At 36.9% G+C, this 418,978-nt stretch overlaps 16 protein-coding genes and 2 long non-coding RNA genes across 34 annotated transcripts; 10 read left to right on the top strand and 8 right to left on the bottom strand.

Annotated features, from left to right (window-relative positions):
• Positions 1-5,079: 5,079 nt before the first annotated feature.
• On the top strand, positions 5,080-13,204 carry Cipc (Clock interacting protein circadian). The gene is made up of 2 exons (XM_034979976.2): positions 5,080-5,234; positions 11,363-13,204. The coding sequence occupies exons 1-2, from the start codon at positions 5,201-5,203 to the stop codon at positions 11,749-11,751; spliced, it is 423 nt and encodes a 140-aa protein (XP_034835867.1). The 5' UTR covers positions 5,080-5,200; the 3' UTR covers positions 11,752-13,204.
• Positions 13,205-20,682: 7,478 nt separating this feature from the next.
• Positions 20,683-32,803, top strand: Dtd (D-aminoacyl-tRNA deacylase). Of its 4 annotated transcripts, XM_069505982.1 has the most exons (6): positions 28,642-28,802; positions 28,972-29,138; positions 29,499-29,589; positions 30,396-30,522; positions 31,417-31,525; positions 32,105-32,803. In XM_069505982.1, exons 2-6 carry the CDS (start codon positions 29,078-29,080, stop codon positions 32,263-32,265), a joined length of 549 nt encoding a protein of 182 aa, XP_069362083.1. In that variant the 5' UTR covers positions 28,642-28,802; positions 28,972-29,077; the 3' UTR covers positions 32,266-32,803. The 4 variants fall into 4 exon arrangements, with proteins under 4 accessions (XP_034835808.1, XP_034835806.1, XP_069362083.1 ...); XM_034979915.2 differs by lacking the exon at positions 28,972-29,138 and having other exon boundaries at positions 28,598-28,802; XM_034979916.2 differs by lacking the exon at positions 28,972-29,138 and having other exon boundaries at positions 28,735-28,795.
• Positions 32,804-33,800: 997 nt separating this feature from the next.
• Jupiter (microtubule-associated protein Jupiter) lies at positions 33,801-209,764 on the bottom strand. 7 transcript variants are annotated; one of them, XM_034980106.2, is made up of 6 exons: positions 209,527-209,764; positions 197,912-198,004; positions 40,044-40,206; positions 39,408-39,546; positions 37,114-37,206; positions 33,801-35,356 (listed from the first exon to the last, which is right to left on the bottom strand). In XM_034980106.2, the coding sequence occupies exons 1-6, from the start codon at positions 209,583-209,585 to the stop codon at positions 35,220-35,222; spliced, it is 684 nt and encodes a 227-aa protein (XP_034835997.1). In that variant the 5' UTR covers positions 209,586-209,764; the 3' UTR covers positions 33,801-35,219. The 7 variants fall into 7 exon arrangements, with proteins under 7 accessions (XP_034835997.1, XP_034835996.1, XP_034835999.1 ...); XM_034980105.2 differs by having other exon boundaries at positions 39,384-39,546; XM_034980108.2 differs by lacking the exon at positions 197,912-198,004 and having other exon boundaries at positions 39,384-39,546.
• A 2,673-nt stretch (positions 209,765-212,437) lies between these two features.
• Positions 212,438-218,096, top strand: LOC117992416 (inhibitor of growth protein 1). Its single transcript, XM_034980104.2, has 5 exons — positions 212,438-212,687; positions 213,093-213,299; positions 213,782-213,973; positions 214,708-214,827; positions 216,122-218,096. Exons 1-5 carry the CDS (start codon positions 212,552-212,554, stop codon positions 216,442-216,444), a joined length of 978 nt encoding a protein of 325 aa, XP_034835995.1. The 5' UTR covers positions 212,438-212,551; the 3' UTR covers positions 216,445-218,096.
• A 699-nt stretch (positions 218,097-218,795) lies between these two features.
• RASSF8 (ras association domain-containing protein 8) lies at positions 218,796-231,481 on the bottom strand. Of its 4 annotated transcripts, none has more exons than XM_034980101.2 (10): positions 231,231-231,481; positions 230,830-230,940; positions 230,121-230,245; positions 228,959-229,147; positions 227,422-227,575; positions 226,808-226,924; positions 225,205-225,407; positions 223,822-223,936; positions 222,893-223,019; positions 218,796-221,969 (listed from the first exon to the last, which is right to left on the bottom strand). In XM_034980101.2, the coding sequence occupies exons 1-10, from the start codon at positions 231,300-231,302 to the stop codon at positions 221,869-221,871; spliced, it is 1,314 nt and encodes a 437-aa protein (XP_034835992.1). In that variant the 5' UTR covers positions 231,303-231,481; the 3' UTR covers positions 218,796-221,868. The 4 variants fall into 4 exon arrangements, with proteins under 4 accessions (XP_034835992.1, XP_034835991.1, XP_034835990.1 ...); XM_034980100.2 differs by having other exon boundaries at positions 227,422-227,629; XM_034980099.2 differs by having other exon boundaries at positions 227,422-227,650.
• Positions 231,482-232,345: 864 nt separating this feature from the next.
• On the top strand, positions 232,346-234,257 carry LOC117992419 (dynein light chain Tctex-type 1-like). Its single transcript, XM_034980113.2, has 3 exons — positions 232,346-232,393; positions 232,940-233,108; positions 234,036-234,257. The coding sequence occupies exons 1-3, from the start codon at positions 232,370-232,372 to the stop codon at positions 234,188-234,190; spliced, it is 348 nt and encodes a 115-aa protein (XP_034836004.1). The 5' UTR covers positions 232,346-232,369; the 3' UTR covers positions 234,191-234,257.
• Positions 234,249-262,070, bottom strand: trx (histone lysine N-methyltransferase trithorax). The gene is made up of 13 exons (XM_034980098.2): positions 261,277-262,070; positions 256,831-258,064; positions 255,416-255,607; positions 254,798-255,132; positions 253,576-254,124; positions 252,955-253,128; positions 252,007-252,216; positions 251,128-251,289; positions 241,210-250,764; positions 240,911-241,134; positions 240,702-240,829; positions 240,134-240,324; positions 234,249-239,511 (listed from the first exon to the last, which is right to left on the bottom strand). Exons 1-13 carry the CDS (start codon positions 261,427-261,429, stop codon positions 239,338-239,340), a joined length of 13,281 nt encoding a protein of 4,426 aa, XP_034835989.1. The 5' UTR covers positions 261,430-262,070; the 3' UTR covers positions 234,249-239,337.
• On the top strand, positions 259,842-266,671 carry LOC138403873 (uncharacterized). Its single transcript, XR_011238017.1, has 2 exons — positions 259,842-260,074; positions 264,440-266,671. It is a non-coding gene; the product is annotated as an uncharacterized lncRNA (long non-coding RNA).
• A 3,973-nt stretch (positions 266,672-270,644) lies between these two features.
• On the top strand, positions 270,645-273,349 carry dUTPase (Deoxyuridine triphosphatase). Its single transcript, XM_034980216.2, has 3 exons — positions 270,645-271,007; positions 272,356-272,492; positions 273,080-273,349. The coding sequence occupies exons 1-3, from the start codon at positions 270,904-270,906 to the stop codon at positions 273,280-273,282; spliced, it is 444 nt and encodes a 147-aa protein (XP_034836107.1). The 5' UTR covers positions 270,645-270,903; the 3' UTR covers positions 273,283-273,349.
• Positions 273,350-275,156: 1,807 nt separating this feature from the next.
• On the top strand, positions 275,157-279,987 carry LOC117992503 (RNA exonuclease 1 homolog). Its single transcript, XM_034980208.2, has one exon. It carries the CDS (start codon positions 275,273-275,275, stop codon positions 278,627-278,629), a length of 3,357 nt encoding a protein of 1,118 aa, XP_034836099.1. The 5' UTR covers positions 275,157-275,272; the 3' UTR covers positions 278,630-279,987.
• Ubc6 (ubiquitin conjugating enzyme 6) lies at positions 279,144-283,024 on the bottom strand. The gene is made up of 3 exons (XM_034980215.2): positions 282,752-283,024; positions 282,115-282,400; positions 279,144-280,541 (listed from the first exon to the last, which is right to left on the bottom strand). Exons 1-3 carry the CDS (start codon positions 282,793-282,795, stop codon positions 280,416-280,418), a joined length of 456 nt encoding a protein of 151 aa, XP_034836106.1. The 5' UTR covers positions 282,796-283,024; the 3' UTR covers positions 279,144-280,415.
• Positions 283,025-285,827: 2,803 nt separating this feature from the next.
• Positions 285,828-292,193, top strand: LOC117992509 (zinc finger protein ZFP2-like). Its single transcript, XM_069505721.1, has 7 exons — positions 285,828-285,967; positions 286,237-286,411; positions 286,634-286,726; positions 286,869-287,003; positions 287,437-287,627; positions 288,796-288,845; positions 290,316-292,193. Exons 1-7 carry the CDS (start codon positions 285,894-285,896, stop codon positions 291,611-291,613), a joined length of 2,016 nt encoding a protein of 671 aa, XP_069361822.1. The 5' UTR covers positions 285,828-285,893; the 3' UTR covers positions 291,614-292,193.
• A 4,421-nt stretch (positions 292,194-296,614) lies between these two features.
• LOC117992504 (coiled-coil domain-containing protein 174) lies at positions 296,615-308,834 on the top strand. The gene is made up of 7 exons (XM_034980210.2): positions 296,615-296,868; positions 296,959-297,164; positions 304,413-304,595; positions 305,224-305,356; positions 306,469-306,619; positions 306,978-307,199; positions 308,008-308,834. The coding sequence occupies exons 1-7, from the start codon at positions 296,824-296,826 to the stop codon at positions 308,766-308,768; spliced, it is 1,701 nt and encodes a 566-aa protein (XP_034836101.1). The 5' UTR covers positions 296,615-296,823; the 3' UTR covers positions 308,769-308,834.
• On the bottom strand, positions 308,826-320,471 carry LOC117992505 (uncharacterized). Its single transcript, XM_034980212.2, has 4 exons — positions 320,316-320,471; positions 319,896-319,971; positions 311,219-311,380; positions 308,826-309,838 (listed from the first exon to the last, which is right to left on the bottom strand). The coding sequence occupies exons 2-4, from the start codon at positions 319,969-319,971 to the stop codon at positions 309,027-309,029; spliced, it is 1,050 nt and encodes a 349-aa protein (XP_034836103.1). The 5' UTR covers positions 320,316-320,471; the 3' UTR covers positions 308,826-309,026.
• Positions 320,472-377,765: 57,294 nt separating this feature from the next.
• Positions 377,766-385,725, bottom strand: LOC117992346 (uncharacterized). Of its 5 annotated transcripts, none has more exons than XM_069505763.1 (4): positions 385,618-385,725; positions 384,961-385,123; positions 381,302-381,424; positions 377,766-379,636 (listed from the first exon to the last, which is right to left on the bottom strand). In XM_069505763.1, exons 2-4 carry the CDS (start codon positions 385,046-385,048, stop codon positions 379,068-379,070), a joined length of 780 nt encoding a protein of 259 aa, XP_069361864.1. In that variant the 5' UTR covers positions 385,049-385,123; positions 385,618-385,725; the 3' UTR covers positions 377,766-379,067. The 5 variants fall into 5 exon arrangements, with proteins under 5 accessions (XP_069361864.1, XP_069361861.1, XP_069361863.1 ...); XM_069505760.1 differs by having other exon boundaries at positions 384,961-385,435; XM_069505762.1 differs by having other exon boundaries at positions 385,603-385,725.
• Positions 385,726-405,078: 19,353 nt separating this feature from the next.
• On the bottom strand, positions 405,079-407,366 carry LOC138403829 (uncharacterized). Its single transcript, XR_011237985.1, has 3 exons — positions 407,146-407,366; positions 406,503-406,694; positions 405,079-405,955 (listed from the first exon to the last, which is right to left on the bottom strand). It is a non-coding gene; the product is annotated as an uncharacterized lncRNA (long non-coding RNA).
• A 1,917-nt stretch (positions 407,367-409,283) lies between these two features.
• LOC117992500 (proteasome assembly chaperone 2) lies at positions 409,284-410,215 on the bottom strand. The gene has a single exon (XM_034980206.2). The coding sequence runs from the start codon at positions 410,121-410,123 to the stop codon at positions 409,380-409,382; it is 744 nt and encodes a 247-aa protein (XP_034836097.1). The 5' UTR covers positions 410,124-410,215; the 3' UTR covers positions 409,284-409,379.
• Positions 410,216-411,568: 1,353 nt separating this feature from the next.
• Positions 411,569-413,102, top strand: Pex3 (peroxin 3). The gene has a single exon (XM_034980205.2). It carries the CDS (start codon positions 411,722-411,724, stop codon positions 412,841-412,843), a length of 1,122 nt encoding a protein of 373 aa, XP_034836096.1. The 5' UTR covers positions 411,569-411,721; the 3' UTR covers positions 412,844-413,102.
• Positions 413,103-418,978: the final 5,876 nt, after the last annotated feature.

The following is a 418,978-nucleotide window of genomic DNA, read 5'->3' on the forward strand; positions in this document are numbered from 1 at the left end:
TTCTTAAACCCTTGATTTCGCTGAATATCATCGTGCCTCTCACCTTTCTCATACAATGTCAAGTGAAAAGCAAATAGGTTTGGTCGAGCGTCCTGCGTCACCTTAAGTATATAAATGTGAAAGTGTGTTGCTTTCTTGGTTTATTCTTCAATTGCGCCGCAAAAGCGCAACGCCTCGTAGTTAAAGACCACTCAGTGTGTAACACTGAATGATAGCCACCAAGCTCATTGACATTGGTTTATTCTACATTGACTACTTCATAAAGTGTTTTTTTTTTTGTAGAAAACCTTCAATGGATTAAAAATAAATGTCAAATGAGCTTGGTGGCTATCACTCAGAGTTAGACACTGAGTCTTCTCGGAAAATCAAAGAAAAAATTCCCGTAAGAGCTTACGGGAATTTTTTGAACCTAAATCCATGCAAACGAAATCGGGATAATTAGCTAACGTGACATGAGCGTTGAGGAAAGCTATTTATCGTTTAGTATGGACACTGGACAGGCCTCGTGATATGACATCTCTATACCAAGGTACCGTACCGTAACTCAAGTGTCACGTTTTTTAACATGAAAACTTAAGCCCGCTGTACACACGCACGCGAATGGAAGCCGTGAATTTTGCCCGCGACTGGCCGCGTGATGTTTATGCGATAAAATATTATGTCGTAGAAAATAGGTCCCTATCTCATCATCATCATCATCATCAACCGATAGACGTCCACTGATTTACATAGGTCTCTTGTAAAGTTGTAGGGACTTCCACACGCGGTCTTTCGCCGCCTGACTCGTCTGATGTCGTCCGTCCACCTAGTGGGGGGTCCTCCAAAACTGCGTGTTCCGATGCGAGGTCGCCATTCCAGCATCTTGGGACCCCAACGTCTATCGGTTTTACGAACTATGTGCCCTACCACATTGCCACTTCAGCTTTGCAACCCGTTGAGCTATGTCGGTTACTCTAGTTCTCCTACGGATCTCCTCATTTCTGACTTGATCACGTAGATAAACTCCAAGCATAGCTCTCTCCAATTTCATTGATTTTATTGGTTTATGCAATTCTTGTATTAATGTACAATATAAAATAATTACTTAGTTACTTCAAAGTTACGCAAACTGCAATTTCTAATCGTTGAGCAACAGCAAGCATGTCTTATTAGCTTATGGTTCTACGTCCTTTAAACGCCGATTACTCATGGCTATAATACTTACTCACTACGCGACAGGTCGAGGTGGCAATCGGGGTGGCCACGCCCCGCACGCCCTTCTCCACTCCTATCGCCATCTCGACCTGTCGTCTAAGTAATAGTTTTGCACAGATAAGAGCGTATCACATGAAAATTCTATCAAGAATATAATCTACCTAACTACTACATAGTACGCAACTAATTAGCATTTATCACCCCCGTTTATACAATCATAGTTCGTAGTGGCATGCATCAACACGAGGTTGAGGTAAGTCGGCAGGTCGGCACGTTCGCAATGCACGTTGTCGGAGTGAACTAGAGTGAGGGAACTCTCGGTTTGATCTTGAATCGACGATATCTTCTTCTTCTAAATATTAAAAGTAAAAGTTAACTGACTGATCTATCAACGCACAGCTCAAACCACTAGATGGATCGGGTTGAAATGAGGCATGCAGCTATAGCATTATGACGTCGACATCCGCTAAGGAAGGATTTTTGAAAATTCAACCTCTAAGGGGGAAAAATAGGGATTTGAGATTTGCATAGTCCACGAGTACGAAGTCGCGAGCACAAGCTAGTATCAAATATTAGGCTATAGTGACGTGAAATCATAGAAAACAGGGCTACCTGCGTCAAATGTACTAACGACGCCTACCAGTGACGTCGAAGCCTCAACGTTTTGTTTTTGATGATTGTCAACGAGTTTTTTTTTTTTTAAGAATATTAGACGTGTTAAATGACTAATATTCCCCTTTCCTCTCCAACTAAGCATCAAGCTTGTGCTAGGAGTAGGTACGACAATAGTGCAACGGGCGGGGCCTGAACCGTCGACCTTTCGGTTTTCAGTACACTCCTTTACCGGTTGAGCTATTGAGGCTTAACGAGTTCTTTCTGTCGTTGTTGCGTGTGTGATGGTGTGCATGGTAAACGTCAGCCAATGTGGCTTATTCTGTTGTAGACAATCTCTAAAATATACCAGCTATTTTCAAAATACTATGATATGGGTGACAGATCTCAATTTTCCGTTTCACCCAATCTACAAAAACTTGTGCTTACTTGTACATCTGAATTTTAAAAAAATATTCTAGAAATGAAAATAAAAATCGGTGTAAAAACATCACATCAATCCGTTGCACCGTTGCGGCTTGATTGAATAAACCAATAAAAAACCAAGCAGGCAATGAATAAATGAATAATATCATAAAATTACTTCCTTTTCATAGTTGGCAGCCCTATAGCCAAAGTAAACAGGCGCGGCCTCCGAGAATGTACAGGGAATAGCGACTGAGTCACAAAGTCGCGTTTCGTAGGCCGGCGTCATCCAACGTGCACGCTGTCGCCACGAGCTACGAAACATTGTAGGAGGTACAGTCCGCGGCAGGTCGAAATGGCAATCGGGGTATGAGGCGGTGGGACGGCACTCCCGCACCTTACCTGCGACTCGTTTGATGTCGTCCGTCCACCTAGTGAGGGGTCTTCCAACGCTACGTCTTCCGGTGCGAGGTTTTCAGTACCTTGGGACCCCAACGTCCCAAAAAAAATATTGGTTTTCCAAACTATATGCCCGGCCCTTTGCCCCTTCGCTTTAGCTTCGCAACCCGTTGAGCTATGTCGGTAACTCTAGTTCTCCTAATTGTAATTTATTATTATTATAAACATGTCCACTCTAATCGTTTCGTAGCTCCTGACGCGTCAGATAGCGGTCTGGTAATTGTCTCAAGCACGTGTTGAACCATGCGAGGTGACTTTTAGCAAAGCACTTCGCCTTTTAGGGCTACCACTTCTCGGTGAGTGGATCATTCGGTACACAATTTTAGAAGGAAAATTATACAAAAAAACCGGCCAAGTGCGAGTCAGGCTCGCGCAATGAGGGTTCCGCACTACAGTCGTAATTTTTCGACATTTTGCACGATAATTCAAAAACTATGATGCATAAAAATAAATAAAAATCTGTTTTAGAATATACAGGTGAAGACCTTTCATATGATACCCCACTTGATATAGTCACTCACTTCGAAAGTTGAAAATACTAATTATTACTTCATGACCACAATTTAATTTTTTTTGTGTGATCTAACCCTAAATTCACGGTTTTCAGATTTTTCCCCAAATGTCAGCTATAAGATCTACTACTTGCCAAATTTCATGATTCTAGGTCAACGGGAAGTACCTACCCTGTAGGTATCTTGACAGACAGACAACAAAGTGATCCTATAAGGGTTCCGTTTTTCCTTTTGAGGTACGGAACCCTAAAAACCGACCAAGTGCGAGTCAGACTCGCGCACCGAGGGTTCCGTGCTACTAGTCGTATATTTTCGACATGTTGCACGATAAATCGAAAACGAATAAGGATAAAAATAAATAAAAATCCGTTTTAGTATGCCCTTTCATATGATAAGACCTACCTTACCTACCTACCTACCTACCAAATTTCATGATTCTAGGTCAACGGAAAATACCCTATAGGTTTTCTTGACAGACACGACGGACAACCATAAAAAAAGTTTGCAAACATAGGTAATTTTCATTATAAACAATATTAATTTTTACCTAATAAATATTAGTTTTCTGAGAGTTCTACTTCTACATAATGTCTCAAAGGTGTGTGAAGTCTGCCAATTCGCACTTGGCCAGCGTGGTGAACTATGACCTAAATCCTTGTCACTCTGAGTAGAAGCCCGTCCTAGGTAATAGGCTGGCGATGGGTTAAAATGATGATGGATAGTGTCTCAAACCATTAGTATTACTCATGGAAAATATAATTACCTACCTAGTTCAATGTAAAAGGAAGTACGGTGAAAAACGGAAAACAGAATAAAACATCATACATAAATTGACATACTTAATATACTTACCTACAGGCATAGTATACATAATATACCGTGTATTCTCACGCACGTGTTGACCCATGCGAGGGGCGTTAGGCCCACCTCATTGTATGTTGCTTGTTGAAAAAATTACCCTGGTTTTAGAGAAACTTTTTGATTTATTGGAGAATAGGAAAATTTTACCTTAATTACGTGGGTGCCTGGTATATTGTGCCAGATTTTATTTCCACACGCTAAATGTATTTTTAATGTCTGGTGATAAGTTTGGACCGGAACTAGTTACCAACATAGCAGCAAAGACTAGATTTAGCGTTGTATTAAAATTGTCATAACCTTTCCAGCCGAGTCCGCTTCCATCTTAGGCTTCATCGTCACTTACCACCAGGTGAGATTGCAATCATGGGCTAACTTGTCATCAAATGGATCCATACTAGTACTAGTTATAGTAAATGTATGCAATATTATAAATACTTAAGTGTCTGTCTGTTACTTTTTCACGCTTCATTCGTATTACCGATTTTGACGTTTGGTATAGAGGCAGCTTGCATTGCATCCCTGGGACAACATAAGCTACCTTTACTACACTACTGACTACACAAATTTCAAACTCCTACTTACGGTTAAAGAAATTTCACCCCCTTAGGGGTTGAATTTTCAAAAACCCTTTCTTAGCGGATGCCTGCGTCATAATAGCTATGTGTATGCTAAATTTCAGCCCGATCCGTCCAGTAGTTTGGGCTGTGCGTTAATAGATCAGTCAGTCAGTCACCTTTTTCTTTTATATATTTAGATTTCCATGGTGATGGAGGTTTTTAACCTCCAAAAAAGTCCAGGGACATGATGCCGCGGGCATCATCTAGGTTTTACAAGAAATAATGTGATATTTTGAGTGTAATATTTTTACGGTGCAAGTAGATTAGGTGTCGGTGTAAGTATGCTCACGCAGTTTTCCAGCGCCTGAAAAATGGAAATTGAGTTTTCCGGATGACAACACAACGTTCCATCTCGCTCTGTGGCGCTATCTCCACGGCCCGGTGCGGCGACGCGAGCCATCCGGGCCTTCGATTTTCAAACCCGGCCCGGCGCTTATAACTTCGCGTTCGAATCTCAAACGGTTCGCACGCGTCTCTCTCGCGTTCAGAAATCACTCGAGTTATTTTTGTGTTTGTGTTTCCAAGCTGTGTTATACAAATATGTGTGAAAAAAGGATAAGGAAAATAAAAAAAGGTCAGTTTATATTTTATTGAAATAAAATTACCTTGGTATTAAAAGAAAATCGCGAAGCTTTAACAATATGAGGCACTGACCTACCGTACCGTTGGAAAACAGCTAATGAGTGTTATTATTTTGCTGTCGCGAAATATTTATTGCTTTTTTCAAATACTTTAGTAGGTAGGTACTTTAGCTTTGTAATTTATTCCCGAACTAGGTAAATCGATGCCCGCACGACTTCATCTGCGTGAATTCATATTTTTGAATATTGAATCTTATTTTTCACAGCACAGGGACAGCACAGGCTGATTTAGATTTAGATAGATTTAGAATATTGAATGAAAACTTTGAAATTTTCCGTGATAGAAGACTAGGTTTGTTTCCGGTGTGCAAGTTATCTCTGTAAATACATACTAAATTTCGCCAAAATCGGTTAAGCGGATGGGTCGTGAAATGGTAACGAACAGACAGACATACATACTACCTATCTTCTTATTCCAAATATTTGTAGATGGATATTAGAAACTGTGATATTAGTATCGAAACGTGCTAGTCGCTATAGGTACCTAAGTATCGTCGGCGACAGGTCGAGATGGCAATCCGGGTATGAGACGGGGGACGCTCCACACACGGTCGCCTGCATCGGGTTAGCGCGAGGGGTGTGTGGGTGTGCGGTGCGGGGCGTTCCCTCCCCGATTGCCATTTCGACCTGTTGCGTCCTATATAGGTACATACCTACCTGATTATTAATTTTCCGTTTGCAAGGAGCGCGTAGGAGGTCAGGTAGTAGGCGTTAGTCTAGACCATTGGTCGTCAAACTGCGGCCCCCGGGCCGCATGCGGCCCGCCGCTGGTATTTGTGCGGCCCGCGAACAAAACCAAATAATTTTATAAAAATATACTAATTATATTATAATTTATACTTAACTATTCAGAGCAATAGCACAGAATAAAATATACTAAACGGCATGGGCAGCAACTGGCGCGGGTGTAGCGGGAAGTGAGTCGAGACTCGAGAGTCGAGACGGCGCGGGCGGCGGCACTGCCCCCTCCACCCTCTGCCCGCTACCGCCGCCCGCTCGGCGGCACACAGAACTGGACGCTTGTTTCTTTTCATAGATTGCGAGTTACGTACGTATTACTAATGGCTGGAGTGTCATCAAAAAGTGCTTCCAAAAGGAAAATAGCTGATGAAAATAGGAGTTTTCAAGAAAAATGGGAGGATGAATTTTGTTTCATTAGTGGACACAAGGAAGGTACTGCTATTTGCTTAATATGCCGCGAAACTGTTGTCGGGATTAAGCGGTACAATTTATTTCGACATTACACAAGTAAACATAGCTCGTTTACAGAGGCTTTTCCTTTGGAATCTAATGAAAGGAAGAATAAAGTAGCTCATTTGAAGCTGTCAATTCGTCGTCAACAGAATATTATGACCACAGCGGTCGGACAAAATGATGCAGTTACAAAAGCTTCGTACCAAGTTTGTAACATTCTTGCAAAAAGGATGAAACCCTTCACTGATGCTGAATTAATTAAGGAATGCATGCTAACTATTTCGCAGACTTTGTTCCAAAATTTCTCAAATGGTAAACAAATAATGGCAGAAGTAAAAAAACTTACGCTTTCTGAATCGACCTGTCGCCGCCGCGTTGAAGATATTTCAAAATCAATGTTTGATGCAATAATTCAAAAACTGAAAGATTGCAAATTCTTCAGTCTTGCGTGTGATTCCAGCACAGATATAACATCAATGGCCCAATGCTCATTATTTGTGCGTTACTGCACAATGGACGGGATCATAGAAGAAGATTTCCTGGCTCTCATAACCATGAAAGGTCAGACAAGAGGTATTGATTTTATGGACGTAATAAAAGAATTAGTGGAAAAATACGATATACCTATAAGTAAATTGATATCAGTATGCACTGATGGTTGTCCGTCCATGGTGGGTGCAAATAATGGTTTGATTGCTTTAATGAAGAGAGAATGGAATTTGCCTAATTTGCTGCCCATTCACTGCTTACTGCATCAAGAAACTTTGGCATGTCAAATCTCAAATAACAAATTGAAGGATGTGATGAAAACGGTCATAAATATTATAAATTTCATTCGTGCGCGTGAACTTAACCATCGAAAATTTAAAGAACTTCTTGAAGAATTACAAGCTAATTATGGCGACGTTGTCCTGCATACTGCCGTCAGATGGTTAAGCAAAGGAAAAGTGCTAGAACGATTTTTTAATTTGAAATTTGAAATAATTCAATTTTTACAACAAAGTGGTAAAGAATATCCCCAACTTGAAAATGATGAATGGTGGGCACTTATGGCTTTTTTGACCGATATTACACTGAAGTTTAACAATCTTAATTTAGAATTGCAGGGACCTAACAAGATAATCGGAGAAATGACGAATAAAATTTTCGCATTTGAAGCTAAACTGCAATTATACATAAGTGAGCTTGAAGCTAGAGATTTTTCTAATTTTCCTACTGTTGCTGCTCTGCGATCCGACGTATCTATTGGTGATAGTGTCTATCAAGATATGGTCCTCTTTTTGAAGGAATATTTGGCAGAAATTCAAAAAAGATTTAATGACGTGAGAAATATTAGGAACTGTTTTATTCTTGTAGAAAACCCTTGGCATTTTGAAAATGGTGACATTAAATTATTCAGCCAGTTTGGATTTCCGAAACCACAATTGTTGAACGAAATTATAGAACTTAAATTCGACACACAACTTAAAGCCCACTTCATCGAACATCGCGAAAAGCAGGAGTACATTGAATTTTGGAGAAATGTGCCTAGCAACTATAAATGTTTACGAGACTGCGCACAATTTATTTTAACTATATTCCCTTCGACCTACCTCTGTGAGGCTTCATTTTCGAAAATGACATTTTTAAAAAATAAATATCGTAATCGCCTTTCCAGTCATTTACAAGACACCATGAGGATTTCATGTAGTCCCAAAGACGCGAACATAGAAGAAATTGTAAAAAAAATGCAACATCACAATTCGTGAAGTGTTAACTTTTTTTTTTTTACTTAAGTACCTGTTTTTCTTTGTAATAAAAATCTTGAATAAACATTTCTGTTTTTATTTAGTTACATTTACTTGCACCCGCGTTGCTAGTTTCACATACAATTCACAAGTGTGCGGCCCCCAGTACTGTCTCACATTGTCCTATGTGGCCCTTGACCAAAAAAGTGTGACGACCGCTGGTCTAGACAGAAGTTGAACACGTACCCATTTTTTTGTTTGATGATAATAAGCCCTTTACTGCGATCTCACTTGATAGTAAGTGACGATGCAGCTAGATGTGGGCTAACCTGGAAGAGCCTATGTTCTACACCTAACACTGCTTTTGTGCAATAAAATTTTCCGGGATGAATTAATTTGACATAATTTGTACCTACTTATGAATTCACGATAATTCAGATCGTATTTTGATATGGAAAATACTGTTTCCATGAATACTAATGTACTTACTTACCTAGTAGGTATGATGTGCATGCTAGCGTTCGCGTCATAGTTACGAATTTTCTAAACTATTTTTCGTCTAAAGTACGTCGCAATTTGTAATTATACAGTTTAAATCAATTTATTTATAACGGCTGTCATAATAAATGCTTCATCTTTCTTCCTTTCTTGTTTGGTGGCTTTTTGTAGGTACAGACCAGCACACTTTGTCAGTCTCATATGATCAACGCGAAGACCATTAATTGACACTGTCTCAATTTTAATACCCGATACGCTCGGCGAGGCGCTTCGAATCGGCGCAAAAATAACTGTCATTTTACATGGCACACCTCTTCCAGCATACTTATATAGGGACCTACCTATTTCAGCGCAGCTCACATAAATCTGTTTTGTTTTACTTAAAGTCTGAACAAAGTCAACGCACCCCAGCATGCTGATTCGCTAACTCAGTGTCCAACGTTGAATGATAGCCACCGAGCTCATTTGACATTGGTTGATTCTACATTGCTGTTTCACTGAGTGATATTTTAAAATAATTATTCGTAAAAAACCTTCAATGCATTAAAAATAAATGTCAAATATAAGCTCGGTGGCTATCATTAATCGTTGGACACTGAGTTAGCGAATCGCCCTAATTCTCCACGGCGGCGGCGGACGGAGCAAAATTCAATATATTATCGTCAATCGTGACTGCGACTATAATTTGGTACACACATAGTATTTAGGTAGGTACCTACATCGTAGTGACACAGGTGATCACGTGGAATTCCTGTCCTGCACGTGGCAATAGCACGTTGTATTTGTTGGTGGCCGGTTTTTGAACGTATGGCATCATAACGTGACTCGGTACATCGCACGACGTAAGCTTGCGTGCTATGTGCTCTACACCTCGATTTTCTTTCTGTATTTTTATATATTCTGATTGTAGGTATCTACTATCTACTGGTACACGATCTCTAAGCTACAAATCTCTAGGCTAGCTTTAACTTTTATTGTAATATGCAATTTAAAAAAAATTGCTAGGTTCTAAGGTCTACATTTTAAGCAAACATTTTAAATTAGGTATAGGTACCTACCAATAGGTTTAGACCTGTTATCTTTTTATTTTGTGTAGGTATAATCTGCGACAGATCGAGATTGCAATCGGGGTATAAGGGGGGGGGGGGGCTCCGCACACCCGCACGTCACCCGTGCTCGCCCGCACCGTGTTAGCGCGGGGGCTGTACGGGTGTTCGGGGTGTTCCTTCTCCGATAGCCATTTCAACCTGTCGCAAAAATCATAATAAATAACATCATCGAGTTACATCATCATGAAACGAAAGTTTTCATTTACCTAACTTTGTGAACAATATTTTCATCTCATTTTCTGAGTTCCAAAAAAAGTTTCGTTTGCGGCAAAATTTGTTTCTAATAATAAAGTTCTTGCTTCTGACAAGAAAATTTCTGATTCGCATAACAGAACTTTTCACAAACTCATTTCCAAGCTTTCTTATCATTTAAAATAATATAATCCTTTACATTGTAATAGGATTTGTCATAAGTTTACGTTTTATGAAAACTTTGAACTTGTTGGGAGACATATCTCCAATATATTGTCTTCAGGCCTTCAGGGTAGCTTATTATAAAAACGTACACATTTACCAATGAATTCATTGCTATGTAAACGAATGAATTCTTAAAAACTAATATTTTAAACATTTTTATTTAAATTAGGTAAATGTATGTTAGTGATTAACTCTAGCCGTTCTAGGTCATAGACTTGGAAACTTTCAAAATCTGTAAAGACGTGTCGAATGGTCGAGTGAACTGTGAACAGATCATGCAGTAGTTCAATGCCGTTTGCCGAGAGAGTGGATCTAGCTAACTAGACGTACTAATTATACATTGTTTTTGTTGGTCAACCTTGAGTAAAAAATTGTCAAGAATATCAAGACAGTTTAACAGTTTAATTTTATCCATAACATCAATTTATATTAATAATTGATATATCCTTCGTCCTAATGGTTTAAAAAGAGCCATTATACATTTTCTATGGGTAGGCAGGAAGCGTCAGGAAGGTCGACGGTTCAAATCCCGCCCGTTGCACTATTGTAGTACCTACTCCTAGCACAAGCTTGACGCTTAATTGGAGAGGAAAGGGGAATATTAGACATTTAATATGGCTAATATTCTTTTTTTTTTTTAAATTTAGATGAGTATAGTAAATACAGTAGCAGTAATAGGATTGATCATTTATTGGAACCCGGAGTTCTCAGTTTGATTAGTTTCGGTTTCGGTTTATTACAGGCAAAAGAGTTCCAGGTCGCCTATAACGTTGGTGGTTTGACGATAATTTAAGGGCTTAGTAACCCGAAAATAAAAGAAGCGGCTTTAAATAGAGAAGTTTTTGGCGTGATGACCGCCAAGTTTTGTTTCGAAGAAGGCACATGACGGTGATCATGAGTTGATGATGATGGTAGAGTTCTTAGAGTGAGCTTAATTCGACCTGAACACCGCACCTCAGATGATTATGAAATAAAATTAAAATCGACTATTTTGTGCTGTTTCAGCTTTCTTGATTACTACATCTACATTCTACACCCAATAATTTATATTTAACTAAATTTTTGTCTATTTACTTGAATAAACCAAATATTAATAAAGCTTTTCCGTTGTTACAGGATCTCACTTAGCCCGTCTACGTGAGGCCAGGCGCCTTCAAAGGTTGCAATGGTTGGCCTCGCCGACACCGGCCGAGGAAGCTCCGGCACCATCCGCGCCCGTACCCGTCCCGGTACCTCAAGCGGCCGTCGACAAGGCCACCCAAAACCGGGTCATCCTTGAACTAGCGTGGAAAACCATTGCCTTAATGCAAAAAAATAGGCTCATCCAACAGAAAATTGTCGCCCTACAGAAGGAGACTTCTGAATTTGTAGCTTCGGTCATGAGCAATCCTGAGAATCGGCGGCGATACTTGGAACATGTCCGACTATACGGCGCTGGCCTCATTACCTTGCAGCCAACAGAGGGAGCACGGAATTTCCCCTTAAAAATAGAGCCTAAAGATTAAAAAGTGAATGATGTTGATTACGAGTACTGTCTTGTAAATTGAGACTAGGACGTAGCTTTTCAGTTGACAATTTTCTGAACACAAAAAGGCGCAGAGTTACAAAATCATCTTCCACTCTTTGCGTTCAGGCAAGTCCTGAATGTGCTCAAGACTTGCATCGCCCCGTCGTCGTAATGCAAATACTGCAAATGATGACCTTGACAGCTGCTAATTTCACTTACGGTTGTGATGAAAACAATGTTTGTAACTTTACGTACCTACCTAACTTTGAAGTTAGCAGGACTTGTCTAGACAGGCAAAACTGTTCGTCGAGTCTAAACTAACATGACGGGATTTGTAATAAGACCGAGTGAATGTGTGAATGTATGGGAATGAGTTTAGTTTTTAAATTAATTTGTGGTACCTATTTATAACGTTTGGTTGAATTTTTGTCATGATTAATATTGTGATATTTTTTTGCGAAGACGATAATTAGTGATTTACCTCTTAAGAGTTATTTTATTTAAGTACTTATTGGCGAAGGTAAAATGTATCGAAAATACGTTATTTCTAGCATCGGATTTCTGATTAATACCTACTTATTATCCAATTGTGATCAATAATAATTAAACCCACTATTATTAAAAACGCAGAAACAAAACGACGCGACGCGGTTTTTCTAAAATGTTACAAAGTATAGTCGACAGGTCGAGATGGCTATCGGGGTATGAGGCGGGGGACGCCCAGCACTCCCGTACGTTATCCGCGCTATCTCGCACCGGGTTTATAGCGCAGGGGCTGTGTGGGTGTGCGGGCGTCCCTACCCCGATTGTCATGTCGACCTGTCGCGTCCAGGTATATTAAAATTTATCTCCACGGCTAGATACCTACTTAGATATTCTATGGAACAAAGGACTAGAGAATAATTTTAGTAAATATTATGTCGGTTGTGTAGATTAAATTAAATATCCTTCATAACATTTTAGAAAATATAGCAAGAAGCCTTGAGGCTTGCACAAAAATGTCAGCAAGTGACAACGGATTGCGATTCATTACACTGTTGGTACAGTTCTTGCAATTCACGAAGGCGAGTGAACTTTACTTGTGGTTACATCGTTTACAAGGGCATTGTGTAAGTGTGCGTGCATGTCGGACAAACCAGTCGCGAGCAAGCGCTCGCAAACGCACACATTTACTGTATCTTACTTATACCGATACAACTTAAACACAAGCATAAGCCACTCGCCCTCGTGAAATGCTATGCTATATCAAAGTACGACGTTTGTGGTGTCGATATTTTGGTAGACGTTTTTCTTTTTTACCTTCCAGCAATAATATTTAAATGCAGTGTCTTATTTAAAAACGTTGTGGCTAATATAGGAAACCTTGTTGTAAACTATTGAGGTTGTTATTTACGAGGCTGTTAATGTATCTAGATTTATCTTCGTATCCCCTATTATATTGTATTATAAATTACCTATAATATAAAGAAAATTGTACCTATATTCTTATAAAAGACAGACGTAGGACGAAGAAAAACCTAGTCAGAGACTAAAATTCCAAGGAAACAAGGTACATACCTAAAATTTAGGTCCTAAATGGTTTAACGTTTAGTCTTTACCGTCTCAATTATTTTCGTAGATAAAATATTACTTTAATTACTTAAATAATTAATAATTGGGTATATTTAAATCTTTGTCGAATGTGTAACGTTATGAAATGGGAATAAGGTAGGTAGTTAATTTGTGAAAATCAATAGGTACGCTTTTGAATTATCCAGACTCAAAATGGCAAGAACCCAAAGCCGGGACAGTTGTAAAAAAATTTGAAATACACTACCTACCTTTGAAAATGGAATATTTCGATCTACCCACATCTTATTATTAGCTTTGAAGTTTGAACAATATTAACAATCAGCTTTATAAAAGACCCTATACACTTTGCGACTTCTAAAGATTCGCCTTATTGTAATTTAAAATTATATTTATTGTGAATTTGTCGTGTTTAATCTGGGTTTATTAAATTAGGATAATACAGTGAGCTGATAATGAAAAATACTCATAGTTAAAGAATAACAATAAAATAAATCACTTAATTTATCAGTTAGTTACTTTTTATTGTAAGAAGGATTCTTTTCTTTAGATTTTATGATTAATTAGTAATCATGTAGATGTTTTTAAGATTCAATTTTATTAAAACCTAGAAAGCATTTAATAGTTTTTAGATGACTGGCACTAGATCTACCAAAACCTGTGTTCATTTTGCCTACATAGTTTCTAGATAGATGATTGTTGATGACACATTCACAAAATTTAATTATTATTATACTTAAGAATTTTTGTATAACTGCACCTTAATTTTGTGACTTAGAAGTGGAACTAAATAATCACCTACTTATGCCTGTATAAAACAGAGAGAATGTAATAATAAAATACATTTTACAAATTAAAGTAATAGATTTATCTTGAATTTAAATACAAAAACGTGTATTTTCTCAGTCTGCAATAAATACTTTACCTATTACTTACATTAAAGGATATCATAATTATATTTAGTACTTACATTTATTTTTTTTCGCTGACCATTGAAGAAATATTTGATATAATTACCTACCTACTATGTATAAATTATATTAATATTTTCTATTCCAAATGCTATGCCAAAGTTCTAAGTCAATTCTCTTTAAAATTGCCCGAAATTGTATGAGCCGTGAATGATATCCTTTGCGAACTACGTGTACATTAGTACTTTTTCCTTGAAGTTACGCCTAATTTGATTAGTAACATCCAAGATCCATTAGTTACTACGTAAATAAAAATATTTTTGAATTAAAGTTTCTGAATTTTTTCAGGTAAATCTGTACAAGTGTAAACGTAGCTTTATAGAATAGGGTCTTGGACTGTAGTAATAAAAAAATGTAAATTTTTTGTATAGTGGTAGTTTATGGGGCTAGAATTCATTAATCTACATTCCAAGACCCTATTTATGTTAAAATTCCTGAAAGTATTATTGCACGTAATAAAGTCAATAACCAACTTCGACAAGTATTAATATTGTAATTTTAAATGCACAACACATCCTAATGTCTAATTTTAAGATATCCTAAAGTTTTTACGCTTAAAATTTGTTTTCTATTTATTATGGGTAAAAATTTTTAGTTGTTATTTTGAAAATAAACTAGTCTAAATGATTAATAATACATAAAAAAATTTTTTTCTCTTCCCTAGTATAAAATCTTTTTGCGAACAGCGATGGGTGAATCACCAAGGCCATACAAGGCAAAAATATATAAAAGGTAATATTTAAGCTCTTAGCTATTGAAGCGGTGATAATATTCTTGTGAAAACCTTGGTCCTAGCGTGCTAGGTTCGATCCCGCGCACGCACCTCTAACTTTTCGGACCTATCACTTGCTTTAACGGTGAAGGAAAACATCGTGAGGAAACTTCTCAACGGGCGGTGTGTGAAATCTCCAATCCGCACTTGGCCAGCATGGTGGACTATGGCGAAACCGTTGTCATTCTGAGAGGAGACCCGTTCTCATTAGTGAGCCGGTGATGGAATAATGATGATCAAAATAAAGAATTGCAGCTGCTGAAAAAGTATAGCTTTGATAAGAATCAAAACTCCCTCGGCTAAAGCGTAGCACAAAAACAAGCTAAATATACCAGCTATTCACAGTTCAGCATGCAAGACGCCCGTACCGGCCATTTAGTCGAAGCAGTCGCTCCATAGTCTGCAGAGCAGCCGACCATACATCCAACCATTATCATCGATTTACAACAACTCTGCCTAGGTAATATAAGTTTTACACGTCAAGCCGCTCACTCACCGCTCTACCTACCTACTAACAATACTAGATAGACTACGCGGGATAATTTGGCGAGTTTATGTGCATCGTGAACACGCAAAGGTACCTTATAAAGTATTAAGTATACTACCTTTAGTAATTTCTACAGTAAATTTCGTCTTGCTGACGTTTTCTATGAAATATTTCAATAAAAAATGGGACGCTTACACGTCTTGGTCAATATAGCGTATGAGGGTAGGTAACAAGATACTAAGTACCTACCTTTGTTCAAGAAAAATATCTCGACTCTAGTATCATAAGGTCGGATGTGGATTTTTGCTACTTTTCAGGAGAGCCAAAACAAAAATGCTAGGGAAATCGGCTCATAATTTCTTAACTACTAGAGATACAATTTCAGTTGTTTTTGTAATATTTAACACTTAACTGTACCTATCATTAACCATTACTAGAAATACTTTATCATTAATAAATAAAATATAAACTCACAATTTCTTCAAAATGGACGATATGCGACTTTATGCTGGTAATATTCGTAACTGTGCTAAAAAATTGTGTGCATAAGTTGTAAACCGACTTTATGGCTGCAATTTTTACTATTACAAATTTGAAATAAAAGTCGGATCTATTACTTAATATTTCATAATAGGTACGTCTTAACTGATTATACATAAGTAATATTCGGACAAAAGATCACAGTAGTTATCTCACAAAAATCATGTAGGAGTTTTGTGAGATAGCAACAATGTACCTATCTGATTTTTCTGAAACTGATTAGTTAGATCTGAAACATAATAATTGCATTCACCTGATAGTCTGACCATTGCATCCGTGTAAACCTTGTGACTTCTGAATGAATGAAAATAACATTTACAAATTCACAAATAAAGCCCATTAATTAAAAACAACGGCCAAAAATTGGAAAAAAAATTACAAAGTAATTAGAAACCTACAGTGGGCCAAACATTTTTTGTGGAATTGCATACATGACGGTTACATCAATATAGAAATCTAAAACATGCCAACATAGCCTGATTTTCCTTATAATGATTAGGTACATAAAGTAAGAATGGAGGTCAGCAGGTGCCTACTGCAAAAGTTGGTTATATTTTACAGTGGATAATGGTTTCTAATTATGTCGTATATTGGGCGAAAGCGGGGAAGAATTTTAAGTTTATATGTACCTATAACATACTAATGAAATACAAAAAAGTCTTCTTTAAAGTAGTTTTTATAAAAAAATAACACCCAGCATTATTGCGTTAGTTGTAGCCAGGTAATATATTCCGAAATCTGAAAATCCCCGCCGTTCTTATTTTTTTTTTTTGATATAACAAACGGTCCTGATATATCACCTTTGTAAAGGGATGTGGTCTTTAAAAATATGTTGTAGTGCCAAATCAAACTTATCAAAAAGTTTTGTTTCCTTCGCATGTTCTTGTAAACTGTGACCAATCTCTTAGTTTAGTAATCTGCATTGTTTTCAGCTGTTCCCTTTTTTTCTATTTGTGCATGGATTACATCTTACTCCACGTAGGTACATTTTGTATTTTAGCATAAAGCTTGTGATTTATCATCTTTAAGTGTGGTAATCCTTATAATAATCATAAGTAAGCCATAACGATTATCATGCTCCGATTATGACCGACACAATTATCAGACCACAAAGTCAATTCTTCAACAATTTCGAGAATACTTTGTTTCTTCTCTAGTAGATTAATGAAATAAGACAAGATACTGTTTTATTCCTTCCGCTGCAGCTGATGTTTTCAGACCACATTAAAGTAGCAACACTGCTGGTAGCATCATGAATCGTTTTTAAGGTGCAGAAACTACGCAGGTATAAGGATTTACTGTTAGTCAAACCCGGCATTGCCACTTTTGTAATAAAAAAAATACTTTCTGCTTTCTTGAAAATTCCATTGCTTCTGTTTCGACTGTTCTTTTTAACAGATACTTATTTAAACTGTTTCTTTCGTGTTTTAGTTAAGTTTTTTTATTTTTTTACTTTCACTTTTATTAGTTGTTTAATTAATAAATTAATTTATACTACATTTATATTTAAATTAACATAATCTAAAGCTTCCTATAATTAGGTATGTTTCGTTAGAATCACTATCATCACATATTGTAGGTGCCTTATAATTTCTGCTCTCGATTAATATCAAATTCGGTCGATTATAAGACGGGTAAAGAAGAAAAAAATTGATTAGGTACTCTAATTTTTTAAGGCTACCTTAAAAACTAGGACAATAAATTTTTGAACTGTGATTCATAAAAAACACCATAAATGCACGGTTTTTTGCTTAGTGGGGTTTTATTATAATATATGTTTAGATTTCCATGGTGTGATTTTCGTGGTCCTAAAAGATTTTCTAGTCTACATTTTCAAAATGTCTTCAGCTTTATTCTGGCTCTTTACTTTTTTCCCGCAGTTTAGTCCAAAATTTTGGTGAAATAGGATGGATCTCTTACCTATTAATCACATCAACTTTAATGTAGTCACAAACAAAAAGCTTTATTTCAACTTACTTCCATGAATTTTATTGCAAAATTATTTATATTACAAGGCAAAAAGTCTTAAATGATTCACAGTCCAAATATTAATACAAAAAATTCGAAGCATAACATCTGTTGTGATTTTACCTAACAAAATTATTACATATTTTAGAAGCAGAAGTGCGTAACTGCAGTACCAGCTAGTATTACAAATAAACTTATTTCGTAGCATAATGGTCGAACTCAAAATACATCTATCATTTTTCTCCATTGCTTTGGTGCATACATACGCAAGTCAAAAAATATAATTATGGTTCTCCAAATTTTTAGAATGTGTTCAGATACGACATTATGCATGTATTTATCTTTGCAACGAAAAGAGATAGAAATACTGGTGTCAGCTTGGCAGAAAGAGCCCGAAATGCTCATTACCTTTATGTAAAAAAGTGAGTTTGGTCGGGAGTACACATCCGACCTTATGATACTAGAGTCGAGATATAGGTAAGTACTTACGCTCGTACGCTTGCTGACCACTAACAATCAAATCAAAGTTAACAACCTACATTTGCCCTGAATGTTAGAAATCAGCTAGCCTCGCCTTACAAGTGTGGGCAACACAGAAAACCTGGCATCTGTCACCCGTCAGTGGAGGTGTGACAGCGCGCGGGAGTAAAAAGAGGGACGATATAAAAGTAATTAAGGGAGATATAAGTACTAGGTGATTAATTAAGCTAGATATAAACTAAGTGGATGTGACAAGTGTACCTGAATATAAGACTGTGGACATTGGAACTGCGTTTGATTCATATTAGGGTCATCCCAAGACTAATAAACCCGGATTGGAGGTTAAGTTGTTTATATCAGAAGATTGGATGTGATTCATGCCCAAAAATGCGGGTCTATCCTGGAAGATGTTAAAAGTGCCTGTACAAGACGCATAGCAACATATTTATTAGGTACTTATATCGGAAATTATATGAAGAAACCTACCTGAACGAATAACAAAGTGAATATGAAATACATACAAACTGCAATGGTGCTACACTATTACTTTGGGAGTACTTGAGTAGACCTGTGTCGAGTTGGAGGACTTGTCTCCAACGCAACTACTCAAGAGATTGGTTTGAGGAAAGCACCTTATACTGTCTGGAACAAGCAGAAGTACGTAGGTCGATGGGTCCAATGCATCCATAGGTTGTATTGAAAGCGGTGAATCTGTGTACTTACCTTCTTACAGTGGATGTTCATTAAAGCATGGGTGAATATTAAGAGTGCCTAATGTAAGATTACTGCATCAAAATACCTAAGTAGGTATTTGATAAGTCACAATATTACCAATTGATACTTTTAGAACAGAGTAAGTGAAGGCTATAATTATTAATAGTAAGTAGATATCAGCATTATGACTTATTTGAGAGTTCAAAGTAAGGGATTATAGTTTTATTCTGACCGCTTTAATGGATTATTATGTAGGAACATACCTAGCCCAAGATTTGATCTATGAAGTTATAAGTAGTATTAGTATTAATTTCAAGACTGGATGCAACGCACCGTAGTACTAACACCTTGTATTTTAAAATCGAAATAAGGTAATAAGTGATATCAAATACTTTAAACCAAATAGGCACCTACCTATATTAAAGTAGAATCAAGAAAACAATTAGATTATTATGTAGGTAAGTACTTGATACATGAGCTAATGTAGAAATAAAAAAAGTAGAGTTTATTTGCTAGAATGTGGTACAATTTGGTCGTAAATCTGTTTTGATCTAACACATTCAACCAATAACTGAGTGTGCAAATTATTACCTATAGTACATTATCATAGCATAATAAAATGTGAAAATTTAGAATGAATAATATCTACTTAACTCATTTATATATAACTTTATCTATCTAGGAAGTAATGTTGACAATATAATTTTATTCAAGTCTTAATTTAAATCATTCAACAATCATTTTAAAAAAGAAATATGTACATGTGCTTTAGTTAAAAATAAAAAATAATAATCTTACAATAACAACGGTCATATCTACATCAATGGGTCAATCAATGGTTTTAGTGCAAAATTTGGGTTATATACAGGGGTCTGATATAATCAAGTAGGTATGTACTTGATACTGGTGTCACTTAAATGCAATATTTTCGAGATTATTCAACTGTTACCATTTTTTTCATGTTCGACAACTTTTCTGATGATGTCCACGACCCTGTGACCCCGACTTGACGATGAGGTCGACGAATGTGAGATGAACAAGTGGTTTTGGCCGGCATCTGTGGTGGAGAAGTGCACATAACCTTCAAGTTGTGATTAGAAGCAGTCATGTACCTGCATGGATCGGATAAGAACACAGTAACTCTTTGTGTGAGGCCTGTTATAATGATACAAAAGAAAAAAAAGCCATCCCTGCCTGCCTCATTATGATGGAGGGTGTAACCTCAAGGTATTGTTATGTAATACAGTAATAAGAAGGTAAGAAACATCTGAATACTACTATGGTTAATTGAAGCAAATCTAGTTTACCTAGTAACTAAAATAAAGTCTTAAAACTTTGAATTGAATAGTCTCAATATGAGTAGTTACTCTTGTTTAATTAAATAATTACATACTTAACTATACACATAGTAATATTTAGTACAATTTAAGGATAGAATGCCTGAAATATGTGTCAGGTGCATGTGTTTTCATAACCTACCATTTAATGTAAGATTTTTGGATTTGGGTCTATGGTAGGCATGGTATGGTTGTGAGAATGATAGACAGTGATAGGGAGACTAATAGAGTCGATTGCTAGATGCACCCATTTAATACCTATCTACCGACTGAATAGTCTGTATTATGTACTGACAGACATAGATCAACCCACAGGCCCTGCATAATCAAATATGATTTGAGTTCTCTACTAAGCTACTACTAGACACAAAGAAAAGATTTTGGAAAATTCTACCTGGGGTGGATCAGCTAATAAATAATTAATTGGTCCACTAGATAAAGTAGGTAACATTGAACCTATTTTGAATCTGTAGGTTTACTTATTCGACCAAATTAGAGTTATTAGATTACTTTGAATACCTAGTAGGTATAGGGTATGAAATATCAGGTTTGAATTAATCTAACTATGTACATACCAGAAACAGAAAGACATACAACACTCATGCTCACGAAAGTAGCCATGTGGATGTTGGAATTTTATTTGATTCTTATACCAATAAAATTTATATTAAGTGCTAGTATGTACTTTTGTTCCGCTTGCTCACCCTTGTGAAAATTATAAATTACATTGGCTGCAACTACCATTTAAGGAGAGGTGAGGTTATGAAAGGAAAATGAATTGAATCATTATTATATTAACCTAAAGTGAATTTAACTGATCAGATCAGATGAAAATAAATAAATGGAATTGAATTAAAATATTTATTTATCAGCATAACAGTGGTTCTTTCAAATGTTCTTAGAGTTTTATAATTAAAAAGGTAAAATTATATGGGCTATCACATTCATATAAAGTCACTAGTGGCTGACATCCTCTTATACTAATAGATGACATGCATTCGTGATTTTTAGAATTCGGAAAATAACAATAATAATAAAATAAAAATACGTTTCCACTTCTCATGCTCGTAAGGTTCTATTTTACGCTGGCTATAAGAGGACTAAAGTGCGTTTCATGCTGTTATGCACAAGGTATTTATAGGTAAACAACAGTCTCTCTGAATGACATATGGATGAGAAAGAATGTATGTAATTTCTATGGTGCCAGTGAACTTTTGCACTTGTATTGAGGTTGCGACCTATACCTACAAACTCATTACAGCACCCTCATTTAATCCCTACTCTTTTCGATCAATCTATAGATATGTACTTATAGTAATATTATTGTTACATTTCCTCGCAATCGAAGTGAAAAGCAGTGTTTATAACTCTGCTCAAGTGGCTTGTTTGGTGCCCTTGTTGTACAATCTGCTATCATAAATCAAAGCCTTTAGGTACTTACTACCTCGGAAAAACACGCACTGAACAACAGGTTAACTACCAAGTACATCATATTTACTGTTGTTATTATTAGATTGGCTTACCAACTTAATAGATGATACTATCTGCTGTAATAATAGAAATTCGAAAGAAATACTAAGTTACGAAGTTCAATTTTTATGTACGAGTAAAGGAAACTTTGAAACATGTGTCTCTAATAACAAAAGAGAGTTACGAAGGTGTTATTAAATGAAGTGGCAATGACTGTGGCAATCAGTGGCGTGCAATTCATAGAGGCATAAAAGTACTGCTTACCCTAGTTGAAATGACCAGTGCCCATTTTTCTTTATGACCTGCCATTCAGTAGGTCTATATAAGGTGTATCTAAGGCCTATCTTACTAATGCTTACCCTGGCTTCGAACTCTGTGCACGCCACTGGTGGCAATGTTATGTATTACAGGGTCTGGACTGTTGTATTTCTTTATATAGCCTACTAACACATAATTTTATCATATCGTTGTTTATCGGGTATAAATAATACACGAATAATTCGATCTCTGACTTAGGTTTAGATCTGAAATAAGAAATGAAATTGTCAGTATACAGAGAAGTGTAAATCTTAACCTTGCAAGCCCCATCGGATAAATAGTGGAGAAACGGATTCCCTACTTTTACTGCCCAAATTTTGACTAGCTATTTGACTTTGGAAAAAGGAGCTTATGAGATGCATATTTTTACTAAATAAATAAATTATTAATATAATTATTATAAACAAAAGACGGATTGCTCTCTTGTGTGTGTGCCCTTAAATTATATTAAAATTTCAAACGAGTTGCACAATTATTATCACTTGCAGACATTACACGTAGGGCGATTGTCTAAAACCTGCATCAATCATTATTGTTCTGATTGGCTGAATTTGTGCGATTCTTGTTGCAACAATGCATTGTGGCCAATAGTGAGCGAGCATTAACCAATCAGAGATGATTGCGATCGTGACATTGTAGCTGTCAAACAACCGCGGTAGAGCCCACGGTGAACTAAAGATGTTTAGTACTGTAGATACTCCACAAATCGTTGAGAATATCGATTTGAGTATTGAGTTCAGTAGTCTCGATAACTAGTCTTTCAAATCATTAATCAAATTACTAAAAGCCATAAAGCAAATTAAGAAGAAGATTAATCAAATGAGGTATTAAGGGAGCAAACACTTAGCGGGTTTGCCATAACCGTTGACACTATAATATTCATTCTATTGACTGTACACAAATAATCGCTTCTGGTGGCTGAAAAAAAAAAATGGTGTTTAATATTGTTATGATATAACGTGTCATTGTTATAAATGTGATTATTATTTTTAGACTCTAAACAAACTGACAACCAGTGAATGAGAGAAAAGGATACCGACTTATGTATGGACTGAGTCCTGGTGTGATAAGCGGTGATCCCTGAGAATATTAGAAACGAATACCGACTTATGTATGGACTTACTCCTGGTGCGATAAGCGGTGATTCCTGAGAATATCTGAAAAGAATACCGACTTATGTATGGACTTATTCCTAGTGTGATAAGCGGTGATTCTTGAGAGTATTTTATGATAACCTAAGGAGCAAATAAGAGAGAAGAATACCGACTTATGTATGGACTTATTCCTGGTGTGATAAGCGGTGATTCTTGAGAGTATTTTATGATAACCTAACAAGCAAATAAGGGAAACGAATACCGACTTATGTATGGACTTATTCCTGGTGCGATAAGCGGTGATTCCTGAGAATAGTTGAAAAGAATACCGACTTATGTATGGATTTATTCCTGGTGTGATAAGCGGTGATTCTTGAGAGTATTTTATGATAACCTAACGAGCAAATAAGAGAGAAGAATACCGACTTATGTATGGATTTATTCCTGGTGTGATAAGCGGTGATTCTTGAGAGTATTTTATGATAACCTAACAAGCAAATCAGGGAAACGAATACCGACTTATGTATGGATTTATTCCTGGTGCGATAAGCGGTGATTCCTGAGAATAGTTGAAAAGAATACCGACTTATGTATGGATTTATTCCTGGTGTGATAAGCGGTTATTCCTGAGAATATTTTATGATGAACCAACCGGCAAATGAGAGAAAAGAATACCGACTTATGTATGGACTTATTCCTGGTGTGATAAGCGGTAATTGCTGAGAATAGTTTATGTAATATACCTTGTCCCAATTGTGTCAAAGGTTGTCTATTTTATATGTTCCAAATGAGACATATTGTTATTGGAAAATTTAATTCATGTCCCAATTGTGACATACAGCAAGTGGAAATTTTAGATTTTGTAGCAATCGTGCCAAAGGAGGGCAGCATTGACTATAATATAAACCTAAGAATAAGGAATCAAGAATGACAAATGGAAGGTGGCAATACTAACGTAAACAATGGATCGTATTCCGGTGACAAAAGCTGGTCCTAGTAAGAACCAACAAACGAATTGGAAAACGGCTGACGAAGCGTCTGAAAAATGACGAACAATAATAGTCTGGTAAAACCTGATTCGATAATCCCGATGCGAGTGGACGGTGATCTTCAGTATGAACTTCAGCAACTGATCGGGTCGCGATGGTGACAAGAGGGAGTCCAGTTAAGTTGATGGAAAACAAGCAGACAAACTCGGTCGGCAAGTGGAAAGGGTGTATCCTTTTTATTAATAATAATAGATTTATCTACAGAATAGGGGTACAGAAGTAGATATCATGGTTGGAAATCACTTTACCTGTTCTAGCAGATACTAATGTTCAAGGGTTACTTAAATTCAAATTAAAGTTCTTATAATGGACGTATTCAGTAATAATATATTAATTATGTCTTGCTGAATTCGGTACGTAGTAGAAGTTGTATAGACCCTTTAAAGTAGATCTAAAATGACATGCTGATTGTAAATGCTAAATATCGGTTCATGTTAATGTACATCTTCGCAGTCACTCATTGTATTACGTTGATGTTTGGTGGAAACAGCACAGTACAGAGCAAATTCTTAAATACTATTTCAAGTAACATATATTCCAATAGACTATATAAGCAGTTCGCGCACGAAGGCTTGCTTACTTCACTCGCTAGGTATTAATGTATGGATCGTTGATATGTTACCAAAGCGTATAAGTACACCAATGTATCACGAAATAATTTCCTACATCTTTGTCATTCATTTGTCACACACTGACACGAGACAAGCAACGGTGACCGATGCAGCAATTCACGGCTCAGCATGACGCTGGGTTGGTGCAGCGTTGGGTGCTGTCTGTCCTCAATCACCGTGTTCAAGTTAACCATATTATCATAAGAGGACGAGGGTCTCTGGCATCGTTCGTCCTTACGCGCTCAAGAATGTACAAGAATGGAAGTTTCCAGAAATCAGATTTTATTGTATGTTACATCAATTAAGTCTATAGTGCCATCAAGGACTCGTTGCTTGCGAGACAATAAAATGGGGCAACAAAACGCCGTCTGTTGCGCTCTCTATCGCACTTACGGGGCTTATGGTAGACACAGTTATGCATGCATCTACCCCTAGTGCAAGGATGATATGGGGCATCACGGGTAACGAGTTTATAATAATACAATAATACCTTGGCTAACATAATTGTGACTTATTTTGTTATATTAATAATAGTATTTGTTGTACTACAATCGAGATAGAGTCAGAGGCAGTCGTCTCAGTTATTTGAAAATATAGGATTACATTGTGCACATTGTAGATCTCATAGTGATCTGTACTGTGTATCATTATCAATTAGTGGATTCATGTTTCTTTAAATTTCTGAAATAATATTACAATCGCGGTTCTTAGCCATAGCTTACGGACGCGTCCCATGGTTTGTTTCACGCTTTAACCTTGTGTTTTGTTGATTTATTTATTTTATATAGTTGTAATACCTAGCTGTAAATTATTAACTATTCAAATTATGTTTGGGAAGGCACTGGCCCCTAAGACACGGGATTTCCTAGTTTAGGGGTCAGGATTCCAGAGAGTTGATTACTGTACTGAGTTGTTTAAATAAATAAATATATTATATTATTATTAAATAAATAAATATATTATATTATATTATTATAATATGATTATTGGGGTCTCCTTAGAATACATTGTGGTTTGTTTCGATCTTAGTACTTATTAATAATAACAACTACATTTAACCATATTATTTATCTTGATTTCGTAGACATAGGTTCAATATTCAATAATTCAATTTGATAGGTAATTATCGTTTATTGTTATTCAAGTAGAGTACAAAATATGGTCACATAATATCTGTGCCGACATCTCTGCCTTTCTGGTCTGCAAAATTATTTTACAATCATTATTCATATACTTACCGATATTGCTTAGTATAATACTACATATATGCAATTAAAGATTGGCATATGGTTTTCTTATTATTTGTTTTACGTTACATACTTATATTGTAATATTATTATTTTTTTCAACGGTGTCAATCAGTAGGTACCACTTGAGAATAATTAAATGTCAATTCACGATAGTCAAATTGGTAATTCATGAAACACTACAAAGACATTATAATCAAGGTCAACTCATATCAAATATTTATCAATTGTATGAGAACATTAGATTATAAGATATTCTTTTAATTTATTTTTAAGTTTAAAGAAATTATGAAGTCTACAGAAGTAGTTAGGTTCATTGGTATATTGTAGAACTTTGTGATTAATTTTGTATAAAGTGTTAGTAATGGTCAATGGGATCCAACAACACTTACCATATCTCTTAAAATGTTTATACTAGTGAAAATATTGTATTTGTGTTGCATTAGAGCATTATGTAGGATTAGAATTCATGTCATTACAGTGGTAAGAAGGAAAGGGCAAACAAACTTACTTTAATTGAAAACTGATAGTGACATGGTTTAAAATCATAGAGTACTTAGCACTCAGAATTCAAGTTGGTGATAATTCACCATCCTTCTTTTCTTTCCTCGTTGTTGTTTTGTTTAAGTTTGATTATATTTTATTCGCTTTAAATGCAATTTACCAAAGATGTTTTATAATTCTCATAATTAGTATTGCCACATTTGCCATGCAAATATTTATTCACGTATTACTAAATACAAATACAAACTTGAAGAATATGTAGTTCATAATAATATTTAAAAATTAAATTATTGATTTCACTATAATTTCCTTGTATTAAGTATTAACATAAATTGTGTTGATTTCAATATTTGATTATACTATTGTGAATTGGTTGTATACGTATATCACTAACAATAACTAGATTATAGAATTTTCTTAATATCAAGCTTAAATCAGAATGACTTATAGTATTTACTATTTACTTATCTCAGTGTGATTTGTTGTGTATTTATAAGAATTAGACTTACAGATGTTGTTTGCAATGTACATAATGATTATTGATACCAGTATTTTGTAGGTCTCATTGGCACTTGTTTTGTGCACTTGTTAAATCTAACAATGTTAGCTTTGATCTGTTAGAGGAATTATTATACTAATCATATTAATTATAATATTAAGGTATTCTATGTTGCTCCTATTGAGTTATGGGTATGAGGGCATTACCCTCGGTTGAAAGGCCGAGTGGTCAGATATGGGGACATATCTGGAGCAGGATGGACGACTGTGGGCAACACAGAAAACCTGGCATCTGTCACCCGTCAGTGGAGGTGTGACAGCGCGCGGGAGTAAAAAGAGGGACGATATAAAAGTAATTAAGGGAGATATAAGTACTAGGTGATTAATTAAGCTAGATATAAACTAAGTGGATGTGACAAGTGTACCTGAATATAAGACTGTGGACATTGGAACTGCGTTTGATTCATATTAGGGTCATCCCAAGACTAATAAACCCGGATTGGAGGTTAAGTTGTTTATACAAGATTTGTGCAGAGCCGTAAACAATATTTTTAAAAAACGAGCTTGTCACTGTCAGTTATGAAGCTGTCACTGTCAGCTTCCACAGTTGACATACGTGACATACCAATGCATACCACACATAGAGATAGTAGGTAGGTATACATCATCTAAGATACCACACATGTCTAATGCAGGGTGACCAGATTTAGCAGGATCCTGCGATTTTAGCAGGATGCAACTCTTTATTTTGTGTAGATTTTGTCACATTTTGACAAAAATTGGCAGTTTTTAACAGCAGTTATCTAATAAACAGTAGGTACCTAATTTTTTCATTTTTTTAAAGAACATTAGCCAAGTTTATCATGCTGACTAATATTCCCTTTCCCCTCCATTTAAGCGTAAAGTTTGTGCTAGGAGTAGGTACGACAATAGTGCAACGGGTGGGGTTTGATCCGGCAACCTTTCGGTTTCGGGTGATTTTCATTCCAAACTTCAGCCAAATCCGTACAGTAGTTTTTGCGTAAAGGAGTAACAGACACGCACGCACACACACACACACACACACAGAGTCACACACACATACGCATTTTTATATAATTAATTAGTAAATGAGTCAGTTAGCATTTTTTCAAAATTTTAGCAGGTTTTAGCAGTTTTTAAAACAACAGCTATAGCAGGATTATTAATTTAAATCTGGTCACCCTACAACTGTCAAAACAATAAATTGTGAGTGAAAACGTAGGTAGTGATTATATTCTCTTTGTGCGAGTGATTGTGAGAGTCGAGCAATTCGAGCATTGATGTTGGTAAAAATAAGTGTAAACAAATACGCTTTGCTTATGCATTAAATTAAATATAGCAAAATTATTTTTTATAATGAAAGCAATAATACAACGAGTTATGAATGCTAAAGTCAGCGGTGAGATTCAGTTTCATTAAATATTATTAAGTTCATCATAATTATTTAGGTTAGGACAAGTTAATTTATTTCTAGCACTGTTGTTTTATACATTTTCTCCACCCCAGTCAGTCGCCGGTATTTTGTCTGAAATCTGCTTATTATTCAAAACTGATCTGACCGGTTACAGGTGCTGATAAAGATTGGGGGAGTGAAGTGAACTACGTGCTCGTACAGTTCCAAATTACATTGTGTGCTGATTATAAAATAATACCTGAGATTGTACTGGGCTACTTATGAGACCAATACATGTTTGGAATCTTTCTAACTTTAGTTATATTATGTTCACTCAAATAGGTACCAACTCACTATCAATCTTACATAGTTAGCCTTAATGATGCCTATGTAGAATAGTGTTAAAATACTAGCTGCATATCTGCGCTATGACCCCCCACTAGGTGGACGGACGACAGTCGCAGGGAGCCGCTGAATTCAGGCGGCGCAGGACAGTGGCGTGTGGAAGTCCCTACAAGAGAACCTATGTCCAACAGTGTCTAGTCTATCGGTTGATGATGATGATGATGATGATATCTGGGCTAAACAGCTAGGCCAATGCTCTATGGAAAAAATGTGCCAGCCATTCTGCCACCAGGTTTGAGTTTGAGTTTATTAAAATTTCACTCTTGTTTTTAAAGTTGTCTCAATAATTATTTACAGTCAATGGAGAGATTGTAAGCAGTATTGGCCAGGGAGCATTAGTATTTATTGGTATATGTAGTATGGACAATGCTAAAGATATGGAATACATGTAAGTATAAAGGGTCATTATTTAATCTCTCTACTCTTTATTATCTCTATATTGTTTAAGGAAGTGTCTACCCGACCGATTGACGGAAGACGAATTTATTTTTATTGAGCTGACCGTCTATTGCTTACTGATCATTTAAAGTGTACCTACCTTACGTATACCGATACGACTTAAACACAATCATGAGTCAGTGGCCTTTGTGAAATGCAAGAACTATACCTCAAATTTCTTAAATAATTAACCCTTAAAATCTACCAACAACCCAGTCTATTAAAAAGATCAAAGTGGTATACGACTGCAAGACTCATACTGTCGGATGAATACATACCTGATTTCCCTGACTGTTGGATAGCTAGCAGCGTTCATTATTCAATCTATATAAAAGCTTGTATGTTTGTCAGTCTGTTACCTTATCACTGCCCATACTAATTAACTGATTTTGATGAAATTTGGTTTGCTTCTTTTTATTTGCCTGATAACTTAAAACAACATTATGTCCACTGTAATAAAAAAGTTAAGAAAACCTTGGCAAGGTATTTCTTACATTAATTTAACTCAAGCTGATATTGATCAGCATTGTGAAGATGTCATTAACTTAGGTATATCATATCACTGGAAGTTGTAAAAAAAATGATGTTAGATTTTTTCCTACCACACCTTATAAGTTTTAACATCCTGCTTTATGAATTTGGTTATTAAAAAAAACAGGCTTTTGGAAGTTAGTTAAAAATAATAATAAGTATCTTTTAAGTTTAAATGTTTAATTTAATCAAATTACTACTTCATGCACTGTAATTTTCTTACAGGGTTAGAAAAATTTTAAGCATAAGAATATTTGATGATGAAAATGAAAAGAAATGGAAGAAAAGCCTCGTTGATAATGACTTTGAAGTCTTGTGTGTTAGTCAGTTCACACTATACAATACATGGAAGGTATGTACAGTCTCAGTTAGTCATGCCAGGTCATTTCTGCCATCCTATGTAGAACCAGCTTCCACCTGCTGTGTTTCCTGATACCTCAAAACTTAATAATAATTAATTTTAAGGCTGTTTAAAGGGTAGATAAACAAATTCTTTTAATTTCTTCTGGTGTGGCAGTAATCACTTTGCTTGTTTATTCTTTTTATGTTACAATCAAAACTTTTGCCCAGTCTTATCACTGAAATTCCAGTAGACTTGGTCAAAAGTACTTCTGACTGGAATAAATCCTTATAAGTCTATATACCTATATGAAAAGAAAAGCCAACTGACTGATCTATCAACGCACACTTAAACTACTGGAGGTATCGGGCTAAAATTTGGCATGCAGATAGCTATTATGACGTAGACATCCGTTAAGAGAGGATTTTTGAAAATTCAAGCTAGGGGTAAAATAGGGGTTAGAAATTTGTGTAGTGCACGCAGACGAGGTCGCGGGGATAAGCTGGTTACAAATAAAGATTATTCTGGTTATACTCATGTATTTAGTCGACGTAAGACAGACTAGTTTCATAAAATTTTATTGGGTACTTGAACTCACTTGAAGGCTCAAGGTTGAATGAGCTGAAACGAAATCGGAGTACCCCTACTGCATGCAATCTCGTTTGGGTACTTTAGAGTGTGTTTGTAAGGCGCGAAACCATAAGCTCGCGAAGGTATTTAGCGAGCCAGCGATCTCCGTAGCAAAACGAAGGTCGAGTAGGTGAAGCTGAATCAAGGGACGAGGAAGCCAATCTTCTAGCGTAGCCCATTTAAAAAACAATACTTATTCTTAAACTTTTAACATGTGTGTTTTTGTGTCCTATCGAAATCTAAAATGAATTGAAAAAAATATATTTTTGGTTTCAGGGTCTCAAACCGGATTTCCATCTTGCAATGCCATCAGAACATTCAAAGGAATTTTATGAAAACTTTATTGAAATGTTAAAAAGTAAATACAAACCAGATAAAGTCAAAGGTAAGTACAAAAAAATCTTGTTTTAAAAATATAAAAGCATTTTGTGTAGTCAAATTTAATCACTACCCAAAAATCAGGAATGCGAAAGTGTGTTTGTTTGTTAATTATTCAGATATACAGGACAAGTTAGCCCTTGACTGCAATCTCAACTGGTGGTAAGCTATGGTGTAGTCTAAGATGGAAGCTGGTTAACCTGGAAGGGGTATGGCAGTTTTTATTAAACCCATACATACCCCCTTTGATTTCTACATGGCGTCGTACCGGAACGCTAAAGTAGGAAATTTATACATGGATAGACTTAAAAATGCACCACCTAAGCATCAGCTAATTATTCATAAAGTGAACTTTCCTAAGTACATAATACATTTTTGTATATAATTGGTGTTCTTCAACTTTAATAAGTTAAATAAAATACATTTAGCAATTTCCTTAAGTTAAGCTCAGTGTAGGACGACCTTCAGCCCGCTGGACCGATAACCTGAAGAAGGTGGCGCGAAGCGGGTGTATGAAGAAGGTCCATCCAGCAGTGGACGCACATAATCTGTTGAGTTGGATTCGAAGTTATTTTTTTATTTACAGATGGCATTTTCGGCGCATACATGCAAGTATCCTTACAAAACGATGGACCAGTCACGTTGGAACTCGAATCGCCTGCACAAACGGAAAAAACTTCAAAGAAAAACATGTCCGCTCATGTAAATAAAACCACTGAAGAAGCAGGAGATATTGCAGAGAGATAATATTAAACTCCTTATCACCATCGAACCCCTCGCCGGCTTCCTACTGAGCACAGATCTCTCAGAATGAGAATTGTTTGACATACTTCACACACCTTTGAGAACATTATGGAGAACTCTCAGGCATGCACTAGGTCGACTCCGAAAAACCTGCAATCATTATTACAATCGCAATTGTTGTGATTGGCTGAATTTATGGTATTTTTGCTGCAACAATGCATTGTAGCCAATTGTGAGTGAGCATCAACCAATCAGAGGTGATTTCGATCGTGACATTGTAGCTGTCATTCTACCGCAATCGAGCAGCAGATTTCCTCACGATGCTTTCCTCTACTGTTGAAGCTAGTGATATTTAATGGCTTAAAACGCACGTAACTCTGACAGGTTAGAGATGCATGCCCAGGCTCGAATCCCAGGCCTGCTGAATAGGATGCGTTTTTAACCTCTAATCTATACAGATAAGCTAGCTTAACTTACCTTAGTTATGTTATATGTTCTCATGTACATTGCTTTTATATGAGAATTAAACTCCTTAATTCTATCTGGCGTGTATCTGATTCTAACCCAATGATTATTATTACAGCATAGTTATGTTAAGTTCATCTATGTCCCATATTATAAATGCGAAAGTGTGTTTGTTTGTTGGTTTATTGGTTTGTCCTTCAATCACGTCGCAACGGATTTGGCATAGGCTACTTTTTATCCCGGAAAATCAAAGAGTTCCCACGGGATTTTTAAAGACCTGAATCTACGCGGACGAAGTCGCGGGTTATATTATATATATGTTATATAAAGAGAAAAAATTGTATGTATGGAAGTCTGAAACTAATGAACCGATTTTAATAATTCTTTTACCATTAGAAAGCTACTAGGTACTGTTGCTGACTGTTGTAGCCATTGCGCACGCACAATCGCACCTGGTAGCATTTGAATAGCAATGCTGATTGCATCTGCATTTACTCTGTTAATTGCTATTATCAGCCCAAAACAGTTTTTTTTTTAATTTTTGTGCACGCTTCAAGCCAAAACTATAGAATGGAATTTGAACGCAACTTGGCATACGTCTTATATAGCTAATATTCCGCGTATTAAAGGATAGTTTTTATCCCTAAAAATTATAAGAGTTTGTTCAGGATAGGGACTACAAAATACCATTGTAAAAACAGAATAATTGTTAAAATCGGTTAAGATTTGGAATCGGAGTTATGGAGTACCATCGATAAAAATCATTCTTCTTTAAAGATGCAGCTTTAGTATTGTCTCTGATATAAGTTTTATTAAAAAATTAAACAGAATAATTAAGGCTTAGGTGGAATCAGTCCTCCTTGCCCCACTCCGCACTTCTAAGTCTCAGTAGTTCAGCAATAGCCATGCAGTAGTTATATTACTGAATCTGCATGTTCGTTTGTACTTCTCAGTGTTAAAACCGTGTACCTACCACCTAAGGTGTTGAAAAAACTTCGTACTCAACTGATTGATGTACCTAATCGAAAGCCTTAGTAAGGTCTAAGATATTGGTATAAATAAATACAGATACAAATAATTAAAAAAACTTTATTTTGAAATAGTGGTTATTATCTATTAACATTAATTGTTAAAGTTAGGCCAATGGCAGCGACATTGTGTTAGATAGGTATTAAACGTTTTTACAAAGATGATATGCTAATTCTAAACGACAGTTAAATAGTCAATACAAATAACACCGCCTATACGAATACACAACAAAGTGGTCCTTTAATTTGTTAACAGATAATCTACCAAGATTCAAACATTTACAGTAACTCTAAACGAGTAGAAAATAAACTAAAAAATGTATAAACAGACAAAATAAATGCATTCTATAAACCTTCTATTTTTAAATTACGATAATGAAATTCAACAAACGCGATTAGATTATAATATAAATAGTGTCGAATATTATTAAGTCACGTAATTTATTATTATCATTTTAGCCCGAGTGCCGCATGATTACTATTTCTATACTGTGAAATATAGATAATATAATCACTGTCTTTTTCCGAATGCACATTACGCCTCTACACACATTCGTACTCTGGATTCTTATAGAATTTTCAATTTCATCTCATCACCAATCAAGGCACTATTCATTTTGGTATATTGCTGATACGTATCCTCACTCCTAGTTCTCAATATCAGTAGCGTTACATGCGCTTACAAGTGTGATAGATTACAAATTGCATGTCCTTAAACGATAAATTGATGCGAGGGCTTGAATTTCTAATCAACTGGAAACTACTTTCACGCGTACATTCTTTATACATCTGAATTCCAACTACCTATTTTTCTTATTACGAAGTATTTGAGCGTAAAATTATTATTGCCAGCTTTGTTGATAAAAAATTCAAATCTCCCCACCAAATGATTTTAAATCTATCGAAATGTTACTGTTACAAAAATATCTATAATCTATTCTAAAATTATTCCAATAAAATGTTACTGGGACAGGCTAAGGACTTTATGAACAACAAATACCCTTTCAATTTTAGTGGACATTCTATTTTTTTAATTCTGTGCAAGTTATTACTTATTATTATTTTAACGATTCAAATTCTACTGTTATATTTATTTTATTTTAAGAGATGCAATAAAATGTCATGTCGTCAATATGAAATAAATGCGTTCTTATGCACCGCAAATCAATCTATTTATAGTTCCGATAAAAATGCGATTCTAATTAGAATAAGAGCTAAGTGAATAATACAGTGAAAAATTCCTTATTGTTAAATTTATAGTCCAATTCCAAGAGCAAGTCAATGGCATATCCGTTTATACTGTATTAGTAAAAGATTATTTGTTAATGCTTGATATTAAAATTACCAAAAATGGACCTTAAGTATATTCTAATTAGAATCGTTCGTTTGAAAGTATCAACGGCCAGTTGTCGTGCGGCGGTTGATATTATTTGGCCGCTGTGATTGGATCAGGTGCAGGGCAATCTACCAAAGTCCTGAAGAGTACCCGCCAGGGGGTACGCGGTTATGCAGAATGCTGCAGCTGTTGCCATTTAACGATGTGACTGTGTTGATCTGGCCGTTCAAAGATTTGTAGCCGTCGCCTGTGATCGGGTTGCCCTCTGTAAATTTGCAAAATAAGTTAATAAAGATACCATAAAAAAAGTATTTATGATTAACTTTTGGGATTCGCTTTTACTGGGCTTGAACAAACTATATTGTATGAATATGACTGACTAAAACTAAGCCCGATCAGATTCTGCGAACTAAGACAATACTTTAGATATTAGAAATCATGAATAAATCAATATGATAGTACCAAAATAGACTACTGAAAATCTCTGTGCAAATATCAAATTTCAAAAATAATAAATATTATATACGTTACAGTAAATTAATCTGATTAGGTAAAATGTACACAGATTTTTTTTATAAAAGTAACTTCATGCAAATCTACCGAAAATGTTCTTATACATCCAATTTAATATCTTAGTTGATAACTATTGCTACACCTAAGATCTACGTTTAAATCTTCCACATTGAAAAAAAACATTACGATTCATTCACTCGTTTTAGAAAAGTATTTTTGTGACGTTTTTTCGTCAAAAACAGCGCCGCGGTCAAAAATATTATTTCTTAAATGTGGATCATGTAACTGCATAAATGCTCTAGCTTTTGTTGAAGCGATCTATCAGTATCAAAATACCTTTAATTAAAACTAGAATTACACAGTTATAATCACATAGACATAGTAATACACACTAACTACGAAACAGCTGTATAATTTTAGCGTTTAAACTACTAGCTGTATAATATTTAAACTACCGAAAATCATAGAAGATGCGTGCGATAGTAAGAAAGTTAAGATTAAAACAAACAATACAGTTTTAATTTAGAAAGCTAATTCCTATGACAATGACAACACGACAAAAGTAATAGAAGACAATAAAATTGAACTAAAGAGTACCTAATACTACCTAAATTACGTTATAACTATAAAAATATAAGTCGCATAACGAACTATATTAATATTAAAGTTCAAAAAGCAAATAATAACGAAGTTGAGTGCTTAATTGAGGACTTGATGGAAAGTCTTGTAATTCTTTTGTTAGGGTTGAAGCATTTTGTACATACAGTGACGGTGCAAAACGGTTTGACAAAATATTTGTCTGCTTAAATACTTTGTCAGACAAATCAGTGTCTTCAGTCTAAATTAAGCACCCACCCAATTCTCTTCGGCGAACATAGTCTACATAATACGTCTTTTGATTGAAGTCTTCTGCATGCCGGTTGAGATTAAAAAGGTATCCAGGAACGTATTTATGGAATATCGGAGGAAAACCGGTGAGCGTACTGGGTCCAGGACCCGAAGATGTCGGAAGCAATGTAACGTCCGGGATTGGGCCATCACGTTCGTATTTAAAAAGAGTAGGGGGAGGATCGTACTTGGCAAAAGTAAAAGGATCTATAGGTCCATCTAAAGTAGGAATGGGATTGTATTTATAGTCCGGTTGGGGACTATCGCCCAAAGCGGAGGTCATGCCAACAAAAGCGTGTGGTGGCAAAGGGTGATGAGGAATGTAATGTTCCTGCGGCTCTAGGTAGTGTTGAGCTGGGAAAGGTGGCCAATGTTTGTCGAGAACTAGCTGAGGCGAAAGAGAATTCGGATCGATTACAGGATGGACCTTTTCGGGATCGTCAGTTTTGAGACCTAGTAAGGTGTACGGACTGTGTGGAATGTTTATACGTGGCTTCGTGGTGGATTCCACGTAATACTGAGCTGGTTTTGGTGGCCATTCTCGAGTGAAGTATCGGTGGGTGGGTTGTGGTTCGAGGATGTCGTCGAATGGGTAGGTGTTCGGATAGATTGGTGAGGCACCTCGCAGGCTGGCGGCCGGATGTCGGCGGCGCGGAGTCGGCAAGGGCACTCCGTCCCCGGTCACCGGGTTCCTCTTCGGTGGCGTGTACGATACTGACCATTTAGAACAATTCTGTTTTCATTTGTACCATGGACAGAGACCAACATAAGAGTATTAGCAATAAAAACAAGAAACCCTTATGCAATTGAGCATAGTTTTGGTGAGCCTAAAATTTTAATAGAGATACGGTCATAGGATTTTTAATGCTAATACTTTTAAGTTGACCATTAATTCATAAAATCTATCATCTATGGATATATCGCTTTAACTTGAACAGAATGCGACGCCACCACATCTTCCATTCTTTTCTGAAAATTCGTAACTTCGTAAAAAGTAAAATATTCTTTATTTTACACCAAAAATTCGTACTGTTCGTAGTTGAATGTCATATTGTTAAGTATTAAAATAAGAATTGGTTGCGTCACTAAACCAATTTATTATATTCGCTATTTATTAAGTTGTTATCTCTGACAAGTAAATTTGCGTAAATTATATTAGTTACATAAGTAATTATTATTTGATTAATCAGCTCTTCCATGGTTATTATTTTAATATCATTTGGGTCTCATAAATAAAACTTGTTTCACTGAAAATTAACTATTATATTGGGGCTGATTCTCTTGCACACAATCTCTAAAACTAAACTAAATTAACAGGTCTAAATCTAGTGCTGTCCTTTTCCGCAAGCAACATTATGACAGGGATAGCAATAGATTTAGGAGTATCATTTTAGTTTAGTTTAAAGATTGTGTACAAGAGAATCAGCCCCAGCATCTATTTGGTTTTTCTCATTAATCTCTGTCTAAGTTTCTACTGAAGATACTTTTCTTCTTTACTTATAAGACCGACGATGATTAGATATGCTAAAACTGTGAACAATTTAGTTATGATTTATTATGATAATATTAATATATATGAACAGTTATATCGAGCTTAATAATGATTTGCGAAATAATTTTATAATTCAATGCTAGCGTGCATAAGTGCCTAATTAATTGCATAAGATGATATAACGTCCCTTTGACGATGTCACAAGACTAAAATCGTCAAAGTATACGTTCGCGCATGCTCGGTGTTCAGTTCAACTTGTTCGAAAGTGGAATAGAATTCAGGGATTTCCTTAGGCTCTTTGAAATTCCTCGTGGAATTATATGAATTTTTAATTTACAACATTTCTTGTCAGAACTCAGAACTTTCTATTATAATACATTCTAGTGGTTCTTGCAAAACAACAACTACCGTGCTTTTTCCAGTGCTTTACAAGGTATGTGTGAATGTTTGCAATTCTAACATTTAGCACAGCAGTAAAGTTGTGTAAATGAAGTGCATCGAAAATTAAATAGAAGCTTTATAAGCAGAATAATCTACGAATAATGCACTAAAGTGAATTTATGTTGCAAAACTTTATAGCTAGAACATCAGACTTTCGACAATCTTGGTTGTATGACGTATTGAAACGGTATAATAACAAACGAAAACATAAAATTGGCTTGCAATAAATGATTTCCCATATTGAGTGACTTAGAACATAGGACCTGCCTGTTTAAGAAAGTGCACTAAATTGAAGAACAACACTGACAGACTGTGGCGTAACATAAAAGTGTAGGACACCTTGTTTAAACAGAGATAACTCTTTGGCTTCTGCAATAATTGCCTATTGCTAAAGAGTGGTACCTAAAAATTCTGACGCACGGGACTACATTTTTGCACAGTCTATATTAAATTAGTGTTAACAGCGTTCTATTATATTAAATGTTTGCTTGTCAAGCAGCCATAACGTCTAAAAAAGATGCTAAGCTTCTCCACGGCAGCAATGAAATGCTACTTCCACTCGGACGCCCACGAGCATCTCAAAGAAAGCTTATGCTGCTAAAAATCAGACGCTCTGTGTTGACAAGAAGCGATCGCTCAAGCGACAATAGATAATTATGAACATCCATGAGTTACAATAATTATTGAATTGAAGTCGCGTGCGGTAGTATATTATTATGCACCGCCTACTACGGTAGAGTTCTCGTTACGCCATAATGCAGCGTACGGAATGCTTGTATATTTTCTCCTTCGTTGTCTTTGAATGATTAAAAAAAACATACATTGAACAAAGGATTGTGTTGTCCTGTCACCCTACAGTTACGCCACTGAAATTCGATTCCACATTCGTCCCGGCTTAGCTAGGCTGTTGCGTTACGTGCTGGCAATGCTTCACGTGCCTACATTGAGTACGACTCACACTGGTCGGCGGGCTCCGTCTCACCTCGGCTGGGCGTGGAGGAAGCGCTGCCGTTCATCTTGGGGGAGTGAGCCGGGCTGCCGTTCATCTCGCCGTCGCCGAACTGGATGTGGCTGCGGATGGTGTCCGTGATCATTGGCGACACTGACGAGTTGCCGGCGGTCTGAAATCAGAGGTGCAAAAAGTGTTTAAGGCCTGTTGGTCGATTGCGGACAAACAGAATCTTTATTATAATCTCAATTGTTGTGACTGAATTTATTGCATCAGTGCATTGCAGCCAATAGAGAGCGAGCATAAACCATCAGTCAGGAGGGGATTGCGATCGTGACGTAGATGTCATTCTACCGCAATCGATCCCCAACGCAAAATAAAATGTAACTGACGAATAAATTCGACATTTTGACAGATTTCCAAAACATTGTCTATACGTAGTCAATACCCTATGTAGTAAGTATGTTCGTTATTTATTTCATCGTCATCATCATCTAGGTGAAGCCTATTGCAGTCCACTGCAGGACTAAATAGATTCTTGATTCTTAAACTTACGATCTAGAGCTGCTGTCTTACCATTGAGCCGTACCTAGGGACAGTTTGGAGCCCTTTACAACTGTCGTGCCTTTACCCTGGGTAAAAAATTTGGGATGAAGAAATTTGACATACCTTCATCTGACCAAAGAGCCTAGTGTGCGTGTCCCGCGGACGCGTCGGAGTATCCCTGACGACGCGGGGGCGCGTGGAGCCGTTCTTCATGGGGCTGCCGCCGTCCATCGTGTCGCCGCCGTTGAAGATCTCCGCGATGCAGCTCTTGGGCGCATTGGGAACTCTGTAATGAGACGATAGACATATTAAATAACTTGAATTCAAAAGGAGTTAGGTAAGTAGGTACGGCTCTGAAACATGGTCGTATGCTTGATAAGAAATATCATCGCTAGGAGATGATTGGTGTTTCTTGATATAGGGCGAATTTTTTTTGACCCAAGGATCACTACATAGTAAATATTATACAACTTCAGATAGACAATGCTCATACAATTATAAGTATAGATAAGAGAATTCAAACGCTAAAAAGGCTAATTTCTATTAAAAATATAGCTGTACACGTAGCGATACCGAGACGTATACTGGGTGCAGGGTTTACCTAAACGCACCTTTCAAAAAATAGTGGCCTGTTACCAGTGGGTTGGACTATTGAAATCAGACATTAGGAACGTAAGTCCTAGAGTATAAATAGATTTGGAAATAAGAAACGAGTTTTTTTGTGGCCAAAACGAATTATGATATTATATTTTCCATAAGATAGTGTAAGTATGGCATGTCATAGTAATTAAGTTACGTGACCGGATATAAAACGAGAAAATCCCGAAAGAAATTCTTTCGATAAAGGCTTATCAATCGAGTTTCCTTAAAAAATTTACCGAGTTGTGTAACATTAGGATAGGTACCTAACCCACATGTTTTTAATTACTTCCTAGTATCAATAAAATAGCGAAAGTGCTTTTATCTTTATGTTTATAACGTCAACTAAATCACTTCTAAGTGTACATTTGGAGCATCTACAGACACACCGCCGTCCAACAGCCAACTTAAGTCGGCTACCGATTTGTCGGCCCATCTAACAAAGCGTAATCGGATCGGAAATTCACTCAGGTAGCCGTGTCAATGAACTGTATCACCCTACTATGCCCTACAATAACTTGGTTTTTCAAAATCGAATTGAGCGATTTGTTTGCGGTATTTGTCGACTACAAGTTCCCCTACGGAAGTAGAGGCGAGCCCCCGGCCCTTACACAGGTAATGGCTATGCGTGTCCAGTCAACTGTGGGGTGACCACTGGTCTATTAATAATAACACATACTAGGATCGAATTTCGGTAATCGGATAGGGATTTGGTTATAAGTAACTAACTATTTGCATTTAATATTACTATCTACGTAAGTGGAATCGATCGGGCAATAATGGGCAGGCCATGCTTGCCGTAGGAGCGAGTTCTAGAGTGGAGACCCCGAACAAGTAAGCGTTAAGTAGTATAGGGTGCTGTCCAGCAAGATGAACCGACGATATAAAGAGGATGGCCTGAAGTGGCTGGATGAGAAAGGCTCAAGGCGTGGTAGCGCTCTTTGGAAAAGGCCTATGTTCAGCAGTAGACCGTAGACGTCCATAGGCTAATGATGATGAAGTGCGATCGATACATAATCGATTGATCTTTTATAGTTTTGTATTTTGTCTTTTTTCTTGTACCTTTATTTGTATTTAAATTTATTATTAATCATCTAGTTAGTGTAAGTGGTCCTGCCGTTCTAATAAGATATATAAAAAAAAAAAAAACAATATAATGGACGAGAGGAAAAAGTTATTGAAACAGGATCTAAAGTGATTTCTAAATAAAAATTAACATATGCGTTAAGTTGCACTTTATTTTTTAGAAGTCGGTTTATCGATTGAAAATTTATCCTACGCACCCGGAAACTTTTGTAAGTTTTCAGGCAACGGTAGACTTTTTTTGGATTGTTTTCACGCATTGTCACGTCACCGCTACGCCAGAAAAGTCAATGAAAATGTTTGTGTTGAGCTCTAGGTGAAAATAAATAATACTTTGTATCTATTTCAGACAAATGTGTCCGGGCTTAGCCTGGCAATCTATTCAATCTGTCTATGCATTTCGGAGTCAGTGGACTGCTGTTGCCATAACTTTCTCAGCCCTATTTTAATACTGAACGACTTGAGTTTGCGGAAGCTTACAAATAGTTTCAGTACTAGAGTCACAGAAGGCAGTGGATCATAGCGTCGGCAGGCCGGAAACCGCACTGCACTGCTGGCGTATCGATTCTGTGAGCCTAGCCAAGATATAAACTTTATTCCATGTAGAAAAATTCAAGTAAGGATTTAGTCCTTTTCCTAATGTTATTTCTACCTATTACCTACCTACAGCTGGGATAAAACTCTGACATAGAAAAGAGGAGTATATCTACTGTATACCTACTTAGTCGAGAGCAGGTTGGAATTTTAGTTATATTTCTTACCATAATTGAACTGATAAGTAGGAAGGTGAGTAGATAGTACCAGACTCTGTTCTGTCTGTTCATCTACAGTAAGCCTAAATTGGTAGAGAACATCTTATTTCTCATGCGTGTACCTACGCTGAAACGTTGCGTGCTATTATAAATTTACACATACAAAAATAAAGGACGAATGAGAAAATCAGAGATGAGAAACCGCCTAATTCTATTCTATCTATTCTAATGCATGACATGCCATCTTTCAGATGGAATGCAAAGGCATTGTATATTTTAGGTATAAGTATGCCTAAAAAATAGAGGGGAGGAGGTTTTTAGACCATAGGCCGTGGGGCTGCAAGCCCAATGGAGTCAGGCATGCCCGAAACACTGAGGTACGTGCCTGAGAGTTCTCCATAATTATTCTCAAAGGTATGTGAAGTCTTTCAATCTGCACTTGGTCATTGTGGCGGACTATGCCTTCTCGTTCCAAAAGGAGACCCGTGCCTAGTAGTGAGCCGGTCATGGATTGATAATAATAGTAGGCAAAGTTTGTTATCGGCCTTAGTCTTAACCTCAAACCGTTTCCACTTACAACGTTTGCGGTCTCATATCTGGCGATCAGGTGGTTCGCATTAAGCAGGCGTCTAGATTTACGAGTATAATCGAGTGTTTTCTGCTTCGCCGAGAGCTTATTAGTCTCTCTCCCACACCGCATCGATGTTGCTTGTAATGATGTTTTCTAGAAAATTGCCTTCGCAACGCCTGCCTTTCAAATTAGTTTACGCTCCGTCTGTAATGTGTTTGCTTATTGAAGAGCGGAAATTTCTTTGTAATTTGAATAGATGGGTTTTATAGATACCTACATTTATAATTACATCTAAAGGAAGGAGGATTATCTATGGCAATTTGTATTAGGTATCAACCTAAGTATTGCGAAGAAACTGATTACAGAACGCGGCCAAAAGTGATGAACATCGATCTTAAGAAGGAGACAGCAAATTTGAAGAGCACTGTCTCGGTCGTTGAAACCGTCAAAGCGTCATATGGTTATGAGTGACAGAGACGACGCTCTACAAAGATGAAATGTCATTCTAAAAGCCGATGTTCATCACTTTCGGCCGCATACTGTATTTTCTTTGAGCATAGACGTCACCTAATCATCTAACTCTTTTTGTCAAAAATAACCTACATCATATCTATGTTTCTCTCATCTGTGATATCTATAATACATATTATTTGAGTTAGTAGTTGGTACAGACTAGTCCAAAGAATATTTACTATGTAGGTATAGATTCGCTTTATGGTCGTATTTTATTTACGTATATTTGTCTTCTATGAAAACTCAGGTCTTCATGGTAAATTGGGTCAAACATACGAAGAAAAACAGCCTAAAGGCTGAGGGTAAGGCTCTGGAAGTTCATTAATTATAGACAAAGGGTTTGCCCTGACATTTAACTTGACTTGCTTTAAGCAATACTATGTAGGTTAGTTAGATAGGTACAAAAAATCTATACGTAAGCTACCTAAAAGGTTTTCTTACTTGACATAATATTTACTTCAGAACAACAGAATGGACAAGCTCGGAACATGATAATTGATAAGCAATATAACTAATATGATAAGATAACGTAGGCAATAAATGGCTAACAAAACTTTCAAGAATCAAATAGGTAGCTGGTAGGTAATTGGATTCGGAAAATATGAGACAAAGTATAAACTCCACGCTGAAATAATTACTTAGGTACGTTTAGGTAAAGCGTAAAATTCAATTAGGTAGGTAAGTATTAGTATAAATAGGTGCCATTATTGAACGTAGGTTACTAAGAGGTTGGTACTGCCGCGTACTGTAAGTACAGTACGCGGCAGAAAGTAATGTACATCGACCTTTAGAAGGAGATAGCTGATTTGTAGAGCATTGTCTCTGGCGTTGAGACCGACAAAACGTCACATAGGTATGAGTGACAGAGACAACGCTCTACAAAGCCGTAATGTCATTCTAAATTCTATACGCCGATGTACATTACTTTCTGCTGCGTAACTGTATAAATACAATTTTAGAGAGCTTAAGCGCTACAGAGCCTCTTTGCCAGACTTGGTGGAGTATGAAAAGCAAACGTATAATTACATTATACAGCACAAACCTTAATAACAAACAACACACATTAACATACACACTGGGCCGGTATAATTGCGTATAAGAAAGTGCGTGAGAGTAAAATATATCTAACGTAGTTTTGTTATTTTGTAATACAAATAACAGGCATGCGCGGGCGCCACACGCGGCGGCGGCAAGGGTTGCCTGCATACCTACTTCCTTAATCTTAAATTATTTTAATGAAGAAACATTTATAAACGTATTATCTATTAACGTATTTTTATACGGCGACGTACCGGAACGCTAAACCGCTTGGCGGCACGGCTTTGCCGGTAGAGTGGTAACTAGCCACGGCCACTAGCATCCCAACAGACCAGATCAGAAATTTAGAAATTATATTATTCCAACCCCCTGCCTGGAATCGAACCTGGAACCTCCCACTAACAAGACCACTGCGCTAGGCAGGGCGTCAATGGTTAGGTAGGTACCTGGTATTTAAAGGATGTAAGTAAACCATGTGTATTGAATATTCAGTAACCGGACACCTAGCAGCCCTGGACGGCTAGGGGGCGTCGTTACAGAAATAGGCAGCTGTCAAACGGATGCCATGGAATGGAACAGACGCCGGAAGACAACAAAAGCCATTTTGTTTCGAAATATTATTTTACTGTTAATGTAAGACAGTTATCATTAGGACAATTCGCCTTCTCCCGTTGCTCTATCTGCTTAACATTTTTTGGTAACTAATAAGTCATCGTGAAGATACCGACATGCCTGAGAGTTCTCCATAATGTTCTCAAAGGTGTGTTAAGTCTGCCAATCTGCACTAAGCCAACGTGGTCGACCGTAGCCAAAACCTTTCATATTCTGAAAGGAGATCCGTGATTGGTAGTGAGCCGGCGCGGGAGATGCGTTGATCATGATGATGATGATGATGATGACCTTGTAAATGGTTGTAGTAAAAGATCATCGTGAGGAAACCTGCAGGCCTGAGAGATCTCCATAGTGTTCTCAAAGATGTTTGAAGTCTGACACTTGGCCAGCATGGTAGACTATCTGTTAGTTACTTTCTTTATAAATGACACTATTTATTTTAGTTTTATACACTTAGTATGGGCCAACCTTGATACGTCTACCTGGGTTAATTTACATTAGGCAGCTATCCTATACATTTAAAAGAAAACACACTTTGTCCCTTTCAGTTAGTGACTAATCGTCTTTTTATTCACCAGGTCAAGGCCTACGATGGAGTGCCTTAACAAGACTAATGTAGGTGGGTCCATACAACCATAAAATAAGTTAACAAAAATTCTTTTTTTTTAAAAAAGAATATTAGCCATGTTAAGTAACTAATATTCCCCTTTCCTCTCTAACTAAGCGTCAGGCTTGTGTTAGGAGTAGGTACGACAATAGTGCAACGGGCGGGGTTTGAACCGTCGACCTTTCGGTTTTCAGTCCACTCCTTTACCGGTTGAGCTATTGAGGCTCTAAAGTTCGTATCAGAATTCAGAACACGCATATCTAAAGGTACAATTCTGTACCTGTCCTAACCACTAGGCTATCACAGCTTTTAGCACAGCGCTTGCTCTTAGTCCCAGAAACAAGAAATGTCAACTGAGTAAATACTAAATCCTTTCTATAAATACTGTACTGTAACGTCTCCGTTTACCGATCGCGAAGAAGATAATGTCACATGGAGGATATGTGGCAGTGGTAGGCATTTAACATAACACCGTTGAATGATTCATTTGATATGCCTTAGGATTTATTGGACGCCCGTGCGCAGTTACAATGTCGTAATTAATCACTTGATAATAATTCATCATGATCATCATGATCAACCCATCACCGGCTCACTACAGAGCGCGGGTCTCCTCTCAGAGTGAGAAGGGTTTTGGCCATAGTCTACCACGCTGGCCATGTGCGGATTGGTAGACAGAGACTTCACACACCTTTGAGAACATTATGGAGAACTCTCAGGCATGCAGGTTTCCTCACGATGTTTTCCTTCACCGTTAAAGCAAGTGATATTTAATTAATTAAAACGCACATAATTCCGAAAAGTTAGAGGTGCGTGCCCGGGATCGAACCCCCGACCTCCGATTAGAAGGCGGACGTCCTAACCACTAGGCTTTCATTCCTTCATAATATATTAATAATATTTATATTAATAATTACCTAGGCACTATCAGTTTTTAAAGAATCACTAATTGATTACCTATTTACTTTGTTAGTGGTTAGTATCCATACTACCACTGAACCGACTTAGATACTATAGCTTTAACTTTTTACAGCTTTTACTTTTATCCGGAAAAATCGGATTCCCATGGGATTTTTAAAAATCTAAGTCCGCGCGGATGAAATGGCCAGAAACGTAACTAACTTCTGGAAACAGCATTTTTTTTCGCTTTCCTCTAATGTTGCTACGATGTTATCTAAATATTCCTATTTAAACAGGATATAGGCACTAAACATAGACGTTTCTAAATGTATCTCTGTTCATGTTTATGTACCTACCTATAATGTTGCTAATGCATTAAACGCATTATAACCATTACAAGAAAAAGATAAGGTACAGTATCCGGGATATTAATGGTCTAAAGCAGCGGTCGTCACACTTTTTTGGTCAAGGGCCACATAGGACAATGTGAGACAGTACTGGGGGCCGCACACTTGTGAATTGTATGTGAAACTAGCAACGCGGGTGCAAGTAAATGTAACTAAATAAAAACAGAAATGTTTATTCAAGATTTTTATTACAAAGAAAAACAGGTACTTAAGTAAAAAAAAAAAAGTTAACACTTCACGAATTGTGATGTTGCATTTTTTTTACAATTTCTTCTATGTTCGCGTCTTTGGGACTACATGAAATCCTCATGGTGTCTTGTAAATGACTGGAAAGGCGATTACGATATTTATTTTTTAAAAATGTCATTTTCGAAAATGAAGCCTCACAGAGGTAGGTCGAAGGGAATATAGTTAAAATAAATTGTGCGCAGTCTCGTAAACATTTATAGTTGCTAGGCACATTTCTCCAAAATTCAATGTACTCCTGCTTTTCGCGATGTTCGATGAAGTGGGCTTTAAGTTGTGTGTCGAATTTAAGTTCTATAATTTCGTTCAACAATTGTGGTTTCGGAAATCCAAACTGGCTGAATAATTTAATGTCACCATTTTCAAAATGCCAAGGGTTTTCTACAAGAATAAAACAGTTCCTAATATTTCTCACGTCATTAAATCTTTTTTGAATTTCTGCCAAATATTCCTTCAAAAAGAGGACCATATCTTGATAGACACTATCACCAATAGATACGTCGGATCGCAGAGCAGCAACAGTAGGAAAATTAGAAAAATCTCTAGCTTCAAGCTCACTTATGTATAATTGCAGTTTAGCTTCAAATGCGAAAATTTTATTCGTCATTTCTCCGATTATCTTGTTAGGTCCCTGCAATTCTAAATTAAGATTGTTAAACTTCAGTGTAATATCGGTCAAAAAAGCCATAAGTGCCCACCATTCATCATTTTCAAGTTGGGGATATTCTTTACCACTTTGTTGTAAAAATTGAATTATTTCAAATTTCAAATTAAAAAATCGTTCTAGCACTTTTCCTTTGCTTAACCATCTGACGGCAGTATGCAGGACAACGTCGCCATAATTAGCTTGTAATTCTTCAAGAAGTTCTTTAAATTTTCGATGGTTAAGTTCACGCGCACGAATGAAATTTATAATATTTATGACCGTTTTCATCACATCCTTCAATTTGTTATTTGAGATTTGACATGCCAAAGTTTCTTGATGCAGTAAGCAGTGAATGGGCAGCAAATTAGGCAAATTCCATTCTCTCTTCATTAAAGCAATCAAACCATTATTTGCACCCACCATGGACGGACAACCATCAGTGCATACTGATATCAATTTACTTATAGGTATATCGTATTTTTCCACTAATTCTTTTATTACGTCCATAAAATCAATACCTCTTGTCTGACCTTTCATGGTTATGAGAGCCAGGAAATCTTCTTCTATGATCCCGTCCATTGTGCAGTAACGCACAAATAATGAGCATTGGGCCATTGATGTTATATCTGTGCTGGAATCACACGCAAGACTGAAGAATTTGCAATCTTTCAGTTTTTGAATTATTGCATCAAACATTGATTTTGAAATATCTTCAACGCGGCGGCGACAGGTCGATTCAGAAAGCGTAAGTTTTTTTACTTCTGCCATTATTTGTTTACCATTTGAGAAATTTTGGAACAAAGTCTGCGAAATAGTTAGCATGCATTCCTTAATTAATTCAGCATCAGTGAAGGGTTTCATCCTTTTTGCAAGAATGTTACAAACTTGGTACGAAGCTTTTGTAACTGCATCATTTTGTCCGACCGCTGTGGTCATAATATTCTGTTGACGACGAATTGACAGCTTCAAATGAGCTACTTTATTCTTCCTTTCATTAGATTCCAAAGGAAAAGCCTCTGTAAACGAGCTATGTTTACTTGTGTAATGTCGAAATAAATTGTACCGCTTAATCCCGACAACAGTTTCGCGGCATATTAAGCAAATAGCAGTACCTTCCTTGTGTCCACTAATGAAACAAAATTCATCCTCCCATTTTTCTTGAAAACTCCTATTTTCATCAGCTATTTTCCTTTTGGAAGCACTTTTTGATGACACTCCAGCCATTAGTAATACGTACGTAACTCGCAATCTATGAAAAGAAACAAGCGTCCAGTTCTGTGTGCCGCCGAGCGGGCGGCGGTAGCGGGCAGAGGGTGGAGGGGGCAGTGCCGCCGCCCGCGCCGTCTCGACTCTCGAGTCTCGACTCACTTCCCGCTACACCCGCGCCAGTTGCTGCCCATGCCGTTTAGTATATTTTATTCTGTGCTATTGCTCTGAATAGTTAAGTATAAATTATAATATAATTAGTATATTTTTATAAAATTATTTGGTTTTGTTCGCGGGCCGCACAAATACCAGCGGCGGGCCGCATGCGGCCCGGGGGCCGCAGTTTGACGACCAATGGTCTAAAGATACGGTTCTAACATTTACTTAATTTTCATAAAATTTCATGTTATTATAAACAGCCATAACATTCATGGTAATGAGAGAGATAGGGTAGCTTTATAATATTAAGTACGATCAGGTATAAAATGCATTTACCTAGCTTTCGATAGAGCTGCTCGAATTTACCGTTTACGAAAAAAATTAACTCAAAAGATGCTATTTTCGCGAGTCGCATATTCTCGTAACTTCTAAATTACACTACCTATTGAAAAACCCCAAAAAAAAATTTGAAAATAACTTAGATCGAAAACTATTGAGACCATGTTCTTCCTCACGGGCTATAAAATCGACTAAAATAATCCAAAGTCAACTAGTGATACAAACTAAAAACTGTAAACTGTCAGTTCTGTACAGGTTGTGCACAGTGGGTCAAACCCAAAAATTTATATTCGTTTTTACTTTTTTAGTTAAATATAACATTAGTAGTATTAGGTAGAAGCAATTTCGACGAGAAAGCCAACAGAAGAATTCGACTAGATTGGGCAGCTCTTGGGAAATTGAGTCAAGTCAGTGAGTCTTCTCATCGTCATTCCTCAGTGCCTGAAGACGAAAGTCTTTTACCAGTGTGTCCTTCCCGTCCTCACCAATGGTGCTGAAACGTGGACAAACGGCCTTGTTCACAAATTCAAAGTTGCTCAGCGAGCTATGGAGAGAGCTATGTCAGGAGTATCCTTGAGGTATAAGATCCGAAATGAGGGGATCCAGGAGAACCAAGGTCACTGATATAGCCCAAAGTATTAGCAAGCTAAAGTGGGAGTAAGTAGGTCATGCCTGTCGTAAAGGCGATGGCCGTTGGAGCCGGAAAGTCCTCGAGTGGAGACAAGCGTAGTGCGGAACGCCCTGCAGCACGATGGACCGACGATATAAAAAGGCTGGTGGGAAGTGGCTAGATGAGGATGGCTGAGGACCGGGAGTGGTGGCGCTCTTTAGGGCCTTTAAGGCCTATGTCCAACAGCGTGTTGTGTTTGTTTGGCTTTTATGAAATTCAAATGTATGATGATAGCAACCGTGTTGCGCAATTAGCCACCTGTTCATAGAAACACGGCAATGCCATGTTATCCATGGTAATGAGAGCCAGTAACTTTATCATATGTGGAGCGACAGGAGAAAATGCTTTTAGTTTCCGAACGAAAGGCGATACGTTACGTTTAATACTATACTAGCTTATGCTCGCGGCTTCGTCCGCGTGGACTACACAAATTTCAAACCACTATTTCACCCCGTTAGGGGTTGAATTTTCAAAAATCCTTACTTAGCGGATGCCTACGTCATAATAGCTCTCATAATCTGCATACCAAATTTCAGCCCGATCTGTTCAGTAGTTTGAGCTGTGCGTTGATAGATCAGTCAGTCAGTCACCTTTTCCTTTCATATATTTAGACTAGCGACCCGTCCCGGCTTCGCGCGGGTCCAATGTAGATACTAATGTGGTGTCAAATTCCATCATAAGTAGGTAGGTATCAAGCGCGGATCCACTGTTGTGGGCACGATGGGCATGCCCACAACCCTAATAGACTTGTGACGTCACACTTTCACGGTCCATTGAAGTCGAAGCTTGAATTTGTAATTTAATTAAGTAAGCACCTAAATAAAATTATAGTAAGTATATGTATTGTAGTAGCGTTTAAATAATTTGATATTTTCACTTGGCCGATTTTCGGGTGACTGTGCCCACAACCTTTTTTGAGGGCTGGATCGGCGCCTGGTAGGTATAGGTATTATGTTATTATACCTAATTATTTGAAAAGAATAAGAAAGCATTTTCGATAAAACCTCTCAGTCGGCATGATTTCTTCCGACATCTTGAACAATTGTCACAACTCACAACATTTCAACAAATTAACACAAAACAATATTAAAAACTATACGCATAAACCTTCCTCTTGAAGCACTCTATCTATTGATGAAAACCGCATTAAACTTCCGTAGTTTAAAATATCTCAGCGTACATAATATGGACAGACAGACGGCGGGAAGCGACTTTGTTTTATACTACGTCGAGTATGTAGAGAAGTAGAGAGCACTTTCGCTGCAATTCGTTTTTAATAGCATTCATACAACATTCATAGCAAACGAGTGGAATGGAATGTTTTATTAAACCATTTCGCGTTTCCATTCTTGAATCTATCCGATTCGATAAGGGGAAATGGAAGGTATGATATAAGAGTTTTTCTGATTATTAAGTCAGCAATGGTAAGTAAAGGATCGAGAAAGAAGTGTATGAAAAGTGTGAAAGAAAGAAGTTTCGGCTTCGTAGAGCGTTGCCTCTGTCACTCATACCTAAGTGACGTTTTGTCGGTCTCAACGACAGTGACAACGCTCTACGAAACCGCCTATCCCTTTCTAAAGGTTGATGTACAATATTTTTGCCGCTTACTGCTTACTGTAATTATGTTTTAATCAAAAGCCGAAACATCGGCTTACCAGGGATTGCTAAAGCAATCCCTAGCTGTAACAGACTGAATAGTCAATAGACGTTCCTCACAGTCGTACACCACCCAGCATATGCCTTTTCATTATCATCATCATCATCATGATCAACCCATCACCGGCTCACTACGGAGCACGGCTCCTCCTCTCAGAGTGAGAAGGGTTTTGGCCATAATCGACCACGCTGGCCATGTGCGGATTGGTAGACTTCACACACCTTTGAGAACATTATGGAGAACTCTCAGGCATGCAGGTTTCCTCACGATGTTTTCCTTCACCGTTAAAGCAAGTGATATTTGATTAATTAAAACGCACATAACTCCAATAAGTTAGAGGTGCGTGCCCGGGATCGAATCCCCGACCTCCGATTAGAAGGCGGACGTCCTAACCACTAGGCTATCACAGCTCTCGGCTCTATATGCCTTTTACCCCTAGAGAAATAGTAAGGGTTAAGTCTTCTAGTAAATTAATACGCATCTAGTAGATTTGCTAGAGACTAGTCAAAGTTTTTTGGGTGGCCTAGTAAGGGCCAGTACAAGCAGAGGGAGTAGAGCCAAGTCTTTTTTATAACAACATAAACTCAGCTTTTAGCTTCAAAACAGCAACTTTGAAAATAGGATAAGTACTGAAAACAAACACGGACAACGCGCGGCCATCTTGACTATGCCGGTGTGCTTTGCGCCTTACACTTTCTTAGGATATGCAATCCTAAAATTAGAAGCACCCATGTTGCGTATTTTAACTGAAATGAACTGTTGGTAGGTAACTAGACTTAACACTAAAGAAACTGTTCATTTATTATTTTCAATTTCAGTTTCTTAACAAAAGAAAATTACACCACCAGTATTGTTCATTAAAATACCTACTTATTGCAATAGATGATTGATATGTTGCACAATATTTCAATAATAAATTCTGTCATAGTAGCCAACCAATTACCTAAGGTCAGCAAAAAAGATGACAGCATAGCTTACTGATATCGTTTCTGTAAATTGAAATATGTTTTTGTTCTGTGGCGAATTATATTGAGCACCAGTTGTTGCTTTAAGTACCTACTGACTGAAATATCCATACTCTATATTAATATTATCAATGCGAAAGTGTGTCTGTCTGTCTGCTAGCTTTTCACGGTCCAACAGTTTAACCGATTTTAATGAAATTTGGTACAGAGTTAGCTTACATCATAGGCTACCTTTTATCCTGGAAAATTAAAGAGTTTCCACAGGATTTTTAATAAGCTACATTCACGCGGACAAAGTCGCGGGCATCATCTAGTAGATTTATATGTGAATTTAATTTTTTACAAGGATGAGGAAAGTTGAATTGGTGTGTACATGCTAGTTACAATATGAAATTTTCTCAACAAAATTTAATTTAACAATAGGCGCCGCTTTTGTTGTCTTACTCTAAACTAAATTTAGAGTAACTGCATCTTTTTTATTATTAAAAAAAGGCCGAACATGAATTTTAAATTTAAAGACTAAATTTTAGTGGACGCTTCAAATTTAATCAATAGGCTCGCAACTGGCAGCTAAAATCACGAAGTTTGACAGTTTTAGTTAAATTTAAACATGTCAAACTGTGTCCTTCTGTGTATTACATTAGTAAGAAAAGGATGCGAATAAATTTAGTTGTGGTCAGAAAGGCGATAATCACCATCATTGGACACCAAAATTTTATCAAAATTTGTTCAGTTCTACATTCGAAATGTTTACTTAACAACTTTAGTGTTTGTTACGTCACACAAACATTTTCATATAGCACCGGATTTTTTATTTAGATACCACTTGTAGGTACTTATTAGTAGACAATGAGTTTGACCTAAAATTTCATGTACCTAACCTACAATTTTTTTCCTGTCTGTACATAAAGGTTGTGGGAACGTACTAGTAAATAATAAAACAAGTCAATTTACGTCGGTGATTGGACGAAAACTCGGTCATGTCATGCCTAGGCAAATTAGGTTTCAAAATTGGTTCTATCGACGACGTACCAGTGTCTTTGTGATATATATTGACTTTTGATAAACTTTGGAATGATGGATGTTGCGTGTTATTTACCTAGTCTAGTCGTCATTTTAAACAATGGACGTAGATCAGACATATACCTATACGCGACAGGTCGAGATGGCAATCAGAGTGGGGACGCCCCGCACACCTCCAGCGCTAACCCGGTGCGGGATAGCGTGGGAGTGAAGGCGTCCCGCAGACTCATACCCCGATTGCCATCTCCACCTGTCGCGTATTGTATGACCTCAGCTGGACATAGATCTCTCATAGGCATTTCGACACCACCAGAGATGCCCCTATAATATAATTTTCATTCCACGGCATTGCGCCCGGGTTTGGACATCGCGTGATTCGATTTATCGATAAATCGAATCAAATAAATTATTTTGGAAAAAAAGGAAAAAAAAGTGCATACCCAAGATAGAACCTCCGACCCCCCGGTATACCGACCGACAACATACTACAACCACTGGGCCGATGGAAGTAATACTACCACTTATTTTGTAATTGAATCGATTTCTCAAACCTCGCCTCCAGTGTGAAGAAAGCTTCGAATAACACGCGTCTCTACAAATTAGGTAAATAAAAAACAAATTGGATGAAATTACACGAGTCGTAGGTACGAGGCTACTTGTCTTCTTTCACCGACGATTTCGTTTCTAACTATCAAACTTCAATTTTTATCGTAAGGTTTCTTACAAACGGAGATTTGAGATAATATCACGATTCTCCTTTCCCAACTTTTTTCAAGCTTGTGTTCAATTATTTATTGTTGTTTCTTTCTAGTTTTAATCTACCTTTGACAGCTGTTTGACGTTGTATAGAAGCAGGCATTACTTTGCGGAAATCCATGATATACAATATATCAAAAGCTTAATTTGCTATAATCAGCTGAAACCGATGAAATCTGTATGCACCATACAGATTTAACTTTCAGGACAGTTAGGGAACTTGTAACAATACGTCGAGGCTTCGACGTCACTAGCAGGCGTCAAATCTTCCTACATTTGATGTGAAGGCAGCCTATGAATCGCCAATTTTTCTTTGATTTCACGTCACCCAAAGCCTAATATTTAACCAATTACCTAAACGTAATATGGACCGTGAAAACGTAGCAGAGCTTACGCATTTAAAATATTAGTATGGAAGTATTGATTGTACTAGCAGTTGGTACCCCTTGGAGAGCTACATTTTAGTTAACAGCTAAAGCTTTTACATTATCCATATTATATTTGGATTAACGTATTATAAAGTGTTGTGTGTAGTAAACCTAAGCTGATTACATTTGTACTTAGACAGCACAATAGAAAATATCGGTTCAGAATGAACCAAATATTTCTGTGCTGGAGCATTATACTGTATCATTAAGTTGTCGTTCCGTGATTACAGTACCCTACATTAACTTTTTATTGTTACCGACACGTCTTCGAATCCAAATTGTAAATACCACATATTTTTTGACACACTTTGTCTAAATGCCAATCTTAGTTCTAACTGATTCTATTATTTAACTAATAATTATAATGTTTATAAAAGCCTCAAAAGCTTAACGGTGGAGGTGGGGACTGAATTCCGAATGCCTTTGGATGAACTCTTAGAGATGCCTTGCCGGCTTGAAACAGAATTTTTGTATTAGGAACGATAAAGGGATATTTAAAAACATAGCTTATATATTATATTGTATTCAGGTATATAATAAACTTCAGGTAAGCCAAGGTACCAAGGTCATTAAGGGCGTGTGGAATATAATTTGTTTTCGACGTGACTTTCGATTTTACACCATCTAAAGAAAACTCAATTAGTCTTCTGTGGACTGGAGAGTCATTAGCAGAGGTGAAGGTCAAGAAAAAATTATATGAAGCTTTCTCCTTTCGTCTTTTGTTCCTTCATACACATTTACATTCTATTCATAGGTGCTGCAATTTTATCTATTCAGTTAGCTAGTGAAGTAAGGTGTACAGTTGCGAGTAAGTGTTACGCTACACTTTAAAAAAGTAGAAAAAAAACACTGCAATAGCCTCCTTAGGTACATACTGATTGCCACTTTGGGACAATCGCAATTGTTGTAATTGACCGAAACGCTACACAAATGCGATAGTGCGTTGGTTTGTTGGTTTATTGGCTTATCCTTCAATCACGTCGCAACAGAGCAACGGATCGACGTGATTGTTAGCATGGGTATAGTTAAAGACCTGGAGAGTGACATAGGCTACTTTTTATCCCAGACAATCAACGAGATTTTTAAAAACCTCAATCTACGTAGACGAAGTCTCGGGTGTTAGCTAGTTCAATACAGTTCTAAGATATTCTTGCTATAATAAAATTGTGCATTCCAGCCTACAAAGAGTGAATGCGAACCAATCTATGATCGTCATTCATAACACTATTGCTATCAATCAAACTTCGCGTCGGTGCAAACCTGCGGTAATAGACCCTACCTACTTAGCACTAAGTACCTTACCTGGACAAACGGTCTATGGAAAAATCGTCATCCAAAATATTTTTGTTCCTAAGTCCACGATGTTACAAAAAGCTGTCAATTGCCGGCGTTACTTGAAGTTATTCAAAGAGGCATTCTTTGAACCTGTTCAGTGCTCACATTCCACGCATTTATGAGGCTTTCGTTTCTAATTAGCTCCACTTAGCGACTTGTACACTAATAAGAACTAACATGCTTGCGTGCATTTTATGCTTAGATTAGGAAAATACCAGCTTATTCCGTAATAAGTAGAGTAACCATGCGCCTTAGTACGACTAGGACTGTCCAAGATTTGAGTCTGGTTCAGTGAAAGTCCTAAATATTATGGACGTGTAGCGATAGATATTTCTTAGATACGATTACAGCCAGCTAGTCTTTGTGCTCAGTGATATTTTTGTCCAATGCCACGAATTTTTCATGTTATTTAGACGACCTCCCTGCAGCCCAGTGGTAAGCACTGTCGTCTTATTATCACTGTTGTCTTATTATCACTGTCGTCTTATTATCCCGGGTTCGATTCCTGGCAGGGGTTAGGAATTTTATAATTTCTAAATTTCTGGTCTGGTCTGGTGGGAGGCTTCGGCCGTGGCTAGTTACCACCCTACTGGCAATGCCGTGCTGCCAAGCAATTTAGCGTTCTGGTTTGATGCCGTGTAGAAACTATCTATTAGATAAACTATCTGCGATCGTTTTCACAGCAAATTTTTGTTATTGTATGCCGTGTTTCAAACAACAATGTAGCCATGTGTTGTGTCTCAAATTATAAAACTTCTATGGTAGAGTTGGCCTACATAAAATTTTATAGATATTTATTTAAAGACATAAAGAAAAGTATACATAAGTTAACCCATATTTTTGTAGACCAAAAACTCGAATGCAGCCATACACCTTGTAACAATATTTTCAAACGTTAAATTGTATGGTAATTACTAATTACCTACCGCTTCACATATATTTTATACGTAGTAAGCATAGATTTCAAACACAATTAGTCCTCTACTACCTAATAGTATAAGTGGATACTAGATAATATTATTTTCTTTAAGTGAAAATACGTAAAATTATAGCGATCGTATAGTTTGATGGCTTAGTAGTTCGGACGTCCGCCTTCTAATCGGGGGTCGGGGGGTTCGATAAATAAAATAAATAAATGTGCGTTTTAAGTATTTAAATATCACGTTCTTTAACATGAAGAAAAACATCGTGAGGAAACCTACACGCGAGTTTTCATTGTATGAAAAACATCCCAGTCTAGTAAAAACGATGGGACACCTATTAGTAAGTAGACTATTTCACATAAGGCTCTATAAAGCAACACTTCCACAGAACTTAATACGGACGTATTTACACTCAAAGAAAAAGCCTCAAAAGAAGGGCTTTTAAAGGCTTTGTCTTCTAAATGCGGTAAAGGATGAATTGCTTACAGGCGAAGCAGGTCGCGTAAGGGCCGACTTTGAAAAACGTTGTAAAACGAATTCACTAAAGCAATAAGGGTTTTTCAGAAAGTTTTGGGCTGCTTTTACTAATTTTGCCCGATTTTATTTTATCCTATTTGTTTTTAGGGTTCCGTACCTCAAAAGGTAAAACGGAACCCTTATAGGATCACGTTGTTGTCTGTCTGTCTTTATGTCCATCTGTCTGTCTGTCTGTCCGTCTGTCAAGAAACCTATAGGGTACTTCCCGATGACCTAGAATCATGAAATTTGGCAGGTAGGTAGATCTTATAGCTGACATTTGGGGAAAAATCTGAAAACCGCTATCTCTTTCTAAAGGTCGATGGACATAACCTTCTGTCGCGTACTGTTAGTTAGGTATATAGCTATAAGTACCTACCTCTCACGTACCTATATTTATACTCAATAAAAAAAATTAAATCCAATGATTGAAAACCGTGCAAAATACCTACTAGGATTATTTGTATCAATCATGCTTAGCCGTGAAATATTGCAGCGCAAAACGATCTAGGTTACAAGCACATCGATTCCGATTACCAACTCGAGTGGCAGCGATTCCCCTTGTCAGCGCGCTAGGCCAGTTATTTGCAGTTCCAGCCAGACATGAAACACGGTCATTACCCCCGGCGCCCGTCTGCCAAGCGTCTACGACCTTCCTTTACAACTACACTCATAACAACACAAAAAATTAACTTGCTTTATATCCACTGAACTTTTAGTATACACAGCCATTAGGGACGACAATCAATAAACGCGTAATGTATGTTAGCCATAGCGATAAAATCTTCAATTGGCTAAGCAAACGTAGGTTGGTGTATTCATTATTCGCTGCATTATTCGATGTTTGAAATTAATCGATAAAATCTCGGCAGTGTAGCGATCAAGCGTTTCGTCCTTTGACGTCCGATCGCGGGGAGAAATCGATATCTCTCCGCGAATTATCGTCGGAATCGGGAAGATAAGATCGTGATTTGGCGCACGGTATCGGTGATAAAATTTACAAGAGCATAGGCGTAGGTACACGAACTAGTCTTAGGCTAATCGATGCATTTCCGTTGCGGACATAGGTATTACGGTCTATTATAGACCGATTATTGGTGCTGTAAAGTTTAACGACGCTACAGTTGTTTGATTGTATGATCAGCAATAATATTTTATAAAGCTAAAATGGTTAATACACTTAAAACCAACAAAGAACGTGGATTTTACGTATTTTGGAAGACCATCTATTTAATAATCACTGAGAAATAATTTATTTTTGATGTAAGTACTTAGTCAAATACCCAATTGCGGCGAGTGTTGTCACAGAAAGCGCGGCGCGGTGCGCCGCCGGCTATAATGAATGTTATGAGTGAGTGTCGCGTGGCTCCTTGTGCGGCGCCACATGGCCAACGCCACCCCACTCCGTCTGTGGGTGATGCCTCTTAATCGCCAGGGATATCTTCTTTCCTTCCAATTTTTAGCAGCTTCGGGCGACTCAGCCGTCCAAACAGAAGCATTCGAGCAATTCTTAGAGAAGTTTGAGCTTGTCTATTGCGGCTAGCCAACAGCACTATTATAGAATTCTATTTAACTTTATTAGGGCCTAGGTAACTGACTTTTATACGGCATAGTTTCGAAACGCTAAGTGGCGTGCCAGTAGCTAGCGCTTTTCCGGTGTTAACTTGCCTCCACCACAAAGAACACCTTGACCTAAGCCATTTCACAAAACACCAATTGGTTAACAGACAAGTGAGGTCGTCGGGCGCTGAAACCACTTTATTTCTAAAACAAATGAATAAACGATTATGCTTTCAGCTGAAGTTTTATTAAGAACTAGCTGCCCTGGCGAACTTCGTTCCGCCTAACAGTCGATTCAAATTTTTTAAATTTTTTTCTCCGTAAGGACCATCCTCGTACTTCAAGGAATATTATAAAAAAAGAATTAGCGAAAATTTTTATTTATTTGTAGATATAGATTAAAGAATGTAGATATTTAATAGGAAAGTCTAAACAAAATCTAGCTATATGTATGTCTAGTGGAGCAGAGGTGGAGTACGCCGACCTCGTATTCCACCTACGCGCAAAAGTCGGCCTACATCAATCAATAATAACTTTACCCGTACGTAAGCACTGGCGGTCGGCCAGCTGAACAAGGGAACTTTGCTGGCTGTAAGCACTTTTCATAAAGCCTACATATTGTATCGAAGTTCTTAACTGTGACATTCATGAAGATTTATAGCTGTTAAGTTTTGGGCTTGTTTTGCTTCACGTTTTGCCTATTGGCTTCTTCGTTCATCATATTTGTTATCCTAGCATCTTATTCTTTGGCAGCAAGGTTTTATTAAGATATACTAGCTGATGCCCGCGACTTCGTCCGCGTGGGGTTTTGATTTTCAAAATCCCGCGGAAACTCTTTGATTTTCCGGGATAAAAAGTAGCCTATGTGTTAATTCAGGGTATAATCTCCATTCCAAATTTCATCCAAATCCGTTCAGCGTTTTTTGCGTGATTGAGTAGCAAACATCCAAACATCCACACTTTCACATTTATAATACTATATTAGGACTAGCTGTTACGTACGATTTTTACCACGAGGAATGCTAGTATCTATCTTACACAGACACACTTTTAAAATTAAGAAGTATGCAGGTACAGTACGGATTGGTAGAGTTTTCAGATGATAATTAAGCATCCTAAATTTACCATTCGTTATATGCAAATACTTGCAGTATCGCAGACCTTATACCTACTCAGACTGATATATGAGTATCTAGGAGCTGGATAGTTTAGAAATGGAGTTTATTTGTTATGGATATAAGTCCCGGAAATTGCTGTTGCGCTGGAACCATGTCTCATTATTCGATGTTAATGACGTCATTTTGACGTCAGCCGAAATAAAAAGATACCATCAGCTCGAAACGGCGGCCACGCGCTTTACCAATTTGCGGGACTTATAACACAAAGTTGATAATTGAATTTGCACGTAATTTTTTTTTTTAAGGAATAGTAGCCACGGTGATCATGACTATTATTCCTATTCCCTCAACTAAACAAAGCTTGTGCTAGGAGTGTGTACAATATTACGGGTGGGGTTTGCCGATCTTTCGGATTTCAATCCGCTCCTTAAACGTTGACATACATGTTATTGAGGCATTTTAATAAAACAAGACATAAATAAATTACCCGTACGATCAATAAAAGTAAATCTAATGTAAATTACAACTTGCGAGCATTACAACAGTCAAGAGCACCGCTAAACGCTCGCGTAGGAGGAAAAGTGAAGAGTTATTGATGTTTACTAACTATGGAATATTGCGTGTAGACAACATTCAATATACCTATATAGTTCATAATTTCACCACTCACTCTATAGGTCCATCTTGCTGGAGGGCGTCTCATACTACATCTAATTAATAGTTCCAAGAAACAGGAATCAATGTGTTATAGAACTTTTTGAATCGATAACGAAGAAATTTCGCCTCTTCTTAGGCACTATACAGTCTTGGCCAAGTGCGGTTGTTGTCATCATTTGAACAACTGTGACTCGCTTGACAATCCATCTCCATTCTCCACTCCTCTCTGACGGTTGCCTATTTCTCGAAGAAATTTTTATTGATAGAAATCCAATTCGAGATGTTTCTATGGTGGATAAAAAGATGATAAGAATGAAATTGAGATTTCTTTAGTTCCGGAAATATTCGCAACTAGCTTATTCCCGCGACTTCGTCCGCATGGACTACACAAATTTCAAACCCCTATTTTACCCCTTTAGAGGTTGAATTTTCAAAAATTATTTCTTAGCGGATGTCTACGTCATAATAGTAATCTGCATGACATACCTATTTGACCCCAATCCGTCCAGTAGTTTGAGCTGTGCGTTGATAGATCAGTCAGTCAGTCATTCAGTCAGTCGGCCAGTCAGTCAGTCAGTCAGTCAGTGAGTCACCTTTTCATTTTATATATAGGTATAGATACTTGTCCAGTAGAGTTTCCGGACTGATATGGATGTCTCTAAAAACATATAAACAGCTTCACATATACGGCTCAGAGTGGTCTTGTACAAACACAGTAATTCAATCAATTACATTTCAATTCCATTTGGCATTTCGATTACATTAATTGATAGAGTTGTTTCTCCAAGAGGCAATTAATTAAATTGCGACCTAAGCGAACCAAAACGCACAAAAAACCCAGAGCGCACTCGATGACTGACAAAATAATATTCAGCTGGTGGAAAAATTTGGCAAGGTAATAAAAGCTGGAGGTGCTGGAATGGCGAACTCGCACCGAAAAGCGTAGCGTTGGCAGACACCCCAATTAGGTGGACGGACGACATTGATTAAATTGTCGCAGGGAGCCGCTGGATTCAGGCGGCGCAAGACCGTTGCGTGTGGAAGTCCCTACAAGAGACCTATGTCCAGCAGTGGACGTGATGAACAAAAGGTAGACATTTGAACTTTGTACCTCAACTTTACTTAGGAAAAGAAACCGAAGCATGCCAGCGCAGGGGACGCGCGTCATGATTATTTAATTTTAGGTTAATGTGCCAATTTTTTAGACCGCCATATTGTATTGTGCTGTAAGGAAACCAGCTTTGAAAACGGCTCTTCTGTCTATTGCAGGCCCTTCTTGGTCTATGATTGTATATATTATAGTACGCGACAGGTCGAGATGGCAATCGGAGTGGGAACCCCCGCACACCCGCACAGCCACGCACTACCCAGTGCGGGCGAGCGCGGGCGCTGTGCGGGGCGTCCCCCGCCTCATACACCGATTGCTGTAGGTAAGTTTGGGTAGAGACCATCTTTTCAAGTTATCAACATGGTAACATAACATGTGTGTCAACTGTCATTCAAATCTGTCAATGAAACGCACTAATTTTAGAGCACAAAACGAAATCACAACTGTTAATGTTGTTACGTTTTTTAACTTGAAAACTTACAATAAAAGTCCAGACTGTTAACATCTTTCTGCTTCTATTAAATACGGGCTCACCCACCAACTCTTAGATCACAAAGCGAACTCGACGATTGTCAATATGATATTTCAATAGAAAGGCAATGAATCATTCTAGTCTCTCATTCATGTCCGTATTAATAATGTTAAATCAATGCTGAGATCTTTGATTTAATAAACTGATACTTTTTTGTATTACTCTTCTACCTATTAGTCTAATTGTATCTATTAGTTTAGAAGTAAATTTCATAAGTGCAAAACTAGAAATCACAAGTTTCTATTTTGAGTCTGAAACCAGTAGGATGAAATCCAATTTTTTGGAGTTTATTATAGGAAAATTAGGGAACTGTGACCATATTATCTTGATGGATGGAAATGATCTACCATATTATTAAAAAACCGGCCAAGTGCGAGTCAGACTCGCACACCGTGGGTTCTGTACTACAATCGTATTATTTTGACATTTTGCACGATAAATCAAAAACTATTTATGCATAAAAATATTTAAAAAGCTGTTTTACAATGTGGGTAAAGCCCTTTCATATGATATCCCACTTGGTATATTATCTTACTTTGAAAGTTGAAAATACTAATTATTTGTTCATGAACACCTTTTAATTTTTTTTGTGATGTAACACAAATTCACGGTTTTCGGATTGTATCCCTTAAATGTGCTATAAGACCTACATACCTGCCAAATTTCATGATTCTAGGTCAACGGAAAGTAACCTATAGGTTTCTTGACAGACACAACAGACAACGAAGTGTTTAGATTAAACAAATATGACTATCAAAATAATAGCCTCCAAGATAATGAAGACAATGATTGAGAGTTGCTAAGATATCGATTAGCTTCTAGTCATCAATTATAAACTCTTGTTTATTATTATTGGCAGTGATGAATAAAATACATTCAATTAATTACAAACATGCTGTATTAGCTGAGGAGAAAAGATATTATTTATTTTATTAATTTAAACGTTACATGTCTAATTACACTATAATCATGTTTGTAAACGTAAAAGAGAAATGGTTACAACTAAACTGAGTTGATTAATACAGTTAAGGTAAGATTTTCATAGGTACTTATTATAAGTAGTAAGGTAGCAAAATATAGAGAGCGCAGAGCAACCGCCGAGTTTACTAGTTCTTCTTGTTAGGAAAGGCATTCTGAACCAGTGGTAGATGCATTTGACGATACAAAAGTACTTGTAAAAGTTTAATAGAATAAAAAATATTTCTATTCTATTCTATACCGTAAAAAAATGTAAAAGAAGAAAGGATGATGGATATAATAAGCCATCGTCCTTTTCTTCTTAGAAAACTGAAAACTGCAGAAACTATAAAAAGTAGAAGAGTCGAGTATCACTACACTAACCCATATTATAAATGCGAAAGTGTGTTTGTTTGTTGGTTTATTGGTTTGTCCTTCAATCATATCGCAACGAGACAGCGGATTGATGTGATTTTTTTGTATGGAGAGTGACATAGGCTACATGTTATCCTGGAAATTAAAAAGTTTCCATGGGTTTTTAAAAACCTAAATCCACGCGAATGAAGTCTCAGCCCGCAGGCATCAGCTAGTAGACTAGTAGAGGTTTATTAAAGCAGTTATAACGGTTTCATATATAAAACTTTATTTTTCAAACGGATCATTTAATTTTACACGGTGCTTTTGAATAATTGGTAGCAAAGGTTGGTAATTAATCCATCGCTGGTTAAAAACGAGGAAATTTCAATGGCAATAAATCCGCCCACGGCTTGTGAAATTTAATAATAAACACATCTCTTCTTTCCACGGGTTATGATCACGTTTCTACTCAGATATCTCTCATAGATAAAACCATAATGCCAGGCAGTAATACAAGACGATCTTCACGAAGTATTGCCGATAAGTGAGAGCTTCCACAATCAAGTAAAGTAAGGTAATTCAATACTATTGCCTATAATTTATTGCCTAACAACGACAGGGTTGTAAATGTTGAAACTACCAATATAAGATGGAACTTTGTAACAGTGAGCTCACGAATTATCGTTCTACGTTAGAAGCTGTAAACATAGAACATGGAACTTTGTTACATTGCAGTTTGATTGTGGTAGTACAACTACAAGACACGTCTGTATGATCACCTCTGGCCTGTTTGGTGATTAGAACGTCGCGGTTACTACGTGGGTATGCGCAGCCCGACAAGGTGGCGAAATTACCCGCAAATTGCGGGATTAGATACACCCGAGCACGGAAGTCGTTGAGAGAAAATCAATTCTAGAGTACCTATAGTAAAACAAGTTGTGTGCTTGGAAAACCTTGTTATTTACCTAATTAAATTTATTTGTGCTTGATTATTTCACACAGTATTCAGATTACTAAGTATATAAATGCACTACAAATCCCTTATATTGTACTAGCTTATGCTCGCGACTTCGTCCACGTGGACTACATAATTTCAAACCTCCTTCAAAATCCTTTATTAGTGGATACCTACCTTTTACAAAGAACACACCCTCCAAATTTCATGTCTCTATGTCCAGCGGTTTAAGCTGTTCGTTGATTTATAAGTCAGTCAGTCAGTCAGTCAGGACTTTGAATTTTATATATATAGATGGAGTATATTGGGATGAGAAATAGCAAAAATCAGCGTACCTACTAATTTTAAAATTGCATTAATCATTATTTCACGATGACGTTAAGTTAAAAGAATCCTCATTTTAACGATAAAAAACTTACTTAACTGTTATGTTCTGAGGATCTGTCTGTTTGTTACCTTTGCTAAACTGAACCCATCTATATACAATGGCTGAACCTAATGAATTTCGTTATTTAGCACATTGTGTTTAGCATTTATTTTAGTGACGCACATAGGTTACTTTTTACAACCCCTTTCTCGACCTAATTTACAGCTTAGCCCCTCGGAAAAACGGGAATTCCAGGAGGACGAAACGTAGTAAGTATTTTGGTATACATGTCACTGATTAGGAACGTATAGTACCAACGCGACAGGTCGAGATGGCATTCGGGAAGGGAACGCTCCGCACAGCCCTCGCGCTAACCCGGTGCAGGCGAGCGCGGTTGACGTGCGGGTGCGCGGGGCGTCCCCCGCCTCATACCCCGATTGCCATCTCGACCTGTCGCGTACTATCAGTACCCTTATTATAAATGCGAAATTGTGTTTGTTTGTTGGTTTGTTGGTTTGTCCTTCAATCACGTCGCAACGGTGCAACGGATTGACGTGATTTTTGCATGGGTATAGATAAAGACCTGGAGAGTGACATAGGCTACTTTTATCCTGGAAAATCAAAGAGTTTCCACGGGATTTTTAAAAAACCTAATTCCACGCGGTCGAAGTCGCGGGCATATTATTTAAAGAAAAATAAACACAAATCAGCGAATGACCGAAGCCATCGCGCTATCATTTGACGGACTTTAATTGGATTAAGGTGACATCGCCACATGTCTGTAACTCTGTAATTCTGCCTTGTTGGTAATGAGGGTATCGGTCAACGGACTACCTACCTACCTAGTGACCCTCTGGCGTAGCGCTTTAGATATAATCACTTTAAAACTAGTGATTCTGGAGGTAAATTACGTTTTATTTATTTACTAGCTTTATAATATTATTTATGTCCGCGACTTCGTCCGCGTGGAAAACCCCAGTTTTACCCCCTTAGGGGTTGAAATTTCAAAAATCCTTTCTTAGCGGATGACAACGTCATAACAGCTATGAGCTATCTGTATGCTAAATTCCAGCCCGATCCATCCACTGGTTTGAGCTGTGCGTTAATAGATCAGTCAGTCAGTCGCAGTACCTTAAGAATAGGTATATTCTACCTATTGATAGGTACATCTCTATATATAAAAATGAATCGTTAAATGTGTTGCTGATCGCAAATCTCGAGAACAGCTGAACCGATTTCGCTAATTCTTGAAGTACGAGGATGGTTCTTACGGAGAGAAAATTTTAAAAATTTCCCGAAAAAGAGTCGACTGTTAGGCGGTACGAAGTTCGCCGGGGCAGCTAGTGAGCTTATATGTATTTGTGTAGACATCTGTTGTAAATATGGCGTATTTACCTTATCTTAATCTAAAACCCACGTTTATTTGTAACAAATTGATCGAAGAACTACAATGGTACGATTTGCTTTTAAATTGCATTTAAATACACCCATTTAAACGTTTCTAGACGGAACCAGTATTTTGTTCTAGTGACAAAGTTCCACCTACGGCTGTGTTATTGCAAATTAAACGCTCTGGACTGAAAAACGACGCAAACGCTGCGGGGAGTCAGTGTAAGGCCGAGTACTCACCATCGTTCTAATCCACTAAGCTAAACCCATCAAAAACATATATATATATATATATATATATATATATATATATATATATATATATATATATATATATATATATATATATGTTTTTGATGGGTTACTATATATATATATATGTTTTTGATGGGATACTTATATATATATATATATATATATATATATACTTACCTATGTGAATAAGGAACCAAGTTCTATATTAAGAAAGTGAGGGGTTGTAAGCTTCGTCAACAAAAGCATTGGTATCCAAATAGGGCACAAGTTCTATAGAAGGTCTTGGAACCAGTATTTTGTTCTAGTGACAAAGCTCCACCTACGGCTGTGTTATTGCAAATTAAACGCTCTGGACTGAAAAACGACGCAAACGCTACGGGGAGTCAGTGTAAGGCCGAGTACTCACAATCACGCTAATACATTAAAAATTGAAGGCGAATCATTTTCCTTTCTAAGCATAGATAAAGACTATAATAATCGGCTATATTATTATGTGATTAGGATTATATAAGTACCTACCAATATGTCGTAAAAAATTAAAACAGTAACACTATGCAAATCCGGAAGTAGGTAGGTAGTGGTGTACTCATTAAGATGTAATAAGTAATAACTCAAAATATTATGAATATTTATTTATTTCGTATGCATTAGTGCGACTTTCGAGAACGAGTTAAGTTACAAATCCCAGTATCATTGCCTTTAAGATAACTACGACTTACGAGTAACTCCAAGCAAAAGATTACAAGTAGGGTATAAACTGAAATTGAACTAATCCATCTAGTTTATGATAATTAATTAAAACTATCAAATTACGTACGACCGGTGGTATTGCCGCAGGTGACTTGACCACCTGAAGCCGGTTGTTCTTGTTGCTTTGCACGTGTAATTATGTGTTTTGTCGTAAGTATGTGTTTTTTCTCGTGTTTACACTTCTACTTTCATACCAGTCTCATTACATTTAAACGTTAGTTATTAAAATGATATTATATGAAACAAGAAAAACTGGCTTAAAACAACAGCATCAAGGTATTATTAAAGTTTTAATGGCATTTAACAAAACATTAAAATGGTTTAAATTATCTTAGGAAACTTTCGGTGTACCTATTAGGTAGGTACACTAATGAAATTACAAAGGGCTACAAGTCTACGCGGCGTGGCATCCGACATTTTGACATTTTCCCGTTTTTGCATCTCTTATTATCCAAACATCGATAGAAGACATTTACCTACAAATTGCATCTTTTAAATTATAAAGATTATTTCAAAGTTTTATTATACCTATCATAGAAATCTCGAATTTTAAGATTTCGACTTTGAGTCCTAAAACAACCTTGGATGACCATGTTCATCGATTCTTATTGAAACAGAGGCCTGTTGGAGTAGAAAGGGACAAACTTACACAAATAGTTAGTAATTTTAGAATAAGCTCATTGCTCAAAACACAAATAAATACCCCACTCATGTGCCCTAGCCTCAACTCCACTAGTTTTAAATGAAAGCAGCTTTAAATGAAAATCTTCCGCCGACGTCGACATAAGCTCATACATACCGAAAGAGGCTCTGTTTCAATTATACCAACACTGTTGCCACGTACCTGCGAAAAGGAAAACATCTTATCAGTTACACATACACTTGCACCTTGTTTTACTTTTTTGTCGAGTTTAATACGAATCATCATCACCATCAATTCATCGCCGGCTCATTAATAAGTCCGGGTCTCTTCTCGCACCACGTCCACACCATCCACCACGAAGGCCAAGTGCGGATTGACAGACTTCATACACCTTAGAGAACATTATGGAGAACTCTCAGGCATGCAGGTTTCTTCACAATGTTTTCCTTCGCCGTTAAAGCAGTTCGAATGCTTGAGACGCACACAGCTCCGAAAGGTTAGAGGTGCGTGCCCGGTATCGATCCCCCGACCTCCCGAATAGGAGGCTGACGTCATAAGTCGTAATCACTAGGCTACTGGCTATCACAGCTTGATACTATAGTCATAGAAAACGAGAAACGACGCTATGAATAGCATATTTTCATATTAAAATTATATTCATCAATGATAAAAAACCACGAGATAAGTTAATTTCATAGGATCGGCCACCGCTGAGGTTAGAAGAGAGGCCAGCAAAAAATTAATGAGACCAATTTGTTAGTAACGGCGAAACGTACACCACCTACCCAGACATGCCCTTTCCAAAACGTAATTAGGTACAAAAAATATTCCCAAGCTTTCACTATGATGTGCCGTGCGACAGTTCTGTTTTCTGTAGGCATAGGTATCACGACTCAATTTTTGATTTCATATTTTGATAATTTTCTTAATCGATCGTACCTACGGTCCACTCACTACCGACCGAAATTAATAATCAATTTATCTGTAATCTTTCGATAAGTTATTTAGCAACGTTGTTATTTTAATAGATGACTAGAAGATGTCTTCGTCCCGTGGGAACTTTTTGAATTTTCGGGATAAAAAGTAGCCTAATGTCCTCCTCCGGGATGCACGCTATCTCTGCACCAAATTTCATCAAAATCGGTTGAACAAATGGGCCGTGAAACGCTAGCAGACAGACAAACACACATTCGCATTTATAATATTATAGTGTGGAAGTAGGGATGGATATTATGGATGAAGTAAGTAGTATTATATATAGTATAATAATATATATAGTAGGTATGTAGTAAAAGGTCTGTTTGTCAAAAACAAAGTTATCGGAAAAAACTGATAGGTATCTTGATTGATTCTATTATTAATCTTATTACTTAGTTATTACATTAGACATTCTAGAGAATCAATAAACCTGTACAACTCAGGTAATAATTGTACAATTAAATAGGTTGTTCAGGTTTTAGCCGCGAAAGATACACAGAGGAAAGCTTTTTCGCGAACTAAGTAGAGTACGAAAAAATCATATTCCCACACTTTCACTGGTAATCGTGGGACAGTTCTGTAAATCACAATTCCATACTTAATTTCACAGCTTGTAATTCGATAATTTATACATGTTGATTAAACAGTAATCGAAAAGTAATGCTATTACTGATGAATCGGATCACTATCCAATGCAAAAGTGTCTTTGTTTGTTTGTTTATTGGTTCGTTAGTTTGTTGGTTTATCCTTCAATCACGTCGCAACGGAGCAAATGTTCGTGATGTTTTGCATCCGTGCCTCGTCCGCGCCTCATACGTGGCACGGCCCGCGCCCGCCACGTGTTGGCATAAATCATCCCCTACCCCTATTGGCGCGGTATTTTCGCACTTTTGGGTAAAAGGAGATGTGCCAAATTGGGTGCCTGAAATCGTTCGTAACAGTTATACAAAAATATGTAGGTAATAAAATGATAAATTCTATGCATAATTGAATGGTTTTTGTTTCTGTAATATATGGGACAATCATAAAAAACATTTTTTTAAATGAAAAACGAAGACCAATGCTTTTTTTATACGAGAAACGGAACGTTTTAAAATGTTTCAAAACTCATTGTCTGTGGTAACTTTTAGCTTTAACTTGTCACAGACCTTAAAGAACTGATATCCAGGGCCGTAAAATAATAAAAAAGAAAAAAAAATCAACTTGTCACTTCTCATTCCCGTGCATTTGGCATTGTGGCTGTGTTTTGACATGAAATGAAAACAAAACCCCAGGTCCTACAAAAATATGATTTTTGGATATAAGTAGTAAATGTTTAAACCTACAAAATAAGGCATATTTGAACTTTGTTCAGCACTGGGCCCAAGCTTGTATGGGACCAGGTTCATCTCCATTAGTTAGTTTTTTTTAATGATTTAGCAATGAGGTGCACAAAGTTTTCCTAGAGAAATTCTCTCTCCGATCGATAAATCCGATTATGATATTACTATCATAATCAACAAAAAGAACTCGTAAAGTCGTTCCGGTCGCTTGACCGTCGGAGCGGTAAGGAACGGTACCGAACCGGTCGCGCTCTGAATGACGCCGCGCCGGTAAAAAGTGTTCAAAACACGGATCGTTGAGAACAACGCGAATAAATTCAGTTAAAATAAAAAAAGTCTCGGCGAAAAATCGTAATGAGTTTGATTTTAATTTGATAAATTTAAAATTAAATCAATACACATCACAGTTTACTTGTTATTTTAAATTTTTTCAAGTTGATTGAGTCACATATCTAGGTACCATTGTGATGCTTTTGCAAAATGGTCAACAGTAAAATTTCAATTAATATTATTTGGCCTCCTTAACCTTGCTTTACTATTTTTGACTACAACTTCAAGTTTGCAAAAGCAAAATTTGAATAAGGCTCAGACTTTTATAGATGTACTTAGATGGTGCCCGAGACTTCGTTCGCGTATAGGTTTTTAAAAATCCCGTGGGAACTCTTTGATTTTCCGGGATGAAAAGTAGCCTATGATCCAAGATCTCTGTACCAAATTTCGTCAAAATCGGTTGAATGGATAGACCGTGAAAGGCTAGCAGACTGACAGACGGACAGAAAGACAGACACACTTTCGCATTTATAATATTAGTATATACCTGCATTTTATGGAACAAATAAATGATTCATTTATTCATAAGGGTGGTAAAGCAATTTTACGGTTGATGTTAGTATGATTCGTTATCCGCATAAAGTTCTTGGTCATCCTAATAAGACGTGATTTAACATTCGAAGACGGAACAAATCGACACGATCCGATCAAACGGAAGCTTCACAGTCGACCAATTCTCCCATTCTGTAATGGAAAAGTGTGAAATAATTGGCAGATTATGCACGCTGCTGGCATGACTTTTACATAACACATTTATTATAGAACTATTACCTCTATTATATTTTATGTTATAACTTGAACCAGGATGTTAAAGCATTCGGATTTATGTAATGAAAAAAAGTATGGGTGAAAACTTTAACCCAAAAAAAATTCTATTAGAAAATATTTTGTAATCGTTATTATGTGTATAATATAAATTATGATAACTATGCTAAAAATTTTAAGTACCTATCTACCAAAAAAATAGAAATTTTTTAGCTAGAAAAAAATAGTAATTTTTTCGCTATTGTAGTACCTGTAGCTAGATTTATCCGTGTCCTTAGTATTGTAATATCGTAAATGTGAAAATGTACCTGTCTGTCTTTTATACAACATTTAACGGTTCAACCGCTAATTCCATATTTGGCAAAACATAGCTTATATCGTGACAAATGGACATAATTTTTATTCCTGGAAAACAAAACCATAAATACCAGTTATCTACGGGATCATTGAAAACAAGGATAAATCTCTGAAGATGAAGTTACTGACAAAAGCTAGACAATTTATAATTCAGCAAATTATTCGTTGTTCTAATACTTAATAGTTTATCCTACATTTATATTAGAAATTCAATTTCTTAGCAATTTTCTCCTCTTCGTTCCCTTTGGCTTTGCAGTTATTTTTAGACGAGAACTGGAAATAATCCCTTTTGATGTAAGGGTTTGTGTATTTGAAATGTCAAAGTTCAGTTCACAGAACATCAAAGGAATCAACAGGGACTTATATCTTCTTAGAACACTCCGGATTCCTTCATATTTAACCGTACATAAACATAAAAATCTTATATTTTGACTTAACTTTGAATTTGTTATTTATAGGAAAAAACCTTTATAAGAAAACCTATATGATACCTATATGATAAAACTTTTATAATAATTGAAGATATTTCATGTTAGTGTATTAAAATAAATAATTTAAAAGAGTAAATAAAAAGTAATTTTATCATGATCAACCCAGCATCGCTGGCTCACTACATAGCACGGCGGGTCTCCGCTCAGAGACCTTCAACCTTATAGAAACAAAATAAAGCCTACGGGTATGGCACCTCGCGGTTATTTCGGGTTTCACGGGTTTCACTTTACCACGTTGCCTCTGGATTATCTTAGTCGGTTCAGTATTTGTCGTATAATCTTTACAATTTACATAATACATAATTATACGGATTCACAATAACAATCTTCCACTAGGTACCAATTACCATATTTGGGCTAAAATAGCTCTATTTTCCTTGCCTTTTTTGACGTACAAATGACATTTGCGTAGGTTAAATAGAAAAATGACTCACCACCATAGAGTTATCATATTACTAGAGCAGCAATGTTTTCGTATGGATTCAACCACACTGGCGTATAAGTTTAATAACATTGCATTTTGTCATTCTGCACGTTTTACCCATGTTTTACCATACATATTTGTCTGTTTTGGCGGATTATAGCAAACCCAGTTTATTGCTTCTTCTGTAGGTAAATGTTATTAATTCAAAGAAATCGTAATAAAAGTTAGCAGGAGCTGTCTATAATTGTACATATAATTATAATTAGCATTTGAAGATGGGAACAATATTTTAGTCTTTCTGACTGTATGTCTGTCAGTCTGTATATGCTTATAATAATTAGGTGAGAGCGCTTTTGTGAAGCCTAATGCATGATGGTTCGCTGTTCCATGATCAACTCCATGGCCACTACGGTAAATAGCAGACGCTAAATAGGTATATAGAGCACACGTCTCTCACCGCACCTGACGCCTTTGAATATTCATGTACCTTCCGTCCATTTGCGTGATCGAGATGAATAATTTGAAATCCTTGAAACAAATAGATATCTACCTAATAATAAATCGGCATACTTCCTTGAAAAAGGTGCGCAATAAATTGCATTGTGATAAATTAGATGTTCTACTTCTATTGTTTTTGTTTCTCTGATTTCTGGCCTATTGAACTATTGTCTGTCTTACAAGTTGACAGCTATTTTTAACCGACTTCAAAAAAAGGAGGAGGTTCTCAATTCGTCGGAATCTTTTTTTTTTTTTTTTTTATGTATGTTCCCCGATTACTCGAAAACGCCTGGACCGATTTTGAAAATTCTTTTTTTGTTTGAAAGGGTATACTTCAAAGTTGGTCCCATTTCAATTTGGTGAAGATCTGATGAACATCTTCGAAGATAGATACTGGAACTCCTCAACGGATAAGAGTAAATTGCTCGCGATCAGTGTAATAGCTTAGTAAACAGTAGATTTTTAACCAGTCATAGCATAATTCCATGGGGCCACTAAAAATTGTGAAATAAAAATTTTTTACAAAAAAAATAAAAACCGACTTCGTTACACAAACACTAAAAATTGAAAAATAATTTAATTTATTACCGATTATATTATGTATACAAGAGTTAATATAGTTCCATAACAATATTTTTTGGGGTCGGTGCCAATGAGGTGCCATTGTGGAGTCCCATAAAAATATGAAGTCTAGACGATTCGCGCAGCTAAAGCTAATTGGCACCGGCACCAAAAAGTATTATTATGGAACTATATTAACTCTTGTATACATAATATAATCGGTAATAAATTAAATTATTTTTCAATTTTTAGTGTTTGTGTAACGAAGTCGGTTTTTATTTTTTTTGTAAAAATTTTTTATATATTAAAAGATAACAAACAAAACAGACAAACTTTTGCATTTCCTTGCTAGTTCTAACACCGCGTGAGATAAAAATAGCAACTTGGGAGAGCTAAAAATCTTCCTGTTTCCAGAGGTTTGGATTGTTTGGTTGATATAATGGAGTTACTTTTTATTTCATTAGGAGTTTTTGAATGACGTTTTCTTGTTTTGATTGGCGCGAAACGATACGTCTATCGATTCTCTAGCAAATTACATCAAATGTCAAAACCGCTAAAAATGCATATTCTGTTCCTTAATTAAAAGCTAAAAATTACCAATGTAAAATGATTTTACAAATTTTGGCAGAAAGTAGAAAATCTGTCATTACGCTCAATTTTTTCCCCTGATAAAACGTTACTCGACGTTGGTGGAATCGGCACTTAGTAGTATTACAATTTAAGCGACGATTTATAATCGTCGAAAAACGATGCTCTAGTTTATTCAATTTTATTTTTTTAATTCTTCCAACATTTTCCCCTCCAACATCGACTGAATGACATAGTTATAGACTCGGCCTGTCATTGCCACAAAGACACGGCGGCGCTATCAAAGGCTGCTCTCGGTGACATAAACGCGCGCGCCCGCCCTGTTATGTCCAATTAAGTCCTCTACCTGTGCCTCTACACCTTACCAGTTAACTGTATTTTTATAGTGTTAAATGTTCAAGTATTATCTATGCATAAGTAGAATCTATCTTTTGTAAAGAAAGTGTTTTGTCTATTGCAGGAAAAATGATTAAATAATATAACACCGACGTTATTAAAATGCTTAGCATTTCATAATTTCGTTTTTGTGGTATTACCATAATTATTATACTACTAGCTTATGCCCGCGACTTCGTCCGCATGGATTACACAAAATTGAAACCCTCGTTTTATTGAATGTTCAAAAAACCTTTCTTAGCGGATGTCTTCGTCATAATAGTTATCTGCATTTTGCATGTCAAATTTCAGCCCGATCCGCCCAATAGTTTGAGCTGTGCGTTGATAGATCAGTCAGTAGTCACCTTTTTATATGTATTTAATAGATAAATGAGAGTTGTAAATCGATATTTTTAAGATAATTATAATAATAGGAATTCGTAAAGAAGCCTTAAGGATTTAAGCAAGAAGTGGCAATGGGCAGCTGGTAGTGTCTGTCGCAGACTAGCAGAACGGAAACGCGGGAAAACGCATCTGGAATAAGGATGACCTGCAACCGTGATGGACCTTTAGGAGCTGAAGGATGAGGAAGGCAGAAAACCCTGTATGGTGGCACGCGCACTTTTGAAAAGGCCTCTTTAAGCAGTAGACGCTATTGGTTAATGGTTGATGATAAATAATTTGAAACCTTTTAAAAACAATTTATTTGTTCTTCAAAGACCTAAGTGTACCTAGAGACTCAAAACATTTGCACCGAAAATAGCCCATCGATAAATTTGCATAACATTTAACTGCATTCAGACGTTACCTCGTACACAGGAGCCGACTCAATTATTGTAAGTAGGTCTTTAAAGTGTACCCAGTACTTATGGATATTATTTGCCTATTTAGACTGAACGCCTATTGACTATACTATCTCCTGAACGATCGCTTTTTTCTGATTAATAGCAGCTTTCCATTAAGATGCTCTGGCGTCCTAACTACAAAATCGTCAATTCAAATACAATTTTTTTTTATTGCGAATATGGGTAAATAGTAGAGAAGTTACAAAAACAAAAAGGTACAGCCAAATTCTGCCTATTAGCATGCAATATGTTATGATATACCTAACAACGTAGTGTCTTAGTTAAGCTTTCATTTGAAAGAAAGGAAGAAATAGAAGCTTGACGGCGGCAACTAAAATGTTTCGTGTTTGGGGTTTCGAGGTACCAGGAGTGGCAGAGAACCGCTAGATTCAGGCAGCGCAAAATCGTGGCGTGTGGAAGTCTCTAGAAGAGACGTATATCCAGCAGTGGACGTCTATATCGATTGACGATGCTTCTCCTTTAGACGCTATGGCTGCTAGAAAAGACGCCCAGGCGACAGAAGCCAATGTGCGCTCAGCCTTAACATCAGAATATATTGCCAATCATTATTGCCTTAGTGACAGTTGCATGTGTCTGGTTTGTGTCGGGAATAACACTTGCACTAAAGACGTGTGCGACCTATACAACTGTCACTAGGAGTGACCTTGTCACGTCTGTTTAATGTCCTTAATTATGGTATTTATGTGATGCGCATGCCTGATAATTTTGGTCGAAACCGTCTCCGGCATTATATCCCCGAAGCTTAAAAGAGTTACACAACCGAATACTGATACATTTTAGTCTATCTACGTCAGAGCTTCTTTATTCTTCTTTGCGCACATGACTGTGCCCTGCGTGCCCGCCAACCTGCACGAACGAGGAGCTACCGACCGAGCTATCGCGGTTGCGGCTTTTTGTGCTGCCCGTATTTGAGGTGACCGTCAACTTAAGAAGAAGAAGAGGCTTCTTTAGAACTAAGTTATTAATTATTGGCATTTTTATCGTACAGAATATGTCAAAAATAAATTGAGCAGTCCGTCGTTGGCTATACTTATGTTATTATACGAGTATATCCTTTTTTAAACAATTTACCTAGAAAACATTTTACCCTTTGCACACGCGCAACCAGCTAGGTCTGTAAACATGCCATAGGTATTAGGTACCAGCTGTTCTAATTTAGCGTGTTCCATATTAGTCAAATCTGACGTCAATCATAAAAAAGGCCTACAAAATGGAATCAAATACGAGCCACAAAAGGCAAAACGCACATTAACATTTGGCGAGCCGAGCCATAAAATACTGGCATATGGCACGATATCGTGCAAAGGGTAGGTTTTTACAGCGTTTTTTCAGCCGCGATCACGCTGCCAGGCACGAACCCTAACAACAAACAGTTTTATCAATAATTTTTGAAGTGTACTCTATAGCCCGTACCCCAAGCTCTCAACCACGTAGGTATCTGTCTGCCTACAGACCTATTTACGAAATGTCACTTTAATATCAGTATTTTCGAGAACTAATAAAACTTGCTTGGAATTCCAATCCATACTAACATTATAAATGCAAAAGGATGTCTGTCCGACTATCTATCTGTCTGCTAGCTGTTCACGCCCATCCGTTTAATTGATTTTAACTAAATAGCTTGCATTCCTAGAACAATGACATAGGCTATTTTTTGTTCCGGAAATCATAAGAGTTCTAAAAGGATTTTTAAAAACCTAAATCCACGCAGATGATGTCGCAGTTGTTGCTATATTTTATGATAAGAAAAACCGTTATACGTAAAATATCTTTTAAAAAAATAATCTTGAATAAATAATCCTTTTGGTCCCTTTAAGGAAATCTTTCATTAAACTCGATTTAAGTGATTATGTGTTTTTTTTTGCAAATTTTTGTTATTTATGAAAGATCAGAATTTTACTATAAACATAGCCTTCGAAAATTACAATCAAAGTTTTGATTTTCTCATAGTACCTTAGCTTCAAAATCGCGGAAAAAGTTTTTACCTTATCATAAATTCAACGAAGTCACGCCTTGTTACGTTCTATAGTGTTATTCAATAAAACATGTTTTAATTTAAAAGTTTATCAACCGTATGATTACTAATTAGTACGTAATTAATAACAGAAGCTGATACCACAATTCAAATGCACGTGTAAACTGATAAAGAAAAAATAATGTTTTAAATTAAAAATCATGTTTTAACCGACTCCCAAAAATCTTTATTCTTCTTTGCTTACATGACTGTGCCCTTTAATGTTCTCAAAGGTGTGTGATTTGTGAAGTCTGCCAATCCGCACTTGGCCAGCGTGGTAGACTATGGCAAAAACCCTTCTCACTCTGAGAGGAGACCTGTGCTCTGTAGTGAGCCGGTGATGGGTTGATCATGATGAACCGACTCCCAAAAAGAGAAAAAACAATTTTAATCAATACGAGACATTTCTTGTAAGAAATGTCTGTATCCAAAAAAAACTTACAATCCAGAGTTGCATGATAGCTTCCTGCCTCTATTTTGTATTGGATTAAAAAGCAAATAGAATATCGCGATACTTATCTAAACTCTACAATTAAAAAAAACTTATCATAAAAATAATGTACCATTACTTCCTAATAATTTACATTGGTTTATGTAAGTATTATTATAATAACTAGCTTATGCTCGCGACTTCGTCCGCGTGGACTACAAAAATTTCAAACCAGTATTTCACCCCATTTCCACTAGAATTTAGGTGTGCTCAGAATCAGTACCAATACACTCCTTAAAAAAGTAATAAACTTCAATTTCAGCAGTAGCACCTATTGACATACATATGAAAGAAATTAGAACAATTTTTGCCATTTATTGAGCTTTCACATGAAACAATTAGGCATCTTACATGTCAAGGTTGATAAAAAGGTATTTTGAAATTGAATTACTCACTTAGTAACTATTTATTGTGGACAAGGAACACGCGGCGATCACATGCTAGCTTTATACCATGCCTGAAATGTGTTACATAAAATCTAGTTATACAGAGTGTAACCAGAACGCTGGGGCAAAAACGAAGACGGGTGATAGTACTGATATGATTACTGATTTATGATACCACAAATAAAAAACGCGGACAAAATATTTTAAAAATCCTATAATTTTTAAAAGTGATATATTGCAAATAAAACATCTGATTGACGTTAGAGGTCAACGAACGTTGTGTAAGTAGGCCACTGAGAGTCAATGCCGCGTCGTAGGCGGGGCATTGACCCGAGTTTTGCACGCTATACATTGCGGGTTTGAGAAATACTAAATCACTAAAACTACAAAATGAGGCTAATAATGATTATTGGTATTGGGTTGTGTTTTAGGTAGTATTACAATAATGCTAAGTTTTTGCTAGCGTTCTGGTTACACCCTGTATGTTTAGAAAATTTCTCTTATCGCAAAAAGGAAGAGTGATTTACCATACCACATCAGCGTACCTTCCAGCTTCCTACCGCAATAGCTTTTTCGCGAGTTGTTACATACGAAAGTTGACCACAATTCGCTGTGGCTGTTACAAAGCGAAATTCGCATTGTGGCTTTATACCGTGATTATACCTATAGTTAGAAAGATAATAAAAAAACTTTTAATATTCCATCGTTAAACATCGGTACATAATCCATATCCATAGGTACTAGTATTGTAAATGTGAAAGTGTGTCCGTCTGCTAGCTTTTCCATCTGGTTTACCTAACCGAATTTGATGATCACAAATAGCTTGCATCCAGGTGAATCTATCTTTGTCCCAAATATTGGGAAGGAAAAAAGCTACTTTTTGTCCCGGTAAATAAAAGAGTTACAATGGGATTTTAAAAACCTAAATCCACGCGGACGAAGTTGCGGACATCATCTAGTGATTGATAGCAATTTAGAATTCAATAGACCCATGTATTTTTGCATTGTTTTTTCTTTGAACTAGCTACAAATAGACATAATAAAACTATAAGAGATTTTTTTTGAAATTGAATTCAATCTAAAAGTGTTCTCGTTTTCTACTCTCTCTGAAAACTCTAGAACACATTGACCCTTGGCGAATGCGTTCGGTAAACGTGTACCTCCAGAGCCCCTGGGCGCATATTTTTTGCCTAATGTAACTTGCCGACTTAAGGCGAGTCACCGAGGCTAAGCGGAAAAAAATGGTTTGCTAGATCAAATGTTTTAGGTATTTACTATTAAATAATGGCCTTGCTAAAAATGTACAATATACCTAAAGACATTGTCTAAAGAATGTGCTACTTTGATACACAATAAGAAGTACTTCACTCGATCAAATAAAATCTTGAAATAAGCCGAAATAAAAGTCTAAAACGAATTATTTAATTTAATTTTGGCAACGACTTTAACGTTTGAAACACAGAATTTGAACGTTGCCAAGCGGTTTACTTCAAAGCCGCGCTGCCCGCCTCGGTGACTCGCCTTAAATGGTTTTTCATACAAATACTAAAAGCCTGGGCGCAATTTGCAAGCGGCACATCGGCTGACATTATGCCGAACGTATTGAGCCAATGTGAACTGGAGTCATTTTAATTTTCAGCCTAGAAATTTTAATTTTCAATGCTTACCTACCTACGAGTACTTATTACTGTTATTATAATAAGTACTCGTATATACCTATATACGAGTACTTATTATAATAACAGTAATAAGTATTTTTAGCATGTAACCTGTCGTGCGTGATATTCATCAGAATCAACTATCAACGCCTGAAACTCACGCGAATCATAGGAATATGGCCGGCTAGCTATTTTTGTTACCTACCTAAAACTAACACATGCCTGTAGGGCGTAGGCAATCATGTAACACGGAACCATATGCGGCCGGCTAGTTAAACTATAATTGGAACTTTGTAGCTAATAACGGCTCGTCTGTAGAGATCTATTTGTAGAGTGGAAGTGTTGTCGACCGAGGAATAGTGTAGTGCATTATTTCTAAACGTTTACTTTCTGCCCTCTAAAGCCTAACCATTAACTGATAGACACGTTTGTTTAATGTAGCCGAAAACATTACAATAAATTGGTTCTACGAAAACAATTTCTTCCTTTGAGCATGAAATAGGTAGGTACAGTGCGACAAGGCTATCTTGGCGCGTGGCGAAAATCGGAACTTTTTGTTTTTTTTTCATTCATTATAGGTATACGCTTGACCACAATCACACCTGATGGGAAGTGATGATGTGGCCTAAGATGGGACGTGTTTACCTAGAAGATGCCTATTCACTCTTGTTTGCCGTCAAGTGTCCCCTTTATTCTTGTTTGAATATTCTAAAAGCCTTTGTTCTCCAACAGCACCCCCCTGTCAATGTCATTCAAGTGCCAAGAGAGCCATGTCGCAGTGTACATCTTGAGCTTAGCCACTAGTTACTACTACTAGTTACCACTAGTTACTACTAATTAAATAATCCATACCTACTAATATCATAAATACGGAAATGTGTCTGTCTGTCTGCTAGCTTTTCATCCGTTAGTTAGACCTAGGTATGTGTAACTCGTAAAATTTAACTCCTCACATCTTTTTGTGTCAAATTTCATGTCAAAAGTTATATTTTAAAGTAAAATAATTTTACTTTTCCTTATTTGAAAGGTGAACCGTACTTTTGACATGATAGTTGACCCATAGAGTTAAATTGGCGAGTGAGAAGTCATTTTGTACGGACTATAATATGTATTTATATAGTTTACTTAAACTATCAATCATTTTAAGGGCCTGTTTCACCATCGCCAGATAAACTTTATCTAACGCATAATTTTGACATTTTGACAGATTCTCCATACAAAAACTGTTATAACGACAAATTTATTCGTTAGATAAAGTTTATCTGGAGGTTGTGAAACAGGCCCTAAAACCATTAATTCCTTTCATCTGAATTTCCAATAAATAGTTTAATTTTAAAACCCCTTCGCTATCAACATTTAAACAGAACCTTTAACTTTGTATCAAAGGCTGCGAAACGCCGATTCATTGAAGCATTTAAAAACTTCGTCTAAAATTCGAAGAGCGATGAAAAAGCTCAAAGCGTTTGACATGTAATGTAACCCGACGACCTCGACTTTCACAGAGAATTGTACCAAATAAGCTTTTTAAATCGACAGAAATCATTCAAGAGCTCTTGAATGAACTGTCAGCTGATGATGATCTGACATGATGTATCAGGTATCTACTAGCTGTAATGTCAGGTATGAGCTTGGTTGCTAATTTCGGTCATGGTGAAATCTAGGTATATCCACACTAATCTTATAGAGAGGTAAAGTTTGTAAGTTTCTAAAAGTTCGATTCTAAAAATTCTTTCAATGATAGATATAGCAGTTTTTATGTTCCCGAGTGTTTTAGACTATAAATTATATCACGTGGATGAAGTGACAGGAAAAAGTTAGTAGGTAAATAATATCGCAGACTTTTCTGATCAGAGTCTCCAAATGCTGCTAGTATTAGTTATTTTTTACCTGTTCAATTTACTTTTAAAGATATGGAAAATGGACAAAACTTATAACCATGCCATTCATACTCCATGTTATAAAAACTGTACCTACCTAATGTATTTGATAAACATTAAAATAATGAAAGCCATAATAATCATAAAATTTTATAGACTTTCGCCGCCAAAAGTCGCCGAAATGTAATTTAAGTACCATTAGTGCAAAATAAAGTATAACTAATTGAAATAATATTATCATATTGATAGCAGGAAACTGCAAAAACTTAGCACGGAAACAATATCTATTAGTTATTATGGTGAATTGTAGCGACTTACACTCGCTCAAAGTTATAACATCCTCTAGCAAAAAAGACGATATAATTACTTCTCTTGATTTTATTTTTTCCAATTTTTTATGAGTCACTTCTTTTTTGCATACAACATACTATGTACATAATTGATCTACGTAATCATAGCTCTACCTTCATTTTAAGACTTAACCCTAACGCGTTCCCCAATAACGCTTTCCATATAAACGTAGTTTGGTTCTCATTTTAATACTAACCAATCAAACTCAAAGCAATTTTTTGTCATGTCCTATACTATAGATATACCTACTACAGATCTGGCACAAGGGATCTTGGTCTACAATTTTTGCGGCTACGTTTTTCTTGCTTTTGACCCACCAGTAACTTTGATTTTGACATGGATGTTCTATAGAAACAAAAATCTGTGTACGTAGTTTCAGATTTTTGTAAAAATGTGTAGTTTTAAAGTTACACGGGTTCAAAAATTTACATACAATTAATTACTAAAACGTAGATTTAGTACCAATTAGTTTTTAATTTTTACTTTTATTTTACTTAAAGAAGCTATAGATTCCGCAATGCCATGTTTGCAGTTGGCAAATTTTAAACAGACAGCATATTAAATGAAGTCTATTCGTACTCATATTATAAATATGAAAGTGTGGATGTTTGGATGTTTGTTACTCAATCACACAAAAACGGCTGAACGGATTTGGATGAAATTTGGAATGGAGATAGATTATACCCTGGATTAACACATAAGCTACTTTTTATCCCGGAAAATCAAAGAGTTCCTGCGGGATTTTGTATAAAAAACTTAAATCCACGCGGACGAAGTCGCGGGCATCAGCTAATAATAAATAATGCAGTGAGAAATATAAAAGTCATCCATGTAGTAGAGGTGAGATTTAAGAGGTTGTTAAAGATGTACGTCCGCGGTTAAAGTTCATAAGCGATTAGGTCGCGGGGCCGACACGACTCCATTAATAAAATGCACTTGTGTCTTCATCTTTACACGCCTAATGAGCCACATAAATCTACCACACGAGAACGATTTGTTGTATGTTATAGCTGGAGATAAAAAAGCCGTGATAGCCTAGTGGTTAAGACGCCGGGGGTCCGGGGTTTAATACTGGGCATGCATCTCTAACTTTTCTGAGCTTATGTGCTCTACTATTATCTTCTTCTTCCGTACCTTATCCCACGCTACGTGGGGTCGGCAAAACATGTCTTTTTCTTCCACTCACTGCTGTCATTCGTCAACGCATTATCCACCCCTTTTACACGCATATCCTTTCACACAATCTATCCAACTTTTTTTTGTCGTCCTCTCCTCTTTTTACCTTCTACATGCATATTTAAATGTATATATTAAGACGTAAGGCTTCTGTTCAGGAGTTTGACGATCTCCTTTGCGCAGTGGTAAGAATTGTGCTCTTATTAGTGGGAGGTCCCGAGTTCGATTCCTGGCAGGGGTTTGAATTTTATAATTTTCAAATTTCTGGTCTGGTCTGTTTCAAAGACAACCTACCTATAGTACGCGACAGGTAAAGATGGCAATCGGGGAGGGAACGCCTCGCACAGCTCCTGCGCTAACCCTGCGCTGATCTCAACCTGTCGCGGACTATATGGAACTGAATTGCTATTTAAAAGTCCTTCCTCATTTTTTCAAAAGTTTATTTTTTTGATAAAAAGTGTGAATTCACCTTCATAAGTGCTTGATATGAGATACTCTTAATATAATTTCATCCAGACATAGTAAAAGATGGACTGACAAAGTTCACCAGCTATCAGCTCGCGAGTTCGACCGGAGACCATTAATAATTCTCTTGTATCGTTCTAATGGTATGGTCGGACTAATGACCGACTAAAATACATGCATGTTGACGATTTTTAATCAGGTGAAACCAACTCAGCTTTCAGGAAGTAAAATTTAGGTCAATAGTTATTTTAAAATCTGACGGTTTCTTTCTGCGCCTCAGACCATTAATGTTGCTTTTTTCGTTGAGGAGGCCATTGATTACGATCCAAACTGGTGGTAAGCTAAGTCACTTACAGTCTAAGATCGAAGCGGTTTAACCTGGAAGGCGTATTACAGTTTTATTAAACCTAAACTTACCTTTTTGTGTTGTTTCGGATTGACTATGCTGCGTAGGCCCTACTGGCCGCTACAGCGTCACCGGGGGGGTTGGCGAGCGCGAAGCTCCGCCTGGGGGTGAGCCCTAGGGCTCGAAGAAATAATTCGAGAGGTCGGGGGGCAACGTCCTCCTAAGGTTTCGGTACAGCTTTGCCAGTAGGTCTTACCAATCTGATGCCAGAAATTTTCTTGAACATAACCACAATTACATATACATACAGTGGCGTACAGGTCACAGAGGCGCAAATGCACTGCTTACCCCAGTTGTAATAGCTCAGTGCATATTTTTCATTATAACCTTCCAGTAAAACAGGTTCCTACATAACTAATGCATACCCTGGATTCAAACCCTGTGCACGCCACTGTATACATACACTAATGGATTTTTCTTTAAACTTTGTCTTTTAAATTAGCTTATAGAACATCTTTTTGGGCTTTATTCAATCCTAATTCACGATCATAATTTTATCAGCAAAACACTACTAAGGGTCATAGCAGACACGATGTTTTTAGCATCAGCGATCGGCGATTTGTTGCTTTTCGATCAAATAGTTTAATTTTTATTATTTCAATACAGCGATCGAATACAGAAATTTGTAAAAAGGCGATACTAAATCGAAACAATCGCTAAAACGCGGCAGTAAGTCGAAAACGCGATGCAGCGTCGCTCGATGCAGTCGCCGCTAATGCTTACTTAAACCATCGCGTATGCTATGGCCCTAAGATAGATTTAGTATTCCCACACTATGTCATGCTTAGCTTGTACTATCTATCTTGTTTTTTTGGTTCCTTCTACCTGTTCATATTTTACAGTTGTGATTACATCTTCTTACGTGTCTATTGACTTCATAACTGCTATTTTTTGTTAAGTAAAAGCTTACGTTACATTATTATTAATGGATAGATATCAGAATTATGACCTAATCGCGCAATACACGATCAATCATCTTCTCTTAAATTGACTTGTCAACTTTATAGCTAGCCGTCTGCCCGTTCGCTTCCCTTCAATTTCTTACAGTGCAGTTTCTATAAAAAAACATTACAAAAGTGAGAATAAAGACTACTACGAAACTAAAGGCGATATTTATTACAAGTCTTCTATTTCAATTACAATCTGAAATTATTTAGCGAAAACTAAATTATAGCCAACGCATTGTGCCCTGATTTGGAATAATGAACCAGATCTCATTTAAAACTCTATATTGGGATGATGTTAACGAAGACTTCACAACATTTAGGAAATCTTACTTCATGGTGAATTTATTTTGCAATAAGCCGTTGCCCGGACGGTGTACAATTCTAAGAATTGTAAGCATTTTATGAGGTACTCAATAATTTCTGCTAGATTGTGCCGCATCCGTGCTCTATTCGGGCACGAAACGAGATGAAAATATTGCCCAGCCGTGGCACGCCGTAACATGCTTTAATGTTAGAAACTGTAAAGATCTTAATCGTAAAAAAGAGTACCACATAAAATGTTCTAATTAAGTTTCTCCTGTCATCACATTAAGAGTGCAAATTTTATTCAAATTTACTGGAGCGTGACAATTACCATCCAACTAGAAGCTTTGCTTTTATCGATCACGGGAAAGATAGGGCTGTGTGATCCTGCTGAATAAATAAGTTGCCGAGAGTGTAAACTAGACTACTGTATGTCACTGCCGCAGTAACACTAGTGAGTAAAGGAGTAGCCGTGACTAATGCGACAATACCTACTAGACAATAAAATGTACGGCGTTGGCCGCACGCGTCTTACACGGGGGTCTTGGAAGCGATGCCATATTGGCTGAAATAAAAAGATTACGCAACAGCACTGCAGTTTCATACAATTCCATATCATAAATTCGTATGAGTGCGTTTAGAGTCACGATCTGCCGCGTAGTTACAACAAAACTAAAACTTAGCCTGTAAAAAATTGGTTAAACCCTAAGACCTAATACATCCATCCATAAATCCATCCTAAGGATGGATGCTCTCTGAGAGCAGTGGACAGTCACAGACATAGAGGGTGTGGGTGAGGGAGTGGACAGACAGTGGACAGAGATAAAAAATGCTGGAAACATGCTAGACCAAATAGAAATACTACCAAACCTAACTTCACATGTGCCAGTCTTTGATTGAAGACGACGAAGGGTTTCTCTAAAAAAACTGGAGTTGACGAAAAAATTAAGAATTCGCGTATGTTGACAGCCCTAGTCCTACGAAACCAATGTCTAATTTCACTCGATTCTCAGATACGGAAATGCATTAGCGCGATAACTGTCATTCTTCCGTTAGAGTTGGACGCTGGGGCTATCCTCACAATGAACGATGGCCGGCACGCCGCACGACGTACGTCGCCGCAAAATGGACATAATGCTCCCAAGAATTTTTTCCGTGGCCAGATTCTATCACGCATTTTCCCGTGGTTTTGTTTTAAACCTTATGATTAATTTTTGCCCGATTTTTACTCATTTTTAGGGTTCCGCACCTCAAAAGGAAAAACGGAGCCCTTATAGGATCACTTTGTTGTCTGTCTGTCTGTCGGTCTGTCAAGAAATCTACAGGGTACTTCCCGTTGACCTAGAATCATGAAATTTGGCAGGTAGGTAGGTCTTATAGCAGACGTTCGGGGAAAAAATGAAAATCGTGAATTTGTGGTTACACCACACAAAATCCTCACACTTTCTTTCTCTTTCACACTCCGGTTGCCAATAAGACCTGTCGCGTATATGAGTTGCCAAGATAACATTGCGATTAATTGGATTTCGCAAAAATTTTGCCATTGTCTTAACCATGGCGGTAGATATGGATTCTATTCCGGGTGCAGATGAAGTAACAGGTGAAAGTAGAGCAACAGGGATTTGCATAACCGGGGAATTGAATGCACTATTAATTGTTTTCTGCCATCGGTCAGATGTAATTTCCAACAGGCCATAGTTCAAAGTGGTTTTACAATTGGAATATTTATTGCTGTTTATAGTATACGGTGTTTTTATTAGTTTTCTTGACACTAAACGGCATTGCACCAGCTACAAACGTGAAATATCTAACGTAGACAGAAATTTTATAAGTAACTAGCTGATGCCCGTGATTTCGTCCGCGTGAAATTCGGTTTTTAAAACAATCTCGTGGGAACTGTTTGATTTTCCGGGATAAAATGTAGCCTGTGTCACTCTCCAGGTCTTTATCTACACCCATGCAAAAAATCATGTCAATCCGTTGCACCGTTGCGACGTGATTGAAGAACAAACCAACAAACAAACACACTTTGGCATTTATAATAAGGGTACTGATTTTACCCATAACTATTGTGCACACAGAGGCGATAGCCTAGCAGTTAAGACTGCCGCCTCCGAGCTTTCGGCTCCGGGGCAGCCGAGGTTTGATCCCGGGTAATATGCACCTCTAATTTTCATAGCTATGAGCAATCTAACCATAGTGAGTAAACCTACATGCCTGTAAGTCTTCATAATGTTTTCAAACTAAGCACTTGACCAGTGAGGTGGATTATGACCTGAAGAAGACCCTTTTCTGAGAGAAGACGCATTCTCTAGTGGACTGGCGATGGGTTGCGATGAAGAAGAAGAAGATGATGATGAGGATGATCGTAGATAGAAATAGAACTTTTGTAGATGTAATTTTGCTTGCTAACGAGTTTTTTTAAAAACAAATACCAAGGAGTTCGTCAAGCAAAATTAAAAAACAAAAATACTTTTGCCTTTAATAATATGTTTAAAGCTTTCACTTATAAATTTTCCAATTTTCTAATGGGGTATCTACGTAGCGTCGTGCACGCTCATTCGAGGGCGTGCCCAAATCAAAGATAAGGGTTTAATTAAGTTTTTGTTGGTTGCTTATATCTTTATTAGAAGGCTCGCTAACGAAGCGTGATTGCGAACGAGAAGGTGATCACGATAGTCAAGATGTCGTAGCACTTTCAAGTTTCAACGATCTAAGCTCTGACTCGGAAACATGATACGGGCGATTCGTCATTCCGCTGTCTTGACGCCAATAAATTATCCTTTCCCATAGCTTTTCCAGTAGGTACTCTTAGACAACCTCCCTGGCGCAGTAGTAAGTGCTATGGTCTTATAAGAGGAACGTCTCGGGATTGTGGCACTGGCAGGGACCATTTGGGAATTCATAATTTTCAAATTATCTCTGGTCTGATTTGGTGGGAGGCTACGGCCGTAGCTAGTTACCATCCTACCGGCAAAGCAGTGCCGCCAAGCTATTTAGCATTCCGGTACGATGCCGTATAGAAACCGATAAGGGGTATTGGTTTCATAAAACGACCACACCCCTTCCAAGTTAGCCCGCTTCCATATTAGACTGCATCATCACTTACCGCCAGGTGAGATTGCAGTCAAGGTGCACTTGTAATGGAATAAAAAATTAAAAAAGTACTAACTTTTTTCAAGAACGTTAAACGAAAAATATTTCAGCCAGTGAATCTGGATATTAGGTAGGTACATCACTGAAATTACGCTACACTGTTTAAAAACTCATAACCGAGGATCTATTTATCTAGATAGATATCTGATATCATTACCAAACACTAACTATAAGTTGATAGCCGGTAAGGCTATGCCAAAAATGTGAAACTCTTAATCATAGAAACCAAACTAACCCAACTAACCCTTGACAGCTCGCAGTCCCGTCGTGACCACGACCCGTGCAATTGGGTTGAAATGTCGACAAATAAAAACAAAAATTAATCGTGGTATGTACCCGTTATATACATTAAAATATGTCGTTAAACCACGAAATTATAGGTACAGCATTCTTGCGAAGTGGATATGGTTGCGCCCGCGCCGTTACGCCAAAGAGACCATCAAAAATATTAAATGTACAGATTAATATCAATACAATAATGAATAACGAAAACAATAGCACATTTAAAATGAAATCTTTTGTGAATCTCTGAAAGCTTAGGAGTTGAATGCATTTGCGTCCCTATTCTGTACATCTCTGATCTCATTAATATTATGTATCACTTGACATTCTCCTCGTGATGTTGTCGCGTCAGTGTCGCCCCCAGCGGTCAAGTCGTGCGAATAGCCGGAAGGTGGGTGAGATTGTGTCTCCCGAGATCATCCTAATTGGAGTATGGGGGTTCCATTGTTTCATTTATTTTAACGAGAGGATCCTGGGAAGTGCCTCTTTCGAGAAGACGTCGCGATGCTTATTTTACTTCAAGTGTCTGTACTTCTACGAAGTCGCGGGCATCAGCTAGTACTTTATACTTTCATAAAATATTGCGACCTATTTTAATGTAGATAACGAGTACATAGTACATACCACGATTAATTTGATGTTTTTATTTGTCGATATTTCAACCTAATTGCACGGGTCGTGGTCACGACGGAACTGCGGTGCTACTAGAGACGAAGTTCGGGCTATCAAGAGCAGTAGTGAACTACCCTCAAATAAAAACATCAAATTAATCGTGGTATGTATCCGTTATCTACATCGTTAAACCACTAAATAAGGTTATAATCACTATAATATTATTAAGACCTGCTATTATAAATAGTTCATCAATAAATTCATTTATCTACGCTGTTACGTGAGCATTACGAAATGGGCCATGATCATTCTATGTACAACAACAAAATATTTATAGGTATGTAACTATTTATTAAGCATTAATATTCGTAGAGCTTCCGCAATGCAACGCATCTTAATTACATGTAGGTCAATCAACTTCTTAAGCTGGACATTGACTTATAACATTTTCTAAAGTTAAAGTTAAAATCAAATGTTTTATTCAAAATGGGTAATAAATTACACTTTTTGATGGTCGGTTGTTGCATTTGTAAGATGATAGTGGTGTTAATTTTTACGCGAACTTAAAACTAAAGCTACGAGGGTGCCAAACGCGCCCAGGTCTTTTGGTGTAATGTACCGAGAGATCGCCTCGAATCATCATCATTATCATCATCAAGTGTCGAGCAGTGAACGTTTATCGGAAACGTTCACTGCTCGACATGCATAGGTCTCTTGTAGGGACTTCCACACGCCACGGTATTGCGCCGCCTGAATCCAGCGGCTCCCTGCGACTCGTCTGATGACGTCCGTCCACCTAGTGGGGGGTCTTCCAACACTGCGTCTTCCGGTGCAAGGTCGCCATTCCAGCACCTTGGGACCCCAACGTCTATCGGTTGTATACAAACTATGTGCCCTCCTATTGCCACTTCAGCTTCGCGACCTGTTGAGCTATGTCGGTTACTCTAGTTCTCCTACGGCTCTCCTCATTTCTGATTTGATCACGTAGAGAAACTGCAAGCATAGCTGTCTCCATCGCCCGCTGAGTGACTCTGAGTTTTCTTATGAGGCCCATAGTATCTCGAATAGTAACATTACAAACAAACGGTACAAGTCAATCTCCAGCTTTACAAATACCGCGAAGGTTCATCTCTAACTAGTTCACGTTTCTCGTTAAGGCAGATTGCGTTTCTGTACTGTATCCAATTCGATAAAGTATCCTATCAAAATGATTACACAACATAACTATTACTAGTAAGTAAATTGAACAGCTCTTTTCACAGCTATTTATTCATACGTATCGATGTTGTAGTCAGATTGTGAAATCGGTGATATTGTAACCAACCCAGAGAGGTGTCTTTTTATTGAAAATTTGATGAATGTTAACTTTCACTAAGAGTCCAGTATCTTTCAATCTTCTAAATCTAAGATTTCTAAATGTTTTTTTAGCATTATGAAAATCCAAATATGTACTTAGTTTAAATCAAAGCTTAAATTTTACAAAATAATATTCGACAAGAAAGGCACAAATTTTTAACATCCCAAACCATGCCATGGCACGTCACCATCACCAGACAGAAAGAAGACCCGCCTGGTCGATTATTATTACAATCGCAATTGTTATGATTAGCTGAACTTATGGTATTCTTGTTGTAACAATGCATTGTAGCCAAGCCAATAGTGAGGCTGTCTACCAATCAGAGGTGATTGCGATCGCAATATTGTGGCTGTCAATTTACCGCAATCGAGCCAATACAGAGAAAACCAGCGCATGCCAGAGTTTCTTCTTTGGCCACAAGTTCTAGACATTAGACAATGACACTATCAGGGCCAATTTCACCAACGTAAAATAAGTCTTATCCGGGAGTAAATTGATTTTGGCAGGTTTCAATACAAAAACTGACATTACGAACAATTGGTGAAATCGGCACTCAGGCGAAGACTATACGTTCAATATTATTAGGAATCTAGAAATCCTGTGACTGATATTGTGATCCGTCAGTACTCTAGTTTACACGCTCAGTAAATATCACGGAATAAATAGCTGTGGATCACAATATTTAATGAACGTCTAGTCTTCGCCTAGGTATATTATGCGCAACATGCTAAGTCCTAATAAGCACTGCAGCTGTAAATGTTTAAAAGTCAAGTAAGGAGCAATAACCTAGCAATTAATTGCTATAAACAATTTTACGAGCTGCAAACTGGCGACCTTGATCGTGACTCAGTCGTGATTATTAGCGGTACACCATTAATTATAATGCACATTTTAATGACTCGTTATTCGCGAAACACATAATGTTATGGTTTGAATTGCAAATCATGTTAGTTGAAAACGTTACGGTACCTTTTTAACACGTTTTTTTCTTTTTCCTTGGGGTAACTCCGTTGAATATGTATGATTTTAGATCTAGTTTAATAATAACTAGTTATGCGTGATGCTAGCGTGGACTACACAAATTTCAAACCCCTATTACCCCCTTAGGGGTTGATTTTCAAAAGTCCTTTCTTAGCGGTTGTCTACGTCATAATAGCTATCTGCATGTCAAGTTTCAGCCGATTAGTTAGTAGGTATAGGTACTTACCTATTATATCTGTTAGCAAACATACTAATATTATAAATGCGAAAGTGTGTCTGTCTGTCTGTCTGCTAGCTGTTCCCGCCCCCCGGGACGGGAAGGACATAGGCTACTTTTATCCCGGGAAATCAAAGAGTTCCCACAGGATTTCAAAAAGACCTAAATCCACCTACAGTTCGACCGACCTAAAGTCGCGGGCATCATCTAGTATTCTATATTTAACTTAATTACTGATTATATTAAAACAGGTTTTGAGAACAACGGAAACAATGTGCATTAAAATTCCTTTCCTTGTTCCAGTTTTGCGCACTAGAGCGGAAGGCTTAAAAAATACAGTCATAATCTCTAAGTTAGAAAGTTTTATTACGTGAAAAAGTATAAATATAAAAGTGTAATGATAGAACAAAAACTATGCAATCACATCTGTACGAAGCACAGATTGGATGATTTCTTGGTTATAGTATCACGAATGATCCATTTTGCCCAATATTGATTTTGCTTGTAGCCAATTCCATTTTTTGCTTCTTATGAATTTTTTGAATCGATTTTTCTAATGTTGGTATTGCATCTGCCAAGATCACAGTTGCCGCAGTTCAAACAGTTTCTCAGGATATAAAAAGCGTAAAGATAAGAGATATAACAGACATTAGCATTATTTATGTTATTAGCAATAAGCGTAAGAAAGTAAATAACGAGCGCCGATAAATAAAGTTCATTTCTGCAATTTATTTGTAAGCAATTCCAGCCCGGGCAAATTGCTACCTACAATAAACTTAAATGCAAATAACTACGACAAGGAATAGAACGAGCTGTATAACGTCCATTCTGATTTCTGTTACAAGACGACACCTAAGCGATCGTAATCCGCTCACGGCCAAGAATAATATCATCGGCAACAACCTACGCATTTTATAACCCTTATTCATATTCTATTCAACATCGTAGCCTCATAGGTACTATTCGCATCGTTCCAGATGCACTTTCCAAACAGTTGAATAACTTGAGCGTGAAACACATACAATTGCGTTGGACACGTTATGGTCGCGCGACCATAACGTGTCCAACGCGGCTCTAGATACTAATATAAATGCGAAAGTGTCTCTGTCGGTATGTCTGTCTTTCAGTCATTCTAATCTGTCTGTTACTATTTTATCATTGAGCTACAGTGACGTTTTTGTGGCTATTATGACGGTTCTGATATAATTTCAAACATTACATTTTTAATAACTTTTAAACCGCGGTTCGCCTCTTACTAAAATAAACATATTACATATACTATTAGCTATATTATATATCTACGATTTGATATGCTTGATATAGTTGTGTTAAAAATTGTACCCAGGTACGCGCGCCTTCAGTGTAACATCCTACTATCGCATCGTGTGTTTTTCACTCTTAAATAACTAAATGCCCATACTCTATGGGGAATATAAACTCAATGCATATCCATACGTATTCAATATTAATAGGCATTGATCTATTCGGCAATTCGGTCACGTATAATGGCATCCTTTACATGGAATAACGGGATGTTTATGGGTCGTTATTATTTGTAATATTAGTTTAGTGGGTGGATAATTTGGGCCGAATTCGATATCCTTTCACTCGCTACTTGGAAGTCGAATTAGTTTTTCGTTGCCGTACTTTTAGTCCGCGACAAGTCGAGATGGCAATCGGGCTATGAGGTGGGGGACGCACATTCCGCACGCTTTGGGACTAGGTAAGACATTTTCAAAAACTGCCTCCAAGCGAAGCCGGAACGGGTCAACTGTCTAAAATTTGTTTTATTCATTTAGGCTTTACAAGTTCTATGGAATTATCGAAGTTTTAAGAACTTGAAAACAATCATCGAATTCTCCTTTTATTCGGTAATCTGAGTGAGGGTTTTTTTCGATAATAATAACTTCGGGTTTGTTAGTAGCTCTAGGTGATAAATTGGTTTTTGTTTCAAAAATATTTCCGTATTAGATTTCTTGACATGGTTACACGCATCCATCTGTGATGAGATTTACGTCTTTTTTCGATCGTTAATGTCGGGCATTTTTATGGTTTCTACGCTTTGTTCGAATTTATATTGCGTGAAGTGCACAGTACACAGTTCTGTGTCATTTTATGAAGCACAAATTCACGTTCCAGTTTAGACCGTAGTCCGTAATCCATTGGCAGTTTCCACAAATTCCACAAGCAATTTTCGACTTGCCTTTACACAAGTTTAAAAAATGTGTTAAAAGTATGCTCCTAAAAAAAGCATATTATACAGTCGCAGACTATGTAAACGATAAAAAAGCTTGGGTTTGACTCGCTCCAGCAATGTACGGGGCTGCAATGGCTTGTATAGTACGGTATACCTAATAACATTGTAAATTGAAAAATTAAAAAGAGCAACCGCCGAGTTTCTTGCTGGTTCTTCTCGGTAGGAACGGCATTCCGAACCAGTGGTAAATTAAAACTACCTGTATTCATAAGTACGTGTAAAAAGTTTACATGAATAAAAAAACATTCTATTCTATTCTATTCTAGTTGTATACACATTTTTAGGAAAATTATAAAGAGCTTTCAGGCAATCAGATCAACTCGCGACACCGTTAAAGCAAGTGATATATTTTTTATTGCATGAAACGCACATCAGTACCCCTATTATAAATGCGAAAGTGTGTTTGTTTGTTGGTCAATAACGTCGCAACGGTGCAATGGATTGACGTGATTTTTTTGCATGGGTATAGACAAAGATCTGGAGAGTGACATAGGCTACTTTTCATCCCGGAAAATCAAAGAGTTCCCACGGGATTTTAAAAAAACCTAAATTCCACGCGGACGAAGTCGCAGGCATCAGCTAGTAACTAGTAAATGCTAGAGGATGCTTCGGTTCCCAAATAAGAGGAAGTTTTATCACAGCTTTAAGAATAAAAAATTTAAAAAAAATCAATTTCTAGAAATCAAACCTAGAACCCCTCTAGCTTACGTGTTCGCACCGCTACGCCAGTCCTGCTGGTTTAAGTACACGACGTGGATCAATAATATTTGCATATCAGGCTATTTGCATACATTAAGCCCACTGCTGCAATTGGATAGTAAAAAAGTATCGTATATTTACAGTTTACATTGTAACCGTTATCTGATTGTCCGTCAATCTATATTGTTATTACGTTTATCTTTGCATATTAGAATCCTTTATAGTGATAGCGGTATTGCTACTGCTGATATTATATTTTTATCTGCGCTAAGGGTGCGTTTCTACTGAGGCGAAGGGGAGCTGACGCTTTAATGTACAAAAACATGATAAAATAATCAAATCGTCTAATAAACAAATCATAATTAAAAACTTAAAAAACACGACTCCCTTGCCAAAAAACGAAAAAAGTTTAAAAAGACCACATTTGAAAATGGCGCCATATTGAATATTTCAAAAATGTATAGCCAGTATCACTCGGGATGATATTGTAAATATTAGGCAAAAAGAAAAATGGCGGACATGTAGGCAGGCCAAATTTCTTACTAAAATATTCTAACCCCTTTAAGACATCCTTTAGATCTCTGTGACGGATATTTTTGACGGTTCCTATTTGTTAGGAAGACAGACATAACAGTTGAAAGTCGAACGGGTGATTATTAAAAATTCGTTTTTTCAGTTATAGATATCCATTAGATCGCTGGGTACACCAATGATCTATGCTTACAGAAACGATCGTTAGTATACAATTCTACATAAATGTCCTGACTATACTCGCAACATAAATGGTAGGTAAAGTCAAACAAATCAGTAAAGCGATTTCATATAGATAGTACAATAGTAACAATCTGTATAGATTTAATAATAACCGACAAGCCTCGGCCAACAGATGGCACTGCTGCCATTAATTTTCATTACCGCCTGTAACAGCTGCGATTTCCTCCACCGGCTACAAGCTACCCGTTAAATATTTTATTGCTCCGTCTACGACTCTTCTCCCATCTCTGGATCTTGATAGTACGGAGGATTTATAGAAGACGTGGCACATTGTATTAAAAAAATATGCATACAATTATAAAAGGAAATTAATTAAACGATATTTGCTTTTCACATTGGTAATTAGAAATTTAGTCTTAAATGCAATTACTCACTTTTAAATGTAAGAATCACGTACGACGCTGATGCTCAATCAAGCCCGTTCACGTAGTGATATGATAAAAATTATTTCTTACCTGAAAAGAAAAATAACAACATAAGTAATTGAAAAAGCAACAGAGCAATTATACATTTATTTTCAAAAATTCCACTCGAGCGAAGCCTTGGGGGTTCAGCTAGTTTCATAAAAAAAACAATACACCGTTTTGAACCCAGCATAAATAACTATTCGTTAGCTAATCGCGGAGTTGCTTATTTTCATGTGCACATAATCATATAAACCAAATCAAATCCCTTACATTTAGTATACAGACAATGGCGCTTGCATTCTAAACAATAACCGGAAGAGGCATGTTGGTCTGATTTAATACCAGAACTGGCGATACATCGATATTTGCCGAAGGTAATAACCCTCTTCCGCCACGATATGGATCGGAGATCATTTGACAGAGTCCGTCTGATGTAAAAACAATGACTGCTATATAATAGTTAGGGAGGCGAGGTAGCTAAATGGCGTAATTCAACGGCGCCGTCGAGACCTATCAAAATCGAAAGATAAAATAATTTCGAAAAGAAAAGCTCGTATGGTAAAAACCATTTTAGCGGTGGGTTTGGCGTGTACGGTTTTTCAAAAATGTTTAAAAAAAACAGGTACTTGGTTAATCTGCCGGTTTGTGTGGTGGGGGTAGGCATATAAAGTAGTCAAAAATGCAAAAAAAAAAAAATTACTCGAGCGCGTCAGATTTTCGGAAGGGGTGTTGAGTAGGCCCCAAGGAAGCTCCCTTTAAAAAAACTGACGATTTCGGCGCGACGATAATTTACGATGAATTTTTGAAAATGCAAAAAAAAAAAGTTTTTTCGAAATACTCGAGCGCGTCAGATTTTCATAGGGGAGGTTTATCTCGGTATCCTGAAAGCATATTTTCTTAATCTGACAAAAATGTTGGTGGGTTCTCTTAATCTGACCGAAAAAGGTTTTTTGGTTTCTTTTTTTTCCTTTCTTTCTCCTTGATAATTGAAATTAAGGAAAAATACTGGTAGGACGGCATATTTCCGCGAAGCGCTCAGTCTGAATTACATGTTTATGGCAAATTCCTCTTTTTTGCTTCAATTCTTCACTTCGTTTTGCTTACGGTACGTCCAAAAAACAATTTGAGGATCAACAGGCTATTGAATAATATACATACATGAAACTACATGTTAATGATACTTTTGTATACAGATACGCGTAACTTTTTCCGAGTCCACGAAAATTGTCGAGAAGCTTTAGAAAAAAAAAATTGAGATATAATAAAAGTCACATAATTTAATTATCGTTATTTCATATCAATTTTTTTAACACCCTCAGTTTTCGAGATATACTCAAAAAACCGGGAGTTTGAGTTTTTATGATGCTTCAAGTCAAAAAGTTTTAACTTTGGACAAAAATGTAAAGAGACCTTTTTTGTGTAAAATAAAATTACCTTTTTTGTTTATTTAAACTTTTTTTGGTAAAATGTATCGTTCGCGACTTATATGCCGCAACGCGTTTTTCGGAAGACGAAATGAATCCTCCACACTTCCGGTCATGCGGAAACCGGCAGATTTTGTATTTTTAGTAAATTTTAGATTATATTCTTCAAAGTAAAAAAATAAAAAATCGCGCTCGAGAATTCCGGATTAACGTTTTTTTTTTTACAAGTTCGCGACCCTATAACTCGGCGGCGTCAAGGACTTATCGTCAGATTAGTTAAATTTAGTCTTAAAACACTAAAATCAACCCCCAATATCTTAATCTGACGCGCTCGAGTATTTCAGACTATCGATTTTTTTTTACTAATCTGATCGTCTATCCTAGGCGCGCGTCACTACATATAGAGCTAAATACTTTACAAGGTTGTTCTATTAGGTCTAAGGTATCTCTCATATCTTAAACTGCCACGCTCGAGTATTGCCGAAAATTCCCCTATTCGCCTCCCTAACTATAACCGAATTAAAAGAAATAGATAGACATAAAACGAAACATGGTCGGAGAAACCGATTTAATGAAAACCGATTTTCTGACAGTCAAAATGAGACACAAGTGTGCGCTGTGTGATACCAAATAACTGAATTTGTATGTATAAGGAACGTTCATAAGATTTATCGTATTTCCAATTTCAAGAACAGAAGAAAGCATTACTTTTAGAAGGTATACACCGTACTCATTACATTTTTTATATCACGTGGGTCCAATTTAGAATTTTTTAACTTCAATAATATTCAAACGACATGTGCGATAACGACAATGCGCAATATACCGGCAGGAAAATTAACAAAAATCAACCATTCGAGCGTAATACAATCGAGCATTGTTGATAAAGGCCGCGCCTATTGAAAACAATGGACACCTTTCCGTGGGATTTTAATTCATAATTGAGATTTTTTGGTAAAACAATGAAAAGCGTGGGGTACTTTGTGCCACGCGCCAACTGCTTGCCAAATGTCATTTATAAATCTGCACGGTTCCTATAATTGGAGTGACTGATCCAGATTTTAATTAACAAATGCATTTTTAGGTTCATTTTTAGAGTTTAGGCATTTAAGAGCAAAAAACGAAACTAATATATTTACATAAGTAAATAAATAGTTCTAAAATTAATGCTAATCGCAGGGAATGTTCTGAAAATATATTACTAAAAGACCTTTAGGTAGGTATTTGTGTATCTACTTGTGAATCAGTAACATTGCATGTTAGATTCCCAAGTGGGTAGGTTAATTTATAGGTTTTAGGCGTATAGTCTATTGGTTATCTACGCCCATACTAGTAGGTATTTCTAGACTTAAAAGTTAGCCAATACCATATTTAGCATTTATCTCGGATCTATGACTTAGGCTATACGAGATTGTATTCAAGACTACAAACCAGTCAAAAATTATTAAATAACACCTTCATAGGTTTGCATTCGACACCAAATTTAATTTTCTCTTCGCTACGATAACTAGCAAATGTTATTTAAGATGTAGGATCGTAATAGGACCGGTCAAACGGAAATCGCCTTCAATTGCGCTCCATGTCCAGATCATCTTCATTTGAACGCGAAATTACGGTCAATAAACCTGTCCCAAGTATCACCGCCGCATTTAGCATTACTGCGATATTACTACTGTTCAAAATAATCCATTCAATTACCACATTTAAAGCTTTACAATAAAGACTATAATTCCATGAACTATTTATTGTATACTTTGCGAAGAACCTACTTAGATAAGTAGGTTCTTCGCAAAGTATACAATAAATAGTTCATGGTATTATATAGTAATATTATAAGTTATTAAATTAGTAGATATAATATTTAAGTACAGTATTATGCAGTGGAGAAAGCTAAGCTTGAAGTTTATCTACGTAATCAAATCAGAAATGAAGAGATCCGTAGGAGAACCAGAGGAACCGATATAGTTAAATGGGTTGCGAAGCTGAAGTTGCAATGGCACATATTCTGTAGTTCGAAAAACCGATAGACGTTGGGGTGCTAGAATGGCAACCTCGCACTGGAATGCCCAGCGTTGGAAGACTCCACTAGGTAGACGGACGACATCAAATAAGTCGCAGGAGCTGTTGGATTTAGGTGGCCAACCGTGGCTTGTGTAAGTCCCTACACTACAAGAGACCTATATCTGGCGGTGGGTGTACATCGGTTGATTATGACGATGATGACAGTATAATAATTCAAAACAATTTTAAGGGGAAAGGAAGTGTCAAATCGCGAAAATGCTGTAAATTTGAAGAAAAAGATTTTCTTTCCTAAAGCATTAATAGCTATTAAATACATGTAATAAAAAACTTCAATTTGTGAAGATCATAATGACCTATATCACATTTGTTCAAATTATCCCGTTTTTTGAAGAATTGATGTTGAAAACATTGCTATGATCTACTTGTTTTGTTGTTTTTTTCTTTAACGGCTAAACGTGTTAAATTCAAACCATCACAAAACAATATGTTTAGGTTATCTTATCATTTTAAATTATTGGTTTTAAACTAAATGTATTTCATTTCTTAAATAATCTAAAACGAACGGAAATTATTCATTTTCTTGCAGGCGCTAAATCCTGTCAGTAGCCTTTTGGCTTTCATGGCGGGCGGAGCTGTGCGCATCCATTTCTTCGTAAAATTACGCTATAAACTTATTATTTTTGAATGAAAGTTGTGTTTATATGTACTGGTAATGGTTGAATAATAAAATAGGGATTTATTTATCTCAAAATGAAGCCTGCTCACTACTCAAATTTATTTTAAAATTATCGTAGTATTACGTACTAGTTGTGAGGTTGTCATAGATTATGTTGACAGACAGTAATATTTTCTAAGTAAGTATTATACCTATGTGTCAGATCCATATTTGAATTTCATTTCATTTAATTTCATTTCATTTCAAGTGGCAATGAGCGCTCGTAATTCGAAAAGCCAAATATATATTTACAAATACGATCCCAATTCCCAAGGTACTGGAATGGCGACCTCGCACCTGAAAGCGCAGCGTTAGAAGACCCCCTCTAGGTGGACAGACGAATCAAACGAGTCACAGGGAGCCGCTCGATTCAGGCGGTGAAAGACTGTGCCATGAGGAAGACCTTATTAGAGACCTATGTCCAACAGTGGACGTCTGTCGGTTGATGATGATGATGATGATGATTATGCCTTTCTTCTTCTTCTTCAATTTTGAAAAAAAAAATTGAAAGCATCTGGCATAACCTGTTAACTTGAAGCCTTAATAATAATTCTCGACTCTAGTATCATAAGGTCGGATGTGGATTTTTGCTACTTTTCAGGAGAGCCAAAACAAAAATGCTAGGGAAATCGGGTCATAATTTCTAAACTACTAGAGATACAATTTCAGTTGTTTTTGTAATATTTAACACTTAACTGTATCTATCATTAACCATTACTAGAAATACTTTATCATTAATAAATAAAATATAAACTCACAATTTCTTCAAAATGGACGATATGCGACTTTATGCTGGTAATATTCGTAACTGTGCTAAAAAATTGTGTGCATAAGTTGTAAACCGACTTTATGGCTGCAATTTTTACTATTACAAATTTGAAATAAAAGTCGGATCTATTACTTAATATTTCATAATACGTCTTACCTGATTATACATAAGTAATATTCGGACAAAAGATCACAGTAGTTATCTCACAAAAATCATTTAGGAGTTTTGTGAGATAGCAATAATGTACCTATCTGATTTTTCTGAAACTGATTAGTTAGCTCTGAAACATAATAATTGCATTCGCCCGATAGTCTGACCATTGCATCCGTGTAAACCTTGTGACTTCTGAATGAATGAAAATAACATTTACAAATTCACAAATAAAGCCCATTAATTAAAAACAACGGCCAAAAATTGGAAAAAAAAAAATACAAAGTAATTAGAAACCTACAGTGGGCCAAAAATTTTTGTGGAATTGCATACATTGCGGTTACATCAATATAGAAATCTAAAACATGCCAACAGCCTGATTTTCCTTATAATGATTAGGTACGTAAAGTAAGAATGGAGGTCAGCAGGTACCTACTGCAAAAATTGGTTATATTTTATAGTGGATAATGGTTTCTCATTATGTCGTATATTGGGCGAAAGCGGGGAAGAATTTTAAGTTTATATGTACCTATAACTTACTAATGAAATACAAAAAAGTCTTCTTTAAAGTAGTTTATATAAAATAATAACACCCAGCATTATTGCGTTAGTTGTAGCCAGGTAATATATTCCGAAATCTGAAAATCCCCGCCGTTCTTATTTTTTTTTTGATATAACAAACGGTCCTGATATCACCTTTGTGAAGGGATGTGGTCTTTAAAAATATGTTGTAGTGCCAAATCAAACTTATCAAAAGTTTTGTTTCCTTCGCATGTTCTTGTAAACTGTGGTCTGTGACCAATCTCTTAGTTTAGTAATCTGCATTGTTTTCAGCTGTTCCCTTTTTTTCTATTTGTGCATGGATTACATCTTACTCCACGTAGGTACATGTTGCATTTTAGCATAAAGCTTGTGATTTATTACCTTTTAGTGTGGTAATCCTTATAATAATCATAAGTAAGCCATAACGATTATCATGCTCCAATTATGACCGACACAAATATCAGACCACAAAGTCAATTCTTTAACAATTTCGAGAATACTTTGTTTCTTCTCTAGTAGATTAATGAAATAAGACAAGATACTGTTTTATTCCTTCCGCTGCAGCTGATGTTTTCAGACTACATTAAAGTAGCAACACTGCTGGTAGCATCATGAATCGTTTTTAAGGTGCAGAAACTACGCAGGTATAAGGATTTACTGTTAGTCAAATCTGGCATTGCCACTTTTGTAATAAAAAAAATACTTTCTGCTTTTTTGAAAATTCCATTGCTTCTGTTTCGACTGTTTTTTTAACAGATACTTTTTTAAACTGTTTCTTTCGTGTTTTAGTTAAGTTTTTTTATTTTTTTACTTTCACTTTTATTAGTTGTTTAATTAATAAATTAATTTATACTACATATATATTTAAATTAACATAATCTAAAGCTTCCTATAGTTAGGAATGTTTCGTTAGAATCACTATCATCACATATTGTAGGTGCCTTATAATTTCTGCTCTCGATTGATATCAAATTCGGTCGATTATAAGACGGGCAAAGAAGAAAAAAATTGATTAGGTACTCTCATTTTTTAAGGCTACCTTAAAAACTAGTGCAATAAATTTTTGAACTGATGATTTGAACTATGATTCATAAAAAACACCATAAATGCACGGTTTTTGCTTAGTGGGGTATTATTATAATATATGTTTAGATTTCCATGGTGTAATTTTCGTGGTCCTAAAAGATTTTCTAGTCTACATTTTCAAAATGTCTTCAGCTTTATTCTGGCTCTTTACTTTTTTCCCGCAGTTTAGTCCAAAATTTTGGTGAAATAGGATGGATCTCTTACCTATTAATCACATCAACTTTAATGTAGTCACAAACAAAAAGCTTTATTTCAACTTACTTCCATGAATTTTATTGCAAAATTATTTATATTACAAGGCAAAAAGTCTTAAATGATTCACAGTCCAAATATTAATACAAAAAATTCGAAGCATAACATCTGTTGTGATTTTACCTAACAAAATTATTACATATTTTAGAAGCAGAAGTGCGTAACTGCAGTACCAGCTAGTATGACAAATAAACTTATTTCGTAGCATAATGGTTGAACTCAAAATACACCTATAATTTTTCTCCATTGCTTTGGTGCATACATACGCAAGTCAAAAAATATAATTATGGTTCTCCAAATTTTTAGAATGTGTTCAGATACGACATTATGCATGTATTTATCTTTGCAACGAAAAGAGATAGAAATACTGGTGTCAGCTTGGCAGAAAGAGCCCGAAATGCTCATTACCTTTATGTAAAAAAGTGAGTTTGGTCGGAAGTACACATCCGACCTTATGATACTAGAGTCGAGAATTATTAAGGCTATTTCAAATTAAATTGATATTTAAAACTAGATGATGCCCGCGACTTCGTCCGCGTGGATTTGGGTTTTTTAAAATCCCCTGGGAACTCTTGCGAGATAAAAAGTAGCCTAAGTAGCCTTCTCTGGGATATAAGCTGACTCTGTACTAAATTTCATCAAAATCGGTTAAACTGTTGGGCCGTGAAAAGCTAGCAGACAGACAGACAGACACACTTTCGCATTTATACTATTAGTATGGATTATAAGAAAAAGATTTATTGCCTCTCAGCCCTCTGAGAGACGTTAGGTTAAGTGAACACGAATTATGACAGTTCTGTGTTCTAGCGTAAGCTTTAGGTCTTCTGATAGCGTCAACAGTGACATTTCGGCTGCCTAAAATCCAAACCCTGTAAACGACATCAGACGAGATCGCAGGGAGATAATTTAATTTATTTTATTTTAAGACTAAGTATTTTCAGTAGATTTTCTAGTAGTTAGACTTTGTTAAATAATGCAGAAAAAACATTATTGTATGCAAAGTATTTTCCTTGCAAACATTTAACATGTACCTATAGTACGTGACAGGTCGAGATGGCAATCGGGGTGGGGACGTCACCCGCGATATCACGCACCGGGTTAGCGTGGGGGCTGTGCGGGTGTGCGGGCCTTATACCCCGATTTCCATCTGTCATTTTCTCATCATTCATCTCGCGTACTATAGAGCTTATTGCCTTTCCTATTCTTACTTTTAATGCATTATTAAACGTCTTTACTGTTTTGATTTGGATTTTAGATCATGGGTTATGTTTTTAAAATGGTCACAGCGACTTACTAGGCTTTGAATTGGTTTGCTTTGAAAAGGTGCACTTACTATATATAGCCTGCGACAGGTTGAGAGGGTAATCGGGATATGGCAAGGGGACGCGCCGTACACCCGCACGTCATAAGGCGCACGACTGCACCTGGTTAGCGCAGGAGCTGTGCGGGTATACGAGGCGTTCCCTCCCCGATTACCATTTTTTCAACCTGTCGCGTACTGTAGGTTTAGACTTTAGAGGTATCAAAATTTCTGTTATATGGAAAACCAGAGGATGCCCGCGACTCGTCTGCGTGGATTTAGGTTTTTAAAATCCTGTGGGAACTCTTTGATTTTCCGAAATAAAAAGTAGCCTATGTCCTTCCCCGGGATGCAAGCTATCGCTGTACCAAATTTCGTCAAAATTGGTTGAACGGATGGGCCTTGAAAGGCTAGCAGACAGACAGACAGACCGACGGACGGACAGACAGACAGATCGACGGACGGACAGACAGACACACTTTCGCATTTATAATATTAAGTAGGTATGGAGTATAGATATGGATGTGGAAGTATAGATTTTAATGCTGTTTTCCTTACAATAATGGGAGATACTATTGAAGTAAAAATTATGACATAAGATAACGATTTTTCAAAAAATGTCATTTACTGGGTTTCGATATGGGGCGGTCGGTTTAATCAGGTTCTAGGGTAAAAGACTCAAGTGAATGAACAAATCACAGGTTTTTACCATAAATAAAAACTACCAGGAATTAAACCAGCTGATACAAATTTTTATGAATAAGAGTTTTTAAGGGTTTCCGTACCATAATCGTAAAAACCAGCCAAGTGCGAATCAGACTCGCGCACTAAGGGTTCCGTACTTCAATCGTATTTTATCGACATTTTGCACGATAAATCAAAAACTACTTACTAGATCTCGTTCAAACCAATTTTCGGTGAAAGCAAACTTTCATGGTAATATCATCATATTTTTTTTTTGTTTCATCATTCTAGTATTTTAGAAGTAACAGGGGGACACACACACACACACACATTTTACCACTTTGGAAGTGTCACGCAAACTATTCAGTTTGGAAAAAATTATATTAGAAACTTCAATTTCATTTTTAAAGACCTATCCATAGATAACCCACACGTATGGTAAAAAAAATTATTCAGTTTCAGTTCTAAGCATGGCGAACCCCCAAAATTTACTGTTTTTTTCTATTTTTGTGTGAAAATCTTAGTGCGGTTCACAGCATACGTCTACTTACCAAGTTTCAACAGTATAGCTCCTATAGTTTCGTAAAAAAGTGGCTGTGACATACGGACGGATAGACAGACAGACATGACGAATCTATAAGGGTTCCGTTTTTTGCCATTTGGCTACGGAACCCTAAAAATGGAACCCTTATGGTTCGATTTGCTCCGTCCTTCCGTCTGTTTGTCTATCACAGTCGATTATTTCCGTAAGAGTCGGTTCCCACTTGTCGGTTGTCGGGCCCGGATTTTAATCGGATGTTCCAGTGGCAGAACATTTTATATGATGCACGCTTGACTAAAACCGATTTTGTGTTGGCGCCGACAAGAAATGTCGGGTGTTTTGCCAGCCCTCTACGTTCGGAATAAAATCGTGTCGGATTTTGCTCGCCTATGAGTAAGTATGACGCTGTTTACAAAGGTCCTAAGTGACTTATAAACTACTAGGTGATGCCTGCGACTTCGTCCGCGTAGAATTAGGTTTTTTATAAATCAATCGTCAACTGTAGGTGTTACAATTGACGGTATACGACAAACATTTACTACTTTTGCCTCTATTCTCTCTCTCCCTCAGTCGAGTTTTTTTTTTGTTTTTTGATCTTTAATATATAGAAGGAAAACGTGACTGACTGACTGACTGACTGACTGACTGACTGGTCTATCAATGCACAGCTCAAACTAATGGACGGATCGGGCTGAAATTTGGCATGCTGATAGCTATTACGACTACGACGACGATAGGTATATACCTATCGTCGTCGTAGTCGAGTAATATATATATATATATATATATATATATTACTAATATGGGTTGTATATATATTGATATTTATAATAGATATGTATATGTATGATAGTTATGTATGTATTACTGAAATAGTTAGGTACTTATTAATTAATTATATTATATTGTTTTATACTACTTCATTTTTCTGTATTGCGTGTAAGTACTATCCAACACACCTAGTTTCTCCTTTCACCAAAGGTTGCCTGGTAGATTGCTGTGAGCAATAAGGCCGCCTTTGCATACAATCTTTTTTTCGTTTTAGTTTCTTTGTCATGTTATGTAATATTTTTTATGTGCAATAAAGTATTTCTATCTATCTACGACGTAGGCATCCGCTAAGAAAGGATTTTTTGAAAATTCAACTCCTAAGGGGGTGAAATAGGTGTTTGAAATTGATGTAGTCTACGCGGACGTAGTCGCGAGCATAAGCTAGTCTTATATAAATTCTATTTGTGAAACTTGTTATCAGCTTCAATTTTCTTCTGTTCTTATCAATTTACTTTTCCAATTAGCTGTAAGTTTTCCTGTTAAATAAAAAAATATAAGTATAACAATAATTAATACCGCGCATTATTTTTGCTCTTTTTGATTATTAAATAATTTATGACTATAATATAGATACACAAAACAATAAAAAAATACTAAATGATGCCCGCGATTTCGTGGGCGTGGATTTAGGCTTTTTGAAAATCCTGTGGGAACTCTCTAATTTTACGGGTTAAAAATTAGCCTTAGCAGACAGACAGATACACTTTCGCATTTAGTAACCAACTTCCAAAAAGGAGATGGTTCTCAATTCGGCCCGTTTTTTTAAATGTATGTACACCGATTTTTTCGAGGTTTCGTATTCGTTCATTTACTGGAGTCCTTTACCCTAGTACGTTAAAGTACTAAAAGTGCGTGTTAGTAATTAGTATCAGCTGATCAAATGTTAATAAATTGCGCCAAAACCAAACGCCAAAACAAAAATTGCTAGTTTCAAGGTGAAACGGCAACTGTCATTAGCGAATGCAATGGCCTTAAGAACACAACCAGATATGAGTACAAACTACAAATACGTCAAGTGTTGAGTGTAAAACAATTTCGCAAGATTCCCAGACGAAAAAAACTTCAATAAGCAGATATACTTATAAATAATATCATGTAATGTAAACCAGATCATACTAAAATCACACAAGAGAAGAATCAGCTCTCAATTAAACAACAATCTAAATTCGATTACATAATAAACAATAATATATCACGCAATATATCTCAGTATGCCATCTACCATAACGCTAAAAGGTCTAAAGACCAATTACGATTTCAACAAAAAAAGCTCCAAAGATTTTAATTTTCAATGTCCGAAACATCAAGCTGCGCTTTGAGAAAGTGAAATCAAAAATCTACATCTCAATTGACAATCAATGACATAGCAAAAATGAATCGATTATACACAAAGCCACTTACATAAACAGTTTTGCCACGAAAATTACAACGTACGGCTACCTTCTTTCTTATATTTCAAGTACTGTTATTATTTGCGATAGAAAGTTTTAATTTAAACATTTCTTTAGACGGGTATTGTGGCTAATTCCTTTGTACACAATCTCTAAACTAAACTAAAATGACACGTCTAAATCGATTGCTATCCCTTTCATAATATTGCTTGCGGCAAAGGATAGCAGTAGATTTAGACCTGTTAATTTAGTTTAGTTTAGAGATTGTGTACAAGAGAATCGGCCCCATTGTCTACCATCGTCAGGTGGTGATTATTATTAATGAATATGATTTATGCTTCGTGCATTTCTATCCACAAAACTACTTTATTCATATACCTACCTACCTACCATCATCATTTCAATTAAAAATAAATAAATTAAATGACTAAATGTTTCAATGATTTGACTCTGTCGATGCAGACTAACAATATTAATTAAAGTTTGATAAATAAAAGGATTTGGTAGGTAATTCATGAAATTGGTCCTATCGTTTTTGAAAGGTACATGGGACGGATCTTGGTTACATAGGTCTTTGGACTTTTAACATGTAAGGCCTATTCTTAATTGCCAAGGTCTGAAAAAATCTTAATCTCTAGCTACAACTTAACTACACAATCATTCGTCACGCAAAGTCTACCTAATTACGGCTTATATTTAAGAATAATTTTAACAGTCATATTAATAGGCAAGTAATTAAAAAAAACTACAGTGATAGGTACTTCAAGCAAAGGTAGTACGTATAAAAGCAATCAATCTATTGTGTTACATAAATAGATTTTATAGCTCTCCTCAAGTCCTACAGTCAAGACTCAAGTGACAATACTGTTTATACAATAGCTGTATGATCATACAAGAGCCCGCTCTATTAGCATAAGATTCACGCATAATTTGTTGAGTGTGCTTTGAACGATTTGAAGAGCTTTCGACGTAATATTTTTATAGAGTTTGGTGAAAATAAATATTTTAATAGGTAGTGAAAATCTGATTGATGAAAGTTAAAGAGTATACCTACCAACGATTAAAGGAAGACTAACACGTAAAGAAATCGACCTTCAGAACTAAGATATTTAATAGTGACAATCCTTATGACCATGAAAGGATACAATTTGAAAAACGAAATATCTCTCGTGCTTGAAATTCTATTCTTTCTTATTGTAAAGAATTGGACTTTAGAATTAGTTAACGTTTTTATTCTCAGATACCTATATACAATTGTTGTAAGTACATGATAGTATTATTTTGCCGTAACTAGATAAGTATATTAAGTGAGCGTAAGATTAAGACGTAAGCTTAGGACTAATATTGCCTACTAGACTAGAAGAGACGAAGAAAGTCGAAAAAATACGCCCGAAAAAGAGAGAGAAATTCCGACGATGGATAGGCGTGATAGGTGTAAAAAATGCACAAGTTTCACAAATGCAGATATCCGGTATTCGTTTCACTGTACCTGTTTTTATCTATTTCAAGTTAGGGTGTTCATCCATCATTAAATAACCATCAGGTGAGATGGTAGTCAAGCGCAAACCTGTCAAAGATAATAAAATATAATAAACTGACACTATTAACTACAGATAGCAAAACAACGCGCATAATTTATTCATCCTAGTTGACAACCCAAGCAAAACAAGTCACATTCATTTTTTTAACAGTGTCCACATTATAACGGCAAACGCATTTCGTACGCATTTCAAATGAGTATATGAGACAAATACAGTACGGCCATTAAAAGATAAGGAGCTGATGGTAGAAACAAATCAATCATGCCAGAAGTTGAAATAAGTGGAAGTTCTTATTATAAAAACTAGTAAAATTAACTTCTAACCTGCAACTTTTTACAGACTAGCGCTTGACTGCAATCAAATCTGCTGGCAAGTGCTGATGCAGCCAGAAAAGATTGCCACTATCGCTAAGCTGATCATAAATATATCATTAATTGCTCATGCGTCTGGCACGCATTTTTCTAGAACTTCTACATAAACATACACGCAAAAAAAATTTATCCCCGCATTGAGCATTTAACTGTACTTTTAAAAATTTTAGTATACCTAAGTAAGAATCAGAATGTCAAGGATTTGACGTCTAGCAAATGGTATTGTGAATATGTCTACTCAAATTAACGTGATAGATAGATATCATACGCCTTGAGCAAATTATTTAGATCACCTTTTTAACTTTTAAATTTTGAAACTTATTTAAAAATAAGTGACACCTGGCATTATCGCCTTGTTTATACTGATTAATTCACAAGCTTTAAACCTCTATCCCATTCCCCCATCAAGCACAACGATATTACCACCAACTCCCTAAGTATAATCACATACATACACGTTGGTCATTATGCACGTTCATTTTCTGTTACTGATCATGAAAAAAAAATCCCATTTCAACAGTCATGCGTTAGAAATCTCAGGAAAGTGGCGCATTGCAATGATAGCTAACTGTTATTTTAATGTACACATTTACACAAGAACGCGAAACGCCTCTCACTTGCATTCTGTGTAATGTTTAATTTGGTAAATTAATATTAATTGCATTTACATATTTTAATAATAATAAATTATATAGCTTAGTGAGATTCGACAAAAAAAATGCTCTTTATGTCACGATTCACCATTGTCCAGCCTTTTAGGGATTTTTCTGAAGCGCAATGTTTTATTTCACCACGCTATATAGAGAGTGATAAAGATAATTGTTTGCTGAGAAAAACATAAAAAAACTTCATCATTAGCACCTATGTAAAATGTTTTCAACGGCCTGTAGAAGTTTAGATGCCCGCTTATACAAGTTTAATGAGTGCTAGAATTAGCAGTAAGTTTTTAACAATAAAGACCATTTTAATAGTTTTTATCAAAAAAGTTTGACTGCTTTACCTACATACCTACGTGATAAAATGTTAAGAAGTTATGATACAGCCCAACTTAAAGTGGAGCCTACTAATTAGACGCTATAAATTATGAACATTTTAAAACTATAAACTTCTTGAAAATGTACAAAAATATTGAATACTAATTCTTTATTGAAACTTTACAGACTTTTTCCTTTCTTTGTGGCCACGATCTCTGAAAAAAGGTCAACACAACAAAGGAAGTTAAGCAACGACAATTGGAAACAATTATACAGTTTTAAAACTACCACATTATTTTCGAGACCTGTGCTCAATCGAATCCAAGTCGATTTGGACTGATGCAATTACGGAACGTTTTTGAAAGAAATTATTCGACATCACGTAATAAAGTCTAATTGGTCTGGCCCTCTTTTTATCGTCACGGTTATTTTTTGTCAAATGGCACGTTTCAGGAAATGCACAATAACATTTTCAAAGCTTACGTAAGTGGCAAAAAGTTACGAATTGATTAAAAAACAAAAGAGAGCGCTATATTTTTCGGTCAGATTTTACTGAACTTACTTATTAGGTATTTTTCTATGACCTACATAATATTATGTCTCCGATATCTTAATTTTAACCCATATGCTCATAGACATGTCATTTAGAAAGAATGTAGAGATGCTTTTACGTCTATTTATAGTAGATGATTTCTCGGATATGTACTCGTAGATAACTATATTATTGTCCTTAAAAAGGATCTATACTACAGATGAAAAATAAAACGTTGTATAATTCTCATTTAAAATTCATTTCGGAATTAATTTCTTTAAAAAATATGTATATGTAAGTAGTAACATAATATGGAGAGTAGGTAATACATCTAATAAAACTTATCACCGCAGATTCCAATGCGTTCCCTTATACGGATAGGAACGTTATTTTCAACGTTCCATATCTTGAGGTGCTACTGTGTACAACACTAGTAGTCGATTAATACCGATAGTTTAGTCCTTTTTAACCGACTTCAAAAAAAGGAGGAGGTTCTCAATTCGTCGGAATTTTTTTTCTAACTACGTACCTACCTTCGCATTCCTACTGATGGTGTGTGTGACATCGATAAAACGCATCGAACTGAGAACCTCCTCCTCTGTGGAAAGTCGGTTAAAAATAAGAGCTCTTATAGACCAGCGACACTTTGTCGACGACAGGGGTCGTCCCCTGCTGCCGTCGTCGCGTTCCGGCACATCCGGAAGAACACTAATGGTCAAGAAAGAGTGGCCATTGACCTACCTACCTACCTACAATCAGATTTGTATAAATTGCGCTTAAGAGTAAATGTATCATTCCATCGTTGCGTCAGCGTTGAAATGAGACTGTGCATTCTAAGAATGAGCTTACACTGGCTCGATATCGACGCGACGTTAATTTCACACCGCATTACAGACAAAAAATAATAATCGTGTCATTTATTCGTCCGTATTTATGTTTTGAGTGCATCAATCTAACTGTAACGGCGATAGTGATGGATATCTGAATAAAGCCTCTCATCAAGCAACCGCGCTACGCCAAAAGATACTTCATCGTCATCATGATTATCACCGGATTACTACAGAGCATAGGTCTCCTCTCAGAATGAAAAGAGTTTTGGCCATAGTCAACCACGCTGGTCAACTGCGGATTGGCAGATTTCATCTTTGAGAACATTATGGAGAACTCTCAGACAAGCCGATGTTTTTTTTCACCGTTAAAGTAAGTGATATTTAATTGCTTAAAACGCACATGGCTACGAAAAGTTAGAGGTGCGTGCCTGGGATTGAAACCCCCGAGCTTCTGAATAGGAGATTGACGTCTTAACCACTAGGCTATCACCACTCAAAAAAGATACTTATCAAAATTAAATAAGATATTTTTACTCCCGCCGGCACTAAGAAGAAATGATGATGCAGATGAAGAGTATAAAGTATGGTGAGAGTTATTTACATGCATCTAATCGAAAGCATCCAAATATTTTTATCTAACTATGGTCTCGATCACTTGTATAAGGTGGCCGGTGGACCTACTGATTCTATAATAATTATGCTTGTACAAGTAGTTGGTACTATAAATAAAGACGTAGCTTGCGCCCGCGCCGGTCACGACCACACTCCAGTCCGTTATTTACTCGGACAAGCCACTTTCGCTGTTGTTCGAAGGATTTTTAATTTTATGCATCCATTTTTTAGGGTTCCGTACCTCAAAAGGTAAAACGGAACCCTTATAGGATCACTTTGTTGTCTGTCTGTCTGTCTGTCTGTCAAGAAACCTACAGGGTACTTCCCGTTGTCCTAGAATCATGAAATTTGGCAGGAAGGTGGGTCTTATAGCTGGCATTAGGGGAAAAATCTGAAAACCGTGAATTTGTGATTACATCACACAAAAAATATTAATTTGCGGTCATAAATTAATAATTAGTGTAACACAAGCGATAACCAGATGGCGCTAGCCAAGGTGTGGATCGCGCTCACTCCCTAGAACTTGCCATGTTGCTACTAGATGACGTTGGCTGTAGGTTGGCCAAAAACGCATTGCGCTAGTGAGATTGACCGGCCTTAGTATAGGATCCCGCCACAGCCAACGGTCGTCAATCCGACTCAATCCTAGAGTTCGCCAGTCTTCGGATTCACCAACGTACAACGTACGAGTACGCTGTGTCTGTGTCGTGCTTCCGACTGCGCTTCCACTGCGTGGGACGTTTGTTCGGGACATGGCTATCGGCTACTCGTACAGCACAGTCGCGCTTCCGGCATTCGCTTCCACCGCGTGGGACGTGTGCACGGGACATGGCTGTCGCGTCGTACACTACTAGTCGCGCTTCCGACCTCTCGCTTCCACTGCGTGGGACGACGCTGTGACACGACTCTTAACTCTTAACGCGAAAATAAACGTGGTGCTGTTACGACGTTGTTTCTCTTGTGCCATCCGGACTCCGTTAACAAACGTGGAGCAGTCCAGCTATCCAACGTGAGGCAAGATCCAGCATCCCAGCTGGAATCTCTTACATTAGTATTTTAAATTTTCGAAGTAAGATAACTATATCAAGTGGGGTATCATATGAAAGTGCTTTACATGTGCATTCTAAAACTGATTTTTATTTATTTTTACGCATCATAGTTTTTTAATTATCGTGCAAAATGTCGAAAAAATACAATTGAATTACGGAACCCTTGTTGCGCGAGCCTGACTCGCACTTGGCCGGTTTTTAATAATATAAATTAGATGATGCCCGTGACTTCATCTGCGTGGATTTAGGTCTGATTTTTTTTATCTATCACTCTCTAAGTCGTGCTATATCCAACCAAAAAATTACATCGACCCGTTGCTTTGTTGCGGCCATTGACTTATTTATTACTTCGTATGGACAGGGTTATTGAACAAACAAAATGGCGACTCATTGGTGCTATAGCACCAATGCAACCTCAGTGACGTCTGGATTTCAAACGGGTCGTTCATTAGTATCTAAGAGGTGGCGCTGATTTATTTGGTTTCTAAACCGTGAAAAATTTTGTTCGCTTGACCATATCTAATCATTTATATCGATGGTTGCGGCGTGATTGAAGGACCAACATGTGTATCGCTATCCTTGTCAAGAGTAAATGATTAAACTGTCCACTTGTGTGAAGTGTCGGGGGTAGTTTTAAATGTGTAAAAATTTAGAAATTACGCCAGGATCCTTCGAGGTTTTGACATTTGCATGAGAAACCCACAAATATACACTATGTGACCCAGTCCAAGTTGGCTGAGTACCGTCCCCAAACATGTTTGGCTAATGTATACAAGGGACATTATAAAAATGAGAAATTCCGACTTTCTATCATACACAAATATTGTTCCTACTAAAATAAGTAGCTAAAGAATTCGGTGACTCGGTGAGGTTTAGGAAATTCGATAGCCACGGCATTTTGTTTGTTTAATGCTTGTTGGTTTTAAATTTCATTGAAAAAACACGCTACTAAGTAGGTACGCCATATGTAACATAACTAATACGAACCTGCTCTATTAACTTTAGTGAAATGAATAATGTCTCAAGAATCGAAATCGAGAAGGACGAGTTTTTGACCTGTAGGGCGATTGTCTAAAACCTGCATCAATCATTATCACAATCTCAATTGTTCTGATTAGCCGAATTTGTGCGATTCTTGTTGCAACAATGCATTGTAGCCAATAGTGAGCGAGCGTTAACCAATCAGAGATGATTGCGATCGTGACATTGTAGCTGTCATTCTCCCGCAATCGCGCAGCAGGTTTCACTGTCAATAAAATTGTTAACATCGAAAATCATTTTGCGTATGAATCAGGTAATCAAATCAAGTACCTAAGGTATTTCTTGCATAACTGTTACTAAACTAGAACATACCTATTACCTAATAATAATATTAAGATGAATCAGGTAATTCTAAAATTTATTTTTTGCATAACTAACCTAGAACATAATTATTATGATGACTCTATCAAATAGTAAATAGCAATATCCATTTGAACAATTTGTTTACGAGCCAATAAGCTATCAAATTACGATTAATTACACACAAATTGAGTCGTTACGATTTCATTAATGAACGCGGATTATCATAACCGGGCGCAGAGAGAACACTCCACTTAACACCTGTTTGATTAATGTATGTGCAATAAATAACACGCATGAGACTTGGATATCATTGGATGGTGGTGCGCTTGAACTGACACAAAATATATTAGGTATACCAACTCATTTATTCCAAAGTTAATCATGGCTTTATGTAGATATTGCTTATAACACTACCTCTACACATCAATCAATCAATCCATACATAAGAAAAATTTGAAAACACGCTTGCTCTACCAAAAACTGAACTAAAAATAATACTTAAATTCACATTATGAAAAAGGCGCTATAAAGCCATATTATGAATTTGTTTTTTTTTTCAAAAAATTATAGCTAACTAGCTGACCCGGCGAACTTCGTACCGCCTATTCTTTGATTTTTTTATTTTTTTCAATACTTACAATTTTTTTAATTTTTCTCTCCTTACCATCCTCATACTTTAAGGAGTATTATAAAAATAGAATTAGCGAAATCGGTTCAGCTGTTCCCGAGATTTGCGATCAGCAACACATTTAGCGATTCATTTTTATATACAGAAAAAAAAGATCTGCTATGGTAGCCTAGTGGTTAGGACGTCCGCCTTCCAATTGGAAGTCGGGGGTTCGATCCCGGGCACGCACCTCTAACTTTTCGGAGTTATGTGCGTTTTTAAGTAATTAAAATATCACTTGCTTTAACGGTGAAGAAAAACATCGTGAGGAAACCTGCATGCCTTGAGACTTGAGAGTTCTCCATAATGTTCTCAAAGGTGTGTGAAGTCTGCCAATCCGCACTTGGCCAGCGTGGTAGACTATGGCCAAAACCCTTCTCACACTGAGAGGAGACCCGTGCTCTGTAGTGAGCCGGCGATGGGTTGATCATGAATTCAAAAGTTTAATTTTGATTTTCCTACAGATATTTCAGTAACACAAAGCAGTCGGTTTTATACACATAAAATAGGAGTTTCAATCACAACATTTATTATTAAAACATCAAAATGCAATAAAAAGTGAAAATAGATGATATTATAAATGTCACATAAAAATGCCGACTTAGATATAATATTAATTTAATATATTTATGGGGCAATCAAATAACGGTATTTTGATTACGTACTTTCAATTTTTATTTCCCTTGACTGACAAAATATTTGGACAGAATTGATTTTAGTTTCAATCCATCAAACGCCAATCCGCCATCGACATATAAATTAGTACAGTCGGCTCTTTCACTGCCTTGAATGGAAAACACTTTTGAACAGTATGAATTTAAATGTAAATGCATTATTATTTATGCAAGCGATATAACAATTCTATCGACTATATAGACGTTCAGAGACATGAAAGTTTATGTAAGTTGAAAGTGATGGCTTTTTTAGTAAATTGAATTAGAGGTATTTACGTAAGTGGAAATCATGTACTTACATTTACTGATTTAAATAGATTGCAACCACATTCTAAACAAGTAGAGAGTTGTAATGTAAATCAAGCTGTTATACATTCTATGGTATATTATACCAGGGTGAATTAGAGTGAGGGAACGCTCGGTTTGATCCTGAATCGACGATACGTCAAATATTAGGCTATGGTGACGTAAAATCAAAGAAAAATAGGGCCACTTTAGGGTTACCTGCGTCACATGTACCTACTTACTAACATTTGACGCCTGCCAGTGACGTCGAAGCAGCGAAGTTTTGTTAGAAGTTCCCTAACTGTCGTGAACTATGACTATAGGTACCTGTATAAAATAGGTTGGGTATTTTGTTTTCTCAAATTTCGAACCCCTATTTTACCCCCTTAGGGCTTGAATTTTTAAAAATCCTTTCTTAACGGATGTCTACGTCATAACTGCTATCTGCATGCCAAATTTCAGCCCGATCCGATCCGTCCAGTAGTTTGGGTGCGTTGATAGATCAGTCAGGTAGTCAGTCACCTTTTCGTTTTATATATTTAGACTTTACGATAAAATTTTAGCTAGCCTAGTTATACCATGTGATTCTGTAAACACCCAAATAGGTATACAATAAAATAATTTTCAGACTATTATAATAATCCATACTTAATATTATAAATGCGAAAGTGTATCTCTCTCTGTTAGCTTTTCACGGCCCAACAGTTGAAATTTGGTACAGAATTAGCTTACATCCCGGGGAAAGACATAGGCTAGCTTAGACATTTTACCCCGGAAAATTAAAGAGTTCCCACGGGATTTAAATAAATCTAAATCCACGCAGACGAAGTCGCGAAGTCTAGTAATGAATAATACAGACTAGATCCATCGAAATAATGACTAGAACGTAACAGCAAACACCATTTAACGACTACTTAAAACGCTATAATAGAAAAGGCTTTATTAAATGAAACAGTACATGAATGCAATTTCCACCTCTCACGCATAAATGGCGAATGCGATGCATCACCACAGATGCTGTGTTATCAATCAAATATAACCGATTACTGGCATCCGTTCCATGCGACTTGCGAGTGCGACGAGAGTAACTTAGTAGGTACCTAAGTGCATTTCTTGCGTTCATTTGAGTGTATCACGATTAACACATTTCATTGAAATAGTTCCGGGACAATTTTTTTAGGAAAGCAAAATAAATTTTTGAAATCTAATGTTAGTATTTATTTATTTTATTTTTTATTTGTACCAAACACATTTACATAAAGAGAAAAAGAGAGTAAAAGTGGACAGGGAAGCACTTATCTCTATGAGAGACCTCTACCAGTGACCCTTGTTTTTATTTAATTTTCAACCCAACCCACTCCTTATCAGATCATTCAAAATTATGAAGTTCAACATTGACTATTCCTGCTCCTTATTTCCAAAACTACCGAGTCCAAAATTTTGAAAGAAGTAAATAAAGAAAATAGTTCTTTACTTACAAATTACAGGAAAGTCTATAAGAAGTCTAGTAATATAACATAGTACCTTAACCTTAAACATTGTGCGTAGGGCGTAGGTACATACATACCTTAATACCTACCAATCCAAGGAGCGGATTCCGTACCACGAATACTTAGGTAGGTATGTCATCATCATGGTCAACCCAACCCAACCCGGCTCACTGCAGAGTACGGGTCTCCTCTCAAAGCGAAAAAGGTATTGGCCATAGTCTACCACGCTGGCCAAGTGCGGAAGTGTGGCCATACTTCACACACCTTTGAGACCATATAGAGAAATCTCAGGCATGCAGATTTCCTTACGATGTTTTCCTTCACCGTTAAATCAAGTGATATATTTTTTTATAATAATATTTTATTTTAAATTTAGAATATAATTTTAATTACTTAAAACGCATATTATAAAAAAAAAAGATTCCGACGAATTGAGAACCTCCTCCTTTTTTTGAAGTCGGTTAATAACTCCGAAAAGTAAGAGGTGGGTACCCGGGATCGAAACCCCGATCTCCGGTTTGGAGGTGGACGTCCAAACCACTAGGCTATCACAGCTTACATTCACTTCACATACATAGTTGTAAGCAATATGATTGACGAGATAAAGAATTCGGCTTGCCAAAGCGTAAAAGGCGCGTAACCCGAACGTATAATTACAACGACAATTAGACATTGTAATGACAGTTGTATTTCAGTCCCTGCTCGGCGCGTGCGCTCTAACGGCGCGCGATAATCGCACAGATAAAAACAGAATACGTACTTACATCATTGAGTAAAATTAACCGTGGAGGAGCATACCTCGTGCAACATATCTTTCACTGTTGTTACATTGCTGTAAGAACTATGTCATATCATAGAGATAGCTATATTAACTAAATATTTAAAAGAAAAGGTGACTGATGTGTGAACGCACAGCTCAAACTACTGGATGGATCAGGGTGAAATCTGGCATACAGATAGCTATTATGACGTAGATATTCGTTAAGAATGTATTTTTAAAAATTTAATTTAATTTAATTTTGTGTAGTCCACGCGGACGAAGTCGCGGGCATAAGCTGGTTGATGAATAGAGTACAGGTAGAGAAACAGGTCGAGATGGCAATCGGGATGGGAACGCACCGCACACCCGCACAGATCCGAGCGCGAGTGCGAGCGCCATGCGGGGCGACCCTCGCATCATACCCCGATTGCAATCTCGACCTGTCGCGAACTTTCACCGTCAATTTACTGAATCTCAAAAGGCACGACTAGACTGGTGACCATTGATTGATACACGAGTCAACGTTGAGGAAATTGTAAGTAAAATCAAAGTAGCTCTATAGATCTCAACCTAATTGCAATAATACAAGCAAAAATTAAGAATTCTAAGAAGCCATGCGTATATTATTAGTAAATAGCTTAAAACTTGAAAGTCCTTCGAATGCAATGTGGCTCTAGTTAAAGACACAACTCTCTGACTTAGGTACACAGATAAAAAGCCAGTGCATAGATAATAAAAACGCGCATAACGGATCTCGATGCGCTTCGCTCGTCATCGTGAACGCGGTTGCTGTTTTCTTTTACTGCAACCGACAACTTGGAAGATTTATAAGCACACCTGCAGGAATTTTCACTAAATTTATTCCCACAAATTATTGATAGGTATATCGGTAAAACATACCATGTAACATAACATGTTCAACGCATAGACGACACAAGAGCCCTGAAAAGTTGTTGGACAGCAAACTAGTGGGCCATAGAGGCCGAGGGAGACCTAGAGGTTGGCAGATAGATGGAGTGGAGAAGGACATGAGGGTTTTAGGGGTTCGGAGCTGGAAGAAAGCTGCTTCTGACCAGCCCCAATGCTATGTCGGTTACATCTGGTTCTCCTACGGATCTCCTCATTTGATCACGTAGAGAAACTCCGAGCATAGCTCTCTCCATCGTCCGCTGAGTGAGTTAAAATATTTGCACACTAATTTAGTCGAATATCGGCTGTTAAAATTTTTTGAACGTGAACTTATTTGAAATATTATTTTAATAGCCAATAGTCATAAAATATTCTATAGTTTTACATAATATGCAACATGATGTTTATGGGTACAGATCTGTTTTTAGACAGTAAAAGTAACATCGATATTCTTCAGTCGTCACAATAAACGCGTTTGCTTACCTACACTATACCTGACTTCCCCGAAGATTGATATCATTCGTTTGTTGCCTTTACAGCGTTCTTATCTCTAAAAGTATATTTGAAGTCATAATAAAAGTACCCATACTTCCTTCACACCATCTTAACTTTTTCTTCACTTTGATGTTTCCAAGTTCAAGCGAATTTCTATTTTTTTTTTTACTTACTCAAATATTCTTTACATAACACATTTTTTTTATTCCTATTTAAAGGTGTTTCACTTTGAATTTCATGATAACACTCTTCTATCTTGAAATATTGTATAGAATAGATATAGTTTCTATCCATAGTCTGAATCTAATAATCTAATCTAGTAATCTTTAGTTACTTGAACTATAGGTACTATAAAGACTTTTCTATTATTTTCGTTGGTCGTCTTATTAGATTCTACAATAATATAGTCAGCGTCTAAGTTTTTACGAGGAACAGTCGGCGTTAAGGGTCGTTTAAACAAAGCACGTTTATGTGATTGATGTAATGAAAGCTTGTTTGTAGCCGGATTTAGTGTGGGAATCATTCGTGTTGTCGGATCGACTACGAAATCTATTGTATGGTATACTTTAATGTTTTATGTCTCATTAACTATTTAGAAGAAGAAAATGCCTTATTCCATATGCTAGAAATATAATGTAAAGAAATGTTGGTTTGATAGTTTATAACAAATAAAGTTTAAGTACAAGAAATAGTTAAAGATCTAAAGAGATACAGAGGCATATTTTTATCCTATGAAATCAAAGAATCTCCACAGGATTTTTTAAAACATAATCTACTATGGGCATCATCTAGTAAGAAATATAAATATCGCCACGCAAAGGCGGCCTTACTGCTGGCTACTACATCTAGTAGGATTCTCTAGGCAAGCGCGCTCCAACTTAGACCTCATCATTGCTCTGTTTCTCAGGCATGCCGCATGATTGTCATCAAGAGCAAGCCTATCTCACAAATCACAATAAAAAAGGTAATCCCTAAAAGGCAATATTTTCTGAAAAGACTTGTTATAGAGCGGGATTCTATTAATTTTATTCATCCTTAGATATGAATGGTACTCGTATTATCGAGATCTAATAAATCTCTTGTGCATGAATAAAAATTTCCTTAAGGCACAATTTTGTTATACCGAATGTTTTCATAATTACGGCATTAACCAAACGGCAGAAACAAGCCCTCAAGGTCATCTATCATTCTATTTTAATAATTACTCTGTCAGTCACAAAGCCCTTAATTCATTTTTCTTTATAACTAATAAGTCACGTTTAAAAATTTTGTTATTTTTCCTGAGGCTAAGCTCATTAGTCTATGCTTATTTCTTATATGTTCTCTTTCGTGTTCTGGTACCTCTATGGGTACGATGAACATCACAATGTCTTCACCTAAGTGTCCTAAGTGATCTTTATTATTATTTTCTAGTAAGTAGAGTGCTGAAACTGGTTACCTTCGTCATCATGGTTCTTAACTTGTGACAATGGACTTTACTCTACTTATCCACTTATAATCGCGTGGCGGAGTTATATTATCTGAGTCTCTAAAGAACATTTGTTAAATCTTAGGATTATTAAATTTGACAAATTTCTTAGTGACAAAATGTGCGCGGAAAAGGCTTTTCAGTTAGCAGCCCCCTAGCCCAAGGTAGAGCTATAGTTAATTACTTATTGGATTGAATATCTACATGTGGATATTGCTTTTTAGACAGAGCTAAACAGGTTCTTGCCGGGTCTTCTCAGAATCTGTTTTCCAATTCGGTTGCAGAGTCCTGACATAAATCAAGTGACACAAGTTGTTGTAGTAGGTATATGAAATAAATACATTATGTCAATACCTTTCATATATAATTCAATTTTTATTCCCATCTCAAGCTTTTACGTACCAAGTAAAGTGGAACACTATAGGCAGAGAGTCTACCACTTTTTGTAACAACCTTTCGAATGAAAATAAAATTGGTTTGTACATAGCCAAGTGATTTCGGTGGAACCGACAAATTGTTCTGAAACGGTCAAAATAAATCGTTGAAAAATACCAGTTTATTCCTTTGCATGATTTTATATCAGCCATAAATTCCAAAACCGAATCCGCTTATGTAATTTTGCAGATGTGCCTTTCTGTCTACTGACTGCGAATTGTCATGGAATTATGTACTGCGGCATGGCATCTTCGTGTATTTGTTTCGCACGCGAACAGCGACCTTGCTATTTAGGGAGGTTTCTGTATAATAAATTCTCCGTTGAGCTTAAAATGAAACGACGTTTTTGTGGATAATTTTGGCGTAGATATCATAGCTATTTAGTGACGATAAAATCTTTAAATATTCGCGAATTTCATTTTGATCTTGAAAAACTAAAGAGTTCCCCGGGATTTTTAAATACCTAAATCCACGCAGACGAAGTCGCGGGCATCGTCTAGTTGTGGCCTAAAAGAGTAACAAAAAACATCCATTCTTACTTTCTTATAAAATGTAATAAATAGGGAGGTAAACTAGGTACATAAAGAATGCATGCTCGAGGTGTTTACGTGAAACTGCTAATTCCACTGTGGTACCACTTAAAGAACACAGATCGGAAGTGTTCGCGTCTGAAAGCGGCATGGCGTGAAAGTTGTTGAACATTTCAAACATTTAACGACACTCTTTGAAATGTCTCACTTATTTAGCTAGTTATTTGCACGCGACAACACTTGCAGACAAAACATTATTTATGTTAATATGTACATAGGTATTATTAGGATTTCTGTGGATACAACACTTTAGCTTTAAGCTTTTGTAACTCGATACTTTTATGTTGATTTATAGTTTCGCTTTTACCACACAACACTAACCCCCCGTTCCCGTTGTCGTTTGTCGGGCCCGGATTAAAATCGGACGTTCCAGTGGCAGAGCATTTTACATGAAGCTATTCACAATTTCGGAAACCGATTTTGTGTAAAAACAAACGGCACCGACAAATGGGAACGGGGGTTAATGATACTATGATGTTTGTTAGCTATCTCTACTATTAGGTGTCGTCCAAATACAACGTAAATGCGCGATCATCGCAATTCGCAAGTTCGCGCGAATTTTACTTGTACGAACGCGCGATCAAACATATTGATCTCGAATAGGTGTCCTAATAATTGACATTCGCGCGATGATCGGGTATACACGTTATATTAGGACGACGACGCCCTACTACTACTATATTCTTCATCCATATAATATCAACCGTACGTTCCAGATCAAAGTTGTAAAAAGATAAAAAATCGATTGATCACAAGCTTGGCTATATTTATAGGCAATTTACGCGGATATCGGCGATTAAAGGTGACCATAATAATAGCGGGTGATAAAGATTGACATCTATATTCTAAACAACTTATAGCCCAGGAGCCTACAGAACAAATTGCTCAACTGTCAGAACAGAAGAAACTAGTTTACAATATAAGCACTAGCTGACTCGTTCCCATATTTCAAGACTAAGTGGTTCTCTTAGGGCTTACCCCCAGCCTTGGGTACTTAGATATAGGAACATCCTCCTATATACACTCTTAATAATGGTGGAAACTAAAATAAAATACATTTAGCGCTTTTTAAACGAGATTTCTAATAAACAAATGCAAAAATTATAATATTATACACGTGATTTTTTTAATGTTTGGATTTATCTCAAAGGAATAGGTATGCTTTATTTTCGATATCAAGAAACAAATCAATCAATACTTATCAATCAATACTTATAATAAAACTGTAACAGGTCAAATTCTGTACATTGAAGATATTTTGAAAATTTTTTTTCGAGGGCACTCTATAATCGATACTGAACCCAAAACTGTAATTTTTTTCATTTTTGTCTGTCTGTCTGTCTATCCTGTCTGTCTGTCTGTCTGTCTGTCTGTCTGTCTGTCTGTCTGTCTGTCTGTATCACGGCCGCGCATCACGCTGAAACTACTGAATGGATTCCAATGAAACTTGGTACGATTTGAGGTCATACTATGAGGAAGAATATAGGATACTTTTTATCCCGAAATTCAGCATGGTTCCCGTAGGAGAGGGGATGAAAGTTAAAATGTATACTGAGTTGTAATTCATTAACGCGTAGTCCGATTTCATTCATTCTTTTTTTGTTAGAAAGGGGATATTTTAAAGATTGTTCCGTAAATATTTCAAGGTCATCGGTTTTTAACCGTTTGTCAAAAAGGAGGTGGTTCTTTTTTCTACATCGATTTTTTCGAGGTTTCTGGACCGATTTGCAAATAATTTTTTTTAAATCAACAAAAAAGTTTTCGTGGTGGTCACATAAAAATTCTGGATTCAACTCCTTAATCCTGATGCTGCAGGGTTACTGCCCGCCTGAGTTATCAAGATTCAGGAAGTGTTCATAGTGAATTCATATTGTAGGTACCAAGCAACGACTTTATTCTCAGACTTCAAGTCCCAACTCCTCAACCCTGAGGATGTAGGGTACAGCACTCCTAAACTATAATGTTTCAGGAACTGCGGATGATGCAAAATTAATTTAGTTACCAAGCATAGGCTACATCTTTGAACTTCGGATCCTAACTCCTCAATCCTGATGCTGCAAAGTACTAAAGTCCTAAATCGTGGGGATTTTAGAATTTCTGATAGTGAATTGATATTTTAGGTATCAAGCAACGGCTTCACGATGACACTCCCAGTCCGAAATACTCCACCCGAGCGAAGCCGGGGCGGGTCAGCTAGTTATAACATATATTTACTTTTAGAAATTAAAATCAGAAACGATTCGACTGTGTTGATTACTTAATAAACAACATTAAGAATTATAAAAATCAGGGTCAAAAAAGTTCTAAGCAATTTAATGGGTTAATTCTGATGGAAACTACGATTATAAAATAAGTTCAAGGTTTTTTTAAGAACCATTTCTAGTAGATATATTATTATGCAACAATTATACCCCATGTTTTTTTTCAGTTTGAATTTGTCTCAAAATAATAATTAGCAGCCTTTTGTTTTAATTTTATAGACTATCGCTTGGCTGCAATCAGACTGGTGGCAAGTGATGATTATGACGGAACGCGCTTGCCTAGAAGATGCCTATTCACAGCAACCAGCTATAATGTTGATATCAAGAAAGAAATTACATACACTAGAGAAATAATTTTGAATTACTATTGAGGACTTACTCAAGGTGGGCTCTATCTATATATTTATCTACAAACTCATTTAATTAACCGTCAAATCTCTCACCATCCTATCACCATTAACGGGAACAACATAGTAACTTCGTCACTATAAACTGCCCGTATTATACGACGCGACGTCTTCTAGTTACAAGATAAAGGAGGTTTTATGGTGTTTTGTACACATAAAGCTGTGTCCACATTTGAGTCATTTTTGTATAGCTATCGTAAATCCGTTGTGAATGCCCGATGTATATTTATTATTACGGAAACTAGAAATGCCTACTAACATTTACATTCATATTTTCACTAGTCAATCTAATCTAGGTAATCGGTAGACTAAAATGTAGAGGAAAGTACTGAAAGTAGTAATTTAAGGCAGTCAAGATTCATGGCTGTGTTCAGACGTCCTTAGCGTGAGACCTTTGGTGTTCCAACGGCCTATATATATCAGCATATCTAACGTTTTGATCGTGGTTACATAAATGACCCTGTTGTTACATATTAAGCAGCAGTTGTATACAGGGGTGCTATTTTGAGAGCATTCAATGGAGCGAAAATTATACTCAAAGGTCCGTTATCCATCAAAGAGCGCGAAATTGTGTTAAGCAGACCAATCAGATCATTGATAGATGACGTGAAACAATTATCACGTCATCTTTAGCGTTTAAACGATTACCATGAGGAAAACCGGAGGCTTGTTAACGGTAAAGTGACAGCTACAGTGTGACGATCGCAATCATATCTGATACATTGAAGTTTTCTCACTATTGGCTACAATGCATTGTTGGAACAAAAATATCATAAATTCAAGCAATCACAACAATTACAATTAAATTCATTTTTTTTTCTATCAACCGACGCTAAGTACATACAGCTCGTTGCCGTTGGTTTAAAATTTAAATGCTCACCTTACAGACTGCTGTTACATTAACACCCTATATAAATGACCCCGTTGTTTCATATCAAGCAGCAAATTTCAGTCGCGTATCTACTATTTACTCGCATCGAGCCGAGGACAAGTTTGAAGCCTAATGGACCGTGAAATCTAGTATTTTACAGTCCATTAAACTCTAATGAGGGCTCTTCACTGACATCAAATCAAATGACGGAAAACTTCTAGCAAAACCTACTAAGAGTTAAGCGAAATGGGATCACAAAGGCGAAATGTATGGAAAAGTGTGGGCCGCCTGAGCGCAAATTTATTGCACGCTTTTTATAAATATTTATATTCAAAATTCTATGTGCTCTGTCACCATAATATAATACCGTAATCCCTTAGTGTATTAAATGTTGACCGTAAATACTAAATTTTATTGAAATTAGTTTTATATCAATCGAATAAAACTGGTTTTTCTCCTAATGGTCGTGTTAAAAATGCGTAATTTGGGGAAACTTCGCGATTTTTTTGTATCGAGCCAAATTGTGCCAATTGTGTTTTGGCTCTCGTAATTCACTAAAGAATATCTTTAATTTTTATATTATTACAAAACAAATAAACAAATTTGTAGTTTTTGAGGCCAAAACTTGATTCTTTGAACATCCAAAATGTATCTTTTGGGACGCATATCGCCTAAATTATATTAGGTGGGAATTAATTGAGCAGAAAGTGCTGCCTTTTACTTTCAAGCCTTTTTTCACATGCCTGTCCGCTGCTCTACTTTAAAGCTCTATATTCATGTGAAATAGGTTTTAGAATTTAAGTCCGTTTTTGTAAATAATATACATTACTAAGGTTTCTTTTCTTTGATTTTTTTTTTGTACTTACAACTGAATAAAATAAAGATGTTATTGGCATATGAAAAAGTAAAGTAGAATTTAAAAAAAAAAACATAATATGACGTAGGTAGTTGTAGGATTTCGCAGCCTTAAATAAGAGTTTTTTTTAATAAAGCTTTAATACCTACTACTTTTTCATGATTTTCATTTTTCAGCTAACGATTATGAATGCGAATAAGTTTATTTTAATTTAATTATTTATTTATAACGTGAATATATAACTAAATATTTTGTGACTATTTCAAGCGTCTACCTGTTGCCATATCAATATAGAGCAAAAACGAGCAAAAAAATCACGTTTATTGTGTGGGAGCCAGCCAACTTAAATACTTATTTTATTCTGTTTTTTAGTGTTTGTTGTTACAGCGGCAACAAAAATACATCATCTGTGAAAATTTCAACTATCCTACTATCACGGTTCACGACATACAGCCTGGTGACAGACGAACAGACGTACGGACAGCGGAGTCTTAGTAATAGGGTCCCGTTTTACCCTTTTGGTACGGAACCCTAAAAGTATAAGCAGTACCAAATAGAAAAAATGTATTTGTGTGAATCCCGTCGGGCGTAGTGCGTCTGTCTGCTCGCCCTAAGTAATCACGGCACTTGATATGCTAATATACCTCGGCGGCACGCGACTCTAAAGGCCGTTTCAGATATACCGCGTTTTACCAATTCACAAAATATTATATATTTAAAAAAAATGTATTTGGAATAAACTAATACTTGAAAATGCAGTAGAAGAAACTTGGTGGTAGATCAAAAGGCTACCTACCTATTACCTTTCTATAGGCTAATACCTATTGCCAATTATTAATCAAATTGATTGCAAAGTTTTTACAGACTAGATAAAAAGCTAACAGACTGACAAGATTTGATACGGGATCATTCAATTCAAGGTGCGAATAGACAAAATCTAAGTAGTAAATAACATCAAAACTTTTAGGCTAAATAGTTTGAGTAGGTAGTTCAAAAATGTTGTATTGTCACGGAGCGAATTCTGTGTGCAATGTTTCATAACAATTGGTTCAGTTGAAGTAACTAACTCAAAAATCCAGTGCAAGATTTGAAACGAACAAGGTATACGAAAGAAACTAGGTGATTAAGACAGATTAAAACACCTATTTAACACCAACTACCTATTAATCCTACCTTATTAAAACTGTGATAGTTTAATTTAAAAAAAAATACTTCTCAGTAAAATAAAAATCAGGACAACGAAAGTGAAGAAAAAATTTGTATAGGTATTTCGATCTTGTAAATTTTCATATTATTGTAACTTGTTCTGCGAACAATTCTTGCGAAATATATGGAATATATGAAATATATAATGGTAATATATGGAAAATTCGAATCTATAACTACTCACTCCTTACAGATGTAGACTACTAAGTACCTACTTTAAACTTCAGGGTAAAAACGCTACAAGTCTGAAATCCTTTATTTTCCAGCCCCTAGATAACATAAAGCAAGAACATAAATGAAGTCTTATGATTCCTTAGATATTTTCGGATTGTTAAAGTATACAAAAAGGAATGTTTTCTTTATTTATTGCTACAGACGTCTTTAATGTACCTAGTTACTTAATAGAACACTGAAGTGAAAAACTGTTTAAAACTTTTACAAGTATAGAAAATCTTAACTCAGGAAAATCCAAATAAGAGTCCATTTGAAAAAGATTCATATAAAAGCATTTGTGCGTGAGCTATAAATACTCATATCTACTAACATTTTACTGTTGTAAAAATGTTGGTATGAGTATTTACACCATTACACCATTTCGCATGACGGTTTATGGGTTTTGCATCATTCACATTCCTACCAAATTGATAAAGTTTTGGTCATGCCCAATAAACAATTCAATAACCTACTGAGCCCTTGGGAAACTTTTATTGTTAATATTTTATTACTTCTTTGCCAATTATTAGGTATCAATGCATGGTAGCCTAGTAGTCAGATCGTGTAGATCTATACGAAGCGCTCGCGGGTTCAAATTCTTCTAAGTCAATCTTTCGAAAAACTCTTCTACCCACTATACCTACCTACTTAAGTACCTACTCAATTATTTACTTGTTGTGAAGGGCTGCTCCTATTAATAGAATTGTAATACCCTATAACAATATGTTCCGAAAAGCTATTCTAGACATATTTCAACACTAGCTTATGCTCGCGACTTCGTCCGCGTGGACTACACAAATTTCAAACCCCTATTTCACCACCTTAGGGTTGAATTTTCAAAAATTCTTAGCGGATGCCTACGTTATAATAGCTATCTGCGTGCCGAATTTCAGCCCGATCCGTCCAGTAGTTTGAGCTGTGCGTTGATAGATCAGTCAGTCAGTCAGTCAGTCAGGTTTGGTATAACAATAAATAAATAAATAATAAAGATTTATAAAAAAAGAAAACATTGTATGAATAATCACTTTCTTTATAAAAGTAAGAGCAATAAACTAAATAATCAGATAAATATCATGTTAAGTCATAAATCATAATCGTGCTGTAAGTTGTAACGCTTTCAGGTATTTTCTAGAGCTTTCATGTTCGCCGTCTGAACCTGAAATCACGAAACAGCGCTAACGGGCTAACCGGTGACCTCCGCATTACATTGACCTACAGTTCAATACACTTTACACCTATACGTTTTTTTATTCACAAAAGACAATGAAAATTAATATATTTTAATGAATTATTCAAAAAGTAACGTAAATATCGTTAATTATAATAATTACACTTGATTCGACGAAACGACGTAAAGTTTGTATTAAAAAATTGTAATTTTGTAAAAAGGTATATTTTTCTTGGTAATTATTAAATTAGCATTTTCTTCACACACTGACATAGAAATTGAATATTACCTAGTGATTCAAATACCTACCTATATTCTTTTGTTATAAAAAATGTGAAATATAAAAGTCACGCAAAAAAACTTCTTCTTTTTGGTAAAACCTTTTAGAGAGAGCCAGCGCGTGCCAGAACTTACTTGTTTTATAAAAGCTGAAAGTTTATCTGCGTATTGTCCCCTACACTGGGAGGAACGTTTGTTTGGATCATGGTGGCTTTGGGAGCCGCTGGCTCTTAAGCCATTTTTTCACTACCTATCCTATTCGTTCATTTTTTTTTCTAAATTACTTTATTAAATCTACCACTGTCATGAAAAAGCATAAATGAATTTAATTACATTTATCAAAAAATAGAGTAAATTAATTTATGGGTAGAGTTCAAAGACCTAAAAACTATAGTTAGAGTTCGACTGAATTTGACCGCATTTCTATAATCTAATCTAATTTAAGTTCAAACATTAAAATATGCTGAAATTATTTTTATATTATATTCAAAGTTACGACAATTATTTACAATTGTTCAGCAATAAAACAGAAACGATCACTCAAACCTCGTCCACAACAAAGATCCCGCACTGAAAATCACAGCATCCGCGCATCTGAAAAATCGACCGTCACTTGAAAACTCACCTGTTCTTTCCATGACCGATCTTGTAGAGCTCGACGTGCTTGAACTGAGCGTAGGTTGCCATTGTGATGTTTAATTTAAAAAACAACGATTTTTTTTCAAACACTGAAATGCGGACACTGCGCGATTTCGCCGGAAAAAGTACGTGCTAACACAACGACGGTTGTCAGCTGACTGAGCGCGCGCCGATTGAACCCTCGCTTTAAGTTTGAGTCGATGCTTTCCACCCTCCGCCCGCGCGTGAAAAGTGAACCTCGCGCATGCGCTTCCGCACCTCTTGTTTTCCTTTTTTTTCAACAACCGGCACCTGGCCCTTCCTGTTCGTGACATCTGTCCTACAGATGACTTGTGTCAACAGATAGGGATACAGCTTCGTAAGTGTCCGATGACGGATATTAAGCGGATACCTATGATCGCTATTGACAAATAACACAAAAAAAAGTTCCCTTGTCAATTAGCTTAAAATATACTTACATAGACTAGATGATGCCAGCGGCTTCGCACGTGTCTAATTGATACGTAAGCTAACTCTGTAGGTACCTACCTATCAAAATCGGTTAAACTGTTGAGCCGTGAAAAACTATCAGACAGACAGACACAATAACGCATTTTTAATATTAGTATGGAAGTATGGATTACGATGGATTATTGAAGGCCTGTGAAATATCTGACTTCTTTATTTTAAAGGCTTTTTACGAACAATTAGAATTCCTTTTGCATTTAAAGAGAATTAGTTACTTCATTATTATTAAAAATTGCACCTAATAGTTATTATTATTAATATATAATTTGTTAAAATTTTAGCTTATAATAGTTCTTGTACACTAGTCCGGTCCAAATCCGAGGAAATAATCTTTTAGCTATTTCACCATTTCGTACCGTAATTTCTTAAACTCTGTTAAGACAAGTGCGCAACGACCCTTATCCCTAAAAAATTATAGTAATGTAGAACTAGAAAAGCGCTGCATATCAATCTATAAGTCAGTTCAATCCATCACGTCACTCTTCGAGAAATCTCTTGATTAGAGCGTGTTACGACGAAAGCTTACCTCGCGACGCTTTTATCCATAACGATTGAATACCAAAGACTAAAGGAAAATGATAGAGTATAATAATAAAAAATAAAAAACTACATCGTGGCACGTTAACAACATAGTTCAGAGCTCTGCGTTCTGCGTTTACTACTAAGCAATCTAGGAAACATGTATATCTTTATTTATTCATGTATCAATAACTTGAAACTAAAACAAATACAATGAAAAAGACGTAGGACAACTTACTCTATCTATTGGAGAAGATTTCTTCCAGCAGCCGTTAAGTGAGAAAACATATTAATTACTTACGAGTAAGTAGTTAGTTACTTATTTTGTAACGTGTAGGTATATATATCACAGAGATAAATGTGAAATGAACTCGGAGCTATGGAAGGGTTTACAGTTCTAAAGTCTGCTACTAAACAAGGGGGCTAGTAAAAAATGCTAGGAAGATAAAGAGACCAAAGTCAGTGCCTGAGAAATATCAGGAAAAGAGACAAAAGAGTAGGCGTTAGGATATGAAATAGGTACGGAAAAGTCAACAAAAGAAAACGGATGACTTTGCACATGTTGAGAAACGACTTCACTTCGATGAACACGTTTGTTCAGCAGGAGTCTTCCTGTTTTTCTCGTAGTCTGTATTGAAAACATAGCTTTAATCGATACATTGAAAGGCCAGTAATTAAGCATGCTAATCCGACTTGCTCAGAGCGTATAATCAACTACTGTTTAACGAACACTCGTTGCGATTCGATACGGTGCTGCCATCGCGAGTCGTGTCCACCGGCTGTCCATTAATCTTGAGTATCGTTTAAAAAAGGTAATAGCCTAGTGATTAAGATGTTGGTCTCCTATTCGAGAGGTCTAGGGCTCAATCCCGGGCACGCACCTCTTACTTTTTAAAGCTATGTGAATTTTAGCTTTTTTAAGCAATTAAATATCACTTACTTTAACGGTGAAGGAAAACATTGTGAGGACACTGCATGTCTGAGACGTGTCCACAATATTTTCAAAGGTGTGCGAAGTTGGCCGTAATCCGCACTTGGCCAACGTGGTGGACTATTCACCCGGAGAAGAGACCCACCCGGAGTGTTCAGTAGTGAGCTGACGATGAGTTAATGATGATGATGAAAATGGATTCTACGAGTAGATACGCCTATGAGACGGGAGTAATTGAAAGTCACAAAGCTTTTCTTTTTCGCAAAGGAGCTTTCTGAAATAACTTCCTCTTACACTGAATTAATCGATTTTACTCTCTACACTAAATCTATGTATCCACGACTTTACCCACGTGGAATTAGATATGTTATTAATTTTCGTGGGAACTGTGATTTTCCAGGACAAAAATTAGCCTATTTTTCCATCCCCGAGATGCAAGCTATCTCTGTACCAAATGACAAAGGATGGGCCGTGGAAAGCTAGCAGACAGAAGACACACTTTCGTATTTATAATATTAGTATGAGTATACTTTTTTAGTAGGTACGGATAAAAGTAAGTACGGAAGTATCGTAAATAACAATGGAAAGTATTAATGGATTAGGATAAATCCTAAGCACTGTTTATTAATAGAGCTATTTGAGCGTGCCTTCAGCGGGAATGCTAATCTGGCTCTCGCTCGAGGCGTATAATCGACTACTGTTCGATGAATGGCCGATGCCTGCAATCCGATACGTTACTACCGCGGCGTCGCGCGTCGATCCGACGTTGATTAATGCGTTCTCGAGTGTTATCTAATTCCTATGATCTCAGGTATTAAGATACAATTCAATTGATTACTCGGATTCACGTGAGAAAGAAGAGAGTCATAATTTATTAATACTTAGACCGGATATGGAGCTGTGGTGACCCATATAAGGAGCGGTTAAACTAAGATCATACTGTCAGAGTGAACTAGAGTGGGAAAACTCTAGGTTTGATCCTGAATCGACGATATTATGTCAAATATGCGTGACGTGAAATCAAACAAAAAATAGGCTATTCATAGCATGCCCGACTCATCAACGACCAGCCGTGTCAGCCAGCAAACTCTTAGACCTAGGAAGCTGAAAAATAAGTAACTGCAGACTGCAGACACATTGCTCTCGCAGCTTACATAGAGTAAACTAGAGTGTCCTAGGAAACTCTCGGTTTGATCTTGAATCAACGATGTCTCAAATATGAGGCTATGGTGACAAATCAAAGAAAAATAGTGCTACCGTAGGGCTATCTAGCGTCAAATATACTAACATTTGACGCCTGCCAGTGACGTCGTATCCTCGACGTTTTGTTAGAAGTTCCCATAATTCATGAAGTCTACGCTACGTCAATTCGACACAACGTCATACGTCATACGGTTTTAGTGGATATTCTGGCGATTCCAGTTAGTCCCACATACACAATCGAAAACAACGCCTACTCTGCTTCCTTGCGGGATGTATAACTGAATTTACCATCGAGAAAAAAACTTAGAAAGCGTCTCCATTTGAGCCGTGCATCGAAGTTACTCCTCAACACGGCTGCCCCTAGTCAACACGAAGGCAAGAATAAGAACATACCTACCAACTATCGTAATGTAAACAGTAAAAATAAACCAGTGCAGCGATAAAGGACTCACGCACGAATGTAAAACCTGCATTGAAAGAGACGAGCGATTCTCGAAAGTTAATGTCTTCAGCCGGCCCCAACAGCACAATTGAAAACATTAATTCTTCACAAACGTTAGTTCGAAGAAATGCACTAGGTCAATTCGTTATTAGGATTCCGTACCTAAGTTCTTAATGGATAAGCATAATTTTGAAGGTATATTTGTGTACGACTGTGCCCTGGGTCGAGCATACGCATATTTCCAAAAGAAGCACTATCCTCTGCTATCGAGGAGTTGTAGCATGGATTTGTACGAATTATCTTACACCCTTCTGCGTGGAAAGTAAAGAGTCGCGCGCTTGAGTCTCGTCTGGGGACACAACTATAGTCAGTTCCTCGGCCGGGGCCCGGGCGTTGCCTGGCCCCTGCATATGATCACACTCTTGTCTGTTCATATTATGACAAGGCTTATTTTATTCAGAAATCTTTTTAAAGTGGAAAATATCGAATACAAGGTAATATAAGACACAAAATAAAGTGATGATCATTGGAAATAGACCGTTCACTGAAAATAGAAAATACGCTCAATCTAAACATCCCACTCATGGATAAATCAAAACCTAGTGAAAGGGAACTGGAAAACTAATGCGCCTATAATAATTAATCACTATCCATAATTATGAATGAAAAAGTGGGTTTGTTTGTTGGTTTGTCCTTTAATCACGTCACAAAGGAGCAACCAATCGATGTGATTTTTCGTATGGGTATAATAAATAATTAAAGACCTGGAGAGAGAGACTGACATTGGCTACTTTTTTTCTGGAAAATCCAAGAATTCCTTCGGGGAGCTTAAAAACCTAAATCCACGTGAACGAAGTAGCAAGCATCAGCTAGTTCAGTAATAGAAGTAGCTCAGCGAGTTTAACTCTTTGTATTACAGCTCTTTTAGGAGCCGCTTTGGAGTCGCTGCCATCACTCGTACCTACTTTGCTCAGTGATGATACGGAACCGTCTATCACGCGAGTCCGCCTCGCACTTAAGCGTCTTTTCTTTTTCTCAGACCATTCTTAAAAGAGTTACGCTCTTTACTGTGGTATTCGGGCTTAAATCACCGCGAGTCCATTAACTGGTGAACCGTAAACATTGGACTAATGTTTCTGCAGAAACACACGACTCAATTTCACGCCGCAAATCGCGACGTCCCGTTGATTCGCACGACCCGTGCTATCAGTTTCGTAGGAAATTGATTTACTCCGATATTTTTTATATTAAAACGGTAAAGAAAACTTTTACTTAATCTTTTCTTTTCTATAATTTTATATTTCTTTCTTTGGAATTTTATCATTCCTAAATTTCTGGTCTGGTCTGGTGGGAGGCTTCGGCCGTGGCTAGTTACCACTCTACCGGCAAAGCCGTGCCGCCTAGCGATTTAGTGTTCCGGTACAATGGCGTATAGAGACCAAGGGGTGTAGGTTTAAAGAAACTGCCATTATGCTTCCAGGTTAGCCCCCTTCCATCTTAGACTGCATCATCACTTACTACCAGGTGAGATTGCAGTGAAGGGCTAACTTGTGCCTGAATAAAAATAAAAATAAATTATAACGCTTTTATTCGCTTGTAATATTTTTATCACAAGTGTATTTTACTACAAAAAAAATTAACAACAAACTATTTATTACTTAAAAGCATTTATTCGGTTCAAAATTTAACATTGCCAAATAAATAATTAAATGTACTAATTAATAACCATTAGTTATCTAAATACAAAAACAAAATCGCAGCTCCGTTTGTATGTTTCGATTATAACTTCTAACATCTTGGTGTATTTCTATGGAGTTTTCACCATGATTAGAGCATTTCACGAAGAAGGTTTACATGTATTTCAAATATTTGAAAAGAGCAACCGCCGAGTTTCTTGCTGGTTCTTCTCGGCAGGAAAGGCATTCCGAACCAGTAGATGCATCCGACTATTCGTAAGCACTTGTAAAAGTTTATACGAATAAAAAAAGATTTTCATTTTCATTTTCATTTTTCACATATTTTAGTATACTGAATAGATAAGAGCCCGCTGCCCACCCATGTGAAATCGGGGCGAGTATAGTCATTCATAAACTGTTTTTTAAATTAACTCATGATAGCTGCCATATTCGAAACGAAATGTGTCAGGTGTCTACATTCACTCCGAACATCATCTATATAAAAGACATGACCACCAACACAAAGCCATTGTCCGCCACTATTAATTACTCTCTCCCCGTACGCCAGAAGATGATGTACCTACATCAATTTCGCACCCATTGTAAATCAATCAATATCCCATATGTTTCCCATCTCGCCTCCGTGTAACCGCCATCCATCTTCCGAAGCGGCGCGCGTCAAACAATCGAGGGCTTCCCTGTTTCAACACTTGCCCATTACACAATGCACTATGCACGATTTGTACAACTAAATATTATAGAGCTCGCACACTAGATGTAAACAGTATGAACCGCATATAACGAACGGAATGTTTCTCAACAACATTCATAGATTTCGTTTCGAGTATCGGAACACTACAGTCAAGGTAAAACGATGCCGAGATCGTACTAAGGGTAAGTGTCAAAATATTTCGATCGGGGTGCACATAATATGGCCTGCGTAACTAGTATGTGAGCGCCAAGGACTATTTATTTGTTTTTGTGTTTGTGATGTACCTAGTTGAAAAAAGGAAAACTACAATCATTTTCAAAAGTATGGGTAGGTATATCCTGGTTAGAAATGCCAGGAGGTGACAAGCGAACTCCGGTTTCGATGGTACCCAGAAGAGATTTAGAAATTATAAAGTTCCACATCTCAAATTGCCCTTGCCGAAACCGAACCCAGATTTAGCCGACTTCATCGACTTATTAGTCTGCAGCGCTCGCCACTGTGCCTAGGAGGTCGTAAAACATACTGAAAATTAAAAAATAGCTTTTCAATCGGCGCGTGCGTCACAGCTATAATCTGCGATCAGCTTTTAACTCAACACACGTTGAATTTTGACTTAAATTTAACCAATTTTGAGCTTTATACCTTTGATAATAAACATTGTAATTGGTATTTTGTTTATATGTAATCACCGGCGCACGCACCGCAGTTGACTGGGTTCACAAAATATATCTGAAACGTATCAACAACCTCGGTCGCTTTCACGGAAATAATTGTTTACATCTTGCATCCTGCGCATAGATAGAGCTCATTGCACTCTGTAGCGTGCTGTTGATGGAACAATTACTACACATATCTGTTTGAATAGTAATAACTAGGTAGAGGAAAACACTTCGAGACTTCAAGATCTAACATTATCTCCGCTTCTCAGTGACTTCTATATAGGCATACATAGAAGTCGTTGGCGCTTCTATTATTAATATCTAAGAATGATGGAAACAAGAAGTATTTTACTTAGTATAGTGAAGTAGTCTGTTTTTCTCCGAGATGCAAGCTCTGATGATACCCACAATTTTATTTACTTGAATTTAGGTTCTTTAAAAGTGTCCTGGGAATTCTTTGATTTTCCGGAACAATAGTAGCCCCTATCCGTCCCCGGAAAGTAATATCTATCTCAGTAGCAAATTTTATCATTAATCAAAATCAGTTTAACTGTTTGGCTGTGAAAGGGTGTTTATAGACAGACACACTTTCGTTTATCCATACTAATATTATAGATGCGAAAGTGTGTCCGTCTGTCTATCTGCAAGCTTTTTACGGCCCAACAGTTCAACCGATTGGTACAGAGTCAGCTACATCCCGGGGAAGAATATAGGCTTTTTATCCCGGAAAATTAGAGAGTTCCCACGGGATTTTTAAAACCTGTACCCACGCGGACGAAGTAGCGGGCATCATCTAGTAAATAAATTATATTAAAGTATGGTGTTTGTTCGCTAAAATTAATTTAGGTATGCGTGTTTAATTGTTACGGTCTATATTACCATGTTACATAGATGACTGCACATTTTGTTTATTGGTACATTGTAATGCAGATACATGCATGTAGGTATTCGCCATCTTAAAATTGTATTTATTTCTACGTATTTATTGCATTCAAATTTATTCTGGTTTTAAGTCGCCTATTGATTATGTAGGTCCGTAGAGAACAATTCGAAAGTAGAAATGCAAATAATAGTTTTCTCTTTAACATTTTTAATGTACTTTATTCATTTGCTTTCAACGTGGTAAATTGAGTTAGTGCCCAATTTTTGTATTAGCTACCGTAACGTAATACTTATTATAACATTCTTGGATAGGTAGTCAATATAACCTAAAAATATGACTACATGCTTTGTGAGGTAAAGCATGTCCCAGTGGTAGTTCTGCTGCGGCAGGCATGCGCTGGTGGAGTAACAAGGCGTTACGTTGTTGGTCCCTTCACCCTAGTGCTCCGTCGTCAGCGGTGGTATGGAATTTCATGAGGTTTTTAGTCGGTAAGAGTCCGACATAATCACTGTGGGGAGCACAGTAATTATGTATGTCGGCCGGTGGTATCCATGAAAGATATTCCTCACGAAAAAATAAAATAAAAAAGGTCACCCCCAAATTAGCGACTTGGGTAAATGATGCATAATAAACGCAATCGAACCTCAGATATGGTAGTACAATACATAACTGAGAACCTGTTTCTTTTCAAATTGTTTACTAAATCTTTATAATTAAAAATAATTAAATTATATTAATATAAGATTTACTTGCGACAGGTTCAGATGCCAATCGAAGAGAGAACGTCCCGCACACCTGCACTGCCCCCACGCTAACCCGGTGCGGACGAGCGCGGGTGAAGTGTGGGTGTGCGGGGCGTCCCCCCGCCCCATACCCCGATTGGCATCTCGACCTGTCGCGGATCATACCTCTCTACCTACATCACACCGAATATTATTATCATGCTATAGGAACTCGAAGTCGTTGGCATACGAGATTTTACGATTACCCGGTGATATACCCCACTCGTAAAATCTCCACCGGTCTTACTTGGTGATATAAAATCTGATTTTATATTGCCCTAACAGCTTTAACGCGCAGGCATTCCCACGCTTAGGTCAAGCTCGGAATCATTACTGGAGGTCGCAGTCACTAACTCTTAACTGTGACGTAACATCAGCTTCACATGAAAGCTTTCTCACACTGTCAGAGCTTTACATCAATCTCAATGTTCAAAGAGAATATGGTGTGTAGAGAATTTCAGTAGCTCAATGGAAATGTGTAGATATCTAATTTAGTCTTTCATTGAAAGCTACCGTAATCCAAGTTTATCTTTGAAAATATTCAAAGGGTCGTTTTATATTATTACACCTACCTATATATTTTCTAACTATGGGCACCATAGGAAAGCTCAGAGTCACTCAGCGGGCGATGGAGAGAGCTATGCTTGGAGTTTATCTTCGTGATCAAATCAGAAATGAGGAGATCCGTAGGAGAACTAAAGTAACCGACATAGCTCAACGGGTTGCGAAGCTGAAGAGGCAGAGGCAGGGCACATAGTTCTTACAACTGATAGACGTTGGGGTCCCAAGGTGCTGGAATGGCGACCTCGCAACGGAAGGCGCAGCGTTGGAAGACAGACTGCTTACAATTACAAAGTAGGTACTGCTACTCGACAACACCCTAAACCACTTCCCTTGACCTTCCCATGACATTATCGCAGTGTGAACAAAATGTCGAAGATGCGTCCTCTGTACAACGCGCTGTTAAATGGTTAAAATGCGCTCCAGTAATTTCCAAAACTAAAATAAAGGTCAAAAATATCGTACCCCTTAGCACTTTCTTATCATGTAGTCCCATTGTCCCCGTTAGCCATATCCCCGTTAACGGAGACATCGGGATTTGCATGCATGTTCTGTTCTTATAATTTATAGGTATTCTATTCATACGCGTTCCTTACGCACTAAGCTTCAATTTAACGTATGCACCTATATCACGGTATACTGCGTTATCCGTAATGCGTGCGCACGGTGCGCGATTGCGATCTGAGAGTGCCGACGACAAGTATCTATTACACGATTAAACAAACCATTACCCGCTTGGTGCCCGAATACGCTTATCAGTTGTGAAGGTACAACTATTAGTAAGTATACTGAAGGGAACGCCCTTCTATTAAAGGCCTGGTCAGACACAAAACGCAACTGCAGCAGCACGGCAGAACGTTGCACTAAACGCGTGTACAATTTGTATCTAATACAAGAAACTATATCAGAAGGATGCTGCAGAGCACAACGACACCAGCTCGCATATTACATAGTAAATATCAACGGGCTATCCGTCCCGAACTCCCGAAGTAATTTCATAAATATCAGACATTTATTTCATATTTACAAATAGGTATGTGGCTCCGTCCAACGACACTCTTAGTACCGATTTTACGCAGCCTTGGTTTTCCTTACGCTAAAGTTTTTTTATGAAGCGTGAAGCCAGAAGTTCGCGAAGATTATAATCCTCGGGTAGGTAAATGTTAACACTAACTGGGTAAAATTTTAAAATGTGCTATTTTAATTTAACCAAAATTCTACAAGTTAACTTCCGAGAGTTAAATACGTGACGTGTCGTCATGAGACATTGATTATTTACCGAGCTCATAAGCGCTTCGGAAACATCTTGAATGGATGGCGCGTCAAGTATTTACGAATACTTTCAATCAGTTCTCATTTCTTACTGTAATACATAGAGCTTTAGTCGTTTTTATAGTGTCTTTGCAATTCTTTAAAGTAATGCTCATTCGTAGATCTACGGTAAAGGGATAACTGAATTCACGACGGCCGCAATCGATATGTTTCTAAAGTAAACGTATAGTTATGATGATACTTCCAGTACAATCAGGTTACCACCTTAAAGATGAGTTGGTTTGTATATAAACAAAGTGGGTATATAAACAAAGTAGGTAAATAAACAAAGTAGGTATATAAACAACAAACCCATTTGTTAATGATTTCGATTAGACAGCAGGATGGTTAAAACTGTTCAAACCAACATTGGTAATCAGGCACCAAATAAATTTAATCTTTGATAGCCTAGAAGCCTTAATCTAGGCCCTAGATTAAGGAATAGGTGCATCGTAATTAATAGGCATAGCACACAGATGACACCGGTACTTATGATTTTTTGTCACAAATCAATTAAATAATGGGGCCAGAGGTTTATAGATAGCTGGAAATCTTAAATCAAATAAATCGGTCCTAGTCAAGGATTTCCTTAACATGTTAGCACTTAGCTCGTTTTGATATACATGTTTCAATGCATTTAAATTAATTCAATATCAAAGTACAAGAATAAAGTGTGTCTTTAAGGCTGATACCATCTACATTAAGTCCCTCAGCTTCATACATAATATTTTATTTTATTACCATAATATATATGCATGATATTAATGGACTTCATGATTCTATGGGACGTCTCATAGCCATCTTACGACGCTTGCTGTCCGTTCCTACATTTTCATATTATATTTTATATTATATTAAATTAGGGTTGCCTTTAAATATTTTCTTTCAGGATACTATTATTACATATCACCGCTTAAAATCGTGTTCGATTTCCGGCATTTTGTATTTTGTACAAATTATTGTTGGAAGTACTTAGAATACTCCGCTGTTAACAGTAAGTAATAAAATAATATATGAGCTGTGATAGCCTAGTGGTTAGGACGTCCGCCTTCTAATCGGAGGTCGGGGGTTCGATCCCGGGCACGCACCTCTAACTTTTCGGAGTTATGTGCGTTTTAATTAATTAAATATCATTTGCTTTAACGGTGAAGGAAAACATCGTGAGGAAACCTGCATGCCTGAGAGTTCTCCATAATGGTCTCAAAGGTGTGTGAAGTCTACCAATCCGCACATGGCCAGCGTGGTAGACTATGGCCAAAAACCCTTCTCACTCTGAGTGGAGACCCGCGCTCTGTAGTGAGCCGGTGATGGGTTGATCATGATGATGATAAAGAATAAAATAAAATTAAGAAAATCACCACGAGTCAAAGTAATAAAACTTCGATTACAAATTGTGCTGGAGTTCAAGCAGGGTTCAAGACAAAAACCATTTTTATACAAACAGTAGGTACCTACATGTAGGTTAAGATCACATTGTATAATATAAAATGTTAGTAGTCAAGCAAATCTCTCTTAAACGAATGTCATTTCAATTAATTTTCTTCTTGATGCTATAATACTTAGCGTGTACGCAACAAAGATTCGTATCATATTATCATCTCAGATCAATGATCATACATGTTTAATATGCTCTTGCATTACTTTAACCTCTAATTCCCTTTCCAACTCACTTTTACAATATGGATTCTAAATCAAAAATTTCTCAAGAAAACGGGACTCGACAAGGTAACCTTGTGAGTTGTGACTTGTGAGCAAGGTATAGAAACTTTTTTGATTAAGTTCCTACTCGTGCGTCGACGTTCAACAAGCGTGTAACCGCAAAATGTGGCAACCCTCATTCAACGTCTCAACGTTCTATTTTTAAACACCAAAGAAACAATGGCCATATTTGAATAGAGCCAGCTCAGTATATTCAATCAACAATGCTTTGTGCTACAAAGGGGATTATAACCTAATCAGATTAATTTAAACCCTATTATTTTGCTGATTAGACTGAAATTCAATTGCTGGAAAATTAAGCAACGTATAACAGAGTATCTGTTCTCTGTTAGTAGAACTATAATGAAGAGACAGTTTAATAGTTGGAGGTAAATTAAAAAAACAAGTCAGGGAAAGCCATTCAGATGTCCTCGCTTCTTTTTGACGCCTAATGTTCTTATGACTGTTAAAAAACAATAGAATCGAGAAAAGGATGGTACGGTTGGGCCTTTGCTTGCTCGACTTGGCGGTGGCACTACCGTGCCACCAGATGAGGCAGCCTTTTAAAAACTCCATCTAAGTATACTAATATTATAAAGAGGTAAAGTTTGTAAGTTTGTTTGTAGGGGGTAATCTCTGGAACTACTGAACCAATTTTAAAAATTCTTTCACCAGTAGAGTAGAATGCTACATTATTCCTGAGTAACATTTAGCGACAGCAACAGCGACTTTATAATTGACTAGCAACCCACCCCGGCTTCGCACGGTTAGCTTATTACAATTTTCGTAGGCATCTCTAATTTATGTTTTGAAATAAATTATAGCCTATGTCACTCAGGAATAATGTAGCTTTCTCCTGGTAAAAGAGTTTTCTAAATCGGTTCAGTATTTTCAGAGATTACTTCTTACAAAAGTAGTGTACCTAATCGTTGTCTCCGTTGACTCCGGTGTCCTAAAGTTACCTTTTTTCTTTTTACATTTTTCAAACTTATTGACGTTGGTGTCGATTTTCCGTATCACTAACAAAACAGTTACTAATACAAGTGGAACGACAATTATCACGGCCGTGAGCCCAAATGTATGTAGTTCCTTAATTGGAACGCGACAATTTGTTACAGGCAATCGGATGCAGAAGTAGGACGTTTGCGTTGAGCCTAATAATCCTTTTTATTGTTTCGCACCCATAAAGTTACAGTTAGTTAGTGGTTTGTGGTTACAACACACAACACGCATACAGTGCGACAAGGCTCTCTTGGCACTTTAATGACATTGACAGACGGGGGGGCGCCGTTGTTGCTCATTCTAACATAAACAAAGGAGACACTTGACGGCAACGTTAGTGCCGATTATCGCCACGCGCCAAGATAGCTTTGTCGCACTGTACCTACACTTTTCTTTATTAATTCGGTATTCGACAACTAGTCAAAAAAGTACCGTTTTATTAAACGTCAAAACGCACACTTAGTACCTTTGCGATATTTTTTGAAATACTGGAATGTGACTTCACATCATAATGACGTACTTTTATAGTTTAATCGATAATTTAAAAAGGTTATTACACTTAAAACTAACAAAGGAAGTGGATTTTACGTATTTTGGAAGACTCTCTATTTAATAAATTATTTTTGATTTAAGAAGTCAAATACCCAAAATTGTGTCACCGAGTTGGTAACCTTGTTTTCCGAGGTGGAGCCGATTCTCTTGTACACAATCTCTAAACTAAACTAAATTAGCCGGTCTAAATCTAGTGCCATCCTTTTCCGCAAGCAACGTTATGAAAGGGATAGAAATAGATTTAGACGTGTCATTGTAGTTTAGTTTAGAGTTTGTGTACAACGGAATAAGTCACCAGTTTGAACAAAGTTTGGAGATGCATTAAGATTTTTACTGTAGTCAACTACTTATAATATTATCGGAAAAAGTTACACACGGGTAGCTTATTACAATTTTCGTAGGTTCTAATTTTTGAAATAAAGTAGGCTACCATGTCACTTAGGAATAATGAAGCTTTTTCTTGGTGAATGAATTTTTAAAATTAGTTCAACGGATTTTTAAAATCGGTTCAATAGTGCAACGGGTGAGATTTGAACCGTCGCTCGACCTGTCCGCTCCTACAACCGTTGAGCTATTGAGGCTTAATTTAAAAAAATAAGATCTGAATTTCACTGGAGCGATGCTGACGGCAAAAACTAGTTCCATAGCATAGATCTATAAATACTCTTCCATAGATAGATTTTCACACATGCAAGCTAAAATTTTAAAACCCCATAGCACCTACTTATTACTATAAAATGTATCCCACAGTGCATCTGTGATTACGGCGCAGTAGTAATTGCGTGCGCGCAATCATATCAGCCCTGAAATTACAGTATTACAAACTGTTATTTGTCGATTAATTTCTGTCCCGATTAGATTCTTCTACACCTGCCGATAATTGGACTCGTAAAATTGAATTTGTAACAAGCCTTGTATGACTTAGTACTTACTATTAAAAGCTATAGGAATTACGTGTAGGTACTTACCTACTGATGCGTGAGATGCGTCTGCGAAAATGTGTCTGTATATTTGTTACCTTTTCATGGCCTATTCATTTAACAGAAACGCAATTTGGTACAGACATAGCTTGTATTCCGGAGACAGATATAGGCTACTTTTTATTCAGTAAAATCAAAGACTTTTCATGGGAAAAGTCTTTGATTTTCCACTCCTTCACTTTCATTTAACTTTTTGTCAAACAACAAAATCTAAATCTAATTTGTTCCTAGGGTTAAGGGTACACAAGTCGTTAGTAAGTATAGACAGGCAGACTACGACAGGTTGAGATGTCAATCGGGGTATGAGGCGGGGGTACGCCCCGCACACCCGCACGTCACCCGCGCTCGCCCGCACCGGGTTAGCGCGGGGGATGTGCGGGTGTGTGGGGCGTTCCCTCCCCGATTGCCATTTCAACCTGTCGCTTAGAAAACCTGCTTACGTAATTTCTTTTAAAGTACTATCTCTTAAGTCCCTTACGAAACTTAGGGCGTGTTAATGGAGCTTAGTTTGAACCGAATCGATTACCTAATTTGTGCAATAAAAAATTAGACCCATAGAAAACGTATTGCATTGAGATGTTAGATAATAGCAGTTTAGTACAGATTGGGTTAGCAAGCCAACGCTTAAATAAGAATTACACGGCCCAGTGCTATTATGAGTTACAGCTGAATGTTACGCAAACGAACACCACTGACCTCTACTAAAACACTGGACATGCAATTGCTGATCTGTTTTTGAAGCAACTTGATTATCACTATTTTGGCGCTGATAGCAGCAATGAGTGTCATGTGAGTGTACTTGGAGCTAAATGTTAGTGATGAGACATCTGCCAACACCTTGTCAACAGGAGCATTTGACACAAAATGCAAATTTTTATTCACGGTACGCTCGGTGAAGCGCTTTTGAATTGGAACAGAAATAGCTGTCATTTTGAATGGCACAACTTTTCCAGCGTATCGAATGTCCATTTCAGTACCGTGCGCTTATAGTTGTGCGTGGCACAAATAAAAGAAAGTCTTCTACTTGGCTCTTTTCGACTTGGACTCTGAATTGCTATAAATTTTTCGTACCACCGTTTTTTTGGGATTTTTCGTACAAAACCCAAAAAAATATTTAAAAAAAGTTTTATGTTAACTTACTTGTATTATTTTAATAAGATCAACTGAAGCAGACCATAATAGAGCTTGCCTATAGTATTTAAACATTCACTGTAAATGCATTCACGGACAATGTACGGGCTATCGCGAGATCTTTACAACGCGCTTTAGAGCAGACAATTTGCTGTTGAAATGTTCCGATAGCAGCCAATACATTAACGCAGCCCGCTCGAACAAAGACTTATTCATTTTCTATCGACCGGCTAAATGTTATTTGAAACATTACCAATATGTTATTATCATAAATGCAATATCTATTGATGTTTCCGTTCTTCTTCGCTTTCTTTTGGGATGCACCTATGCATATCTTATCTAGTTTAAATCCTTGTGTTAGATTGACTGTCACCGATCTATGTGATCGCTACCATCTTCAGTTTCTGCACTGATATTTGTTGCCACAAGATATAGCAGGGACTTGCATGCCTGGAATGTCACTGTATTGTACGTTAGTACTATTATATTATATTCTGTGGTATTGGCTAGATGTTATTCGAAATATTATTGTATTATTGTCATAAGTATTATTTCTTTATCTTTCTTCTTCTTCATAATATCTAGGTTCTTAAATTAAGTCCTTGTGTCATTTCGACTCTTGTGATTGCCAACTGCCAACAACTTCGATTTCCTTGCTACCGTGACCCAGGTACAAGTAGAACTATCATTTAATCACTATTCTGGTATCTGTTTATGGCTCTAGGTAGGAGGACCTACTATCAACTAGCAAGTAACAGCTCGGTTATATATTGGAAAATGATGGTCGATAACGGGCGCAACAAATTTACAACAATAATCGCGCTAAATAAGCAACTGCATTAATTATTACCAGGAAAGTGGCCACGGCGAACACTCGTTAAATAAAAGTTTATAACGTGCTAATAAACAAAATAAAGGTACAATGGTGGTGAGTTGACCAGACTGACGCGTTTTTACCTACATAACTAGTAAACTTTACAAACCTTTACATAATATTATTTAGTTTTTCCGGCAAATTCATACCTTCAGCAGAATAGGTGGGTATAGTACGCGACAGGTCAAGATGGCAAAAGGGGGTATGAGGCGGGGGGTGCACCGCACACCCGAAAGTCAACCACACTCGCCCGCACCGGGTTAGCGCGAGGGTTATGCGGGGCGTTCCCTCCACAATTGCCATCTCAACCGAATTTATATAAAGTCACGACTTTACCACAAGGACATACTTTTTTGGGGGATAGAGTATCATTTACACACTCAAAAATTTTCACATTATTATATGATAATAAAAAAGAGTAAAAGGGATATGAAAACATATTTTTTAGAACTGCTCATAGGTTAGTGACGCTAACACAAAGTTTCAATGTTCAAGTAATAAACCAATAAATACTATTCCCGCAATCTCAACTCCTAAATATAAAGTCCCACACCAAGTACCTACGAGAGATATACTATTTCCAGAAGACAACATCAGCAGCTGGCTTGGATAACGGATGCGAACACAACAATTAATGTTCCCCGCACACGCGACAAGGAACTCATATTATCTAGATTTAAGCGCGTATTGAGTTTGTACTGGTGATATTTTACTTCCTCATAGCTATAATACGTTTGAATACAACTGTATAAGATGACGTAGCATCTAAGGGTAATATAAAAATTTTAATACGTACGATTATGATATTATGATATGATTTCATGCATTTATTCATATTTTTTGTCCGTTTTCCTCAGTAAAGTTTGTCTGCCAAACTTGCTGGCAAACTCAGCTCTGCTGTTTGGGTACGCTGTTAGAAAGATTCGACAGGTAACTGACGTGGAAACTGCAAGAATTGTATATTTTGCCTATTTCCACAGTATTATGTCTTACGGAATCTTGCTGTGGTGTAAAGCGGCAGATATTGGAAAAAAAATCGAATTATAAAAAAGGGCAATACGTGCCATTTATAATTTAAAACCGCGCGATTCCCTACGAGAGAAATTTAAGGAAATAGGTATTCTTACAGTAGCTTCTCAATATATTTACAATAATATAATTTTTGTTCGACATAACATTCTCAGCTACTGCTTGCTGGTTCTTCTCGGTAGGAACGGCATTCCGAGCCAGTGGTAAATTAAACTAGTTGACGATTCAAAAGCACTTGTAAAAGTGAATGAATATATTATTATTATTATTATATTGAATAAATATTTTTCTATTCTATTCTATTCTATTTTATTATATTCTATTGATTGGTGAGAAAAAGATGCGAATACTCTAAAATTTAGATGGCATCAGAATCAGTACCAATGTGGCTAATTCTGTTGTTCTCAAACTCCAAACGAAAATAATAGCTCTAAATATTTTGTTAATGAAATAATATTAATAATTCCGTATTCATAGCTATTTTACTAGCTATAGAGTCTTAGAGAGTGCTATATACGTAACCTTGACCCATATCTAGCCTTAGATTAACTAAATAGCTAACGAAGTATTTTTATCATAGCGTTAGTAGCCTTAGTAAGAGAAAAATTTATTCATCAAAGAATGTTAAGAGAGGTACTTAAGAGAAAAGCCGTTTTAAAGAGGCATAAAGTTTGGCTCTAAACTATCATGCCAAAAGAGTAAAAAATAGATCGGCTAAATGACAAGGTACACATGAGGAGTAACCTGTTGAACAACCACATTCACTTTTTAACTCTCACACATGAGACAACGTTTTAGATTTGCATAACACGATAATAAAATATTTATGCAAACACTTAATACATTAAATATACACAACAATAATGTGATAAATCTGTACAATGCAACCCAAGACTGTTAATGCTGTAGATAATAATGAAGAAAAGCTTGATAAGTCGGTAAGTAGGTACCTTTTGTTACCTTAGGTAGTTTAGTAAAGCCTTTTACGACTACGAGACATATTTTCACCGTGATCAATAACCTCATCTGGTGACAGAAGGGCTGGCTCATTTTTGAGCAACGGATCAGCCTGGCTGTCCAGCGTGGAAATGCAGCAAGTATTCTTGGCACCATTCCACGCGGGCATGATTTTGTACTATAGGTAATAATTAGATAAGGCTAGCTTTAAGTTTTATTGTAATATTTTTTTATAGTAGCCTTAATTTTTTGTTACTGGAGGAAAATCTCTTAACATTGTATCACCTTTTAGTGAAGTGATAGAGTAATGAGGATTTTAGCACATTAACTAGGAATACCCTTGATTCAGTACGAGAGGATCCACTGAATGTAAATGGATTAAATGTCTTATTCGGCCGATTGTATCAGATTTGTTTGTGTTAGTGTTAAGGAAATTTTTGTACAGAAGACCATGTTATAATGAACTGCATCATCAGCATTTATCAGGTGTATAATATACATAGTCTGTTTTATACTTATTTTGATTATAAAACTTTATGGAACTTGAAAGTGTGCTTATTTAATAATAATTTTAAAAATATATATAATTAAGAACTTAAAAAACGCATTACGATAATAATAATTGATATTGCAGATTTAATCAACGATATTTTAGTGTATAATATTTTAGTGTATTAAAAATTCAAAAATAAAGTGAAAGTGTAAACAGTTCATCTTCACACAACTGTGTTTTGGTTTAAATTATAATTATTGCCAATTTCCACTGCGTACTGTTACTTTCGTTAATAACATAATGTTAATTACCACAAAATTGGAGTGTAGGTGCATAATATACCTACGTCTCATTATACAATAACATAAAAGTTAAATGCAATTGTCAGGATGTCAAGATAAACGGTATCCGATTGTCGGGCGATTTGGAAAGTAGGTATTTCCTTACTTATTTTTTTACAAAATAATGACATGATAGACTAGCGCTTGGCTGCTACCTGTGGCTACTTACTAGACAATCACATCTGATGGAATCTGATAGTTTATGATGGAATGGAATGCACTAACATAAGGCTGGAAACATACCTACTATGCCATTAATATGCACAGGTATGATATGCCACCGACTTGACGCCACGCGAAACTTGTTGAGAGTTGAGACCAATCATAAATTGCAGGAGCCCTCGCCGATTTTCAAAATCTCCTCCTTTGGGCTCCTGCAATTCGTATACATATAAATTTTCATGTAAGTAAGTTGAAAAATGACGAACTTTCGTAGCAGCATTGCGGGAAAACATTCATTATTACAATCGCAATCGTTGTGATTGGCTATTGACTTATATATATTACTTCGTATGATTGGCTGAATTTATGGGATTCTTGTTGCAACAATACATTGTAGCCAACATACAGTAACCGAGCATCAACCAATCAGAGATGATTACGATCGTGACATTGCAGCTGTCATTCTACTGCAATCAAGCCGCTGCTCTCCAGTCGCTGTCAAACTTTGATGCAGCTAGGAATTCGTCAACTATGAAAAGATTATTCACTTTCTGTAGTCCTAGAACTCATCTATAGCACGCGACAGGTCGACAATCGTCGCAATCGGGGTAGGGACGCCCCGCACACCCGCATAGCCCCCGCGCTAACCTGGTGCGGGATAGCGCGGGTGACATGCAGGTGTGCGGGGCGTCCCCCCGCCTCATACCCCGATTGCCATCTCGACCTGTCGCGAACTATACATAGATATAACCAGTGTTTACAGCCTGGTTCACAGTCTATTTAACCCATTGGACGGTGCTCATCTAAAAAGAAAGTTACACGCCGTTTTAAACAGTGGAATTCACCCAAATTGCAGTTTAATAGCGTTTTACTCTAATTGCACAGATTCATCACAAAACGACAACGAGGGCGCGCCGCAGTACTTATTATTATCTGTGACAATGACAGCGATTTGGGCGGGAAAGTTGAAACTTTTAGATTTATCTCTATAGACCCGTGGCCTCGACGACAGCGTTGGGCGGAGCGAGTTGCGGCGGGAGCGGGGCGGGGATACAGTAGCACAGAATATAGACATATCAATATACTTATAATAAAACTGTAACAGGTCAAATTCTGTACATTGAAGATATTTTGAAATTTTTTTTCGAGGGCACTTTATACTGAACCCAAAACTGTAATTTTTTTCATTTTTGTCTGTCTGTCTGTCTGTCTGTCTATCTGTCTGTCTGTCTGTCTGTCTGTCTGTCTGTCTGTCTGTCTGTCTGTCTGTATGTCTGTATCACGGCCGCGCATCACGCTGAAACTACTGAATGGATTCCAATGAAACTTGGTACAATTTGAGGTCATACTATGAGGAAGAATATAGGATACTTTTTATCCCAAAATTCAGCATGGTTCCCGTAGGAGAGGGGATGAAAGTTAAAATGTATACTGAGTTGTAATTCATTAACGCGTAGTCCGATTTCATTCATTCTTTTTTTGTTAGAAAGGGGATATTTTAAAGATTGTTCCGTAAATATTTCAAGGTCATCGGTTTTTAACCGACTGTCAAAAAGGAGGTGGTTCTTTTTTCTACATCGATTTTTTCGAGGTTTCTGGACCGATTTGCAAAATTTTTTTTTAAATCAACAAAAAAGTTTTCGTGGTGGTCACATAAAAAATTCTGGATTCAACTCCTTAGTCCTGATGCTGCAGGGTTACTGCCCGCCTGAGTTATCAAGATTCAGGAAGTGTTCATAGTGAATTCATATTGTAGGTACCAAGCAACGACTTTATTCTCAGACTTCAAGTCCCAACTCCTCAACCCTGATAATGTAGGGTACAGCACTCCTAAACTATAATGTTTCAGTAACTGCGGATGATGCAAAATTAATTTAGGTACCAAGCATAGGCTACATCATTGAACTTCGGATCCTAACTCCTCAATCCTGATGCTGCAAAGTACTAAAGTCCTAAATCGTGGGGATTTTAGAATTTCTGATAGTGAATTGATATTTTAAGTATCAAGGAACGGCTTCACGATGACACTCCCAGTCCGAAATACTCCACCCGAGCGAAGCCGGGGCGGGTCAGCTAGTCTAAATATATAAAAGGAAAAGGTGACTGACTGACTGACTTACTGACTGACTGATCTATCAACGCACAGCTCAAACTACTGGACGGATCGGGCTGAAATTTGGCATGCAGATAGCTATTATGACGTAGGCATGCGCTAAGAAAGGATTTTTGAAAATTCAACCCCTAAGGGGGTAACCAATTTGCTTCAAAAACATGTCAGCAATGATAAGTCCAGCGTAGGTAGGTACTTGTATTAATAGAGGTTAATGTGCAATACGTATGCATTTGTAGGTACATTATGGTGCCTTTAAAAGATTGTTATAAATAATGCTTGTAAAATGCTTCTTATTTAATGACTATAAATAGCTACAGGACAAAAACATTTAAATACGTAAACACGTAACACCCAAATTGAAACACACTAAAAGGGAAATAAGTCACAGACACAAAGAAAAACTGACACGGGAAAGTAAGTAATAAAATAACCATTTCGTCATTCTAAAAGTGCATTTAAAACTGTCAAATATAATATGGTTGGCTGCCTAACGGCTCGTAAAATGTAGCGAAATTACAGTTAATGACGATGAAAGTGAGATTCGAAAATACCCAAATTGGTCGCAACGTCCATAATGGCAACACAGACTAAATTGAAAAGATAGATGGAGCCTTGCAAACATGTTTACAGTCATTGGCTTCATACTTCATAGCTTGTTGTGTGTTTAACACGCCCATAGCGTTGTATTGTATCATGTAGACGACGTTCTAGTGGTAAAAAGGCAGCCTTACAATAAGAATAAAATAAAATCTGTTATTAGAGGTGTACTTTTTTTCAATGTCACATATTTTTATGTGTCAATAATTTTATTACAAACTACTAAATAATAATAAATATTACATGAGCATTAAAACTTTAAACTGAAACGGCTAAAATCTAATTTCAGATGTCACAGGTTGGTACCTACCTATCTTATCTACCTAATGTTTTTTGTTTCTCTGAACATATTAATATAGGTATCAATAAATATAATAAAAGATAGGACTAAGCATCCCCTCACAGATTAATGGATGTTCAAGCAATTCCATCAGGGAGTTGCTCCTCTTCAGTGAAAACCGCAATCTAATGCGTAGTAATTAAATAAGCTTTTTAAAAACTATCCTGTTGATACCATACCAAATGCCTTGCTATAAAACCTCGTATTATGACGATAGTTAAGCGTGACACCTCTTTATGAAAAACAAGCCTAATGCCGTTAATTAATATTTTTCGGCTTCACCTGACCCATTTCAATTACTGGCAGCCATCTATGACATTATAACTTTAGTCTGAGGTGGCAATTGACGTGCTCTATTGTGATGCATTTTAACATGCCATAAACTCGTTTTTTACAAAAGACTACATAAACGGTAAAATAATAAGCGGTGTGGTGACCCACTATCCAAAAAATTACTGCCACTTCAAAAAGAGTTTTTGTGTCAGATCTAATTATCTGCCTACTTATCATTTTATGGCCATACCTCCGTGACTTGCAAGTGAAAATAAAAGCCGTGCAAAAGAAATCTTTCTAATGCAAGTGATTCATAAAAATAGGTACCTACCTGGTTAAGTAAAATGATAAAAAGTTTCAGTAGCCGGCAAGAAATATTGTACCTTTAAAAAGAGATAGCGGTTTTGTCTCACGTGACTTAAGATTTTTTACACCTTTATTAGCTGTTATCTCACAAAGCCACCACGATTCAAACTTCATAGTCGCTGATCTAACTTTTATAAAATAACGAAGGTCTGGCACGCTCTGGCTCTCTCTATTAATATTAAGTATTTTGACATTGATTTCATGGTATCGTACCGGAAGGCTAAGTTGTGATTGGAGTCGTTTACCAAAATAACAAAGGTCTGGCGCGCGCTGGCTCTTAATCCATAAATATTAAGATAGTTAAACATGAATTAATTTTTAGAAATTAATCATCAAACGTTAACAGGTTTTAGTTCTTATTTCGAGGTTTACATTTCCTATGGAAAGTCGTGTTTTTATTATTCCGTAAGATAACGAGTAACGACAGCGTTTCCGTCGCCCACATTTCTTGGACATTATCTAATTTAAATCTGTGATCGTAAAAAATATTATTTAGAGTAAGTAAAGCATTTAATAGAGCGATGGATATACGTGGATGTACGTGATGGATGTACTTCACGCGAATTCTAAGCACTTCGGAGAAGTCGCAAATGCTTTGCTCTTGAGGGCTTTGAACATTTCCAAAATGAACTAGAGTGAGAGAATTCTCGGTTTTATCCTGAATCGACGGTATCAGATATGTCATATGTATGAGGTTATGGTAACGCAAAATCACAGAAAATTGACGCATCCAATGGCGTTGAAGCCTTGAAGTTTTGTTAGAAGTTCCCTAACTGTCGTTTCTAATCTGGCATTGATTTTGTAAAGCAGGTAGCTGCAATATGATGTGCACTTGCCCTAATATTTGTAAATAAATAATTATTGTAAAATATGAAAGTAAAGGTAACACCGAGAGCCAAACAAAGCCGGCGAACGATAGCAGCCGCGACCGCACTTTCTCTCCCCTCTTCATTAATCAAAGTAAATCCATCTAAATGAGAATAAACTTTATTTGTAATAAACGGATTACTCCGCTGATCTGATGAGGTTGATCAAAACAGTCATGGTGGGACGTTGAATAAATGACTAGTAACGTCCGCATAGAGTATAAAAGAATAGAGGAATTATTTTTATTGAGAACAGATTTTACGCTTGATGCCATCGATAATAATTATTGCTTCTACGTGACATTGGCGAAGTGCATTGTGCTCGGTGTGGCACTACTGAAAGCCACAAAGCAAAATAAGATATATATTATATATGCGATAATAATTATTGCATCAATTTGCGTTTCAAATATCAAGAACATCGCCAGTCTTATTTGCAACGTACCTAATGACAAACTTTTAGTTAATTTTAATTTTTTTTATTGTTCTGCATAATTTTTACGTAATTATTATATTCTAAATTTTTTGAAAGCCATTAAATATTAACTGAATTTCATGTTTTTCCTGTGTAGCCTTCAAGTGAAAAGTTAAATAAAACCGATAGGAAGTGTAGACATGCATGTGGAGCGAGCTCACAAGTGGTACTTGACCACAAAGACGCGGCTAAACAAAGGCTGTGTGACCCATTTAATTCAAATGAGGCTCTGCAGTCTCCATACAAGATGAACGAACACTAGAATAACCGAGTACGGCGTAATAATGACGTATAATTTTTAATTACGAGTGTATTATGACTTGTGCTCTATTTGGAATAACATTAATAGCGATGGTTTGACCGAAGTTTGCAACTAAATAGTATAATATATACAATACCTTAATATATATTTGCAACTGTGATTTTTGCATGCTAGGTTGAACTTTTTAACGTTTGTCTTGTGATGCCCGGTAAATGCATATAGTGAATAGTCCGCGACAGGTTAAGATAGCAATCGGAGTATGAGACGGGGGGACGTCCTGCAAATCTGCACATATATAATCCATAGAGATTCATTAAACCAATACCTATAAATATTATTTATTGTATAAAAGGAAAAACGGACTGAATGGCATGTCAACACACAACTCAAGCCAGCCAAGCCATCTAGGTCTTACCTACAGAATTTTTAAAAATACAACCATTGGATTGAATTAGGGTGTGTCAGACAGGAGGTAGGTATCCGGTTTCATAATTTAAAACAAAACAAAAATTAGGTACATCTCCAGTAGGTCGACTTAAATACACAATATAAAGTTTCAAAGGTCCCTATCTACTCTAGGCGTTCGGAATATCATTATGAAGAAGATATACCCGTGCGAACATGTTCGTCTGTCAATCACAGCTTACCAAACTATAGCAGATGGATGGATCGATGGCCAGTCATTTGTCATTCGTAAGAGGAACAAAATATTATGGTTGGCTAATCGAAATCGAATTGATTTTTTATTAAAAGTGAAATAATTTCATTTATAATGCAAATAAAACATACTTATATGTTACTTACTAAATATTTAATTGATATTTGACCAGAAAATAAAATAAGCGTAGGTAGATACATAGAAAAGCAATGTAGTAATGATATTCTATGTATCTACCTGTGCTTATTTTATTTTCTGGTCTATTTCCTCGAATCTATATATCTACATAGGTCTATAAAAGGAAAAGCTGACTGACTGACTGACTGATCTATCAACGCAGAGCCAAACTACTGAACGGATCAGGCTGAAATTTGGCATGCTATTATGACTTAGACATCCGTTAAGAAGGGATTTTTGAAAATCAGCCCCTAAGGCTCCCATACACGTGTAGAAATAAAAGTTATTTTTTACTTTGTAGTGGTTTTGGAATTTGGTGTTTTAAATAAAAAAAAATGAGTTATAATAGGTACTTATAACGGCGAAGAAAAAATCGTAACGAAATCTGCATGCCTGAGCCTTCTCCATATTCTCAAATGTCTGTGAAGTCTGCTATTCCGTATTTAGCCAGCGTGATAGACTATAGCCTTAAGCCTTTCTCATTTTGAGAGGATATAATTGGTTGTGAATATTGATGGTGATGCAATCTTGGTTTAAAGCAATAACGGCTCTAACAAAATTTTTATCTACTGTCAGATTTTTTTAATAAAATATACGTCTTCCATAGCGTTTGAGACGCTCTAATATCTTTAGTATTAAGATACAACTTTATTCGATCGTATAAGGTACCAAAATTGTAGTTACAAAGTAATAATAAATTAAGTTATATTGGAAATGCTTATCTCTAAACAGAGATTTCTTCCACTCAGCTGTTGTAAAGAAGCAAGTAGGTGAGTAGGTACTAGGACCTAGGTACAAGCCAATGGGTTCCGATAACCGATTGATTAACATTTAACATGATTCACAATAGCACCGAACATTCTCACTTTGTAATGAATTGTGTACGGTAATTTAATATATTACGCTTCTTGTTGATAAATTAGCATAAATAATGATTGGAGAGTTGCGTTCCCGTGTAAATTTGACCTAGTTGAATGTGAATTGTTATTTGTACCTCTAATTTTAATTTTTACATCAGCAAGAATTATTTAATGATATTTTTTGTAATAATATCACGGAGGATGATTTATGCCAACACGTGGCGGGCGCGGGCCGTGGTGCCAAGCACGAGGCGCGGACGAAGTTCAAAACATCACGAACGAAGCAGTTCATGCTTCAACGTGTGGCGTCCGTGTACGAATACGGCACGTTGCAGCATAAACCAGTGTTTCCCAAACATGGTTCTGCCATGGCCCGGTAATTTTCACACTGCTTCTTCGTGACCCACTTAAACACACTTTTAAACAATTAGGTAAAATACCCCTTACGAATATTTACGACGTGTCGATAGAAATGTAGGTAATATTTTTAAAACAAGGCAGGTATGTGGCGACCCGGTATTTTGATTTGATGGCCCAGTACTGGGTCGCGACCCAGCAAGTGGGGAACGCTGACGTAATGTTCGTGATGTTTTAAATCCGTGCCTCGTACGTGACACGGCCCGTAGACGCCACGTGTTGGCATAAGTCATCTCTTAAGTTGGCTTTTGCGTCAGTGACATGTTTTAAATATTTAATTTTATTTTATTTAGGTAAGCAAGCGTTTGTTGTTTTCTCGGAACCTTTTTAACAAATTAATCATTAGGTAACAGTAGTACGTGACACACAGCTCCCGCGCTAACCCGGTGCGGGCGAGCCTGCGGTGACCTACGGGTGTGCGGGGCGGTATCCAGTCTCATACCCCGATTGCCATCTCGACCTGTCGTGTACTATAGTTACATTCAGTTAACTCGTCCACATGGACTTGGGTTTTTACAAATGACGAGGGAAGTCTTTGTTTTTGTCTAACATATAGACCACCGTTTGGCTGCAATCAGACCTGTTGGCAAGTGATGATGGAGCGCGCTTGCCTAGAAGATGCCCTATTCACTCTTGACTTGAAGGTACTTATATTAAAACTGGAAGGGGAAAACTGATGCTGGAAGGGCGTTTTATATCCTAGCGGATAACAGATACAAAGTAGCCTACTGCTATGTCCGTCTTCGAGATTACAAGCTATCTTGTACGCCCGTATGTAATCATACGGGTATACAACCCTAACAAAACAGCATAGGCATATGAGACGGAGAGTTAATAATTATCAAGCTGGAAGTAGGTATTATTTAACGCATTGGATTTAATTATTTAATGCTCGTAATAAAACAGATGGGATGTGGTTAGCATTATCCGGCTCGCTTTCCATTAGGGCTGTAATTAATGGTGGCTCGGAAACTGCACAACGACGCAGTTTTTAAATTTTCAACTAGGTACACAACTACACACAAGGATTTACGTCATTTTTTAGGGTTCCGTACCACAAAAGGAAAAACGGAACCCTTATAGGATCACTTTGTTGTCTGTCTGTCTATCTGCCTATCTATCTGTCTGTCTGTCTGTCTGTCTATCTGCCTATCTGTCTGTCTGTCGGTCTGTCAAGAAACCTACAGGGTACTTCCCGTTGACCTAGAATCATGAAATTTGGTAGGTAGGTGGGTCATATACCTAGCTGGTATTAGAGGAAAAATCTGAAAACCGCGAATTTGTGGTTATTTCACAAAAAAATAAATAAATTGTGGTTATAAACTAATAATTATTATTTTCGATTTGCGAAGTAAAATAACTATATCAAGTGGGGTATCATATGAAAGGTTTTCACTTGTGCATTCTAAAACAGATTTTTATTTATTTTTATGCATCATAGTTTTTGAATTATCGTGCAAAATGTCGAAAAAATATGACTGTACTACGGAACCCTCGTTGCGCGAGCCTGACTCCCACTTAGCTGGTTTTTTTATTTTTTATTAATTTATTCAGACACAAGTTAGCTCTTGAGTGCAATCTCACCTGGTGGTAAGATTTTAACAGTTTGCACTCGCTTCAGTGGAAACGCATCGTTCATCATCTCATCATCGTCAACCCATCTCTGGCTCACTACCGAGTACGGGTCTCCTCTGAGAATGAGAAGGGTTTTGCCACAGTCTATCATGCTGCCGCAAGTGCGGATTGGTAGACTTCACATACCATTGAGAACATTGTGGAGGCATGAAGGTTTCCTCGCGATGTTTTCTTTCACCGTTATAGCAAGTGATATTTAATTGCTTAAATTACACTATAAATATCAATTTTAAATTAGAGAGTACTTATTAGCCCTGCAAAAAAAATAGATAGCTACTTTGATTTATTATCTTTGTTATTAGTTACCTTTTAAGTAATTTCATATTCAATTTGAAATAGTAATTTACTTTCTCTTTTTGGTTTATAGACATCTGATAGGTAAAGAAGTAAAAGTAAAAAAGTAAAATGCCAAATAATTATACTTACCCACATTACAGTCTACCAAATCAAAACCAAATCCATGCTTTAATATTACGGTCTAAGAGCCAGAGCGTGCCAAACCTTCGGTATTTTATAAAAGCTGAAAGTTTCTCTGCGTATTGTCCCCAACACTGGGAGGGACATTTGTTTGTTTGGATCATGGTGACTTTGCGAGATAACAGGTAATAAAGGTGTAAAAAATCTTACGTCAAAGTGTAAAATCTAATTTTATATATTTTCTGCAGAATAGTACCTATTAGAAATCACGTCATTGCCAGACACTGAGCATCATGGCAACGCCCTGCCAGACACCCTTAAAGTTTAAAAGTTTATGGGTGTCAGGGTGTTGCCACGACACTAAGTTTTCTAATTTATACTTTGACGTAAGATTTTTTACAGCTGTATTACCTGTTATCTCCTAAAGCCAGCATGATCCAAACAAACGTTCTTCCCAGTGTTGGAGATAATACGCAGATAAACTTTCAGCTTTTATAAAATAACGAAGGTCTGGCACGCGCTGGCTCTCTCTCTATTATACCTAAATGCGAAAGTAGCTATCTCTTTATTACCTTTTCCCACCTATAACAGCCAAAACCGATTTCGATATTTGCTAAGGGATAGCATGTATTCTAGGAGATATGATAGGTACTCTTTATTCTAAATACTATTTATCCCGAAAAATCAAAGATTTTCCACGAAAATCAAATCAAATTAGGAATTTTAGCATTTAAACTACCGTGAGTGATTTAATAAATAATAAATAGATACCATTCTAAATAATATCTGTCCCGGCTTTACTCACGTGTGTAGTCGACGTTAACCCGGCTAGTTTCGAACCCATACGGGGTCCTTTTTCAAGGGAGTCCGTTGAGTCAAAACCGCGGCGCGGGCGCGAACGGACTCCCTTGAAAAAGGACCCCGTATGGGTTCGAAACTAGTCGGGCTAACGTCGACTACACACGTGAGTAAAGCCGGGACAGATATTATTTAGAATGCAAATTAGGAATGTCTGTTTCTTCGTGACGTAAAAAGTACTCTGTGGTTAGAAGTAGCCTATATCACAGTCAAACTTCTGTCTCCAGAGTTCGGGCTATCTCAGCATCATAAAAATTCAAGACAAACAGACATTCTTAATTATAAGGTGTGGATTAGAATTTCCAGTGCCTATTAAGCACGATAATTGATTTTCAGGATGTGAGACCTATTTCTGTCGTCGCGATTACGGTCAAATTAAGTGGGTAATCTTCATAACGGATGTTCAAGGGTTGAGCAGGTTAACTAGGTTTCATATTGATATAATGGCTATCATTAAATCCTGTCCTGTTAATGTGATATGCCTATCCTGTCAATTTAATTAATTGATTCAAAGACAAAAAAATTAGAATTAAAAAATATGTAGGTATCAGTACTTAGCTTACCTTGCGACTTCGTCCTCGTGGACTACATAAATTTCAAACCCCCATGTTTCCCACTGAAGGCATTTGTGCAGTCATCCGTATTCGGTTCGTATCCGTGATTTTTCAAGTGGCCGTCATACAAATATGTACTCATTGGATTCGTATTTTTACGGAATCCGTGATTTCACGGATGAGTGCACAAACGCCCCCAGGGATGGAATTCTGAAAAATCATTTCTTAATGGATATCTACCTACTCTTTACAAAGAACAGACCCTCCAAATTTCATGTCTCTAGGACCAGCAGTTTAGGCTGTGCGTTAATTATATTATAAGTCAGTCAGTCAATCAAGACTTTGAATTTGATTATTTACACATAAGGTCAGCCTACATAATTTCGTTCTGTCATTAGTACACCTGTAGTAGTAGTAGAACAGTAGTTTTCTATGCCCTCCTGGCTTTGGCTACTGCTTTGTTAAGATCATCACGAAATACCAGCTCTTTGTATTGGCTTCTCGACTTTCTATAGGTCCATTAGCCACTCAGATTTATATCTCAAAACGCAAGTCGGTATTAATTCCATAATTTCGAAGTCTTAAAAACATTTACTGTATTTTACGTTCTAATTACTACCCAGGTTATCTGTAGTCGATAGTATCTGATCGCGTAAACATTTGGACTGTGCGCAGGCGGCGCTCACGATCTTCATTGTGATAAATTTCACGCCTGTAGCGTAGCGCCCCTTCGAAAGTTAAGGAATGCGATAAAAACATTTTCTGAATCTATTTATTACGAACGCGAATGTTTATATTTAGTCATTGTTGGTGTAATTAAAACTTATTGACGGCTTTTTAAATTCGAGGAGTTTACTTAAGAAAACGCTTTTTTGGTGTTAAAAGAAGTGTAATTGAACGCGAAAGGAATTTTGATTCTTGTTTGAATATTGAGCAATCAAACGCTATGAAATTTTATAGACACGCTCTACAATATTTAATATCCGCGTATGGTTTCTCAGACTTCCGTAAAATATATCATGTCAATGTTATACGGATTCAAGATAATATGTACCTATGTATTAAATATTTGAGCCTGTGTACATTTTTTTTTAAAATACCAACATAAAGAATGTTTAACAAATCCAATTTAGACACAGCAAAAACCACGAAGGTTTAAAAAGTGTGTCACTCCGTCTACTTCTTAATACATAATAATAATAATAGTGTTTCTATAAACAATATAAATTGTTTATAGAAACCCTTATTACATTACATTTCATACAAAAATGGGGATCATTACAATAACATAACTTTGCTGAGTATTTAAATATAAATCAAACTACGTTTGTATGGGGCCTGCTCGAAGAACAATCTTTAAACTTGTTAGAAAACCGGATGACCGTAACCGTAATCTACCGTAACGTAACCAAAAACCAAAATTATCGAAAATCGCAACAAGTTTTTTGATTTTTTGTTAAAAACATTATTTCATAAATGTGCATCTATTGTTTTTGGATATTCAGAAGTGAAATTTAGAAGGAAGATAAAGAATTTAAAATTTTAGATCAGTTACTGGCTCAAAACGCAGAATTTCGCTAGATATATCCAGACTTTATATTTATGTTCACCTATCTTACGTCTGCGCATACGCTTGTACCTCACGAGTAGATATCCCTACTTGTACCTTATCAACATTCGCGAACAACGGCGTAAACAGATAAGGGGCGGGCGACACCACCACAGCGTGTCGCAAGCTAACCTTTAGTTGGCGTACTGTCTGATAAACTGCTTACAACCGCGCAACATTCGTATCTGTCGTGTATCACATTGTACTGAATGTCTGTACTGTTTATTCAGCTCTAATCTTTATCTAACAAGTATAACACAATGTATATGTTGTATATATTGTGTAATGTAAATATGTATTGTGCAAGCTGTGGTAGCTTAGTGGTTAGAACGTCCGCCTTCTAATCGGAGGTCGGGGGTTCGATCCCGGGCACGCAACTCTAACTTTTCGGAGTATGTGCGTTTTAACTAATTAAATATAAGGAAAACATCGTGAGGAAACTTGCATGCCTGAGAGTTCTCCATAATGTTCTCAAAGGTGTGTGAAGTCCACCAATCCGCACATGGTCAGCGTGTTAGACTAGGGTTGATCATGATGATGATGATGATGATTGCTTTATTTCCTAGCACACATTTTACTATCAATATCCGGCCTTGTTCAACTTTTGTTTTGTAGAAAAATCTTTTAGTATGTGAATGTGATGTGATCAACCGGCTCACTACTGAGCACGGGTCTCCTCTCAGAATGAGAAGATTAAGGCTGCCACACTGGCCCAGTGCAAATTGGCAGACTTTACACACCTTCGAAAGCATTATCAAGAACAGTCATGTATGCAGTTGCTATGGCCAAAACCCTTCTCACTCTGAGAGGAGACTCGTGCTCTGTAGTGAGCCGGCGATGAGTTGATCGTGTGATATATCATACGTAAGTACCTACTTAGTTTATAAGTGTTTTAATACAAATACTGAACTGGTACCTAATGTATGTTTTGTATTTGAGCATATTGATACAACTGTATAATGTTTGAAAGATACCGACTGCAGATACCGATTACTCATTAAAACCTATAAAGCCACCGGTGATGCTGTTTTCCAATCAACTTCGTACCGGTTTTGAGCCTTTTCGTCATTGTGTTACTCGTAATTCGTGGAGTAGCAAATTTTATGCATTTGTTTTATAGTGGATTCAAAATAAACTGGCGTGTTTCCACTTGAGACCGTCGTTAGCAATAACAATAGGATTACATTCAACATGCCACGTAAACAATAGGGGTAATAAATCATTCATTTTTAAAGGAGCCGGTTCAACCTCATAGTGTTGATACTTTTGAATTCACCCGCCACGACTTAATCCTATTGTTATTGTTAATGACGGGCTCGCGTGGAAACACGCCCGTTTATTTTGAATGCACTATACTATAAAGATCGCAACGTAATTTAGCACTGACGCCCGTAAGACCTAAGAGCGTGATCTACGTCGAGACAGCCCCTGCAAGTAATTTATTTATTATTTTATTATTGTACCAAATAAGTATTGCAGTTTATATTGTACTACTTAGTAATAAAGGTGGATCTAGGAACAGCTTATCTCTATTATATATTTAATAGAGATTTTTACCAACTCCCCAAGACTGTCAGTGTGTGTGTAAGCGTGAAGAAGGTGTACAAGAGATATAGGTCTTACGATACTTAGAAATTATAAGATCTCTGTTGCCAAGATACTGAGGTCGGCTGATAAGGTCTATCGGTTTGGTTACCTAATGCACTCACTGTCTGGCTCTGCCGGTAATGACTGTATGAAGGGGAGGCCCAGCAGAGGCCACCAGGAAGTCGGATGGCGTCCGCTATACTTAGTAATTCCTCCCTATGGAGCAAGGTCAGTCTAATAGGAGCAAAAGTCAGGTTACGCAGGTATCCTCCTGTATCAGGGGATGTTCTATAAATTTCAAGGATATAAGCTTGGATCTAAAAAGATTTTTAAGTACATCAGTCAGCCTAAGTGGTCTCAACCTAAACACCGTCCCTCGAAATGGATTTTTAGAGTTGTTGCTCTAGTAATGTAGCAGCTCTCAGCTTTCCGCGGTAGGTACTTGCCTACCGCAAAGCGGACGTTATCTAGGACTTGTTTAATTATCCAGCACCAATTATATCTAAGCTCGACTAGTGAACTGCTACACTAGTCAGCTTGGGTTGACTAAACCCAATATTTAACCCAATATACCTAATATTATGTCCCTCGAAATGTAATTTGAGAGAAATTGCTGCTCTAGCAATGTAACAGCTCTCTGCTTTCCGCGGTACTTACCTACCGCAAAGCGGACATTATCTAGGACTTATTTAATGGAGTCAAACTTGATTAATTCCAATTCAGTTCAACTTGTACACTTGTACAGATATCAACGATATCTGATGTTAAACGTTCGATACAGTTTAATAGACCGGTCCGACTTCCATAGCAAGGAAAAGCGTTGGATTTGAAAATTGAATCATTTATATCTCAGTTATATCTACAGCGGGCGATGGAGAGAGCTATGCTTGGAGTTTCTCTACGTGATCAAATCAGAAATGAAGAGATTCCTAGGAGCACCAGAACTCGGGAACTCTGGAATAAAGATTTGCCATGTTAATTCAGGCTATAAGCTATCTCTATTCCATATTTCAGCCAAATCAGTTCAGTTATTGTGGAGCGAAAGAATAGTAGTAAATATCCAAACATCCAAACTTTTATATTATTAAAATTATTATAAAATTCTTAGGATTCTAAGATCCGTTATTAGAAAAATCTACTTTCCTCTGTTATTTAATCGTGATAGAGAAAATATGTTAGATAATGTATAGATTGATTGCTTATCATCATCCGCACGTGATTTAGCTAGGCGACCTATGCGCGAGGTACCTATGCATCTACACATTGGGGCCGATTTTCTAGTACACAATCTCTAAACTAAACTAAATTAACAGGTCTAAATCTAGTGCTTTCCTTTTCCGCAAGCAACATTATGAAAGGGATAGCAATAGATTTAGACGTGATATTTTAGTTTAGTTTAGAGATTGTGTACAAAGGAATTAGCCACATTATCTACCATATTATATTCTCTATCACAATTAAATAACAGATGACTGTAGATATTCCTAATACCGGATCTCTACTATATAGATAGGTAGGTACTATATAGACAACAGATCTAAATGAAATTACAACTTAGTTGATCAAGAGGAAGCAAAGACTATATTTTAGCTTGCAAAATTTGAACTTAACAAACATACAAACAAACCTGGGAAATTAAAAGTTTGAAAAAGTAGACCGTTCAGTTTTTTGTTTAATAGTTTTTTTACCGGGTGATGTAAAAGACACCTAAGTCACAATATGACCACTTTTTATTAAAAATTCTATAAATCAAAAAATTATAACAGTCCATTATAGAAGACCATTTCAGACATTGTAAATCGTAGGGTACGCTAATGATATGGTATTGCTAACAGGTTATATTTAAATCTTAATAGTTACACCGTATATATTAAAGTCTTTGAGAGATCAAAGACTGTTATAAACTGACTAGGGCGTTGGAAATATTATGGAGATGCAATAACCTATATTTTATATTTAGTTTTATTAGGATATTCGCTGTTGTTTTATAGGATGTTACTTGTATTTTATATCGTCAACGAATACTTACCAGCTAATAGAGCTATTCCAAGTAAAAATTATTGGTCACTTGACTCACTTCACTTAAAATTAAGAAACTTTTCTGTTTCGTAGGATTTTGCTAATTCAACCGCTAACTCGCTTTCAATAGTAGCCTATGTACATCTACTGAATGCATTAATAAACAGTTAATCATTTATAGTAAGTATTTATATTTACTATGATAATAGGCTACTTGACTCATATCTAATTTCGTCCAATAAATGATTATTTATTATAGTATTTTGCTTAAGACAACGAAATATATCAATAACAATTATTAAAAACGTAGGATGGATATATAAATCCAGTTTAAAAAAATACAGTTTTTATTTTTATTTGAAACTCAGAAAACGCTGTCAGCCATGATGTGACGTCATTAAATATGTAAACAAACAAATGTCATCCCTATTGACTAACGTAGTATCCATATATATAAAATTTCAAGTCCTCCTGACTAACTTATATATCAATGCACAGCCTAAACATCTAAACAGCTGGTTCTAGATACATGAAATTTGGTGGGTGTGTTCTTTGTAGGTAAAGAGAAGGTATCCGCTAGGAAAGGATTTTTTGAAATTCCACCCCTGAGTGGTTTGAAATTTATGAAGTTCACGCGGGCGAAGTCACGAGCATAAGCTAGTTTTTATATATTTCTAAAAACTCATAGTAAACGTAAAAAAATATCGTTTTCTCTATATAAATTGAATAAGTTATTAAGTAAGACTTACAACAAAGTGATCTTTGCAAAAATAAATTTGGGTTGCAGTCGTTAGTGATATAGGATCCCTTTAAGCAAGTCTTCGCGTGTTACGTATATTTATTTCACTGGGCACTCTAATCCACAACTTTCCTGTGGTCTTTATCGATGCGTTTTTACATTCTCGGATGATACAATAACGATAATTACTATATTTTTCATGTAAACTAGTATAGAAGTCATGTTTATTAAACTTTGGTAGGTTATGCTGTTGTTTACAAATGCAGACGTCAGAGCACAGATAATCTATCGGCCAAAAATGGCCGACAGTGTTTTCACCTGTCTAAGAAAAATATATTTTTAAATTAAAGATTTACGGATTTTAGGGCGCAAAAAAATATAGTGTTAATTTTTTTGATCTAATAGGACAAATATTAACCATTTAAGACCACCATCCATTTAACCATTTACTTAAAAAAAGTGTCAACTAGCCTATTGTGGTGAAATGTGGTTTTTATTTGCAGGCTTGTTAATGTATGAATTATTTATTAATAGGTACGCAATCATACGCAATTGGTAATTTTTTTAGCAATTTTCGTGAAAATAATTGCGCGAAACTTTTCAATAATTCTTTCACTCCATTATTGTAGTCAACAATAAAAGTAATGGCGTTGTCCGGCTACAGTTTATTGCCTGCTTTTAGCCTTTTTGTCTCTCGCAGCACGAGCGGTCGTGCTGCGGACGCGTGAGCTGCCTGACCACCAGAAGATTTAGGTGCAATGGTTTTAGAACGGCGATGTAACAAGGAACGAAATTATCACGACGGAACACACTATCTATTGTTCTCCACATCTAACGGGTATCTAATATTTTGATGAGTTATACCTTTTAACTTGCACGGATATTAAAACCCTTATTCACTCCTTGACAACTGCCAGTTACTATCACAAAGTTTGAAACTGCTGAAAGGTATTTTACTTGAGAGCAAACTTTATTTATAAGGTGGGTACCTATTTCTTTTAGATATGCATTTTCCATCGTAAGTATGCGAAAAAGGTAAATCTTTATTGACATTCTATTAGAATATTCCTGTTACCGAATAAAACCATATCTAAGTACCTATCTTCCTGAGTTATCACAACTCGAGATTTATACCTAGCGCTATGGGTTTCAGAAATTGATAATGTAAAGGCCTGGAGCCTGCTTGATGAATAATCTTTGTTCTTCCAATGACTTATTTCGAACACCAACTTACGTCGTCACCCGGTAGACGTCCACAGCTGGATGTAGGTCTCTTGTACGGACTCATTTAAAAGCAAGCATGTTTGCAAGTTTTTAGATGTCGTTAGTCCACATAGTAGGGGGTCTGCTAACGCTTTGCTTTCCGGCATTATGTCCAACTTACGTACCAGCAGTATCTAACGTATATCGTATCGTATCTATTCAATGTAGCCGCGCCTTTATGACAAATCGGGCGGGGTAACAGATAAGCGATCTGCATCGGTCCCGTAACGACTACAATTAGTAAATATTTAGAAGAAAGTGTACAATACCGTGGAATTTCGACAATGATTTATTGTATCTTTAGTTCGAAACTCAGCTGAGATACGGATCGATAAGGATTCGCTAGATGCATTCACTCTCTGAACAATTATTATTATTGAGATTTGCTTGTAATTTTAGAATAGTTATTAGGAAAAAACGGTCAAGTGCGAGTCAGACTGGCGCACCGAGGGTCAAGTACTACAGTCGTGTTTATTCAACATTTTGCCCGATAAATCAAAAACTATTTATGCATAAAAATGAATAAAAATCTGTTTACAATGTACAGGTAAAGCCCTTTCTCCTTTCAGAATGAGAACGGTCTGGCCATAGTCTACCACGCTGGCCAAGTGGGAATTGGAAGACTTCAAACACCTTTGAGAACATTATGGAGGCACTCACTCAGGCATCCAGGTTTCCTCACGATGTTTTCCTTCACCGTTAAAGCAAGTGATATATAAATTGCTTAAAACGCACTTAACTATACGAAAAGATAGAGGTGCGTGCCCGAGGTCAAACCCTCGACCTCCCAAATAGGAGGCCGACATCTTAACCACTAGCTAGGCTATCAAAGCTTTATACGCGCCCGAGCTATTCTGTGCCCGAGCGCACTTGGTCGCACCACATGAGTAGATCTGCGCGCCGCACGCCAAACGCCGCGTTTACATTCTTTATTTAAATTGTAGGTACCTATTAAAAAAGATGCTGCTCTTCAGCTTCACTGAACTCTGCAAGTAGTGTGTGTTCCACCATTTCAAGTAGAATCACATTTACGAATATGTAAGGCCCGTGAAGTGCAAGAAACAAACAATGAAACAACGTATTAGCAAATTACCGAGAAACCGCTAACATTTAGTTGACATCAGCAATTTCTACTGACACCTATTGGCAGATAAATTCCGAAGGCTCTATTTCATGTAAGTAGGTACCTAGTGTACATACTTATAAACCCGCAAACAAATTATAATCGGAGAGATACGCGTTATTCATGTCTTATTGACTTCAAAGTCGATTTACATTTTCCGCTAAGTTGAGTTTAATGCGCGAAGTCTTTATAGGAGGAGAGCTAGTGACTGCTAACAGAAATCTAACTAGTAACTTTATACAGTATAAGTAGAATACCGACCTAAAGCGTCATTTTGTAAAAAAAATATCCATTCTAATTTCTAACACTCTCAAATGCCATCTTCGACAAGTCAAAGATAGGAAATTTACCAAAATTTATATTTTAGGTAGAATATACCTTTTCGGCACGAAAGTTTGGATTATCACATTCTGTACGCGCGGCGAGAGTTTGGCTTTGACCGTTATTGCGCAGAAATCAGAAATTGGGTATCAACGGGCAATTAGTGGGGTGCGGGGCGGGTGTGTAGGCGCACGCGGTGCTCTGATTGGCGCTCCACTGCTCCAGTCGTTCCCTGCCTCTGTTTGTACAATCACGTTCACAAGTGAATTGCTATTTTCGTTAATTGTTTATTATATAAGAATCTGAATAGCACTGCTGCTAAGACTTTTTTTTAATGTTAACTTTTGTATTTAATAATTATTTTAAGTTTTCTTTTGTTTGTATGTACCAATTTTACATGTATCTTGGAATAAATAATTTATTAAAAAACAATTATTTAGAATTTTCATCGCTGTCTCTGTAAACTTTAAAAGGAAATAAACATTTTATATAAGTAAAATAACTATCAATAGTTTTAATAAATGAAGAAGTTTATCTATTTCGTATTATTTTCTAGCATTATTACCACTGTACATGAATTTTGACCCACTCAAATATCCAACCTGGTACATAAAAAAGGAAAAGTATTGTGTGCGTGACAGTACCCATGCGCAGTAATCCCCTCCACCCGAAGGTCAAAGCCAAACTCTCGCCGCGCGATCTGTAATTGGCTGAACTCATTATAGTTCCTAATAGATTTCGTAGATTTTATACTACTTAAAGTAAGTAGATAAAAAACATCAGTGCTCACATAAGTTAAAACTTAAAACTATGAAATAATATTATTATCGAACGCGCATATCATACAGCACATCATACTTAGAGCTACAGATCTCACAGATATCCTATATTGACATTAACATGTCGGTGACGCGACCTTGAAGCGTTTACCCATCCCAAAATCGCTCAACGCGCTTATTTATGCGTGTTTAGATTTCATTGGAGAAATTTTCACTTCAAAAACTTTTTTTTTTAAATCTGATATTTTGTAAGGGGCTTTTACAAATAATCTATATGCCAGCCGCATCCTTAGAAATCAAAAACTTGTGAAGAAATAAAAGCTTGCAATTTTCCTGCACGGTGCGAGTCCGGTAGTAGCTTCTCTACGACTATAAAGGAAATAATTTCTCAATCCGCCACGTGCTATGATTGCTATTTTCGCTTAACTTTACATGTAACAGTTGCAAGCCATTCGTAAGAGCTTTCCTCGGTAATACGACGCGGGAATCTATAAATTTTAATTGCATGAGTTTTTATGATATTATGAATAAAATCTCAATAAACCACTCAACGTAACTTACTTAAATTAACTTCTTTATACGTACATATTTGTACAGGGAAATAGAAAACTTAGACATACTTTATTATAACTATGTGTCAAATTGAATGTATTGAATGAATTCACAATTTACGAATGGTCGGAAATACCTACTTACTTTTTATTAATCGTTACCTTATTATTATCACTACCTTTATTATAAATGGGAAAGTGTGTTTGTTTGTACTTCGTGATTTTTGCACGGTTATAGTTAAAGACCTGGAGCTGGGCTACTTTTTATCCCAGAAAATCAAAGATGGTTTTAAAAAAACAAAATCCACGCGAAGCAAAATCCATCCAGCTAATTATTTTTAATTTCCCGATTTCCCTACAGAATGCCTCCCATCTCTGCATTGCCTTTCGTCAAGATCGGTTTAGCGATTAGGCCGTGAAAAGGTAACCCACAAGGCACAAACAGCAACAAACAGACACACTTTCGCGCTTTATAATATACGTGTTATATTATTATTTTAACCTAATTGGTTTCAATCAGTCGCTTTAATATTACTTATTAACTAAAAAATTCAACATCAGATTATTGCCCACTTTTGGTAAAAAACGGATAAGTAATATTAGTTGCAAAAGCAGGCATATTTTATTTTCATCCTGTATATTTATCTACTGAGTACACACCTAACTATTCCCTATACCTATCACGTTTCAAGGAATCCACTCGTACTTAATAGAACCACTTAGCAATACTGCCTACATTCTACAAGCATATTATACACAAGTTACATAAAACCGACGCTAACTTTCATTAAATAATAATCTAACCCGATATCCGAACCACACTTCTTTGTTAATCATTAAAAGTTACAAGTTTTTCCTCTTGAGACGTAATAATGATAAATTAAAGCGAAACGCATAGAGTCACTTATTCATTGGCATCGTCCTGATTGTAAGACATGTATCTACAAATTTTTTGAATTTCCCACTATCCTAATAATAATCCTAATCCTATCCTAATAATTCTAATCCTAATAATATTACCTATATCTACTCGATGAGTGATTGAGTCTGCTTGATTCAATCTTACGTGCTTGATGCAATTTTATATTTTTGCTTGACGTGACGTTCGGAGTATACCTATGGGTATAATAGGTATATGAATATTTCTTGCGTAGAATTTATGTCCAGCTTTTTAAACTTAGGATATGACAACCCCATTGACATATATATTACTTCGTAAGGACAGGGCCATTGAACAAGCAAAATGGCACCGACTCATTGGTCCTAAAATGTTTATTTAGCTCCAATGCAACCTCTGTGACGTCTGAATTTCAAACAGGTCGTTCATTAGTATCTAGAGGTGACGCTGATTTATTTGGTTCCAAAACCGTGAAAATTTTTGTTTGCTTGGGCATATCTTGTCATTTAATATCGATGGACAACCCTAAAGCAAAGCGATCATTTGTCTGAACTTTCGATCATAAAATCAAATTACCGATCTATATTGATTCGATTCTTTATTTTTGCTCGATTATGAAACCAAGCATGAATAGCACAATAAGGGCACCCACTCACTGTTTTCTTTCCGATATTTTACTATAAACGTTTTGTTAAAAATCGGTAATTAACTGTTAGTAGGTACCTACTTGTATTTTTTTTTGTATCCGTAACATATAGGGAAAATATGACAAGGAAATAAATTTTTAATTATGTAATTAAATAATTATCACCATCACCTCTTATTATATCTATTCAACAACTGACAATAAAAAGGCAACAATGGTTCCTATTCTGAATATAACATGTTTGTAGTTACCTACTGTAACAGAATAAGCAGCATATACAAATAAAATAGAATATGACATAATAGGAATTTAACATTATTTTGGAAGCTATGCTACTATACCTACTACTTTCTTAAACAAATCCATTTAACCTTTTAAACAGCTAAAAATATCTCCAATCGTTTTAAGAATCGCTTTCAAATCTGTGGATTCGAAGCATTAAACCTACTTATTTTGTTATAGAACTGGATGGAGTAGTCACTTCATAGAACCCATAGATTATAATACCGTCAAGTACAATTAAATTCGACCGGATTATATTGATAAATCACTGCTTATGCCGAAGATTTCTGAGCCGATTCCATTACATAAGCGATGAAAAGCATAATGCCAGATATGACTTGGGATTAGAAAGGTAATCATCGGACAACCGCAACGGGCGATTCGTTAATAAACGATAGTATAGAATAGAAAGAGTCGTTACTTGCAGAAGTTTTATGATTATTATCACCCGCTGAAATTATGTAAATAGTTAATAGTTAGTTAGTAGTTATAATACTAGCCGCCCCGGCGAACTTCGTACCGCCTAACAGATTTTTTTCAGGATTTTTTTTAAATTTTGCTCTCCGTGAGAACCATCCCCGTACTTCAAGGAATATTATGAAAAAAGAATTAACGAAATCGGTTCAGCTGTTCTCGAGATTTGCGATCAGCAACACATTTTGCGATTTATTTTTATATATAGAACTAGCTGACCTGCCCCGGCTTCGCTCGGGTTCTTTCGGGTGGAGTTTAGAAAATTGAGGGGGAGGTTGAATTAATTTTTCTCTCCGTGAGAACCATCCTCGTACTTCAAGGAATATTATAAAAAAAGAATTAGCGAAATCGGCTGTTTGTTGTTTAGTTAGCTGTTTTTGAGATTTGCGATGAGCAACACATTTAGTGATTCATTTTTATTATATTATAGAAATAGTGAAAAAATATCTGAAACGGTTTATTGATCTTTGAAACAATCACGAACATAAATATAGCTAACCCTGTGTGGGATAGTGCGGGTGACGTGCGGTTGTGCAGGGCGTCCCCCCGCCTCATACCCCGATTGCCATCTCGGCCTTTCACGTACGGATCGACTTACATAATCTCCGTTTTTAAATTGGTCACAAGAATTGTTAAAAACGACGGAGTTAAGGGAAACGCTGGTATAGTCGTCAGTGTACCGATACCCGTCAGATTGTAAAAAATGGTCAGTTATTAATTTCTAGCAAAAACTAAACGAAAACTTTTTATGGCCACATATTTGTGATAGTATTTCCATAAATTAGTATAAAAACATTTAATCCAAACTATAATAGCGTTGGAGAAAAACGCATTCAAAGTTAGCATTTTCAAAATTTGTGTTTTTAGCCAGGTTTAGTCACTCAATCGTAGTCCTACATGCTAGTATTCGAAGAAAGTTTTGAAACATCTATTGGTCACTCTGGTAAATCTGATTATTTTATACAACAGTCAAGTTAATTTTCTAACGAAATAATCTATAAAACCTTGTTTATTTTATTATTATTTATGATTTAACGCATGTGACATCTATTGGTACTTTGAAATCCCTACTTGACCCAATACTCGTCAAAATTCATACTATTTTGACGGTTACTGGGACACACTAGAAAAATGAACGTAATACCGACACTGTTCAATTTTAAACCTTATTGCAACGTGATAAGAGTTTCAGTTGCGGTACACAGACAGTGACTGTTTTGGACAGTTAATCTGTACTTAAATTGACCTTTAAATTGAAGATGCAATGTTTTTATTTTTTAACCTGACTACGACGAAGTTAAAGTTTTATAATTTTAGCATGCTGTGTAATGTTTATCTGTTCCCGTATATATTTGACCGAGCGAAGTGAGGTCTCTGAGTCTACTTGAGTGTAATGGCACTTGTCCGTCTGTCCGTCAGAGCCTTATAACTTCTGAATTACTGACCGCAATTACTTCAAATTTAAACATAATATGAAAACTGACGGCCTTCAGCCGAATATTACAAAAATACATACAAAAATATAAAAGCTTTATTTCAGTGGGGCTCTCATATGAAATAGGGAGTTTTAAAGTGGCGATTGAATTCGACGCTATATGTGAAAAACGGTGACATATTGGAGATTGAAACGTGTGTATAATTTCAGTTATATCATGCATCGAGACCAATAATTAATCTATGATATCGTGCACTTGAACAACAAAAATTAAAATCAGATATATGTTATAAAGAAACGAAATTATTTAATTTTTAATGGGCATCAGTATTTTTAACATAATTTTACAATAATCTTAATATTAGGTTGGGGACAAAGTTTATTCGCATTTTTAAGAAAAAAAAAAAATTAGTATAGTTTATTTACATTTAACTAAAGAATGGTTGTACCATTTTATTCGATAACTTTTTGCCATCTTGTAGGTAGGGACATGATCCTATTGCTATAGAAATTTTGGGACTTCTGATCAAAATACCGCGACAAGTAGTTTTGGCAGTCCTCTAGTGATGTTGTAACCTGACACTGCCTGAAGAATTCTGAAGAGACCGAAACAGCTGGAAATCTGAAGGTGCAAGGTCAGGACTATACGGCGGATGCATTAACACCTCCCAGCCAAACTTTCTTAACTTTTGCCGAGTGGCTAAAGATGTGTGAGGTATCATGATGAAAAACCACACCCCTTCTGTTGATTAATTCCAGCCGCTTTCTCTCAACTTCTTGCTTTAATCTTATCAGTTGTTTCGCAGTAGAGTTCAGGATCGATGGTCCTGCCTGCTGATAACAGCTCATAATGAATAATGCCCTTCTAATCCCACCACACACACAGCATCACCTTGTTGCGAGTTAACCCGGGCTTCGCCACAGTCTGTGAAGCCTGACCGGCCTTTGACCACGACTTTCATCGTTAAAGCAAGTGATTTAATGATTTCAAGCTTATTTCGTGGTCTTACGACATATTATTATGTAGATAACGGCTACATTCCAGGATTAGTTTATTAATTTTATTTGTCGATATCTCGACCCAATTGCACGATCGTTGCAATTGGGTCTGGGCGATGGAGAGACTCTGAGCTTTTTTATGAAGTTCATAGTTAGCAATCATGTCTGTCAGAACCATATGTCAACAGGTATACATACCTACTCGTCTACAATGTCGAGTGCAGAGCTCTTAATGATTACTGGGTGGGGCAGGACATGAGCCTTAGTCATGATTTTTGTCTTGCTCATGTCCATTTCTAGGCCCACCTGTTCTGAAGCTCGGCTGTCATTGAGCATTGCATTAAGGTCTTCCAGAGTCTCTGCAATAACGACTATACATTGTCAGCGGCAAATCAAAGGTGAGTGATGTACTCGCCATTAGTGTTAATGCCAAGACCGTTCCAATCCTGAAACTTAAAACAGCCTTCTAAAGCAGCGGTAAAGGGCTTGGGGGGGGGGGGGGGGGGGGGGTTACGACTCCTTGCCTGGTCCTCAATGCGGACTGACATCGTGGTGGTTTTCGTACAAGCACTTCAGCACTTGAATATGCCAGTAGTCGATTTGGCACCTCTATGGCGATCTCAATACAGCCTATGTTTCCAAGGAATCTAAGGCTTTTTCATAAAAACATTAAACAAAGTGGCCGATTATATTCTTCAGTCTTCTGTATAACCTGCCGCAGCGTGTGGATGTGATCCAGGTCCTGAAGCCCTTTCGGTATTTTTTGCTATCGAATTGAGTGGAGTTTCAAATGAGAGAGCGAGAAAATTTGGGGTTCATAAATATAAATATTAAAATATAACAAGCAACAGGAAAAAAAATTTAAAAAGATGCCTATTTGACTAGAAGTCATCATCCCTATTTGAAAAATATCTAAAAACAACTTGAACAATATACTTAGTAGGTAATGCTACCTAATACTCGTAGGTGGACCCCCCACCACGTGGACGGACGATATCAAACGAGTCGCGAAGAGCCGCTGGATTCAAGTGGCGCAAGATCGTGGCGTGTGAAAGTCCCTACAAAAGACTTATGTCCAGCAGTGGACGTCTATCGGTTGATGATGATGATATATCATAGACAACGTAAACGGCCAAGGACGAGGCGCGGATTTCCCGCCATGGCTTGAAAGCCCAGAATCCAATAGTTTTTCATTTAAAACGACTAGTTAAATTTATATTTTACACATTTTCTCAGCTCGAGTGGCGATGTAAAAAAAAATCACAACTCGAAAATGAAATTAAAATAAACCTTATGTCTCCGGCAATAGAGTTTAAATTATTGTTAAAAATTGACGAGTTCTGGGACGCATTGACGATAATTAGGACAAATCTGACGGATACTGGTACAAATCACTCATTTTTGTATTTTTTAACTATTTAATAACATTAATGAAACTTATTAATTCCAAAATTATATTTAATAAATACATTATAATATCTGCTTTCTTGTCATGTAATTTGTTTTGTTCTAAATTCACTAACAGCAACGTGGCAAAGCTGCAAAGTCAGCTAAATTGAGAAACCGACGAGTATTGGGACATTTCCCTTATGGAGTAACATATTAATAGTTGAGTAACATCAACAAAAAAATATCTTTCTCTATCCTGCGAATGATCCCAATTGTTTTTGGTATAAAAACTATCATCTACTATAATATTAACCCCGAGTAATTAGATATTATGGCTATAAGAATGTCAAGTTACTTGCTCTACAAATCTGCTATCTCCTTCTAAAGGTCGATGTACATTACTTTCTGCTGCGTACTGTACAACATTATTACTGCATTGCCATCTAAGTAACATATTATTATGTGTTCCCAGCTCAATCGGTTGGCGGCAACTGGTCTAAAATTCAGTTGCAAGATTTGATCACAATACTAACTAACACGGCAAGTTAAATAAAAGCTTGTGTAACAAGAGCGTGTAAAAATATTAAATTATTTCTCCTCTTTTAAATGTCGAACTATTCCGCCATTTTGATTTCTTTTCATTAATCAAAAACACGGTAAGGTGCACCTCCCACTGTGAAACATTGTTACATTTTAGTGAACGGGATTTGTGACCTTATGTGGAGGCAGTGAGATGATCTATGGAAGAGCAAACCTTGATAAATAACTCATCAGGTGCGAAAAAACCGGCCAAGTGCGAGTCAGGCTCGCGCACCGAGGTTTCCGTACTACAGTCGTATTTTTTCGACATTTTGCACGATAATTCAAAAACTATGATGCATAAAAATAAATAAAAATCTGTTTTATGATGCACAGGTGAAGCCCTTTCATAATATGATACCCCACTTGATATAGTTAGCTTACTTCGAAAATTGAAAATACTAATTATTAGTTCATGACAACAATTAAATTTTTTTTTGTGTGGCATAACCACAAATTCACAGTTTTCAGATTTTTTCCCTAATGTCTGCAATAAAACATACCTACCTGCCAAATTTCATGATTCTACTTCAACGGGAAGTACCTTGTAGGTTTCTTGACAGACCGACATCGACAGACAGACAGACAGACAACAAAGAAAAGCCGTCAAGAAACATTTTACGGGATATTTCACGCTCTAGTAATATACCAGCTCTCTGATGTGGAGGAACCATTAAAACACCATGTACCGGCGCAGACGCAGGTAGCTTTCTAACGCCTCTCGAATTAGTGTGGGAACGGGGCAAAGGCCAGTGATTCGCTCCTGTGAGACTAATAAATTACTACTACTAGTACTACTCTACTCAATACCTTCCCATGATTTCTACACTGAACTACAGTGCGACAAGGCTATCTTGGCGCGTGGCGAAAATCGGAACTAAGGTTGCCGTGAAGTTGTTCTTGTTTAAATATTTTAAGCCTTTGATCTCCAACAGCGCCCTCCTGTCAATGTCATTCAAGTGCCAAGAGAGCGTCTTGTAGGGACTTCCACACGGTCTAACGCCGCCTGAATCCAGCGGCACCCTGCGACTCGTTTGATATCGTCTCTCTGCCTAGTGGGGGGTCTGCGCTTTCCGATGCAAGGTCGCCATTCCAGCACCTTGACACCCCTACATCGCCCGCTGAGTGACTTTGAGCTTGCTTATAACACAGACAACGTAGGTAACATTTGCGCGGGGTCTATGCAGTTTGTTAATTTGGATGTAGGAGGTAATCTCCGAAACTAATGATCCGCTTCTGAAAATTCTTTCACTGATAGATTCCCGAGTGATAGGCTATAACTACTAACTTCATGCAGATGAAGTCACGGGCAAAAACTAGGTCTAGGTATATATAAAATCAAATTGTGTAATCTAGAGCTGCTTCCTTTTCATGTTTGTACAAAATTAATGGTACTCATGACTTTAAGAATAAAAAACATAAGTATGTTACAAAATTTAAAAACAAGATTTCTAAACAAACTCATCATATTGCAAGTCTTTCACGGAAGCGTACAGGCGACTCACCTAAACAGTTCAGCGGGTTCCGTAACTAAAATTAGTAGATCGCTCTACTAGGAAGCCGGCCTATTTCAGCTTAATAAACTAAGAGCCAATTGCTAGTTTCAAAGTTTCAACCCGAACCCCGTTAAACTTCGATGAAGAATTCATTACAACAAATGATATTTAATTGCTTAAACGCACAGTTAGAGATGCGTGCCCGGGATCGAACCGCCGACCTCCCGAATAGAAAGCCGATGTCTTAACCTAGTGGTTATTGATCATTGCTACAAAATGATATATATGCTTGGGTCGTCAGCTCTTAGCCTACAACCCTTTGTTGCTCGCATCTATTTCTTTAACTAACTTCTGTAACGCCCCTTTCACACGACAGTCTAGTTTTTGGCGGGATGCTCGTGTGAACGCTAGCATACAAACACATTCGCCATCAAACGGGATCCTGCAGAAAACGGGATCCTGCAAAAAACTGGATGCCGCCGTGTGAAAAGGTTGTAACTGTGTGCGTTTCGTCCGCCCGCCGCTGGCTGTTATTGCAACCGTAAAATTATTAAAAACCAGCTAAGCAACGTTATGTTACTAAAACCAAACTAAGCGGATGGCCATCTCTGGTTAAATACAGTACAGTAAGAAAATTTAATAATAGTTTAACTAGTATAAATGCTATAAATATTTGTGTGATCAGCTCTTAGCCTACAGCCCTTTGTTGCTCGCATCTATTTCTGTTTACGCGTTTCGTAAGTTTACGAGTTGGATGCGTCCGCGCGCCGCTCGCTGTTGCAACCGTAAAGTTATTAACGGCCACCCCGGGGCTCGACGCACAACTCTGGTTAATGTTGGCTAATGCGGCTGTTTGGACGTTCTCTGTTGAGTTAGGATGCGCTTTCTAATGAATTATTACTTTAGAGTAATTATTTTATTAATATAGTAAGTAGTTGCGGCATCCTTAACTGAACCGAGTTTGCCGACTAGCTCATGAGTAAGAGAAGGAAACCCTTCCTTTGAAATTTGTGTAGCCCACGTAGACGAAGTCGCGGGCATAAGCTAGTTATGTTATAAATTGGAGACTACATACAAAGCAAAATACATAGGTACTTACTGCTACATTTGTGGAACTCGCTAGGCTTTTAATTACCTTCCTGAAATCTACTAAAACCTGAAAATTATTAAATTAAAATAATCAAAACCATTTATAAACATGTCATTTTACTAAAATCTATTACAGTACTTATGTACCTAAATACTAACCAAAATACTTTCCAACCTCAACGAGGCACTTACCTGTAAAATAAAAAATCAAATATTAATTAAATGAGCTTCCTCAGTAGCAAAAACGAGCTAAAGCAATCAATCAAAGAGCAACTTGAGCTTGAGTGATTTAAATTTTTATTAGTTTTTGATTCCACATTCAAACATCCGCCCACACACCGATGATCGTAAAATTCAAATTTCATTATTAAGTATTGATTTAGAGAAGAAAATAAATATTTACAAACACACAAAATGTAATTTTATTGTTAATTAGCTTATACCCGTGGACTTCACAAATTTCAAACCCCTATTTTACCCCCTTAAAATTGGATTTTCAAAAATCCTTTACATAGATGGATACAGAATTAGAATATGGGTATTGTTTGATCAACAAGATATCATCAAGGCGAATCAGTAATGGAAATAATGTTATTACGTCAATGACATTTATTACGTAGCTAATTAAATTACTGTAGGCGACAGGTGATGGCTTTGTATTAATCTCGCTTGCCATAAGAATAGATTTGAACAAAACCGTTGAATTCCAAACAGAAAGCTTCGTAATTTATCTAGATGTCTTATCTACGAGTTAATCATTCTGTACAAGAAGTTGACATTGTGTTCAGCAAAATCGGCTCGCTTACGATCCCGCTTATCACATCTCTCCTACAAAGACCTTTTTTTCGTGGGGAAATCCGCATGGATGCTACCGCGCCCAGGGAGACACGGAAGTTATGTCGGACTCTTACCCACTAAAACCCCACGGTGTTCCACGCATCGCCTGGTGGCTGGGCTACGTTCGTGCAACCCAGCCAGTGGCGCCTGCTGAGAACCCTTCTCAATATATTCCCCGCACACCGTCTGAGGCGCACCATGAACACGAACAGTCCATCACTGGATGTTAATAACAATAAAAATATATCATTGAAGTATTATTGGACTCTATAATGGATCAAAAACTAGGACACATTCGAGAATGATAGACGTGTTGCAGAGCTACAGTACCGCAATATAAGTTTATTAATCTTATTTATAAATGAAGAATGGCAGGGTTCGGATACACAAGTGGATGTTACAAAAGCTAACGGGCTACCGGCCACAAATCATGACAATCTATGCATCTTCAGGGCGCGCGAATAGGGCTCCGGCCGCCGCGCCGGCTCTTTCGTAACGAACCTACTTGATTTATTGGGCACATCGTTTTGGATCTGTTGCGGAATTGCACTCGTACTCGTATGTAGCAAATATAACGACTAATTCATTCAATTCATTTCTTGACTTCATTGCTCTTTCATGTCCATGATGTTGCACATTTGAATCAATCAATCGTGAATTTGTTTTGCCAATATGTAATGGCATAAGTAAACTGTTATTTCTAAAACTTTTTTAACTGCTCTTCCGTTCAAGGTAGGTATCCTTGAATATTCATAGATGGTAATTCGTAGGTATTTGCAACCATCGATATAAATGACAAGATATGGTCAAGCGTACTAAATTTTTCGCGGTTTTGGAACAAAATAAATCAGCGCCACTTCTTAGATACTAATGAACGATCCGTTTGAAATCCAGACGTCATTGAGGTTGCATTGGTGCTAAAGTACCACTGAGTCGGTCCCATTTTGTTTGTTCAATAGCCCTGTCCAGATGAAGTAATATATAAGTCAATGTTTTCAACAGATGTTACTTTGAGGTATTCCAAAATATAAAACAAACTAGAAGTATACAAATTCTTTTGGATATTTTTTTAAGTTGAAGATCGATTAGTTAAGTAATAAAATCAAATAATAAATCAAAATAGATTAAAATATGAATATTTTTTTAAATTCAAACGTGTTAAACTACTAAGATATTCCAAAGAAGACAAGGTACTGCTCTTTATATAGGTACCTAAGTATTTCATGAAGATTCTCTTATTTATTTTAAAATGTCTTTACCATATCAAACTCTACGATTACCTGTGTACATGATTTATTTTCTTTGTCCAACTTATCAACTGATTGTTACTTTATTTTATCGACATCATCTTTTGTCTTCATCTCCATAGACGGTGATGCCACCTTTTTGGGATTAGCTAGATAGGTTAATTCATAAATCACATCAAGTTTGTGTATAGCGGTAAACATAATTGGCATTGTTGTTGTTTACTAAGTTATTCAACTTAGGTATAGACTTAAATATTCAATTCTTCATTCCACTAAAACCTAGAACACACTAGCCAAATACACACAACACACTCTCGGCGAATGTCATGTGTCATGGCCATTCGCATTATATTTTGCTGACTTTTGTGTTAGGTGGGTTTTATATAAGTACATACTTGCCACAATTTGCAGCAGCTTTTATAAATGAAGAGGGGCAAAAAAAGAATGTCGCAAAAACAGAATTTTGTCATTAATAATTTTATATTGCAGTGTCAGAACTATTTAAAATAGGTAAAACTTATACTTAGAACGAACTTATTTTCCCTTTTTACCCAGTTTTACACCAGAACAAGGTTTTGGAAATTCATGGAATGAGGAACTGAGACTCTTTTTACGCTTTTAATGCCACAAAACATCTACGCTGTGCCGTATTTATCTAATTTTTACATGATTGCCCAAAAAAGAAGTGTAAGTAATATTTTCGGGGTTCATGTAGAAGTATGTGAGTTTTTTATTCCACCGTAACTTCTAAATGCCTGAACAGATTTGGATGATGGTGAGTATATGAGAGTATATTGAGTATATCATCCTGAGTGGCACTGGAACAATATTTTTGGATTAAAAATCCAGTAGGCGGTGCCCGGTGGTATGGCGCCACTTTCAAATGTGAAAATTTTCACTTTTTAATTGGTTTTTTGGCAAGGCACATTTACAAGGCAATACTAGGGACCCGGATCCGCTTGTGGGCTCGACGAAAACATTGAGGCAATGTGTACTAGAGCCATATCTCCATAAGTGCCTTTCAGCTCGTTGCATAGAGCTATGAGAAACACGCCGGCCACGAGTAAGTATCGCAGCCACAATCGAATACCAATAAATTATTCTAATCGCCGTAATAGACACGCATAGCGCATGCGTAATAAATTATAATTTCTCGTTTCTAACGATGCGCCGTTGAATGGTACGTTTCAATAGAGCAATCTGCAATAATTGTATGATGCAAAACTGAATTATTGTGTGATGTTATGTATTATTTATGTTATTTAACTTCGCATAATATTAAATCAAATAATGTAATGAAGATTGAAAATAATATGCAATTAATAATAGGAAATTTTGAGTAGGTACTTAGGTAGTTTCGATAAAATGATGGAAGGGCCAAGCAGGATATTCTAATCGTGTGTATGGTTGCCCTCTTTCATACCGATCAATTTAGCCCGGATAATATCAGCACTTAATGCCGTCTCAATTTCTAATATTTCCTGTTTACTTAACTCAAAGGATACTTAATTAACTGCGGGAGCATTTAACGAGCAATATCAGAAAATATGACTGCAATCAAACATGATCGTACTATTATGTAATTATGTAGGTACAGAGTACATATTTCCTAGTAAATGTAATTACTGCTGTCTTATCGACAATCATAATAATTGATCATAATAATCTATATTAATATTATAAATGCAAAAGTGTGTCTGTCTGTCTGCTAGCTTTTCACCGCTCGCCAGTTTAACCGATTTTGATGAAATTTGGTACAGAGTTAGCTTACATTCCAGGAAAGGACATAAGCTACTTTTTATCCCGGAAAATCAAGGAGTTCCCACGGGATTCTTAAAGGCTCATCTGTTTAACCGATTTATATGAAATTTGGTACAGAGGTAGCTTGCATCCCGGAAATTGACATAGGCAACTTCTTATCCCGGAAAACCAAAGAGTTCTCACGGGATTTTTCAAAACCTAAATCCACGCGGACGAAGTATCGTGTATCATCTAGTCAAAAATAAAGACTAGAGAAACAGCTTTTATTCTGTTATTGAAATAAATAGAAAGGTTTTTTTATTTCAATGAACTTTTACAAACACTGTTGCATTGTCAAACCCATCTACCACGTGCACTGAATTCGAATGCCTTTCCTACGAGAAGAACTAGCAAGAAACGAAGAACCAGCAAGAAACTCGGCTTGTTAGAATAGGTAGATACTAGTCTATCGTAACAACTCCACAAACTGTCTGTCATAGAGATTCGAAATCTGTAGGTATCCAGAAACTAGTTATAGTAGAGACTGGTAGAGATAAAAATCCAACTGAAACTGAAAAAGTATCCAATGAAAATTTAAATAAGTAGATAGGTGTTATTTTTCGATAAATTATTTGCAAAACTATGAATCAGGAGCAAATCAAACAGAATATATACAAAATCATGATCTTATTTTATTTCGATATCAATTTCACAACTAGTTACCGCAAATCTAGAGTGATGGCTTAGAATCTAGACGAAATACCGATTAGGCTGCAATCATGAAAACCGCGAAGTGCATCTGCGTGGTATAATGATGCCCACTTAACACAGGTAGCCACCGTAACTTACAAATATTACAGGAAAAAAGAAAAGGAATTCGCACTGTAAAAAGAGTAATAACAACCTAAAACAAGGAAGTAAATTCAAAAATGATCTGTAAAAGAATCTATGTAGCTGACTATAGGTAAACAATTTTTTCGAAAGCTGCATTTACAGATAGAGCAGATGAAAATAACTTTATAATAAAAGTTGCAGACAGACTAGAACTCTAAAAGCTTTCTATATAATACTAGCTGCCCCGGCGAACTTCGTACCGCCTAACATTCGATTCTTTTACAGGCAATTTTTTAAATTTTTCTCTCCGTAAGAACCTTCCTCGTACATCAAGGAATATTATAAAAAAAGAATTAGCGAAATCCGTTCAGCTGTTCTACACTACAGATTTGCGATCAGCAACACATGCAGCGATTCATTTTTATATATAGATATTTTTTAAGACCTACAATCAAAAATTACATATCGCAAAACCACGCAAATACGGTCTAGCTTCTAGAGAAAAAGTTTCTAGAGTCTAGAAGCTTTTTCTGTTGCTGAAATGTTTAAACTGTACCTACTGTTCTTACTTTTCTCTACACCCCTTATGGTACTCGTAACTAAACAGTTAAAACTGCAGATGACTCTAAGTAGGGGAACTTTACCAAAATGACCAAGGCACAAATTATACAGATTCTGATGGAATCGAGGATATATTTCGTCAGAGATTGATTGATTGATAAGGCTGACGTTTCACTAAGATACGCTGAAGCTCATAGTCGACGGGCTAATATAATGACAGACACAGATTCTTACATAAGTAATCGTGCTCTCATGGGAACGTTGACCGATACAGTAATGAGCCATTACAGAGCGCAATCTATCAATTTATCAACTAATCAACTATGCAATCGGATTGAAGAATAATACCAAGCTTTATTGCCCTAAGTGGTCCTAGCTCCTACAATCAGCGGTCGGAGGACTTCACTATCGACCCTATAAAGTAGATTTAGCGATCCGCCATTAATTCCAAAACAGATTTCTATAAAACCTATTCCGCGGGCCATTTAAATAATCTATAACTGACTGTAACTGTCGTTTAAATCCATCTCAACGAAATACTCGGCCATTTCAATCGAGATGATGGAATTAGGAGTGTATCATAACTATTTATCAATAAATGAACGGCTGAGTGAAATGGAATTACTACCTATAACGACGTTGCTGTTATCCGTACTATAATATTATAAATACGAAAGTGTACTGTGTATCTGTCTGTCTGCTAGGTTTTGACTACAGACGCAACTTGCATCCAAGAGGCGGACATATCTAGGCCTAATACACACCTAAATTAAATCCCTGGAAGAGATCACTGGTGAGTGATAAGGTCGCCCTTTGTTTTTAAGCATATCCAGATTTTTTTTATTCTTTGTCATAGTAAGCAATATAGATGTTTTAAATTAAATTACATACACGTGGACGAAGTCGTCATATACTTAATTTATCAATAAACTAGCGTATGCCTTTGCGACTTTATCCGCGTGAACTACGCAAATTTCAAATCCCTGTTTTGCCCCCTTAGGGGTTGAATTTTCAAAAATCCTTTCTTAGCAGATGTCTAGTCATAATAGCTATTCTGCATGCCAAACAGCCCGATGCGTCTAGTAATTTAATCTGTGCGTTCCTTTTACATCAGTTAGTCAGTCAGTCAGTCAGCTTTTGCTTTTAGATTTATTTTAAGATGAACGGTCCAGTGAAATGTAATAACGACGTTGCTGTTATTAGTCATAATATTTTCTGCTGTCGGCCTACATTTTTAAACATACGTATCGAAGTCGTAATGATTTTTGTATTAGTTAATCGCTTTACGAATAGTGTACAATTATAGTCTATTTAATTTCAATTCAATTCTTGATTAAATCTAATGGCTTTCTTCTTTGGGAGGCGAAATAATAGGTACCAAACCAAAATATTTAACTAATTTTTTTTAATCCATACTAATATTATAAATGCGAAAGTGTGTCTGTCTGTCTGCTAGCTTTTCACGGCTCAACCGTTCAACCGATTTTGACGAAATTTGGTACAGAGGTAGCCTGCAACCCGGGGAAGGACATAGGCTACTTTTTATCCCGGAAAATTTAAGAGTTCCCACAGGATTTTTAAAAACCTAAATCCACGCGTACGAAGTCGCGGGCATCAGCTAGTCTTAAATATTTTGATGGGTATATTCGTTTACAATTAATTCTTAACCTTGCCTTAAAACTGCCCTTAGAAAGAAGCCCTATAGTACCCAATTGTTATCCCTTAACCCTACATTTTAACTTAAAGCTAAAACCGTAGGTACTTTAAATACCTTTTTTTTGAAGAATATTAGCCAAGTTCATTGCTGACTAATATTCCCCTTTCCCCTCCAATTAAGCGTAAAGCTTGTGCTAGGAGTAGGTATGACAATAGTGGGATAGCAAACGGGTGGGATTTAAATCTTTCGGTTTTCAGTCCGCTCCTTTAACCGTTGAGCTATCGAGACTTTAAATACCTTATTTTATATAATTTTTTAGTGTTTTACCTACACTTCAAGGAAATTACTAAATAATTTTAAATACATATCAAAAATTGCGTAACCGGCAGGAATCGAACCTGCATCTTCTGGGTTTGCACCCGATGCCTTGACCAACTCGGCCACGCTTTCGCTTACCGCCAGTGACGAAATTTGTGATACGTATGTTCTCTCAGTACCGAAGCGACTGTTTAATGCCATCTAGTAGCGACACTTTGCAGTTTAAATACCTTTACCTACTGATCGTGTCTCTCAGGACTTAGCAGGCGGTAATAACTGGCGTAACTTAAACCTCGGTTACGGTTACCTGTAAACTTTGAATATCAACCAGGGTTTGTTAATTTTAAACCACACCTTTAACCATGGTTGTTTTAAATACTGACTTGGTGGTCTATCTAGAATACTGCAAGTTAATAACGGACTACGCCATCTTTAACTGGTTTTGCAAAATATTTTTTTCGTAAACACATTAAATTTTTTATGATTTAACTACAAATTCACGGTTTTCAGATTTTTTCCCTTATTGTGCTATAAGACCTACCTACCTGCCAAATTTCATGATTCTAGGTCAACGGAAAGTACCCTATAAGTTTTCTTGACAGACACGGCATACAGACGGACAGACAGGCAACAAAATGATCCTATAAGGGTTCCTTTTTCCTTTTGAGGTACAGAACCCTAAAAAGATCTAAACTACATGTCGTAACTCGTAATACACGCTATATATTAATTAACGCACAACTTGACACTGACTTTCCTCTACTACGCATCGATGCGATGGTGTAATCCGAAACTGATACGATATCGCGTCACAATCGAAAGCTCGGCGCATTCGACCGTACACGCCCTTCGCTGTTAAACATTCGTCGACAATAGGGTGCTGTCAAAGGTTTCTGTTTTGATCGTCCTAATTAACGTTGATCAATGCTCGTTTACCGGACAGCATTTCCACCAGGAATGTATCTTTTACATTGTGCGAGAGTGCGAAGCGACAGATGTGTTTTATTTATTTTATTTTGATTTATTTTAATTTTATTTCGACTTAATGAAAAGTGAACATTTTACGCTTTTAGACCAAAGCACTAGATGAAAACTGATGGTTTTTGTTCTTAGGTTTTAGATCCTCAGTAAATAAATTATAAATAAATAATAAATAATCCTCAGATCACTAAATAAAAGTATCTACTCGTCACTGTCACCTGTATTGGATGTTTTGTTTCTATATTATTAATGTTTTATTATGAGCATGATATAAAAGATTGTATCATATTATTTTACCTTTCGCTCACATACATTATATTTTCAAACCTAAAGAATAATTTTTAATTTTTGATTTTTTAAATCTAATTACAAAAGTTGACCACAAGAAATGCAAAAGTTTTATCTCAAATAGTTGTATATATTGCGTAAAATGTAAAAAGATTTTAAACATTTTCTGTGCACTACATTCCAATAGATAGACAAATTATTACGCCTTCAAGAAAAATACTTAGGTACTTATATAATATCTAACAGTCCTGCAATTATTATTGAACAGATTGCAATTATTAATGTACTACAACGCTACAAGTAAACGGTTTTAATTATATTATTACTTTAAACATATGTATAATTGACTCGATTGTCTGGTTACAGAAATATAACAAAATTGCCCTTCCGACAACGGGTACATCTGCGATGTAATTGCTGATAGAGAGCCGTGATAGCCTAGTTGTTAGGACGCGCGCCTCCTATTCGGGAGGTTCTATCCTAATCGAGGTTCGGACCTCTAACTTTTCGGAATTATGTGCGTTTTGAGCAATTAAATATCACTTGCTTTAACGGCGAAGGAAACCATCGTGAGTAAACCTGCATGCCTGAGAGTTCTCAAAGGTATGTGAAGTCTGCCAATCCGCTAATGGGCACCGTGATAGAATGGCTATAATATGGCTAAACCCTTCTCATTCTAAGAGGAGACCCGTGTTCAGTAGTGAGCCAGCGATGGGTTGATGATGTTGATCGATTGAATCTATCATTATTGACTGGTTTACATTGCTGAGTGATTGTGCACAAAAGTTGCAAACTCATCGACATTGTGGAGGATAAGGAACAGGATACACTTCAGACTATTTGAATATGAAATGGCTATCGGAAATTGCCAAACATTAACATACACATCGTCTACAACACGGTAATATTATCTATATACATTATACATTACATTACATTATACACATTATATATTACACATATTATACATTATATTACCGTGTCCACAATCTACGGGTTTGTAGGGTATGTATACAGGATGTAACCAGAACGCTAGCAAAAGCGAAGACAGATGATAGTACTGATGATTACTGGTATCACTACCCCTTATTATAAATGCGAATAAGTGTGTTTGTTTGTTCGTTTGTTGGTTTACGTATATTGTTATGACAGATATTTGTCGCCCGTCTGCGATAGCTCGCTTTATCAAGAGGTGTTCAAGTGTCGACAGGCTCGGAATTGTCTTTGGATCCAGTGCAATCTCCGCCGATGATCTACGGATATTAATAAATTCCATTTGAGAGAAAACGAAATGGTACCTAGTACCTACCCACTCGAATTTAAAACTTCTATAGATGCATCAATAAGCTGGCTATAAACTGTGTTCCAACTTCTGTTATCTATGGTTCCAACCTAGTTCTTAATCCGAATTCCGACACCATAAGTTACGTGTGTGTCCATTGTCTGAGTATCTGTGTGTCTGTCTGTAGCATTTTAGAACTCAAACGGATGGATCGATTTGAATGCGGTTTCTTTTATTCGAAAGCCTGTTACTTAACTTAATTTAAGAACTTAACTAAGTTTGATTAAAATCTGTTCAACCTTTTGAGGCTTCTAGATATTATATTATTTGCACTTGCCTTATGGAATCGATTCTGATTACAATCCAATGGTATGGCAACCTTGATTTGTCGAGGATGATTAAAATTTTTACTTTACATAAGTATTATATTATTAGCTGATGCCCGCGACTTCATCTCCGTGTAAACTCCGATTTTTAGGGATAAAAGTAGCCCATATCACTCTCCAGGTCCTTAACTAGGTATATCTATGTAAAAAATCCAATAAATCCGTTGCTCCGCTGCTGCGTAATTTGAAGAACAAACCAATAAACCAACAAACAACACACTTAAGTATGTATAATTCGTAATATGAATGGGCAGTGATAGTGATAGTGATTATTATAACAATAAAACCGGGCTGCATAATTAAGCAAACCTCAAAAACCTTCAGTTAACACAAAAGTCGGCTGCTGGAAAGGAAGGCTGCCGTCCTAAATTGGGTATTGGACTCCAATTTTTTTATTATAAACTAGAATAAAAATAATGACGTAAACTGAAAAAAGTAATTAAATCGATCAAATAACAAAAAAGTTATAGGCATTTAAATATTTCTGATTTGACAGAGATAGCGATACAGCAGTTTAACGTCACACCTACTAATGCCATTGTAGCTTCGTGCGGTTTCATACAAATTTTCGTTTTGCGAGAAAGGGATAGAAGACCCTCCCACTCCAATATTAAAATGCCTGTACCTTTGTAATTCTTTGTTAGATTTCAATATTTTTATCCTAATTTATAATAAAGTAATAATATTTATCAAATTGAAAAGTAGGCAAATACCCAATTGGATTTGAAAGTTGGCTAGTCTAACTTTGTGATTATTGAAAGAGATGTCTTGATAAATGATACCGTAACAAAATGTAACATCAACTTCGGTTCCACTATCTCTCATTTCTATAGATAGTCTTCATATTCGGGCCACGAAATACTTTCTGAATAGTAGCAGACAACCAGCAATTTTCATATTGATTAATTTCATGGTTTCGTTCTGATGCTTCTTAAAAGTTTATCTACCTATCTTTTTTGTCAGTATGTCTAGAGGGAATTATTAACTTTTTAATACCAAAAAGTAGGGCTGAAAGCTGCTGGATGATGAAGGCTGAGGACAGAGAAAGGCATATAATATGTCTATCAGTGGATTGACGATGATGATGATGATGATGATAAATGCCTTAAAAATTAGCTTACTGTTGTAAACATAACTACTAGTTCCTCCTTTCACCAAAGGTTGCCTGGTAGAGATTGCTGTGAGCAATAAGGCCGCCTTTGCATACATTTATTTTTTTAGTTTCTTTGTCATGTTATGTAATATATTTTTTTTGTGTGCAATAAACTATTTCTATCTATCTATCTATCCTTTCTAGCTAAACTGAGATTCCTTAGTCAAAAACCGGCCAAGTGCGAGGCAGACTCGAGCACTGAGGGTTGCATACTACAATCGTATTTTATCGACATTTTGCACGATAAATCAAAAACTATTATGCCTAAAAATAAATGAAAATCTGTTTTAGAATGTAAAAATAAAGCCCTTTCATATGATAACCCACTTGGTATAATAGTAATCTTACTTTGAAATTTGAAAACAGCAATATTTGTACATGAACACATTTTAAATTTTTTCTTGTGATGTAACCACAAATTCACGGTTTTTAGATTTTTCCCCTCATGTCTGCTATAAGACCTACTTTCTGCTAAATTTCATGATTCTAGGTCAACGGGAAGTAAACCCTATAGGTTTCTTGACAGACAGACAGACAACAAAGTGATCCTATAAGGGTCCCATTTTTCCTTTTTAGGTACGGAACCCTAAAAAAGTACATAATTGATAATTCTGCTCAAGAGCATAAACTTAGTAAAGTTATTATGACTGTCTATGTCGAAACTCAAACAAAGGTGCAGCAGATTCTCCCTCAGAAATACTCTGTCCTAAAAACTAACAAGTAAAATAGATTGAATTGGAATCTTAACGGACACCTCCGTTTTATTTGTGACCACTAAGTGGCCACAATTGGCATAAACTCTCCATTGTTTCACCAAATACTTGAAACGGTTATGCGGTTTAAGATTTCCAAACCGAACCATTATACTTTATCAATACATGAACAATAAATTATGCTTCCAAAGTGAGAGTACCTGTTACGTCTTTTTAGATACTTTCTTTACTGAATTATGATTTATCGCAAGTTTTTACCGTTCCGTACCACAAAAGCAAAAAAACAACCATTATAGGATCACTTCGTTGTCTGTCTGTCTGTTCGTCTGTCGTGTCTGTCAAGAAAACCTATAGGTAGACAGGTCTTACAGCACAAGTAAAGGAAAAATCAGAAAACCGTGAATTTGTGGTTACATCACAAAGAACCGGCCAAGTGCGAGTCAGGCTCGCGCAACGAGGGTTCCCTACCACAGTCGTATTTTTTCGACATTTTGCACGATAATTCAAAACTATATTGCATAAAAATAAATAAAAATCTGTTTTGTAATGCACAGGTAAAGAAAGCCCTTTCATATGATACCTCATATGATTATTGATCCCGTATCCTGACAAATCCCTAATAATTGTTTTCTGAATGAAAACTACCTACCCTATATGTTAACCCGGAGTATCAGCTACCAAGTGGTACTAAATTTCATTCAAATCCGTTCAGTAGTTTTCGCGTGATGCGCGCACATACAGACAGAGAGACAGACAGACAGACCGACAAAAATTCCAAAAAAAATTGTTTTGGGGTCTATATCGATAAATGTTTCCTCCAATTAAAATTTTCAAAATATATTTAATGGACAGAATAGTTCCTCCAGTTACAGTTTTATTATCACTAGTATAGATGACAAACCTATTTGAGTCTACAAACGTCTTTAAAAAATGTAAATAAGTAGGTACATAAAACCGACGTCAACAATATACTCAGAGTAGTCTATTGCAAATAATTCAAAGCTACAACAAACTATTTATCTATACACATCGTCCTAGAATGTAAATTATGTTGTTTATTGTGAGCATTCCGATAATACTGATAAATGTATTGAAACATGAATGGGCCTGCATTTAAGCATGGGCTCCAATGGTTTGCTGCGTCATTCGGAGATAGACTCATCGTCCCAGGTTGCCTTCATAAAGTTCATTGGCATTTCACAAACGTCTATTAAGATGTCTTTTACGAAAATGATGACCATGCTGCTGTATCGTAAAGTGGTATAGGTTACTGGTAAATACAAATCACAAGCAAGTCTTCGAATTTGTGTCTCGATTGTGTTCTCGTCTCAGACCTGGGCGCGTTTGGAACCCTCGTAGCTTTAGTTTTAAATTTGCGTAAAAATTGTCACCACTAGGTATCTTACAAATCCAAAAACTGACAATCAAAAAATGTAATTCATTATCTACTAGGTGAAGCCCGCGACTTTTTAAATTCCCGTGGGAACTCTTTGATTTTCCGGGATAAAAAGTAGCCTATGTCCTTCCCCGGGATGCAAGCTATCTCTATACCAAATATCATCAATATCGGTTAAACGGATGGGCCGTCAAAAGCTAGGAGACAGACAGACAGACAGACAGACATACAGACACACCTTCGCATTTTTAATATTAGTATGGATTTTGAATAAATTATTTGATTTTGATTTTTTTGATTTTTAATGACGACTCTCTTTCTAGTAAATAGAGTAGGTAGGTACTTCCTTTTTACTACCTATCTTCTGAAATCTTGTGTAACCATTTACATCTTTTTCACTTGACTTTCACTGAATATTATGCAATGCACTAAATATGCAAGTGAGGAAATGATGTCGAAGTTTTGAGAGCTTCTCTAATCTCTAAAAAGATTTTTGTTTTCTAATTCATTAGGAGGAATCTGGTGCATAAATGATATACAATAATGACTAATGACTAAGTAAGAAGTATACGCTAGGAGAACTAGAGTAACCGACATAGCTCAACGGGTTGTGAAGCTGAAGTGGCAATGGGCAGGGCACATAGTTCGTACAACCGATAGACGTTGGGGTCCCAAGGTGCTGGAATGGCGACCTCGCACCGGAAGACGGAGTGTTGAAATACCCCCTACTAGGTGGCCGGACGATATCAGACGAGTCGCAGAGAGCCGCTGGATTCAGGCGGCGCAAGACGTGGTGTGTGGACTGTGGAAGTCCCTACAAGAGACCTATGTCCGGCAGTGAACGTCTATCGCTTGATGATGATGATGATGATGATGATGATGATGATGATGATGATGATGATGATGAAGTATACGCTTTTCCATATAAGCCGAGCTTTTAATCAGCTTTTGAATACCGAAACACAAATAACTGCTAGTTTTCATTACCCCGTATTATGGTTATGGATCCTTCGCTCGGTTATTATGCGTCGAAATATGCAAGTAAGGAAGTGACGGCACAGTTTCTAGAGAGAATGCAATAAACATGATGATGCAACATTAAGCACCATTCACTAACGCGTTTTGATCAAACATACAATTCAACCACCCATGATATGGTACCTATCATACATATTTCATTGATCATCATCATCAACCGATAGACGTCCACTGTTGGACATAGGTCTCTTGTAGGGACTTCCACACGCTACGGCCTTGCGCCGTCTGAATCTAGCGGCACCCTACGACTCGTAGCCAGGATTAGCGGGGCCGCTGGGGACTAGGGGCCTTTGCTTTGTGTTACCTCCCATACAAGGTTTTGCCCCTAATGACCGCGCTGGGCAGGCGTGTTGGTCATCGCAGGGTTAGACTGGTCGCACCGGTGTCGCTGCTGTCCGACACCGGCCTGTGGGCTGTGCCGGTTTCGGCATCATTCAATGGCTATCACCTAGGCTGGCAAGTATAGTTTGCCACAACCATAAATTAAAAAACCCAGCTTCCAATGTCGAAATTTTTGCAAACTAAAAAACTTCTCTACTACCTGTACAAATAACGCGTAAAGTTTAACTCCTCACACGCCATTTTAATTTTTTATGTCAAAAGTACGATTTTAAAGGTGAACGAGGTGAACTGTACTTTTTGACATGACAGTTGACCCGTGGAGTTAAAATGGCGCATGAGGAATCATTTTTACGACCTCTGTATGCTATTAAGGATTGAGGGCTGAGAAGTAGGTGGATTAGCTTTACAAAACTTCGCAACTTCTTACATGTCCTTAATAAATAATAACTTCTCACGCACGTCCCAAATAAATAATTTCGTTTCCAAACCAGGTCGGGATCACAATCACTCTCGGAACGACTCCGCCAGCCGAAACTCATCAATCACGGTATTATTTGTCGTATCGATCGGTTGGTATCGGCCCGCAAAGAATTGGGACGTGCCAGCCGGAGACGGGACGATTCGCATGATTCGTGCTCACGTTTGCTCCTTACAATGTCATACCTTAATGTCTTAGTAAGTAATCTATTAGTTTATGATTAGTCTTGCGGGATAGCTTTTCTGATAGGCAATTAAGCTGATTTAGTTCGACAAAACTTTACCGAGATTTCAGTGCTATTTCTTTGCATGATTTTCTGTTCAATCAATATTAGAAAAATGAGTGAATATTTTTGAGTCAACGTATCATAATTTCAGAAAAATGGTGATACCTAGGCCTAATGTTTAAGACTTCGGTCTCCTATATTCAAGAGGTTCGAACCCGGACACAGTACGCCGGACGCATTTCTAACTTGTAAGCAAATAAAATAAGAACATTGCGAGGAAATATACATGCCTAAGAGTTCTCCATTATGTTTACAAATTAGTGTGAAATCGGCCAATCTACACTTATGTGCCTAGGTACACGTCGTGGATTCTTCTCATTCTGCGCGGAGCCCCGTGCTCAATAGTGGGCCGGTGACGCGAAAGGTCGAGATGATGAAGATGAATTTTTTATGGAATTTCTATCCTACAATTTAAATTATTGCTGAAATTTTTACTACCATCAAATCTACTGCATGTCAGTTTTATACTCATTTTTTTACAGATGACATGAAGTATCGTCTATTCCTTACATACCACTCTATTCACACATTACATACCTACATAGTTTGTTTACGCGACATTACTTCCTAATAGTTAGTGCTAGTCTTTTCCGTCAAACGAATAAACAGTCTTTGCAGTTTGGATGTGAGCCAAAATTAAAACTTCTCGACTGCTTTCCCATTTGCAACACAAAGAGACACACATCGACCCGCAATATCCTGCATGTAAGTACATACGTCTAATGTGAACTAACTATTTACAATTTACATAGCTTTCTGCAGGGGTTTAGAAGACTTGAAGCTTTCAATTTTATCGTATTTTTACTGGATGCTTAGATAAAGTATGCCACCTTAATTTCAACCTAATCCGGATGTTAAACATTTCATATTTCTAATGTATATAACGGGTACATACCACGATTAATCCCGTCGTGACCACGACCCGTGCTATTGGGTTGAAATATCGACAAATAAAAACAAAATTAATCATGGTAGGTAGGTACATCGCTTACGGGTGTCTGGTTGCGATTAGTATAGGTAGGTACTTACGTTATAAGCTAAGCAAAATAAATTTCATGTAGTGGCCTCGCACCGGAAAGAGCAGTGTTGGCAGACCCGTCACAAGGTAGATAGATTACAACAAAATAATATATTGGGTCGCAGGCAACCGTTGCGGTGGTTTCAGGTGGCGCAGGACCGTGGCGTGTTGTAGTCCCTAGAAGAGTAGGTCTAGCAGTAGGCATATCGGTTGGCGATTATGATGATGTCAATTTTACTCACCCTATGGAGGCGCTATCGGCGGCAGTACTTTGGTTTTCGACTTGTGAAACCAATGTCTCGCACACGCTCCCTGAAGGTACCGGCGACGCAAGCCTAAGTGAAAGAAGAAGGGATATGTTAGGAAAGAGAAGGCAAGGAGTAATCAGTGGGATAGGATTTTAGTAAGGATAGACAAGGAAGCCGTGATGGTAGGAGTTTGAATACGTACCTATTTCTTTCTTCCTTCCTGGGCCTGTATATGCAATTATGCACTTAGACATTGTACCTACGTGAAACTGTTGGTGCGGCTCTGCTTTATTATTTTATTCAACTACTTCTATGGACTGATAATGGGCCGCCATGTTTTGAAGGCATGCTCGTATATATAGTTTACACAAAAATGCGTAAATACCGCGTCAATATTCTATGTATGTCCACAAGTGGGATATTAATAGCCTACTTATATATTTTGACTATACCTTCGACAAACAATATTATTTGCCCTACGATAAAATATAATGTCTCGATAATAATTGAAATGTCAAAGAACGTAACAGAAAACTAGAAAATGAAAAAGCGCTCGGCCCGACCGGATAAACTAGAGGGCACAAATCAATTACTGGCAATCATTTACTAATGGCCACCACTTCGCCACGTCAGCGGCTAGCAGCTAGTGGTCACGGTGGCATGAAACCGCTACTGTATAAAAGACCTTTTCCACAAGAGCATTAAACGCCACGCATTTGGTCATGGTAGGTACCTACTGGAATGACATACCAGAAAACACAGCGTTGGGAGACCAGATAGACAGCGGTATCAAAAGAATCGTAGGGAGTCAGGTGGCACAAGACCATGGCATGTGGAAGTCCCTACAAGATTATGTCCAGTTGTGGACGTGCATCTATTGGTTGATGATGACAACGATATCTGGTTACAACCAACATACTGCACGCAAAGTGTTTATTCAATTAAACATCGGATTATTGGTTCTGGAGATGGGGGTATTCTCTGGAATCAATAATCCAATTCTGATTCCTACATTCAAATTTACAACCTTCTTTATAATATTAGTGTAGGTAGATTAAATGTATTATGTATATAATATAGTACGTAATTACTAGCTACTCGTTGCATTAAACGTATTCACTCTCTGATAGAATAATAAACTTTTTAACCTACTCTGAGATAACTTAAAAAGCGATGGAAAGTAATACAGTCCCTATTCAAAAACGCAGCGTCATGTTGTGCTATGTGCAAGGTCCTTTACGTATTATAGATCATTAGCGCTAGTGAAACTTAGCCGTTTACTGCCCGTAGCTAGCAGCTACCGGCATCCAAGCGAGACCCATGAAAACAATTCCACTCTATTCTTTTCAAGCTCTATATTTTACTTGTAAGTATATAGCTAAGTACAAACAATGTGACTAGGTCTTAAAAGACTGTAAATAAAATAAAACAAAAAATCAATGTGGCTATAATTCTACTTGTACACTAGTTGTAATGGACACAGTCCTAAAGTAAATTTAAACCTGTAATAAGTAAAAAAGATTTAAATTCTGAAGAAAATATTTAAAAAATTAGACTTTATACTTTGACGTAAGATTTAATACACCTTTATTACCTGTTATCTCCCAAAGCCACCACGATCCAAACAAACGTTCCTCATAGTGTTGGGGACAATACACAGAGACACTTTCAGCTTTTATACAATGACGGAGGTCTGGCACGCGCTGGCTCTTAGTCCATATTAGCAATAGGTACATTTAGATCTATTTTAGTTTAGAGATTGTATACAGTCATAGTCACAATATTCCTCATCATGAGGGAATGCTGTTAAAATCCTTGTTATGGCTTGTTAATTGACCTACTAATTCTAAAATAGATAAAGATCAATGTTTTTAAATCAATAGAGCACTATTTGTTTAACCAACCACTAAAATATTAGATAATGCATTTTTAATATAGACAGCTTTTGTGCGAGATATTAATAGCAGATACAATTCATTATTCCGCAGATAACTGGGACGAATTGAGAAACGCAATCTATTTTATGATTCTATTACAGAGATGATCGGCACGATTTTCTTACAATCATGAATAACAGAGAACAGGCGTTATTACTTAGGCCAATTCGAAAGTGAATTTCGCCCTAACATTAGGCCTGCTCTACATTACCGAGCGCATCGCAAAATTAAGTCTACTTAGAATTGGTAAAAGTTATACCGTCAAGATAATAATGCCGTGGGCTTTCAGAGAAAACATAGGAGATACAGTACCCGTAGTATAAGATTTTACGTCTCACCAAACGTCGCTAGAATTCGAGAGTCGAAACACAATAACATCAAAGTAAAATGGACCTAAACTGCCTTGAATTTAAGTCAAAAATTCAATGCCACTGATTTTAATTTCGCAACGTTTTCGCTTGGAGCGCTGGCTGTAGATGTGTAGACAAACTTGAGCTTTAAAACAAGGCATTTAAGGTCCAGTTTACTATAACGCGGAAGTGTTTCAATTCTCGAATTCTAGTAACGTTTGGTGAGACGTAAAATCTTATACTACGGGTACTGGATCTTTTTTTGTGAAAACAATTTTGGCATAGTCAATTTTTAGGGTTCCGTACCTCAAAAGGAAAAACGGAACCCTTATAGGATCACTTTGTTGTCTGTCTGTTTGTCTGTCGGTCTGTCAAGAAACCTACCCTCTTCCCGTTGACTTAGAATCATCAAATTTGGCAGGTAGGTAGATCTTATAGCTGACATTCGGGGAAAAATCTGAAAACCGTGAATTTGTGGTTACATCACACACAAAAAAATTAAATTGTGGTCATGAACTTATAACTAAGTAGTATTTTCAAGTCAACTATATTGTGGGGTATCATTTGATTTTTATTTATTTTTATGTATCATAGTTTTGAATTATCCTGCAAAATATCAAAAAAATACCGACTGTAGTACGGAAACCTAATTGCGCAAGCGAGATAGACAAACATCTTCAGTGAGAGAAACTCACGACGAAAAACCTCAAAGATTTTCATTGAAAGCTCGCATCCTCGTTTGCGTAATTTCGCGAGCTTTAGCGTTGTATTGTGAAGCCGGCTTTACATAGATGGTAAGTCATTACATGGGCTGCTTTTAATGTATGTTCGTACGTCTAACGCCTACGGGCTGCGGGATTGCGTTTTCATTAATGGTAAAAGCTATTCTCTGTACTTTTACGGGTCAACAGCGGATTTTACCTGAGCGCAGAATCTGGCGCAAACGGTCAGAGGAAGTAGATATTCTTATAATCTACTTAGTACGCGGCAGAAAATAATGTGCATAGACTTTGTAGAGCGTTGTCTCCGTCACTTATACCTATGTGACGTTTTGTCGGTCTCAACGACAAAGTCAATGCTCGACAAAACCGCTATCTCTTTCTAAAGGTCGTCTGCCGCGAACTGTACTGTTTTATGCCAGTATACTCTTATATTTAGGCTGAGATCTATAGAGCGCACTTTGACTTTGCTCAGACTTAAGATTGAGTTAAAACGAGACAGATTTATGTGAGAGATATAGCTCTGTCTCGTTTTAACTGTGTCTTAAGTCTAAGCTAAGACAGTGCGCTCTGTAGAACTCACTCTAAGAGTTCTTATTTAGTTCGTGCCATGAATTAAATGGTGGTCTGCGGTCTGTCCACCTATTCGTAACGAAGGGTCTGCCAATTAAATTTTTCAAATATTTGACTTTAGATAGTTAATAGAAAAATATTAAGAGCCTCAACTACACCCTACCGTAATTAGCTACCTACTTCATCATGATCAACCTATAGCCAGCCCACACTCTTCTCAGAATGAGAAGGGTAAGCCCAAAAAATAAGCCACTGATGTGCAAAGGTATTTAGGAGTCATTTGATAGATAGCATTTAACTTTCTCTACATTCCCTCAATGGGATGGTGACGTTTTACCAGTCACCCTGTAGGTAGGTATATGAACTACCATTGAATAGAACTGTAAAGAGTGCCTTATCTGGAATACAATTAGGAAGTAACTAATAAAACATTACTTACTTAATTTATAACTCATCGAACCAATTTGTAGCCCGAAATAAACACAAACCCTCTATCAACTGCACTCTCTAATTGACACTATCAATTTCTCTACGTAGGTACTCTATCGAGACCATTAATTAACAGATATCGTAACCAAGATGGGGCGAACGAACAATCACGATCCTTCAAGACACGACAGCCTTTACAACTGTTAACTATAGCAAGTGAAGCAACAATGCAATCGGCTTAGCCATCTGAAATCGATGAATTTACTGTTAAAACAACTAGGTACGTAGAAACAACACTTTCTATTTTGACAAGCTAATTAACGCGTTTGTCTAAACATAACCAGATTAAAAGATTTGAAACCATCCGCTTGACAGATCCGAGCACATAGATAATGGCCGGTCTACATTAGTACAGTTGCATTAAGTCCAGCGATTTAATCAAACTCTGTGTTGATAGAGCAAAATAGAAGAAGCATTGGGTTACGCTTTAATTCCAATATGGAGTACTGAATACTGAATGCATTATAGAGCCCATGTTTGCGTTTGGACACAAGTGCCACAAGATCACAAAATAAGAAAGATCCTGTACGATTAATAAATGTTCAGCCACAGAACTCGACAGATAAATAGAGTATAATAGAAATGAAGCCATAATTATGTAGCTGTTCCAGTCTAGTACTAGGATGAACATACTGGATCCAGCGACTAGAAATAATGTGAACCAGTCATTAACTATCTAATTAACAGGTACTGAAAAGATGGGTATTTATTTGACATCAAGAAAACTGATGTTACGCACAGATAAACGAACTATAAACTCCCATTTTCCGAACAGAAAGTTTACAAGACATTACAGTAAGTACATTGAATCCTCTATTTCAGAAAAACTTACTTCCTTTAGCGGATTTCCTATAAAAAATTGCACAAAAAAATAAATCCAGACTGTAAAGACGTGGATAGACAGAACAAGCGATGGCAACGAGTCCAACGCGGATCCTAGAAATTTTAAATTAGTACAGCTTTCAAGTACTAATAGTCTGCGAGCTAAGTCGTGGACGAACGGACGGACGGACCGACAGACGGACATGGTAAAACTATAAGGGTTCCTTGTTTACTACGGAAATGCAGTTAACTGGGATATCGGTGTATATCGCCAAAAAACGTAAGAATTTTCAGAAACAGATTTTCTAAAAAAGAATTCTTAGGACCAAGCTTAAAACTATCTAAAAAACTTGGCCCTACGTAGCATTATTTTTTAGAAATATATTTTCTGCCGCGTATGCGGTAAAAAAGATTCGCCAGTTGACAGACATAGAAACTGCGAGACTAGTATATTTTAGTTACTTTCACAGCATTATGTCATATGGTATATTATTATGGGGTAATGCTGCTGATATTAATTCTATTTTTGTGCTGCAGAAAAGGGCTGTTCGAGCCATATACAGTATGGGGCCACGAGAGTCGCTGAGAACTAAATTTAGGGAAGTTAAAATTATGACAGTGCATAATCAATATATTTTTGAAAATTTACTGTACGTACATAAAAACATAAATAAATTTAAAAAAAAAAGTGACTGTCATAATATAAATACTAGAAATAAAAATAAACTTGTAATTCCCGCCTCTAGGCTCAGTAAAGTTAGCAATTCATTTGCTCGTAATTCCATACGTTTCTATAATAAGCTTCCAGAAGACATATTGGAGATGTCTCTCAACAAGTTCAAAGTTTTCATAAAACGTAAACTAATTGAAAAATCCTATTACAATGTAAAGGATTATTTAAATGATAAGGAAGCTTGGGAATGAGTTGCTTAACGACTTTGTGATAGTTCTAATAAGTTTCAATAATTTTGTAAAGTGGTGATAATAAAAAGAATACCCGGCTGAGTTTGTTGTGGGCTCTTCTCAGACCTGGGCGCGTTTGGAACCCTCGTAGCTTTAGTTTTAAGTTTGCGTTATAATTATCACCACTATATTATCTTACAAATCTAACACTATACCAGACAATCAATAAGAGTAATTTATTACCTATTTTGAATAAATCATTTGACTTTGACTTTGACTTAGAAACGTTTTTGAAAATTCCCACGTTTTTGGCTTTTAAAACTCAAATTACTCTTTGCAGTCTTACTTTTTTACATATAGCCGTAGGAGGCCAGCGATACCACCTTACAAATCGCTTACGCGGTCTGTGTGACCGACCACCTGTACCGTTTTGTCTGCCCAGGCCTAAATGGATTGACCGAGATATGTCGCCAGTTGAAAAGTGGTCAGGCCACAGTACGTATAAGTCACAGGGATGTCAGTGGGGCATCACACCTGTGTCAAAACCTGGTTTCTAATTTATACGAGTAAAATACAGAAATCACACGCAAGTAAGCTATCTCGGAAAAGTCGTAAAGCTTAAAATAAACATCTTTGTAATATTTCTAGTGTTTTTTATTATATTATATATTATACTTCTTATTTTCTTTATTGGGTTTACCAACAGCTTAGTCATTCACAAAAACAGTCACAAAAACAATTTTAACTATTTAAAATAAGTACATTCACAAAATGACAAGCTTATTATAGGCAACCACAGAATTATCATACATTTCCTAAAGCTAATTTACTAATACTTTACTTTATGTTACTAAGAATGTTTTAAAGATCCGCAATTATTAATAAATGTTGTCGAAAATAGCTCATAATTATACCAAATACCTCGCCCAAAATACCAGGGCGGCAGACGAGCACAGGAGTAGCGGAGCATGTAATAGCGCAGCTTCCGCGAGGGAGCGCCGCAGCGGCCATTGTTTGCGGCGAACGTGCGTGACTCTTATAAGCTTTTAATCATTCTAAACGATATGTTACGTGTGTATTGATGTGCTAATGATCGTTTTATTGTCGTCGAAACATTAGTTTGAGAACGATATCGCTTATATATTTGTACTGTATACCTACTTACTATAGACCGTGCTATAGATCAATAAAATAGTAGCCCGGTCGAAATAGACATTTCAACTAACAAAAAATCCCACAGAGCTAAATATTGATGGAGACCTTGGGTACACTTTTACAAATAAAACATCAAAAGACCCCATCGATTCCATGTCTGCTAAAAAGTTATTCAATGTCAAAGGTTAAAATTTTTGGTTTCTTGTAGCTTTCTCGTAAACGGTAAGTTTTATCAAAAAATAGATGAGACAAAAATTGTAGAACATAAAATTATCTACAAAAATTGTCTTATGCTTTTTATTCTAAGAATCACCATTCTTCAGATATAGTGATTCTAAAAGTTGAAGGAATTACATTGGCGTGCCCAAGGTCTCCATCAATATTAAGTCAGCTCTGTGGGAATTATTGCATACCCACCATATTTACGTCTCTAAAGTATCTTCAATGGTCGTAACGAAGCATTATTTCAATATAATGGACTAGTTTATTTTAATTAAAAGTATTGTAGCACTCCCCGCCGCGTCCGCGTCTCTTCGCTGCAATCTGCATTGTTTGCGAATTTATTCGCACTTCATTGCAGCTCGCACCCACCACAGGCACCCACAGACGCCGGCTTTGAACTTTAAAGCTTCCTGATAATAACCTTCTCTCTCGTCAACGTAAAGCTTTCACTACACTTCAGTTTTTCTTACGGCGCGTTCCCAATATTTCTATATAATAGATGGATAAAATATAGTCAACTGCGCAAGTAGGTACAAGGTCAGCGATCTTTTTCATGAAGCGAACTGACGGTCGTAACTTGCGATTTCGGCGAAATCCCGCACGGCGAAATTTCACGGCATGGCACAGATTCACGGTTTTCAGATTTATTCCCTCATATCTGCAATAAGACCTACCTTCCTGCCAAATTTCATGATTCTAGGTCAACGGGACCCTATAGGTTTCTTGACAGACAGACAACAGACAACAAAGTGATCCTATAAGGGTTCCGTGTTTCTTTTTGAGGTACGGAACCCTAAAAATGGTGTAAGTATATGTAGGTAGTACGTACTAGGTAGTAGTAGGTAGATACCTACTAGCAATGTCAAGTTACCGGTGGGAAACGACGCTTTAAAACTTCCCTTTAAAAAATTCTCTGCTTCTGCTGACTGCGTAATTAAAAAGAGCTGTAAGCCGGCGCCGCGCCCCTGCAATCAGTATTGTTTTCAAGGCGGATTTATGCGTTTGCCCCCAGCCCTCAGTCGCCGGTTAAAGGTTCGTACGCACCTGAGCGGCGCGGCGCGGCGCTTCAGCGAGCTGCACGTCGCGGCACAGAGCGTCAAAATATCATTTCTATCATTTTGTATGGCGCATATCGCACTAGAGCGGCGCTGCACAGCGCTTCACCGCGCGTTGCCGCGCGGCATGGCTGGAGAGAATATTTTGAAGCGCAGCGAAGCGACGCGCAGTGCAGTGACGCTAGTGCGACATACCCAGCGGCGCGGCACGGCGCTTCGCGCTCGTACGCGAACGGGTATAAAAGTGACGCGCAAGTGACGCGAGGTGCCGCGTACTGAAGTTATAGTGCGGTAGGCACCGTCGAGCGGCCTGAGGTGACGCGTTCTGCAGTCGGACTGAAGCGCCGCGCCGCGCCGCTCAGGTGCGTACGAACCTTAAGACTGCAAGGCTTCCCGGAAATCTATCCAGTTACACTCCTGTCACGTCTGAGCTCCCAGTAATCCTATTACGTGGCCTAGTTTACTTATAACGGATCACGGAATTATCTAATAACACTGATTTAACTTTAAATAAGGCTAGGATTAAAGTCAGTAACCTCTAGTCTTTAGAAAAAATAATAATAATAATAAATACACTTTATTTGCACAACCACAAGAAGGATTACATTAAAGAATAAAAAACACAGACAGAAGGAAGATACAAAAGGCGGCCTTATTACTAATTAGCGATCTCTACCAGGCCTAACCTAACCTTAAAGATTGGAAAGTATAAGGAAAATTAGACTGCAGGTGGTGTGTAATATACTAATAAACATACATTCAAATAACTGATACAGAAATCCCTACTAGAGAGACCTAGAGTATGTCCAGCAGTGGATGTCGGTATAATAAACTACAGTCTGTTTATTGCGTAGGTACTAGTGGCCCGCCATCTTATGTCCATCTGAAATACAGACTAGTCTGTAACTATATACCTTTCAAATGGTGAAAGGAATTTTCAAATCGGATAAACATCTCACTTATACCACTTATACTCACGAAAGTCGAACTCTTTCGTTTTTTTAATACAATTTTTTTATATATTATGTAGATTTCTGTAGTTTTTACATGGAGTATGCCTCCGCAAACAGTGAGGCACAAATAGCAAATATCTTATACCAAGGTAATACTTAAATGAAAAGCGAAGCCTAGCTATTTGAACAGTCTATTTTTAGTTAAATCTCTATTACGTAATCTTAACTAGAACAAATAGACAACTACGGGTCCAGCAATTACTATATTAGTACAAACGAGACAATGCCCAATTTAAACAAAAACATAACAACATCGTATTCCTTATCCGGGCGAGTCAAGGTAGCGGGCCCGCCTACCACCCACCAGCACCAGTTGCAAGTACAAATAAATCTGGTGCAGCCCACACGTTCAATTAGACTTAAGACCACATCCTAGATGATGAAGGTAGCCTGGCGCCAGACTTAAATGCTCTTGTAATTTAAATTATTAGTTTTAGTTTAATTAAATATATCTTTGGGTACCCTTGGGTTTCTATATTATTCTCTAGGCGTCGTTACTCGTAAATTAGGTTGAAATAATACCTTCACCTTGTAATTTATTACTAAGTAGCTGTTGTCTTCTAGCTGTGTTCCCGTGGATTTTCCAAAAAAAATCTTTCATTGTATCTAAGTCTTGACAATTTACAAACACAAAAAAAAACAATTTGGTGCAGTTGTTTGGAACTCATGCGCGTACATACATTTCGGCGATTCATTTTTTTTTTTGTATAGATAGGATATGAAGCGCAAAGTTGTTATATGGCGCGAGATATTCTAAGATTCTATTTTTTAAGCACTCGCTTCGCTCGTCCCAAGCGTAGTGAGGGATTCAAAGGCACGCAAATAATTTTGCAGCCGTGCGTGCGAGAAAAACTACCTAAGTATTGTAGAATATGCCTGCGGATTTCCGCCTGCTGGTTTGAGCAGTGTGGTTTCTACTATAGGACTCATAAGAAAGCTCAAATCGGACGATGGAGAGATGTTTGGAGTTCTACGTAATCAAATGAGGAACGAGATCCGTAGGTGAACCAGAATAACCGACAGTTCAGTGCGTTGCGAAGTTGAAGTTGCAGCAGTTGTATGGGCAGGGCACATAGTTCGAAACCGATAGACGTTGAGGTCTCATAGGTGCTAGTATGGCGACCTCACATCGGAAAGCGCGGTGTTGGATAGCCCACCCACTAAGTATCTGGACAGACTTCATCAAACGAGTCGCAGGGAGGCGCTGGTTTCAGGCGGTGCAATACCGTGACGTGTGCAAGTCCTCACTAGAGAGCTATATCCAGAAGTAGACGTCTATCGGTTGATAATAATGATGATGACTGATGATTATGATAAAGTCGGTCGGCCAACACTTTTGTCTCCTATAGAGCCTTTGCTTTCACAGCACATTTACGCGCGCAGTCTCGCATGCGGTATGAGTCATGTCTCACAAACGCTGCATATAATGATTTCGTAAGCGTAGGTGGGAATGCAGAATTAAGCGCGTTTCAGCACGTGCAAAGGTCGCCGTGTGCAAAAACTCTCGCTTCAATGTCATTTCCATATTGGCGTTTCTTGCGTAAACTTATTACTTAAAAGTTTTATACCTTTTAGTTTTAAGTAGAAATTTTAAATAAAATTTTGCTTGGAAAGTGAAGATGAGGCCCCAGAACAAAGCTCCTACTTAGGTAGGTAAATGTAGCACATGTCTACAGCTAAGCTGTAAGAAAGTAATGTACATGGACCTTTAGAAGGAGATAGCAGGTTTGTAGAGCGTTGTCTCTTTCGTTGAGACTGACAAAACGTCATATAGGTATGAGTGACAGAGACAACACTCTACAAAGCCGAAATGTCATTCTAAGGGCCGATGCACATTACTTTCTGCAGCGTACTGTACCTGCTAAGTAGTCTGATAAAAATTAAAGCTTATTTCTTCACTGTAGATTTTAGGTACCTACCTACCTACTATTACTCGTCACCCGCCCCGACTTCGCCCCGGTTGAACAACATTATGTATCTAAGCCTATGTCCATCTGGAATAATTTGCCTTTTTAAAGATGAAAGAATTCTCAGGCATGTCAAAGGTTTTCTCACGATGTTTTCCTGCACCTTAAATCAAGTAGGGCCTTCTCGCCTATAGCCATGGACTTATCCTACTTCATCATGATCAACCTATTACCATCCCACTACTGAGCCGGGTCTCCTCTCAGAGAAACGCGTACCTACCTAGTGCGCAATCTTGCCAATCCGCATAAGGTCAGCGTGGCAGACTATGGCCTAAACCCTTCTCACTCAGAGAGGAGACCCGGCTCAGTAGTTATCCTACTTATAACAAATAAATTATAATACAACTATTCATTAATTATTCTGAAAAGAGGAAAGTAAGAGGTTCCAACTTTTACAAACTTACTTTGTTATAGAGCTCTTGGAATCCTCCGGCAGACCAACAAATATGAGTGTGGACGACATTGCACTACAAAACACAAATGTCACTAAAATTTCGCACAAAAACCGAATAAATTCACGTTACTAAAGCTGAAACGAATAATAACAAACTCACACTAAAATTTAATAATAACGTCTGTCAAAATACATTCAAAATACTTCTTTTTAAATATTATACGTGCCAGTTTGTGCGAGATTATAAAGCGAACTGTGGCACTTTAATGTTTATGGCAAAATTGTGATGTGGGCGAATTGCAAGTAGGTGGTCGACTTGGCCTCAGATGGCAGTTATTATTGTGAAATATGATTTCCCTGTGTGGACCCATGAGAGCCAGACCTTTGTTATTTTATAAAAGCTGAAAGTTTCTCCGCGCGTTGTCCCCAAAACCTTAAACTTTAATATGTCTTGGGCAGGGACTTGCCACGATACTAAAGTGTCTGGCAACGCATGATTGGATTTCTAATACTATTCCGAAGAAAATATTTAAAAAATTGACTCAGCTATACTTTGATGAAAGATTTTATACGTCTTTATTACCTACCTGTTATCTGCCAAAGTCACCATGATCCAAAATTCACAGAGAAACTTTTAACTTTCAGAGAGAGAGCTTTTATAAATAACGTCACGGGCTCCCTCTCTATTGTTCTTAAATTCGTCAATAAATTAATATTTGAAAATCTTTTCCGTGCAAATGTATTATGTAGCTCTAACTTCTAGAACAGTGATGTCATCTTATAAATGAGCTCTAATCGTAATGTTTCATGTAACTATAATAATATAGCCTCAATAGCTCAACGGTTAAGGGGCGGACTGAAATTCAAAAGGTCAGCGGTTCAAACCCCACCCGTTGCCCTATTGTCGTACCCACTTCTAGCACAAGCTTTACGCTTAGTTAGAGAGAAAGGGAATATATTTGGATGTTCTTGAAATCCTGCGATACCAAAATCGCGAAACGATTTTATTGTGTAACATACGCCATGAAGACGTTCACACTGAAATCCGTAGGTATGCAGGAGGCGCGCTCTCAGTTTAAAGGGCTTCATGCAATTCTTTGTAGAACAAATCTACACGAGTACGCGCGCATTCAGTGTGATGACCTGCCATGCAATTACCACTACGATTCATAAGTGCGCTATCAAAGATGTTTTAAAATGAAGAATCCACACGATGCGTTGCGTCGGCGATGCGCGTCATCCTACATAGAAATTACTATAATATGCTCACCCTGCTACATGATGTAGGATATAGTTACCCGTTACGACGTCTTTCGGCGCCGCACCGCAACGCACGCGCAACGGATGGGACCAGAGGAGATGAGGTGAGGAGGGGTGATGCGATGCAACTGCAATTGCTCTCGTTTCCATTCATTTTAATCATCATGACAGTTTCACTTTCAACACATCAACACAGTTTCTGTAGGTATAACTTTGATAGCTCTTATAAGTTGTACCTACTATTTGAAAATATCGAATCAGAGTTACAAAATAATACAAGGTAGCGGTTGGCCCGGTTTATTTGTTGCCCAGTGTACCAGTGATAAGCATATTATATCAAACTGCCTCGTTGGTGGACCAAGTTATGTGGTTAGCATGTTCGACTGCAGATGACGAGAACCTAAGTTCGATTCCCGGGTCGGGCCAAAAATAGTTAGGTATTGGATTTTTCTGTTAAGAAATTTTCAATTCAAACTAGGCCGGATTTATGTAGTTCTTCAGTGCTTCACCCCGTGCCTCGGAGAGCACGTTAAACCGTCGTTACGTCGCCTGATCTTTCACCGGTCATGTCGGATTCCCATCACAACGGGCTATGAGAGTGAGGGAATAGAGAGTTTTTGCGCACACTCTTGTGCACTATTATACAGTGCGACAAGGCTCTCTTGGCACTTGAATGACATTGACAGGGGGGCGCTGTTGGAGAACAAAGCTTGAACAAAGGCTTAGAATGTTCAAACAAAAACAAAGGCGACTTTGTAGTTCATTTTCGCCACACGCCAAGATAGCCTTGTCGCACTGTTACTCCTGCGCAGTTGGTTGATCTGTATGGAGATTGGCCGCCGTGGCCGAAATTCGGTCGGGGACTCGGGAGGATATTATTATTATTAATCTTCGTTGGTTCTTCTTATGTCTGCACTCGGCTGAAAATTGAAAGCCAGTTTTGACTCTTGGCAGTTGGCACCAGGCATTTTAACTTTTTTAAAGTATCATCCGCCATATCAATGTGATTTTAAATTTTCTACGCCTTACCGGGCTTGAATAGCCCAATGGAGCAAGGAATGCTTAGCTTAAAATATTATGTTATGATCTGTGAATAGATCCATAATAATATTAATATGGGTCATTGGGTCTATATTACAGACCCATATTATGTCGCATATATAACAATGTTACCCATCTCGACTGTGATACTTAATGTGGATTTGGAATTTGTTGGAATGAGTTCCATAGTTTATGCTCTAAGATTTTCAACATAGTTTGTACCTAGTTTGTGGTAATTTGTAAACCTTTTTATAATGTTGCCAACTTAGTGCTTTAGACCTACCAGATCCAGTGCATTGTTTTGATATTTTAGTACTTTGAATTTAACTTTAGTGCCTAGTGTGAAGCAAAAAATTTTAAGTTGATACGTTTTAAATTTCTAGTTAATATATTTCTACATGACCTTAAATATGTTATTATCTTATAAACATGACTTACATTTTTTTTAAATTTGCCAACATTTTCCATGATAATTATGATTTGGTACCCGCACAAAACCAGTAGTTTTATTATGGTTTCCACCATTTAGCTCTTTTTTAACAAAATATAACATCTTTGCATTTTTGAGATTGTTCTAGTGCATTTTTTGTAACGCAGTTGGCAACACTGTATAGTTTTGACTTTTGTTGACGGCTTGAAAATTGAAATTGTAATAACTTGTTATTCGCTTTGAAAGTAAATTAAATATCATTTCTCAATTAAACTATAATGAAACCTGTGTAAAATCTATAACCATGTTGAACCAAACTTCGACGGAAGCTTTGCTTTCGGCCACTTACGTTGAAAATTACTTGGATTGCGTGGAAAATCTGCCCAATGACCTGCAAAGACATTTATCGCGTATGCGAGAATTAGACGTGACTTATAGAGGTAATATGAACAACATCTAACATTTGTAACTTATATTTTACAACTACACACCTTTCCAAGTAAATTCTATCTCGCACAAACTATGAAATCATGTTAATTTGTTGTGTTGACATTCGCTCATTTGGCCATTTTATACGCATTTTTTGTCCCAAGCGTGACTTTAGAACGGCTTTATGGACAAATTCGAAGTAATCCTACATCGATTTTATCATGGCTTCATATTGTGCATGATTTCATTCAGTGTTATGAAAATGTATAACAACTTTTTTCACTGTTTATGTACAAAAAATGTAATGTTTTTTTTAGTTTATCTTCATATTATTCTCACATAAATTGATAATTAACAAAATTTTAATATTAAAAAGTATCTTAATTAAAGTTTTTTTTTTTCTCTTTTTGATACAGAATGCCTCCGAGATGCTGAAACACACTTGGCAGTATGCATAGGGAGTAACACGGAAGAGCGTCGTCGCGGAAGGGCGGCAATACGCTTGCAAACTGCTCTAGTAGCTGCACAAGAGATAGGCGATGAAAAACTGCAAGTGGTACAGCTCCTGCAAGATCTTATCGACAATAAGCAACGTTCACTAGATGGCGATCATAAGAAACTCGGTAAGTGTTATGACAGCTTCCATAAGACTCAGATATATTTATTCCATGCAAAATAATAAGCTCCATTGGAATACTGAGTGATGTAGCTATTTTGTTTTGAGTGTTTAGGAGATACATAGGAGAACCAAGGTCACTAACATAGCCCAAACTATTAGCAAGCTGAAGTGGTAGTGGGCAGGTCATGCCTGTCGCAGAGGCGATGGCCATTGGAGCTGAAAAATCCCTGATAGGAGACAGTGTATAAACAAGCATAGTGTGGGACACCCTCCAGCATGATGGAATGACAAAAAAATTATTTTGTTTGCTGGCGGGAAGTTGAGGACTGGGTGTAACGGCGCTCTTTAGGGAAGGCCCTATGTCAAACAGTAGTCTGATGAACAGGCTGATGATGATGATAAGTGTTTATTTGCTCTTTACAGCTCTTTGCTCTGTAGTCCACTTCTTTTATTGTTTTGAATAAATAAACATTTTGTTTCTTTTAGTTTCCTGTCTGGAAGTAAACACTAATGGTGCAACAAAAGAAGCGTCTCCACCCCAAGTGCCCGAGGCTCGTGCAGTGGAGAAGGAACCTGTCACACAGCCAGTGCAACCACAGCATGTGCCTCCTCCTCCTCCACCACCAGAGAGACCCATCGAGAAGGAAAAGGAAAAGACAGAAAAGGATAAATCTGGAGGTAAAGATATCAGGTTTACTTTTTTTCTCTGCATCGTATTCCTCATTGTTGAGGATTCTTACCCCTTCCCATTAGTCACATTGCAGGAGTTGTTCTTGGGATGATAATATTATGGTAGGTTCCCAAATAGTTCTGCATACAACTTAACAAATAGGTTTTTTGACTCTTAGGTTTTACAATTATTATTTATCAGATCTTAGTAATAACAACTAGAGGTGCTCATCCGCATCAATTAATGCGAAGCTATCATGGATGGTGATTCATATTTAAAACGAGTAACAACCTGCGAAGAAAGTGGGTGGGGGCCAGAGTGACGTGTGCCTCGCGCGTTATTGCTAGTTGATTAGAATCTAATCATAAAATTATAATGCATATTTATTTCTACAGGAGGTATATCAGGCTCACTTTATAGAAATAGAAAGAATTTTTATTCAAAAACATTTACAAGTCGCAATTGTCAATTAGTCAATTATTTATTAGTCAATTATTACTTTATTTGCCATGTAAATCATTACTGCTCCAATGTTCTTTGATATAGTTCTTTGCTCAGGTAGCAAGCATCATTTCCATCCATTTTACTGAAATTTTCTAATTGAGATTTTCTAATTTTCCTCTTCAACAATTTTGTTGGTTGTTATTAAATTGTAAGCAGATTTTGCGCTTTTCTCCATCCACCACCCCACGATAGATAGGGGTATATAGACTATAGTTTCAGACACGTGTTTATTGCCTAGGTGAGCGGTGGTCGAAGCGCGCGCGGCGCTCGCGCACAACAGCAGGCGCGGCGACCGACGGCGCGGACTCCAGCGAGCGCGACAGCGAGCGACATACGCACAACACGCAACACAAGAAAGGTATACTACATTATTTACTTAATGTAATGTAATCCTTCTTGTGATTGTGCAAATAAAGTGTATTTATTATTATTATTATCTCGATATATCTACTCTCACGCCCGTGTACAAAATAGATACATATAAAAGCCAAAAGAGTTATAATATACTTACATACACAAAAATAAATAAACCTACATAAACATTATATACATACATATTTGTACCGGGCGGAGGATTACACCCCGGCAGGGGAGACCAAACGGCCGAGGGTCAGGGCGACAGGTGAAGAAATCGGCGGACTATCCTAGTCGTGTCGGTCCAGCAAGACCGCTTTTTGCATCTTGGCTGCGAGCGAACTGCCACGGAACCCCAGTCGCCTCAGATGGTGAGCGAGGCTGACTGGGATCAACCCATTCGCAGATATGACGATTGGGATGATTTCAGTGGACTCCACATGCCACATGTCGGAAACCTCGTGAGCCAGATCGAGATACTTGCGCTTTTTCTCCGTCTCAGCTCTCACGAGGTTCTTGTCATACGGAATGGTGATGTCCACCAAAAACACCCTCGACTGTGCCCGGCTTGTGTGTTATTATTATTATTATTTTTTTTTAGGGTTCCGTACCTCAAAAGAAACCCCTTTAGGATCACTTCTTTGTCTGTCTGTCTGTCTGTCTGTCTGTTCGTCTGTCTGTCGTGTCTGTCAAGAAAACCTATAGGGTACTTCCCTTTGACCTAAAATCATGAAATTTGGTAGGTAGGTCTTATAGCCATAGCACAAGTAAAGGAATAAAACTGAAAACCGTGGATTTGCAGTTACATCACACAAAAAATGTGTTAATGAACAAATAATTAGTATTTTTAATTTTCAAAGTAACTGTACCAAGTGGGGTATCATATGAAGGGGCTTTACCTGTATATTCTAAAACAGATTTGTATTTATTTTTATGCATTATAGTTTTTGGTTTATCATGCACAATGTCGAAAAAAATACCCGAGTATGGAACCCTCAGTGTGTGAGTGGAGTGGAAAATTGTAAAGTAAATATAAGTAAATATTATGTGAATAGTTACTTATATTTACTATACAATTTTTCAAAATGTCATATGTTTACTTTTTGTTTAATATCATTTATTATGTAATTTATTTTTAAAATGCTATAATTTGACTTTTTGATCATGTGATGGCCAATATTCCTTTATTGCCATCCCTTTCTTGGTACACTACAGTGAATAAATCTATCCTTCTTACATTTTGGCTTGGTTCTGTTCTCTCAAAATCAACACTTTATGACACATAATTTTATTTACAGGCATGGGTAAAAAGAAAAAACGCAAAGCGCGCCAAACAGCGCAGCGCTCGGAAACCCCGCCCGAGGAAGCGGACGCGATCGACCCCGACGAGCCGCGCTACTGCCTGTGCGACCAGATCTCATTCGGCGAGATGATCCTCTGCGACAACGACCTCTGTCCTATAGAATGGTTCCACTTCTCCTGCGTCTCGCTAACCACCAAGCCCAAGGGCAGGTGGTTCTGTCCCAAGTGCCGCGGCGACCGACCCAACGTCATGAAACCTAAAGGACAGTTCCTCAAAGAACTAGAACGGTATAATAGGGAAAAGGAGGAGAAGGCATAGTGATTGCTCGAGAGGAAGTGAGATGACTGACTTAAATAGCCCCTAAATAGTTTCAATTTTTTTGACCAAACATTTTGTTACATGGGCAAATCTGAGGCATGCTTATTTTACTCTGCACACTGCACAGGCAAGGCTGTGCCATGGCGTCACATTTATGTGTGCACAGGGTGCAGGTGACAATTACTACATCATATTTGGGGTGCAGCTCTAAAACTATTCATAGATTATTCAATAATAATTGATCCTCTGCGACAATGACCTTCTAGTTCGGACGCATTATACTTAGAAAAGCGATATACCTATAGTTCGCGATAGGTCAACATGGCAATCGTAGATGGCGGGACGCCCCGCACACCCATACAGCCCCTGCGTTCTCCCGCAACGGGATAGCCCGGGCGCTGTGCGGGAGTGCGCGGCGTCCCCGCCCCAATTGTCATGTCGACCTGTCGCGAACTATAATGTCTTTATTAGGTATTTCAAAGAAATAGGAAGTCTTATAGTTTTTTTGTTACAAACAACAAAATCTTCCGAGCTGCTTTTGATGACAAATTTCATTGAATTCAGCACTAAAATAGTTTGCGGGTTAAAAGTTTAATGACACAAAATTAACTAATTTAATTACTTAAACAGGTAATTTTTTGTAGAATACCTACTGTGATGAGAAATGAGACCACACCGTTGTAGCCAGGAAGGGATTGACGGATTTGATCCTTTGAAAGTTTCTAATAATAATATATTTTATGTATTGTGTTATGTGTATATCGGTTAGTTAATTAATTATTTATTAGAGAATAAATAATTTAGAAGATTTACTTTTTTATTTATTAGAAACAATTTTACTTAATGACAATTAATCATCTGTTTACTGCAAGAAATGGCGAATTGCAAATATCTTGAAGTACAGTTTACAAGGAACATATTATTTATTCTAGAGAGGTTTACAACATGGTTGTTATAAATCACTGAGATAATCTGTGTTATAAAGTGTACCTACTGTGTGAGAGTTAACAGTTGAACTCATCAAGATGGGTTCTATATATAGGACTTGTCTTGGCTATCAAGATCAAGAAATATCAATTGATTTTAATAATACTTTATATTTTAATTATATTATTTTGCATATTATTACTCAGTTAAAAGTTTTTGGAGGTATAGATGAGTAGCTCCTATTTATATCAATCGCAAAAGAATTGTTAAAGATAATATTATTATTATTATTATTATAGTAGGCGATTACTTAATCATTAATCATGTGCTACAAATTACAATCGAACTTTTAGGTTAACAATTCAAGCAAGAGTTATTATGACGTCATCTCACTAAGCCCCAACACACATGAGTATTTATAATGTGATGATTAAAATATTCAGATTTTATAATGTGAACAGAGAATTTAATATTGTATTGACAGAATAAAAAGTGAATATTTAATATTTTCATTTTGTTTAATATTCTACAGCCGTACTCAGAGTCGCTTAATCGTTACTTAAGTTTAATTAAAACGAGACAGAGCTATATCTCTCACATAAATCTGTCTCGTTTTAACTCAATCTTAAGTAACGATTAGCGACTCTGAGTACGGCTGTTTAGATCATTCATTTATTACATCACGTATTATTATAACAAGGAGTAGGTACAACCATACCTGAATTCCCGAAGGGAATCCCTTTATACTGCGTCACCCCCTTCGAGAATAAGTAACACTGGCCCCGTAAAATATAAGTAATTAAGTGACGTAAGATGTAATATATGAATGTTCGGCTGGCAAACCTGTAAATTGTGTTTCCTATTAATTTAGGAAGTTTATGACATAATAATATTGTAATGACTTAAGTACAGCGGATATGTATAATAATTCTGTATCGCAGTTTCCTAATGCTGTTGAAGCTAACAGGTTTGATTTCGTCAGTTTAAATATAAGATTCTAAATTATTTATTGTTTTTCATTTATTTATTTTTATATAAGGCTGCTTGTCCACTGATGCGGAGCGGTGTTCTGCGGACACATCAGATTATATTTATAGTCAATGTTGGCAAAAAGTTAATCTGATTAACGATTAAAAAGTTGATCGCTATTTACTTTTTAATCGTTAATCATAATAATCGAATATGCCAAGACTGTTAATAGCTCCTATCGCAGGCACCATCGATTTGGCACAGAGATAGCTTTCATACGTAGACGGATATCATCATCAACCGATAGACGTCCACTGCTAGACATAGGTCTCTTGTAGACGGATATAGGCTAATTTTATACCGGAAAAACAGAGTTCTCACGGGATTTTTAAAAACGCAAATACACGCGGACTAAGTCGCGGGCATCAACTATGAAGCAAATAAAATGACCAAACTTGTTCTAAATTCAGTATATTTTGTATAATACACAAATTGTCTATTAGTAACCATGCAGAGTACACAGAGTGAGATAAGTACAATCTATAAATATTTAGGACTTACAAACTTGTATTATGCTTGAATACATTTCAAGTGAACCGTTAGGCCGTATGTACGAGTTACGACGTCTATATGAAAATTGTCTATAAAATATTGCAATGGCTTATATTTCCGACTAGATTATTCTATTAACAATATCAACACACTATTTCTATATTGCAAATTTCAATTAAGTATAAAGTCCGATACAATTTAAAATTATGTATTTGAAAATAGGTGAGTACTTTTTAAATTTATTTTTTAAGATAATAATGGTATAAAAATTTGTTTGTACTCATGGCACAATATTATTTTTGATCAACTACTTACCCAATATATTTTTATCAACCACTACTCTTTGTAAGCCGATTAAAACCAATGTCCATGTCCAATGCCAATATTTGAACCAAAAAATATAGATACTTAGGATATAATTATTTCATTTTAGGAAATTGGTTTCAGACAGCAGACTACTAAATGGATTCAATAGTCAGCTGTGTATGAGCTTTTGTCTGACCAAACATTGGAGGCTTATCTATTTATCAAACTGTAAATACATATTTAAATGCTTCAATATTTATATACACATAAAATAGTGAAAACACACTTTATATACACGTCTAAATTGACAGAATTGTCGAAGTCATCATATATAAACAGTGTGTAAATTATATATAGGGCCAAGATAATATTGTCACGATCGTAGAAAAGTAACGGATCCGCATTTAGTGAAACTTTCCAAAATATAGCCATTTTGAATGATTTCCGAAGCCATTTTTGTCAAGCAATAAAAATTCACATATGTATAGTTCGCGACAGGTCGAGATGGCAATCGGGGTATGAGGTGGGGGGCCGCATGTTCCCCGCGCTGTCCCGCATCGGGTTAGTGCGGGATGTCCACACCTCGATGTCCATCTCGACCTGTCGCGTACTATATATCCGAAAAAGTGTCTGTTTTAAGAATATGGTAGATTGATATTTTTATATTGTAGTATCCAAATATAGCAGAAGTCATTTTAGAATTTTGCAAAACCACCGTTCTACGATAAAGACTATATTACTTATGTACATGGTTTTCAAAACCTGTTTGTTTTGTTCCCTTTTTTAATTAAAATTATATTTCATTTCAATATTACGTCAATACCTAATGAGACGGCAAGATGCGCTAATACATTCCAAATTAATCACAAAACAGCATATTTTGTGACAAAGATTAAATATGACACTAATTTGAACACAAATCTAATAAATTATCTACTAAATAATAACTTACACATAATTATATTTTGCGTTATTAATAAACATAGAACAGACCACCTTATGAATGACCCATTCATTGATTACTTTTAAAATCACAAATAACGCTTTTATTTATGTTCAGTTAATTGTCAGTCACCATATTGCTCGGTTTTATGATTGTAAATCATAAACCATTAATCATTATAATTATAAATCAATAGGTCATGATTTACAATCACCATATTGGTCAATTCTATGATTTACAATCACCATACTAGTCAACTAATGAGTTACAATCACCACATTGGTCAACTTTGTGATTTACAGTCACCATATTAATTATCTTTATTATTTAGTCACCATATTGATCAGCATTATGAATTACGGTCATTATAAAAAGTGTCTACGTTTATTAATAAAACAAATAATGAAAATTAAATAACATTAACTAAAATAGCATTCACACAAAATCTATGGCAGTACAATACATTGTAATAATAATTATATTTAGGCTTTAACATTCAATAGCGAAAAATGTTCGCATAAAATATTTTTGTACTGTGCAAGGATTGCACATTAAAACATCATATTAAAAGCAAGTGATTTTCCAAAGAACTTTATTATCACATAAAATGTTTCTTCAAATGATAAAAGCTTTCTTCTAATTCTTTTTACGCTGAACTAATATCTACTTATTGAAGCATAGGGAATTATGGAACTGAGGCAAAAGAAACCTAAATTAAAACTCATTTCTTTTCATCTTACTCGCTCGGAAAGGATTTCTTTGCCCTTTGAAATCTGCGTGGTATAAGTCCCGCAAATTGCTATTACGCTGCAACCATGTCTCATTAACATCGAAATGACGTCAATTTGCAGGACTTATAAAGTGCTAATTTTGCTCGAATTTCATCTCGTACTTTGCACTCTAGCAAAGTAAGAGTTGAAATTCGAGCAAAAATACAATATGCCTCGAGTCTTAACCGTAAATCACTTTCATAAAATACCTAAAAAATGTCACAGAACAGTAAATAAAATTGATTAATACTTTAAAAAATTTGCACTCAAACACATTAAATACATTTAAACAATAAAAAAATTATATAAACTCTTGTTTGCACACCCATCTGCAATAGAATCAAAACTTTTCTTACAGAAGCATCGTTTCACGTTAACGGTCTAGAGTTTCCCATTCACTGTAAAGCCGCGATTACAGTTACTAATAATTTTTACTCACGTAAGTTTCTTACGTAATTAATCAACAGCAAATTTACTAAGGTAAATGTACTATGACTAATGTATAAGAGTCATGTTTACATTAGTAAATTTATCGTAAGTTAAACATGTAAGCTACTTACGTAAGTAAAACTTACAAGTGTATCAGAGACATAATCTGTGATTTGTTGTAGTAATGACTTCAGCAAACCACAGACAAATGTGTCTAAAAACATTTTATCTGGTTAACTGCAAACTGTAGTTTGTAAGTTATTGCCAAAAACAATGGGAGTTTACAATGTTTCCAAAAAAGTTTGCTACATAAGACCACACAAACACCAGTTTTTGACAATTCCCATGTTTTTCTGGCGATAACTGACAAACTACTGCATTGATCTCTCTATACACACAATATGCAGACTGTGATGGTCAAATAAGAATGTCTATGACTTTTCATTATTGAACTTTGACCGAAAACCTCTAGACCGATGGCTGTGATCGACACCGTAAAGTTCATCAATAAATGGCGGATTGATATATTCACACCCACACTCCGTGAGGATTTTTATTGGTCGGTGCTGCATTTTCTAGTTGCCTCGGTGAACCTATTATTCTACGTGCGCTTCCTGCCTTGCATAAACCTGAAACAATGATTGGATAATATGATGACGCTCGAGGCATGTTGTGGCAGAGAGAAAACTATATAAACTTGGAAAGTTTTCAGGGAGTTTTGAAAATTGGTAATCAGCACCCTTATTAATGCCAAAGTGTGTTTGTTTGTTGGTTTATTGGTTAGTTGGTTTGTCGTTCAATCATGTCGCAACGGTGCAACGGATTGACGTGATTTTTTGCATGGGTATAGATAAAGACCTGGAGAGTGACATAGGCTACTTCTTATCCCGGAAAATCAAAGTTCCCACGGGATTTTTAAAAACATAATTCCACGTGGACGAAGTCGCGGGCAACAGCTAGTCTTATATATTTCGACGAGCTCTTTTCGAATTTTCACTTGGTCACTTCGTTTCGTAGCCGCTCGCGCCCAGAAACAGTTTTTTGACTGAATATCTCCTTGCAGTCGCATTTTAAGTTGAAAATTTAGTTATGCAAGTAATAATATTAAACTAAAAGAAAAAAACCATAGTAACCTTTTTTTGTAAAATGAATTTCACCGCGATTAATAACCCTCATCTGGTGACAGAAGGACTGGCTCATTTTTTGCGCGACGGATCAGCCCGGCTGTCCAGCGCGGAAATGTAGCCAGTATTCTTGGCAACATTCCACACGAACAGGATTTGTATAGTAATTAGGTAAGGATAGCTTCAAGTTTTATTGAAATAACTAGCTTATGCTCGCAACTTCGTCCGCGTGGACTATACAAATTTCAAACCCCAATTAAGTCACCCCCTTAGGGGTTGAATTTTCAAAAATCCTTAGCGGATGCCTACGTCATAATATATATCTGCATGTCACATTTCAGCCCGATCCGTCCAATAGTTTGAGCTGTGCGTTGATAGATCAGTCAGTCAGTCAGTCACCTTTTCCTTTTATATATTTAGATAATTACCATCTAGTGGATGTCGTAACTCATCCACGCTGCCCGTGAGACTCTGTAGATTGGCTTCCTTCATCTCCTGAACCAACCGCTCCACTTGCCGCTTCTTCTCCATTATGGCATTCTCTAGGACACCAACCTAAAATACATAATTATGGTTTTTCTATATATTTCTAACTAGAAGTTTGGTAGGCGTGAGGCGAGGCGTCCATTGGACGGTAACCTGTCACTCACAGACAACTCGGCAAGCTTCCAAAACAGGTCGGCAATCGCAGGTCCAGCGTACTTGTAATAGCAGAGGTCAGTGCTCACAGCCAGCAGACTGTCGCAAAACTTTTTTAAAGAATATTAGCCACGTTTATCATGATTAATATTCCCTTTTCCCCTCCAACTAAGCGTAAAGCTTAGTAGTGTTAGATTAGGAGATAGAGAATAGATATAATATAAAGGATAGAACTTACGAGTAATAGAGCAACGGGTGGGGGTTAAATCGCGGAGCTTTCGGATTGCAATTCGCTCCTTAACCGTTGAGCTATTGAGACTTATTAAACTTATTAAAACTGACAGCAAAAGCTTACCATCTAATGGACGCCATAGATTAAATTCAAATCTAGCGATAGGTTTTTGAATATGGTAATTTGGATTACAAACGATTACAAGCTCAAAAGAAAAAGAGCAGAGCCTTTTTAATGTTATTAGGTACTAGCTAATGGCCGCGACTTCGTCCGCGTGGATTTAGGTTTTTGAAAATCCCGTGGGAACCCTATGATTTTCCGGGATAAAAAGTAGCCTATGTCCTTCCCCGAGGATGCAAGCTATCACTGTACCAAATTTCGTAAAAATCGGTTGAATGGATGGGCCGTGAAAGGCTCTAGCAGACAGACAGACAGGCACACTTTCGCATTTATAATATTAAGTATGGGTTGGTAGTAAGTACGCACCTCTCTTTTAAGATTCTCTGCAGTGAGATGGTTGATTTCGGTGGCGTGTTTCGCCTGCTGTATCTGCGTTTGAAGATTCTCCACTTCCGCCAGCATCGAACGCTCCAGTGCTTGCCTGAAATTGCATCAAGGCCAAGGCTAAACTTAAGGTCTCATTAGACGAATGAAATAAGTAGAAATCGTATTCAAAAGATCTGCCATATCATTAAAAATAAAACCGGCCAAGTGCGAGTCAGGCTCGCGCAATGAGGGTTCCGGACTACAGTCGTATTTTTTCAACATTTTGCAGGATAATTCAAAAACTATGATGCATAAAAATAAATAAAAATCTGCTTTAGAATGCACAGGTAAAGCCCTTTCATAATATGATACCCCACTTGATATAGTTATCTTACTTATTACTATATACTTATACTAATTATTAGTTCATGACCACAATTTAATTTTTTTTGTGTGATCTAACCCTAAATTCACGCTTTTCAGATTTTTCCCCTTAAGCCAGCTATAAGACCCACCTACCTGCCAAATTTCATAATTCTAGGTCAACGGGAAGTACCCTGTAGGTTTCTTGACAGACAGACAGACAGACAAACAGACAGACAACAAAGTGATCCTATAAGGGTTCCGTTTTTCCTTTTGAGGTACGGAACCCTAAAAAATTAGAATAGTTTTTAAAATTCACGCTATATACTCTATCCTCGGAGAGAAGTTAGTATAGGGCTCTCTCTGTTACGTAATCCCATACAAATGATAGAGACGAAAAACTTAGTGGGCGTTAGCCATTTTGAGTTGGCAGCCAATCACAAACGAGACTATGTTTTCGAATTGAATTCCGAACGTTTTTCGAATGTTTTTTGAATTGGTTGGCCACTCGAAATGATTAACGCCCACTGAGTTTTTGGTCTGTCATTCGTATGAGACTACGTAACAGAGAGAGCCCTTGCTAACATCTCTCCGTGGATAGAGTACAGTAATTTTTAGGGTTCCGTACCTCAAAAGGAAAAACGCAACCCGTATAGGATCACTTTGTTGTCTGTCTGTCCGTCTGTCTGTCAAGAAACCTACAGGGTACTTCCCGTTGACCTAGAATCATGAAATTTGGCAGGTAAGAAGATTTTATAGCTGACATTTGGGGAAAAATCTGAAATCCGTGAATTTAGGGTTAGATCACACAAAAAAAAAATTAAATTGTGGTCATGAACTAATAATTAGTACTTTCAACTTTCGAAGTGAGTGACTATATCAAGTGGGGTATCATATGAAAGGTCTTCACCTGTACATTCTAAAATAGATTGTTATTTATTTTTATGAATCATAGTTTTTGAATTGTCGTGCAAAATGTCGAAAAAATACGACTGTAGGTTTTTTTCTTTATTTTCTTACCTATTCTCCTGCTGACGACTGCTAACAACGCGCTGTTCATTATGTATATCCTCCATAAGCTTCCGGATTTTATTCTTACACTGTAGCAACTCGGTTTCGCAGTTCGCGAGTTTGGATCGCACTAAAACTATCTCAGACTTTAGCGTCTTTTCATTTTGTTTGGCTATTTCACTTTCTTCTTCCACATAGTTGAGTGCTTGTACCTGTGGACATATCAACTAGTATATCCCTCGTTACACACGTAATACATCTAAATATATAAAAGGATTGACTGACTCACTGATCTATCAACACACAGCTCAAACTACTGGACGGATTAGGCTGAAATTTGGCATGCAGATAGCTTTTATGATGTAGGCATCTAAGAAAGGATTTTTGAAAATTCAACCCCTAAATTCAAACCCAAAAGGGGGTGAAATAGGGGTTTGAAATTTGTGTAGTCCACGCGGATGAAGTCGCGAGCATAAGCTAGTCTTCTAATTCTACTTCCCGCCAAGAGATGTCACCCGCGAATTATTCCGCGTGAGTTTTTAAGTTTTCACAAATCCCGTGGGAACTCTTTGATTGCTATCTCGACGTGTCGCGTATTATACAAATATGACTGAATGTAACATTTTTGTCAAGTATATTATGTAGGCCGTAGACCATAGCTAGCTAATAAAAACAAAAGTGGTGGCAAAAACAATAAAGATGATGGGAACTGTTTTATGAGAACAGAAAGCTTTGTAATGTGTTAGGTCTGACTTTATTCTTAATGTCAAAGGTTAATTCAAAGGTGCACACTGATTCATAGCATTATTCAAACAAGTTTATATACAAATTATAAAAGACATAGCAAGGGCAAAAACTTCATTACAAAGTTTTTGTATCAATTTATGATATAATGGCTTGTTTGTATCTAAATAGGTATAATTTTAATGCCATGCCGTGTTATAATTTATGGTAATATAATAACTTGTCTATAACTGAACTAGGACAATAATAATGTTCCTGTTTAGAATGAAAATTACTCCTATAGGTAGGTACTTTTATCCATCTTTGAAAAGAGTTTTTTGCTGGTTCTCAATAGGTAATGCATTCTTAACCAGTGGTTGCTGCATTTGACGATTCAAAAGTACTTTTTATTTGACAAAAAATCTTTCAATTTCTATTTCACATCCGAATAAATATTTTGAGAGATTATCTTTGTACACCCGCAGCTTCATCTGCATGGATTTAGGTTTTTAAAAATCCTATGGCAACCCTTTAATTTGTAACCTATGCTCTTCAGGTTGCAAATTTCTCTGTACCAAATTTCGTCAAATTCGGTTAAGCGGATGAGCCCAAATAGGTAACAGACAAACATGAAAACACAATTTATTAATCTAAATATAATATAAAAGGAAAAGGTGACCGACTGACTGACTGACTGATCTATCAACGCACAGCTCAAACTACTGGACGGATCGGGCTAAAATTCGGCATGGAGATAGCTGTTATGACGTAGGCATCCGCTAAGAAAGGGTTTTTGAAAATTCAACCCCTAAGGGGTTTGAAATTTGTGTAGTGCACGCGGACAAAGTCGCGGGCATAAGCTAGTATGGATATATTAGTATAGATTTACCTGTTCAGTACTGATTCGAAGTTGATTATCAGTGGAACTGATCTGCTGCTGTAATAACTCCACTTGTCTTTCTTGTTCCCGTCCTTTGTTCTCCCAAAACCCAATTTCAGCGTCATACTGTGAAAAGAAATATTAAAAATACTATAGTATGCGACAGGTCGAGAAGGCAATTGGGGAGGGGACTCCTCGCACACTCGCACTGCACCCGCGCTAACCCGGTGCGGACGAGCGCGGATGACGTGCGGTGGCGTACCGGTGACGTACCCCCACCTCATACCCCGACTGCCATATCAACTATAGATAGCCTGCGACTTCGTCCGCGTTCGTAAGTTTCGGTATTTCACAATTCCTTGAGTGGGAAATCTTTGATTTTCCGGGACAAAAAGTAATCTATATCCGTCTCTGGGATACAAGCTAGTTGTGCCAAATAAATAATGTCCATGATTTGGATTCAGGTTATTCAAAAATCTCATGGCAAACTCTTTGATTTTCTGTGATAAAAAGTAAGCCTAGCCTATAAGCATATAAGGCTTCTTTACTCCAGGTTGACAGGAGACATGTGCGGAGGCCTGCAAGTAGTGCTGTTAGGGCCTAGGTGACTTTCTATTATTTACCTTGATTAGATCAACTTGTTGGCTGGACAGTTTCTCCCTCTGATAGTTCACTAGTGACACCAGTTCCCTGTATTGACTGTTGTAGCACACAGCCTCGGGACTGCGCTCTTCCTCTGGTCTCTCCGTCAGGTTGACAGGAGACATGTGCGGAGGCCTGCGAGTAGTGCGGTTAGGGGACTTTCTTAAAGCTGAGGGCGGTGGGGGTGACCTGTATGGCGGTGGTGGGTCTCTGTTAAATGTTAAAAATTATTGACACTTAAGCGGATATATTGATTAAAGTTAGAAGGATAGTGCAATAATAACAGGGAATATATTAATACAAATAAATGATATTTGATAAAATTGTCAAGTGTTAATGAATAATAAAACTTTTTTAATAAAATGAGGAACTGGTGAACTGAGCTGGACTAGACCTATTTTTTACTCAATTTTTTAATTGCAGTGTCTTGATCTATTATTTTCAATTAAAATAGCCTCAAAGTGAGTTTCCTTCAAAAAGTGCATTTACTTTCAAAATCAGATTAGTGCAATACTAAAGAACTTTAAAATTCAATTGAATTCTAATTTTTTTGCCATCCTGTAATGTTTAATTTTGTGAACTAGTGTCGTTCTGTATCCTGTCAGCTCCTCAAATCAAAGGTCTCTTAACTATTTACAGCATTGATATTATGTATCATCAGTGACGTTAATCTGTGTAACTGTTATGAAATATAACTTAATAACATGATAATAGCTAATACATAGACACTGCTAACTAAGTATGAGATCCTTAAAGTGTACTTTGACTTTTATTTAGAGTTAAATCAAGACAGATTAATTATGGCGCTGACAAAAATCTTTCTTGTTTTAACTTTGTCTTAAGTCTAAAGAAAGTCAATATGCACTCCTAAAATCGTAAATCAATATGGGTTGATGTTTTTTGTCAGCCCTAGCACAGACTAATCTGTTTGGGCTGCAAATTACAAACAACCTCAATTTTTTCTCTAATGCTTTAGTTTACAAAGTAAGGAGTAACTTACGTTTACTTTGCTCAAACGCATCAACTAAATACGCACGTTGTTGTACACTTCCATTACTTTTATTTATAAAATATATTACATTATTATTATTATTTTTAGTATGTAATGATCTCTTATATATTATAATCCTTATTATGATATGTATTCATAAGTTTTATAACATATATATACCATTAATATACCTCAGTCACTAATTTTCCGTGCTTAACCGCATAAATGAAATAAAACAGGAAACCATGGTAAACATTAACTCGGACCCTACGATACAGGTCACCTCCTAGTGTAGGGTCCACTGGTAAAAGTTTATGAAATGTGCAAGCAAGCATAATATACCTACACTTAGTTACATATTATTATCACCACTTGTAATCTGTAATTGTAATTAATACTTATATGTACTTGTACCAATACTTTTGAGAAATAAACGATTTATTTATTTATTTATTTACTTTTCTTTAGTCTATAAATAAATACATATAGATAAAATAGATTTCTGATACTGATCGCTTGATCCTTACCTGTAAGGTGGGACATCTTTAAGCACGGGGCTGTTAGACTCTGGGGATTTGGTTTGCTGCACCCCCTTCACCACACCCACAGGGTTCCCAGGGGAGGTGTTATTTACATTGTTATGTGTGGGGGTTGAGTTAGTCCTGTTCGGTGAGCTTTGTTTGTCTGATATGTTTGGACTGGATGTGTTATGACTCCTGGTGACAATAATTACATGCTATACTTGAGGAAACTAGATATTTATGGCCAAGTCAATTTATTTTTTTTAAAGATCGTTTAACAAATCCAATTTAGACACAGCAAAAAACCACGAAGGTTTAAAAAGTGTCATTCCATCTACTTATTGATACATAATAATAGTGTTATAGTATAGGTCAATAAGTGTTTCTATAAACAATTTACATTGTTTATAGAAACACTTATTGATTTCAGATGTTGAGTCTTACCAAATAATAACATTTTTTTATACGCACACTGCGTGGGGTGCAGACTCGAGACGACAGTGTCTTGAATGTAGTATATGTGTTAGTATGAATGTAAGTTTGTATGTATTATTTGCCTGTATGCTACAATAGCGTTTCAACATAATGTTTAATATGTCAATAGATTTTGTGAATAAAAGTTATAAAAGACAAACAAGTTGCAGATACCCAGTTTTTGAAACCCCTCTGATTTTCCAGGATAAAAGTAGCCTATGCAAAGAGTCAAGCCAGTCCATTACTCCATTGCAAAGTGATTGAAAGACAAACCAACAAACAATCACACTTTCATATTTATAATATAGGTAGGTAGTGATAATTGATACTCAAAATTGCCAAAAACTGATATAGTGATATACAATGTTCTTCTTTGCAGATATTGATATTTATGTACATATATCACATACAGGCTTTAATTTTTTTTTATATTTGTCATCCATACTAATATTATAAATGCAAAAGTGTGTCTGCCTGTCCGTCTGACTGTCTGCTAGCCTTTCACAGCCCATCCGTTCAACCGATTTTGACGAAATTTGGTACAGCGATAGATTGCATCCCGGGGAAGGACATAGGCTACTTTTTATCCCGAAAAATCAAAGAGTTCCCACGGGATTTTTAAAAACCTAAATCCACGCGGACGAAGTCGCGGGCATCATCTAGTTTTTGATAATAGTCATGTAGATAAACATACCCATTTCCAATAGGTGATCTAGAGTTATTGGTAGGTTGTACTAGTTTTTGGTTGTTGCTGCTATTGTCAGATCTTCTTAATATAAATTGAATATCATTGGAGTATTCACCCCATTTCATCAGGATCTAAAATTATAACATAATAAGCTATAAAATCGACATGTATATAAATGGAGAAACAGACAGACTGACATAAATCAACTATGCAGTTCACTGGTTGCAGAAAACTTTGGATTTTACATTTAGTTCATTAAAAGTAAAGTAAAAGTAAGTAAAATATGCTTTATTGTACACCAAAACCAAAACAATAGACATATAACAAAGATAGCATGTACATTACCTATGTATTTTTCAAAATGTACCTGAGAAATGCAACATAGAAAAAATCTATGATAACTTATAATATACAATGCAAAAGATATCACCAGAAATGGCAGTGGAAAGCTTAAAAAATTTCAGTCCAGTATAATATTTATATAATCATTAATTTTGTAATATTAATTATGTCAAAAAGTGGAAAGTAACAATATAAGCCATTATTTTGCCTTTTGAGAAATGGATAGGTGGCGATAGTTTTAAGACTATCTATAGCTTTTTTCTTTACACAATAGATTTAAGACCAAATTGTACCACATTCTAGCAAATAAACACTATTTCTATTTCTATTTCTATTTCTATTACAATATTAAAATTAATAAGTAATTATTTACCTTTAGTGGAAATTCCTGTGGAGCTAAAAGTCGTTCATTATTCCTCCATCTCTCTATCAAAGTGAATCTGCCCACTTTGCCAGTGGCATGAGCCAAAGCAAACACTACATCCTATATGTAAATAAAAATATTCTTAAACAAAGGTTTATCAACAAGTTCACATTTATGTCATTTTGGATGTAGATGTGTTTTAATTTTAGAAGAATTCATATGGGTCTAAAATAATTTCCTATTTTGGGATCAAAACAAAACGACTACATTAGTTAAAAACAAAACGTCAGTCGAACATTTTTTGTTTGTTTTGCATTTAATATCCTCATATATAATTATGCTTATGGAAAGTGAGATTAGAAAGCTATGCTTTCATAATAATTATTAGCGATGGGAAATAATCTACTGACCTGACAAGTCGTGGTCTCCGTCACCCCACAAACAATCCTTTGTATTCCCTCGACCCAGACCTTTAACTCCATGAATTGCAAACTAATGTATCAATTCACAGAACTCTTGTGTTTACGACTCCATTCTATAATGCAATCAGTCTGTATGCAACTGTTTTTCTATACAAAATATGTGGAAATATAACAAAAACATTACGAATTTGTTACAAAATACGCTGAGCCCGCTGAGCTCAGCTGAGCTGAGCTGACCAAACCCACAGAGATATAAACCCACCACAAACCACGGACCAATAACATACAAACCCACGGAGTACATTTTTTTACATACCAAACCCAAACCCAAAGAGTATAATAATATCACGATATCAAAACCATATCAAAACCTCAAACTTAGCATCTCTATGACCTCAAACTTCAAAACAAAGAGTAAACATCCTATGTGATCCTTAAAGAGTATAATATAATCCTAAGAATATAATACCATAACCATAGATATAGTATAATTCAAAGAAAAGAAGAGTAATAGTCCGTACAAAATGACTCCTCATGCGCCATTTTAACTCTATGGGTCAACTGCACGAATTAAATACATTCGTGGGTGAACCATAGGCTTAATAAACAAGGAGCGAACGGGTGAACGTGAACCGTACTTTTGACATGACACAGTTGACCCATGCCACAGACATATGTCAGATTTGCAACTAGCGTGGCCCCCTCAGTCCCTCTCGCTCAAGCAGATTTTCTTACTTATGAAATGTCATTCCTTCTACACTTCACGTTGTTTGTCAAATACTCACGTACAAATACATTTTGACAAACAAAAAAAAGTGGCCACGGTGATAAGGACAAAACATAACCATTTTGTCACGTTCTAATAAGAGCTTAAATGCATTTAGCTATCTCGCTCTAACAGTAAGTGTCACAATAGGGCTACTTCTAATAGTCCTTATTCTGAGACCCATACAGTTAAAATGGCGCGTGAGAAGTCATTTTGTACGGACTATAAATTTATTAGAATAATTCTATACCACTGACTGATTATATTATGTTCTATACTTATTACTCATTATTTGACCATAATAAATATAAGAATATAATTATTAGGTAGGTACATTAATTTATATCACCATAGTTTAATAATGGCGCAGGAAGACGACGAAGAGGTACACCTATTTTATTTTTGCGTAAGAGACTGACTAACAGCAAAATACATGCATACTAGCTAAGCATCTAGTATAGTAGGCGACAGGGCGAGATGGTAATCGGGGTGGGACTCCTTGCAGTTGCACGCCCGCACAGGCCCTTCGCTAACACGGTGCGGGATGGCGCGGGTGACGGGTATGAGGCGAGGGGACACTCTGCAGACTCTCGTGCGGGGCGTCCCCCGCCTCATATCCCGATCGCCATCTCAACCTCGTGCGGGGCGTCCCCCCGCCTCTTATCCCGATTGCCATCTCAACCTGTCGGGTACTATAAGTAAGTATAGGTATAGTTAGTAATTTTAATTAATTTTTGTTACTATGTAGGTGTAGCTACCAGACTAGGCAAGTTTTGTCTATGACGATTGACGTCACTACAAATCCAACATGGCGGATAATATTCTTGAATGAGTAATGACCGTTACCACTTACCATCAAGGGTTGCATCCTAGGTTCCTGCCTTTTTCCTACTTTATATCGATGTTAAAACTGTACCTATTTTCCTTCCAGGATATAACTTTCAACGTAGAAGAAGTGCAGAACATTGTAAGGGACAATATCGAGTTCTGTCTTGGAGGGAACGTTTACAGTCATTCACGAACACCCCAATGGATCACTGTTATCACAGAGAAGACGCTGTCAAGACTCAATAAACTAAACAAGCCGTTTAAATACATCAGTAACATAATTATTACCTATACCTACATCATAAATTATTATTCTTTCCTACATATTACCTAATTTTAGAATAAAAATCGGTTAAGTACGAGCCGGAGTCACACACGAAGGGTTACGTACCATTGTTCGTCAACCGAAATATAAGCAGGTCAGGAGTAAGCGCGCCGTGTTCCGGGTGCGCTTCCGAGAGGTTGGTAGCAAGGCTAGCGGTGGGACCCGCCTGCCAGTTCGTGGCGGGTCTAACCTGGCGGGAGCGCGGTAGCAATACTATTAAGTGATACCCGTGCAACCACTAGTCTGTCGAGGGAGGAGCACAGGTTTTAGTGGGTGCAAGCCCCACATAACCCCTCCGTTTATCCTGACGGAGGGGTATGCGTCAGGCATTTCCTGTGTATAAAAAAGGGTTCCGTACCATCGTATAAGAATTAACACTTTTTTAATTTTTTATGGCGACTATTGTTATAACGGCAATAGAAATACACATTCTGTAAAAAAAATTACCTCTACCTATTACGGTTCACAAGACACAGGCCGCTGACAGAGAGACGGACAGCGGAGTCTTAGTGATAGGGCATCGATGGCACCGTTCGGGTATGGAATCCTAAAAATGATCCCCAGATTCCAAGTGAGTCAATAACCGGTAAATTATACTAAACTACCCTCCTTATTACAAGTCTTGGTTTGAACTTACTTTCTGAATTGTCATGGATAGAACCTAGAGGCGACATAAGCCATAATTTAGCCTCAATAGCTCAACCGGTAAAGGAGTGGACTAAAAACCGAGAGGTCGACGGTTCAAACCCCGCCCGTTGCACTATTGTCGTACCTACTCCTAGCACAAGCCTGACGCTTAGTTGGAGAGGAAAGGGGAATATTAGTCATTTAACATGGCTAATATTCTTTATAAAAAAAATCTCTTTGCTTTTAGTGAGGATGACGGTGACCCAAAAAAATGGCACGGGTTTGCACACGGCCGCCGCATACTTCTGGGATACTGCCACGGATGGGACGTGCACCGTGCGTTGGGAAAACAAGTACATGTACTGCATAGTTAATATTTGGGCACTAGCGCTACAGCTCTAATTTTAATGTCTTTATAGCTTAGGGCTTGCTTAAACATGCTATAAATAAAACAAAAACATAAAGCACATTTTAGTATTTTTATTTTTGGTAAAATTTACCACAATACAAAATAATGATAGAAATAAATAAAGTAATAAAATGTATAGACAGGGCATAGAACTATGCATTGTAAAATTGGTGCTTTTAAAGCAATATAATATAATTTATAATAACATTAGGCAAAATGGCATGTGTACATTAAAAATAAAAGCATTATTTTAACACAAAATAATATCAAGAGCAGACATTTTTTTACTTAATACAATTAACGAAATTATTCATCACTAAGTGATTTGGTCTTTTAAAAATTATATTTGTAGGACTAATAAAATGCACATGCGCTTAATTTAAGCATGATCTCATTTTTACACAACTCAAATATTAAATATAAATCAATCGATGATTAACAACACTGTCAGGGTCAAGAGATAAAAACTAGAGGCGTTTTTGTGCCGTGGCTTAGTGACAAAGTGTGATGTGAATAGACGCTGACGTTCCAGTAAAGGACCTATAGCTGATACTAGCTCTCGAACCATTAGTACCTACAGGGCAATAGGAACTATAACGCGTAAAATTTGTTAACTCCTCACGCGACATTTTAACTTTTTGTGTCTAATTTCATGTCACAAGTACGATTTTAGTACTTATTTTAAAGGAGAACCGTACTTTTGACATGACAGTTGACCCATAGTTAAAATGGTGCGTGAGGAATCCATTTCGTACGGGCTATACATACTGATCATCATCATCATCATCATCAACCAATAGACGTCCACTACTGGACATAGGTCTCTTGTAGGGACTTCCACACGCCACGGTCTTGCGCCGCCTGGATCCAGCATCCAGATCCTATCCTATCAGTATCTACATACTGATAGGCTCTTATTTTTCAACTAGGTACATCACCCGTAATTTTGACCCAGTGGTCTTTTGCGGGGACGGTTTCCGTTTAAAAAAAAAACCAGCCAAGTGTGAGTCAGGCTCGCGCAACGAGGGTTCCGTACTGCAGTCGTATTTTTTTGACATTTTGTAAGATAATAGAAAAACTATGATGCGTACAAATAAATAAAAATCTGTTTTAGAATGCACAGGTGAAGCCCTTTCTAATAATATCTCTAGACAAGGTTAGTGGCTATATGGGTATCGTTATTTTTTAACGTCAACATAAAAGTACTTTGGTAAAGCTACGAAAAAATATCTATAATTCGTTCCCTGGTTTTGTTTCATTTTGATATTAATGAAACTAATCGTACATCGAAGGCCCAAATTAAAATATGGGATGTTTATTCGTGTACAGTCGTTGGTACGTAAACTACTGTGTCAATGATTTTGAAGTTATATTTGAGACACATGTTTGTGATGGGCTTACAACATAAAAAGAACTATAGTATTCCATAGAACCTATTAGCCAATTTCTAGTACTTAATACAAAATATTAAACTAATATTCCGAGAGTAAGAAAATACATCTACCTACTTATATTTAAACTGACACTTTCAAGCACTATCTTGGCGACACGGCACAGAAACACAACTTCATAAATACGGAACGTACAAAGAAAAGAGGTAAAACAGAAAATAATAATAATTCAGATTAACATTATTTGAATAAAAAACTTATATTAAAAATAGATGTTAATTATAGGTCATATTGATTAAAATTACCTGTACTTTGTTATTTATTATCGTTACTCGATGTACAACTTCTACTATGTTTACTGATCAATTTATTTATAACATGTATTACAATTAACTAATGAAAATATACTTGATTGTATGATTTTAAATTCCTAGAGACTAGTCCACAAGTCAACTGTTTCAAAAATTAGTGCATAAAAAATAACAAGGTGAAATAATGTAAAAATTCTAACATCGGGTGAACCTAAAACATGGCTAACTCTATAGTACCACTACTTTTTTTCTTTATTGTGGTAAAGCTAGATTAGACGGAAATTCGACAGAATGGATAAAGCCATAAAAATTGTTAAGTTTTTTTCAAATTAAAAACAGTGTAAACTGTATAACAAGTATGTTCAGAAATCCTGAGAAAATAAGTAAATAAATTGTATATTTTTGAAATTGAATTGTCACAAAATAATGTCGAAAAGTAACATTGCTTACAATTACTAGAGATGCCATTCCTCCAACTAATTTATTTAACGTTTTAAGAATTTAATAACACTATAAAATGGACATAACTACTGTTGTAAAATTGTACTCCTTTCGAGGTCAATTCATAAACCACCGAGTCCTTATTTGGCTTACTTAGAGATGGCAACCCTAATAACAGCAAATGAAGTAATCAGTGCAGTTCCAGCTGTACAGAATGTATTTTTATTACTAAAACTATCATTTAAACGGTTTTACTGGTTCACCTAAGAATATGTTAATACTGCTTAATAGATGCAGTTACTGTTCGGTCCTAAACTAGTTTCGCATTCGGTTCTGCATCTAATATTATTATTACTAGAATTATTGTGAAAATTTGAAAAGTCACTGGTACTTATAGTTCATATAACTGTGATGACACTGTGATGCATTAATTTCTATTTCTCTAGACATAAAAATAAAATCACACGAAAACCGTATTATTAGGAAATACAAATAAAAAATTGGTACTTTCAATATAACTTAATGTTTTAGTTTTAAACTCAAGCCGTGTTGAAACAAATATTAAAGCTAAAAATGTGCATTTTCGTGTTAAATCGTTCCTGGCCGGGAGTCTGTCAGCATCTCATTTAAAACATCCGTCAAAACAACCTGTTCCGAGCCAACCCGCACACCCAATAACTTATTTTATGTACATGATGTATGTAATGTTCCTTTAAAGTACACCCTACCGCTATGACTACGATAAAACGATTTGTCGCTTAAACTCATTATTATGACAGATAATTTCTCTTATTTACAAATTAGCTATACAATACTTATTAAAATTACAAAAAAAGTAACATTGTACTGTAACTTTGCTAACCTTCATTCGAATGTATTTATGTTAATTAACAACTAATTTCCATCTATGTACACGTACGCCGCTATGTTAGTCGAGACTTAACTGATCACAAGAGGAGACATTGAACAAATGAGGAACAAATATACTACGCACTAACCGTTCACTTATCCCGCCTTGGGTTTACGCATATCACATCAATGTTAAGCCGCGCCCACACAAAGAAAACTACTTTTGTATGTACGAAAAATTGTTGTGTTAAGCATAAATTTTCATTAACGTGGAATTCTCTTTTGCCTAAAATTGGTATCCACACAATCTTTTTTGCCATACACGAAACCAAACGCAATTTTTTTTAGAGTGGACGCGGCTTTAGGTGCTGACGATAGCCGTAACAGTCTAAAGCCGCTCAAGAACCTCTAACCGACCTAGCTAAAACGATACAACTTAAAAAATATGTACACAATGTATAAAAACTTATCACAAAATAAGAAATATCTATAAAAACCAATATAATAAGTGTGTTCACTTAAAAATTCCTAACCACCAAAATATAATCCGCATTCTACCATCCTATATCTAAAAAGCGGTTAACTGCAAAAAAAAGTAGTTTTTGTGTTATCGCCAAGGAACGAGGGAGGAAATTTTCAAAAACTAATATTTTAAAAAAAGCATGCTACATAGGACCAACGTTTTACTACTTTTAAGACAAAAGTTTTTAGTGAGTTTTTAATTTGGTCCTATGTAGCAAACTTTTTTTTAGAAACATCGGTTTAACTAAATTCTCGTGTTATTTGGTGATAACTCTTTAAACTATTTTTGGGAGTCAACCGCTTCTTAGACCAAGGTTTTTAGTTTGGCCTTACGTAGCAAACTTTTTAGAAAAATCACTTTTTCATAATGTAACTATGTTAATTAACCAATTTTTAGATGCTTGCTTATAGGATAGCCTCAATTACGATCGAGGTTTTCAAGTTGCTTGGCGATGCCGCCACGTTCGTTTATACACATAGTTGGATTTTTTAAGTGAACACGCCTTACAATCCAACAATTCTAAACACTGGGCAGATTCATATAAGAGATCATAACAAGATTCATGAAAACTTCCGTGACCATTGGCTCTAGTGGCACTAAAATGTCAAGTAAAGAGGTGGGAATAACACGATATGTGAATTGGACTTATTGTCTTAATTATGTACATATAGAAAATTGTGCTCGACCCAGTATTTTCTTCCGCACCTTAACGTCCCGCAAACTCTTATAATTTCATTCATATTCTTCATCAAACGCTTAGTTCTTCTAAAAATACGTCTAAATCAGTAATGTACTTATTTGATTATTATGCTATTTAGTAACTAATCCGATATAATATATTGTAATGTTTTTTGCACGGGAAACCTCGTAGACTAAGGCCGCGTCCAGTCTGACAGTTGCATACTTTTGTTCTTGTAGATGACCAATTTACTAGTAGTCTAACTACACTGGTGCGCTTTCAACTAGCGTTTTAAATTGCGTTAATCGCACGCGCTAACTACCCAGAGGTATGCCTGTGCGCATGCCTCATGTTCGCTGGCAATAGTGCATGCATCAAACTGTGGTGCAATCAATATTGCATGCATTGCTTGAGTAGTTATCATGATGCATATATCTACGCAAGTTGAAAGCGCACCAGTGAAGTTAGACCAGTACTAAGCCGCGTACAATGAAGACATCAAGTATTTTGGCATAGTTCCAGGCAGTTAAATAGTCGCATCTGACATGCAAGTGCGAGATCGCACAGGTATTGTTCCACGCGCTCGTGTACTGTGTACGAATGTTGCACTCACACTAATGCAGATGGCGAACGCAGCGCGCGAGCTGGTGTGTTCCCCTCCCTAGCGTCGCGCGCCCCACTGAATGACGCCTGAAAAATGCTATTGCGATGCGTCTTGCAGTTAACTTCAAGAACGACTGTTTAATTGGCGCGGACTATACTTCAGCATCCGTCAGTCTAGACGCGGCCCAAAAACACTGCAAAGACGGTAATTTTACACGAACAGACGACATAAATATAAGTGACGTAATCAGTTCAGTAATATCTTCATTCAGTACACCGCACTTCTTTCTGAAAGCCAGAATAATTGACACAATCGAATCACTCACTCTCATACTATAGTTGCTCAGTTGAGGTACTTGCGACACTTCTTCGCGCCACACGTGCACGGTATTTTGACTTCTTCGAAAGGGAACTTGTAGTCGTAAGTGAGCTCTTCGCCGATTGAGATCCGTCGGAGAGCGAAAATCAGGATGTGCTTGTGGCCGTGGATGTCAACAACGCGCGAGTAGCAGTTAGGCTGAAAATGAGTAAAATCATTAATACAAATAGGAAATTCCAAACCCGGAGGTGGGTTTTTTAATTTGTTATAGGCACACGCTTCGGTTTAAAGACATTTATTTCTCAATAAAGAACACAACAGTTCACTTATATATCGAGAATTAACAACTGTTTACATTAATTAATTACTTAAATTAACACATGTGCTGGTACATGGTGCTTGACCACAATTACACTGAGTGATGATATGGCCTCACATGTAGCTTTAGTTTTATGTTTGCATAATTAATTATCACCACTACATCATATTACCCAATTTGACTAAAATATGACTTTGATGTGCGTTTGCCTATATTCCCTCTTATTTTAAAGATACCCGGATTGTAATTGGTAGGAAACAGATTGCGAAAATGTATTTCAAAATAGAGCATTATGTACTACTACACTGAAAAAAGAATGTGCCTAACCTAATGCATTGTTTTAGTGGTCTAAAACATCTTCGCATTACTGCCTTTCCAATGAAGGCGGGGACTGTGTGGGTGTGCGGGGAGGCGTCCCCACCTCGATTGCCATCTCGACCTATCGCGTACTATAGGTAGAAACATTTTTTGTGTTTTATGTTGTAAATAGGATATACTCACATCACACGAATGGTTTATGAATCTCGCAGCGTTGCCCTTGAGAGTCGCGTCGACGACTAGATGGTCGTCGATGCGGAACATATAGCAGCCGCCCACGCCACGGCGGCCGCTCATCGCCTCGTACTTCTTCTCGCGCTGATCCGCTAGCACTGCGCGTATCACTTCGCCGGCGTACTCGATTACCATGTCGCCTGAAAATAATGAATACACATAATAGAAATATTTTTTACTCCCACTTGTAATAAATTGCTTTGCTACAGAAAGAGGAGTCAGGAGGACTGTAAAAGAGGACTATAATCAGCTCTTCATTGTCCGCACGCCAATAATTTGCCACATGAATATAGTCCACGACAGTCGGGATGGCAATCGAGGTATCAGGCGGGGGGACGCCCCACACACCCACGCTTGCCCGCACCGGGTTAGCGCGGGGGCTGTGCCCCCCGATTGCCATCTCGATCTGTCGCGTACTTTACTATCATATCAACGGCTAAAACTCACTAGAGTTCATCATAAATATCATTCACGACGGTACCTACTAACGCTAAACTTTGTTAGTAACTACAAGTACCTTCTTCAATATCTCGTTTGCAAAACAGTCCACGTCCGTGAATATGTGATCTGTAGACGCCCACAGATGCCTTTGAAGTCTCTTTGAGTTGTCTAAACCTCATCGCGGGGGGCAAAGTTGCCAACCGTCTGTAACAAAATCAAGGATTTGTTTACCTACTGAAAATTATGAGCGGCATGAAAGAACAATAATTTCCGTTAAATATAAACCTTGAAATGGAACTTTCTCCCTCTTGTCCACCGAATGGCGGAGGTTCCTCTCTGAAAGGAGATGCCATCCAACTAAACATGTCATGATTTTGTTTCCTCGACACTGGTCCTGTGCGTGCGCTTCCCCACGGGCTCTCCTTGAAACCTTCGCTCAGATCTAAATCATTGTCCCAGCTGTTCAACGGACGATCTTGACGTATCTTGTACTTCGTGCATCGATTTGCCTGCAAACAAAGCACCATTGTAGAAAAAGATAACGTCCTTACTCATCAATCATATTTTATAAACTCCAAACTTACCCCGGGTAATTGTTCAATTAAATATCTCAAGGCGTTATTATTTAACCCTAGTAAATGAGCTCCAGATAAAGTAGATGGTAAGTTGTATTGAATGAGAGGCAGCCCGGCCTGTTTTCTGGCGTTTTGCACAGCCTCTATAACTTTCGTCCATAGATCTGTCAAAGACGACGAGGAATAGATGAATCCATCCTCTGAAGACACCTCATATATAAGTTTTGGACCATCATCTTTTGGTGGATCGGGCGCCTGTTTAGGTTGCGCTAGCTTGTTTTCTTGACCCTTCGCAGCTTTAGTTAGTTTCTTCGTAACAACTGTCTCTGTGTCAGGTTTTTTATCAGTTAAGGGCCGTTTTAAAACTTTAGTCGATGGATTCGGCATTTTGGTCGGTACTGATTTGTTGGTGTCCTTTTCTATTAGTACTTTAGGCGGTTCTGGTTCTATTACATCTAAACTCGGCAATGACATCATTTTGGGAATATTTTCGATGGTTTCACTGCGAGCAACAGAAATTGCAGACGAACCTGAACTTGTGTTTGCTTGTTGCATTTCATTGGATAATTGTATCGCTCGAGCTGCATCCCTTTCTTCCTTTTCTCTTTTAGCTTTTTCTATTACTTGCATTCTCTTAGATTCTTCGATAGCCTTCTCGAGGTCACTGTCAATACTCTCATCTTTTATATTTAAATCCGGCATATCGTGACTCACAGGCCTTTGCTTAGGTACTGTGGGCGCTTTAGTACCGGAAGTCTTTGTAGATTTACTTTGACCATCTCTATGTAATGGCAGAACTCTATTCATTGGTCTCATTGTCATAGGGTTTACAACGTTTGTCGGTATACCAGATTGCTGAGTAGGAGGGGCCTTTGGTAGAGTTATACTAGAACTGTTCTGGGTTGGTAAATTAATTGTGCTGTTGTTGTTGACAGGTATACAAATCATGTTATTACTACTACTTTGGTTTTGTAGTAAATTACTGTTAGCTTGAATTGGAAAGTTCAAGTCCGCTGCAGCCTTAGTGGCGATTTTGGGATCGACCAAATTATTTTGAACAGTTATGTTCACAGTATTATTACTTGAATTTACGTTAATATTCATAGGCGCGCTATTGGGTATTGCTTGGAAAGGTACATTGATCATAGTATTACTTTCGCTTTTCTGCTGAAATGCTAAAGGATCACTAGAGATTCCAGCTACATTGTTGTTACTATTATTTGTAACCACACGTATGTTGTGCTGCTGAGGCACGTGTTGGGTCATATTATTCTCGACATTTGTATTGTTCAGTCTATTTCTCTCTGGAAGATTGATTATTCTGTTGTTACTTTGTGAATTCATCTGCATAAAACCCATTTGACTATTGCCTGGCACTGCGTGATTTTGTTTATCGGCAGTCCCGACTACATTAACTTTAGCACAGTCGCTAACAGGCATTGTTGTGTTAGGCGGTGGTCCCATAATATTTTTTCCTCTTGCGGGCTCTTGTACAAACTTAGGTTGTTCGTTTACTGCCATGTTCGTCCTATTTATTTGGCTTTCCATATTAGTAATAGGTGTTTGGGTTAAGTTGTTTCCATTCATACTACAGCTACTCAAATTTATTTGCGAATTATTTGAAACTTGACCCGTCAACATTTGATTTTGGTTATTAGTAGTATGAGTTTGTGAATTGTTCATCATCATGTGATTGGAATTCGACATAAGATTAGTTATTTCTGTAGAGTTATTGCAACTCATCAACAAATCGTGACCATTGAGAGCGTTTTGGTTGTTTGCGCCGTAAATAGAGCTGTTATTAATGTTGTTCATCATCATATTGTTAGACATATTGGTATTATTTACGTTCATACCATGCATAATGTTTGCATTGTTGCTTATATTCATATTATTACTCGTGTTCATATTTGCGCACATTTCAAACGAAGACTGATTGTTAGTAAACTGTGAGCTGGTAGAACTTGAACAACTGCCACTGCATGAATTTTGGAGTTCATTCTTAATATCTGGTATATTGGGCATATGCATCAATGAATTATTCAGCGATTGATGATTAGCATTAGACATTTGCATAGTATTGTTAAGATTATTATGCATATTCATGTTATTCATTGAATTAATATTGTTAATCTGATGTTGCATCAAATTGTTATGTTCCATCGAATTTCTATTATTTTGCATTTGGTTCATGGTGTTCAGATTTTGCATTGCCATAGAACTATTATCGTGCCTGTTACTATGCATATTGGGTATAACAGTTGAACTGTCCAATTGATGACCGAGGCCCATATTGACGTTATTCCCAGACATATTATTATGATGCATGTGCATATTGTTGTCCGTTTGTTGTCTATTATGCATTTGGTTTGAAACATGTTGATGCAAACCCATTAAAGTATTATCTATATGAGGACGAGTATTTTGTAACTGCATCATGTTTGACATTTGATGCTGGTGATGATGTATAGAATTATCCATTTGTCTATTTTGTTGTTGAATGGTCATTTGTTGATTCATATGCAGGTTGTTATCGATTTGCGAACGGCTATTATTACCACTCATGTGGTGATTAATTTGTTGCATAGAATGCATTTGCTGATTATGTAAAGATTCCATAGATCTGTTATTTGAGTGAATTTGGTGATTAGCATTGTTTATATTATGAGACTGCATGTTTTCCATCATCATTCTATTATTTTGCATATTATTCATATTAGATAACGACTGATTCATATGCATGTGATTCAATTCACCCAGGTCAGCACGATTCATATTATGATTATTTCCAATATTGTGCATACTAACATTCTGACCCAAGCCGTTACTGTTGTCTGGTGTGCTTCGATTAGAAATCATATTGTTCTGGTTATGACTTTGCTGACCACTAATAAGATTATCATGATAAGATCTGGTAGTGAGCCCTGGGTTCAACTGTTGCATTGATCCGCTATTTTCTACGTGACGATTGTGTTGAATCTGTCCATTCATAATATGAATTTGATTAGAAGATGTATGCTGTCCATTATCGTGTGATATCATTTGCATACTCCCATGTGGCAAATTAGGTGTATTTAGAGAAGTATTAGCCAAATCATGCTGCTGGTTATTTTCGCTAGGCGTATTCATATTAACTCGATTATTAGCCATCTCCTGACATGACATATTTATATTTTGCGAGGTATTCGCAGAATTCATTAACTGTACTTGTCCATGTGACGAACTGTTTGAAACTGAGCACATTTGATTTTGGTTATTAGAAACAGTCATTGAGTTTTGATTATTTTGCATCTGCGGTCTAATCATGCTAGATGGGATGATACTTATTGATGGCGAATTGTTCATATTTCCTTGAACTTGGCAACTACTCAACTTGTGTATATTTATTTGGTTTTGAAAGTTATCATTATGTTTATTTTCATTAGAACCGATATTTTGATAATTAGTTTTGTCATTTTGTGCGTTGTGTTGAGAATGAGATGCCATTATTTCTTGTGAGAAATTTAAGTGACCTCCTTCAGTCTTGGAAAGTGCATTTATCTTACTCAATTTTAATGCTGTATCAGCGTCGAAATTACTATTCATAGATGCGGGAGGATAAATATTTCCCGCTGTAATTTGTATCACATTATTAGAAGTATGTGCAGATGAGTGATGGCTAGCATTAATACTGGACTCGAATTGATGGATATTATTTAAAGAATTTCCAGTGTTGTTCATTGATAATAAACAGTTCTGATTGTCTTTTCCAAGTTCAGTATGTGCCATTTGTCTTCCAATAAGCAGGTTATTATGAATATTCATTGAAGAGTTTAATGCAGAATTAGCCTTTGCACCAATATTGTGCAGATCAATTTTATTTTCTGCTTGTGTGTTTCGCCATGGAGTCGGCGACTTAATACTCTGCGTCACACTTATCGTTGGCATACTAGAACAATTGGACGTATCATGTAAGTTACCGCTTATTTCGATCATGTGCGAGTTTTCAATCTTCATTGTGTTATTTTTACTAGTAGATGGTGCAATTGAACTTGATACAATTGGCTGTGACAAAGGTATTGACTGCATAGAAAACGACATCGTATTAGGAATAGTTTGTGAAATTGCCATTACAGGTTGACCTATTGATGATACGAGAGTCACATTTGGCGACATAGAGACAATATTAGGTTTTGAAATATTAACCCTCTGTAAACTTTGTGTCGTATTTGACAAAGTCATACTGTGTATCTGGGATGTAATTGGATTAAAATTTTGTTTTCCATTTAATATAGTTCCTTGTTGGGATCCAATTGTTAGAGGAGCTGGGCTCATTTGAATAACTTTTGGAGTTTGTCGGTTATTATTAGATTGTTTATCTGGTAAAGGTTGCAATGTCAAATTAGGGACAGAAGTTTTGACATTTTTCAAAGCTTGTGGTGATGACTGAACTGATTGTGCCGATACAACATTTGGAGTTGATGAAGTGACTACAGTATCACCGACATTGTTTACGACTACATATCCAGTGGGAACTTCTACAATCGGCTCTATCTTACTAGCTTGGAACACTTGTGTGGTAGTTGCAGAGAAGCTACTGTTCTGTGCGAGTACGCCTTGCATTGCAGTAGATACGAATTGTTGTGATGACATTACAGTATTCTGTACAATAGTTTCTAAACCATAATATACAGGCTGCGTTGTTGTTAGATACATGCATCCGGAAGGATCTGTAACCATTTCCAGAGTTGGGGCTGACCCTAAGAGGACCTGATCATTGCAAAACTGTGGTAATATTGTCCCTTGAGGGAGAATTGTCGTGCCAGGTGCAGAAGTTATTATAGTGTTTCCTTGGGACGATAGTGCGTTCGGAATTATAGTGGTTTGTCCATTTCCGATACCACTTTGAGGTACTACAGTCCCCGTTTGTAAGGTTTGAGATGTTATATTGCCAGGGGTCAGACCTTGAATAGTTCCTTGAGGTATTATCGTAGCTCCATTTTGAGTATGTATGGCTTGCGGTAATATTGTCGGCCCATTGGGACCCTGAGATATTATGCCTTGTGTTTGAATAGCTCCTTGAGGTAGTAGCGTAGCTCCTTGTTGAATGGTTTGCGGCAATATGCCTACGTTTCCCTGAGGTAACAGCACAGGTATACCTCCACTAGGCACGGCAACTAATCCGCCCGATTCAGTTTGTTGAATTTGAAATGTTTGAGGCATAAGTCCACTCTGTGAAATAAATTGTGTTGGTCCCGTTTTGAAATCTCCTTGAGGTGCAATAGTTGCGATATATTGCATATTTTGATTCTGCTGTTGAGATAATGCTTCGACATACGCCGACATAATATTTTGATTTGCGACCGGTTGCACGATAATTGAAGGCTGGCCTGTCTGATTGTTTGTTTGAAGCTGGATGACAGTGTTACCTGGTCCCAATGGAGACTGATTAATCGTCGTAAATGTCTTCTCCAATTTTGTTTGTCTTATTTTTGTAGTTGGTTTAGGAATTGGTCTTCCTCTGCCTCGATTTGCGGCTTGAAAAATTGGTTTTGGTTGCATGTGCATTGGTTGTTTTTTCGGCGACTTCTGCGGTGCACTTGGCAAGATTAACTGGTGTTTGGTTTGGGAATTCGGCGACGTTAGCCTTTGCGCTGTCATAGCGGGTACAACAATAGTAGGATTTCCTTGTATTTGTGGTCTTATCATAGGCTGAATATTTTGTATGATCGAAGCGTTAGGCATTCCCTGAATAGAATTAACCGGTAGAGCGATAGATGATGCACTCGCCATATTAGGAAAATTCGCAACTTGATTTTTGCTTTGGATCATAGGTGTAATATTTCCAGCTTGGTTAGAAGGTATCGTCAATACTTGATTATTGGACGACAACACCTGAATTCCGCCTGATCCAGTATGAAACAAGTGTGCCATATCGCTGCCTTGGATTTGCTGTACGTTTGCATTGCCAGTACCTGGTTTTACGCAAATATTGTATGGAATTATACCCTGTTGCGTAATTAATTGTGGAGTCATTATCTTTTGCCCACTAGCCGAACTTGTTTTAGGTGGGAGTAACATCTGCGGTGTTACAACTATCTGCGGTGAAGACAATACTTGTTGGTTGGCAGATACTTGAACATTGGTAGTTTTGCTTTGATCGAATATTACAGTGCCTGACTTCATTTGCTCCGTAATCGTCATAGTCATCTCATTTGCTGGACCTGGTGAAGGTGTTTCTACAATTGTACCATTAATTGTTATTTGTCTCGTATTAATAGACGTTCTTCTTGCAGAGATACCTTCTGCTTTTACTGTATTATCAGATCCGCTTACTACTCCTGCGTGGATTATCATGGGTTGAGCGAACGCGCCTTGAAAAGCGTTTTGGAGTGTGGTCAATGTCCTGTTCTCGGGAGATTTCGGATTTTCACTTTCACTTTCACTTGTAGACATCATATCACATGATGGAATATGTCTGTCGTAAGATTCTTTATTTCGGTAGGTGCATTGACATCTATCACATCTCACTAATTGTTCCATCTGTCCGGATGTGCTGGAATTGTCATCTAGAGGTCGCATGACTAATTCCGGTTGCCCACTTATGGAGTTTCCGGCAATAGTCACGGTATATGTACTCTCGGATCCACTAGCTCTGTACAGAAACTGGTTTGTTTGGCATTTTGATGTGTTATCATTACCAAGATGACTATCTTCAGCGCCATCGAGTTGCTGAATCGGTGTAAAATCTTCCTGAGGACTAGCCGGTCGGGAACTGCATGTGCTTTCAGAGCCTGACCAGTCTGCAGCACCATCCAATTGGGAAATAGGGCTACATTGAATCTTTGTGTAAAAATCAATTACGTCAGTGTAGTATCCATCTGATTTATTTTTATCATCTGAAGAAGGTTCCTCTTTCTGTTTAGGAGATGTGGTCCGATAATTAAGACCAGATGAATGTGGCGCTTCATTGCACTCATTGCTCGTTATCGTTTCTGGTTTTGCTTTTTTATCGGTGCTACTTTTGTCTAGTTCTTTTATTGACTCCAATGTAGTATCAGTAGCTCTTTGAATAGGGCTAAGTTTGCCAGTAGCTGTTGAAGATTTTCCCATTTTGCACCTTTTTATAGTAGATGTCAATAAGCTTGTGTCAAACTTATTATTCCAAGTCAAACTTGTGGACCTTTGCTGTCCTCGCCCAGTTGTTAAGGTTTTAAGATTATGGTTTTGTAAAAGCATCTCTGATTTACTTCTTTTCAACTCTTTATTACCTGATTCTAATCGTGCATTTAATAATTCGTCAATAAAATCATTCGAGCGAGAGTCCGACCTATCGTCGGATTGAGTTATGGCTCCATAGAATTCACTTTTTAAATCCATTGCAATGAGATCTTCGTACGACATTAGCTTGGGAAAAATGTCTTGCATTGATATGCCATCTAAAAGATCATGATTGAGGTCTTCGAATATGGCGTCTTTCACTTCAGGTGGGAGAAGGTCGGCAGTATTTTGAGGCTCTTCTTCATCTTGTTGCTCTTGCTTGCAAACATTATCTAATAAGTACTCAACGACTTGTTTTACTGCCAGATCTTCTAAAGTTACTGTATTTCCAAACTTGATAGGAGACTTATCGCTCTTAATCATACACGCTGTTTTACCAGAGCCAGCCTCTAAACTCTCATGCCACGCTCCTATTTCCGCGATAACACGCTCGACTACTTGGATGTCCATGGTGTGATCGACAGTTATATTTACACCAAAATCAAAGCCAGGCATCGGTTCTGCAAGTATAAGTTTTGTTTTTATCGTGTACCTCACAATTTTAGTGGGTTTCTTACATGACCAAAACAGCCGACTGCACGAAAAATCTACTGGCATCAAAAATTCTTCATAATCAGAGACAGATGGCACTATTTTGCCAAGACTATGGACTGTCAAGGAACCCATCAGAAATTGTACTTTATTTATTTCACTGTATCGTTTCTTTTTCTTATCCAGCTCTACATAAACTGGTCTTGTTAGCTCAAAATCTGCATCTTTTTGTAAGCTCTTTTTTGGAATGTCTTTTCCATGAGTAGGACAGAATACTCGTTTGTCATCCATAAACGCGCAGCTTGCTTTCCTCGCACATGCATAATGATACGTCTCGCTGCAGTTCTTCGCACAACAACCCACACTCGCTCCTTTAACCTCACATTCGGCACATTTGATCATTTTTCCTCTCGAAATGGCAGAATGAACATTTTGAAGGGAGCCATCAATTTCCTCAAATACTTCTGCAGACCATAATGCACAGTTAGCATGAATCCAGTCATTTTGTCCACAATAGAGCAGCCTTCCTTCCATATCTGGTGGTCCATCGCCAGTAGTTTTGCAAAGCACGCATATTCGTGAGTCAACAACAGGATAGAATTCTAGTAGTTCCTCTTCTTCTCGCTCCCCTGCAGATTCCAGTTTAGGCACTAGTTGGTCGAGCGGCCTTTCCACTTGGGCGGTTATTTTTGTACCTTTGGTGTCTGCCATTTCTACATCTTTCAAGGAATCAGAATCTTCCAGCTCACCTTCAACTTCTAAGTTAGGCTGAAGACAATTGTTTTCACAGTCAAACCAAGGAAAGGTCTCAGAAAACAAGTCCTTATAAATCGACTGGAGATCTACACTCGCTGTCCTTTCAATGACATCTTTCATATCATGATTGAAGTCTTTCAGAGAAATGTATTCATCACTGTTTACTCTTTTCTTTATATCGAGCAATGATGGCGACAGAATTCTATTGATATCTTCAAGAGTGGTATCTTCAATAGATATGCTCGATTGTCTTATAATTGCTGGGCTCAGCTCTTGTTCACTGCGAGCCTGTGGGAAGCTCGTTGTGGGCTCTTCGTCGTCAGATATCGGCTCATACTTGTCGTCGTGCAGAGTAGTTGGTAACATGGTAGTTGCCTTCTCTGGTTTGTTTTGGGGAGGATTATTTTCATGAACTTCTACACAAGGCATGTTGAACTCGGTTTTGTTGCTGAAAAGGCCAGTTGAGAAACATATTTCTTTGTTTTGCATTAAGGGCTCTTGGAGATTGACAACTTTGTGCAAAGTGTGTGGAATTTCTTCCTTTTCCATGTCCACGTCAGTCATTAGGGACGAACAGTGCCATATTTGGAACGCGTTGGGGTCGTCAAATTTATTCTGCGGAAGATTGTTGTTTCGGCGTCCTCTTGCAGTGTTTCGGTAAACTTTAGTTTCTGTAGTGTTCTTCAATGATTCGTCACTACTGTCGAAATGTAGTTTTCTTATTGCCTGAGGAGACATGAGTCTGTAGGGTTTATTGGGCACCGGCGTATTCTTGTGGGGTGTTAATTTCAAAAGTGCACAAGCCTTTTTATTTTTGGCGAGTAGTTTGAGTAGGTGTAAAAGTCTTCCCTTCAGATGATCGGTGAGCATTTTCCGCCACGGCGGATCATTTGGCATGCACTTGCAGCAAATGTATTCGATCGACGGCGGCAAAGCGGACAGAAGCTGGTAGCCCTCCCCGGACAAGCCTTCGCAGCTCGCGTGTACCCAACGAGCGCACCAACCACATTCCATCATCTGTGAACAAACAAAATGTATATTATTTAAAAGTTTGGAATTTACAATTTCTAAATTGTCTCTGGTCTGGTGAAAGGCTGTGGCCGTGAATAGAAACCACCCTACCGGCAAAGCTGTGCCACCAAGCGATTTAGCGTTCCGGTACGATGCTGCGTAGAAACCGAGAAGGGGTATGGGTGAAATAAAAACTGCCACACCCCTGCCAAGTTAGTCCGCTACCATGTGAGACTGCATCATCACTTACCACCAGGTGAGATCACAGTCCAGGGCTAACTTGTAATAGAATAAAAAAAGTTAAACTTAACTTAACCTACAACTTTAGAAATCATGTGAAGAAAAAATTTTACTTGTTAACATACATACCTTGCTATCAAAGTCATTGTCCCTGTAACAAGCTTGGCAAAGCGGACAGTAGTTCCCCTTTTGACGGAGCTTGAAGCAGGGTCTGCAGAAAGGCAGGCTTCCCACGAACTTGTTCACTCGGTTGCTGTCGCAACTCTTGCACTTCAAGCATGAACTGCAGATCTAAAAAGATAAATTGAGTCTTAGGAATGCCTTCACTATAGCATAAACTCTTTTTTTTTCCACACAAAAAGAAAAAACTTACAATATTGGTTTCTTCGTGCTCGTAAGCGCTTGGCGGCTTGTCTGAGCACTGCACATTCCTCTGTAGTTAATACTTAGTCTAATATTCTAGGTAGGTAACTATTATGAACATAATGTAGTATTTAGTACTTTGATGTAGTACTCTCAAATCATTGGTGTTTAATTTTTCTTTTAATTGGATGCTTGTATCCAGTGTACCACAAGAGGTCTGGCCAATGCAAGCTGTCATCTTCATAGTTTCTTACCTAGAATAAAGTGCCCCGTTAACAGTCAAACATGTTTGCAAAACACGTAGTTTGTTCGACAAACGCAGCCGTACTTTTTTAACATGTTTGTCAAACACGCCGTCAATCAAATTTGCCAAACACGTAGTTGGTTTGACAAACGCATCAAACACAACCGCAGACTTCCAAATAATTTGACAAACACGTAATATTTAACAAACATGTTTGACCGTTTACAGGGCACTTAAGGAGGTTTCCGTTTACATGACAATTTTTTTTAAATTACTTATGGGGCTTGACAGCTCAGCATAGCCGATTCCACAGTTGATATGACCGGTTCGCTTACGCGCCACCTGTCGGGATAAGTTGGCAGTGTGGATCCCCACTGGATGTTGTATAGGAACATACACACCTGTGGCCAGTCGCTGCGGTGGTCGGGCGGCGCGGCGGGCAAGCACGCGGCGTGGTAGGGGAGCGCGCACGAGCGGCAGCGCAGCCGCGCGGCGGGGCGCGCGCACGCCGCGCACCACACGCAGCGCGCGCACGTCCACGCGCCGCCGCCGCCGGCCTCCTCCGCGCACCACACGTGGTACCACTCGCAGCAGCTGCCGCACACTAGCATCTGGAAACGACAAATAAACGAGATCATTTTAATATTTACTATCAAGCAATCCTAACAAAATAAAGTTCAAAGCCTAAAAACTGAATACTCTTCATAAAATGGACGAATAGACGAAAAGTTCAGAATGAAACTATGTAGTTTCGGGACCTACACAAAGAGACTTCATTTGATAGTCACAACCAACTCATAACAAGTTTTTTGAAGCGAAACCTCCATTCGGACGTTATTATTCCGGGAAATAAAATGAGACAAATCTATGTGGAAAGAAATCGTATAACCAAAAAACAGGCCAAGTGCGAGTCAGACTCGCGCACCGAGGGTTCTGTACTACAGTCGTATTATTCACGGTTTTCGGATTTTTCCCCTTAGAGCGATCACGCACGCATTCATCCGACCCAATACCGTGAAAATACTCGACTGATTCGGATCGGATGAGTGCGTAACCACCCTTAAGTATGCTATAAGACCTACCTACATACCAAATTTCACGATTCTAGGTCAACGGGAAGTACATAAATAAATCTTTAAAATGAATTATATTCATTATATTAATTTTATAAACTGAAAATAACATTTATCGATTAATTACTTCCGATACTATCATGTTTATACATTTTAGATTTTTTCTTGCTTGGTATAAAATACCGTATTAAATATGAAACAATTGGAAAATAAAACATTTCAAAGTTATAAAAAGTTTCAAAGTCATATAATATATATTATAAAAAGGAAGTTTACCTTCTCTCTGCCAGCACTTCCACACAAGAAACATAGTTTGGCGATAGTGAAAGGTATAGTGCCAATGAGACCAAAGCCAGAGTTGCACACTTCATCTGGATCGTAGCTTTCCCAAAAATCGACACAAATCAATTCTGGCCGATTTTGGCCACATTTTTGAGCGCGTCCTCGGACCTGAAACATAATTAGAGGAATGTTAAAAAAAAGGAACTATTCTCTATCCCCGCAAAGAAGTTAGTATATCGCTCTCTCTGTTACATAATTCCATACAAATGACAGAGACGAAAACCTCAGAGGGCGTTAACCGTTTTGTGTCACCAACCAATCACAAACATGTTTTCGAAAACACTTGAAATTCAATTCAAAAATGAATTGAATTTCAAGTGTTTTTGAAAACATGTTTGTGATTGGTTGGTGCCTCAAAACAGTTAACTCCCACTGAGATTTTCGTCTCTGTCAATTGTATGGCGTTACGTAACAGAGAGAGCGATATACTAACTTTTTCCGTGGATACAGTATAGTAAAAACTTGAAAGTACGAAATTATGACATCTTATTTAGTTTACAATAACTCATAACTAATCAAATATCCAAATCTATGTAATATAATGAAACAACGTACGTTTGTTATATTTGTGAATGGTTTCAAAGTTGATTTCCTCGGTACAATATCTATAATTGTTTCATCCTCGCTTGAATCTTTGCTCTGTTTTGTCACAACTTCCGTCTTTCTCTTCTTAGGCTCAGTCTGGACTTCTGGATCACTCTCCTTAGTAGAAACTTCTGGAACAACTTGCAGTTTGTTCTCAGGGTCAACTTCAGAGTCACAGCCGAATAAGTCTGGAGTGACTCTACCTTTTTCTTCTACAGGCATAATATTACCGACTTCATCGGTTGAGATAGGTTTATTATCACTCTTCTCTTTCTCTTCTGGAGTAGGGAATGTTGCAATTGGTTGGCCCAGTACAATGGAAGCACTTCTACAGACGTGCTTAACCCTGGGACCTTTGAGTTCCATTTTCTGGCGTTTGGGATCTTCCGCCTGTTTGGATTCGCCTTTATCTTTCTTGCGGACTTTAATCCTGGTTAGACGACGCTTTCTATTGGTACTGAAATCTTCATTGTTCTCCTCATTCGCATCTTGATCTTTCTGCTGTTTAGCGTCCTTCTCCTATGAACAAAGTAAATGTTCAAGAACATTAATAAATATAGATTACTAGCTGATGCCTGCGACTTAGTACGCGTGGATTTAGGTTTTTAAAAATCCCGTGGGAACTCTTTGATTTTCCGGGATAAAAAGTAGCTCATGTTACTCTCCAAGTCTTTATCTATACCCATGCAAAAAATCACGTCAGTCCGTTGCACCGTTGTTTGTTGCTGTGTTGGTTTGTCCTTCAATCACGTCGCAACGGTGCAACGGATTGACGTGATTCTTGTATTCTTTGATTTTAAAAACCTTGTTCGAGTTTTAATTTTATCCACATTTTTATCCACTATACTTGATTATTACAAACGCGAAATTGTGTCTGTCCGTATATCTGTTATGTACATACTCACAACTAAGCTGCTGAAATATTTTATCAAACCACAAAAATAGCTTTCATACTTGGATAAGGACAAAAAAAATAAGTAATAGGAACATTTCATGTCACCAAAAAATATAAAAATATTATTGATGTAGTAAACAAAGTCGTAATAAATTTATTTATTAATAACCCAATTCAATTTAAAAAAAATAGACTATGTTACTCAGGAATAATGTAGTTTTCTACTGGTGAAACAACTTACCCTAACAAACAAACTTACAAACTTTACCTATTTATACTTATTTCAACTACTCTTACCTCAGGTTTGTCTATGTCCTCAGAAGATTTCTTTGCAGTTTTTACAGCAAATATGTTTTCATTTTCAGTTCCCAATGTATTGAATGTTGATTGAGTGGTAGATGTATTGCTGGACCCTATTCTGAGGGGTTGGGCTTGAGCTAACGGCCCTGGAGGCTTGGATGTAGTCCTCATGTAAGGAGGCAGCATAGCAGTTAAGGTGACTCTTATGTGCGGAGGTACTTGGAACGCCTTGAGACATAATTTGAGCCAACAAGCTGGGCAACGAGATTTGTTAGTGCATTTCAGTAGCTTCCACTGTTGCGATCGTACCACTGGGGGAACATGGCAGTTGCCTGAAAAATAAAAATAAATAAATGTATAATTTAAATTTTTGTGTCTCAGAGAGCACGTTAAGCCGTCAGTCCCAGTTATTATCACTAACATAAGTAATAATAACTACAAAAACTAAGAAACGAAATCTCGCTCCCAGTTGTATGCAGAAGGATCTGGGAATCCTCTACTATCCCCAGAGAACTCCTGCCATTATGTGATTAATGGAAAGGAATCACGCCCCTCAGCAGAGGAATACGACTATAAAGAAGAGAGGAGGGTATTCATAAAAATAATGTAACATACCTTCACCCCTTACACAGTGTGTAACCACAGGCGACGTCCGCAGCACCATTTTGTCCTTCTTCAGCAACTTGGAGATGAACTTACGACACGACTCGCACGAGTAAATGCCGAACTTGCGAGCTTGTCGCACAAATCTGTAGAAGCGTACCGCCCCACAGACTCCACATGTTACAGTTGCTGGAGGGTTATTTGCTAAAAAAAAATATATTAATGTAGTAATAAAAAATATATTATAAATTATAATGTAAAAATATTGTAGTATGTACTTATATTATTTTTCGTACCACTTGTTCAAAAAAGTGACATTCTATGCCACAAAAAGCGGACATAACAATAGTCATTTTTAATCTGTTAAAAACGTTAAGTTTATTTTAATTTATTTTTATAAATAAGTTAATGTTCTAAAAATACGTTTTATCATCATCATGATCAACCCATCACCGGCTCACTACAGAGCGCGGGTCTCCTCTTAGAGTGAGAAGGGTTTTTGGCCATAGTCTACCACGCTGGCACCGCACATGTGCGGATTGGTAGACTTCACACACCTTTGAGAACATTATAGAGAACTCTCAGGCTTGCAGGTTTCCTCACGATGTTTTCCTTCAGCGTTAAAGCAAATGATATTTAATTAATTAAAACGCAGATAACTCCGAAAAGTTAGAGGTGCGTGCCCGGGATCGAACCCTCGACCTCCGATTAGAAGGCGGATGTCCTAACCACTAGGCTATCACAGCAAAATACGTTTAATAAATGCTTATCTCATATTATTATTGTGTAAATTTTTTCGCAAGTGGTACGAAAAGTAGAGTATTTTCCTCGGTGATAAAGCTGTCTTAGTCTTGGGTGAACTTAAATCCCTCGCTACACTCAGGACTCGTCTTAAATCCCTCGCTTCGCTCGTGAATTAAGTTTTTAACACTCTCGCTACGCTCGGGATTTAGTCCTTGAGTCCTTCGTTACGCTCGCGATTGTAATAATTAATAATCTACTAATTATGGATAGACATTTGAATATCAGTCATCAGTGATATATTTTTCCTAAAACTAGGTTTGCTGAGATTCTTTATCTAAACTCTAATATTTGTACACAGCATAGCTAAACTGCTAAACCAATCTTGATGTTTGATGGTTGCTAACTAGCTTATACCTAAGACTTCGTCCGCATTGACTATATAAATTTGAAATGCTTATTTTGCCCCCTTGGGGATGGAATTTTCAAAAATCCACTACATCGTACTAGCTATCAGCCCAATCTGTCGAGTAGTTTGAGCTGTGTATTGATAGATTAGGCAGTCAGCTTTTCCTTTTATATTTTTAGATTAAGCCATGTTTGAATAAAAGTAATCCTATCTCTAAAATTTCTTATTGAATAACTGTGTATTAAAAATGATGGTATGCAACTAAATAAGTTCTTACATGAAACTGTTGTCAGTGCAGAGAAAGGCCCATCGAGCCCAGCTGTAGATGGAGCGGGAGATGTTAGTTGCAGCCTTGCCTCTCTTATGATGACTTTTCCACTTAGCAACTGGGACGCTGAAGACTTGTCCTTTTCAGGACTGGTCGGTGGCTGCTTCTCTTCTTCCTCGCCACTTCCTTCAACACTCTCGCTCTCCCAACTCTCTTCAGACTCGGACCCACTACTGCTAGTCGAACTGCTCGCATCTGAAATGTCCATGAGCTTTCTCATAGCATGTCCTGATCTTTCTTCTTTATTTGCTTCCGAAGATTTCAGCTTTTCAAGACTGTCAACATTCGAATTTTCATCTGGAGAGTATGATTTTTCCCTCTCTTCGTACGAAAATAAATCTCGCACTACTTTCCTTGGGCCTGTGGTGCTGACATTGGAAAATGTATTGGTTGTTTTATCTTTGAAAATATTTGAAGCAAGCGAGTGCTTGTCTCTTGCTTTTTCGTTATCTGTGATTTTGTCCAATTCCTCTTCTTCTGGTGTGTCCTCGTCGTTGTGAAGATTATTGAAGACTAGTCGCTTCAGTTTTGGTTTCTTGAGGACTTTGCCAGAGGATACGCTACTGGGAACTATTGTTTGTTCATCACCATCAATGAACCTCTTGTTAGGCTTAATTACTCTCGAGGAGTGACTGCTCCTCACAGGAAGTACGAATTTAGCAGCATTTCCACTTTCTTTTTCTGTTGGAGAAAGATTTCTGGGCGGAGGAGATGTGCTACGGGTCTCGGTAAACTGTGAGAACTTATTAGTAGGTTTTGAGAGAGGATTTAAATTCTTCCTCAAGTACCCCTCTTGATATTCCGATGAAGATTTAGAGCTTAAATCTGTCAGTTTTGCTGGCTTCAGTATACTGTTAAATGTAGAATATTCGGTTTGTTTCAGTGATGATTTCTTTTTTATAATAGACACTAGAGGTGCATGATGTTTTATTGGAACCTTTTTCAGTGGTAAGAAAATATCTTCACAGCTCTCTACGGTCCCGAAAGTCACAGTTTTCTTCACTGGTTTTGGTTTATCATTTTTTGGTGGCTCCATTTTATTCTGAGACCTAGTACGGACAGGGGATTTAGCTGGGTCTTTGTCTTGATTATCCGGGTTGTTCTTGTCTATACCGTTGGTAGTTTTATCTTCACTGGTTGCATTTGCATCATTCTCACCGTTGTTTTCCTTCTTTTCTTCTTCCTGCAATATTAATATTGGACTGTAGTGGTTTACTACAAAAAATGTACCATGAATTACTTATTTTAGGTAACCTAAAATGCAAAGGCACTACTTAGTATTTATTTCATTTATATTAGTCACTAATAGAATCAGGGTTTGAATGAAAGTCAAATTACTAATACCTGAATAATACCTGCATCCTAGTAAGTAGGTCAATAAGAAGAATTCCTGCCATTATGTGATTATTGGAAAGGAGTAATGACCCTCAGCCGCCTAATAGTCGATTCTTTTTCAGGATTTTAAAAAGAAAAATCTCTCAGTAAGAACCATCCCCGTACTTCAAGGAATATTATGAAAAAAGAATTAGCGAAATTGGTTCAGCTGTTCTCGAGATTTGTGATCAGCAACACATTTTGCGATTCATTCATTTGGAGACCCTAGGGCCATGGAGTCTTAGTGCTAAAAATTTTTTACGAGACATTTCACCGCGATTAATAGCCTCATCTGGTGACAGAAGGGCTGGCTCATTTTTTGCGCAACGGATCAGCCTGGCTGTCCAGCAAGGAAATGCAGCCAGTATTCTTGGCACCATTCCACGCGGTCATGATTTATATAGTAATTAGATAAGGCTAGCTTTAAGTTTTATTGTAATATTAAAAAAAAAAATCATTTCTATATATAGACATGTGTACCTACGTAGGATCAATCAAAGATGATTAAAAGGCATGGACTGGCTAAGCTTGCTACAGCAATGCGCGGGACTGCAAATACTTATACCTGAGTGTTATTTTTTTTTTTATTTTTTTTTTATTTTTCATGTACCAAAATTGTAGTTACAAAGTAATAATAAATTGAGATACATTGGAAATGTTTATCTCTAAACAGAGATTTCTTCCAGCTTCTCATTCATTCAACAATTGAAAATTGAATAGGTAGGTATCTGAAAAGAGCAATCGCCGAATTTCTTGCAGGTTCTTCTCTATAGGAAGGGCATTCCGATTAGGAACCTTTTTTATTAAATACTAGCTGATGCCCGCGCCTTCGCCCGCGTGGATTTAGGTTTTTAAAAATCTGGTGGGAAATTTGGATTTTCCAGAACAAAAAGTAGCCTATGTTACTCCTTGACCTTGGTTAATCCTATACAGTGTATGTGAAAGTCCCGTCAAAATAGGTTCAGCCGTTTCGAAGATTAGCCCGTTCAAACAAACAAAAATTTTAAAAACATGTGATTCATTTATGGTACAGTTCAAATAATCATATGAGCTTAACATGAGGTAGTTATTTCAAAATTACAGACAGACTTCAATTTCATTAATAGTAGTAGGTATAGAATTATATCAAATCGCTTGCCACTTGTGAAGGAAGTTTATTTAGTTTTTTAGTGCCTAGTTATTCAAGACTCAAGAGTTTGTTCAAATCATTTTCATCAATCAAAACCGTATCAAAACGTAGATAAAGGGCAAAAATCATTATTTATATTATATAATCAAAAAGAATTATTATTACACATACATCCATGCTAAAATCATTCAACGTAAACAATGAAAGGAAGGAAACAACCCATTTGGTTGACAATTGACATTGACAAAAACCAAAATTAATTTATGCATATATTTTAGGGATATACCTATATTTTGTCTGAGCTACGAAAAATAAAAAAAATAACCACAGACAACAATCAAAATTTTAACCTTAGAACAAATTGTAATTTTATTTTTTTGGTGCAAATATTTATTCAGGTGTACCAACTGTTAGCACATTTGAATTTCTTAAAAATGACTTCAATATCTTTGGTATTTAAAAACTACAAAAAAAAAACAAAAAAAAAACGAATTATTTGCTGTAAATTTATTTTGTAACTTTTACTATTTATAAGTAGGAATATTATGTCATGTGTTTAATATGGAGTTATGAATTCATGTTATTGTTATGGCAAATATAGTTGCATATTTTACATTATGCTAAGAACATAATGCAAAAATATTTTTTTCCATAAAATGAAGCATTTCTTTATGTTAATTTAACTATTTGGTAAGTACTCTTGCTTGAATTATTATTATCAATTGAATTTAATGTGAAACAAGTCCAACTAGCTAACATAATAATTTATACTTCTGTGAAAAAACGAATGTATACAACTATTCAACTTAATTATTTTTGTAGGTACCTTTAGCAAGTAAATAGCATAAAATAAGCACAATAATATTGTTTATTATTGGTTAGAATCATTTAAAAATTGTAGGTATTACTTAACAAGCACTTTTTTTAAATACGATATGTTACATTATATCTAACAGAAAATAAATTTTAGATTTTATGATGTAGGTACTAACTAATTATTTCAAATAAATCATAGGGTCCATTAAAAAATATACCCATAAGTAGGTTTTCTGTAAGTAGGTATACTTAAATTAAATTTTAAATCATTATTTATCATTTGTATCATGATGTAACATGACCTAATAATTTAATTTGTGTCATTTTACATTTAAAGCTTCAATATTTTTTAAGGTTAATTGTAATATTTTTCACTTAGTTCAGATTTAATAATATACCTAATTAGATTTGTAGATATTGAGATAAGGATGACATACTCATTAGTTAGTATATGTATCTGTAAGGTTTTGTAATTTAATTCGTTTATTATTAATTTAAAGAAGACAATTCTTATTGAAATAACAATTAGCTCTACAGTAGGTCTACATGAATTAACTAGGTACATAGGTATTTCTTTGTTTACATGTCATTTAATCAAAACATACAAGTAAACCGTTTAATACAGTGTGCGTATTTTTTTTTACAAAATTTATTAATAGTTATGAGTATAGTATAAAATATCAATATAGGTATACTTACAAAAACACTATTTTGTGAAATAATGAATGATGACAGAACTCTATGCTAGGCTTTGTGTGTATAAAGTTAGGTTATATTAGATGAAATTAGATGTTTCACAATATTAGTAAAGCATGAATTCAATATCGTTATTCGTTTTAATAGGTAGTATATTCAGCCATTCCTTTATGTGCTTAGTTTAGATGTCTTTGTTGACAACACGTATTGTACAGAAGGTTGAATGTCAAAATACGCTCCCGTATTGGCGCTCTACAGTACTCTTGGCGTTTGAGTAGTGCTTTATAGTTATTACGTAAACACAACAGAACATATCGTCGAAAACATCACTTTTTTATATAACATTCTTGATCTAACAACCTTCTGAAAATGCGCTTTACCTCTTTCTCTCCAGCAAAATCATTGGAGGCCGAGCTACGGCTGGCGGAATGATTCTCAGGAGTAGTTTCATGGTAGACGGCGCCCGATAGGACACTGATACGTTTTCTGTTCTGGAATTTGAGGGGTTTACCGGGGAACCTAGACCTTCCCATTTTGATATGCACGTAAACGAAGGACACTCAGTGTGTTCCCAGCGGTCGCAGGGAAACTGGCGCGCATGCTCGGGCCCGCGCGCTCCGCAACGCCATTCCACTCATTTATGCAATGTGTACAACAAATTACGACGCAGTTCTCTTGATATACACAGTCAAACATAAATACAAATAGCACCCCTCACATTGTTTATTGAAACGAACACTTTACACAGTTTTTGCAAAAGACTACATCATCCATCATTTTAATGGTAGACTGATCGTTAACGCCGTCGTAATGCTTCCATTCAGCGTAGCGTCAACGATAAAACAAAAGAGAATGTAGTAATGCACTCGATTCTATCGCACGACGCATCGGTAATAGTATCTGCGTTTTGTTCCATTTGATAGCACAACCGAATTATTGAAATGAATTGCTTGTAATTTGACAAAGATGGCTGTACGACGCGCTATAACAATAGCGAACACGAGTGATTAACGAGACGAGGCGCGCGAGGCCGCGGTGTGAACGACACCTGGCTCCCAGAGGCCAGTTATGGATTTTGAACCAATCGCGACGTTAATTCGGACCGGTATGAAAACAAACATGTCCGATGTCGTTCGCTACGTCTTGCTCTATATGGTAACTATCTGCATAGACGCGCCACTTCACTCACTCTTCGCCGTTTTTTATCAATAAATATGTAATGTTTTCATCAATCTGCGCGACTGCTCCACGGTCATTATTTTATGATTGATATGATTACACCGAATCGCTATCCGTAGCATTTAAATTGATATGTTTTTACAGTAGGCAGTTTGTATGAACTCTCGTAGGGTTTTAGGTATTTTAATTAACTCTATCGTTTATGTTCAGTAAATCTGGTTTTGATTTTCTTGATAAATGATGTTAGTAGGTAGCGTAGATATACAATTGCTGAGTCTTGACTCTTGACTACCTAACTGAAAGTATTAGTATTAACAGTAAAGCAGTACTTAACTGTAATAATTTTAACTTTTCAAGGATTTTGATGAATAAAAATAATATGAGTTATTGAACTACCGCATGAAATTCTTTTTTATGATACTATGTAGAGTTCATGAATACCTACTATGTGCTTAGATAAATTAAATTCGTGTACTTGTGTGTTTTTGTTCATTTTATTAGGGACCTTTATTCAAATTTGAAAAATTTGAGAAATTTGAAAAATATAAAATGATGTCAATTTTAAAATAAACAATTACCTATAATGATTATTTTGTAATTGTAGGACTTGCAGGTGAATTTGAATACAATGATTATTTCTAATGTAATTTTTTTTAATGCTTTTTATTTTGATTATTATTATGCTTTATTTAGTTTCTTATCAATTTATGTAGTAGGTAAGTTAATTATCTAGTGACTTAAATAGTAAATATAAGTACATTACCATACCATTATATGTATTAGTTACTCTACATACCTACTTACCTAATTAGTTTTGATGTAAAAATGAAACTGAAAATACAATAGTAGGTATCTACCTATTACTTTAATGTGCCTGCAAGTTGCTATCACCTACATTATTAAATCAGTTCACCCCAAGTGTCCAATATACTCGCGTTCCTAAATGTGTAGGTATAATGTATGTATAGAGCTACCCGCACCCTACTTATAAATGTACCCCTAAACTCTACCGGTCGATCATGCGTAAAGGGCGGAGAAGGGATGCAAAGGGAAGAGCATCGGTACTTTAACCCTAACCAATTCCATATAGCTATATACAAGCTAATCAAAATTGAAAGTTTCTGAAAAAGCGGCAATTAACGCTTAAAAGCTGTGTTTTAATTCAATACTGACCTCTAGCGTGAGTTACGAGAACATAAAGTTGCTTGCTGAAACGCTTCCTGAAATACACAGAACTAGCCCGTCCTCGGTCAGATTTGATTCCGATCGAAGCTAAACTGTTCTTGGCGAATATTTCAACTAATTTTCACTTAAAATGCACTACTTTTTCACTCTATACACTAACACTCCGTAAACTAAATTCGTCTATATTTAGTAAACAACGATTTGTGGGTAAATATTGTAGTAAGAGTAATATTTACATCACTTTCGGTGCACTGGTGTTGGTGCGTGAAACTGTAGTAGCGAGACTGGCGAGGCGGCGCGCATGCCGCAAGGGACATGGTGTAAATATAAAAATGGACAAACTCCCCTTCTGGGGGCTCACCCGGATGAATCACAGTAATTTACAAAAGTTATTCGTACCGTGTTTTGATTTACAATCCGATTAGACGTAATAAATCGATAGAGTAAGTCTGTACTTTCATTGCGTTTGGGGCCGTTTTTTAAATTTAAGCGGTCTTGAATTTTGATGCTAACTTCCGTGTACCTCTTAACAAAATATTGATCGACGCGACTCCCTCCGTCTGTGGACATTTTTCACTGAGACCGATTTTAGGAAGGTGGATAATCGCTGTAGATCAGCCGCTTGCTATCCGTATTGTGTCCAAATTTAAGCCAGACCCTCAGAGAGCAGGTAGAAATTTTTTGTGTTATTTGGGTCGCTTGCTAGAGTAGGTAAAAAATTAATGATTCATACCTAAATCTTGAGTCATAACTTTGAAAAACATGGGTCTTTAAACAGCCAAGTGCAATATTAAATGAAACAAAAAAGTATCACATAGGTCGTCAGTTCGTTCAACTTGTAAAGAAAAAATAAAGTTTATCCAGAAATTCCATCGATTTTATTAATAGTTTATAACATGTTGCAGTTTTGACAAAAATATGTTAATGCTTAAAGCTAAAAATAAAGTCTTATTGTTGTAAAATATGCTAATTAAACATCCAATAATAAATAAATATTGCTCTTTCAATCTGGCTACCATTGAGGCTACCTACGCTACGATATTAGTTGAACCTGCGACTTTTCAGATTTAAGTCCTCTAAGCCTACCTATTGTAGTCGTTGAGCTATCGAGAGTGTTTGAATGACGTCAAGTATTAGTATCTAGTAGTAGTAGTATTTAGAAGTAAACTTTGTTTTCAGACGTCAACAACAAGTTCGATTTTCCGTGATCACAATTACCACCCGGCCGGCTCCCGACTTTGGTTATCGACAATGTATGTGACCAGGCTCTCGTCAGTAAATAAAATGAATCATTTAGATATACCCACCTATGTAATACGTTTAGTTTGTGATAATAAAAATAGGTAACACCCGGCTAAGCTTGTTGAGGGCTCTTCTCAGACCAGGGTGCATTTGGTCATACCTAATTTTAAGTTTGTTATCTTACAAATTCATATCTTACAAATTGACACTCAAAAAGTGTTCAATGGTACCTATTTTAAATAAATGATTTGAGAATAAATGAATTGAGATTGATTCGCACTGTAGTTGTACCTATATATTTAGAAAAGTGTATGTAGGTATGTGTAGTTTTTACTTAAAACGAGTTTATAAAGAAAAAATAAACGATCAGACGAAGCAGTATATAATTGTACCTACATGATTTCTACGGTGAACCTATCAACAATTTTATAATCAGATTTTTTAAAAATTCAACTGCTAAATTAGTAAAATTGGTAAGCATGGCATAATAGATAATTATTAATTTAGCATTTGGTTGGATCTACAGGCTATTTTTTCCGTAATACGTATTGTGTAGACAAAGGTTAATTTAATATTCCCCTCCCCTTCGCATATTTTGTATTGACACTTATTTTATACATTTCTGCATTTCTAGCGAGCTCTTATTTTCATACGAAAAGTAGGTAGGTAAGGTTTTTCGTGCTATTAGGTATCGCGATCGTTCTCATTTTTAGCGCCGGAGGTAAAGTCATACGCAGGCAAAGCCTGTATGCGTTTGGGGCCGTTATTGAAATTCAAGCAGTCTTAATTTCGATGGTAACTTCCGTGTACCTCGCAAGCAGACGCTTGCGTTCCTCTCGGATGGAATTATTTCTAAAAAAAAATAGTCGAGGTCTACCATAATATAAAGAGAAAACATGCATATTATGCACATTTTCAAGTTCACCAATTTACTCTCCAATTACCTATCACGCTACATTTTTCATTTGGCAGCAGATTTTATTGCAACCAAGCACTGACATAGGAATAGTCTTGTTATCCCATAGCAACCAAACGCTAATCTATGTTTTTAAAAAATCGGGTGTTCAGGTTGAACTGTGGATATGTATTTCTTCTTAATCTACTTTTCTCAATTTTCTTCTACTACCTACTCAGGCACCTACTCTACAGGCAATGCTCAATCATTCGGAAGTGACGATCACAGTTATTTCGAAATTACAGACAGACACTTCAATTTTAATTATTAGTATAGACTCCAACATTATTTATCTACCTACGGCCTACCACATAAATACAGCCATACATTACGATCATGGATTAGCCGGTAGTGTATGTTTGTCACTCTCACGCAAAAACTAGATAGGTACTGGACCGATTTGGCTGAAATTTGAAATGTGATAGATTATACCTACCTTGATTTAACATAGACCACTTTTTATGTCGTAAAAATCCATGGTTTCTGCGCATCGATATAAATGACAAGATATGCCCAAGCGAATAAAATTTTTCATGGTTTTGGAACCAAATAAATCAGCGCCACCTCTTTTGTTCTGTATTCTGAGTTAGATACAAATGAACGACCCGTTTGAAATCCAGACGTCACTGAAGTTGCATTGGTGCTAAAGCACCACTGAATCGGTGCCATTTTGTTTGTTCAATAGCCCTGTCCATACGAAGTAATAATATATTATATAAGTCAAATGTTTTTTTACGCATTTCCGCGCCTCATCCATGCGTGACGCGAAGTCGCGGGTATCTTCTAGTACTTGCATAAATAAAAAGTTATTTTTATACAACTTTGAAACTGTATATCGATTTTATAGTCACGATTTTAATGGGAATTTTAATTTAGCATTGATATTTGAAATCGTATAAAAAAAAGTAGATTTGGCATTAAAATAATAATACCTTGTTAGAGCAAGCTAGGTGTATAGAAAAGATCTGAAGAGTGATAGAGATATAAGCACAGTTTTTTGTCTTTGTCATAGTTTAGCTTTTTTTGTTGGGCACGTCTTAGTTTGTGCCCAACAAACATCTGTGATAGTAATTTATTGCGAATATTACGAGTTTTTCTTTAATTTACTGTTTTAAATTTAGTGTTGAAGGTGTGTAGAAGCCATTTATGGTGAATTGCTGTGTAAAAGTTGTAGCGAACGCAAATTATGAAACATAACCTTTCATACCTACGTATTATTTTGTTTTATTTTGTTGTTTTGTCCCTTTCGGGTACGCCCGGTATAATTAATAGGGATAAATTATGTGGGTATACGCGTCTGACAAGTCTCTTGATTCTTAGTCTGAGTATAAAAATGTTATTATCTGAGGATTGGCGACATTGAAACAAGGGATTTTGTGGGTTTTTATTATTCATCTGTGGTTGTGCTAATTATAAAAAAATATGTTGTGGTCTATGGTGTTAAGCACGCTATAGACATACCAACTTCTAGATCGGCGAATCTACCAAAAAATATACCATGAGGAAGTTTCCAGGCAATGTTCGAGAAAATTTTCATAGATGGCGCTGAATTTTACTACCACTAAAGATGAAAATAATACCTATACCTATCTATATCTATGCTTTAATGTTTAGGTCGTGTCAATCAATGACATAGATGAAGAGTAAGAGCTAGCGTGCACTGCAATTTTCCTTACGTTTCTTTGCCACAAAATCTGTGAACTATAATAGAAGTAATTAGATTTCGCATCCGATTTAAATTTCAAAATTTAAAGCGTAGATGATATAGGTCACAGATATAGGTATTATTTTTCATCTTTAGTGGTGGAAGTTTTCTGCGCCATCTATGAAAATTTTCTCGACCGTTACCTGGAAACCTCCTCATTCGATCGATAAGTGGACCTACTTATGCAACATGGAACCAATCCACACACATGCCAAAATTGAGATAAGTATACAGAAAGCTTTTAAAATGCACCTTCTATCAACCCTGTAAAAATCAAAATGATCTGACAATTCTAACATAGTAAAACATTTCTATGACAAAGTTATCAGTCCACATTTTAACAGTTGTTCAATAAACTAACAAGATCCATGTCCCATGGTAACCTGACAATCTAAGAAATCATTGAATTTTTATTTTTTTCATAAAGACCCATACCACACGGTCCCTTTTTATAAATCAATTATGCAGAACCATGCGGGTTGGTTCTTGTTTGCAATAAAAATATGTCATAGTTCTATATTTTTACAAAGACTCACATTACTTGGTCCCTTGTTGATATAAATCAATATTTACAACATCTAAGAAAACATGTCCTTTGAATCTGTGTTGTTTAATAAATTTCTTGAAAAAAATTATTTTTTAAAGTCAGTGATACCTAGTTACATTATTGTGATTCGCTAGTTTTTCTAAATTCAATTCAATTTTTCCCAAAATAACTACTTTTTGAGTGGTAATTTTGTTTTGGTATGAATATGGCAACTTAATCTAATTTAATGGTAGATAAGTAGGTAATATTACAAAGGCAACACTGTGCTTTAAAGCAGATTAGATCAGCTCGTTGTGTGATTTGTAAATTAATTTACTATTTCCAACAATGAAGAGAGAATAAATATCAGGAGACAAACTATGATTTCTAGCTGCCGCCACTTAATTTTTTTTATTAAGCTTTGACCCTTACCACCTTAGAGTAAAACTTAGCACAGATATTCCTTGAGTTATTCTAACATTAAGAAATATACGTCTATTAGGTCTTTTCGTCACCTATACCCCAAAAGTCAGTCAGTGCATCATATCGGTTATGACTTACGGTGCCGAAACATGGACACTGACAGCCAGGCTAGTCCACAAATTCCAAATCGCTCGAAGCATTTGAAGAGAAAAGTTCGAAAAGAAGTAATTCGCCATAGAACTAAAGCACATATAATAGATAATATGGCTCTTGAGGCTAGCACAATGAAGTAGCAGTGGGCTTGTCAGAAAACTGCTCAACCAAAGACTGTTGATAGCTGCTGAAATCGTAAGCTCCCCAGTGGCGACTTGGAAACTTGGAAAACGTATATCGGGACGCCCTATACGAGTATGGAGCACCCCCTGTGTGTGGAGCGATGACATTCAGAGAGTGGCTACCATCAAATGAATGCAAAAAGTTTAAGATAGAAGAGGCCTGTGTCCAACAGCAGATGCAACTATAAAAAGACGATGACTTTAAGCGTTTAACGTAGTTGTAGCGAATTTATAAACGAAATTTGCGATACGCACTTACCAAGTATAAGATATCGCACTACACCGATGATACTACCTTGTTTGCACCAGTGCTCGTCATATGGAAGAGCTACTTCTCAAAATGAAGTGTGTTAGTCTTAAGAGTTCAGATTAAAAATAAACCGCAGTAAATCTATGACGATGGTTGTAGACCGCACCAACAATAACTCGCCCGAAGTTACTCAAACTCTGAACTGGGAGGTTGTCCTATCCTGCATTTCTTGGTGCTTTAATCTCGAACAATGATGGTTGTGTAAAAGAAGTGAAGCGACTATGGCGATAGCAAGAACTGCAATGGAAAGGCTGAGGAAAATATGGAAAAACAGAAAGAAACATCACAAAAGCTACGAAGATCCGGCTTGTTTGGACATTTGTTTTTCTAATTTTTATACGCTGCGAAGATGTGAACTCTGCGACTGATTGAGAAGAAGATTGACGCTCTGGAGATGTCGTGCTGGAGGCGAAGAGTCTCATTGAACGAATTTCGCACCAATGACGTCTCGATACTCCAAGAACTGGGCATTAAACAACGTCTTTTGGCGCTAGTGCAAAGTCGCATGTTCTTCGGACATGTCTCCCGGCATTAGAGTGACTCCATTGAGCGTCTTGTAGTGCATGGCAAGGTGGAAGGTATCAGAGGGCGAGGAAGGTCACTTAAGCGATGGCCCGACCAGATTAAGTCCGCTGTGGGTGGTCTCGTGCACGAATGTACCAGACTATCAGCCAGAAGGCGACAAGTGGCGAGTGCTCTTGAGGCGTAAAACATCACTTCGTGAAAACGTCACTTCGTGATGACCACAGCCACTCTGCCAAGAATATTACGACGGAGCAGAAGAATATACGTGCAATCTAACCATTTTAGCCATCCTACCTGTATTAGCCTAACTTTGTGAGAAGTCTCTATTATTATTAAAAGAAAAGCTGACTGACTGACTGATCTATCACCACACAACTCAAACCACTGGACGGATCAGCTGAAATTTGGCATGTAGACAGCTATTATGACATCCGCTAAGAAAGGTTTTTGAAATTTAAAATAGGGGTTTGAGATTAGTGCAGTCCACGCGGACGTAGTCACGGGCACAAATGATAACTCATTCATGATTTTTATTTCATTTCAACAATAATTAATAGATAATATGCGTTTTTTTAATTTTTACTATAAAATTATGGCAATGTAACAAGGAACCAACCCACACACAGGTAATTTTCTACAAGGAACCATGACTTCTTTTTTATATTATTATTAAAACTGTTAATATTTTTCATCAATATTATATTTGTATAGATAGTATAAACTATTTCCTACAATATTGTGAATAAACTTTATTCAAAATAACAAACATATCAAACGTACACAAAATTTTCACTTAAACGGCTTTTTCTCAAAACTATCATCGTGTGGGTTGATTCCATGTCGCATAAGTAGGTCCAAGTGCAATAAAAATGCCTTTAAACTTTTCATGTCCACCACGAAAACGCGACCCGAAATCTATTTAGGTTCATGACTTGGTTCATGAGCTATCATGAGTCATGACGTCACACGTATTTTTAACATAATTAATAGTAACTAGCTTATACTCGCGACTTCGTCCGCGTGGACAACACAAATTTCAAACCTCTATTTCACCCCCTTAGAGGTTGAATTTTCAAAAATCCTTTCTTATAATAGCTATCTGCATGCCGAATTCCAGCCCGATCCGTCCAAGCGGTTTGACCTGTGCATTGATAGATCAGTCAGTCAGTCAGCCACCTTTTCCTTTTATATATTTAGATTATTAACACGCCCTGTGACGTCATTAATCACATGTCGTTTCATTTCGTACAGCGTGACGTTAGTAATTAATTATTTAAAAAATGCTTTATAGATCTTGCATCCAGGCCCGAAAATAAATTAAAAAAAAAAGAAGACGCCACCACATTTGATTCGCGCCAAATTTTGACGTGTGTTGCTACTTGCCAAGTAGGTAGGTACCTACCTACTTGCTGTTTTTGGTTTTGTCAGTTTTGGTCAGTTTTGTGATCCTTGTTAGTTAGTGGTTTATTTTGCTAATTGTTTTCGTTTGAGTAAAATTAACAAAATTTATTTTTCTCTGTTTAACATAAGAAGTGCCAAACTTATCTTTGTTATATATTTACATTATTTCTACCATCCTGGTTTTCAAATTTCTAAAATATCTGAACTGGACGGTTAAGACCATGCCTTCTGAAATACAAACTGTGTTAAAATTCACACGCCTCAGTGAAAATGCTTTCCCACCTGTAAAAGGCTCCGAAAAAGCAGCTGGATTCGATTTAAAAAGGTATCTATGTTGGCTCACTATCAAAAAATAAAGTAGGTATATTCGTTTTTCATTCCATGACAAGTAAGCACTGAATTGCCCAGAAGGAAATAGAAAGCCCTCACTGCGGTCTTACCTGATGGTAAATGATGCGGTCTCAGTCTAAGATGGTAGAAATTGGAGTTGCCTATAGTAAATTCACAACTATCGGTTTCTAAACAGCATCATACTGGAGAGTTAAATCGCTGGCTGGTACGTCTTTGCTAGTAGTCACGACCAAAGCCTCCCACGGGACCATACCCGAGCCAATAACAAATTACTAAATCACTCAAGCTGGGAATCAGACCCAGTCTCCCATTGATAAGACCACAAAAAAAGCCCCTATGACAAAGAGAGTGTTTTCTTTATTAAGTGTTCCTCATTGTGTGAGGTGTGATGTGACACCTTTCCATTAGTCACATAATGGTTAGGTGTCATCTATCTGTAGGGTGACTGTCTAAAAACTGCATCAATCATTATTACAATCTCAATTGTTCTGATTGGCTGAATTTGTGCGATTCTTGTTGCAACAATGCATTGTGGCCAATAGTGAGCGAGCATTAACCAATCAGAGATGATTGCGATCGTGACATTGTAGCTGTCAAACAACCGCGGTAGGGTCACTGGATAATAATGTGGGTTCCCAGAAAAAGACATTGAAATTTCAACTTTATGATCAGACTAGCTGATGCCAGCGACTTCATGGATTTAGGTTTTTAAAAAATCCTGTGGGAACTCTTTGAACTTTCCGGATAAAAAGCCTATGTCCTTCCCCAGGATGTAATCTGTCGCTGTACCAAATTTCGCCGAAATCGGTTCAACGGATGGGCCGTGAAAGGCTAGCAGACAGACAGACAAACTTTCGCATTTATAATATTAGTATGGAAGTATGGATGTTAGCGATAATAACCAAAACTGACAGCTCTCAGAGGCACGGAGGGAATTTGTTGTGGGTTCTTCTCAGACCTGGGTGCGTTTGGAACCCTAGCTTTAGTTTAAGTTCACATAATACATTATCACCACGACGTCATTGTATTGAAAATACAGCAATTGACAATCAGAATAATATTATTATGTATACAATAATACCCAATCCGAATAAAGTATTTGAGTTTGAATGAAAAGGCCTAAGTTGATCATCCATCCAGTATCTGACTTGGGTCAATATTGCTTTAAATTGCAATTTTATCACAACTAATCCACATTCCACATGGGCCTCTGAGAGGAGATTGTCAGAGTCATCCAAAGCAAGGGCTTCATAACAAAATTATTATGAGTAAAACTTTTGAGTAACATGTAAAATTTGTTCATATGAATGAATTGTTTCTAGTGCCTATGACTATACTGTTACTGCACGCGGCAAGGAACTGGTGAAGACAGACTTACAAATAGAGTTGCCTTCAGGTTGTTATGGCAGAGTCGCTCCTAGATCTGGATTGGCCGTCAAAAACTTCATTGATGTTGGAGGTAAATAGATGCATATCTACTAAAACTGCTTAAGCAATCGGGGAATGTGTAGTTTTAAATCCAAGCGGTTTCAGATTTACTTTTTTTTTTTTTGAGTTAAAAGATTGACTGGTTTTTGCACAGCTTAATTTTTGTTCTTGATTTTTAAAACCATTTAACATAATCAAAACTAAACATAGATATAATAATAATTATTATTTTTGTATCAAACTAACAAAGAAGTGGATATGATTTTGTTAATAAGGTTTCCTAGAGAGTAAATAAAAAATTATTATGATAAGCATGAAGTAACATAATTTGAGATAGTAACATAATTCAAGCTGTGGTAACCTAGTGGTTAGGATGTCCACCTCCTAATCGGCGGTCGGTGGTTCGATCCTGGGCATGCACCTCTAACTTTTTAGAGATATGTGAATTTTATGTACTTAATTAATTAATATCACTTGCTTTAACGGTGTAGGAAACCATCGCGAGGAAATGTGGCCATCTAGAGATTTCATTTGTTTGAACAAACTCAAAACTGAAACAGCATACAAATAAAATAAGCTGTACAAATAAGTCAAATGATTTTTAAAATTTATTTACAGCTGGTGTTATTGATGAAGATTATCGTGGCAATGTTGGAGTAGTAATATTTAACCATTCTGATCAAGAATTTATAATCAAGAAAGGAGACAGAATTGCACAGCTGATATGTGAAAGGATTTACTACCCTGAACTCGTTGAGGTCTCTAATCTTACAGAAACTAAGAGAGCAGATGGAGGTTTCGGTTCTACAGGAGCCCAATAAAAAACTGCTATGTATTGTTAAGTATTATTAAGTGTATTGCTGTATTAAAATAAATGTCGTAAAAATACATTTGTTTTGTACTGTCACCCCTATAAATAAAGTTCTCACCACATGCATTAAAAATGTGAGGTGTTTGTATTGCTGCCTTCAAAATGATCTAATACACTAGAAAAAGTAGTTGTATCTGGAGGAATTATTTGCTGTATGATTCCAGGGTTAACATCTTTTTTCTTCAGAAAAGGTTTCAACAAGTTTTTTAATCGATTATCAACTTGAACGCCAAAGTCTGCTTCTGCTTTTTCCACTCGCTTTTCCAAGACTTCTACATTTGATTGTAACTTGAACACAACATCTGATAAGGTTATAATTTTCTTCGAAAGTATTGTAACTTCATGTCGATAGCGACTAATATCTTCGGTCACGGCGTTACTGCAGTCGCTGTTTTTTAGTTTGATCATTTGAAGAACACTTGTCAATTCCTCGAGTCTGGTGATCATGTTATCGATAACATCTTGAACCGTTTGAAATCCACTGGTTAGATCTAGCTTAAGATACTCAGCATAATCTTTAGCAACTTCTTGCAACATTTTTTTTTATTTAAATAAAAAAGTTAGACGCCGAAGTCGGGATATAAATATTCCAAAACACTGGCTATCTTATCAAACAGATCTGTCACAAGTTTTGACAACCCCGTAAAAGTTATGGGACACAAGTATAAAAGTTTTAAAAATATCTCCATATTGATAAACTGAATAATTCAACCTTTATTGTATTTTCTACCTCTTCCATCGTAGTAGCACAGTTCACTCTGTAGTAATATGTGAAATAAGTTTTGCAATAGATACAGCCATGACATGATTTTAGTGTTGGTATTTTGAATCAAAACAAATATTTAAACGAACGCTTATTTCAAAGCAATAAGGTTGTATTTTGATTATGTATAATTTTCAAAAGTCCTTGTGTGGACCATGAATCATACGTAGGGGGACGCCCCACACAACCGCACGTTAACCACGTTCACCCGCACCGGGTTAGTGCTAAGACTTTGTGGGTGTGCGGGGCGTTCCCTCCCTGATTGCCATCACGACCTTGTGGACTATAGTTTATTTGTTTTAATAAAACGCAATTTTTTTGTTAACTTGTCAATACAAATACTGTACAGTTCGACAAGGCTATCTTGGCGCGTGGTGAAAATCGGAACTAACGTTGCCATCAAGTGTCCCCTTTGTACTTGTTTGAATAAAGGAATATTCTGAATATTCTAAGCCTTTGTCGTAGACTGAGTAAAAAAGCTAGACTAAAGTACTGTGTAACCGCGTCTGAGATAGCGATAGCACGACGTAACGATGAATAACACGACAATTGTTTAGTAGTTAGTCATTACCGATCAACATTATTTGTATTAAACGTTTTTTATGTGAAAACAAGTAAATAACTAATGAGAAATACAATGACGCCACGAATTCTCAAAGATTGTTTAGCAACTACAGTTGTATTCCTTGAAAAAAATCGGTTACACGATAAGGGATAAAAAATAGGTTAGCTGCGTCTCTGTTTATCACATTAGTAACTTTATCTGTGCTCTCTTTTTAGTGTGAATGAGAAAGCAAACGTTTCTTTGTCTAGATTTTTTACTCAGTCTACGGTAATCATTCATCCAAGGTCTACAGCCTTTGTTTGTTCTCCAACAGCGCCCCCCTGTCAATGTCATTCAAGTTCAAGTGACAAGAGAGCAAGAGCAATAAAGCAAAATCAAAATAAGAAGAAGTCTTAGCAAAAGAGCATGAATAGCAAAGAGTCACGATAGGTCACGATTTAATCACTAGACTTTGGCAACACTGCTTAAAGTCAAATCAAATCAGAATTTATTTTCTGTGTTTAAATCTCTATGGGTTAAGCTGCTGTAGTGGAATAATCAAAAATAATTTGTTTTTATTTGTGATTATTATTTAGTACTTAGTTTTAATGAATGAATTAAGACGTTTTTACGATGCTGCCTTCGACAGGCTATTTTAAAGGAATCAACTGCCCCTTCTACGACAGTGGTCTATGCGAGCGGCCTTATTGCCATTTTCGTCATGCTAAGAAAGAACCACAAAATATCGGTAACGATGCCATGGACAGTGGAGCGATCCTGCAGAAATTGGTATCGGCAGCGGTACAAAAGGTTTTGCAACAGACGGAGACAGGTACTTCATCACCCTCGCAAAATGTTAGTGACTCAGAAAAAAACTCTGGACAGTCTGTTTCACCCAAAGTTACGTATAACCCAACTCCGATAGCTGAGCTTAACAAAATAAATAATACAGATTCTGAAAACACTGATGACAGTAATGAACAAAAAAGAAGACATATACCAGTACCATACACACCTAGAAAACCAGCCAGTATACCAATCAAAAGACCTGTAGACACAAATGGTTCCAAGCTCTTTACATATTTGCCACCTGCACAATATAATCCAGGTTCTGAAACTGCTCAGCTTGATCCCTACACTCCTAAAGGGGCAACAGAGTCCGGTGAGAAGTATTTACCTGGTTCAGAGAAGACAATTCCAGAATACAAGCCGAAGGAGACCCAAAACTCTACAGTTAATTACATTCCCTCAGACAAAGCTATAAGCAAGAAAAAAATATTAGAATATAAACCAGCAAAGGTTAAGAGTATGCCTTCATCTGTAACATATCAGCCAACACCTAGGTCATTGGTTCCTTGCTTCTCCAGTGACGAAGATGAACCTGATAATAAGAAAAGAAAGTTTTCGAGTGATCTAAATGGCTTAGATGATTTAGGACCGGAATTTGATATTTTAGATCAAATTTTAGATGAAGAAAAAGCAGAAAAGGAAGTTAAAAGTATTTTTCAAAACAACATTGACAAGGAATCTACTGAAAAACTTCAAAACCAAAAATGTGCTAGTAACAGCAATGTATCTGCTAAGTCTGATACAAACAAATCCGAAAAAGAGAGGTCATCAAAGACAATCGACAAGAAATCAAATGATAAGTCAACAGAACGAACAGAAAAATCAAGTAATAACTCTACAGAAAGAAAACAAAGATCTAAAGATAAGTCTGTGGAAAGAAAAGAAAAATCTAGTGATAAATCAACAGATAGAAAAGAAAAATCTTATGATAAATCAACAGAAAGAAAAGAAAAATCTTATGTTAAATCAACAGAAAGACAAGAAAAATCTAGTGATAAAGATAAACAAGATAGAAAATCATCTGATAGAAAGAGTAGTCACAAAAGTTCAAGTAAAGTTATAAATAAGTATGAAAAGACTAACAAATCAGAGGAAAAATCACACACTAATTCCAAACACTCTAAAAGCAATTCATCAAAACATTCAAAACAAACTAATGATATTGGTAAACATAAAGATAGCCAACATTCTAAGTCTCACAGAAGGTCCAAAGAATCAAAAGATAAACATAAGGAAAAACACAAAAAAAGTGCATCAAAAACTTTATCTGATGATGACAGTCATAACTATGAGGACAATTTAGAAGATGAGTTAAATGAATTATCAGAGTCAGATGAGGAATCTATTGCACTGCAATGTAAAAAAATATTTGAAGAGTATGTTCCAACTGAGAAATCACAAAACACTGAAGAATGCCATGAAAAATTAGAGGCTGAGCTTGATATTGAGGAATATTTACCTACAAAAAAGAGAATATCTAGGACAATTGATAAGAATATTAAAATATTACCCAAAGCACCCATAAAACCAGATTTCAAAGTAAATGCTGCGCAAGCTATGGCTGAGAGATTAGCTAAAGTACGTGAATTCCATGGTTTAAAAAGTACTTCTGAAAGTAATAACTCTACAAATTTAGTTTCAATACCTGAATCTACTAAGCCTGTTTTCTGTACTCCACCTCCCAGTGCCAGTAGTTCTAAAATTCGCATTGCTCATGTTCCTTATGCCTCAACAATGCTGTCGGCAAAAAAGGTCATAGCTCCTAGTACAATTATTACTGCAAAGAAAAATGATCCATCCTCTAGTTGCACAATCACACAAACTGTGAAGAAGGGTACTCAAAGAGTTGCTCACATGCCAAGTGAAAAATTCATTGATAGGCCAGGAGTTTTAGAGCCACTTGGCTCAAAAATTGCAGCAAATATTAGATCTACATATTTGAACATGATGATCGATCATTGTTTAAAAATTTACCTATCACCAACTGATGCCTATGCGCGAGCGCAACATGAAGAGTTAGCTACTAGTAAAAAATGTTCCACAGTGCAAATATATAAGAATTCAGCAGTTCTTGCCATCAGCAGGCTTAAAAAAGAAGTTCTCGAGTGTAATGGAGTAAAGAAATCTGGAAGTGACTGTGCAGCCCTCAGCAAAGTGCCACAAGGAGCAGTGGGCAAATCAAATGTAGTTGGCTCATGGAGTATTGAGAGTAAAATCAGAAGAAATTTTGAAGACCCACAACAGTTTACAGGTGCAAAGTTTTATAATAACATTCAAAAGTGGATCCTAACAGAGGATCAACTCAAGGAAAATGGTTTTCCCAGACCTCATAGCAGCGGTGTGAAAGGGAGAGCCATTATCTATGGACAAAATAAACAAACTCCTCCTAAGGGATATATAAGAACTTGCCGTAGATGTAAAAAGAACTATACTGTGGATAAAAAAGGATTTCCAACTTTTGAAGAGGAGTGTATTTATCATCCGAATAATAAATATAGAGTTAGAGGTGAGGTTCGTTACCAATGCTGCAGTCAAGAGGGCTCATCAGATGGGTGTTGTATAGCTTCAAGTCACGTGTATGAGTATGTGGATTTTGAAAACTTAAAAGGTTATGTCAAAACACTGCCTCCAGATTGTGTCATGGAGGACTATGGCGTTTATTCATTAGATTGTGAAATGTGTTACACGACACAAGGTTTAGATTTGACTAGAGTCACTGTGATTAATACAGCTTGTAAGGTAGTATATGAGACCCTTATTAAACCTTTGCATCCTATAATTGACTATAATACTAGATATTCAGGTATTACTGAAGAACAAATGTCAGAAGTGAAAACCACATTACTAGATGTGCAAGCAACACTTCTTAATATGTTTAATAGTAAAACTATATTAATAGGTCATAGTTTAGAATCTGATTTTAAGGCACTGAAACTCATTCATGATACGGTGATTGATACCAGTGTCTTATATCCTCATAAAATGGGGCCACCATACAAGAGAGCCTTAAGAAATCTGTCATCAGAATATTTAAAGAAGATTATACAAAATTCTGTTGATGGCCATGACAGTGCAGAAGATGCTACTGTTTGTATGGAACTCCTAATTTATAAAGTAAAAGAGGATCTGAAGACAAGATGATAGTCTTGATTTGTATTTAAAAAAATTAACACTTCAATCAAATTAACAGTTAGGTAGGTAGTGTAATTTTAGTCTGTTATTTAATCACAATGTAGAAATTATCTATCAATGCCTTTCACTGTGTAATTTTAGATTGTAATGATAGTTTTATATATTGATATTAAGACGAACTTAATATATAGCAATAAATGTATAATATATGTATAATGCATTCTTGTTACAAAAATGGTTATATTATTATCTTCCCTATTGATTGATATTTATATATCACACTCAACCTAGACTGATTAGTACATTATTCTCATGATATAATGTATGCAATATAACTCAAATCCTTTGTAGTATCCGAGCCACATATTTAACTTTAGAAATAATTGGAGTCGGGTGTTTGTAAGGTATACTAATTATTATTAGTAACTGCTTACCTACTTTTTGTAAATAATTTCCAGAATTTATAAGGATAGTTTTTATAATACCTTAATTTACAGGATTAAAATTAATTAAAACACAAATGTTAAAACCAAAAATAATATTTACTAGAAGACAAACATTATACACACACCTATTTGTAAATGTTGAAACCTGAAACCAGCCTTTAAGAGCTAGCGCGCACCATGGTGCGGTGAGTTGCGGTGCGTTTTAAAATTCGTTGAGTTGAATTTAAATCTATCAAAATCCTGTGCGGAATTGATTGCGCAGTGCGCGCGTACAAATGTAGCTCTATAGTTCACAGATTTTGCGGGAAAAAAAACGTACGGTTTATCGTGGCGCACGCTAACTCTAAAAATAGTTTCAGCGTATCTTCATTGGGACATCCATTTCACATGTTTTTATAATATAAATACTATCTTTTTTGTGTAATTTGCAATAAAATACAATATTTCAATAAACAAGAGTGTATTTGTAAAAGTAAACATTACAAAATTGCTCATTGCAAATTTAAATAAAATAATTATTTTTTAAAGTTTTTTTATTCAAATATGGGTACATACACATACAGACTGACTACTCATATTCCCAAAAAATATAATTATCAATATTTAATAAATCATAAATGATAATATTGTTATAATAACTAATTTAAAATATTTTGCTCTGGAGAAGCAGTGGTAAATAAAGGATAGTGAACGATAATGAAAATGAGATGAATATTTTGAGTACCTAATGCTAATTCTATACTATCAGCTGGTATAGTTAACCCCTAAAACATTGTGATATGACTTGCAAGATGTGTAAAATAATGAGTAAACATTTCATTTATAAGGCAATAGGTAACAATATACACGTTGCAAGTTGTCACAAGGCTTAAGGTGCTAAGGAAACTGCAGATGTTCCTAAGGCAATCCTAAAATATTTTTTATTGAAAAAGTACAATTCAAATTAATTGGCATTAGTGTGCTATTTATATCTAACAATTGTTGCATAACAAGTTAATTGTACAGAAAAATAAAGTTATATTTAATAATAACATTGAAAGTGAAGCTCACTACTATTCTATGAAAACTGAATGCAATATAAATTTCAAAATTTTCGATGTTTATACATAAATGTTGGTAGTATATTTTTTTAGTAATTATAACATTATTCTACTGGTGACATTATTTTCTTTAAAAATTGCTTTCTGTACTATATCTAACTGTCAAAGGCTAAATGGCAGTAATGCAGTTTATGATTAAATATTAATTATTGTAATCTGTTATAAACATGTCCCAACGACTTTGTATAGGTGTAAGCCAATACCAACAGAGCATTCCAAACATGTATGTTTTAACTCTGTTATTCCCTGCTAATCAATAAAAGACTGTTCTACACATGCTTTCACACGTTTTTCATATTCCCGCCGATTCTCCTTATATAGTTGTGCAGCCATCGAGTTCGCTGGCGAGTTCGGGTTGGGGTCACTTAACAATGACTGAAAATACAAAAACAAATACATGTGAGCAGAAATAGAACTTGTGTCATCTATGTGAAAAATCAGATTTGCATTTTTAAAATAGGACTCAAATGGACAAAGTATGTTGGAAGATGTGTGCCATAGAAAATGAGTTATTTTTTGTGCCAATTCAATGCACCCCATAGATACCGGGAATTAAAATTGACTGGTCTCAATGTTGACAGATGTATCATCACATTTAGATCTGTGGGGCGATTGCCTAAACCTGCATCAACCATTATTACAATCTCAATTGTTGTGATTGGCTGAATTTGTGCGATTCTTGTTGCAACAATGCATTGTAGCCAATAGTGAGCGAGCATCAACCAATCAGAGGTAATTGCGATCGTGACATTGTAGCTGTCATTCTCCCGCGTGGTTAAAGATTAACCACAAATTCACGGTTTTCGGATTTTTCCTCCTACTTGTGCTATATGACCAACCTACCTGCCAAATTTCATTTCCAGGTCAACGGAAAGTACCCTCTAGGTTTCTTGACAGACAGACAACAAAGTCATCCTATAAGGGATCTGTGTTTCCTTTTGAGGTATGGAACCCTAAATACTATAACTTTAACTATATTGTGCTAAAAATGGGTTAAAGATACACAGCCTTTTTAACAGCCATCATGCATGAAAAGTCAAAAAATCATACTTGAATATTGAACTATTTTAAATTTCTCAGGAGTTCTTTAAATCAAAAACAATAAATTCACATCATGGTGATGAGTCACTTTGAACTCCAAATTGTGAACATGTGCTCTAAAGGCCAAATAATAAAATTTACTGATAAACTGTCACAAATAATACTACATATCAAATTACATTTGTTGTACATGAAATCCATACTAACACTAATACTAATATACTAATAATATTATAAATGTGAAAGTGTCTGTCTGTCTGCTAGCTTTTCACAGCACATCTGTTTAACCTATTTTGACTATATTTGGTACATGAATAGCTTGCATCCCAGGGATAAGCATAGGCAACTTTTTCCTTGAAAATCAAAGAGTTCCCACAGGATTCTTAAAAAAACCAAGAATATTAGTCTATGTAGATGAAGTTGTGGGTAATACTAAATGGTATAGGAGGAAATTGTATCCTGAAGATAGGCATAGGATAATTTTTGTCCTAGAAAGTCAAAAGGTTCCCATTGGATTTATGAAAAACCTAACCTAACTTAATAGTAAAAAATTTTGATTGATAATAATTCATTTTGCACGCAAAAACTGCAGCAAAAAGACCCATAGAAAAGAGAAAATTATTTTGTTGTCTCTGGTGTATTAAGGTTGTGATCCCTATTCATTAATCACATGGTAAAAGTTTTCTTGTGATAATGTCAGATCCTTCCACAGCATTCCTTTCCTTCATCCTTTTGCTCAGTGTGTGATGTGGAATGATCTGGGAACCCACCACATTATTTTCCCAAGAGAAATGCCATTGTGTGATTATTGGAAAGGAGTCACAACTCTCAGCAATGAGGAATACAACTACAAAGAAGAGAAAGAAGATGTTATTTCTAAAATAGTTAGTACTAAGTAGAAGTTTACCTGTATTGAGGTTAAAATGGCTGACACATCATAGGTAGGACTCCACCTGTTTTGTAATATGTCTAAACAAATGCCACCATCAGCATATACGTTGGGGTGGAACATTTTAGAAACAAATCTAACTGTAGGCGGTTTGTTGGGGTATTCCTCTGTGAATTCAATTGTAAGTTTGAAGGTGCCATCCTCAAATGGAGTATCATGTGGCCCAAATATCACAGCATTCCAGATCATAATGTTATTATCAGTGGGAGCACCAGACACACCAGTTGGTGGGTCCTCTTGTAAGCTGTAATTATAAAAATAGAAATTAGAATACTTACTGTTATTTAGAATCTACATAAATGAATATAGTAACTGTGGTAAACCAGATGTTATTTGCAAAATATATTTTTAAGTGATTTAGTGACTAAATATAAGTACAAGAATGACGTATAGTCGACCACAACCATTTACAGCGCGCTAAGCGCTTGCATGGAAATATAAAAATCGATTTGTTGTTCGTGAATTATGTGGAACAGAATGGAAATCGATGAAGGTGACTGTGATGTAATTTGATGAATCAGCACAGTTTTAGTTTTGCTCAGTTTCAATGGCTTTTTCCAAATGTGCAAATTACCTAACTTGCAAAAATACGTACCGCTTGAAATCTCTCATCAGACGTCTTCTTGCAGGAGTTGACATTTTGTTTCACAATCAATTCACTTCACGGAGAATGGGTAATTGTACTCAAAAGGGTATAAGTCTTGTGGCTCTCATAGATTTGCTTCCTTGATGAATTTTATCATGTGAGGTCAACTAGCATTTATTTCTTTGTTTGCAAAATACGACGTCGTCACCACCAATAAAAGGTTTGTTAGGATGACCATGAAATTGGCAAAAAAAACGACCTATATGATCACTATTCACTACGCTGCGAACGTAGATAGAATAATAGGTAGATTTAAGTACTGTGTAACCGCGTATGAGATAGCGATAGCACGACGTAACGATGAATAACACGACCATTATTATTACCATTGTTTAGTAGTCAATATTTGTATTAACCGATCAACAATATTTGTATTAAACGTTTTTTATGTGAAAACAAGTAAATAACTCATGAGAAATACAATTACGCCACGAATTCTCAAAGTTTGTTTTGCAACTTCTTGTATAAAAATAGGTTAGCTGCGTCTCTGTTTATCACATTAGTAACTTTATAATCATACACTCCCAGTTACACACACACACACATACACACACGCTCACACACACACACACATAAGCACACACTCACACACGCATACACACACTGTTGTAATTTTATTTTATTATTGTATATACCTACATTTATTCTAACTCTATTCTGTTAAAATAGTTTAATTATAATTTTAAGTAATCTATTTTGGCCTTCTGTTATACCTAGATTTAAATTTAAATAATAATTATGTATTTACGCTGTTGATTACTTTCAAATAAACAAAAAAAAAAAAAAAACTGTGCTCTCTTTTTAGTGCGAATGACAAAGCAAACGTTCCTGCATCTACCTTTATTACTCTATCTACGGCTGCGAAGCACCGTCGACCGAAGTGGTGCGAACAGTGAACACGTACTCTTTGGTGCAAAGAGTATAATAAAATTATAATCACTACGTTTCTTTGGTGCGAACTGAAACACAGTGATTACATACTCTTTGGTGTGAAGTGGGTGGGTGCCGTAGACTGAGTAAAAAAGCTAGACGAAAGAACACTTGCTTTCTCATTCACACTAAAAAGAGAGCACAAATAAAGTTACTAATGTGATAAACAGAGACGCAGCTAACATATTTTTTGGTGATTTTTTGTCCCTTATCGTGTAACCGATTTTTTTTAAGAATACATACAAGGAATGCAACTTTAGTTGCAAAACAAACCATGAGAATTTGTGGCGTAATTGTATTTCTCATCAGTTATTTACGTTTTTTATGTGAAAAAAAGTGCCCTTTTTCATTAGATAGACGTTTTTTATGTGAAAAAAAGGGCTAGAATCCAGAGCCGTAAAACCAGTTTAAAAAAAAAACGGCCACGTGCATAGGGCGGAGCCTTATTCACAGGACACAGAGTACTTTGTAATATATGAAAAGTTTATTTCTGGTCGGTGATGAAAAGCAGTGTCCTAACAGCCCATACAAATCTTTTTTCTTCGTGAAAAATAGTTCGTCACTTTGCAGTAGATGGCGCTACTTCGGAGAATTATTTCTTCGGTGAACTTCAGATGTTATTAGTCTGTGTTCTGTGATTTTGTTTTCTTTTGTGATCCGTGAATGTGTTCTGTTTGTGTTTTTATGATAAATTCTACGATTTTGCTTGCTCCCTGGACTCCGACGGCTTCGTTTTTCTCACTGGACTTACGCGCAAACCCCTGGACACTGATCTGCCTAACGATTTGGACTATAGCTGCTTGTGAGAGAGGTTATTTTGTTGTGTGCCGAGATACGGTAAAACTCGTAAGTAATCAACTTATAAATTATTATTTAAAGCAAAGACTAATTATTAGTCTTCGTCGCCTTCGTGTCTATGCTAAAAACTGATGCAGATTTCCTCACGAAAAGAGGAGTTTTAACAGTGTTATGAAACGTTTGATATATTAAAAACTTGAGTCCATCGGTTAAGCTACTGGTGGTTAGGGCTTCATAGTAAGGTAGCTCCACACTATATTTGCTGTCTTGAGTACGTCTCCTTCTGTATCTGACCTTTGGTCTAATAAAAGCTTCATTAAATGTTGCTCTTCATTATTTATATTATAAACTAGCTTATGCTCGCGACTTCGTCCGCGTGGAGTACACAAATTTCAAACCCCTCTTGGACTACACAAATTTCAAACCCCTCTTTCACCCCTTTAGGGGTTGAATTTTCAAAAATCCTTTAGCGGATGCCTACGTCATAATAGCTACCTGCATGCCAAATTTCAGTCCGATCCGTCCAGTAGTTTGAGCTGTGCGTTGATAGATCAGTCAGTCACTTTTCCCTTTTATATATTTAGATAATATGTAATTTTGGATGTTTGTTACCACATCACAATTAAAGAAACAATTTGGATTAGGTTAATTAGCAACAGAGATGGTATATTATGCGGTATGCACCAATTCTAAAGTCCTCGCAGACAAAGTCATAAACAGAAGCTGGTAGTAATACTCATTGATTTATGCAACAGTATGTGGTCAGTTCTCACAATTTTTTTTCAGGCAAAGATGGTACAATTCTATATTCATTTCTCAATCCTGAAAAAGAAATGGATCTGTACCTTGCGTGGACTCGAGCTGTTGGACTAGACACATCTTTGGATCCTCACTATGTGTATCGAAACCGACGAGTGTGCCATGCTTATTTTGAATTGAAGTTTCAGATTAAGACGAAGGTGATATAATTAAAATGTTGGCATTTAATCTATTTAATAAAAGAAATTATAAAAAACTGTCTAATCGCTACACTGTTGTTTTATTTGCCTAAAGTAATTCAAATTCCACTGTCTCCAAAGTAATTTCTAAAAGTCAAATCAATTAATATTTGATTTTTGGAAATTACTTTGGGGAATAATATTATTTAAGAAATATCCTGAGGAGCGCGATTTGTTCGGCTTTAGGGATGTCACATATCGCTAGATGGCGCTATGCAATCAATCTGAGTGTTAACTCTATACCCTATATTCAATGTACTCTGTGATGAAAAGCATATTCAATGTACTCTGTGGGGCGGAGGGCCGTGGGAGGGCCTAAGCAAATTAAAAAAATAAATATTCTGGAAAATATAAATTTTTGTAAAATGCGGTGCTATGTGCCTTTCTGCAAATCCACTACGGAAGTCGTCTCAGTAGCCACGGGGATTTCATTTCACGAGTGAGTGATAGGAGTTTGATATATAAGTACGAATGTAACTACATATAACCTAGACACTCGGGCCGTGCTTTGTGGAGGTCAGTCCTGAGCCACTTTCCCTCCAACCCAGGCGGATCGGTTTCAACCGGCACACAACAGCGCGTCCACAAGCCGAGCGACTATCGAGTCTGTATCCAACTCTAGAGCTCCCCTCCAGGCAGAGCTATTTGCCTTTTGTTTGTCAGATGTTACTGTAAGCTCCGTTCTAAAGTACAGGCTGTAATTTCCAGGTTCCCCAGAGAAGTGCATCTCCGTGCTGCTTGGCTCAGAGCCCTTGGCAAACAAGACACTCTCCTGCCAGAGCGTGCTGCGGTCTGCTCGCAGCATTTTCTAAAGGATGACATTTATGAGACAGAAAGTGGCTCAAGGCGGATTCATACTGGTGCCGTCCCCTCACCAGTGCTGGTAACTCCTTCATAACGCTCACAGCTTTCATTTCAACCTCTGATGCAAATTATTATCTGTATATGTATTTTTCTGTTTCAAAGGCTAACCTTAGTAAAAGTTCACATATCAAGTTCATGTTGGACGTTGTAAATGATTACAATAGAAATATTTTTTCATTCAAACAAACTTTCACTAGTACTACACAATATAATTTATTTATACTCACAATACTTTCCACAGGTTTGCATGATATGCATGGACACTTGCAGCAAGCTGTTTCTGATGAGTAAATATAAATTGGAAGAAGCATATGAACATTTAGTGGGACATCCTGTAAGTTGTATATTTTATATCATTCATAATTAGTATGTAAGATTCATAGGCAGTCTATGAGCAGTGTCAACTGCTTGAGCAGTAGACCGGTGCACAGCCGCTCTAAGATGAAACTGTATATGAATAATTGTGTTTGTTGCAGTTGTGTGGTCAAGAAAAGCTGAAACCAACACTTTGTGTGCAATGTGCCCAGAGACTGGTGAACTTTAGCACATTCAGAGACAAGAGCTTAAGAGCACGCTCCTTGATAATGGAGCTGCTTGACAGACATGAAGTGGTGAGGAATGATTGATGTACTTTATTGTTATACTAGCTGATGCCCGCGACTTCATCCATGTGGATTTACTTAACTTACAAAATCGCGCGGGACTTCTTTGATTTTCCGGGATAGAAAGTAGCCAATGTGTTAATCCAGGGTATAATCTATTTCCATTCCAAATCCGTTCAGCCGTTTTTGCGTGATTGAGTAACAAACATCCAATCATCCACACTTTCACATTTATAATATTATTTGGATGTAAGGGTGCCACCTGTGTCATTTGACTGTAGTGTTGCATACAGCAGATACAATGTGAGCATTGGTCTAGTCAGTCCACGTGACATGTTTAGCAGACGCCATGACATACTGTAACAACAACAACAACAACGCTACAGTGACATTTCACGTCAGTCGTCACCTTTATGTGGTATAAGCCAAGAACTCATTTCAGATAACAATACGACATGTCAAACTGATAAGCCGCGTCAAACACCAACTACAGTCAGACATTGCCTCGGCAGTGTCGGAGCCTGACTACTGCGATGTGTACATAGCACACTCCGATGCTGATGAAGCAGTTGCAGTGAAACAGGAAGATGATGAAGACGAGCCAGCTGCGGCCGAAACACAGGCTTCCACTGCGTACGTACCATATGTGACAAACTCATGCAAAGTGTAATATTTGTAGTTAACTGAATTTATACTAACTAGTAGAGATGTTATGGAGGTTCAATTCCGATTCTGAAAGAAGAACAATCAGAAGTTATATTGGAGAAGGTGGAATATGCTGATGCTGCTTAACTTCACTTCTAGTAGGTAGGTACTGTTTAAGATTTTAGTTTCAATTGTTTTTATTTTCAACGCCTTGGTACCTACCTGTATTATTTTTTGAAGTAACAATAAGAATAATAACTCATAAATAAATGTGTGTAATTTTATTTTAATAGACTTGCCCTTAACACATCTCTCTTTTGCCTCCGCCTCTGATTCAGGTTCTGGTTCCGATAAAGCCAAATTAAAAACTCCCGTTCTGAATTAGGTTCCGATATAACCAGTAGTGGTCCCATCTGTATGACACTTCATACTGTGTTTTGTGATCAAGATAATATTTCCTTTGGTAGAAATTACACAAAAAAATTTTTGGCGTAAAGGCTGACTTATCTATTACTAGCTTATGCTTGCGACTTAGTTCGCATGGACTACATAAATTGTAACCCCCTACTTTACTCCTTAAGGAGTTGAATTTTTAAAAATCCTTTAGTGGATGCCTACGTCATAATAGCTATCTACATGCCAAATTTCAGCCCAATCTGTTCAGTAGTTTCAGCTGTGCGTTGATTAATCAGTGAGTCAGTCACCTTTTCCTTTCATATATAAGACTAGCTTATGCTCGCTACTTCGTCCGCGTGGAATACACAAATTTCAAACCCCTATTTCACCCCTTAGGGGTTGAATTTTCAAAAATCCTTTCTTAGCAGATGCCTACGTCAATAGCTATCTGCATGCCAAATTTCAGCCTGATTCGTCCAGTAGTTTGAGCTGTGCGTTGACAGATCAGTCAGTCAGTCCTTTTCCTTTTATATATTTAGATTTACTATTATGTTTCAAGCAGACCTATTTTAAAAGGCTTCTGTCATCTGTATGGGATTGTTTTGGGGTAACAGAGAGAGCCCTATACTAACTTCTCTCCACGAATACCATGGATAGATTATAGTACTGACGATGCTAGACCCTCTCCAACGGCTCGGCTCTTTAATTTGGTGCTTTACGCACGTGTTATATAAATATAATATTAGGTATATCGTTTCAGGCACATTATTCGCAAGCCAGAGTCGTCGGGAGACTGTGATCAAGCTTTGGGTAAGACTACTAACTTTACACGCGTTTTAGCTCCTATGTTGGGACCAGTGGCGTGCAACTCATAGAGGCATAAAAGCGCTGCTTACCCAAGAGATAGTTAACTCAGTTGAAATTGCTCAATGGTCATCCTTTGGCTTGCTTACCTAACTAATGCTTACCCTGGCTTTTAACCCTATGCACGCCACTGGTTGGGACGGATATCTTAGTTTTCTGTACTGGAAAAAATAACACTTCTGTCTGTAACCTGTCTGTCTGTCGCAAATGTTTTGTCTATGTAGACATATAAAACAGCACTGTGACTGACTGACAGACAATGCACAGCCTAAACCGGTTAACCTGGAGATTTGTTTGGAGGACATCCTCAAAGTACCCTAGGTGTACTAAGGAAGGATTATAAGACAATTCATCAGGCTCTTTGAATAATGTAGGGTGTAGGGTTAAAATAACAATAGCAGGCTTGATATTGTAATGGACTTAAGTAACATGATTTATTTACAGACTAGCTTAGTCCCGCGACGTATACACAAATTTCAAACCCCTATTTAAGGATACCCTTAGGAGTTGAATTATCAAAAATCCTTTCTGAGCAGATGTCTACATCATAATAGCTATCTGCATGCCAAATTTCAGCCCAATCGGTCCAGTAGTTTGAGCTGTGCGTTGATAGATCAGTCAGTTAGTCACCTTTTCATTTTATATATTTAGATTAATTATTGTAGCTTATTATTGTACAATACGATGGGGGTTACCTTCGAGATAAATTAACGAGATAGATATTCGAGTAAGATTAACTGGGAAATATTATGAAAATGCTTAGTTAATAGTAACAAATGATTTTAAATACATACATTAAACATTGTATTCCAATCAGCTATCTTATGGTCACGTAACGAAAACATCCTTACGTGCCATGAATAACATAAAACCACGCGCACGAAGTCGCGGGAATAAGCTATGACTAGTTTCGTCACTTACGTTTTAATGTAAAAATTTCCAAATTTTATATTAATTAACTATTGATATTATTTATTATTTATTGTTATTTTTCGATGTATTCGTATTGTTTATGACTTGCATATAACCTAGAATCATTGTGACTTAAAGTTAGATTTAATGAAAAACCGTAAGTTCTAGAGGTGTTAAATCCTGTTTAGTTATCAGTGATGAAACAGCAACAAAATGCTCCATAAAGCATACATAAACGATTTTTATATAATAAAATGGGTCACGGTTCTATAGAAATTCAGTCATTGTCCTTTTGTAAAATTAATTTATTTTCTTTTTCTTATTTTACGTACTGATTTAACACGTTCGAAGTTCAAAGTTAATTTGTACTTACTGTTTACATTAAATTTTAGCATCAAGCATCTCAAGGATGTAAATTATCTAGCCAATGATCACAGAGACATGTTTTCGTTTTCTAATATTAGTATGGAAGTATGAGTTAAGTATGGACTATTCTTGTTTCAGTTGCTCCTTCGGTACTCGCGACCAATCACGGAGATGAAGAACATCCAACTGATACAGACGACGAGTTGGATATATTGTCTTTTGAAAATAATACAAACATTTTTGAATATTCAAGGAAATCCCAGGACTCCATACTAAAATCAAAGGAATTGTTGGCAAAAATAAGTGATAATATAAATTTTCAAACTACGAGGCGAAGTGATCTTTTAAAAAACAACCACAATTCGCAGGATATATTTGGTACACAGCTAGGAAACTATACTGACCAGATACAGTATATCTGTGACGTTTGCCAAAAGACATTTCAACGGAAAAGTTCTTTAGTTACCCACATTAGGGCGCACACTAACGGAAACACTTTGTCATGTAAGTTATGTAAATATAAGTCTACAGAAAAAAGTAAATTCGTGAGACACATGAGGACTCACACAAGTGAAAAACCTTTTGTGTGTAAGTTCTGCAATTATAAATGTTCACATAATAGTACTTTAGTGAATCACATGAGGACTCACACTGGCGAAAAGCCTTTCGCCTGTAAGTTATGTAAATACAAATGTACAAAAAGCAGTCATTTAGTGAGTCACATGAGGACTCACACTGGCGAAAAGCCTTTCGGCTGTAGTTTATGTAAATACAAATGTTCAGAAAAAAGTAGTTTAGTAAATCACATGAGGACTCACACTGACGAGAAGCCTTTTGTGTGTAAATTGTGCGATTATAAATGTAGAGTAAGCGGTCATTTAGTGAGTCACATGAGGACTCACACTGGCGAAAAGCCGTTCACTTGTAAGTTATGCAAATACAAATGTACAGTAAGCAGTAGTTTAGTGAGTCACATGAGGACTCACACTGGCGAAAATCCGTTCACTTGTAAGTTATGCAAATACAAATGTACAGTAAGCAGTAGTTTAGTGAGTCACATGAGGACTCACACTGGCGAAAAGCCGTTCACTTGTAAGTTATGCAAATACAAATGTACAGTAAACAGTAGTTTAGTGACTCACATGAGGACTCACACGGGCGAAAAGCCTTTTGTATGTAAATTGTGCCATTCTAAATTTACACAAAAGAGTCATTTAGTGAGGCACATGAGGACTCACACTGGCGAAAAGCCTTTTGTTTGTAAGTTATGCAAATACAAATGTACAGGAAGCAGTAGTTTAGTGACTCACATGAGGACTCACACTGGCGAAAAGCCTTTTGTTTGTAAATGGTGCAATTATAAATGTATACAAAAGAGTCATTTAGTGAGCCACATGAGGACTCACACTGGCTTAGTCCCGAGGTTTCCCTTGTAAGTTACGTAAGTTATCTATCAATTAATTTACTATACTTATTCACAATATTAATATATTTTTTTTAAATAATTAATATTTGTCACATTTTTACGCACCCAGGTTACTCATTTACACACTTGTCTTATAATCACTCATACACACACAATACACAGATCTTTTCAATATCTTTATGAAAAGACTAGCTGATGCCCGCGACTTCGTCCGCGTGGAATTAGGTTTTAAAAAATCCCGTGGGAACACTTTGATTTTCCGGGATAAAAAGTCATGTCTATGTTACTCTTAAGGTCTTTTATCTATACCCATTCAAAAAATCACGTCAATCCGTTGCACTGTTGCGACGTGATTGAAGGACAAACCAACAAACAAACACACTTTCGCATTTATAATAGGGGTACTGATACACTTTACTAATCGTCCACCAGCCATAGAAAAAAGAACAATTTGTTTAGTTTGTTCTATAGAACAATTAAATAAAGAAAAATCTCAATAATTGTTCTATGCAACAAATTAGTCTGATGACGTCAAGTTCTATAGAACAAAAGGGACTTACCCAACCTTTGTTAACAAATAAAATATACTAAACTTTCTTGTCTTTTATTTTTCAGTGAAAGCAAGCTTTAACGTACAACATCACCCGCATGATAGGATAGATCTTGTAGGTACCAAATTCCTGATAAGTCGTGCAGTTTTTAATTTATACCAAAGAATAAAATTAATATTTAATATACCTGCATGGCACGTAGTTTCTAAGTCCATGAACATAATTATTGATATCCATTCATCCTCTGCAACTTTCACAAAATCCGTCAAATGTCTATAATGTAAAATCGTGTTATCACCGTGTATGTAATCCCAGCAGAATAATGTTGAATTTCTTGATTTTCAGCAATGTTGGACACACCACACATAATTACACGACGTTAAACACTAAAAATCAACAGAGCTTGTCCAGAAGGAGCGTATTCGCCGCGATTCTCTCGTGCGTATCACGCGCGACCGTTTTGCCCAGAAAGAGTACCTACGCGCGAGCCCGTATCAAAATTTTGGCGCTCCATTTCCCTGGATACGTGAATTCGCTCTGGAGTTCGCGCACATTACGCGCGAGTCGAGAGGCTGGCGTAGTGCACGCGATTTACGCGCGTATTTTGAATTCGCGCGATGCTTGTGGGCGCGATGTATTGGCGCCTAGTATCTCGGTAACGCGCGAATGAATTCATGCGAAACGTTTCGCGGCGAATTCGCTCCTTCTGGACAAGGTCTTAAAGAGATATTCGTCAAAAACACTTTCTGCCAGGAAATAGGAATACGTAATCCCAGCTACACATTTTTTTCCCAATGGACGTACGAGAAAAAAATAGGCCCATGAATTAGTGTATATCAAGAGGTAAACGCAGAGTAAATGTATTTAAGTGTTCAGGATTAGCTGCTGCCCGCGTGGATTTAGGTTTTTAAAAATTCCGTGAGAACTTTTGATTTTCCAAGACAAAAAGTAGTTAGTAGCCTATCCGTAGTAGCAAGTCCCTGGGTTGCAATGCAAGGTATCTCAGTAGCCTAGGTAGTAGGTGAGATATGTTGTGGCCGTATGGTAATAATTAAATGCGGCAACGGTGAAAGATGTTTATTGAGAGCCGGCTTATGATCTACTCTCGCTTATGGACTAACAATACCAATAAAGAAATCTTACATACTATTGTTTTAATCTTATTGCCTAACTACCTAACCTACATAATTTTGCATCACCTCTCTTTCAATCCGATGTGCAGGCAACCTACTTCGATATATTATATTGAGGAGTTGCATTTTTATGTTACAGCTAATATGAACATGCTACGTTTAAACTGACAATTCGTACATATTACAACTCCCCTGAAAATGTATGCGGTTACCCCTCCCCTTAAAAGAAAAAAAAATGTTAGACGCTACATCGAATCAGAAGAAAAGATGATGACAATCACAAAAATAAAATCTAATGCTAAATAAAATTAAATTATGTAAGGAAACATTTTTTTTTAGTTACTTCCTGTGCTTAAAGTGCAATTTATCTTATCTCTTACTTCGTATGGGCATACTTTTAACCTTACTTATATAAATATAAAAATCGTAATCTATTAAGTGCACAGTCAAGGATTTAACTTTTACAAAAGTTTCGAAAAATCTCATCATAATAAAATAATCTCAAAATAGCATCATAGGTATTAGATATGTATAAGTTGAGGTATCGATTTCACAAATCGACTTCAAAAGATTCTTTGACCTATCAAATCGTCGTCATCATAAGTATACAGCTGTCGTATAGCATCGTCGTAAGACGGTAAATATAAGGTTTCTATTCTATAACCCATAATAATACCTATTATTAAGTAAACATCTCAGGTATTTATATTTCCTGGACAGTCAAAATAAATCTCTCCTAGTCTTCATCTTCCTTTCAAGTTACTTCTTCACATAATACAAATAAATAAACAAATCAACAAACGCGGCGCGTACTCTCCTAATTAATATTTAACATAACATGCTTGCAAGCATTTTTCATAAGACTTATAGTCTTCATCAAACTTATTTCTTTCAATAAGTATTTCAATAGCATTCAACTTTTCATAAAAAATTCTAGGTCTTTCACTAACACCAGCGCGGTAGATAATGATCAAGAGTCTAGACAAATATATAGTTGAATGAGGAGGTACTAAATATGCGCAAAATATCGCGTTTAAACAAATAAATAACAATCATCTTCCTACGTCAGTATGTCTCAATCCCAAAATAAATATTGTATATTTTATACCTATGGCACTTCTACAGCCGAAGGGTGATCAAGCCTTTGGTTTGCAGAGTCCTAATTCGTTAAAGCCGGGTATAGTCTTATATCGTCAAAACTAGCATGAAACTAGACGAAAAACGTCTGTAGGGGAAAAAATTCTCCTTATTTCATATTCATTTCCTTGTATTTGCAAATTGCATCTCGAACAAAACCATTGTCTCGTATAACAATACAAAATGTTCGGGTACGCGTGTGTCGTTGACCACGCGATGACACCGTTATAATTCTCTGAATTATTATATTTCGATTTTAACACCGAATATTTACGAAAGAAGTAAGTACCTACTTATTCATTTATTAATTATCTATTATTATTTTAAACTATCCTACACACTATATAAAATCTTACAAATAAAGCACGAATGGAACTTATTAGTAGATAGCGGAGCAAGTATTATATATTATTAAAAAAAAAATATATATCAATATTCTCCTAACCTATACGTACGAAATTAAATTATCTACCCAAAAAAATACAATACCTACACATTCTACCTATTTGCCCATTACGAGAGATAAATTGCACTTACTTTAACTGTTAGCGACGCATTTTATTAATCAATTTCGTGACCGCCGTGTAGTCGCCGTCGTCGTCAGGACTGGTTTTGGTCATCAGGTCCGGAGGTCTGGAGCCTGCGCCTCTTCTTTACTGCATCTTAGTGGGCCGGGAAAACCCTGGACTCCTCGAACTGGGCCGGGAATACCCTGGACACCTCCTAGTTGTGGCCGGGATAACCCTGGACGCACGATGATGCTGGGCCGATCAATGCTCGGGATCAACCAATCAATCAAGCTTGAGATGTCTTCTGTTCATAAGCGATTCATTTTTGGGCTTATTTCTTGATGTTAGTGTTTCTTGATTTTTAATATAGGACGTGGAATTATTTTCTTCTTTTTGTTCTAATTGAGTCTTGAATCTTGATAATATTCTTTTGAAAATTGTGTAGTCTTCATCTTGATCGGTGCCCAGCCGGTGCACGCACTTAGATTAGGCATGCACCGACTGGCAGGGTCGCCATGAGATATGTTGTGGCCGTATGGTAATAATTAAATGCGGCAACGGTGAAAGATGTTTATTGAGAGCCGGCTTATGATCTACTCTCGCTTATGGACTAACAATACCAATAAAGAAATCTTACATACTATTGTTTTAATCTTATTGCCTAACTACCTAACCTACATAATTTTGCATCACCTCTCTTTCAATCCGATGTGCAGGCAACCTACTTCGATATATTATATTGAGGAGTTGCATTTTTATGTTACAGCTAATATGAACATGCTACGTTAAACTGACAATTCGTACATATTACATAGGTACTGGGTACCTACCGTAAAAATCTAAAAATATTCTCGGCAGATTTTGAATTTTGACCAAAGAGTGAATTTTAAAAATATAGTCACAGAGAATAAAGTATTTTTTCTGTGATTGCTGCTGTGTCCATTTCAAGTTAAAACATGGCAGGTATTTGTTCTGAGAAACATGGTAACAGTGCGACAAGGTTTAATACAAATACTGTTGATCGGTTAATAGTTAATACAAATATTGACTACTAAACAATGGTAATTGTCGTGTTATTCATCGTTACGTCGTGCTATCGCAATCTCATATGCGGTTACACAGTACTTATTAAATCTACCTATTATTCTATCTACGTATCTCATACTCTATCTCACAGATATGTCCAGATTTGCAACTAGCGTGCCCCCCTCAGTCCCTCTCGTTCAAGCAGATTTTCTTACTTGTGAAATGTCATTCCTTCTACACTTCACGTTGTTTGTCAAATACTCACGTACAAATACATTTTGACAAACAAAAAAAAGTGGCCACGGTGATAAGGACTAAACATAATATAACACAGCCGTTCTAATAAGATATAAAATAAAATAAATAAATAAATAATCATTTTGTCACGTTCTAACAAGAGCTTAAATGCATTTAGCTATCTCGCTCTAACAGTAAGTGTCACAATAGGGCTACTTCTAACAGTCCCAAAGAATTTCTAGTACCTACTAGGTACTTTGTAGTAACAGTCCTTATTCTGAGCTCTATCTCATATGCTGTACAACAAAACTCACAGAATACCACAGCAGAATACATAAAACGTAGTGATTATATACTCTTTGGTTAGTCGGTGATTTGTGATTTGTCATTTACTTGAGTAGGTACCTAATGAGTTAGGTAGGTACCTACTCAAGTCTCGAGTTACCTACTAAATACGTAGTATCCCTATTAATCTGTGGTTACTACTTTTACTCCCATTTAACTTTACTCAAAACCACTCAAAACTTCGCCTGTGTTATCTATGATTTCGCCTGCCTTGCTGGATTGTAGTGGGATTTTCTTAACGAGGAAATTACATCAGCAGTTTTAAGAAAATATTGAGTTATAATGAACGAACAAACTTCTAAGAAAATTCTGTTCAATAGATCAACAGTGAGTAGAAAATCTTAATTTTCTTTCAAAATATTGTTTTTGTTATTCCTTGAACTTAGTATTTAAAGTTGTTATTATTTTTCATATTAGTTACTTAGTCTCAAAGCGGAATTGCTTAAAAAACAAGAGGAGGTGCAGGAAAAAAAACATTTGCCCCAGCACAATTTGGAACTTTTTAAGCCCCACCAATCTGCTGAAAAGAAAAATAAAAGTGAACCTCAAACAGAAAAAAAGAGTTTTAAGGATAAATTAAAAGCTGTTGATGTAGAAGAATTTGAAGCTTGCAGGAAGGCTAAGTAAGTAATGATCTATCTTTTATTCTTATATGAAACGGTTATTATCTGCTTGTTTTCTAGCTCTTAAAAAAATAAAACCTGGAGAATTCTGAATGTTCTTGCAGGTTAGTTCTATAGAGTTTGTGCCTTTCCTCTAGAATATCACGGTTGGTATGTACTTGGTATAATGCATACAAAACAAGGAGTCCAATCTGAAGTTACAACATCGCAGTCTGCACAGGATTATAATAAATTAGCCTTTATTCGGACATGTTTCAATTTTACAATAATATGTTAGTTGCTAATAGTAGGTACAAGATTACAAATAAACTACAAGATTTTACATATTTCTAACACTCAATAATATATTTTTCGTACCACTTGCTCAAAAAAGTGACATTCTATGCCACAAAAAGCGAACATAACAATAGTCATTTTTAATCTGTTAAAAACAGGGAAAGAAAATTGTACTGAATTTCATTCATCCTCTAGGGGGAGAATGTGATTTAAATTTAGAATACTTACCGAAATGTATACTGAACTACATCTGTGTTTACACCATTGAGTTTGTATATAAAGCATTATACATCTTTTTGAAAAAGGAATACGCATATTTTATTATGCAGTTATGATTATTAAATAAAATTACGAAAACCGATGAGGCCGTATGAGCTTGATGCCTTTGTCTTATATAAGATGGAGCAGAGTATCAGCAGTGGATTACAAGTACATCAGTGCATTCTATATTATTAAATACAAGAAACCAATTTTATAAATTAATTACGACTTTATTTTTGTGACAACCTAATAACATTAGTCAGTAGTCATAGTAACCAAAAGTCTAAATCTACTTAGAAATCTATGACCTCTATGACACTCCCCCTCACGATGACCTTGGGGTCTGAGTGACTCCTATCATCTTGAGAAGCTTTAACAACTTTGGTTGTGGTAATGCCTTTGTAAAAAGGTCTGCCTCCATATTTTCTGTGTCCTTGTAACGGATGGTTACTAATTTCTTTTGGACACAATCCCGTATAAAGGAACATTTTAATGTTCCTTTATACTGATATGTTTTGATCTCTTACCAGTCATTAGATTGTTGGCTAACATCTGTGCAGCCAAATTATCATTGTAGATCGGAACAGTTTGTTGAAAAACTCCAATATCTTCCAATAGATATTTCAAGTGTAAAGCTTCCTTTGTTGCTTCTGTCATCGCCATATATTCGGCTTCTGCTGTTGACAAAGCCACTACTCTTTGTTTCTTTGTTGCATAACTGATTAGGCCACCGCCATACTTAAAAATATAACCAGTATATGAACGACGGTCAACGGTACATGCCGCCCAGTCAGCGTCAGCCATGCCTGTTAATGCCATTCCTGATTTTTTATATTTGATGCTTACACTCTTCGTTCCTTTTAAATAATGAATCACCCTTTTTGCAGCTTGTCAATGTGAATTATCAAAACATGTATTGTATTGGCTCAAATAACTAACAGCAAACATTATATCTGGTCTTGTGGCTACAGCGAGGTACATTAGAGAACCAATTAACATTCGGTATGGTACATTCTCCATCTCTGTTTCTCCTTTACCCTTCTCCAATTTCAGACCAGCCTCCATGGGCGTTGACACTGGCTTACATTCAGCCATGTTAAATTTATTTATTAAATTTTCAATTTAATTCTCCTGTGACAACGTCATTTCTCCCCCTACATGGGTGAATTGTATGCCCAGGCAATGATGGAGTGAACCCATATCTCTTAACTCAAAAGCTTTTTGCAGTTTTGTTTTGACTTCTCGTAACAACATTTCTGATTTATATGCTAGTATTAAGTCATCCACATAAATGTTTGCAAATAGCTTTTCTCCTCCTTTTTCTAATATATACAAGCAAGGATCCGCTGAAGAATTCTTAAATCCGATTTCCAACAATTTCTCATGTAACTTTAAGAACCATTGTCTTCCTGCCTGTTTCAAACCATATATGGCTTTGTTTAGTTGACATATCCCATTATTTTTATATCTATTTATATCTAGCAGCATTTCTTTTGCTTTTCTAATCAACTCTTTGTCTTTTCCGTGTGTAACTATATTTTTTAAATATTTATCCAGATTTTTCGGCTTCTTCATATAAATTTGTTCATCTATATCGCCATTTAAAAATGCAGTGCACACGTCTAGTTGGGATAATTTCATTTTATTTTCAATTGCATGTGCAATAAGTAGTCTAACAGTACTCATTTTCGCAACAGGTGCAAATGTTTCAGTGTAATCAATTCCTTCTTTCTGATTAAACCCACGCGCCACAAGTCGTGCTTTTCGTCTATCTATTTCTCCCATTGCATTGTACTTATATTTTAAAATCATTTTACTATCTATTAAATTCTTGCTTTCATTCCTGTGTACAACTTTCCAAGTATTATTTTTAAGATGAGATTCAATCTCGCTTATTATTGCATCTTCCCATTCATCAATGTTCTCGTCTATTTCGCAGAGGAATGATTGTTCAGCATCCATGTCATAATCTTGATGCCATGCTGGTGGGTTTCTCTGTCTTTTATCAGTAGAACTAGTCGGTTCGACTTCATTATCTGTTCACATTTCATGATCTATTTCATCTATTTCTGTAGTTGCATCAACAAATATTTCATCATTGTTCAATTTCGGTTCTGATTCATCAATTTCATGTTCTTTCAAACCTTCATTGTTTTGTACATTTTCTTTTTCAGGAAAGACTATAATTTCTATTTCATTTTTATCAATTACATCTTGTTTTCGTTCTTCTTTGTTCTCGTTTTCATAATACATTTTGTCTAGTACTTTGACATCTCTGCTAATCATTACCTTGTCTGTTTTTGGGTTGAAAATCCGGTATGCCTTGTGATTTTCCGAATATCCTACAAAAATTCCAGGTGTCGCTCTGGCTTCAAATTTTCCGTTTTTCTTTCCTTTTTTAAGTACAAACGACTTAGTTCCGAATATGTGAAAATGTCTTACAGACGGAACTTTCTCCACGCATTTTTCAAATGTTATCAATACTTGTGCAAGGACTACGGTTTGCCAAGTAGTTAGCTTCAGCCCAAAAAACTTCATTCATATTAGCGTCTATCAACATACATCTAGCTTTATCAAGCAATGTCCTATTTATTTCTTTCTGCTAAGCCATTCTGTTCTGGCGTGTATGGTGCGGAAAGTCTCCTTTTGATGCCATTATCTTTTAAATATTTGTCAAAATTATTGTTAATGTATTCTGTCCCATTGTTACTTTGTAAACATACTATCTTATTTTTTGTAAATCTTTCAGCCTCATTTTTGAATTCCTTAAATTTTGTTAGAGCTTCATCCTTAGTTTTCATTGTATATACTCTTGTATACCTTGAATAATCATCTGTAAATGTGATGAAGTATTTGGAAACCCCCTTCGATGGCTGTCTCATGGGACCACATACATCAGTATGCACAATTTGTAATCTTTCATTTGTTCGTTGCTCATTTTTAGATACATTAAACGGCAGTTTTGTTGCTTTGCCTTTAGCACAGACTTTACAGTCTTTAACTGTGTCACTTATATTGAATTTTAAGCCTTCCATAATTTTCTTATCAAGTTCTATTCGCATTTGTCCTTCACTAAGATTTGCTAACTTTCTATGCCATTGCTGCATATTACTTGCTTCACAGTAATTAGCTTTCTCTTCTAAGTTTTCTTTAACGTAGTATAAACCGTCTGTGTGCCTCTCTGCCTTTAACAGAATTTTATTATTTCGCATCACAGTAGCATTTTTTTGTTTAAATAAGACTGTTCCACCTTTATCAGTTATCTTTCCAACTGACATTAGGTTTGTGGTCAGCGACGGTACGTACAAGGCTTCAGTTAGTTTTAGATTTGGTATTTTATTAATGTAAAGTTTTGCTGGACCACATCCTTCGATTTTTGCAAGACAGTTTTCTGATGCTAACCTTAACGTTTTGTTATCAGCTTTATCCATATTAATGAATCTTTCCGATTCATGACTCATATGTGACGTACAGCCGCTGTCAAGACACCACTTCTTAATTTTTTCTTTATTATCATACGTATTTAGGCATGTTTCTTTTGAGCAACATAGATTTGCATTATTTCTATTACCTTGGTCCACTTTTGACCAGCATTCATTAGCTTTATGCCCTTTCTTTTTGCATTTGAAACATTTAACAATATGTTTCTTATTTTTGCCACGTTGTCTACTATATAGCGCCTCTTGTTCAGAGTTTTGTTCACTCATACTAGCTATATTTTTTCTTGCTTCAGCTTCTTCAATTATCTTTATTTTCAAGTTGTCTGAATCTGGTAGATCATCCCTAGATTCTATTGCAATTCTAAAATTTTCAAAAGATTGAGGTAAGCTGTACAGCATCATTATGCTAAGTAGATCTTTGTTAATTAGTATGTTCATATCTGCTAGCTTATCGACGATATCCATAAATTTATTCAAGTGATCGACAATATTATCATCATCTTTCATCTTCCTCAATATTAACTCTTTTAATAGACTTGCTTTTCTTGCAGGACCTTTGCTATAATATATGCTTTCAAGCGTATTCCAAACATCTTTGCTTGTTTGTCAATTTTTTACTTGCTTTAATTCGCTAGGTGATATTATTAGTAGTAACTCGGCTAAAGCTAATCCTTCTTTTTCTAAATATTTAGTTAATTCATCACCGTCTTGGGATGGTTTTACAATTTTATTGGAAACATATCTCCAAAGGCCAAGTTTCGACAATAGCGCTTTTGCATGGATCCTCCATGTATCGTAATTTTCACGTTTCAATGGCTCTATGTGCACGTGATGACTCATTTTTTTCTCTTTTAATCACGTTTATGGGTCCATAACCTCTTATATAAGATGGAGCAGAGTATCAGTAGTGGATTACGAGTACATCAGTGCATTCTATATTATTAAATACAAGAAACCAATTTTATAAATTAATTACGACTTTTTATTTTTGTGACAACCTAATAACATTAGTCAGTAGTCATAGTAACCAAAAGTCTAATGCCCGATTTCACGAACATCCCCTAAACAATCACATAGTTAGATGACCGCTAAGCTAAAAGGTCCCCTAAATCAACCCACAACTAAAATTTGTTTTCACGAGCGCAACAGGCCTCTTACTATGGGACTCCTTCGTATGTGACAGATTTTTTACGACGATAGTGAATGATACAGAGTTGTTGTTACCGGTTGTATCGGAAATGATTAATTTTTATAGAAAAAATACGTAATTCATGTATTATTTTGACGGAGAAATATTTCTTTTGTATTTTGACCGATACATATTATCATTTTGTGTGAATATACAATAAAACATCATATTTTTAGTCTATGTTTGACACTCTGTTAGATCTGTGCTTTGACTGTTTTGGTATATATTGCGAATTTAATTAAATAGAGTACTTGTAGTACGTGACAGGTCGAGATGGCAATCGGGGTATGAGGCGGGGGGACGCCCCGCACACCCACACGTCACCCGTGGTTTCCCGCACCAGGCCAGCATGGGGGCTGTACGGGTGTGCGGGGCGTCCCCCCACCTCAGACCCCATTGCCATCTCGACCTGTCACGTACTACGAGTACTCTATTCACCGCGCATTTTGTATTATATTTTATTAAGTATCTCCAATAAATAAAATAAGTACCTTTTAGTTAGCAGTTAGCACCAAACAGACTTCAAACCATTCAAAATTTACCGTTAGGTGAGCAATAAACTACCTACCTAACCTTTTATGCTTTTATTTCGTAGCTTCAATAGTAGGTATGTGTGTTTTTTTTTAGTTTTAATTTGGATTTAAGTTTATTTTACAGAGTTGTTATTTATTACAATACCTATTTCATTCAATATTATATAAAATTGGTTAGACATATAAAAACTTACCTTTTATCAGGAAATCCCAAAAAAATATCTATCATTTTCCCCCAACAAATATAATAATTATTGTTAATATAAATAACCTCTATCTTCGAAAAAATCTATTTCATCGAAATAGTTATCTCTGAACCAAATTTCGTCCAAATCGGTTGAATGAATGGGCCATGAAAAACTAGCAGACAGACAGACAGACGCATTTTCGCATTATTATGTATTAGTATGAAGGATATAGTATCAATCCTATCTAAATTATCAAGGAAATCAAATAAATCAGTGTCCATCATGCCTTCTTTAAGTAACTTTTACTTATGTGAAGGTTTATGGGACCAATTATCCACCTCCTAAATTTAGGAGACCGTTTAGTCAGTAAGGGACTCTTAAAAACTGGTGAAACAGAAACGATCCCCTAACTGGCCCCTAAATATGCTTAGGGGTCCCTTAAATCTTATGGGACGTTGGTGAGATTGGGCATGAATCTACTTATAAATCTATGACCTCTATGACACTTTGCTTTTCCAACAAAAAAATATTAGTCTAGGAATTTGCCGCGTTTTTGTTTTCTTCAAATACATAAACGTTAAGTTTATTTTAATTTATTTTTATAAATAAGTTAATGTTTTAAAAATACGTTTAATAAATGCTTATCTCATATTATTATTGTGTTAATTTTTTTGCAAATGGTACGAAAAGTAGAGTATTTTCCTTGGTGATAAAGCTGTCTTAGTCTTGGGTGAACTTAAATCGTCACCCGCGACAGAAGACACTGCTTTATCCCCTTGGTTAATAATCTACTAATATTACTTATTAATCAAGTCTTCTACTGCCTCCATAATCTATAATGCGTATGTTTGCTACTTTTTGGCAAGGCCTCCTCCATTTGCCTCCATAAATTTCTGTCACCAGCTAGGTATCTTAGAATACTAAATAGCCAGCACAAACAATAGGTCATAGATTAAGGATTAAATAATATAAAAGCCTGGCTGAGATCTGTTTTTTGTATAAAGCCTCGTCATATTCCTCATGTTATTCATCATGCTAGTGTCATTGGCCTACTTGTTTTGTGGGACTATGCTTGTGGTTAAATTGGGGAAAGAGAGGGGGAAGGGTCGGGTTTAATTCCTGATACACATCTCTAACTTTTCAGTTATATGCTTTTTAATTATCACTTGCTAATGTTTAAGAAATACATCATCTGGAAATCAGCATGCTTGAGAATTCATAATGTTCTCAATGGTATGTGAAGTCTGCCAATCGGCACGTCTTGGTCAGAGTAGTACACTCAAACCAGTAGTGAACTGGCATTGATCATTTCATACAGTGCTAGTACTGTTTTATACTAATTATGATTTTCGTTGTTACAGATTAGCATTAGAAAAGAAAGCGGAATTGTATGAGCATTTGGCTGACGGAGCTGGTGACTCACAGCTGGCAGGTCGCTTTCTTGTAGACTTTAAAGGTAAAAAGCAGGAGGCAGTATTGAGACCGGAACCTGAACCTGAAGATGAAGAAGAACAGGTTCCATATGATGATGATCAGGGGGAATGGTTAGTTGATGGTCCCTCTTTACATCATATTCCTGTGTTGCTAGTTCCTCATGGCCTAGTTCCAGCGATTGCTGACTTTTGTGACCCTTCCACTAATGGCACATGGCTTTCTGTAAATAAAGTCGGAGCCGCTCCGATGCCGAGCCGTACGTTAGTGTATTAAAATAAAAATCGTGCAACGAAGTGCAATAATTTGTATACATATGTGCGGAGTGTAGGGTTGAATCGCAGCATCGAACTGCCGAAAAGCAACTAAATCGCCGAACACCGATGCTAAAAGCATCGTGCCTGTTATGGACCTTAATAAAGGCCCTACACTGCCATTTGATATCCACCTGATAGCCTAGTGGTTAGGACGACCGCCTCCTAATTGGAGGTCGGGGATTCGATCCTGGGCACGCACCTCGAACTATCACTTGCTTGAATGGTGAAGGAAAAATCGTGTGTAAACCTGCATGCCTGAGAGTTCTCCATAATGTTCTCAAAGGTGTGTGAAGTGAAGTCTACCAATCTGCACTTGGCCAGCATGGTAGACTATGGCCAAAACCCTTCTCAATCTGAGAGCAGACCCGTGCTCTGTACTGGGCCGGCAAAAAGTTAAAACTTAAGAGCATTAATTCTTTTGCAGGGTTGAGTTCACAGACTTTTTGGGTCGAACTAGAAAATGCTTGAAATCTGATCTAGAGCATTATAAAAAGAGAGATGAACAACTAATGAAGATAGTTACTAATGAGAAACCTCACCAAGATTCTACTGATAGTGTAAGTATATGAGCTTACTAACAACCGATTTTTATCTGATAGAGCAAGATACCATTGCCGCTAGACCTTTATTTTCTGAGAAACAAAATGTGTGGGATAAAGTACTGAGTAGTGTTAGTGTCCACTATTAACGTACGCATATCTGCTAGCTTGTACCGTGGGCCAATTTATAGGTAGGTACAGTTCTTGCAATTCACGAAGGCTACTGAACTTTACTTGTGGTAACATCGTGTACATGGTTATTGCGTAAGTGTGCGTGCATGTCGGACCAAACGCACACATTTAATGTACCTTACGTATATCGATACGACTTAAATACAAGCATGAGTCAGTGGCCTTTGTGAAATGTAAGAACTATATTAGCTACTGAAAGTATCTATTTAAAAAATTTACTCACTTTTCTTAAAGTCTGACTGCTGATATTCATGTATGTTGTACAGAATATTCTTAACTAGATGATTCCCGCGACTTGGTCCGCGTGGATTTAGGGTTTTTAAAAATCCTGTAGGACCTCTTTAATTTTCCGGGATAAAAAGTAGCTTATGTCCTTCCCCGGGATGTAAGCTAACTCTACCAAAATTCATCAAAATTGGTTAAACTGTTGGGCCGTGAAAAGCTAGCAGATAGACAGACAGACACACTTTCGCATTTATAATATTAGTATGGATAATTAACATTTAATCAAGGAAGATCTGGCGGCAGTGGGATCTTTGAGCATGAGATCGGTATTCATTCAACCAATGGCTAACTTTAGAATCTTTTGTCTATAGCATGTAACTCTACATAATTAGGTATCAAAACACTTGTGTGACACTAGTAAACTCACACTTATGCTTTAATAACCCCTATTATGCAACCATTTCATAGACTACTATTATCTAATTACATAAAAGGAAAAGGTGACTGACTGACTGATCTATCAATGCACAGCTCAAACTACTAGACGGATCGAGCTGAAATTTGGCATGTAGATAGCTATTATGACGTAGGCGTCCGATAAGAAAGGATTTTTGAAAATTCAACTCCTAAGGGGGTGAAATAGGGGTTTGAAATTTGTGTAGTCCACGCGGACGAAGTCGCGAGCATAAGCTAGTAATAGTTTAAAATTACAGGAACCACAGACATCACAAAACTCGGAAAAGCCGCTATTAGTCCAAAAGACAAATGACTACCTTCAGTCCTTGCGAGAAAAATGGGAACAGAAAGAAATGGAACTCTTATCAAAGGATAAGGATATACACTATCAAGATTTACTATTTGATGGTTTGTGCAGATCTTTTACTTCCTAGACTGATCCAAGCATGTTTTGAAAATATTAATTTTTGAATTTTTATGTGTTTTTACATTCTGTTACTCATTGAGTTGATACTTTTTACAGTTGTCGACTCACAACGTGAAGCTACAGAAAAAATGTGGTTTCTTTTCTTTTCAATAATTGTAGTTTGACTTGAGTTTTGTGAAAAGAGCAACCGCTCAAAATTCTTGCTGGTTCTTCTCGGTAAGAAGGGCACTCCAAACCAGTGGTAGATTCACTTGATGATTCAAAAGCACTTGTAAAGTTTTTTGAATAAACATAAATCTTTCTATTTTCTAATTCTATTCTATAACTTTTGTTCATCAGAGGCAAGAATCCACGGCGTCGGCTACTACGCGTTCAGCACAGACGAGACGGAGCGTCGCGAGCAGATGGAGGAACTCCTGAAGCGACGCGACGAGACTCTGAAGGCTCAGAAGCAGGCCGAGGAACAGCGCAAGAAGAGAGACGAGCTCATCGCGGCCAGGGTCGCAGCGGCAAGGGCGAGGCAACGCGCCAGGGCTGGGTTGCCGCCTGAAGACCCTGAAGGTAACTTCCGTTTTTTTTTCTATATTAATATTATAAAGAGGTAGTTTGCAAGTTTGTTTGTAGGAAGTAATCTCTGGAACTAATTCTTCAAAGCTACATTCTTCCTGAGTGACATCGGCTATTTTATTTTCAAGCACCCGTGCGAAACCGAGGCGGGTCGCTAGTATTCACCAAAGGCGAAAGTGATCAAATCGAAATGAGGAGATACAGAGTAACCGACATAGCTAAGTGGGTTACGGAACTGAGGATACAAACTGCGTCTTGCGGTATGGAGCTAAAAAAGTGAACAGGGGACAAGTTTGAAAAGCTGAGCGCACTCCCGAAATAATTATATCCCTTGAAACACCGATTGTTGTTGTAACTTTATAAGTTAACGTTACCTGTGCATCATATACGACGTTTTCCCATAAGTTTCCCGTCAATACTACAGTTTTTTTTTTTTTTTTTTTAAAGAATATTAGCCATTGTAAATGACTAATATTCCCATTTCCTCTCCAACTAAGCGTTAAACTTGTGCTAGGAGTAGGTACGACAATAGTGCAACGGGCGGGGTTTGAACCGTCGACCTTTCGGTTTTAAGTCCACTACTTTACCCGTTGAGCTATTGAGGCTCTAATTCTAATTCACGCATATTCTCTAATTCACGCATAGTTACCGTTAATTTCAAAAGTGAGCCTCTATTCCCATACAATAAAACGCTGGTAGTTTCGTGAAGCCAGCTTTATATTTCGTGATGTGAGATGCATTACTTGGAGGCTCGATAAAATATTGCTTAAAAACATTTTTTAAATTGAATTTTATATTACAGAAAAGAAAAAAGAATTCACTGCATGCCTCCTTCAATTTCTGACGCAGCAAAGAGACGAAGCAGATAAAAAAGCCAAAGAAGAGGAAAAGAAAACTCGCGAGGAACAAGAGAAAGAGAGACAGAAGTTACGCGCAGCGTATGTACGTGAATGGGATCTCGGAAAGGAAGGGGTTGAAGATAAAGTGAAGAAGTTTAAAGAAATGACGCAAGAGGAATACGTTGAACAGCAAAGAGCTAAAAGAATCGACGAATTCGCCCCGATTCAAAGTACAAACAGTGATGATTCTATGTATGTGTTTGATACACAAGGCAGGAGAATTAAACCTGATATTGATATTAACAAAGATAAAACTTGGTCAGATGTTAGGCGAATGAAAACACCTCCACCTCCAGTTATAGGAGACCTTACTGATATAGCACAGAAAGGCCTCTATTTCTCCACGAAAAAAACAGAAGCCATGGTCAAATACAAAAACTTTGTTAAGTTCCAAGAACCAGTTCCTATAAATAATGAACTGAGCGATGAAGAGGAAACTGTAAACACAAGATCTAAACCTGATAAGAGAAAAGATGGTTCCGAATATGTTGAAATAGAACCTCCTTCAACATTTGATTATTATGGTCCAGTTCCTAAGCACAGAAAGGCGGATAAACCCTTTAGTTCGGATTTAAGAGAAGCCATGGCCCAAGGGAACAAAAGCTTAGAACGAAAAGAGAGTAATAGAAGACTACCACAACATTACGATTTTACGTTCGATTGATGATTTTTTTTCATGTAATTCATTAATATAATATCTTTTTAAATAAAAAATAGTATATCAGTACAAGATACATTTTATTTCATTTTATTAAAATCTATAACACTTGATCTTATACATATAGTACCTACTGTGACAATAATAACGAAACAACTAAACTAATATCACGTGAGTATCACATAATTCTACAAATAATGACTAATCAAGTGTTAAAAGTAAAACAGAGATCAATGGTTCATGTACAACAATAAAGCTAATAAATTAGATTTGCATGTATTTAAAAGTGTGCGTAAGTATTAGTATATTTAAACATACGAGTGTATCAAAGATGTTTTTGTGCATTGTTTTGGAGTTGTTTTTTGATGGTAGAGTGGTCTCCGTTGTTAGTTCACTATCATCATCAGTGGTGGTTAGAAAAGTAGTTTCAAAGCTTGTTAGTGCAATTGTTTTTTCACTAGCTGCATTGGGACTTGCATTTTGTTGCAAAGCCTCCGCTGTTGGTAGTGGTTCGCTTGGTTTCGGAACTTCATCAATACGCTTTTCAATTTGTTTTACCTCGTGAATATTTTCTACAGGCTCTGGAGTTATTTTTTCTGTTGTTGTTTCCGTCATTATTTCAATCATCGCTTCTGTACTTACTTCATCCATGTCATCGTTAGTGGATGTAACATCTGTTAACATAATGTTATCGTCTTTCATTTCCTGAAAAGTGACCATTTGTTCATCTGACAACATTATGTGTGTTAGCTTATCATTACTCATATCAGTATCTACATTATTAAGTTCATTGCTCTCCAACGCTGATATGTTAGTGATGATTACAGTTTTTTCATCACCAGAAGGTATGAATTTTACTGTGTTTATTTCAGTTCTTTTTCTTATGCGGGTAGTTCTTGTTTTCGCGACTAATTTGGCAAGGATGTCAAACGCTTCATTTTCTCGTTCGGTATTTGGGCCATTGCACAAATCCCCGCGGCAGGGACACGTCATTTTCCATGATTTTGTTGAGTTGCAGAAGAGCGGGTAACATTCATCTTGGTAAAGTTTGACGCAGAGTCTTGATTCTACGTACGCTGAAATTGAAATTGAAGTAGGTATAATAAACACTTTACACAATTTTGAAAAGAGGAGGGGTGAGAATAACATTAATGTAGGGGATTTTTATTTTCATACGCGAGTATTTAATAGTTTACAGGAAAAGGAAAAAACATATTATTATGTAGTTGCTTTGATAGGAACCTTTTTAATGCTGGTTGAGGTCGGACCCGCAAGTGGATAAATGTTGGTCAGTGGGTCGCATACGTCGCATAGGAACTATTTCAATAGGAACATAATTTTATTAGCGGATACACACACTTTAAACAATGATTTATTGACTGTGGCTTATTCGTTGTCGTAAATGTTTGTAGAAAAATTGTAGTGTTGCTATAAAAGTTGCTATGCTACATAGGACTAAAATAAAAACCTTGATCCTACATAGCATTCGTTTGGTGGCGCGCTCTCGAATAAGCCTTTGTCCAGCTGTGGACAAAGGCTTATTCGAGATCATCATCATCAACCGATACGACGTCCACTGCTAGACATAGGTCTTTTTTAGGGACTTCCACATGCCACGGTCTTGCGCCGCCTGAATCCAGCGGCTTCCTGCGACTCGTCTGAAGTCATCCGTCCACCTAGTGGGGGGTCTTCCAACGCTTCCGGTGCGAGGTTGCCATTCTATCATATCATCTTGGGACCGCAACGTCTATCAGTTTTCCGAACTATTGTCCTGCCCATTGCCACTTCAACTTCGCAAATCGCAATCCGTTGAGCTATGTCGGTTACTCTAGTTCTCCTATGGATCTCCTCATTTCTGGTTTGATCATATTGTATAGAGAAACTCCAAGCATAGCTCTCTTCATCGTCCGATGAGTGACTCTGAGCTTTCTTATGAGGCCTATGCAAGCAGGCCGATGGATTGGATTGGTTCAATATTCTGTGTATTAGGTAGAAAAATATCAGGTCAAATTACTCCTACTCGGGGGGTCAGGGGTTCGATCCCGAGCACGCACCTCAAACTTTTCGGAGCCATGAGCGTTTTAAGGCATTAAGTGAGGAAACCTGCATGCCTGAAGCTTGAAAGTTCTCCAAAATGACGTTCTCAAAGGTGTGCGAAGTCTGCCAATCTACACTTGGCCAGCGTAGTAAACTATATGGCCAACCCCTTGTCATTCTTTTACTGGCATCCCACGGTACGTGATTCTGCGGATTATCACGCAAGGCCGACGACTACGGACAGGCACGCACTTCGCACAAGGCTTGGATGACGGCGACGACGTGTCTGCCTACCACGGACGACACTCTTACTCTTACCATGGTTTGTTGGTGCGGGCGGATCCGCGTCCGTCCGCAATATCACGCACCGTGGTGAGCCGACGAAGGGTTGCAGATGATAGGTAGTTAGTGTTACTAACGAGGTGAAGTAGCGACGACGGCGCAGTAGGGCAGGCCGGGCTCGCAGGCGGTCACGTAGTTGGCCGACGCGTCGCACGCTGGGGCTCGGCGACTCCGGTGCACTTGCTCCGCCAGTGGCCCGCACCAGTAGCATTTCCTTGTCTCTTCGGTTACTACGGCAGCTAGAAAAACAAAATACATTAGGCAAGTATATTCCGCGAAAAAATCGGTTCCGTACCATCGTACAACAAATAACATTTGTTAATTTTCATGGCGATCATATTGAAATTATTATTATTTATTGTTATAGCGGTTATAGAAATACACATTCTGTAAAAATTTCACCTCTCTACCTAGGTATTACGGTTCACGAGATACAGACATGACAGAGAGAGACGGGCGGACGGACGGAAGGACAGCGGATTCTTGTAACAGGGTTATATTGGCACCTTTTTTTGCAGGTCGTTACTTTTTAGTTGTTGCAAACATGAATCCGTATCCGTAAAAGCTCCACATTAATTGATGTTAATGTCTGAATGAATGCGAATGTTCCGCAGTTGCGGACGCTGATGCCTGATCTACACATTAATTAATACACCTAAATACAATCGACTATTTAAATGTTAGTACCTAGGTAAATGGGTAGGTAAGTAAATATTGTTTCTCCGTTTCTCTCCACATTATACCTACTTCTTCGGTAATTGTTTTCTGAGGTTAGATACCTCGGTACATAAGGTAATATTTGGTTTGGCATTGGGTAAACCCAAATTACAATTTAGTTTAGTTAGCAGCCGTAAGTATACAGTAGTAGTTAGTTAGCATTTGTTTTGGTATGTTAATAACTAAGTAGAAACTTTTGTTCTAAGTATGACTAGGACTTACTTATAGGTAGCCTACCTACCCATCTATTTACCTTAGTAGGTAGGTACCTAGTTTTAGTAGTGCTTTTCATCCACGTGGATTTTTTGATATTTTTTATTCCGTAGCTTTGCTTTCCCGGGATAAAAGGCTATCTGTGTCTTTTCGGGTTAGTTTGCATAAAGGCATTAGGTATCTACCTATAAAGGCATTAAGTATCTACCTATGCCTATTTTGCTATGCCTAACCCTCAAAGCTGTTAATTAAGATTCATATATCACTGGCTGATGCCCGCGACTTCGTTCGCGTGGATTTAGGTTTTTAAATTCCGTGGGAACTATTTAATTTTCCGGGATACAAAGTCTGAGCCTATGTCACTCTCCAGTCTCTAGGTCTTTAACTATGTATATCCATGCAAAAATTACGTCGATCTGTGGCTTCGTTGTCACGTGATTGAAGGACAAACTAACAAACAAACACTTTCGCATTTAAAATATGGGTAGTGATTATTGTAAATCGAATCTTTCAAAAGAGCAACCGCTGAGTTTCTTGCTGGTTTTTCTGGGTAGGAAAGGCATTTTGAACCAGTGGTAGGCATTTTGAGAGTCAAAAGTAGGAACTTGTAAAAGTTTAATTGAATAGAAAAATATTTATATTCTATTCTACATTACGTTTCCCGTTCGACAACTGAGCGGAAAGCGTGGCAAACGCTGTAAAACTATAGGTAGGTATACGTAGAATACATAATATCCTGTAACATTGTTGAATTCCCGTTTACTCGGTGTAGTGTTATATTTCGTGGTTGTTATTTATTCAGTTAACAATGAACGTCGGTTAGTGCCATCATTTATTCAGCGCTGCGAGAGGACCGTGTGTTGATTACTTTCCATAACATCGCGCCGGGGAAATAATTCTATACGATGTCATTTCTACGTGTAATAAATGTTTGTGTTAGAGATCCGTGTGAAGTTTCTATATTAATCATCATGTTTTTCTTCTACCTACTCTATACAGATATTAAAGCTTAACAAATTCAACGCGCGAAGAACTACACGCTGGGCAGGACGTGACGTTGAATGCGCGCATAGACGTGTAAGATTTGTATCCTGTAGGTACATTTAAATACTTAGGGCAACCGTCGGCTATCGTCGGCTAGCGCGAGTTATAAAAGTCGCTAAGTGCCTATACAAAATCACTTGCCGGACCGCATTACAGCGACGCTGCACACCGCGGCACAAATAGCGTCAAAGTATTATTCAATTATTTCGTACGGTGCATGTCGCACAGATGTCGCAAGAGCGGCGCTGCACAACGCGTCGCCGCGCGTCGCTGCGCGGTACGGCTCCTGGGTTCGAGTACCTAGTAAATGACAGGTCGAGATGGCAATCGGGGAGGGAACACCTCGTACACCCGCACAGCCCCTGCGTGCTAGTAGCTACACTTGTACGCTTGCCGATCACCAACCAATAAATAAAATAGAAAACAAATGGCCCGCGATGTTTGCCCTAAAAACGTAGATAGTAAGACGTTACACTACACTACGCTGCATGCTGCACTGTGACTGCTTTATACATTATCGCATTGCAAATTGAATAAGTTTATGTGCGCTCTGTTTTTTTAGGTAAGCATTGAAAAAGGGATGATATTCTTCTTCCGTTCTATTTCCAAAGAATGAAAAACCTACGGAACAGAGACGTAAAAACGCAATCTGTATTGCCTTTTTTTAGTTTCTTTGTAGTGTTTCACATATTGCGGTCGCCACACGTACGACTATAAATTTCAGCTGCTTTATGGTCTCTATGCTAAATAAAATATGAAGTAAAAATGCAGGAATGCAGGTGGATGCAAATAGAAAAATTACTTTTGTTTTATGGTTATAACTTATAGCTATCATATAATTGAACTCTAAACAAAAGTTTTCATTCTGGCTCAAATTGCCGCTCTTGCAATTACAATTTCTAGTCGCGTATTGTTTCGTTTCAGTCAAAAGTACAATAATTAAAGTTCTACTAAATAATAGGAATGAAAGCTCTTAAAAAGCTGTAAGTTGTTTGAAAATTAGCTACAATCTTAATTGCCCTCGAAACGATCAAATATCTTATTTATAGAAGAACTTCACTAATTTGCGAGAAATTCCAATTTAAAGCGGACAGCGAAGACACAGAACTCTATTTTAGGAGATACTGTGTAAGCACTTGACGTTAAAGTAGGTACAAGTTGTCCTTTGAATGTTTTATAGAAGCACGACGCCGGGTCGAGAGAATTTAGCACTTGGGGAATAAATTGAACAAGCTCGAGTCGCGTGTCTCTGCCGTGTAGGGTAACATTGATGCCGGGAAAATGTAGTATCTACTTACTATAATTTTTTTTCTAAAGAAATGATTTTCATAATGGGAAAAGTTGTCGGAAGAAGAGGCGTCGGAAGAAGAGGCGTCGGTCGCAGAAAAAAGTCCTGGCTGCGCAACATCCGGGAGTGGACAGGAATCGCGAGTGCTGCAGAACTATTTCGCCTCGCGAAGAACAGAGTGGAAAACATAAAGCTGACTGCCAACCTTCGCTAGCCGGAGAGGCACACGAAGAAGAAGAAGAAGAAAGATTTATTGAAATCTAGAAAAACACAAAATCTTTTTTTTCTTGCGTATTATATAACCCCGTAGCCGCGTGGCCGCATTCTTTTTGGTATCGTATACCAATAAATAAATAATTAGCCGAGCAATCAGCAATGTCCTACCTTTCTAAAGAAACTTCCTATAGATACAATTGTCTAATGAACTTTAAAGTTATCAATAGTAGTTTATAATAATATATCATTTAATATTCAGGTTGTTTTAGGTGACACAACAAATCGTGAATGCTTGAAAAAAATTTATTAAGCAACAACAAGAAGAACTACATCGGATAATTATGTAAGTATTACCTATCTACCTACTTATAGAATCAGAAGTCTGGCGAATCTCTGTTAGAATTTCTTGAAACCCTATCCCCGCGGTCTAGTAAACTATTAGTCATGACATAAGTCATGACATGAAAATGTAAACATTTTACTTTGAACGTTAGATTTATTTATAAAACAAGCAAGAAAATACTTGCTCGCGTCGATAGTTGGTTCAGATTCAAAAAGAGCCAGAGATTTTGTGAAGAATTCATGTTTCAAATACTTACCTACCTATGTACACATATAATTTTTGTAGAAAAATTATCAATAGGTCCTCAACACAATTTAAGATACCTATAGGTATATAATTACTCAGGTAACAAACAATAGGTAATCTTGTAAGTCGTTTTATTAGATTTCCGTGCCTCAAAAGGAAAAAAGGAATCCTTATAGGATCACTTTGTCGTCTGTCTGTCTGTCTGTCAAGAAACTTAGAGAGTAGGTACTTCCCGTTGACCTAGAATCAGCCTAGAATCGTGAAATTTGGCAGACAATTAAATGGAAAAGTCCGAAAACATTGAATTTGTGGTTACATCACAAAAAAAATTAAATGTGTTCATGAACTAATAATTCGGATTTCCACTTTTCAAAATAAGATAACTATATCAATTGGGGTATCATAATGAAACCTGTACCTTTACCTGTATATCCTAAAACAGCATTTTTAAAAACCTAAATCCCCGCGGACGAAGTCGCGGGCATCCACTAATCTTGAATAATTATGGTCAATAGCGTTTTATGTATATTCTACAAGAAAAAAACAAACGCTCTATCATAGTTTTTTTTGTATTAACAATAAACCTCTACAAACAAAGGTAGTTTTACTTTTTGTAGGACCCTCGGTGCGCGAGTCTGACTCGCGCTTGGCTGGTTTTTTTTTGTTGCAAAAAGGACTGTCAGGCTATTTAGGAAGTCTCTACTATACAAAAGGAAACAGACAATGTAAAGGAGTTTCGTACGCATAGCTCACATTTCTACCTCCTTAGATTGCAGGCTCCAGCGGAAGCCGGCTGTAAATCTAACATTATTTGCGATGCTCTGCCGGAAAAGGGACCGCTGTGTCTATTTATGGAGCTATTGATATCCACGAGGACTTATTTCCTGTATGGAAATCAGTTTTCGGATCCTTTGACTATTAGGTATAATAACAAATCACACATTGAAAACAAAACTATCCAAAAATCTTGATTTTAAAAAACGGCCTTTTAAAGATTTGCATTTAACAATAGATAAAGCATAAAGTGGTACAGTAGCCGGCAAGAAATATTGTACATTGACCTTTAGAATGAGATTTCGACTTTCTAGAGCGTTGCCTCTGTCATTCATACCTATGAAATGAAATGAAATGAAATGATTTATTTGTTTTAAAAGGTCTTTTTAAAATTGTGCCCCCTGGCACCCTACCCTGAAGTAAGTTTGTAAAACCCGTATCTCAGGGTCCCCGCTCTGCTTCCTCTATCATTAACAAATAAACACTTATAACAACAATATAAAACTTAAAAATACGTGTGTGTGTGTGTGTGTATGAGTGTGTGTGTGTACATATGTGTATCAGTGTGTATTGTGAGTGCGAGTGTGTGTATGTATGTGTGAGTGTGTACATGTGTATATTTTTAATAACAAATTTCAAATTTAACCTACCTATTTATATTCCTAGAAGTAATTCTGTTTCGTCGTACGTTTTTTCTTGTAACCACTTAGACAATGTTTTTTTAATATCAAACTGTTTACTAGTGTGGAAATTGAGAATTTTGTTGATTTTATTGTAGAGATGAGCAGATTTTCTGGTGTACTGATTTCGAGAAAAAGACGTTTTTGCTGCAGCTATATTAATGACATTAAGTTTCCTTCTCCTTCGTACAATTAAAGGTTCTAATTTTGTGGATTTATGTACTTTCAGAATCGTTTGCAAAATATATAACTGTCTCACAGTTAATACCTGACTGGTTGAGTAAAGCTTGTGTGTAGGAAATCTATAAGGTTTCTGATACATGACCTTTAGTAAAGATCTTTGTGCTCTCTCTATATCAATGAATTTAGTTTTAACCGCACCACCCCAAACGGGGATGCAATAACCTAGTATAGATTGAGCTAAAGCTATGTAAATTTTATTTAACAGGACTTTAGAGGCTATATGCCTAAGCATTTTAAAAATCCAAATTAGTTTTCGTATTCTACCACTAATTACTTCTATTTGTCTCTGCCATGATAGTCTATGATCTATTACAACGCCCAAATATTTAGTGGAGTTTACCCTGTTGATACTGGAGCAATTATTACAGTTACTATTATAGTTAGGAGCGTGCAATATCATGCTATAGTCGGCCTCCGGCTGAGTTTTATTGGAGATGGAGAAACATATAAAATTAGTTTTTGTATGTGACGTTTGTTTGAATATTCCTATTCTAAGCTTATTCTAAGCCTTTGTTCTCCAACAGCGCCCCCTGTCAATGTCATTCAAGTGCCAAGAGAGCCTTGTACTGAGGACTGTATATATACCTAAGTGTGATCTCACAAACTTATACCTACCTATCAGCAGTTTGTTATCACTCATTTATTACCCAAATGCAGCAGAAAGAGGGTAACTTTTGTAAAAGACTTTTCTGTCTTCATCATTAGTAGGTACTTAGGTTAGGTATTTATAATAATATTATCTATTTATTAATAGATGATATTCGCAACTACGTCTGCGTGGATATAGGTTTTTTAATCCCGTGGGAACTGGGAACTCTTAGATTTTCCGGGATAAAAAGTAGCCTATGTCCTTCCCCGCGATGCAAGCAATCTCTTTACCAAATATTTTTATCAAATACGGCCAAACGGATGGGCCGTGAAAAGCAAGCAGACAGACAGACAGAAATATTTTCGCATTTATAATATTAAGTATGGATTTATTTTTATTTTTCATGTACCAAAACTGTAGTTAAGTATAATGAATTAAGTTACATTGAAAATGCTTATCTCTAGAGTCTAGACTACGTATTACTGCTACTTTACTGAGTACTTCAAATCATTTAAATAAAATTATACTATATTATTTTTTTTTTATTAAAAGAATAATATAATATATTATTAAATTACAAAAAACAAAAATACCAAACTTATTCTAGAACATAAAAATTACAAGTCGAATTAAATTATACCTGAGTCGTGGGAGGAAACTTATGTTATGAAGGTCTAAGAAATTGAACAAAAATATTAACCACACATTTCCGTGTGTTTCTTTATACCAGTGAAAGTTATGGAAATAATGATATGTTTGGGAACCATTCGAGAAAACGATATGAATATGAAAATGTTAATATTTGCTCCTGTGGCTCCTATAATAGAAAAAAAAGGTTTCGACGAATAGAGAAGCTCCTCCTTTTTTGAAGTCGGCTAATAATGTTACTTTGAAGTTTAAGTAACCTACCTATACATATTATGTAAACACCGCCTTATATTATTATAGTCCAATACTGAGCACCGGTCTCTTTTCAGAATGTTTAGATCACAGGTTTAGATCACAGTCTGCCACGCTCGCTCAATGCTGATTGGCAGATTTCACACACCTTTGAGAACTCCCAGACATGCAGTAGTCATAAAGTAGATTACTTGTTTTTAATTTTATTATTTACAAATTTATGCTTTTAATTCTTTTACACGATTTATTTTTTATTAATTTACGTAATTGTAGAGTTCACTTCTATACTGAGATTTATTGGTGTAAAGAATAACAAATTTTGGCGATAATAAATAAATTGATGGATAAAACTTAGATTTAAAGAAAAGAAGTTTATGGACTTTTCCTATTACTTACCTATTAAACAATAGTACTACACCTACCTTACCTTACCTTGGTACCTACACCAATACTACTATTAAATGCCCGACGTAATTATCATGGATGACCTCATTCCTATCCATTTGTATCAATCAATTTAAGTTGATACTAAGTGTTATTGATTTTATTATTATTGATTTCAGAACGCAGACATTCTACGACTTAGTAATCCTAGTATGTTTCTAGTACCTAACAATTGTCTGCTTTGAGTCTGAATTCGATTTCGCTCTCATTTACCTAACTTATTTTATACGTCATAACCCTCTTGAGACTTCCCTCGGATGACGTATGAGCGCCGTTTTCACTGCAAAAAAACGGGCCAAGTGCGAGTCAGACTCGCGCACTGAGGGTTCCGTACTCGAGTATTTTTCTCGACATTTTCACCGATAAATCAAACACACTTATGCATAAAAAACAAAAAACTGTTTTAGAATACACAGGTAAAGCCCTTTTATATGATACCCCTTTTGATATAGTTATCTTACTTTGAAAATTGAAAATACTAATATTTGTTCATTATCACATTTTATAATTTTTTTGTGTGATGTAACCACAAATTTACGGTTTTCGGATTTATTCCTTTATTTCTGCTATAAGACCTACCTAACTGCCCTAGGTTAATGGGAAGTACCCTATAGGTCTTCTTGACAGACACGACAGACAGACGGACAGACGGAAAGACTGACAGGCAGACAGACAACGAAGTGATCCTGTAAGGGTTCCTTTTTTCCTTTTAAGGTCCGGAACCCTAAAAACAGTGTTTGATGAATATTAAGACGGAAACAAACTATCGGACGTGTCCGTAAGCCGCAGTTGAAAGTCTCAGCTGATAATAGAGAAATAGAATTCCACTAAAGTGGTCACGATTCCTATGTTCTGTAGGAGTTTTACCTACCGCTTATGACTTATAAAAGACTATTCCTTCACGCATCCATCTTGTTTCAGGGGAACTATTAAGTAAGTGAGCCAAAAAGTTTTACTCACGTTAATAAAATTATTACTAATGTCATGCATTAAATTATTTGCTACTTCAATACAAATACATCGTAAGTATTATAATAATGTGTATAACTCAACTCACCACTGAGCATAATGAAAGTAGGAAAACTCAGTAGAAGCAATCTCGCCGTCGAACCAATTAACTTCGTACCCGCCATCTAATATTGGAAAATCATTATAACAGTAAAAATATGAATTAGTTATTTTAAAGTTCATATGGAGACGGAGATAAAACTAGATGATACCAGCGACTTTGTCCGTGTGGACATATGTTTCAAAATCCCGCGGGAACCATGGATTTTTACTAGATAAAAAGTATCTCTATCTATCTCCATTGCAAATTTCAGGCAAATCTGTCCAGTAGTTTTTGCATGAAAGAGTAATAAACACACATACACACACACACACGTGTAATTAGAAAAAAACCATTAATTATAAGATTTTATTACTGTACTTAATTAATTTTCTTTGTACTTAATTAAGAAATGATAAGAATGTGTACCTTTTACGTTAACAGTTCCAGTTTGATAAAACTCAAGTTATCAATTCACGTTTCTCAATAGGACAATGGGACGCCACCGCACGCGACGCTACGCGCCGACTGCACCGCGCGGGCGGCGTAGCGCGTGCCTCGTAGAGGTGACGTAGCCTAGTTGTATAGGTGACGTGCGCGTTATAAATTATAACAGGGACATCGGATGCTACAGTCTTCATTAATAATTAATTATCGTAGACGTACCATGTAACTTATGAATGAATATTTACGGAAAATTACATTTTACTTAGCAAAAGAAATACAACATTGGCAACTTAGTGCGAAATAAATAGTAATTAAGAACTAACTATCTTCTCAGACCAAGGTGCGTTTGGAACCCTCGTAGTTTTAAGTTTACGTAATTAATTATCATTATTATCTTACTATTCAACAATCCACAATCAAATTTATAGTGTACAATGGTACCTATATACCTATTTTGAATGAATAAATGGATTTGGCTTAGACTTCTACGAAATACCAAAGCTGGCGCACTATCGAGCACGGGTCTCCTCTCAGAACCGACATAGTAAACCAAGCTGGCCAAGTGCAGCCAGTCTTCACACATCTTGGAGAACTTTCAAACATGCAGGTTACCTAAAGATATTTTTCTTCACCATTAATAAATTATTTTTCATTATTTTCTAAAGCATCTACTTTCTTTCTTCTCTTCGAGCGAAGCACATAAATCTCGAAGGTGTGTGAAATCTGCCAATCCGCACTTGGCCAGTGTGGCGGACTATGACCAACTAATCTTCTTTTTCTGACAGGGTGACCTGTGCGGGTGATGAAGGGTTGATCACGATGATGTATTTATTAATGAGGTATTTTGGTTCTCAATCAAGGTGAATGATAAATAGTATCTACTTACTAATAGGTAACAATTCATCAGTACTTATATCAGTCATTTAACATCGATTTTTCTGTTAAAAACTGTAAAACTAGTCGCGTGAATCAAATATCATGAATAATTTTAAAAGCTGGCGTCAATAAATAGTTCATAATTGGAATAGTCTTATCGGTGAGTCTAACGGATTTGTTGGATTAAATATAAAAATAGAGCAGACGTAGTGTTCGATGTTAGTATAGAATCCATTGAATATATTATACTTAATTTTAAAAAGATCAAAGTTCGTGTTATGTTTAAAATACAACAAAAAGTTAAATCTAGTCTAACTTTAAAATGAATCTTTTAACTATCTATATATAAATTAATCGCTGAATGTGAGTACGCGCATAACTTCCGAATCACTGCACAATATATCAATTCTCAAAGGGTCAATTCTGTTTTTATTGTTTGTTATTGTCAGGACAAGGTTTGTAAGAAAGATTTTTTTTGGAAAATCTACGAGAATAGACATCTTATCTGTCTGTATATATTATATAAAAATGAATCGCCAAAATGTGTAAATGCGTTGCGTTGCGATGCGTTGCATTGCTTTGCGATGCGATGCGATGCGATGCGTTGCGTTGCGTTGTGTTGCGTTGGATTTGAGGATTATCAAGTCCTCCCCTCTCTTCGGACTTCTGACAATCCTATAATATCCCAATGAAACTTGCTCACAGCATCTTCCAGCTCGATGACCTTCTCGTCTGTCCTCAAAGAGTGCGTGCGTTGTATGTTGCCAGGGGAATCTCTGCCGGAGATTCTTCGCATCCCTTGCCCCGCCGCGCCGTTTCGATAATCGCTACCAGAGCCAGGAATAGCGAGGCCGCCGGGGACTAGGGGCCTTGGCCTTGTGTCACCTCCCATACAAGGGTTTGTCTTTAATGACCGCGCTGGGCAGGCGTGTTGGTCATTGCAGGGCTAGAATGGTGGCACCAGTCTCGCTGCTGCCCATCCCCGGTCTGTGTCTTTTATCCAGTCTAGCCAGTTTGAATGGTTATACCGCCATTTGTCGGTCGCCAGAGCCTTGCCAGTAGTCCAGCTGAAGGCACCGCGGTCAGGTGAGGTTTACTATAGGAGCGCTGGGTGGCGGCGCACTTCCTTACCCCCCTAAAAACCCTATAAAAATGTGTACTTTCTAAATTTCAAGGCCTCAAAGGATTGTTCGTAAATCTTTGAGCCTGTTTAAATTTAATACTACACATTTTTCAGAAATCTGGAAAACCACATTGAATTTAATTGGTTAGTATTAAAAATAGACAACCTGGCTACGTTTGTTTGGAGCGCGCTACGAATATACTCGTTTTAATAACTTTAAAAGGTTTTTTTAACCATAAACTACGAATAAGTATTTTAAATTACGTATTTACTTTATAGTTTCATATTTACAATACCTTGGTGGCCGGCGTAGGTACTTACTTATGGCGGTGTGACAGTTTATGATAGTTTACAAAATATTCAAATCCTCGGGGAGTAAGTAGGAAACCTGCAGTTCACAGATGCCATGCACTACGGAGAAGTGAAGTGGCCTAATTAGAAACCTCTGGAGCGACGCCAATGCTTTGAATTATTATCCTTAATAATGAACTTCTTCATTGTTTTGTAGAGTATCTACTTGGTGCCATACCTTTTTCTTAATTAGTGTAACTTTTCAAATTAACGTTAACTTTGCGCAATACCTATCATTTAGTGCCTACAGTTGTCAAATCAATACCATATTAATAAAATATTAATACAATACCATATTAATAAAGCAATTAACAACTTTAACAATTTATTAAAATTTAAGGGTGTCTGGTAGGGGGTTGCCATGATACTAAGTGTCTGGCAATGCATGACGTGATTTCTATCCTACTATTCCGAAGAAAATATAAAAAATTAGACTATACCTACTTTGACGTAAGATTTTTTACACCTTTATTACCTGTTATCTTCCAAAGCCACCATGATCCAAACTTCACAGTCGCTGATCGTTCCTCCTTGTGTTAATGATAATACGCAATATATTTTCAGCTTTTATAAAATAATGAAGGTCTGGTACGCGTTGGCTCTTAGTCCATATCCCGTTCCATCCATACCGTAAAGCATCATCCAAACCTGCGCAACCAAGGGAAGCGGGAACGTCAGCCGCGCGGCAGTCGCCTCTCAAGTCTCACGACATTTAATGGCGCCCTACACTGCACACTGTGATCAGCAACAAAATAATATGAGGTTCGCGATTCGCATTGTAACCGCGTAAGTGTGCAGTGTGCACGTATAGATTCGCGTCGTAGACGCTCCCGCATCGCGTCCCGTATCCTGCATTCATGTCGTTCAGGTGTAGCCGTAGCTTTAACGTTAACTTTTCATAACTTTTCTTCTAAACTAACGTGACACGTGCGTTGAGAACTTGCAAAATCCTTTTATAAAAATTGTTTCTGATCTTTACCTAATGTACTTAGTATTTTTTATACTCGTCGTATTTAGAGAGATACTTAAGTATATTTTGTATTCCCACAACGCTTTTATTCTGTTATCATTTTATGTTCATAGCGAAAATATAAACACGCCACGAGCGAAATACAGAAAAGAACATACTCCATATAAAATATTCAAACGATCGCAATTCCTCGTTTCCGAGATGAGTTAAACTTTATGGCGTAATATATGGCAATACAAAGTGATATTTACGTACATGTTTAGAAAAGGGTAGTAAATATTTTAGTTATTTTTGAAGTTTTAACGCGAAAATACGTAACTGATACGTTTCATAAAATTCTAGTAAGTAGGTAGGTATTGCTCTTTCATATTATGAACACGTGAATGTATTTTTTTTAATTCCATAAGTAACCATAGTTTAAAGTGGCGTAAAATGTACGCGCAACTTAAATCACTTTTTATATAGTCCTCTACCTGCTTGTGAAAGTCCCACTAAAATCGTTTAAACTATAAGTATTTCCGAAATTACTTAATTACACTAATATTAAAAAGGCGAAAGTAACACACACGCACACACACCCACATACAAACTTTCGTCTTTATTGTGATAGGAATAATAATAAGGAAGAAATTTTAAAATGACACGACAGTCGAGCTCTTCAACGATAGGGAGTCTGGACTCTGGACTCCTTGCAAGAACCCTCCTCGAGGACAGTAAAGGCTGCTTACCGATGGACACGAACCGCCCAATAATATTTGATAGTCGGTTCAGCACTGTAGTAATCTCGGAAGACCACCTAATTAATAAATAATAATAAATGAATATTTATTTACCAGAATTATTACATTTTGACTTAAATGGAGTCCTGGCCCCTAAAATAGGTCGAAAATTGATGAGGCCTTTCCGTGCTTACAACAGAACCTAAGCAACGAGGAGTGGTTGTGTGAAAAAGCAAAAAGATTATTTCGAAATCATCAGCTTTTATAAACGTCGTGTCCCAAAAGCTGATCCACGCGTCTGGTGACCCAAGAGCTGGTGCTTATTTCGCTCAACGGTTGAGCCTTGCCGTTCAGCGAGGTAATAGCGCCAGTGTTTTGGGCACAATCCCCATAAATGACCATTTGGACGGCGTATATTTTTTGTGAATATAATTTTTTTTTGTGATAAATTTTTCTGTATGTTTTATAGACTAGAGATAGACTTTATTTGTAAAATGATATAATGGTAATAATAAATATATAATTTAAATCACAGACAGATATTTCATTTACTTGTAGTGTAGGTACAGATATGACATCCGTTGCATATTTTATAATAATTGATCGAATTGAATCGTATGCAATTTATTTGCATTGACCATGAGGTTCGCATTGATTTTATTATAGCGGGTGGCCGGCGTGACCCCATCGCCCCTCGCTCACTGTTGACATGCCAATAAAATAACCTAGGAGCTATGCCTCATAGATACATTTAGCACTTTGTATTGTGGTAGTATAGGTAATATGCTTTTATGTGTTTTCTGTCTTTAACATTTTCTAGATAGGTAAGTTTAATAGAATTTGCTTCGAAGAGAGAACGGAATTTAGGTATATTATGTTTTTTTTATTTCTTTACATATGGCAATATTTGTAACCCGGGATTTCGTATCGCTTAGCTATAATTTTATCAGCTTTAAAAAAGGAACAAGTAAATATGTAGTTACTTGTTCCTTTCTTAACGCTTATAAAACGACAATATTTTAACTTAATATATTGTTAAATTACTTTCAGTGTTGTATGAATCGAAGTTTTGTGGCTAAAAACATCCCGTTCCATCGGGAAATGAATGAAAAGTTTTGTAATAAGGAAAAAGTTTTTTAACGGACGCAAAAGATTTCCAATTTTTTTTCTTATTACTGATATTGAGTGATTTTTGTTGCTATTTATGATAGTCAATTGTACAGGTATTCTTTTTTTTATAATATTCCTTGAAGTACGAGGATGGTTCTTACGAAGAGAAAAATTTAAAAAATTCCTGAAAAAGAATCGACTGTTAGGCGGTACGAAGTTCGCCGGGGCAGCTACTACCTAATATTAATAGTTTGTATGACTAATGGGCAGAAACATTTATTTAGGTAGCTAATAGCTATCCCCTGTTGTGTCCTTATTTTTGTGTCAAATGAATTTAAATGATGCCATTGTAGTAAGAGAAAAATAAATTGACTCTATTTTACCGTTTAAACTGACATGACATGAATGATATTCATTATAACAACCCGCTTCGGCTTGGCACGGGCACACGAAGACAACAAAAAGCGATCGAGTCGTTTTTAACCGACTTTCAAAAAGGAGGCCGTTCTCAATTCAACCCCTTTTTTAAAAGTAATGATCTTTCATAATATGCGACAGTTGATTTTTGAATAATATAGTAAACACTGATTATAAATCTACCAACTCTATCTACGGTAGGTATTTGTGAAGATGTTCCTAGCGCAGTGGTAAACGCTTTGATGTTATAAGATCCCACCTGATCAGACCAGAGATAATTTAGAAATTATGAACTTCCATATTGACTCTGCCGGGAATCGACCCTGGGACCCCTCACTTATAGCGCTCAGCGCCAGGGAGGTTATTGATATAGGTCTTTTTGCAAAAGAACATCATCTTATGACGAGTGTTATGAGTGGCGAAGAGGCGAAGAGGCGAAGAGGCGTCGAGGCGGCGAAGCGGCAGGCAGCTAGGCCGCCGCATTGCAGCGGTCCCCCGATGCACCGATGACCTACATTGTCACAACAACCGCACAATGTCTACAAGAGCTTACAGAGATCAGAACAAACGAGCTTTGTATTTTTAGCTTGACATTCAGGTCAAGTTGGAAGCCTAACTTTACTATTATTTTGTACTAAATGATGCCCGCGACTTCGTCCGCGTGTACTTTCATACATTCATGATTAATGTTGAAGGTAAAATGGTCCAAAAGTAATAAAGCCTGACTTATGTACAACCCATTTTGGTTTTATTGGTAATTTTAACCGCCTTTCATGCAAATGGCAGATTTTTAAACAGTACTAAAGGTAGAGCCTCAGGGCTCAAATCTTTTATAATAACGATGTGGACAAAACTAAAGCATCACAAGCTATTGGTCAACAGTTTATGTTAAAGTCGAAAAAATGTTCTACTTGCTACTTACTACTCTAGTGTGTACTTGCTTGACATTGGACTACCTTATTATTACTCGTACCTATAGTAAACAGCAACATATCAGAAATCTTGAAAGCAGTTTATAATAATCTAGTTTAATATTTAGTACCTATCTACTAACAATGTCGACGATAAGTACATTAACTACAAGCACGATCCAAATTAATTATGAGGCGGTATCAGGCTGTCACACAGTAGGCTCTATAATACGGAGACAGCTGTTCTAAACTACGAATAATTCCATACCGCTGTTAATAATAATTACTCCAGCCATCTCCAGCCTTTCATATTGTTATGGATTGTATTGTTGTGTAGGTATACTTATTACATATATTATATTATACAAGCTGTGATAGCCTGCTGGTTAAGATGTCAGCTTCCTATTCGGGGAGTCCAATCCCGGACACGCACCTCTAGTTTTAAAGCAATAAAATATCACTTGCTTTAACGGCGAAGGAAAATATTGTGAGGAAACCTCCATGCCCTAGAGTTCTCCATAATGTTCTTGAAGGTGTGTGAAGTTTGCAAATACACACTTGGTCAGCGGAGTAGACTATGGCTAAACCCTTCTCATTCTGAGAGGAGACTAATGCTCAGTAGAGAGCCGGCGATGTGTTGATGATGATGAATATGATGTTATCCATTACAATCAGCGATATGTAATACTGCGATGTTAGCGCAAGAAGTAGTAGCGTAGGTAAGCAGTTCTAGATAGTGAAGGAAGAAGAAGTATTGTCACACAACAGGACAGTCCTCCCACAAGCGTTACTTTACGGATATATTTTTATCTCTAACGGTTGAATACACAAACGTCTCTTTACGCTTGAGAGCGGCTTTGATTTTTGATACTTTATTCATACCTACTTACTTCCGTCCGATTTAATATAATAAATGGTTAACTGAAAAAAGTCGTATTTCGGTTATCGCCAAAAAACGTGACAATTTTCAAAAACCGATTTATCTAAAAAGTTAACAACATAGGATCTTGGGTCCTACCTTAGTATTCTTTTTTTAGAAACATTAGTTTTTTTAAATCCCCATGTTTTTGGCTCAAAACTTGTTTGCAGTTTTTTTTGTGACTGTTCACCGGAGAAATCTTGGCATTTTTTGCAGTTAACTAACAGCTTTTTAGAGATAGGATGACAGAAAAAGCGTGTGCAGCCGCCAGCTGAGATGAATCAGCTCAACCCTACGTGCTCAGCTGATATACTGTAATCTAAATATATAAAAGGAAAAGGTATTAGGTATAAAGGACTGACTGACTGACTGACTGACTGACTGATCTATCAACGCACAGCTCAAACTACTGGACAGATCGGGCTGAAATTTGGCATGCAGATAGCTATTATGATGGAGGCATCCGCTAAGAAAGGATTTTTGAAAATTCAACCCCTAAGGGGGTGAAATAGGGGTTTGAAATTTGTGTAGTCCACGCGGACGAAGTCGCGAGCGTAAGCTACAAAATATATGGTTAGTACAAAATATAAAAATATATTAGGGTCTGCACAGACGACGGACTATTGTCTGCGGAGAATAAAAGTCCGTCATCTTTTATTACGGTTTTTCGCCGTACTATTGGTCCCATCGTGTGCGTTATGTGTTGCAGTTCTTATGTGACCAATATTATTATTGTATTCCACGAACGTATCATCATCTGCGTAGGCCCTAGTCGCCGTACAGTGTAGAATGCAACAACAACTGCAGGATGCACTGTGACGTGACGCGAGCACACGCGAGTGCAGGACATCCGAGGTGGACCGACCTTGTCAGCTGTTCTAATAATATTGCACTGCGTCACACTCGCGGCACGCTCCGAGCACGGTTCCACGTAGGGTTGAGTTTGATTCAATCATTTTTTAGGGTTCCGTACCTCAAAAGGAAAAACGGAACCCTTATAGGATCACTTTGTTGTCTGTCTGTCTGTCTGTCAAGAAACCTACAGGGTACTTCCCGTTGACCTAGAATCATGAAATTTGGCAGGTAGGTAGATCTTATAGCTGACATTTGGGGAAAAATCTGAAAACCGTGAATTTAGGGTTAGATCACACAAAACAAATTAAATTGTGGTCATGAACTAATAATTAGTATTTTCAACTTTCGAAGTGAGTGACTATATCAAGTGGGGTATCATATGAAAGGTCTTCACTTGTACATTCTAAAACAGTTTTTTATTTATTTTAATGCATCATAGTTTTTGAATTATCGTGCAAAATGTCGAAAAAATGTGTGTGTAGTACGGAACCCTCACTGCGCGGGCCTGACTCGCACTTGGCCGGTTTTTTTAATTAAAAACTAGCTGATGCCCGCGACTTCATCCGCGTGGATTTACATTTTTCAAAATCCCGCGGGAACTCTTAGATTTTCCGGGATAAAAAGTAGCCTATGTGTTAATCCAGGGTATAATCTATCTTCATTCCAAATTTCATACAAATCCGTTCAGCCGGTTTTGCGTGATTGAGTAATAAACATCCAAAAATCTTAACATCCAAACATCCACACTCAGGATTTTGAAAAATGTAAATGAACGCGGACGAAGTCGCGGGCATCAGCTCGTAATTTAATATGGGTAAGTACACCACATAATGGTGGAAGAATCGAGAAATATCTGCTTGTCTATATAAATAGTCGTGTAAAGCGGTGGAAACGAATGACGCCTAAGCAATACATCAAGCTTACAAAAATTGTTAAAGGGGTGTATAATTTGCCAGGCGAACGCCTCGAGATTTATTTAAAAAGTTTAGTGGAAAAACGTTCGATCTTCATTTCCATTTCTTACCTATAAGTAGGTAAGAAATGGAAATGAAGCTGTCTTTATTTCTAACTTGCTTATTCTTGCGACTTCGTCCGCGTGGACTATACTTTCAAACCCCTTTTTTATTTTAGTTTTTAATTTTTATTTAGGGGTTGAATTTTTAAAAATATTTTCTTAGTGGATATCTACGTCATAATGCCAATGTTTAGCCCGATCTGTCCAGTAGTTTAAACTGTGCGTTGATAGATTCTTTTCCTTTTATAATCGTATATAATATAGATTTTGGCAGTCTAGCAGAGTCCTTGCATAAGGACTTGCAACAGCTAATAACAGTTATGATTATGATGGCCATAATAATAATATATTACCTACCTAATATAAAAGCGGCGATCGGCCTCCTATTCAGAGGATCAAGGATCGATCCCAGCCACGCACCTCTACTACCACAAACTTTTCGGAATTATGTGCGTTTCAAGCAATTAAATATCACTTGCTAACATTGTCAGAAAACCTGCATGCCTGAGAGTTCTCTATAATATTCTCAAAGGTATGTGAAGTCTAGTAATCCGCACTTAGTCAGCATATTGGACTATGGCTATTCTCCTTCTGAGAGGAGATCCGTGCTGATGATGATGATGAGTAATATTTATCAGGAAAAAAAGTGTTTTCTAAATAATATTATGTTTATGCTTATCCTAGGCAAGAAATGAGGCAGCCCTTAAACCTCGGATTACCAGCTAAGGATATGATGTCCAATATACCACGAGAAAGGCTTGTAAAGTTGTAAAAGGGGTGTTCAATTTGGCAAGGGGAGCTCGCGCCGGGATTTATTTGAAGGTTAGGCGGGACGGCGTTCCATCTTCATTCCGCACACCTCCGTGGCACTGCTGTTACGGAGCGGAATAAATGGCTCTATTTGTATAGATTTGCAATCTTGACGGAGAGATTTGCCTGCGAGGCGGTATATGGTTTTAATAAGGGTTGATTTATGCTAGACCGTGCGGGGCCTGAGCCGTGCCACGTCCTAGACACAGATCGGAAAATATAATATGAAGTTACATCAGTCTGAGTCTTCCCAGCCTCGTCCATGTTACATTTACTTCTTACAAAATTGCAATCCGTGGATCGTCTGCGCATCGGACGTGCCTCGAAAGTGGCACGACTCGGGCCCGGCACAGTCTAGCATAAATCATCCCTTATCAAGTTATTTGTAATATCGCAAGTTTGATTGGCGTTTTTATTACGTCAATAAACACAAGTCAGCGTCGTGTAAATACGCGTAAAAAGGCCTTCTTTTTGTTTACGGAAAATAGTAAGCATAAAAATATTAACCGTTGTACCTACTTACTTATTCGTTTTTTTCTAGATATCTACTAGCACTTTTTAGTCATAGAGAAACTTAAAAAATTGCAAAGAAAAGCAGTAACAGTAAAAATAATATGTCCTATGAACTTTATCAGAAATAAAATGTAGGAGTGGTAGGAATGTTGTCCTAGTTCAATCAAACGCGCTGTGCGAGAACTAGTTAAAATTGCGATTTAATTTGCTCTGACCATGAGGTCCACAATTATTGTGTTAGAACGCCAACCAACGCCCCTCGTTCACTGTTGTCATGCCAAGAATATAACAAGAACTGTATAGGTCCCTTTTATTTTTTGCTCTAAGACCTCTTTCACACAAGAAGTTTTTAAAAGTGTGGTAAAAAAAAGTTGAAATTAATCCGATAATTGCTATACAATGTTAGAAAGTATAAGCTGTGATAGCCTAGTGCTTAGGACGTCCGCCTTCTAATCTGAGGTCGGGAGTTCGATCCCGGGCACGCACCTCTAACTTTTCAGAGTTATGTGCACTTGCTTTAATGGTGAAGGAAAACATCGTGAGGAAACCTGGAACCGAGGAGGTGTGTGAAGTCTACCAATCCACACATGGCCAGCGTGGTAGACTATGGCCAAAACCCTTCTCACTCTAAGAGGAGACCCATGCTCAGTAGTGAGCCGGCGATGGGTTGATTATGATGATTAGTGTTAGAAATGGAATATCAGGCAATACTTACTTAACCTCAGGTTAAGTATTTTATCTTCCTGTAACTGCCCACATTTCGCCGCGTCCTGAATCACATCACCGTCGCATGCTACATATCGTCATAAACATCCAAAGTGATCCATAATATCATCAAATTTCAAGAAGCCCACTATATACCGCTGTATCCTGGTACATCTCGCCGTGCTGTCCTCTCGCTGGAAAGAGCGTCATTTTCTCAATAACACTGAGGCACGAGCTTAAAAATATAGTCAACAAAAATAATAATTCATAAGCATCGAAATTTATTTCAGTATCCGGCCTATACTTACATATTTTTTAGAATTTAAAATAGAGATTTGGAAATAGATTTTCAACGCTCGCGCTAACTTGGCGTTCAATCGAATGCTGCTTGTTCTTGCACGCCTGGATTTAACGCAACGTTTTTTACCTCCCGTGTGAACGAGGTAGGCAAGCGTGCCAAGTTTTCATTTTCTGCAGACAAAGTAATTTTTCTTTGTTCCTGCCCTAAATTGACAGAAATAAACGAGTTTATAAGCTGAATTTTAAACAAAAGACTTGACGAATGGCGTCCTGTTAGCTTATGTATAAACTGAAGGGTTTGTATAGACTAACGAGAGTTTGATTACATCTCGATTGTAGCGTTGGTACCTTCAATTTTATTTTTCACTAGATGATGCCCGCGACTTGGTCGGCGTGGATTTAGGTTTTTAAAAATTCTGTGGGAACTCTTTGATTTTCCGGGATAAAAAGTAGCCTATGTCCACAGCTTTAGTGCCAATGTCGTTCCCCGGGATATAAGCTAACTCTGTACCAAATTTCATCAAAAACAGTTTACTGTTGGGCCGTAAAAAGCTAGCAAACGGACAGACAGACACACTTTCGCATTTGTAAAATTAGTATAGCAGTATGGATTGCTAGCTGACTCGCCTTGGCTTAACACCGGTAGATTGGATTTCAATGGATTTAATATTAAAAGTAGCTGACCCACCCCGGTTTCACTCGAGTGAAATTTTTGAAAATTGGTGCGGGGGTGGAATTATTAAAAATCTTGAAACACGTATTCTAGGAATAGTCCAGATACTAATTTTAATGAACGTAACTCAAAAAAAATAACAAACTTAAAATTTAAATCCTCCCTCGTCCGTTATCTCGAAACTAACAAACCTAAAATTTTGAAAAAAATTATAGGAAATACTTGAAATACTATTAGAAGTCTTAAAATAACAGTACCTATGGTAAATCAAACACAAACAAACGTACAAACTTACATATTCATCGTATAGAACTCTCTCCACGCACAGTTATTAATAAATACTTAATATAAATAACTCGCACTTATTCGGTATTCACTAGACCGCGAATGAAAATGGGGACTAGTGTTGCCATGATAAGTACAATCTATGGAATGAAAAATGACTAAGCAAAGTATTGTAACCTGGGCAGTTCAAACCTTGCACACTCTTACGCTTTTCCCGTAACATATACATATATTTTCTGTCGGTTTTCCATTATAGAAGCTCAGAGAATGGAACGATGCTCGTCAAAGAGAACTAATTTTAAACTCCATGATTAAAACGGTGTTCATTTCGTATGACACGACGACGCTATGTACTTTTATCAACGTTGAAGGCCATAATAAAAAGACAAATTAAAAATCATAATAAGTGTATCGGTATAGTATAATGTACTCCTCTTACTCTGAGAGGAGACCTACGCTCTGTAGTGAACCAGCGATGGGTTGATCATGATGATGATATGGACCTATGACTAAATCCCCAAGAAAAAAGAGAAAAAAAATGATATGATATTAAAAAAGCGTGCTAACTAAAAAAAAAACCAAGTTTTTAAAATCTGTGGTTTTCATTGCTTAAAAGTTCGAATCACTTACTAAAATGAAAATCCTTTTTTTGTAGGTATCCACAAATATGATGGCTTAAAGCGTATGTTGGAAAAGTTTTAGTGATTTATATGAACAGTTTTGTGCTTCTGATAAAACCAGATGTTTCATTGAAATTTGAAAGCATTAAAAATAAATAAATACGCAACATTTTAAATTATTTAAACAGCAATAACTTTAATCAACTATATTCACATATTTTAAATATTCGTGATATTCTAAAAAATACTGGAATGTTAAACTTAATTTACGAAAAAGTGATCTGGATATTCTTTCCATATTGTGGATATTTTTCAAAGAGTTCTCACGCGTCTTTTTTCTCAGCCGCAAGATAAGTATAATAAGAAATTTTTTAAAGAAACATTACAATTTGTAAAGAGTTAAGAATTGTTGTAATTTAATTAGGGTAGGTACCTATTATGAGGATTAATCGCATAGAGCTACAGAGATCCTTAAAACATTTAGAATAATAAAAATAATATTCTACCAAATAGCAGTAATTGAAAGAAATGGAATGAAATATTTTAATAAGAATCATAAAAAGTCGGAGGGAGTTACGAAATGATTTGTCGCGAGGTAGAAATTTATTTACACAAATTTCCTCGCCATGATTGGATGAGGTGGTGCCGGAATCACGTTAGTGCCCTCGCAACTGCGTAAATATTGTTGTCTTCAGTTTTCTAAACATGTTAGCTCTTTATCACGCTAGGAAAATGTTGACACAAATCAAAAAACACAAACAACTTAGTAATGAAAATTTGCACGTTGTATGGCTTATATATACCTACGTATTTGCTGATGCCCGCGTCTTCGTCCGCCTGGATTTAGGTTTTCAAAATCCGTTGGAAACTCGTTACCTATAACAAAAGGCTTTTAGCTTATACACAAGACACACACTAAATATAAAGGCGAAAATTTGTATGTTTTTATGTGTGTGTGTGTATGTTTGTTACTCTTTCACGTAATAACTAATGGACGGATTTGGCTGAAATTTGGAATGGAGATAGATTATACTCTGGATTAGCATATCGGCTACTTACATACTTTTTATCCTGGAAAATTTTTGAAGGCCCATCCTTTTATCAAAGATAAATTTTGGTACAGAGATTACTTACACCCATACACCTTAATGACGGACATTGGCTACTTTTAATCCCAGAAAATCAAAGAATTCTCACGAGTTTCGTAAAAACCTAAATCCAGCGGGCGAAACTCATACCGCATATAGGTACCTAATGAATCAAAATGTTTGTAGAGAAATGATACAAGCAGTAATTTTAATATTGCTGTTATACAGTGAAATATGATGAAACTCAACTTAAATTTTGTAATCTGTTTTCTGCAGTGTTAGCTCATAGTCATGACAGTGCAGCAACGGAAAAATTATTCTGTAATGGATAGTCGCTCTGCAGACTAGCGTGCTGCAAAATAGATGAATGACTTGCATTTTGCATAGGTACTAGATACTTACCCAGTACCTACTCCTACTCGTAGAATCTATAATTCATCATGATCAGCACATTGTCGGCTCACTACGGCCGTCGGCACGGGTCTCCTCTCGAATGAATATGCCATAGTCCGCCAAGCTGGCCCAGTGGGACGTAGACATGCGGAATCTACAATGATTATGCAAAAGAAAATTTCATAAGACGACTAGAAGGAAATTTAAAAAAAAAACATGATTAAATAAGTTATCTAGGTTAACCTATCAATTAATATCAAGGTTACCTATCATAATTATGTATAATACTCTAGGTTCTTTAGCATAATCATAATGCATAAATAAACTCATTATATTTGTTATCTTTCTTTATAGGTATATAAAAGAAAAAGCTGACTGACTGACTGATCTATCAACGCATAGCTCAAGCTAAGTACTGGATGAATCAGGGTGAAACTTGGTATGCTGATAGCTATTATGAAGTAGACTACCGCTAAGAAAGGATTTTTGAAAATTCATTCTTTAAGGGGGTAAAATAGAGGTTTGAAATTTGTATAGTCTACGCGGATGAAGTCGCGAGCATCCAAATTGTGTATGTAAGAACGACGAATGTTGACATCGACCGCGTAGTTTATTTTGTTGCCGAGAGACCTTTTTGAATAGATAATGACGATAATGTAGCTCATAATGTCTCCTCGTATTACTACGACAAAACCAGACTTTCAAAGCGCGACGCTCATTTAAAAGGTGCTACGTAATATTACGAAAAATGTTGACATCAAAGGCGTGTTTAGGTACATGTAGAGTTTGCTCGTTATGAAGTGCTATGATTATTTTATTCTCGAAATAAGGAAAATGGGATTCTTTTTAATACGGCCGGTGTACGGTACGGTGTAATACGGTTCCGTTGGCACCTTCGGGTACGGAACCCTAAAAACCATGATACAATCAATGTAATAATCAACTATTTCTAACTCCTATTGTTTAACTATCTTGCAGTAAATGCGATTCCTAACTTAGGATACAAAATCGCAGGTGCAAATGTTTTCTCATGAAACCACAAGCTGTCTCTAATGCAAACTTTCCTTTACCTTGGTCAGAGCTGTGAACAAACTTGGTAGAGTTGGTAGAGCTTTAATATTAAATTGATATTTCTACTAAGCATGTAGAGCTTTAATATTAAATTGATATTTCTACTAAGCATGTTAACATACACAGCATAGCTGTATACTGCCTGTTTACAGTTTACACACTTTGTTTTCAGAGTTAATGATAATGGTGTATTTAAGAATCAAAATGTCCTTTAGCTTACCTATTATTTTTTATCTAAGTAATTTAAATTATAATTAATACCAAATATAATAAGTTTATATAAGTACATATAATATGTATAAATATTATTCACCATGGAACTTATACAAATGTACCACAATTGTATAAGTTCCAATTCACGACAAAATGGAGGAGTTATCATTCGTACTAAAAGGAAACAAGGAACAATTTGCACGGAAAGCGGTCGTACGTGAACATAATAAATTCATGGATAATACTGAGAAATTGCTTTAATCAGTACATAATGCCATCAAATAACACCCTCCAAGTACCTCGTAAAACACACATAAAATATTTTCATGAAGAATAATGTAGGTATCTAATGCTTTTTATATAGGCATCCAAGCTTGGTCTAAGCTAAAAGCTTTCATAATTCTTCTATGCGAAAGCAGATAAAACTTGATATTCTCTTAACAATTGAGTTTATCTTATATCACCTAATGTATCTTTATATTTTCAATTAAAGTAAGTTAACCGATAAAATAAAATAAATAAAAATAAACTATTAGCTATGGTTGGAAGAAGTGCGAACGGTTTTGCCTATCTCGGCCCAAACATCAGCAACAAAGGTGGTTGTGAAGCAGAAGGACCGACGCGAGAAGAATAGATTAGCTGTAACATCGATTACATTTTATACATATTTGCACCCTAAGGAATTGGTATAAAATTTCGTACCATGCGAGCTTTATTTTCCTAAGCTTTGCTCGAGGTAATGAAAATACCTTAGAAGGTGCGAAATATTTCACCCTAACGAATATATTCGTAGGGAAGGGGAGCACGTAATATGTTTATGCAATCGTTCTTGCGGTGATTGGATGAGGCAGTGTCGAAATAGCATTAGTGCCATCGGAATTGTGCACGGAAATGTGTAAATTGCGTCATTTTCGTACGTAGCTTATTGGGTTTTACAAGCACACGCTACGTACCAAAGTATAAAGTAGTAGGTAAGTATAGACCATAGGTAGGTCGGTCCCACTGTAGAATAGTAGTTAAATTATACAGGGTGTGAGTAGGAAAAACGAAGACAGGTAATGTGATAGTACTGATGATTACTGATAAGATACCACAAAAAACGCGGTTTAAAAAAAACCTGTAGGTATGTTTTGAAAGTTCGCAATGTATTGCAAATAAAACATCTGACTGACACTAGAGGTCAACGAACGTTGCGTAGTGGTAGACGAGTGAACTAGTGAAGCGAGGTCGTAGGGGGGCCATTAACCCTGAGTTTTACACGCTATACATTGCGGGTTTGGAAAATACTAAATCACTAAAACTACGAGTATAAGGCAAATGGTTATTGGTATTAGATTGTGTTTAGATAGTATAACAGTAGCACAAAATTTTTGCTAGCGTTCTAATTACACCCTATATTATATGCCATACTATTCTTATAGATTAATTCAAAAGTTTAGTTCTTTTTCCAGCACTATACAAGCCGTCTTGTCCGCCTATTTGCGCAGGACTTAACGGGCCTATATACTAAACATGCTGTCGCGTTTGGACTATTCAAAGTACTAAACAGAAATATTTTGAGACACAAAAAATTGTGTAGCTAGTTCAAAAGGTGACCTTCCTTTTAGGGTTTTCTGATTTGACAAAAGTACCACAGTTATCCCGGGAAAAAATGTAAAACATTGCTAAAATCACGAAAAACCAACTAAAACGCCTTGTGGCGTTTGGACTATTATGACTTGTCTACTGCATTAAATACGAAACAAAAATCCTTTTTGCAAACTAAAGGTATTGAGTGACCCTGTGCGTATTTTTTTGTAGACTTGTGTCCTTTTATTATTTAATGAAAAATGTCCAAACGTTCTAAATATTTCCACAAAAATTCTCCATACAAAATCGTATGGGGATTTACGATCGAAATTTTCACTTTATAAATTGAACGCGCGAGGCCCACAAATTCAGTCTGCCAAGCTTTTAATTAGGTAAGTAGGTACATACTTACATCCAAATCTCAAGTACTCTGTGATTCATAAATGTTTTTCAGCTATGTACGACTGTGTATGACGTGTAAAGTAGATTTTAAGTGTGCACATCTAAATCCAAAAGGCTTTTAGTGAATATTGAGTAGGTAGGTTACAATTCCTGAGGCGATTACGGGGAACTAATCCGATTACAATTCCACAAGAACGGTTCTGTAAACACATTGCCGCAGGATATACCTACAGTCCGCGACAGGTAAAGATGGCAATCGGGGTATGAGGCGGGGCGACACCCCGCATACCTGCACGTCACCCGCGCTCGCCCGCTTCAGGTTAGCGCGGGGGTTGTTCGGGTGTGCGGGGCGTTCCCTCCCCGAATGCCATTTCGACCTATCGCGTACTATACCTTCTTTCTAATCTGTGATATCAAGCACTGGTTATAGACTATAACCAGTGCGTATAGGCACTTTAGTTTTTTATTTTATTTTTATTTAGATACAAGCTAGGCCTTGACTGCAATCCCACCTGGTGGTAAGTGATGATGCAATCCCACGCGCGCACCGCAGTAACCGTTTAACCGATTTTGATGAAATTTGGTAAGTACCTACAGAGTTAGCTTACATCCCGGGGAAGAACATAGGCTACTTGTTATTCTGGAAAATTAAAGAATTATGGGATTTTAAAAAAACCTAAATCCACGCGGACCAGGTAGTGGGCATCGTCTATTACAAGTACTAATTAGTAGTTCCTTACATATAGACAATATATCAAGAATTAGCAACATTAAAAATTATTTTATTTAAGTACATAAAGGTATTTTTAAAATAAGAAATGTAGGTATTGATTTCCCATTATTTTCTACTTTATTTAAAACAATTTAAATCAAGGGATTAATAATGTGGCTATATAATAAATCTATTAAAAGAAACTCTTACAGTATTTGGACCGTTTGTCGTCTCACGATATTTATTGCTGTCCCCAAATAACTGGAAACTAAATGTCTGTAGAGCGAGGAGCGAGAATTTCAATTTTAATTTCAACCCTCCAAAGCCGATACAAGTGGCTTAATACAAAATAAACACGTTTTTTTAATCATGAGTTTAAAATTGGTTCCCTTTAACAAGCTACGTACCTACCTACTCTTTTTAGACAAACAAAGACAGCCAATAATATCAACATTTACCCATTATTGTGTGTCGCAATTTTGTTTTAATCTAGTAGCTTTTGTGTATCCACACACGTGGCATCCCACACAAGCGACCTTCCTTGCTTCCACCATGGGACAAGTGTCATAACGTCTGGTCTCTTGCCATCGCTACGTGCCAAACCATTTGGTTCTAATACTGCAGGCTTTTAAATAAGATGATGGCACAGAATACTTAACAGTAAGTACCTACTTACCTTCCAGAAAAATGGTCCATAGTGAACAGCTCAGACCGCTGGATCTATAGAAACTTAAAATTTTGCCTGCTACTTTACTCTTTCTAAGAAAGTATTTTGAGAAATGCCATACGGTGTTTTTAAAAGTCTAAATCCACGCGGGCGAAGTTGCGGGAAAAGGCTAAGCAGTAAAGCAAGCGCAGCGAGCGTGAATTTTTTTGATATTAAGATATTTTAAATACATATAATTTAAACCCGAACGCCCCTCCTCCCGCCCTCTTCTCCCTTTTCCTCTTCCTACGGTCCAGATTAATACCCAATCCAAGGGAAAATCAATGCTCATGGGAATACGATCTCATTTATCTGTAACATAATATATTTTCCTGCTACTATGATTGATTTGGATGACGATTCTTTGCGACTCCATTTAACGGTGAGAAAAATCCTGTTGCGTAAATACTTTGAGTAAGTAAAGAGGCCGACTCGCACTTGACCGGTTTTTTATAGATCCCGTTCGAATTTTTCAAAATCTTTCTTAGTGTTCTTTTTTTATATTAGTGCACCCCTAAGGTACTCAATGAATATTTACTTCGCTCGCCCGCACCAGGTTAGCGCGGGGCTGGGGCTGTGCGGATGTGCGGCGCGTACCCTCGCGGACTTATAGGTAAGAGCGAACAGACAATTTTGCCCCGATTAATTTGAGTACTGTACCTACTTAGTTATCCTTTGTAACTGCTTCACTCTTTGTGTTAGATCGTAATTAACAATCACAGTTTCCATTTACTTAGCTGTTTATTTTTACATTGAAAAACTTGAGTTTTAATTCTAAAACGTAGTTTTCATTTAAATCTTCATCAGATTTCTTTGTTCTTTAGAAGTTCACGTTTTGCTTTTGCTAAATTAAATTTCACTTCAATGAGAGTCGACTACATAGATATGGACTATGCGGAGTCCAAACAACAGGATAAGTATACTTAAATGCGAATTTCAGAAAACGGAAACCACGTTAAACAGTTGAATCAACTGTATGTGCTCTACTGGATTTAGATGACGTACCTATAGGTACTTCAGTAGGTATCTTTATCATGAAATTGGCCAAGCTTACGTGATCGATACTTACACTAACAATTACTCAAAATGGTTGGATGACCAAATCAATATGTAGGTAGATACATATCGCGCAAAAAAATATTCAAATAATCCGGTTGAAACAGACGAATCTTTATGGTGCAACATGCAACATGCGATATGCACCGCCCTTCCTCCTACTGCTAAAGATGCAGGAAAAGCCAGCCACCAAGCAAGCAATACGCATCACCACCACCACCACCACCACCACCTACGCAACACCACATAAATCCGGAATCCGCCAAACTCTCCCCCACACTCGACGTACGTGACAACGGGGACCTTACAAAATGCAAAATTGCAAAAAAAGCTTTTTTCAAAAACGATACTACTTACCTACTATCTAAACACGCACGCTTTTTACGACCCATCCATATTACTGATTTTGACGTTTGAGTGTTTGATACAGAGATAGCTTGCATTCCGAAAACGTTCAATGTATTTTTATCCCGGAAATCAATGAGTCCAGAGAATAAGTGGCGGCATCATCTAGTTAGGTAGGCTATAAACTTATACTACCACGCGGACAAAGTCCTCTGACTTCGTCCGCGTTTTTATATCTTTAGAAACTGGATTGAACGAGGAGAGGCGTGAATGAGGCTTTTGTTTTAAGCACTAAACTTGAAAAGAAAAGTAACTGTATTGTATGTTCCTCAACAATTGGTACTAATTAGTTACGTAATTAGTTTTCTAAATAGATTTTTTTTATTTGTACCAAAACATTTACAGTAAAGAGAAAAAGAGAGTAAAAGTGGACAGGGAAGCACTTATCTCTACTAGTAACCCTTGGCAGTGCGAGATTTCACATTTAGTAGACAAAAAGTTTATCTGTAGAGAAAAGTATGGTTGAGTGGAGTATCGTTTTTGAAAACAGCTTCTCGCTGGATCTTCCGGTAGGAAATATGAATGGCATTTCGAATGAGTTGTAGATTTGACTATTCTATAAGTATTTTCAAAAGTTTATTTGAATAACAAACGTTTATATTTATATCTACTTATTCTATGAAAAAGTCGTAAGGCTGGAACCTGAAAGTAAAATGCCAAACTAAAACACACATTTGGAGTGTAACTTATCTTAGTCATTCCTAATTATAAAACGATATAGGTATGTAAACGAAAATTAATGTTGTACGCCTCGTAAAGGGTTTACAGCGAAACAAAGGCTTTAAAACTACTTGAACAGCTCGGGAAGTTTTACGGCAGGAGACGAATTTTATGTTCCACGTAAGCACTTCCAAAACTAATTAGGTAGGTACTGTACGGAATTAGGTATGCCAAGTTTGCTGGCATTAAGTTCGTAGTTAGGATTTCAGGACGAGGTTGTTACATCTATTTTCCATGTGTGGTGACTCTTGGACCTAGATTTACTTATAGCATATTCCGATTTCCGCATTGCTTCGTTCGCTTGGCAGGCGTAACATGAGACGCGTTACAGTGACAAGCTTAACAAAAGCAGGACCTGCAGAGTGCAGATATGTAAACATTTCGCTGGACACGATTGTAAAAACCAAACTCGTCCGGCTAGAGCCAGATGGCTGGCAACCCTAACTGTAGCCTTGATTTTATCCGTCCATCTAATAGGCGATATGTCACGTGCTCTGATGCCTTTGGTTTTCCCTTGAACTACTTGTTGATGATATACAAATAATATTATTGTATACGCCATTACACATTATAATAATCTATTATATATATACACACACACGCACATTTCAAACTCACACTAAAAACGCCTGCAATACCAATACCTACCTTTCATTTTCCGCCCGCTTGTCAAGTTAGCCCACCCCCGCTTCCCGGCGTGTGAGCACGCCAAAAACCGCTCCTTTTGCACAACGACCGAATCAAGTAAGCGTGTGATGAGTCTGAACAATGGAGGATAGATCATAGATGCTGAGTTGTTGGAGGATGCGTCATAAATGGGTAACTCTATTCGTTTAAAAAAAACCGAAATGATATAATCCTGAATAATGGAATGGAACATAAGTTTAGGATTATATTGTTTAAGATCCTATACCTACTGACATAAGTAATAAGCACCTACTTGCTCCTAAAGCCCAGCATTCTTTCCAGCGCCGCATCTTGAGAGTGCCCATCTTTTTCTTTGTCCTCCCTCCACATAATACAGATTTGGTAAGTGAAAGGGTACAGGCGGAATCGCAGTCAAGAGTTGCTTATGAGGACATTAAGTTGCTCTCTAGTGCTGTCCTGCTGTGATTTTGGCAACTTGCCATGTTGTATCCGTTTTGTGAAATACGATGAACTCTGTACTAATGGCCGAGTAAAGTTCAGCTATATGCAATGACGATGTGACAAACATAGTCAGTGTTTTGGTAGATTTATGGTCGAAGTTTATAAAGTTGTACGTTGACCAGCTGGGCCAGAGTGGAGTGGTCGAAATCTCTGCCAAACATTATGCTTTATTCCACAAAAATATGTGGGCTGACAGACCATCTGAGATCCATGGATTCAACTTTTTTAGATATCTATCCTATCCATACTAATATTATAAATGCGAAAGTGTGTCTGTCTGTCTATCTGCTAGCCTTTCACGGCCCATCCGTTCAACCGATTTTGATGAATTTGGTACAGAGATAACTTGCATCCTGGGAAATGACATATAGGCTACTTTTTATTACCGAAAACCAGAGACTTTTAATACCAAAACGGGATTTTTAAAACCTAAATCCACGCGGACGAAATGGCGGGCATCATCTAGTTAAAAATAAATTAAAAGTAGATACAATAATATTACCTACTAGCTTATTCCTGTGACTTCATCCGCGTGGACAACACAAATTTCAAACCCCTATTTCAAAAGTACGTAAGTTTTACCTACCTTACCTACTTTTTTAGCGGATGTCTGCGTCATAAAAGCAATCTGCATGCTTCAGCCCGATCCGTCCAGTAGTTTGAGCTGTGCGTTGATAGACCAGTCAGGTCAGTCACCTTTTCCTTTTATATATGTCGGAGAATATAATGCATACGAACGTGCGACGTCATAATTCCCATTAAAATTATTTGAATAGAACCTAGTACAATCCATAGATAATAAACTACTTTCAGCAATCGTGTGCGAGATGTACGCATTGACTGCTTAAAAATAAGAAAAACGACATGGCAGCATCATCACAGCATCATGGCAGACATTGGAAGTGACCACGTAAAATTAAATCTAAGTAAATAAATCTCCGATATATATTCTGTACATTCATTTTACCGCTAGATAAACATCGTTTCCGCCGAAATGGATTGTCACTTGGGCTGACATATATTGTAACGGACATTCCCAAAATGTTGCCGGCTTTTCCCTTGCGCCTTCATCACTTGTGACAGGTAATTCAATGAACTTGTGCCAATATTCCCCATTGTGTCGAAAACTACTTTTCGGTATGGTTAGTAAGTAAGTATATTTTTCATCTCACCAAGCAACAATGATAGACTCTACCTTCAAAACGCAATAACGTCATAGTAAAACGGACCCAAAGGTCCTTGGTTGGAGAAATTAATATAATTAATAAAATATTGTATCGCCTAAGTAATATAATTTTGGAACCGGCAGGATCTGAACCCAGAGATACGCGAGTCGTATCGGATAAGCCGAGCAAAGTCGGGGCGGATCAACTATTTTCAGCTTATGCGTACTAAAACAATTATATTAGGCATAGATCGTACTAAGTATCTAATCAAGAGAGCTTTTAAAACTCAAAGAATTCCACCTGCGACAATGGAAATGCAATTATATACTTAAAATCAATTTTTTTCTTAAAAACGTGCTTGGAAATTTGAGCATTATTTTGTCAACCTTCTTCGTTCGAGATAAATCGCAATCTGGCCAAATACATGCGATTGCGAGCTGCGAGCAGCGGCTTGCAAAAGTTGTATGAACATCCATATCTGTCGTGGTTTAGCGGCCAAATAAATTAAGTACTATTACATTGTAAATTCATATCTGTCGTGTAATTTAAAAATGGAACTATTTTTTACTCCGAAACATGGCAAACAAGGAGGTAACTTATCAAAGGTTTTATTTAAATTTCGAACTGGCTTGCAAATAGACAGCTGTTTATTGAAAAAAAAATGAATACAATGCGGGAAAAATTATTCTCTATTTTTAAATAAAAAGTTCCGCCTAGGTACTACTTAGTTTTAGTTTCCGCGCATTATTTGAGAAAAGTAGGTACTAGGTATAAAAGCCTTGGCCACAACTAGGCATTCATTGGACTTACGTATGTGTGCCTCTCCTCGGCCCACATTTACACGTTCGTCCATCAATGCCTCAATGCATCAATGCTGGTCGCTGCAGTAATGTATTATTTCACTAATATGACAATGTAGGTACAGCGATTGAATTATGCTCATCGTTAAAATATATCTAACATGTATATATAGCACCTGAAACTAAGGTCGTGACCCATTTCACTTGGCCGAGCTCCACGAGAGAGTGCAGTCGGTCTTTAAAACTCGATAATATTATGAGCTTGACTCGCTTCGTAAGAGGAGCCATTGTAAATTTAAATTACGATCGTGATCATGAAACAAACACAAAACGCGATGGAAACTGCACAGCACTAACTTTGAAATAGTGATTTGAGAGTCATCAAAAAGATTCGACTCGACCCCACTGTTTGCGCTGGTGCTTGCAACAGTAAAAAAACAGAACAATATTCTAACCGAAGAATCAACAACCCCGCTAGTGAATATAAACCTTAGACTATGTATAAACTTTTAATACCAAACTGAGTTTTTGTCTAAAAAGTTTAAATAAGTAGGTACCTAATTAATTTTTTCAGGTAGGTACCTATTAATTTTTTGATTTTTGTTGGGTTGGAGCTATAGTTTCTCAATTTAAGGATTGGAGACTAGCTAACCTAGTTTGTAGGTAATCAAAATAGTTAGGTAATTATTAGCTACATGCCGACAAAATGTAACTGTATTTACTTAACCGTTTTAGCTTTCAGTAAACATAACCTAATCAGAATACAATAAGTAGTTGTAGGTACAGAGAATAATGATTAGCTCTTTCGAAACTCCAACATAAATAAAACTTCGATTATCTTCCCTTAAGTACACTGTACACCCAAAGATCGATAGGTTAATAATTATCTTCTTAAAATATTTGCTTCAAATTAACTATATAAACCTGTCTGCCTAATAATCTCAAGATAATCTTTTTAAAGAGGCAAGTATACAAAGAATTCGCCAACTGTTTAATCAAGGAGAGAGTTTTACAGGAATCCTAAAATATTTATTTCGTAGTACAAAGAAAGGTTATGTACTAAGTATTATAAGCAGAGTAAGATGAATTCTGCGTCTATGATCAAATCAACTAGGTGGTGGGTACGTACCTACTAAATAGAGAAAACTATATAATAACTTTTCATGATTGATTTTACAAACAAAAGATTAATTGCTGAAAATATTGGAAGAACTAATAGCGCCAGTTTCAGACATATACTGCTAACGAGAATAAATTTGTAAGTCTTCTATTGAAATTTGGGGAATAATAGCTTACTGAGATTGAAAGTTTGGTTGATCTTTTTCAAGTTTTTATATGGTTTTTCATTAGTGTCGAAAATCGAATTGAATTTCGATGTAAATTTCATTTTAACTTGATCATACGCGTGGTCACTAGGTGGACGGACGACATCAGACGAGTCGCAGGAAGCCGCTGGATGCAGGCGGCGCAAGACCGTGACGTGTGGAAGTCCCTACAAGAGACCTATGTCCAGCAGTGGACGTCTATTGGTTGTTGATGATGATGATGATGATACGCGTGGTACGATATATGTATGTACTTACTCGTAATTTAAACCTCGACCTCCTCTCCTCAGATCGGTATAGGAGTCTACGGATCTGAGGAGGTTTGTAGGAGTTGGTCAATATTCTGATTTTCGTTCGGTAGGTAGGTACATGCATTGTGCGCAGTACCTATCCTTCATCTATCTATCGTCGCATGAGTAAATCGTTCATAGATATATTATAATACGACGGTTGGAGACATTATCGCAATTTTTATTGTCTCGTCCGGCGGTACGTAGAAAATAGTCATACGAAAGAATTTGGGAGTATGGGTACATTAACATTAGTATTATTATATATTCCATGATGCCCGCGACTTCGTCCGCGTGGATTTAGGTTTTTAAAAAATCCCGCGGGAACTCTACGATTTTCCGGGATAAAATGTAGCCTATGTCCTTCGCCGGGATGCAAGCTATCTCCGTACCAAATTTCGTTAAAATCGGTTGAACGGATAGGCCGTGAAAAGCTTGCAGACAGACAGACAGGCAGACAGACAGACAGACAGATACACTTTCGCATTTATCATATTAGTATGAATTCTGTGGTATGGGGTCTGCAGCCAGAGTGCATAACTTGAGTTAATAATGCAGATGCACTTAGCAAACTCTAGCAGTTTTCGCGTTGCTGTAGTGTCACATTTCTCATGGGAGTTTCACGTGTCGAAATAATAAAACTTCACCTGTAGTTTTGTTCCGCGACACAACTAGCGGACGCTATATTGTGGTCGCGATAGAGCTGAATTTATGCCTGTGGCTTTGTAAATTATGTTTCACTTCATTGTTTTATTGACGGGCTATTTTGTGCGGGGCAGTTATTTAAATGTTCAGAATATTTTGATGAAGAGAAATATAAATGAAATGCATATTACAATGCGTTGCTTTCCCGATATCTTATTAATTTATGTAGACTGTAGAGCGTACCTACTGATTCGACTAGGAATAAGTATTTCGTTTTTGGAACCCATTTCCTAAACGACTGGGTACATAAATAATATAAGGCTGAGTAGTGTACAAACATTGCAGTATCCTGAGCGCAGAGCATCATCGCCTGTTTTATTAAGTTTCCGCTTGTCCGCGCTCTGCATTCATATGCTCCTGTTTGCACGACTCAGCGTCACTGTAGCCGCTTCTCATGAAAATTATATTGGCATAGCTTGAGCAAAATGGTTCCTGTCTAAACACATTTTTAATTCTTGATCCATTTGTGCACTATGTACCTAAGTAAATACTCTCAGTCAACTTCTGCTGATTACTATGAACTTGGAGAACTTAACATTGGTATCATCTGCTAATAATTTTTTGCTAGGTAAGTACCTACTTATTTTGTTATGCTCTCTGTGGAATCTGATAGCACTAGATGACCCGTCAATTTACTCGTAGTTCAGACCAAAGTACAATAAAACGAAATAATTTGCATAAAAATAACTTTATGCATAAATCGTACCATGAGCAGATACGAATCACCCTCTAACGTGAAAAGCGCGTTCAGCGGGAAGGGTCAGTTGATGAATTTAGCAGATTTTCCCGCCTTACCTAAACCTAATACCTATTGTGAATTTGAACAGAAAACGAAACATATTCCCTGTTGAAGGGAACATCTTGTATCCACCAATACGTACTCCATAATATTAAAAAGTCTAGAAAGACTTCACAATCGTAATAAGTTTTTATCGCGACACGTTTAAATAAAACCAAGACATAAGAGTAGCTACTATTTTTCGTTGATCCTAGTGGTCATATCAGCAGAAGCTAGATGTCTCGATAACTACCTGTAGATAGACATCATACAAATTATGTAACCTAGAGTCGAACGTTAACTCGAACCAGTAGAGACCACGGAGTAAGAAATAATTAGAGACATTCTAATTCTATCAAGTAAATAAGTACTTCAAAATCTACTTTTATCATTATTCCTCTATATTTAAATAGCATATCGAGGAATAATAAAAGGATAAACTGACTGACAGTCATATCAAATCAATACACAATACACAACTCAAACTGCTGATGGGACTAGAAAAGTTGAGTTAAAAGTAGTCGTTACTCAGAAATTTCACAATGAGCGAAGTGGTTCAGCTGGAACAACTGTTCTATTTATATAGGTACTGTCTGTTGGACAATATTATACCTATTTTGATGGGCAATAATCCGATTTTGACGAGTCGCGAGCGGCGGACTAAACGTTTTGAGGCCCGGGACCATTGAATGAAACTCACTCAAAGTCAAATCAATGCAGTTAAAAACCTAATGAATATCAGCAACCAGATACTGATATATATACTGCAAATACTTTTCTATAATTTCATAGAAATGATAGGAGTCTCCAATAAAACCAATGACTCTAACTTACCTAAAATATTTTGGCCTGGTATGTAATGATTTGGCTACTGCGGATTTCTCAAGGCTTGGACTGCCAAAGTCCAAATCTTGAGAAATCCTCAGACTCGAGGCCCGAGGAGGGCGGCCCCTTCCAACCCAACCTTATTCCACCCCTGCGACTCGCCCAATCGCCGCAGGATCGCTTGGGTAAGCAGTAAGCACATTAGACGCCGTACCCGGCAACATCTGCCCGCGGGGCAAATAATTTCATAACAGTCTTTTTACTGCTTAAATAAACTTTTTATTTCAAATGACTGGATACCGATAGTAAATGTCGACAATCAATTCAATTTTATTAAATCAGGAGCGGGATTACAATTATTATTGTAAGCTGATAGATATCACAATTAACTATTTAACCACGGTATTTAACGCTAAGAATAATAAGGTAAAGCAACCAGGCACCAGCGTTCTGGGCACCCTGCCCACGGGTGCTAAGGTGATTTAGATGATATTTTTGATTTGTAATTTTCTTATTTAAATATAATACTATGATTAGAATATAAATGAAGAATATAAAAAAATAAGTATATAAAAGGAAACGCTGACTGACTGACTGACTGATCTATGAACACACAGCTCAAAGTACTGGACGGATCGTGATGAAATTTGCATATACAGAGAGCTATTACGACGTACACATCCGCTGAGAAAGGATTTTAGAAAATTTAATTCCTAAAGGGGTAAAATAGGGTTGAAATTTGTGTAGTCCACGCGGACGAAGTCGCGAGAATAAGCTTGTATAAAATATATGTATAAAGTAGAATCGCATTAAGCAGGTAAAATTATATACGATATTAAAGAAAAATCATAATCCTCAGGAACCTTGAGTCTTGTACGGCCGTCGCGTCGTAACACTTGCGTAAGCACATTTTCGGTCCCTAGGAACATCTGCCACGGGTCAAGTCATTTCATATCTTTCACTGCCTTTTTATCTTTAACGATTCCTTTTTAATACTACGCCTAATATTAAATCATTTTTTCCGGTTTATTATTTGGACTGAACGCTTCTTTTTTAGGGTTCTGTACCTCAAAAGGCAAAAGGAACCCATATAAGATCATATACCTTATGTCGTGTCTGTCAAGAAACCTTAGGATACTTTCCGAAATTTTCCTAACGCCGATGCCAGTTTCAGTTTTTTATACTTTTTTATACCTACTTATTTAAAATCTGAGTCACTCTGAGTTCTCAAGTTGAACGAGATACTTTTAAGTTATTTAATTAGCTGTCCTCGGATTTGCTTTGCTTTGCTGTCTATTTAACAAGCTCGAAGCGTAGACTTTATTGAAGCTAGTGAGCTGACTCAGTTATACTTCCCTGTAAGAAGTTACACTTAGGATAAAAGTTGCTGTTAGTAAAGTGAAACGAAAATAAAAAAATTGGAGAAGTAGGTACGAGTTGAACTTGCGCGGAGAGGGTAAAGGGTTCCCTACAATGAATAAGTACTTATTAAGTTTTTACGCACAATATTGAGTTTACCATGTTATTTTAATACTATAGACTTTGTCTACATGTAGGTTTTCCTGTAATCTAAATTGTAGGCTCAGTAGTAGGGATTGTCAATTTTCATCTATTTTCCTAAAATAATATATTTGATACCTTCCACACATGACCACAAGCATTTTCATTGGATAGGTGACATGATACAGTTTTTTTTTTAAATTTTCTTATTTGACCTCCAAAAGTGGCCCCCCATTCTATTTACGCTACACGTTCGTGTTTGGGCCACTTAAAATTTATAGGTGCACCAAACTTTAACTTAATCGGTCCTATAGATTTACAGCAAATTGGATGTGACAGACAGACAGATACGCGAGTGATTCTATAAGGGATCTGTTTTTTCATTCGAACGTACGGAATTTTAATAGTTGAATGTCAAACTGAAAAACTTGAAGCTAATCTATATCCCGGTTGCTTGTGGCTTAGTTATACGACATTATAGGTAATGTTTCAAACTGTTAATAAGTAATTGCGTTGGCTAAGCAAAATTGATCACTAATTACTAGTTAACTGAAGGGGAGCCCTAATCTTGGGGAAATAGGAGCAGACTTATGATTGTGTACTCCTCTTTAAAAAAAAGCATATTGGCCATGTTTATCGTGCTGACTAGTAGTCCCTTTTCCCTTCCAATTAAGCGTAAAGCTTGTGCTAGGAGTAGGTACGACAATAGTGCAACGGGTGGGGTTTGAACCGGCCACCTTTCTGATTTCAGTCCGCTTCTTTAACCGTTGAGCTATCGAGGCTCTACCTGTGAACGATTCCAAAATGCTTACCATTTAAAGTCTGTTCACTAACTTAGTGTCGCTACACCCGCAGGCGCATTTATTATTTTGCTTTTATTATATTATTTTTCACTGTGTTTGTTAAATAAATGTTTTCTATTCTAAGAATAAAATAGAATACCTGCTATATTATTCTTATGTTTATTGTAATAAATAAAAATAAATAATAAACACAAGTTGGGTAGCGACACTGTTAGTGAACAGACTTTAACTAAATTGTGAAATCAATTAACAAAATGGAATAAATAATTAGTATTAAAGCAAAACAAAAAAGTGAAATATGTATTACAACTTTACCTGGAGTAATGAATGAAATATTAATTCACAAAACATGCCCAGTCGCAAACAACGACCTTTCTAATTAAAATAAAACGTGCGAAACACAAATTGGACTCTTACGGCCGCACTCAGAGTCGCTTAATTGTTACTTAAGGCATGAATTAGTATGGATAAGGAATGCCTTAAGTAACGATTAAGCGACTCTGAGTGCGGCTGTTAGTGAGTCCAAAAGCGCTAAAAAAATTAAAGTAGGTAGGTAGGTGCGAATTTTTATGTTACGAGTAGTTAAATTTTTGTAAAGGTTCCTACGGAAAAATGTAATACTCTATGTACATTGTACAGGTCACATTCTCTTGTCGCCATTTTAGGCAACTAATAGTAAATTCCATCGGGACACACCGGCAGTTTACAGATGCTATGCATTGCGAAGTAGCTACGTAATTACAAAACTGGAGGCAAATGGGAATATGTATATTGCACATAATACTGACACATTATACCTACCCACGCACTTATAAATAAAATAAAATAAAATTTATAAGTGCGTGGGTACGTACCCACGCACTTATACTAATTCATTTTTAAACACTTCAGTCGAATTTCATGTGCATTAATGCAAACAGGAAAACAGGAACTATCATGAATAATTAAATAAGCTTTCAGTGAATGCTATTTAAAATAATATAAGTACCTATACCTACCTACAGTATTTTCTCGACCGTGAAACTTAAGAGCTAGCGCGTGCCAGACCTTTGTTATTTTATAAAAGCTGATAGTTTCTCTGCGTATTGTCCCCAACACTTGGAGGAATGTTTGTTTGGATCATGGTGGCTTTGGGAGATAGCCGATAATAAAGTTGTAAAAATCTTACGTCAAAGGTGTAAGAAATCACGTCATGCATTGCCAGACATTTAGTATCATGGCAACCTGCCACTTTCCAGACACCCTTAAAGTTTAAAGTTTAAGGGTGTCTGGCACGAGCTGTTTCTCTCTCTTTAATCGAGAGCATTGACAGACGAATTTAGGAGGAAGGTGCTTGCTAACTGAAAGAATTTATCCTGAATCTGATGAACATTTTGCGCTAACTTCACTCATCACGAGCGATTACCTACAGTTTATTTTTTGCCTTCCACTTTAACTAAACTCACCTACTCTGAAATTAGAAAATCTATCCTACATTCCTACCCCTTCTAGTTTCCACGTTAGCGCGCTTCCTATTGACTGCACTAATTACTTTACCACTAAGTACTAGGTACAAACAAAAACATCTCTTCATTGTATGACAAAATAATGGAATCCCTTGCAGTCTATTTAAAATTAAAGTGACTATATGTAATTCTTTCTATCTGTGAATGAAATTTTATCAATGATTTAAAACGCCTGGCTAACATTATGACAGGAAAGTGTAGTTACCTCACATGCCTCATCATCATCATCATCATCATCATCATCATCATCATCATCATCATGTCTGCCTGCGGACGTTTGACGACGACGTATTGAACATAGGCCAAAATTAAGTATTTAGTTCACACAAGTAGAACACATCAAGATGATTAAAATTGAAATTAACTAAAAATAAACTTAGAAATGTTCAACGTAGGTAGTCAAGATTACATCCTCAAATAAACCGAGCCTTCGTGGGCGCAAAAGGCACTTAAAAATGAACTACGACTTACGAGAAAGAATTTAATTCCGTGGAACTCTGACATCTAATTAATTTGTGGTAAAATCGAACTTCAGGTGGTGGTGACCACCACCAAGTTCGTATTTACATTATACTTAGTTTATTGTCTTTTTGCCTTTGATAGACAACTAATAGATAGGAGGTAAATTCTATCAAAGATATCTATTCTATAGCTTACAGATGCCCTACATTGCGGAGCAGTAACCTAATTGGAAACCTCTAGAGTGGAGTAGCTTTGAAACATTATCCACACGGCTGACCACTACAAATTGCCGCATATAAATGAATAACGTAGTCCTGAACCATTGAGTTTTAGGCTATAGAGATTCAGACCTCGAAAATTAGGTGTCAAAAGGTGCCCTCACCACTATATCGCTTGGCGGCACGGCTTTGCCGGTAGGGTGGTAACTAGCCTCGGCCGAAGCCTCCCACCAGCCCAGACCAGAAATTTAGAAATTATAAAATTTCAAACCCCTGCCGGGAATCGAACCCCGGACCTCCCGCTAATAAGACCAAAGCACTTATCACTGCGCCAGGAAGGTCGCCAAAAAGGTTGAAGCCGTAAATGTGGGATATCATCACCTCCTAGTACACGGCCCCTCTCTGGCCCGGACAGCAAAAAATACAGAGGCTAATAAACAGGAAAACTATTTTCGTGAGTAGAAATTATGCAGTGGGTACGGGAAAAATAACATTCTATGTCCTTTTATTGAGTTAGTTTGATATAGATAACATTATTTTCGAATGATTGTTGCGGCACGCATGAAGAAATATGATAATTTAAGCAACTGTAGATGTTCTCCATAATGTTCTCAAAGATGTGTGAAGTCTACCAATCCGCACATGACCAGCGTAGTAGACTATGGCCAAACCCTTCTCACTCTGAGAGGAGACCCGTGCTCTGCAGTGAGCCGGCAATGGGTTGATCATGATGATGATGAATTTTTTTTTTCGTACGACGTGCCTTAGTGTAAGAAGAAACCTACTATATTAAGAATAGTTCACGATGGCGATCGGGGTGGGCACGCCCCGCACACCTTCACAGCCCCCGCGCTAACCCGGTGCGGGATAGCGCGGGTAACGTGCGGGTGTGCGGGGCGTCCATCCCCGCCGCCTCATTGCCATTTCGACCTGTCGCGTATCCAACGCGTAATAATTTGTGCTGTAATGTCCGGGTGATTCATATTCATAATGTCAATGACAAGATGTCGTTTATGTCTGTGGAACATGTAACAGGCGCGTACTAACAGTTATATTTGATGTTCTGTGTAATATTGTAAATTGTAATATAGAAGTGACACTCCATATTAACATTGTTGCAAGTTTACTGAACAATATATTCATTAAGTTGACTTAATTTCGAAATAGTATACAAATTAATGTCTCTACCTACTAGGCATAGAATGTCAGTACCTAGAGGCTTTAATAGTAGATTATTCAACATGGGGGTAATGTAATGTCTTACGTCACGGGCGCCGGGGTAAATCGCGGTAAATCCCAAGCGCAACCAGGGGGTTACGCTTGGGATTTACCGCGATTAGAGTTACTCTAACATCCCTATGTTAGAGTATCTCCCGCGCGTAGCGAGGGTATTGCATCTAGAATCATGAGTGAAGCGCGGGGTTTAGGGGCGCCCAAGACTAAAGTATTACCCCCAAGTTCAATATTCTACTTTTCACACCTCGCAAGACATACATACCTGCCTAGAGCAAATGGTTTAACTCACTTTGAGCATTAATAGTTTACGGAGTTAAATTAAATATTAAATACTGCGCTAACTTTTAACTTTCACCAAAATAGCACTTCAATCAAAATAATGATTTTTTAGACTAAGAAAATTTTGTCGCACACACATTCACTCGAAAATTACTTCGTTACCTCTACAGTAACGAGGACTTGTATTCATTTTATACCTGCATAGTAGGTAGGTCGGTATTACCTATATAGGTACCTAATAATATGAATTTTGAAATTTTAGATAAATAGGTAGGTGTATACATTTTGCTTTCTATGCAGCCAGTTATTTACGAGTACCTATACGAGTTACAAGTGAGTTTTCCGGTTAATGTACTTAGCAAATAGGCATTAAGAAACGTCCTACTTATTCCCTGATTCACTGAATGCGCTTTACTGTCACCCCTATTAATTATTTACGGATGCTTTTACCAGAATTACTGCAGCCTCGGCGCCGTGCCGTACCTCTTGTATAAGTTAAGCATTATTGCAAATATTTTACGAGGAAAATTAAACAAGCTCAATGCTTATTATAAGTTTTAATCAATTATGTACTAATTCTAGAGTAAGATATTTTATTTTGAACCGTGTTGAACAGGATGAAAAACCATTTCTTTATGTATAGTACGCGACAGGTCGAGATGGCAATCGGGGTATGAGGTGAGGAGATGCCCCGCCCACCCGCATGTCACCCGCGCTCGCCCGCACCAGGTTAGCGTGGAGGCTGTGCGGGTGTGAGTATGTAAGAAGTGTTATTATATATATGCAAGCAGATTCAATAACCGTAGACCGAGAAAAATTGTTTGTTGTAATAGATATCATAGAGGTAGAGTCAATTTCTATATTATGATCAAATACCAAATTGACTGATCTTTGACGATTCAACGAGAGATGGTTCCAGCGCAATAGCTATTTGCGGGACCTATACCAAATAATATGTACCTACTACCTACCCCATTCTTCTTCTTGTCTATATTTTCATAAAGAATAGATTTTAATTGAGCTTTAAAGGTGAATAGGATCCAGTAAGAGCATTGAACATATCAGCTTAAATTACGAAGGTGTTTAAAGCATACCTAAGTATTAGGTAGTTAGAGAGTATGTAATGGCCTGACATTGTTTTACACCTCCCAACTTCCAGGATACTAAATATTAATCTAATATCAAACTCAATTTGTGCCCTGTAGGTAAACCAGTAAGCAATTAATGAACAATATGTACCGAGTATCAACAACAGAACGTCCGCAGCGGTTTTGTAGTATGATGTCGAAGTTAGGCCGGAGCTGTGGTGGACTTTGCAATGCGGATGTGGTTAGAGCTCGCTGAGCAAACATGCGCACCTGCGGCTTGTTTGTCTGAAGGGAATTCACTTACTACAGATACTAAGGTTGCGTTCACACGTATAGCACTAGAATTTTTAGCATTTATCAAAAAATTATGGAGTTTCGGCTTGGAGTTTCTCTACGTGATCAAATCAGAAATGAGGAGATACGTAAGAGAACTAGAGTAACCGGCATGGCTCAACGGGTTGCGAAACTGAAGTGGCAATGGGCAGGGCACATAGTTCGAAAAAACCAATACGTTGTGGTCCCAAAGTGCTAGATTGGCGACTTTACACCGAAAAATGGAGTGTTGCAAGACCTCCTTGTTACACAACTTTACGCTTCTGGTTCTCTTTTTGAACTCAGAGTAGCTTAGATAGTGTTCGGTATTCACAAGCACTCGCGTCAAATAAATAACTTTAGCGTAGGTAGGAAGACCTATCTACTTACTTAATACCAAACGTTAGATCTTTGTAAATTGTAATCATAAGTAAGTACCTAGGAGACCTGAACAATAACTTGCAATAAGAATAGCTTCTTTTGAAATCGTTGACATTTGAAATCTAGTAGGTACAATAACTTGGCAGAGAGCCAAAATCTCAAGAACTATGGACCATAGAGACTCGACCAATTCAAGTAATAGATGGGCATGGCTTTTGAGAGTTATTGAATCTAGTACCTACTCGTGGCCATGATGCAATTGATGCTAGCCAAGCGATAGTATCTTCGAGTTTCTCCTTTTAGATAAATAACAAGGGATAAATATAAGCTGCTTATGAAAAAGGATTACCTATAAGACGCACAGTTGCAAACGTAGAATATATCTATCATAAAGTGTATCCTTTTAAACATACAAATATTTAAAATAATTCTTTTTGTAAGCATTATTTTATTTCAGAACGTTTCGTGACCTATCGTTGATGAAATTAATTTTACTAAGCTTTTAGCTGAAGTGGCTGAAGTCACTTGAGACGTTCGCACGTCAGACGAAGAAAATTTATGTAACGCCACATTAATATTCTTAAAGGTGCTCTCCTAACAAGTAAACATTTGTAATGGAGCCTAAGTAGAAAATAAATTCTTAAAGAGATGATGGCAAGAAGTGGGAGGTGCAATGCTGGAGCCCGATGCATTTTTAGCACCGAAAAAAACATTACCATGCAAACTTCCACCGAAAATTGGTTTGAACGAGATCTAGTAAGTATGTCGATAAAATACGATAGTAATACGGAACCCTCCGTGCGCGAGTCTGATTCGCACTTGGCTGGTTTCTTTTTGTATAATTTAAACTTGTTTAAATTTTACAAATGGATGGATGGATGGATGGATTTTTAAAATTTACATGGTCCGTCGCTAGTAATAAATAAATTGAGTCGTACCGTAGTAAAAGCTTTCATCAAGTTCACTCCTTCAACCATGATCGATGGAATTGGACAAAGTTGCGTACACGTGTAATTGGCCCATGGAAAATCACGCGGTTGCATAAAAAAGCTAGATATCTAGTATACCTACCAGCTAACTATCTACCCAGTACCTACTGTGAACCGCGGTGGACATGCCCATCCAATTACCGAGTTTGATTGCTGGGAGTTCGAATCAACTTTGTTGGTTGTGCATACGTTGAAACAATTTCGCAGCAGAAATAATCGTGAATTCGTCACGTTTTACATTTACCATTGTTCATTGGGTAAATCTACTCGTAATCTATACTTCTAATATAATCTATAATCTATATATACTTAGATACCTATCAAAATGTCTATTTTTATGTATCTAGGCATCCTTGAAAGGGGCTTAAAATGATGTCAGGATTCTACCAACGATTCGAAAAACAGATTCTACTGAGATAAACAAGCAGTCTACCTAACTCTCAAAAGGCAATGTATTCTATATGTTACATATAACAAACAAAGTAGTAGGTACTTAATCATGTTTAGCTTAAAATTCTCACCTGCCGTGCGGACTGAGAGTTGAGAGTTGAGACGCTAAGAGGTTGAAATGTCTGTGTTCGAAATTGAACATTAAACATATTATCTTATGTTTATGTATTGTAAATAATAATAATTATGTGATTCATTCTGAGAGGAGACCCGTGCTTTGTAGTCGGTTATTCATTCGGTTGATCATGATGATGATGTGACTCATGTAAAACGTACAAGTTGTGGAGATATACCTAAGCAAATACAGTCGTTGATTGCGATTTAATTTTAAGTATACTATTCAGCTTTGACTAAAATTTATGAATGCCACTGCAGCAAGGTAGATTATCAAACACAGATGAGATTTATGGATGGCTGAGCATACTCCCTGTTGTCTGAGCGGCGGATCGATGCGGCGCAGTTATTGTTTGCAGATAGATTAATGCGGCGATAGAGGGGGCGGCAGCTGCCGCGCCGGCCACTAACCACTTCTGTGCGGACATTTTTTGTCATAATGTCTACCTGTTTGAACAAAAAGGTCGATTATTTAACATCATTCACGGGCCGTCCGCCGTACCTACTCGGTTGAGGGACAGCATAGACTTATTATACTTACATCACTGAGGGACAGTCTAAAATTATTGTAATAGCCTACAAATAAACCACTAGGTATGTACCTAATCCTGCAATAAAATGATTGATTGACGTCTTAACTGACATCCAAAATATTCTAAAAAAATCCATAAAATATTATGGACTATTATGCCCATATTAAGATCTTGACCTTCGTTACTTTATAAAAGCTGAAAGTTTCTATGCGCATTGTCCCCAATACAGGGAGGAACGATTAGTGACGATGAAGTTTGGACCATAGTGACTTTTTCAGATAACAGGTAACAAGGACGTACAAAATCTTTGTACGTTTAATTAATAAAAGAGGGACAGAGAGTCGTGGTAGTTTGTACCAGAAATTGTTAGGTACCCAAAAATGCGATGTTGCATCAATTGTTTTACCCAGAAACAAAGCGGCTTCAGGATCTCCACTGCAAAATGCACAAATATATTATTCCCACGACAACGGAGGCATATTTGTGCCGCTTACCGGATTCAACCATTTCCGTCGTAACCTCCGCTTTTGACGTACATTCCCTTTCGAAGTTAACCTCCATCCTAAAGTTTGTCATCTAATATGATTGTTTGGAACCATACGCGATGTTTTCTTACCAGAGAAGTGGTAACTTATCTCTTTCTATTCTTCATATGATTGATTGATTAAATCCTTTTCCTCCCCCGTGGAACTTATAAGGGTTCTTTTTTCACACAGAGACACTTCGTTGTCTGTTTGTCTGTCAAGAAAATCTATAGGGTACTTCTCGTTGACCTGGAATCATGAAAATTGGCAAGTAGGTAGATCTTATAGCACAAGTAAAGGAATTAATCCGAAAACTGTGTATTTGTGGTTACATCACACACAAAAAAAAATTTAAAAGTGTTAATGAACAAATAATTAGTATTTTCAATTTTCAAACTACATCAAGTGGGGTATCATATGAAAGGGCCTTTACCTATGTATTCAAAAACAGATTTTTGTTTATTTTTATTCATAACAGTTTTTGATGTATCGTGCAAAATTTCCAAAAAAAATACTCGAGTACGGAACCCCCGGTGCGCGAGTCTGACTCGCACTTGGCTGGTTTTTTTTTTGTTTTCCAACCCTGGCTGCAGCTATAGTTTTCCATGTTCTCCTATCTTTGGCTTCTTGACGTGGTTCCACGACCCACAAGAATCCGACTCTTAATGTATGCCTCAATGGACCTCCTCCAGGTGTTGTTCCTGCTGGACTTCATCAGCAAACAGGCTGCCATTGAAAAAATAATAATAGTTATTTTCTTGAATATTTTACTAAAAATAAAAAAAATAAAAAAATACAACTCTAAATAGATATCTAGAAGACAATCTAAAATGTGTAATTTCTGAAAGCTTGTATGTTGACGTTCACCAAAAATACACGACACTCAAATTGCTTTTTACGTGTCGTTGATTGTAATGGGATGTAGAATTAAACCACAATTTTCACTCTGTTGAATAATGTCGTACCCACTCTTACCGCAATCTTTACGCCTAGTTTACTCGGAGGGCGAAGGAAAATATCGGCAGCGTCTAAAACATGCTTAATAAGGGTTTTATAGCAGCCATATATTTTTCTTTATGTTAGCGCCTGTATATAAACCATATCATATATTTTATTAAGTACCTACCTAAATGTTTTACTAGTGTTTTCCCTCTATTACTATGGGTAAGTCTCGGATTCTGGTAGACTGAATTTGATTAAAAATAGAGCAGTAGGTACCTATATTCACAAGAAAGGCGAAAATAGTGAAGCTTACATTTTATTAGATCATGCCCGCGTGAAACAGTGCCAAGAGTACTGGCTGAATTTCCGTACTGAACAGTTCGACTGATCCTTTAAAAATATGAGATGAGCCGGTCCTATGTCACCAGATGAGGCAATTAACCGTGGTGAAATGTCTCGAAAAGAAATTTAAGCATTTAAAACTCCATAGCCAGGGTCTCCACGGCAAAAGGAACAAAACCGTAACTCTCGTTAAGAGAGATAAACTTGAGCCGCTTACAGATTTCAGCCATTTCTACTGCTTCCGGCTGGCTTCCGGTCTTGATACTGTCTTCCGCATATGACACGGGAAAATTGGTCATTGCGTCCCACTCTAAGCACGGTCCCCGTTCATAGGGAACCAAATTTACACTTAAAAATCATAACAATATCTGGCATCACTGCACTGCTTTATAGTTCGACAAAATCAGCGATTTTGCTTATCATTTAGATTTTAGGCTGTTTTAAATTCTTTAAACCTCTAACTATACATAATATAGGATAAACTGGCTAACTGACATATCCTTGAGATTTTGCATACGTAGATAATGCAGACCCCAGAAAGGATTTTCATTTTAAACAGAGCAAAGCCAGGGTAGTGGGTGGTGCGTATAGAGCTAACTAGCTAGTCGGCTGTACAATATCTCGACGATTGAACATATCGAGATTGTCACAAACTTCCTAGCTAAGAACTTCGATCATACCTACTTATTCGTTCATCAAAATATACTAAGTAAGTAAGTAAGTCAGCGTACGTAACCGAGCAACACGATGCGACGGTTTTACCCCGTCCACGTCTCCTCGTAACATCGGGATTACATCGATAACGGATGATTGGTATCCGATCTCGGCTGTTATTGGCATTTCTCTGCTAATCCTCCCGTAATAAATTCTATTTTATTTGAAAGCGGACTATCTACCCTCGCTGACGCAGTTGGGAGAATTCTTCATTCTCAGTTTAGGTACAATGAGTTTCATTACTAAACGGTATCCGTGATTTTATTCGCGTGAATTTAGGTTTATCCAAATATATCCCATGGAAACTCTTAGATTTTTCGGCACAAAAAGTAGCCTATATCTGTCCTCGGAATGCAAGTTAACCCTGTAGTAAATTTCCTCAAACCCGGTTTAACAGATGGACTTGACTTTGGTATAAATTGGAATGCATTTTGTGCTTCATAGCATGGCTTTGTCGGTAGCTTGACTCAACCTCTGGCATGCCATAAGATGAGGCATTTGTTTGTCGCCAAGCCATCATATTAGGTAAGTAATCTCGACTTTTTGTCATGCTTGAAGGGAAATCAGAGCCATAGCTTTATTCTTTGATCACAATAAAAATCAGCAAATACTTAATAAACAAACCTCTGGAAGTCGCGAGTCGAGAGCGGTACCTACAGCTGTAATCTCTCAAAAGCCTGACATCGGAATTACACTGATAACTGACAAGTGTTCGCTATCTCGACTGTTATCGGAAATCTTTTCACTCCTAATAGGAATTTTATTTGATTTAACAATGGAAGTCCCATTTACCATTATTTTACTTTGCCCGTTGAGTTTTCCCGGCATTAGAAAGCTTTATAAAATTGCAACAGACACTGATAGCTGATTGTTAATCGATCTTGATAAGTTGCATGCATTTCTCTGCAAATCTCGTATTAATCATTACAACATTGGCTGAATTTCCACTAAGCCACCAGAAGCGAGCCTTACAAGTCTTTGATTTACCTAGGAGCTGTGCGGACATACTACCTATCGCTACCTTGAACGGAGGCTTTTATCTTATACAGCTTAAGCCACTGTGCCTACAGGTTACTATAGCCTCGTTGTCTCACTAAGCAAAACCTTGCGAAACTGCTGCGCCTAAAGGGAACCCAGCAATTATTATTAATAGCAGAAAAAATATCTCAAAACCAGTAGGTACTGTATAAAAACTGTTTTAGTATTTCAAATTGAAAAAATGAATGGGCTAGGTATGTGACTATTAAATAATAATATAACATATTCTACTAGCTGATGTCCGCGACTTCGTTCCGCGACATCATGTGGAAATATCAAAGCAAATTTAAATTACCTAAATCAAATTAGAAGTTTGCGCGATCAATTCACAAGAAATCTTCCGAATTCGCGTAAAACCAACGACTTCTCGAACTTAAGTGATAAATTCACAGTCTGATTAAGTAGCTACAAACATTTAACAAGCCAAGGTAACATATCGCTTAACTTTAACTGGCAATTAGTAGCAAGTTCGTCGCGGTATCGTTAACTTTACAAATCGGGTATAAGTTGGCTGCTTACCAAATTCTCAGAGATTGCTGACCGTATTTTGGACCGGGTGTATTTGATGTTGCACTTCTGTAATGCTGCGGTTGTTGGAAACTAAATCTTATATAAGTTATAAATCAGTCAAGATGCAATGGAATCCCCTCGAACACTCAAATCTTTGACAACTTCTCTGATCCATACCTATATAATATATACTTATATTACCAGGGCCGGCCCTACTAAAGGGCAAACGGAGCAACCACTCCAGACGCAATAACCTGAGGACCTCGTTGGTAAACAATAACGGGAAAAATATATTTTTTAATTAGGTATTTCTTAGCTTTTCGATATTTCTTTAAACTTTGGCTCGTGCATTCTAAAAGAAGCCTTGGACCGGCACGGACCATAGGCTACCATTTGCTAGGCCCATTTGATAACTTTGATTATAATAGACAAGTTATTGTAATAGTACATTTAGGTACATAAGTATAACAAGCTAATGTAGAAATTATATTCTACTAAAGTCAAATAAATCTGTACAACAGTACCACCTTGCACTACCCACCACTGATTCTCTCTTTATTTTTTCATATTTTACCTTTATTATCTTCCGTACAACAAGATTCATAAAAATTTAATTTAATTCTTGGTGTGAAAGTTGAGCAAATTCCAGAAATGTTGGAGCTCTTATATATTATGCATGATTAGCGCAAACTCGACCCAGAATCTTAATTGGGATGGCGGTTACTTTGAAGTTCGCTAACTTTTAGACGTTTACGTTTATAGTGTAGCTACATTATTAAATCTTAAAGGATAATGAGATGTTTCAATAAAAGCAAGGCTTCAACTCAGCGACAAACAGGCTCGCAAGTGTTTGATTTGTCCAGTTGATTTTATAAAGATTTACTTGTATATTTTATACGTTCGTCTTGTTCACTCTTCACCATTAACCATCAAACAACAAAACACCATCACCTCACCCTGCAAGCACAAGCTTTTTTAATGATGATATTTGATGGCGGAATGCTCATCTACACGACTACAACAGATCTATGCGTGCACATCTACGAGACTACAACGGTCGCGTAGATGTGCACGAGAACGCTGGCAAAAACGAAGCAGGTGATAGTACTGATGTTTACTGATATGATACCACAAAAAAAACGCGAAAGAATATATTTAAAAAAATCCTATAATTCTGTAATTTCCGCCACCATTAAAGCATTGTAGTATTTAACTGCATAAAACGTACATAGCTCCGTATACTTACGTCTAGGTGGTATGAATAACGATAAATATCCCGATTCCCGACAGAACGATGTTAATCCTCACTAAGCAACATAACGGTTAATGGTTATTTTCCGACCGAGTTGCGTTATCTCACAATAACGATGACTGGAACATAGCCAGAGGGAAAATACACGTAAATTTTGCGGAGGCCGGCAAACAAAAAATATTGCTAACATATTTCACCCTAGCCCGAAAGTGTGAGAAAGTTTTATAGAAAGAAGCCCCACATGTAAGGGTACATTTCAGATAAAAAAATAATAACGTTAGTGAGTTCACTAACGTTTATAAATACTTACTACTACGTAAAACCAAAGCAAAAAGTTGGTCTTGGAAAGTATTGAAAGACCAAGTATCTTATTATTGTAAGATACTAAGCATATCTATGTATGTATATAACCATATTTCATATGTAATATAGGTATAATACTAAAATACTCAATATAATAAATGCAAAAGAGTGTTTTCTGTCTGCCTGCTACGTTTTCACGTACCATCTGTTCTACCGATTTTGACGAAAATTAGTACAGAGATATCTTTTATCCCGGGAATGGATACTGGCTACTATTTGTCCATGAAAATCTAAGGATTCCTACGGGATTTGAAAAATCTAAATCCACGTGGATGAAGTTACGGGCATCATTTATTTGGTACAGAGATTCGTTATGTCCCGGAGACGAATATAGGCTACTTTTCATCCCGGAAAATCAAAGAGTTCCCACGGAATTTCTAAGAAACCTAAATCCACCTGGACGAATTAGTGGGCATCATCTATTAAATATACAAGCACGTATTTATATAAGCAATAAATATTATTGTAGTTTGTAGCCATCGGAAACACTTCAGGAAAATGTTTTCACTGTGAATATACTTGATATTAATCAAAAATATATTTCCTTCATTTTAACTTTAATTTTTGGTATTAAAAAGGAACATGAGACCTACGTTCGTTTCATTATAATATAGTATAGTCTAATGCATTCCATGAAACGACCCTCGAGCTTGACTTCTGATTAAATTAATTTGTAGCACCTTTTACCCGAGAGTTCACAGGCGTCCGCACTCGGGCCGAGGGAAATTTATACGACACATTACCATTCAAAAAGGTCTCCCATCTCCCAGCAACAAAACAAAACGAGAAGATCGATCGCGACAAAATATATATTCTCCTTGTTCCACGTAGTTGAACAGAATAAATAATGCAAAAATCGTTTGCAGGAAACACGAAGAATAACAATAATTTTCCTCCGTTAAAGGTATTGTTTTCGTCTAGTAGGTACAGTAATTCTGCAGTAATTTTATATAGCAGTGAAAGGTAGATATACCTACGGGATAAAATCACGCAACTGCTTATATCCATCATGACGTGTTTTTATAGTTCATTTTGTCAAATTCATCTATGCATATTACATCTATCATACCAGGGGCAGGTCGCTTGTTTGGGATGCGACTTGTGTAGACACTTTAGCTGCATCCCACATTCAGGCGACCTCCTCTATGGCGGGTGCAGCGGCCATCAGCGCCGAACAGGCCAAACGGCGCAAATATGAAAACCTCGATGGGAGCTTCGTATTCGTGCCTTTTGGTGTGGAGACCTTGGGGCCGTGGGGCCCGGGGGCTCGAGCTCTTTTTGAAGAAATTGCGAAAAGAGTTATCGAGTCAACCGGGGACCCGAGAGCTGGCAGCTACCTTGGCCAAAGAATTAGTTTGGCCATCCAAAGGGGTAATGCTGCCAGCATCTTGGGTACAATGCCTCGCTGCGGTGGTCTCGATGAGGTTTTAGATTTAATTTAATTTATTTTAGTTTTAATTTAATATTGTTTTCTTTTTTTTAGATTTAAGTTTATTAATAGTTTATTTGTTTTCATCTTCAAGTAATTATTAAATAATAAAAATTAAAAAAAAAAAAAAAAAATCATACCATTCTATCTTGCACTTTGCATTGTAGTTTGGTGCAGAAAGTAACTCATTAAACACATAAAATGAACCTAAACATATTAGAGAAAACTCCTTTTTATAAATGTACTAGCATTACGTCTATACATTTTCTTTTGTTTTTCTTAGCGAGTACCATTACTTAAGTGACGCTGCTGACGCACTATATGATAGATTGCACTGTCTAAGCACTTTTGAAGAAAGATATAAAATCTATCTCTATGTATAAAATAATGATTATGAGAACAATTCATTTCATTCATACTCATACGAGTACCTAAGCAAACATAGTATTTGGGTATCAGCAAACGCTGATGAAAAAAAGAAGGCGGGTGAAGAGGGGTGTCTACGTGAAATTAGAGATATTATCATGGATCTCCAGGGCAAAATTCGTCTTTGCCACGTTTCGTATTGCGTGATCACTGACAAGGGAATTCAGCCATGATGTTAGTGTTTTATGTGACTATACAAGATATCGATATAAGTACAACAATACATAGTACACGACAGGTTGAGATAGCAATCGGCTTATGAGGCCGAAGGACAGCCCGCACACCGGCACGCTACTTACACTATCCCGCACCGGGTGAACGCAGAGGCTGTGCTGTGCGGGGCGTCCCCAACCCGATTGCCATCTCGACCTGTCGCAGACTATACATATAAGATTCACTTGACAAAGTTAATGGTAGGTAGGTGTGTATATTGTGATTAGAACTCTTATAACTCACATCTGTTTTTCTCGGTGTACATAAATATTATGCGGGATAATAAATTCGATATATAAATTCGATAAAAAAAGCCTCTAACTAGTTTCACAGTCTCACAGTTTTAGAAATCAGGTATAAACCTTTACAAACAATCTTTGTTATGCGGTCCCAAACAAAAGCGATTTGTTACTGAGGAAACTTCAGTGGGCGAGTCTGACTCCCACTTCTTCATTTTTAGGGTTCCGCAATAAAACAAGGAACCCTAATATAGTTTGGTCCAGTCCATCTGTTTGTATATTACAACAATTTTAAAAATAAACTGTAACAGCTGTAAACTTAAAATGTAGCACAGTTATAAGAAATCTGTTATCGCTATACAGAGGCGATAAAAACCATTTCAGGATACCTACCTAAAAAAAATGATTCTTAGACAGTTTTTGGAAAAATAATGATCGTCAAAGTTTTTAGCAACTAGCATGACTACGCAGCTTAGCCTAGTGGTTAAAACGTCGGTCTCTTAGTCGAAGTCCAGGGTTTGATCCCGGGCAACTTTTCAAGTTATGTGCGGTTTAAGCAATTACTTAAATATCACATTGCTTTAAAGGTGATGGAAAACATCGTGGGAAAACCTGCTTGCCTGAGAGTTGTCCATACCTAATGCGTGTGACGTGTGTGCGTCTCAAAAGCGTGTGAAATCTGCCAATCAGCACTGAGCCAGCGTGGCCAACTATGGCCTAAAGTCTAAACCCATTCTCAGAATGGGACATTCTGAGAGGAGACCCGCGCTCAGTAGTGGGCGGCGATGGGTTGAATGACTACGGAACCCGTTACGAGTGTTCTTACACGCATTTGACCAGTTTTGTTAATTATTCGAAATCAGAGGTTCCGAAAACGACCTCGTGAGTCGTGACACAAGCCGCCATTAGAATAGAATATATTCTAAAACGGAATATACAAAGTAAAAACACAATTGAAAACCCAACAAAGTTAGGAAAGGCGAGTTGCGGCGTGAATATTTTATTCATCGCGAACTAACTCGGGGAAAGCTTTTATACTGACGGATCAAATTATACCACGTCAATAAACACTGCGTGTGTAAACAACAGAATATTTCCAACGGCATAAAATGAAAAGCAATTTCACAGTCCTGTTTTTATTAAGGAAATTCCGTTTACATAATATTTTAATTTACATCCATTTTACGCCCTCAAAATGAATTAAATTTAACTAGATGATGCCTGTGACTTCATCAGCTTGGATTTAGGTTTTTTAAAAATTCGGTGTGAACTCTTTGCTTTTCCGGGATAAAAAGTTGCCTATGTCAAGTTCCTGAACGCAAGCTGCCTCTGTACCAAATCCATACTAATTGCAAATATTATATTAATGCAGCCAGTATTCTTGGCACCATTCCACGCGGTCATGATTTATATAGTACTAGACGATGCCCGCGACTTCGTCCGCGTGGATTTAGGTTTTTAAAAATCCCGCGGGAACTCTTTGATTTTCCGGGACAAAAAGTATGCCTATGTCCTTCCCCGGGATGCAAGCTATCGCTGTACCAAATTTCGTGGAAATCGGTTGAACAGATGGGCCGTGAAAGGCTAGCAGACAGACAGACAGACAGACGGACAGACAGACAGACACACTTTCGCATTTATAATATTAGTATGGATTAGATAAGGCTAGCTTTAAGTTTTATTGTAATATTTTCATTTTAAAAAATGTTAAAGTTTGTCTGTCTGTCTGTCTGTCTGTCTGCTAGCTTTGCACGGCCCATCCGTTCAAGCCTTCAAATACTCCGACTCATATGTATGTACTTATGTATGTAAATTCGCGATTATCTCAAAAACCATGATGCACCAATTTTGATATTTTTTTGTAATTGGTAAAAAGCAAGAGCTATTACTAGAACCGCAACTCATTTTATTTTACAAAAGGAAATTTCTAAGTGCAATTGGAAACTTTACAAATTTCAGCACAATTTCCAAACGCAAATGAACTCTACAAACGTAAATTGAGTTGCGGCATGAGCATTTTATTCATCGTAAACTCACTCTTGTCCCGGTCTTTAATAAACGCTGAATCGGGGTAGAGACACCCCACCCCGCACACCCGCACAGCTCCCGCGCTAACCCGGTGTAGTATAGCGCGGGTGGCGTGCGGGTATACGGGGCGTCCCCCCGCCTCATACCCCGATTGCCATCTCGACCTGTCGCGTACTATACGTTGGTTGACAGTAAATTTCGTTTGAAGGAATTCTATTTTTATATTGAAAACAGATACAAAATAGCCAGAGGTTTTGGACTAAGAGCCAGCGCGTGCCAGATCTTCGTTATCCTACAAAAGCTGAAAGTTTCTCTGCGCACTGTCCGCAACACTGGGAGGAACGTTTATTTGGATGTTTGGTTAGATCATCACGCGCTGGCTTTCTCTTTCTATTTCGGAAAGATTCAAAAGAAAATTTTAGGTTCAGTTGATATTTTTGTTAGAATATTATCATGATCCCCCAGGCTCTTTTATCTTTTAGTTATGTGTACAAATCCCTAGTTTTCTTATTACAGAGTCAATATTACAATTTATTTTCTAGGAACAGAATGATCAACTTTAAGGAAATTTGTAAGTAAAATAATATTGTATAAATTAAGGGCAAATATTAAAGAAGCTCTAACATTAATTTCCGACAACGCCAGACGCCGGAGGGCTTTGTCTACAACTTGTAGCGGCTAGTTAACGACCTGACGAATACAGATCGTTTTATGCCTTAACAAAATGACTGCCTCAAATAGCTTAACATTTCTTGAGATTGCAAATTAATAATTATACTCTGTAAGGTCAAACTAAACAGGCTATATGACCCCTATTTCCTTCTTCATCATTGCCTTAATTCGTTTCTTTTTTTTAAATAGTTATTAAAACTATTCACTCTCTCTCTCTCTCTCTGCATCGTATGTCATGACCCTTTTTCATTAATCACAGAATGATAGTAGTTTTCTTGGGATAGGTTTTATGATGGGTTTTAATATGGGTAAAGGGATCCCAGTTCCTCCTAAATTATATTCGACTAAGAGAACGAGATATCGACTTTCAGTACTTATCTAGGTATCATCAGATGTTAGTGATTATAACCGGGGCCGACGACGGCTTAACGTGCTCTCCGCGGCACGGAAAACTATTCACTATACATTGGGGAAATTGACAGTCGTTAAAAGGGCGTTTGTGTATCTATTTGCGTTTTAGGCGTTTTACGGCAGTTCATTACTACACACTACATACATTACTGAGTTCTTACCTCAGGTCACTCGTAGGCGACGTAAACTTTCGAACAAACCACAAACCGGTAGAGTTGTCTCCGACTGGATTTTACAGACTCGAAGTATGTATGTACGAGTATGTACGAGTATATACTTTATTGCACCACAAAAACACAAATGACAGGGTACAGCTTAAGAAGTAGGTACAAAAAGGCGGTCTTATCGCTAAATAGCGATCTCTTCCAGACAACCTCAAGTAAGGATTTTAACAATAATAAGGTTTTGCTTTTAGTTTCCATGGTTTTGTCTCTCGAGCATTCTGCCATGTAAACCATGTGTGTTCTGCTAAATACCTACATATCAGTGTAGAAGAAAACAGCTAACTATGGTCCATGTTATAAGTCCCGCGAATTGCTAATGCACGTGGCCGTCATTTTAGTGACGTCAGCACTAGACTGAAGTTTCAAGCTGATGATATATTTTTATTTCGGCTGACGTCAAAATGACGTCATTTCGATGTTAATGAGACATGGTTCCAAAACATTAGGTACAAGTTAACATCTGATAACAAAAAAACTAAGGCCTATCTGTTTTACCGGTTTTGACGTAATTTGGTACAGAGATATCCCAGGGAAGGGCATAAGCTAACTTTTGTACCGGGAAATCAAAGAGTTCCCATGGGATTCTTAGAAAATCTAAATCCACGTGGAAGAAGTCATGGGTATCGTCTGTTTAGTACAGAAATAGCTTGCACCCTGGAGACGGACATAGGCTACTTTTTATCCCGGAGAATCAGATTTCCGACGGGATTAAAAAAAACTAAATCCACGCGGATGACGTCGCGGGAATCATCTGGACATAATTTAAGCCAAATATTATAGCCTGCACGTTGCTCATGATTTCGTCAAGGTTCCGTGTTAATAAAATCAAATGTCAGAGGGCTGCCGATGCCGCGGCCATTTCACTGGTTAACCAATATTGAACCGAGCTTGCAGGCGGACGCTTGATTTGCTATTCATATATTCAACCTCTCTACCTTAGACATCCATCTCTACAATTCTAATAATATTATCCAACGGACCTACCAGGATATGAGACTTATATTCGTCATATCAAAATATGAGCGACTCTCGAAGTAGATACCTAGGCATAGCCCATACCCTCTGCACGTATTCTTCATTATTGAAGAGACTCCTTTCCATTAATCACAAAGTAGGTAGGAGCTTTCTTAGGATAATAAGACGGTAGTTCCCAAATCCTACCACAGCAGGTCACTTGATTAAAAGAACGAGATATCGACTCTTATAGGTTTTACAGTTAGTAACAGATGTTAGTATAATATCCTAATTCTTAATATAATAATATTCTGAAAGAATCATCATCATCATCCAATACATATAAGTCATTGTCATCATCAACCGAAAGAATACCATGATGATGTTTGATTATTTACCAATTCTGAAAGAATAATATTCATTAATTTATACATTCTTACTAATACTTTTAAAGTCCTAGGTATTTATCTGATATGTAGGTATCTACTCGTACTGGAAGAGACACTGCACTTGATTAAATTGTTCCAAACAATTATTGCTAAGGTCTCTCCACACTAAGTTAACTATTCAGTCGTGGACAGTAGTCGATAGGGTGTCTAGAAAATGTTCGTTCTTCTAATGTACTCACAGTAAGTATGTACTTGTGCTGTATTAGCTGTTTATGTACCTACAGTGATGATTGATGAGACCCAAATGTAGGTGGGTGGGTATACTTACTTACCTACATAGTTTTTAGTGGAACCCCGCATCTTAATTTTCAATATTATTATATTTTCAAATAATTTGTCATCGCAAACGCGGGTAGTATCATGCTTACTTTTGTGGTGACTATGTCTCTAATTTTATTATAATTAGGTTCTTACTACTTATGTAGGTCAATTGGTAGAATTTTGTTAGCTCAAGCCGAATAGTCGAGCACCGGAATAAACTCTCATGCTAATTTCAACTCCATTAGGTTTCAATCTCGTCGGCTCGACTACGGCTTATTTGTAACGAATTTCATTACGGATCACTGAAATATGATAATATGTATAAATATGATCACTAAATGTATGATGTTGGTCGAACGAGCAGGTGGGTCGCCTGATGTTAAGTGATTACCGCCGCCTATGAACATTTGCAGAACCAGAGGAACCGCCCATGCGTTGCCGGCTTTTCAGGAATTTGTTGGTCCGGCCCTTGAATAACCCCATGTTGTAATCTAGTGGGAACACCGCCGATGGGAGTTGATTCCACAGTTCACATGTGCGTGGCAAGAAGGATCTGGCACAGCGGGCGGTCGAAAAGCACCAGGCAACCAGGTGGTGAGGGCACATGGCACGCGGTGTGGTTGCGGAAAAAGGAGGGTGGATAGAGGTCAAACAGCTCTTCAGAGCACTCCCCGTTACCCCGTTATAAAGACGAAAAAACACGCAAAGAGAGCTTACATCTATGCGGTGCTCCAGGCTTTCCAACGAGCCAGTTAGTTTGGGATCGTCCACAAGTCGAACAGCCGGACTTCCAATCCGATCAAATGAAAGGAGTTGGTACTGGGGTGCTCCGGCCAAAATTTCTAAATTAATCTATTTTACTATATCTGTACATCAACATCTCTGGGGATAGAAATACTGATGAACATAAAATAAGGTTCAAGTCCTGATCGCTCCATTTACAACCCCTATCACGGCGAACGAACTTATATTTTCGTATTATCCACACATTTCTATGATGTGTTCAAGGCTGAGACCAGCTAAGTATTATTAAATCCCGCATTTTTCTTGCTTTTACTGGGCATAGAAATTTATTGGCTCTCATTATGGCTTTCATTGGTAAAAGCTTGCGGCCTCTCGAACATTTATCATTACGTAAATGCACAAGCTTCGGATTCGATTTTCTTTATGAAAATTATCCCGCTGAATTGTTCCTTTGTGCAGTGAAGAATTCCGTGAATTATTACTATATCCACTTTAATTTTAAATCATGATTATTTATACTTTAAGAATCACCAAATTGAATAAAGTTACAGTATCATACATAAGTGATGAATTTTTCTTACATAAAAAAGTGTTGGCATTATTATAGCACGAGTATGTCTAAACTTCATCATTCGAAGTAGGTAGAACATTTTTTTAATTACTTCATTTATTAATAAGTATAAATTTTATTAACTATCGTTCTATCATTGTTTGAGAGCACGCCACGCAAAATCACACATCACAGTGATTTCACAGTTCGTAAGCATAAAATGTTAAACATACATACCTATACCTACCTAAACTTCTATCAAAATAATATCCCGCTTAATCCGAATCTACGTAGGTGAAGCCATGGAAAAAGCTAGTTCTAAGTCTACTTATAAGGTATAATGTCCTGTAGCTATTGACTTAGGAGAGGAGGCGATATCTTCAAACTACAAAGTCATAACCCGAAGGCAGGGCCTCAGTAGAGCCACTCGGCAAACAAGCAAGTTTGCGAACTACTCTCAACTTTCCAACCCGTCCCCTTCAACATAACTCATTCAACTAGTTTATGAATTCCCTATAGTTAGGTGTCAGTACAAAACATCCAACATAACTATAACTTTCAGTACCTGTTTTAAGCCTTTGTAATTTTGAAATTTTGGCGTGAACATGCGAGTAAACTGAAAACACGTCACTGAAATGCGACGATGTTGAGTCAAATCATCATCAACATCATCATTTTCAACAGATCACCAGAGCATGGACTTTTCAAGTGTGAATAGGCAGAGTTCACACACTTTTGAGAACAATAAAGAGACAGGAGCTCTCAGGCATAGAAATGTCCTCACGATGTTTTCCTTTACCGTTAAAGCAAGTGGTAAATAACTGTCTAAAATGCACATAATAGGTATTAACTCCAAAAAGTTAAAGGTGCCCCGGTATCCATACCCTCGACTTAGCCGACTAAGTACTGAACTGGCGCGGTGTATAACGCATGTGCTTTGAGTATGCTTCAAAACATGGCCACAGTTCACGACTAATACAGTACCTACCTTGTAACAAAACGTCGCTGCTTCGACATCACTGGTAGGCGACAAAATCTTCTTCAAATGTTCCTATACATTCTAGGTAGCTTATGAATAGCCTATTTTTTTTTATTTCACGTCTCCCACAGCCTAATATGTATAATCAGGATCAAACCGAAAGTTCCCTCCCTCTAGTTCATTCTGACATAACGGCTCGTTACCAGTCTTTACAGTTTAGAAGTCATTGGTTTCACGTTAAAAGACCGCGACAGTGGAGGTGATTTGTCTGTTCATGGATATAGGGTTGTATACTGCTTTAACCTACTGTTCGCGAAAAAGATGTTAACTGAACGAAACAATGCACGGCCGAATAGATCGACCTATTACGCGAATACAAGGTCAGCTTATTACGTAAAACGATCTTTACGAACTTAAACTCAACGAACCAGGGCTTACAAAAATTCGGTCACCTATGTGAGCTCGACTTTAATAGTGTAACTTGTAGAGACAGACCTTTGCACCGCACTATAACTTGGCGGCACAGCTTTACAACAGTCACTTAACAAACAACGTAGGTACCTAGTTAATGTGTGTGAACTGCTCCCAAATTCCCAGCCATTTAAGTTTAAGCATATCAAACTGTTTGAGCTCTACGGCGCAGCAGGATTGCCCATCATGTTTATCAAAGATGAGTGCCATGTTACTATTATATAAAAAACTAGCTTATGCCCGCGACTTCGTCCGCGTGGAGTAAACAAAATTTAAACCCCTATTTTACACCCTTGGGGTTGATCTTTAACAATGAGATTTTAACATAATATGAGCTTAATAAAATATGGCATTAAAAATGCAACCCCTATGGGGGTGAAATTGGGATTTGAAGTTTGTATGAAAGTCTGTCAGTTTTGAAGTAAGAAAAATTTAGCCCATAAGTAGAAAATTAAGGGGTTTGAAATTTGTATGAAAGTCTGTCAGTTTTAAAATTTAAATCAAGATAATTGAGTATGTAAATGTAAGTAGGTATATATTATAGAAAACAGATGACGTAGGCATCCGCTTAAAAATAATTTTGGAAAACTAAGACTCAGGGGTTAAAACAGTGTCAATTTTCAAACCCCTATTTTAACCCCTGAGGGGTTTAGTTTTCCAAAATCCTTTCTAAGCGGATGCCTACGTCATCTGTTTTCTATAATATATACTTACATTTATATACTCGATATCTTGATTCAAATTTTAAAACTGACAGACTTTCATACAAATTTCAAACCCCTTAATTTTCTACTTAGGGGCTAAATTTTTCAAAAACCATGATACACGTTTTCTATGTTTATAACAATTTGTGTAAATACAAAATTTCACGATTCTTACTTCAAAACTAACCGACTTTCATACAAACTTCAAACCCCTATTTCACCCCCTTAGGGGTTGAATTTTCAAAAATCCTTTCATAGCGGATGCCTACGTCATAATAGCTATCTGCATGCTAAATTTTAGCCCGATCCGTCCAGTAGTTTGAGCTGTGCGTTGATAGATCAGTCAGTCAGTCAGTCAGTCAGTCAGTCAGTCACCTTTTCCTTTTATATATATAGATTACCTACAATTGTAATTTTTATAGTGAGTCTAAAATGCTACTTTTTTAATATCCAAAGACTATTCCATGTATGGGTCATGTATTCCAAAGACCTTGGCAAGTAAATGTAGCAATGGAAACAGATTAAGGAGGTAATTAGGTAGGGAGGAGGTAGGAGGAGGTAGGTGCAATAAGGAAAAAATCTCTGAAATATAAAAAATCGTCTACAAATATCAGAAAACACGAACAAACAATCTGCCGTCATTAAAGTGCGCCTTGTTATTTATTTGGTCAAATTTGTCACCCCGGGACTCAAGCCCCAAACTTTTTTGTGAAAATCAGCGTAACAGTTCACCCTTACGAACATTTCAATTTTCTTTTCGTGAGGATTGTTATCGCAAACATAGACGACTCTTATATTACGCCAAAGTTAAACCAGGGAATATCTTTTCAAGATTTCTTTAAAACACGACACGAGTAGTAAGTTAAAATTAAGTTGTAACTTGTAATTGTAACAAGTACTTAATGACATTACAATTGTATTATTCGCAAAATTTCATAGAAATTGTACCTACTTACCTACTTTGCTTTAATGCTCTTAGCACACCGATGTATTCGCACACGGTAGCGAAAGGGTTGGCGTCTTCACAATTATGGTATAAGACTCTTTGCGTACTGTATCTGATCCGAATCCGAGAAAATTCAGATCTAGAAAACTGGGTCGAATCCGGAGTCGATTGTCGTGGATATCCACGCCGTGTAAAATCGACATCGATCGATTGATTTGTTGCTTGCGTTTTCTTGAGACTGCACTGACATGACGCTTGACGGCTTGGATCTGGAAACTGGATCGGACGAAATACGCAAGCATTCATTCAAATAGGTACTTAATATTCTAGTTAATTCGGTCTTTGAGCAATGCTCTGAAACGAGGACAATAATATGCTACGCTTCGAAAACAAAATTTGGATTTAGTGCGCAACCCCTGTTACAAATAGTACCTACCTATTACGAACTACTTCGAATCGAGATTTCTAGAATTCTGATCGGATGGTTCGTAAAGAGCCTAAAGGCAAACCGCATGCAAATTGGTATGCTAAAGTCAGGTACTGAAATGCCAGACACAATAAAACGAAAGCGATGTCTAAAGCAGTAAGCATATTATACCTACCATTCATTAAAATTATGAGGGGCTCAGCTGAAGGGTTTCCTTCGCAGACATTAAGCCGTCTAACAATATTGTTATAAATAGGTATTTGAAATTTTATTATATCTTCTTGTAGCTTTAGTATACAAGACATCACAGAGAAATTATTAATAGCCTACTAAAGCTAAGTGTCCACTCGCATAAAACCTGCAGAAATTGGCTCCGGCAGTCCCAGTCACTGTGTAAACACTGTAGTTTAAGTATACACACTGTGCAAGTGTGTAGGTATACTAAAACTTGCAGAAAGGCTTCTTGATGATTGGCGTGTATATTTCCAGTCTTATCCGGCTCTGTAACGTCAGTTAACTGTCTGATTTACCGACAGTGTGAGCAACGAAATTGAGATCACCCTGTGAGAGTTGATATATGAGCGCCCCGCTGAAGTTCCGCAGCTTTGCACTAGCTGGCAAAAGATAAAGGTATGATTCGCGATGGTCGCGGCAGCAATATAGCGAAACTGCTGCCTAGCTCGGAATGTAATGTCATATAAGCTTACAGAGATTGTATGGGGACCAGTAGTGCCGCGACAGGACTGTGACAGCTAGTGACAGCACTGTTGCGGCAGCGCTGCTGCGTGCAGCGTGGTTCGGAATCATACCTTAAATCCACTGTAATGTTTTTGGCAATGAATTACTTTATTTCAGTTAAAAAATCTTGTTCAATTTTTCTCTTGCTGTAAACAATGAGTTGTTGCATGTAAGTACCATATTAGAATTCTGATTCTCATATTTTTTTAAAAGTATATTCACCTCATTAGCACGGGATCTCGAATTTAATTTCTACAGTGACTTTTTTTTTGACATTGACGTAGTTTAGCTGTTCTGATGGAAGATTTTGGATGAAGTTAGTCAGTTACTTACTACTTACCTCACCATAGTACCTATTTAATAACTTCTATAACTGCTTCATCACTTCGGTACATCAAATTATAGCTATTGGTTTGTATGAAAAGATCACGGAATTTTATTCGTGGAAAACTGAAACATGGCAGACAGAAACAACATTGTTTTTAATCAATATTTTAATAAATCACAACAACGCATCGAAAGGTCGACGGGGGTATTTTATAATGTACATCGTAGATTGTAATTGACTCTATGTCTACAACTGAGGTCTAGAAACAAATAATATTATGCTATGATAAAATGTGGATAAAATGTGCATCTGACAGTGAGGTGTACCCATACTATCTATATTATTATTTATTTAATAGTAATTTATAAAATGGAGCTGTATATTTACATTAAAAAAAAATTAAGACATTTTATTGGATATGAAGACCTATCTACACAAATAAGTTATTTAATTTAATATCATAAAAATATCAATATCCTCAATTATTTCAGTTAAGTAAGATATTGCAATTTTTCGCGATAGCTGGTAAGATTACATTCTCATTTTATGATAAAATCCGGTCAAGTGCGAGTCAAACTCGCGCACCGAGGGATCCGTAGTACAGTAGTATTTTTTCGACATTTTACACGATAAAACAAAAACTATTATGCATAAAAAAACTGTTTTAGAATGTACAGATAAAGCCCTTTCATATGATACCCCACTCGGTACAGTTATCTTAGTTTGAAAATTGTAAATACTAATTATTTGTTCATGAACACGTTTTAATTTTTTTTTGTGATGTAACCACAAGTTCACGGTTTTCGGATTTATTCCTTTACTTGTGCTATAAGACCTACCTAGCTACCAAATTTCATGATTCTAGGTTAACGGGAAATACCCTATAGGTTTTCTTTACAGACACGACGGACTGACGGACAGACAGACAGACAACAAAGGGTTCCTTTTTTCTCTTGAGGTACGGAACCCTTAACAACAAATAAACTTTGAAACAATGACACAGCTACCTACTTTTCTAAAATTCCTTAAGAAAAAATCGCAGAGTAAATCGCAGACTATAAAATATACTATACTTTCTGACCAAAGAAAATTCATCAAGTTAATATTAAAAATATTTCGACACATTTTTCAGTAGGTATTTAACATTTAAAGTTAAATTACAATAAAGATGAGTAGGTAATGTTGGGACTAAGCTATTTTACAATATTCTTTCTTATATCAATTTTAAACTTACCAAAAACGGCTCAGGCTCCTCAGTTTAAAATTATTGACACAATTACTTGGTAAATATTTTGGCAATTATTCCTATGAGTCCTCAATGGATTTGAAAGTTTGAAACACGGACTCAAACTTTTGTTCCCATAATTATAATATGTACATACTTTAAAAGTCAACACTATCATAAATTCTCTATGAAAAGAACATTTCACGTCAATATCAATTACAGTATCGCGTGAAAATAAAAAATTGAAGATACAAGTAAGAGTAGATATAAATTTAAGACTACGGCTGTGGATTTGTTTTCTTCTGCTGGAAGGTAAGAGCTAGGTGCGGCGGGCGCAGCGTGTGTCCTCGCCTCCTCAAAAGTGCCACTTCCTTCTCCCTCGTCCTCGTCATCATCAGGTGGAACGGTAGCTTCATGTTTCAGAGCCTCTGCACGTGGCCCAATCTCCGAAACACCAATCGATACTAAAGCAATCGTCGTTGATTGGGAGGAACACTCTGTCGGCTGTTCCGTCGCCTCGCTCACTTTAGTTATCACTTTGTACAACTCCGTTTTAGTCACGTTCACAAAAACTGAGGATTTTAGAAACATTTCAGTGAGCTCGGTGGCGTTGCGTGGAATTCTCGCTGAAAAATTGAGTAGCTCATTCCGTAACTGCGTCGAGTAGGGCACGTTGCAGAGGTGTTCACTGCATATGCAACTCATCTCCAATTCCAGTTTTGAATTAAAGCTTAATAAACATGGTGAATCCTTTGCAGCTGCGCACGTTAGGGATGACGTAAAATCTGTAAAAGAAAAATAATATTAGCACGCTTATGCGTTATAGAGACGTTTAGAACTTTTTTAACTAAGTTATAACTACTTAATTATCTGGGAATTGGGATTGCTGGTGTTATACTGGTTGGGAGTATAATATTCTGCATTCGCATTTTTATACAAAACTAAGTAACTATAAGTACTCATCATCATCATTATTATCAACCAATAAACGTCCACTGCACACCACCACACTCCACGGTCTTGGGCCTCCTGAATCCAGCGGCTCCCTGCTACTCGTTTGCTGTCGTCTGTTAACCTAAGGGGGTCTTAGGGTAGGGAGCATACTTTATACTTCTAATAAAATAATATGTCTATTTTGAAGCTTTTCTACATTCAATACTTTTTTAGTAGATAAAATAGGTTTTAAAGTAAAACAGGATATAACCTTGAAATTAATTTGTAAGTGTAACCCAAAAATCATAGTAAGTCAACCTTACCGACAGAGTATCAACACCTAGTTTTATTAAATTCATCATAATCATCTTCATCGTCTCAACCCATCACTGGACCACTACTGAGAACGGGTCTCCTCTCAGAATGAGAAGGGTTTATTAAATTAGTACCATAAAATTATACATTTAATTAACAAAGCAATTTCCGGTAGGTAAATGGTAACATCTGCAAACCATTCACAAGCAACCCTTATTAAGCCCACACATTTAGGATCAAAAAGCTAATTAAGTTAGCAGGCATCATCATTTTTTTCAATTAAGTTGCTTAAATTACAAAGATAATTACTTATCATAATATATAGGTAATTATTTTGATTGGCATATTAAATTAATTATTGTACATAATTAAAAAAATATTAGGCAAGTTTAAGTTCCCAATTATTATCACCAAAAGATTCTAAAGATTAGGTCAGTCGTGATTTATGTGAAGGCAGCTTAGTAAATACCTATATGAATTTCCTGTAGGTTACTTGTAACAAAACGAACAAGATATGTATTTCGTTTTGTTGTTGACTCTATTAGACCAGAAGTTTCCAATGGCGAAGGATGACCATCATTAGAGAAAAGCTCTGACTTAGGTCTACATAATATTATGTGAATGTTTCGTAGAAGCTTGGAATTCTATAAACGACAAGCTGACGGACAAAACAGTGTAGGTAATTGCATCAAATTTTACAGGAGGAGCAAAAACTGAGTAAAAGTTGTTAAAACTTTACTGTTATTATATCTACTACTATACTAAATATACTGTTACTATATCATTTTGAAATCACTAACTTTAGACTCAGTTTAAGCACAGCTTAATTAGGTCATTTTGCTTGGGAATGAGTTCAAGGTTGTATTCAGTGATGGAAATTACGAACTCTGAACTCAATTTCAGTACAGTTGTAGGTCGTTTTGATTGAAACCGAGTTCAAGTTTGTATTCAGTGATGGAAATTACGAACTTTGGACTCAGTTTAAGCACAGTTTAAAGGTAGTTTTGCTTGGAAACGAGTTTAAGTTTGTATACAGTGATGGAAACTATAAAATTTGGACTAAATTTTAGCATAGTTTTAGGTCGTTTTGCTTGGAAATGAGTTCAGTTTTCAGTTCAGCCAAAAATGTGCGGATCAAAAAAAAAAGTATTTTGATCAGAAGTTTAACCACACCGTTTTGTTAATCAGCTCCTCAAACTTACTAGGAGTCCTAGCTATTGTGGCACAGTATGGCTCCCCAACTGGGCACAAGACCGGTGCTGCAGTGAGCTCACAGTTCGACGTGATGCTGTGAACACAGTGGTGACATTTTCGCGGCAATGAATCTGTAAAAATTAAGAAGCATAATACACACTACAAATAACATTCAGAGGTAAAATGTGGATTCTATTATCGGTGAACTAGCAACCGTCCACGGTTTCGCTTGGTGAAAATATAAATCCCCCATTTATTTCCCCATCCTACGGAAATCACTAAGATCCAGCTTAAATAATCTGTGTTCAAAATTTAAGTTTGATAAGAACTTTTTGCACATTCGTATTTAGATTTTAGATAGGGAGACTTCCGGGCCTAATTTAAAATTCGAAATCTTTTTATACTAATTTTCACGTTGAGCAACAAACTATTTAACTAACAATATTACTGACATAGATAAGTATTTTACCGATTTGAGAAACCAATGTCGATTCCTATACTATAGTGACCGACTTCCGAATCAGAGGAGGTTCTCAATTCGGTTCGTTTTTACATGTTCTAAGACCTAGTACACTAAAATCTAGTAGTAGTCTAGTATAGACTAAAATCTAGTATAGTTGTAAAAGTACCTGCGAATTTAATATTGCTAAGAATCCTTGTCTGTTCCATTGTTTATTTCAAAAAAATTAAATAAATATCCATGCGCCAGATAAAAATGTAAAGGCACCTGCCCATGATTCGACGCCATTAGATCAAAAGTGTATCCAAATATTGTTAAATCATAAAGCTTGTGTGCAAAACTTTGTAGCCTCATACCAGATTTAATTTCATATCAAGAGAAAAGAAAGATTGATCGATTCATTTCTCCTATGATGGAGATCTTTGTAATGAGCAGCCATAACTCAACGCAGATAAGCCTGCTATAAGAGTTACCGCACGCTGAGCCACTGGTGATGATGACTAAACGGCTCAAGTTGTGGACGAGATTTTTCTTACATTTTATAACGAATACACAATTTATATAAGTATGATGCATACATACGTTATACTTTTTATACAATACGATCGTAGAAAAGCTATAGAAAAGTGACTCAGGTTAAGCAACTTTGTAGATACATGATACATCACATAAAGGTTTATCCAAAATGGAAATCAGTTATTACCCATTCTCTTTATAACTGTATGAAATTAAGTAGGTATACTTAGTCAAAATTGGTATTTTTGGCTTGCCGGTTTTTTCCAAAAATTAATAAAGTTCATTTCTGATTATTAATATCCTTTAGATACGAGAGAAGAAAAAGAAACAGTTCAAACAATAAGAAGTTGTATCTACTTATAAAAACTGGGTTCTAAATTTAGCCCTTAAGATCGCTTTGAGCTACGGACTTTTTTAAGATTAAATTTAATGTCCATAAGTTTTTTAGATGAATACACAAGGCTCAGATAAGTCAAGCTTTTTATTATTTTTGGCCAGAATACTATTAGAGCTAATTTCAGATTTGATTTATTTTTACATTAATTTTAAATTAAGTATACATTCATCACTTATTAGGTACTAATGTCCAATCAAAGGTCGATTTGAAGCCGAAGCAAAAACCGAATAATCGGCTACTGTAAAGTGTAAAGTGAATAAAATAATGTTTTTTAAAGTTCATTAAGCGACATTTCGAAACAATGTCAATTCGATGGTTATAATATTATTTGTTTACTTAAATGTCTGTCTGTCTGTCTGCTAGCCTTTCACGGCCGATCCGTTCAACCGATTTTGACGAAACTTGGTACAGGGATAGCTTGCATCCCGGGGCAGGACATAGGCTACTTTTTATCCCGGAAAATGAAAGAGTTCTCACGGGATTTTTAAAAACCCACGCAGACGAAGTCGCGGGCATCATGTAGTGCCCATTAATGCAGAAAATCTCATAACTTCCTTAATACGATTGACCTTATTCCTAAGAGCACAAATCTCACTTTATTCAATAAGTGCTTTTGACTCCCTTTCATCCTCAAGAGGCTGGCCATTTTATGCCAAGACTTTGTATCGTAAGCGTGTGTGCTTCAACGTGATAAGTCTGAGCAAACTATATAATAAGAAAACAATTATTTCGTGCTCTTTCATGTAAAAATGTTTAAAATAGAACAGAAAATATTTTCCATAAGGAAGTTACATAACCTACTCACTATTAAAAACTCTCCATCTAGATTTTTAATTCGTGGTACACGTGGTAGTAAGTGATGATGCAGTCTATGATGAAAGCGGACTAACTTGAAAGAGGTAAGGCAGTTTTATAAAACCCATACACCCCTCCCCCCCCCCCCCCCCCCCTTATCGGTTTCTGCACGGCATCGTACCGGAACGCTAAATCACTTGGCGGCACAGCTTTGCCGGTGGTAACTAGCCACGGCGTTAGCCTCCCGCCAGACCAGACAAGACCAGAGGCTATTTAGAAATTAAATATTACTAAATTTCCCCTGCCGAGAATCGAACTCGGGACCTTACTAGTCCACAGTGCTCACCACTGCACCAGGTCAGCGAAAGTAAAACCAAACTTTCCATATTTATTAGAGACACTATAGTTAAGTGCAGCAAAGTTTAATAAATTACTTGTTTATGAAAAGTATTTTAACATGAAAAATGGATCATTAATAATGATCCATTACGAGTGAGTGAGTGAGTTACCTTTTTAACGAGTGAGCTCTTTTTAGACTCTTCCGTTGGCTAAGCTCTAAAAAGAACTCCAAGCCTTAAAATAAAGGGCTAAAGAGCCCGAGTCATTTGGATCACTAATCATTATTCATTACACAAATTCTAATATCCGAATAATGAAAAGCATCTTAAAAGTACCTACGTCTTAAATTTTATGTGACCATGTGACATGTCCACAGCAAATGTTAAAAATACAGTCTCTTAATATTCAAGAAGCTCTCTAGCACTAAACAAGTTTCGTAATATAAAAATAAATAGACAGTTTTCAAGCTGTGTGTGATAATATTTAGGCTGAGATCTATAGCGCGCACTTTCACTTAGCTCAGCCTTAAGTTTCAGTTAAAACGAGACAGATTTATGCCAATTGCCAGCGATATAACGCTGTCTCGTTTTAAGAGTGTCTTAAGTCTGAGCAAAATCAAAGTGCGATATAGATCTCACCATTAGTCTCAACAGCTCAACGCATGAATCAACGGTTCAAGCGTTGACTAACATGTGTTGTCGTGTCATTCCTAGTTAAGGAAATACTGGACGACGGACGTACAGATTTTTTTACCAATATTTTTAAACATGTTTACTTATAAAACAAAAAACATCATCATCATCATGATCAACCCATCACCGGCTCACTACAGAGCACGGGTATCTCCTCTCAGAATGAGAAGGGGTTTGGCCATAGTCTACAACGCTGGCCAAGTGTGGATTGGCAGACTTCACACACCTTTGAGAATTCTGGTGTGCAGGTTTCCTCACGATATTTTCCTTCACCGTTAAAGCAAGTAATATTTAATTACTTGAAACGCACATAGCTCCGAAAAGTTAGAGATGCGTGCCCGGGATCGAACTCCCGACCTTCGAATAGGATGCGGACGTCTTAGCCATCAGGCTGTCACAGCTTCCGTTTAGGTCCAGCAGTCAGCAAAGGGCTATTCAATAATTTAATATTACAATGAAAATACTCACCTTTCTGTTGTAAAGTTCCGGTCCACACATCAGCCACAAAGAGTGATATAATACTTAAAACCCTTAACGAGCACATTTTTACTTTCATTTACTTGCAGTTCAATTTTTTTTTAATTACTTTTATCGACTAATAATCACTTTAACCTTTTATTTTAAAAAGCACCTAAAACAGATTGGTGAATAATTTTCACATCAACGCGCATTATTTTGTAAATTCACTTCATCGCCAAAGCACATTTACTTAATCGCTTCTCTGTTCAGCGAATTGAGCAATTTGGCGGCTTAATTTGTTTAATCAGCTTTTATCGTTCTTTGGACTTTGCTGTTTAATTAAATATTAAATTACATAAAACTTCACTCAAATAGCAATAAAATAGTGATGTGTGTTGAAAAATAAAAATCTCTAAGTATTTCTGACTTACAGTATTATCACTTAAGTATTATATTAATTACATTACTAATTTCCTCAACTTAACTAGGGGTAAATCAATACGTATTATGAATTCAAAGAATAATACCCTTCAAAATCAAAGCTTAAAATAAAGTTAATCAAATTATTCTAGTTATTTCTTTCTTCCAAACTCTATATAGATATAATTAACACATAGAGTGAAACAAATTAGGCTCTAAAATTAACACTACTTTTATTCACTTAACCGCGAATTTTCCGTCACAATCCGGTAAAAGTCGTATGTTTAAATCGCTACGACGTAGCTGAGCGCGTAGCGTCTACAGCTACGTCCCGTAGGCAACTGCCGTAGCCGAGATGCTGTGCCCGACAGCAGTACCAATTCTCTTGAGAATATCTCGTTGAACAACGCAAACACCTTACGTTATCTACATTTCCTCTTTTGTAGCTTATAATACGATAATGTTGGTAACAAAAAGAGCAATGTTACGTTCAATTTACTTGTAATATTTTGCGTAGCTGTAACTCGGTTTATCAATATCATGCTAGTGGCAACAAGCAGTCACTCAGTGGATTGCCTCGAAATTGAGTGGATTATTGCTTCATGTTTTGTTTGATACAGCTCCCGTTTATTATATTTTAGCTATAAACGTCGCTTTAATACTAACTTAACATTTTAGAAGGGGTTTGGTGATAGTCTAACACGCTGGCTAAGTGCGGATTGGCAGACTCCACACACTTTTAAGAACATTATGGAGAACTCTCAGGCATGCAGATTCCCTCACGATGTTTTCCTTCACCGTTAGCAAGTAAGTAAGCTGATTACTAGTTGCATGACTTATATTTGGTTAGAATATGAATACAGAGCCGTGATAGCATAGAGTTGAAATTAACCGTTAGTACAAGCTAGAAAATATGCTTAGGTGCGTTAAAAGTTCACACTACCTATACAACTCCCACACCTTTTGTTTCTTAGAAAATAAATAACGTCTGGTGGCACAGGATTTCATACCATAATCTATACTAGTATTATAAATGCGAAAGTGTGTCGAAGAAAGACATAGGCTACTTTTTATCCCGGAAAATCAAACAGTTCCCACAGGATTTTTGAAAACCTAAACCCACGCGGACGAAGTCGCGGGCATCATCTAGTAATAAATAATCATAAATTATAAGAGCAATCGAAACACAATATCACACTGCAAAATTAAATCTACAAAATGGTTACAAATAAAATTATAAAACCTATCGTAAAATTCAATAACGAAAGACAACAGATGCTAATAGTACTTAATTGAATCTTGATCTGAGAAAATGAGAAATCCGCATTGCGGAGGACACGACCAGAGATATGATAATTATTATTTACAAATAAGTGTAATATATTCCGGGCATGCGATAAATAAATCTTCCAAAAAAACGACCGAGTTTGAAATGGGTATGTTGGGATGTGTGGGGGTGGGACGGATACATTAATTGGCAATTTCTGTATCCAAATGGCCATTCTCCTCCATTATTCATCGAGGATATTTTAGATAATAACCTTCATTTACGCATTTACTATGCATGCCGGTAAACGGCAATGTGACGGATAGGTATATCATAGACGCAACAGATCCCAAGGATAAAGTCCTAAGGTGCCGGAATTGTGACCTCGTATACCTACCGGAAAATGTAGCGTTGGAGGACCCTTTATTATGTATGTGGATGAACAAACTCAAGTTAGACGCAAGACCTGGAAGTGTTTTTACAGATCCATGCAAGAAACCTATTATTGTCTATCAGTCGATGTCATGAGCCGTGATAGCTTGGCGCGGTTAAGAAGTCCGCCTCCTATTCGGAAGACATCTCGAACTTTTCGGAGTTATGTGCGTTTTAAGCAATTAAATATCACTTGCTTTAACGGTGAAGGAAAACATCATGCCTGTATGCTTGCCTGCATGCCTGAGATTTCTCCGACCAAAATCTGACCGAAATATTACCAGAATCTGATGCAAATCTGACCATAATTCACGGCTTAAATGTTTTTTTTTTATTTACTAAACCACTCAAAGAATATTAAAGAACAAAGTTCTACAACGAAAAAAGTCTAAAGCATGGTCATTACAATACTGCATTGATTAAAACTAACAAGAATAGGTCACCGGCCAACGAGAACTTATTATGTTCAGTGCTTGGTTGCACTCAAGGAATAACAAGATACAAAGTTGTCACAACTTTCCCGTAACTTTACAAAACGTACCAAGCGAAAAGCTTTTGCTCGTAAATTTTCCAAAGCCCATTGCATTGATCCAATTAAAACTTACACGAAACTAGACTTAAGTTCAGCGGTGAACAAATAATTACTATGCTCAATGCTCTCTCACGCTGTCACCCCAAGATTATAAACTTACAAAGTGGTTAAAACTTGACACCTTTAGAATTTGCCCACACCAAAACCATTTTACCTAGGTACCTACCCGTGCATATTTTAGAGTAGGCTACAATCAACAATTAGGTACCGTAGATACAATTACTTACCTCGATCATGAAAGCAAATAAATAAATCTAATCTAATCTACTCATAGTCATAGAAAATACTACGATTGCGTTAGGATCAACAAGAACTGCCCTTGTTTTTTATACCATTAGGCCATATAAGTATACCCTACGTGAGTGATAAATGATTAATAGAGCAGAGAGTTATCTGGATATTTATTATGGAAACATCAGTCACCGTTTTAGGATTCATATGCATCGGCCACAGCATAATCACAACAGTGGCTGTGGCAAAATTGACAGCAAAACCTATCGTACCTATTGTCGGTCGTATCTTTACCTACCAAAAACTGTAATTCAACTTAGAAGGATTCATTTCCTAAGTTGATTAAATTCAGTAGGTACTAGGTACGCACTAAAATTGTCATTTACGTACAAGTACGCTGGAAGAGGTATTCCATACAAAATGCGAGTTATTTTTTGTCCCGATTCGAAGCGCTCCGCCGAGTACGCCCACGTGATGCTCAAGGTTGCTATTAGTAATTACAGGCGTAAACCAAGTTACTTCAAAAACAGGTTGGACATCGCAAGTACTTGTATTACTAGAGGTCAGATACGGAATTCGAGCTTACGTGCTTGCTCTTGGCGAGGAACTAATATGTTATTTTCGTTGCAATGATTGCATTTTTACATGAAACTTATAATAATATGTCGTTGCAAAAATAAATTTATTATTATAATATTTAGTATAATACAATATAGTACCTACTCAGTATTTTCTCTTGATGTCATCGCACTAAAGGATAAATTATTATTATCATCAACTTACAAAGTTGTCACAACTTGGTCGCTTTTAGAATCTGTGGAAAAGAAACAGCTTTAGCTTATAAATTTTTAAATTTTGTATCTTGTTTTAATCTATCGAGCGTACCTACTTTGCTCAGACTTGTTAAAACGAGAAGTCGAAGTACGCTCTAGAGTCTAGATCTCAAGAACTCTAAACTTGTTGTACCAACCATATCGTGCCTATAGTACATGACTAGATAATATCCGTAATCTAGTGCCCATAGTAGCTCAGTAAGCAAAGCGAACTGTCAAATTAAATTCCTTCACGTTGAAATTCGGCGGCGTAGTAGGCTGTAGGTAGTTACTATAAATCCATTGAAGTAGGAGAATAACAGCGGCTAGTGAGCCTACAGTAACCCTCTTTTTTTTGTTTTCCTTAACTTGAGCAAAAAATTGGATTTTAACAAATATATTCAGAACAAAATAGTTAGGTACCTAAGTATATCGAAATTCAATTTTCTACAAAAAAAGTTACATAATATGCTCAGAATAAATACCTGATAATATGTAGGTACCTATTCTTCTTTCTCTCATTGACTTATAATAGCTTTCTCTATATAGATTTGTTAGATTTGAGATACCTATTATTAAAAAAGTTTCAAGTATCCTCATGTATTTAACATTTTATTCTGGTTATCAGTTCAGGTAAAACTTTTCGCATACCATATATATATGTACCTACTTATACCTATCCACCAAATTTTCGCTTCTGCTAAAAGTGTCTATTATAAAATCAAACATAGAAGATAATTTGTCGGAAAATTGCAAGAGGTCGCGTTATAGAGTAATTTAGAGCCATGTGGGGCGAGTAGACACACAGAGACACAGCTGTAATCAGACGAAGAACGATCTAATCAGGCCAGTACGGTGAGCTAATAGAATTAAACAAGAGTTTTCTCGACAATTTTATATTAAGTTTACTGTATGGAGGTTAGAATGACCTACTTAATTAATTAAGTGGTCTCTACAGAATAATATGTTTCGGAGAGTCTGCCCAAGAAATTTTCGACCTGGTTGACTACTTCACCTTTCTATCGTACAGCAAGACATCGACGACGCACGGCGGCGCGGGGTGGCACGCATCGCGACGGGTGCATTTTGCACCCGTGCGCGGTCGAAATTCCACGGACAAGTAGCTTGAGCTTCCTACGAAGCGAGTCACTTCCCCATTTCTAATCGAATGATGTAATTTTTGTTAGATAAATGCTTAATTACAAAAAAAATGTGATCTACATAATAGGCAAACTTGAAACCGGAATAGGTAAGCTTGCGACTCAGTACGCTTCGCCTCAGGCAAGTCCAAAAGTTATTTGTGGGAATGCGTAATAAAGTAATAACCTTTCATAACAAAATCCCACAATCTGAGCAACCGCCGAGTTTCTTCCGAGCCAAGCAGACAAGGCATTCCGAACCAGTGATAGAAGCAATTGACGATTCAAAAGAACTTGTAAAAGTTTAATAGAATAAAAAAAAAAAAAATATTTAAGTATATTTATTTAATGTTTGGGTTGTGTGGTTGCTAAACCACAACGTCAATCGGTGATCCGAACTATGTGACCCATCAATTCACCAATTGCCACTTTAGCTTTGAGATTCGTTGAGATAATTATACCTACACACACACATGCACACACGCTCACACATACTCATAAGCACACACTCACACACGCATACACACACACATACAATCATACACACACTGTTGTAATTTTATTTTATTATTGTATATACCTACATTTATTCTAACTCTGTTAAAATAGTTTAATTATAATTTTAAGTAATCTCTTTTGGCCTTCTGTTATACCTAGATTTAAATTTAAATAATAATTATGTATTTACGCTGTTGATTACTTTCAAATAAACAAAAAAAAAAAAAAAAAAAAAAATAATATGTCGGTCACTGGTTCTCTACGGATCTCTTCATTCAGTACTTATGCTTTATAGTCTTTATATCAGTGCTTTATATAGGCAGTCGTACTAGCTGAACGTGAGTTCGTCCGCGTGGGTTTAGATTTTCAAAAATCCCGTGAGAACTCTTTGATTTTCGGGGATAAAAAGTAGCCTATCTCTAGATAACAAACAAACATACTTTTGCTTTTATAATATGATGACGAGTTTCGCATTTATAATACCATATTTTTTTAATTAAATTTACATTTCCATAAGCCCTTGTACATTAATAAATACCTAGTTATTTTTTATTCATTAAACAAATAACACGTAGCTCATTTTATGTAGGTAATGGAAGCTTTCAGGCCTGTCGTAAATAATTCTTTCTTGGTCAGAATGTAATGAATTTTAATGAGCGAGATACAACCCTTTTTTAAATTGTAGCCCGTCAGTACAAAGTACCTACGTTGTGGACATATACATTGTAAATAATGTAGATATTCAAATGAGAGAGGTCAACAGGGAGAGAGTGGGTGTAGCGGTTTTTTTCTCTAGGTAGGAGAGAATCCCGCGGATGTCAGACTTTTGACACGCCCGACTTCACTGAGGTGTAGTGCTTGCAAGTGCAAATATAAGAACTTAACAGCTATATTTTAGTTAAGTAGGTACCCACATATTTGTCAGGTTTTAAAATCAAGAATTCGACTTTATTTTATAGTTCAGCACGCTCCGCCGCCGACTAGTTAACTAGTAGGTATTAGAGCATTATTTTACAATTATTAAAAATATGGTCAAGTGCAAGTCAGATTTGCACACGATGGGTTCCACGTACCATCATACAAGAAAAAAGCACTTTAATTTTTTTTGATATTTTTTGGTTTGCGGATTTTTTCCTTTTTGTGCTATAAAATTACCTGCCTTTCATGATTCTAGGTCGAAGAGAAGTACCCTATAGGTGTTAATTCCCTAAAAGGGTCTTGACTGCGCGGCAAACAGACAGACAACAAAAAGATCCACTAACAAGACAAGAACCAATGACAAGCTCACTACAGAGCACGGATCTCCTCTCAGAATGAGAAGTGATCCTATAAGGGTACTATTTTTTTCTCATACCGAACCCTAAGAAGGTCCAGAATCCATCTGGATTCTGGATATGTATCTACGTATACAAGCCCCCCGTTCCTACTTGTTGTCTGTCGCACCCGGATTTTAATCGGAAGTTCCAGTGGCAGAACTTTTTTATGAAGCTATTCCCACTTGTCTGTTTTTGTGTCAAAATGTTCTGCCACTGGAACATCCGATGAAAATCCGGGTGCGACAGGCGACAAGTGGGAACGAGCTGGAACAGAGACCACGCGAATCGTTTCCATTTCAATTACATCATAATATACTTGTACCTAAGCCAGAGTCGTTGACGAAATATTAATCGCACGGACATTATGGGCTCCAGCGACACAAATCGGATCACACTGCCTGAATATTAACATGGAGGCAATTGAGACACTCTGAAATAGGTTTATCCTTGTGTACCAATCGTAGCTAATGGGCACAGATAGATACAACCAGAGGTATTAGTTAAATGCCTAGGTAACTACCTTCCAGCGCCGCCCCAAGCAAACTAGGCGAACTACTAAAAACCTTGAGACAAAAATTTCGCAACAAAATAAAACACAAAAGCCTTTGCGAAGAAATACATCAAACTTAGGGACGTTAAAAATCCAAGAAAACTGACTTTTGAGATGAACCTAGATAGATACCTAGGTAACTACTGTTGGAAAATGAATGTATCCATTCTTATTTTGAACGCATTCTTGCCATAGACAAGCTTAATACAAATGACATTTGACTTTTGGTTTGGACTCTCTCTTGTCTCTGGCCGCCATTCGATTTACACGTAGCTTTTTGTATTCCTCATTGTTAAATAATTAATTAACTAATTATAATGTGATTCTTATATTAAATTAGTGGCTCGACTGCTTTGAAGCATTTCTGTTTTTCTTTCTTCCAAAATCACGCGTCACACTACGCATATCTGCCCTCTGCTGAACAGGTTAAGTGCCCAAGCTATAATTTGGAAGAAGATAAAATGGCGTCCCACCATTCCAACTCGAGCAACATAATTTCAATTGAAAAATTGGAAGGCATTTCCAATTGGGTGAATTGGAAGTTCGCCATCAAAATGTTACTTACTCTGGACGGATTATGGAACTGTGTCGAGGGCACCGACCCCGACTTAGCACGCGATGGTCGCGCGCTTGCTCGCATCTGTTTAACGATTCAACCTAACCTATATCAGCTCGTTCGAGATGTTACGACCGCAAAAGATGCCTGGAAAAGATTGTCAGACACTTTCGAAGATAAAGGTTTGTACAGAAGAGTACTTCTACTGCGACAATTACATCGTGTAGAATATAGCAACTTTTCAAATATGTCTGATTACATTGAAGGCGTCATGAAGCTAGTCGCACAGTTATCCGATATTGGGAAAGTCATTGACGATGAAGAGATAGCTGAGATATTATTGTCGGGTCTGCCTGAGGACTTCAATGTTCTTGTTTCAAGTCTTGAGACTGCGAGCTTGACGAAGTCACTCTCAAGTGAAGTTGTTCGCACTCGCTTACTTCAAGAGGATCATAGGCGTAATAATAATTGCAATACTGAGAACTTAGCTTATGAAGCCAACAATAGAAAGAGAACTAACAAGCTTGTTTGTACTTACTGCAAAAAGACTAATCACACAGCTAGTCGATGTTTCAAGAAAAAACGTGATGATGTGAAGAAAAAGGAAGAAGATCAACATACATTGTATGCAGCTGCGTACTCCACTTTCCATCTAAACGAGTTCATCATTGACAGCGGAGCCACTGCTCATATGTGTGCTCACTCAACATTGGTCGAGGATGCAGTGAACAAGAAGTGTACCATTTCAGTGGCCAATGGGCAAGAATTACATAGTGAAATGGTTGGTAGGACTACTCTTTCAAGTAATGTTTCTCTTAGTAATGTTTTATTTGTGCCTGATCTTTCAAATAATTTAATATCCGTCAGTGAGATTGCTAGTAAGGGTTATGTTGTAGTTTTCCATAAGAATTGTTGTATCGTATATAGTGATTGTAAAATCACAGGCAACCAGGTTTTAACTGCTAATAAAACTAATGGGTTATATAAATTTAAGTTGCAAGATCGGTCCGACCCTATAGTAGGTCATTCTATGTCCCTTCAGTCTAGGCAGGGAACCATGAGTGCCAATGCTGCAGCTTGTGTGTCCATGAGTGTGACACACAGCGTTTAGGTCACCTGAATTTTAAAGGTATGTACATACTTGGTGGTGGCAATCAGTGTGTTGGTGTTGTTTTTCAGTGTGAAGATAACGTACCAGGCAGCGGCGTCTCCTGGCTTACTGGGAAGATGCTTAAGTCATCGTTTCCTACGTCAAGTGCTGGACGTGCTGCTAATCCACTAGATCTGATCCACAGTGATGTATGCGGCCCGATTCAAGTGAGCAGTTGGGGAGGAGCCTGCTACTTGCTGACTTTGGATATCTTATGAAGAATAAATCGGAAGTAAGTGCCCATTTTATTAATTTTATAAATGTAGTTGATGAACAAACTGGTTTGCAAATTAAAGTTTTACGTACTGACAATCTTAGTATGGAATGTTGTAATAATAATTTATCCAATTACCTTTAGGAAGGCATTATTCACAAGACCTCCGTGCCTTATTGCCCTCATCAAAAATGGGTTTGCTGAGCGTGTTAATCATACAGTTTTTTGTGAAAGCTATGGCCTTTTTTACAGGATTCGTGTCTGTGTGAATGTTATTGGGACAAAGCTGTTAGGATGGCTATTTATTTAAACAATATGTCTCCGATGAGTGCACTATCAGATAGAATACCTGAATCTGAGTGGACCGGATCTGTATTGATCTTCGTCACCTCTGTGTTTTTGGCTGTATAGCTTATTTACTTGTACCTGATGAAAAACGGCGCAAGCTTTATGCTAAGGCGAAGGAGTATGTATTTGTAGGATATTGTGAAACGTGCAAGGGTATCGTCTGGTCGACCCGCTAGATCCTAAAAAGGTTATTTATTGTAGAAATGTTGTTTTTCTTGAGGATAAATTATATGCAAAGGATGCCAATATGCTGAAAGCTTATAGCAGAAGAGCCAATTTTAATGTTTTTGTCAATTTTATCAATAATGACAATTTTATGAATAATGATAACATTACATAATATGAGGATAATTGTATAAGTGATACCTGTGATATTAGCTGTGATAATAGTTTTAATAATAATGAAAATTTAAGAAATAGTATTATTAATAATGACCAGTCTAATAAGTATGTTTCGGTTACAGATGTGACTGCAAGCGAAGATTCTACTGAGGATGTTGATGATGAGGCTGAGGTGCTATCTGGCACTGGGACCACGCTGTCGCCCTCTTTATCCTCGAGGAGGAGAGCAGATTACGTCGGAAGTGTTCGATGTGTCTATCTCTCGCCCTATATGGAGTACCCGAGGTATTTGTAGACTTCCAGTGCTGTCACCACTGTCGGATGTGTACCGTACTGTACGTGAAGACTTTACTGAGGATGTCGATGATGAGGCTGAGGTGCTCTCTGGCACTAGGACCACGCTGTCGCCCTCTTTGTCTCGAGGAGCAGAGCGGATTACGTCGGAAGTGTTCGACGCGTCCATCTCGCTCCGTACGGATTACCCGAGGTATTGTACCTGAGCGTTTTAAAGATTATCACTTATCTTCATTATTAGCTGGTGTAAGTATATCAGATGAGCCTTAATTCTCCTGAGAAGGATGAATGACATAGAGCAATTAGATGTAAGTATGACTATGATTAAAAAGTCTGGGACTTCGTAGATCGTCCTAGGAATGTAAATGTAGTCAAAGACGAATGTCTTTTTAAAGAAAAAGTTTGATGCAACGGGTAGATTCATGAAGTTCAAAGCTAAACTAGTTGCCTGTGGTTATAGCCAAATAGAAGGCATTGACTATGCCTATACTTTTGTACCTGTTGTTAGGCATTCAACTTTGTTTTTTTCTTTTTGATCAGTTTGATTATATAAAGTGTTTACTATATAAGTTCAACATATGCGTGAATGTAAGCATGTAGCCACACCTTTGCCTGTCGGCTGCAAGCTAGATAAGTCGGAGAAATGTACTTTAGAAAATGATGAATATAAGTATAGAGAACTGGTAGGTTCGCTTATGTATATTTTGTCTGTATGTACTCGTCCGGATATATCGTATGCCTGCAGTCAGCTGAGTCAGTATAGTACGTGTTTTGATGCGTGTCATTGGCGCGCTGCTAAGCGAGTACTTAGATACTTGGCGGGAACAATTAGTTTGGTTCTTTTCTTTAAAAAAACCAATAATTGGAATAATTGGCCTTCGCAGACGCCGATTGGGAGAATGACTTATCTGACCGCGAGTCATATACTGGCTTTGTCATAAAACTTGGTGAAGATGTTATCAATTGGTAGGCTATAAAATAATGATGCACTGCCTTGTCCAGCACTGAAGCTGAATATTTTGCAATCAGAGATGTGTGCAAGGACGTCAGTTTTGTTAACAATTTCTTATCTGAAATTTTTGACAAACGCTTTGATGTCACTGTAAACAATGATAATCAAAGTGCATAAAAATTGTTGCTACATAAATTTAATACATGAAGGAAAAATAAATGTAAAATGTAAGTCAACTGATCAAATGATTGCTGATGTTTTTACCAAGCCATTGTGTTCACAGAAGCATCGCAACTTTGTAAAATGTTTTAAATTGAAATGTTGTGATTAAATTGGTAGACTAATGTTTTGACTATGACACAAGTTGTATTTTGTTTTTAATGCTTATGACTAATGTAAAACTTGTGCTGTTATGTAATATTAGTTAGCCTAGATGCTTTTCTTGACAAGAATGAGGAGCAGTGTTGGAAAATGAATGTATCCATTCTTATTTTGAACGCATTCTTGCCATAGACAAGCTTAATACAAATGACATTTGACTTTTGGTTTGGACTCTCTCTTGTCTCTGGCCGCCATTCGATTTACACGTAGCTTTTTGTATTCCTCATTGTTAAATAATTAATTAACTAATTATAATGTGATTCTTATATTAAATTAGTGGCTCGACTGCTTTGAAGCATTTCTGTTTTTCTTTCTTCCAAAATCACGCGTCACACTACGCATATCTGCCCTCTGCTGAACATGTTGGAAAATGAATGTATCCATTCTTATTTTGAACGCATTCTTGCCATAGACAAGCTTAATACAAATGACATTTGACTTTTGGTTTGGACTCTCTCTTGTCTCTGGCCGCCATTCGATTTACACGTAGCTTTTTGTATTCCTCATTGTTAAATAATTAATTAACTAATTATAATGTGATTCTTATATTAAATTAGTGGCTCGACTGCTTTGAAGCATTTCTGTTTTTCTTTCTTCCAAAATCACGCGTCACACTACGCATATCTGCCCTCTGCTGAACAGGTTAAGTGCCCAAGCTATAATTTGGAAGAAGATAAAATGGCGTCCCACCATTCCAACTCGAGCAACATAATTTCAATTGAAAAATTGGAAGGCATTTCCAATTGGGTGAATTGGAAGTTCGCCATCAAAATGTTACTTACTCTGGACGGATTATGGAACTGTGTCGAGGGCACCGACCCCGACTTAGCACGCGATGGTCGCGCGCTTGCTCGCATCTGTTTAACGATTCAACCTAACCTATATCAGCTCGTTCGAGATGTTACGACCGCAAAAGATGCCTGGAAAAGATTGTCAGACACTTTCGAAGATAAAGGTTTGTACAGAAGAGTACTTCTACTGCGACAATTACATCGTGTAGAATATAGCAACTTTTCAAATATGTCTGATTACATTGAAGGCGTCATGAAGCTAGTCGCACAGTTATCCGATATTGGGAAAGTCATTGACGATGAAGAGATAGCTGAGATATTATTGTCGGGTCTGCCTGAGGACTTCAATGTTCTTGTTTCAAGTCTTGAGACTGCGAGCTTGACGAAGTCACTCTCAAGTGAAGTTGTTCGCACTCGCTTACTTCAAGAGGATCATAGGCGTAATAATAATTGCAATACTGAGAACTTAGCTTATGAAGCCAACAATAGAAAGAGAACTAACAAGCTTGTTTGTACTTACTGCAAAAAGACTAATCACACAGCTAGTCGATGTTTCAAGAAAAAACGTGATGATGTGAAGAAAAAGGAAGAAGATCAACATACATTGTATGCAGCTGCGTACTCCACTTTCCATCTAAACGAGTTCATCATTGACAGCGGAGCCACTGCTCATATGTGTGCTCACTCAACATTGGTCGAGGATGCAGTGAACAAGAAGTGTACCATTTCAGTGGCCAATGGGCAAGAATTACATAGTGAAATGGTTGGTAGGACTACTCTTTCAAGTAATGTTTCTCTTAGTAATGTTTTATTTGTGCCTGATCTTTCAAATAATTTAATATCCGTCAGTGAGATTGCTAGTAAGGGTTATGTTGTAGTTTTCCATAAGAATTGTTGTATCGTATATAGTGATTGTAAAATCACAGGCAACCAGGTTTTAACTGCTAATAAAACTAATGGGTTATATAAATTTAAGTTGCAAGATCGGTCCGACCCTATAGTAGGTCATTCTATGTCCCTTCAGTCTAGGCAGGGAACCATGAGTGCCAATGCTGCAGCTTGTGTGTCCATGAGTGTGACACACAGCGTTTAGGTCACCTGAATTTTAAAGGTATGTACATACTTGGTGGTGGCAATCAGTGTGTTGGTGTTGTTTTTCAGTGTGAAGATAACGTACCAGGCAGCGGCGTCTCCTGGCTTACTGGGAAGATGCTTAAGTCATCGTTTCCTACGTCAAGTGCTGGACGTGCTGCTAATCCACTAGATCTGATCCACAGTGATGTATGCGGCCCGATTCAAGTGAGCAGTTGGGGAGGAGCCTGCTACTTGCTGACTTTGGATATCTTATGAAGAATAAATCGGAAGTAAGTGCCCATTTTATTAATTTTATAAATGTAGTTGATGAACAAACTGGTTTGCAAATTAAAGTTTTACGTACTGACAATCTTAGTATGGAATGTTGTAATAATAATTTATCCAATTACCTTTAGGAAGGCATTATTCACAAGACCTCCGTGCCTTATTGCCCTCATCAAAAATGGGTTTGCTGAGCGTGTTAATCATACAGTTTTTTGTGAAAGCTATGGCCTTTTTTACAGGATTCGTGTCTGTGTGAATGTTATTGGGACAAAGCTGTTAGGATGGCTATTTATTTAAACAATATGTCTCCGATGAGTGCACTATCAGATAGAATACCTGAATCTGAGTGGACCGGATCTGTATTGATCTTCGTCACCTCTGTGTTTTTGGCTGTATAGCTTATTTACTTGTACCTGATGAAAAACGGCGCAAGCTTTATGCTAAGGCGAAGGAGTATGTATTTGTAGGATATTGTGAAACGTGCAAGGGTATCGTCTGGTCGACCCGCTAGATCCTAAAAAGGTTATTTATTGTAGAAATGTTGTTTTTCTTGAGGATAAATTATATGCAAAGGATGCCAATATGCTGAAAGCTTATAGCAGAAGAGCCAATTTTAATGTTTTTGTCAATTTTATCAATAATGACAATTTTATGAATAATGATAACATTACATAATATGAGGATAATTGTATAAGTGATACCTGTGATATTAGCTGTGATAATAGTTTTAATAATAATGAAAATTTAAGAAATAGTATTATTAATAATGACCAGTCTAATAAGTATGTTTCGGTTACAGATGTGACTGCAAGCGAAGATTCTACTGAGGATGTTGATGATGAGGCTGAGGTGCTATCTGGCACTGGGACCACGCTGTCGCCCTCTTTATCCTCGAGGAGGAGAGCAGATTACGTCGGAAGTGTTCGATGTGTCTATCTCTCGCCCTATATGGAGTACCCGAGGTATTTGTAGACTTCCAGTGCTGTCACCACTGTCGGATGTGTACCGTACTGTACGTGAAGACTTTACTGAGGATGTCGATGATGAGGCTGAGGTGCTCTCTGGCACTAGGACCACGCTGTCGCCCTCTTTGTCTCGAGGAGCAGAGCGGATTACGTCGGAAGTGTTCGACGCGTCCATCTCGCTCCGTACGGATTACCCGAGGTATTGTACCTGAGCGTTTTAAAGATTATCACTTATCTTCATTATTAGCTGGTGTAAGTATATCAGATGAGCCTTAATTCTCCTGAGAAGGATGAATGACATAGAGCAATTAGATGTAAGTATGACTATGATTAAAAAGTCTGGGACTTCGTAGATCGTCCTAGGAATGTAAATGTAGTCAAAGACGAATGTCTTTTTAAAGAAAAAGTTTGATGCAACGGGTAGATTCATGAAGTTCAAAGCTAAACTAGTTGCCTGTGGTTATAGCCAAATAGAAGGCATTGACTATGCCTATACTTTTGTACCTGTTGTTAGGCATTCAACTTTGTTTTTTTCTTTTTGATCAGTTTGATTATATAAAGTGTTTACTATATAAGTTCAACATATGCGTGAATGTAAGCATGTAGCCACACCTTTGCCTGTCGGCTGCAAGCTAGATAAGTCGGAGAAATGTACTTTAGAAAATGATGAATATAAGTATAGAGAACTGGTAGGTTCGCTTATGTATATTTTGTCTGTATGTACTCGTCCGGATATATCGTATGCCTGCAGTCAGCTGAGTCAGTATAGTACGTGTTTTGATGCGTGTCATTGGCGCGCTGCTAAGCGAGTACTTAGATACTTGGCGGGAACAATTAGTTTGGTTCTTTTCTTTAAAAAAACCAATAATTGGAATAATTGGCCTTCGCAGACGCCGATTGGGAGAATGACTTATCTGACCGCGAGTCATATACTGGCTTTGTCATAAAACTTGGTGAAGATGTTATCAATTGGTAGGCTATAAAATAATGATGCACTGCCTTGTCCAGCACTGAAGCTGAATATTTTGCAATCAGAGATGTGTGCAAGGACGTCAGTTTTGTTAACAATTTCTTATCTGAAATTTTTGACAAACGCTTTGATGTCACTGTAAACAATGATAATCAAAGTGCATAAAAATTGTTGCTACATAAATTTAATACATGAAGGAAAAATAAATGTAAAATGTAAGTCAACTGATCAAATGATTGCTGATGTTTTTACCAAGCCATTGTGTTCACAGAAGCATCGCAACTTTGTAAAATGTTTTAAATTGAAATGTTGTGATTAAATTGGTAGACTAATGTTTTGACTATGACACAAGTTGTATTTTGTTTTTAATGCTTATGACTAATGTAAAACTTGTGCTGTTATGTAATATTAGTTAGCCTAGATGCTTTTCTTGACAAGAATGAGGAGCAGTGTTGGAAAATGAATGTATCCATTCTTATTTTGAACGCATTCTTGCCATAGACAAGCTTAATACAAATGACATTTGACTTTTGGTTTGGACTCTCTCTTGTCTCTGGCCGCCATTCGATTTACACGTAGCTTTTTGTATTCCTCATTGTTAAATAATTAATTAACTAATTATAATGTGATTCTTATATTAAATTAGTGGCTCGACTGCTTTGAAGCATTTCTGTTTTTCTTTCTTCCAAAATCACGCGTCACACTACGCATATCTGCCCTCTGCTGAACAACTACTTCGGATGATGATTGAAATACTAGGATGGATATTATGTAGATAGTTAATACTTACGCTAAATCCTGTAGGTATACCTCAATTATTAAAACGAAGAAAGTTTTTACTTCGTAAATGAGAAAGTACCTATGTAGGTACAAATTGCTCTTGTTGTTATCGTTCACCAACTCTCGTGGTCGCTTATATTATAGGAATGGAAATGTCTTTATGCGATAGAAAACGTTCGTTTTTATGCTGCCATAAAAGAGTTATAGCCTGGACGATAACAGGCAATTTATAACACTTGCGTCGCCCTCGCCTGGCTTCACAGCTAAAGCGCTAACACATTTTATGCTTCCAAAGTTCCACGTAAATAATGATGTTACTTATCTATCTCGCGTAGACGAGGCGCAGATTGTTTATGCGGTTACTAAGATTGAACCATTTTGTTTTAAGTATAACCGATGTTTCTAACCGCGGACAAAGTAGTAACATTAGTACCTAGGTAGATGTTAGCAGAACTCGTTAGGAACTCGTTCGGAAGGTCGTTTTGGAACATATAGCGGACTATATGTTCCAAAACGCGAATAGCCAACGTTGGCCTTACCTACCGCTTTATTTAGATTGAAGTGGGCAGGTCATACGTGTGCTATATGCCAGATGACTTGTGGGCAAAATCTGCTTCTTTCTGGACCCACCAAAGTCATTAGCATCAGCTTAGCGTGACAGCCAGCAGGCCAAGACGACGAGCGATGGCGCGATGAATTAGATAAAATAGGTAGTTCCTACGTCGCACTAAGAAGCACAGTATAGGGAATTGTGGGAAAATCCGATAGAGTCCTTGGCACAGTCGTGAGACAGTAGGTACCTACTGGCTAATTTAGAAATGGATTAGATTAGTTACATTAGTAAAAGGCAATAATCGGCAGTGAAAGTACCTATAGTCCATGACAGGTCGAGATCAATCGAGGTATGGGGCGGGGGATGCCCTGCACCCCCGCACGTCACCCGCGCTCGCCCGCACCGGGTTAGCGCGGGGGCTCTGCGGATGTGCCGGGCATTCCTTCCCCGATTACCATTACGACCTGTCGCGTACTACACTCGGCGTCAAAAAAATCGCACCTTTCAAAAAATCTACTTCAAACAATTTTAAACCTTATTTGACATCAATAATGAGGGTCATGTTGGGTATCATTTGAAAGGGGATGAAATGGAGAGCACAAAAACAATTCAATTAATTATTTTTCTTTTATTGGAACAGCACAAAAAAAGAAGTTTATGAAACAGTAAAAATCCTTAATTAAGCCTTAATTTAAAACAGATTAATTATACAAAAAAGAATACAAAAAATGATCTTAAAAATAATCTAAAATCTAGTGTTACCCCCCCTTGCCCTGATGACGGCTTCCATACGATCCCTCATGGATCTTATCAATTTTAAAATGTCTTCTTGAGGGATAGTGTTCCATTCCTCAATAACAGTATCTTTGAGTTCCTGGAGAGTCGTAGGAGCGGGATCACGAGACCGAACCTTGCGTTTTAAATGGTCCCATAGGTGCTCAATCGGGTTCAGGTCTGGACTTCTTGCTGGCCAGTGCATGACAGAGATCCCAACCTCTTGAAGGTACTCGCGCACAATAATTGCAGTGTGAGCGCGAGCGTTGTCGTGCATCAACATGAACCCCTCGCCAACAAAACTGGCATAGGGGACCACATGTTCTTCCAGGATCTCTGTGATGTACCGGTGAGCAGTCAGTGACCCTTGCCCGCGAGCACCTCGAGCCCGGGAGACGCAAACAAGGTCGGTTTTGCCGTCGGCAGACATGCCGCCCCAGAACATACAAGAACCGCCTCCATATTCCACCGTCTCCTGGATGCAGGCTTGGGCGAATCGTTCACCCTGTCTTCTGGACACTCTTTTGCGTCTGTCGTTGCAGAAAAGGCACACTCTCGTCTCGTCTGAGAAGAGAACAGCTTTCCATTGTTCGAGGGTCCAATTGACGTGTTCGCGAGCGAATTGCAAGCGGGCTCGCCGATGCTCTGCGGTCAATTTGGGACCCGTAGCAGCTTTTCGCGCCGCTATTTTCTTCTCCCTCAGTCTTCGTCTAACCGTAGACACACTCACAGTTCTTCTGTTAGTTGTCTGGAGCTGCTGTCGCAACTCAACAGCATTTAAGAACCGATTTCTCAAAGACGTCACTACGATGAATCGGTCGTCTCTCTCCGAGGTGCAGCGACGTCTACCAGACCCATGTCTTCGGACGAAGCCACCGGTCTCCAGGAAACGCTGGTACACTCTTCGAACCGAAAAACGGCTCAAGTTGAGTTGCCGAGCGACATCACACTGCCGCATGCCTGATTGCAGTAGTGCAATCACTTGGGCGGCCTCATCAATAGTGGTATCCATCTTCAAAGGTATTTTTCTTGGGAATGAGCTTCTCGTGTGTCCACTTCAACGGTTAGATAGCGAATGACCCCGATTGTACCTGTATTGACCATTTTATACCTACAAAAGGTAGCGCAACTAGCGGCTGTCTTAAGAAGCAAAATTGTAAGTGTTTTCTTCTTCTTTTTTTGTGCTCTTCCAGTAAAAGAAAAATAATCAATTGAATTGTTTTTGTGCTCTCCATTTCATCCCCTTTCAAATGATACCCAACATGACCCTCATTATTGATGTCAAATAAGGTTTAAAATTGTTTGAAGTAGATTTTTTGAAAGGTGCGATTTTTTTGACGCCGAGTGTATTATATTGAAATTATGAGCCCCGCTCCTAAAATAAAATTTGAAAGCCGGGACTCCACCTAGGCAATCTCGACACAAGCTGCTACATCCCGAGCGTGCCACGAGCGTACACAGCTGCCCGCTGCGCACGAACTTCATTAAAGTAACCGGCAAGAAATATTGTACATGGACCTTTAGAATGAGATTTCGGCTTCGTAGAGCGATATCTCTGTCACTCATGTGTATACACTCATGTATGTGACGGTTTGTCAGTCTTAACGAAAGAGACAACGCTCTACGAAACCACTAACATTTCTAAAGGATGATGTACAATATTTTCTGCCACATACTACATGTAGAATCTACATAATAATGTTTGTGTAGTATCTACATTGTAGATAAACCGTTTTATTCTAATGGATGAAAATCAACCATACCCACAAAATTGTTGATGTTGGGGCCGGTCGTAAAGTAAAATTTTATGATGGTACATTATTATTTTAAGGGAGGCTTGGTGAATGGTGACCTCTATATGTATAATAAAATAAAACTGCTGGTTGATTTCTGTAGGTATAAGTACATTAAAAAATAAAAAATTTAATCAAAGGAAGCTTTATTAACCAATACCTACAGAAATCTAAAAAGTACTTTTGTCTGTGTGTGCACGTGGCACGCTAAAACTACAGAAAATTTAAGGCAACTTGTGATACAAGCTAATACTCTGGGTCAACAATATCTACAATATTTTTATCCCGAAAAATAATAGGTAGGATTACTTGGTTTATGCTTGCTGTTACATTGTGACACTGCAAGTATAAAAATATGAATTTATAATATTATTAACTAGATGATGCCCGCAACTTCGTCCGCGTGGATTTAGGTTTCCGAAATGAAAATTTTTTGAAAAGGAAAAAAAAAGGTTTTTGAAAATCCTGTGGGAACTCTTTAATTTCCGGGATAAAAAGTAGCCATGTCCTTCCCCGGGATACAAACTATCTCTGTACCAAAGGACATTGCCCAAGTGACTATGGGACTCAGTATCGCTACCAAATAAGTTGTCCAGTAATAAAATAGAGCTTACTTTTTAGGATAGTTTTATTACATTTAATTACACATTAAAAAAAATTATAAACCACCGGATTCCGCAGAAATATGGTGAAGAACGACCTCCGAAATTAGAATTTTCGAAACTGTTAATTCGCTGCTAACTTACGTTTTACTGAAATATTTCGCTTTATCTACACTAATATTATAAAGAGGAAAACTTTGTTTGTTTGTTTGTTTGTTTGTTTGTACAGAATAGGCTCAAAAACTACTGGACCGATTTTAAAAATTCTTTCACCATTCGAAAGCTACATTATCCACGAGTAACATAGGCTATATTTTATATTATATAAAGAGGTAATGTCGTTAAGTTTGTTTGTAGGGGGTAATCTTTAGAACTACTGAACCGATTTTAAAAATTCTTTCACCAGTAGAAAGCTACATTATTCCTGAGTGACATAGGCTATACGGGATCTTTAAAAACCTAAATCTACGCGGGCGAAGCCGCGGGGATCAGCTAGTTAAATATATTTCTTAAGAAATCTATATTATAGAAGCCTCAATAGCTCAACAGTTAAAGGTGTGGACTGAAACCCGAAGGGTCGCCGGTTCAAACCCCACCTGTCGCACTACTGTCGTACCTACTCAGGTAGCACAAGCTTGACGCTTTCGTCCTACGTCGGCAACGATGCGGCAGCATTCTATAGAACGCGACAGGTCAAGATGACAATCGGGGTGACGTGCGGCTGTGCGGAGCGTCCCCAGCCTCATACCCCGATTGCCATCTTGACCTGTCGCATACTATGGGTATCCGCTAGCTGCGCTCTGGCATTGGTAGCACACATATAGGCACCGCGTCTAGCCGTGACGTGTAGAAGGCCTCGCGCTCACGTGGAACACCTAAGCCCGCAGCGATGCACGCGGCGTCATGCCACAGCGAGGCGTCACCTATACAGAATACATAACTATATGTTAAACATTGCTTTTAATCAGTTAATTAAGTGAATTGAATGATGATAAGATAGGTATACATACCTCTAACTTGTGTAAGTTATGTGTGTTTTAAGCAATTAAATATCACTTTCTTTAAAGGTGAAGGAAAACATCGTGAAGAAACCTGTATGCATTCACTATACTGTCCTGAAAGATGTGTGAAGTATGCCAATCAATCCACTTGGCCAGCATGGGAGACTATGGCCCTTCTCACTCTGAAAGGAGACCCATGCTCTGTAGCGAGCCGGTGATGGGTTGATCATGATGATGATTAAGTAATTACTAGTTACAAATCGAAATAACACATACAGAATACATAACTATATGTTAAAAATTGCAACATGTACAGATAATAGTTCATACAGTACAGATTGAATGTACATAGTATAGGTACTATGACTGGTAAAATACAGGTATTTAAGCGGGTAACATATCTGCATATGCCACTTCATCTGTTTAGGCTGTCTAATGGGTAAGTAGTACTTTTCATTATTATACATACCAAGTGTGCAGAAATCCAACGCAGAATAATATTTCTTTCCTCAGAGTCTGAAGGCTGTGCGAGGACGTAGAGATATGCCACATGCATAACTCGCACTCTGTGTCCAAATAAAGCAGCAGGTGCTAGCCCGGCTCGGAGAGCTTTTTGTGATGAACCAAAACACTCCATGCAAATGACATGTTCATGTGAAATCTGTCAAATCATATATTTACAATATTAGATAATTTCAAAAGCATTTGCAATTCTTCTTTGATCAGTTAATTGTTTTTAATCAGTTAATTAAGTGAATAATGATAAGATACAACGACTCACACAATCAACACAAACAAAGACACAACTCAACTGTTAGTTATGTGCGTTTTAAGCAATTAAATGTGAAGGAAAACATCGTGAGGAAACCTGTACGCTTGAGAGTTCTCCGTAATGTTCTCAAAAGGTGTTCTAACCACATTTCACGACAGTTAGGTTACTTCTAATAAAACGTCGAGGCTTCGACATCACGCATATAGCTCTAATGTAGCCCTATTTTCCATGATTAGGTATGACATATCGTCGATTCAGAATCAAGCCGAGAGTTTCCTCACTTTAGTTCACTCTGCCCTAACACTCTTATAAACCAAATAGTTATTTATTTATTACTTACCTACTGGTGCAGGTGAATTCCAAGATCCAAGTCGCAGTGGAGAGTCCCGGAAGGAACAATTACCACACCGACATGATGGATTTTCCATAACATAATATGTGTATTATCTATGTCTACAACTAACTAGGCGTCTGTAGATTCCTAGATCACTTTGTCTAATTATTAAATAGTGATTAAACAAAAAATTAAACAGCAGTAATAGTGTTCTGTACTTTAGCTGAACAAACCACAGAGAACGAATTAAAAACAAACAATTTATTTGACATTAGGGATGTCATATCGATCCGATATCGATTTTCAAAGAATCTATTCTTGTGACAAGAAAATCGATCTACGTTCCGATTTTTGCTTCTTTATTTTAGATTGAGTTTACGCAAACAGAGTAAAAAAGAAGCAATATAAAACTTGTAAATAACTACTAAAATAAAATAACTACATATATATGGGTAACATTGGTATAATATTATTTTAAAAAAGGGTTGGTAAAATATTATTTTACATAAATATGTTTTTTATTGAGTAATTATTTGATGTTATTAAACAATTTACAGCATGTTCTACCTTTAATTCCATTGAACTATTGACTCACAATGTTTGACACGTTTTAAAGTTACCCGTAGCTACTGTACCAAGTTAGTTGGTCATTTATACCATTTATATCTTTTTGCCCCCTGCACTATTTATTTTTCATAAAAACGTCCAAAAATTAAAATTCGACTATAGTTGATCAAATTCAGATACCCAGAAACCGAGAAGTGTTGGGAAGAATATCAATATAATATGTATACCCTATTAGATATTTTTTGAATCTTTTTCATAACTGGTAACTTGATTTTTAATTAAAATATAGGTATCGAAAAAAATCGAAGATTTATTTTTGCGAAATAAATATTCCAGACCTCGATTTTTTTAAATCCGTTCCTCAGATTTCGATTCGAATCGATCTAAAAATCGATCTTTTTTTGAAGATTCATCATTTAGATTTGACATTCGACAACCTCTCGATTACGGTGAAATTACAGCTACAATGTCGCGATCGCAATCACCTATTTGTTGACGCTCACTATTTGCTACAATGCATTGCAATATGAATATAGTACCTACGCGACAGGTTGAAATGACAATCGGGAAGGGAACGCACTAACACCCCCCGTGCTTAATCGGTGCGTGCGAATGCGGGTGGGTGTGCGGGGCGTCCCCTCACCTCATACCCCGATTGCCATCTCAACCTGTCGCAGACTATACCATAAATTCAACCAATCTGAGCTATTGTAATAATTCTATTGCTATTGTAATAACGACAGGGGCTCGATTTTGTTTCGATTTTGTTAATTAATGTCCGCTACAATGTAACGATCACAATCACTTCTGATTGGTTGAGGCGTGCTTACTGTTGCCTATAATGCATTTGCATTGTTGCAACAAGAATACCAAAAATTCAGCCAATCACAACAATTATTGCGATTGTAAGAATTGATGCATGAAAGTAATAATCGGAAGTCGAAGCAAGACGTCATCATAATCGACCTAAGCTTATTGATTCCTTGATTCGCGTCACTAGGTACATGTTTTGCTAATGTCAGGAAAATGAACAAAACAACAACTTTTATTTCGGTCAGTTTCTAATTATACGGCTGTTTTTTTATTTCGTAACATTTTAAATGTTTTTTAAAATTAAAAACAGGAATTACTAATTTAACCATTTCGGTGTACACCTATATCTATAGCGATACCAATGGTGGGCAGTCTCCTTTCGTCAAAATCGGTTGAACGGTTGAGCCGTGAAAAGCTAGCAGACAGACAGACAGACACACTTTCACATTTATAATAGTATGTAGTATAAAAGTATGGATTAGTCCTCAGTCCCAAATCCAAGACCTTATATTTCATATAAGAAATATCTAAACCTAAAATTTTATAAGAATAAGTTTAGCCATGAAACAATTTCAATAATTAGATAGGTACTTCATTTCAAGTCATCCTATAAAAGGAAGTAGTATAGTAGGAAAGGCATTCCGAACCAGTGTTAGATGCAGCTGACGATTCAAAAATACTTGTAAAAGTTTAATTGAATAAAAAATATTTTTATTTTAAAATTAATAGTTGTAAAATTCAGGAATGGAATTAATATACTATAATTTTTGATAACCTGTTACCACCTATGCATTAACAAATTGAATGTTAGAGTGGCAACAAGTAATTTTTTATTAAAATTAAAAAAAAATGGTAACATGTTAATAAATATCTTGAGGTGGCGGTCGTCCAAATAGCAAAGTCCATGAAACAGGCTGTTGCAACTGTGAAAGCAAGTCCTTGTCTTCTGTGAATATAGGAAGTAGTTTTGCCAAATTATGAACCATGTCATATGCATCAGGTATATTATCTCCTTCTGAACAATATTTGTACAATAATAAGCATGGTAGCCCATTCTCTAGACTTATTTTATATAGAAGACTTGCGAAACCTCCTCCAAATATCTTCAATTCACCAGTATTTTCTTCATGTTCTACAAGGTTTGCTTTTATAAGATTTTCAGTATGAGGGTTTCCTTCACTTGCAACAAATCTAAAAGGTGAGCTTAAAATATGTTTCTTCTCGTGAGCGAAACTACTGGTCAAAATTAATATATCCTTAATCTGCTTGTCCATAAATGTGTTAACAACGTCTTTCAGGAAACTATTTGCGTATTTATGGACCAATGGTGCTCTTAACTGTAGAACCAATATTTTTCGAGAAACTGACTTGTAAACTTCACAAGTTGTGGAAAGACTACTGGACTTGAGGTCGTAGGGATCGTACCCAATTACCGGAATCACGGCAGGGCTGTATATTGAAGCAATTTTTACCATTTTTAATGATGAAATTAGCAAGTCACAAGACAGCTGCCCGACATTACCCACGGCCACGCTCGGAACAATTAACGTGTACTCCACTAAACTAATATCGTCAATAAACTTCCAAATATTTGTTTCGCCCATTTTTAATTAATTTTATGAAAGTTTATTTGGATTCAAAACACAAAACCATAGAGATAGCGCAAAAGGGAACAAAACACATTCAAAATTAAAAATCAAAATACGTCAAAGTCATTACCTACATGACATGACGGTTTTGCTTAGGCCATAGAGTAAAGTAATATAAATTATAAAGTATAAACTTATAGGCCCCGCCTACGGTCAAGCATGTTTGTCAAATTTTACGTTCTGTGACGTTTTGTTTGAACGTCATCAAATAGAATGTTCCTTAGAGGCCCCGCAGACAGTCAAGCATGTTCGTCATTTTTCATGTGTTTGTCAAACAAACTACGTGCTTGTCAAACAAACTAGGTACGTGTATAGCAAATTTGATTGACGGTCTATTTGTCAAACATGCTTGACGGTTTACGGTAATGTTTGTCAAACAAACGTTCCATTTTTCTCTCAGTAAATTTTCATGTGTGAATATATTATGTCGGTGTTTTAACCATTCTCGTGCACATCGTCTTCTTTTTTTAAACACATTGTTAAAGTTACAAGAAATCCTTTGTCCGTGGTGCTCATCACTCAGCCCCTATGCTCAGCGCAGTATCCCTTTCTGGATTCTGCGTCAAAAGTGACGCTTTGTTTTACAAGCCTTTATGAAAGACTATGAATGATTACCACGAAGTAGTACTTAGAAATTCTTTGCTTGAATGGTATTTGCACCGTGCTCTTGTTTGATGACGTCAAAAAACGTAAAATTTGACAAACATGCTTGACCGTGTGCGGGGGGGGGCATGTGAAAATTTAAAACAAGCACAAAGAGGACGCCAAGATAGCCTTGTCGCACTGTACGCGCCTCACTGTCAATGTCAATCAAGTCAAGTGCCTTGTCTTGTCAGCTCGTGATGACATTTGATTTGATGACATTTCTTTCGATCAAATGTGGTGGCGAAGGAGAACCATTGTTATTTTTCAATAGGTACATACTAAAATACATATTCAATTTAATGTTATCCTCGATCTTATAACTATTTAAAGCATTAGAGGAAACCCATGAAAATCTTGATTTTCGATTGATTATGAGTGACACAGAGCGTGTAGACCCGCAAATCGAGAACTTTATTCTTACAGAGACGCAGAGACAACGTTTTCAGGTATGAATAATTAATAATAATTATAATCTGAGTAATATTTCGTATTGTTAAGGAATCATACTTTTTCCTCTTGTGGTACTGTAGTCGGCTGCGGTTCTCCTATATCACTCGAATGAATATTTGCACATAATTTTATTACAGTTGTATTACACGACCTTTGCCCTGTTTTCTTGAATTTATCATGCATAAATTTATAAGGGAGTGTTATCATAAAGTCTAGTTAAGTTTTTACTTGTGTCATTACAGGTTCTCGTCCACGGTCTTACAGATACATGCTGGGAAACATGTATGGGTCGACCTTCAATCCGTCTGGACACTAAGACTGAAGTATGCATTATGAACTGTGTTGAAAGATTTATAGATTGCACCACATTTATCACAAAACGTCTTATGAACACAACAAAATACCGTTCTGATACTCCACTAGAATTTGAGTAATAAAAAATTTAAAAAGAATTCGAAATGTTCTCCAGCATTAAGAACTTCTTACAGCGTCACAAGAGAAAGTTCATTGTGACGGGTGCAGTATTTGGATCTCTGTACTTGCTTATGAGCTATGCTCAAAAAAGGGTCAGGGAATGGCAAGAAAAGGAAGCAAAGAAATTTTTTGATATGACCCGCAAAAAACAGCACTTCGAAAGCACAGAGCGAACATGTAATCAAACTATACTTTCGCTTTCAAAAATTGTCTCAGAGAGTATCTTGAGCGTTCTCAATACTGAGGAAATAGTTCAGAAGTTGCAAGATAAGTCGGACAATAAACTTGCTCTATGGGAACAGATGAAAATTATGATTTTTACTAGGATTTGTGTTTTAGTTTATGCATTGTCTATCCTAAATGTAACATTGAGAGTACAATTAAATATTATTGGGGGATATCTATACAGAGATTCTATGCATGAAGAGGATCCACTCATTGATAGTGAATTGCAAGCAAAATACTTGTCGTTGTGTCATCATTTTGTGGGTCCTGGAGTGGAAGACTTGGTGAGACAAATAGAAAAAGCTGTGAAAAGGGTGGTAGAACCTATCTCATTGAAAAAGAAAATCACTTTGCAAGAAGTAGAACAGGTGTTCTGGTCCATACAAACTATTTTGTGCACGGACACAAACAACGGGGATCCTGTTAAGAAAATGGTCCACTATTTGGTTGATCACACAGAAATTAACGAAGCTAAGTTTGATACCATTGTTAAAGAGACTATGGATATTTTGGAGAGTGATGAAGTGACATCAGTAGCAATGTCAGCAGTGAGCAGAAGTTTTTCTACAGTTGTAGATGAAGTTGCTAATTTATTTGCATCAAAATGGGTACCGACTAAGAAGAACCATCTAGAAGTACTGGAGGACCATGTTGTTACTAATGGAGCATTGAAATTGGGAGGCAGTGTAGATCCCTTTGTTGATGTCAACAAGGTTGAAATGCACTTTGTTAAATTACTGCCAGTCGTTAATGAACTCATAACTAAAAATACTTGCAAGAATAACACGAACATTCCAGACTTAATTACACAACAGCTTACGTTAAATGAGAAGCTGAAAATCCTTGGCGCCAATATATATGAAGTGTTCAGTAATGTATAAAATTATGACATGGGAGTCATTTAGAATATTTAATTAGAATTTCAAAAACTTCAATATGCCTATAATCGATTTATGAGACTCAAAATTGTTAGACTTAAGGGTAAGAATATTATATAAATCCCTGATGTTAGAATAAGGACCTTAACTTAATTTGAACTTTGAAACTATTCAAAAACCTTGTGGGTTTGGTATTTTTGTGTAATGATTTATCTCTTAAGTTGTACATTACATTGTGGGAAAAGTAAAAAAAATATTTTTTATTTAATTGTGTCTATAAAATTTAATAATAGTAGGATATACTTCCAGAGTCCAGTTTTTTGTAGTCTGTCTGATTAAAGCAGAGTGAAACATGGTAGCAGATTTAAAGAAATATTATGTTTTGTATTCCCAGTTTATATTTTGATTGTAATTATTTATGCTGATTGCGAACCATGATTAATCCTATGTTTTATGCTGTTATGGGTTTCCATAGGATTTTAAACTAGACTAGATACATCAAAATTAATACTAATATTTTATCATAATATGTTTACAGAATAGTTCTGTTGCTGCCACGCGATTTCTATTCACAGTTTACATCATTATTTAAAACAGTTATATTCATAGGCCATAGAATTTTAATATTTATTAAATAATAGATAGGTACATCTAAGACTGGGAGAAGTTATAAAAGTAAGTGTGCAGTTGGCAGTTCCTAAAAACGTTATATAATATTATAATCAGTCTCAGCCTCGGACCAGGCTAATCTCTGCTTTCAGTAGACCAACTCTGAAATATAATATATTTTTTAGCCTTTTCTATCATAGGATAAAGATAACATTTATCTATGTTACATAAAATATCTTTAGATTGAGCAATTTTTTTTGATAAAACAATATTCAAAGTTCGATACTGAAATAGAAAATAATAATTTTTCTGTGAAAAACCAGACAATACTACAACTACAGTAATCTGCAATCCTTATGACCACTCTGAAGTCTGAACCCCTGAGCAACAAACGAGTTCGAACTTATAAAGCGCGAGTGTGGGGAGACTTCGCGCTTTACGTGAATGTTCTGCTCATGTGATGCCGCTATGTTCAGAGGTAAAAGCATTGCCGATTACTGTAGTTAACATTAATTTTATTTACTACTAGATGATGGCCGTGTGGATTTAGGTTTATAAAAATCCCGTGGGAACGGTACCTACCAAATTTCGTAAACTTTTTTAACCCACTTAAAAAAAGGAGTTGCGCTTTTCTATAGTCCGCGACAGGTTAAGATGGCAATTGGGGTATGAGGCGGGGAGACACCCGGCACACCCGCACGTCACCGCTGAACCGATTTGCGTAATTTTTTTAATCGATATAGAAACTTTGCGATATTGTCCCATAAAAAATTTGAATTCCAACTCCTCAATTCTGATACTGCAGCCACACGAGTAGATATAGAATATCTACTCGACGTACGATCTACGAGTAGATATAGAATATCTACTCGTGTGCTGCAGGGGACCTGACCACCAAAACTGATGGGATTTAGAAACTGTCGGTTATAATTTTGGACTATACTTTTGCAATCGCTGTACCAATGACTCATCGAGGAAGCAGAGAATTTTCTTCCTATAGAAATCATGTCCAACCAAAGGGCAAAGATTCGAGGCACTGCCTCCTCACCCGGGCTGTTTTTTTATAGTCTTGCTCCATTTACGATTGTAAAATAGTTCTCGAGTCTACATATTATTACTAGGGCGCAATTACGGACTTGGAGTACATGAGTAGACATCCCTTGTAGTACCTAGCAATAGTACACGACAGGTTGAGATAGCAACCGGGGTGGAGACGTCCCGTCCCACACAGCCCCCGCGCTAACCCGGTGCGGGTGATGTGCGGGGCGTCCCCCTGTCTCATAACCCAATTGCCATCTTGACCTGTCACGGGCTATAGTTACCGTACCAAACCGTCCGTCTAGGCGTGCCAGAAATTTAAGCAAAGTGCCTATTTTATTTTTATTCTTTAGTCTCTCTATAGTCTATACTATCATTCCTCTTTCCCAATACCTAAAATCCATTCTTCCTCCTGTCGAAGCTTTGGCTCACTGACGCGTGGCGATTTAAATTGTGATTGTGCGCGGTTGTGATCTTATTAGGGATGATGAGTTCTTATCAAACGTGAAAACGCTCGGTTAGTTTAGGAGCTTGTATAAAATACACAGATGTGACGTCATACCCATTTGACGTACTTTTTTAGTTAAATCGATAATTTTAAATGAATAACAAACTAACAGCGGATATGGATTTTATGAATTTTGGAAGACCCTCTATTTAATAACTAAGAAATTATTTATTTTTGACCATCATAAGGCAGGGGAGGCATCATCCCCATTAAATGATTCGTGTGACGTCCCCGTAGTAGGTAGGAAAAATAGGCACGGTAGGTTTTCATAATAAGTATTACTTAGAGAGTCTCGCCGCGGTATGCGATATACACTGTAGTCTGTGGGTATGCGTACGAGGCGGTTGTGCGCAGCGCCCAATTTACCTACCTATTCCAAGTTTGCGTTAACTCGACATCGATACCTACTTAAGTGCGTCTCTGTTTCAAGGGCACTTGCTTACCAGGTTTCGTGTACGCCGATGGCTTAAAAATAAAAGTGGATTCGTATATATTCCCCGTTTCTCAGTGTTGGCGCTGCGGGCAGCTAGGGCATGTAGCCCGTAAATGCCCAAAAAATAAGATAACGTGCCCAAAATGCTCTGGCAATCACGAAAATTGTGACACACAAAGTCCCAAATGTGTTAACTGCTCAGGTTCTCACATTTCAATGTCTAAAATCTGTCCAAAATATAAAAAAGAGAAGAGATTGAGGGAAATAATGGCAGAATTCAATTGCACATATAGGAAGGCCATGGACGTGTATGTGGAGCCGGAGACAGAAGCCCAAGTAAATGAAGAGACAATGCATGGGTACGACGAGCCGCCCTCACCTGGCTACACAGTTGACGACTCTTTTCCGTTGGGTCAAAGAACTTTTTCGGCAGTTCTGAGGAACAAAACACAGAGTGACCCTACAGTACGAACTCCGAAAAACTCAACGAAAAAACAAACAAAAAAACAGCGTAACGAGAGTCAACCTGGCAACGAGCGTGATTCATTTAATTTTGCATATGAAACTCCACCTTCCTTTGAACGTGATGGTCCTACCACAAGTTCACAAGATACACCTATTAAATTCAGTGAACTTTTAACAAGAATAAAAGAAATTTTATTTCTACGGGAAGTGTCGGTCAAAAATAAGTTATTAAATATAATTAGATGTTTTATACGGTGGTTGATAATAGTTGTAGCTAGTAATTTTGCAGATTCTCCATGTTTGAAGTTTGTTTTAGACCTTTTTGATGCAGAATAACAACAACAAAACTATACAGTTAAACATATTCCAGTGGAACTCGCAAAGTTTAAGACCAAAAAAGTTAACTTTAGAAAACTTGTTAATACAAGAAAAAGTTCATATTTGTGTAATTAGTGAAACTTGGTTTGAACCGGATAGCTTGTTCAGCATTGGTGGGTACAAAGTTTATCGTAAGGATAGAGCAGACTCATATGGGGGAGTGGCAATAATTATCCATAATTCTATAAATTCGTATGAAATAGCGGACTTTTCACATAATATTAATTCAGGAATAGAAGTTATCGCGATTAAACTACTCAATTGCAAGAATATTGAAAACATTGTTTCTCTCTATTGTCCACCATCTAAACGGACGATAAACAGCGATTGGGAAAATATTCTATCGAAATTCCAGAGCAGAACACTAATACTTGGAGATTTTAACGGCCATCACCCAAATTGGTCAAGTAAGCTAGATTACAGGGGCTGTCAAATTTTTGATAGCCTGGTAGATAGCAAATTTATTACATTGAATGATGGAAAACCGACAAGAATTAAACTAGTAAGTGGAGAATTGAAACAATCTTCCCCTGACTTATCATTAGCATCGTCTGACATAGCTTTCTCCTTTAAATGGAATGTTTCAAATGAAACATTAGGAAGTGATCACAGAATTATCAAAATTTCGACTAAAATAAGATGCATAAATAAACCCTGTTCAAAAAGAAACTACAAAAAAGCAGATTGGGTGTCTTATACAACCTTTCTGGATAATATTTACTCTAATCTGACATTACCCGCAGATCTACAAGATGCATATGACGTTTTTACGAAATATCTAGATGTAGCCGCTGATACCTATATCCCTAACTTTAAGATAAATAATGACCCTACAGGAAAATTTATGCCAAAACCCTACTGGAATCAAAACTTATCTAGATCAGTCGCTGATCGACGCTTAGCTCTGGCCAAATTCAGAAGGAATCCTACCCCTCACAATCTAGATATATTGAAAGATAAAATTAGAACAACGCAAAAAAATATGAGAGAGGCTCAACGTGATGACTGGCGCTCGTTCTGTTCTTCGCTAGGATATGCAACATCACAAAGCGAAATATATCGCAAACTAAATTGGATAAAAGGTTATAGCTCTAAACCACACATAACCAACGAAAAATTAAATGAATTGCTAAATAATCTTGCACCCGACTCAGTGCCCCCTGAAGACCCGGTTTTTCCAACATATAACTCATGTATAGAAATTAAAATATCAATCCAGGAATTAGAAAAAACGTTACTTCGTAGTAAAGATACATCTCCAGGTTGCGACAATATCCCTTATTCTATGCTTAGATTTCTCCCAGAGAGCGGTAAACAGGTGTTATTATCACTTTTTAACCAATTTCTTGATAATGGCTTTATTCCTAGACAGTGGAGGGAAATTAAAATTGCTCCAATACCCAAACCGGGCAGAGACCCTAACTGCATTTCTGCATTGAGACCTATATCATTAATGTCGTGTTTATGCAAAGCTTTTCATAACATTCTAATGCTAAGATTAGAATGGTTTATAGAAAGGAATGATGTATTATCTAACAAAACTACAGGATTCAGAAAATGCCGTTCGACCTTGGATAATCTCACTAGCTTAGTTTTATCGATACAATCAGGCTTTTCCGAAAAACAAATGACTATAGCCAGTTTTATAGATGTTGACAATGCGTACAACAACGTGGACATCAAAAGTTTGATGCACATAATGAACGACTTGGGTATTGGATCAAAAATGTGTACCTATCTTTACAATTTTCTTAAAGAACGACATCTCAAAATTTTTACCGAGGACGGTTTCATTTCTAGAAAAACTGGACGTGGCTTAGCCCAAGGAGACCCTATTTCTCCAATTTTATTTAATATTGCTACATCAAAAATTTGTAAGAATATTGCTAATGTTTCGATATCCCAATATGCAGATGATTTCATATTGTTTTGTACTTGTAAACAGATAATGGAAGGAACAAAAAAGTTACAAGCTGCACTGAAGATCTTTACAAAGCTACTTGGTAATATTGGCTTAGAAATTTCGCCCTCGAAAAGCAAGGTGTGTGTATTTCGATTAAGTAACACCCAAGATGTAGTAGACTTAAAAATTGGGGAGACATCATTACAAAATGTAAATACTATCAAATATTTAGGGGTATGGCTGGATAAATCCCTTAGATGGTCCAAACACATTAACGAAATAAAAAGTAAAGCGTCTAAATGTATGAATATTTTAAAAATTTTAGCAGGTTCAGGGTGGGGTGTACATCCGAGGCATTTGCGTCGCCTTTATATAGCGTTGATACGCAGTAGATTGGACTATGCGAGTTTTCTGTATGACAGTTCTTGCAAAACACACTTAAAAAAGATAGATGTCCTGCAAAATCAGTGTATGAGAATAATTGGAGGGTATCTCAAAACTACTGCTATACACGTTATGGAGTGCGATCTGAACTTACAACCACTATATGTTCGAAGAAGCTATCTGGCGGGCAAGTTTTTGCTAAAAACCAAATCGTATAAAGATAATCATGTAAGTAATGTATTAGATAATTTTTTTTGTAGTCAGGGAAATATGTATTGGCGAAATAAAAAAACGCCGTTATTAGTTAAACTATTAGAGGTACTTAATACAGTAAGTTTTAATTCGAGTCAACAGTTGGAAATATTTTCTTTAGATTTTTGGGTCAACAGTCTGGATTTGTCAGATATAGTAAGAATAAAT

The sequence above is a fragment of the Maniola hyperantus genome, chromosome 21, assembly GCF_902806685.2.
Source record: "Maniola hyperantus chromosome 21, iAphHyp1.2, whole genome shotgun sequence".
In the NCBI taxonomy this organism is placed as follows: Eukaryota; Metazoa; Arthropoda; class Insecta; order Lepidoptera; family Nymphalidae; genus Maniola; species Maniola hyperantus.

Coding starts and splice junctions, on each gene's coding strand:
- Cipc (XM_034979976.2), top strand. CDS start 5,201: ATGTGTGAAAAAAGGATAAGGAAAATAAAAAAAG. Junction 5,235..11,362: donor GATAAGGAAAATAAAAAAAG/GTCAGTTTATAT, acceptor CCGTTGTTACAG/GATCTCACTTAGCCCGTCTA.
- Dtd (XM_069505982.1), top strand. CDS start 29,078: ATGAGACCAATACATGTTTGGAATCTTTCTAACTTTAGTTATATTATG. Junction 29,139..29,498: donor TATTATGTTCACTCAAATAG/GTACCAACTCAC, acceptor AATTATTTACAG/TCAATGGAGAGATTGTAAGC. Junction 29,590..30,395: donor GCTAAAGATATGGAATACAT/GTAAGTATAAAG, acceptor ATTTTCTTACAG/GGTTAGAAAAATTTTAAGCA.
- Jupiter (XM_034980105.2), bottom strand. CDS start 209,585: ATGTCGTCCACACTCATATTTGTTGGTCTGCCGGAGGATTCCAAGAGC. Junction 198,005..209,526: donor TCCAAGAGCTCTATAACAAA/GTAAGTTTGTAA, acceptor TCTTTCACTTAG/GCTTGCGTCGCCGGTACCTT. Junction 35,357..37,113: donor TCCGGCCGCCAGCCTGCGAG/GTGCCTCACCAA, acceptor GCAAATTTACAG/AGGGCAACCCGATCACAGGC.
- LOC117992416 (XM_034980104.2), top strand. CDS start 212,552: ATGTTGAACCAAACTTCGACGGAAGCTTTGCTTTCGGCCACTTACGTT. Junction 212,688..213,092: donor ATTAGACGTGACTTATAGAG/GTAATATGAACA, acceptor TTTTTGATACAG/AATGCCTCCGAGATGCTGAA. Junction 214,828..216,121: donor CAACACGCAACACAAGAAAG/GTATACTACATT, acceptor TTTTATTTACAG/GCATGGGTAAAAAGAAAAAA.
- RASSF8 (XM_034980099.2), bottom strand. CDS start 231,302: ATGGAGTTAAAGGTCTGGGTCGAGGGAATACAAAGGATTGTTTGTGGG. Junction 229,148..230,120: donor AGATCACCTATTGGAAATGG/GTATGTTTATCT, acceptor TATTGTCACCAG/GAGTCATAACACATCCAGTC. Junction 221,970..222,892: donor GTTACGACATCCACTAGATG/GTAATTATCTAA, acceptor TCATTGTTTCAG/GTTTATGCAAGGCAGGAAGC.
- LOC117992419 (XM_034980113.2), top strand. CDS start 232,370: ATGGCGCAGGAAGACGACGAAGAG. Junction 232,394..232,939: donor CGCAGGAAGACGACGAAGAG/GTACACCTATTT, acceptor TTTTCCTTCCAG/GATATAACTTTCAACGTAGA. Junction 233,109..234,035: donor CAAGCCGTTTAAATACATCA/GTAACATAATTA, acceptor CTTTGCTTTTAG/TGAGGATGACGGTGACCCAA.
- trx (XM_034980098.2), bottom strand. CDS start 261,429: ATGGGAAGGTCTAGGTTCCCCGGTAAACCCCTCAAATTCCAGAACAGA. Junction 253,129..253,575: donor CATTCACAAATATAACAAAC/GTACGTTGTTTC, acceptor ATTATGTTTCAG/GTCCGAGGACGCGCTCAAAA. Junction 251,290..252,006: donor ACCGCAGCGACTGGCCACAG/GTGTGTATGTTC, acceptor TTATCTTTTTAG/ATCTGCAGTTCATGCTTGAA.
- dUTPase (XM_034980216.2), top strand. CDS start 270,904: ATGCCTTCTGAAATACAAACTGTGTTAAAATTCACACGCCTCAGTGAA. Junction 271,008..272,355: donor GCTGGATTCGATTTAAAAAG/GTATCTATGTTG, acceptor AATTGTTTCTAG/TGCCTATGACTATACTGTTA. Junction 272,493..273,079: donor AAACTTCATTGATGTTGGAG/GTAAATAGATGC, acceptor ATTTATTTACAG/CTGGTGTTATTGATGAAGAT.
- LOC117992503 (XM_034980208.2), top strand. CDS start 275,273: ATGCTGCCTTCGACAGGCTATTTTAAAGGAATCAACTGCCCCTTCTAC.
- Ubc6 (XM_034980215.2), bottom strand. CDS start 282,795: ATGTCAACTCCTGCAAGAAGACGTCTGATGAGAGATTTCAAGCG. Junction 282,401..282,751: donor CTGATGAGAGATTTCAAGCG/GTACGTATTTTT, acceptor TTATAATTACAG/CTTACAAGAGGACCCACCAA. Junction 280,542..282,114: donor CCATTTTAACCTCAATACAG/GTAAACTTCTAC, acceptor TTGTATTTTCAG/TCATTGTTAAGTGACCCCAA.
- LOC117992509 (XM_069505721.1), top strand. CDS start 285,894: ATGCGGTGCTATGTGCCTTTCTGCAAATCCACTACGGAAGTCGTCTCA. Junction 287,628..288,795: donor GAAACACAGGCTTCCACTGC/GTACGTACCATA, acceptor ATATCGTTTCAG/GCACATTATTCGCAAGCCAG. Junction 288,846..290,315: donor AGACTGTGATCAAGCTTTGG/GTAAGACTACTA, acceptor TTCTTGTTTCAG/TTGCTCCTTCGGTACTCGCG.
- LOC117992504 (XM_034980210.2), top strand. CDS start 296,824: ATGAACGAACAAACTTCTAAGAAAATTCTGTTCAATAGATCAACA. Junction 296,869..296,958: donor TTCTGTTCAATAGATCAACA/GTGAGTAGAAAA, acceptor TTTTCATATTAG/TTACTTAGTCTCAAAGCGGA. Junction 304,596..305,223: donor GATGATGATCAGGGGGAATG/GTTAGTTGATGG, acceptor ATTCTTTTGCAG/GGTTGAGTTCACAGACTTTT.
- LOC117992505 (XM_034980212.2), bottom strand. CDS start 319,971: ATGGCGGGTACGAAGTTAATTGGTTCGACGGCGAGATTGCTTCTACTG. Junction 311,381..319,895: donor TACTTTCATTATGCTCAGTG/GTGAGTTGAGTT, acceptor TTGTTTTTCTAG/CTGCCGTAGTAACCGAAGAG. Junction 309,839..311,218: donor CGTCGTCGCTACTTCACCTC/GTTAGTAACACT, acceptor TTTCAATTTCAG/CGTACGTAGAATCAAGACTC.
- LOC117992346 (XM_069505763.1), bottom strand. CDS start 385,048: ATGAAAGTAAAAATGTGCTCGTTAAGGGTTTTAAGTATTATATCACTC. Junction 381,425..384,960: donor CGGAACTTTACAACAGAAAG/GTGAGTATTTTC, acceptor TAATTTTTACAG/ATTCATTGCCGCGAAAATGT. Junction 379,637..381,301: donor CACAATAGCTAGGACTCCTA/GTAAGTTTGAGG, acceptor TTTCTTTTACAG/ATTTTACGTCATCCCTAACG.
- LOC117992500 (XM_034980206.2), bottom strand. CDS start 410,123: ATGGGCGAAACAAATATTTGGAAGTTTATTGACGATATTAGTTTAGTG.
- Pex3 (XM_034980205.2), top strand. CDS start 411,722: ATGTTCTCCAGCATTAAGAACTTCTTACAGCGTCACAAGAGAAAGTTC.